General features: G+C 39.7%; 1 protein-coding gene across 1 annotated transcript; it reads right to left on the bottom strand.

The window, feature by feature from the left end:
* Positions 1-258,074: 258,074 nt before the first annotated feature.
* Positions 258,075-518,481, bottom strand: LOC136863785 (RNA exonuclease 1 homolog). Its single transcript, XM_068226090.1, has 14 exons — positions 518,198-518,481; positions 489,426-491,387; positions 449,276-449,460; positions 440,724-440,843; positions 423,711-423,831; positions 392,349-392,512; positions 365,891-366,022; positions 358,848-358,953; positions 330,576-330,752; positions 306,716-306,982; positions 292,609-292,915; positions 272,353-272,491; positions 272,157-272,277; positions 258,075-258,548 (listed from the first exon to the last, which is right to left on the bottom strand). The coding sequence occupies exons 1-14, from the start codon at positions 518,295-518,297 to the stop codon at positions 258,475-258,477; spliced, it is 3,975 nt and encodes a 1,324-aa protein (XP_068082191.1). The 5' UTR covers positions 518,298-518,481; the 3' UTR covers positions 258,075-258,474.
* Between the last annotated feature and the right edge of the window lie 58,235 nt (positions 518,482-576,716).

Here is a 576,716-nt window from a genome sequence, read left to right as displayed (position 1 = left end):
AATTGAATCGATGTGACCTGCGACTATGTCATGGACCGACCTCTAAACTTCTAAGTTACTTTAAAGTCATTGTGGAAGATGACCACAAGGAAAATGATGCTACAGTGGCATATGGACTTAATCTAAGTCCCTGAGGTTGATGACCCCATGACCATCCAAGTTTCTAAGCTGAAGGCTAAACATAATTAAGTTACATCAGTTCATGACCGAAGTTTCCACTTTACTAACCCCAGCACATTTACTGCTCAATCAATCAAATTCAAATAATGCAACAACAACAACAACGCTCACAGTACTTCGTGGTAGTTAAACCCATTACCTTCGGATATGTCCCCTTAATCGTTACGTTAACATTTTAATATTCCCAGAAAAATAAACTAAGATTTCTAGAAAGCATCTCCAAGTTATTCGCTTACTTTAAAGTTATTTCACAAATACGGTTCCACTGAATGTAATAATTAAATAAATTAAAAATGATTTAATGAAATCTTAATGAACAACAAATTCTGTTTCCACGGACGAGTGTTTTTTTTTTTTTTTTTTTTTTTTTTTTCACAAGTCCCTACTCAACGTTTGACGCAGTTATATTCAATTCATGTTTAATGTTTACCATCTGGCATTATTTGTAGCTGGAAAAAATGTACATCATTCATTTACAGTATTTTATCTTGTTTCATGACATCACACCTTAAATCTAACCTAACCCTAGCCATTATTAATACTTGGATAACCCTAATAATCTAGTACAAACCAAAAGTAACTCGCCGTACAATGTAAGCCGATTACGATGTCATATCATGTCATAACATATCATAAAGTTCGTGCACCCTCACAAACAAAACAATCATCACTACCACCACTCTATATTTTGGAGAAACCTGAAATTGTCTAACCTTGCTCATTATACTCTAACTTTGGGGTTTCAAATATACATTACAATCTCAATTAAACAAATTCACAGTATCTAATAACCTACACGTTATTCCCGGATGAAAATTTCAACTAGATCCCGTAGTTATTTATATCCGCTGCCAAGAATGCAATCACGTTTCAATACGTAACACTCTACAAGTCTTCCGTTATACTAAATGTCGCCTATCGATCAGCTGGCGGCTTGAAACACACACAACCCTCCACGGTCTGTCAGTTTCGACATGAAACACTTGTCTTCGTCATACATGACTTGCTTCAAAGAGTGAACCCCTTTGACTTCGTAAAATAGAACAAAATACGATATTCTGACCAAACAAATATGCACATAAACTTACTTTTAAATGTCCCACAACCGGGCGAGTTGGCCGTGCGCGTAGAGGCGCGCGGCTGTGAGCTTGCATCCGGGAGATAGTAGGTTCGAATCCCACTATCGGCAGCCCTGAAGATGGTTTTCCGTGGTTTCCCATTTTCACACCAGGCAAATTCTGGAGCTGTACCTTAATTAAGGCCACGGCCGCTTCCTTCCAACTCCTAGGCCTTTCCTATCCCATCGTCGCCATAAGACCTATCTGTGTCGGTGCGACGTAAAGCCCCTAGCAAAAAAATGTCCCACAATAATCGTACACGTCGCAAATTAATACCTTCGTGGATTCTCGCATTCTACTTCCCATCCCAAACGTTATAAAATCTTCCTCGGGCTCCCAAAAAGTCCCGGCATCATCTACAGGTTTCCAATCACCTGATTCACAAATCCTATCTCAACTCACACGACAAATCTAACATCTCAAACTCGACGACTCTCACTGACAATAGAACAGAAATTTAAAAAATCCTTACTAGAATCCACGACGCCTAATAACGCCCAATACTTTAATAATGAACAACTTTGCGTAAAATGATATCGTATTTTAAAACTGGATTTTCACGAAAATGACTGACAAATTTACTGTTATTATTTCACTCACACACGGTTTAAATGGACATAGAATACGTTACACTTCGTGACAAATTCACCGATCTGCATTACTCCACACTACACACAGCGCTTTCATCCGATTGAAAATGGGTAACCACGGAACCCTTTCGCACCAATTCCATCAAAATCCCAACTGAAAACTTTACGCCGAATGAACATTTTAATTTGGCATCACAAAATATAAGCAATAAACTACACGAAAATGACGATCTACTTTGGACGTGATATCACTTCGAAACCCTCATTTATAACTTTTTACAACATTACACGGCACTCGCAATACTTTAAAAATTTATCCAAGCAGAAAATAAAACATGAGTCTTTTCGTCATATTCTGACATTTACAAAAACATGTGGGTGACCAACTGCGTCATAAATACCCACTTCAAATACATATAAGTCTAACATCATGAACCAAGATATAGTAGGCGGTGAAATGAAATGTCGTACGGCTTTTAGTGCCGGGATATCCCAGGACGGGTTCGGCTCGCCAAGTGCAGGTCTTTCTATTTGACGCTTGTAGGCGACCTGCGCGTCGTGATGAGGATGAAATGATGATGAAGACAGCACATACACCCAGCCCCCGTGCCGTTGGAATTAACCATTTAAGGTTAAAATCCCCGACCCGGCCGGGAATCGAATCCGGGACCCTCTGAACTGGAGTCCAGTACGCTGACCGTTCAGCCAACGAGTCGGACATAGTAGGCGGTAAGATGGCGTATCACCTACCTTAAGTCACGCCAGCGTTCATCTTTGGGCTCACCTGCGACCCCTTTTCATTTATTTAGCCATTTTTAGATTTTTGGCTTTACATTGCATTTTTCTTCCTTTTTCCTGGAAATAAAACATAAAAAGGAAATGCCCTTCACTGGTCGTTTTTGTTGATCGCACTCGACGGATTGTATTTATTTCCCGCACACGAATTACTTGCTTTACCACACAACAATTTTATAAATATTTCTTCGGTATCTTGACCGTCTTTTTTATACAATTACTTATGCTCAAAGAAAAACTATCTCCACATGGAGTCAAGACCCCAGCCACATCGGCTAAGATCTGTTGGTTGGACTTAGTCTACTTGTCGATCGATTTACAGAACAGTTCAACCCTCTGTCTTCAGCCTCACGATACAAAATGCAGGGGTTTCAACATGGCATCCCTTCTATATTTATAGCCATTACCCCCTCTCTCCAGGCATTTTCCCTTTGTCGCCAAGAAAATTTGCGTAACTTTTCGACTTAATGAACTGTATTTAAAAGAGTTTTGGATGTAACCACATACTTGCTACATTGCTATCGGTAGTGTTCCTGAACATTTAAAATGTATTCATATTAAATTAACTGGTTAAATGACCTCATTTGATAGGTAATTTTTTTTGTCGACTTGGCGTGGGTAAGCTAGACACGCGCGTCCATCTGAAATAATCCCCAGAAATGGCTTAGCAGTCTCAAATCCGTCTTACTAAAGACCAATTGTCTTATAGATAAATACCGAACCCTCATTATATTCCATTCACCACTAATTCTTTCATTTAATTATTTTTATTCAACATAAACTTTATTCTGTATCCTTCCACTGCCGACACGTGCGAATGACGTCACATCTCAGAGCGTGGGACGGAAAGTAGCTACCTCCTTGTCACGTATCACTCCCGTGATATCAAGAAATTTTCAAGCTCCTCATCACAATTGACATGGGGCCTCATGTAGTACCTTTCACACTTAAAATTCTTAGGGCAAAAAGGTCATGGATTCAATACAAACATCCAAAGTTCAAAATCCACATGTGCCACACAATTCTGACCCACCACACTATCAGGGTGTGGCAAATGTGGGAATGGATGCCCCGGGTCATTGATTTTTACCTGGTTCTGAGGGTTGGTTCCAGGTTCACTCAGCCTTCGAAATTACAATTGAGGAGCTATCTGACGGTGAGGTTGTATAGAAAGCCAAGACCGAGCGTATTCAGCTGAGCAGCGGTCGCTTGTTAGCCAATGACTCTTCGGAGATGTTGCGCCATGGTGTTTGGTTTGGGTTTTTTTAATGTCACCGCATATATATATATATATATATATATATACACACCTTGGTGCTAGCAGGTACACGGTGTTTCCAACGCTCACGTCGAGCTGACAAGCGGAAATATCAAAGATATCATATCGATACCTAACTTGATATTTTGCTAAAATCATCTACTTCCTATAGAAAGTTCACTTACCAAAATCCAATTACGAGTTTTAAAGTGAAAGGTTCCGAAATCTAAACCAAAATCCAGAGAAATATAGTGGTGTAAATGCATGAGATGTTAGAATTACGTTTGGGCAGCCATCATTACTGGCAGAGCACATGCATGAGCGCGTCCCACCACTCGCTCGAGTATCTGGAACTGTTCAGGGGTGTACAACTGCTGTTAACTGAATAATAATAATAATAATAATAATAATAATAATAATAATAATAATAATAATAATAATAATAATAATAATAATAATGGTGTAAGGCCGCCGGAGAGGTCTGGTGCAGGTCTTTCGAACTCACGCCTATAGGCGACCTGCGCGTCTGCGAGGATGGGTTAATGATGAATTCTTCTGCTGAAGACTGCACACATATCCGGTACCCGGCCGGGAATCAAACCGGGACCCTCTGAACCGAAGGCCAGTACGCTGACCCTTCAGCCAACGAGTCAAACTCGATTCCTCATCCTGAGGTTGTGCAGCTTTTTTCAGGCACACCCCCGTTGGAGGTGAGCTGCATGTACCATTTTAACCACATACCAGCCCTCTTGCCATTCTTAAATTCCGGGCCCCCGATGATGGCAGCTAATAACACTAACCGTTACGCTACGGAGGCGGACAATTCCATATTAAAAGGCTCTTTATTTAAATGCACGGAGCGCTTGTACCCCCGGTATTATTATTATTATTATTATTATTATTATTATTATTATTATTATTATTATTATTATTATTATTATTATTATTATTATTGTAGTAATTGCTGATGATTATGTACTTGAATAATAGAACAGGGATGGTGTATTAATGTGTTTAATTAACACTCCAACTATCGTGGGGAACGAAGGTAAAAACATGAATAATAATCAGAGAGAATAAAGATAATATTAGAAGCACAGAATATCAATATATAAAAGTCTTCGAAACCCTAACAAAGTTCAAGGAGTTTATAACACATATATGAGTTTATACACATATATTGATTCTAGAGGCCGCCACATTATTATTATTAACAAATACATCGTAATTGAGAAATATCCCGGTGCCAATGGTCACTTGCAGTAGTGCGATAATAAAGTAAATTTAAAACGTAACTACCCAACAACAACAACAGTACTTACAACAAGCAATTCTGCGGAAAGAAAATATTACAAGAAATACTATTAGTTTAACATTCTAAATCCAGCATTATTATATACAAATTCACACACAGCTTAAGTATTTCCAGTGCCTAACACTACGGCTTACAATCGTATAGGTTGAGCTTACTGCTAACTTAACACTGCAAGTGATAATAAAGTTAAAACGCAATTACCCAACAACAACAAAAACTACAACAACAATTAACAACAACAACAACAAAAGAACAGCAAGCAATTCCATGGATCGAAAATATTACAAATATTACAGTTTAACAAGCAGATAAAACAAGCAAGTAAATTCCCCCTTGCTGTGCATGTAAGGGTTAAAACAACAATCTTGCTACTTTTAAGCATTCTTTATAGATGACAAGGTCTAGAATGGAAAAAATACAGATTACAGAATAGCATTGTCATTTGAAAGCTCCATTGACTGTCGATTTCCAACTCTCTCAATGACCTGACTGCTAGATGTATTCCTGTACGTGTCAGTGTTAAACCCCGAGGGAGGTCATCTGCACTTTGATCACGATTCACGTAGTGGTTGTATTCTGATCACTGATTGGCTTTTCCCGCTCGTGTTATTACTCTCGCAGAGCAGAACGCGTCGCCTTGGGACAGACCTGGATGTGGGTGCAATGCCGTACGGCAACGTAAAGAAGACCCATAAAATAACCTTCCTTTTCATTATCATTATCATTTTTAAAAAGTATCCGACAAATATTCCTTACCCGAACTGAGTGATTCAGACGATAGAGCACTGGCTTTTTGATCCCAAGCTGTCGGGTTCGATCCTGGCTCTGTCGTATGGTGTTTGAAGATGCTCAAAACGCCAGTCTCGTGGCAGCACGCTAGGAAACTCCTGTGAGATAAAATTCCCTTACCTCGGCGTCTCTGGAAACCGTAAAAGTAGTCAGTGGGACGTAAAACCAATATTAAAAACGAAAATCCAAAGCCTGTTTCGACCTGGCTAGGAATGACATGAATGCAGCACCCATCTAGCGGCGAGGATAGGAATTATGCCGGTTGCCGAAACCTGTCGTACTCCTCAGGGGCAATAATTAACGACTGGCAGATGAAATTAAATGATACTGGAAAGTGTTGCTGGAATGAAAGATAACCGGAAAAAAATTGAGTTCCCGAAGAAAAACCTGTCTCGCCTCCTCGTTGCCCAGAAAAAATCTTACATGGAATGACCGGGATTTGAGCACAGAACCCAGCGATAGGAGGCTGCCACCTGAGCCATGGAGGCTTTTAAAACCAATATTATTTCTTCCTTTCTTAGTCCGTTGATCTTCCAGGGTTGGTTTTTTCCCTCGGACTCAGCGATGGATCCCACCTCTACCGCCTCAAGTGCAGTATCCTGGAGCGTGAAACTTTGGATCGGGGGATAAAACTGGGAAGGAGGACCAGTACCTCGCCCGGGCGGCCTCACGTGCTATGCTGAACAGGGGCTTTGGGGGCGATGGGAATATAGGAAGGGATAGACAAGGAAGAGGGAACGAAGTGGCCGTGGCCTTAAATTAGGTAGCCTACATCCCGGCATTTGCCTGGAGGAAAAGTGGGAAACCACGGAAAACCACTTGGAGGATGGCTAAGTGAGGAATCGAACCCCCCTCTACTCAGTAGACCTCAGGAGGCTGAGTGGACCCCGTTCCAGTCCTGATACTACTTTTCCAAATTTCGTGGCAGAGTCGGGAATCGTACCCAGGCCTTCGGGGGTGGCAGCTAATCACAATAACCACTACACCACAGACGCGGGCACCAATATTATTATTAATGATTTTCTTATTGTGCGGTTTCTTGGCTGAGTGATCAACGTATTGGCCTTCGGTTCACTGAGCCCCAGGTCCGATTCCCGGTCTGGCCGGGGATTTTATTCTTATTTAGTTAATTCCTCCAGCTCGGAGGCTGGATGTTTTCGAAGCACAACACATTACATTACAAACTACCACAGAAGACGCAAAAGTAAAAACATTCCTCTACACAGGGTTGACATCAGGAAAGGTATCTGGTCATAAAATAGGACTTAATCCACATTAGGTTTGATCTCGCATAATTGGGGAAAAAGGCCAGGAAAGGTAAACATTCTTATAGTAAGGTAGATTCGAGGGCAGACACACATCAAAAGTCGCGATAAGATTCAGAATTTTCGTGACAAAATTGTGAATTATTTCCTTCGCCTTCAAGGATCACACTTCACGTATTTCCTGTACCTAGCGTGCTTGGTTACACTGCTTTCGAATTATGTGGACATCCGGTGATCCTTTTTACTTCACTCGATCTCTTGTCCGAGCTGAGACGCAAGATCCTGGAAACACCCCAATCAGGAGCGTGTTCTTATTCCACTCACTCCAGAAAGTTCTGGAATAGTATCTCATTACAAGTCCCAACCTTAGGTCCAAGTAATAGCAGTTAAACCCAACATGCCATATTTCATCTCACCTCATCCCCGAACCCGTATCAGGAAAAGGAACTAAGGCGTAGACATACAATTTTGGGAAATATACTTACCGAGGGATGTAGATGATGAGACGCTTACTTCTGGGGCAAGATTTGAATGACTGAATCAGAGCATCGTTAGTTGGTATTCAAGGTGCTTAAATGTAAGAGAACCGGGTCAGTGGATTTGCTAACACTTAATGAAATTCAGAACGAATTTCTGGCATTCCGATACCAGTCAAAAAGCATTAAGTAACTTATCCATTATGGGCTCTACCCAGACTTTCATGGGTCGGCACTTCATCTGGATTTGGCCCATTTTTACAGCGAGATGCCCTTCCTGACGTGAACCCCTTGAGGTGGGGTGTATTCACTATTCCCTATTTCTGTGGAAGTTAGTAATGTAGTGGGTTTTGTGTGAATGAATAGGAGACGAATCAACCATAAAAACAAAACTAACCAAACCCCACGGTGCACCAGCCCCGAATGGCCGTGGCCTACCAAGCGACCGCTCCTTAGCCCGAAGGCCTGCAGATTACGAGGTGTCGTGTGGTTGGCACAACGGATCATCTCAGTCGTCATTCTTGGCTTTCTAGATCGGGACACCATCTCACCGTCAACTCGTCAACTGTAATCACATAGGCTGAGTGGACCTCGAATCAGCCCTCAGATCCGGGTAAAAATCCCTGACCTGGCCGGGAATCGAAACCAGGCCCTACACCTACACAGCGGATAGACGAATTAACCGAACGCGCTTAAAATCAAAGACCCGGCCGGGAACAGAAACCGGGATCATTGGAATCGAATATCAGTATAATTCTTGAATTGCTTGAAAATGAATGGTTCGTCTCCTCATATTCTTATTCTAAAACTTGGAGCCATAATTATGCTCCACAAAAATCGGAAAGTTTCCCAATGGCTCCTTAACGGAACCAGATTAGGGCCTAATTCTAAGAAGTATGTACGAAAATTGTTTAGATTTGGAAATAATAACTACCGAGCTCGATAACTGCAGTCGCTTAAGTGCGGCCAGTATCCAGTATTCGGGAGATAGTAGGTTCGAACCCCACTGTCGGCAGCCCTTAAAATGGTTTTCCGTGGTCTCCCATTTTCACACCAGGCAAATGCTGGGGCTGTACCTTAATTAAGGCCATGGCCGCTTCCTTCCCACTCCTAGCCCTTTCCTGTCCCATCGTCGCCGTGAGACCTATCTGTGTCGGTGCGACGTAAAACAACTAGCAAAATAATAATAATAATAATAATAATAATAATAATAATAATAATAATAATAATAATAATAATAACTGAAGCTGGACCGAGAGCTCCGATCCCTTGAACTGACTTAACAACATCCGATAAAACACTTCCGTTTTCTTTCAAGAGGCATCAGTTTCCAATTCGCTTGGCATTTTGTATTACGATCAATAAACCTCAAGGGACATGAAGGTCTCTCTTTACCTCAGCCAGTTTTCAACCATGGACAGTTTAATGTTGCAATGACAGGAAAGCGATATTTTAAAGTAGCAATAGTGCCGAAAGGATCCTCCGTAGTTCAGACGGCAGCGCGTCGGCCTCTCGCCGCTGGGTTCCGTGGTTCAAATCCCGTTCATTCCATGTGAGATTTGTGCTGGACCAAGTGGAGGCGCGACAGGTTTTTCTTCGGATACACCGGTCACCATTGTCATTTTATCAGTTACTGAAGTTAGCCAATCAGATCGCTTCGCGGCCGACTTCAGATGGGCTTTGCGAGGCCATGTTGCTAAATCTGCACGTGGCTTATGACCAGCTTGAGAGCACGAAGACAAGAAATAAACTTCTCCAGGGGAGGGACTTGAACAAGGACCTCCCTGCTGATACGCTTAGCCCATAGCAGGCACGCTGTTGTGGCATTGGTTGAAACCCACGATATTTTAGGGTTTCATGCTCATTTCTCTCGAACGCGACCGAGCCACGTGCAGATTTAGAAACACAGCCTTGTAAAGCCCATTTAAATTCTCTCGAGAAGCGATCTGATTGACTAATTCAGTAGCTGATAAAAGGAAAGTGGCGCGAGATATCGACGTATTTTTTCAAATTACCTATCACTATGACCAACGATCTTACGTTGATTCCGTCAACCCTGCATATATAGGAATTTTGAAATAAAATTCTCGTCCCTATGATTCGGAATCCTCGAAACACAGGAAGTCCCGTCGCTATAACCACGATATTAATTGCACATAAAACTATATAAACTTGTTTTCTGCTTTAACTATTAGTAACTTTGTTAACTCTATGCCTACCATCTTTGTCCTGGTACTCGTTTCTTTTAAAGCTTGAGTGAACCCCAAGCTCATATGCGTCTCCAGAAGTGGAAGATTTGTTTCTAAATTTATCTACTTCCTGACTGGGAACTGAACTGGCTAGGCAGTCTGAGCCTCCAACAAGAAGTTAAGACTCCTTAAATCAACAATGATCACTATCGCTTTTTGGAACAATTCCTAAAGAGCCTGCACTTTCTTGTGAGTTGTAAATACACTGCAGTAAACGTTCTACTCGGTCTGTACTAGCAGATAGCGCGTGATACGTCTGTTGCGTTTATTTATTGTGTTGCCTTTCCTTCCTGTTGACGCCCCCGTCTCTAGCACGTACCTCAGCAGCGCCGACAAATGGGGCGGACAAGCTTTCAGGGTTGTTGCCAAGAAGTAAGCCACTCTCTTCTTTGATCTATTGTCTCTGGATGGCTGACTAGCTCGCTCGTTTCTCTCACTTTTTCATGTTAACTTCTCTTCATATTTGTATCTTCAAACGAAATATTCGGACTTCAACAAGCAATTTAAAGACTTTAGTCCAGCTAATAACAAACGGCTAGTACAATCTGAAAATTCGACATTTATTTTCAATTTAGATAGTAATAAATATTCTCTTCCTGGCTTCACACTGTACGAAACCATTCTGTTCTAATCCATCCTGAAAATAAACAATGAACTGGAAGAGTTTCACCAGGGAATAATAATAATAATAATAATAATAATAATAATAATAATAATAATAATAATAATAATAATAATAATAATAATAATCATTCTTTCTTTCTTTCTTTCTCTCTTTCTTTCTTTCTTAAGTTAAATTAGGTACCATCCGAGGCTGAGTGGACCCCATTCTAGCCCTTGCACCACTTTTCTTAAATTTCGTGCCAGAGCCGGAAATCGAACCCAGGCCTCTGGCGGTGGCAGCTAATAACGCTAACCACTACACCACAGAGGCGGACAATAATAATAATAATAATAATAATAATAATAATAATAATAATAATGTCCAGCTCAATGGCTAAATGGTTAGCGTGTTGGCCTTTGGTCCAATGGGCCCCGTGTTCGATACCCGGCCGGGTCGAGGATATTAACCTTCACTGGTAAATTCCGACGGTTGGGGGGCTGGTTGTGTGTGTGTCGCATTCAATATTATAATTCATCATAGTTAGAGCCCTATTCACAGACGCGCAGGTCGCCTATCAGACGTCAACTCGAAAGATCTGAACCAGACCTCTCCGAAGGCCACATGTCATTAATTATTTTCGTGAAGTGCGAAAATGGGAGTGCTGGCGGCAATAACTGCAGAAGAGATAATAGGGCCTATAGATTTTGAAACCACAATCACTGGGTAGGGAAATAGGAATGATATTCTCGTACCATTTTTTTAGTAATTGACGGAATAAAAATGCCAGTCTGGACATTTCCAGCAAGACTCGGCAACCGCGCATACGGCTAACGAGTCATTAAGTTTTACTGAGGGTATTTTTGACAATAGGGTGATTAGTAAACGATTGTGCCCCGCAAGATTCCCAGATCCTATGGTTTGCGATTTTTATTTATGGGGAAAAATTGAAAAATATGGTCAATGCAAAAATCCCTCACACTCTAGATGAACTCAAATAAAATATCACGATAGAAATTGAGGCTATCTCCGTAGATTGAACTAATGCATATGAATGCAAATGTCATTAGATGAAGCCAGAAATATGTAGATGCAGGTGGAGGACATTTTCATCATCTTCTGTGACAAGGTGAGAAATTACTTTATTTTGATTTTGCGTTATTATGTGTGCTTGTTATTTACATGGGATTCATACGGGCGCTCTCCCGGCACCAAGCTCAGCTACCGAGCTCGATAGCTGCAGTCGCTTAAGTGCGGCCAGTATCCAGTATTCGGGAGATAGTAGGTTCGAATCCCACTGTCGGCAGCTCTGAAAATGGTTTTCCGTGGTTTCCCATTTTCACACCAGGCAAATGCTGGGGCTGTACCTAAATTACGGCCGCTTCCTTCTCACTCCTATCCCTTTCCTGTCCCTCGTCGCCATAAGACCTATCTGTGTCGGTGCGACGTAAAGCAACTAGCAAAAACCAAGCTCAGCGAGTTGCCATGTGCTCGTCTGACCTTCAGCTTGCCCATCTGCCCGCTGCGCTGCGCCGGCCGGCCGGCCCCACTTTGAGTGTAAGACCCTGTATATTTCACATAATGGGATTACGGAGAAACAGTGCTAATGAACACCCATAATGCATAAATGATTTCCCCCTCAAAATAATTAAGAATGCGTATAAATAACAGACTATTTTCATATTCCTGTGGAAAGAGAGACGGGGATGTATAAAATTTCAGAAGTTTCAGAACTGAATCTATACCGGATAGTTCACCAACACCTTGCGAATTAGTTTTATGCATCCCACCGCGTTTACTACAATTCTGAAATACATCGGACCCTTCCGCTAAACGGGGGTAATATAACAAGATGTGTGGTTACGGGCTAAAAACCAGCTCAAATCGTAAGCGCCACTATTAATCCATTCTGAGTAGCCCGAATGAACCAGTAAAACTAGCACAGATCCGAAGAATATGTACCTTACAACAGGAGGTGCACACACACAGACCAGAAATAGATATTGTATCGGCTGGAAACTGCGCGCTGCATGTTAAGCCTCGTAACAGCATACTTGGCTCACGATTCCTGCTGCCTTCTAGCCCGTAAACACACATCTCGTTATAGTACCCCGGTTTAGGGAGAGGGACCGATGTATTGCAGAATTGTATTAAAAATGGCGGGATGTATAAAACTAAATCGCAAGGGGCTGGCGAACCACCCGGTATAGATCGTACACCAATATACTACAATATACAGGGTTACTGTATTCTATCTTCCTCAAATAACTCGTGAACGGTCAAAGAAACTGACGTTCTGTTATCACTTTCAGAAATGGGACCAAAGGGTTCAAAATCGAACTTACAGTGCTTTTTCATGGCGACATTATCTTCCGTGACAATGGCACTAACATTGTTTTCTTAAGAAGAACTATACTGTTTCCTATACATAGCCTTAAGCCTACAAACATTACAAACAACCCTCCATAATTATTTTGAAAATCGGACATATACTTCTCGAGAAAATGTAATATATTTAAACGTGCTTCACATGCCAGATGGAAACCGCTCTGTTCCATTCGCGCTACGTATCAAACATGAGCTACAGGGACATTTTTTTATCTATTCAGGGGATTGCCGCTCGCCCGGTCGCCTGCGCTGCGAGCCTCTCTCCCGCCAAGCGCTCGTCCGACACTGGGTCATACGTAGAGTTTTCGCACAAGATTTCCTGTACTTTATGAAGGTATTATGTATATATACACGCTAACGTAATTAAAATGCCATTGGAACAATACGCTGAGCATTAAACACTGAGCACTTGACTAAACTGAACCTTACGCTGATAAAACTCTCAGCAGACTGCAATGGAGGGGAACTTGTGGCGTCGAGAAGCGCATCGCGGCAAAGTGCTTAGCGGGAGACAAGCTCACAGCGTGGGCGACCAGTTGAGCGACAATCCACTGATTAGATTAAAAAATGTCCCTGTAGATGTTGACAGACATAGTTGCTTCACTTTCTTCTGACAAATAGGATTCTCTCCACTGTGCCCATAACTACACTGTGATAAAATATACAATTTAACACCTTTAATATAGCCGTAGGTAACAGAAAAAGGAGGATATGCCAGGGGCAGGGGCGTAGTGTGGTGTCCTACTTAAAGAAAGCTGTCAACTAAAACATGTTATTGAATTAATTTTCAATTAACGTTAAAACTAACACAGTAGGGTTTTTTTTGTTTATTACAGTTACTGAGTGGTTATGAAAGCATTTAAATAAAGTGTCGCTTACCTTATTTTTTTGTCAACTAAATCAACTCTCCGGTTTTTCGTTTTTAAGTAAGGTAATAACTAAGGAAACAAAATGCGCCTGTTATTGTGATCACCTCAGTGAGAGAGAGAGAGAGAGAGAGAAAGTGAATGAATATTAAATCATTTTTAATGTCGGGGGAAGTAACACAAAAAACTACTGAAGTTTCCAAGCAGTTTCGAAGTTGATTGCCGTAATCAAAATCTGAACATAGATATATGTGTTCAAAAATGTACTACATTCTTTTGACCCCTAAAAGCAAGTCCCTGTGATGCTAGAAAGTAAACAGTAGTTATTAAAGGACACATAATTTTCCTGTTCTGCTTAACAGTTTCGTTGCACTTTTCTATAGCTCTTTTATGTTGCTCTCTTAAACAAAACTCAGTTCGTGTATTTTTTTCCAGATAACTGGAGCCTTTTTAAATTTGTGTCTTTTATCTGCGTTATAAATGTTATTCAAATCGTTGTACCGATGCGTGTTCCATAGGTTCTCTTTTTCCGGCAAATAAAAGACAGGGCCGACAATACATTATATTTAATTGTTTACAGCCACACAGCCACTGTATAGAGTCATAAATGCGGTCGTTGAAATTCTGAGTTATTTTCAAACAAAAAGCTAGCTTTGGTGGATCATTTCCAACAATATCTCATTTCTCATGAAACGGTAACAAAAAGAAAGGAGCCTTACGTAGTTTTCAATTGAACACTTCCAACTACTTTCTGTAATACCTGTACCGCAGTCTGTACTTCTGCCCGCTCTCATCAAGTCTTACATGCTGGGTTCAGCGGGATGTGAGTTTATAATTTACATTCATCTACAGTAGTTCGCAGCGTACTGGAAGATTCAAATATATAACTTAATTCACCTCTAGTGCAAGATAAAATTCACTTCATCGATATACATAACACCATACACTAATTAAATATACTACTGACTTTGAGAATGCACCTATTGAAAAACTAAGCATCAATGCGGAAGATGATATGACTATGAGTTCGTACAACTCCGTCATCTTGCCTGTAACTTCAGAATCACATTCATAGGGCTCGGTAGTTCCTACAACCCGACGGCCAACCTTGCAATGGGGGTTGAGAGTTTGTGCGCTAGCCAGCATGTGTATTTACTAGACAAAGTCAAACGAAATTGTATACAAATTCTAAATCAATAAATTGATGTATTTAAAATTTGAACGGAAGCGGCGGTTCCAAGACATGCAGAAACACTGCGCGCCTGGCTAAGGGTTTCTTTTTCCATCCGACTTCCCTTAGTCAACCCCTGTTCTTTTATGATCCCGAAGGTGTTAGATTTGCGAAGCCTACGAAGTCTCATTTAGCGGATGATTGGCCGAGACGGTAAAGGCGTACTCGATTCACCGTCTGAAAGTCGAAAAAATTAAGAAACGAGATTTCCACTTCCGGAGGTGCATATGGACGTGAGGTTCCCTCAGCCTACACCAAAAATGAGTACCAGTTACATTTCTGGGGGCAAAGGTGGCCGGACTTTGTGCTAACCACTCAACCCCATGAATTGCCGAGGTTACTGATACCGGAAGCCATTACCTTCCACCCCCTCCAAAGGCCTTCATGGAGATGTCCTTCCTGACGTCAGCGATGCATGGTCTCCTCTTTTCCTAATGTTACCACTAACTCAGGTGGGTTTTCGGTGACGATGAGATGGGAAAGGAGTAGGACCGGCAAGGTAGTAGTCAAGGCTTTAATTAAAGTGAAAATGGTGTGAAAACCATCGTGCAAACCACGGTGAACCATCTCCAGGACTGTCGATAATGTGGTATGAACCTACTATCTCCCGAACGCAAGCTAACAGTGGGTCCTGCGTGGTTTAATGCCATGTTAGGATAATAATGTTACATATCGCACTTGTGTTTACTGTTTGATTTTTATGTTTTGTTCATCTTTGTATATTTCAATGCTGGCAAGACCAAACGCTCTAGCTTCTTTCCACACTAGTTTTTCCGTTTCCGGTAGAATGGCATCTTGGCATGGGCACAGATACTTGGACCTTCATTAGGCAAAACATGCCGTCTAAATCATTGGCATCACTATCAGAAAAAGCCTTAACTTCTCTGTAAGTAATGTTATCTTAAATATGCACTGCTCATAAGTGTATTATACAATGTTTTTCAACTCTCAAGATAAAATATTCTCTACTATAAGCCATGCCACGTAGTATTTATTTAATATAGTCCACTTTAAATGCATCAAATGTAGCCTCACAGAACCCGTCGCATATCAGTTTTTCATTTACCTGTTACCTACAACTATATTCATCATCATCATCATCATCATCATCATCATCATCATCATCATCATCATCATCATCATATGCAGTTTCCAGCTGTTGGCCAGGTCTGCTTTACGGCGATATTATAGGTGTTAAATCATAAATTTTACCTTAGTGTAGTTATGAGCACAGTAAAGATAATACTTATTGTATCTGCCAGAAGAATGTGAAGCACCTCCATACAGTGAGTACAGTAAGTATCCATACACTGTCTGTGCGGCTTTTCACATATCCTTAATACAAACACAATACGTTATGGCCTAGTTCATGAATTGTAATCCTTCAGTATGTGTGAAGAACCACCTACGGAAAGAAACTATGCAGTCTTTACAACAAAACAAAATGAATATAATTTTCTATCCGAAAAATTAACATTCATACTTGTTGAAACAATGTCCTCGAACACACACAGTTTGAAAATCAGTACTTCATATGCATTCCCTAAGTATCGATAACTGCTTGAAGGCTTCGTGACATGGAGCTTACAAGGTTTGATGTGCTTTCGGCATCAATTTTCGACCATTTCTACTTCAGATGATCCAGGCAAGCTTCTTCTAACGAGCATGTTCGTTTCCTTACTCTGCGCTCCACGTATTTTCTATGGGATTGATGTCTGGGGACTGTGGAGGCGTTGGAAGTTGCTCGCGAACAGTATACAGCAGCCATTCTCTTGTTATATGAGCCGTATGATGGGATAACAAACGAGCCCACGGGATTTAACTTCGCAACACCGGCCAGCAAATGATCACGGAATATGTTCACATATGCTGTAGCAATTATATTACCCTCAACAATAATCAGTTCTCAACCCCCCCCCCCCCCTAGAGTTGCTCATGCATCCCCAAACCATGACATGAGCTCCGTCATGCTTGACAGTTAGTACAATGTTCTTAGGGTCAAATTCTTGATTTGGTTTATACCACACATACCTTCGCCCATTAGATCCAAAAGGGTTGAACTTGCTCTTATCCGGGAATACAAGATCCTTCCAGTATTACATGGGTTTATTGAGATATGTGTGAGCAAATCCAGTCTTTTCACTCTATTGTGCTTGTTAATAAATGGTCCTTTCCTTGCCGCTTTGCCTTTTAAGCCAGCTCCGTGAATGTAATTCCTTATGGTTTGAGTTGTTACTTCCTTGTCTGTTGCTGCTGCGACGTCTTCAGCAACCATTCGAGTGCTCACGCCTGAGTTCTTGCACGCTTCTTGTAGGCCAACTACATATCGTGACTCTCGGTCCGTTAGAGCCCTAGGACGACCAGACTTTTACACACTCGCCGTAGATCTTGTTTGTTTGCATTTGTTCACAACATACTGGACAGTAGCACGCGAGAGGTCCAGTTTTCTAGCAATGTTTCGGTATCTAAGTCCCTGTTGTCATACGGAAACTATTTTTTCCTTCACAACAGTCTTCAACTCACCCGATCGACGTCCGATTCCTGTACACCATTAGTGCATTAATACCCACTGTTATACTGGATTCACGCTAAATAATTTGTATTAAGCCGTCCATCTATCTTCAGGGAGGGGCAGGCCACCTAGAGGTAACGCCTTTTCTCTGGCCAGGAGATTCGGGCAGATTGGGGATAAGTGAAGGATTAAGGAGGTGGGTGAAAGATTTGGACAGTAAGAAGATGGGAAGGGGTATGCGTCCTCTTGGCTAAGTATTTTTGTATTTTATCAGGTTAATTCAAAACGGTAAATACCTAATTTTATTGTACGCCTCTGTGGTGTAGTGGTTAGTGTGATTAGCTGCCAGCCCCGGAGGCCCGGGTTCGATTCCCGGCTCTGCCACGAAATTTGAAAAGTGGTACGAGGGCTGGAACGGTGTCCACTCAGCCTCGGGAGGTCAACTGAGTAGAGGTGGGTGGGTTCGATTCTCACCTCAGCCATCCTGGAAGTAGTTTTCCATGGTTTCCCACTTCTCCTCCAGGCAAATGCCGGGATGGTACCTAACTTAAGGCCACGGCCGCTTCTTTCCCCCTTCCTTATATATCCCTTCCAATCTTCCCATACCTCCGCAAGGCCCCTGTTCAGCATAGCAGGTGAGGCCGCCTAGGTGAGGTACTGGTCATTCTCACCAGTTGTATCCCAAACCCAATGTCTCACACTGAAGGACACTGCCCTGGAGGGTAAGCAGATTAAGAAAGAAGATAATTTTTATCTTCCGTTATTTAACTAATTTCTTTTTCTGTTGTGGTGGTACTGAATAGTTCGGAGATGGTAAGAATATGAGGTAAGCGATTGGAAGTGGGAAGTATGAAAGATGGACGAGCATTCTTTTATTATTATGTTTTGGTGGTGAATCAGAAGTCACTGTAAGTGGTTGGAAGTGAGAAGTAGGAATGAGTGATCATTTTATTCACTTCTTCTTCTTCTTCTTTCTCTTCCTCTTCCTCCTCCTTCTTCTTCTTACCCACCGACCAAAGTCCACTCAGCTGATAAACGAAAAGATTATGAATATATCCCTCCACACCCAGTCGATTACCCCTTTTCTTTAGAGATATATGTATGATTGGCTCAAGAGATGCTCTAAATAGAGCGGGGGCTGAGAAGAGGTATATAGCTTAACTGATGACAGAAGAGGCAAGGTTCTGTTGGGAGGGGGAAATAAGTGTTTATACCAGAGTTTCAAGTGGTGTGAAAGTGAAATGTGTATTCAGTCCTAAGTGCGATGTCCGAAAATGCAGGTTCAAAGTTTGGTTAGCTGCTGCCTGTAAATGAGCGAGTACCAGGGGGCGTTGAAATGGATGGATGCTAAACATTGCAATTGTAATAAATCTTAACCCATTCCAGTCTTGGCCTTAATATCCCTAACAAACGTTCTGGACTGGACATTTTTAAGGAGCTTTAAAACATTATATCTCTGTACCTGTAGTAGATATTGGCATTATTCTTTTTTCTTTGTGCTTGTTTGAGAATCTAATTTTCAAAAGCGCTCTTTGTATCATGTCAACTATCACTTGAGACTTTAAAATTGTTTATATATTATACCATGTTTTGCGAATGGAAGAAAAGTCTGACGGATAACTAAGCAAGTACAGTTTTCTGAAATACAGTTATATTTACCCTATTTCGCTAATATAAAATGTGCATTGCAATTACAAAACAACAACAATAATGAGTACGATATAAAAACAATAAATTTTCAATAATAATAATAAAATTATAGTAATAATTGCAATAACGAAAATGGGAGCTCTTACGAAATTTTATTTAATTGATAAATTTGGTTAAAACTTACTCAAATGTAAAATTATTGTTCCATTTACCACAAAATACTTCTGAGAAAGAGAAAATAAGTCTTCTAAACAGACAACTTTACGAATATGTAGACAATCTTACGTATTCACGCAAATATGAAATACGGGGGAACATGCGCTAGGCCGTAAAACGATCACCAATCATAATGAAATGCAAGAAGTTGTTTCGAATTCATATGTCAATAATATGTTCATTTGCGCATAAACATATAATATATCATAAAATATCGAAAATATCACTTTCGTCAAGCACATGTTCGCCGCGAGAAACCATGTCTTAGAGCTCACTGAGTGACATCTACTGATGCATGCAGTTCAAAGATATCGTAAATTCTCTGACTTTGACATACACTGACTGACAGAGCAAATGCAACACCAAGAAGGAGTGGTCAGAACTTTATGCCAATTGCAGGGTAGACTGACGTCACTGAGGTATGCTCATGATGTGAAATGCGCCGCTGTGCTGCGCACGTAGCGAACGATAAATGGGACACGGCGTTGGCGAATGGACCACTTCGTACCGTGATTTCTCAGCCGACAGTCATTGTAGAACGTGTTGTCGTGTGCCACAGGACACGTGTATAGCTAAGAATGCCAGGCCGCCGTCAACGGAGGCATTTCCAGCAGACAGACGACTTTACGAGGGCTATGGTGATCGGGCTGAGAAGGGCAGGTTGGTCGCTTCGTCAAATCGCAGCCGATATCCATAGGGATGTGTCCACGGTGCAGCGCCTGTGGCGAAGATGGTTGGCGCAGGGACATGTGGCACGTGCGAGGGGTCCAGGCGCAGCCCGAGTGACGTCAGCAAGCGAGGATCGGCGCATCCGCCGCCAAGCGGTGGCAGCCCCGCACGCCACGTCAACCGCCATTCTTCAGCATGTGCAAGACACCCTGGCTGTTCCAGTATCGACCAAAACAATTTCCCGTCGATTGGTTGAAGGAGGCCTGCACTCCCGGCGTCCGCTCAGAAGACTACCATTGACTCCACAGCATAGACGTGCACGCCTGGCATGGTGCCGGGCTAGAGCGACGGATGCCAGCCACCTCCTCCCACCTCAGATTGTAACGTAGAGGTGTAGTGAAGTTCTTGGACGGTGAACGGAATTCTGCTGTGGGGTTTAAGATGAGATGGGAATGAGTGCCTTCTGGAATTAACTTAAGAGCAAGGGGGTTTGAGACAGGACGACGTGTTCCAGATATCCGGAGTTCAGATGCAGCAGAGGAGATTGGAGTGGCGGAAGGGCACTTATCTGTCATTCGGCCTCTTTTCAATCACCATTCTGAAGGCATGGGGCGGAAAACCTGGAGGGTTACGCCTTCTCTCTGTTCAGCAGTCAGTCGGCGACGTTTACGTACTACACATGACTGCGATCTAATAGCATGAAACATATTTGTGTGCCATTAAGCAATACCTTCTTTTAAACCAGAGAATATAGTGCGTACGACCAATGTACGTTACAGTTAATTACGCCAAATAGTAGTGCATCCGTAGTTTAGTATAAATCGCGTACCGATAATTCCCGTTTGTGAACCGTTTGAAACCGTGTATGTATGAATACTTATTTTACCCACTGTATGTCAACAGCTAGTTCACATTCCATACGTGGCGCAAATCGAACAGGGCAGTCTCCAGAGGGCAAATGAAGCACGTTTGAATATATTTTATTTTCTCGAGAAGTACTCGTCTGATTTTAAAAATAATCACGGTGCTGAATTTGTAATGTTTGTAGGTTTAAATCTATGTGCAGAAAGTAGTGTAGTTCCATTTAAGAAAACAAACTTAGTGTCATTTTCTCAGAAGATATTGACGCCATGAAAAAGTGCTAAGTCCGATTATGAATACCTTGGTACCATTAATTAAAGTGGAAACAGATTGTCGATATATTGAAAGGTTCACCAGTTATTTGAGGTGGGCAACTTAGTTTAATAACCCTGTATATACTGTCTGACTACCGAGCGAGTTGGCCTTGCGGTTAGGGGCGTGCAGCTGTGAGCTTGCATTCGGAAGACAGTGGGTTCGAACCCCACTGTCGACAGCCCTGAATATGATTTTCCGTGGTTTCCGATTTTCACACCAGGGAAATTCTGGGGCTGTACCTTAACTAAGGCTACTGCCACTTCCTTCCCACTCCTAGCCCTTTCCTATCCCATTGTCGCCATAAGACCTACCTATGTCAGTGTGACGTAAAGCACATTGTTTATATATACTGTACGACTAAGCAACGTCTATGATACACCTACTTAAAAAAAGACATGTCATCAATATCCGGAACCTGGTGATAAGCAATGTGAAACCACATACACAAACTTTCAATCCTCAACCACAGAACCACAGGAAGATTTGTGCCCTTTGCATCTCCAGAAAGCGCCGCGTGACTCGGTCCTTTTGTCGTCATTGGTATGTGTCGAGCAACAAGGAACTGTCTGCCAAGAATATGATAAATTACGAAAGTGCTAAAATTGGACTAAAAATCGCTCGTATATATGATAAAGAATCATTGCGTTGGATCACGTAGCTGTGCGTTTGCATCCGGGAGATGATGGGATCGAATTCCACCAACAGCAATCCTGAAGATGGTTTTCCGTGGTTTCTCATTTTCATACCAGGAAATGCTGGAGAAGTATCTTAATTAAGGCAACGGCTGCTTACTTTCCCAGTCGTAGACCTTTTCCATTCTTCCGTCACCGAAAATATTTGACATGTTGGTGCGACGTTAAACCACATTCAATTATTGAGTAGATAATAAGAGTAATGTGTTAGACGAATGTTTAGCAACAAGGTCAGCCATTGATAAGTTTTTTAATTAAGGGTTTTAAGGATATCAAAAATCTGTTTTCACTTTTAGTAATTATGACACAGTGGGTGGGGAGGAGTCATATTCGAACATGGAGTACTTTTCCAGACTGCCAATATCTGTCCAGATAAGGCACTAACTTTGTTTTCTGATATTGAACTACACTGTCTTCTACAACTAGCACTAGAGTAATTGGCATTATAAATTCAGGGGTGTGATTATTTTCAAAATCCGTGAAGTAGTTCTCAAGAAAATGGAATGTCCTCATGCATACTTCATTCGTCAGCCGTAGAAAACACCATTGATTGATTGATTGATTGATTGATTGATTGATTGATTGATTGATTGATTGATTGATTGATTGATTGATTGATTGATTGATTGATTGATTGATTGATTGATTGATTGATTGATTGATTGATTGATTGATTGATTGATTGATTGATTGATTGATTGATTGATTGATTGATTGATTGATTGATTGATTGATTGATTGATTGATTGATTGATTGATTGATTGATTGATTGATTGATTGATTGATTGATTGATTGATTGATTGATTGATTGATTGATTGATTGATTGATTGATTGATTGATTGATTGATTGATTGATTGATTGATTGATTGATTGATTGATTGATTGATTGACAGTAAAGGAAACACAGATATGTGACGGCTTCTAAGGGGCAAATTTGACGGACCATAGACTACAAGGCCAGGAAATTTTGACACCGGTCGTGAAAGCCTAAACTGATATGTAAAAGCCCCTCTTTAACATCTTTAAATGTCTTCATCTCAGTTAAGTTGTACATCAATACATCCACTTACACATATATGGCAAATAACTCGAAAACAGGGATATTCCTTTTAGAGTACTTGAACGTCATACTCCTCCCATTCTCCTTCCAGTACAACCTGTATAATTCACGAGTACTTTTGCCCTGTATAACACATTCTTGCTCATAATTCTAGGTTTCTCTAGAGTTATCATTAGTATATGCTATGGCTTTCAGTGAAACGAATTTCCATCCTGTGGATACAAATGTTACATTTTTTGTACTTCGATACTTCTGTGTAATCAATCAAAATATAGCATATTAAATTCAGTCATATGCGGGATGGATATATCTCACTGACCATGAGTTAGTTTATGTTCCTTCATAAACAGTTGAAGGTATGGTCTGCATTAGAAAATATTACCAACTTGGAATTACATTAAGTGAGATGAAATATCTCGTGATTCGGGTAGAAAAGTGGATTACTAAGTATAAATAACCCTTCATGTGCTAATTTTATTTGAAAAACACATTAAAAATGGCATTCAATATTTTAACATCCAGTAGTCTACGTGAGTGTGAAGTAAAGAATAAATACGGAGCAGAAGTAACCCGCAACGAATAACGTTGGTTGGTTGGTTGGTTGGTTGGTTGGTTGGTTGGTTGGTTGGTTGGTTGGTTGGTTGGTTGGTTGGTTGGTTGGTTGGTTGGTTGGTTGGTTGGTTGGTTGGTTGGTTGGTTGGTTGGTTGGTTGGTTGGTTGGTTGGTTGGTTGGTTGGTTGGTTGGTTGGTTGGTTGGTTGGTTGGTTGGTTGGTTGGTTGGTTGGTTGGTTGGTTGGTTGGTTGGTTGGTTGGTTGGTTGGTTGGTTGGTTGGTTGGTTGGTTGGTTGGTTGGTTGGTTGGTTGGTTGGTTGGTTGGTTGGTTGGTTGGTTGGTTGGTTGGTTGGTTGGTTGGTTGGTTGGTTGGTTGGTTGGTTGGTTGGTTGGTTGGTTGGTTGGTTGGTTGGTTGGTTGGTTGGTTGGTTGGTTGGTTGGTTGGTTGGTTGGTTGGTTGGTTGGTTGGTTGGTTGGTTGGTTGGTTGGTTGGTTGGTTGGTTGGTTGGTTGGTTGGTTGGTTGGTTGGTTGGTTGGTTGGTTGGTTGGTTGGTTGGTTGGTTGGTTGGTTGGTTGGTTGGTTGGTTGGTTGGTTGGTTGGTTGGTTGGTTGGTTGGTTGGTTGGTTGGTTGGTTGGTTGGTTGGTTGGTTGGTTGGTTGGTTGGTTGGTTGGTTGGTTGGTTGGTTGGTTGGTTGGTTGGTTGGTTGGTTGGTTGGTTGGTTGGTTGGTTGGTTGGTTGGTTGGTTGGTTGGTTGGTTGGTTGGTTGGTTGGTTGGTTGGTTGGTTGGTTGGTTGGTTGGTTGGTTGGTTGGTTGGTTGGTTGGTTGGTTGGTTGGTTGGTTGGTTGGTTGGTTGGTTGGTTGGTTGGTTGGTTGGTTGGTTGGTTGGTTGGTTGGTTGGTTGGTTGGTTGGTTGGTTGGTTGGTTGGTTGGTTGGTTGGTTGGTTGGTTGGTTGGTTGGTTGGTTGGTTGGTTGGTTGGTTGGTTGGTTGGTTGGTTGGTTGGTTGGTTGGTTGGTTGGTTGGTTGGTTGGTTGGTTGGTTGGTTGGTTGGTTGGTTGGTTGGTTGGTTGGTTGGTTGGTTGGTTGGTTGGTTGGTTGGTTGGTTGGTTGGTTGGTTGGTTGGTTGGTTGGTTGGTTGGTTGGTTGGTTGGTTGGTTGGTTGGTTGGTTGGTTGGTTGGTTGGTTGGTTGGTTGGTTGGTTGGTTGGTTGGTTGGTTGGTTGGTTGGTTGGTTGGTTGGTTGGTTGGTTGGTTGGTTGGTTGGTTGGTTGGTTGGTTGGTTGGTTGGTTGGTTGGTTGGTTGGTTGGTTGGTTGGTTGGTTGGTTGGTTGGTTGGTTGGTTGGTTGGTTGGTTGGTTGGTTGGTTGGTTGGTTGGTTGGTTGGTTGGTTGGTTGGTTGGTTGGTTGGTTGGTTGGTTGGTTGGTTGGTTGGTTGGTTGGTTGGTTGGTTGGTTGGTTGGTTGGTTGGTTGGTTGGTTGGTTGGTTGGTTGGTTGGTTGGTTGGTTGGTTGGTTGGTTGGTTGGTTGGTTGGTTGGTTGGTTGGTTGGTTGGTTGGTTGGTTGGTTGGTTGGTTGGTTGGTTGGTTGGTTGGTTGGTTGGTTGGTTGGTTGGTTGGTTGGTTGGTTGGTTGGTTGGTTGGTTGGTTGGTTGGTTGGTTGGTTGGTTGGTTGGTTGGTTGGTTGGTTGGTTGGTTGGTTGGTTGGTTGGTTGGTTGGTTGGTTGGTTGGTTGGTTGGTTGGTTGGTTGGTTGGTTGGTTGGTTGGTTGGTTGGTTGGTTGGTTGGTTGGTTGGTTGGTTGGTTGGTTGGTTGGTTGGTTGGTTGGTTGGTTGGTTGGTTGGTTGGTTGGTTGGTTGGTTGGTTGGTTGGTTGGTTGGTTGGTTGGTTGGTTGGTTGGTTGGTTGGTTGGTTGGTTGGTTGGTTGGTTGGTTGGTTGGTTGGTTGGTTGGTTGGTTGGTTGGTTGGTTGGTTGGTTGGTTGGTTGGTTGGTTGGTTGGTTGGTTGGTTGGTTGGTTGGTTGGTTGGTTGGTTGGTTGGTTGGTTGGTTGGTTGGTTGGTTGGTTGGTTGGTTGGTTGGTTGGTTGGTTGGTTGGTTGGTTGGTTGGTTGGTTGGTTGGTTGGTTGGTTGGTTGGTTGGTTGGTTGGTTGGTTGGTTGGTTGGTTGGTTGGTTGGTTGGTTGGTTGGTTGGTTGGTTGGTTGGTTGGTTGGTTGGTTGGTTGGTTGGTTGGTTGGTTGGTTGGTTGGTTGGTTGGTTGGTTGGTTGGTTGGTTGGTTGGTTGGTTGGTTGGTTGGTTGGTTGGTTGGTTGGTTGGTTGGTTGGTTGGTTGGTTGGTTGGTTGGTTGGTTGGTTGGTTGGTTGGTTGGTTGGTTGGTTGGTTGGTTGGTTGGTTGGTTGGTTGGTTGGTTGGTTGGTTGGTTGGTTGGTTGGTTGGTTGGTTGGTTGGTTGGTTGGTTGGTTGGTTCCGCTGAAGCGCAACTAAACCATGACAGAGCCCAATTTGCACAAGTTAGTTCGCAGGAAGAGACAGTGTCGGTCAGACGTGTATTAATCATCGCTCCGTATAGTGGACAAATACGGTATTTCAAAATGCATCTGTATAAGTATAATTACAGTATTAAATCAAGATATCAAGTGTTTAAGACAGTATCATTTAGATCATCATGGAAGTAAACGATATAAAAACATAATTTATGGAATAGCAGGCACTTATGTTAACAAGAGGATGGCTTTCAAGTCAGGTGATTTTGCAGCCCAATCTAGATATAATAGGGTGAGGGTGTGTTCATAAAACCAGTCACATATGCGTTCAGCCCGATGAACATTGCGGTTGTCATCTTGAAAAATCGGGGTATCAATAGCATACTCTTCATGCAGATGTTGACTGGAAGGCAACATGCAGGTTCATGCTAGTAGTCACGTCAGTGAGCCGGCCCAATCCATGGTACGAAAAACACCACCAAAACATCACACACCCACCTCCGTCCTGAACCTGACCTTGCACACATCCAGGGTGAACTGCTTCATTTGGCCTTCGGTGCACTTGACAACGTACGTCATTGGAATACAGGCAAGAAGGTGATTCGTCAGACCACATTACGTTCCGCCAGTCAGCTACTGTCCACGTTCAATGATTTCTAACCCACTGACGACGCGCAGTTTTATGTGCCTGAGTAAGCAGTGGACTCTTGCGAGGTGACCAACACCCAATGTTCATTGCATGCAGTTCCCGTTGCAATATTATCTCAAAAACACGTTAGGATGGACCTTCATTCACTGACTGCAGCAATTCCTGTCCGGTTTGGAAGCGATTCTGATTCACAAGCCGTGAAACGCGTCTCCGGCCCCTCTCAGTCAGGATAATTTTTCCGACCACAATTATGACGTCGTGTTTCGTAGCCACTGCTTGTAGACACGTTGAGCAGTCGGCTGCGAAACACCAAGAAATCCAGCAACTTCACGCACCGTATGGCCATGTGCAAGGCCAAACACGATCGCCCCTTTTAGCCACTCTGTCATATCCTTACATCTACCCATGTTGACGTACACTGTCCACTTGAAACATCAATGTCTCACTGATTGCTACTGCCTTATGCTCACATAGAGGCAATACGCGTGCAGTTGATCACGGGACTCGTTCCCTGCGCCATCTGTACAGCCTTAACGATCCATCTGTGCGAGTGCAGTAGGGTGACAAATATTTTGTCCGGTGAGCTTACATTACATACCGTTAGGTCTGTCCGCTATTCACAGGCAGTGATGTTATTCCTACCAGAAGTTCGTACGTGTCACTGGCTGGTCCAGGTTCAACCGAATCGGAACTAGATGGCGATTAATCGGCATGCAGTCCTGGACGGAAGTGCGATAACCTTATAACGGTATCTCATAACGAGCACTGGTGTGTTTTAAAAACTGTTTCAAACATTTATTTTAGAAAACCCTCTCGCTTATTCACCAACGTACAATCAATACGAAAATAGGTTAGTCGCTACCTAACTTTCCTGTGTTACCATCTGAGAATTTTCAACTAGTATTTAATGTTTAATAATATAGCTTTCTTCTAATTTTAAATCTATTCTCCAAGAAAAGAGAGTATTTTTATATGTACTTATTATACTTCTTCGCTGTCGAAACCGTTTGTAATTTAATTATTGTATTTCTCCACGTACAAGTAGTTCAGTCCGCCTCTGGTGTATTGTTTAGTGTGATTAGCTGCCACTACACATTCTTTCTTTCTTTCTTTCTTTCTTTCTTTCTTTCTTTCTTTCTTTCTTTCTTTCCTTCTTTCTTAATCCGTTTACCCTCCAGGGTTTGTTCTTCCCACGGACTCAGCGAGGGATCACACCTGTATCGCCTCAAGGGCAGTGTATTGGACCAGTGAGACTCTGTGTCAGTGGTACAGAACTTGGGAGAAAGACCAGTACCTCGCCCAGGCGACCTCTCCTGCTATGCTGAACAGGGGTCTTGTGGGAGTGACGGGAAGATTGGAAGAAATAGACAAGGATGAGGGCAGGAAGCGGCCATGGCATTAAGTTAGGCACCATCCCGGCATCTGCCTGGAGGAGAAGTGGGAATCCACTGAAAACCACTTCGAGGATGGCTGAGGTGGGAATGGAACCACCCGGCCCCCGTCCCCTCTACTCAGTTGACCTCCCGAGGCTGATTGGACCCCGTTCCAGCCCTCGTACCACATTTCAAATTTCGTGGCAGAGCCGGGAATCGAACCCGAGCCTACGGGGATGGCAGTTAATCACACTAACCACTACACTACAGAGGCGAATATTATTATTATTATGGTTATTTATTTATGTATTTATTTATTTATTTATTTATTTATTTATGTATTTATTTATTTATTTATTTATTTATTTATTTATTTATTTATTTATTTATTTATTTATTTATTTATTTATTTATTTATTTATTTATGGTTCATGTTTGTGGGTTACTGTAGTCACGTCCTAGTTCATGAACCATGGGCAACGGCTGAGTGGCCTAGTAAGTGGTCCTGAGAGTCGGGATGCCAGTTGCTATGGAATGGGAGTGGGCATCTCCGAAATATTCTGAGTCGTGGCCCTCCTTGTGCTCAGGCGGCTAGGACTATACAATTCACCGGTGGTCCATAACCCGTTAGAGGAGAGATCCTCACTTGGACTATGTGCAAGTAGGGCAGCATCCTGCTTCATGAATTTACCGAGCTCAGAACACTTTAAGCAAGCCTCGGACCTATGGGAGTAACGGAGTCCCACTCCCATTTGACAGGCGAGGGACTCCTTGGAAACAACTTGGCGAACGAAATGGAATTCGATGGGGAGCTATCAATATTAATGGGGCTTATGGAAGAAAGAAGGTAGAACTGGCTGAGTCAGCAAAGAGGATGCATCTGGATGTGCTAGGAGTATGTGATATTCGGGTAAGGGGAGATAATGAGGAAGAGATAGGAGATTATAAAGTGTACTTGACGGGTGTTAGAACGGGAAGGGCAGAGTCTGCGGTAGGGCTCTTTATCAGGAATACCATTGCACGCAACATAGTTTCGGTTAGGCACGTAAATGAGCGAATGATGTGGATAGATTTGTCAGTGGGAGGAATTAGGACAAGAATTGTGTCCGTGTATTCACCATGTGAGGGTGCAGATGAGGATGAAGTTGACAAGTTTTATGAAGCATTGAGTGACATCGTGGTCAGAGTCAACAGCAAGGATAGAATAGTGCTAATGGGCGATTTCAATGCGAGAGTTGGGAATAGAACTGAAGGATGCGAAAGGGTGATTGGTAAATGTGGGGAAGATATGGAAGCTAATGGGAATGGGAAGCGTTTGCTGGACTTCTGTGCTAGTATGGATTTAGCTGTTACGAATACATTCTTCAAGCATAAGGCTATTCATCGCTACATATGGGAGGCTAGGGGTACCAGATCCATAATAGACTATATCTTAACAGACTTTGAATTCAGGAAATCTTTTAGGAATGTACGAGTTTTTCGTGAATTTTTCGATGATACAGACCATTATCTGATCTGTAGTGAACTAAGTATCTCTAGGCCTAGGGTAGAGAAAGTGAAATCTGTCTGCAAACGAATAAGGGTAGAAAATCTCCAGGACGAGGAAATTAGACAGAAGTACATGGATATGATTAGTGAGAAGTTTCGAACAGTAGACAGTAAGCAGGTTCAGGATGTAGAAAGTGAATGGGTTGCATACAGGGATGCTGTAGTAGAAACAGCAAGGGAATGCCTAGGAACAACTGTGTGTAAAAATGGGAAAAGGCGAACATCTTGGTGGAATGATGAAGTGAGAGCAACCTGTAAACGTAAAAAGAAGGCTTATCAGAAATGGCTCCAAACAAGGGCCGAGGCAGACAGGGATTGGAATGTAGATGAAAGAAACAGAGCGAAACAAATAGTTGTTGAATCCAAAAAGAAGTCATGGGAAGATTTTGGTAATAACCTGGAAAGGCTAGGTCAAGCAGCAGGGAAACCTTTCTGGACAGTAATAAAGAATCTTAGGAAGGGAGGGAAAAAGGAAATGAGCAGTGTTTTGAGTAATTCAGGTGAACTCATAATAGATCCCAGGGAATCACTGGAGAGGTGGAGGGAATATTTTGAACATCTTCTCAATGCAAAAGGAAATCATCTTGGTGGTGTTGCAAACTGCCAAGCTCATGGGGAGGAGGAAAATGATGTTGGTGAAATTATGCTTCAGAAAGTGGAAAGGATAGTATACACAAACATACATTTATTGAACATAACAGGCGACTTCGCCCCTATACATGTTCACATGCAAAGTAAAATAAATAATAGAGAATAAGAAGTAGAAGAAGAAGAAGAATATCTAGCAGTCATTAGCTGTAGCAGTCACTCAATGTTCAAACATATTCATCCAGTGTCCTTATTGTGCCCTGTACTTGCGTCACATTATTGTTCCTGACCTACACCTAATCAATAAATCAAACAACAACACTCAGCATTTCAGCACTTGCATTCCAGCTAACTTTAAAACAAACAGACCATGCAATCCTGTATCATTACCCAACTCCACATAACTAAGTACTCTATCCCTATATTCCCTAATCCATTAGAATTTTATCATACTGTCCCCTTCCCTTATATACATAACTATTCCACCCCCCTATTCCCCTGCCTACCCTCTAACTCACTCTCCTTCATTTTACTCTCGCATGCCTTTTTTGTCGCACATAAATACCTGTTCAATTCACCCCCTTTTTCCCATTGTTTAATAATCCATCTCAGGATTGCGTTCTCATCCGCTCTCCCCAATATTTCCCGATGCTCGGCACTCAATAATCCATGTCTTAACCCCCTCGTTACCTCACAGTCTCTTAGCAAGTGAAAATCATCATTCACATCTCCGCAAAGTACACATCTTGTCTTATCCCTCCCCTGTATCCACCCTGTATTCCTTTGCAAACCTAAAAGCCACCACATCATCCCATACCGTTTTGACCTATCGACGTATCTAATACCTGCTATCTCCTCTATTTTCGTCAAAACCGTCAGCGAATTTCTTAGTCTGCTTTCCCCCAATCATTTCTGCCTATGGATATCTCTAATTCTCCTTTCCAGTATATACATCCCTCTCACTTCTGTCTTCGACCAAACCTCCCCCCACAGGTGTCCTAATCCTATCCTCTCCAAATATCCCTTTATTTTTTCTAACCATCCACCCTTATACATGCTCTTAAATTGCTGTGCATACGCTGCCTGTAATACTCTCCCACCTTCCTGTCTTTTTTAAATTCATCCAGTATCTAACTATTCTTTTCACACCCTCTGATTCCAAATCCTCCCCACACATTAATTCCGCCCCTACATTTGCTGTACACCTCGGTAAGCCCATTACTAACTTAGCAAAACTACTAACAATCCTTCTTAGTTCCTCTCTTTTCTCATCCAGCCCCCAAACTTCTGCGCCGTATAATACCCTCCCAACGATTACCGACCTGAACACAAGTCTCAGTGTTTTATAACTGATCCCCGGGTACTTGACTAGCAAATTTCTGACTGAGGCTAAGGCTGCCAATCCTCTATATTTCACCCTTTTGATCTGGTCACTCCAAGTTCCTTTATCATTAAAAATAACTCCTAGATATTCCAACTTCCTTACCTGTTCCAATCTTTCTCCCTGAATTACCCAATTACCTTCTATCTTTCTTCTTTTGTCCACCTGTACTACTAATATTTTAGACTTATTTCCATTAATTCTCAATCCCCATTTCCTCGCAAATAGCGTCACTGACTTTAAGGCCCTATTCATCGCCCCTGAGGTTAGCGTCATCAATAACACATCATCCGCAAATATCAGTCCTGGTACTTCAAAACCATTAATTACTGGTACAGCCCAATTTTCTGCCCCAAACCCCTCTAAAATATCGTTGATAAATAAAATAAACCGTATTGGCGATAACTTGCATCCTTGTTTTAAACCCACCTTGGACTCTAATGGTCCACTCAGTCTCCCTTCTCCCAATTTTACACAAAACCTGACAACCCTATATATTCCTTCCACTGCCCTCAACATCTTCTCCGAAATCCCTAGCCTGCCTAATTTCTCTAATAGGGCCTCTCTATTCACCTTGTCAAAAGCTTTCTCAAAATCTATTGCTGCTACATAAACCGTACTTCTAGCCATATTCTTATACTTTTCCAAAATAGTCTTTGCTATCATTATATTATCCACTGTTCTTTTCTTTTTCCTGAATCCCCCTTGGTAATCCGTCAAAATTTCATTTTCTTCCGCCCACTCGCTTATTCTGTTCGCTAACACACCAGTATATATTTTACTCAAAGAATCCAACAGAGATATACCTCTATAACTGTTCACATTGTTCCTACTACCCTTCCCCTTGTATATAGGGCATATAATTCCTGTTTCCCATTCCTTAGGGTAATTACCTCCTCAAATATCATATTGAATAGTTTAAACATGCCCTCTATCATTATCTCATTTTTACTGATTTCCTTCCAAAACTTGTTATTTATACCATTACACCCCCCGGCCGACTTCGCTCTGGCTCTGCTTATCACTCTCAGTATTTCCTCTCTTGTGATTTCTTTATCCAGGTCATAAATTGTCACTCTCCTATTCCTCCAAATTACTTCTTCTCCCGAACCTCTCCATCTTTCATTCCCCTTTTTCCCTAGTAATTCATCAAAGTGCCTGACCCATTGCACTTCCTCAATACTCGTTCTCTCTATATTCCTTCCACCCTTAATAACTTTATTAATCTTATCCCAAACTCTCTCAAAATTATTTGTCTTGCAGTCATTATTTATGGCTTCCATTTGTTCCTCTAACCACGTCTTTTTTGTCTCACAAATTTTCTTTTTATACTCCTTCCTCAATCTACAGAAAAACTCCCTTTCTTGGCTCCCACCTTTCCTTCTATGTTCTCCTAACGCGTCCATCACCTTCCTCCGCATTCCTTCACACTCCCTATTAAACCATTCTTCTCCCTCTTTCTTATTTCCCTTTCTAGCTTTCGCCTTCTGCGCTATCATCTTTATTGGATGTAGCAACAATTCCAAGGGTTTATCAGTATTATTCTCTTCTAACGCCCCCTCCCACCCATATTTCAGAAGATGTAACTCCTCTTTTACTACCCTATTCCAATCTCGGCCCACCTTCTCTGTCCATTTATACTTATTATAACCACTCCCTCGTTTATCATTTGTCTCATCTTCCTTCATTGTACACTTCTCTTCCTCCCTTTTCAGCATAACCCTCACCGGGAAATGGTGTGATTCAATCCAGTCTCTTATTTCCATTCTTACAACTTCCTCAATCATCCCTTTCGAACTTAAAACCATATCTATCACACTACCACCCTTCTCAGTAACATATGTCAATTTCCCCGTCCTGTCACCCTCTATCCACCCATTCAGAATATACAAATTTCCCACAGCACACATCTCTAGGAGCTTCTCTCCATAACTATTTGTAATTTTGTCCTCACTCCTTCTACTTTCCAACAAACACATTCCATCCTCCCTACTATAAACTGGGCTCTGTTCCCCTATTCTCGCGTTCCAATCCCCAAATAACAACATATCCTCCTCACCTGGATACATTCCCCTTATCCTACCAATATCCACCAATAACTCTTCAAAAAAATATTTATTTGCATATGCTGAATTACTAGGGTGGCAGTAAACAAAAGCTAGATTTATTTTCTTCCTCCCTCCCTCACCCCCTCCCAAATTCAATCTCAGCCATATGGTTTCCATCATATCGGTCTCTATATCCTCTACTCTTTCACTAATTTCTTCCCTAATTAGAACTATCATCCCTCCTGGTGCTCGTCCCTTATTCCTCTCTTTTCTTCTATATTTATATTTTATCTCAAACCCCTTCCATGAAATCTCCCTCCCTGTTTTCAACCACGTCTCCAAGAGTGCCACAACATCAAAACTTTCAATTACTTCCCGAACTTTCTTGTTTCCTAATTTGTTCCTTAGTCCCTCAATATTCACACATCCTATTTTCCAATATAGTTATAACTTTCCCTCCCTCCCTTCTAGGTCTCCCCCTCTATTCTTACTTCTAGTAGTTATCGACCTCTCGTCCTCTGTATCCTCCATCCCTTTACGTACTTTTCCCAATATGTCTTTTAAGCTCTTACTTCTGACTTTACTCATAATTGTTTTACCTTCCTGTCGATCTGTCTCCTCTTGACCTTTCTTGTTCACTACACCACTGCACCCTGCTCTCACCGCTTCTTGCTGCTCACCCCCACTCACCCCCTCACTATTTTGGACTTCTGAATCCACCTTCCCTTGTCCTTTCTTGCTCACTGCAACACTACACTCTACTCTCCCAGTTTCTTGCTGCTCACTCTCACCGTCCACTTCACTATCTTGATCTTCTGTCTCCCGGCTGCACTGCCCATTCTCTTCTGAGATGCTCTCCTCTCCTGCCACGTCCCTCCTCCTCTTCTTTTCTTCTTTCTTCTTCCCATCTTGCCTTGTACTCTCACCACCCTCAACCCTCTCGTTTTCGTCCATCTCCTTTAGCTTCGTCACTGAATGTACTCTAACCCATCGCCCGTTTGTCACCTCCAACCTCAGACCTCTTATTCGGGCCTTTAGCCCCTGGTTCCTCGCTCTCCATAGGTGCCTATTCAAGATCTTCATATTTCCACTTCCTTCTCTTCCCATGTCTCTTTTCACCCTTATTTTCTGTCCCTGTAAATTCTTACTGTTACCCACCACAATTTCTGCCATTAGGGTAGATAAAAGTTTTACCCTAATTGGCCTCCGACCTTTAGTCTTACCAATTCTCTCTACATCGTCTATGTCTATCTGACTAAAGTTTATCTTCATTGAATCACGTATAACTTCCACCACCTTAAATATCAGTTCAATCTTGCTCTCCCTCGCCCCTTCCTCAACTCCATATATAAATATGGCTTTCTCCAATCTCTCCTGCCTGTACCCCTCCGCTTCTTTCTTCATCTTCATCACCTCATCTTTCAGATGTTTCACTTCCCCTCTCAATAACTCGATTTCTTTCTCATTATTGTCCACTCTCCTGCTCGATTCCTCTGTCTTCGTTTCAAGCCATTCCTTCATGTTCCCTATCTCCTTTCTCTGCTCCTCCATCATGTCCTTTATTTCCTGTACCTTGTCCCATTGACACTTTTCCTGCATAACTTCACTTACAACCACCCTGAGTGCGGCCAAATCCTCCGTACTATATTTTCCACTGGTATTTGGGCCTGGGTTTATTTCCACCCCCCCCCCAATAACCAGTAGCACCGCTATCACTGTCACTACCAGCACCGCTTCACTCATTTTTAATCCGTCCGTACTTATCACCAATCCATTCCTGGTCTCCTTCTTCTGCCTTGCCTGCCATTTCCCAAGAGCGGCCTGGTACTGTTCAATGCCGACCATGTTTACAGCACGCACTTCACTACGCAACCTCTCTCCTCGACCGCTCGAGCTAGACTGGAAAGGATAGTAAATAAACTCAATTGTCATAAGGCAGCAGGAATAGATGAAATTAGACCTGAAATGGTGAAGTATAGTGGGAAGGCAGGGATGAAATGGCTTCATAGAGTAGTAAAATTAGCGTGGAGTGTTGGTAAGGTACCTTCAGATTCGACAAAAGCAGTAATTGCACCTATCTATAAGCAAGGGAACAGGAAGGATTGCAACAACTATCGAGGTATCTCATTGATTAGTACACCAGGCAAAGTATTCACTGGCATCTTGGAAGGGAGGGTGCGATTAGTCGTTGAGAGGAAGTTGGATGAAAACCAGTGTGGTTTCAGACCACAGAGAGGCTGTCAGGATCAGATTTTCAGTATGCGCCAGGTAATTGAAAAATGCTACGAGAGGAATAGGCAGTTGTGTTTATGTTTCGTAGATCTAGAGAAAGCATATGACAGGGTACCGAGGGAAACGATGTTCGCTATACTGGGGTACTATGGAATTAAAGGTAGATTATTAAAATCAATCAAAGGCATTTATGTTGACAATTGGGCTTCAGTGAGAATTGATGGTAGAATGAGTTCTTGGTTCAGGGTACTTACAGGAGTTAGACAAGGCTGTAATCTTTCACCTTTGCTGTTTGTAGTTTACATGGATCATATGCTGAAAGGTATAAAATGACAGGGAGGGATTCAGTTAGGTGGAAATGTAGTAAGCAGTTTGGCCTATGCTGACGACTTGGTCGTAATGGCAGACTGTGCCGAAAGCCTGCAGTCTAACATCTTGGAACTTAAAAATAGGTGCAATGAGTATGGTATGAAAATTAGCCTCTCGAAGACTAAATTGATGTCAGTAGGTAAGAAATTCAACAGAACTGAATGTCAGATTGGTGATACAAAGCTAGAACAAGTCGATAATTTCAAGTATTTAGGTTGTGTGTTTTCCCAGGATGGTAATATAGTAAGTGAGATTGAATCAAGGTGTAGTAAAGCTAATGCAGTGAGCTCGCAGTTGCGATCAGCAGTATTCTCTAAGAAGGTAGTCAGCTCCCAGACGAAACTATCTTTACATCGGTCTGTTTTCAGACCAACTTTGCTTTACGGGAGCGAAAGCTGGGTGGACTCAGGATATCTTATTCATAAGTTAGAAGTAACAGACATGAAAGTAGCAAGAAGGATTGCTGGTACAAACAGGTGGGAACAATGGCAGGAGGGAACTCGGAATGAGGAGATAAAGGCTAATTTAGGAATGAACTCGATGGATGAAGCTGTACGCATAAACCGGCTTCGGTGGTGGGGTCATGTGAGGCGAATGGAGGAGGATAGGTTACCTAGGAGAATAATGGACTCTGTTATGGAGGGTAAGAGAAGTAGAGGGAGACCAAGACGACGATGGTTAGACTCTGTTTGTAACGATTTAAAGATAAGAGGTATAGAACTAAATGAGGCCACACCACTAGTTGCAAATCGAGGATTGTGGCGACGTTTAGTAAATTCTCAGAGGCTTGCAGACTGAACGCTGAAAGGCATAACAATCTGTAATGATAATGTATGTAATGTATGTATGTAATTTATTTATTTATTTATTTATTTATTTATTTATTTATTTATTTATTTATTTATTTATTTATTTATTTATTTATTTATTTATTTTCATGCATTCCACACACAAACTCAGAAACTTTCTCTTTATAATATTAGTATACACTGAAAAGAATGTTCGAATATTTGTTACTCTAATTAATAGGAAAATGAGCATGTTCATTTGCATATTTTACGTATCAGTTTATCTGTAAAATGTTAAAGCAAACCAAGTAAGGTCTAAAATTCTGTAATGTATCCATAATACCCGTGAAATTTTTTGTATAAACTGTTTGATGTTAACTCCGTGCTAACTCCTCCAACGCTGACTACAACCTCCATAGACATAAAATGAAAGGCACACTGAAGTAATAACAGAGATTGGAAATCAGTATGTGGTGTGAGATCCCTTGAGATTAACACTTCTATAACATTCTCTATAATTCATTCTTTAAATATATTAATAGCTTGTGAAACAAGCATAGAAAGCTTCCATACCGTACTGCAGCAGTGCCATATTGATTTGATACACACGTTATTTTGGAGATAATCCTAGGGGATCCCATCAGGCAGTAACATGAATAATTTACTTGAAATGTCGACTGATGCAGGATGCGTGGGCTGTGTGATTGGACTCATCTGCTGAATATTTATTAAGTGTTAAAAAAGGAAAAATTACGGACAGCAAATAAATATCCATAAAAAACAAGGCGATGTGAACAATTGTTTCCATTAGCTTTTCCAAAGGACTATTGCGATAGTACGCAGTGATAAAGTGATCCTTTTCAGATTCACGTTTAGTGCATTAGCTTCATAATTCGGTGTTCTCGACATGATTGTTCCTAATAAAGTCAACTAAAAGAGACAAAGGGTATGAGAATTTACTTTGGTGCTGTAATAATGAAAATTGAATGGTTAACATCAGAAACAAATCAGCAAATGTCTATGAGACGTGAAGTTTCCCTGCAATTTGTATAGTTCCTCATAGCATACATCATAAGAATATCATGTCTTTTAATCTGGGGCGTGAAAGCATCGATCTAAGCGCAATATTATTTATTGTATGTCTCTTCATCGCCTATAGATTTTAAGAGACACCAAGGTGTCGGAATTTTGTCCCACAGGATATTTTAGCATACCGGAAGCCAACTGCATGGATTTGTCGCATTTGTACAACCTCAGATCCTATCGATATCAACAAGGATCGCATTGCGATCTTGAAAACAGAAGGACAATGACTAACAAACTCTTTCATTGAGGTCGGCTATAATAATCTGTATATTTAAAACACTTGGCCGATTTGTGTGCTGAACCGATATACTCGTAAAGCATTCTGACGAAAGCTCTTGGCCTGTAGATTTGCAGAGTGTCTTTAAAAGTTTTATTGCCATATATATTTAAATTATTAAAGATAACATAGCATTCTGATTCGCTGATACGCTCACCAGTACTTCAAGGCCGCCTGGACTGCGGGAGCGCTGAGCCATACGATGCGAGAGGGGTGGCGGAAGGGGGCAAGCACGCATGCGCATTCGGTCAGCTGTTCTAGTCAGTGTTGTGTTGCAGAGTCTCTTAGTCGAGAAGAAGGTATTCAGAGCAATGTTGCCATTTCTTGGTAGCCCATTTCTCCATGCCGTAATTTTAACACTAAGGCTGTGAACTACTTCCACTCCGGTAGTTAGGAAAGCGAATCGATCTTCTTGTTTTTTTTTTTTTTTTTTTTTTTTGCAAGTTGCTTTACGTCGCACCGACACAGATAGGTCTTATTGCGACAATGGGACAGGGAAAGGCTAGGAGTGGGGAGGAAGCGGCCGTGGTCTTAATTAAGGTACAGCCCCAGCATTTGCCTGGTGTGAAAATGGGAAACCACGGAAAACCATCTTCAGGGCTGCCGACAGTGGGGTTCGAACCAACTATCTCCCGAATACTGGATACTGGCCGCACTTAAGTGACTGCAGCTATCGAGCTCGGTAATCGATCTTCTATGTCATAATTTACTGTCATGGAAACCCGAAGGCGTGTACCTTTACTACGAACAAACAGCTAATGTGCCAATTATCAATTCTGATTTAGCCGACATTGTGCTCATAGTAAACCACGAGCAACTTTTAATTATATTAATGAGATAGTTGATGTGCCCCAACAAAACAACACAAATGTCAAGAATGCATTTTTCTCCTATGGTCCCGTACGCACTGGAAAAACACACAGTGGCGGACAAAAAGGTGGATCACTTTGTAAAAAACGTAATCGTAATTGTTAAACAACAATTATTAGAGGGAATTTTTAATTAATTACATTAATTGTTATAATAAGGAGGTTTATAATGTGTATTCTGCAGTATTGAAGAAGAAGATGATGTTTAGAGATCATAAATTAACTTAAGGAGCCGCTTTCCACCCCAAAGTGCTTGGCACTCAATTTTATTACATCGACTAGCAATAAAACCTTAAATGTTACGATAAGCCTACTGGGGTGGAAGTTATTGATGGATTATCAGTGTGTGACACAACATCTGTCACAAAAGAACATTTTCCTTCAGTTTCTCTTTCACATTTGACAAGTTAAGATGCCTCTTATCCCAAAAGACGTTGTAAGAGTAGTGGCGTTGGTGGATGATGGGCGTACCATTCGTTATGCGGCTAACGCCATCGGTGCATCATATGGAAGCAACCAGTGCGTTCTAAGACGATTTCGTAAACTCAGTAACTGCCACAGACGACTTGGATCAGGCCGTCTGAGATCTACATCTGCTAGGGACGATAGGTTCCTGGTCATCCCAGTCTTGAAACAACGCCAAACTACCACCGTCCAAGCCAGAAATCGACTCGAGGCAGTAAAAAAATGTTACTGTGACTGCGAAGATTGTCAGACGAAGTCTACGAGAACCATATTTGACCTCAAGAAGACCTACAACGGGTCCACAGCTTAACCCCCAGCACAGAGCAGCTCGATTACAGTTTGCGCGTCAACATCGAAATTGGACTATGGTGCAGTGAGTCACGATTTAGCCTCCGGTCACCTGATGGTAGAGAGAAGTGTGTGTTGAGAAGGCGTGGGGAGCGATATTCACCTTGCAACATCTCCTAGAGGTCAACATTTAGGGGTAGCTTCATCATGGTACGAGCCCTGTATCCATTTTGAGCCTCGGACAAAAAATTATTTTCATCGACGGAGATGCTCCGAATGCACACCATTACATCGTAGAGGTGTTAGCAGAGCATTTAATCCTCTATGCTACCATGGTGAATTTGTCATCTTGATGCATGATAATGCACGCCCCCATGCCGCTCGCTGCGTGACAGAATATCTATGCGACATCAAGATACGAAATCTCGACTGGCCAGCCCGCAGTTAAGACATCCGTCCCATTGAATATCTGTGGGATATGCTTGGCCGTTGTCTTTACTGACAGAACCTAGTGTTTACACTGCACTATGTCTTCTGGTGTGGACTAGAACAAATTTGTTACTTTCATTCACCTGCCTCAGCCTCATCCTTGGTTTTGACAACATGAAAGTGACCGAGGTATGAGTGATGTTCGTAATGGCATTCCTTATGCAGTCAGTCCCTGTTATGAATGGTGTGAAAATGTTGCTCATAGGGTCGGTTGGTATGGGCATTTCAGTGGGCTGGGCAGACTAATATGCAATAGCAACTTCTGGCTCAGTGAGGAAAACAACGGGAAACTACCTCACTCCTCATTTCCCTAGTACATCTCTTCAGTGACACCTGGGTCACCTATGACGGTTGATGTCCAAGCCAGCCTCCGGGCTGAGAACTCAACATGCATACACATGCTTGGCCGAAATGTCCGGCGTCGCATCTTTGACATCCTAAACGAAATGTGGGCAATACTATTGGAAGAGTGAACGCTCAACCTCCAAGAAACGTTCCAAGACCTCCTAGCCAGCATGCCGCGAAGGATGGAGGCCGTAACCATCGCCAGGGGTGGTAAAACCCAATACTAAGACGAGATAAGTGTAGAGTGTCATCAAGAAAACTTTCAGTGATATGTTCATAAGTTTGCTCAGTGTAATGCCATGCTAATTTCAGGTAATGAAAATTTCATAAATTCCAACATCTAAGAACTTTTGAATAAACCTAAAAACGAACTTCGATAACCAGCATGATGTACGCAGAACACTGATTAACTTCATGTTATAATAACATGCTGTAGATACGAAGAAAAAGCAAGGCTTAAGATAAATTAATACAGTTTTTGCTTTTAAATTGAAGTGATTCACTTTTTGTCCTACGATACTTAATAAAAATATGCTTGAATTTAGGGCTTCGTGCTATATTAATAGCGTGGACAGGAATAGCCACCATTTTGCTTCCCAACGGTCGATCAGTGCACTGTATATTCAGAATAGGCAGACAGCTATATTCCCTCGAGATGATAAAAGTGTTCCATTTTTTTCTAAGTGGCACCAATTTCCAATTCGCTTGGCATTTTGTATCGCGATCAATGAAACTCCAGAGGAATCACTGAAACATGCAGGTTTCAATTTACCTCAGCCAGTTTTCAGCCGTGGCATATGTTGTAATGTCAAGAGCGCGAAATGTTGACGTCCTTTAAGTTGCAGTTCTGCCGAAAAGTAATTGTAAAAAGATTGTCTTATATCTGGAAATCTTTCACGAAATATTTACTCCATTGACCGTCATAGTTGGACGGGTTTCAGCTATCTATTTATTTAAAATACTAGGCTGACCTTTGTGACAGTGATTTTGAGAGAACGGCTGAACTGATTGACATCGTAAAGCATTCTGCGAAAGCTCTTGGCTTGTAGATTTGCAGAGTGTCTTTTAAAGCATAAACATTTCTTGCCGTATATTGTTTTAATTATTAAAAATTGTAGCATTCTGACTCGCCGTGGTGCTCGCCAGAACTTCAAGGCCGCCTGAACCGTGAGAGTGCTGAGCAAGAGGCATGATAGGGGAGGTGAAAGGGGGTAGGCACACACATGCGCATTCATACGTATCCCTGGTCAGCTGTATTTTGTGGAAAGGAATGTGCGCTGTTTTGCTGACCAACGATTGAACATTCGAAATACCTCTAAATTTAAATGAGAGTTCGTTGCCTGGATTAAAATTACATCCCAAAGAAGCTGACGATATTCAGTTTGCACGGCTAAATATGAGATAAATCCCCAATGGCAAATAGTCAATAATTAATGCGTGTAAATCGTCTTTTAAAATATATCGTAGGTAAATGACATTCCATTCCTTCTGGTGGGAAAATTATTTTTCTTGGGGGAGATTTCATAAAGGTTTTGCATGTTTTGCCACATGCTTATCGAAAACAATTATTTATATATAATTGTATTAAATACTCTCCTCTTTGATCATTCTTCAAAACACCCCGCATACAAAACAATATGGGGGGAAAACCACAAAAATGGAATTCACTTTTTTTTTGCAAGAAATCGGTAACGTCGACCACCCTTCTGCAGTTGGTGACGGATCAAATGTTATTAAACTACCAGCCAGAATTTTAGCACATGATGATATCGTGATTGAAATTTATAGCAAAACGTTCACTTCTGCGAAAGATGTCATCATTTACTTGAAAGTTGCCATTCTTCAATTGAAAGTCATTGGGATTATATCCGGTAATTCAAAACCTAACACTAGCGTCAATAGATTGATAAAGAAGATAAAATGTAGCTACTTCGATTTCCTACATACTTCTTGAATTCCTTGGAATTAATGGTTTGCCCCCACATATTTTTATTCTAAAAATTGGAGCCACAGGAATGCTCCTTAGAAATCAGAACATTTCCCAACGGCTCCTAAAAGGAAGCAGATTAGGGCCTAATTGTAAGAAGTATGTACGAAAATTGTTTGTATTTGGAAATAATAAGTGAAGGTAAAGCTGGACAGAGACCTCTGATCTCTCGAAATGACTTAGCAATATCCGATTAAACACTTTCATTTTTTTTAAGAGGCATCATTTTCCAATTCGCTTGGCACGTGGGACGTGAAAGTCTCTGTTTACCTCAGCAAGTTTTCAGCCATGGCCAGTGGGATTACATTCAGATTAGAATTTTATTCGGTTAAAATTTTGGAGGAGGGATGTACGTCCAAAATTCCCCCCCCCCATACATATCAACGCCACTGCTTTGGTATATTTTAATTACAGGCTCTTATGTTTTCCTGTGTTCAGTTCCCAATTTCTCGCAGAATGAACCAAGCGCTATGAAACAACGTCACACCTTTAAGTTCAAGGTTTACAAATCTTTAGTGTTTAAACACTCTTCAGTGTCCACTGGATTTCGATCCACAGTAACATTCGGAACAAGAAGTAAGGAACAATAATTACTTCACTACGCAGCCAATAAAAAGTTACAAATTCACTGAAAACTCATATCGACGTCTTACAGCATTTCAGATGAGATTTGATTTGATGATCATGAGTAAGGGGTGGATGTTGTTGAAATGTCGTCTTTTTTCCCTTTGCATTAAGAACATTGCTCAGTAGTATAGAAATTCATTTCTGCGATATAACAAACTATAATAACACGTTTTCATTTCGCATTATTTTGCTTTTTCTTTCATTTTTGCCGATTTGAGACGATCAGTCGTTATTTCAATTTCAAGAAGGTTCTAGGTCCATACATAGCATTAGATCATTTTAAAACATGTTTTCCAATTCATGAATGCATTCTTTATTGCCAGACTGACAGAAGTTCACAAGTAACAGCATAAAAAGTATATGTACATTTTTCTTACGTGTGGTTAAATTCGTTAAATATATTTCATAACCAAGCAAACTGACCAGAAGTTGATGCTGAGTAAGGAAGGGTAAGGAAAGAATTTATACCTGTGAGTCTTGGGTTTCCAAGGAACACAACACAGAACTCCTGGTAATTAGGAGAAAGTATTTGCTAACGTGTTTCAAGCACAAGGGAGTCTTCAGCCTTCGCACCACCCCTACTGTCAGTCATTCACCTAAGCATACCTCAAAACCAAGAACAATTGGAAACGAGATGGGATTGAAAGCAACAGATATACAACTTTCCGCTTCAGTACAGAATTTTCTTCCCAAATATTTCTGTGCAAGAAAAACGCTAAACGTGAAACCACCGCAAAGTGTAACTTTAAATCAGCTAGTGAATCAATTTGGACACGATGTATTTACAACAGATGGGCGTGTTTTGTATTGTAAAATGTGCAGTGTCAAAATGAGTGCGGATTGGAAATTTGTTGTACAACACCGCATTAAACGAGAAAAATATCTGGAAGCTGTAACGAGTGCGAAGAAAAATAACACTAATTTACAAGGGGTAGATATCTGACAAGATGCTTCAAGTGCAGCCTTTAATGTTGATGTCAAATCCGAAAACCGTTTTGCTCTATCACGTCAGGTTTTGAAGATGTTGACAATGATTTATTTTTCATGAACAGCGTCCATCGAGTACTGTTTTCATTCGTGTTCGTTATTTTTCATACAAAGCCGAACAATCTCACTAGGTGCTTTTATATTTTCCGTGAAAGTGAACATTATGGCATCCAGATGTTGCATAAATTCACCAAATCGGTTTTGCAACGTGTGGGGCTATGTAACAAACAAATGCAATATGTGCTCTGTGCTGCATTTGAACTAAGCTAAAGCCATGTTCATTAGTATTCCATGTAACAATCACTGCTGTAGTGAAACTTCTGTCTGTGAGTTGTTTTCCTTGATACAATGTTAAAAATATGTACGTAAATGGTTGATGTGTCGTATATCTCAATAACGGTGGGTGAGAGAGACAAATGGTTTGCATATATTGAATCAACATGTTTCAGTTGTTTTAGAACGCGTTTTGGACAATAAGTTATCCGCAGAAAGTAACTCTTGTTGATCAGTGTGTTCCCAGGCAACATATATCCAGCAAATCATTGTGTACATATTTATATACATTTGCAGGTAAACTAATTATTTCTGTGAACACAAGAGCTGTGCAGTGAATAGAACAGGGATATATCACTTGTAACACCATTGTTACACAGTCACCAGAATTTAATTTGGTCAAATATTTTAAAGACATTTTTGCTTATTTTATAGCACTTTTCCGTAATTGTAAGGGCATTTCATTGACCATTTTCAGTGATATTTTAGGTCATGAACATCCTTCCCCTAGTCACGATCAATTGCTGTTTGACCTGTAGTGTGCCACAAGATCTTCACTGATAACAGAAGAATCACTGATAAATTATCAAACTCTGAGGTATTTTTCGATTATATAGTATTGTCTCTACGTTTCTTCCCTTCGTTATGACCAACCCTACGGACAAGGACGGGAGGAGGTAGGTAGATCTGGAACTTAGCGGCGTGATTCCAAGATATGGCGACAAATGTCAGATTTTGATTTTCTTCTGGACAAGTAACCAAAGATTTCTGAGAACACGTCCGGAAATGCACGTACTGAAATGAATTGCAGACATGACAGACTTCCTTTTGAATGTTCCGCAGTAACTGGTCAACACCTTACCCGGCAGATCAATCAGTCGAGGGGGTCCGGTTGCAAGGCCCTCCCTGTCGCCAGACTTAAATACCTCCGAAATTTTACCTGTTAGGGCATGTGGAAAGCAGCATGTACACTGATCCAATTCCTGGTGTTCTGATTCTTAAATATATATATATATAGAGTGACCTTTCATGGGGCGCTAACTCAGGGTTCGAAAAGTTTATTATTATGATATGCCTCAGCTGGTGTCAACGGAGGTTATGAAATTCCACTCATGGGCGTGCAATTTTGGCGAGTACCGGTCACAGCTTACACCTATCTTACAACTATCTGAACTATTCTAAATTTTAGTTCATAAATAAGAATATCGAGAATTATTATCTTTTGGAAGGATATTCGGTTTATTAAAAATCATCATTCTAACGAATTATTAATTGACAAGTCAATCGGAATAGCAATATGACTGGATGACAAGCAAAAATGAATATTAATTAAGGTAATTAATCAAGAGTCCCTACAATTTTGTTGGTTATAATACATCGTACCAAGATATCCTAATATAATATAACTAGCAAGATACCCGTGCTTCTCTACGGCTTTAAACTGAAAATTATTATTCAAAGTTTTACATTTTGGCGAGTCCACTGTCAGCTAAGCCTGTAAAAATACGTCCACAGTTCGTACGTCAAACGTTTTGGGGGGAATATTTATTTTCAGATCTAACACTCATTTGAACCACATACGGAAGAATTTGAATGTTTAAAACCCTATCTTATATAAAATCTTGGATGTAAAAGCGACCAACCTGTGAAATTTTATATTGTACGTTGAACAGTAATGGATTAATGAATACTTTTTAAGGGGTGAATGGTTTTAAATATTTATTAGCATCTAGAGTATAGAAGACCAAACTTTATAAAAAAATTCGTGCCTGAAAGGGTTTAGGAAGAATGGATATTGTGTTTTTGAGGGTCAACCACCATCTAAACCCCTTAGGGGAGAAATATTTTGAAACCGAGCTTGATAGCTGCAGTCGTTTAAGTGCAGCCAGTATCCAGTATTCAGGAGATAGTGGGTTCGAACCACACTGTCGGCTGCCCTAAAGATGGTTTCCGTGGTTTCCCTTTTTCACACCAAGCAAATGCTGGGGATGTACCTTAATTAAGGCCACGGACGCTTCCTTCCCACTCCTAGCCCTTTCCTGTCCCATAGTCGCAGTAAGACCTATCTGTGTCGGTACGACGTAAAGCAACTTGCAAAACAAAATATATTTTGAAGTATACGATATTTTACACCTAGGACATAAAAGAACACCGTTCTCGTAAAATTACAACTTTGTACGTCAAACAGTTTTGGAGGAATGAATAATTTCGTTTACGGAACTAACCTCATTTAACTCATTACGGTTGGAACGTTAATAATATTTCCTATTTCACACCTAGTATGTGGAATTGGAATTTTGTCTTCGTGCGTTAAACCGTTTCGGAGGAAGGAGTGTATATATTTGTTTACGGATATCAACCACCATTTAACTCTTTGAGCGGTTAAATTTGTTTCAAATCTTCTGTTATTTAACGCCTAGGATATCATTTGAAATTTTAACTACATAATTCAAACGGTTTCATATAAATGCATATTTTTGTCACCATTCCTCACACTCCCCCAGACAAAAACCCCGTAGGGGCGATTGTTTTAAGTCCACTTCTTATTTGTATCCTCATAAAAATAATTAAGCTCCTTTTACACCCCCTTAAGTTGATCCCCCCCCCCCCTCCTCCTCCGCGGTCACAAAATACGTGTGTCTTTATTTTTAAAGGAGATTCCAGATATCAATTTTCTCGTCCGTAACATCCTTCGTTTCCGAGATATAACTATACTCAAACAAAGAATTCAACTTATTTTTCAAATAATTTATCTCCCCCGCCCTTAATTGGATTTTCCGAAAAGAAAAAAAAGGAATACGTGTTTCTTTTCTTAAAAGGAGATTCCAAATACAAATTATCATGTCTGTGTCATATTCAGTAATTGAGATATAAGTATCCTCATGAAAAGAATGCATCCCCTTTTACAGTCCATTTAATTTAACAGCCCCCGCCCCTTAAGTGTTTTTTCCGAAACAAAAAATACGTGTTACTTTATTTTTAAAAGAGATTAAAAATACCAATGTTCATGTTTGTAATATATTACGGTAAGTTTCTTTTATATACTGTATACATTCTCATTTTAAAAATTAACCCCTTTAACACTTCCCCTTAAGTGGAATCTCAGAAAACAAATTATGCGTGTTCCTTTACTTTTGCAGGATATCCAAACCCAATCTTCACGTTTGTAACATCTTCAGTATTTGATATATAAGTATCCTCATAAAAATAATTCAACACTTTCCTCAATTCTTTTCACTCTCCCCATCACCTTAAGTGGATTTTCCGAAACGAAAAGAACCCCCTTTAACACTTCCCCTTAAGTGGACTTTCAGAAAACTAATTATGCGCGTTCCGTTACTTTTACAGGAGATCCAAATTCCAATTTTTACGTCTGTAACATCTTCAGTATTTAATCTATAAGTGAATATCCACAGCCTGTTTCCAGTCATTCGACCGGGTCAGGAATGGAATGGAATGAATGAAGCCCTTATCTAGCGTCGAAAATAGTAAGTGTGCCGGCTGCCGAAGCCTGTTGCACTCCCCTGGGGCAATGATTAATGAAATGAAATGATATTGGAGAGTGTTGCTGGAATGAAAGATGACAGGGAAAACCGGAGTATCCGGAGAAAAACCTGTCCTGCCTCCGCTTTGTCCAGCACAAATCTCACATGGAGTGACAGGAATTTGAACCACGGTATCCCGCGATGAGAGGCCGGTGCGCTGCCGCCTGAGCCACGGAGGCCTTCTGATATATAAGTATCCTCATAAAAATAATTCTACACTTTCTTCTGTTCTCTTCACCCTCCCCACCCCCTTAAGTGGATTTTCCGAAAAGAAAAGAATATGTGTTTCTTTATTTTTAAAGAAGATTGAGGAGATAAAGGCTAATTTAGGAATGAACTCGATGGATGAAGCTGTACGCATAAACCGGCTTCGGTGGTGGGGTCATGCGAGGCGAATGGAGGAGGATAGGTTACCTAGGAGAATTGTGGACTCTGTTACGGAGGGTAAGAGAAGTAGAGGGAGACCAAGACGACGATGGTTAGACTCGGTTTCTAACGATTTAAAGATAAGAGGTATAGAACTAAATGAGGCCACAACACTAGTTGCAAATCGAGGATTGTGGCGACGTTTAGTAAATTCTCAGAGGCTTGCAGACTGAACGCTGAAAGGCATAACAGTCTATAATGATAATGTATGTATGTATGTATGTATGTATGTATGTATGTATGTTCCAAATACAAATTTTCATGTCGTTAACATCTTCAGTTTTTGAGATAGAGGTATCCTCATAAAAACGAGTTCTACTGACTTTTCAGTTCTTTTTAAAAAACCTTACGTGAATTTTCCGAAAAAGTGCGTGTTTCTTTATTTTTAAGAGAGATTCCAAATACCAATTTTCACGTTTGTAATATATTCAGTTTGGGAAATACCAGGATCCAAATAAAAATTATTCAACGCTTTTTCAGTCATTTTACACACCCCCCCCCCCCATAAGTATTTTCTCCGAAAACAAAAAGTACGTGTTACTTTATTTTTAAAAGTGGTTAAAAGTACCAATTTTCACTTGTGTAATATGTTAAATTTTTGAGATATACTACAGATTGCTCATTTCAAAAGTTCACCCCCCCCCCCTTTTAACACTTCCCCTTAAGTGGATTTTCAGAAAACATATTATGCGTGTTCCTTTGCTTTTACGGCAGATTCCAGATACCAGTTTTCACGTCTGTAACATGTTAAGTCTTTGAGACATGCCGTAGATATACTCATTTTAAAAATTCACCCATTTTATGACTCCTGTTTACCCCTCCTAAGAAGTTCTTACAAAAAATAAAAATACGTGTTTCTTTAGTTTTAAAGAAGATTTCAAATACCAATTTTCAAGACTGTAATATCTTCAGTTTATGAGATATCAGTATCCTATAATAAAAAGAATTCAACCCACTTTTCAGTACTTTCTACCTGCATCCCCCCCCCCCGAAGTTTTTTTTCGAAAAAACAAGAATGCGTGTTTCTTATTTTTGAAAGAGATTGAAACTACCAATTTTCACTTCTGTGAAATGTTAATTTTTTGAGATGTACTGTAGATATGCTCATTTTAAAAATGCATCCCCATTTTTAGTTCCCCTTAAGTGGATTTTCCGAAAAAAAAATATCTATGTCTCTTTATTTTTACAGAAGACTCCAAATACCAGTTTTTAAGTCTGTAATATGTTACGTTTCTGAGGTATACCGTAGATATAGTCCTTCTAAACATTCACCCCATTTTTTTCTCCTGTTCACCCCCCATTAATTGCATTTTCCAAAAACAAAAATATGTGTTTCTTTATTTTTAAAGGAGATTCCAAATACCAATTTTCATGTATGTAACATCTTCCATTTTTGAGATATAAGTATCGTCATAAAAGGTATTCAAACCCCTTTTCACTTTTTTCACCCCCACCCCCCCTTAATTGGATTTTCCAAAAGCAAAAAATACGTGTTTCTTTATTTTTAAAGGAGATTGCAAATACCAACTTTTTACGTCTATAATTTTACGTCTATAGTTTTTGAGATATAGATATACACATTTAAAAAATCCATCCCTCTTTTCACCCCCTTAGCGGCGTAATATCCAAAAACCCTCCCTTGGTGAGCACCTAAACTCCAATATAAATGTATCCCCAAAATTTCATTACAGTATGTACAGTAGTTTTGGCTCGGCGATGATGAATCACTCAGTCACTCAGTCAGTCAGTCAGTCAGACAGGACATATTATTTTATACATATAGATTAATGATGAAAATGTCCGACTCGTTGGCTAAATGGTCAGTGTACTGGCCTTCGGTTCAGAGGGTCCCGGGTTCGATTCCCGGCCGCGTCGGGGATTTTAACCTTCGTTGGTTAATTCCACTGGCCCAGGGACTGGGTGTTCGTGCTGTTCCCAACATCTCTGCAACTCACACGCCACACATAACACTATCCTTCACCACAATAACACGCAGTTACCTACTCATGGCAGATGGCGTCCACCCTCGTCGGAGGGTCTGCCTTACAAGGGCTGCACTCGGCTAGAAATAGCCACACGAAATTATAATTATAATAATGAAAATGTTGTTGATAATTATATTCACATTAAATCATGTCCCAAGTATCTCATCAAACCAAAATAATAGTGCTGAAGGCTTAAACATTAAGTTATAATCTTAATTTACATCATTCATTTCTTTATCAACCAAATCACATTATTGGAACATTCATTCGTTGGTATCTATCCTTTGTTGGCCTAAACTCATGTTTTTCAGTATTCTATTATTTTCGTAATTCATAGCGCCATTTAAAAATCTAACTAACAACTTGAGTATTCCGACAGCCTGCATTCAACGTCGTGATATCTCTATTAACAACATTACCGTAAATAATTTTAAGATAAATCATGGCTCATCTCAAAATAATATAAATCAGGTTGTAAAACAGAAGACTGCATAGCCTGAAATCCTGTGATTGCTGCATCTAGATGAATAAATGTCTAAGTATCAACATCGTTAAGAAATAATAAATGATTTAGAATTACGATGATTCCACAGCATCTGGCATCGTCCATGGCTCCTGTAATGTCTACATTCCTAGTACAAAATGTAAATTCTATGTGCTACTGGAAACAACTACTCAGCAGGAAAATTACTGAACTATGCATTACGTTATATGACACTAAGATACTTCCAATCACAACACAGTTCACACTTCTAAATGGTGTTATTTGGTATCGAAGATTCTAGTAAACGCTGGAAATTCGCCTAAAAATCATATCATGTATTATCGCAATTTACGATTATTCATACGACCCATATCAATATTCTTCGAGAAAATATCACTTGAATATCAACCATCATCTTTAAAATGATTGCTTATTCTCAATATCATTAAATCATACGCATGGAAAACATCAAATCCTATTTCTTTCAACCTTATATCATCGGAATTCACGAAGATTGCATTACCTTATCTAATGCTCAATTCCCAATGAACGAATACATCACACATGATTCTTTCACTTCATCGACGACCCCATTTCCAATATTCATCCATCACATGTGCATCATGCTCATTCCTAATTCACCTCCTAAAATATACAAGCACATATCGCTGAAGACTATCTCATTCTTAAAACACGTAAATATGACTATCGCTGTCTACATAACGTGGAATTATTATATAGGAAGAATTAAACCTCGACACACATTAATTACTTTATGGTTATTCCAAATAAAGTATACTTATGCAATAATTTGGTACGTTAAGTTTCAATTAACGATGACTATATTTCATGAAATATGACCGACACCTTCCGATAAAATTCCTGCATAACACTTGAATATATGCTCGAAGTTAAATGAGCAACATATGGAAAAGGTCAAGATTCCAACTAAGCCACTCTTGAAAGAAATTCACCGCACTACACTATTATCATGGACTAATTTAATGACGATCCTACTGTATCACTCAAGTTGTATGTCACATTCTGACACCATGAAATAATCTACTCTACTTAAAAAAAAGCAGCTACTTAATAGAATAGAAGAAAGACACTCATCTGGGTATTTATCATGCTGATGGAATCGCGAAGACAGCATCTCCAACACCTCGGTTGTTATATTTTATGATTTGGTTTCCTCCAAACATTATTCTACACCCTCCAGAACACCGTCCTGGATTTAGGCCTGCATGATCTTGTTATTTGACATCACACAACGACAATCCACTATGTAGGTCAGCTTCATGATCCCTGAAACTTGTACAATAAATATGTTGTACACTATAAATAAATCCGCTTGCGTTTTCAATTAACACTCGCCTTATTATTTTATAGTAAAATCTATATCCTACCTTTACAACTAACATCTCGTATCTTATATACGATAGCTATTCGGATCTTAGAAGTTTCTGACTAGCTTCCTTCTCGTTTGTATACAATAGTTTTATTCAATGTTCAGACTCTTTACTTCATTATAACCACATCGTTCTGCGAAACAAAACCTATTCTGACAATAATAGTATCAGCTTGCGTTTAATAGTTTACCATAAATCATTGATCCGTAATTTCCTTTTCATGTGACTTTGACATTTCAGAACTAACTTCTTTGATACAGAACGCACTTATGATCAGTAATCCAGGTAAAGGAATCCATCGTCTTCTCAAATTATGTACCAATCGATTACTTTACACTGGTTTCTCGATTGCTGGAACGTATTTCGTAATAACTATATAATGTATTACCAGCATATACAAAATTGCACTTGACCTGTATTGTTTAATCCATTCCATGGCCTCCGTCGTATCTCTCGTTATTGAAGTTAAACGCCATTATATCGCCACTTATTTCTCTTCCGTTGAAATACAACGTTTCGTTTAATATTTCTGCTTGTACAAGGACATTACTTAATGAACGTAACTCATTTGAATACCACGGGGTTCTGAGCTTATGAATTTCTTTATACCTCCAATTTCCGTTAGACTTATTATTTAACTGAGTGAGTTATTTCAACTTACTATGTATCTGGACGTATAACTTCATGTGATCTTCATTAATTTCTTAATTACCATAAACTTTCAATGGTTCTTTTCTTCCCAATCTGGAACCATTGGAAGGTTATAATATATATAAAGGCTACTCAAATACGGCTAGAAGATTCATAAAGGGTGCATCGTGTTATGATGACCGACTCATTGGCTGAATGGACAGCGTACTGGCCTTCGGTTCAGAGGGTCTCAGGTTCAATTCCCGGCCGGGTCGGGGATTTTAACCTTCATTGGTTAATTCCAATGGCCCGGGGGCTGGGTGTTTGTGCTGTCCCCATGGCAGATGCCGCCCACCCTCATCGGAGGATCTGCCTTACAAGGGCTGCATTCGGCTAGAAATATCCCCGCGAAATTATTATTTGTGGTGTTATGATGCAATGTGTGCAAGTTTGTAGTGACACCAACGTCTGGCATCACATCTGCTGTCATTGGCTATATATGTATGCGTTTATTTGACGTATCTGTAATGTTTTGCAATGCAATAGATCCCATTCTGTGGGTTCATTATGCCTAAATAGGACTTATTTTTCATTGTCTTGACTTGAATTACTACGCGAAGATGGTGTCCATGGTGTAGAATCACCCCTTATAAAAAGCTTTACACCCTATCCGGAGTAAAAATTGCAGTTAAAGCACGAAACAACCTTCTCCCATTTCAGTTAGTTCAGCTAGGTTTTTTACGCCTAGAGTAGTGAATTTATGTTTCAATTATATGAAATTAATTAGAGATTCAACTTGCTAATTACGTAACCGTAAATGAGGTCGGGAATATGATTTAACATGGGTTTGTAACTAATTGCAAGAGTTATTATTAATTTTTATGTTACGAGGCAAGTGGTGTGTGATTTCTTTGCGTATGCATAAATGTTTCAGGTTGGATAGTGTTCCAGTCGGTCTGTAAAGTCCGAAGTTAGGCTCATAGTTTAATTATGTGTCGTATATTTCAGCCTCGGTTTGTTATTTATCTCTACCATTTGTGAACTGTTGTAATAGGATGGTCTGCAGGAGCGTGCTTAATGTGCTGTCTGTTGGATAGCTTGGTGTGGTTGGAGGTGGTCTGGCAGTGATGGAAATGGTGGGCGATTGTTCAGTTCGTACGTGAGAGAACCAGGGTTTGTAGCTTTTTAATGTGACATTTGATGTATTATCACACATGACGGAGTACTGTGTGATATTTACAAAAATGTTCACATATTCCTTCGGATTAGAGAACAGTACAACGACAGTGAGAATGAAATCTACCGCAGCGCCTCCGTAGTGGTAGATCCATTTACACGTAGAATCAGCACAATTTCGAAACTGACAAGAGGGATAGTTGCATTTAGAGAAGTAATGTACGACAGATGGAGAAACATTCCTGGTTTGTCGTCTTCCTGGTATTTTATGTTTCAAAAGTTGAAGAAGCGAGGTGGTCTGCAGGAAAGATGGTGTCTTAGCTAATGGTTCAATGTCTTCTACACCTGCCTGCTTATTATATTACTGTAGTTATTTTTATTTCCTGGCTGAATAGCCAACATGCATACATACATGATATCTACCGTTAAGTGCCATATGTTTTGACATGTGGATTTATTTCATAATAGATCTCCGTTCTTGTGGTTCCTGTTCGATTTCCTTGGCACCTCCTTAGTGAAAACAAAGCTCAGAAATATAACCATGTAATCTGAGCTACTTGGTTATCAAGTAATTAGATAACGATTAGTATACATTGTTTATATATAATATTTCAAGCAAAAATTATGTGAAAATACAATCTTTTCATTTCTTATACAATGTAACTTTAAGTCCTCAAATATTCCCCACTTGTACCAAAAACTTCACACACAATTATATAGTTCTTAGTTCAAGGCACGAATTTCTGTATTATATAAGCATTTACTCATAAAACTTCAATGTGTTTCCTTGAACCTTTACTCTACACCAGTTGCTTAAACTTAAAATATTTAATGTTTTGTCTAACTTTTCTTTTACTGTTCCTCTGTACTATTTTTCGTATGTTACGAAAATGTAAATATTGCCTATCTATTATTTTGATGACATTTTGTGCCACAGAACTACAGTAAACGAAACAAATTACTTTGTGAACCTAAGTGTATGCATATCACAGCGAAGTGAAAGTGTGCGTGTAACAGAACTATTTACCAAGACTCATTTCACCAAGAATTCTGTGTTGCTAAATTTTTACCAATCACATCACTCTATGTAACTATGTACCAAATGTATTTCAAATAATAAAATAATATTGAAAATAAACGGGGAATGGCGGGTGTGGTTCGGGCTTCCCCTGGGGGTCTTCCTTGTGGGGTTCGGAGACCTCCGTGGCATATATTATAATTTTTAAATACGTATGTACTACTTTTGGAGGTGGTAATGAAATAAGAATTAGATCAGATTCTACTTGGTTTGCATTATCGTCAATAAACAGTAACTTAAAGTAAGATAGTGCAACAGTACCTCAGACAATCCGTAAGATAGTGACACTGTACAGCTACATTCTAATTTACGGCACGAACGTGACTGTACAACTGCATTCCAAATTATCAGCATAGTAAAATGAAATGGCGTATGACTTTTAGTGCCGGGAGTGTCCGAGGACAAGTTCGGCTCGCCAAGTGCAGCAGGTCTTTTGATTTGACACCCCTAGGTGACCTGCGCGTCGGCATGAAGATGAAATGATGATGAATACGACACATACACCCAGCCCCCGTGCCAGCGAAATTAACCAATTAAGGTTAAAATTCCCGACCCTGCCGGGAATCGAACCCGGGACCCCTGTGACCGAAGGCCAGCACGCTAACCACTTAGCCATGGAGCCGGACATCAGCATAGTAATGACTCTCTATTGCTCTCCAACTTCATTTCTACCAAGGGCAAAGCAACAGCATTCGCCCAAAGAAATCTGATTGAGACCTGTATCTCACCATTTGAATGCATCATCAACGATTTCGGATTAATTACGTCTGGTATGCTTGATATCTCTTCTATGCACAGGTAAGCAACCCGAAATGAAAGTTAACGCTCGCATTCGCTTGAGCTTTATTCAAACTTTATCAGAGCGTACAGTATATTATGGGATATTAGACATTTAAGTTAACCATGGTAGATCAACGATATTCCTCAACAATTAGAATTGAGCATTTAATTATAAATGTTCCCCTAAAGTGTCGCTAGATATCATCTATTACAACATACGATCACAACCTTTTCCAAACTAAATAATAATATTATAACGCAAAGCCATCTCCGTACAGGCCATGAAGGACTTTGAGGGAGTGGATGATAAAGGCTTCCATTACCCGTAATCTCGGCACTTGATGGGGTAGAGTGGTTAGCTCTATGCTCGGTCGCCTTTGCTCCTAGGAATTAATCCGGTGGTTTTTGTTTTGGGCTGAGTGAACCTTAGAGCCATGTACCGTTCCAGAAGTGGAAATCTATTTCTTAAAATTTTCGACTACCTGACGGGGAATCGAGCCCATGTCCCTGTGGGTTGACCAAGCACGCATTTGCTGCCTCGGCTAGGCATCCCCTATAATAATAATAATAATAATAATAATATTCATTATAATAATAGAGCCTCCGTGGTTCAGACGGCAGCGCGTCGGCCTCTCACCGCTGGATACCGTGGTTCAAATCCCGGCGACTCCCTGTGAGATTTGTGGTGGACAAAGCGGAGGCGGGACAGGTTTTTCTCCGGGTACTCCGGTTTTCCCTGTCATCTTTCGTTCCAGCAACACTCTCCATTATTATTTCATAGCATTTATCACTCATTAATAAATCACCTTGGGAGTGGTGACCCCATTGTAATAACAGCCTATATATGCTTCATTCATCCCATCCCTGACCCGGTCAATGACTGGAAAACAGGTTGTAGGTTTTCATTTTCATTCATAATAATAATAATAACACATGTTTTTACAATTTGCTTTACGTCGCTCAGACACAGATAGGTCTTATGGCGACGATTCGATAGGAAATGCCTAGGAGTGGGATGGAAGCGGCCGTGGCCTTAATTAAGGTACAGCCCCAGCATTTGCTTGGCGTGAAAATGGGAAACCACGTAAAACCATCTTCAGGGATGCCGACAGTGGGGTTCGAACGCACTTATCGCCCGGATGCAAGTTCACAGCTGCGCGACCCTAACCGCACGGCCAACTCGCCCGGTAATAATAATAATAATAATAATAATAATAATAATAACAATAATAGTGGGACGTATGACAACGTTTCCGAGTAAGTTAGCCACGCGGTTAGGGTCGTGCAGCTGTGAGCCTGCATTCGAGACATTAGGTGTTCGAATTCTACTCCCGGCAGCCCTGAAGGTGGTTTTCAATAGTTTCCCATTTTCATACTAGGCAAATGCTGGGGCTGTGCCTCAATTAAGTCCACGACCGCTACCTTCCTTTTCCCATTCTTCTGGCGCCGAAAACCGTTGATGTGTTAGTGGGGCGTTAAACCCACTAGTAAACAAAGAACAACCATATTAACTACTTTCATGGTTTTCGAAGACACTGAGGTGCCGGAATTTTATTCCTCACGAGTTCTTTTACGGCCTGATAAATCTACCGACACGAGGCTAGCGCCGTTCAGCACCTTCAAATACCACCGGACTGACCTGGGTTGTACCCGTCCTTTTTGCGAGTTGGCCGTGTGGTTAGGGGCGCGCGGCTGTGAGCTTGCATCCGGGAGATAGTGGATTCGAACCCTACTGTCGGCAGCCCTGAAGATGGTTTTCTGTGGTTTCTCATTTTCACACCAGGAAAATGCTGGGGCTGAACCATAATGAAGGCCAAGGCCGCTTCCTTCCGACTCCTAGGCCTTTCCTATCCCATCGTCACCATAACACCTACCTGTGTAGGTGAGACGTAAAGCAAATAGCAAAAAAAGAAAGAACCCGTCTTTTTATGCTCAGAAGGCCGGTGATTCTACAGTCTGAGCCACTAATTCCGGCTAGGAATATAGCTTGTAGAATGGAATGATGACGGTTTTTATTGATTGGTCATAATCTACCGTACACCTGAGCTTTATGGATTTATTTCCAGAGAGTCGACAGTCTTTGAACGAAATTTAAGGAATGCGGTTTTCTCTCTGAGATAACTGAGCATTTTCCTGCTTTATTGTATACGTATCCACAGAAACTTAGCTTTCTTTCTCATATCTTGACAGATAAACATTCCTTCCTCCACATCTTCTCTTCAAAGACAGTAAAAATCTACAGCAAATTCTCTGAATATCAGATCACTTTTTCTTTTCATGCTTCTGGTGAAGACGACTTTTATTAAACCTGTACCAATCAGGTAAGCACGCCGCATAAAATTGACAGTATCGGAAGTCTGAATTTTGAAGTCAGATGGATTCAAACCCCAACGGCGGCCACTCTCAAAAATATTGTCTGTGGTTTACCTCCTGACTTTAAAAGAAGAGTTGATATGTTACCTCTTCAAAGCCAACTGGCTTCTCTCCTAGTCCAAGCCTCATGACGCATACAGTCAACAACAAAATATACTCGTTTTAGGTAATTTGGAGCCAGTAGCGTTTGGGTGGGGGGGAGTATAGTTACAAAATGATGACGGAACATAATGAAGTTGCTTGTGAGAGTGTGGTGCGCGCATGCGTAAGTGATATTATAAGGATATACAAGTGAGTTATGTCGATATTTGTCCGGCTCCATGGCTAAATGGTTAGCATGCTGGCCTTTGATCACAGGGGTCCCGGTTCGATTCCCGGCAGGGTCGGGAATTTTAAACATAATTGGTTAACTTATCTGGCACGAGGACTGGGTGTATGTGCAGTGTTCATCATCATTCCATCCTCACCACGACGCGCAAGTTGCCTACGGGGTCAAATAAAAAGACCTGCACCAGGCCTCTCGGAAGGCCACACGGCATTTCGTGTTGATATTCAGATTGAAGTACACTAAAAATTCTTACATTAAAACACAGAACAATAACAATATGATATGGTCAGGTTACAATCTAAAATCCAACTTTCAAGGCTTCTTAGAAAATAGATCCAAGAGATCTGTTGGTTTTACAATTATGTCTTTATGAATCTTCAAAAGAGCTAATTCATTGAGTCGACTTTCACGTGTTAATTGTCGGTTTCTGTTCATTTTCTTTTGTAAAAAATCTATGGTGAGAGAGTCTAAGCCCCAGAAACCCTCACTTGGCTACGCCCCTGTTTGGAGCAACGTTACCGATATGATTTAACTACACTACGATTCAGTTTTGGGACTATGTTTCAAAATTATAGAAGAGATGGATACACAATTGAAGACCTCGGTGCAAGAAGGGGACAGCTCCACTTTGTACTGGTTTTCTGTTTTTTATTGACATACATGAAGAAAAATATTCTCTCTGTTTGTGTGGGAGAACGATGCAGCTCCAACTAATATTCCATAAGATATTAAAGGAAAGGAGTTGTAACAGTCTGTGGTTTATTCTTTTTTTAAATCTTCAGGAACTAAGCATTCTGAGGTAGGGATGACGAAGGGTTCGGAAGTCAAGCTATCCGTCTTCACCACAATCATAATGACCACCATCACCACCACACAGAGCCTACATCACTGGATCCTCACATCAGTAACATGTCCGAATTACCTATGTAACTCGTATATCAAATACCTTTTGACGATAATTATCACAAGGACATGAGTGCACTATGTGATGGACCGTAATGACATCCTGTGTATGTACATGTATGAGTTTTTGAAGTGAGCCGGTGCTATACTATGGCGCATCCCTTTGTCGGTCTGTTTCTGTATCTCTGGCTATCTCCCTCGCTTGGCTCTTGCTTTGTATTGCAGTTGGCATGGTTACCGTGGTATCGCATTGTCAGCTTGTATCCAACATATGCACATGAACAATAGATGCCTTCAGGCAAAATAGCACCAGGGGTTTCCAAACTTCACTACTAAACTGTTAGAGGTGAGAAGAAACACATAAACATTGGCTCACACTCAAGAGAGGAAGCAGGCTGGAGCTGTATGTTCAATGGAAACAAAAAATTAACGAACCTCGATAGAAAATGTCAGATTTATAACATTATGTACTGCATCTTGTGTGTCGCCTCGCGTATGTACTGTCTCAAAAGTAAACGCACATTCATTTTTCATATTCACTGTCCTTCCGAAAGTTGGCATGTGATATTCCATAGCTGAGTGGTCAGCGTCTTGACTTATGGTCCTTAGGACCTCACGTTCCATTTCCGGTAGGGTCAAGATAATCTATATACACACATCAAAAAACGTTTTGCGTCACTTTAGTGCTACGTGGTCCTGAACTTTTACATACAAATGGAATAGAGATATACACAAACAACATTTCAGCTCTATTTATTGCTCATGAAAACCACACATTGCAAGTTATACAATCATACGGCTATAATGTCTGAAGTTGTGGTCGAGACTGCAGCGTACACCAATGCCTTCAATACCCAGTAGCACGTCCTCTTGCACTGATGTATGCCAGTATTCGTCGTGGCATACTATCCGCTAGTGCATCAAGGCACTGTTGGTCCAGATTGTCCCACTCCTCAATGGCGATTCGGCGTAGATCTCTCAGATTGGTTGGTGGGTCATCCTCTCCAAAATCAGCCCTTTTGAATGTATCCCAGGCATGTCGATAGGGTTCATGTCTGGAGAAAATGCTGGCCACTCTAGTCTAGCGATGTCGTTATCATGAAGGAACTCATTTACAAGATGTGCACGATGAGGGCGAGAATTGTCGTCCCTGCAGACGAATGCCTCTCCGAAATGCTGACGATATGGTTGCACTATAGGTCGGAGGATGTCATTTCTGTATCGTATAGCCATTTCGGCATCTTCCATGACCACCAGTGGCGTACGTCGGCCCCACATGATGCCACTCCAAAACCTCAGGGAACCACCACCTTGCTGCACTCTCTGGACAGTGTGTCTAAGACGTTCAGACAGCCTTCAAACACGTTTCCGACGATTGTCTGGTTGAAGGCATATGCGACACTCATCTGTGAAGAGAGCGTGATGCGAATTCTGACAGTCCATTTAGCATGTTGTTGGGCCCATCTGTACCGCGCTGCATGTTGTCTAGGTTGCTAAGGTGGACCTCGGCACGGACGTCGGGAGTGAAGGTGCGCATCATGTAGCCTATTAAGTACAGTTTGAGTCGAAACATAACGTCGTGGGGCTGCACGAAACGCAATATTCAGCATGATGGCGTTGCTTTCAGAGTCCCTCCGAGCTGAAATCCGTAAGTATCGGTCATCCACTGGAGTCGTGGCCCTTACATGGCCTGAGCGAAGCATGTCATCAACAGTTCCCGTACCTCTTTACCTCCTCCTTGATGAGAGTCCCTCCTGACACAACGTAACAATGCGGATACGATCAAACTGCGGTACTAACCTTCTAAGCATGTCAGAACTACAGGCAACACGAGCAGTTTACCTCCTTCCTGGTGGAATGACTTGAACTGATCTGTTGTCGTACTCACTCCGTCTAATAGCCCCTGCTCATGCATGTTTGTTTACATCTTTGGGCAGTTTTAGTGACATCTAGGAAAAGTCAAAGGTCTGTGTTCTTAATGCAATATAAACATTAAGCGTCAGTGTTCCGGTAATGCCTTACAAGGGCTGCATTAAGCTTGCAAGTAGCACACGATATATTCATGATTACACCCACGAAGTCATGAAGTTCCCATTTTTTTTCATTGAAAATAGCGATTTCTTATTCTCAGCCAGTGGCCAAAACGTCTGGCGGTTTACTGGTTCGGAAAGTAACGTGTTCAAATTACACTATGTTTGTATAGACCTCTTGCGCATGGCGATATTTTACCTGCTGGCGCTCCTAGCGGCAACTCGCACAGAATATTCATGTGACGAGTGTGTGTAGTGGCTTGTGCGGGAGAATCAAGTGAGACAGTGAAGGAAGCTATTTAAAGCTGAAATGTCGTCGTCCACAGATATTTGTGTGGGCTTTCATATATTCATTGGGATAAGTCATATTTCAGTAATCACATATTCCAGGTGAAAGAACAATTGGGAGAACAAATATCCAGCTTCTGTTTGAGAGAAACAAGCATTAATCAACCGCCTTATTATTTTTGCACCATAAATCACATGTATAAATAGACTATTAATTTCAAACATAACTTTATGATACAGTACATATTTTCCGTGTCCATCGCCGTTATAATTTTTTTAATTAATGAATGCTAGTCTTGTTTTAATATTTAACAGATCGACTGCAACAGGAATATTCAGTCAGCCGAGTGTGAATAAAAAGCAGGCCTTTCCAAATGCTGTAAGCATATTGCTGCGCTTTGCATTTACACTGACTGACAGAGCAAATGCAACACCAAGGAGGAGTGGTTCGAAAGGGATGAAAGTTGGGGAAAAACAGAGTCGGCACGGAAGAATAATTGATGTTTATTTCAAACCGATATGCAGGTTACACAATGCGCACGGCATCGACTCAGTAGGATGTAGGACCACCGCGAGCGGCGATGCACGCAGAAACACGTCGAGGTACAGAGTCAATAAGAGTGCAGATGGTGTCCTGAGGGATGGTTCTCCATTCTCTGTCAACCATTTGCCACAGTTGGTCGTCCGTACGAGGCTGGGGCAGAGTTTGCAAACGGCGTCCAATGAGATCCCACACGTGTTCGATTGGTGAGAGATCCGGAGAGTACGCTGGCCACGGAAGCATCTGTACACCTCGTAGAGCCTGTTGGGAGATGCGAGCAGTGTGTGGGCGGGCATTATCCTGCTGAAACAGAGCATTGGGCAGCCCCTGAAGGTACGGGTGTGCCACCGGCCGCAGCACATGCTGCACGTAGCGGTGGGCATTTAACGTGCCTTGAATACGCACTAGAGGTGACGTGGAATCATACGCAATAGCGCCCCAAACCATGATGCCGCGTTGTCTAGCGGTAGGGCGCTCCACAGTTACTGCCGGATTTGACCTTTCTCCACGCCGACGCCACACTCGTCTGCGGTGACTATCACTGACAGAACAGAAGCGTGACTCATCGGAGAACACGACGTTCCGCCATTCCCTCATCCAAGTCGCTCTAGCCCGGCACCATGCCAGGCGTGCACGTCTATGCTGTGGAGTCAATGGTAGTCTTCTGAGCGGACGCCGGGAGTGCAGGCCTCCTTCAACCAATCGACGGGAAATTGTTCTGGTCGATATTGGAACAGCCAGGGTGTCTTGCACATGCTGAAGAATGGCGGTTGACGTGGCGTGCGGGGCTGCCACCGCTTGGCGGCGGATGCGCCGATCCTCGCGTGCTGACGTCACTCGGGCTGCGCCTGGACCCCTCGCACGTGCCACATGTCCCTGCGCCAACCATCTTCGCCACAGGCGCTGCACCGTGGACACATCCCTATGGGTATCGGCTGCGATTTGACGAAGCGACCAACCTGCCCTTCTCAGCCCGATCACCATACCCCTCGTAAAGTCGTCTGTCTGCTGGAAATGCCTCCGTTGACGGCGGCCTGGCATTCTTAGCTATACACGTGTCCTGTGGCACACGACAACACGTTCTACAATGACTGTCGGCTGAGAAATCACGGTACGAAGTGGGCCATTCGCCAACGCCGTGTCCCATTTATCGTTCGCTACGTGCGCAGCACAGCGGCGCATTTCACATCATGAGCATACCTCAGTGACGTCAGTCTACCCTGCAATTGGCATAAAGTTCTGACCACTCCTTCTTGGTGTTGCATTTGCTCTGTCAGTCAGTGTATATTAATACAGAAAGAGATTCTTCGAAGATTTCCTTTCTGCAATAATGGGAAAAACCTAAGAATGTTGCCGTGGAATATTCTAAATATGAACATTTAGGAGAAATGTTCCAGGACAGATTAAATAAGCTGCCAGTTTGTAGCGTATTGGAAAGTGAGGGATTTGAAACATTCAGCGAAACTGAACTGTATGAGAAAATTAAAATCATAGACTGTGCTTTTACAAGAATGTTGAAGGCCGCGTGTGAACGTGAATCCTTAATTATCTTCAATTTCATTGTTGATGATGCTGTAAAACAGAGCGAAACAAGACTTTTACTTCAGTGTCTTCAGGAATTAGACCTTCAAAACGTCAATAAACTGTTTAGATGCTATGGAATAAATTACTTGCCAAGCGGCAAGATATCAGTAGTGCTAAACAATTATTATGAGTGCACGTTGCCAAATGACGTCCTGAATTTTTATTATGACAACGTAAAAGTCACAAAATCGTAGACGTATGCTATTGCGATTGAGACTAGAGCTCAGTCTAAAAATTCTGCGTGGTTCGATCAAAGAAAATTACACATATCTGTCAGCCAGAGTGTACACAAGATCATGACTCTGCAGAGTGGAGGTTTTAATAAACTGGCAACTCAGCTCCTCATTTCTAAGGACATAAACAGTCTTGCAGTGCAATACGGTAGAGATAATGAGCAGAGGGCACTTCAGGAGTTCTGATTATCGTCCCAATGTTGCGTGTCACAGCTGGGTTTGTTAATAAAAGAAGAGGAACCCTAGTAGCCCGGATGGGATAGTGCTGGGTAAAGCCCGTGATTGATGAGAACATGTGTAATGTTCCATATTTGTGTATTGACATTGATGCTGATATCAAGTTAAAGGAAACTCGCGTATATTACACCCAGGTACAGGCATCATTATATATTTTGAACCACAACTCCTGTGACTTTTTTGTATATTCTCCAAAGAAAAGTGTGAAAGTGGGTGTCTCCAGAAATGAAGAATTCCTTTCAAATATTATTCTCACAACAGGGAGGTTTTATTTCAAACATTACCTTCCGCTAATTTTCAAGCGTTATACAAAGTGTTACATTGTTACCATACTCATGCATAGATTTTACCACTATTCAGATATATCAAACATGATATAATTTCTACTCGAGTTAGAAGTAAAAAAAATTAAAAACAGTGAACTAAATTGATGTAGCCTAATCATGTACAATTTAGTAATTATATAATCATGTTTAAGTTTAGACCATACCTAAAAGATATTAGTCATCTGCTTTAATGATCAGAGGACAGAAGTTCACTAAGACACCTATGAGATGAACAATTACCTAATGTGTTGCTTATTCTTTGGGAATACGAAGAACTTCTTTCTAGGCGGACAATTTCTAGTCTATAGAAATAGTTACATCCAACAACAGAACAATTTGTTCTACTCTTTGTAGAACTTTCTTCCATCTCGAACTTGATTTCGTATCTCAACAAACGCAGCCTGATACTTGCGTTGCTTCACTTCCCTGACGAGAGCAAGTCACATGAACTATTCGAGCAACTTGCCGCCAGAGCGCAGCAACATCCATGCGCACGAGGTCTATAGATGCAAAATAGTGGTAATGCTTGATTAGCAAAGCGACTTACCTTTTAAGGCACACGGCTGTAGCTAGAAGAAGTTACCAGAACAATGATGAATGAAAGGAGAGAGAGAATAGTGTAATTACACTGATTTACATGGGAGTAGGTACCTGACACGATGTTTACTTTTTCTAGTGCAGTTTTCATGCTGATTTTAAATCCGAAAACCACTTTCCTCTATCACGTCAGTTTTAAATATGTTAACGTAGTTTTATTTTTCATGAACAGCGTCCATCGAGAATTGTGTTCATTGTTTTTCATTATTTTTCGTACAAAGTTTAACATTCTCACTTGCTTCTTTTTTTTTATTGTCAATGAAAGTGGACATGATGGCGTCCAGAGGTTTCATAAATTCACCGAATCTGTTTTGCTACGTATGATGGATGCTATGTAACAAACAAATCTAATATGTGCCGTGTGGTGCATTTGCACTAACCTTAGCTAAAGACATGTTCATTAGTACTCCATGTAGCAATCAGTGCTCTAGCGAAACTTCTGTCTGTGAGTTGTTTTCCTTGATACAATGTTTAACATATGTAAATGGTTGACGTCGTATATCTCAATAACGATAGGTGATAGAGACAAATGGTTTGCATATTGTGAAACAACATGTTTTAGTTGTCGTAGAAAGCGTTTTGGATCCCAAGATATCCGCAGAAAGTTTTTTTTTTATCAATGTTACCTTAAGTTGATCCAGTTTCCTCTGATTTTGCAGACTTTGCATGCGTAGGAATAATTGGTTCAAGAATGTTTTAGGCAGACTACTGTTATTTATGCCCTGACGTATTTTGCTGTTTACTTTTCATAGAACAGATATTACTAATTAAAGGTTTCATTAATCACATAAACAGAGGCTACGTAAGCCTACTGATGGTACACAGACCGTAGTTGCCGAAATATTCTAGTTCATTGCGGTTAACTACATCACAACCGAAAAATCTTGAAATTAAAATCCCTTTAAAACCTACATTGAGTGGCCAAAAGTCACGGGAAGAGGTGTCCTATTAGAAAATGTGTCGTGTTTAGCGTTGCGGCTAGCTGCGGCGTAGCTGAACAGCCTGTCACAGACTCCAGTGTCATGGAGATGGCAATACGTCGCGAGTTAACCGACGTTAAACGTGGGGTGATCATCGGCGCACTGCGCATGGGTCATAGTATTGCGGAGATGACACGTGAATTCGGGCTTCCGACGTCAACAGTGTCGAGGGTGGATCATCAATATCGCAGAGAGTATGTTACCAACCGCGTAAACCGCCGCACGTGAATACCACAGGTGTTTAATGAACAGATATCACGTCACCTCAAGAGAACCATATTGGGCGATCGACGGACTACTGTGAGTCAGATCACCGCCCAGATAAATGTTGGGAGTCAGGAACCCATTTCTACCAGGACTGTAAGGAGGAAAGTGCACCGCATAGGCTTTACCAGGCGGCGACCAACTCGTTTCCCTTGGCTGACACTTCGACATAGAGCTCAACGATATGTATAGGTCTGCGAACATCGGCAATGGACCATGGAACAGTGGCGGCGTGTGGTATGGTCCGATGAATCTCGGTTATGTGGACATTCTATCAGAACATCTGCATCTCTTTCTGGCCCTACAGTACCCTGATGGAGATGCCATGTTTCAACAGCACAATACGCCATGTCACCGCTCTGTGGTGGCACGCAGGTGGTTCGAGGAGCACTCCAGTGAAGTTACGACCATGGATTGGCCCTCCAGATCCTTCTATCTTAATCCAATCGAGCATTTATAGGATACTGTCGATGCTGGTGTCTATGTCAAAATTATCGCTACTTGCACGAATATTTGTACATAGAATTAATTAAAGGAATAGGCTCTTGATAAACCATTTTACTACAGCATCTATTTGTAGGGGTTCACTGAATCGCGTTAACTTCTTCTTGTTTTTCCTCTTCTTAAGGCAGATTGCAGAACAACTTCTTCCTTCAGAAGAAGAAGAAAAGAAGAAGAAGAAGTCTCTCTCACTTTCTTTCTTTCTTTCTTTCTTTCTTTCTTTCTTTTTATTCTTCATCTTCATCATCTTGAAAAGAAGGAAGGATCTTATTCTTATTCTTTCTTTCGTCCTTTCTTCGTTTTCCACAGCCTTATGGCAGACATTAACAAGGAGAAGTACCGCCTGAGAAGCTCAGACGGTAAAGCTCAAGTTAGCAGGTTCTTTCCTGGCTCAGCCCGGTGGTATTTTGGAGCTGCTCACATACATCACCCACGTGTACGTAGATTTTCTGGCATGTAAAAGAACTCTTACGGAATAAAATTCCAGTACCTCGGTGTCTCCGAAAACCATAAAAGGAGTTAGTTGAACATAAAACCACTAACATTATTATAACAACAAGGAGGAGTGGGAAGAGAGAGCACAAGGGAGTCCCGTACTCTCTTAGTATAAGCAGAGCAGTTTACCAGGCCGAAAACAGTCCACCGTCACTTAGGGTAGGCAATATTTTGCTTGGTGTTGTGGTTAAATTTAAATTACTTCAAAAAAAATTTTTTTTTTTTTGCTAGTTGCTTTACGTCGCACCGACACAGAGAGGTCTTATGGCGACGATGGGACGGGAAAGGGCTAGGAGTGGGAAGGAAGCGGTCGTGGCATTAATTAAGGCACATCCCCAGCATTTGCCTGGTGTGAAAATGGGAAACCACGGAAAACCATTTTCAGGGCTGCCGACAGTGGGGTTCGAACCTACTATCTCCCGAATACTGGATACTGGCCGCACTTAAGTGACTGCACAAAATGATTGTGGCAATGAAGAAGTACGGTGGAGCATACAATACCTGGATAAACCAGGTCTGAGCCAAGGTAGTTGCAGCTGGGGTTACTTTCAGGTACCTATCAATATATTCTCAGATTAACATTTACGCGTTTAACTGACTTCAAATAAATAGCGTAAAAGCCAAAAAATGAATGAAAACAATGAAATATTTTGCAAATTTTTCTATAGGAATGAGATTGTCTGTATCAGAAAAATCCCCAGTTGCTGCCGTTTTCTCGATAAGATGGCAGAACGCACAATATCATATGTATATATGTATTTGATATTCTCAGTTAGCTGAGATACTGAATACCTTTGTGGATAGTGATGCTATGCCCTAGAGATCAAGGTTTTTAACGTAAACGTACTGTTACGTGCCACCCCTGCCATAGCCCCCCTCGGTATTTCCTCGAAGAAATTATTAAGCCAGACCGGCGACCACCCAGCTAGCCCGAGGATATGTCGGTAGAATGTTCCGTCTCCAGCCGAGACCCGAAACTTCTCGTACTCCATCACCAGGATATGAAAAGAAGGCTAACCTTGAACGAGGGAGTAGTGGAGTAATGGGAGTGGGATGGCACTAGTATCAAAATGGAGTCAGAGTATCGTCGTGTACTGAGCGGAGTACTGTGTGTGTACTGCCTTGGAGTACTGAGTATAGTGGACTGTTCAAGTTTTCGTTGTTGTGAGGAGTATCGTAGTGGTCATTAGCACTGTGTGTTATTGCTGTTTCATGACCGTTATATGATAATTTTAGTTGTCAGTTTTGAGTAGTTCACTGTGTGGAGCGGCCACGTCAATTGCTCTGTTGACTGTGGGAGTGGCGAACTTTCTCTGGAGTCAAGCCAAGGAACAGTTGTGTGTTGTGATGGTCAGCAACCCTGTGTTCGAACCTGTGTGAGTGCATCTGTTGTACGTGAAGTGACTGAGCGTCTGGAGTGAAAGTGAAAGGTGAAGTCGTACTAAAGTGGTGTCAGAATTCGGAATAGACCCCATGTGTGTGACATATCATTTTAATCGACGTGAATCAGCGGACCGGATATTGCAGGTTTCGACAGCCGCCGAGAGCATTCCAGAACATCTGTGTACAGTGAGTACACACACACACACACAAATTCTTAGGTCTCCTCTTGCGGTCATTTTCTGCATGCCAGATGAAACCAGAAGCCATACGAAAATAGAGGTTTAGTTAAATGCGCTCTTCGAGATGATGAAGAATATTTAGTAGAAGAGGGAGAAGAAATTGGAAGAAAGCCAGAAGATGATAATGAAAATAGAAGAAGGCTAAAAGGAAACGAAAGAGGATAGTAAAATGCCAGGATAGGATGATAAAGGAGATAGAAAACAGAAGAAGGAAGACGGCCAAAAGAAGATGGAACACAGTTTAATGATTCCGTTTTGCCTCATTCTCCGAGTGATCATTCCTTCACGATTTTCTTCTTTTTTTGCATTTTTTTTAAGTCGCACTGTCACAGATGGGTTTTATGGCGACGATGGGATAGGAAAGGTTAAGGAGTGGGAAGGAAGCGGCCGTAGCCTTAATTAAAGTACAGCCCCAGCATATGTCTGGTGTGAAAATGGGAAGCCACGGAAAACCATCCTCAGGGCTGCTGACAGTGGGGCTCGAAGCCACTATCTCCCGGATTCAAGCTCACAGGTGCGCGCCCCTAACCGCACGGCCAACTCGCCCGGTCACGATTTTCTTCTCATTTCGATAGTCATCTTCATTAGCTTTCTGATCAATAGGTGCTCATGACCACGTGGTTTTGTAGCTTATAAAAGAAATATTGACAACGATCACCACCATCACCAGTTACATACAGTCCTAGACTTACATAAATTTGCCACAACCTAAGATTTGTCACAAACATGTATGAAGAAACTATGTTTAATAATACTACTATGCAAACACTTATCTGCATATTATGTTTTATAAATAGGGTAGAGAACCTCATATTCCTACAACGCTGATAGGGAAAGAGTTGATTAATTAATAACAGTTCAACAATAGTTAATTACCTAATTACTGCGATCATCAACGTTCAAAGTCTTCAAATGCAGCATCGGCGAATGTCGGAGGAAGTGGCGTCACGTGAATTGGACGCCATGTTATCAGCTAAACCGTTGCTAGATTGGTGAGTCTTATTTGTTATATATCGGAAATCTCTTACTTAAGTATGAAATTACGTACGTTGAATTTACCTAACTCGGAACGGTGTGTGGTTTGGCCGTTGATTGACTTAGCAATAAGAAACTAAATTCGTGAATAACTCCATTATTATAGCTCACGATGTAGAAATATGTCAAATACAAAATATTGAAAATTGAATTCTCTGTCATCGTTGTTACACAGGCCTACAGATTTTCGCTAGAACTAATATTTCTGAATATATTTAGATGTTTTCAATGCCATTTGTTTGGGCCGTCGACCTATAGAAATCTTTTGCCCCTACTTGCACCATGTGATATGAACCTGCGTGTAATTGGAATGGAGGAAGTGTAGAGTGTTGAATGTGAGGAAAGGAACGTTAAGGACGACACAAACACCCAGTCCCCAGGCCAGGGATATCAATCATTTACAATTAAAAAACCCTGACCCAAACGGGAATCGAACCCGGGGCCGCCGGGCGACAAGCGGACGCGTTGCCCCCTACACCGCGGGGCCAGACTTATTAAGATGTTAATGAAAAATGAAATAATGGCGAGTGTATCCGTCATTATTCTTTGAGCTGTTAAAAAAATCCATGAAACGTGAAAGATCTGAAATTATATTTTGCAAAACATGTATGCACAGTTTTGGAATACATTTAATCTTCTCATTCTTCGTGGCCTTTTCTCAATTTGTTATGGTCGGTACTTTGTGTGAATTTAGCCCAATTTTATCGCCGGATGCCTTTCATGACATCAACTCTACGTGGAGGGATGTATTCACTATTGTGTGTTTCTGTGGTACGGTGACAAACACCAAATTTTCAAATGGAGGGCTGACTTCATAAAAGGAGGAATTTTCATGAAGTTGTAGCTATTTTTTGCAGATACTTATCGTCTGCATCCATTTTCCACAGAAGGATGAATAGTTTCCTTGTAATAAATAATTGTAAAACTCTCTACATGGCATGTTTTTTAAAACTACACTTCACTATTAAAATACCCTTAAACGACTCGGTCAGCAAACTGTTTCTTTCTTTTGGTCACTGTGTATTAATCAGGGAAAAACACTCTTTCAACAGTTGCATTGCAAACTGGAACAGCAAAATAAAACTGACAAATTTTAAACAGCTCACTAAATATTTCAGTATCACGACCACATCTGAAATCTCACACGACTGCTTATCTAAAGTTGTATGTTTATATCAATTTTGGAGCTCCCAGCGCAATTCTGAACATTGCAAAATTTGTCAAAAAGTTTAGAATCATCTATCTCGACGCCTTTAGATTGCAAATGCTCGAGACAAGGAAGAACATCTTCAAACGTAATGTCTTTCACACTACGAAAACACTTAAACTCTTCCATCATGGGGTAATTCCACTTTAATAGGTACTGAATGCCCATTTCATAAAAACCAACAACATGTTCTACAAATGCAATGCATTCTCTTTCGAAGCCATTTTCAGTGAGGTACGTCAGAACTGTTTGAGGCATAAAGGTATTTTCCATCCTATCATAAAAGCTTACTTTGGTGGATACTCGTCTTAGTTCATCTGAAAGCCAAGGTAGGGAGGGAGAACATGAATGGATTGGTACAACTTGCGATATCATTTCAAGATATCATCACTGACGAAATCTGTGCGCATCAAATAACCAAGTGAGTAAATAACGTATTCTGACGGGGGTATCCAGAATACGGACTGAAATGGAGGAGGTTCAACAAAAATAGCTTTGCAATAGAGGAAATGTCCGGCTCCATGGCTAAATGGTTAGCATGCTGGCCTTTGGTCACAGGGGTCTCGGGTTCGATTCCCGGCAGAGTCGGTAATTTTAACCATCATTGGTTAATTTCGCTGGCATGGGGGCTGGGTGTATGTAGCGCCTTCATCATCATTTAATCCCCATTACGACGCGCAGGTCGCCTCTGGGAGTCAAATCAAAAGACCTGCATCTGGCGAGCCGAACTTGTCCTCGGACAGTCCCAGCATTAAAAGCCATACGCCATTTCAACAGAGGAAATAGGAAACTGAATATCTAGGAACGCAATAATAAAAAGGCTGGACATTTAATAGCAATTAATAAATGTCTGCCGGACAGAGGAGAATCATTAAACAAGGAGGACATATCCGGCAAATGCCGGACGTTTGGTCACCCTATTGTGTGGTGGTTGATAGTGTGGTGAGTTGTGTCTAAATGAAGATGTTCACTGAGACGAACACAAACACCCAGCCCCCGAACCAGAGGAATTAACCATACGCTCTTAATATACCCCACCCAGCCTTACCAGGAATCGAACCCAGGACACTCTGAACCAAAGGCCACTACGCTGACTATTCAGTAGCCCGACTTTTGCGATACAGCTAATATCAAAGCAGAAATGTGGCATATTCCCGGTTCGAACAACCTTCATATTGCTACGCCACTGTATACTAATCAAAGAACATATAGCCTAGTGCATAGCCCGGCTATCCTTGGACTTAAATACCACGTTTTCGAGACACTGTGTTAGGTTGTTTAACCGTAATGTCGTAATAAATAAATAAATAAATAAATAAATAGAAATAAATAAATAAATAAATAAATAAATAAATAAATAAATAAATAAATAAATAAATAAATAGACCGACAAAAATTGAGCTGAACCTACTTTCAACTTTTATTAGATAGATAATCCGAAGTAAAAACGAAGTGTGAGGTAAAAATTTGAAGTGCACAGACAATTTTTTTTTTAAATTTGCTTTATGTCGTACCGACACAGATAGGTGTTATGGTGACGATGGGATAGGAAAGGCTTAGGAGTGGGAAGAAAATGGACGTGGCGTTCATTAAGGTACAGACCCAGCAATTGCCTGGTGTGAAAATGGGAAACCATGGAAAACCATCTTCAGGTGTGCCGATAGTGGGGTTCGAACCCACTATCTCCAGGATGCAAGCTCATAGCAGCACGCCCATAACCGCACGGCCAACTCGCCCGGTAAATGGTAATTTTATTTATATAACAAGTTCCCATACCTCCGGCTCCCTGACTGAATAGTCAGCGAACTGGCTTTCGGTTCAGATGGTGCTGGGTTCGAATCCTGGCCGGGCCGGGACTTTAATCACATCTGATTAATTGCTCCCGCTCAGGGCTGGATGTTTGTATTCATCTTAATTCACATCTCCAAATACACATGACACTTCACATTAAAAATCATCACAGAAACACGCAATAATGAATACATCCCTTCCTACAGGGTTGAGGTCAGGAAGGGCATCCAGCCGTAAAAGTTCATACAAAGTGCCGAACCCAGATAATTGAGAAAAGGCCAGAAAGAAGAAGAAGGTAGCTCCCACTTCTGTTACTTTTTTCTAGTGGTTTAACGCCGCACAAACACATCGAAGCATTTGCCTGGTGTGAAAATAGGAAACCACGGAAAACCATCTCAAGTGCTGTCAATGGTCAGATTCCCGAATGTAAACTCACAGCTACGCAATTCGAACCGCGTAGTCAACTCGCTCGGTCTTATCAAAATAACTATTAAAATCCACAGCCTGTTCCAGTCATATGACCCGGACAGGAATGGAATGAATGAAGCCTTCTCTAGCGGCGAGGATAGAAAGTGTGCCGGCTGCCGAAGTCTGTCGCACTCCTCTGGGGGAATGATTAATGACTGGCAGATGAAAAGAAATGATATTGGAGATCGTTGCTAGAATGAAAGATGGCTGGGAATACCGTCGTACCCGGAGAAAAATCTGCCCAGCTTCCACGTTGTCGAGCACAAATCTGACATGGAATGGCCGGGATTTGAACCAAGGAACCCAGTGGTGAGAGGCCGGCGCGCTACCGCCTGAGCCACGGAGGCTTTTATCGAAATTAATATTGACTTCTTAAAATAAGGTTCGAATGGAAAAAGTACCCTACTGTCTGTTTCTCCTGCAGAATTTGCGGAAAGAATTAACCATCGACCGCTGTATAAGCGGGCACGTTATGGTCCAAAAGCACGTTGCATACAATACAGTCCTTGGGGTCAGTCCCAGAGGCTCTAGCACGTTCCTGCTTATCGCCAAAGAAACAGGGTTTGGAAGCGATATCTGTTGGTCTTTTCATCGTGAAGTCAGCTCTACTGGGGTGAGGTACATCTCTGGAACTATAAACTACGTTAGAGAAGTTCTGGGGACTGTCACTACAGAAAATCAAATATTAAACTTACTAACTATTGATCCCTACCCCATAAAGCAGCCCCTCCGCAATCGACACACGGCTGTCAGTGTCTCTAGACACCAGACACTTAAGAAACGGCTGGAAAATCTTCATTCGTTAAGTTAGAGCAGTTTCTTACTATTTTAACACAAAAGCTGGCAATCGTGTCTGTTCTTTCTCTGCATCCACAGTCAACAAACACTGATGTCCCACTCGGTCATCGAAAGTGTTATTGGCGCCCTACTTCTAACTGTTAGAACACCAAGGAACTAACTTTCAAGGTTGTGCAGATGTAAACACAAACGGAAAAAATCAAAACCGGACAACTTCCATTCAACTATTTCACAGAAATGAGCAGAGGCCACGAATAATTTCAATATAAATTGTAATGATTTATAGGAGAGGTACACGCACAAACGCAAAAGAATTGGCCGTCGCAGAGGATGACATTCTTTCAAAATCCTCTTGTTTGAAATAGAATAAACATCAGTGGCGGCCGGTCAATTAGGTCACAGGGTCACATGCCGTCCCAATATTCATTAATATTTTAATTTTTACTTTTCAATACATTACACACAGGCCACAGGACTTGAGCTCATAAGTATAGAGACTACTAATTCTGAACTGCTAAATCTGGTCAGGATAGAGTAAAATCGTTTACATCAGCTGCCGGTCACAAAAGTCATGTGACCGTAGAGGAGACGTTTAAAGTATACATAGTCTCCAAACGTTGCCTTTGGCTATATATTGCTTAGAGAAAAGGCCTGCTGTAATAAGAGAGCCTCGTTCACAAGCAAACTGTGACTAGTAAGGTAGCAGATAGTTCTCTGGAGGAAATAAAGTTGCACACTTCACTCACTTGTATTTCCGAGTGTGCTATTATTGAAAATAACACTATAACCATACGACGTTCGTGGAAATACGTAGGTCGAGTCATAAGTCATGGCAACTAATTTTTTTTTCTCGCGAACAGGAGACAACACGGAAAATATAAGATATGCATTTGGAAACGTACGGTATGTACTTGCGTATGATGCCACTAGATGGTGTATGTAAACAACAGTGTGGGTCTAAGCATGCCCCCAAGTTCAGTGTGTGAGTGAGAGCGTCACAAAATGGAAGTGAACAAGCAGGAGCAACGATAGTACTGTACATTAAAATAGCAGTTCTCCGGGGCATAAATGCACGCCAATGCCATGCAGAGCTGCGGAAAGTATTAGGTGTGCACGCCATGCCCTATAAAACAGTGGCGAGGTGGGTGGAGACGTTCAAACGAGGTAGGGTATCAACTGCCGATTTGCCTCGCCCAGGCCGTCCAGTGTCCATGGACAAAGATGTACGCACAGTGGAAACCTTGGGTGATTATTTTGAAGGTCTGTAACCAGTGGAGACCTGCCCTTTGTACGTAGTCTTGTGTATTTGCCGTCTATACCATAATAAAACAATGTTTACCAATGGCCTGTGTTCTGTCACTTTCCTACGAGAATCTCCTGAAGTCAGAATTTGCCTTCAGGCACTATGCGTAAGTACATGCCCTATATTTCCAAATGCATATCTTAGATTTTCCGTGTTGTCTCCTGTTCACGAGAAAAAGAATAGTTGCCATGACTTATGACTCGACCCTTGTATAAAGGTAAGACGTTCCTGAGAAGTCCAATAGCAACTGGGAGGTAAAAATGCGTTGGCTATGATCGAGAGGTTTGCTGCAGCTAAAGAAATAAGAGTGGATCTGACATAAGTATTAATGGCAAAGTAAGCTTAGGTGTGCTTTGAACACCGTTTAATGTTTAGAGTTACATATGTAAGTATGGGTGAGTATTTTAGAGTTGTATTATCTGTGTCTGCATTTAAACCAGGGCCTCTCAAACGCCCAAAATCTCACGCGTGCAAACTGAGGCGCAGAGTTCCTGTGCACAGTGCATCGGTCCCACTCGGCTCGGCTCGGACCAACTCTTCGTCTCTGGGCTACTCGGGTGAGCTCGGCTCAACACGGCTCGGATTTGGAGCGCTACGGAGCAAGTGAAGAAGAGCGAGACAGGCGTGGGGAAAAAGAGAAACAGCGCTATTGCTCCAAATCCAGGAGTGGCGGTCTGCACTCTGGTCAACCAAGCGAAGTCGTCTTTTGCACCGTGCACCGCACAATGCACTGCTGCCTGCACTCTGAGAGGCCCTGATTTAAACCATAACGTGACCCAACTATATGAAAGTTCACGAGCCGCCACTGAATGAACTTACTTTGCAGGTGGTTGGATTCCAACTATCATCTCTTCGGCCACTGGCTGTCCACAGTTTGCGTTTCGAGAATGTATGAAAAAATACACAGTCTGTTCCCAGTCATTTGACGCAGTCAGGAATGGAATGAATGAAGCCCACGTCTAGCGGCGAGGATAGGAGGTATGCCGACTGGCGAAGGCTATCGCACTCCTCTGGGGCTTGATTAATGACTGTCAGATGAAATGAAATGATATGGAGAGTGTTGCTAGAATAAAAGATGACAGGGAAAACCGGAGTACCCGGACAAAAACCTGTCCCACCTCCGCTTTGTCCAGTATAAATCTCACATGGAGTGACCGGGATTTGAACCACGGAATCCAGTGGTAAGAGACCGGCACGATGCTGCGTGAGCCATGGAGACTCTTGAGAATGTATACAATTTAATATTTCTTAGCCTGCCAATTTCTGAGCAGTTGAGTGAACATGAAGTATGATCCACATAAATGCAGTTCCATGATTCGTTGCCCGTCCCCAATCGAATGGCAATTCAATACGTCATTTCAAACTCTTCTACATTACTCAAAATTCACAAATTTTAGATGTTTTCGTAACTATTCTTAGAAAGCGTATGTGCAAAGGTATTCACTCTAGTTCCACATTGATAAATGAGTATGAGTAAATGTGGATCTTGCACACACTCAGAAACAATCAGCAACCGTAAAGTGAAAGCAAAACTGAAAGTTGGATGAACGGTCAGCGTACTGGCCTTCGGTTCAGAGGGTCCCGGGTTCGATTCCCGGCAGGGTCGGGGATTTTAACCTTAATTGGTTAATTCCAATGGCACGGGGGCTGGGTGTATGTGTTGTCTTCATCATCATTTCATCCTCATCACGACGCGCACGGGAGTCAAATAGAAAGACCTGCACCTGGCGAGCCGAACCCATCCTGGGATATCCCGGCACTAAAAGCCATACTACATTTCACAGTCAACAACGTACCTCATTATGGAGCAGATCGTTATAAATATTGTAAATTCATGATTTTTTCGAACAATCAAATTGAAAATGAGTTATTCAGCTAATTTTGAAGTATAGCTGCATGATCTCTACTAATTCCAGCGTTCCTTTACTGTTAGACATTTACATACAACCTATTTGAGACATCTGCATTTTCACACTAGGCAAATGCTGGGGCCTTTCCTACCCCATCATCACCATCAGACTTATCTGTGTCGGTGCAACGTAAAACAAATTCTAAGAAGAAGACATCTGGTTATCATTTCTTCATTTAGAAGCTATCGACGTGCAATGTGTGAAGTCGGCCTGATAATATGTGTTATTTTACTGTCTGTAATTGTGTGTCATTCAAATTACTTAGGTCCATGACTGGGATAGATACTCCGGTACCTAAATGATGTAACTTCCCCAGAATGTAGCTACGGTGAGTAGATTTTTATTTACAATATGATTTTCGTCACACCAACACAGATAGGTCATATGGCAACGATAGGATAGGAAAGGGCTAGGAATAGCAAGGAAGCGACCGTGACCTGAACTGCGGTACAGCACCAGCATTTGCTGTCATGAAAATCGGAGACCACGGAAAACCGTCTTCAGGGCTGCCGACAGTTGGGCTCGAACTCACTATCTCCCGAATGCAAGCTGACAGCTACGTGACCTAAACTGCGCAGCCACTTACTCGGCACGGTGAGTAGAAAGGACTACACCGAGGTCAGCCGTCCAAAATCCACCCTGGTCTAGGATCGAAGTATTCAAGTGTGTCTCCTTGGTTCTCCCATGGTACGTGTCTGAATAGCTTGAAGCATTTTATTATACAAATATAGAGGCAGAAGTTCAAATATTTTCTTCCAACCATTAGTACAACCCAGATGAAAATAATAATGTTGTTGGATTTACGTCCCACTAACTATTTTTTAGGTTTTCGGGGACGCCGAGGTGCCGGAATTTAGTCCGAAGAAGTTCTTTTACGTGCCAGTAAATGTACCGACACGAGGCTGACTTATTTTTGCACCCTCAAATACCACCGAACTGAGCCAGTTGGCCAAGTTGGGGTAAGAAGGCCAGCGCCTCAGACGTCTGAGCCACTCAGCCCGGCTCACCCCAGATGATTATGATTACATCAACAATCGAGCTATTTGTTTTAAATCCTGAGTATTGACATTACTAACTTCAGGAAATAATAATAATAATAATAATAATAATAATAATAATAATAATAATAATAATAATAATAATAATAATATAATCTTACTGATTACATGTCGAACTATTTACTTTTAAGGTTTTTGGAGACTCCAAGATGCTGGAATGTTCACACATACAAGTTCTGTTGCATGCGGGTAAATCTACCGACACCACCGAGCAAGTAGCCGTACGGTGAGGGTCGCGCAGCTGTGAGCTTGTATTCGGGAGATAGTGGGTTCCAACCCCACTGTCGGCAGCTCTGAAGATGGTTTTCGGTGGTTTCCCATTTTCACACCAGGCAAATGCTGGGGCTGTACCTTAATGAAGGCCACGGCCGCTATCTTCCCAATATCCCACCCTTCCGTCGCCGAAAACCTTCGATGTGTTAGTGCGACGTTAAACAAATAGCAAAAAAAAAATCTACCGACATGAGGCTAGCATATCAGGGCATCTACCACACGACTGAGTGGGGATCGAACCCTCCAATTTGGGCTCTGAAGGCCGGTGCTCCGCCATGTGAGTTACTCAGTTCGCCTTTAACAGATAGAAAGAAAGCAAGCTTGTCAATTTTCATGACGGTCGATATTGTGATCGTACTGTAGTTACGAGACCTTAGTTTTACGTGGGATCCGAACTTCAGTGACAAGAAATCATCATCATCATCATCATCATCATCATCTGTTTACCCTCCAGGTTCGGCTTTTCCCTCGGACTCAGCGAGGGATCCCACCTCTACCGCCTCAAGGGCAGTGTCCTGGAGCTTCAGACTCTTGGTCGGGGGATACAACTGGGGAGAATGACCAGTACCTCGCCCAGGCGGCCTCACCTGCTATGCTGAACAGGGGCCTTGTGGAGGGATGGGAAGATTGGAAGGGATAGGCAAGGAAGAGGGAAGGAAGCGGCCGTGGCCTTAAGTTAGGTACCATCCCGGAATTCGCCTGGAGGAGAAGTGGGAAACCACGGAAAACCACTTCGAGGATGGCTGAGGTGGGAATCGAACCCACCTCTACTCAGTTGACCTCCCGAGGCTGAGTGGACCCCGTTCCAGCCCTCGTACCACTTTTCAAATTTTCGTGGCAGAGCCGGGAATCGAACCCGGGCCTCCGGGGGTGGCAGCTAATCACGCTAACCACTACACCACAGAGGCGGACAGTGATATGAAATTCCGTTTAAAAAGTTCCATACTCATTGTTGAGATTCCAACCGACCCGTCTTGGAGAGAATTTCACTGGGCTATCATGCCCTTCTCTTCAGAAGACGCCGGGTTGAGTAGCTCGGACGGTAGAGCGCTGGCCTTATGAGCCCAACTTGGTACGTTCGATCCTGCCTCAGCCCGGTGGTATTTGAAGGCGTTGAGAATACGTCAGCCTGGTGTCGGTAGATTTAAAGTCACGTTAATGATCTCCTGCGGGACAACATTCTGGCACCTTGGCATCTCCAAAATCCTTAAAAGGTAGTTAGTGGGACGTAAAAGCAGTAACATTATTAATTTACAATTATTATTATTATTATTATTATTATTATTATTATTATTATTATTATTATTATTATTATTACTATTCCGAAGACAAATTAAAACTAATCTTGTTCATGTAGACTATAGGCTATTGCAAACCAAACCCAATGGCCCAACAGTCCTGATGGGCTTTGGCCTAATAATCGACCACTGCTCAGTCCGAAGTCCTGCAGTTTATGAGGTGACGCGTGGTCAGTTGGACGAATCCTCTCGGCCGTTATTCATGGCTTCTATACCGGAGCCACCATTTCATTGTGACGAAGGGGTATATGTAAATTTATATAATAAATCAACGTTTGCGCCTCTCTATTCATCAGTCAACGAACTGTACACTATATTTCATGGAGTTCCGATGGTCGTCAACTACCACGACTTCAGGTAATGGACTCAACGTCGGCTTTTGAAAAGGTTCCCTGATCGGAAAAATTGCCTCTAATCCATGTGTGGGGGGAAACTTCACAAAAGAATGGATCCATCCCTGTTAGCTAGATGCTGTACAGGTTTGTACAGGATCTGAAATAGCACGGGAGGTTGGAATTTTGCACGATCATCAGCGAAAGTGAAATATATTTTATGGATCCTCTTGGTCGTTATTCTTGACTATCTATACCGGTGCCGCTTCCTCGCCGTTAGAGAACTCCTCAATTTCCAACTCCTCAATTTTCTCACGTAGGCCGAGTAGAACTCGTACCAGCCCTCAAATCCAGGTAAAAATCTCTAACCTGCTCGGGAATCGAACCCGAAGCCTCCGGGTCGAAATCAGGTTCACTACCCCTAATAGTGCGGGGCGGCTAACTGAAAGTTTTGCAATCACACCCAAAAATACAACTGAATTATACATCGCCATAGACCCCAAATAGCACGTCATGCTAATAAGAATAACAAGAATAAGAATAAGAATAAGAATAAGAATAAGAATAATATTGGCTTTACGTCCCACTAACTACGTTTGCGGGTTTCAGAGACGCAGAGGTGCCGGAATTTAGTACCGCAGGAGTTCTCTAACGTGCCAGTAAATCTATAGACACGAGGCTGACGTATTTGAGCATAGCACTGAGCCAGGATCGAACCTGCCAAGTTGCGGTCAGAAGGCAGCGCGCATGGTAACTGTGGTCGTTAAGGTGTCTAGTTCAATCTTATGTCTGGCTCCATGGCTAAATGGTTAGCATACTGGCCTTTGGTTCAAGGGGCCCGATCGGGTCGAGGATTCCAACCTTAAGTGGTTATTTCCACTAGCTCGGGGACTGGGTGCGTGTGTCGTCCTTCAGGACGACAAGGAAGGAATGAAAAAATAAGAAAAAACATCAGTAATTTTTAAAAGAGAAAGCCGGCGCCTCAACCGTCTGAGCCACTGAGCCCGGAGCACTTCATTCTAGATTGTTCATGAATGTATACAGTGGTTGGATCCTCGTCGCACCATACGGCTCTGTAGCATCACAGACCACCTAGAGAAGATCTCATTAACGGATTCCTTTTCTTTTAGATCTAGAAGTTCTTCGTGGTCCACCTCTGTGGTGTAGTGGTTAGCGTGATTAGCTGCCACCCCCGGAGGCCCGGGTTCGATTCCCGGCTCTGCCACGAAATTTGAAAAGTGGTACGAGGGCTGGAACGGGGTCCACTCAGCCTTGGGAGGTCAACTGAGTAGAGGGGCATTCGATTCACTTCTCAGCCATCCTCGAAGTGGTTTTCCGTTGTTTCCCACATCTCCTCCCAGCAAATTCCGGGATGGTACCTAACTTAAGGCCACGGCCGCTTCCTTCCCTCTTCCTTATCTAGCCCTTCCTATCTTCCCATCCCCCACAAGGCCCCTGTTCAGCATAGCAGGTGAGGCCGCCTGTGCGAGGTACTGGTCTTCCTCCCCAGTTGTATACCCCGACCCAAAGTCTCACGCTCCAGGACACTGCCCTTGAGGTGGTAGAGGTGGGATCCCTCGCTGAGTCCGAGGGAAAAACCAATCCTGGAGGGTATACTGATTTAGAAAGAAAGAAAGAAAGAAAGAAAGAAAGAAAGAAAGAAAGATTTTTTTTTTGCTAGGGGCTTTACGTCGCACCGACACAGATAGGTCTTATGGCGACGATGGGATAGGAAAGGCCTAGGAGTTGGAAGGAAGCGGCCGTGGCCTTAATTAAGGTACAGCCCCAGCATTTGCCTGGTGTGAAAATGGGAAACCACGGAAAACCATTTTCAGGGCTGCCGATAGTGGGATTCGAACCTACTATCTCCCGGATGCAAGCTCACAGCCCTGCGCCTCTACACGCACGGCCAACTCGCCCGGTGAAGGAAAGAAAGAAAGAAAGTTCTTCGGGGAAAACCTCACTAACTGGTACTGACGTGTCTCCCCTAGCTCGGTTCTTACACATCTCGAGTTTATTATTTTCTGTTTCATTTTCCGTCACATTAGATACACGCGCGTGAATTTGACGTGAAATTATCATTCCCTCACTGGAAACTCGTAGCTTTTCGTGACATCCTTCTTTCATCTCGTTGACGCGAACCCAGGACCTTCCATTTTCTGTTTCCCGACGAATGTATTAGGCATGGTCTTCATTTCCTAATAGTGATAAATTCACAAACAACAGCTGTAACGAATATGCGAAATAAGGAAAAGAGGTTTACTGAGGTGCCTGGTCGCTAAGATGGGTTGCTAAAATCACGAGTCTATAATGTCACGGTGGTAAGGCCATAAACCGCACTATACATCACGAAAGATAAAAAAAATTACTTGCAAGACAGTTCCTTCTTCAGAGCTGTGAGGCATGTTTTGACCATGGTTTCCTTATTGGTCTCCCATCACTGGACAGAAGATCATCGGAGCCTTCCAAGCACACTATGAACCAGAGGTAAAATTCTAATCGCTGCACTGCGGGCAGATGGAGCCGTCGTTACGTAGCAGAAAATAAACATTGCACGGCATATGGACTTAACGTCCCTGACACTGGCCGGTATGGCCACCAGAACACAAGAAAAACGAAGTAACAAATGGTGCAATTTGAGAGAGTTTCTTTGGGCACAGTCCCTCGCGCTGCCGTCCTAATGACGCCTATTGAGCGAACAACTCAACCGAATCAAACTGCTATTGACCCACACGCCGTGGTTACTCGCTGGTTAGTAGCTCACTAAGAGAGAAGCACGAGCAGCTTCCTCTCGCTCCAATAACATCACCATCTTCTTCCTTGCAGTTGTTGATTCATGTCACCGTCTTTCAGTCGACATTGGTCATTAGCGCAGTACGCTCCTGTATTCAGAAACTGTCTGTACCGGAGTGTACACTATATCTATATATATATTTGGGCATAAGATTGGGAGGGGATCCCTACAACTTGAAATAAAGCATGATGTAAATGTTCCTCTGGAGAGACTGCGGAAAAATATGGGGAAAAGCTCACTTTGTGCTGTGAGCGATATAGTTTAGTGATAGTACCATTAACTTCTCACCAAGGCGGCCCCGGTTCGTATTCCAGCGAATGCTTGTGTGATTTTTGAAATGAAACGTAACGTCTCAATGGTTCGGATTCAGCGTAAAACAATAAGTTCTGTGGCTATGATTACAATATCAACGGTCATGGTAATATGGAAGTTTGCTAGTTGCACACCCTGGCGAGCTTCGGAGCACTAAGCAGATCAACTTCCCAGTCATATTATGGACAGTACATTAATAAACTCGATTACACAATGATGGATATTATTATTATTATTATTATTATTATTATTATTATTATTATTATTATTATTATTATTATTATTATTATTATTATTATTATTATTATTTACTACTGGCTTTACGTCGCACCGACGAAGATAGGTCTTTTGCTACGATGGGACAGGAAAGGGCTAGGAGTGGGAAGGCGGCGACCATGGCCTTAATTAAGGTACAGTCCTAGCATTATTATTATTATTATTATTATTATTATTATTATTATTATTATTATTATTAAGGAAAGAAAGTAGAACTAACTGACTCAGCAAAGATGACGCTGTTGGTGGGCTAGGAGTTAATAATATTATTCGAGTAAGGGGAGATAACGAGGCAGAGAGTAGAAAAAGTGTTCTCAACAGGTGTTAAAAAGGGAGGGACCAAGTGTGGAAGAGGACTGTTCATCAGGAATACTATTGCACACAAGATATTGGGCATGTAAATGAGCGAGTGAAGTGGGTACATTCAGCAGTTGATGGAATTAGACAGAATTTCCTCAATCTATTCACCATGTGATGGTGTAAATGAGGATGAAGTTGGCAGATTTTATTAAGCACTCAGTGTCATCGTAGCCGGCCGTGTGGTGTAGGGGTAGCGTGCCTGCCCCTCGATCGGAGGCCCCGGGTTCGATTCCCGACCAGGTCAGGGATTTTTCTCTCGACTTGAGGGCTGGTTCGAGGTCTACTCAGCCTACGTGATTAGAATTGAGGAGCTATCTGACGGTGAGATGGCGGCCCCGGTCTCGAAAGCCCAGAAAAACTGCCGAGAGGATGCGTCGTGCTGACCACACGCCCCTCGTAACCTGCAGGCCTTCGGGATGAGCAGCGATTGCTGGGCAGGCCAAAGCCCTTTCAAGGGCGTTAAGTGCCGCGGGGTTTTGGAGAAGAGTGACATCGTAGTCAGGGTCAACAGCGAGCATAGGATAGTGCGAAGGGGTGACTTCAATGCGAATGTTGGAAATCCAACTGAAAGATATGGGAAGGTGATGGGTAAATGCGGTAAAGATATAGAAGCTAATAGGAATGGGAAGCGTTTACTGAACTTCTGTGCAAGTATGGGGTTAGCAGTTACGAATACATTCTTCATGCATAAGGCTACTCACCGCTACATATGGGAGAGTAGGAGCACCAGATCCATAATAGACTATACATTAACACGGAGACGCCGAGATGCCGAAATGTCGGCCCACAAGAGTTCTTTCACGTGCCAATAAAACTACCGGCACGAGGCTAGCGTATTTGAGCACCTTCAAGTATACCGGACTGAGCCAGGATCGAACCTGGCACCTTGGAGTCATAAGGCCAGCGCTCTGCCGTCTGAGCTACTCAGCCCGGCAAACCGACTTTCGATTCAGAAAATATGTTAGAAGTGTGCGTATTCCGCGGAATTTCGATGCTACAGACCACTATCTGATCTGTAGTTAACTAAGTGCCTCTAGGCCACATGAATAAGTGTAGAGGATCTCCAGCACGAGAAAATAAGACGAAGTACATGAAAATGATTGGAGAAAAGTTCCAAATAACAGAGAGTAGGCAGGTTCAGACAGAGAATGGGAGACATACAGGGATGCTGTAGTAAAAACAGCATGGGAATGCGTAGGAACAAGTGTGTGTAAGGATGAGAAAAGGCGAACATTTTGGTGGATTAATGAAGTGAGGGCAGTTTGTAAACGTAAAAAGGAGGCGTGTCAGAAATGGCTCCAAACAAGTACTGCTGCAGACAGAGAACTGTAATTAGATGAAAGAATCAGAGGGAAACAAATAATATTCTTGAATGCAATAAGAAGTCTTGGGAAGATTTCGGTAATACTTGGAAGGGCAAGGTCAAGCGGCAGGGAAATATTTCTGGACGGTAAAAAAGAATCTAAGAAAGGGAGCGAAATACGAAATGGATAGCGCTTGGTTTAAATCAGGTGAACTCATGGTACAGTGGATCTCGGGAAATCTCTGGACAGGAGGAATGAATATTTTGAAAATCTTCTCAACGTAATAGGAAATCATTCTGCGACGACGCGAACAACCGAGTTCATGGGGAGAAGGACAATGATGTCGATGAAATTACGCTTCAGGAAATGGAAAAGTATGGTAAGTAAACTCCATTTTCATAAAGCAGCAAAGATAGATGAAGTTAGACCTAAAAATGGTGTAATATAGGGGGAGGGCAGGGATGAAATGGCTTCACAGAATAATAAAATTAGCATGGAATTCTAGTGAGAAACCTTCTCATTGGACGAAAGCAGTACCGAGCAAGTGGCTGCGCATTCGGGAGATAGTGGGCTCGAACTCCACTCTCGGCAGCCTTGAAAATGATTTCCCATTTTTACACCAGCCATTAAGGCCATTAAGGCGATGGTCGCTTCGTTCTCAACCTAGCCCTTCCCTATCCCATCCCATCGTCGCCATAAAACGTATCTGTGCCCGCGCGACGTAAACGAAATTGAAAAAATATATATATAAAACGAAAGCAGTAATTGCACTTATCTATAAGCGAAGGATTGCAACAGCTATGGAGGTGTGTCATTGATCAGTACACCAGGCAAGGTGTTCACTGGCATTATGGAAGGGAGGGTGCGATCAATGTTTGAGAGTACGTTAGATGAAAACCAGTGCGGATTCAGACCACAGAGGCGCTGTAAAAATCAGATTTTCAGTATGCGCCAGGTCATTGAAGAATGCCACGGGAGGAATAGACAGTTATGTTTATGTTTCGTAGATCTAGAGAAGGGTCCACCTCTGTGGTGTAGTGCTTAGTGTGATTCGCTGCCACCCCCGGAGGCCCAGGTGGCTCTGCCACGAAATTTGAAGAAGTACGGGGTCCATTCAGCCTCGGGAGGTCAACTGAGAAGAGGTGGGTTCGATTCTCACCTCAGCCATCCTCGAAGTGGTTTTCCGTGGTTTCCCACTTCTCCTTCAGGCAAATGCCAGGATGGTACCTAATTTAAGGCCACAGCATAGCAGGTGAGGCCGCCTGAGCGAGGTACTGTCATCCTCCCCAGTTGTATCCCCCTACCCAGAGTCTGAAGCTCCAGGACACTGCCATTGAGGCGGTAGAGTTAGGATCCCTCGCTGAGTCCGAGGGAAAACAGATAAAGAAGAAGAAGATCTAGAATAGGTATTTGATAGAGCACCGAGGGAAATGTTGTTAGCCGTACTGGGGGATAATGGGATTATTCTTCACCTACCACAGCTTTTCCCACACCTGTGGGGCCGCGATTGTGAACAGCGTGGAACATGGGGTGGAGGATTATGACTCTGTTTTACGGCCCGATGCCCTTCCTGCCGCCAAACCTATGTGAAGGGATGTAATCATTTAATCACTATTGCGTGTTTCTGCATTGGTTCGTAGTGTGGCGTGTTGTATGAATAGGAAGAAGAGAGTGTTCATCAGAATCGATGAAACTTCCCGACCCAGCGGTTTAGACAAGGCTGTAATTTTTCACCTTTGTAGTTCATACTTTACATGGATCATCCACTGGAAGGTACAAAGTGGCAGTTGGGGATTCAGTTAGGTGGAAAATGTAGTAAGCAGTTTGGCCTATGCTAAGGACTTGCTCTTAATGGCAGATTGTGCTGAAAGCCTATAATGAATATGTCATAAAACTTAGCATTTCCAAGACTAAAGAAGGAAATTGAATGTCAGAACTGGAACAGGTTCATTTCAAGTATTTAATATATGTATTTTCCTAGGACTGTAGTATAGTAAAAGAGATTGAATCAAGGTGTAGCAAAACTAACAGTACACTCACAGTTGCGATCAACAGTACTCGGTGGGAACGAAGTCAGCTCCGGGGCGAAACCATCTTTAAACCGGTCTGTTTTCAGACCAACATACTTGCTGAACGGGAGTGAAAGCTGGGTTGACTCAGGATATAGTATTAATAAGTCAGAAGTAACAGCCATGTCGGAAGCGAGAATGATCGCTGGTAAAAGCCGGTGGGAACAACGGCAAGAAGGAACTTGGAATGAGGAGATAAAGGCTAAGACAGAAATGGATTAGATGGATGAAGCTGTACGCATAAAACGGTTTCGAGGGTGGGGTCATGTGAGGCGAATGGAGGAGGATAGATTACCTAGGAAAATAATGGACTCTGCCATAGACGGTAGGAGAAGTAGAGGGAGACCAAGTAGGCGATGTTTAGACACAGTTTATATTGGCTTGAAGATAAGATGTACGGAACTAAACGAGGTCACTGAGCTAGTTACAAGCAGGGGATTATGGAAGCGTTCAGTAAATTCTCAAAGGCTTAGAGACTGAACGCTGTAAGGCATAACATCCTGTAATAATGATGATGATAATGATGATGATTACAACGGAAGTGCTGCTTCAATTCGGCCCCTTGGCTGAATGTTCAGCGTAGTTATTTTCTGTTCAGAGGGCCCCGGGTTCGATTCCCGGCCGGGTCGGGGATTTTAACTGCGTGTACTCCATTCATCTAGCTTGGGAGCTGAGTGTTTGTGTTCGTCTTAATACACATCTTCATTTACTTACATTACATCACACTACAACCACCAAAGAAACACGCAATAGTGAATAAATCTCTACATAGAGTTGGCGTCAGATTAGGCATCACCGGGCGAGTTGGCCGTGTGGTTAGGGCCCCCTCAGCTGTGAGCTTGCATCCAAGAGATAGTGGGTTCGTACCCCACTCTCGGCAGGCCTGAAGATGGTTTTCCGTAGTTTCCCATTATCACACCAGGCAAATGCTGGGGCTGAACCTTAATGATGGCAACGGCCGCTTCCTTCCCACTCCTAGGCCTTTCCTATCCTACAGTTGCCATAAGAACTATCTGTGTCGGTGCGACTTAAAGCAAATTGTAAAAAACAAAAAAAATGGTTAGTCATCCGGCCGTGAAACTGGTCTAAATCCAAAGTCAGGAAGAAGAAGAAGAAGATAGAAAAGAACGGACCTTCTGCTTCACTTAAACAAAGGTATTTGAACTGATTAATTATTTCCTCTAGGGTCCGACTCGTTGACTGAATGGTCAGCGTACTGCCCTTTGGATCAAAGAATCCCGGGCTGTATTCCGGCTGGGTCGGGGTTTTTATAGCTTCTGTTTAATTCTTCCGGCTCGGGGACTGGGTATTCGTGTCGGTATCAACACACTCCTCTTCAAATTCAGACAACACACCACATTACCAACCACCACAGAAACACGCAATAGAGATTATATCCCTCTACACAAAAATTCTGTCGGGAAGGGCATCTGGCCGTAAAACATGGCCATATCCACTTTTGCGACGCAGTTCTCACCCGTGACCCCACTTGTGTAGGAAAAGCGGTGTAAGAAGAAGAATAATTTACTCTAGGAGTACTGTTTTAAATACTGTGATACAAAAGTGACCTAACATGCTAATGCTGTACACAGGTAAAATCAGGGAAAATAATTGGTGGAAATTAGAAACTGATATTTTTAATTTTGTGCCGACACCAGGAAGTGCAATAGGTCGTTCATGAACACAGAAAATATAGAACTGAAGCGGTTCGTCATTAATTAATGTGTAGTAGCCTAAAGCAAGGATTCAGTACATAACGCTCCTCGTAATTCCTGCGCTCTTCTGGATATCAATTTAATTAATGTGTAGCTTATTCTGTAATAGGTAATCAACTCGTTTGTCCTAGCTTACATGCTCTGACGCTATTACCCGTACTTATTCCGGTTTTAGAAATCTATAAAACAGGGCCTGTACATAAGAATGTTACCATCGTGTAACTTCACCCTCTCACTTAATTCCTCATTCTAGCATTCGTCTCTCCTTTTCTTTTTTGCTACTTTGCTTTACGTCGCACCGACACAGACAGGTCTTATTGCGACGATCTTCTCTCCTTTAGTACCTCTTTATCAAAAAGTCAACTCTCAACTTCCACTGTCCAGGTGGTGGTGGTAGTAGTAGTATTAAAAGCAGTGGCGGTTCGTAGGGGTTCACAACAGATGGTGCACAATGTTTTTTTTTTTTTTTTGTTTTTGTTTTTACAAGTTGCTTTACGTCGCACCGAGACAGAGACTCTTAAGGCGACGATAGGACAGGAAAGGGCTAGGAGTGGGAAGGGAAGTGGGAAACCACGGAAAACCACCTTCAGGGCAGCCGGCAATGGGCTTCTAACCTACCATCTCCCGAATACTGGATACTGGCCGCACTTAAACAACTGCAGCTATCGAGCTCGGTCACAATGTTTTAGATCTGTCCCTACCAAACAAAATGCATGGAAACAACAACAGTGCGTTAGTTGACTGACAACCGCATACCCATTATCATTTTTCGTTCTCATTTCTTGAATTTCCTGTTATATATTATACTAGCAAGATACCCGTGCTTCGCTACGGTATTATACTGAATTGAATGCTTAACGTTTTATATATAATCCTCCGAAATTCGCGATCTGACTCGTTTTCTGAGAGAATACGCCAAAATTCGCGATCTGACTCGTTTTCTGAGAGATTACGGCAAAGTTCCTCACATTTTCCAATCTTTCTTTCCAGCAATCGTTTTCGTACTTCTCGGGCTAGGTCCAGGTATTCCACGCGGTCAGTTGGGTCCCTAAATCTTTGCCATCTTTTCCTATAAGCCTTTTTAGTATGGATCAAATCCTGTAGGAGATCCGGCGTGGTGTCGTCTTGGGTGCCTTGGCGGTACTGAACCCGCGGCCGGACTGTATTCGTAGTCATTACCAAGCCAGGACCCGTTTCCAACGCGGTCCGCACAATTTCACGACGGTCCAGAACATTATTATTATTATTATTATTATTATTATTATTATTATTATTATTATTATTATTATTATTATTATTATTATTATTATTATTATTGTACCGGGCGGTACACCTCCACGCCGCTAATTTAAAATGTGCGCCAGTTGAAACTCCTCTGCTGGAGGAAGTCTGAACTTTATTGACGGTATTAATTTTCAAGTTTCTCAGAAGATGTCACTACCTGGAAATTTTAGAGTTTTTGAACTGTGTCATTTTCGACGTATTTTTGTTTTGCTTGCAGTAAGAAGTGTGAACTTTCTCTTCTAGAGGACACTACTGAAGATCAATAATAGTGCACCCTAGTGCGGAGTGAAAGAACTATTTTTGGAGAAATTTTTATTTCAAAAGCTTGTTTCTGGTTAAATTTCCTTCTGTTATTGTTTAAGTTGGCTGTATACCCCTCTCTTTCCCCTTGTTTTGTATTTAGCCAATCCCGAATTTCTTTTATTAATTTCTGACCAATCGGATCTATCTTCCCCCAACTTGAATATGTTGCTGTATCCTACCCAATAAAGAGTTTGTGGGAGGGTGTTTTCATTCCCCTAACGCCTCGAACCTTCCGCGAGAGGATATAAACTGCTGATTTTAGGGTCTCCGGGCCACTTCTGTTCCATCTTTCTGTGTGTAAAGTACATAGCAGGGGGCGGGAAGCGCCTCTTTCTCCGGCAGCGGTCAACAACAAGGTAATGGCCACTTAATAACTTCTTTCCTTGCTAGCTCAGCAGTTTAACTCTCGGGGCGGGTCCGACGTTTTTCCATAATGTAACCTTTCTTAAAATGTATCTATTCTATCTTTAAACTGCATATCGGGATAGAGAGTGCTTAACCCTCTCGAGCTCCCAATCATATTGTTTTGAGGTGTACTTATTTTTCTCAACCTATTCTTCGTTAACGTAAAACAAATTGTTATTTTCTAAAGTCACCTCTGTAGTATGGGATTAGCCCTTGCATTAGTGGCCTAGAGCCAGATTAGGTTTTAAAAACAAGTGTATTAGGAGTGCAGATCGCCTCCTCTCAAATTGTTATTTTAGAGGTCATGTAATTACCCCTTTTCATTTAATAGACCTCAGTAGGTTGGGTATTTTACCCCTGTGTCTATGTCCAGTGAGGACAACTTGAAGGTGGAGTTTGGTGTGGCCTTTGAGAGGCTTAAAGATGAGAGCGAGTGGCTCTTCTTCGAAAATTGAGAGTTGTATGCCTCGTGGAGGCTTTTCAGTGTAATTTGGAGCAAGTGCTCCTGAACATGAATGGGGTTTTCTGCCCCTCTGTTAATACTTATTTTGAAGTAAGGTTGGGCTGATTGCCCAAGCATTGTGAAGTCAGGGCGCGAAGCCCAAATCCTGTAAACATTGTAACTACCCTTTTTGACTTGCTACTTTGTACCTGCCATGCTTGTTATTTCTTTACTTTTGAAAAGAAAATATAACCTTGTTAAATTTTAAATTAATTTTACTTTCGTAGTTTGAGACCCGTTCACGCCCGCACCTTCTTTCACCTCTACCTACCGCTAAAACACGGTAACAATTATTATTATTTATTATTATTATTATTAGATGTTCTGGACCCCACAGCAAGATGCAAGACCGCTACTTGGCGGTAAATTGCATCTGCTGCCATTGTCATTGTTGACAATGTGACCAGCACCATTGTCGCGCGCAGGCAAGGGTGGGGGATTTCTGGCGATACGAATGACATACTTCCGATTATTATTGGCCTTATTATAGAGGTGAACAATTTGACGGGCAATCTCATTTCTGTTGTTTATTTCAAATGCGTTTAAATTTTTATTCACATGCCAGGAGAATATACTGTAATATAAGAACGTTCTCCGAAGGAAAAGATGGCTGTTGAAAACGAACCCAGGAAAGATTAAAAAAGATCGGTTTATAATCAGAATAAGTACATCGAAAATCTACAGCCTGTTTCCAGTCATTCGACAGGGTCAGGAATGGAATTAATAAAGCCCCATCTAGCGGCGACAATAAGAATTGTGCCGGCTGCCGAAGCACTACTCTGGGGCAATGATCGATGAATGACAAATGAAATGAAATATTCGGCAGTGTTACTGGAATGAATGATGGCAGGGAAAACCGGAGTATCCGTAGAAAAACCATTCCCGCCTCCGTTTTGTCCAGCAAGAATGTCACATGGAGTGACCGGGATTTGAACCACGGAACCCAGTTGTGAGAGGCCGGCGCGCTGCCACCTGAGCAATGGAGGCTCCTTATAAGTACATTATGAACAGTAAAATAAACTGGCCTCACCTCCTTTTACACCCCACCGCCGTTATGTTTATTTACCCCCCCCCCCCAAAAAAGAAGGCGTGTTTCTTTACATTTAAAGGAGATTCCAAACACAAATATTCACGTCTATTACCTTCAGTTTTGAGATATAAGTATCTCCATAAATATAATTCACTTTTTTCGCTTCCTTTCACATTCCTCCTAAGTGAATATTCCGGCAAAAAATTACTTGTTTCTTTAATAGTAAAGGACCATCTAAATACCAATTATCACGACTCTAACTTCTTCAGTTTTAGATTTATGTGTCCTCGTGACAGGAATTAAACTCCTTTTCACTCCCGCCCCGCAAGATGGTTCCCCCCCCACCAAAATGCGTTTTTCTTTGTTTTCAAAGGAAATCCTAATAGCAATTTTCACGTCTGTACATCTTCATTTTTGAGATATCAATAGCCTAATTAAAGGAAATCAACACCATTTTCAGTCACTTTTACCCCCCCTCCACCCAAGTGGTATTTCCGAAAACCAAAAATACACGTTTCCTTATTTTGAATAGAGATAAAAAAATACGATTTTTCACTTCTGTAACATGTCAATTTTTTTATATATACTGTAGAAATTCTCATTTTAAAATTTCACCCCGTTTTATTTCCCCTTAAGGGGAGTTCCCAAAAATAAATTCCAAATACCCACTTTTTACGTCTGTAACATTTTACGTTTCTCAGATATTCTGTAGATATAGTCTTTCGAAAAATCCACCATAATTTGTCACTCCTGTTTATCCGCCATTAATTGGATTTTCCAAAAACAAAAAATACTTATTTCTTTATTTTTAAAGAAGATCCCATTTACAAACTTTCAGTTCTGTAATATCTTCAGTTTCTGAGATATATGTATCCACATAAAGGCATTCAACACTTTTACACCCCTCCTATTGGGATTTACAGAAAACAAAAAATACGTGTTCCTTTATTTTGAAAGGAGATTCTAAATACCAATTTTTACATCTATAAACTTTAAAAGTTTTGAGATATAGATACACTCATTTTAAAAATTCACCCCCTTTTCACCCCTCCCCACCCCAATTAATTGGATTTTCCAGAAACAAAAAATACGTTTTTCTTTATTTTTAAAGGAGACCCCAAACACCAATTTTCAGGTCTGTAATATCTTCAGTTTCTGAGATATAAGTATCCTCATTAAAGGCATTCAAAACAATTTTTCACCCCTTTTCACCCCTCCTATTGGGATTTTCCGAAAACAAAAAAGTACGTGTTTCTTTATTTTTAATGAAGATTCAAAATACCAATTCTTACACCTGTAAACTTTAAAAGTTTTGAGATATAGATGCACTCATTTTAATATTTCACCTCCCCCGCCCTCTTTTCACCCTCCCATTAATTGGATTTTCCAAGACAAAAAAGTACGTGTTTATTTATTTTTAAAAGAGATCAAAAGTACCAATTTTCAGGTCTGTAATATCTTCAGTTTCTGAGGTATAAGTATCCTCATTAAAGGCATTCAACCCATTTTTCACCCCTTTTCACCCCTCCTATTGGGATTATCCGAAAAAAATACGTGTTTCTTTATTTTTAATGAAGATCCTAAATACCAATTTTTGCATGTGTAAACTTTAATAGTTTTGAGATATAGATGCACTCATTTTAAAAATTCACTCCCCTTTTCACCCTCCCATTAATTGGATTTTCCAAAAACAAAAAATACGTGTTTCTTTATTTTTAAAAGAGATCAAAAGTACCAATTTTCAGGTCTGTAATATCTTTAGTTTCTGAGATATAAGTACTGGTATCCTGTTTAAAGGCATTCAACCTCTTTTTCACCGTTTTTCACCCCTCCTATTGAGATTTTCTGAAAACAAAAAATAGGTGTTTCCTTATATTTAAAGAAGATTCTAAATACCAATTTTTACATCTGTAAACTTTAAAAAGTTTTGAGATATAGATACACTCATTTTAAAATTTCAACCCCTTTTTCACCCCGTTAGCGAAGGAATATCCAAAAGTTCTCTCTTAGCGAGCACATACATCTTAATATGAATCTATGCCCAAAATTTCATTACTTTATGTCCAGTAGTTTTGGCTCGGCGATGATGAATCTGTCAGTCAGTCAGTCAGTCAGTCAGTCAGTCAGTCAGGACAAGTTATTTTATATACAGGGTGAAGCGTAATTCGCGCACTCGGGCGTCGCACCGCGACTCCTCACATGCCAGCAATAAAAAAATGTCTCTTACAAATTTTCGTCTTGCGAGTATATCCGGTAGAAAACGGACGTTGAAGAGAAGCAATCTGGCAACACTGTAAACATATGTAGGGTAACTACCGCTGTGAACACGTTCTCGTCGTGCTGTACAGTTGGTGCAGTGGGTAGAGTTTTTGGTTGGCATGCAGGAGGTCGATGGTTCGATCCTGGGTTGAGGTGCGTTTTTTATTTGCTAATTTCCATCTGACATTACCTACTGTAATACAGTAAGACACCGTTTCTGAGGTCACATGTATCCTACATATACAACATTTTGTAACGCTGAAACAACAAATGTTAGCGTGATTAGTTGCCACCCCCGGAGGCCCGGGTTCGATTCCCGGCTCTGCCACGAAATTTGAAAAATGGTACGAGGGCTGGAACGGGGTCCACTCAGCCTCGGGAGGTCAACTGAGTAGAGGTGGGTTCGATTCCCACCTCAGCCATCCTCGAAGTGGTTTTCCGTGGTTTCATACTTCTCCTCCAGGCGAATGCCGGGATGGTACCTAACTTAAGGCCACGGCCGCTTCCTTCCCTCTTCCTTGTCTATCCCTTCCAATCTTCCCATTACTCCACCAGGCCCCTGTTCAGCATAGCAGGTGAGGCCGCCTGGGTGAGGTACTGGTCATTCTTCCCAGTTGTATCCCCGACCAAGAGTCTGAAGCTCCAGGACACTGCCCTTGAGGCGGTAGAGGTGGGATTCCTCGCTGAGTCCGAGGGAAAAGCCGACCCTGGAGGGTAAACAGATGATGATGATGATGATGATGAAACAACAAATACCTGGTTGGACTAATAAGAAATAGACAGCTGAAACAAACAGGTTTCACATCTAGTAGATGAAGTGGAGCGAATAAATTCACGCCTACGACGTGGAAAGGGCGCCTTTCAAAGCTGACCAATGAAAACGATTGTTCGTCCATTTCTAGGATCATAGTATGTAAGTGCAAATGGTTTCTAGAGGACCCACTGCAATCGCTGTTGGTGATTAAGATGCCAGATACCATACCACCTGGACTACATTTACGAAAAGAAAACTTACGCCTCAACCCAGGATCGACCACTCGACTCCTGCATGCTAATCCAAAACTCTATCCACTGCACCAACTGTACAGTACGTCTAACTTCTGCTGACAGAGGTAGTTACCCTTAATGTGGTTACAGTGTTGCCAGATTGCTACTCTTCAACGTCGCTTTTCTGCCGGATATACTCGCAAGACGAAATTTTGTAAGAGACATTTTTTTATTGCTGGCGTGTGAGGAGTCGCGCTGCGACGCCCGAGTGCGCGAATTACGCTTCATTCTGTATATAGATTTATATCCTTAAACACCCGAGTTAAACAAAGTTCTCATCGTGGTGGACCTATTTCCTTTACAAGAAATCGGCCCTCGTAATTTGAGGTTTTTTGTCTTTAAATTTCTCACCTGATTCATTTCACTTACTATAATCGTGACGAATACCTAATGATATCATTCACCGAGTTCAAACGCGGTCACGCAGAGCAGCGCCAGTGAAGCCCATCACTAACGCTACACGGTCAGCTGTTTTAATGGAGGGTACACTGATACGCAAATAACCAAATACAACACCTACTTTTTTAGCCTTATGAATAATACTCTCAGAGACTTGTAAATAATATTCTCAGTCCCCACGAAGAAATATCTCTGGACTTTTAATAAGAGAACACACGAGATAAAATGGAAAATTACGAAAAGCGAAAACATTACTTTTTAATCAGAGCACATTAAACATTAAACATTTCACGTTCTTAATCTGCCCCTGTCGGAAATTAATCCTATCTTTGACTAAGGAACGAGACATTTAGCTTGGATTAAATTATGAGGTACGTTCCTTAGTCGGCTTTCGTGAGACACTATTGGCTTTTGGGCATCGGCAAGAGAATTATAGACTGGCCGTGAATTTGATTACAACTAAGCTGACCTTGAATCTTAGCGCTCACCGTCGCCATCCCTGCTTCACTCACAGCGCGATTCTTGTTCCTTATCCTCTTGATACTGTCTTTATTGCTTTTCCTACTGGGTGCCTTTCGCAATTTTACCTCAGTGGATAGGTATGTCGGTAAATTTGGAAAAATATGAGGCACCGCTCCTGATTTTAATTTCCCCCTCGCACGAGGAAGTTCAAAGTTTTTAACCTTCACAACGAAACAGTCTGCCTTTATAAGTTAATTAAATCTGCCGAAAAATGCAGGACCCATATGCTGCTTTTCACTGACAATTGCTTATTTTTCTGTGGAATAACTCTCGTCCACTTCGCAAACAGATTACACTTCTCTTGGCGGGGTAAAAAATCGCCTACCATCAGGCTTCCTTCCGTAACCCGATCAACAACCAGGAACCAGAAACGACTTTTCTCGAAATAATAGAAAACTAGTTGATTGCACACACAAAGCACTGCACAGATATTAATACTGTAACGGTTCAAATCCCGTTACAAATATTTCTCTGTATTATTATTATTATTATTATTATTATTATTATTATTATTATTATTATTATTATTATTATTTGTATTCTTATTAGTAGTATTATTATTGTATTTGTATTGTTATTATCATTATTACTATTATTGTAACTACACTAGTGTCCAAAAGTTAAGCATAATCAATAAACGAGGCCATACCACCTGATAGAAATGTCAGACGGATTGCTGAACAAACGGAAGCCGACTCACACACCATATGTCACCCAACCTGTCCAAAAAAAAACAGTGTCAGAAAGGTTCTGATAGCTAAGGTACACATATGACAACAACTAACAAAACTTGGCAATGTCTTCCACAACAAAATATGCTGTTAATAGGGTTTATGGTTACCCCTAACGGCCACACATGCTTCGCATCGACGTGGCATGCTCTCTATCAGATGGTCCAAAAGCTCTTGTGGCAGTCGATCCCATTCCTCCGAAAGGGCAATGCGAAGGACTTGGAGGGTCCTTAGTGGAGGCTGACGGTATGCAATTCGCCTCCCCAATGCATCCCAGGCTTGTTCTATAGGTTTCAGATCCGCAGACCTCGCTGGTCAGTCCATGCGATTAATGTCTTCCACAGCCAGAAATTCATCCACAAGAGCAGCGCGTTGCGGTCGGGCATTATCGTCTATTAAGAGGAAGTCTGGACCAACCGCACCTCTGAAGAGTCGAACATGTGGTATCAGTACCTCATACCTGTATCTCTCCGAGCGTTAACAGTGTTCCTCGGACCACCCTTGAAGACATGCAGGTCCGTACAGCCATTCAACATGATGCCGCTCCACACCCTGACGCCACCATCACCATACCGGTCCCGGTCCGCGATGTTCCTGTAGTTGTACAGGCTACCCGGTTCTCTCCAGATTAATGTGCGACGGAAATCGTTTTGCAAACTAAGCCGGATTCATCTGTAAAGAGCACATGCCTCCATTCATTCATGGTCCAGTTTCGATGTTGACGGCTCCACAATAAACGAGCCCGTCTCTGTGCTGGAGTGAGCGGGACACACGCCGCTGGATGTCGGGCAAACAGCCCTGCTGTTCTGTGCCTCCAGTACACAGTTTGCTGGGAAACGGCAACCCCTGAGACGACTGCAAACTCCGCCGACAATTGTCTTCCAGGTGCACTCCGAATTCGTCAGGCGGTTAAGGCCAGATATCGGTCCTGCTGTGGGGTGGTTACCCTTGGTCGACCTGATACTGGCCTACGAGTAACATCTCCTGTGTCCCGAAATCGTCTCCAAAGCCTGAAAATGACACCTTGTGGCACATTTAAGGATACGGCGACTTCGGTCTGTGTCTGGCGTGCTTCCAGGCGGCCGAGAATTCTACCCTGCAAAACGGGGTTTAAATGGCGTTGTTGTGCCATTATGTTGTCACGTTCACCACGAGGCTACACTCCGCACACTATAACAGGGCAAACACGACTGAGGGAATATGGGGCGCAGGCACTGGCTGTGTTTACCTTGCGGTTACGCCGCTAGTCAAAGCAGGAGACACTCCTTTCCTATACAGAGCGAACACGTAATGTTGGTAGGTGCATATGTCATGCAATTTGCAGTCTATTTCCTGCTGTCCTGCTTACTCGTAACTTACGCTTAACGTTTGGACACTAGTGTATAATTATTGTTTGATCAATTCTATAATCTGATTTCGCTACGAATGAATTAATTGTTGCTTGCTTTATTGTATTTAATTTATTGTGTATATATATACTGTGTGTGTGTGTGTGTGTGTGTGTGTGTGTGTGTGTGTGTGTGTGTGTGTGTGTGTGTGTGTGTGTGTGTGTGTGTGTGTGTGTGTGTGTGTGTGTGTTAGCATTAAAATCATGTAGAGTGAGACTTACAGCATATTATCGGATGTGGATATATTATTTGTGATAATACGTTTAAAACATTGCAACATATAGTGTAATACTGTTACAGTAACTGTCGACTCATCGCTCTATCATTGCATGCTTTTAGCGATGGGATAATATTTAGGGAGTTCCTAATTTGCCTGAGGCTATTTCAACACAATATGTAACATTTGTAGCTGGGTGGGAGTGACATCATGTCTGTTTTTAACTCTGACGTGGGTATAATACCATGTGACATCTAATGTCTATATAAAGGGCGGTATCCTTCAGCAGCTAGTCAATTGGAGTCAATTGGAAGGAGACGGATGATGAACATTGAGATCAGTAGGAAGGAGAACGATGCCACAGTTGGTTGGAAGGAGTTGAATGGAGAGGCTTGCATGAAGTGTTGTAGTCAGACGGATGGAGCCTTGGTCGATGGATAGTCATTTGGAGAGTTAGGCCACAGTTGGTCAGTCAGTCAGTCAGTTGAAGACAGAAGAGTGACAAGGATACATAGTCGTCAGTGACCAAATGGATTATACGTTTGGAGTGTGTTTCGTGTATCTGTTCGGTCGAGTTCTTGTGTAAGTTCGCTGACAGCCGAATATTGAGTCGTCGTAATGCAGATTAACAGTTATCAGTGAATTACTTATAAAATTGATTGTGAAGTGTGAATATAATTTCAATCCATGCTATATCTCGTTTGTGAAACTAAAAGGATACATCACCAAATTACATCTGAGATACCTACAGCTGATACCAATTCAAAGGAATACGTCGTAATAACACTCAAGGTTTTCAAGGTACAGTTAAGTGAACCAGTGAGGGATAAATTTCTTGTATAACTTTTATATGTCCGGTCAAGAGGATTTCAAATTTATTGCCTAAAGTTTCATTCAGTTTTAATTTCGGAATTTCATATTACCATCTATATTATCGCAATAAGTCTTGCCATTACAATTATAAATTTAAAGAATGTATTTTGTTTAGTATCAAATACAATTAACTGCTTTATTTCAATGGTAGAGCAGATAACCTTAATTTTTGTTGCTAGTGGCTTTACGTCGCACCGACACAGATAGGTCTTTTTTTGCTAGTGGCTTTACGTCGCATCGACATAAGTAGGTCTTATGGCGACGATGGAATAGGAAAGGGCTAGGAGTTGGAAGGAAGCGGCCGTGGTCTTAATGAAGGTACAGCCCCAGGATTTGCCTGGTGTGAAGATGGGAAACCACGGAAAATCTTCTTCAGGGCTGCCGACAGTGGGATTCGAACCCACTATCTCCCGGATGCAAGCTCACAGCTGCGCGCTCCTAACCGCACGGCCAACTCGCCCGGTACCTTAAATTTTAGTTGGGATACCAAACGACCATGTCATTTCGCAGAACCTATATGTTATGCTGTCAAAGTAAGCATTTTACCTTACACGCTAGAGATATTCAAGATTCTTATTCTATGATCGTTACATATATTTGTAGCTGATGCCCATCAACAATCGTACGTGTAAGTAACCAGGTAAGCACTAAGTGTGAGTACATAGTCCGACGATTTAGTATTTTATTTCATGAATATTTTAAATCAGTTTCATTTTTAAAATTAATGAGTAACCACAATACAGACTTTCAGAAAATATTAAAACATAAAATTCCCTCGACAGGCAATAAAATTGTTACCATGATTTCACGCACGCGGGCTATTAACTTCGTTGACATTTTGACGCACATTTTATTGCAGCTGGTTCATTGCGACTGCAGCGCTACGTTCCGGCGGGCCCACCAACGACAATGTTAAGAGAGCGGGGTGATCACAGTATGTATTCTATTCGTCATCCTATAACTGACACATCACACACAAATAACATTTCAATATTTACAAAAACCTTTTCTAAAACGTATCGAGCGCCGACACGGACTGTAACCGCACACGTCAATATACACAACCACGTGTTTACTTCCCGCTTATCACCTGTGCTTGGTTCAATCTGGCCAACATAATTGCATGGAAAACCGACAAGTACGAGACGAAAATTCACAACATTCCTTTATCGTAAATGAAAAATGTTATTGGCTTTACGCCCCACTAACTACTTTTACGGTTTTCGGTGACGAAGAGACGTCGGAATTTAATCCCGCAGGAGTTGTTTTACGTCCCAGTAAATCTACCGACAGGAGGCTGACGTATCTGAGCACCTTGAAATTCCATCAGACTGAGTCAAGATTAAACGTGCCGAGTTGGGGATAAATGAAAATGAATTTTTCTATGCCGCTAGAAGAAGTTGAAGTAACCGCTAAGTGCCTACGTGAATATTACATTATTTGTTCAGATGCTGTATATAAAATCCACTAAGTCCAGTGAAAGAATTGCTCAATTGGCACCAGTGGTTTGGTTCTCTCTAAAATAATGAAAGCAAGTGCTGTACGAAAATATCTCTTTCCGGTTTATAATTCGTCGCTGTTCTGGCAAAAGGTCATATCTCGCAATGGTCTTCCTATCCATTATTTTCCCTAAGACTGATCACGCCTTCCAGCCACATATGGATATTTATTCCATCAGAACAATATTCGTTGTGTTCATTTTCCCATGTTTACGTGTGGAAGAATATTATATATTATACATAACAATTATTGTTATTACAACGCAATCGTATAGGAATTTACAGTTAACTTAAATAATTCCAATACATGAGGGCATAAACATCGAGGTGGCCCACCCAACCTCGTCAGGGTGATAAATTAAAACATTAATTGATAGATTTCCAGTACCTTAACATATGACGATCTACAGCTGATTCGGCAGCAGTACCATGACTTGCTACAGGTCCTACGTTGAATTTACAATACATTCACATTAGAAATTTACAGGATCTTGAAGTATTTTCCTGAAATAATGAGCTGTAAGTATTTCCAAATAAATGTGTCCATCCCAGCATTGAATACCGAAACATAATTGCTCCTAATATGACCAAATGTGCTGATCTAAGATATTGCATTTATTCACATCTGCTCTTAGGAAAGATAAAAAGGAATGAGTACAATAAATTGCAGTCACAATGACGGAAGACAACAATACCAAATCGGTCACCGATGGCTTCCTGCCGAGATAGCTTTTCTACATTACAGGATGCCCTATATGTTGGACAGATACCCACGTTTTTCCTAATTCCTTTGTGCTTTTCTAATCGATAGTGGTTTAACGTCGCACTAACACATCGGAAAGTTTCTTCAGTGGCGCAAAGTTCGGAAAGGGCTAGGACTGGTAAGGTAGCGGCCATGCCTTTAATTAAGGTACAGTCCCAGCATGTGCCTGGCGTGAACATCGGGAAACCACGAAAAAAAATCTTCAGGAGATTCAAACCCACCAGCTCCCGAATGCAAGTTTACAACTACGCAATCCTAACCGCACCGCCAACTCACTCTGTCTTTCACTTATTTATGTTTTTCCTTTTTGACCATTTGTCTCTTTGTTTTCCGAGAGTGGTACATGCTCTGTCCTTAAATTTACAAGTGATATAACTTTAATTATACTTCATGCAATGAAACCTGTAAAAAGAATTAAAACATCAACATGCAATTAGAGTATCATCACAGCTTCATTGACTTTAATGTTACTGTCTTACCGAGCGGTTGGTTGAGCGGTTCGGGCCATGTAGCTGTCAGCTAGCATTCGAGAGTTTGAACCCCTCCATTGGCAACCGTTAATTTGTTTTTTCCGTGGTTTCTCATTTTACATATACCGGTATGGCAAATATAGAGGCTGTACTGTAATTACGGTCACGGTCGATCCCTTCCCAGTCCTAGATCTTTCCTCTCCAATCGTCGCCAAAATCCTGTCTGAGTTTGTAAGCGAAGCCATGAAGGCCCTTGGAGGACTGGAAGGTAACCTCGACTCTTAGTGACAGAGAGGTTAGCTCTGTGGCAGTTAGCCTTTGAACCCAGGAATTAACCTGGTACCCACGTTGGTGTAGGCCGAGTGAACCAGACGATTTTTCGACTTCTTGAGTGGGAATCGAACCCACGTCCTTCCGCGTGAACCGAGCACGTCTTTACCACCTCAGCTTGCCTGAGTGTGTGCACCGTCACACCAGAAGCAAAGGAAAAGTGTTATCTCGAATGTCGGCGATATTTGGCTGTAAAAGAAGGATCGGTCAGCGATTAGACTCAAACTTCACGGCCACCCTTTGCTAGAGAAAGCAAAGAACTCGTCTCTTATTGTCACCGAGCACAGAATAACATAGAGATGGCAATGCCTACCGCAATGCATTGGCTCGCTGAAGCCGAGTTTTGCGCGCATCGCCATGTTGGCATTACCAGCAGTGCTAGTTAATTCCTATCCGAGTCACGTTAATTCCTATCAGAGTCTGTCATTTTAAAAGATTTCTGTAACATTATTTCATTGGTTAACGTATGTAACGCAATAGAAAAGTGCCTTAGTCATAATGATAAGCACGCGGCAGTCCAGAACACTGTTTTAATCGCAATACCGGTAGTTTAAAATTCGGAAATATGAGCTCAAATAGCCTGTTATTATATCAGATCGTATTTAGCCCAAACGAATTGCCGATTTGCAAGGTGCAGCTAAAAATAATGGAACATTTTCATAAAGACCTATTTTAGAGAAAGAATAAGACAGGTTATGGACCATGAATATTTATATAGATACCACATACAGTACACATCCACACAAAATATCATACACAATAAAAATATGCACACTCTGTAGGCCTATCAATAAAATAATACACGATCAATAACAAAGATATCCTGGAAGACCAGTAAGTATGAGGTAAATAGGCCTAATTATTATAGAATTGTTGAGCCAAGTAAATCATATCAAAAAATAGAGAAATATTTTTACATTAGTACACTTGATGAAATTAATTAATTCATATCAAGGATTATTTTGTAATGTATACATACATACATACATTATGATTATAGACTTATGCCTTTCAGCGTTCAGTCTGCAAGCCTCTGTGAATTTACTAAATGTCGTCACATTCCTCTATTTGCAACTAGTGCTGTGGCCTCATTTAGTTCTATATCTCTATATATATTTAAATCCAAACTGAGTCTAACCATCGTCGTCTTGGTCTCCCTCTACTTCTCTTACCCTCCGTACCAGAGTCCATTAGTCTCCTAGGTAACTTACCCTCCATTCGCCTCACATGACCCCACCACCGAAGCCGGTTTATACGTACAGCTTCATCCATCGAGTTCATTCCTAAATTAGCCTTTATCTCCTCGTTCCGAGTACCTCCTGCCATTCTTTCTGTACGCAACTTCTTTGGTTTTCATGCGATCTATTTGAGCACTAAAACATGTTTCTGCACTTTTATTACAGATAGATTTTTCCACAACAGGTACTTCCTGGACTGCTGTAGAGGAGTCTAATGAAGGCATTTCCACAGTCTTTATGATTTTAAGGACCCTCCTCTCCTGTAAAATAAATTTAAGAAATAGTAGGCTTACACTGAAAAATATGTATTTCGACATATTTCTCACATCAAAGGCTAAAATGAAGAGAAACTAACCTTTGATTGTATTTGTAGGTACTTTGGGAAAGCAGAAAACACAGATGGCACAGTCCATTCCCTCAGACTTACGACACACAATGAAGTACGATCAAAATCACGTTCAGTAAAGTGAGCTGAACATATGGTACTGAAAGATGTGGGGTACCAATTTTCCCTTCGTATAGCTCTTATCCATTTCTTCCGTCGTTCATTATCTTTAGGAAAACTGTAAATGATAAAGGGGCTTCTTAACCTATACTGCATGTGCAAGGGGAAAACAATTCGGCACTGAATATTCGCAAAAACATATTGCTTACCTGTGAAAAGTTATCCCTGGTATTTTCTTTGAAGCTCTGTTTGCACATCCATACGCTACACAAGTCGGCATTTTAAAATCATAACACAAACTTCCTTTATTTACTTCACACGTGGCGCACTGTTCACTTACTTACACTAACTGGTCTCCAATGTTTTGGTACAAACAAGATGGCGGCCGCTTATGTCCACTGACTTCAACTCAGACGGCACATTGCCATCTCTATGTTATTCTGTGCTCGTTGCTTATTGTTCACTGCTACAGTAGGCAACATTCCTTTGTCAAGAAGTAGTGTTCTAAGAGAACAAGAAGGTGATGAGTAGAGCCCAGGAGTTAGGCAAAATGACTTTTTAAACTGGGTGTACAGAATATATCGAAGTGTCACATAGAAACAAACATGTTTCCGTACGTTTGGGAAAGGTAGGGCGAGTTATTACTTTGCATTTTTGTCTATTTTAGCTTCCGTAGCCTATTTCATAGTTTGATGCCTTTTTAAGTTACTGTGGACATTTTCTGCTGTTATTTATGTATAAAAATGAATCAATAGAAATAAAAAATCCAAGGTATAGTATTAATAGTAAAGAAAAACAAATTTTAACTTAATAAATAATAAATAACACTTACACGAACGATATTTTCATATTACACAAATCTCAACTGAAAAATCCACAAGCCAGATGGTGGATAGGGTTGCTAGGTCCCATCCTTGCTACGTAAAATTTAGTGCTGGTGGTAATTACTGTTTTAAAAGGAAGAACAAATTGGTAACCATCTTCTATTAACGTTAATCAGAAGGAAAATGGAGGAGGCCCGATACTTCGAAATATGAAGTTATCGGCAAAAGAAAGGTAAAGACCACGAATAGCGCGAAAATGAAAGACTTCCTATGCATCGCAAATCTAATGCCATGGGGGACGAAACGCGACAAGAATTGACCAAGGAATGTCAGACAGGAAAGGTAAGAGCGAGGAAACTGTCACAAGTCAGTGGAAGCAACGCCAAACTCCACTGGTGTTTCTTTTCATTATTCCGTAAATAACGGCTAAGGAGTGCAAGTGTAGGAACTGTGCGTGAGGCCATGCATTACGGAGTATGAGGGAGGAGTTGGAGAGTTTGAGGGAGATAATTAGGATTCTCTCAGAGGACAGGAAGGAAACTAGGCCTCCCTCAAACAATGTACAATGATACAGTAGGTGTAAAAGGGCGATGGGAAGGAAAGGGGGGATCGTAGAAGACAGATGGTTTAATGTTTTAAGGGGAAGGACATTGCAGGCTAAGGGCTCTATTCATGATCAGAATTCAGGACAGGTATCTGTGAGAAATCGGTACATGTCACTGCAGGTAGAACAACAGAGGGAAGATGAGGAAGTGAGCTGAGAAGTGTGGAAGTAGGGGGAAAGAAAAAGGTAGAAAATGGAAATGTAGAGTAGAGGTGAGGAAAAGATAGGTGGAACAGGGTCATGGGAAGGAGAAAAGAGAGGAGGAAGTTTTATCTGCAGCCGTCAGGAAAGATAGGGCTCACCAGGAGGAGAGGGGATCAAACGAGGTGGGTAGGATTGAGGCTCTGGTCATGGGGGATTCTACTGTTAGACATGTGGGGAAAGTGTATGAGGGAAAGGGAACCAGGGTTGAGTGTTATCCAGGAATTAGGTTGAGGCAGATGTTGAGAAAAGTAGAAGAGAAGGAGGAGGGAAAGGAGAAGGTGGTAGTGTTACACGTTTTTACCAACAACGTAAGGCAAGCAGGTATTAAGTACCAACATAGCTGGGGATGCATGGGATCTGGTAAATGCAGCACGGGTGGAGTTTAAGGTAGCGGAGATTCTTATCAGTGGAATACTGTGTAGAAAGGTTAATAACTGGAAGGTGATTGGGGATTTCAATGAAACTATGGAGTGGTTATGTGGGAAAATGAGAGTGAGATTTCTAGATCCTAATGGGTGGGTAGGAGATAGGGATCTGCGCTCAAACGGCCTTCACTTAAACCGCAGTGGTAGGTATAAGTAAGTAAATTCGGTTAGAAGGGTTATAGGGAGGTACATTCAGGGAAACGGGGTGGTCTAGGGAGCGGTGATAAGGGTACAGGGATTTGGAAATCAAGTATGGATGACATAAATATGTTAGTGTTGAACCGTAGATGTACTGTAAGAAAAGAATATAATTAAGTAATTTAATAGATATGTACTTACTAGATATTGTAATAGGAGTTGAGTCATGGCTGAGAAATGATATAATTGATGCAGAAATTTTCTCTAGGAACTGGAGAGTATATCGTAGAGATAGGATAGGAATGGTAGAAGGGTGAGTATTCATTCTGGTGAAAGAAATATTTGTAAGCTACGAAAAAGTTGAAGATGACAAACATGAAATTCTAGGTTTAAGCCTCATCTCTACAAATAATAGGCAACTTCATGTCTTTGGAGTGTACAGACGAAGAACGGCTAACGCTGACACTTATTCGAAACTATTTGATAAGATAATCAGCTATGTGGGAGACGATATGGTGTGGCTACTCCAACCACTACTCTTATACCTTCATATCTTCCACACAATATAAATGACATTTGTTTGAGCGCCAGTTGCTTTTTTAAGAAAAACAACAAAATTCGGTAGAGCATACCTCGTATATCAATTATCTCAAGGCGTGAGGTGATAAAATCACATATCTGGCAATATACAGGGATATGGATCAGGAAAATATTAAATTACTGTTGCATTTCCACAATTGAGGATTGTACATGGAACTGGAATCACTTATTATAATTAAAATAAAACTGAGTTTATGACTATAATTTACGTCACAATGAACAATCATTGACGTCTTTTAATTTAACAAAAACATATATCGTGAGATTTGCGGTACTAATAAAAGGAAAATTTAATCTTAACAAAAAAAGCTATTGGCATGAACTTGAAGTGAGATGTGATATCGCCGCTGATTACATTCTTCTTCATGTTATGAATGCATAACATGTCTGATGCTTTAATTACCTGATGTCGGCATACACCGTTGTTGAACTTGAAATTCTTGGGAAAACCTCTGAGCTGAAGTCGGGAGCCGTCTGCTGTTATCTTCTTATATAACAAGGAGTTGGTCTACATACCATGTACGCATGTAGGGAGCTCCAATGTAATTACGTCGACTCAATATATTATAAGAAATTGGAAAATATTATTGAAACATCTTGTGAAGTCCATCCTCACAAGAAGATGATGTTTCTTTATCTGCATAGTACCCGTCTCTGCTCGGATACAACCACCACTTGTAGACCTCCTCGATGATTACAAGACCTCTTGAAAACACAACTCTTAGCTCTGACCATCACACCAAGACCACTTCTTCCATTTTATACATCTGACTGTTTCATATGATCTGCACAATATGATCTGAATAATATGAACTGAAAAATATGAACTGAATACCTCTCCCCACCGTTGCATCAACTCATATATAACCTCGCGATGACGACTCATCTCCCTACTCACTGTCCATCCCTTCCACTTCAACATACAGTAGTTGGCGAATACTGACACTTGGTCGCAATCACGTGCCCACGCACTGATGTCATCAGTCAAGTGTTGTCTAAGCGTACCCAAGCGGATTGAGAATGACTAAGCTGAATGCGTCACCGGAAAATCTACTTGCACAGTTAAACATAGCCTCGATTGCAAAATACTATGCCAGCTCATCCAGCCAGAGTTACAAGCCACAGCATGACAATATGAAACCAACAAATCTCACTTACTACAATACAGAATAATTACAAATAAATTTCACTTAACCTATGATTAAATACAATAATATACGTGATACCTAATTATTACAGTCTAAATGATGAGAAATAGAATATATAAAATCTAATGAATCGGGTTAATAATAATAATAATAATAATAATAATAATAATAATAATAATAATCATAATCATAATAATAAATACTGAATGGAATATGTAACCCTGTTGTACGGTTACAACACTTTCTCCAAGCACTGGAGTTTATTGCACTGCCGTGCTCACTTAATATCACAACACACGCTAATTTCACTGAAGTCCTGTTCGCAATGCCAGCTTCATAAAATCTGGTGAATTAACATAATAATGAAAATTAATCAACAAACTCACATGATATATTTCTTAAGATTTCTTATATTGTATGTGCCTACGATATTTCCTTCCTTGTCTTCTAATGAATAAGCACATTTCCCAATCCGTTTCACTACGGTGAAGTATCCCTGATATAACAAGAAAAACTTAGAAAATTTACCAGCTTCTGCTGATGACGGGAGTGGCACTCTGAGTAAAACCTTGTCACCAAGCTCAAATTCATCCAATATAGTCTTTTTCTGCTGGCGAATACGTTTATCTCCTGCTTTCCTTAAATTCTCCCTAGCCAGCTGGATATAAAAATCCTTAGTTTTCTCCTCTCCCAAGTCCAAGCCTAACATACTCGCAATTTCATCAGTAGGCTTCCTGCCGTGATGAATTTCATAGGGCGTAAATCCAGTGGACTCGTGCAACGTGATATTACACCAACGTTCGACATTACTCAACTGTGAAAACCACGAGTTGTGTTTGTCATGCCCATATGCCCTAAATATACGTCCTATTTCACGCATCGTTCTTTCAACCATATTGCTTTGCGGGCAACGTATCGATGAAAATACAGTTTTGATCCCCAGTTCATTTAGTTTGGTATTCCAGATCTTCGAAATAAACTGGCTGCCATGATCAGATAATATTCTGAGGGGACATCCGAACTCAAGAATATATCTGTCCACGACCTGTTTGAGACAACCCCTCCCTGTAGCTTTCCTCAATGGGTACATCTTGACATATTTGCTGAAGGCATCAATCAAGACAAAAACAAATTGGTAACCATATCTGGATTTAACTAACGGTCCAAACAGATCAACACTAATAAGCTTCCCGGGTCTGTCAACAATAACAGCCTGCCTGGGCCCCTCTAGAAGTCTAGTCGGGTGCTTAGAGCGTTGGCAGAGATCACACGTAGCGAGTATTTGCCTCACGTGCCTTCCCATATTCCTCCACACAAAGTTACCCTGAATAGCATATAAGACCTTATTTGCTCCAAAATGACCCAGCTCCTTATGATAAAACCAAATCATATCCTCTTGCAGGGCTTTAGGTATACATACATTGAACTTCCCAGAATAACATTTCCGAGTGAGAAAACCATTACATAACTTATAGGTAAGTTTACCGTTCACAAGAACACTACCTGGTTCCTTATCTCTAAGCGAGGTCAACAGTCCCGCCAACTCTTCTTCTCTTTCCTGCTCGGACAACAGATAACGAAGTCTATCTCTTTCTGCAGTATTATCAGTCATCGAGCCAACACAAATCAAAATACCTTCTTTCACCTCTAAAGAGACAGTATTTTCCTCCTTAGGGAGATACCTGCTGAGAAAGTCAGCCATAACATTATCTTTCCCTTTAATATGACGTATCATAAAATCATATTCACTTATGGTTAAAATCCAACGAGTCATACGATTACTAGTTAGTTTATAAGTATTTAAGAATACCAAGGCCTGATGGTCAGTCCATATCTCGAATTTATTACCTAAAACATACATTCTAAACTTACTTAATGAATACATGATTGCAAGAAATTCAATCTCAGTGATCGTATATCTCTTTTTTGCCATACTGAGCCCACGACTTGCCAAGGAAACTATGCCTAAATTGCTGTTATCATCTCTCTGACAAACATCCAGCAACTCCCTTCTCTGAACCATCAGTCATGAGAATAAATTCACGATCTGACTTTGGATATCTCAACATAACTGCTTCAATAAATCCATCCTTCAACTTCTGGAAAGCCTCATCATGTTCTTTCCTCCACTTCCACTTCGCACCTCCTTTCAATAGCTCACGAAACGGCTCTAACAGCGCAGAATATTTACCCACAAAACGTCGAAAGTAATTACACATTCCCAGAAAAGATTTCAATTGCTTAACATTACGTGGAGTAGGAGTGTTGTTTATCTTGTCTAATCTCGTCTGTTCCGGTTTTACCCCCTGTTCAGATACAGTGTGTCCCAAAAATGTGATCTGTTGTGAACACAATGTCGATTTACTCAGTTTTAATGTAAATCCCCCTTCCCTGATTTTATGTAGAACAATCTGTAAGTGTTTCATGTGTTCCTCAAACGTGTGGGATGCTATAACAATGTCGTCTATGTACATGGTCACAAAACTATCCGTATCTCTCCCTAATACTTTACTCATGGCTCTAATTAATGCTGCAGATGAAGTACGGGTCCCGAAAGGCACCCTGGCGAACTGATACAAGCAATTCTTGTATGCAAACGCCGTAAGTGGACGGTCGCTTTCTCTAAGTGGAATCTGCCAGAAAGATGTCGACAAATCAAAAGTAGAAAACCATTTTCTACCTTCAAAACGTTGAATAAGTTCCTCTACCGTCTTCGCCCTTTGCTGATCGGCTTCAATTCTCATATTCATTAATCTGCCATCAATGCACAATCTTACCGTGTTATCCTTCTTAGGTATAATAACAAGTGGATTTAAATTAGGACTACATGATGGTTCAATTATATTATAATCTAGCATAATGTCAATCTGCTCTTCAACAGCGCTAGCGTATTTTAACGGAATGGGATATTTCGGTCCTACAAAAGTTGAGTTATCAAGAACATTAAATTTGTGTTCGTAAAGATGTGTTCTACCAGGCCGGTCACTAAAAACATCACTATGTGATATCAATACTTCACACAATTCATCTTTCTGACTTTCCGCTAAATTACATTTCTCCACTGTCTCATACAATTAATCTCTAGAATCTCTCTGTATAGACACATGACAGACATCAATATTTTTCCTAATATTAGGAATTTCACAAGATCCTTCCGTACTAGAACACACTTTACTCGCACTAATTTCTGACAAAACATCATATGGTAAACTGACTTCCCTGCTACTCTTTCCCCAAATAAGATTGACATTACACAGATCAAAATTTAATTTAGCCTTGTGACACGTTAACCAGTCGGTACCTAAAATAACGGCATAAACTAAATTAGGCACAACTAAGCATGGTTGGAAAATACATTCTCCACTTATGTTAATGTGGACAGCTATTTGTTTATTCACTCTTTGAGACTTGTTTCCAACAGCTGTTACGATGAACGTATTCCTCACTGGAATTTCCGCTACCTCATAATTCTCTCTCAAAACTTCCTCATACAGCTTGGAATTTACACATGACTTCTCACTACCAGAGTCCAAAAAATCTTAACTTTTCTGCCCCATATCAGCAGTTCAATCGTCGGTGTAACAATCACACTACTTAAATTATCCTCATTACATAATATAAGATCACTTAACAAATCTTGCCTTATATCTAAATTTAAATTACACTTATAAAATTTATTGTCTACGATTAAGTCGTCACTTAAATCATTTGAATTATTGCTACTTAGGTCACAATCATGTTCACTTACAACTATAGGCTGGTCGACATTAACATACTTATCTACCTTATACGTGAACTCACCATTTACGGACTGTCTCAGTGACCTGTTTATACAGTCCGTTGCGCGTTTAAAGTACTTGGTTCGGTTACGACTTGTTGGTTACACACCTCAGTCGGCCTCCCCTGTTGCCTATTTCCTCTAGCGTCATTATTATTATTATTATTATTATTATGGCCTGTATTCTCCCGCCTCCCAGCTTCTGGTTGATTACCATAATCACGCCTCCCAGTCCTGAAATTTTCCGAACTATTTTGATAATTTCTATCCCTGTGGAAATTATTATTAGGTCTCTCCTGATATTCTCTTCTGTAGTTACGATTATTCATAGGCCTGTCCTGATTATTAGATTGGTTACCCCTTCCTTCTACATTCCTATTTAGTGTCCTACTATTATTCAAGCTACTACCTAAAGCTTCAAAACTTTCCAACAAAATCTCCATTTCCTTAATAGTCTCCACTCTTTGCATACAAACAGCTTCTCTTATTCTATCGGGATAGTGCTTAGCCATAAGTCTAACTATATCAGCCTCAGGTCCAATACATTCTAAATTTCTCCACACCAAAACATGAGCCAAAAAGTATTCAGTCATTCTAACATCCTCGGTAGAATTATACCTGCCAAACATTACTCTCTCTCTCTCTCTCTCTCTCTCTCTCTCTCTCTCTCTCTCTCTACTCTGAACACCTTCACTCCAAAATTTAGCCATGAATTTCTCCTTAAATTCAGTTAGACTAGACATCGAGCTTTTATATACTTGAAACCAAGACTTAGTCTCTCCTACGAAAGCATTAGATAAGATCTCCAATACAGTTTCCCAGCTAATCATATTGTCTCTTAATTGAACAGCAAATTTCTTCTCTACTACTCTCATAAATTCCATCGGGTTAAATTCTTTCCCAGAAAACTTAGGTATATCATGATCTCTGGTGATTAAACCATTATTTACAATTATCTCACGTACATTCTTACTATCACGCACTTCTTGCTGGAGTACTCTCTGGCAACTCAGAAATTTTTCTTCCACTGTTTCCTCAGCCTTTTCTTGATTTTTTCTTAATTCCTCCTGTAATTTTTCTTCCGATTCTCTCACCTTCTGTGATAATGATTTTTGTTCACTCTCTAGATCACCTACTTCTCCAAGTTTCTTTCCACATGTTCTACCCTACTAATACATTTCCTAGTTTCTTGCCCCACTGTATTGGTTATCTTTTCAAACCTTTCTTCCACTAACTCATTGATTTCCCCCTTTTTAGACTCGATCTTGGCGCCTAATTCATCAATCTTATGCCCTTGTTTGATGCATGTCTCACTAACTTGCTCTATTTCAGTATGGTGATTGCTCCGACCCAATTCCATCTCAGCTCTGATGTCACTACACCCCCTATTTACCTTACTTTCTAAACTATTAATTTGCTTACTTATTTCTAACACCTTATGATCTATCTTATTACTAACATCATCAATCTTCTTATTAATACTATTTATGACATTACTCTGAGCTTCAATTTTCCCACTCATAATATTATTCTGAGATTTGTGATAGTACATATATCACACCCCCGAATTATATGTAGAAGTTAGAGATATTATTGTCAGTATTCGATTTATTATTATTATTATTATTATTATTATTATTATTATTATCGGTATTTCATTTGTATGTTTTGTCATTTATATTTGTAAGCTGGAAGATATCCACATATGTAGGTATGAGTAATTTGTTTTGCATGAGTGGGAAAACATTGCTTTAATAACTCTGGTAATTTGAATGAGTCATATGGCTACCCCAGTGCTTGTTGTGATGTACTTGTGTCGGGAAATTCAGGAGTCATGTATATATCCCAGCCTGATGAGATGAGCTTGTTGTTGTATTAGGAAAATTTGGTGATTCATGTAAAACTCCCGAGAGTTTGTTATTGTCTTGGGAGGAAGAAGTAGTTCAGGGCTTGGTCTTGACAAGAGGTTCACTCATGATTGGTGGGCAAGCACCAATCAAGACGTCTCATCTGAGAGGAGGGGGATGTTGATGTCTATAAAGGTTGACGATACGGCGGCAACCTGGACATTGTAAGGAACATTGTAAGGGTGATTGTAAAGGTGATTGTAAAGGAACGAGAAGGAAGACAACTACAAGCAGTAACACTGTATAAGAGAACTACAACTGACGCACTGTACGGGAAGGAAGTGGTGCTGATACACGGTACTGGAGTGACACGGCAGCAATGGACTGGACTTCAAACGTTCGTGGAGCGTAGTCTTGTTATGTTCGTGGAAAGTGGCTGATTGTGGAGAGTGCTTGTGCATTAAGTATTGTAGCACTTGTGGCGGCCTAGCATTATATGTTGGTGAAAGCTATCTCAGACTTTCCATAAATTTATGTTGAGGATCGACAGACGTGTGTATATGTCTTTACAAGTGTTAAAATATGTGAACACAGTAGTACAAGGTACAGTATCTGTGTGATGTGATAACTGCCGATTATGAGAATCGGTAAGTCGAATTGATATAGAGACAGTGAAGGGTATTTATCTTCATACATGTACATTGTTCATCGGACTATCTACAAATGGTGGCTTAGTTCTCGCTTTCGTTTTCCCACGATTTTCATTATTGTTGTTGTTGTAAATATGGAGTCTTCCAGCAATATTTTATGTGTGTATTATATGTATAATGTTGTATGTTGATGAGGTGCTCATGCACGGAATTTGTTAAGAATATAGTTAGCTATTTTAGAATCAGTGTTTTTGATGAACCTAGGTGCAGTTCCTACCTAATTAGTCGTTTTCAGGAGGTTAGGTAAGGCCTGCAGCATATGTACCAGTACGCAGCATTATGTACACGCCCTGGGATATAAAGTTTATCATGCTCTTATCTAAATTCGAGGGATCCATTCTGGTGAACTCTGGCGCCCATACTACGGACATTTCGGTTAATTATGCTTATTAATTTTATTAAGTTTTTGAGTAATTTTATTTAGATATTTTTATTTATGATTTTATTTATTATTATCATCAACAAAGTTACAGATTCAATTTTCTCACTCATAATATTATTCTGAGATTCAATTTTCTCACTAATGACCGCTTTAATTTTCTCACTCATAATATTATTCTGAGATTCAATTTTCTCACTAATGACCGCTTCAATTTTCTCACTCATAATATTATTCTGAGATTCAATTTTCTCACTCATAATATTATTCTGAGATTCAATTTTCTCACTAATGGCATTATTCTGCTCAGTCATTTTGGACATCAGCAAATTAAATAAACCCAGGTCAATCACCCCTTTACTTTGATCTTGCGTGACAGCGTTTTCCTCACCTTCTACTATTTTCTGACTTTCCGCAGGTCCCAACTTAGTCTCCAACTTCCTATTTATGTTACCACCTTGGATTTCCTTGGACACAATAACCTCAGCCTCATCACCTGACTGCATATTGCTATCCTTGTCCATCTTCGGTTTCCTACTTATTTTTCGCGATCTCAAAGCTATTTCCCCTTGCAATTCCTCTGACATTACCCCTTAAATACAAACTTCAACAAAATGACCTTCCTAACATTACTCGGTGAATTTAACATGTGCGTACTCATTAAAAGAACTGATCCATGTATATTGCCATTCAGAAACACTTTTTCTGAACCTTTCGAGTCCCACGTTGCTGGCGACACGTTGTGGCTACTCCAACCACTACTCTTATACCTTCATATCTTCCACACAATATAAATGACATTTGTTTGAGCGCCAGTTGCTTTTTTAAGAAAAACAACAAAATTCGGTAGAGCATACCTCTTATATCAATTATCTCAAGGCGTGAGGTGATAAACTCACATATCTGGCAATATACAGGGATATGGATCAGGAAAATATTAAATTACTGTTGCATTTCCACAATTGAGGATTGTACATGGAACTGGAATCACTTATTATAATTAAAATAAAACTGAGTTTATGACTATAATTTATGTCACAATGAACAATCATTGACGTCTTTTAATTTAACAAAAACATATATCGTGAGATTTGCGGTACTAATAAAAGGAAAATTTAATCTAAACAAAAAAAGCTATTGGCATGAACTTGAAGTGAGATGTGATATCGCCGCTGATTACATTCTTCTTCATGTTATGAATGCATAACATGTCTGATGCTTTAATTACCTGATGTCGGCATACACCGCTGTTGAACTTGAAATTCTTGGGAAAACCTCTGAGCTGAAGTCGGGAGCCGTCTGCTGTTATCTTCTTATATAACAAGGAGTTGGCCTACATACCATGTACGCGTGTAGGGAGCTCCAATGTAATTACGTCCACTCAATATATTATAAGAAACTGGAAAATATTATTGAAACATCTTGTGAAGTCCATCCTCACAAGAAGATGATGTTTCTTTATCTGCATAGTACCCGTCTCTGCTCGGATACAACCACCACTTGTAGACCTCCTCGATGATTACAAGACCTCTTGAAAACACAACTCTTAGCTCTGACCATCACACCAAGACCACTTCTTCCATTTTATACATCTGACTGTTTCATATGATCTGCACAATATGATCTGAATAATATGAACTGAAAAAAAATATGAACTGAATACCTCTCCCCACCGTTGCATCAACTCATATATAACCTCGCGATGACGACTCATCTCCCTACTCACTGTCCATCCCTTCCACTTCAACATACAGTAGCTGGCGAATACTGACACTTGGTCGCAATCACGTGCCCACGCACTGATGTCATCAGTCAAGTGTTGTCTAAGCGTACCCAAGCGGATTGAGAATGACTAAGCTGAATGCGTCACCGGAAAATCTACTTGCACAGTTAAACATAGCCTCGATTGCAAAATACTATGCCAGCTCATCCAGCCAGAGTTACAAGCCACAGCATGACAATATGAAACCAACAAATCTCACTTACTACAATACAGAATAATTACAAATAAATTTCACTTAACCTATGATTAAATACAATAATATACGTGATACCTAATTATTACAGTCTAAATGATGAGAAACAGAATATATAAAATCTAATGAATCGGGTTAATAATAATAATAATAATAATAATAATAATAATAATAATAATAATAATAATAATAATAATAATAAATACTGAATGGAATCTGTAACCCTGTTGTACGGTTACAATGGAAAGGAACGTGATTGTAGCAGGTAATCTCAATTTACCAAATGTCAATTGGGAAGGTAATGCGAACGACAGGAAGCATGACCAACAAATGGTAAATAAGTTAATATGGGAAGGACAGCTGATTCAGAAAGTGATGGAACGAACTTGAGGGAAGAATATTCTGGACGTGGTGCTGGTAAAACCAGATGAGCTCTATAGAGTAACCGAAATAATAGATGGTATTAGTGATCACGAAGCTGCTTTAGTCTTAATCATAAATAAATGTGTTAGAAATGAAGTTCTTAAAATTTGGACTATTAGGCAGTACAACATGGGTAAAAGAACAGGCATGAGGGAGTTTTTAAAAAAGTAACTTTAATCGGTGGAAAACGGTAAATAAAATGTTTAAAGCAATTGTTGAGGAATGCGAAAACAGGTTTGCACCTCACACGGTGGTAACAAATGGTAAAGATCCACTATATTATACTAGAGAAGTAAAGAGACTAAGAAGGAGGTGCAGGTTGGAAAGAAATAGAGCTCGAAATGGCTGTGGAAGTAAGGAGAAATTGAAGGAACTTACTGGGAAATTGAATCTAGCAAAGAGGTCAGCTAAAGATAACATGATGGCAAGCATAATTGGCAGTCATACAAATTCTATTTAAAAGTTGAAGGGTATGTACAGGTACTTTAAGGCAGAAACAAATTCCAAGAAGGACATTCCAGGAATCATTGATGAACAAAGAGTGTGTGTAGGGTGAAGATCTTCAAAAGGGTCAGCAGTATGTAAAGATTGTTGGTTACAAGGATAATGTCCAGATAGGGGAGGTGAATAATACTAAAGAAGTATTAAAATTTACGTATGATAACAACAATATTTTCAATAAGATACAAGAGTTGAAAAATAGAAAAGCAGCTGGAATTGGTAAGATTTCTGGGGATGCATTAAAGACAATGCGCTGGGATATGATACCATATCTGAAGTACTTATTTGATTATTGCTTGCATTGAGGAGCTATACCAAATGAATGGAGAGTTTCTATAGTAGCCTGTGTGTATAAAGGAAAGGGTGATAGACATAAAGCTGAAAATTATAGGTTGGTCAGTTTGACATGCAATGCATGTAAGCATTGGAAACCATTATATTAGAAATGTTTGCGAAATTAACTGGTTCGTTAGAAGGTACTTCGGGTTTAGGAAAGGTTATTCCACTGAAGCCCAACTTGTATGATTCCAGCAAGATATAGCAAATATCTTGGATTCAGGAGGTCAAATGTACTGAATCGCGATTGACCTATCTAAGACATTTGATAGGGTAGAACATGGGAGACTACCGTCAAAAATTAGTTCAAATGGACTAGATAAAATAGTGACTAAATAGGTGGCTATATTTCTAGAAAATAGACCTCATAGATTTAGAGTAGGCGACGCTGTATCTGACCCTGTAATAATTAAGAGAGAATTCCTCAAGGCAGTATTATTGGACCTTTGTGTTTTCTTATATATATAAATGATATGAGTAAAGAAGTACAATCAGAGTAATAAATAAGTTACAAGATTGTGAAAAACTGCAAAATGACCTCGATATTTTTGTGAGATAATAATAATTTTGTGTGGTTATTTTCTAGCCGAGTGCAGTCCTTGTTAGGCAGACCGACCGATGAGGGTGGGCGGCATCTGCAATATGTAGGTAACTGCGTGTTATTGTGGTGGAGGATAGTATTATGTGTGGTGTGTGAGTTGCAGGGATGTCAGGGACAGCACAAACACCCATCCCCCGAGCCACTGGAATTAACCAATGGAGATTAAAATCCCCGACCCGGCCGGGAATCGAACCCGAGACCCTCTGAACCGAAGGCCAGTGCTGCCCTGAAGATGGTTTTCCGTGGTATCCCATTTTCACACCAGGGAAATGCTGGGGCTGTACCGTAATTAAGGCCACGGCAGCTTCCTTCCCATTCCTAGGCCTTTCCTATCTCCTCGTCGCCATAAGACCTATCTGTGTAGGTGCGACGTAAAGCAAAATAGCAAGTAAGCTGACCATTCAGCATCGGGCATATTGTTAGATGGACAGTAGGCAATGGTATTATGATAACCGTGGTTAAAAGTTAGGTTGTGAGTTTCACAAATAGGAAAAAGTCCTCTCATTTCTAATTACTGCGTTGATGGGGTGAAAGTTCCTTTTGGGTATCGTTGTTAGTGCCTAGGTGTTAATATAAGGAATGATCTTCACTGGGGTATCACATACATGTGATTCTGAATAAAGGGTACAGATCTCTGCACATAAACATGAGGGTATTTAGGGGTTGTGGTAAGGACGTAAAGGAGAGGGCATATAAGTACTGGTAAGACCTCAACTAGAGTATGCGTCCGATGTATAGGACCCTGACTAGGATTACTTGATTCAAGAACTGGAAAAAAGCCAAAGAAAAGCAGCCCGATTTGTTCTGTGTCATTTCCGACAAAAGAGTAGCCTAACAAAAATGTTATAAAATGTGGGCTGGGAATACTTGGGAGAAAGGAGACGACCTTCTCGACTAAGTGTTATGTTCCGAGCTGTCAGTGGAGATATGGCGTGGAATGACATTAGTAAACGAATAAATTTGAGTGGTGTCTTTAAAAGTAGGAAAGATTTCAATATGAAGATAAAGTTGAAATTCAAGAGGACAAATTGAGGCAAATATTCATTTGTAGGAAGGGTAGTTAGGGATTAGAATAACTTACCAAGGGAGATGTTTATTCAATTTCCAGTTTCTTTTCAATCATTTAAGAAAAGGCTAGGAAAACAAACAAGGAATCTGCCAACTGGGCGACTGTCCTAAATGCAGATCAGTAATGATTGATTGAACCGTGGTCGCCAAACCATAATCCCAAGCTGAGAGGCCCTGGTCCCCCTTATAGTCGCCTCATCTTACAGCACACAGGAGATATCGTTGACGTTATTCTGACATCCCCCCCCCCACAGGGGGATGTAAAGTTAAGTACTAAAATGTGATGCAGATGCATGTTAAGTAGCTTACGTTAAAGCATCTTTATTATTTTAGTGCCATTTCTGTCATCATAAATGCCTATTTTAATTATTTTACTGCCTATTTCCTAAGTGATAAGTGCTTATTTACCTGCCTATTTTAACAAAAATAACTGCTTGAACTTCCGGACTCTAGTGATGAGGATTGATTCCTTGTATGCCATCTCCTAGGAGAAACGTAGCTGAAAGAGGCGCTTTCTCATTCCTGGAAGAGGTCGAATCTGAGATTGTAACATGGTCAAAGGAAATAATACATAGATATTTGCATGAATACTAAACATTAAGTTCCAGAGTACAAATGAAGATGCGATCCAGCTTTACGAGCAGACAAGAACATTTACTGGATTAAGCAGTGTTGCTAACTTAGCGGATTTTCCCCTAAATTTTGCGGAATTAGAAGACTGTCGGCGGAGAAATATACCATTTAGCGGACAGCGGATTTTTTGGCGGAATTCTAGATTTATTATAGCGGAATTTAGCGTTTTATCCATTTTACTTTTTAAAAAAAAAAATTGTACTCCAGTCAGTCTCTGAGCTATTCCGTATTTCTTGTCAGGAACTAGCAGTCACATGAGGAAAAAAAGTTATTTGGATTTGATGTTATGAGATCGTGGTATCATAAATTTGTAATGCGTGGGGAAAGGTTACTTATCTCTTAGTTGACGAATGACGACAGATAATGAAACTGTGAGAGAGTAGCATTTATATTTATGCTATGAAGGAAGACCATTTAATGAACTGGCCTGTTCTGTGTGTGGCCCTTGAGGTAGGAGATTCACCTAGTTTACCCGGCAAGGGGTTAATCCCAGTGGAACTCATAGATCAGATGAGTACAGACATTTACGATTATTATTATTATTGTTATTATTATTATTATTATTATTATTATTATTATTATTATTATTATGTGCGTATGGACCCAATGGATCAAACAAAGCTCTACCGATTCTGTTTTCTGAGTTGCCAAACAGCTCTCATCCTTTCTCCGTGGAAACGTTTCCGTTCTTCTGTCCACTTGGCTCCAGTCTTCTTTTTCACTCCGTTCTCTGGTTGCACTTTCCATCCGTTAACATTTTTCCTATAGAGGTTTCTGTCCGCGGTGTTATTTGAGTTCATCAGGGCTTCTTCCAGATCCTTCTTCAATTCCAGTACCCATAGAATATTATTTAGATGTTCTATGTAGGTGAGAACCTTGTGTGTCAGTCTACTTGCCGGCAGTCTGCGGACGTGCCCATAAAATTTCAGACGTCTTTTGCGGATGTCTGCTGCAATGTTGGAAAGCTCTTCTGTCACTTTGCGTGACCTCGGTCTATATCCAACCTCTGTTTTTCGGGGGCCGAGAATTTTCCTCAGATTATTATTATTATTATTATTATTATTATTATTATTATTATTATTATTATTATTATTATTGCCCATTATTTGAGATCGGATTTCTTGGGGAATTTTAGCGGATTTTTAGTGGTATTTAGCGGATCTTGAAAATATAAGTTGGCAACACTGGGATTATGTTTTCTCAATGTCATTAATCTTATCACTTAGTATGAAAGAAAGAATGACGGCGAAGTGTTGAAATGGGTTAAATCAGCACTGTAAAAAAGTATGTACTCACTATCCAGCAGATGTAATATTGTACACGACCTTCTTTGCGCTATGTCTCACATAATATTACATTCGTTCGATGCTCCCCAAACCTTCACTGTGACCCAGAGTATGTCAGGATTCGATCCTGGAAACTTGGGCCTAAATAGCTACTCTGTGCAGCTGCTCAGGTACTTCTATTTGATCCGTACATCAATAATTTCTGAAAAGTACAAAGTCAAATGTCTTGGGAGATCCGGTGAGTGACCATTGTTAGCGTACTGCGATACTCAAAAATCATAGCCGAGTAAGCACCAAAACTTGGAATCAATTTGACGGATTTCTTCCCCGGAGAAAGCTTTCTATGTAACAGTTTATGCTGAACAATAGTCAAAATGGAAAAGACATTTTAAAACAGTGATGATGATTTGCTATACATTAAATGATCTAAAACACAGTCTTTATCAGCATATATTAGATTAATTTGTTAGAACCGCTTTTCGGAATTGTAATTCCACCATCAGTAACATTCTTAAAATGAACATATTTTCATGTTTCTAAAAATATCTACATGAAATGTGACATTCGGTAAAATTACTTTTGTGAGCAGGTCAGTTTCTTCTGTACAGAGAGAAAAAGAAACAGAAAGGAATAACAATAAATTAAAGGAGCATTCTCTATTGCAAATAGTTCCCTATTTGATTTAAATTACAACATATCTGGCTACGGAGGGACTGGGTGGATATGTCAGCATGAATCAGCATGCTGTTCCACTGGTACTATACTTAGTGTCGCGTGTCGGTCACATCAAAATTGTCAAAATAATATTTTCAGCTCATTAAAAATAAAACAGGATCCCTTTTCTGGGCGAGAAAAATTTCCATATTTTTCCGAATATTTAATTCTAGCCATAAAATCTTTAAAACCTCTAAAAATTATTTTCATGACTATTTCGATTCCTTTAAAATTATGACTTTAATTGTAAATAATATATAATGATAAATAACCTCTTCTTTGGCGAGTCCAATATCGTTTGTACATAGGCGGCAGAAATATCCAGTACATTGGTAAAAAAAAAAAAACACTCCAAAATGAAATCGTGACATGCACTATTAAATTTTCTGTCACCATAGCGCATAGTTCATACAGTAGTATGTAACTTGCCTGCCGCTTATGCAACCTGCATGTGTTTGTAGATTGATTCAGTAAAATTGAGCCGCACTTTTGCAAACTGGGCCAAGTCTATTTTAACAGAATGTTGGTAAATGAGAAAAAACTGATTTCTATTATCAAAGGTAACCCAAAATCTTATTTTTAAAAAAAACTAACGAATAAGCGGTTTAAATACTTGAAGCTGTGAAATCTGTGGTCAAAGGTTAGCTTAATGTTTTATTTGAAATTTGAATTCAGCCCGTTTTGCAGACGAAGAATAGAGTTAGCCCGTTTTGCAGACGAAGAATAGAGTTAGTCCGTTTTGCAAACGCCTGGATGGCCGTAATGGGTGAGAAATCGGCTGAAAAACCGGCTATGTCAGGAACGTTCCAGTCTGCTCCTTTTAGTTCAGGAAGTATATGGGGAAAGTGTAATAACAAAATATTTTTGTTTAAAAATTGAATGTTATTAACTGAGACATTTTTATATCGATTGTTGTTTTATTCTGAAACATGTTAGAATAAGACTCACTTTAAGATTGCACAGAAATTTCGCAAAACAAAAATCACTAATGAACATTGCTCGCAGGAAAAAATATTTTAATTAAACAATGAAAAAGTATCCACAAATCAATGTCGGAAATACAATAAAAAATAATTCAAATTTTTTACACATAGGAGTAGCCTCAAGCAACATTTTCTGTATCGTCATCATCCATAAGTTCAAAATCAAGATCTTCAGCGTCGTTTTCCTTATTTGGTGCTACGTCTAACTGCAAGCCTTCTTGCTGCAGAAACATTTCAATGAAGAAATCCAACTTCTCCAGTTGAGGCCATGATTCCCTAAAGTGCTATTTTAGGAGCTACTCGATGTCCCTTATTTTAGCTGGCTTCAGTTTGACCCCTTCGAAATAAGATCAGGATGACATCTTTCTGGAAACGTTTGCCTCTTTTGATAAGTGTTTTGGGCTCTCCACATGCAAAATTGTACAATGGCTCTCCCTCCTCAAGGCATACCTTCTTGTTTGACAACTTAAATTTCTACAATCACAGCGTTCACATCTGCATTTTATTTCCTAAAAAGAGGGCCTCGACTACATGGTATAAAGATAGCCCGTTTTGTACGCGCACACCTTTCCTGTGGCCATGTTTTCACGTGAACACAGACCGTTTTTGCAACCGCCGTACAGCTGAAGCGTTTTGCACCCTGAGCCAGCAGTCACCTGTACCACTTTGCAGCTGCATGCGTTTTTTAAACTAATTTTAAGGGGCTTTTATCCGAATTTGCTGCCTGACTAATAATCCCCTTGACAGTCAGTAAGAAGCTGTGCATAGTAGTGTCAAAAACATTTTCTTTGGCCATTTGCTCCGTTTTGCAAACGGGCGACTCAATTGTTCGCTTTAACTGTTTGTGTATTTTCTTAGAAAAATTATTGTATGCTATTCTTTGACATTCGGCACACTCAAATATCTTGGGTCAGATAAATAAATAAATAATGTATGATCTTGAAATATTTTGAGTATCGCTGAATTAATACCCGGCCAGTTCTTCCTATATAGTGTGGTAGGAAACGACGTGAATCAGGTATATCAGCGTTAGAGGGCTGATCATACTGATAAATAATTTGAAGAAAATAATTCGATATCTCGCGCCGTTGTCATTTTATCGGCTGCTGAACTTAGCCAATCAGATCGCTTCAGCGGCGAATTCAAATGGGCTTTGCGAGGCGATGTTGCTCATCTGCAAGCGGCTCAAGACCGGCTTGAGAGAAATACCGAGAAACCAGCATCAAACACACCGTAACCGGTGTCACCGTAGCGTACTTGCTGTGGCGAACTCTTCTGGGCTCGCGGGTCCGTGTTCAAATCCCTCTCCAGGCGAGATTTTTTCTTTGAAGCCGATCTTAAGCCACGTCCAGATTTAGCAATTCAACCTCCTCGCAAAGGCCACTTGAATTCACCCGCGAAACGATCGGGTTGGCTAACAGCAGCTGCTGAAATTACAACGGCGCGAGATATCTACTGTATATTATTTTTTTAAAATTATTTATCAGTATGACCGACCCTCTAACAGCCGGTTCACTTTATTCCAACCACCCTGTCACTAAATGCGAGCCTTTATACTCTCGAATTACTGTCCTTTTTATTTAAAACATCAGAGTTGTCAATTTTCTGCGACACTTTGTTGTTGGTTCTAAAAGCTACCTTCACTTTAAATATCTTAACATTTTTAACTAATTAACATCATACATGATGACTGTGTTAGACTGTGTTTTAGTTCATTTGTTGTACAAGTTGTACAAGTCTATACAATTCTATCATCTTCGAAATGTCCGACTTCTTGGCACAATGATCTGTGTAGTGGCCTGCGGTTGCGTAACAATGGGCACATTTAACAATAAATCACATCACTGCACAAACCTAAACAAAGTTGCAACCAAACGTCATAGCTAGGTGTCGGAAGATTAATACATATAAACTGCCTAAAAAGGACCTAAAATATCCACACACAAAAGGTACTAAAAACTGGCAGGGAAGGACGGAAAAGTGCGATCCTTATACATTCATAATTTTAGTTTTAATTACAAATTTAAGGAAGGAATATAATGTTTTAAAATGAAAAACTCGGGTGGTACCCAACATACAGTCCAAAAGTATATGTGTGAAATACTTCTTTCCGACAGTATATAATTTTAAAAACGAAGGAATTCCGTGTTTGTTAAAAAAAGGTACTTGCAAAATTTAGAATGAAATATTTTTTCCACCTATAATGAATTCAGCGAACCCACCCTGGACATCCTGGATAAAGAAATTGAAATTAGTATAACTGAAATCATATTTGGCTTAACCACACTAGGGTTACAGAAATTGAATATCGGAAACGTAACCTCAAGTGGCTTTGCAGCAGGGCTATATCACTACAGCCATCTGCAGGTTCTTTGGTGTAAAGAATCGTCGGCTTTCAAATAGCAAATTGCGAAACCGAGAAACTTCTCTCCACAAAAGTGGATATTTTAGATCCAAGCTTGAATCAAGTGAGATCTCCCTCTTCAAAAACGCTCACATCAAAAGTTTCTCCTTTGAATATTTCACTTGTCTTGCACATAATTTGATAAATCTGCTTGTTTCAAGCACTAGTTTCATGTTTTCATTTATATTCCTTTCTTTTCAGATATGGTTCAAATATATATATCGGTATACATATTGCCCCGTCAAAATTGTGCTTACCGTGTATATAATTACGTGTTTTCTAATAGCCAGTGTTATTCCAACGTTATGTGTTACTTTCAAGATATTATTAGTGGGGACAGATTCTGAATTTTTATTCAGCCAGGTGTTGTGACGAGCTCAAGTCATCATCATGCATTATTATTTTCTTCCAATCCTTCAGTAGAGCGTGTGGGAGATCACTTGATATGCTTGTTACCGTTCAAGGCTAAATGTGTGTCTACCGAGTGTGCGCGATGTTAGAACATTCTCCGAAGCAAATATATAATAAGAACGCCAATCATAATGTTTCTAAAAGCCACGCCTACAAACTTCAATGATATTTAACCCTAGTGAAACCATCCAAACCTTCCCTTTATTCCAGATATTCTTGAACTATTCATCGTGAGGAGAGCCAAGTTAAGTTTCGCTTGAGACGTGAAATATTTATTCTGGTCTGGCACAAACTTGTCGTAATTCTCGTTTGTCAGTTTCAGCTTACACTAAAATTCTATGGAAGAGAACGACAGACCAAGGATCGAACGACTGTACCACCCTCAAGAATGTCGTCTTTAATTCCAAGAGGATCACTTCAATCAGCGTGGGACTCACCGCCAACTGGAAACATGTTACCCTAAACATGTGAGCGCCGCCCGCATCAAAAGGAAGGGCAAGATGGGGCTAGAAACTTAGCAGACCACAGACGGGAATCGAGTTTCATCATTAAATAGGAGTACATTTTTACCAATATTATCTGTCCGTCTATTTAGAAAATTTAACGATCTTCTTCAGTAGAACTGTAGTTCTATTAGTTATAGCAGTTTTGAAATACTTTCTTACTTCATTCTTACCCAGGTACAGGTAGATTTGAAAGTGAACGAGTGTAAGTTGGGTTCTATTAGACTAGAGAAACGGTAGTTTGTCTACTGAAATGTTACCACCCCAGTGTAATCTCTACAAATAGGAATTTATTTTCCTCCCGGTTAAATGAGAATTGAAAGGACCATTTAAGAATTTCATGAAACATTGTGGGATAAATTGTAAGTTGTGCGTCATTCACTGCATTGACACGCGATATTGCAAATTGTGTCATCTTCCAGTAATGTGTATTTCAAACTCTATGCTAGATTAAAGAATCAGTAATAATAATAATAATAATAATAATAATAATAATAATAGAGCCTCCGTGGCTCAGGCGGTAGCGCGCTGGCCTCTCACCGCTGGGTTCCGTGATTCATATCCCGGTCACTCCATGTGAGATTTGTGCTGGACAAAGCGGAGGTGAGACAGGTTTTTCTCCGGGTTCTCCGGGTTTTCCCTGTCATCTTTCATTCCAGCAATACTCTCCTATATCATTTCATTTCATATGTCATTCATTAATCATTGCTTCAGAGGAGTGCTACAGGCTTCGACAGCCGGCACAATTCCTATCCTCGCCGCTAGATGGGGGCTTCATTCATTCCATTCCTGACCCATTCGAATGACTGGAAACAGGCTGTGGATTTTCATTTTCAATACTAATAATAATAATAAATGTAATTGGAGATCGGGTTAAATGGAAACAAAAAGGTCGTGAGTGATAAATGAAAGTAGATTTGTTCATGTGGAATAAAATGATGTTCTGCTCAGCTCAGCTGTAGAAATATTTACCTGGAAAATGGTATGCCTGCGGGTAAATTTATAATTTTTGGAAGCATTAGTAATGTGATACAATGCATTCTGATGAAAGTATAGCACGTGTTGAAGAGTTTTACAGCATTTGAATAATAATAATAATAATAATATTAATAATAATAATAATACAATTTTCTAGACACTCAATGACCACGTGGTAGAGTAGAGTCAATTTCAACCCATGTATTGTGCATATTTTCTGTTTCTACCCAGTCTTCTGAATGATATAAATGATTTTGGAATATATCGTCGTTGTAATGTAATTCAATTAAGTGTTAATACTGATAATTCATGTTCAATCACAAGTCATACGTCAGTTGTTGGAAGTATAGAATTTAATAGCTTGTCAGTCGATGCAATCCAACCTTCTTTTCCCCATAAAATTCAAGACTAAAAATACAGCCTAGGATTCGGATATAACCTTGTAAATAAATTCCGAGTATCCTGAGTGCATGGAATGAATGTGGTTGTAGTTAGAAATATATTTCTGTGTCATTTATTTGAAATGTGGTTCCTAATCTGATCTCGTGTTGATCACGGTGTGCCAGATTATTCCGGCGTTGTCAGTGGTTCTGTTCTTTTACTGAGGATTTGTTGTTTATTTGTTAAGGCAAAGATTAGTGACAGGAATTATCCATTTATTAAGTGAATTTAGTTTGAACTGAATAAGGTCGATCAATTTTCTAAAAATGGGCAAGTACCAGCAAAGGAAGTTATGATAATGTTAAACCTCATGAACGTCTTATAAGGCTTGTTTAAAGTAATAATCAACACACATATTCACATATTAATTTTCTAAGGATGTTATGACTCAAATATTAATTCGAATTTGTTAATCAAAAACTTGAGTCAGTTGAGAGACTATATTCATTTAAAGAATGTTAATTATAAAGTTTAGATGATGTCAAATATGCCTAGAGTATCGTCGACAAACATAGACATGTTTTTCTCTGTAATATAGTGTACAAATTAGGTTTATGGATAGCATGGTCACCGATCACGTGTACAAAGTTAGACATGTAATTCTTTTGCAAAGTAATGCAGCTGGTATTATGTTTAAAGAAGTTATAATGACTATTAATGTGATTATTTATTAGGATAGATCAATTATCGAAGGATAGGAAGGAGGTTCTTCAATTTATTTAATTTTTCGCAGCCACAATATATGGCTAATTTTATTAATTAAATTCTTGCAGAATACTCCTGATACATCATCATAAAAAATCCAGCAATTTGATTTTGTAAAAACATACTTTTTGGAACTTATAAATTCGTGAGTGATTCAGTCAACTTCTAGCAAGAGACGATTTTTGTTAAATCATGCTTTATTGTTTTGTGCATATCTTGAAATAAATGTCAAGCCTGTTATAAATTGTTTCTTTTATAGTGTCGTCAACCCTTGTCTTTTAAATGCCTCTAAAATAGGGACAGCTAGCAAACGAACCTTCGGATTTCTCGTATGCTCGCTGAGGTAGACTGGGTAAGTAGGGGACAATACTCGTAAATTTACCAGAAAAAAATGTTTAAGAGATTTTGGATGAACTAATGATGATTCAAATTAAGAATGGTCAGTAAATATACAGTCGAGAGGTGAAGATGAAATAAAAAACCGTTAAGACCTTTAAAAAAAGTTAAAAAGGACCAATAAGCCAAAAACGCCGAAAAAGGCAAAAAAAAAAAAGAAAAAATAACCCCCACCCCATTTTCTGGCTTGCAGTGACTCACAACGAACATAAAATATGTTGGGTCTCGTCTTTGGACACGAGGAAAAGAGGCTTTTCCTCAATTTCCGAACACTAGTCATAGCATATTGTGCAACTACTTGAAGTTACTCGTTTGATTAAATTAATAATTTTAGACATAAAATAACCCTACAGCCGTTTTCACCGACCATAATAATTGTTCAACCAATTTTCATGCAATTTGGTGCGGTGGAAGACAAATACGTCATAATTGGAATCAAGTGCTTAGCAATGTGTCCGACCGTCTTTGTCCCTCTGAATTACCCGTGTACTCATTTTGTGTGTCAGCTGAGTGAACCTCAAGGCCATGTGCCTCTCCAGAAGAGAAGTCCCGTTGACCTTTTATTCGACTTCCTGGTGGAGGATCGAATCCACGTCCTTCCGTGTGAACCGAGAACGCCTTCACTGCCTGGACTAGACGTCACCGATAATTTATCTCAGTTAGCATGAAGTCTAACAGATAGCAAGAAGAAAGGAAACGTTTTTCACGATGAATATGTTTGAACAAGATCCTTCTGATACTCGTAGTATGTGGACACTTTAGAAAGAGAAAAATATTCCTTAAGGGTTAGAAGTCCGCCTGTGTGGTGTAGTGATTAGTGTGATTATCTGCAATCCCTGGAGACCCGCGTACGATTCCCGGTTCTGCCACAAAATTTGAAAAGTGGTACGAGGACTGGAACGGGGTCCACTCAGTCTCGGGAGGTTAACTGAGTGGAGGGGGTTCGATTCCCTCCTCAGCCATCCCCAAAGTGGTTTTCCGTGGTTTCCCACTTCTCCTCCAGGCCAAAGCCGGGATGGTACCTAACTTCAGAAGGCCGCTTCCTTCTCTCTTCCTTGTCCATTCCTTCCTAACTTTTCATTCCTCCCACAAGGCCCCTGTTCAGCATAGAATGTGAGGCCTCCTGAGCGAGATACTGGTCCTCCTGCCCAGTTTTATCCCCCTGGCCTAAAGTCTCACGCTCCGGGAGGGGTGGGATCCCTCGCTGAGTCCAACCCTGGAGGAAAAACGGATTAAGAAAGAAAGAAAGAAAGAAAGAAAGAAAGAAAGAGTTAGAAACTATCCTGGACGCCTTTCAAAATACCCGGTCATGAACAAGTCACATTTTATATCAAGACCTTCTTCCGTTCCTCGTGGTTATATCTGAGCTCAGTAGTTCTGCATATGGATATATTTTTACATCTTATAGAAGTGGTTATCTCTTAAAGCATAGATGACTCCGTGGATCAGCGTTGGAGCGTCCGACTCAATATCGCAACGTTGCAGATGTGATTCCGTTCCGTCCGAGGTTGTCGATTTTTCAACGGTGGCAAAATATATTGGCACTGCATCTCATCGTAGGTATGTTAAATATCTCTGGTGGCGTACTGAGTTTCACTCGGAAAAAAATTAATTAGCTATAGGAACCGTCCGACCGGCCCCGCGGTGCAGGGGTAACGTGCTTGCCTTTTATCCGGAGACTCCGTGTTCGATTCCCGGCCAGGGATTTTTACCTGGATCTGAGGGATGGTTCGAGGTCCGCTCAGCCTACGTGATTATAATTGAGGAGCTAACTGACGGTGAGATAGCGGTGCCGGTCTAGAAAGCCAAGAATAACGGCTAAGAGTACACGTCGCGCCGACCACACGACACCTCGTAATCTGCAGGCCTTCGGGCGAAGCAGCGGTCGCTTGGTAGTCCATGGCACTTCGGGGCTATTGTATCATGTTGTTCTTTTGTAATTTTCATATGAACCGTCCAGTAGAACAATTGGAATATCGAAATTGGTAGGCAGGCAGCCTAGACGGCAGCACTTCACAAGGTCTGCAACTCGGTAGCCGAGGCTATACGATTTTTATATTACTATGTGCTTTTGCCTCTCGGTACAGCGTCTGGATGCTGTGATAGGTACTACTCATAAGGTTGATCAAGCTGAAGTTGCTCTTTATGGCTCAGTGGGGCAAGCAACGCAAAACTACCTCAATAATAATGTTATTCTATTTACGTCCCTCTAACCTCTTTTACGGTTTTCGGACGCGCCGAAATTTAGTCCCACAGGAATTATTTTAAGTGCCAGTAAATCTACCGACATGAGGCAGAGGTATTTGAGCACCTTCAAATACCACCGGACTGAGCCAGGATCGAACCTGCCACGTTGGGGTCAGAAGGCCAGCTACTCAACCCGGCGCAAAGTACCTCACTCCTCGCCTTGCCTAGAATGCCTCATTATAGAACCACCATCGGTTCTTGGGTGTCCGGACATTTCGTACCACGGACATTGCGTACCACTTCATTTTGGAGGACATTTCGTACCACTTAGATCGTAATATACCTGCGAACGGTTTTCCCGTAATCCCCAAGTATGTACGCCAGGACGGTTACGTCTCGAAACTAGAGCTCTGCATTTGGAAGAAAACAACCGCTCGAGCATTGCCCACTTCGTGCCGCTGCTCGATGGCTGGGAAAAGCCCACGCTGCGATAAGGCTGTGGCCGTCTAATGTACCATGTGACCGGCCGTCCTTCACCTCTCGGTGATCAGTGGAACTGTCGAGCACTGCCGGGCGCTCGAGCGTAATCATAATTCCGGCCGGTGACAGTAAACCCGCCGCGTGTTCAACAGTGCAGATTTGCATTAGAAATCGTGTGTAAAATCAGTTGGTGACTGGGCCTTAAGCAGTGCAGACAGCGTTATGGATCAACCAAGTATAGATCGTAAATGCTGCATTCAAGAAACGAAGAGAAGTATTCTGGAGAGAATTCGGAGCGGCTCGTTAGTCCCGAAGAAAGATATGTCGGAAGAGGAGGCGAAGAGTGAAGCTTGGAAATCGTTTGCACTTGTAGTGGATCCTGTCACGCAGGCTTCTTCTGGGTTCGTGCAGTGTACCACATGTGATACTATACTTTCTTACCAGTCCAGCACAACAGGTATGATTCGGCGCTACAAAAGTAACTGCGGATCAGAATTCGACCGAACACGTGCAGTACCAAGCAGCGTAAAGAAAGTTGTTTTTGATAAGTTGGTCGATATGTTTGGAATAAATTTGCTACCGTTAAATACTTGTAGTAAGATTGGCTTCAAGAACTATTCGCAGGAGCTCATCAATGTTGGCGCGACTTATGGCAAAGTCAATATAGAAGATGTTCTTCCGCACCCTACCACTGTATCTCGGCATGTTAAAGAAAAGGCCGACAAAATACGGGCGACAATGGTGCCCAAGCTAATATGTGCCCTAAAGAACACAATGTGCGCTTTAGATGCTGATCTGTGGTCTCATAACTACAAGAAGAAAATTTTTTGAATGTGACATCGCATTATGTTAACGATGAGTGGTAGCTAGAAACGCTTGTTTTGCTAACAAGTGAGTTTCCGGACATACCTAAGACAGGAGAGAACATTCGGCACGAAATCGAAGAGCGGTTGCTTGAGTTATCAATTAACAAGAATCATCTTACAAAATGTTACTTTGTCACCGACCAAGGCACTTGAATCTTACGACCGTTTGCCTTGCTTTGATCACTGCCTGATGACTGCGCTTCGTCACACATATCAAGAGACGTTTTTAGAAGACGAAGCTCCTGAAATCCTGTCGTGTTTGGTATCAGCAAGAGCTATAGTAGGCTATTTGAAGAGATCGGGTCACTCGGGGCGTCTGCAGCACTCTGTGAAGCAAGAAGCTGTAACGCGCTGGATCAGTATACTGTTAATATTCAATTCCATCACAAGTCAAATTGACGATATTCGAGATCTACTAGAATCAAAACTCTTAGAAACTTTCCATGAAGAGTGCATACGAGAAATTATTGCTTTTCTAACCCCCTTTAAAGAAGCGAGTTTGGATTTGGAAAGTGAAAAAGTAACAACGCTGAAACGTGTGCTGCCTTGGTACACGCGTCTGTTACATCATTGTGAACCAGAAGAGAGTGACAACGAAGTAAGACATATTTTTATAAGTTACGACCGTTTATAAACCTGTTGAATTATCGGAATTTAATTATGTATATATTGTTTATCCTTTTCGGTGCATGATGAAAAAAAGAGCAGCATACTTCATCAGAGAGAAGTGCAAATTGGAGGCTATCCATTACGTTGCCACGGTTCTATGGCCATCACGACGTCACTTGAAGAAAGTCAAAGCAGAAGAAAAGTAAGTCACGGATGCTGAAATTCGACTATTGTACTCGGAACTGCCTGTAAATGGTAAGGTCGAATCACTGAAACAAATTAGTAAACGAATGTTTGTTTGTCTAATCTTCCACCTTTCGTTCGATCAACAATTATGCCGTCTAAAATTTACAATATTTGTGAAGGGTTTCGCAGCCTAGAAATTCCACAATGCGCTTTGATGTAATTTTTGCGATATATATATATATATATATAGGAATTCACTGGAAATATATATTTTTAGTAACCAGTAATCGTAACTAAGTTTTATACATATTTAAATGTGACAGGAATGCATTAGGGATGTTTTTGTTCATTCTTAGAGCTCATTCAAGCAAACAGTGACCAAGTTCTTCCCATGAAAAAGTCCAAGGTGGACTGGAGTTCGGATGAGGACGACGAAGATGGACACACAAATTCTACTAATGATCTCGACAGGTACCTTTCGCTCTCCAAATCCGACTGTAGCTGTGTCGAAGGACATATTTTGAAGTGGTGGAAAATGCATGCGGAGTTATTTCCAAGGCTGTCGGTAGTAGCCAGAAGAGTTCTCTTCAGTCCTGCCACTAGTGCTGCCAGCGAGAGAAATTTTAGCCAGGCCGATCACCTGCTGTCCAGCTAAAGATCATGCTTGGAATCAGACAAGGTGGATGATCTCTTATTGATCCATCACAATTTCGTAAGTATTCTGAACATACCACGTAATCACAAGAAAGGAAACATCCCTCAAACTCTATAAATGTATGATTCCGCTTTCATTTACTTCACAGGAAGAAGTGTAAACCGCCAGCTGTAGTAGTAGCTCCAAGAACACAAATGACTCCTGTGCATCAGGCAGCATCAATGACGAAAAACGAATTGCATAGTTATGATTCACATGTAATTTTATTTACAGGTCATAATTTGTTTATAAATTAACGCTTGTAAAAGAAAATTGATGAGTATCTGTTTAAAAACAATCCTGCATTCCCTCTTGGTCCTGCATTTGATATTAGTAGTGTATATGTGGCCGAGTCTGGAGATAGGCTATTACTGGGTCCCCGTTTATCTAGCGAACGGAACAAAATACTATATGAAGACATTACAGTTCATAACGTTACAATTATTGGAATACATGATCATCTCAAAGGCGAAAATCCAATAGTCTGCAACATATTAACACACTTCAAATGTAACATATACAATTGTAATATTTAGGTTATAGAACTGATAGTAAAAAACGAAAGACATTTGTAAAAGAAATAGGTGAGGATTGATGTAAAGTAGTGGCCTATGATCTCGAGTCCGGCGAAGCGCAGCTCGCTGGCTGGCTAGCACTGAGTCCGCCGGTTACTGGCGTCCGACCGAGCGCTTGGCGCACTCGGCCAGTCGCTGATGGTCGGTAGTCCGCAACCGGCTGCACAGGACGCTCGGCCGCATACTCCCGAGAGCCAGAGAGGCGAGCGGTACTCGCCGGTAAAAATCAGAGATAATGCAGACCTCTACTCGAAACTCCCGAGTTTCAAAACTCACGGCTACAAACTGGTAGCTAAAGTAAACATTCTAATGAATCTCAAAATTCATGACTCGGGACAGCAGTTGCTTGCGATGACCACGGGAGGGATGAGGTACGCGGTGACTCACGCTTCCCTTACGACAGGCAGGGGATACTGTGGATGTTATTCTGCCACCCCAACCCACAGGTGAAAAATAATGGTTGGTGAATGAAAGAGACCGAGGTGTATTATTATTATTATTATTATTATTATTATTATTATTATTATTATTATTATTATTATTATTATTATTATTATTATTATTATTATTATTAAGATTTTTGCTGTTGCCGTAAAGCTAACAAAATGCCTTTTTCCCCTTTCACATAAATTTATAATAATGAAGTGTGGCCTCCGGAGAGGTCTGGTGCAGTTCTTTAGAGTTGACGCCGTACAGGTGACCTGCACGTCTGTTAGGATGAGGCCCTACCTAAGATGAAGTCTAATGCTGAAGACGGCACAAACACCATTTTCCCCGAGCCATAGGAATTAACTAATGAAAATTAAAATCCCCGACCCGACCGGAAATCGAATCCAGGACCCCCTGGACCCCTTGGACCAAAGGCCAGCATGCTAACAATTTATGCATGCAGCCGGACGACATAAAATTAAAGTAGGTATATTGCCCGCTGCTATTTAAAATAAACTGTCAGTTGTAGTACTGGGGCTTAGTTCCATTATGCGGCCAGAAGGCGGCATTTACTTGAATAAGGAACTTTATTTAGAGATATTAAAGATCAAGACAGTTGATTCACTCATTTAGTTTCAACACTTGGAGATTCGTTTGAAAAAAAAAAAGGCCTATTTCTATTTTTCGTAAGAGTTTATCTATTCGCATTTATTCGCTTATTAAACCGAAAAAGAAACATATTCATGACGCATCCGATTATTCTGGGCGATATAAGTGAATGATGTCTGAAACTCGTTCGATTATTAAAAGTATTCCATTATCCCATCACTAACAGGGTGGACATTAATCCGTTCAAAGAAGAACTGGCCCTGCTCGTGAGTTTTGAGACTGGCCCAGGTAGAGAGACCTGTTCTTACTAATCCTCTTCCTGGAATTCGTGAGTTTTGAGACTCGTGAGTTTTGAAACTCGTGAGTTTTGAGACGACACGCGCCAGGACAATCCGTACCACTTGATTTCAAATTGGAATTCTATTTCCACGCCAGCGCGCGTAATGAACCTGGCAGACACACTCTAGAAATCCGAAACAAAATTAATTTACAACATTTGCTGAAGAAAACTTCCATATTACTTTAATAACTGCCCTTTAAACTATACTTATCACTTATGTTTACTTAAATATTATAATAAGAAAGTCGATTTTTAAGTATAAATCCTGAAACAAAACAATACACTAGAAATATACATCGTGTTCAGGCGCAATGTACCTGACGAGCATAAGGATGGATAATTAATGTCATTTGCTTTACGTCCTACTAACTACTTTTTCGGTTTTCGGAGACTCCGAGGTGCCGGAATTTAGTCCCGCAGGAGTTCTTTTACGTGCCAGTAAATCTACCGACACGAGGCTGACGTATTTGAGCACCTTCAAATACCACCGGACTGAGCCAGGATCGAACCTGCCAAGTTGGGGTCAGAAGACCAGCACCTCAACCGCCTGAGCCACTCAGCCTGGCAGGATGGATAACAGTAATATTATTGTGAATATTTATAAATTACTGCATAATTTCAGTATCAAGTAAGTAAAATAAAAGGGGCAAAAGATCTTCTTAGGTTGACGCCCCGAATAAATAGCATTTTAAAAAAAGGGAAATAAAAGGTCACGCGGATACAGGAAAGGTGGAAGTATCTACTGTAGGTCTCGGAGCAAGACGAATACGAGATAAGAATTAACACGTGTGCCAGTCAGATCAGTCGCACCCGACGGAAGGTTAACATCAGTAGTGTTCACACCTTGCGGAGGCTTCTGCGCCAGTCGTGGACAATGGATATGGAAATGAATACAATCATTATAAAATGAAATGTTGTATGGCTTTTAGTGCCGGGATACCCCAGGACGGGTTCGGCTCGCCAGGTGCAGGTCTTTCTATTTGACTCCCGTAGGCGACCTGCGCGTCTTGATGAGGATGAAATGATGATGAAGACAACACATACACCCAGCCCCCGTGCCGTTGGAATTAACCAATTAAGGTTAAAATCCCCGACCCGCCCGGGAATCGAACCCGGGACCCTCTGAACCGAAGGCCAGTACCGTTCAGCCAACGAGTCGGACAATACAATCATTAGGAAACCGTTTTATCTTCGCAATATTTCCCCCTCTTTCCAGTGGTACGGGATGTCCTCTCCTAAATATTTTTAAAGTCATTAGCTGACACTTCGAAGGTAATCAGCCGGCCAAGTGGTACAAAATGCATGATGGTACGAAATGTCCATGGTACGAAATGTCGTAGAAACCGGTTCCTGCGGTTTCTTCAAAACGACGGTGCTATTTGAGGATCCCACCAGGCTCTGAGGTGATGACTTCACAGACATATCAAATGTAATTGTCTTATATTCCTCACTTCGGACGGTTTCCTAGTCAATATCTTGAGCTACCAGGTGCTATGTTATATTGAGACATCACCCGTAGGAGCATGTTGTGACAACAGCTCTTTAAAACTTCCTCTCCATTTCCCAGTATAATACGGTAGCAGGTGGTTGAAATAAATTCTATACTTTTTTTAGAAAGATAACGTGGAGCAGAAAGAAGTAGAGGGTAAACTGGGGAGACAGAAGAACAGAGACGAAAAAAAAAGAGGTGGAGTATGGAAGGGGTAGGGCAAGAAGAACAGAGCTTTCCTTTATTTTCCTTTCAAGAAGCGATAAAAAGTAAAAAATTGGCATCTACAAGCTACTGGCTGCAGCAATATAGCAAAGTGTTTCACGCGTAAAAAATAACACATTAACTCATTAAAACAACTTCTTGGGCTAATCTACACTTAACAGCGCACTTAAATGAGTAATTCTTTACAGTTAAATATTTTCTGGAACTCTTAAACGCAACTCTGAGGTGCATTTGAATATCAGATTGTGTCGGAGAACGAGCACAAGTTGTGTAACGAGTAGAGACTTGGAAAGTGTTGGCACTTAGAAGAGCTAACGGCTTCAACAAATTTTAATCTTTGCATTTCAGTTGGATATTAAACTGCGTTCCAACACTTAATTTTCTTACGTATAGGACCGGAATCTGACTTGACGTAGAACACTGTAGTCATAAGTTCCGTGTACTACTGAATGTGTCAATTCATGCACGTTCTGCTGTGGGTATTACCAATCCACTACGGCTAGGATTCGAAAACGCAGAAGTGGCCGTAATAATAATTCTAATGGCGTATGGCCCCCGGAGAGGCCTGGTGCGGGTCTTTATCTCGTAGACGGCCTATAAGGCGACCTACATGTCTGAAGATGAGGGCCCTACCTAGGATGATTTCTAATGCTGAAAACGCCACACACACCCAGCCCCCGAGCCATTGGAATTAACCAATGAAGGTTAAAATCCCCGACGCGGCCGGAAATCGAACCCGGGACCCTCTGAACCGAAGGCCAGTACGTTGACCATCCAGCCAGCGAGTCGGACGGTGGCCGTAAAAAATGCATGAAAAAGAAAAGCAGTTTAACAAGCGGAAAGACTGATGTTTGATATGGGAATTAAGCTAAGCGTTCACTAGAACGCATCGTACACATAGGACGGATCGAAGCGATTGAAGAAAATAACTGGAGTGCAACCATCAACTCGCATCGACCAAGCTAATCATCAGCCCGTGCCAGTTTGCAGTGTTCGCGCCATCGTGTCATGCATTATATCGCAGTGCGCATATAGGGTTATGTTCTGCCCATTCAGTTCAGCTCGCAATGGATAATGAATGAGATGTGGTAATTGTTTGCATGATGACGGACGAAGAATATGAAAGAATACAGCGTGAATTGTTTCAGAATATTAACAGGAGAAGATCGGTACCGGTACTGGGAGAGCTTACCACACAATCGTAGACTTTTCATATTTTTTCACTGTTGAAATCACGGTTACTAGACTAGAGGGCAGCGGTCACGCGCAGGCTGGCTTTGGCTGCTGACGTCATTTGGTCTCCACTGCCGGGCTTGCAGTGAACGCGAACCTTTGTAATTGTGCGTTTCTGTTAATGATTTGCTTGTTTCATTTAACCACTTGCTTTAAAAAAAATTCAATTTTGTCAAATATAATTGCCAGTTGTTATGTGTAGATAATTATGTTGTAATTTATTTTAGTATTTACCGAGCTCGATAGCTGCAGTCGCTTAAGTGCGGCCAGTATCCAGTATTCGGGAGATAGTAGGTTCGACCCCCACTATCGGCAGTCCTGAATATGGTTTTCCGTGGTTTCCCATTTTCACACCAGGCGAATGCTGGGGCTGTACCTTAATTAAGGCCACGGCCGCTTCCTTCCCACTCCTAGCCCTTTCCTATCCCATCGTCGCCATAAGACCTATCTGTGTCGGTGCGACGTAAAGCAACTAGCAAAAAAAAAAAAATTTAGTATTTTTCAGAACATTACAAGTAATATAATAACACTGTGCTTAACGAACTATTCCAGTAGCTTTCTCAGTACTAAATTATATTTCGCCTCGCAAATAAAGTATGTACGGTTCGATTTTCGTATTTTCTATCCATCCTGTGATTTTAGAACGATTTTATACATAGTTTTATGTCTAAAACTAGTTACTAAAATTAAAGAAACATGACCAATCGCACGGGATGCTTTTTACCGTTGTTTTGGCGGATTGTTGGTGTTAAGTAGTATTGTAAACACCTAATATTGTATTTATGTATAAGTAATTATTTATAAATGTGTATTTGCCGGTGGAATGTGTAACATATTCTGTTACAATTATCAGATTTATTTCTCGAACTTACGATTGTAAACCATGTGATTATAATCAGCTGTATTAGATTGTCACTACGTCAGGATTGGACGATGTGTACGTCATTGGGTCATGTGGCCGTTCAAATAAAGCTTTCTCATTGGCTACTCCTATCTCGCCTATCCACAGCCTCAGCTTTCCCTTGTCCTCGAGTCAGTCGTCATGTAGCCTGCACCTGATTCATTCCGACTCCTTAGCTGATGTGGTACTTACATAATAACGTGTATTATTACTGGTTATCTACCTCAAGATGTTCCACACGTAAAAATTGGCGACGAGGTGAAAATCATCACATTGCAGTGAGTGCCAGTGCTTCCTCATGGCAACAAAACGTTTCTCGTGTGTTTTCACAGTGAATGACGTAACATAGTACAGTCTGTTGTATCGGGCCTCCTTCTGAAGCAACGTACTATCGGGTGTGTCTTTCATTCCATGCCCTTAGACAATAGTTTTTCGCCGTCTTTGCAACTTGAGCTAAATTATATCATGCCATGTCTTTAATTGACTGGACCATTTGACAGTTCGGAAGAAACTTGGTCAACCTACGTGGAACGCTTTGAACTTTACGTACAGTGCAATGGCATTCCGAATGCTAAAACGGTTAGTGCATTCCTAACAGTGATCGGTGTTAAAACCTATAATTTACTGAAAGATTTTTGTCCGACTCGTTGGCTGGCCTTCGATTCAGAGGGTCCCGGATTCGATTCCCGACCGGATCGGGAATTTTAACCTTCACTGGTTAATTCCAATGGCCCGGGGGCAGGGTGTTTGTGCTGTCCCCAACATCCCTGCAACTCACACACCACACATAACACTATCCTTCACCACAATAACACGCAGTTACCTACGCATGGCAGATGCCGCCCACCTTCATCGGAGGGTCTGCCTTACAAGGGCTGCACTCGGCTAGAAATAACCACACGAAATTATTATACTGAAAGATTTAATCACCCCTGATAAACCTTCTGACAAACCCTTTGATACCATTGTTAAAATTGTCCCAAGACCATCTCCATCCTACACCTTCATTTATAGTTGAACGATATAAAATCAGCAGGCGAGATCAATTGGAACATGAGACTGTGTCAGATTATATTGTTCAACTAAAGTAGTTATCCAGTATTGCGAGTTCGAGGACAAACTTCCTGATTATTTACGGGACAGATTAGTCAGTGGCATCCGTGATGAATCCATCAAGAAACGACCGCTGTCGGAGAAGAGCCTCACGTTCCAGAAGGCGGAACAGCTGGTGATATCGTTGACAAGGATGCAGTATACTTGGCCTACCACACCACACCAAGACTCCAGATGTTTATAGCACGGCATTCTCCACGCAGCAATGTACCTAATGTGTTATCACGTGTTGTGAAAGTGCCTCAGTGTTTTTGCTGTGGTCATAAAGGTGGAGATTCTAATGCTAAGTGCCGATATCGTGAATATATTTGCAATTTTTGTCGGAGGAAGGGTCATTTAGAGAGGGTTTGCAAGTCAAAAATTAAGAGCAAGTCTCAGTTTCATGTAAAACCAAACATGCTTACAAACAATCCTTCACTTCCTAAGGCAATTAAGAATCAGCAGGGAAACAGGCTTAGACACAACCAGCACTATGTAGACTTACATGAACCCAATGTTGGTCAAGAAAAATTGTGCGATGAAGTTTATGATATTTCTAACATTTTTCAGTGTGATGAAAATGATCAAATCATTCAGCCTAAGTTAGGTAAAATAACAAAAATTGAGCCCATTACAGTAAATTTAATTGTTGAAGGAAAGCCATTTCATTTTCAAGTACACTCTGGTGCTTGTGTGTCTGTTGTTTCTGAAACATTGATTCCCACAGACTTAGTTTTAAATTCTTACACCAACGAGAAAATCAAGACTGTGGGTAAGTTAGAAGTAAATGTTAAATATCAGTCCCTGGAAAAGTGTTTAGATTTGTATGTTATTAGTAATGGATCTAATCCTCTCATGGGGCGTGATTGGATAAAAGAGCTCCAAGTTTTTATAAGCATTCCTAGCAGTGTAAACAACGTAAACTTTCAAAAACAAATCAAGAGTCTAAATTACTGCAAGACTTATTTAATGAATTTCCAGAAGTATTCACTAGTAAATTAGGGTGCTTTAAAGAAGACCCAGTAAAACTAAACCTTAAGCCAAATGCAGTAACTAAGTACCATAAACCAAGGGTCAATACCATATTCTTTAAGAGAAAAGGTTGAACAAGAGTTGAAAAGTTTAGTGGATGAGGAAATTAATTCCCCAGTATCTTCAAGTGAATGGGGCACTCCGATTGTTCCAGTATTAAAAAAGAATGGTAAAATCCGTATTTGCGGAGATTTTAAGGTTACTTTGAACCCCTTCCTAGTAGTAGATAGACACCCAATACCTAGAATTGAAGACATCTTTGTTGTCTTACAAAAGGGAATTCAGTTTTCAAAAATATATTTGTCATCAGCAGTTGAGGTTAGCGGAAGAAAGTAAAAAACTATGTACTATAAGTACACATAAAGGTTTATTTGCTTACAACCGTCTTTGTTATGGAATCTCGTCAGCACTGGGTATTTTTCAAAGAGTTATTGAACAAATACTACATGGTATACCAGGTGTGGCCTCATTCCTTGATGATATTAATGTGACTGGAACAAATACAGCAGAACATTTGTCAAGATTACGAGAAGTTTGTAAACGCCTAAGTAGTAATGGGTTGACTGTTCGTAGATATAAGTGCAAGTTTTTCTGTGACAGTTTAGAATATTTAGGCTATGTCTTAAGTAAAGATGTTTTAGCTACAGCCAATGATAAGGTCAAAGCAGTTGTTGAGGCTGAACTTCCTAGAGATGTTACACAGCTTAAAGGATTTCTTGGTCTTGTGAACTACTATGCTAAATTTATCCCCAATGTAGCCACTGTTCTTACGCCCTTGTACCAGCTTCTTAGAAAAGATGCAGATTTTCACTGGAATTCAGCTTGTCAAAAATCTTTTGAATTAATCAAAGAAAAATTAGTTTCGGCTAAGGTACTAGCACATTACAACCCTGACTTACCAAACAAGTTGTCATGTGACGCGTCACCTTACGGCATTGCGAGTGTTTTAAGTATAATAGAAAAAGATGGTACTGAGAGACCAATTTCTTTCGCAAGTAGAGTATTAAACTCAGCCGAAAAAAACTACTCTCAAATTGATAAGGAAGCCTTGAGCATTGTGTATGGTGTAAAGAAGTTCAATCAGTATCTATGGGGAAGACAGTTTACTCTGTGTACAGATCAAAAGCCGCTTTTAACCATTCTTGGTCCAAAAAAAGGTTTACCAGCCTTTGCAGCAGGTAGATTGCAACGCTACGCGTTGATTCGGTCAGGTTATGATTATGACATTCAGTATGTTAAATCTCAATGCCATGGCAATGCTGATGGCTTATCTAGGCTACCTTTATCAGCCAATCATTTTGAGGACATTGATGTTAGTTTAGAGTACGTAGGTAGTTACTTACAATGCATAATGGAATCTGATGTTCCCATAAACTTTAACGATATACGTATTGAGACCCAAAAAGACCAGGAGTTGAACAAAATCCTAGGTTATGTGTTGTACGGATGACCTACTACGCCAGATCCAACTTTCAGCAACTTTGTTAAAAGGCAAGCTGAGCTAACTGTAGAACAAGGAATTTTCATGTGGGGCTACAGAGTAGTAATTCCAAGGTCCTTGAGAAAGTCCTTGTTAAATGAATTACACAGTGGACACCTTGGAGTAGTTAAAATGAAATCATTAGCTAGATCGTACTTATTGTGGCCTTCAATTGATAAGGACATCGAGGCAGTAGCCAGCAGTTGTTCAGCGTGTCTTGCCCAGCGAGAAAGTCCTAATAGAAGTACACTTGATGTATGAGAATTTCCACCCAATGTATGGCAAAGAATTCATGTAGATTTTTAGGACCTTTTAAAGGAAAACTGTATTTAATTGCAGTGGACGCTCATAGCAAATGGTTGGAAAATGAAACAGTTAACTCAACTTCAGCTAAGCAAGTCATTGAGAAATTGCGTCCTATGTTTTGTAGATTTCGGCTTCCCGAACTCATTGATAGTGATAATGGTCCTCCCTTTTCTTCTGAAAAATTTTCTCGATTTTTGAAACAAAACGGGATAAGGCAAACGTTGATAGCACCATACCATCCTGCTTCTAACGGGCAGGCCGAGAATGCAGTTATAACTGTTAAAAAACGTTTGAAATGTGCAATTTTTGAAAATGAAGATGTAAATTTAGCTTTGAGCAGATTTTTAATAGCTTATCGAAACGCCGTACATAGCACTACTAACGAAACTCCTGCTAAGCTAATGTTCAATCGTCCTTTTAGAACTAAGTTAGATTTGATCAGACCTAATTTGCAGAAAGCTGTAGCAAATAAACAAGGCGAACAAATAACTAATGCAGGAGGTAGTTACACTAGACAATTAACTATAGGACAACGGGTATTAGCTAAAGACTACAGAGGAAGAGATAAGTGGGTAGAAGGTAGGGTTATACATAGACTTGGCCCAGTTACGTATTTAATTCAACTCGAGTCTGGGTTGACTTGGAAAAGACATATAGACCAGCTAATAGGGTTACAGTCAGGGCCCGTTGTTTTTAGCTCTGACCGCTGTAAGGCTAATCCTTTACAGCAAGGGACGTCACAGTTAGTTGACTCTCCTTCATTGACCACTCCTCTGCTGACACCAGCCTCTCAGTGCCAACAGAGTTCTCCTATTTCTCGCTCCCCGCCTCCTCCCTCAAAACCAGCATCTCCACCACGTCATAGTCCAGTTGCAGCTAGCAGACGATCTCTCCAACCCTCACAGCTAACTGTTACATCACCTGTCGCAACTAGACGCTATCCAATTCGATGATGATGATGATGCTTGTTGTTTTAAGGGGCCTAACATCGAAGGTCATCGGCCCCAATCCAATTCGAAACAGGAAACCTATTGTAATGTTCAGTTCAGAGTAGGTCACTCTTTTGTATTGTATAGTATAGCAAGATAGTATGTTAATTTGATTTTTCAAATGGTATGGCTGTTGGTTTAGTTACATAATCACTTTTTTGTATTTGGTATATATTGGTGTGTTTTGTGTTTTCTAATGAAAGCGTATGATACTACATTGGCCTGATCTGTTGTAAAGATCTTAGAGGAAGGAATGTAATATATTCTGTTACAGTTATCAGATTTATTTCTAGAACTTACGATTGTAAACCATATGATTATAATCAGCTGTATTAGATTGTCACTACGTCAGGATTGGACGATGTGTACGTCAATGGGTCATGTGGCCGCTCAAATAAAGCTTTCTCATTGGCTACTCCTACCTCGCCTATCCACAGCCTAAGCTTTCCCTTGTCCTCGAGTCAGTCGTCATGTAGCCTGCACCTGATTCGTTCCGACTCCTTAGCTGATGTGGTACTTACGTAATAACGTGTATTACTACTGGTTATTTACATCAAGATGTACCATACATAAAAGAATGTTGGTAAAAAAAGCCCCTGAAGAAACGTCAACGTCTTCCACCGTATCAGGGGTCACTTTTTTTGGGGGGGGGGGCAAGAGGCTTCCGCGGTCTTAGATCATATAGACCTGTGGTACGGAGAAAACCCTCACAGTCAGAAAATACCATCAAAATTCAATATTTAAAAACACCTAATAAATACACCTAATTATTATGACTGTGGTAAAACTGTATACATATTTACATTATATAGGCACCACACAAAATATTTACATCTAGATGTTATTTGGTTGTTTTACATTACTTTAAAATCAGTCTATCCAACAACTTTCTTAATTTTTTCACACTTTTCCTTTTTTCATTACGAGTTCGTTTACACCTCCTGTAAGAAATCATGTGCCTAAGTTTATTTATGCTTTATATGATATAGACCGTAAGGTTACCGCCTTAGCAATGTCCTCAGATGACCAGCTTGAGCATCTGCCTTTTACTAAAGCTTGCTGTTGACTTTTAGAACCCTCAAAAACTTGAACATTATGTTTTAATTGTATTATCTCGGTATTAGCTGCACTAAGACGGTCCTGAAGATCCTTATTTTGCTGGGGGGGTTTTTGCTATTGGCCTTACGTCGCACCGACACCGATAGGTCTTATGGCGACGATGGGACAGGAAAGGGCTAGGACTGGGAAGGAAGCGGCCGTGGCCTTAATTAAGGTACAGCACCAGCATTTTCCTGGTGTGAAAATGGGAAATCACAGAAAACCATCTTCAGGGCTGCCGACAGTGGGGTTCGATCCCTCTATCTCCCGAATACTGGATACTGCCGCACTTGAGCGACTACAACTATCGAGCTCGGTTTTTTAAGTCACAATTTTCTAGTCTAATTAACTGCAGTCACTTCATTACAGAAACACTGATGATTACTTTTGTCATCTAATTCCTTCCTCAAGATCGCATTATTAATATTTTCTTCTTCAATTGGCGCCTGCGATTGTAAAATATGCCGTATGTCCTTACGATGATTTCGCTTTTGTGCCCTTATTTCACGATCTTTACAGGACTGACTCGCTAAATCATTACTATTCTGTGGCAAATTTAAATTTGGTACTGGGTCAGGCCTTAAATCACGTCTAATTGGAAGGTTTAACAACTCACGCTTCAAGTCCCTTATGTAGTCTGAGTTGTCGAAGTGTACAGAGCACACACGAGCATTCTCAATAGTAAACGAGTCAGCCCGTTCACAGGCATTAATCCACTTTAATTTAATGTCACTGTTCTTTGGAAAACGATGAAATTTAATGTCTAAATCCTTCTGGTGCCTATCGTGGTTAGAGCAACCGGCGACAGCACAACACACCATGGCACAGCACAGAAAAATTAAACTCTTACACTGTTGACAAGGTAAACACCATCACTAAACTAATGGCGCTCTGCCTCGTTTAGCGAACATGGGGACCGTGTGACGTCAGGAGGCGTGGCTTGCTACTGCGCACCCCACTGATGACTCCTACCGTCTAGTCTAGTAACCGTGGTTGAAATCAAGTGGCATCAACCATGTTTAAGAACACGTAACTGGCTATTGAACCCTGTACAGTTTTCAACAGCAATCACACACTGAGTAGACTGCAAGGGACGGGTCGAGTTGCGCTCATCGGGTTATTCCTTTCAAGATTTTCTGCACTCGCTACTGAGCTGAGGAGCTGGTTGGGTGCCGCTTTGGCAAGAAGTGGAGGTCATGGGTTACCCCTCCTGAAACGGGTTCGGTGTCCTCTTCAGTGTCTTATGTCGATTTGAGACTGTGACTTTCCGTGAAGGGAAACGCAGGGAGAGGCAGCGAAAAGTTACCGGCACTTTAGTCGGTGCTGCCACGCAGGTAGACTCGAGAAATGCTTGGTTTGTTCCCGAGTGGCGGAGATAGAGTGCGCGGTCATACAGTGCAGCAGGCAGAACTCCCATAAACTAAACATTCTTTATGCTTACCACTAACCATGCTTGCTGCACTGCCTAACCGCGCAGTTCATCCCCGGCACTGGTAAACAACGTAATTATTTCCCCATTCTACCTGCGCATCAGGAGCGAATAAAGTACCAATAAATTTCAATACTTCTTTCTGTATGTTGTGGGGCCGATGACCTAGCTGTTAGGCCCCTTTAAACAACAATCATCATCATCATCACCACCACCACCTGTATGTTGTCCATGTACAGTGAGACTGTACAGAACTGAGAGTCGTTGGCGACTATAAATTTCGTGGACAAAAGTGAAGGTGCACAAATAAAACGTGTTCTGAGAAGTTAACGAGAGGTGAGAATAACTTTGTGTTATGTAGGTCTTATAATCGTAATTCAAATACCACGATCCACAGATAATTTGTTTCTCTTTCTTTCTTTCTTAATCTGTTTATCGTCCAGGGTCGGCTTTTCCCTCAGACTTAGCGAGGGATTCCACCTCTACCGCCTCAAGGGCAGTGTCCTGGAGCTTCAGACATCGGGTCGGTGGATACAACTGGGGAGAATGACCAGTACCTCGCCCAGGCGGCCTCACCTGCTATGCTGAACAGGGGCCTTGGTGGGGGATTGGAAGATTGGAAGGGATAGACAAGGAAGAGGGAAGGAAGCGGCCGTGGCCTTAAGTTAGGTACCATCCCGGCATTCGCCTGGAGGAGAAGTGGGAAACCACGGAAAACCACTTCCAGGATGGCTGAGGTGGGAATCGAACCCACCTCTACTCAGTTGACCTCCCGAGGCTGAGTGGACCCCGTTCCAGCCCTCGTACCACTTTTAAAATTTCGTGGCAGAGCCGGGAATCGAACTCGGACCTCCGGGGTGGCAGCTAATCACACTAACCACTACACCACAGAGGCGGACAATTTGTTTCTCACGGTGTAAAAAGAAAAGCGTTTGACAACGAAGACGGTAAGAAAGAAAATACTGTACTGGCTGCTCCTAAATACATATATTTCAAGTTGTTTGCTGAGTCGTGATTTGGTCAGTTTCATGAATGAAAGCACACTTTTATACACGTAAGTTTCATCAGGCATGCTGAAAATTCAAGCAATAAGATTAAACAGTTTTGGGGGTTGTTGGTCCACTGTCTTAATACAGACTGAAAAGGGAGTTGCAAAAACACTAAACTAACGATGAAAACAATTTTTATTCCTGAATCGCTGAACTGAACTCGCGTTTGCAACTCCCTTATGGTGAATGATGGGACCACCTACCGTTAGGTCCTGTGTCCCATGACGACTGGTTGGTGTATTTTCATGTTAAGACCTTTTGAAGGCTGGCATAATTTAAGAGGGCATATAGAGGGCATATAGACGTCGTACTGCCTGCTGTCATTTCTTGATGGATGCAGTACTTTTGCATCCATCTCTTGGCACAGGCCAGAGTAAAGTGTAGCTTCCACCGAAGTCCCAGTCAACATCCATGGCTGTGACAATATGGAAGTTGCTGGGGTATGGGCAGTGCTGAGTAATGACATTCGGAGCACGACTAGTGCATCTGAGTGTTATGAAAGGTGCTGCTCATAGGGTCAGTCGTGCTGCAATAGTACTTTCTGACCCAGTGAGGAAAGCAATGGTAAACTACCTCACTCCTCATTTTGCCTAGTACGCCTCACTTTGGTACTGCCATTGGTTTTTGGGGTTTCCTTATAACCGCATAACCTTTGGTGGTGCTATTTGAGGATCCAACCAGCCTCTGGGCTGATGACCTAACAGACATAGACGTCGTTGCGAATTGTTGGCCCGTTTTTCAGTATTTTAGGAGGGGTTGGTGCGATTTGAGAATTTGGAGTAATTGAAATATGGTGATGGCAAGTGTAGAGTGTACCAAGGTAGCGACGGGGAATTATGGGAGATGAGATTATTAAAACGTACAGAAAGACACCTACCATCTGTACTGGCACGCACTGTGACGGCTACGAGGAGTTGGTTGTTTTTTGCTAGGGGCTTTACGTCGCACCGACACAGATAGGTCTTATGGCGACGATGGGATAGGAAAGGCCTAGGAGTTTGAAGGAAGCGGCCGTGGCCTTAATTAAGGTACAGCCCCAGCATTTGCCTGTTGTGAAAATGGGAAACCACGGAAAACCACCTTCAGGGCTGCCGATAGTGGGATTCGAACCTACTATCTCCCGGATGCAAGCTCACAGCCGCGCGCCTCTACGCGCACGGCCAACTCGCCCGGTAGGAGTTGGTTGTAGAGACGACCTGTGCATGCGGTATTTAAAACCGTAGGGAGGGGGTGACTGGGAGTGCTAGGGTTAGCTTGAGGTTAATTGGAGCTATTTAAGAAGAAGAAAGTTTAATAGCTCTATAGGAGCAGGAGACTGAGGTGAGTTTGTCTGAGATGGAGTGTACAGGCGGGGTGGGGGTGGGGGGGGGGGTATTTTGAGGCTTAAGAGAGACGGGGGTTGTTGGGTTCTTGGTTGCGAGCGTTGTAGATTTTTCTGCTGGTATAATGAGCCATGATTGCTTTTTGACGAAGGGGCATCCAGGATATGATGCGGCATGTTTGCCATGGCAATTTGTACACTGCGCCTGGTCCCGGGGCACTGTAGATACTGAATGGCGGTGATGGTAATCCCCTCATCTGTTACAACGGGTATCGCTAGTGCAATTTGCAGCGGAATGATACAATTGAAGGCAGTTGCAGCACATTGTGATGAATGAGGGGCGAAAAAGAGGTTTTCGGGGGTTAGCGCGGGTTCGATTTTCTTGTGTGGCAATGTTTTTTGGTGGAGTGGTTAACCTGTTGGGCTATGGGTACTGTAGTTTGCTGGTGGATTACCGTTGGCGGTGCTTCAGTTTAGGTTTTTTGTGAGACGGGAAAATGGTTGCCGAAGAGCCAATTTGGGTTTCCTGCTCTTTGGTTTCGATGGGTTTGTTTTTGGTTGATTTGGTTTGGTTGTAGGCTTGGCGGGTGGGAGGAGGTGAGATTTGAGTACTAGAATCCACTGTGGATAGCGGGGGTGAGGTTTTAGTGCTGCAGTCGAAAAGTACAGGAGCAGGTTATTTTTCCTCTTCTTCTTCCTCTGGTTCAGGGTGGCGGGGTGGTGGTAGGGGGTGGATAATGATGGTCTGAGAAATGTCATGGAGGGGAATCATCCTCTCTAGGATATCTTTCATGTAAAAGTCCCGGATGGTGGTGATAATGAAAATGTTGTTATGAGATTCTTCAATGAATGCTGTATGATTTCGTACACGAATAAGCCAGGTTGGGAAGAGTTGAACAGTCGACTAGAAAAGCCCTGTTACATAAGCAGGACAGATCATCTGCATAAAGGAAAAGGTAGATCGCAGAAAACTGATGAGTGGAATGCATTGTCTGTAGCTGTCTTACAGCCCCTTAGAATGTAAGATGCTTCAAGACTAGACTCCAGTTTTCTGTAAATTACGTGTAAATTTCTTTGTAATGGTGTCATAATTCTATGCAAAGCTCAACCCACTGTAAATTGTAGTATTAAAGCACTTAAATTATTTAACGTATGTGTGAATTTGTATATGAACGTGCTGTATTTACAATGCTAAGATAATAGTGATTGGGCCATTCAATCTACTGTAAGTGTAAAATGTTAAAATATTTAAGGTACGAGTGAATTTGTATATGACGGTGTTGTAATGTTAAGCTAGTAGTAATCTCAACCTATAGTATTGTAGGCTGTAGTTTTAAGCACTGGAAATACATAGTCTTTTTTATGGCCTGCTCCGTGTGTCAGGGGAACACGCACGGAAGGCGATAGCGCGGCCGGGTGACTCATTTGCCGAGAGATATATTGCTCCATGACCGGCTAAGATGATCTAATGCAATACAGTAGCGATAACCATTGCTTCACACACAGCAATAGTTCAGTTCATCTGCAGCTTTGGTAGCGTGTTCAATGTGTTCGCGTTAAAATAGCATAGTTTCTGTAGGAATACTAATCGTGTGTTTAACGAGTGATGTACACAGTAGAACAGCGTGTATTCATTGTGTTGTGCTATGCGAAGCGTTCTTCTTATACAGAATGCCGCTTTCGATTCATTCGCAAATTTCCCGGAATCCTCCCTCCTCATAGCAGTACGGTAAGTAGATTAGTAAAAAAGTTCCGCACCACCGGGTCCATTCTTAACAAGAAATCACGCAGGAGACGAACCGTTTTAAGAGGAAAAGCTTGACGAAATAGGAGCTCTTGGAAAGAACTCCAACAAAATCCCTATCGCGTCTCGCCGTACAAGCTAATGTGTCATTATCTTCTGCCCACGAAGCAACAAAACTGTTAAAAGCAAAACCGCACAAATCCACCCCTGCCCAATATTTAAGAGGACCTGACAGTTTCACTAGGGTTCGGTATTGTAACTGGTTGCTTCAGTCGGTTCACGATGGGTCTGTTGACCCAGAACTTTTATTTTATAGTGATGAAGCATGGCTAAACTAAGTGGCTGTATAAATAGTCAAAACAGCCTCTACTGGTGTGCAGAAAATCCCCATCAGCTGCATGTCCGGCCACTTCATGATGTAAAAATAGGAGTTTGGTGCGCAAAAAGTGCTCGCAGAATTATAGGGCCTATATTTTGCCGCGAAACAATAAATGCTGATCGATATATAGTCATTTTCAGACCATTCTTTCAAGAACTGACGGAAGAAGAAAGGAGTAATGGTTACCTAATGCAAGATAATGCGACGACACACACTGCTAATCGGTCTATGGAGGCAATACGGGAAGTTTTCGAAGATCTTGTGTTTAATTATCCCCTAAGATCTCCTGATGTAAATCCCTATGATTTTTACCTGTGGGGGATGCTGAAGGGAAAAGTGTATGTGAAGGGAAGAACTACAAGAGAACATTGCACAATTTATTTCCAACATCACACGAGCTGAGATTCGTCGAGTGTCTGCAAACCTATTTACGAGGTATCAGGCGTGTTTGACAGCTGAGGGACAACATTTTGAACATCAAATGTAATGCCAGGTAGGTTTTAGACTAATAGTTTCACTAGAAATGGATTTCTATAAGTGTGAATTGCCGTGAATAGTGGGGAGGAAAAGCGCGCATTATACCGGCTAGCGACCGAGTGTCATTGCGCCAGCCGGGCCGTGTTCTGAGTGGTACTGCCGAGCATGCTGAAGAAAAGACCCTGTACTTAAGTTCTGTGTGAATTTGTACATGATGATGCTGGATTTAGAATGTTAAACTAGTAGTATTTCTTGTAATATTTTCTCTCCATGGAATTGCTTGTTGTACTCTTGTTGGAATAGTAGTAGTTGTCGTTGTTGCTACAGGGTAATTATGTTTTAACCAAAGAGAATAGAATAGAGATGTAACTCAATGATTAATTTCGGTACCATGCCACTAGTAGTTTCAGTCCGAAATTTCAGATAGTGCCACGGTGCGCATTTTACTGTTATTATCAACAGAGAGCGCAGAGAAGTAACATCCAGCGCAGTGACGCACATCTGGTTCTGGTTATGCTTACAGCTCCCCCTACCCTCCTTTCGCGTGCCGCCCCCCCCCCCCCCTCCTTCCGCCTATTATAATGCAGTTATACTACTTCCATGCCCAAAACATTGTAATTCATATATTTTTATTTTCAAGTACTTTTTTTAATAGATATTTGTTCGTGGCGTCGACCTCTAGAGATCTTTTCCCACTACCTGCACCATATGATATGAACCTGCGTGTAATTGGAATTGCGTAAGTGGACAGTGTTGAATGTGAGGAAAAGAAAATTAAGAACGACACAAACACCCAGTCCTCAGGCCAAGGATATTAATCATTTACAATTAAAAACCCCTGACCCGGCCGGGAATCGAGCCCGGGGCCGCCGGGTAACAGGCGGACGCGTCCCCCCCCCCCCTACACCGCGGGGCCGGACGTTCAAGTACTTGCTATGTTGTAAATATTGATCTGATACCACTAGTTCGTATGGCATACTATGTTATTGAGAACATAACCCCACGCCTCAAAGCAGCTTTAACTTCAAATGAATGATTGATACATTAACACAAAGCTGATATTATAACAAAATAATAAGAAATCCCTTCAAAAGCAAGACAGCAGAGCACACCAAATGCAAGAGAATGGGGTATCACATCAATATCTAAGTCATCATCATCATCATCTGTTTACCCTCCAGGTTCGGCTTTTCCCTCGGACTCAGCGAGGGATCCCACCTCTACCGCCTCAAGGGCACTGTCCTGGAGCTTCAGACTCTTGGTCGGGGGATACAACTGGGAAGTATGACCGTACCTCGCCCAGGCGGCCTCACCTGCTATGGTGAACAGGGGCCTTGTAGGGGGATGGGAAGATTGGAGGGGATAGACAAGGAAGAGGGAAGAAAGCGGCCGTGGCCTTAAGTTAGGTACCATCCCGGCATTCGCCTGGAAGTGAAGTGGGAAACCACGGAAAACCACTTCGAGGATGGCTGAGGTGGGAATCGAACCCACCTCTACTCAGTTGACGTCCCGAGGCTGAGTGGACCCCGTTCCAGCCCTCGTGCCACTTTTCAAATTTCGTGGCAGAGCCGGGAATCGAACCCGGACCTCCGGGGGTGGCAGCTAATCACGCTAACCACTACACCACACCACAGAGGCGGACATCAATATCTAAGTGTATGTTTAGTCCTCAGCCCGAAGGCTGGTTGGATCCTCAACAGCTCCGCCATCAGCTGTCATAAATGGCCTAGGCATCACTGAAGAGGTGTACTAGGGAAATGAGGAGTGAGGTAGTTTCCCGTTGCTTTCCTCACCGAGCCAGAAGTTGCTATTACGTATCAGTCTGCCAAGCCCACTGAAATGCATGCACCAACTGACCCTATGAGCAACATTTTCACACCATTCATAACAGGGACTGGCTGCATAAGGAATGGCATTACTAGCATCACTCATGCCTCAGTCACTTTCATCTTGTCAAAGCCAAGGATAAAGCTGAGACAGATCAATGAAAGTAACAATATTGCTCTAGCCCATACCAGAAGACACAGTGCACTGTAAACACCAGGTCTTGCCAGCAAAGGCATAATATCTAAGTACCACGTAAAAATAAAAATAACAAAATTAAATGCGTCCGTCTCTGTGGTGTAGTGGTTAGCGTGATTAGCTGCCACCCCCGGAGGTCCGGGTTTGATTGCCGGCTCTGCCACGAAATTTGAAAAGTGGTACGAGGACTGAAACGGGGTCCACTCAGCCTCGGGAAGTTAACTGAGTAGAGGTGGGTTCTTTTGCTAGTTGCTTTACGTCGCACCGACACAGATATGTCTTATGGCGACGATGGGACAGGAAAGGGCTAGGAGTGGGAAGGAAGCGGTCGTGGCCTTAATTAAGGTACAACCCCAGCATTTGCCTGGTGTGAAAATGGGAAACCACGGAAAACCATTTTCAGGGCTGCCGACAGTGGGGTTCGAATCTACTGTCTCCCGAATACTGGATACTGGCCGCACTTAAGCGACTGCAGCTATCGAGCTCGGTAGAGGTGGGTTCGATTCCCACCTCAGCCACCCTCGAAGTGATTTTCCGTGGTTTCCCACTTCCCCTCCAGGCAAATGCCGGAATGGTACCTAACTTAAGGCCATTGCTGCTTCCTTTCCTCTTCCTTGCCTGTCCCATACAATCTTCCCATCCCATAAGGCCCCTGTTCAGCATAGCAGGTGAGGCCGTCTGGGCGAAGTACTGGTCATTCTCCCCAGTTGTATCCCCGACCCAAAGTCTGAAGCTCCAGGACACAGCCCTTGAGGCGGTAGAGGTGGGATCCCTCGCTGAGTCTGAGAGAAAAACCGACCCTGGAGGGTAAACAGATTAGGAAGAAGAAGAAGAAGAATAAGAAGAAAATGCTCTGAGACAGGAAATATATAGAAATGCATTAATACATTCAGATTTCAGCCCCTGAGGTGTACTCAAACAGGAAATACAGGATTTCAGGAGGACTGGCGAAGATAGATTTCTAATAAACAAGCACAAGGAACAACACAAATACTGTAGCATCATGGGAACTATCGCTTAAAATCTATATTAGTTCGAACAAGGTTAATCAGTCGGGTAAAGTCGGATTCAATGTAATCCAGCAATGTTATCTCCATAATACTTGACGTGATACGACTCATTCTTTGTCAGAAGGGCCCATTGATTGTGGTTACTTGAAATACTTTACTTTGAGGCAAACTGCCTTTAATTATTAATATCGCTCATTTCAAGCCTACTTGCGTGCCATCAACAGAACCTGTCTACAACTATCTACACGTTGTGAATGATCTCCAGCGCCGTCTAAAATTTCCGACAGGAACTACCTGAAGCTAGCTACAGATTGGAACCATAAGCCCCATTAAACTTTCACCGGGGTGGTTTTAACTTTATTATTACACTACTGTAAGTGATCATTGCCACCGGGATATTTTCTAATTGCGATGTATGTATTAATAATATTAATAATGCTATCTGTAATAGCTTCCAGATTAGTGCACCGTTGTATGGGTACTGCTCCTGAGGTGCCAAGGGGAAATATAAGGATGTTACATTTTGGAGAGACTTGGAAGATGGGGTCATTCATGACATATCTGAATGGGAATTCACAATTGTGCGATTCTGGGTCAGAGTAGGAGCAAGTAGTTGATGTTGTTTTGTAGGAATGGGCTGGTGGCGGGGATCGAACTGGGCTAGGGAAGAAGTAACTTGGAGATGGGAGTGCCAGGGTTACTCTCTTAAAAATCTCGTCAATAGCGGGGTAAGGGCCCGGCTACTCGATCCGTCAGGTTTATCCAGGTATCTGGGCATGATTGGAAGTAGGTTGACTTGGCGGGTAAGGGAAGGGAGTATGAGTGGGAGGGTTGCGTCGAAATAATTGAAGGTCAAACGCACTTGCGGACCGGACTAGTTAACGATAACTTTTGGTCTGGGTCGTGTCATGCTAGTCAAGTCACGAAGTCACGGGCAAGTCACGAACCCAGGTCATTAAGTTGTCGGGACAAATGCTCAAGGTGCCACTAACAGTAGCTCGTAGCTATTGATTGGTTGTAGGCAACCGTACTGGGACTTACGGCAGTCTTCCTTCGAGCTAGCGGCTGCTAGCGGTGGCGTGGTAGTCTTGGGGGTCGGTGAACCGGCAGACTGGGTTCCATACTCGATTCTCGGGGTTCGATCCTGAATCGATGTTAACTGTGCTACCCAGGTATATGGCCAGGATCTAGAGACTCATGGAAGTGGTGGGGATAGCCGTTACGGTATTGCCCATAGCAGGGTCGCTGGAGAATGATGGAGGTACAGATTGCCACGGGCCACAGCGAGCGTTCTAGCCCCCCCCCCCCCCCTTTTTCGCGTCTATGGCCCTCTCTAGCTAGAGTACTGTGTAGAGAAAAGGGTCAAGCTTGCCCGCCGTAAGCTCAGTGCTCGTGCTTTCGAGCCACGGTCGCTTCCTTCCCAATCCTAGCTCTTTAATATCCCATCGTCGCCATAAGACCTATCTGTATCGGTGCGACGTAAATCAAATTGTAGAATAAAGGTAGATGCCTACTATTTTGTACTTCATTGTTTATGGCAATCTGTAATTATTTATTTTCGTGGTACACAATGATTACGAAGCATATTGTTCGCCACATTTTAAACAAACGCCGTGTTGAACACATTTAATTATGACTGTCCTTATATGAAAGAATATGCACGTATCGTGTACGGAGTAGCGTAGTTGTGTAAGTGTAATGTACACCCCTTCAGACTTGCGCTATCTGATAATGTTCTGGGCTAGCGCTCGTAAGAGCTGTTTCTCGTGCACGCAGAGTTGTCAGTCAGCTCGCGACCTTGTCATGCCTACTTTTAAAGCAATAACTCAAGGTAGGCCTAGTTCAGTCATGTACATCAGGCACGTCAAGGTTACGAACTGACTGACAGCTCTGTGTGCACGAGAAACAGCTGTTACAAGCGCTAGCCCAGAACATTATCAGATAGCGCAAGTCTGAAGGGGTTCGATCCTGAATCGATGTTAACTGTGCTACCCAGGTATATGGCCAGGATCTAGAGACTCATGGAAGTGGTGGGGATAGCTGTTACGGTATTGCCCATAGCAGGGTCGCTGGAGAATGATGGAGGTACAGATTGCCACGGGCCACAGCGAGCGTTCTACACCCCCCCCCCCCTTTTTTTTCGCGTCTATGGCCCTCTCTAGCTAGAGTACTGTGTAGAGAAAAGGGTCAAGCTTGCCCGCCGTAAGCTCAGTGCTCGTGCTTTCGAGCCACGGTCGCTTCCTTCCCAATCCTAGCTCTTTAATATCCCATCGTCGCCATAAGACCTATCTGTATCGGTGCGACGTAAATCAAATTGTAGAATAAAGGTAGATGCCTACTATTTTGTACTTCATTGTTTATGGCAATCTTTAAAATGATTATTTATTTTTCTAGCATCCGGGAGATAGTGGGTTCGAATCCCACTGTCGGCAGCCCTGAAGATGGTTTTCCGTGGTTTCCCATTTTCACACCAGGCAAATGCTGGGGCTGTACCTTAATTAAGGCCACGACCGCTTTCTTCCAACTCTTAGGCCTTAGCTAGAGAGGGCCATAGACGCGAAAAAGGGGGGGGGTGGCTAGAACGCTCGCTGTGGCCCGTGGCAATCTGTACCTCCATCATTCTCCAGCGACCCTGCTATGGGCAATACCGTAACGGCTATCCCCACCACTTCCATGATTCTCTAGATCCTGGCCATATACCTGGGTAGCACAGTTAACATCGATTCAGGGTCGAACCCCTTCAGACTTGCGCTATCTGATAATGTTCTGGGCTAGCGCTTGTAACAGCTGTTTCTCGTGCACGCAGAGCTGTCAGTCAGTTCGTAACCTTGACGTGCCTGATGTACATGACTGAACTAGGCCTACCTTGAGTTATTGCTTTAAAAGTGGGCATGACAAGATCGCGAGCTGACTGACAACTCTGCGTGCACGAGAAACAGCTGTTACGAGCGCTAGCCCAGGATATTATCAGATAGCGCATGTCTGGAGGGGTGTACATTATTACGCTTTCAAAACCACGGTACTCCGTACACGATACGCACATATTCTTTCATATAAGGACAGACATAATTAAATGTGTTCAACACGGCGTTTGTTTAAAATGTGGCGAACAATATGCTTCGTAATCATTGTGTACCACGAAAATAAATAATTACAGATTGCCATAACCAATGAAGTACAAAATCAAACGCATCTATTTGTTAGGGGCTTAACATTGCTCAACTCTCCCATGAATAATTATGAAGCAGAATAATACCGAATACTATTCCGCTACCATATCGCTTCTGTAGCAAAACACTTTTTTTATAAACTTAAACAAAGGAAAATCTCTTCAAGCAACCATGTTGACACAGACGTACGCAAACACACACTAACAAATTACCGTGTCAATCTTTATGCCACAACCTATGCAGCTGAATGTTTCAACTATTGCTTGTACTAGTAGACCTAAACAGGCGACTGGAGCCTAGCACGGCCAGGCGTGCACAGCCCTGAGTCGGCAACGTGCAGAACTACAAGCCGACGGAGGGGAAGAGACTTGAGCCCTCGTCCGCAAGTTTTTCTAGCACGAGCACTGAGCATACTGTGCATAGTGTAATATAATGTAAGGAGTATATCTCAAATTTTGATGTAATTGAATATGAAATGTCGTATGGCTTTTAGTGCCGGGATATTCCAGGACGGGTTCGGCTCGCCAGGTGCAGGTCTTTCTATTTGACTCCCGTAGGCGACCTGCGCGTCGTGATGAGAATGAAATGATGATGAAGACAACACATACACCCAGCCCCCGTGCCGTTGGAATTAACCAATTAAGGTTAAAATCCCCGACCCGGCCGGGAATCGAACCCGGGACCCTCTGAACCGAAGGCCAGTACGCTGACCGTTCAGCCAACGAGTCGGACATTGAATATAAATAGACGTAATTCAGTCCTTTAGTGCAATGAACACGTCATTAAATTTTCAACGCATAGAATAAAAGACATTCGACTTTTACACGTATTAAAGATGAATTATATTACTTTTTTACAATTTGCTTTACGTCTCACCGACACAGATAGGTCTTATGGCGACGAAGGGATAGGAGCGGGAAGGAAGCAGCCATGGCCTTAATTAAGGCACAGCCCCAGAATTTGCCTGGTGTGAAAATGGAAAACCACGGAAAACCATCTTCAGTGCTGCCGACAGTGGGGTTCGAACCCACTATCTCCCGAATGCAAGCTCACAGCTGCGCGACCCTACCGCATCACCAACTTGCTCGGTGAATTATAATATTAATTAATTAGTTACAGTAATTAATGATATGGATATTTAAATCAGTGTTTAGTTAATAATATGGAGAAGTAAACGATTAAACCAAATACGCCATATGAATGAGCTGTTAATCTCAATCGCTATCCATGAACAAGGGTGACATTCCCTCCGTAAGTGCAATTGCCGAAGACAGTTCAGGTGGGCACGGTTTGGTTGAGGATGATGAAGTGAATGAGGACAGATTTATTAAAAGTTATTCGTCACCTTGATGTTCGTCCGCTTTCCAAAGTTTTCATTTCTTTCGCATAGTTCACCTTGTTTTCAACTGATATGTGTGGAAGTAACCGTATCACTAAGGTCTCCATATCTTTGGACATAAGTGTTGCATTATTAAGTCGCAGACAGGAATTCAGTTGGAGCCATACAATTTCTATAGGATAATCCACAGCCTGTTTTCAATCATTCAACCGGGTCAGGAATGGAATGAATCTAGAGGCTGCCGAAACCTGTCGGAGGGCATTGATTAATGACTGACAGATGAAATGAAATGTTTCTGGCAAGAAAGATGACAGGGAAAACCGAAGTACCCGGAGAAAACCCTACCCACCCCCTCCCGCCTTGTCCAGCACAAATCTCACATGGAGTGATCGGGATTTGAACTATGGAAACCAGCGATAAGAGGCCGGCACACTGCCGACTGAGCCACGGCGGGTCCACATTTGTACAAAAATCTAAATACTAATATAGTTAATCAATCAATCAATCAAACAATCACTACTGACCTGCATTTCGGAGCAGTCGTCCAGGTGGCAGATTCCCCATATGTTGTTTTTCTTGCCTTTTCTTAAATAATCGCAAAGAAGTTGAACATTTATTGAACATCTCCCTTGGTAAGTTATTCCAATCCCTAACTCCCCTTCCTGTAATAGAATATTTGCCCCAATTTGTCCTCTTGAATTCCAACTTTATCTTCACATTGTGATCTTTCCTACTTTTAAAGTCACCACTCAAACTTATTCGTTTACTGGTGTCATTCCACACCATCTCTCCACTGACAGTTCGGAACGTACCATTTAGTCGAGCAGCTCGTCTCCTTTCTCACAAGTCTTCCCAGCCCAAACTTCGCAACATTTTTGTAACGCTACTCTTTTGTCGAAAATCACCCAGAACAAATCGAGTTGCTTTTCTTTGGATTTTTTTTCCGGTTTTTGAATCAAGTAATCCTGGTGAGGGTCCCATACATGCAACCATACTCTAGTTGGGGTCCTACCAGAGACTTATATGCCCTCTCCTTTACATCTTTACCACAACCCCTAAATACCCTCTTAACCATGTGCAGAGATCTGTACCCTCTATTTACAATCCCATTTATGTGATTACCCCAATGAAGATCTTTCCTTATATTGACACCTAGGTACTTACAATGATCCCCAACGAGAACTTTCACCCCATCAACGCAGTAATTAAAACTGAGAGGACTTTTCCTATTAGTGAAAATCATTACTTGACTTTTAACCCCGTTTATCATAATACCATTGCCTACTGTCCATCTCACAACACTATCGAGGTCACCCTGCAGCCGCTCACAATCTTGTAACTTATTTATTACTCTGTACAGAATAACATCATCCGCAAACAGCCTTATCTCTGATTCCACTCCTTTACACATATCATTGATATATATATATGTAAGAAAACATAAAGGTCCAATAATACTGCCTTGAGGAATTCCCCTCTTAATTATTACAGGGACAGATAAAGCTTCGCCTACTCTAATTCTCTGAGTTCTATTTTCTAGAAACATAGCCACCCATTCAGTCACTCTTTCGTCAAGTCCAATTGCGCTCATTTTTGCCATTAGTCTCCCATGATCTACCCTATCAAATGTCAATCGCGACTTCCTAAATCCAGCATATCTGCTATATCTTGCTGGAATCCTACAAATTGAGCTTCAGTGGAATAACCTTTCCTAAACCAAACTGACTTCTATCAAACCAGTTCTCCTTCCCCTCTACTTTCCACAATCTCTACCGTAACCTAATTCCTGGATAACACTCTACTCCTCGCAATAGTATGTGGGGGGTGTAAAATAAGCTTAATTTCATTCGGTTTCCTGCCGGTACTTTCCATTTTTTACGGAAACTGGATTCCACAGTTACCCTCGATAGCTGTCAGCTTGCATTCGGGATATAGTGGGTTCGAATCCCACTATCGACAGCCCTGAAGATAGTTTTCCTTGGTTTCCCATTTTCACACCAGGCAAATGCTGGTGCTGTACCTTAATTGTACCTTCCTTCCCACTGCTTGTCCTTTACTATCCCATCGTCGCCATAATACCTGTCTGTGTCATTGCGACGTAAAGGAAATTGTATTATAATAATAATAATAATAATAATAATAATAATAATAATAATAATAATAAGTAATAATGAAATGAAATGAAATGAAATGGCGTATGGTTTTTAGTATCGGGAGTGTCCGAGTACTTGTTCGGCTCGCCAGGTGCAGGTCTCTTGATTTGACGTCCGTAGGCGACTTGCGCGTCGTGATTAGGATGAAATGATGATGAAGACGACACATACACCCAGCCCTCGAGCCGGCGAAATTAACCAATGATGGGGTTCAAATTCACGACCCTACCGGGAATCCAACCCGTGACCCCTCTGACCAAAGACCAGCACGCTAACCATATAGACATGGAGCCGGACATAAGTAATAACAATAATGGCGTATGGCTTCCGGAGATGCCAGGTGCAGTTCTTTTTAACTGACACCAATGGGCGACCTGCGTGTCTGTGGGGAAGGAGCGCTACCTCGAAAGAAATCCAATGCTTAAGCTGGCACAAATCCCCGACCCGTCCGGGAATCGAAACTGGGATCCCCCTTGAACCTAAGGCTAGTATGCTAACCAATAGGCCCGACTATCAACAACTGATTTGGCTAGATAATCGTTTTCCCCAAATCCCTAAACCTTTATATCTTCTTCGATTTTACTTTCGCAGGTGTTACTAAAGGAGATGATGCTTGTTGTTTAAAAGGGCCTAACGTCTAGGACATCGGCCCTCCTGGAGGAGATGCCTGGCCGAGGCAGTAAATGCTTGTTCGGTTCACCCGTAAGGACGTGTGTTCAATTCCCCGTCATATGGCCCTGAGGTTCGCTCAGCCTACATCAAAAATGAGTACGAGGTTAATTCCTGGGGGCAAAGATGGCCGGGTATAGAGGTAACCCCTCTACCTCACCAAGTGCCGAGGTTACGGATAGTGGAAGCCTTTACCTTCCACCCCTCTTGGGCCCATGGCCTGTAAGGAAATGACTTAGCTTTACTTTGCTAGGTATTCTTAAAGCACCCTGTCTTTCGTTGTTCCTTCCCACTCTTATAAATGGTTCTTTCAGAACAACCTGTTGGTCTGGAAGCTTCCTTCATTGAATTACTTACGCTCGTGGTTTTAAGGAAAAGTTGTAAATCATGTAACACGCTTTACCTTTCTTGACCTTTGCAGTGGCGGCTCGTAACTGTGAAGTTAGATGGAGAGCTTGTGGGAACATATAAACTTATACAGGGAGATTTACCTAAAACTTGCACCCCAAATATTTCTGAAATGCAAGGTGCTATTGGTTTGCTATTTTCGCAGAAATGAAGTGTAACCTAGGGTTCATAATTGTAGCGCATACACATATTTTAATAATTATTGCAATGTGTACTATTTTACAAAGATACATTTTTCAAATTGAACAATGCCTTGAACAAGATAAAACTAGAGTAAATGCGAATGCCAATGGCTTTTTTTATTTTTTTCAGGATTATAGTACAAGTAGTTTACGAACTGCATGGAAACGATTATGGGGATCGTGTTAACTTTTGTACATGGACATTGAGAAAAGGCACACCAGATTTATTATGTATCTTGTTTAGTGATTGAGCAATATTGACAAATCATGGCCAAGTAAACCTCCGAAACATGCACTATTGGTCCGTAAACAATCCCCATTGACTTCGACATATGGAACGCCAGCGTCCATGGAGCTAAAATGTGAAGTGTGGAACAGTGAACCATCCGCTCATAGGTCCTTCTTCATAGAAGGAACACTAGATTCTCAAAAGTATCTCGAAATCCAAACAGACCAACTTTCACAGATGTTAGAAGACATTCCACCGCAGACTAGGAGGAACATGTGGTATCAGCATGATGACTGTCCAGCATATAGAGCACGGCGTACGACAGCTTGTTTTCACAGATTGTTTCCAAATCGTTGGATTGGACGAGGGGAGATTTGTACCTTGGCCGGGAGTTTACCAGATTTGACCCCTTTAGATTTTCCTCTGGGGAAAGTCACTGTTTACAAGGACATACCGATTATACCAGATGATATGAAACGAAGTATTACTTACTGCTGCCTGCACTGACATTTCTGGAAAAATGTTAGAACGTGTGAAACAATATTTACTTGGCAGAATGGAAGCATGTATTGAAGTTTGTGGTCGTCATTCCGAACACAACATCTGAAGGCCGATTCTCTTTCTTTTTCAGAATCCAAAGAATATCATTATTCAGTTTATTTTAGTGCTGCCACATGGAGCAGACAACTGTCGGTATTTACAGTCTTCAAACTACGATAGTTCATGAACTACTTAATCCTGAAGCAACCACCACTGATATTTTAACTTAATCTAGTTTTATTTCGTTAGTGCCAATAGGCATTGCTCCATTTGTAAAACATAACTTTCGAAAATTAATACACATTCTAATAATTATTAATTACACACCATTTCTTTGAAATAATCACCTTCCATTTGAGAAATATTTTGGGGTAGAAGTTTTAGGCGATTCACCCTGTATATTTACGCATGTTTATCTTAATAATTGAACTCACCTATTTCTTGTATATAAAATAGATCCTTCGGTCCTTTAAGGCTGCAAACTTGTCGTTGATGTCTTCATAGATGGCCGTTTCTTCATTAACTGCTGCAGAAGTTCTTTCTGAATTACAATATTCCCTAAAGATGAACGTCTCCCTTTAGATGTTGCATTCCTGAGGTACGTTTTCAGATGTGCTTCAGACAAGAAAACCTTCCTTCCACAGACGTAGTAGAGGAAATGGGCAGAATAAAGGAGACCCACTTATCATGTAGTTTCGTTTGAGGGAATTAAAAAGATAATTAAAAAAATACGTTTTATAATAGTCAGTCTAGAAACTAAAAACGACACCCGTATTACCTACTTCAACACACGCGCCCCTTTAGACAAACTGTAATGGGTGACGTCACGGTTGTTATAGCTGTCGCACTCAAACTGAGCGAAATATTTCACCGGCGCACACGAACTGAGCGAATTCTGCCAGGCTAACTATACCCGAACACTCGAATTGAGGGACTTGCTGTCCAGGTAAAGAAAACTCCTCACCCTGCTGCGTTGACTAACCTCCTCTCCCCCTACCCCACTGATCAGTGCCATACCATCACCTGTTAGTCAGTCATGGCGGCGGGTCACACTTGTCAATAGGTGTTATACCATAAAAGAAGTCTCTTTGAATTCAATTAAATTTGTTATATTAAAAGTAAGTTGACAGCATTACAGTTAGTGCTATTCGTGAAGTGTCTTTTAACATTTCTTATGATGAAAGCAAGTGGTGTTATCCAGACTATGGTCAGTGAGAGAGGAAAACAAATTATCGTTTACAAAACTTTCAGTATAAGTCTTATCGTGTTGTAAACACAACTTGAAAATGGTGAGATTGGCAGACTGACATTTATTACATGCGTCATATAAACTAGTCTTCAATTTAGCCTTGTAAACTTGAAAATGTGGGTTCGAATCCCACTGTCGGCAGCCCTGAAGATGGTTTTCCGTGGTTTCCCATTTTCACACCAGGCAAATGCTGGGGCTGTACCTTAATTAAGGCCACGGCCGCTTCCTTCCAACTCCTAGGCCTTTCCTATCCCATCGTCGCCATAAGACATCTCTGTGTCAGTGCGACATAAAGCCCGTAGCAAAAAAACTTGAAAATGTTGAGATTGACAGATTTACTTTTCTTAAATGCATCTCATACGAACTAGTTTTCAATTTGTAGGCTTGTAACAAACCAATCCCTCGTAACTTTTTTCAAGACACATAACAACGTTTCGTCAGTTCGAGGGTTTGCTGGAAAAGCAGTTTATGGTCAGTCGCTCAATTCGAGCTTTTGGATTTAAGTGAGGCTGGTAGAATTCGCTCATTTCGTCTGCGCCGGTTATAGCAACCCAAGGTAACTAGAAGCTTCCATTGGCTGGAGCGCTATGACGTCACGGGATATGAACGATAGCGAGTAAGGTACACAGTCGCAGTACAGCAAGCCTGTGATATCTCGTGCCTGTGAAACATCTTCTCAATCTTTCATCAAATAATAGTCTGGTTTAGTCCGATTCGATAAGTAACGGCACTTCCAATAGATTTAAAAACGTGAAAATGCGTTAAATTTCGTCACATGCTGAGCAGGTAGAACATCAACTATCAAATAAATGACATATAATACGATAAGAAATAAAATATTGCCATGCAACTCAAAACAATTCATTTATTTCCTGATGAAGTAAATGTTTATATCAAATGGCATAGTAAAATATACATCATATGGACATATTTATGGAATTGTATTAAATTATTAAAACGCACGTATCAGGAGACTTAATTACTTGATGAACCAGCCCAAAGCTTAGCCTTCTTATTGGCATATTGTCTCAATGCTAGCTCCTTACTCTTTGCATTAAAATGCCATATCCTAATAAATGTCCTGGTCCTTTCGTAGAGACAAATTATTTTGTCATGGAATACTAGAAATTTTGACTAAATAATAGAAATAAGAGTTTTCATTACGTTTTTTATCTGGATACAGTCTTGTCTGCCTCTGTGGTGTAGGTCCGCCTCTGTGGTGTAGTGGTTAGCGTGATTAGCTACCACCCCTGGAGGTCCGGGTTCGATTCCCGGCTCTGCCACGAAATTCGAAAAGTGGTACGAGGGCACGGGGTCCACGCAGCCTTGGGAGGTCAACTGAGTAGAGGTGGGTTCGATTCCCACCTCAGCCATCCTGGAAGTGCTTTTCCGTGGTTTCCCACTTCTCCTCCAGGCAAATGCCGGGATGGTACCTAACTTAAGGCCACGGCCGCTTCCTTCCCTCTTCCTTGCCTGCCCCATCCAACCTTCCCATCCCTCCACTAGGCCCCTGTTCAGCATAGCAGGTGAGGCCGCCTGGGCGAGTTACTGGTCATTTTCCCCAGTTGTATTGTGCCCTACTGGACTCTAAAGTTCCGGCCAGGCGAAAGCCGGTCACGAACCCAGAGTACAGTAGTGAAACAACTCTCACAGACGTGAGCTGGTGCACATAGTCTTACCTGAACACATTCCTCTTCACTCAGCCGGATAAGCGCTCTTCTCAGGGATAACATGGGGATAACGGGGCAACATAAAGATAAAACACTAGGACATGTGCCTACTCAGGTAAGAATTCGCTAAATCAAAATACAATAAAATATCTAACAGAAAACATCGCTGCATTCAAAGTTTAACAAAAGGGAATTTATTACATAAAATTGAATTATTTACAGATCTAATAGCTTTCAAAATGCTTGGTCAAGAAAATGCTGAGCCGATGACAACCAGTTCACTGCCTTCACGAAAACAGCTGTGCTGTAACAAGCATGTTACAATAGTGTAAGTAAAGAAGTCTAGAAAAACGGATATCTGCTGAAATGCACATCAAACAGTGATTCCCATAAAATTTACTATGCCTCGCACCGTCGAACCCCGGTGTTAACCAATATCAACACAGAATGTACAGTGACCTGACTCGGTCACGAACCCTAGTCCCATGAAGAGTAAGGCGTATAAGAATCATATGCAAACAATATAGAAAGGACACAATCAACATATCCACGGGTGTCAATATCAAACGGGCCAGTGTTAAAAATTAACGTAGAACAAATAGGACATAAAAAAGATCTCTTCCTGCTTTCAAAACATCAAGGTCCTCCTCCCCTTCGCACACTTGACAAGCTGCAGACGACAATAACCAATTCTCAAGACTGTGACGTCCGGCGCAGCACCCTCATCCCTGCAACCACTTCACCAGCGACAGTCCACATAATTGATGAGCTCAGCTGACTGCCAGAAAAACATCTCGCCTCTCAAAATACCTCACGTAACCTGGCTGCTAAAAAGTACTCTTTTAAATACACCTGGGCGATCTGCCCTCATCTCAATATCACCAGCGATATAACTCATCTTATTTCCGCCTCCCATGGGCTCAACCTTGATACGACAAAGACACAAATCAATATGCGATAAACACATGGCCCTAATCAGGCATCTCTCATGCAGTCAATACACTCTCAAACTGTGCCGGGCTTTCTCATCTCAAATACATACAGTCAGCTATCTGCATAATGCTCATATCTCTCAAATATTCGGACTCGCTCGCCCTGTCAGTGAAGCTGGGTGAATTACGGGTTCGATGCTGGTCTCAACTATACGTATCTACGTCTGCAGAAACAAATGCCTAAATGCGATATAATAAAAAGTGCCTGTCTGTAAGACTCACCTACCATGACCAAAGGAGTTCGATCCGACCCATAAAAAAACACACGTACGTAAAATAATACAATCGAAATGAAATATAAACACGCTAACAAGGAATCTACAAAATATCATCTATCCTAATGTACGGGGTTCGAGCTTGAGGCCTAGCTCTTAATGACAAGGAAAATTCTCCTACCATAACTAATCTGTTGACTGACGGCCCCCCATATTCCTATCTAAATTTAAATGACATGCTTGAAACAGAATTGGAAAGCTCTGACCTTATGTTATCGATGACATGACGGAGCGGCCCTCCCTGTGGACCACTGAATTTACCACATCATGATAGACTGCGGCGCTGGCATCAGATACTGTTGACCACTTGGAGACATTCTTTCTTGTGTGGCTCCTTCGTACAGCTCCCTAGGTAGTTGGAAGATGTCCCCTTCGGCGTCGCGCTGATCAGGTGCTCCCAACGTTCCTGGATCGATGCCCGTTGTCGTGTTGGCTTCAGCTCCTGGTTGTGGCTTCCTCGCAATGATGATGTCAAACATTCGTTCTGACTTGATGCTGGGGTAATTCCTCGCAGATACAGCAGTACTAGTAGTATGTGCAGCTCGAAGACAAAGCGTTGTTCTCAGTACCAACACGCAGTATGACGACTCGTTCAAGCGGTCTTCTTGTCCAAGAATGAGCCTGATATGCCAGGCGGCCTTATTTTTATAATCCAGTTTTAGCGTCATCACGCCGCTTGGTCGCGTGCAATTTACGCGCGCCCGCGAAGTTTTTCCCGCACAAAGTACATCATGAGCTCTAATTAACGAATGCATTTATGAATGCAGCCCTAATGCATATCAAAATTAAGCAGAAATTATGCATGTTGCAATTCTTGTCTCAAATCCAATGCAACTCTTCCGTAACCAAAGATATTAATTTAATTCTTTCTTCCCTCCTAATATAAGTTTTGCCGGGATCTGGGAAGCGTCCCCAATCTTCATCAAGAGGCTTGGCTTGGGACATAACTCCTTTTAATGAGGTTCTGGAGATTTCTCATAATGACGCTCTAGCTCACTTCACACAAGAACGCGTCTTCTGGACTCCTTTATGAAATATACTGTAAGACAATGGCTTCGTGGGTGGCCTTGTGTGATACTAATATCCAATACTAAAATTAATACAATTGTCCCATGAACCGTATGGTTCAGTATCCCCCGACCCAAAGTCTGAATCTCCAGGACACTGCCCTTGAGGCGGTAGAGGTGGGATCCCTCGCTGAGTCCGAGGGAAAAACCGACTCTGGAGGGTAAACAGATTACGAACGAACGATACAGTCTTACCGTGAAACACACCATATGAAATTTCGAACTGGGCTATATTATTTAACTACTCATGACTGGGATGTGTGAGGCCCCCTTTTGAAATAACCGAGATCCAGTAACAGGTCTCTTTTCGCACGACATTTTTGTCTCTTTCTTCGTATTTACTATATATCGGATCACGGATACTGTATTATTTCACGAGCTTCGAAATATATTCAGAAATATAAGTTATTAGCACATAATAATGTTAATATTATTGGATTTTACGTCCCACTTAGTATTTGAGCACCTTCACCACCGGACTGAGACAGGATCGAACCTGCTAAGTTGGGCTAAGAAGGCCAGCGCTCTACCATTTGAGTTGCTACTCAGCCCGGCTATTAGCACATAACAATAATTATAGAAAATATGATTTTTATTCAGTCATTTATATCTGACACCTTTTTATCGTACGAGCTGTAATAATGGAGATATTCAAGAGTTTATTACAAAGTGTTTCAACAACCAAGCATTGCTGACGAGGAAGCATTGTTATGCCATCACAGTAGCAAACTAACTGGCTATGATGCTTGTTGTCGTTATTGTCTTTATAATATGCAAAATAATAATAATGTTATTTGTGTTACGTCTCACTAACAACATTTACGGTTTTCTGAGAGTCGAGGTGCCGTAATTTTGTCCTACGGGAGTTCTTTTACGTGCCGACAATTTATAGCGCCACACACGTTTCCATAATATGTTGACTGCATTTTAATCAGTACAGTGGTTCTACTTCAGATACTGACAACACGAACACTGTTCACGTAGTGAACCACTATAAAAGTATTATGTATCCGTGATCCGATATACAGTAAATATGTAGAAAGAGATAAAAATGTCGGGCGGTCGATCGGTCGGTCACTTGCTTTCTTGGCTTACGCTGCGTGAACCATCAACGATAGACCCCAAGTGTAAGCGTACGAAATGTAGAGCATAGAAACCTCTACAAAACAGTCCGCGATGGCACATACCTATTTCCAACCGGCTGCCCTCTAGAAGCGATTTTATTTAACAGTCCGCGGTAAAAAATAAAACTCCATAAAATTAAATAATTATTTCGATATTATCCTCGAGTTCCTCATCAAAATAAATTGTTTGACCTCCTCCAGTATTTTATAAGGATTAGAATAACCTTTTCAGGAAATTATTTGCATGAATGGTTCAGAAGTTATGACCATTATAGACTGTAGTGGTAATGCGTGTCAGCAGGAAGGGCGAGCGCTGTCTCATATCACATGACGTCACGCAGAAGGCGGCCAGGGAGAGAAAAAAGTGAGCGCGGTGCGGGAGGAGACCCCCCTGATAGCAACCATTGAATTAAGCTCTCCCCCCCCCCCCCCTTCCCCGGAGGTTGAGCAACGGGAAACGAAGATTGCTGCACTTCTCCGGTTATAGCCTTGGCCAGAACAAGGTCATAATGCGCTTCCTGTCAGAATAGTAAGCGTTCGCAACATATGTGATAAGGAAAATAACATTTAAAAAGAAACCTACAAAAAATAATAATTGGTGAAGTGCAACGATCTCTTCATGTGGTTATGAATTGCAGTCCCCACAAAACTAAAGAAACTAAACTAAAACTAAAGAAATCTTTTCTTCTTGCATCAATACAACATTAAGCCGTTTTTCAGCAACTTGGATTTGAACTATGCGTTATGTCATCTTATTCAAAACGAATATCCTAAAGCTCCACATAGAAGTTTGTCCCACAGGAGTTCTTCTACATGCTATAGTAAATCTAATGACACAAAGCTGGCGAATTTGAGCATACCTCCGCACTAAGACGGGATCTCCATACCACCAACCTGACCTCAGAATGCCAGCGCTCTACCGTCTGAGCAACTCAGCTTATCATTTTCAGTTTCTAGATTGACTATTTCATTATTTTAATTTTTTAGCCAACATAGGATACTTTAGTCAGGTTTATGGAGGTTTTTCTTCTTTCAGTCAGCCCAATACTGTTTCATCCTTTCTGAACGTAATTTTCTTTCTGCTTCTGGAATCACTCTTACTATTCTCTGCTTGTTGATTTTCGTCTGTAGTCTAGTGTGTTTATCTTTCAATATCTTGAGTGTATTTATTTTGTATTTTAAATCTTCTATTGTAATATTATAACTCTCTCATATATTCTCATATATTCCTATTTCCTTAGAAACTGTTTTATAGGAAGCTAGTCTCCAGACTCCGTTTACTTGATAATTTTTAATTCGGGCAGGTTCTCACTATTCTCCATTCTAACTTGAGCACTACTCTGTCTATTGCAACTGTGTTTGTTGTTTTGAATAATGTTTCACATGCATATGTAATTTGTGGCTGGGTGATAGTTTTGTAGTGTTTCAATTTGGTTGCTATTGAGAGACACTTTTTATTATATGTATTCTTGGTAACACAATACCGGACGAGTTGGCAGTGCGGTTAGGGGCGCGCAGCTGTGAGCTTGCATCCGGGAGATAGAGGGTTCGAACCCCACTGTCGGCAGCCCTGAAGATGGTTTTCCGTGGTTTCCCATTTTTACACCAGACAAAAGCTGGAGCTGTACCTGTACGGCCACTTCCTTCCCACTCCTAGTCATTTCCTATTCAGTCGTCGCCATAAGACCTGTCTGTGTCGGTGCGACGTAAAGCAAGTAGCAAAAAAAAAAGAAAAAAAAAAAAGCTAACACGCTGTGCTGTAACCAGTTTATCTATTCTATTTTGCATTGCTGGTTTCTCGTTCAGGTTATATGTTCTACAATTTCTATTTATTGGTCTCCCAGCTTAATTTTGTTTCCAAACGGAAGATGAGTTAGTATAATTTCTGTTTTTTAAATGAAATTTCAAACCAATATTTTGAGCTATTTCCTGTAAAGATTTTATTTGTTGTTTTGTTTCCTTAATATCATTGCCTTAAGAGCCAGATCATCAGCAAATGCTAGGCAGTTCAAATGTATGTTTATCCTTCATGGTTCAAATTTTTGTATTGTTTTTGAGTTGTTCTTGTACCATTCCCTCATAACGTACTCTAGTGCACAGTTAGAAAGAAGAGGTGACAATCAGTCACCCTGTCTTAAACCAGGTTGACTATTATAAAATGTATTTTAACTTATGTCCGCCTCTGTGGTGTAGTGGTTAGTGTGATTAGCTGCCACCCCCGGAGGTCCGGGTTCGATTCCCGGCTCTGCCACGAAATTTGAAAAGTGGTACGAGGGCTGGAACGGGGTCCACTCAGCCTCGGGAGGTCAACTGAGTATAGGTGGATTCGATTCCCACCTCAGCCATCCTGGAAGTGGTTTTCCGTGGTTTCCCACTTCTCCTCCAGGCGAATGCCGGGGTGGTAAATAACTTACGGCCACGGCCGCTTCGTTCCTTCTTCCTTGCCTATCCCTTCCACTCTTCCCATCCCTCCACAAGGCCCCTGTTCAGCATAGCAGGTGAGGCCACCTGGGCGAGGTACTGGTCATTCTCCCCAGTTGTATCCCCGACCAAGAGTCTGAAGCTCTAGGGCACTGCCCTTGAGGCGGTAGAGGTGGGATCCCTCTCTGAGTCCGAGGGAAAAGCCGAACCTAGAGGGCAAACAGATGATGATGATGATGATGATTATTTTAACTTATCATTTTAATTCCCTCGAACAAAACCACATAATAAGTGGGTTATGCTGTGAGGGTGTTCGAACTTACATGAACTGTGGAAAGAAGTAAACCAGAAAATCCCTCACTCTTCTAAGAATGGTGGTTGTTAATCTACTGTAGAAGCTTGAATCATCTTTGGAGATCAGATCCGTCTTTTTGAGTGTACGGAAACTTATAACCTGGGTTACCGAGCTCGATAGCTGCGGTCGCTTAACTGCGGTCAGTATCCAGTATTCGGGAGATAGTAGGTTCGAACCCCACTGTCGGCAGCCCTGAAGATGGTTTTCCGTGGTTTCCCATTTTCACACAAGGCAAATGCTGGGGCTATACCTTAATTAAGGCCACGGCCGCTTCCTTCCCACTCCTAGCCCCTTCCTGTCCCATCGTCGCCATATGACCTATCTATGTCGGCGCGACGTAAAGCTACTTGCAAAAATAAAAAAGTAATAATAATAACCTGGGTTACTCTACAGCAGGTATGGCGAAGCCACGATACGGTGCCACTAGGTCACACGCGAACACGACTTCTGTGGCACGTCACACAACAAACATCATCATCATCATCATCATCATCATCATCATCATCAATGGCCAAATTGTATTAGGTTAAAACAAAAAAAAGGACCTTATTTTTAAAATTTACGTGTTTTTAAAACAATCTTCAGTGATGTCCGTCTGCATGGTTAAATGGCTGCGTGCTGGCCTTTGGTCACAGGGGTCCCGGGTTCGATTCCCGGCGGGGTCGGGAATTTTAACCATCATTGGTTAATTTCGCTGGCACCGGAACTGGATGTATGTGTCATCTTCATCATCGTTGCATCTTCATCATGACGCGCAGGTCGCCTACGGGAGACAAATCAAAAGACCTGCACATGGCGAGCCGAGCATGTCCTCGGACACTCCCTGCACTAAAAGCCATACGCCATTTCTTTTTTTTTTTTTTTTTTTTTTTTTCAGTGATGTTTGCTCTGTGGTGTAGTGGTTAGCGTGATTAGCTGCCACCCCCGGAGGCCCGGGTTCGATTCCCGGCTCTGCCACGAAATTTGAAAAGTGGTATGAGGGCTGGAACGGGGTCCACTCAGCCTCGGGAGGTCAACTGAGTAGAGGTGGGTTCGATTCCCACCTCAGCCATCCTGGAAGTGGTTTTCCGTGGTTTCCCACTTCTCCTCCAGGCGAATGCCGGGATGGTACCTAACATAAGGCCACGGCCGCTTCCTTCCCTCTTCCTTGCCTATCCCTTCCATTCTTCCCATCCCTCCACAAGGCCCCTGTTCAGCATAGCAGGTGAGGCCGCCTGGGCGAGGTACTGGTCATACTCCCCAGTTGTATCCCCCGACCAAGAGTCTGAAGCTCCAGGACACTGCCCTTGAGGCGGTAGAGGTGGGATCCCTCGCTAAGTCCGAGGGAAAAACCGAACCTGGAGGGTAAACAGATGATGATGATGATGATGATGATGTTTGCAAAATAAAATCATGATACATTCAATCGAATGGATTTTTGTGTAATGCAAACTAATACCGAAAACTTAAGTGAAGTCAGATGATGGGTTTCATGACTATTTTAAAGTAGACTAGACAGTAAAAAGTACTAAACCAGACCTAGTTGGTAAAGGTTTGCCATCCCTATTCTAGAGTATGAGGTACTGAGTGTAACTGTAATTACTTTTAATTATTTAGGCCTAGGATTTAGGTATGTGTCCCGAGACTTAAAATAACGTACAGAGGGCGGCAGTATGCTCCACAGGTATTCCCTATTCCTAGAAAATATTTCTCTGGGAGTAAAAGCCTTTCTTCTATTAATCGTCCTGAGCCAGCGTTAATAATGGATGTTGCTTACAAACGAACTCCTTCACGCAACAGAAAGGTCATCGAGCGAGTTGGCTGCGTGGTTCGGGCCACGTAGTTGTAAGCTTGCATTTGGGAGGTGGGGGGTTTGAAACCCACCATCGGCAAACCTGAAGATGATTTTCAGTACTTTCTCATTTTAAATCAGGAAATGCTGGAGGTGTACTTGAACTAAGGCAAAGACCGTTACTTTTGCGCTACCGAAAAATTATAGGCCTTTGTTTACAACTTGCTTTACGTCGCACCGACACAGATAGGTCCTATGGCGACGATGGGATAGAAAAGGTCTAGGAGTGGGAAGGAAGCGGCCGTGGCTTTGTTTAAGGCATTTGCCTGGTGTGAAAATGGTAAACCATGGAAAACCCTCTTCAGAGCTGCCGTCAGTGGGGTTCGAACCGACTATCTTCCGAATGTGCAAGCTCACAGCTGCGCGCCCCTAACCGCTCGGCCAGCTCGCCCGGTCTTTTTCTATATGTTAGCGTGATGTTAAATCATTAGCAAAAAGAAAGACAACGTCGTGATTGATACACTGCGCGGAGAGGCGTATTGCCGCTAATATTGTAAAGTGCTGTGAGGAAAAAATGACGAGAAAATATCTACTAGAACCTCTATCTCATCGGAATCATTATCGTACCCATGTAGTACCTAGATGTTAATATAAGGGAAGATCTTCATTGGTTACAAATAAAGGTTACAGATCTCTTCATGTGGTTATGAGGTTATTTAGGGGTTTTGGTAAAGATGTAAAGGAAACGGTGTAAAGTCAATGGTAAGACTCCCAATTAGAGTATGGTTCCTTATAAGAATACTTCTTCTTCTTCTTCTACTACTTCTTCATCATCTTCTTCTTCTTTATTTGCTTACCCTCCAGGGTTGGTTTTCCCTCGGACTCAGCGAGGGATCCCACATCTACCGCCTCAAGGTCAGTGTCCTGGAGCTTCATACTCTGGGTCACGGGATACAACTGGCGAGGATGACCAGTACCTCGCCCAGGCGGCCGCACTTGCTATGCTGAACAGGGGCATTGCGGGGGATGGGAATTTTGGAAGGGATAGACAAGGAAGAGGGAAGGACGCGGCCGTGGCCTTAAGTTAGGTACCATCCCCGCATTTGCCAGGAGAAGAGGTGGGAAACCACGGAAAACCACTGGAAGAGATCCAAAGGAAAAGGACACGATTTGTTCTGGGTGATTTCCGACAAAAAAAAGTACGAAGATGTTGCAATCTTTGGGCTGGGAAAACTTGGGATTAAGTAGACAAAATGCTCGACGAAGCGGTCTGTTCCCAGCTGCCAGTGGAGAGATGGCGTGGAATGATATTAGCAAACGAATAAACTTGAATGGAGATTTTTAAAGTAGGAAGATGAAGATAAAGTTGGAATTCAAGAAGACAAATTGAGGCACATATTCGTTGAAAGGAAGAGAATGAGTGGAGTGGCCGCGCGTGTTAATGTGCTACGGCTATGGAGCGAAACTCTGCATTCGGGAGACAAGTGGGTCGAATTCCACCGTCTGCTGTCCTGCGAATGACTTTCTGTGGTTTCCCATTTCCACTTCCAGGCAAATGCCGGGACAGTTCCTATGCATAGGACTCAACCGTTGCCTTCCACCTTTTAACCTGATTTCATTCACCATTATACGTTTCATCTCGATCAGCTATTCAACTAAGGTTGGCGTCAGGAAGGGCATCCGGCAGTATGTATATAATTTCATCTCGCCTCATCCCCGACCCCGCACCGAGAAACGGGATTAAAGAGTAAGACATACAGTACATTCACTCATAGGAAGAGGAATTACGGTGTGAAATAATTTACCATGGACCGAGCAAGTGGCTGTGCGGTTTGGGTCACGTAGCTATCAGCTTGTATTCGGGAGATAGTGGGTTCGAACTCCACTGTCGGCAGCCCTGAAGGTGGTTTCCCGTGGTTTCCCATTTCACACTCCTAGTCCTTTCTTATCTAATCGTCGCCATAAGACCTATCTGTATCGGTGCGGCGTAAAGCAAATTGTAAAAAAATTACCAAGGGAGATAATGAAATGGCATATGGGTTTTAGTGCCGGGAGTGTCCGAAGACATGTTCGACTCGCCAGGTGCAGGTCTTTCGATTTGACACCCGCAGGCGAACTGCGCGTCGTGATGAGGATGAAATGATGATGAGGAGAACACATACAGCCAGCCCCCGTGCCAGCGAAATTAACCAATGATGGTTAAAATTCCCGACCCTGCCGGGAATCGAACCCGGGACCCCTGTGACCAAAGGCCAGCACGCTAACCATTTAGCCATGGAGCCGGACACCAAGGAAGATGTTCGGCAGATTTCTATGTTCTTTGAAATCATTTACGAAAAGACTAGGTAAACAACTGATAGGTTATCTGCTACCAGGGCAACAGCTCTAAATGCTGATTAATGGTGATTGATTGATTGATTGATTGATTGATTGATTGATTGATTGATTGATTGATTGATTGATTGATTGATTGATTGATTGATTGATTGATTGATTGATTGATTGATTGATTGATTGATTGATTGATTGATTGATTGATTGATTGATTGATTGATTGATTGATTGATTGATTGACAGAGCAGCGAATTACACTGACAGGAGTCTGAGTTCTAGGAAAGTAATTCATCTTGGGTTTCAATTTAATAGTTTTACGTTCCTAATTGAGGATATTCCTCATTTGTAGAGTGAAAAGATTCTTTTTTTTCTGACACATGATTAAAAACTGCATACCTACTCAAAACCCAGGGAGATAAATGTATTTAAATGTGTTTTATTTCAGTGTTCCTAGCTTCTGATGGTTACTATGCAAGGTGACTCACTCCAATAGACTTCATCCAAAGCTGTTTTAGATACCTCTCTAGAGATAATGTTTTCGGACAGTCGACAGCGAACCAGGCGCCCCGTTAAGCTGTCCATGTCGATACGAACCGAAACAAATTTTAGCACTATGGTGCACATGGTTCTAGTAATCTGACACAGGCGACGTCATCCTGGTATTTTTCTGGAATGAGTTTTAAAATAATGTCTCACCATAGCTGTTGCCACTATCGGTGTTTGAACCTTCGATCTCTGAACGATGTATCTTCCCTATTCAGATATGGATCTGACCATAAGCGCACCCAGCTTCGAAAGTGGATCACTCAAAAGAAATGTTCATTTTGTAAACCCCTAACGCTATTGTAATTGTCCTCGGGCTTACACTGAATAATTAAAAAAGCAATTTTTATAATTAATGGCTAATTATTATTATTATTATCTGACACAGCTATCTGAACAGCTATATACGAAAAAATAGAGATTATTTCTCGTGTAATTACACAGTGGGGATGAATCTAACCTTGCTGCTCTTATTCGTTCAATGGCTCCTGCCCAGCTATGGTTTGGGCGAGTATTTCTGCATAAAACCTTGAGAACTGCAGGAGACTAGTTATAGAGTGGCACAAATTTCTCGGTCTTAAATTTCCTCTACCGAAATCAAGTTCTATCTCAAATTCGCCTTAATCTAGTTCTCGCAATATGAATCTCATTTCGTTCATGCATTAGACTATTAGGACAGATTATTTCTTACGGATTAATTGTTAGTGTGTTACCTGCCTCTATAACAATGATCAAATCTGGCCCCGACGTCTTTCAGGGGTTAATTCAGATGGTCTTTTTACTGGGAATGTTTCACATTTACTCAAGATAAATACGGGAATTACCTTACTTATTACCTGTCACTCAAGTGTCAACACGTCTATATCAGTCCGAATAACAAACAATGATATGATATAGATTCCCTTAGGGAACCTGAATTATTTGTCCCGAATAAGTAAATTTAAAATACCAATATAAGGGGTCCGTTATTGGACATTATACATTTTCAGGCTAACTCACTCCTGTTGCCAGCGTTCCGCCCCAATGTGCTAATTTGGGATCGTCAGTTGGTAACCAACACACCTGAAAATAAATAATGTCCAATAACGGACTCACTCAGGAATTCCCGCGCTCAGGATTGAGCGGTTCCGCTTTATCCTGCTCACCCGGCATATCCATATCATCTGATAGCCTGACAAGCTCCAACGTTTGCAAAATGAGACAAAGTCTCTCATAGTGCATTGGCACTGCCGGTAGCTTCAAACAGCCTACGCAGTGGCCTCCACGGCCATCCTTCACCGTCCAACGGTTTTTCAACACCGTAACTCAGGCACGCAGGGCATTCCCTATTTAAAAAGTGTTCTGACCAGGTGGACAGAAGAAAATCCGAGAGGTATCACCTCAGGGCGAGCCCATCGTCAGCAATACCGTATTTCCCCATACTCCAGTAAAATCACTCTCTATTCACCTTATTATCCCGTCATCACTACAGCAATCACCACCACCGCCACCACCGCCACTGACTTCAGTCAAACAGCCGCAGCAGCTTACAACTCGGCCGTAATGTCTAATTTTGCCGCTCCTGACTGCCAGGCCATATTTCTTCCCGTGACACCAGCCCCGCTGGGGGACAACACTAGAGTTCAATTCCATTTTAAGAGGTATTCTCCACAGTCTGTTCCGAAGGAAGAACAAGCTCCATGACGAGTTGCTTTGGACCCGGAAACTTCACCATCGGCAGACATTAAGAGTGCGCCACCGCCGTCCACGGACGTCATCAATGAGCACATTCTTTCAAATTCTACCAGCACCACCCTTTCCCAGCTCGGACTTTCATGTGTATCCCGCACAAGACGCCCCATCAATCATTCCCGTTTGCTCCAACCTACCCCATCAGGATCACACTCTTTTCTACTCTCTCCGAGTTCCAATCTTCCCACGCCATTTTCTCCACCCTGCTCAGATTTAATATGCGCCGTGAGGATATAGCGACCATTCGACGAACGATAACTGGAGTCATCATTCAAGTTAATGGGGACACCGCGGCTACTCACCTCACCACTGCAATAGCAGCTCACCAACTTGGATTCAACTACTCCCGACTCAACCCATCAAGACCCCCTCCCCACCACGCTACCGCCTTCTCAGCTGCGTAATACGAGGTGTTGACCCCTCTATCACAGAAGAAACAATGATCTCCAAACTCCACGCGGAAGGCATCCCAGCCAAGAAGGCATTCAGAATCAAGAACTCCACGGGTCCCACCTGTATGGTGAGAATTCTTCTACCATCGCCCGAAGATGTCGACCGTGTCTTGGCCAGCGGAGTCTCCATACATATATATCACCATAAAGTGGAACCACCTCGCGCCTCACCACCACAAGCCATCCGGGGTGAGCGCTGTCTCACCTACAACAATCATGCCACCATTCAGTGTACCGCCGAGACCCCTACATGTGATCGTTGCAATCAAGCTCACGTTACACCCAGGAGTCCCAACACGCATCAACGCCCTCACTGCCATACCTGTGAAGGTATTTACGCCGTGCATTCTCGCCGCTGTCGTCGCCGCCCTGCGCCTCCTCAAAATCAACCGGAACTAATAGCCCCTATCAGAACCATTGATTCACCTACATCACCTAGACGTTCCCCTTTTCTATTACCTACAATCGAGGATCTAATTCGCTTTATCACCATTTCATTACTAAATATCCACCCCTACAAAAGACCCTTAGTTCTCACACACTTACCTGCTGCAGCAAATTAAACATTCAGTCTTCACTTCCTAACCATCCATTCCGGCCTAAATTCGCACATCAACTTTACACCATTGGAAACTCTTCTTTGAACACATTCACAGCCCCCTCAGCTCAAGTAAATAACTACACCATAGAATCGCATCCTCTGCAGTCTTTGCAATACCGACTGAACTTACATTCTATTCACCGAGGCTTGTGAGTGCACCAGGGAAATTAAATGCCATTCTTCACACATTGCTACGATGTCTTCAAAATAAAGCACCTCGGCGAAGGAACCTAGGAACCAATGGAAGAAAAAAAATTAGATGTTCATAGCCCAAGTACTGTTAAACTATACAAGTTATACATATAAATTCACACGAAAAAAACAGATCTTTGTAACTGATAATGAAAAAATAAAGTTGTCAACCCCTTAGCTAAGTGCCCAAACCCCTACCATCTCCTCCTTCCTCACATCCTTTACTCACCCCCTTCTTCCATCGCATCTCCCCAACCCGCCCGCATCTCTTGACCAGAGAAGGCGCAACTCTCTAGGTGCCCCACCCCACCCCTTCAGGGTGGGGAATGAAAACATTGATAGATAGCCTCGATGATATGCACTAGCCATGCATCTTGGTAGGTGTGCTGGTTATCAACTGACGAGCCCAAATCAAAACACTGGGGTGAAACGCTGACAAGAGGAATGAGTTAGCCCGAAAATGTATACGCCTAATGTCCAATAACGGACATTTATATTGATATTAAACAATTTTATAGTTATTATAGTTAAAGCATATATGATTCTTTATTACTGAAACAGAACCTCAAGGAATTTACCATTAAATTAAGGTATTTCTGAGGACAAAGATCATTTCTCAGAAGGAGGACTGACCCTTTTGTCTTGGGAGCCGTTGATAGTAATTGAAATTTTCTCCATACATCAACCATCAACGTTCTTCTTCCATCCACTAAAAACCCGTAAACGGTGACGGATTTCATCTAATCATTTTCCTTGTTGTATGAGTTTGTTGCTGTTTTTCGCTTAATTCTAGCCTTTTGGCCACCACACACAGAAATCTAAAATAAGCTAAGCTATGGTATGCTAAATAATGCCAAACTATGTTGTGCTATGTCACGAATAAAAAGCTAAGCTAAACTATGCTAGGCAGCCGTTTAAAGAAAAGGAGCCTTTTTATTGGCTGCTGTCGTGGAAAGAGAAAAAGGAGACGAAATGTATACGTGAAATTGGAACAAGAATAATTCATGGTGAATCCCATTATTTCATTCAAGCATTCCATGGAAATGAATTAAAAACAGTTTTATGACCTTCCCTTTATTACTGAGGATGATATTAAGAAAAAAAGAATTATAGAATATAGGGTAAAAATGTATGTAAAAGCACTGAATGATAGGCCTACGTAAAATCAATTTCCAGAGATTCATTCATTTCTATAATAATGTTATTTTGTTTACGTCCCACTAACTGCTTCTGAAGGTTTTCGGAGGCTCCGAGGTGGCGGAATTTTGTCCCACAAGAGTCTTGTACGTGCCAGTGTATCTACCGACACGAAGCTGACGTACTTAAGCACCTTCCAATACCACCGGACTGAGCTAGGATCGAACCTGCAAAGTTGGAGTCAGAAGGCCAACGCTTCAACCGTCTGAGCCACTCAGCCCGGCTTACTCATTTCTTGCCAACTGTTGCTTTTCATGGTTATCTTTAATAATTTAACAGACAAGTTTAATTTTGTATCTCTTCAATCGGTCTGTGTTACTTTCGTCTGCCTTCCATGATAAGTAACAAACAAAAAAAGAATTAAGCTATGTAATAGCAACTGTATTGAGGTAATTCATGAAAGCCACAAACTTGAAACGACTGTTCGCTAGATGCCGGGCAAAAAAGTGATCGTGAGCATGCGTAAAGCCAGTTACAGCTATGAAAATCGCTTCCTTGGCATCTGTAAAATTATGCTTGGCATTGCTTAGGTTAGCGTATCTTAGCATAGCAGTCAGTATGTGCCATTCCATTTAACTTCATTGGAGCGGGTTTTTTTCGCTGGGTGTTGTAGCATAGCGTAGCTTAACTTTCTGTGCGTAGTGGCCTTTATTGTTGAATAAAAATACAAGCAATATGAAAACATCGCTTACAAGGAAAGAATTGCTACAACGAAGAAAAACAATAGCATTCCATTTCTAACTTAGATCTATTGGTCACGTCGGTGATTGTCACTTCTATACTGAGCCCAATTGGCTCATATCATTGTCTTTAAAAATATTAGAAATTAAAAAAATGGCATATGAGGGAATAGCCGCAGTTACATTGTAGGCCGGATGTGTGGCGCCATTTCGCTTGCCCAGGTTTAAAGATAGTTCCACGTGTCAAGGTCATCTTGTGATGAAATGGAAAGCATTGGAATATTCCATGAGGTGTGATGACAAAAGTCACCAGATTTAAGTTGGCAACATTTTCAGGCAGCGAATCGCAGCAGAGCAGGTTTTGGAATGATGGGGGTAAATTAAAGATGGGTGCCACATAAATGACTTCTAAAATAATTAAATCCACCAGGGGATAAGGTGAAAACAAGATTAAACCATTTTGAGAACAGTAATTAAAGACGGCGTATTTGCAACAATTTATTGGAATAAATAATCGCAGGCATATGTGACGGGATGTTACATCGTTGTTAATGGGGTTCCCCGAGCTCCATATCCAGAATCCGGCGTGCATGGAGAGGACGCGAGCCGCTAAGAACAGGCACTCTGCTACGGAAATTTGAACGTGTCGGACGTACGTGTATGTGGTTCACGAGAACCCTAATCTAGAGCATTTCCTATCAAATAACTAGCTGTCGAAGATACTACGGGTCCGATAGACTTTGCATTTAACTCAATAATGACCGAAATTTTTGTAAATTCAAGAAGGTGAATTTTTACAACATTAACTGAAAATTAGGATCGGAGCGAGATCAAACAAGGACGCATCGCAGTGCCACGTGTAAACTCGCGGAAAGCAGAGACAAAGTGTATATTACAATTGTGAAGAAGTGTATGTGCTAGAATAATTTAACTATATCTGTGTTTTTTATATGTATTTTAGTGTAGTAGGAAGTGATGAGCGTGTGATTTCATGAAAGCAACAAGAGTGAAGACCATGGTTGTGGAGAATGGTATGGGTTCAGGTTTTGAGGCCGTTAGCATGATGGCTTAAGTACATCATGGGGCCGACCTGAAACCATGAGGCCGTGGAGCTGAGTATGGAGCGTCGCCGAGTCGATAAGTACCCTGATTCATTATCTAGCATGTGCATGATTAGCTGTTAACTGTAAATAAATTAATGCATGATTATTCGTTTATTTTCCTTTTTAAGTACTGTAGCAAGGATAGTTAGGTTTTTTTTAGGTTTTATTTTATGCTGATGCCTAGGGGGGTGTACATATTGTGATATTAGCGTGTGTTAAAATATGGTCTTCGCGAGTGTGGAAATAATGTGTGTAAATAATGATTTTCCATTACGGGTGTGAAACATGGGTTTTTTTTTCCTCAGTGCGTGATCTTCTAGCAAATATTAGCGTGTGCGTGTGTGAATATTTAATGACGTAGGAGGCATCAGTAAGGATTAGTTAGAGGGAATAGATAGATTAACCTGGCATGTCGCATGAAAAGTTCGTCAAGAAAATTTTCACTGACCCAAGATTCGAACCCGGACTGTCTGGCACATTACAGTGGGATTTTGGAAAATATATGTCATCAGTAAGTAACGTGCACCGTTAATCAATGAGAAAATTTTGTGCTGAAGGGAATAATTGTCATCCTAAAAGTTTTCCGAGAAGTAGTTAGCTAGTGTTGAAATAGGGACCTCTAAGACACAAAATGCCGACCGCAAGAGTCGAACCAATGATTGTGTAGCGCCATATATATATGTAAATACCGGCATAATGATATACGTGTTCCTGATAATGGAGTGAGAAATGTAGAACAATACGTGAAATATGAAATGAATAAAATATATTGAGAGTATTATATAATTAGTAACTGTTCGCACAGGCGCATGATATTGTGGAGGAACATATGGCTTCATTTAGAGTAGAGAGAGAGAGAATTTAAGTGGGTGCGAACATGTTAGAATGCCGTGTCAATGAAATGAGTCGGACGTGAGATAAGGCAGCAGACCAGGACGGCGCGTTGTGTATTAGAGAGGCTATGGCAGCTGTAGTAAGGTCTTATAAGTAACAAAATATCGCATTCATCCGTAAGAAAATTCTGTTTGTGGAACTCAGGACAGCACAATTAGATTAAATAATGATAGCTAGACTTCGTGACAGATCATTGCGGCAAGTGTAATGATAGGTCACTGTAATGGTGCCATGTTGAGGGTCGGAGTTCGTTGCCCGGCCGAGTCAGTGGATAAGGATTTCCCTTGTGACTATATGATTGAAATTATGTTGTGTTTGTTTATGTTATATGTTCTTCAATATGTGGGCAATGCAAATTTTGATTTTGCAGTTGCAATATTTCTTGTGATGTTGAATTCAGTTCACGGTGGTTGTTTATACTTGCGGCAATGAGGTTCTGACCCTTGTCTGTAGAATCAGTGTAGGTTAAGATGTATTTAACATTATAGTATAGGGTTTCTTGCTACAGGGTAGGCATATGTTTTGTGTATGATAAACAGCTAATTAAGCATATGTGGGATATTTATCATTTTAATGAATCGGTAAATTAATTTAATTTATTTATGTCAGGGTTACTTTTCGATTTCGTGCGTGCGTTCCATATTATCAGTATTATATGAGGGAGGATGGCATTGAGAAAGAATAAGTTAAATAGTTTCGGACTCAAATAATAATAGGGACTATTTTATATAAAATTTGTGATGAATAATTTTATGATATATAAAATTTTGGATTGAATTACCAAATCTAACAAACGTAATTGGATAAATTTATGATTTTCAAGGTAACAATTATACCGACATTGATAACTGCGAATTTGTAAATTATAATGAATTTAATGGATTTAATTAATTAAAAGATGAGTTGTGAATTACACGGCGGATGTTGCTTAATGAATTTACACAGCCTCATACATTTCATTTTGAAGAGTGTATTTAAATAAATAATTTGGTATCTAGTAAATGGTAGCTACAAGGTTTATCATATGGTGAGGAAATAACTTAAAGGTATGGAGAGCAAATATGAATTTGTTATTCAAAGAATGAACGGAAGAAGTTTTGGTTGTATTAACATTTTAAAAAGGTACTTTGACAAATTAACAAAGGTCATGATGATAGATTATTATAATATTTATTATTGAAAATTTTGAAATATGGTGGTACCAAGATATGTGTGGAATGGAATTGGATTAAAATTTTTGAAGTACTGAAGTAGAGTTGATGAATAAGATGAAAGGGAATTGTAATAAGATGAAGTAATGTGTTTAGAAGGATTTGAAATCTATGAGTCATGAGGTTGATATTTTATAGTCGAGGGTGATAGAGGTTGTGAACAATATTTGGTCCGAAGAGTTTATTGTTTGTATAGAAGTATATTTGCTTTGCCAAAGTTTAGCCTTTTTCAATAAATTTTGCATTCGTGAATGTTCTCATTCGGATTTTATTTAATTATTTTATTTCTTCTCTTTTATCCTTCCCGCTTGATTAATTTAAGGTTAGTTTATAATATCTGAAGATATCTCTGAGGGTAGTACCCAGTCAGCGACCCTGGGATGTCTCGAGCCGGCGCCACATTTCAAAGGCAGGAAGGGTAGAGGGTTGAGTTGTCGCCCGTGACGTGGGGCACGATTGTGTGTTTACCCATTAAGTGGAACCAAGTTGATCATGGTGATGATAGAAATTTTGGAAAATTTTTTGGAAAAATCCTAAATTTCGGGTTTCACGATTTTTGTTAGATATTTTATGAGTGACATGTAAATGTAGATTATTTTGCGAAACTGAATGAGAACAGATCGTGAGTACCATTGTTATGGACATAGGCTCATGGCAGTCACTTAATAGAAATGCCCAAAAGAATAGAGGGATTGTGTTAAATACAAACGAGGGTAAAAATGTCTGGTTTATTCTTCAAATAAATTCAGCCAGGGGCAATAGTCAAGAATAATTGTAGATTTTCGTGGAAGGATGAGATGACCTCGGTCTCAAGTTGTGGAAGATGGCAGTAACAAATGTTATGGTGTCAGTTTACGACGATATGGACCATTGTTTCGGTCGTATCCGCCGTAATGCTGAGGGCATGTGTTTGTATACTGGCATGTACTGTATGTGAAGTACTTAATAATCCGAAAGCCCAATAATAGTATCGCGATATTCGGTGGTTCGAGGTTAAATTTCTTTGGGGCTGTGTTAATTAGTGGTTTGTGAATTTTTTTTTCCGGGTTTAGTTTTCTTTGTATAGAACTTTGGCAAAATGTAGATGAAATAGGGACAGCTTCTAGATGGCAAGGTTTGAGGCCAAATTTTTGATTGATATTATCCACGTAACGTAAAGTAAAGAAGCTGGAATTAAATTATATGATAATAATTATGGAAATTTGAACTTATTCTTTCTCATATCCACGGCACATGGTTAGAGGGAGGCCCGTTTTCTCAGAAAGATAATATGGTAGATGTGGAGGTGATGAAGGGTCTTATGACCGAACTCATGAATGAACTGAGGGAGGACATGAATGAACAATTTCAAGGTGTCAATGAACAATTTAAAGAAGTTAAGGAGAGTGCGAATGAACAATTTAGGGAAGTTAAGGAGAGTGCGAATGAACAATTTCAAGGTGTCAATGAACAATTTAAAGAAGTTAAGGAGAGTGCAAATGAACAATTTAAAGAAGTTAGGGACCAGATGGTCAGTATCAAAGATCAGCTATCGACAGAGATAACTATAGTTAAAGAGGGCTGCGATAGGAATGCTCAAAGATTAGAGAAGCAGATAGAAGAGGTCCGAATGGAAGCAGTTACCCGCAGTGACAAGTTGGAAGAAAAGATAGATCAGGTCGCTTTAACAGTATCGCAAGTAGATGCCAGGTTGTCGGAGAAACTGAGTCAAGTCGAAATAAACGTCGAGGGTCAACAGAAAGCCGTAAATTCGATCAAGGATAAGATGGTTGATATCGAGGAAGCTATTGTATTGACAGACGCCAAGGTTACCAAGTTACAAATAGAAACACATGAATCGTTTGTCAAGACTGCCGAGGGATTCAATGACCGGTTGTTGCAATTGAGAGATAATGTCCATGGAGAAGTTAAGAAGGTAGAAGACCAACTGAAAGAAGAGATGGCTGAAAATAGGAAGGAACTCTTGGAGGAAATAAATGGAGTGCAAGCGGATCTTCGAGCTGAAGGTTGTGAAGTAACGAAGCAAATTAGTGAATGGGCTCATAAATGCCATAAGACGGAAGTGAAGGTGGACATACATGAAGAATTAATGAAAGAAATGAAAGAGGAGATCGGACAAATCAAGGGACTTAAGGAAGATGTCGAGATATTGAAATTACAGGAGACTAAGGGAGAACTGCTCATGCGATCGATGATAAATAAACAAAATGTCTTAGAGCAAGCAGGAAGCCATTCTAGTAGTGTAGGATTGGGAAATGGAGTAGATCAGACCCGTTTACCTGAAACTACCAACCAACCATTTGAAGAACGAACTTCAACGCCACAGATTATGGGACCAATTCCATATTTTGAATTGATGAGATTATCAGAGGGAAAGCCAAGGAAATTTACTGGTGGACCCGAGATAACACCGAAAAGTTTCCTTAGAGAGATGACAGAATATATTCAGGACAATAGAATTCATCCGGATAGACAGTTGAGGATTGTAGAGCGATTTCTAGATGGGCAACCATTGATCTGGTTTAAAGCATTCAAATATTGTTTTGACGATTACGAAGGTTTCAAGCGTGCCTTTTTACAAAAATATTGGGGTCAGGAGGTTCAACAAGGACTCAGACTTGAACTGTATTCACGAAAATACCAGAGCACAGTACCCACGAGATACGCAGACTTTTTCAGTGGGCAACTTTTGAAGCTTAGGGAATTAGACTGTCCGCCTCCAGAAGAAGAGTTAATTGCATCAATCGAAAGACAGCTACCTGTGGATGTGCAAAGGACACTGATAGCTGCGAACGTGAAAACAGCTGTAGAGGCCGAAGTATTGTTAAGGCAATTAGATCAAACATCGAATTTGTATAATCCTAGGAGTCGGAACATTGAAACAGTCCATACCATTGACTTGACCAAGGAAGAAAATTCAACAGAGAGGAAGACCCAGGGAACCAACACGTACAGCAACAAGAGCAATGATAATCAGAATAGAGAGTATCGAGGGGGATACCAGGGAAGAAATTGGAAAGCTCAACATTTGGAAGAGGACGAGTCAACGATAGAAGTTATGAGTCAAATTATGATCAGAATTATGGAGGAAACAGAAGACAAGGGTACCGATATAGATATGGAAGGTTTGGAGAGATGAGAAGACCATATCCACCATATAATAGACCAGGTGATGCAAGAGGTCGACCAAGAAGAGAAGAAAATGACAGAATAGATCTTCAAGAACGCAGGAATGAGTCTAGAAGATATGTTGAGGAGTTGGCCACGAAAGGAGTATCGTCAGACCAGTGGAAGAGTGCGATTCAACAAGGGAATCAGGACAGAAGTCATGGAGCTGAGAGTAGGGAATATCAGGCTCATAGACGTAGAGAGGAATCTGGTGGATTAAATATAAATGCCCCGAGGTTTTCAATGGAGGGAAGTGGAGCTAAAAAAAAAGCCGAAATGTAGTATTCCAAGATAGTGCAACCGCAGGATGTCGCCATCAGGATAATCATGGATGGGCAATTGCAACCATTGATTCTTGGATAGCTAGACCAGAAGATCTTGTAGAGGATAAAGATAGATTTGTAAATAATGAAATAAAGAAGTTACCTGTCATTTATGTCAGAGTTGGGAGTCTGAGGGTCAGGTGTTTGGTGGATACTGGGGCCAGCGTCAGCGTGGTATCACAAGTTTTAATCGATGAATTACAGAGGAAATGTCAAATACCAATTATACCAGTAGCGTCAGTTAAAATTCGAGGCATAATACCAGACAAAGTTACAACATGTAAAAGTCAAGCTTATGTAGATGTAGAAGTTGGAAGTAATATCATGTCTCACTCATTCATTATAATGAACCGAATGGAATTCAACATGATTATAGGGGCTGACTTTCTCCGAGAATTTAAGACAGTTATTGATATGGAAAAGGATGTAATAAGCTTCAATCTCAGTGATGATCAGTCAGAAATTCAGTTAAACCAACTACCAAACGTTGAGGGAGAAGAAAGAATTTGGTTGGCAGAACAATCGGTGGAAGAGATAGTTAGAAACATACATCAAAATCAGGATGCTATTCTAGAAGAATTTGAGGAAATGATTTTCGCATTGGAAAGGGAGACTGAGTTACCAGATTTCGGGGACAAAGTCAAAAATAAAGTATCAGAAGCCATGATAGGAGAAGAAGATAAGTCAAAATTAAAGGGAATTTTAGGCCACCATAAAACAGTATTCGGATCCAAACCGGGGAAGATTCCAAATTATAAATATGAGCTGAAAGTAAATAGTTGGGAACCGTTTAAACAAAGACCTTATCCAGTAGCAGAGAAGTTTTACCCTAAAGTTAAAGAAGTAATCAAGGAAATGGAGGATAACGGTTTAATATCTAAAAAACCTACACCATTTTTGAATCCTTTGGTGATTGTTGAAAAACCTAATGGAAGCATCCGTGTGTGCTTGGACGCAAGGGCCATAAATCAACGACTTGTGCCTGAATACGATAAGGCCCCTCCTATCAAGGAATTGTTGAGAAAATTCCGAGGCAAACATTATTTTACGACTATTGACTTAACGTCATCGTATCACCATATTGAGTTGGATGAAGCTACTAAGGTTTTGACAGGATTTCTGTTCGACCAACAGACGTATATCTTTAACCGATTACCTTTTGGTTTGAAGACAGCTGGTTCTGCTTTGATCCGAGCCCTAGATAAGAATTTAACGCAGGAAGTCAAAGATTCTACGGTCAGATACGTAGATGATATCATGATTGCAACGGAGACTTTGGAAGAGCATTTTGATGTATTGCACAAACTTTTGGAAAATTTAAATCGTGCAAATTTTAAAGTAAATCTTGAAAAGTCCCACTTTTGTCAAAGAAGTATTATGTTTTTAGGTCATATTGTGGACGGTAATGGCGTCAAACCTAGTCCTGTAAAGATCAGATCAATACAAAATTTCCCCAGACCCATGATGAGAATCAAACATGTTCGTCAGTTCTTGGGAATGTGTAACTTTTTCTCAGACCATTGTCCTTTGTATACGGAAGTTGTTGCACCTCTTCAGGATTTGTTAAAGAAGGATAAGAAATGGAAATGGGATGAAAATTGTGAAAATGCATTTTTGAAGACGAAGGAATTATTGGCTAATAGTGTGAAATTGGGGTACCCAGATTTCGGAAAACCATTTATAGTTCAGACAGATGCTTCAGCTGTGGGAATTGGAGCAGTCTTATATCAAGAGTCGGAAAGCAAAGATCACCAAGTAAATTATTTGGCCTTTATGAGTCGGAAATTGCGGTCTCACGAAATTAAGTACACTACGACGGAGTTGGAGATGCTTGCCATTGTTACAGCATTGGGACATTGGAGGAAGTATATTTATGGCTATCCTATTATCATTCGGACGGATCATAAAGCCTTAACCTTCCTTTTCAAGACAACTATGTCAAGCGAGAGGGTTAGCCGATGGGGCTTATTTGTTCAGCAGTATGATGTTACCCTTGAACATTGTGCTGGCAAGTTAAATGTGATTGCAGATGCGTTGAGTAGAAATCCTGAATCTGGAAAAGCAGAAGTAAATTTGATTGAAATTACACAAGAGGATAATCAGTTTTTGGAAAAACTTAGGAACATTTCGGAAGCACAAGAGTTGTGGGATGGGACCAAGAAATTGAGGGATTATTTTCAGAAGAAATTGCAGTCGGGAACAGTTGAATATAGAGAAGCAGAAAAACAAGCTATAAATTACAGTTTCTTCAATGGCATACTTCACAAATTCATTGATGAAGAGCACACGAAATTGAGAATTGTTGTACCACCACAGTTGAGATGTGAATTGATCTGGCTTACACATCATTCGATAGGACATGCTGGGATTGATAAGGTGACGGCGACCATTAAGGAAACCTTTATTTGGCCAAATTTGAAAGACATGGTGCGGAAAGTCATAATGACATGTGATATATGTCAGCGAATTAAACCTTGTCCATTTTTAATGAGACAAATTCCTAGGCCAGTGCTACCCTCTAAGCCTAAAGAGTTGTTTGCAATGGATTTCTACGGCCCTTTGCCACGTGCAAGTAGAGGATTAAAATATATTTTGGTATGCGTTGATGTGTTTACAAAATTTGTGACATTATGCCCTATCCAAAGAGCAACTACGAAAGCCGTTATTAGTCAAATAAAGAACAAAATTATACCTCAGATGGGAAAGCCGGAATTTGTACTAACAGATCATGGGACTCAGTTTACGTCCGAAATTTTTAAAAGGGATACTCAGAATTTGGGAATAGGACATGTACTCAGTTCAATTAGAAATCCCCAGTCAAATCCTGCTGAGAGAATTATGAGAGAGATTGGGAAGTTTTGTAGAATTTATTGTCGGAATGAACATTGGAAATGGATCAGAGTATTGCCAATCATAACTGAGAGTATTAATTCAACGATACATGTATCTACTGGCCAGATACCCGCTGTCGTACACCATAATGAGTATCCAAAAAGACCATGGGAAGGTATAATCCCGTTACCAAGTGATCCAAGACCTTCACACGAGCTTTGCGTCCAGAATACATCTCAGCATCTCAAGGAACAAGCTGAACGACGTTTACGAAGAATGCGTAATAAGAGGTTCCACCGAAGTTTACGTGTGGGAGAATTGGTGCTCGTGAAGAAACCTGCAGTCTCAAATCCTAGTTCAAAATTTTATCATAAATTTGCTGAACTTTATATTGGGCCATATGAAGTCATACAGGACTATGAGAATAATTCTTATAAAGTCAAAAACTTAGAGACAGGAGTTGAAAGCACTTATAATGCTGGAAATTTGAAATTATATTATCCCACAAGGAGAAATATTGACCAGGAAACAATGGTTGACGAAGACGATCTTGAAGGACATCCTGAAGAAGATGAAGGAGGAGAAGAAGATGGTGGAGAAGACGATGAGATGGAAGATGAAGAAGAAGAAGATGTTATGTTAACCTACGATACTACATACGAGATGCCCAGAGGAGAAATGGATGAAAACGAAAGTTCTGGCGGAGAATGTGCCTGTGAAGAATTAATTGAATTAAGAGGAATGATGGAGAAGGTGGTTACTAAGTTAACAATGAATAATACTCGTCTTAAGGAAGAAAATTTGAGTCTAAAATCTGGATTTGTTAAGTAAATAATGGAAAGACAATGATATATTTGGAAGATGTGTGGTAGGAAAAATCCCTTGTCAGTAATTTTTCCAAAAAGAAAGTGGGGGAAAGATGAGCCCAATTGGCTCATATCATTGTCTTTAAAAATATTAGAAATTAAAAAAATGGCATATGAGGGAATAGCCGCAGTTACATTGTAGGCCGGATGTGTGGCGCCATTTCGCTTGCCCAGGTTTAAAGATAGTTCCACGTGTCAAGGTCATCTTGTGATGAAATGGAAAGCATTGGAATATTCCATGAGGTGTGATGACAAAAGTCACCAGATTTAAGTTGGCAACATTTTCAGGCAGCGAATCGCAGCAGAGCAGGTTTTGGAATGATGGGGGTAAATTAAAGATGGGTGCCACATAAATGACTTCTAAAATAATTAAATCCACCAGGGGATAAGGTGAAAACAAGATTAAACCATTTTGAGAACAGTAATTAAAGACGGCGTATTTGCAACAATTTATTGGAATAAATAATCGCAGGCATATGTGACGGGATGTTACATCATTGTTAATGGGGTTCCCCGAGCTCCATATCCAGAATCCGGCGTGCATGGAGAGGACGCGAGCCGCTAAGAACAGGCACTCTGCTACGGAAATTTGAACGTGTCGGACGTACGTGTATGTGGTTCACGAGAACCCTAATCTAGAGCATTTCCTATCAAATAACTAGCTGTCGAAGATACTACGGGTCCGATAGACTTTGCATTTAACTCAATAATGACCGAAATTTTTGTAAATTCAAGAAGGTGAATTTTTACAACATTAACTGAAAATTAGGATCGGAGCGAGATCAAACAAGGACGCATCGCAGCGCCACGTGTAAACTCGCGGAAAGCAGAGACAAAGTGTATATTACAATTGTGAAGAAGTGTATGTGCTAGAATAATTTAACTATATCTGTGTTTTTTATATGTATTTTAGTGTAGTAGGAAGTGATGAGCGTGTGATTTCATGAAAGCAACAAGAGTGAAGACCATGGTTGTGGAGAATGGTATGGGTTCAGGTTTTGAGGCCGTTAGCATGATGGCTTAAGTACATCATGGGGCCGACCTGAAACCATGAGGCCGTGGAGCTGAGTATGGAGCGTCGCCGAGTCGATAAGTACCCTGATTCATTATCTAGCATGTGCATGATTAGCTGTTAAATGTAAATAAATTAATGCATGATTATTCGTTTATTTCCCTTTTTAAGTACTGTAGCAAGGATAGTTAGGTTTTTTTTTAGGTTTATTTTTATGCTGATGCCTAGGGGTGTGTACATATTGTGATATTAGCGTGTGTTAAAATATGGTCTTCGCGAGTGTGGAAATAATGTGTGTAAATAATGATTTTCCATTACGGGTGTGAAACATGGGTTTTTTTTTCTCAGTGCGTGATCTTCTAGCAAATATTAGCGTGTGCGTGTGTGAATATTTAATGACGTAGGAGGCATCAGTAAGGATTAGTTAGAGGGAATAGATAGATTAACCTGGCATGTCGCATGAAAAGTTCGTCAAGAAAATTTTCACTGACCCAAGATTCGAACCCGGACTGTCTGGCACATTACAGTGGGATTTTGGAAAATATATGTCATCAGTAAGTAACGTGCACCGTTAATCAATGAGAAAATTTTGTGCTGAAGGGAATAATTGTCATCCTAAAATTTTTCCGAGAAGTAGTTAGCTAGTGTTGAAATAGGGACCTCTAAGACACAAAATGCCGACCGCAAGAGTCGAACCAATGATTGTGTAGCGCCATATATATATGTAAATACCGGCATAATGATATACGTGTTCCTGATAATGGAGTGAGAAATGTAGAACAATGCGTGAAATATGAAATGAATAAAATATATTGAGAGTATTATATAATTAGTAACTGTTCGCACAGGCGCATGATATTGTGGAGGAACATATGGCTTCATTTAGAGTAGAGAGAGAGAGAATTTAAGTGGGTGTGAACATGTTAGAATGCCGTGTCAATGAAATGAGTCGGACGTGAGATAAGGCAGCAGACCAGGACGGCGCGTTGTGTATTAGAGAGGCTATGGCAGCTGTAGTAAGGTCTTATAAGTAACAAAATATCGCATTCATCCGTAAGAAAATTCTGTTTGTGGAACTCAGGACAGCACAATTAGATTAAATAATGATAGCTAGACTTCGTGACAGATCATTGCGGCAAGTGTAATGATAGGTCACTGTAATGGTGCCATGTTGAGGGTCGGAGTTCGTTGCCCGGCCGAGTCAGTGGATAAGGATTTCCCTTGTGACTATATGATTGAAATTATGTTGTGTTTGTTTATGTTATATGTTCTTCAATATGTGGGCAATGCAAATTTTGATTTTGCAGTTGCAATATTTCTTGTGATGTTGAATTCAGTTCACGGTGGTTGTTTATACTTGCGGCAATGAGGTTCTGACCCTTGTCTGTAGAATCAGTGTAGGTTAAGATGTATTTAACATTATAGTATAGGGTTTCTTGCTACAGGGTAGGCATATGTTTTGTGTATGATAAACAGCTAATTAAGCATATGTGGGATATTTATCATTTTAATGAATCGGTAAATTAATTTAATTTATTTATGTCAGGGTTACTTTTCGATTTCGTGCGTGCGTTCCATATTATCAGTATTATATGAGGGAGGATGGCATTGAGAAAGAATAAGTTAAATAGTTTCGGACTCAAATAATAATAGGGACTATTTTATATAAAATTTGTGATGAATAATTTTATGATATATAAAATTTTGGATTGAATTACCAAATCTAACAAACGTAATTGGATAAATTTATGATTTTCAAGGTAACAATTATACCGACATTGATAACTGCGAATTTGTAAATTATAATGAATTTAATGGATTTAATTAATTAAAAGATGAGTTGTGAATTACACGGCGGATGTTGCTTAATGAATTTACACAGCCTCATACATTTCATTTTGAAGAGTGTATTTAAATAAATAATTTGGTATCTAGTAAATGGTAGCTACAAGGTTTATCATATGGTGAGGAAATAACTTAAAGGTATGGAGAGCAAATATGAATTTGTTATTCAAAGAATGAACGGAAGAAGTTTTGGTTGTATTAACATTTTAAAAAGGTACTTTGACAAATTAACAAAGGTCATGATGATAGATTATTATAATATTTATTATTGAAAATTTTGAAATATGGTGGTACCAAGATATGTGTGGAATGGAATTGGATTAAAATTTTTGAAGTACTGAAGTAGAGTTGATGAATAAGATGAAAGGGAATTGTAATAAGATGAAGTAATGTGTTTAGAAGGATTTGAAATCTATGAGTCATGAGGTTGATATTTTATAGTCGAGGGTGATAGAGGTTGTGAACAATATTTGGTCCGAAGAGTTTATTGTTTGTATAGAAGTATATTTGCTTTGCCAAAGTTTAGCCTTTTTCAATAAATTTTGCATTCGTGAATGTTCTCATTCGGATTTTATTTAATTATTTTATTTCTTCTCTTTTATCCTTCCCGCTTGATTAATTTAAGGTTAGTTTATAATATCTGAAGATATCTCTGAGGGTAGTACCCAGTCAGCGACCCTGGGATGTCTCGAGCCGGCGCCACATTTCAAAGGCAGGAAGGGTAGAGGGTTGAATACTCTAACAGAGATTTGCGAGATGGAGTCATGAGAGCGTTCAGGTTAGGAAGAGGGGGGCAATTACTAATTACTTTATCATCCTGTTTTACGCGAACGATAGATAATAATCAGAGACCGGTAGTTAAGTAAAATGCACTTTTATTTGGGTGGATATATCAAAGTCTCAAATAAACGTGTTTCCGTACATTTAGCGAAGGTAGAGAGTCAGTTATTATTTTGCCTATTTTGATTTCTGTTACCCATTTTAAAATTTAATGCCTCTTCTGAGTTGTTATGGATATTTGCTGCTATTATGTCTGTCTGTCTGTCTGTCTGTCTGTCTGTCTGTCTGTCTGTCTGTCTGTCTGTCTGTCTGTCTGTCTGTCTGTCTGTCTGTCTGTCTGTCTGTCTGTCTGTCTGTCTGTCTGTTAGGTCATCAACCCAGAGGTTGGTTGGGTCCTCAAATAGCACCACCAAAGCCTATGCAGTTATAAGGAAACCGCAAAAACCAATGGCAGAGCCCAAATGAGGCGTACTAGGCAAGATGAGGAGTGAGGTAGTTTGCCATTGCTTTCCTCACTGGGCCAGAGAGTGCTACTGCAGCACGACTGATCCTATGAGCAACACCTTTCATAACACTCAAGACACACTAGTTGTGTTCCAAATGTCATTACTCAGCACCACCCATACCCCAGCAGCTTCCATATTGTCACAGTCATGGATGAGACTGGGACTTCGGTGGAAGCTACACGTTGCTCTGGCCTGTGCCAACAGACGGATACAAAAATACTGCGTCCATCAAGAAATGGCAACAGGCGTACTGCTGTTATGTACATACTAAAAATGTAAAATAGTAAACTCGTGTTTTCATCCCGAGGTAGTGCAGCTCTTCTCAAACACACCCCCGGTGGAGTTGAGTTGTATGTGCCATTTTAACCACACACCAGCCTTACTGCCATTCTTAAATTTCTGGCAGTACCGGGAATCGAACCCGGGCCTCCGAGGACGCTACGGACGCGGACATTTACATACTAAAATTAATCAACTGAAATAAAATAAAAAATCTACGGATTCCAATGCACTGCGTTAATAATAAAGATAACGATTTCATTTTTATTCAATAGACAACGAACAGTCCGCCTCTGTGGTGTAGTGGTTTGTGTGATTAGCTGCTACCCCCGAAGGCCCGGGTTCGATTCCCGGCCCTACCACAAAATTTGAAACGTGGTACGAAGGCTGTAACGGGGTCCACTCAGCCTCGGCAGGTCAACTGAGAAGAGGAGGGTTCGATTCCCATCTCAGCCACTCTTGAAGTGGTTTTCCGCTCCATTCCCTCTTCCCTGTCTATCCCTTCCTAATTTCCCACCCCCAAACAAGGCCCCTGTTCTGTATAGCAGCTGAGGTCGCCTGGGCGAGGTACTGGCCATCCTCCCCAGTTCTATCCCCCGACCCAAATTCTCACGCTCCAGGGCACTGCCCTTGAGGCGGTAGAGTTGGGATACCTCGCTGAGTCCGAGGAATAAACCAACCTTGAAGGGTAAATGGATTAAAAAAGAATATAAGGGATAACATTTATTTGTACGAACAATATTTTCGTATTGCATGAATCTCAACTGAAAAGCTCGCTCCAGAAGCCCGATTTCCGCAGATTCTCAGAAAATGGAGTATAGACAGTGTTACGTAAATGTACATTTACTTGATATATAATATATTTTGAGGAAAATGTTAAAACCTCAATAACCAAATACTGATATTCAGAAAATCCAGGCAATGTGTTAGTGATAAATATATCAGGCCAAGCAGAGTACAGCGAGGCGATTCGTAGGAAAAATTACGCCAGCCAAGTCATACCGAAGGGGCATACAACTCCCCCAACTTAAGCGATTAAGCAACACCAAGCAATTAGAATAAGTGTCCAAGGTGTCAGCAGAGCAACGCAGAGATAGTTTACTGGGCCTTTTTCCCAAGAGGCATTGCGTGGTAGGTGCATATAAAACCAAAAAAGAGGAGGGAGGGGATACAAAAATAATGACAACCCAAACAAATAAGTTTTAAATAACAGGTTGTATTGTAAGAGCATCAAAAATTAACATCTTTACAAATTAAAAAAATAATCTTTGGTATATTCATATGAAAGTAAAGATGGCAGTGATAAAAAATCAAAGTACAAATCATAATATTGAAGTTCAGAAAGGCAAAGGTCGGGAGAGATTGAATGAAAATCCTAAAATACAGGGTGGAAATACCTAGAAATTTTATAACAATGAGAATGTAACAACCACGAGAAGTAGAAAGGTATGTCCGCAAAAACCACAAGGTGGATATGTAGAAACAAGATAATCATAGAACAACAGCCGATCCCCCTAATAAACACTATTCCACTTAAAAGAAGTATCACGCAGACCTTTGGGCAGGCAATGAGAAAAGGCACAATCCAAGTCACTGACCACTATTACAATTATGAAAAACATGTAAGTTCATATTAATAATAATAGTAAAAGGGGGAAAAGGGGGGGGCAGATAAAGAGGAAAACGCTTAAGAGGAGGCAAAAGTAATAGAGAATAAAAAAGGGGAGGATGAGGAAACAGGTAGAGATCAGGCTGCAATATACATTTTCATATCGATGACATTTCACGCTCACTAACAACACGCAGACTAAGTTCCATATCACTTGTAAAGTTCGCCGATCCACGACTCCTTTTCCTTCACTACTTGATAGAAAACCACTAGATTTTGAAGTTTGTCCAGCAAATTTCGTAGTGCACAGAGTGGGCCAAAGTTCAAAATCAATAACAATAGTAAGGCCAGAAAGGCAAGGAAGTGAAGAAAATGAAAAGCATTATAACAAGTCTGCTCACCCGGCTCGAAGAAAATATTGAAGTCAAGTAGAATAGGCAGGATAAAAATTGGCACGGACCAGCCGTGCGAGGAAGTTGGTGCTCCCACTGCTTTTACAAAACACAATCCACACCTGATCGCTGATCGAAAGGGAGCGGCGTATAATATAGGCGAGCGAAGCACATGCTGGAAAGTACTAGAAACAGATGACGTAATGATGTGCCGGTGAGGAAGGCGAGAGAGCAAGCAGTAGTGGACGGAGCGAGTAAGCAGACAGAACAATGGCGGAACAGTACGATGTTTACAGCAGCGGGACGACGAAATATGCAGAAGGTAAGAGCAATGTAGAAATAGGGAGCACGTAATAACAGAAATAATCAGTTTTCTGACAGGTCGAATCTTTCTGAAGGCAATTAGCAGGGTAGCCAAATACGCTTCATAGCGAATGCACAGTAAACCTACAAACAGTGTGATTGTGACCTAAGTAATGTTAAGCGAGATATTTAAGTAATGACGTAGTTATAGATAATTAATTAATAGTAGCAGTAAGTTAGAAGTAAGAAGTGATAAGTTAAGTGATGTAAGTAGGCTACTCGTAATACTGAGAATATGATGTAAGTAATGAGGTAATAACTCCGATGATAGAAATTGTGATTTGAAGAAGGTAAGTGAAGGTACTATTAGGTCTTATAACAGCCGTTGGGTAAGCCACAGTGAGTAAATAAAATGATAGCGGTACCAATCATAAAAGAAGATAATTGTAAGTTTCAGCCATGCCTTGTTGTACCAAATCTTGTGTATTCAGTTATTTTAGGAGCTGAATTGGTTGCAAATCATGGAAGTAGAATAGACTTTAATTTAGGTAGTGTGTGTTTGTTCTGAGAGAAAAACTAGCAAAGAAGTACGTGTTAAATATGATGGTCTGAGGTAAGGTACCGTGTGTTCTATTAAAGAGATGAGAGGTAAGTGAAGGTGTTCCTAGTGAGAGGAAATGTGATGTGTGTCACGTGTCTATACGACCAGGATGCGAGGGATAGTCTGTATGAGGCAGTGACGTGAGATAATTTGAGTGAATTACAGGAGGAGTAATTGTGTTCGATGTTAAGTTAGCATCGAGACGTATTTAATGGTAAGTGAGGAAGAACACGTATATGGACATAAATTTGTAGTACATGACCATTCACCATTTGTGGGAGGTAAGTACCCCATTCAACTTAAAAATGCTAGTAACGTCGAAGAACAAATAGGCATTATGCTGGATTACGGAATAATTGAACCCTCTTGTAGCCATAGTATTGATCCTTTTATTATTGTTACAAAGAAGGATAGATTTCTTGAGATATGTAAGTTAATAGGGGCAAAATTGATTCAGTTCGAGTGACAGGGTGCTACTCAGAGTTCCATTTTCATCATCTGCAGAGGCGGGAAATATGTCTAAATTCTTTATTTTGTATCAGGGGTATTTCACTATTGTGAACCGTATCGGGAAGTGTGCATATTCCTTAGAAGATCAGGAAGGGAAGATTGTAGGTACTTATAACATTAAGAATCTGAAGAAGTACTTCACGTGAGATTTGTTGAGATAATAATAAGAGATTAATTTTTCTGAGAAACTGGCAAAATAAAACTAACATATGTTAATTTGCGTGTGAACCAAGTGTCGTATTGGTGTATTGGAATAATAAGTGCTACGTTGTCATGACTTGTATGACAAAGCGGAGAACAAGACATTGGACAGTTATCTACGATAACCATATGCGAGAAAAGTTTTCATATAAGTGATTTTCATAAAATGTTTTGATGTGTTAAAAAAGAAGAATGTATATTCATTTAAAATTATTTGTGTGTGTTAAATTACGTGCTATACTCTTGCGAATTGTATGAGAGGGAGAGAATGGGACACTGGACAGTTATCTACGATGACAATGTGCGAGGAAAATTCTCATATCTTTGATATTTTATAAATGTATGAATGTTGAGAAAGAATATAATTGATGTATACTCATATAAAGTGTTTATTTGTGTCAAGATTCAAAGTTAGTGTTATATATATATTATGTTGTTCATAAATCAGTCGATACAGATATCACCTAGTAACGGGATTTGAACCGTTACAATTCGCCTCCCTCATAAATAAATCGAAGAACAAAGAATTAGTGAAATACCCCTGATACAAAAGAAAGAATTTAGACATATTTCCCGCCTCTGCAGATTATGAAAATGGAACTCTGAGTAGCACTCTGTCACTCAAACTGAATCAATTTTGCCCTTACTAACTTACGTATCTCAAGAAATCCATCCCTCTTGGCAACAATAATTGAAGGCTCAACACTATGGCTACAAGATGATTCAATTATTCCGTAATCCAGCATAATGTTTATTTGTTCTACAACGTCACTAGCATAATTTAAGTTGAATGGGGTACTTACCTCCCACAATAATGAATAGTCATGTACTACAAATGTATATTCATATACGTGTTCTTCCTGACTTACCACTAAATACATCTCGACGCTTACCTGTCATCGAACACAATTGCTCCTCCTGCAATTCTCTCAAATTACCTCACATCACTGCCTCATACCGACTATCCCGTGGATCCTGGTCGTATAGACACGTAACACACCTCAAAACATTTCCTCTCACTAGGAACACCTTCACTTACCTCTCATATATCTTTAAAGAACACACGTTACCAAACACTTACCTCAGACCATCATAATTAACACGTACTTCTTTGCTAGTTATATACCAGAACAAACACACACTAGTTAAATTAAAGTCTACTCTACTTCCATGATTTGCAACCAAGTCAGTTCCTAAAATAACTGAGTACACAAAATTTGGTACAACAAGGCATGGCTGAAACTTACAATTATTTTAATCTTGATTGGTACCGCTATCATTTTATCGATTCACTATGACTTACCCAACAGCTGTTATAAAATCTAATAGTACCTTCACTTACCTCACAATTTCCATCATCGGAGTTACTACCTTACTACTTACATCATATTCTCAGCATTACAAGTACTTACATAACTTAACAGAATACTTCTTACTTCTAACTTACTACTACCATCAATTACTTCATTATCTACGACTACGTCATTACTTAAATATTTCACTTAACATTACTAGGTCAAATTCACACTGTTCTCTTAAATCTACTTTCACTACATAACTACTTATACTACATACCTGTTCAACTACTACCTTCGGCCTGTCCACTTAACTTACCCGATTCCCTGTGAATCTGAAATACTCTGGCTCGATAACGACACCTGGATAACATTCATATTCAGACTAGCATAGTCCCTCTGATAACTCAAATCCGTACGTCTCCCATCTTCCGATTCTCTCTGGTTACTACTCTGACCCTCTATCTCATAACTCAAATCCATACGCCTCCCACTTTCCAATTCTCTCTGGTTACTCTTCTGACCCCTGTCACCATCGACATAACTCTTAATCCTCTGCTCATCAGGATTACTACTACTTCTCTGATACACAGCTAACATTTTACCCCCTCTCTCTACTATACTACTTTCCCCAGCCATCATGCGCTCTCTCTCGCGCCCCTGTAAGCATTCCTCCCAAAGCCTATCAATGAATTTCTCTTTAAACTCTCCTAAATTAGACATATCCCAGTACACTCGAAACCATATTTTCCTTTCACCAATAAAGACATTCGACAATATTTCCAGTACGTATTCCCATTCAATAACATTATTTCTCAACTTACTTGCACATCTTTTCTCAACTACTTTTACAAATACTATAGGATTAAACTGTTTTCCAGAAAACTCAGGTAAATCACGATCCCTACTGAACAAACCACTCGCTACTATCACCTCTACCGCTGTCTCACCTATAAATTCCTGCCGTATCACTCCCTGGCAGTTTACAACTTTTCTTCCTCCTCCTCCTCCTCCTCTGCTCTCTCAGCATTCTCTTCCATTATTCTCACGTCTTCCTGCAATTCTTCCTCTCTCTCTCTCTCTCTCTCACTTGCTGTGATAGCGTTTCCTGTTCGTTCCGTAGTTCAGTGACCCCCCCCCAAGCCTTCCTTCAATCTGCTCGATTCTACTAACCTGTTCCCCCGTATCTTCCCCAACTGTAATGCAAATCTTGTCCAATCTTTCCTCGACTACCTCATGAATTTCTTCCCGATTACTAGGAATTTTATTACTTAACAGTACGATATTTTTACTGTTCCCTGTACATGTTTCCTTGACTTGCTCGTTCTGAATATGAATATTGCTCCGATTCAACTCCATTTCACCTTCAATTTCAACACACTCTTCATATAACTTACTTTCTAACTTAGATGTATGATCATTTATTTCTAATATCTTAGTATCTATTTTACTAATGGTCACATTCAAATTTTTGTTATTACTGCTAATTAATTTATCCATTTTGCTACATAGAGAGTCACTCAATTTATTGAAATTTTCATTACTAGGATCAATCTTTTTCTCCATCTTACTACAGCTACCAATCACTTCTTCCATGTTTTATTCCTATCTTCGACACTACTACTAATCACTTCTTTCATCTCTTTATTCTTATCTTCATTACAACTAATAAAAAAATTCTTTCATTTCTTTATTATCATTTTCATTCATACTAATTATTTTCTTACAGGTTTCATTATTGAGCTCGATTATTTTGGCCATCAGCAAGTTAAAATGTTGTAAAGTCATTGCCCTGAGACTTCCTTTTGAGTTTCAGTGTACTTCTCTGCTCTTTCCTGGATTACCTCAGAAACTTCCATCGCTTTCACCTGCTCCCTATTTTCAACTTCACCTTGGATGTTCATAGAAGCAACAGCCTCGTCATCACGTGACTTGCTATTGTCTTCCTTGTCCATCTTTGGTTCACTATTAATAGTACGCGATCTCAGATTAATTTCGCTCTTCAAATCCCTTGACATACCCCCAAAATACAAATATATATATCTCAAAATTACACTCCTGACATTTACCGGTAATACTTCCGCCGGCTTTAGTTGTGCATACTCCTCCCGAAATGAACCTATGACATGCTGTCATTCAGAACAAATTCTGAATTTATTCGAGTCCCACGTTGCGTCGACACATTGAGATATGTTATTACTAAAAGGGTGTGGGGTAATAAGCTTACTTTTGACAAAATACCATATAAGTTCTGGGAAAAGGAGATTGGCGTTAGGTTTCCCCATTAAATTAGCGGTTAAGTGATTCTACTCTGGAAATGAAACGAAAGATTAATTTGATAGAACAAAATATATTCTTGAAATTGTATATAAAAAATATTAAGTCTTGTTGCAGTAAAACAGATGAGAATATGAACTTATGACATTGCAACTGTAAGAAACTAGGCATGAATTTGAATTCTTCTTGACCGGACATTTAACAATTTATACGAAATATATCCCTCACTGGTTCACTTGACTGTACCTTCAACACTTTGAGTGTAATTACGACGTATTCCTTAGATCTGGTGTTTACTGTAGATGTGTCACGCCTAATTTGGTGATGTATCCATGTGACTGCTTCTTCTCCATATCATATGACTTCTTTGTAAGTCTGTATGGTATGAGTTCATTGCAAGTGTATCCTTCTATAACTCCATCACTGTTCACCATCCACTTCTTCTCTCTTCACCTTCCGTTTAACTAATGACTCCCGTTGACTGACTGAGGCCACTTCATCTCGTTTACTTAATGGCCAACTGTGCCTCTCCTTCCAGTAGAATAATGACTGACGCTACAAGATACAGCCACCTTTTATAGACGTCGGTTGACGCACCTACGTAATCTCCAGAAATAATAATTATCTACTTCCACCTCGCGACAAATGTTACATACAATGGTGAAATAGCCCGCGGCACCCAGTAGGTCTCTCCCAGCAGTGAGCGCACCGCTAAATGAGCACGATGACGTAGCAATGACATGGCAGTAACGCCAGCAGTATTGCACAATGTAGCAATGTCACATTCACATCTGATATACAGCAACTCTTTACTGTACATGTTTTTAATGTTAAACTACACACATGTATATATGCATACATTTAACTACAATCACGCCAACGGCCGTAGCCGTGTTGAAACACCGGATCCCGTGCGATCTCCGAAGTTAAGCAACATTGGGCGTGGTCAGGAGTTTGATGGGTTGCCACGCGCTCTTGGTGGGGGGTAAGGGAATGGAGGAGCGGAAAGGAACTGGCCACCCTACCGCACGTAAACTCCGGCTCAGGAACACCTCTGCGGAGGTTCGGACCTGCCTTCGGGCAGAATAACCCTTACATTTACCTAACTACAATCACGCAAGCGACAAGCATTGCAGAATTGAATTGAATAATAATTATAACACAATAATAGTAATCTCACAGATAAAATAATAATAATAATAGGATATAATAATAATAACAATAATAATATCACAGATGAAATAATAATAATAATAATAAAAATACAGTTATCCCCTTCTAACGGGATCTGAACCGTTGCAATATATTTCGTATAAAATTGTTAAATGTACGGCTACTTCCAACAAGAAACAGAAGAGTTCTCGATAGCAATCCAGGATAGAGTCATAAATACCGGTTACTATATCAGTGAAGAATTCAAATTCATGCCTAGTTTCTTTCAGTTGCAATGTCATAATTTCATATTCTCATCTGTTTTATCGCAACAAGCCTTACTATTTTTATATACAATTTCAAGTATATATTTTGTTCTATAAAATTAATCTTTCGTTTCATTCATACAGTAAAATTTCTTAACCTCAAATTTAATGGGGAAAACAAACGCCAATCTCCTTTTCCCAGAACTTATATGGTATGTTGTCAAAAATAAGCTTATTACCCCACACTCTAGAGATTGTCAAGATTCTCATTCTATTATTGCTGCACTGAGTTGTAGCTGGCGCCCATCAAATAACATATGTGTAAGTAAGCAGGTAAGAACTAAGTGTGAGTACAAGGTCCGACGATTGTGTATTTTATTTAATGAATATTAATTTTCATATTTTCCATTTCAAACGCAGATATTTCGTAATTTTTTCCATTAAAATGCAGTTTTATATACACTGACTGACAGAGCAAATGCAACACCAAGAAGGAGTGGTTCGAAAGGGATGAAAGTTGGGGAAAAACAGAGACGGCACGGACGAATAATTGATGTTTATTTCAAACCGATATGCAGGTTACACAATGCGCACGGCATCGACTCAGTAGGATGTAGGACCACCGCGAGCGGCGATGCACACAGAAACACGTCGAGGTACAGTGTCAATAAGAGTGCGGATGGTGTCCTGAGGGATGGTTCTCCATTCTCTGTCAACCATTTGCCACAGTTGGTCGTCCGTACGAGGCTGGGGCAGAGTTTGCAAGCGGCGTCCAATGAGATCCCACACGTGTTCGATCGGTGAGAGATCCGGAGAGTACGCTGGCCACGGAAGCATCTGTACACCTCGTAGAGCCTGTTGGGAGATGCGAGCAGTGTGTGGGCGGGCATTATCCTGCTGAAACAGAGCATTGGGCAGCCCCAGAAGGTACGGGAGTGCCACCGGCCGCAGCACATGCTGCACGTAGCGGTGGGCATTTAACGTGCCTTGAATACGCACTAGAGGTGACGTAGAATCATACGCAATAGCGCCCCAAACCGTGATGCCGCGTTGTCTAGCGGTAGGGCGCTCCACAGTTACTGCCGGATTTGACCTTTCTCCACGCCGACGCCACACTCGTCTGCGGTGACTATCACTGACAGAACAGAAGCGTGACTCATCGGAGAACACGACGTTCCGCCATTCCCTCATCCAAGTCGCTCTAGCCCGGCACCATGCCAGGCGTGCACGTCTATGCTGTGGAGTCAATGGTAGTCTTCTGAGCGGACGCCGGGAGTGCAGGCCTCCTTCAACCAATCGACGGGAAATTGTTCTGGTCGATATTGGAACAGCCAGGGTGTCTTGCACATGCTGAAGAATGGCGGTTGACGTAGCGTGCGGGGCTGCCACCGCTTGGCGGCGGATGCGCCGATCCTCGCGAGCTGACGTCACTCGGGCTGCGCCTGGACCCCTCGCACGTGCCACATGTCCCTGCGCCAACCATCTTCGCCACAGGCGCTGCACGGTGGACACATCCCTATGGGTATCGGCTGCGATTTGACGAAGCGACCAACCTGCCCTTCTCAGCCCGATCACCATACCCCTCGTAAAGTCGTCTGTCTGCTGGAAATGCCTCCGTTGACGGCGGCCTGGCATTCTTAGCTATACACGTGTCCTGTGGCACACGACAACACGTTCTACAATGACTGTCGGGTGAGAAATCACGGTACGAAGTGGGCCATTCGCCAACGCCTTGTCCCATTTATCGTTCGCTACGTGCGCAGCACAGCGGCGCATTTCACATCATGAGCATACCTCAGTGACGTCAGTCTACCCTGCAATTGGCATAAAGTTCTGACCACTCCTTCTTGGTGTTGCATTTGCTCTGTCAGTCAGTGTATTTTTAAAGTTAGTAAAGGAGTTAGGAACCTCTCAATAATTTAACCATATGTTGACAGACTCTCTGCTAAAGTACGGCTACTTCCAACAAGAAACAGAAGAGTTCTCGATAGCAATCCAGGATAGAGTCATAAATACCGGTTACTATCGCAAAATATATCTTAAAGGAAGAAAAGAACGACAGATATAGTGGATGCGGAGAAACAGCTGAGACCGTGGAGCATATTGTGAGTGCATATAAGGCCATGGCAGGTAAAGAATATATTCAGCGGCATGATGAAGTGGTGAAAATTGTGCACTAAAAGCTGGGAATTAAGTCGGGACTTATAGTGAGAAAAACCCATATTATGAATACAGACCATCCGATGTGCTCTAAAATGAAAGTTTCAAGCTGTGCTGGAATCGATTCTTGCAGGCAGACAGGACCCTAACATCAAACAGGCCGGATATTGCCCTTATTGACAAACAGCTCAGGAACACTGATCTTCTGGATGTGACGGTTCCTTCACCTAAAAAATCCACCAGGCCTACGTCCAGAAGATTGAAAAGTACACCGACCTCGCAGTAGACGTTCAAAAACTATAGCCACAGTGGGGCCTTTAGTTATTCCCGTCACAGGACTTGTGCACAAAAAGCTGCAATAACACCTGCAGGATTTGGACATCGCCTGTACACTTCAATAAATGCAGAAGGCTGTCATTCTGAACACCCGCCACATGACAAGAACCTTCCTAACACAGCCGTAGAGGTCGGGAGAACTTGACAACAGTCCGTCTCCCGATCGGTGAACCGTCACGGCGAGTGAAATGTGAATAATAATAATAATAATAATAATAATAATAATAATAATAATAATAATAATAATAATAATAATAATAATAATGACTCCTACAGATCTCATGACGACGGTGGGATGGGATAGGACTAGGAAGAAAGCGCCCATGGCTTTACCTAGGTACAGTCCCAGCACCTACTTGGAGTGAAGATGGGATACCACGGAAAAACATTATTATTATTATTTTTATTATTATTATTATTATTATTATTATTATTATTATTATTATTATTATTATTATTATTATTATTATTAAACTCGGTATTAAGTCTCCGGAGAGTCAGAATTTTGCCTAAATGGGCTCTTTAACGTGTTAATAAACCTAATCACACGTGTCTCGGAACTAAGCCCTTGTAAACGTCAGTCGATAGTGCTTCGATGTTCCATTTTATTATTGGTTCTACGTCCCACTGACTCCTACAGATCTCATGACGACGGTGGGATGGGATAGGACTAGGAAGAAAGCGGCCATGGCTTTACCTAGGTACAGTCCCAGCACCTACTTGGAGTGAAGATGGGATACCACGGAAAAAATATCTGCAGGGCTGGCAACAGCGGGGTTCGAATACAAGTTATAATTGACATGTCTCTCACAGCTACGTGACCCAAGCCGCGTAGCCAACTCACTCCGTGTGCCACGATGCGTTCGGGCATAAAACCAATTGTCTTACTAAGCCAGTAAATCGGAAATGTACTTATTAGAAGTTCTTCGGAAATGCTTGACGTCTTGCTAAAATTAGGCCCACTTCTCGGGAGAGTATGTTTTTACCTTATGGAGGTCCGCCTCCGTAGCGTAACGGTTAGTGTTATTAACTGCCATCCTCGGTGGCCCGGGTTCGATTCCCCGTACTGCTAGAAATTTAAGACTGGAAGGAGGGCTGGTATATGGTTGAAATGGTACATGCAGCTCACCTCTATTGAAGATGTGCCTGAAGATAGCTGCACCACCTCGGTTTGAGGACACGAGTTTACTTTACTTCAAGGAACAGCGTACGTAGTAAACGTGAAAGCTTTGTTGTAAAATTATATTAAACATGATTACCTCCATTTATGACTAATTACAATTAGGAAGGGCACGTTATTCATCTGACAATATGACTACTACTCTCTGTCGTGAGTGAGTGCGTGCTCCTAGCCTTCCCCGCCCAGCCCAAGCAAATTGAATGTGTCTAGCGGACTGGCGTGAATAATGGCCACGTACTCCCTACACGCCATACATAAAAGAGCTCTTACGGGAGACAAAGAGATAAAATGCTGATCAAGGCAACGGATGCATCAAATTTGTACCCCCTTCCTCCCCAGTGCCTGTCATTCTCCTCACCCCTACTTCCGTCACTCGCATCGGAGGCAAATTGTTCCTCTGAAAGAAGACGAGATGGGATCGCAGAAATACTGAGACCATAAAGTATTTCACGCGAATGCAGAAAGAAAATGTTCTAATTTAGGAATGTAACATACCGCTTTATAAGAAGCTATCCTCTACGAACGTATCGACCAGTGTATCTCACAAGGAAACCATTCCAACTCTAAGTCTCTGATCTGATTGAGATTTGGTACAACGACTTCAGTAGGAATGTTTTATCCAGCCATATCAAAATTAGATGCCCTGTCGTATATTTAGCACCTGTTTTGGGATGCCAAAGTTTGCTCATTTAGGCACCGCGTAGACAGGAGTGAAGCAGGCAGAGGTGGAGAAGAAAACTTTTTTGCAATTTTGTTTTGCGTCGCACCGACGCAGATAGGTCTCATGGTGACGATGGGATAGGAAAGTGCTAGGAATAGGAAGGAAGCGGCCGGGCCTTAATTAAGGTACAGCCTCAGCATTTGCCTGGTGTGAATATGGGAAACCACGGAAAACTATCTGCAGGGCTGCCGACAGTGGGATTCGAACCCACTATCTTCTGGATGCAAGCTCACAGCTGCGCGCCCCTAACCGCACGGCCAACTCACCCGGTGATGTGTCTTTAGATGGCTGATCAGTCCAATCCGTGAGTTACATACTGTACTTTACCACAATGGTGACAACCATATGTGGAGGAGCCTGCTGGTAGTTGGCCATTTCTCCTCAGAACATCCCTATGTTTTCTCCAAGTGCGCTGTCCGTTGCAATACGACGCCTCTGTTCAGAGGCGTAACGTATATAATACGAGACCGCCTGCCAAAATAAAAATTCGGCCTCCTCATATAAAATGCAAAACCTATAAATAAGTAATAAACATTAAATTACAGCAGGTAGAAGTAATACAATATATTGTCAAGTTGTACAAGTTATTGTAAACCTCAACCTCCCGATGTCGTCACCCTCACGGACCACAGCCGTGGATCCTGGACTTAAACCACTTTAATTAGTTTCATTTTACAGTAACTACAGAACAATACTCTGTAGCCGATACGGAAGTCTCAGTAATAACAATTTATTCGATTACAGCACCAAAAATTATACGAACAAAATTAAATAAAAAACTGTTCAAATAAAGTTTGAAAAATAGCAAACCGCTCAACAGATAAGCCTAGTCTATCATTTACTTCGTGCACAGAGATCTCGTTTGTTACTACACCAACTTCTTATTGGGAATTATACATTGTTGTTGAATAAATGTGAGACCAAATTTTAACGTTCAACAAATTTGTGCATAATACGATCTCTGGTGCACTGCGCATCAAAAAAGTATCATTTTAGAACTGAAATGTTTTATTTTAGTATCAATTTTTATTGCTATAATAACTTTTAAATAATTTGGAGCAGATCTTTTGTGAGGAGCGTGTCGCAATTACAACAACTGCTAGATGCAACCCAGTGACAATTCCTCTACGTACAAATTTTAAAAACGAATCATTTCGATTGATTTTACAAAACCACCGTGACCATTTCCGTTCAGAGTGACATTAGGCAAGATTTGATATTATTTTGCGAGGAGTCTTCCCTGCAGGCCCTAATGTTACGCTCCTGCCTCTGTTCTAAAACCGCTACTCTTTGACGGGCATACGCAGACAGATTTTTTTCGCAGGCCTCGCCTTTGGGGCCAGATCCGACAGGTCGCCTGCCAGGCGTGACCTTCAGAGACCCGGCCTGCTGCTCGCCATCAACTGTGCCACCAAGCCTGTCGTGTTGTGCGACATAATCTGCCAACATTCCAGACCCTCTGTTAATGGAATGATCCCTTTGTTCTCGGCAGGCCGAGCCTCATCCGCCGGCCTTTCAAACTAGTTTGAAATCCTTGCCGGTCGGGTCTGCCGTAATTAGAACTGCGCGATGGACATCGAAGCAGACAGTGTCCAGAGGAAAAAAATTGCTGTTGCGGCTGTTGGAATGTGCATTTTGCTATATGTTAAATCATGCAAACAGAAAAGTCGATCGAAGTGGATGAAATCATGGATAGGAGAGCGAGACAGCTTTAGTCACATGAGTCTGATACAACACCTGAGAGAAAATGAACCGGACGATTACAAGAATTATTTGCGAATGGACCACAGCTATTATGATATGCTGTTAGGTAAGCATGTACCGGGCGAGTTGGCCGTGCGGTCAGGGGCACGCGGCTGTGAGCTTGCATCCGGGAGATAATGGGTTCGAATCCCACTGTCGGCAACCCTGAAAATGGTTTTCCGTGGTTTCCCATTTTCATACCAGACAAATGCTGGGACTGTACCATAATTAAGGCCACGGCCGCTTCCTTCCAACTCCTAGGCCTTTCCTATCCTATCATCGCCATAAGACCTATTTGTGTCGGTGCGACGTAAAGCCACTAGTAAAAAAAGACTTGTTTTGCGTAGCTATTACTGGAGAACAGTCTAGTTGAAAGCGTATTTACTGTGGATATTGTAGCTTCTAAGCTGAAGAAGGAGGAAAGGAGGACACTGAAGAACGCTTGATTGTGACACCTCATGTTTTAATTGTCAGACACACGGCCGCTCTTTGTACATTTCAATAAATTTCTCTAGCAGTGCCTTTGTCCACTCCAAGCTTTCCTTACAAGAGGCTTGATCTGTGAGGCGAGGTCTTTCCGTTGAGGCGCTGACAACAGTTCTCGCCTGTAGCAGATAACGCTTCGAACTGATCTCGCTCACTAACAAGCAGTCCTAGCCTGTCGGAACGCGTCACAAAAGGTTCGTCTGTCACAATTCCTTTCCGTGTATGGCCAGCTAATGTTTCTCCAGGCTGAACGTTCTTGAGGTGCGCACTTCCCAGTTGTCTGTATTAATGTGACATTCCTTCAAAGTGGCTTTGATGCAGGTTCCGTGTATGGCCAGCTAATGTTTCTCCAGGCTGAACGTTCTTGAGGTGCGCACTTCCCAGTTGTCTGTATTAATGTGACATTTCTTCAAAGTGGCTTTGATGCAGTCTTTATGCCTCTCTCTCTGGCCTCCAATATGGCGGAGACACTTACTTAATTCAGAGTGAAATACTCGTTTTGGGATGCGATGATTGGGCATTCGAACTTTGTGTCCACCCCACCGTAGCTGATGTCGAGCTAGGATCACCTCTATGCTCAAAAATTCCAGATTCCTCCAGAACGCTAATATTCGTTCGTTTATCCTGCCAAGTAATTTTCAAGATACTTGCGAGGCATCTTTGATGGATCTTTTCAAGTATTTGTATGTGGCACCTGTACGTGGTCAACGTCTCAAATCCATAAGACGCCTGTGCGTACATTCGTTAAATGTGAATAAGCTGCTGAGCTGTCCACTCATAAGTGAAACACCAAGACACAATTTAATGACCTGGCCACCCATCCAGGGCAGGTCGGTAGATGCATAGTGGGCCTCGACCCATAAGTGGCCACGGCTGGTCGGTGGTCCAACAGCTCTGCACTCTGACCGCCGGCCAACCGAGCAGAGGAGGGGTGGCCACGGCTCTAACATGGCTCTACGTCTCTGCATTCGGGAGACGGGACAGGGCTGGACCTCATGGCTCGCCCCAACCGTCGGCTGTCCTGAGAATGATTTTCCGTGGTTTTCCATTCTCCTGCACTAAGGTGAATGCCGGGACAGTTCCTAGTATAGGCCATGGCCGCCAACAACCTCACCTTCTCCGAACACCTCCTTCACCGTAACAAATCTCCCGGCCTGAGAGACGGCGTCATCGTCTAAGAAGCCCACCTCCCTCTTCGGGTGAGGAATGAAAATATTTTAGTAGTAGAAGTCCAGGGCATCAAGACAAATAAGGCATCAAAAAACGGACATACGTGAGAGCAAATTGGTGGAATAAACTTATTCGTTGTCTGGAACCGCAACCTTGGAAATATTTGAAGTAAAACTTGAAAATGTCTAACAACATAAAACTAATATATTAAATCTAATTCAATTTTTCAGAAGTACTGTCTTTAAAAGCTTATTATTTAACCCTTTACTGCACAGTGTTAGGGGCTGCCTGGCCGAGGCGGTAATGGCGTGCTCGGCTCGCCCGGAAGGACGTGGGTTCGAATCCCCGTCAGGAAGTTGTCAAATTTAAGAAACGAGATTTCCACTTCCGGAGGTGCATATGACCCTGAGGTTAACTCAGCCTACAGAGTACCAGGTTAATTCCCGGGGGCAAAGGCGGCCGGGCGTAGAACTAACCACTCTATCACATCAAGTGCCGAGGCTAAGGATAGTGGAAGCCTTTACCTTCCACCCCTCCAAGGGCCTTCATGACCTTTACGGAGATGACTTCGACTGCACAGTGTTGCCATGAGGTAACATATCACTTTTCACCTATGTAGGTAGTTTTACGGCACACCTTCAACTGTACAGTCAATCAAACACATATGCCAGTGATCCCTTGTTTTTTCTTACATAACAGACGACAAAACAGCACTACAACCAAAGATTCCCCCCTGTCAACAAACAAGCGTACCAAACACCGTTTAGTATTCGAGAGATAGTAGGTTCGAACCCAACTGTCGGCAGCCCTGAAAATGGTTTTCCGTGGTTTCCCATTTTCACACCAGACAAATGCTGGGGCTGTACCTTAATTAAGGCCACGGCCGCTTCCTTCCCACTCCTAGCTCCTTCCTGTCCCATCGTCGCCATAAGACATATCTGTGTCGCTGCGACGTAAAACAACTAGCAAAAAAAAAAAAAAAGCAAACGCCGTTTATTTTCCGTGGGGCCTCCCCCATGACATGACCAGGGCTTTAGGAGTACCCCTGGCTAAACGTCTAAGACACTACCGACCTAGGGTCGTGTAAGAATACTTGCGCCTTACAATACGTATCCATGGCCAGTAGACAGTAAAGCTCGGTCTTTGAATGTTAAAAGCTTAGCGTAAATGTGAATATGCTGCTGCGCTGTCCACTCATAAGTGAAACACACACGGCACAATTTAATGACGATATCATATCAGTAAGGCTCGGATGTTTAAGACCTAAAATAGCCGAAATAAGCAAGCAAATATGACCTCGAAAGTGACGAAATATAGCGTAAAAATGACAAAATATGACCCGAAAATGATTAAATATGGCCATTTTAAAAAGTTATAAATCGAAACGGCAATTCCTTTGATACATATTCGTTAACTAAATTCTCTATCCTTGCTTTCATATTAACTTTCTGAATACACATGTTTAGCAGTTATTCACAGTCTATTGTTCTTGATTCACTTATCAACATTTGTAAATACAAATCTATACAGTACTAACATCTCTCAGATTATCAGATCGCACAACATTTTAAAATTCAAAATATTTTTGCATTCTGCATTGGTGGTTTGAAATACGAGAAAACTAGAAATCAATATTTTGGAGCATTTAAGCCCAAATTTCATTAATATCATTCAAATGTGTTGAAGATTGATTTGAGCACCACGAATTAAGTAGATGTCTTCCATAACATTATGTTAGGGTGGCAGCGCTTACATTGCAAACTCATATACCTTGTTCATTGTTCTCCGCAGGTGGAATTGATGTGTGTGACAAGATTCATCTTCAAAGCATCAAGCGCGAAAGACCTCCGATTATCACTTAACACATTCTTGTAAGAAGAGAAGCTCCTTTCTACGTCACTACACGTTATTGGTGCATATTTGAATAGTGTTAGATCGCTGGTGTCGAGTATGCACTCATCTTGAAGTGTACTGGTATCTTCTCCTCTAAGAACATCATTTATCTTGCACACACTGTGAAAACCGTCATTTCGATTAAGCACGGTTTGAAGTTTACGTTTTACACTAACGCCAACTACTCCATGTGATTGTTGTACTGAAAGTTCAACACTTCTCACAATTTCGATACTTGCATGCATTTCTAAGCTAGCAGCTTCTAAACGAGTAATTGCTCTCGATATAATTCCAAAGTTCGACTTAATATATGCCAGACTTTCTGACAAACTGTTGGAAAACAATTCCTGCTCAATCTTGATAGAAAAGGCAGAGTATTCCACTTGTATTAACTGCAGATGTGATACCGAGATGCAGTTTTGTGAATACTAATTCGCATTCGGTAAGTTGAAGATGATTTTGCACAGCTACAGTTGTCGTCAAATCGCCGAAATATGACGCTTCTACGAAAATAGCTCAAGATATGACATTATGACAAAAAATAGCCAAAATATCCATTTATATAACAAATAAAAATCAGTTAACTGTGTCAATAATCACCTGATTTGCACCGAAATCCAATCAGACAAGAAACTAGAGACAAAGAAAAAATATGACTTTTCCTAAACATCCGATCCCTACTTATCAGAGTCATAACTAGGGGTGGGCGACGTGGGCACCCGCCCAGGGCATCAAGACAAATGAGGCATTAAAAAAAGTGACAAAAGTGAGAGCAAATTGGTGGAATAAACTTATTCGTTGTCTGGCATTGGAACCTTGGGAATATTTGAAGTAAAGATTTAAAATTTCTAACAACATAAAACTAATATATTAAATATAATTAAATTTTAATGCTGTCTTAAAAAGCTTATTATTTACGGCTGATAAAGAATTTTGCTATCAAGATGAAGTGACCTCCAAATGCCATGTTAAATGTTGCTACAGTTAATTATTAGATCAATAATCTTTTCCAATAATTCCTTTCAAATGCTTACTTCATTCTTCACCGAGCAAGTGTCTGCGTGGTTTGGGTCATGTAGCTGTCAGCTTACATTTGGGAGATAGTGGATTCGAACCCCACTGTCCGCAGCCCTGAAGATGGTTTTCCATGGATTCCTACTTTCAGAACCAGGCAAATATTGGAGCTATACATTAATCAAGGCCACGGTCGCTTCATGCCAACTCCTATCTCATTGCCGCCATAAGACCTATTTCTGCCAGTGCGATGCAAGGAAAGAAAACCTTCAAGAAATCTCCTACAGTGGCTTCATTTTTTTCTATCAGGTAACACACGCTTGTAAATGGTACTGACGAGGCATGCCTCCGGGTCTGAACACTAGGAAAAAAACGAAACCTGGCTCATTGCACCAGTAAAAAGGCACCTTGCCATGTCAACTCCAACATTTTGCCTGCAGCGCCAAATAAGGTTAAAATATTTAATGATACTTTGGAATGTTTTGAATGCATATTTCAAGGCTTCATCTCCATAATAGTTTATTTATTAATTTAATGGTAGGTAGAGGTGAAAGAAGGTGCGGGCGTGAACGGGTCTCAAACTACGGAATCAAAGTTAATGTAAAATTTAACAAGGTTATATTTTCTTTTCAAAAACAAAGAAATAACAAGCATGGCAGGTACAAAGTAGCAAGTCCAAAGGGTAGTTACAATATTTACAGGATTTGGGCTTCGCGCCCTGACTTCACAATGCTTTGGCAATCAGCTCAGTTTTACCCCAAACACAAGTTTCAACAGAGGGGCAGAAAACCCCATTCATGCCTAGGAGTCCTTGCTCCAAATCACACTGAAAAGCCTCCACGAGGCATACAACACTCAATTTTCAAAAGAGCCACACGCTCTCAACTTTAAGCCTTTCAAAGGCCACACCAAACTCCACCTTCGAGTTGTCCTCACTGGACATAGACACAGGGGTAAACTACCCAACCTACTGAGGTCTATTAAATGAAAAGGGGCAATTACATGACCTCTAAAATAACAATTTGAGAGGAGGCGATCTGCACTCCTAATACACTTGTTTTTAAAACCTAATCTGGCTCTAGGCCACTAATGCAAGGGCTAATCCCATACTACAGAGGTGACTTTAGAAAAGAGCAATTTGTTTTACGTTAACGAAGAATAGGTTGAGAAAATAAGTTCACCTCAAAACAATGTGAGTGGGAGCTCGAGAGGGTTAGCACTCTCTATCCCAATATGCAGCTTTAAAAGAGAATAGATGAAAGATTGGTTACATTTTAGGAAAAGGTTACATGGTGGAAACGCTTCGAACCCGCTCCGAGAGTTAAACTGCCAACCTAGCAAGAAAAGAAGTTATTAAGAGGCCATTACCTGGTGTTGAACAGCTGGAGAAGAAAGAGGCGCTTCCCGCCCCCTGCTATGTACCTTACACACTGAAAGATGGAACAGAAGTGGCCCGGAGACCCAAAAATCAGCAGTTTAAATACTCTCGCGGAAGGTTCTAGGCGTTTTAGGGAAGAGAACACCCGCCCACAATCACTTTATTGGCTAGGGTACAGAAACATATCCAAGTTGGGGGAAGATACATCGGATTGGTCGGAAATTACTCAAAGAAATTCGGGATTGGATAAATCTAAAACAAGGGGAAAAAGAGGGGTATACAGCCAACTTAAACAATAACAGAAAGAAATTTAACAAGAAACAAACTTTTGAAATAAGAACTTCTCCAAAAAAATATTTCTTTCACTCCGCACTAGGGTGCACTATTGTTGATCTTCAGTAGTGTCCTCTAGAAGAGAAAGTTCACACTTCTTACTACAAGCAAAACAAAAATACGTCGAAAATGACACAGTTCAAAAACTCCAAAATTTACAGGTAGAGACATCTTCTGAGAAACTTGAAAATTAATACTGTCCATAAAGTTCAGACTTCCTCCAGCAGAGGAGTTTCAACAGGCGCACATTTTAAATTAGCGGTGTGGAGGTGTACCGCCCGGTACAATTAATTCTATTCACAATAACGACCTTTTTTGTGCAGGTTGAGAGTGTGACGGTATTGTCAGCAATGAGTTCTAGAGCTTTAGCTTGATGCAAACTGTCTACATTACTGTAAAATGGATTTGTTTACTAACAGTATGAAGAATACTTGATTGTAAGTAAGGACATTTTCGTTGTGTTGTAGTTGTAGTTCAACAATTATATTGGAAAGTAAACTTTTATTAGTAGTTATGAAACTGTGTTGTGTTGCTAATTAGGTTAGTAGAAAATAGTAATCTATACATATAAAATAACTTGTCCTGACTGACTAACTGATTCATCATCGCCGAGCCAAAACTACTGGACATAAAGAAATGAAATTTTGGGGATATATTCATATTAAGATGTAGGTACTCGCTAAGAGAGGATTTTTGTATATTCCGTCGCTAAGGCGGTGAAACGGGGTTTGAAATTTTAAAATGAGTGTATCTATAACTCAAAATTTTTAAAGTTTATAGATGTATTGGTATTTAGAATCTTCTTTAAAAATAAGGACACACGTATTTTTTTGTTTTCAGAAAATCTCAGTAGGAGGGGTGAAAAGGGGTGAAAAAGCTGTTGAATGCCTTTAATCAGGATACCGGTACTTATATCTCGGAAACTGAAGATATTACAGACCTGAAAATTGGTACTATTGATCTCTTTTAAAAATAAAGAAACACGTATATTTTTTGTTTTTGGAAAATCCAATTAATGGGAGGGTGAAAAGGCGGCTGAATTTTTAAAATGAGTGCATCTATATCTCAAAATTTTTAAGGTATATAGATGTAAAAATTGGTATTTGGAATCTCCTTTAAAAATAAAGAGAGACGTATTTTTTGTTTGCGGAAAATCCCAATAGGAAGGGTGGAAAAGGGTGAAAATGGGTTGAATACCTTTAATGAGGCTACATATATTTCAGAAACTGAAGATATTACAGACCTGAAAATTGGTACTATCGATCTCTTTTAAAAATAAAGAAACACGTATTATTTTGTTTTTGGAAAATCCAATTAATGGGAGGGTGAAAAGGGGGGTGAATTTTTAAAATGAGTGCATCTATATCTCAAAACTTTCAAAGTTTACGGATGTAAAAATTGGTATTTAGAATCTTCATTAAAAATAAAGAAATACGTATTTTTTGTTTTCGGAAAATCCCAATAGGAGGGGTGAAAAGGGGTGAAAAAGGGGTTGAATGCCTTTAATGAGGATACTTATATCTCAGAACCTGAAGATATTACAGACCTGAAAATTGGTACTTGGGATCTAATTTTAAAAATATAGGAACAGGTATTTTTTGTTTTTGGAAAATCCAATTAATGGGGGGGGGGGTGAAAAGGGGGTGAATTTTTAAAATGAGTGTATCTATATCTCAAAACTTTTAAAGTTTATAGATGTAAAAATTGGTATTTAGAATCTCCTTTAAAAATAACGAAACACCTATTTTTTGTTTTCGGAAAATTCCAAACAGAAAGGGTGGAAAGGGTGAAAAAGGGGTTGAAAGCCTTTAATGAGCTACTTATATTTCAGAACCTGAAGATATTACAGACCTGAAAATTGGTACTTGGGATCTAATTTAAAAATATAGAAACAGGTATTTTTTGTTTTTGGAAAATACAATTAATGGGGGGGTGAAAAGGGGGTGAATTTTTAAAATGAGTGTATCTATATCTCAAAACTTTTAAAGTTTATAGATGTAAAAATTGGTATTTAGAATCTCCTTTAAAAATAAAGGAACACGTTTTTTTTTCTCTAAAACCCAATAGGAGGGGTGTAAAAGGGTGTAAATGCGTTGAATGCCTTTAATGAGGATACACATATCTCAGAAACGGAAGATATTACAGAACTGAAAATTTGTATATGGGATCTCCTTTAAAAATAAAGAAACACTTCTTTTGTTTTTGGAAAATCCAATTAATGGCAGTTAAGTGACAAATTGTGGTGAATTTTTTGAAAGACTATATCTACAAAATATCTGAGAAACGTAAAATGTTACAGACGTAAAAAGTAGGTATTTGCAATCTCCTGTAAAGATAGGTGATTTGTTCTTGGAAACTCCACTTAAGGGGAACTAAAAAGGGGTGAAATTTTAAAATAAGAATTTCTACAGTATATCTCAAAAAACTTAACATGTTACAGAAGTGAAAAATGGATTTTTTTTATCTCTATTAAAAATAAAGAAACTGTATTGTTAGTTTTCGGAAATACCACTTGGGTGGAGTGGGGTGGGGGTAAAGGTGACTGAAAATGGTGTTGAATTCTTTTAATTAGGCTACTGATATCTCAAAAATGAAGATGTTACAGACGTGAAACTTGATATTTGGAATCTGCTTTAAAAGTAAAGAAACACGTATTCTCGGAAAATCCAATGAAGGAGGGGGGTGAAAGAATTGAAAAATGAATTGACTTAATTGTATGAGAATATATACATCTAATAAAAACTAAAGTTGTTACGGACGTGAAAATTGGTATTTGGATCTCCTTTAAAAACAAAGAAAAACGCGTTTTGGGGGGAAACCATCTTGGGGGGCGGGAGTGAAAAGGAGTTGAATTCCTTTCAAGTGGACACATAAATCAAAAACTGAATAAGTTAGAGTCGTGATAATCGGTATTTAGATGATCCTTTACTATTAATGAAACAAGTACTTTTTGCCGGAAAATTCACTAAGGGGGGAGGGGGGAGGAGTGTGAAAGGAAGTGAAAAAAGTGAATTATTTTTATGGGGATACTCATATCTCAAAACTGAAGGTAATAGACGTGAACATTGGTGTTTGAAATCTCCTTTAAACATAAAGAAACGCGCCTTCTTTAATTTTTTTTGGGGGGGGGGTAAATAAACTTAACGGCGGTGGGATGTAAAAGGAGGTGAGACCAATTGATTTTACTGTTCATAATGTACTTATAAGGAGCCTCCGTTGCTCAGGCGGCAGCGCGCCGGCCTCTCACAGCTGAGTTCCGTGGTTCAAATCCCGGTCACTCCATGTGACATTCGTGCTGGACAAAACGGAGGCGGGACAGGTTTTTCTCCGGATACTCCGGTTTTCCCTGCCATCATTCATTGCAGCAACACTGTCCAATATTTCATTTCATTTGTCATTCATCGATCATTGCCCCAGAGGAGTGTTTCGGCAGCCGCCACAATTCCTATTGTCGCCGCTAGATGGGGCTTTATTCATTCCATTCCTGACCCTGTCGAATGACTGGAAACGTTCTATAGATTTTCGATGCACTTATTCTGATCATAAACCCATCATTTTTACTCTTTCCTGGGTTCGTTTTCAACAGCCATCTTTTCCTTCGGAGGATGTTCTTAGATTACAGTAGATTCTCCTGGCATATAATAAAAATTTAAACACATTTAAAATAAACGATAGGAATGAGATTGACCGTCAAATTGTTCACCTCTAAAATAAGGCCAATAATGCACGGAAGGATGTCAGTCGTATCGCCAGAAATCCCGCACACTTGCCTACGCGCGACAATGGTGCTGGTCACATTGTCAACAATGACATTGGCAGGAGATTTAATTTACCACCAAGTAGCGGTCTTGCATTTTGCTGTGGGGTCCAGAACATCTATAATAATAATAATAATAATAATAATAATAATAATAATAATAATAATAATAATAATAATAATAATAATAATAATAATAATAATAATAATAATGTTCTGGACGGTCGTCAAATGTACGGACCGCGCTGGAAACGGGTACAGGACGGGTAATGACTAAGAATGCAGTCCGGCACGGGTTCAGTACCGCCAAGGCACCCAAGACGACACCACGCCGGATCTCCTGAAGGATTTGATCCATATTGAAAATGCTTATAGGAAAATATGGCAAAAATTTAGGGACCCAACTGACCGGGTGGAATACGTGGACCTAGACCGGGAAGTACGAAATCGATTGCTGGAAAGAAAGATTGAAAAATGGGAGGAAACTTGCCGTAATCTATTAGAAAACGAGTCAGATCGCGAATTTTGGCAGATTCTCGCAGAAAACGAGTCAGATCGCGAATTTCGGCGGATTACATATCTAAAACAATAAGCATTCAATTATAAATGTCAGTATAATACCGTAGCGAAGCACGGGTATCTTGCTAGTATTTCATATATTTTGCAGTAAAATGGCCTACTCATGTAATATTAATCCATGAAATGTGGAAAAAAGGTATTCAAGGTCTCCACCAAATCCAAATTTTGAAATTTGCTGACATTTCCCTGTTTTCCAGACATAAAAACCAGTTTTTCCCTGACACACAACAACAAAAAATGAAATTATAGAGGAAGTTTCCAGCTATGACAGTAATATAGAAATAAATTTTGAAAGCTTAACATCCAAAAAATAAATGAGCAATTAATGTGCGTATTAAATTTCAAAACATGGAAGTTGAATTTAGTATATTTCAATTCACTTTAAAATTTTAAAAAGTTGACTACATTACTGCTTCAGCGAAGAAATGTCTTCGTCTATAGCCACCAACGACTGTCGAGCTTCTGCCATCACCCTCCACCTCTTTTCTTCTAATTCTTTCAGCAACAAAGCAGCCTCAATACCCTGACCGCAAACACAAATTGTCCTCTGCCTTTTGTGCCCTATAATGCCTTCGTCAACGTCAAGCCAATGCTGAGATCTGACCAAGTACATTATAGTGAACAATACACTCACCTCCAGGTGAATCACTATGGTACATAGCTTACCTTGCACGACTCTCCTCTTCATCAGCTCCGGCCGCAACAGCAGTATCAAGGGATATTGGGTACCATAAGGGTCAACGTGACAAATAAAATATGAATGAAGAGGAGTAAAAAATGTGCGAAGTGTGAACTAACTCTAGCCGAAATAACTATCACTGAGCTGCAAATTCATTATCACAAACAATTTATTACAATAATATTACTTTGTCAAAAACCAAATCCTCGATAATAATTACACAACGGGCATAATTGTCGTAAAACAAATCAAAGGGGTTAACGTCCCTGTGGAGGAGATTTCTCACCTCGTGGAAACACCTGACACTGCAACAGCCAGCACAATGGCTCCGCAAAAAGAAAATAAATTGAATCACAAGCCTGATAATGGCCAAATCATATTTACATAGAACATAACCTACTCCTAACGTGAATCTATGCCACAGTACTCGCCATAATATAAGCTCTAAACTATGCATGCAATAAACCCTATACCGTCAGGGAATCGAACACGAGACTACTCTCATATCCAACAACAATCTGACTTCACATCTGATGAGAAAACATAATTTACACTGTGCAGATATATATGAATGGTTACGCACACATCTGAATGACACACACCTAATCACGTATGAGATTTTATCCTGCAGACAGCAGTATTTAAACAAATAAAAAGGTCACTGCTCTTCGTTCTCCCTTGACAAAAACCGTGTTCTTCCCCCAAGAGCAGACTTTCGTGTAGTAACATCAGAACGACCTACATTTGGTCTTCAACATCTTCGGCTTTTGTATGAGGAGAGCAGCCATGTCTCTATCCCATAAATCTTTAACTCGGTCGACAACTAGTAAAGAGAACCAAGGGTCAACACTCTCCTGGTTCAGACCATTTCTCTACTCTTCCATTTTTGCTCTGTTATTATATAATACGTAATAACTATTACATGCCAACACATTCCTTAGACTTCAAATTCACTGTTCTAGTCCAGTTAAGACTCAAATACAATTGCCCCGTTCATTACTTCACCATGGTGCTTTTACTAGCACCCTCATGTAAATACAGCCTAGTGCTCTGACTGGCACTCATATTTTCAAATTACCACGTAATTCTTATTCATCATGCTACTCATGGGCCTTATCTCTAGACTAGGGCATTACGGACATATTCCTCAGTTATTATGGACTTCTCAAGACATGACCTGTTCCCCTTAATACGCTAGTCCGAGTGCATTAAAGAAATATAGAAGATCTTATGCCATTCTTCTTCTCACCAACTAACCTAACATTCTACCATGCTCGTGCACTACGCTAATACCTAAACAATCTGTCCTGGCAATATTCAAATGAGACCGCTCAAGTCTCGGATAAATGAAAGTACGTGACCTTAACTTCCCGATATTAAAACACTGCATCCACACAATTATGACACTAACAAAAAATAAAAGAGAACAACAACATGCAAGCATTAACTAACCTTCTACGCTTGAGTCCTGGGCATAAACTCTATTTACACTTGTGCCCTCAGACACCTAAGTATTTACATATTGGCAGAAGGCCAAATTTATCAATGACGGACCTATCATTCTGCGAGTTGTCGCATGCTAAAAAAAATAGAAAGTTCTGACCTGTGTCGTGTGATATCATACTGAACAATTCCCCTATGGACGTGGTTAACTTAAGCCATCATGTTAACGTTGTGGACAGGTGACAGCAATTGTAGTTTGATGATTGGTGACATCCTGGTCTGCTGTGACGTTCAGCTGCAACTCGTTCAGATGACTTGATTGCCGCCTCCTCTATGTGGTCGTCGTGCTGACCGGATGGCGCTGATGGTCCACGTTCGCACCTCGATGCCGTGAAGGATGTTCGGCAGCGCCGCTCCAAATTACTGCTTCAACGTGATGGTTGAGCAGCGTCCAGTTGGCACGTGACGTAAGGAAAAAGTCCCAAGTACAAGGTGGACTCTGAATGCGCTGCTTGTAGACAAAGGTAGTCTTCCCCTCGCTGAGCCGCTGCGTGACATACACCTAGTGGACAGCGATACACACAGTAAAATGACGCTCGCGCTCTCTGCGGTCGTATATATTAGCGATTGCGCACCCACGCTACGGAGCTCGACATGGGTGGGCCCTCGTGAGCGTGCCCGTGAGGATGATCATTCTCCCACGGTATGCCGCGTAATTATACATTCCTAATTGTGCTTACAAATAGTGTCATGTAGCATATCAAAATTTTCAGAAAAACATGCCGAATGCAATTTTGATATTCACTGCTTTATATCCCTCTTGTGGTCGGAGATATTTAATAAATTCGTTTCCCTCCAATATAAAATCCCCCGCGGCTTTCCACTGAGTTGCTCGTGTCCCACGTTATCTTCAAGAGGTTCGCTTGGGATAATAAATTTCAATAAGCATCTTGGGGAACTTCAGCTCGCTTCTGACGCCAAGTTCTTCTGGAAAGCGCGCAATGTTAGATAATGTTGCACAATAAAATGCCACCCAGTGTCCTTTCTTTGTGGTCTCACATACTCATCATAATTATCATTGAATCAGCATATTCTGACCATGAACAGAATGGTTCACTATCCAACGAACTCTATCACATATGACTCCACTGCTTCTTCTTCTCCTCCTTCTTCTTCCATTAAAGAAGGTTGACCAGAGGCGAGATGTCGACAGAATTATCTTTCAAGAGAGCAAGTAACCAAAGCTGAGATTATATGGTGCATGCATACTCTCATGCAACACCATTCTTTACGTGCCAGTGAAGCTAGTGTACGTCTGTTCCCAGTAATGTTTCCAGACTCTGAAATCGCTTCGAAAGTTCAACTGCACAGAACAAAAGTTGGATACCTACACAATCACTCATGGCTTGACTCCCTATTTTCATGAACAAGTTCTTGAGATGTGTAGTAAGTGCGTACATTTCACCGTTGGTTCTGACGAGTCACTGAATAAAGTTCCTCAGATGGGCCAAATGGATTTTGTAGTTCGTTGTTTCAATACTGATACTAATGAGGTATGCACTTCTTATTTTGTTTCCGTGTTTCTTGGTCACTCTACCTCCTAGGATTTGTTAAATGGTTCTTTTGCAAGCACTGCAATGACTCAATCTAAAAAACTCTTACACATTTCAATGGATGGTCCAAATGTTAATAAAAAGTTCCTTCAGGATATCGGTAATTTATTAAATGATGATCTAGATGCTCCTATTTTGGTGAACATTGGACCTTGTGGCTTGCATACTGTGCTCAATTCATATAAAATTCCTGTAAAAGAAACCCAATGGAATATTGCATAATTTCTTCGTGCTCTTCACTTTTTTGTTTCGTCCGAATCGTTGGCTGAATGGTCAGCGTACTGGCCTTCGGTTCAGAGGGTCCCGGGTTCGATTCCAGCCGGGTCGGGGATTTTAACCTTAATTGGTTAATTCCAGTGGCCCGGGGGCTGGGTGTTTGTGCTGTCCCCAACATCCCTGCAACTCACACACCATACATGACACTATCCTCCACCACAATAACATGCAGTTACCTACGCATGGCAGATGCCGTCCACCCTCATCGGCGGGTCTGCTTTACAAGGTTACAAGGGCTGCACCCGGCTAGAAAAACCACACGAAATTATTACTTCTTGTTTTGCTACGCTCCTGCAAGACGTGCTGATTGTACACATTATTCAGGTTCAAACATATTTCCTTTGAAATATTGTGCTATAAGATGGCTTGAAAATTCGAAAGTCATTGAACGTGCTATAGACATCCTACTTAATGTTGACAAATTTGTAGAAGGAAAAACCAGAGACAAGAAAATACCAAACTGTAACAGCTTCAAAATAGTATTAACTTCACTATCACTAAAATAGTGTATGCACTTCCTAACAATACCCGACACTAAAACAAGAATAGGTACATTATTATTAAGAATAAAAGTAATAAATTATTCGCGGCTCTTGACTGGCATAGGATGTTATGGTTGATCGAGACTACGGTGCCAATTTTTGCCGAGTCACGTTCATATTCTTGTTACTTGCCTCTCACGAACTATACTGAAGTATGGTACATAGACGAACTATATACTAACCAACACACAGATGTAAATAAAATTACATCTACACTGAAGACTATTAAACACATGGCGGCTCGTGCATTTAATACTAGGATGGGGGGCTGCATGTATAATTACTGAATTTTACCTTATTCATAGATGAGCTGCATTCGGCGAGACTTGTAGGTTGAAATATGTTGATAACCTTCTCATTGAAATTTGGTATATTTCTCACCAAAGTAGTTTCCATTGACAGCATTGCCAGAGCTGTCAGTCTTTCTTCACCGGGCGAGTTGGCCGTGCGGTTAGAGGCGCGCGGCTGTTAGCTTACATCCGGGAGATAGTGGGTTCAAATCCCACTGCCGGCAGCCCTGAAGATGGTTTTCCGTGGTTTCCCAATTTCACACCAGGCAAATGCTGGGGCTGTACCTTAATTAAGGCCACGGCCGCTTCCTTCCAACTCCTGGGCCTTTCCTATCCCATCGTCGCCATAAGACGTATCTATGTCGGTGTGACGTAAAGCCACTAGAAAGAAAACGTCTTTCTTCACCCATAGTGCTGCGGAGGTACGTTTTTATCCTCTTCATAGCTGAGAAACACCTTTCTGGTTCATTCGTGGTAGTTGGCAGAGTTGCTGTAATGCGAAGAAGTTTCACTACTTCTGAAAGTGATGACTGAAGATTGTTCGAGATGATGAACTGAAGCAGCTGGATAGCACCAGACAGTTATCTGAATTCTTCTCTGGAGTATAAAACATATAAAACAGTTCAGATTGTAGTTTTTCTTTGTCAAAAGTAGGAAAAAGTCGTACACAGTCATTTAGCTCTTTCTCAGGAAAATATGATTGAAGGAAGAAAAATTTGATGGCATCACCAGAGTTGACACTTGGAGATGATTTGTAAATTGAAACCGGCTATTTGCCTGGGTCTGTGGCGGAGGGGTAGCGTGCCTGCCTCTTATCCGGAGGCCCCGGGTTCGATTCCCGGCCAGGTGAGGGATTTTTACCTGGACCTGAGGGTTGGTTCGAGGTCCACTCAGCCTACGTGATTAGAATTGAGGAGCTATCTGACGGTGAGATAGCGGCCCCGGTCTAGAAAGCCATGAATAACGGCCGAGAGAATTCGCCGTGCTGACCGCACGGCACCTCACAATATGCAGGCCTTCGGGCTGAGCAACGGTCGCTTGGTAGGCCAAGGCCCTTCAAGGGCTGTAGTGTCATGGTTTTTTTTATTTGCCTGGGTTATGATGATATCACAGACTTCCTTGGCCGCAGACACTCTTGCCGCAGTTTCCTGAACATGGCGTCGTTTGTTTACATTTCCGGTTTCAGAATTTTCGTTGGCGTCCAGTATTGTATTTCTCACATCATTAACAGTTTTAACAAAGTTTGAAACATGGCAACGAATTTTTGCTACATCTGCCTGCCGATTTTGAAGTTAATTGTGTAAAATATCAACATGAGGCATGCTATGATGAAAGAATTTCAGCCTGAAATTGAACTCTTCATCCTGAGGGTACAAAGCCGATGCTTCTCTGATTGTGATGTCACTTGAAGACTCAGATTCCATCAGTAGTTCAAAGCAATCTATTAAAGCATTTTTTTCCTCGAATACAGTATTGACTGTTCTCGATTTAAAATTCCATCTTGTGGCTCCAGCAGCAGGTATCCGTTTAGCCACACAAGAATCTAAAACAGACACTCTTTGGGGTGATCGGGAAAAAATGTCGGTACTGAAGACAAATTTGCAAAAAATATTCTTGCTTTCGTGTTTTGCTTCGCAGCTCTCTCCATTATCAAATTAAGTTGGTGTGCAAAGCAATGTATAAAATGGAAGTTCGGGTAGACTTCCTTAACTCTCGTCTGCATGCCACTGATGGCACCACTCATAATAGACGCGCCATCGTACGTCTGGGCAATGAGTTTATTCTTCTTATCTTTCAGAATCACGCCAAGCTGGGAAAGAATACATTCTGAAATAGTCTCTGCATTTTGACCAGAAGGATTAAAAAATCCCCAAAACCGTTCTGCAGCATTACCTTGCGAATCACAGTACCTTAGCACAAGAACAAGCTGATATCCATCCGACACATCCGTCGTTTCGTCAACCATGAGTGGTAAAATTTCAGAATCGAATACCTCTTCCAAAATAGCCTCTCTGCATACCTTCAGCATACACTGCAACAATTCTTCCTGGATCATTTTCGATGTTCCTTTGAAACACGAAGCACTCTCTAGATGTGACTTAAAAACAGAGTCTAGTTCACTCGTGTACTTAATTAAATTCAGAAATATACCAGGATTCTCGGAGTTGGCCTCTCGTCATGTCCTCTCATCGCCAGTTCGTTTGACCCACAAAACTTAATACAGTTTATTATTCTGGATAGTACTTGCCGATTTTTGTTTACTTCATTGTTATGACGCTGCACAAATTCCTCATAGGCCTTCCTTAAACCCTGGCGCACATCTACGGAACCTAGAAGAGCTAAGTCCAACACACTGTTCACATATTTTTCTGATATTTCATGTTTCTTTATTTTATCACTATGTCTCTTCAGATCACGAACTCCTGCATCAACCCACGCACTGTTTGCTCCATCACTGCCACTTCCAAAAATAAGGCACGGGAAACAAAAAAGTGCATTTTGAACTTCGCACCCAAACAACCATTCATGTTTACTATATACATCTGGATTGAAAATTCTTGTGTACTCTTTGTCACGGCTCTTACAAATCTGGGAGATTTTCAATTCTGGGGTAGGTCTTCCTCGAGTTTTAATATCACACTTTTCATTTTGGATTAAACTATTAAGTTTGATATTTTTTAAAATTGCACCGAGTTAACAGTAGCCTACTCATGTTGTTGTTAGAACTTCTACTATCGCGATCGGTGGACAACAAATACGAGACACTGGTCTGCAATGCATGCCGCTAGAGCGGGGTTGGCGGGGGCGTTATAGCGCACACGGAGGGGAAAGTGGATTCAGAGCCCTATGGCTGGATAACAGAGCCATGTCCTGGCATTCCCAAGAGAGGGAAGTGGAATCATACGACACTGTCATGCGAAGAGAAGCATTCAATTATTGCGCTATTCCGGAGTTGAAAATCAAGTGTTAAAGGAACTCGCAGAACGGATTAGGCAATATTTCCCTGTTGAATATGTAATGTTGCTTCGTGTAAATTACGTGTGAAGAACCGGGAGGGCTGCAGTCCCGCAGACCACCCACTAAATCCGCCACTTATTAAACCTATACCGCACACGCCGAGCCAGGTAGCTTAACCACGGGACTACCACATGGTGATGTATTGGCAGCCAGGTTTCGAGATTGCACTCAATCTATATGAATCGATATGCATGGGAGCTTGGGATTGGCTGGATCAAGACCGAATACATACAAGCATACTTCACAAACTCAAAAACTCCAAACCAACAAACAACTTTCATCTTACAATGTGATGTCACTTTATTTTAAATCTTGTTCTATATTCACAAAATTTACTACTACCATTATTGATCCGTTAATGGAGAAAATTAATAATGCCTAACCTAGACAAGCTCTTACACAGACAAACACACACACACACACAATAAATTCTCATAAAATACTCGGCACCTGCTGACAAATGGCCACGGACAACTCCCTCCCGGAGAACCGATAGCCATGTTAGTACAGCAATTATATGAACAAATGACAAAAAGGCAAAATTAAAATGAAATAAGGCAGTACGGCACACCGGCACCCTGGCACTAGGCCACCCATATGGAGGACAATAGCTTCCTTCACCTCTCCTGACTGACACAACAAGTCATAACATTCCACACCTACCTCTCCTCACACGATCTACTACCACTTGCTGCACAATCATCATGTTACGTCACTGCTGAGTTTGTGTCCTACATTATCTTCATGTTTCTACGTTGTGCATTGTTCTGCTTTCATGTTACCGCTCATTACTCACTATACCATCAATATCAAACTACTTGCCATATTACCAAACCCGTAGTTTATCAACTATGCGTCACTAGCTACCTTTACATCTCTCTTTCAATCACACTCTACATATACAGCCATAATCACAAATCAATTTTTACTATCATCCAACGTATTACCAACTAAATAAATTTATCATACTTGGCCGCCCAACTTTACCAACTGAACATCTACCAGCCCTAATCTCATATTGATTTCGACTTCTCTACTCAGTTACTATATACCATCAACTCACTCACATTCAATTATCCATCCATCTTTGACCCTTCTTACTCTTATCAACAATCACGCAAAACACCAACTCATATAATTCAAGTCTACTTGCCTATCATCACGCCCATCAAAATCACACAATCACTACGTAATCTCCCTTCTGTGTACAATATTCATTTCAAAGTTACCAACAATCACTCAATCACACCTATCAAAACCACACCGAACCACTAGGTGAACTATATTTTTCCAATACCAATAACAATCATACTCCACATTCACTCAAATTACAATACCCATCTTTTAAGCATCATTCCATATCTACAACCACAACCTTTGCACACCGATCCACCATTAACTTGCTAAAAGTATATTCACTTAAAATAGCATACTCTTTTCTTAACCATCATTAACTTGCTAATAAACATCTTGCCATTCAAACATATACAACCATAATCGCATATTGATTTCAACCCTTCTATTCACTCACTATATACCACGAATTCAACCTCTTATTCCACATCTTTCTAACCATAATTTTTTCTCATAAACACGTATTATTTCCTCCCACCACTGCAGTTACATCCACCCACCACTTTGTACGAACATAAGTAAGTAAGTAAGTAAGTAATTCGTCTTTATTCGTGGCGAAGTTAGGGCTCAAGGCCCTCTCTTACACTTAACCACAACATTATTTAACCATTTTTGGTCACACTCACTCTTAGCAACAATCACTCAAAATACCGACACATACCAACAAATCAACATCTTATACCGATAACAACCCCACTCCGTCAATTTCCAACTTATACTTGATTAACAAACACTTCCACTTATAATTCAAATCTACTTAAGTATGATCAGACCACAAAACCATCTTTAATCATTAAATTCACTATACATTTCAAAAAAACCATGAACAAGCACACTCCACCACCCACCAATTTCTACATACTCTTTACAAACCAGACCATCTTTCATAATTTACAATCACTCCAGGTAACACCCGGCCGACTCCACTCTCCTTGCAGCTTAATCCTTAAATCTGCTTAGCTATAATCACCCCTAACAAAATCACACTTCACAACTAAATTCACTATAAATTTTAAATCTAATTAACCCTACATATCAAATCCTCACAGTCACTATAACTTACTCCTTCTCAACCAACCGAACCATCTTACTTTATATTACCACCAAATCATCGTCCACTATTCCCTTACTTACTTACTACCTTTACTTGACTTTTTACTTCTTATTGCTATGCCCTCCTCATTCTTTTCATCCCCCACAGATCCCTTAAGCTCCGCTCCTCCCTTTGTTCATAAACAGTTCTATTCTCTCCCGGTCAGTTCTTTCCTTTTCACTCTTCCTAACCATTTATTCACTCTGTTCACCTCTCCGCCTTCCCTCTTCCCTGGCTATGCCCATAGATGCTTCTCTAAACATTTGTATTCTCACACTGTTGTCCACTGCTCTTTCCTTATCAATATACACGACCACTCTTTCACTATGTTCGTCTACCTGCCTTTCCTCACTCGGCTTCCTGTTTCCCTTTGCCCTTTCCTTGTTACCATGTCCGTCTTCTCCGACCTTGTATTCTAAAACTTGCCTTTCTTCCACGCTCTTCCCCACCACTTCCTCTTGCTTCCAATTCTCTTCTAATTGCCGTAATTTCGTCACTGTCCAAAATCTGGTCCATTGGCCATTGGTTACCACTAATTTCTGACCCCTAATGTGAGCTCTTAATCCTTGAAGTCTGCCCCTTACTAAATGTTTCTTAAGGGTTTTTACATTCTTCATCCCTTCCCTTTAAATGTTCCCCTTAGCCCAAATTTTTGTACTCTGTACATAACCCTTGTTTCTTATCAGTATTTCCGCCATCAGGGAGGATAACAACTTCACTTTTATCGGCCTGTTACCCTGTGCTTTACCTATCCTTTCCACATCGTCTATGTCCACTCCACTGAAGTTAATTTTCATTCGGTTTTGGATGACTTCCACAACTTTGTAAATTATCATCACTTTGTCCTCTCCTTTTTCTTCCGGCACTCCATATATAAATAAGCATTTCTTCCTGCGTTCCTGGATACTGTCTTCGATTTCTACCTTCAGCTTCATCACCTCTTCTTTCATATTCCTTAATTTCTCTTTGAATGACACAATTTATCTCTCGTTGTTCCCCACTTTGGTCGTTATTTCGTCTGTTTTTCCCTGAATCCATTGCCATTTTCAAACTCTTTCACTTGTTCCTGAATCATATTTTTTTATCTGTTCAAATGGGCATACTTCTTCCACAACCTCCTTTACTACCCTCCTTATAACCTCAACATCTTCCCAGCTCATGTTGCCACTGGGAGACGGGCCGGGATTTACTTCCACGCCCCCTATAACTAGCAGTACCATAATCATGGCTACCGCCAATATCATCTCATCCTTCATACTTGTTTCCAATTTGTCTCCCCTTTTGGCTGTGTCCTTCTTCTTTCTCCCCTGCCATCTTCCAATAACTACCCGATACTGCTCCACACCGATCATCTTCCTCTTCCCTCTTGCACTTACCGCTCACACTCCACTCCCGCTCTACCGGCACACTCGACTCAGCACATCTGCAAACTATGCGAGCTTAGGCTAGACTCGTATTCACAAAATTACACGTGATATTACAAGCTACTAGTCGTGCCTCAAACTTCCTCGCATGAAAGATAAGTTAGAAACTCAACATGGCGCAGCCCTAACAGTGTCACGATGCATTACGCATTTACACAAGGTTTACCTACATCAGCACATTTAATAATAATAATAATAATAATAATAATAATAATAATAATAATAATAATACAGTAGAAGTCCGATAGTCCGGCATGATCGGGACCGGCTCGGTGCCGGATTACCGAAAATGGCGGACTATCGGGCGGTACCTCCTACTACGATATAGGTTAAGGTGTACAGCGAAAACAGCTGTAACACGGCGTTTTGCAGTAAAATGCCTATCAGCAGGATCATTTGTTTAATAACACGCTCCTCTTTTCAATCGTGTTGTTTCTTATTGCCATTCAGTAATAATGCCAAAGTTCATCGGTGTTTTTATCCGTACCTAAGTCTTCCTTTATCATTTAGAGTCTTTCCACCTACAACTTCTCTTTTCCTTCTGTCCGCTTCAATTTTTGAAGGCATGTTCTCATCCGTTTTTGAACGTGGCCCATACATTCAGTTTTTTAAATCTGTTTTTTATCATATGGTTGACTTTCTAGTACTCAGTGTAGCACACAGCCTTCCAGACTGAATACTTCCAAAGATAGAGATATTTAAGTAAGTCAATGCATAACAACTGGATTGTATCAGATGCATTTGCACTATTAACTCAGAAATAATAAGAAATACACTTCCAATAGTTTCGACAAATAATTCATCAAATTGTTCAGGAGAGATTATTATTAAGAGATAATAACATTAAAAAATCCTGGAATGGTGCCGGACCATCGGGCGTTCCGGACTGTTGGATGCCGGACTAATGGAATTCTACTGTAATAATAATAATAATAATAATAATAATAATAATAATAATAATGAGCACTCTAATAAGTATTAAGTCCAAGCGAATTTCACAGTTTCCTGCATTCGGTGCTTTTTGTCTGTTTTTATATTTTACGAGGTATTGACTATCGCACACATCATTACATAGTAAACAGTCATCCGTTCGGTCCTGGAATTTTGTCTATATGCATATTTCGCTGTGAAAGCCATGTATTTAAGCGATTAGAAAACTGAGAACGCAATATAGGCCTCGCAATTCCCCAACAACACAGAATATTCAATAGCAAGCAGATCAAAACATTGAAAATTCGATCGATCATAGTCGCTACTGCTTACTATAGGCATCGCCCTCTACTATGACTGCGGTAATACGCCTTCCCAATACAGCAATATGAGCGATATGGGCCTAGTTCCCATTTCTACCACCGAGCGCTGCTTCGCTGGCATTGAAACACGTTTGTTCATTACAGTACACGTTAAGTATTTTGTATATTTCTGTTCAAATATAAAGCCATTCACTCAATAAACATATTTGAATCACACCTTACACCTTAATAAAGAAATTCATCGAAGAACGTACCCTTCCACAGCGGAAAAAACCGTACAAAATAATGTTAATGGTAGGTAGTAAATACTGTAGAAAATAAATATATTCACACACTTTTCTGTTTAAGTGTTTTCCGTTCTCGCGTTCAAATCTTTCAAAGATCTCTGTTATTGATGTGGCTATGTTGTTTAAGAATACAGGAATAGCACACTCGCAAATAACTTCACACAACTATGAATGTCCGATTTCAGGAAAACTGAAGTTAGGAAAATCACGCAACACAGGCACTAAAGTCACTCATAGACGCAACAGGATTCTTATGCACAAATGGTTGTGCTTTCAGTACAAAATCATGAATACCGGTAACTTTCAAAATCTACAGTGGCAAATCAGATGTGTACTGCAGTCTGCTCTTTTAATCTCTTTTATAGGAGTAAATCAAGTCCATTAGCACTGATAAATACCTTAGTCTTGTCAAAAAGAATCAAGCATCTCGTCCGGCTGCAATGTTGCTACATTTGTGATACTGACACGTACGTCGAATCAATTTTTTTTTATCGATAACTTGTATTTGACAGTGGTACCTGCATTAAAAAAATCGTGCATATCTGTATACGTATGGTCTTTAAAATATTATAGGGCTGTTATTAGTTCAGTCACAGAAATATATTTCGCGCGCAGCACATTCATTTTCTTAAACTTAGACGGCTCGATGTTTTTACACGTAAATGAACCGGTTTCACAGTTTCATTTGATTGCATCTGATACAGTTTCTTGATAAAATCACCGTTTATATCCTGGGAATCATGAAACATTGATTTTTTTTAGTAAAGAATTTCTTACTTTTCAGAATGTGCCATTTGTCGAAAGCAAGAAGAGGCATTTCACTATCAACAGGATGACAGATCATCAGTTTAATGTGTTTTGAAGACGACGTTCTTTTTATCCTGCTAACATTAGTCTTATGATTGTCACTCACAATGCGCAACACGAAAAAACCGCAAGCTTCGACTTCCTTTATTGTTTTGAGTGTTAAAGTATGCAGCTCTGTACCTAAAAGCCTCTTAAAGAAGAAAAATGCGGCTGTAACCTTTATTTTGTGGTTACAGCAGAAATTGTAAAACAGAAAAGGTTATTAACTAGGGTATTTCGATTTCTACTTTCGCTTGGATGACGGTCATCTTGAGTAGTTTATATTCGCTCAACATGGAATGAAGCGTCTTTCTGTTGAAAGAAGGTGTCGAGTTCCTTGTCATATAACATCTGCTGTTCGATGGACTACCAACAATCACAATCTCTCTGCTTCATTTAGGCACTGACTTTCTGCTGAGAGACACTCGTTTACCAAGAGTGTTACCATTCCCGTCTCGCAGTTTATATCTCCTACGTACCAAGCGTAACAGTGTGGACTTATCCGGCGTGGCAAGCATATCGTTTCGATGATCTTGTATTGAAATTCGGCGAGAATCCTTTCTTGAAATAACATTTAGTCATTTATGACGTTGTTGCCCGTTGAGAAGAAATTCATGAAACGAAATCCCACTTTCCAATCTGCTTTTCATCTTACATTAAGGCACACAACAGTAAACAATATTATGTACATAAACATTAAAACGGTTCACGGCCAAATAAATAACCAAGTAAGGTATATACAGGCACAAATTACACCAGAACTCTTAGCAATGATCACTAAGCGTGTCTCATCAAGCGGACTAAGGTCAGCTTCTCAGCGCTCCAAGCGCCTGAACTGATAACTACGCCGTGTTCGCTCGTTTACATGTGTGACCGGGCGAATGAGAAGGCGTATTAGCGCAGTCATAGTAGAGGGCGATGCTATAGGCTATCCATATAGCTATTGGTTACTACACATTCGAGATCACACTTTATTTTTAAATGTTTATTCAGTTTTCTTTACAATTTATTCTTGGCATAAAGTACATGCCCTAGATTAATGTTATAAAAACTGAAAAATGTGCTCCTATTAACGGATAAATACGGTATGTCCATTTTATCTGGCAGAAGAACGAATTTCCAGATTTTTTCTGAATTCCCTGACATTTCCCGGTTTCCCCAATGCACAATGCTTGAAAGTAAGTGGATAGCACTCATGATAGTGAATGTTCTAACCTCGCTAGTGTAACTTGTTCCTACTACTTACATTCCTACCATTATTTTATTGAACTTCCACACCTACATAATTAAGAATATATGATAAATAGTCCACTTTTCTCATTATTGATCTGCATATCTACTGAAAACAGTTTTGCAATAGTGTTTCCCTTAAAACTAACCAAAAAAAGGCATTCATTCTTCTTACATTATATGGCACTGCAGATGAAACATTTGAGCTGACACAGGTAAGACCATCACCATGGGACTCAGCACTCTCGGATTGGTGCAATGAGCTTGGTTTCATTCGTTTTCGAGTGCTGAGGCATGCAGGTATCCCTTGAGAGGTGGTTCATGGTATTTTACTTGGCCGAAGTGACTATCTCTGCTTGCAAGAAGGCCTGGTTCACAGTAGGCACAATATACATATATTTTAACAGCACAACCATTCTCGTGGAAAATTTTTCCCATGCCAGAATTTATAATTGAATAATATGCAAGAGAAACTTCTGTTTATGTCAACTAAAACCAATGGACTTTCCGGTTTACAGGGAAGGAATTTCAAAATGCTCGTACTTCAGACTATAATCCCTACTATCCAGACAGACTAAAATGTCTTCAAGCTATGGGACTTTTTCAAAGTACTTTCTAATATACCATTGAAAATTCTAACAACTTTGAATATATGTGGTGAACTAAAAGAAAATTCTAACAACTTTGAATATATGTGGTGAACTATCTTCACTTTCCTTAAATGTTTCACTCTGGTCACTACCACACCAGTGGCGTTTTCTCAGGGTGTGTAAGTTGTGTGTCAATGCCCAAATAAAATCAAAAGAATAATATTAAATGATTTGAATTCATTTCTCTAAATTTAATGTACCGAGCTCAATAGCTGCAGTCACTAAAGTGTGGCCAGTATCCAGTAATCGGAAGATAGTGAATTCGAACCCCATTGTCGGTAGTCCTGAAGATGGTTTTCCGCGGTTTCCCAATTTCATACCAGGCAAATGCTGGGGCTGTATCTTAATTAATTAATTAAGGCCACCGTTGATTCCTTCAGACTCCTAGCCCTTTCCAGTCCCATTGTTGTCATAAAACCTGTAAAAACATATTGAAATATTACATTATAGTGAGATTCTCTTTCGTTAACGTTCCGCTTCATATGCCCATATACTATAGTTACTCTCAGCACCGTTCGGAACCCTCTACTAGACTGTCAACCCGCCAAGGTGTTGGATCTGTTTCTGACGTCTCGGCAGCTTCACTCCTTGGCATCGCGTATGCACGCATACGCTCTTAGTACACTTGCCTCAAAAGCTGGTCAAGGCGTTGTTTCAGTTTCTAACACTTTGTGTTGATTTTTATTTTTAGTTCCGTGCAAATGTATTATTGCTTATGTAATCAAGTTGGAGGTTTAAATGTTTTAATATGGGTGGTGAAAGCATAGTACAACAATTATTAAACACTTTTCTTAATCACTTTCTTATAGGAAGAAGAACAAAAAAAAAAAAAAAAAAAAAAAAAAAAAAGAAACAAGTGATCGACAGTGGCGGACCATGCCGAGCCATTTTCAGGGCTACCGATGCTGGTTTGTTCATTTTCTGTACTTTCGTTTTGCAATATTATACTATTACGGGACACCCTAAATACAATTTTACAATGGTGAAGTGCCTGAAATGGCCAAAGTATGTATTTCACCTTAGAAAGAAAGAAAATCTAATTATCTGCAGTCATTTTCTTTTATCTCCATATCTTTCTATTACACTAATTCATTTCGTGATCTTAATAATATGGTCAAAAAATGGGGGGGAGGCAAAATGTGTGCAATTGCTACACACTATAATGCTTGATGAACTACATTCATGGGACTTTCTGTTATCTTTCTCTTTAATATAATTTAATTACACACAGCTACTTGTTTTCTCTCTCAGAACATTCTATTGCTGAAAAAAAGTACGTATCTTCTTCATAAAATCCTCTTTTTCTTCCTTTAGCTTCTTTCTTTTTAATGCATCACTAGAATACTCCCTTTTCTTAATCCCTGACATCACTACTTACAACGTCACAATTTTATCACACTTGATGTACTCGCACATTGGTAGCCTCTGTAAATCTATAGATCTGGATGCTAAACATTACAGTAAAGAAGTTGATAAAGAGTCGACAGTATTTGCACTCATAAAATAAATAAAATTATTTACTCTCACAGCACGCAAATTAAGAAGACATCACTGGTTATACTTTATTTAAAGATACAATTTCAAAATAAGAGAATATGATCTAAAACAACAACGGTATTGAAGATCCAACCGACAGTAACAGCCATATTATGAAGTGAACAACCCTATGGAGATTACAGTCCAAACATGAGACACTTAAGTTAAATGAGAAACGGAAATGGGAATGGTGCAAACAATAGTTGTGGACAAGGTCATGTCTTACTTGAGCGGATTATTTTTAATGTTCAAAGACAATTTCTAGTAATGGCAAAACAGAGCAACGAAGATCACACTTTCCCGGGGATATGTTATTCCTCGAAAACATGTCATTCTATCCACCCGCATACATCTTATCTTCTTTTTTTAAACAATCTAATCACCTTCGTTATCCGCCCCCGCATCAAGGAATAAGCAAAGGTAATATATGTTTTGAGAGCTTCAGGAAGTTAAAACAAGGGGTAAACAAGCTCGTTAATCAAAGACCAAACAAAGTAAGTGACTGACGTCGAAACAGTGTGAAAAACAATGGGAACAAATAAATTAAACGAGTTGGCAATAAAAAGAAATAATATGGTGAGAAGCCAACAAGGGTACAAAACAACAAGCCTAGAATCGGCATAAAAAGATAAAATGGAAATGAATAATCGAAATGGGTTATCGATTTGACACATTTACTCCAACACACCTACGCACTCACTCACACCGCCATCCATTTTGGCACTGATATGCAAACATAAGACATGGCACACAGATCCAACAGTAATATAAAATCACAAATAGCGTGACCCCAAGATCATCCAAGGGTCACTCAGACGGGCACAGGAACGTGCGTAAGGAGTGTGCATGAGGAATATGACAGCAAGACCGTGTAATCCAACGCACCAAAGTATTGCCATCACGACTGCGATTCGTACAAGGCAAGGGTGTTCTCGCAATGACACGAAAGGCAATCACAATCTGATGGTTCATGACAAGCGACAAAGCTGACACAATTCTACTGTATATGCTGGACCATCTCATAATCATATCAATCAAGTACCAAGATCACATGCACACAGGCCATTCATACAACGGAGTAAACATTGCATATCGAAAATAAGAAAAAGCCAAATTCAAATATAACTTACAAATACAGGAGCTTTCAAGGAGTCAACTAATACCTGGTGTTATCAAGGACTCAAACAGAAAAATGAAAGGTAGTTGCAGATACACTTAAAGCCTTTAAAAACATTCTGATAAATCAGAAATGCTACTCCAATGTACAGGGATGCCATTTTTCTTACTGTCCCCAAAAATAACAACAACCAACACAGGCAAGGAGATAAAAGATTCCCAGGTGGCAGGAAGTTTGACCTTCAGCGACAAACACAGAGATGTCTGCCATCTCTCGTACACAAATGGTATTATTTAACTCATACGAAGTGAAGTGGCAAGATGTCATTACAGTAATACAATAAGACTATAACTTTGTTTCAAATAAATTGAACTAACAGGTCGACACGATAATAGCCAATGCAAATGGCTCACATTCATTAGTGGAAAGGAGTGGAGCCCAAGTTATGGTCTACATCGACTTTCAGCTGCTGGAATGGAGACTCTGAATCCACCATATTATTAAACGGCTAGTTTAAAAGTAGTGTTATCTGAGGCCTAGAAATCAGTTTCCATTAATGGACTGAATCAAGCAGGGGTTGGGGATGGGAAACTGAGGAATTCTCAATGTCTGGCTGACGAGATGCTTGAGAATATTAAGGACGCTTCTGAAGTCATGCAGTACACTGAGAGCGATATCATACTGTGACATCAAGACCAATCAGGGCAGTTTGACATTCTATTCATCGCAATGACGTACGTGCAAGCAGGTAAGAAAGTCGATACAAGGTCTGATTTATCCCCATGAACTCACAAGGCGGAAAGCATAATCTGTCATTTTATCTGAGTTTGAGCCTTTGATTTATGATGGATGCGAAAGATGTACCCTGCTCATAATTTATTGAGCATAACATTTTTAGAGCACGCTGATGGCTGCCAAAAGAAAACCAGAAGCCTGGGAGTATTTCGCAGAAGTCGCAGAGAATCAATTGCATTGTAATATTTGTTTTAAGAGAAATGAGTGTGCGTGATGAATGGCTAGTTGCATGTACTGTACGTGATTCATGGGTTGTAGTGGGAGAATAGTCATATTATAGGTATTAAACAAGTCTACTTATTGATTACTGTCGTGGGTCATATTAAGCACATTAAAGTTACCCCATATTAATCAGTGCCGGGCTGAGTGTCTCAGATGGTTGAGGCGCCAGCCATCCGACCCCAACTTGGCAGGTTCGATCCAGGTTCATTCCGGTCGCATTTGAAGGTGCTGTAATATGTCAGTCTCATGTTGGTAGATTTACTGACACATAAAAGAACTCCTGCAGGGAAAAATTCCGGCACATCAGCGTCTCCGAAAACCGAAAAAGTAGCTAGTGGGACGTAAAGTCAATAACAATATTATAAATAATCATGTGTTCACAAGTAGCTTTGAAGTCTAGTAAATACGTTTAAAATTCTGTCACATCTGACCAGGTAGTCATACATATCAGAAATTACCACCTTTTGTCTATTAATATTATATGTTATCACTTCACACACATTTTCAGTCGCTAATAATTAACACAAATAATGAAGCATCAGTTTCTGGAATTTAGAAACTTGATTTTAATCAGCAGAAAAATGAATAATAATAATAATAATAATAATAATAATAATAATAATAATAATAATAATAATAATAACAACAATAACAATAATAATAATAATAATAATAATAATAATAATAATAATAATAATAATGTTATTGGCTTGACGTCCAACTACTTTTTTTTTTTACTGTTTTCGGAGACGCTGAGGTGTCAGAATTTAGTCCCATAGGCGTTCCTCTACGTGCCAGTAAATCTACCGACACGAGGCTGACATATTTGGGCACCTTCAAATCCCACCAGACTGAGCCAGGATCGAACTTGCCAAGTTGGGGTCAGTAGGCCAGCACCACAACCATCTGAGCCACTCAGCCTGGCAGAGAAAAATGAATGCACATAGTATACATTAGCATTACAATTATAATGAATTTCTAGAAAGTAGCTAAGTAGCTAGATTAAGTAGTTTCAGACCAGTGACAATGTTCTGCATTAAAAAATATTCCAAATTTTTCAGAACATGTACAAAATAATAGAATGTTTTATCTTAAAAGAGGGACATTGGAACTCTTCTATAAAACCTGCAAATATTTAGACATCTGACCAAACTAAGGGAATCAACTGTGAAAACTAATATGTATACTGTGTATACGAATATGTTCTTTGAAATTACAATAAAGTCTTTTTTGTAAAATTCAAACTAACAAAATAGCAAAATATTCTCTTCCATAACATACAAACCTTCTTCCTAAATTGTAGTAGACCCTGGGATCATAATTTTATAACTCTGTACATTTAATAATAAGAAAACAGCAATAATGTAGTGCTTAAAGCACATATCTTCTCGCATTTAGTAAAAATAAAAGGAAAATTTATTGATGCTGTCAGACGTAAAGAAAGTTCATCCTACTTTTTACCTAAATCGAACTAAATAAATCTTTCAATCTATTCTACTAGTGTCTATAAGGCCAGACTGAAATGATCTACAATAGTTATGCTTTAAGAAGTGTTTGTTTACAGTAATTAACTGGGCTAGGATATGGCTCCATGGCTAAATCGTTAGCGTGCTGGCCTTTGGTCCGGGTTTGATTCCCAACAGGGCAGGGAATCTTAACCATTATTGGTTAATTCGGTTGGCATGGGGCTGGGCATGTTGTCCTCATCATCATTTCATACTCATCATGATGCATAGGTCACCTACAGGCATCAAATCTAAGACCTGTACCTGGCGAGCTGAACATGTCCTCGAACACTCCTGGCACAAAAAGCCATATGCCATTTCATTTCAATTGGGCTAGGATTTGAAATGAGGCACCATGAAAGCATTTACATGGAATGAGTCCAAAGAAATCCAGGGAAAACATACTTAAAATGGCCATGACATTGATCTGAATAATTCAATTTCTGCTTCCAAGTCTTCACGTAGTATAAAACTATATCCCACGCCCTATGGAGTTTATAGGGTATGATGATGATGATACTTGTTGTTTTAAGGGGCCTAACAACGAAGGTCATCGGCCCCATAGAGTATCATAACAGGAGCAAACTGTGAGTAAGGGTACCATATGCGAAATAATATGAATGTGTGCTAGGATATACGTATGGATTTAAAAGAAAAATATTACCTGCAGTATGCTTTTTTTTCTTCCAGAGTGAAAGGAGACAAAAAATCGTTTACATTTTAGGCTGAAATATATCTAAAACAATGGAATTTGCTTCATGTTATACCAACACATACAGGTCTTATGGCAACGATAGCTATGTGCCCCAAACCACGCGGCCACTCGCTTGGTTCTAAAACAATGGACATGTGTTTTTTCTCTACTTACATTTGAAGGCGATGGTTATTAAAAGAGGATGTAGTAATGCAAACAATCAATAATATAATAGTCAGTATACAATGTTGATAAAATATGACAATGTACAAAGTGAACATATTAACAAACAATACATACATTTGGTTAAAAATCGATGCAACTGGTTTTTTTTTTAGCTCCTCTGTACTTTACAAGCATACATCACTGAACCTTAATCACCAATTCTTCCTAAAATCTACAATGTAAAAATACGTTAATTTCATTCATACATTTATACACTTATATACATTTCTTTTTTTACAAAATACAAATATTTTAATTCAATATCACAGAAATTACAGCTATGGTTTGCCAAATTAAATTAATTGCTACACAACCGAAGTTTTTTAAATGGAACTTCTCAGGTTTCTCCTTTGGTCTCACATGAGTTATCACACAGCGTAACTTATAATGACATTAATCTACAGAAGACAAGTTGTTACAAAGTGATGCCGGAGATATTTATGTTAGCACAGCCAATCCTCACTAACTCAAGGAACCCGTGGCAATAATAACATTGTACTGCTGCCGAAGCATTTTTCTTATCTTAAGAGTTAACCTTCATAAGATGCAGCAGGAATAATCATTCATTACTGCAGCAAAATTATGAACACAATCTGATTTCTCAAAATATAAGGTAATACAGAACATATAAAAAAGTATTACTATAACATCTTTAATGTGCAAGTTGCTGCATTTGGTAAGATATTTTAACACTAAAAAACTGGAAACTGCAACAATACTCCAGTGAAATTACAGGAAACAACAAAATGAATATATTTTGTACAATATCATAAAATGTTTGGCATGGACCATAGCTGGTTAACATACACATGAATATGCATGCATATAAAAAATTACTTCTTTGAACTTTTAATCAATATTTGTTAAAAAAAAAAAAAAAAAAAAAAACTAATACTATATCAAGGAAGTGAACTAGAACTTATGTATATTTCTACAATTTCAAATCACATCAGGCTTACACTAGCAAATATTACAGGAAAACAGGTGGAAAGTAACAACTGGCTGAACACTTCTAATTGAATAAATGCTTCTCTATTACATATCATCTCTCAATTTTCTCCATTATTGTACTCATTTGCATTTTGTAGATATCCCCATTGGGATATATTCAGCATAATAATAATAGTAATTAGTAAAACAGTGCTTAATCTCCCTTCAGTTGCTACAATGGAGAGCCTAAACTTTCCTTTGAAAAGGGTGTCTCAAACGTGCCAGTAAATATACCGACTAAGGTCTCTTAAATTTAATCATTCTTAAGGGTCAACTGCCTAAGTTGGGATTTGATCCTATTGCCTTGAAGAAAGAAGGTAAGCACTTCTACCAACTACATTATGTAGCTGATTGATTTCTTTACATATTTTTACAGAAGCATTTGGAAATACCATCAAGGAGATGGTATTAGTACGAAGACTTTATTTCAGAGTATAATTCAAGCATTTTCTATTTCACAAGAAAATAAGTATGCAGTATATGTGCTAAATTGTCTCCTATCCCTCTTCATACCAGCATTCATTATTTCTTGCACCTCATAAATTAATATAAATATTTGAATCATAAATAACTGGGAGGCAAACAAAGTAACGAAAATGGTAATGAGGAAGTTTAGGAGTGAAAATCTATCAGAAATTCTTAAAGCTACAAATTTTTTGACACAATATACTGCCCTTTGGTAGTCATCTCCTTAAAAATACAATGGATTCTCACCAAGAAGTTCCTGTGCTAGCATTAATGTGAGAAAGAATGACCAATTCCTCACATATACTTTTGTAGCCTGGACTAGCAGACACTTCAGCTCTTAAAGCAATATGGTTAATACAAACCAAAGCACAAAAGATAACCTGTCAAGATGTACAAAAATACTAGTACTAATAAAATCAAATTTTAAACTTTCGATTCCAGTATATGTAACTGAAACTCAACTTTCCTAGAAATATACAAGAGCTTGAAAATAGGTGGCAAGGCAAATACCAATGGTTCAACCTTAAAAACTATTCCAATTTCTATGAACATCAGTCATAGATCTGAAACACATACTACATCCACACTGGGGAATAACTGAAATAATACTCATTCAATTGGTTATAAAAGTGCCACCATGTCTGATACCTTCAGAATTCAAAAACCATTACTAGCATAAAATAAATCTCTTGTTTAAAATCCATTTCAGTTCAACTAAACAGTAACAACATTTAAAAAAAAAAAATCAATGTTACATCACTGTGTTTCTGATAGGATGATATATTTGTAAGACATTTCTCTATCAGTTTTTTGAGAAAATAAGAGAGCTCTGATCACCCTTGATGCTCCAGTTCGTACTCAACACCACTAAAAATACAAAAGCTATGAAAAAAAATAAGGGGGAAGAGAGACTTATTGACATGAGGATGTATCTCTTATTAAAACTATACAGGAAATTAAAAGGAAATAAAAGGGAAGAAAGACCAATTGACACAAATACAGAGTGATACTTGAAAGGCATCAAGTTTGAGTTTGAGAGCCCCACAAGATACATCACACAGTTCAAACACTTCAAAATGGCCCTGTATGAGTGAAAAGAAAAGAAATATGTTGTTACCCTTGCTGTGACAACTGTCTTAGAGCTTTATTAAAATGAATATTGGTAATACACATCTAAAATGTAGAGCAATAAATGAGATGAAAAACCAAAGGGAAAGTTTTTAATGTTAATACCTAGCCATATTTGAAATGTAACCATAAATTGAACATAAATTTATATAATTCCTTAAATTTCTATTATTTCCCACTTTATTCACGAGTGTTAAGAGTTTTGTGGAGATGTGCAGTATTTCCATATTTATGCTGATGTTTGTGCATTTGTGTCCTGTGCATAGATTGGCAAAAGCAGATCAGATTTTGCTTGCCATTGCTCTGATGCGTCTAAGTACTGTTTTGAAATTTTGGCTGATTTGTCCAGGGCATTCACTCCATGTTATTTAGTAATGAACATGTATGTACCCATTCCATTCCTCACTCCCTTTGTTTACATTCTCCCTCCCCTCACGCGGTCACCTTTGCCAATAACATTGCTCACACTCACACAAGGACGAGCGTATTACCAACTTAGTGTCAACTTAGCCAGCATACAGATATGACATGACGCAAACACAGAGCTGTTGCAAGTGAGTTTTATGTCTGTTTTTCTATATTTTTATCTACAGGGTTCTTCTTTCCCTAACTCTTGCTTCCCCTAGTTTTACTATTCATCTTAGTGATTTTTCGTTTTCCTTCGAGATTTCATATCACACAACATGACCGGACGACAGTTTATTTCCACTCAATGGTCTGGCTGGCATTAAATCAATTTGATCTACATTTGTAAATTCATAACATTTTATAAGTTCTTATATTAAGTGGAACAACAATTTTACTGAATCAACTGTCATTATTTTTGCATGAAATGAATTTTAAGGACAGAAGAAACTTTTAATTATATCATCATTTATTACACAGAACTGTTTTGACTTCATCATATTATATCTAGCAACTCCTTCATCTGATGATGATTCAACATGCACTTATTTTAATTTCTAAGTACTGTATATGAGTGTGAATTTTATTCATGTTTTGTAACTTTTAGTATATTAATTTTAACCTCTTAACATCCCAATTATTTACAAAATTGTGATCTTTTTTTACCTAATTTTTTATTGTTAAAATGGGCTATTTATTGAAAACTAATGACAGTGGTAACAATGAAAATACATTTTTCGAACTTAACAATGAAATATAAGCCACCGAAAAGTTTCTGTTTTAAAATCCCAAGTATACTCGTGATACATTTTACGGGTTCTACAATAAATAACACAGCACTAAACATCCTCACAACATGGCTGGAAATGTATTTTAGGATTAGCCTTGAAAACGCGGTGGGGCAGGTGGTAGTGTTCCGGAAGTATCAATTTCACACCACTGTCTGGCACTTGCAATATCACAATCAAATGAACTAGAACTACCACTTTCTTCTTCTGAACTGTCTTCAGAAAATTCTTCAGAACTATCAGACTCACTAAACTCAAAGTCAAACTCTTCTTCACTCTCCATTTTCACCTAACAGACAAAGTACACTTAGATAGCAATGAATACGGGAAAGCCGCAAAAACAAACTGCCTGAGTCACCGACATCCACTACGGTTGAGTCAGAGACATCTGTTGGCAAAAATAGGGCCCTAAAGTAATAATTTCATAAACATCTGGCAGAAATATTGAGAAACAACAAGAAACGAGTATATTCGGGCTTTTAAATTAGGTACCGATCAATGAGTGACATTCCCAAGTATACTCGGGATTTTATTTTATATAAATATGTAAAACCCCGAGTATACTCGGGCTTTCATGTTAAGAGGTTAAGTTAATTCTAGACAGCTGAAGATGGCCTAATGTGGCCAAAACATGTCCTGTTATTTTAATATAATGCTTTTACAACTTTGAATTGTAAATAAACTTATAGGTATTGACTAGGTGGAACCTACCTGTACCGTACTAGTTTTTAAACTTATTGTTGCACACTGAATTTTTAGAATTTGCAAAAAGTGATGGCAAACTACTGTGTGAAGAAAAATCTCTTCCCAAATATATTTAGGTCTTCTTAAAGTATAAAATAAAGGTTTTTTTTGAAGCACTGTATTGCTTTTTTTCTTTTTTTTTTTGTGAAATTTCACTCTAAATCTCCCTTATTTTTGGTCAAGAATATAGAAATCTCCTGTATTTTCTTCAAAAATAGTTTGTCACCCTATCAAATAAGTGAAATTTAATGTTGCCATTGATGCTTTCATGGCCCATACTTATAGACATGATATAGGCTTTTGGGCTTATGCCGTTTCAAGAAACTAAAGTGAAATTCTTTACGTTTTGCAGAGAACTGTGCATGAGAAAGGTTTTCTTCTGAAGATGCAGAGCAAAGTTTTCTGTGAAACATAAAGAATTTCACCTTATTTTCTTGACACGGCATAAGCTCGAAAGCCTATATCATGTCTATAAGTGAAATTTAACCTCCCAGTCTTTAAACATATCAGAATTTCACCATTCCACTTTGTCCCTCCAAATGTTGCCAATTTACAGTAAGTGTTCCACTCTGAGCTTCCCTCCAATGGTCAGCTTACTTATGACACATTTGCGCTGTAGTATGTAATGCTAAAATGAGCAATTGCTCCAATGTTTCTAAAGTTTATCTTCTTGATACCGTTAGCTGGCCTCACAAGAGCTAAGAGAAAATTCTCTACGAAACAGAGAAGTATTTATTCATAGCATGTTTTCCTGCACAAGTGTCACTGGATACAAAAGAGGTTAATGAGGAGATTTTAGATTACATTTGTCTCTGCTGCAAAGAAAGTTCTACCTGAAGATACTGTTGAATGTTGATAATGAACTAACTGGGCGAGTTGGCTGAGCGGTTGCATCCAGGAGATAGTGGGTTCCAACCCCAATGTCGCCAGCCCTTAAGATGGTTTTCTGTGGTTTTCCATTTTCACACCAGACAAATGCTGGGGCTGGACCTAAATTAAGGCCACGGCCATTTCCTTCCCACTCCTAGACCTTTCCTACCCCATCGTCACCATAAAACCTATCTGTGTCGGTGCGACATAAATCCAATCGTAAAAAAAACAATGAACTTGTCATCATGAAACCACTAACAATGGAGAAAGTTCTACCGGTTGTGTTTGACATTCATGAATGTACTGCTTCTACAAATGTTTCAGAACTAACAAAATTAATTCGTGAGAGATAGTAAATAGTGCTCCCTGAGAAGACAATGTGACAGTAAACTTTACAGAGAAATTTGGGGAAACTAGAAGGTTAGCGCAATAAGTAGACTGATAAATTATTTTAAATACTGGAATACTTCTTATGAATTATATTATAATAATGTTACATGTTCAATTATTTGATTATTATTTTTTTTTTTTTTTGCTATTGGCTTTACGTCGCACCGACATAGGTAGGTATTACGGCGACGATGGGACAGGAAAGGGCGAGGACTGGGAAGGAAGCGACCGTGGCCTTAATTAAGGTACAGCCCCAGCATTTGCTTGGTGTGAAAACGGAAAACCACGGAAAACCATCTTCAGGGCTGCCGACAGTGGGGTTCGAACCCACTATCTCCCGAATAATGGATACTGGCCGCACTTAAGCGACTGCAGCTATCGAGCTCGGTAAATTATTTGCTTCATTTACAGACATAAAATGATTCAAATTTAGAGGGCAGTTTGAAGAATCAACTTAAGATCACAGGTGAATAAGAATGCCTGTTTTTTGTCTTGAAAGGGGTTCTTTTTAACATGATAGTGAGTTACCACAGACCTGTGACATCTAAGTGTTTCTAAATGTCTGCAGAATATGCTGGGATTCAAACCACTGAGCAACCTTCATCACAATATCATAATGTGACTAAGTTTAGCACTTTCGATCATGACTTATTTCTACTGATCAGAAAAATCTGTTTTTTTCCCCACATCAGTTAGGTAATGATGAAAGAAAGTTATTTTACAGGGTTTTGGAAATACACTACATCCGTATTTTGAGGACAAAAGTAATCAATGGTCACATTATGTGGAAAGTCTTCACCTAGAATCAGTTCTAAAATACATAATATTAAAGAGTTCAGCTCTTCATTAAGCATAATCTACCCATTTCACAGTGTGAAAAGTTCTGAAGCAGATCCTTTCCTTCGTCAGGCCAAGAAAAACTTCACATTTTTGACAGCACTATTGTCATTTGCATGGAAAGATCTCAAATTTGTAGAAACCAGGTCTTCCCTCGAGCAAGTGGTCTATTCCATCAAAGCAGAGCTCTCGTATCGGCCTAGTTTGAACATCCACATGCTGTCAAGCTGAAGGCTCGTCACAAGAGGGGCTGCTTGTTGATGGACATCGTCTTTTGTTGCTAATCGCATTCTTTCCTTGTTTTACGAGTGATTCGCGTATCCTGATGCGAATATGTAGAATATATTTTCTCTCTTGGTATGGTCAAATTAGTGGGGATAAAAACAGTGAAACCCCATGCTACTACAGCCCCGATGGGTTTTGTCCTATCAAGCAGTGCTGGTTGATTATGAGTAGAGTGGTCAGCATGACGGAGCACTTCGGCTGTTATCCTTGAATTTTAAAATCTGGGACCACTACCTCACCATCAGATCATTAATTGTCCTCATGCAGGCTGAGTGGATCCAGGTAAAAATTCCTGATGTTGCCAGAAGTCAAACCTGGGGCCTCCAGGTGAAATGCAGGCTCATTACCCTATATTGTGGGGTGAGCTCCATTCTTATCAGACTTAGTATATCGTATGTATTGAGGGATGAAAAGTATGTAAGATAATGCAAGAATAAAATAACAATGTTCCTCTTCATTCAACAGCTGCAAGTACTTTCTGTATAGACTGCTCCCTTATGAAAGTGTCCTCAAATGAGGACAGCATAATTACAATGCTGTGCATTCTTTTAGGTTTCTGAAAATCACAAAACAAATAAACAGGAAGGTTATATTTCCAGCCATATTTAATCACTAATAGGTTTAAAATTCCTGATGTTATCGGCAGCTATATAATGTCAATAAATGATAGCCACCACTCTGCTTAGGAGAAAAGTCAGCCATGAATTAATTTCTTATATTCTGTTTCATAGCTAACCCAGTTGAGACCAACAAATTGCAAATAAATGCATAAAGGAAGTTCAGAAGAAAGATATATTACACATTCAGGCCACTTTTACAGTATGCCTAAGAATTTCAGGCAATTGAAAGTGAGGTCCTCAAATGTGGACATGGTGATCAAAAAGGTCTTTAAAAAAAAAGAGCAAACTAGGAAAAAATATACCGAATAGCATTACAGTTGCTACCTATTACTACAAATAATTTGAGCTGCAGCACTTGGATTACTTCACAATCTAAATGCTTAACATTTGTGAGAAGCTTCAGTTTCAGTTAAAAGGCAGATTGGCCAAGATTTTTAATCCAATCATATTCTTATCCTAAGGAAAACTTGTCCAGTGAGACATTTCATTAGTTCAATAGGGCATTCCATCCAACCTGAACAGTATCCATTCAGATGTGGAAATGCAGGGCTAATAGTGAGCCATTCTTTGAAATTTTTGTACAAATCCCTACAAGAATAAAACACTTAAATTTGGACATTTCTGCAAACTGTTCTTCTTGAGCACCATAAGTAATATTTGATCTGTTTGGACTTATCCTATTATTGTGCACACTGTATGTGAATTTTTTAAATTTATTTTTTGCTAGTTGCTTTATGTCGCATCGACACAGATAGGTCTTATAGCGACGATGGGACAGGAAAGGGCTAGGTGTGGGAATGAAGCAGCTGTGGCCTTAATTAAGGTACAGCCCCAGCATTTGCCTGGTGTGAAAATGGGAAAACACGGAAAACCATCTTCAGGGCTGCCGACAATGGGGTTCGAACCTACTATCTCCCGAATACTGTATACTGGCCGTACTCAAGCGACTGCACCTATCGAGCTCCGTCATTATATGTGAAGGCAGATATTAATTTTTTTCTTATGACCTTCTCTGCAGGTTATGTCTCACTTTTCTAACTTGCTCGATCCATGTCAAATGTATGCTGGTGAACATCCTTGCACTGTAAGACATTGTCTCAACTGTCAAGGTGATACATCTATCATTGCAATTGTAATGGAACTTGCATTGACAATACTGCCTAGTCTTATCCTTGTTTAAGAGTTTTAAAATGGTCAGAGTAATTTTTCAGATGCAGCAATAATTCTTTTCTAGTCACTTATTACAATTTCTGCCATATTAAGCACTAAAATGTTCTAAGGATTGCAAGTTCTCAAAAATTTTAAAGATCGCTAGTGTTGGAATGAAAGAGGTCCCTTTGTTGAGAAGACTGCCTACTGTTAATGACCACTAATTACTTACTGCACTCTGGATGAAATGCTAGTGGATTAAGAAGGTGGGTTGAAAAGGCTCCATGGATGAGGAAATTAATAGACAAATTCCAAAGGTTGGTCAAGATTTGACCAGGAAAAAAAAAAAAAAAAAAAAAAATGAAATGCCCTCAAGCAATATAAACAGCCCTTTTACTCAACAACATTTAGTAATGAAGAAGAGATTTTTACAATGAAAACACATTTTCACACCAGGCAAATGCTGGGGCTGTACGTTCATTACGGCCACGGCCGCTTCCTTCCCACTCCTAGCCCTTTCCTGTCCCATCGTCGCCATAAGACCTACCTGTGTCGGTGCAATGTAAAGCAACTAGCAAAAAAAAAAAAAAAAAAAATGAAAACATGAATTTTTATTTTATTTTTACAATTGGCTTTACATCGCACTGACACAGATAGGTCTTATGGTGACAATGGAATAGGAAAGGGCTAGGAGTGGAAAAGAAGGAGCCGTGGCCTTAATTATTAAAATACAGCCCCAGTATTTGCCTAGTGTGAAAATGGGAAACCATAGAAAACCATCTTTATGGCTGCTGGCAGTGAGAGTCGAACCCACTATCTCCCAAATGCAAGCTCACAGCTGCACGACCCTAACCGCACGGCCAACTTGCTCGGTAAAACATTATATAAGAGAAGTTAAAATTCAGTTTATTTGTTGAAACAGTTATTTTAAATGCAAAAAGCGAACTTGGCAGGCTCGGGATGTGGACCTAGAAAAGCAAGCTATTTATGTTCCATGCCTGCCTTACCTTTCATCTAAGTATAAAATACCTAACCCTGGGGAAAAAAAGAAGATAACAGCATCAACGATTAAATTTTCATTTCTTGATATTTTTAAACTTCATTGAAACTGAAACTGTATTCCGGATCCCTCATTGGAGGACGGATGATTTATTTCTTTAATAAAACTCTCTCTCTAGCAGTGTGACCTCTACTTTCAAATTTGAACCAAACGGACATTGCTTTCCTTGAAACAAGAAAAAATTCACAGGATCTAAACAGTGGCCATAGGTGATATCACTCCGCTAGCACACCTCATTCTAAATGCAAATGTCAGGTCCTTGCCTCTGGTGCTGGAACTAATTGAAAATGAGTGTGACGTGTTGACTCCTCGTGCAACACTTTGGAGTTAAGTGTTCACTCACATTTACGTTGTTGAGACAGCATGAGCTGATGTGCTAGGTGCATGTGGTTGAATATTAGTATTATATGGGATAAAACACAAGGAAAACTATGGAAGTTAATAGTTTTACATGAGTGATTGAAATATTTTAATTCATAAGCTAAGTATTAAGATAGATTGAAGCAGTGCATATTAAGCGATCAACACTCACAAGTAAAGAAAATTTATATTTAAAAACTATGAAATAAAAACAAATGCATTAACCAGCAGACTACTCTCTAAGAGTTTGAAAAGAAATGAAATAAAAAAAGTGCATGTGGAAAGACATGGTGAATATATGTTTACAAATGAACATTCTTGAGAATAAACTGGAATACCCAGTCATGCGGCAATTTCGGACAAGTTGGAAATGGAACAACTTTACAATTCTGAAATATAATTGAAATATTTTCTTGTACTATTTCAGTTAATAATAAACATATTTAAGGCTTTTTTTTTTACTTGAAGGCTCATTTATTTGTTCTAAAAATCATGTGAAGTAGTGGAAATTAACTTAATTACTAATAAACTTAAAGTTATTGGTTCCATGTTCCACTAACTAAGGTTTTTGGAGACAAAGAGGTGCTCCCGTTTTGTCGCACAGGAATTCACTCATGTACCAGTAAATATTTTGATACAAGGCTGGCATATTTCAGCACCTTCAAATATCAACAAACTTAACAGAGATCGAACCCACCCACTATAACTCGGTAGGACAGCGTCTTACCACCTGAGCTACTCATCCTGGTAACCATAAATACTAAATTATTAACTAATTAAAGCTATGTTCAAAGGTATGACCTACGCTCAGGTGATCTACCTATTTAAGACTGAGAAATGAGTGCATTACATGATTCATTGTGGAGCAACTATACACAAAGGGATTAACCTTACCCCTCGAATTAAGTTCTCTGTGTTGCCTCTACTACTCGTATTTTAAATGTGAATTACTAATCCTGTACGACCTGTATTCATTTTTTCATGATTTCGGAGATAATACTTGCTCTTAAAGGATAAACATTTACAGCAAGCTATACTGGAGCAAATAAAAGCAATATGTACTGTTTAATACATATTATTTTACATTTTTATTATTACTATCATTATTGCTTATCGACTGGTTTCATTAGTAATTTCACTGAATAAATCATCAGTAAAAAACAATTGAAAAACTCCAATTCAGTCTCTGGTGATTATGCCAGTTCACTTGTAGGCGCCGTCAAATGCTATTAGATATACTCACTAGGGTGCGTAAATACTGGGGTTTTGTACAATTATCTGACTTATACAATATTGAGCAGTACACTGTATATCACTACGAGAGCACATGGCGACCATGTTTGGCCTTCGCGTGCGTGAGTTGATTGGACATAGCTGATGGCTACCCCGTCATCTAAATAATAATTTTTGACTGACTGTCAAATAGCATCTGGATTTTACAATGTTACTTTTTTTTTGCTATTTGCTTTATGTCGCACCGACACAGATAGGTCTTATGGTGACGATGGGATAGGAAAGGCCTAGGAATGGGAAGGAAGCGGTCGTGGCCTTAATTAAGGCACAGTCCCACCATCTGCCTGGTGTGAAAAGGGGAAACCAAGGAAAACCATCTTCAGGGCTGCCGATAGTGGGATTCGAACCTACTACCTCCCGGATGCAAGCTCACAGCCGCGCGCCTCTACGCGCACGGCCAACTCGCCCGGTGATGGAGGGATTAAACAAGAAAGTGACTTTTGTGGCAATGAATGAGAAAGTGAATTTTATAGCAATAAATAGGTAGTGGTTTTCGTGTCACACTATATACAGTATGTACAGTAAATATATTACAGTTGCTTCCTTCCTGAATACATGCAACTACCACTCACTCAGTCCCAATCAATTACATAAACTCCCTCATTCTGTACATATTTCACTACCTCTCACTCGGTCATAATCAATTATAACAATATCCTATATTTACAGGCTGCTAAAGAAGGGTAACAACACATTTCCTCTCTTCTCATTATCGGGAGCATTCAAAATAAATTATATATTTTAAAGTTCATTATCACCATATAATCTCTGTCCATGAAGATGTTCAGTGTCCTATGTATGTTTAAGACCTTTTAATTTTATACAGCATGAGCTCCATACAAGCTCGGGCATCTTCTGCACTATCGTGCCCTTCATCTGTAAAAATAATAAAAATAAAATCAGAAAACAAACAATAAGGCAAGAAAAATTATTAAAGTATCAGGAAATAACAATTGCAGAGGTTTATAAACACTACTTGTACATCATACAACACAGCATATGCAGTTTTAACTGACTGTTTACAAAAGTAAAAACTAACAGAGAGAGAGAGAGAGAGAGAGAGAGAGAGAGAGAGAGAGGTTATGTTCATTTCACCACTACATTCTCCACAAACCCAGTCTCATTCAAACTGTTAGCTTGCCTGTACTGGTCACCTGGCCTTATCATGTGTAATGACATCACTTGTTCATGATCTATCCATGACCTACTAGGTCCTTAATGGCTTATTCTCCAGTGGAGGGTATAAATCTGCACTCTGCCAGCCTAACATCATTCCGTATAACAACCTGGTTGATGAAAGAAGTAGAACCCATTTATGGACTTCAGTAAGTTGAGTACTAACATCCCAAGACGATCTAACTTACCTTCTGGTTGATTACCAAACGTGCTTGAAAACAAGAGGTAAGAGAAAAACTTGCAATGCAAAGCTTCATTTAGGAAGGATGCTGTTTCTAAATTTCTAAGAAACTAGATATTCCTTTGAAACTTGATACAAATGAATTTGTACTTTGCAAAAATTCTTTTCCATCCTGAGGCATTGGCCATAGTCCAGCAACTACTCGGAAATCTTATCGTAATGCTTGAAAGGTGTGTTGGATTTATAGATGATTAACAGACTTGAGTCTTGCCCATGGGAATAACTTGCATTCTTATCAGGTCGTGAAAAAATTTGGTTTATCTCCTTGAAAATGTGTGTAGGTGTGGCACAACTTAAACTGAAATATTACAAAATTTTATTCTTATGGTGTTTTTGCAAACTATGTACATACTTTTTGGTATGCCCGACACACTAGGCATCTAATTCCTCCCTTACTGCTTGCCAAGGACTCTGAAAGTCTGTGACCTCACTTATTACGCATGCTGCTCAACGCAGAAATGGAAATTGTTTATGAGTTTTCAAAACAGAATTCACATTTTTCACAGGCTATGCTGAAGTAAATTTTATGTTAAAACAGTGTGTAGTTTCAAGCAACTCGCAACAGTAGGCCGCGGAGGTAAACACAACCTTCCTTCGTTCGAGGGCGACAATCGCGGCAAGAACCTGCGTTTTATAGCATTCTTTACAGGGGAGCAGTCTGGCTTTCCAGTCCCTCTAAGTGGTTAAGTGAATACAGTTATTCTTGTGCAAGATGTCTCGTAAAAATGTGGCGCTGTCATTACGCGTCTGTACGCGTTACACTTGCATATAGAAAATTTAATGAACCATTGTTTTCGTCTTCCTTGGTAAATTTTATACAACTGTCTATCTTATTTAAAAATTCTGTGTGGAAGCCTTTGGGATACATATTAAATGAAACCAAACACAATTAACACATGCTGACATTTACCCAAGTACTCGAGAAGACTGCTCACATAATATACCATGAAATAATAATTTATCTCACAAGGAAGGAATCCCAAGAGTTGTTGCATGATTTTCATTTCTATGTATAGTTTTCAATTGAGTGTCCCAAAATAGAAATAAATTATGGTAATGAAATAAATTAAGATCTTCCCCCTTCTACCAGCTACTAAACTCTGGAATAACAATGAATTATTAACTATCTTTGATATTTTGTTGAAGTATTAAACACAGAACCATAACTAAATACCATACTTCAAAAAATGAAAATTCTAAGAAAGAAATAAAAAATTAAAAGGCATCATAAAAACTATAACGTTATAACCAGGGAGTATGAGCATAGGATAGTAGTCAGAGGGTGACTATGGGCCTGACAATCTAATATGTTTTTCCTACAGCTATAATGAAACATTACTCCACAGGTCCAATTACATACTCATAAAACTATCTCACTAATCCTTAGGCACATACTCATTCATACTTCAACCGTTCAGTCAGCTGTCCTCAGCATGCAATCTCAGCAGGAGACCTTTAATTTTGATAACAAGCTAGTGTGTCTGACCCAAGCTGGCAAGGAATTCCATGATCTGGTGCTGGTCACCAGAAATTATCAGTTAACTTTATCTGTGGAATGCACAGGAATATAAATAAAGGGGCCCGAACACGTGTTTAGATGGTGGAAAGATGATAAAAATTGAATTTAGAAGAAATATACAGTGGCTGGTTTTCAGCTAACAATCTAAACATCGTTAAAATGTATTGCTGCCGACATTTACCAGCCTTCAGCCATGAGAGAGCCTGACAGTTTGGAGTGATATCAGCATTATATCTGATAAATCAGAGGCATGAGTTCAGTGTTTGTTGAAGTTTCAATCTTTGCTTCCTTGCCAAGCCAACTCAACCAGAGCCTTTAGTTTGCATGGAAACAAAGATTTGTCATTTAAGAGGGCAAAGCGCTCCAAAAAACTTTTTACGGATTTCTTTCTGTAATCCAACCAATCAAGTGTTCCATTCATAGTTACACTGAGATTTCTGACTGTTGTCCTTTAGGGAATAATACTATGTTCAGCAGGATAGGTGGAATTGCTGTATTGTTTAAGCAACTAAGTGATTTTTGTGATCCTATTATGATTGCCTGAATCTTTGTGGCATTTAGTACGAGATACTTTCATTGTTCATATTACACTGAGTCGTTAGAGGTAATTCTCAATATCTTGTATCGTTTCACCTAAATCTGAAATCTTGGAGGGTCAACATATTTGAAGATCATCGGCACAGAGGCTGTGTGTTGTTTCCTAACACAAATGATATGTTATATTTATTCTTTCAGAAAAGCAAGTGGCCGAGAACGCTGCTCTCTGGGAAACCACTAAGTTTCATTTCCCATTTAGAGGCCTTGTTGTTTACTGTTGCCTGCTGCTGATGGTCACTCATATAAGAACTAAAAAACTTAAGTAATTCCATGTTCTTTTTCACAGTTTGAATTTCTGTAGTGTGAAAGGCACTACTGAAGTCAAGAAGGATAAGTATGCTGAACAGTCATTTGTCCATAGCATTTCTGATGTCTTCAGTAATCTTCAAAATTGCAGTCGCAGTCCTGTGACTCCCTTCTTAAATCCAGATTGCATAGGGCACAAAAGGGCATATTTATTTAGGTATTCCATAACTTGCTCATAATACTACACATTCAAAGGCTTTAGAAAGTGCAGGGAGTATGGGCAAAGGATGGTAGCCAGAGGGTGACTATGGGTCCGAAATTTTAGTTACTGGTATTATATTGGCTGTTTTCCAGACGGTAGGGAAAGTTCCCTTTGGTAAACAGTACTTTAGTATGTGCATTAGTACAGCACCCATAATATTATGTAAAAAAAAAAAAAAAAAGAAAAAACTAATATCATCTACACTTGTAACCTTTGATTTAAAAGAGTACAAAATCCTTTTAACCTGATTTTCTGTGACACAGTGAAATGTGAATGGTGGATGGGCAGGAGAGGAGGATGGTGAGTCAGTGCAGTTAAGTGGAGTGGGTTGGATATTTACTCTACTAAGGTAATCATTCAGTTCATCACATGGAATGTTGGGATATGTCTGAACTGTTAATATTTCCCTACACCCAGGTCTCTAAGTTGGTACCACGAGCAATTAGAATTTAAGTTGTCAGCAGAACTACAGTACAGAAATAACTAAATTTTTAATTTCTGATCAACTGCTTTGCCTGATGCAGCAAGATTCAAAGTCTGCATCATCTAGGGTTTATTTATAATGTTGAAATAACAAGTAATAGTGAGCTATCATTGTCTTGGTTTTATCATCCAATATTGGACAAGAAAGGTGAGAAACCTTTATTCGTTATTTAGGGGCATGTTTGTCATATAAAGAATTTACTATTGAATTAAACAAGTTAATTTTAGCATCAGTGTCATTTAGACTATGTATACTGTCCCACAGTAGTTGATAAGCATCATAATTTAAGTAATACAAGTTAATTTCCTTCATATTTCTGACAGTAATGCACCTAGGTTTGTACTTGGGGTACCTTTATGAGAACAGGATAAATATCACCCAAAACTTGCATACAAAATATTTCTGAAATGCAAAGTGCTATTGTTGTGCTGTTTTCACAGAAATGAAGTGTAACCCAGGGCTCATAATTGGATGCCATTTTGCATCATTAGACCATGCACCAGAAGTTGGTTTTGAGATATTCACATTTAATTTTTGGTTTATGTGCAAATTCAAGCAAATGTCAACATGTTTATGCTCACAGTACATAGATTTTTATTTTATTTTAAAAATGGCACTTAGTCTCCTGATGCAATTTAAGGTATCATTAGACCAAGTGCCACAAGTTGATTTTGAGATATTCGCATTCAACATTTGGTTTACTTGTAAATTCAAGCAAACATAATTTATATAATACTAGTATTTCTGGTATTGAAAGATAACAGATTGTATTTTTAAATGGCGCTTAGCCGACCGATGCATTTTAAGGTATTTCTTACACATGAAAGAAAAAAAATTTCCCAACACCAATAACCCCTTACTGGTGAGTATCTGCTGATTTGAAAAATAATGTGACTGCAATCGGAATTCAAACCCGAATCTTCTACTGACCAGGCAGGTGACCGCAATCGGGATTCAAACCCGAATCTTCTACTGTCCGGGCAGGTGTATTCAGTCCGTGAGCCACCACGAGCCATGCTTTAACTCCAGCACATTATTCAAGTCTTAGATGGAGAGTCCCTAGAAGGGAAGCTATTCCCTCAAGTAATTTCTACCGAGCTTGATAGTTGTAGTCGCTTACGTGCGGCTAGTATGCAGTATTCGGGAGATAGTGGGTTCAAATCCCACTGTCAGCAGCCCTGAAGATGGCTTTCCATGGTCTCCCATTTTCACACCAGGCTGTACCTTATTAAGGCCAAGACCACTTCCTTCCCAGTCCTAGCCCTTTTCTGTTCCACCATCGCCGTAAGACCTACCCGCGTTGGTACGAAGTAAAGGAACTTGTAAAAATAAAAAATAAAGTAATTTCTATAACCCCTTACTTATTTGAGGAATTTCATCTGATCTAAGCCAAATAAATACAAATGTAAGAAACGAGCCATTGTAGTCTACACAATGCAAGGTTCATCATTTCTTTATAGATTTTCCTTCACATTATATTCTGAAAATACAGTACTGACAAGATAATTTCAAACCTATGAGTAAGTTTTGTCCTCATTTAGACACACATTACCGGCTAAGAACCGAGCGAGTTGGCTGTGCAATTAGGGGCACACAGCTGTGAGCTTGCATTCAGGAGATAGTAGGTTCGAACCCCACTGTCAGCAGACCTGAAGATGGTTTTCCGTGGTTTCCCATTTTCACGTCAGGCTGTACCTTAATTACGGCCAAGATCGCTTCCATCCTAGTTCTAGCCATTTCCTATCCCATTGTCACCATAACACATATCTGTGTTGGCGTGACGTAAAGCAACTTAAAAAAAGAAAAGCTGCTAAGTAGAATGGCAGTCTCCTAAACTAAGTAAAGGATATGAAGGTCTAAAAAAATAAAGCGATTCTAAAAGAAAGTACTGAATTCGGACACAAAGGTATTAATGCCTGATAAAAAGAACTCTAGTTTCCCGTGTCTGTCCCAGTCTTGACTTTTCTAGATTTACTTCCTGAGTTTCATCATCATATTTAGTTTTAACATACATGGCAAATGGCCATGATTTCAAGAGATGGGTTTCCTTTAGTTTTTGCCAGTTTATTTTGCAATGAACCACATCCATTTTACAATTCATTATAATTTGCCGAGTCCTTCTCCTTACTTTCAGAAAATACTGCTGAAATCCGTGACTTGATAAACCACTCAATGTATCACCACGTCAATAACTTATAGTCTCCCTCGCTGTCATCCATGACACAATGTGAGGAATGTGGCTCTTGGTATAGTGACGTACAACAGAATGTCACATAGTCTACTGATGCAACTTACAGTGAACTGTTTCCTGCCATGTTGCTTAGGTTTTCAGCTAACTGACACCTAATGCCCTCTGGTAACACAATGGAGAAATTTTTACAAGTACTTTAATATTTGCTCCCCATGATAGCATTAAAATCTCAATTTTTTAAAAAAATGGTGCCTAGTCTATTGATGCATAACTGCATCCAATTGTAGCCCATTAATAATTATTAGAATGTGTATTTATTTTAAAAAGTTATATTTTTCCAAATGAAACAATGCTCCATACAGCCAGGTCATCACTAAAGTGTACACAGGAATCAAAATTAACCCCCTCTGGTAAATTCAGCTGCTCACGTGCAGGCTCATCTTCAATATCTTCGCAAAAAGAGGCCTCTTCTCAGAAAAGACCAGCTTAACAGGAAGCAGTTATTGATTGTGGAGGATGAAACCTGCTCTCAGGCAGCCAAGATGAACTCCATGGCCTGGAGTACATTATAGGAGAAATGTTCATTTCCTGCATCTGTGTTACTAAATGTTGTACATTTTCCTGTACTACACTCTGAAGTTGGCAATAATACAGAAGTCTAACAGCAGAACACTGGTGCAATTTGAGAAGAATTCCACTCAAACATTTTCCAAGGTTGATTTGGGTGGATGGGCTGCATTGGTGCTGGGAACGAACAGAGCAGAGTGGAGCCGGAGGTTCCTGCGCATTCAATCAGGGGCACTGAGTACAACCACAAGTGAAATTGTGGCGTGAAAACAATCATTTTCTCCAAAACCTCTGTTTAACTCACCGCCTTGCTTTACATGTAGTAGAATGTCTGCATTGTCATTTAGACATTACATACATGCTGTACAATGTTTTAGAATACAATTATGATGAATGGGTGTGGGGCCTATTACCAAATTACAACAAATGAGGTTACAACTTTCAATCGTGTAACAACACACATTTGATGTTCCAAGTACCGACTCTGAGAAGGAGAAGGAACCATTTTCTTCATTAATCAGTTCAGAGACCGATGCTATTAATATAATTTATTGACTGAAGGCATATAAGTAACACATTTTTACAGTTTGACAAACATAAAAAATATTAAATAATCAAAGTCTATTCTGCAGGTGCACCAAGTGAATAGAGATTAACATGTGAAATGAGATTAACATGTGAATAACAATGATAATAATAATAATTATTTCCCTACCGGGCGAGTTGGCTGTGCGGTTAGGGGCGCGCAGCGGTGAGCTTGCATCTGGGAGATACTGGGCTCAAACCCCGCTGTCAGCAGCCCTGAAGATAGTTTTCCATGGTTTCCCATTTTCACACCAGACAAATGCTGGGGCTGTACCTTAATTAAGGCCATGGCCGACTCCTTCCCACTCCGAGGCCTTTCCTATCCTATCATTGCCATAAGACCCACTATCTCCCGAAAGCAAGCTGATAGCTACATGACCCAAACCACACAGCCACTTGCTCGGTGCATTCCTTGTACAATTACCTTTTGACACTACTGCAACTTTAAAATATTGCTCTCTTGACATTGCAACATTTAACCGGCCATGGCTGAAAACTGGCTGAGGTAAACAGAGACCTTCACATCCTGTGAGGTTTATTGAAAATAATACAAAATGCCAAGCGAATTGGAAACTGATGCCTCTTGAAAAAAATGGAAGTGTTTTATCGGATGTTGTTAAGTCGATTCAAGGAATTAGAGGCCTCTGCCCAGCTTTATCCCCACTTATTATTTCAATATCTAAACAATTTTTGCACATACTTCTTGCAATTAGGCCCTAAAGTGGTTCTGTTTAGGAGACGTTGGGAAATGTTCTGATTTCTAAGGAGCATTACTATGGCTCCAATTTCTAAAATAAAAATATGTGGGGGAAAACCATTGATTCCAAAAAATTGAAGAGGAATGTAGGAAATTGAAGTAGCTAGCTTTCATCTTGATTATTAATATGTTGATGCTAGCATATGGTTTTGAACTACTGGGTATAACAACATTTATTATAATTTGGGTCCACCTTATTCAATACATAAAAATTGTTGCTTAGATGTAATTACAACATATATTTCAATCAGAACTAGTTTCGACACCCTTCTGCATCATCATCAGCTGATATAAGTTTGTCGAAAAATCGACAATCATATAAGTTTATCTAGTTCAAATTGATCACAATTTAAAACCATATTAACAAACTGAAACTGTGTTAAAATTATACTATATTTTCTACAAGTCCAAGACTTGCGAGTCTTAAGCCATAAACTGATAAAATCATATGCAAACCGGTTTGCTCACTTATGAAATAACATGGATTTGAAAGAACAACAACTTAAAAAGAACTAGTCTTGAAGTAACTTTGTGCTCAATTTATCACGCTTCTTAAAACTTGACGTAGAATCGTAGGAGAAATGAATCAGTAAAAACTACAGTGTTCCTTTAATGAAGCAATCTTAATGAGGTGGAAACGAGCCATAAGTCCTTTGAGATGTTATTAAGGACAATGTTCCCAGTTCAATGCGGACCTGTAATAACAGAATGTAATAACTATCACTTAACTGAAGAGGCAAGATATTAAATTACGTCTTATAACGCAACCGTTTTTACATGACTCACCTCAAAACATCGCCATCCATGTGAAGCGCAATGAAGCACAGCAAGCAGTGTTGTGATACTAATCAAGTGCCCAAGGTTGGACGGGACTGAAGAGGGGAAGTAGGGGAAAGTGGGAGGAGCAACTGAGGAACGGTCAACTGTTGGAGCTCTGGAGGGTGTGGTCGTAAGAAGCAACTAGCAAAGCTATTATGCATAATATGAAACACCAATCTATTTGCCGGGATATGCACGTTTTTACAAAACACAATATGGAAATAAAATAGAATATTTGATTTTTCGGAAATACGTTTAAATTAAGGTTTGGATTAAAATACTGTTCCAGGTGTATATAGCAACCCTCCCTAACATCCAGCAAACTTCCTTTTCCTAAGTTCTCCAAGACCTCAACGTCCTGTTCTATAGAAGTGAATTTATGCTTTAGATCGTGGATATGCTGGCCTACCGCGGAAAACCTATTATATTTTATGGCATTAGTATGTTCTGTATATCTAATTTTAAAGTTTCGTCCTGTTTGACCTAGATATGTGCACCCCCAGTCGTTACATTTAAATCTGTACACACCCGATTTGGAATATGGGTTCGATCTATTGACTGAGGCTGAATTATGGAATACAACTGTGTTATTACTATCGGTACGAAACGAAACCCTGACATTATGCTTCTTGAAAATATTAGTAAACTTATATAATATATCCTTATTATAAGTAAATATTGCGAACGCCTTTTGATTAGGTTTGTCTTTGAGCAACGTGGTTTGTAAATGGTACCTGAACTTGTTGATGATATGGATAAAAAACTAGAAATGCTAAAGAAAGAATCGATATCAAATAAACCCGTCTTAAGAACCAAACATTTTCCTAATAAAGATTTGATCAGGAGTTTTCATACACTAGTAATCAACCTTTCCAAGACCGACTTGAATGAAAAAGAAATGCAAATTCTTTCTAAAGGCCCAAAACATAATTGGCCTAATTTCAATCTGTCCAAAAAGACCACAAAACTTGTTGTGGAATCGGAAGTTGCAATTAGTAAATTACCACATGCGGTACAGGAGGAAGTTAGATTAGGTCTAAAAAGAAAATTGCTCAATAGTTTACTTACTAATAATGAAGAGATTTCCGCTTACAGTTCCAAGGACATCAGTATTGATAAAAAGTGTATTTTAGAACTTAAAAAGAAGGTTAAAGATGAGGAACTTATTATCACTAAAGCAGATAAGGGTAATGTGACGGTAATCATGCATAAGGATGATTACATTCAAAAGACTAAACATTTTCCCGATAATGAAAACTTTTTGTTCATCAAGAAAGACCCAACGCAAACTCTTCAACGTCAATTCAAACAAACATTAAAGAATGCATCCTTCCTCTTTACCGAACAGGAGAAGCAAAAATTAGTAAATATGAACCCGGGCCTTCCAAAAGTGAGAGCACTCCCCAAGATCCATAAGGCCGGAGTCCCCATTCGACCCATAATAAATTACAGAACCAGTCCTCTATATAAATTGGCTAAGTTCATTCAGAAATTTCTTAAACAACACTATAGGTTTACTGGAAACAAATCTGTAAAGAACTCCATAGAATTGGTTAATAAATTAAACAATTTTAAATTACAAGCTCACCATACCTTACATTCATTTGACATCGTCAACATGTTTCCGAGTATTAGAACCAATAAGCTGCTTCCTATTATTTTCAAGAATCTAAGATCCTACAGTCAGCTAAGTGAACTTGAGATACAAGATTTCATGAAAGTGGTTAAGTTACTTATAAATAATAACTACTTTGTCTTTGACAAGTCATTTATAAACAGGATGGTTTGGCAATGGGGTCTCCGGCCTCGGGAATCTTGGCGGAGATCTACCTGGATTCTTTGGAAACATTCATGATGGAGAACGACAGGGAATTTGACAACATTCTGTTTTGGTCTAGATTTGTGGACAACACATTAGTAATTTAGACGAACGTGTTAGGGACGCAACGGCTACTCTAGATGTATTTAATAACACTGACCCACAGACAAAATTTACCTTGGAATCAGAACGTAACAAATCAGTTAATTTTCTAGACTTAAAAATCAACAGATCAGATTCCTCTTTTGCTTATAGTATTTTTAGAAAGCCTACACAGACTGCAGTTACTATTAGACAAGACTCACAGCACCCACAGAGTCAAAAAACCTCTATATGCAATAGTTTAGTAGAACGGGCTTCTAAGATCCACATGACAAAAGCTAATTTGAATAAAGAACTTAACATAATCCATTCAATGGCTAAGGCTAATGGTTTTAGTGAATGCTTTATTGAACGTATCATCAAGTTCAGGTACCGTTTACAAACCAGGTTGCTCAAAGACAAACCTAATCAAAAGGCATTTGCAATATTTACTTATAATAAGGATATATTACATAAGTTTACTAATATTTTCAAGAAGCATAATGTCAGGGTTTCGTTTCGTACCGATAGTAATAACACAGTTGTATTGCATAATTCAGCCTCAGTCAAGAGATTGAACCCATATTCCAAATCGGGTGTGTATAGATTTAAATGTAACGACTGTGGGTCCACATATCTAGGTCAAACAGGACGAAACTTTAAAATAAGATATACAGAACATACTAATGCCATAAAATATAATAGATTTTCTGCGGTAGGCCAGCATATCCACGACCTAAAGCATAAATTCACTTCTATAGAACAGGACATTGAGGTCTTGGAGAACTTAGGAAAAGGAAGTTTGCTGGATGTTAGGGAAGGTTGCTATATACACCTGGAACAGTATTTTAACCCAAACCTTAATTTAAACAAGATTTCGGAAAAATCAAATATTCTATTTGATTTCCTTATTGCGTTTTTTAAAAACGTACATATCCCGGCAAGTAAGTCGGTGTTTCATATTATGCGTAATAGCTTTGCTAGTTGCTTCTTACGACCACGCCCTTCAGAGCTCCAACAGTTTGCCGTTCCTCAGTTGCTCCTCCCACTTTCCCCTACTTCCCCTCTTTAGTCCCGTCCAACCTTGGGCACTTGATTAGTATCACAACACTGCTTGCTGTGCTTCATTGCGCTTCACATGGACGGCAATCTATTGAGGTGAGTCACGTAAAAACGGTTACGTTATAAGACGTAATTTAATATCTTGCCTCTTCAGTTAAGTGATAGTTATTACATCCTCACATCGTGTAGATATTCCATATCATGCAGCAAACGGCATGGCAGCGTGCATTATCATTCATCAAGACAAAATTTTCACCAACTGAGGTAGCATAGGGGATTACATGCTCTACTAACACCTCTATAATGTAAAGGTGTGCATTCGTAGCATCTCTATCGATGAAAAGGAATTTCATCCGGGGCTCAAAATTGATACCGGCCCCGTAACATGAAGGAAGCACCCCCCAATGGTGACCTCTCAGACATGTTGCAAGGTGAATATCGCTCCCCACGCCTTCTCCACACACACTCTCTCTCTCTACCATCAGGTAACCGGAGGCAAATCGTGATTCATCTTTAAACAGTACCATTGACCACTGATCCACAGTCCAATTCTGATGCTGACGCGCAAACTGTAATCAAGCTGCTCTGTGCTGGGGGGGGGCGTAAACTGTGGACCAGTTGCAGGTATTCTTTAGGTCAAATTGGCATCTCGGAGACTTTGTTTGACAATCTTCGCAGTCACAGTGACATTTCTTTACTGCCTCGAGTCAATTTCTGGCTTGGATGGCAGTAGTTTGGCATTCTCTCAAGACTTGGATGACTAGAAACATAATGTCCCTAGCAGACGTAGACCTCCGACGGCATGATCGAGGTCGTCTGTAATAGGTACAGAGTTCACGAGATCGTCTTAGAACATGCTGGATGTTTCCATATGATGCATGATGGCATTAGCCACATAACGAATGCTACCTCCATCATCCACCAACGCCACTGCTCTTACAATGTCTTCTGGGATAAGAGGCAACAGATGATGTGTCACACACTGATAATCTATCATTACTTCCGCCCCAGTATCGTCAAACTTACTGTTTTATTGCTAGTCAATACAATAAAATTGAGTGCCTAGCACTTACGGGTGGAAAGAGGCTCCTCAAGTTAATTTATGATCTCTAAACATCATATTTTTTCCAATACTGCAGAATACACATTATAAACCGCCTTAATATAACATTTAATGTAATTAACAGAACAATTCCCTCTGATAATTGGTGTTTAACAATTACAATTTCTCTTTAGAAAGTGATCCATTTATTTTGTCCGCCAGTGTGTGCTTTCCAGTGGGCACAGGACCATCAACGAAAAATGCATACTTGATATTTGTGTTGTTTTGTTCAGGCACGCCAACGATTTCATTAATATAATTAAAAGTTCCTCGTGGTTTGCTATGAGCACAATTGAAAATTGAAAATTGGTACGTTAACTGTTTGCTCGTAGTAAATGTACAAACCTTCGAGTTTGCATGACAGCAAATTATGACATAGAGGATTGACTTGCTTTCTTAACTACTGAAGTGGAAGTACTTCACAGCCTTAGTGTTAAAATTACGGCATGGAGAAAAGGGCAATTCCATTTCGCAGACTCATTTCAAGCTAGCAAATATAGGGATAGCTATAAAGATACAGCAACAATGCGCTGAATACCTTCTTCTCGACTAAGAGACTCTGCAACACAACACAGATTGAAACAGCTGACCGAATGCGCATGCATGCTTGCCCCCTTCCACCTCTCCTCTCGCATCATATGGCTCAATGCTCCCACAGTCCAGGTGACCTTGAAGTACTGGTGTGCGTATCAGTGAATCAGAATGCTACATTTTCTTTAATAATTTAAAAATATATGGCAATAAAACTTTAAACTTTTAAAGAGCCACTGAAAATCTACAAGCGAAGAGCTTTCATCAGAATGCTTTACAATGTAAATTGCTTCAGCCGTTCTCTCAAACTCGCGTATGCAAAAACAGTCTATTTTTTAAATATATAGATTTATTATTATTATACAGAAATGTGAAGGCAGTAGATAATGCCATGAAATAATGAAACAGAGCCTTGTTACTGAAAACACTATAATAGATAACTTACCTCCACACTGAATAATTTTATTCAGATATTCTCGAACTAGATTCTTCAACGCTCGTTTCTTTGGGGGTCCCATTTTATGAGGAAATACTATACTGGTATCTACCACAGTTTTATGAATAATCTGGAACAATACAAACAATGTAATAACTTGTCATTAAAATTATGAGTAGAATTAAACTCACTTCTTTACACTCACCTTGAGTGACTTCAGATCACTTTCTAAACTGTGTCCCACAAGGATTGTCTTGTCACTGATTAATTCCAGAAGGTAACACTGAACATCATTCAAAGTGGTTGTCACATCTTCTAGGTCTCCTTCTTTTATTCCACTAAAGCTAAAATGAAAAAACCAGTAGGTATATTTAAGTTCGTTATATAATTTAGGATACACTACCCTCTCAAAAAGAAAAAAAACGAAGTGCAGCGCTTGATACCTTGGTAGAAAGCTCATTTAAATTCTACACTGATTAAGATTACCATACTTTTCATAATACAGTAAAACTTACTCAAAGCGGAACTTGATTAAAGCAGAAGCTTGTCCACTACAGAATTTTTCTTGATCCCGGTGAAGCTTATGGCGTTATAATGTTTTTAAATCTACTTGTACAATGCGGAAAATATTATGAACTGATGTAGTCGTACGCACAGAGCTGCTATAATCAATATCACTGCATGGACAAACTGGAGCATGTGTCTGAATATCTCTGCCATTAGAGCAGCTGCCGTTCTATTTCTTAACTGGAACACTTCAGGAATTTACATGAGGGAAAGGCCAGTAATCTGTCTTCTACAAAACAAGCACAGTAATATACATGATGGAATGAATGAAGCGCTTAAAAGCATATCGGCAATATCCAACATGTGTCAAGCAGTGAACTTTATTCGAAGCGAAGAACAATTTATGACATATCACAATTTCAAATAAGATCAAGCCCTTCTAGCTGTGAGAAAGGCCAAGAAAGAGGAGGAGATGGAAGAATGAGACTAGAATTAAGATGACGATCAAAACAAGATTCAAACCCACGAAGAGGCCCAACCGTGCATTTGTACTCTAAAGGAATTTGTCACTACATCTACTGTACCTCTTCCAGGTTTCTTGAACTAATGTACTCAGTTCAGGACTGCATTCAGAAAGACATGATTAGAAAGAAGAGGAACCAAGTTTCTATGATCGATACATGGAAGAAAGCTTGGTGCTGTGGAGTACTGTATAGCGTGTTGTGATAAAAATAAGTTTCAGGAGCATATATCCAGGGTTGCGACAGTGTCAAAATAATATACTGTGTATCATACTGTATGATATAATACTCGGCAAATCAGTGTAGTACAGTACTACATACATCAATCTAGAAAGCCGAGCGTCATGCATACGCAACAGAGATAAGCCCTAAATAATATATAAAAATACTGTACACCGTATTATGTTTTATGTAGCAGCGGTGATTGGTGTTTTAAAGAGAAAAATCAATGTTTTATGTGATGCGAAACCTTGCCTAATTCAGGAAAAAAAATTGTGGTCCCTTGAGATTCCGCTTTAAGCAAGTTTTACTGTATTTATTGATTGGGTAATGTTTTATGGACATTACTGACGGAGAAACAATGAATAACAACAGAAGGCTTTTTAATACAATTTTGTAACCCATTCAAACAATGGTGAGTGCTCCTACACATTTATTTATTTTCTGCCAATTATGAAAAACCATTATTTCAGCATTGTGGTCGCTCTTGTACCTTCGATGCTGATGACCAGTATATGAGGATTGCCTGAGGTGTTTCTTAGCAATAAATAACTCATCAACATGCCTCCGAGTCCTATAGACTCAACAACAGCAGTAGCACTGGTGAATGATGGCCGCAGCCACCGCTATGTAGCAGAAGTTTTGAATACATCTCCTACAGGCGTTCATCGGGCTGTGATATGTTTTCAGAATCACTATACCTACAACGAAAACCTGGTCTGGGCCGTCCTAGATGCACTTCTGCCTTGCAAGATCGCTATGTGAGACTACAAGTGTTGAGGAATCTATATCTTACAGCAGCTGCGGCTCAGAGCAGTCCGATGCTGTTCTACGACGTAGCTGTCAGTGAGAACACAAGTCAAGAGAAGACTCAATGAGGCAAATTTACCTTCTAGAAAACCAGTCAGAAGACTAGCACTTCTGCCACAACATAGGAGAGGTCGTTTTCATTTCAAGCAGGTGCATGAACGTTGGACTGAGGATCGGCAAGGACACAACGTTGGACTGAGGATCGGTGAGGACACATACTCTTCAGTGACAAGTCCAGATTCAAACTGAGGTCGCCTGATGGAAGAGGGTGTGGAGAAGGGCAGAAGAAAGCGTTGCCCCCTCTACCTTTGCTGAGAATACACCCTTTGGAGAAGGTTCTGTGATGGTGTGGGGTTGCATGACTTCAGATAGCCATACTGATCTTGTACTCATTGAGAACGGCTCCTTCACGGTACACGTATACCTTGAGGAGATTCTCATTAATCACATATTGCCATTTGCATTCAATTTTTATTGAAAACTTCATGCCTCTGCGCGATAATGCAAGACCGCATGTTGCTCAGTATGTCACAGACTTTTTTCAGGTCAACATTCACACTCTGGAATGGCCATCCAGGAGTACAGACCTCAATACTATTGAAGAGGTGTGGACATGATTGGTTGTCACCTTCGGTGCAGTGTTTTCAACAATCTAGGAACTAAAGGTGGCTGTGCAAGAAGAATGGGAGGACATATCACAGGAGTACATCCAGGGCTTGATGAGGAGTATTCCCAACAACATCCAACAAGTTTTCAGTACATTTCTTTAAATAAGTTTAGTGATTTTGGTAATCAGAAAATCTACCAGATTCTGCTTCATTTAATTTATAAAACTGTATCTTCTTGAGCATTGTTGTCTTTGAAACAGGTATGGAATGATTCTTCCTTTTATTCCATACAGATGTTTTGAAAACAAATTTTGCTTCTTTACCTGAGATTATTTTAAAAATATTATGTGTTATGCTTAATTTGGAGGGCAGTATATTTTTTTAAATTCTGTACTTGCCTGAATATAAGGCTATTTTTTCCTTAAACATGCCATTTTCAGAACTGTATTCATCTCACACGTGCAACCTAGCATTTAAGACAGAAGAAATTTTGTCACAAAATGCTTATATCTGTAAACATCTATTTTGTAAAACTTCCAAACAGTTGCAGCCAGCAGCGTGTTATTCGTACATCCATATATTTCATACCATTTGTAATTTTCGAATATGAACCTGATACTTCGTTTTTATATCGGACAGGTGGTTTAAATTTAGTCAATCTGTTACAGTATCATGGAAAATGAGCTGGGTGGAATTACATTAAATTTAGTATTCAAGTTAAGGGGAGGGCGATTAGAATCTTAGCTCCTCGCTTAGCGATTTCTTTTAATGGGAAGAGGGGTGGTTAAGAGGAAAACCTGAACATAAACAGAACAAAATTACTGTTAATATCTCCCTTAACCCATTCCGGTCTGGAATATCCCTAATACACGTTATGGACTGGGCATTTTTTAACGGTTTGGATCCAGGAGAAAGTGGGTTAGAATCCCAATATCAGCAGCCCTGAAGATGGTTTTCCGTGATTCCCCATTTTTACACCAGGCAAATGCTGGGGCTGTACCTTAATTAAGGCCACGGCTGCTTCCTTCCAATTCCTAGGCATTTCCTATCCCATCGTCGCCAGAAGGCCTATCTGTGTCGGTGCGATGTAAAGCCACTAGCAAAAAAGAAAAGGGGGCTTAAAAATTTACATCTCTATACCTCTAGGCCTAGGACAGAGAAACTGAAATCCGTCTGCAAACGGATAAGGGTAGAAAATCTCCAGGGCGAGGAAATTAGACAGAAGTACATGGATATGATTAATGAGAAGTTTCAAACAGTAGACAGTAAGCAGGTTCAGGATATAGAAAGAGAATGGATGGCATACAGGGATGCTGTAGTAGAAACAGCAAGGGAATGCCTAGGAACAACTGTGTGAAAAGATGGGAAAAGGCAAACATCTTGGTGGAATGATGAAGTGAGAGCAGCTTGTAACTGTAAAAAGAAGGCTTATCAGAAATGGCTCGAAACAAGGGCCGAGGAGACAGGGAATTGTACGTAGGTGAAAGAAACAGAGCGAAACAAATAGTTGTTGAATCCAAAGAGAAGTCTTGGGAAGATATTGGTAATAACCAGGAAAGGCTAGGTCAGGCAGCAGGGAAACCTTTCTGGACAGTAATAAAGAATCTTAGGAAGGGAGGGAAAAAGGAAATGAATAGTGTTTTGAGTAATTCAGGTGAACACATAATATATCCCAGGGAATCAATGGAGAGGTGGAGGGAATATTTTGAACATCTTCTCAACGTAAAAGGAAATCTTCCTGGTGGTGCTGCGAACAGCCAAGCTCATGGGGAGGAGGAAAATGATGTTAGTGAAATTACGCTTGGGGAAGTGGAAAGGATGGTAAATAAACTCCATTGTCATAAGAAAGCAGGAATAGAAGAAATTACACCTGAGGTGGTGAAGTATAGTGGGAAGGCAGGGATGAAATGGCTTCATAGAATAATAATATTAGCATGGAGTGTTGGTAAGGTACCTTTAGATTGGACAAAAGCTGTAATTGCACCTATCTATAAGCAAGGGAACAGGAAGGATTGCAAAAACTATCGAGGTATCTCATTGATTAGTGTACCAGGCAAAGTATTCACTGGCATCTTGGAAGGGAGGGTGCGATCAGTTGTTGAAAGGAAGTTGGATGAAAACCAGTGTGGTTTCAGACCACAGAGGGGCTGTCAGGATCACATTTTCAGTATGTGGCAGGTAACTGAAAAATGCTACGAGAGGAATAGGCACTTGTGTTTATGTTTTGTAGATCTAGAGAAAGCAGGACTCAGGATATCTTATTCATAAGTTAGAAGTAACAGGCATAAAAGTAGCGAGAATGATTGATGGTACAAACCAGTGGGGACAATGTCAGGAGGGTACTCGGAATGAGGAGATAAAGGCTAATTTAGGAATGAACTCGATGGATGAAGCTGTACGCATAAACCGGCTTTGGTGGTGGGGTCATGTGAGGCAAATACGATAGGTTACCAAGGAGAATAATGGACTCTCTTATGGAGGGTAAGAGAAGTACAGGGAGACGAAGATGGTTGTTAGACTCAGTTTCTAATGATTTAAAGATAAGAGGTATAGAACTAAATGAGGCCACAGCATTAGTTGCAAGTAGAGGATTGTGGCGATGCTTAGTAAATTCACAGAGGCTTGCAGACTGAATGCTGAAAGGCATAACAGTCTATAATGATAATGTATGTATGTATGTATGTATGTATTGTACCAGGAAAGCCTAGGTCCTGGTCCATATCAATCGAAAGAAACGTTATTCCAGCATAAAAGATCCGACCGACGTACGAACATCTAAGCAAAGAATGTTCCAGTAAGTGCCAGACTCCACGAGTGCACTAGGCGGAGTCAAGTGACGTCACCTGTCGTTCGAAGCTCACCTCCCCTAGAGATATTTCACGAAAATAATTTTCTTTTCGCAAGTTTTTCAACGCCTGAACCAATTTCAATGGAACAAACGCTGAATTGTAGCGGACGTCATAAAAATTAATCCCTGTGAATTTTGAATTAATCCATCCCATGGTTGTTGAGTTTTAATAATTTAAAGTCTAAAAGAAATTACTCACTCACGGTCACATGGCCAAGAGAAACCAACCCTCCCAGCGCCAGAATATATGTCAAGGCTAACAGGCGGAGCAGGGCAGTACAAGGACGAGTACACAGATGTGTGTGTGAGCGAGACAGACGAGCGACCGACTCGTACAGTATGTCCGCGCAGTCACGGTGAAAGTACTTGCCGTCGCATTTCCGGAACACGAAGTTATATCGCCGACAAAATTATAAAAGACGTTGCACTGTCTTCAGTATCCCACGTCGCGACTACGGTCTAATTCTAAAGAGATTTGCGAATGTAATACGAGTGAATTTATTGAAGTGCAAATACCAAATATTTAACGTTCACAGAATATATCATTAAGTGTAGACTTAGATTACTTCACATGATATTGAACTTCTACCATGAACAGAACCTAATGTGTAGAATTACCAGGACTCATTTCTTTTCGAGCATCGAACTGTGTTCCTTTATTCACATAGTGTTCATGCCATATTAATATGCAACTTACAGTAGTAATCTGGGTGAATACTAAGAATTTTTTCTGAGGTAACATGACGTTACAATAACCAGCTAATCAGAAAATAATCCTTAGTGACTTAATGACCGTGTTCAAAGGCTGTGATTATAGACTATGATTTGCCTTTTTCAAGTGTGAACTGTGTTGTTATGGACGTTTTCAGTAACGACTTTAAATAGTATTTCATACAGAAAGGACTGTGATTATTCATTTAACGTCTTAAAGTTCAAGTATGCCATAAACTGTGTTCAACAGTAAATGACAGTGTCAGTGATAACTACTCGCACCAAGTGAATTTTTCGTGTGCGCAAAATCACCTCAACGAGCTGCAATTCTACACGATCCGGTTCCAGCTATCATCACCTCATCGGGGAGCGTCAACATGGTGTGTTAAGGGAACATCGCCGATCCTGATTCTACACGGAACATTCCAGATGTCCATCCTTTGACATTTGTAGCAACATTTCTTTCAGTAAGTGAGTAGTAACAAACTGACTAAAATTTTCTCATTGGTTTTGAACAGTGGAAACTTCAGTGCCGCGTGTGAACAAATATTTCAGAGTTCTCATAATTTCTCAGAAGTGATTAATTTAATTTTCAAATTTAATTTTCATATCTCATAGAAAGACTTTAGGCTTTTCAAGTGTGCTATATATCAAGGTTTACAAACTGAAAAACTGAAAACTTTTAACAGAAATTTAATTTCTCATATCAATTTGCAATTACAATTGTGTGCTTATGTTTAGAAAGACTTTAGGTGGAAATTAAATACCTCATATTCTCACATATGAAAGACTTTGGAATCAGTGATATTCATTTAATTTTCATGAACAGAATTCAGGAAGATTACGTTCAAACTTTTAATTTCAATGCCAGATTTGAGTCCAATAATCATATTGCAGGGTGAAGAATTAATAAATTGTTTAAAATTTTTTAAACCATCTATTAATCACTCTGCGAGTCTATCCTACTCTGTATCGGCTCCAAAACCAAGTTCCACTCCCTGAAGTCCTACTCATGCCCTTTACCCAAAAACTTTTCCTGGTACAGTATGTATGTATGTATGTATGTATGTATGTATGTATGTATGTATGTATGTATGTATGTATGTATGTATGTATGTATGTCTATACCTATATGAGAAATTTGCATGATTCTTTTTTCTTTGTGCTTCTTTGAGCATCTAGTAATGAAGAATGTTATTTGTTTCACATCAGCTAGCACTTGAGATTTTAAAATTGTTTATATATTATATCATGTTTTGCAAATAAAAATAAACCTGACAGTCTACTAAGTAAGTACAGTTTTCTGCTATTTTTGCTATTGGCTTTATGACGCGCCGACACGGATAGGTCTTATGGCGACAATGGAAGAGGAAAGGGCTAGGACTGGGAAGGAAGCGGCCGTGTCCTTAATTAAGGTACAGCCCCAGCATTTACCTGATCTGAAAATGGGAAACCACGGAAAACCATCTTCAGGGCTGCCAACAGTGGGGTTCGAACCCACTATCTCCCGAATACTGGATACTGGCCGCACTCAAGCGACTGCAGCTCGGTACAGTTTTCTGAAGTATTATATATTTACCCTAGAAGGATCATGTAAAATGTTCATTGCAATTACAAAATAACAATAATAATGAAAATTATATAAAAATACAAGTTGTTCAATAATAATAGTAGTAACAATAACAACAAAAATGGTACATCTTATGAAACTTTAATTATATATTTTATGTGACAATAGTGGCTCAGAAGGCAATGTTAGCGAGATACTCAGAGTGTAGATGATTTTCAAGGTAAATTATAATTTTATGCACAAATGAAATATTATTGACATTTGAATGTGAATTCGTAACCAACTCTTATATTTCATAATTACTGGAATTTGTTTTACAGCCTACCACATGTTCCTGCGCTTTTCATATTCGTGTGAATACGTAAGAATATCTACATACTCTGTATTTTCTTCTTTCTAGATGAGGAATTATGATTACATAAAATATCGAAAATATCACCATCATCAAGCACTTGTTTGCCGGGAGAAGCCATGTTTTAGAGCACACTGAGGTGACGGCATCTAATGCATAATCGTTGGTAGTATAGTAAATTCTCTGACTTAGATAATACTGCCATCTGCTTAAATACTCTCATCTATATATATAAAATAACTTGTCCTGACTGACTGACTGATTCATCATCGCCCAGCCAAAACTACTGGACATAAAGAAATGAAACTTTGGGGATACATTTATATTAAGACGTAGGTGCTCGCTAAGAGAGGATTTTTGGATATTCCTTCGCTAAGGGGGTGAAAAAGTGGGGTGAAATTTTAAAATGAATGCATCTATATCTCAAAACTTTAAAAGTTTATAGATGTAAAAATTGGTATTTAGAATCTTCTTTAAAAATAAGGATATCCGTATTTTTTTGTTTTCGGAAAATCCCAATAGGAGGGGTGAAAAAGGGTGAAAATGTGGATGAATGCCTTAAATCAGGATACCGGTACTCATATCTCAGAAACTGAAGATATTACAGACCTGAAAATTGGTATTTTTGACCTTTTTAAAAATAAAGAAACACGTATTTTTTTGTTTTTGGAAAATCCAATTAATGGGAGGGTGAAAAGGGGACGAATTTTTAAAATGAGTGTATCTATATCTCAAAACTTTAAAAGTTTACAGATCTAAAAATTGGTATTTAGAATCTTCATTAAAAATAAAGAATCACGTATTTTTTTGTTTTCGGAAAATTCCAATAGGAGGGGTGAAAAGGGGTGAAAAATGGGTTGAATGCCTTTAATTAGGCTACTTATATTTCAGAACCTGAAGATATTACAGACCTGAAAAGTTGGTATTGGGGATCCACTTTAAAAATAAGGAAACACGTATTTTTTCGTTTTTGGAAAATACAAACAATGGAGGGTGAAAAAGGGGTTGAATTTTTAAAATGAATGTGTCTATATCTTAAAACTTTAAAAGTTTACAGATGAAAAAAACATTGGTATTTCGAATCTCCTTTAAAAATAAAGGAACACGTATTTTTTGGTTTTCTGTAAATCCCAATAGGAGGGGTGTAAAAGGGTGAATAGTGGGTTGAATGCCTTTAATGAGGATAGATATACCTCAGAAACTGAATTTATTACAGAACTGAAAATTTGTATATGAAATCTCCTTTAAAAATAGAGAAACGCGTATTCTCGGAAAATCCAATGAAAGGGGCGGGGGGATGAAAGAATTCAAAAATTAATTGACTTAATTGTATGAGAATACATACATTTAATAAAAACTAAAGTTGTTACGGACGTGAAAATTGGTATTTTGATCTCCTTTAGAAACAAAGAAAAACCCGTTTTGTGGGGGAAACCATCTTGGGGGGCGGGAGTGGAAAGGAGTTGAATTCCTTTCATGAGGACACATAAATCAAAAACTGAAGAAGTTAGAGTCGTGATAATTGCTATTTAGAAGATCCTTCATAATGTACTTATAAGGAGCCTCCGTTGCTCAGGCGGCAGCGCGCCGGCCTCTCACAGCTGGGTTCCGTGGTTCAAATCCCGGTCACTCCATGTGACATTTGTGCTGGACAAAACGGAGGCGGACATGTTTTTCTCCGGATACTTCGGTTTTCCCTGTCATCATTCATTCCAGCAACACTGTCCAATATTTCATTTCATTTGTCATTCATCGATCATTGCCCCAGAGGAATGCTTCGGCAGCCGGCACAATTCCTACTGTCGCCGCTAGATGGGGCTTTATTCATTCCATTCCTGACCCTGTCGAATGACTGGAAACAGGCTGTATATTTTCGATGTACTTATTCTGATCATAAACCGATCTTTTTTAATCCTTCCTGGGTTCGTTTTCAACAGCCATCTTTTCCTTCGGAGAACGTTCTTAGATTACAGTAGATTCTCCTGGCATATAAATAAAAATTTAAACACATTTGAAATAAACGATAGGAATGAGATTGACCGTCCAATTGTTCACCTCTATAATAAGGCCAATAATGCACGGAAGTATGTCATTCGTATTGCCAGAAATCCCGCACACTTGCCTACGCACGACAATGGTGCTGGTCACGCGCCAAGTAGCGGTCTTGCATCTTGCTGTGGGGTCCAGAACATCTATAATAATAATAATAATAATAATAATAATAATAATAATAATAATAATAATAATAATAATAATAATAATAATAATAATGTTCTGGACCGTCGTCAGATGTACAGACCGCGCTGGAAACGGGTCCTGGACGGGTAATGACTAAGAATTCAGTCCAGCCGCGGGTTCAGTACCGCCAAGGCAACCAAGAGGACACCACGCCGGATCTCCTCAAGGATTTGATCCATATTAAAAATTCTTATAGGATAATATGGCAAAGATTTAGGGACTCAACTGACCGGGTGGAATACCTGGACCTAGCCCGGGAAGTACGAAATCAATTGCTGGAAAGAAAGATTGAAAAATGGGTGGAAACTTGCCGTAATCTATTAGAAAACGAGTCAGATCGCGAATCTTGGCGGATTCCCTCAGATAACCAGTCAGATCGCGAATTTCGGCGGATTATATATAAAACAATAAGCATTCAATTATAAATTTCAGTATAATACCGTAGCGAAGCACGGGTATCGTGCTAGTAACTAATACACGAAGAAACATGATGTAACCACCAGAATGTGCGCATAGCTCATTCTCGATTTTTAGTGACTCATCAAACTTAACTATGGGCTATGCTCACAGTGGGAAGTGAAAGGCATTATGTCCGCGGTGAGCTATGCTCATAGTTAGACAGGAAGGAGTTAATATTAGCCTAAACAAAGTACTGTGTATTACTAAGGCTATGGCAAACATTTCTATTACATTTTTTTGAAATAATGAATAATGATACAATGTGTTATAGCATTGAGAGAGGGGTTTTTTTTTTTTTGCTAGTGGCTGTACGTCAGACCAAAACAGACAGGTCTTATGGTGACGATGAAATGGCCTAGGAGTTGGAAGGAAGCGGCCTTGGCCTTAATTAAGGTACAGCCCCAGCATTTGCCTGGTGTGAAAATGGGAAACCACGGAAAACCATTTTCAGGGCTGCCGACAGTGGGATTCAAACCCACTATCTCCCGGATTCAAGCTCACAGCCGCACACTCCTAACCGCACGGCCAACTCGCCCGGTGGGAGAGATATACAGGGAAGGGGAGCGATATGTAGAGGGTGGCAGACCACATCTGACTTCCTCTCTGAACCAATCCAATCTTTACATTAATTGCGTATGGTCGTATCTAGAATGCTTACTGGTCTGCTTCCTTGGGGTAATAAGGGTCCTAACAGCTGTACCTCTATTTTGTTGAGTGGAGCTGGTGGTTTGCAGCTCTGTTTACAGATTAGTTGTACTTCTTGACAAGGGAAGCCTATACTGTGAAAGAAAGGCAGTCAAGCTATGGTACTTCTTTAAAGAATTTGTCATAGGCACTGCTACTACAAAGCTGTTTTTACCGATATCTATGAATCTAACCAAATATCTCAAAGGCCCAGTCCTATGTAAAACATGCAATAAATGGTCAATGAAAGTGTAATTATATACACATAGTGTTATTTGCCCATCAACAATGGATACAATAACTAGTATAAACTAAAGGTTAAAACAACGAAACAAAGTGTATTTATTTTTTTTATGGTGGCTATAATGATCACAGGAAAAGTTAGAGTTAATTAGAATTTTTAACTTATTTTCTTGCCATTGTGAAAAAAATTACTTCAGGACACATATCTAGCGTCTGTAATTTTCAAAAATCTGAATTACGTGTAATTTTAAAAGATATCATACCATGCACTGGTGACCTCCCCAAATAACTCTTTAGCAGCCAAATACAGACCAGTATTGTACCGTTTCATCATCAGAGAGAAATAAAATGTATTAAAAGCTCACTGTCAACACATCAAAATTTCGAGCATTTAGTACAGCTGATAGAGATAACATATCATCTACAACCAGAGGAAGATCATGCAAGAAGGAAAGCCAGCAACAATTGTGGGTTGTACACCTGCATGCACATAAAGACTCTTTAGTGCCAGTAGGAGCTGTGGGTTGCATACCTGTCTGTGTGTAGAAAGACTTTTGTGTGTATTGCAGAATTAACACTTTCTTTACAAGCAATATACTTTTATTTAAAGGTCTAATTTACTCTCAGTAATAAATTCCAAACTTCCTAGAAAAACTTGGCATTTGTGGGAATTGTTAGAAATTGTAATATCTGAAGCCATCTCTTTTCAGTTTTGACTCAGTCAATTTACAACTGTTAACGACTCTTCAGTCTGCTGAAACTAACTTTGAGTAAATAAATTTATATAAACTTCTTGAAAACATATGGTAACAATATTACACCTGAAAAAAGAACCTACTTAATTAAAATAGAATGACGTTTCATTCCTGAAATAACATAATCCGATTCTATCAAATTACCTACACTCAAATATTTAGAAATAAATATTTATGTAATGCTGGAGTAGAGATTTAGGAGGACAACTTTAAGATAAGTTCCAGATTTCAAGTTCCTTAGTATTTAAACAGAAATAAACAAATATTTGAGTGTAATTTGATACCCCACCAAATTGGCTGACGTGTGACGTCGGAGAGCCTGTGTGACGTTAGAGCACAGAGTGGGACGAAGAGACTGCCTGCTTCGTAGTAGGCACATGCTGTGCCGTACATAGTGGTTTTAGTAGTGGTACAGTACAATACATAAGCATGGATGAACAGAGCATATCACAGTGCGACAAGGTATCTATGCCTCCGATCATTTTATCTTTATGGGAAGATCTATATTTTTTTTTTTTTTTTTTTTGTTGAAAATGATAGGAATGCTACAGCTTAAACTGTTGGAATTTCATATAGTGAACTTCAGGAATATATCTTGCAGAACACCACTAAAACTATTGTTTCATCTCACATGCAAAACCATCTGATACTCCAGCCAATAAAGAAATACTGTGATAATAAAATATGGCATTATAATGTCTAACATACCTACTGAAATCACAGGGTTCTAGACGGAATGTTTAAGTTTAATAAAACCTTAGAGTTGTCATGTTAAAACCTGAGCACATCACTATGCTCCAAGATTTTGAAAGCAGCCACCAAACTGGATGAAATTTACTGAATAATAACTATTCAGTATCCTGGAAAATGAACAAATTATAGGAAACATTACTTCAAATTTCATTAATGAAGTTCTTTAGTGTTTTGCTATTCGAATTGTGTCTTGATGTAAGAGAGCATGAAACTAGCAGGTGAAAATCAGAACATTAGTCTCAAATTTCACTTTGTGGTCCAGAAGGTCTAGGCATATCTATAGTTCAGTGAATTTCAATTTCAGTGTGTTTAAAAAAAGTATTGCTTATAGTTTTAGAAATTATTCTTATTCCCAATAAAGTAATCCCTGTATTTTGAAATGAATTACCACTTCAGCGATTGCTTTAATTACTAGAGTGAAATATACAGTGTAAAAAGTGAGACAGAAGAATGAAAATAACCACCATTCTTCAATGCTAACATCCATAATGAATTGATGATTACAATCTCAATGAATTATGCCAAACTTACAAACAATAAATTAAGTCATTTATAGGATAGTAGTTAGAAATAAGCTCTATAGTTTCATTCATTCATTCATTCATTCATTCAATCCAATCCAATCAATCAATCAATCAATCAATCGATCAATCAATCAATCAATCAATCAATCAATCAATCAATCAATCAATCAATCAATCAATCAAGTCTTCAATATGGAAGTTCACCTTTGTGGAGTGCCATGCCCTTCTTATAATTTCTACGCAAGACGTCTCTGGCTTGACATCATCCATTCACAAACCTACCAACCTTCCCAACTAAAAATCAGGAGATTTGACAAAGGGGAGGGGGTTCAGTTATCAGTTACATGAAAAACATCCAGATTTTTCTTACCAACATCCAGCATACACAGCCTATGAAGTTACTGCAAATATACACATATACAATTAAACCTTATGAATAAGGTTGTAGGGGGTCCGCTGTCTGTATTTTAATTTATTTTGCCATATTTGGATATATTTACTGTATCTGTTTTAGGTCAACAAAAGATTGTATCAGTAGTTTTTAGCTTTCATGCCTGTTTGTTTGTCTATTTGTTCCACCATCACAGGTAAGCGGCTGAATAGATCTCAACCAAACTTCATATTCAGAGTCTACCCATCGAGGAGAAAATCTGTACACTATATGTGAAACATCCCTTCAATCTAAATCATTTTTGTTTCATACAATTTCACTTACTCTTCAAACAACAAAGAAAATTACTGTTTTCAACGGGTTTTATGCTCTGCAGCCAGTGACGGACACCCTCGCAGACCTACAGTAAATCTAACGGTTTCTATGGTCATGTCTCAGTCTGCTTGCCAGCAGGGAAGTAACATAATGTCATTTTTGTCATCATTCCTGTCAGCTCGTATTTTTTCGTTGGGTAGAAGGCAAGACATGTGTCAAGCTGCCATTCTGAGATATATTTGCGGAATATCGTCTGCTAATCAAAGATACAGAGATCTTTGTTATAATAGTCGTGCAGGAACTACGACAAATTCCCACCAGCTACATTATGCACTTCATCACCTAAACCTCAGGTAGAAAATCTACGTTGAACTGCAGAAGATAGTGGTTTCTGAATCCTGCAGTATTTTTAGGAAGGTGAAGAATAGTTATTTGAAGGATCCATAACTGGAGAAAACTAGAGGATGCATAATATTCGCTCAGCCTGAAAATTAATCCCACGAGATGTAACTGAAAACCGAGAAAACATGATGTAGAACTTTTCCCTTTGGTGTCAGTCTGTCTGTCTGTCTGTCTGGCTATCTAGTGGGTTTGTATTTTCTTAAAAGAGGAAAACTGCTGTACTTATTTCAACCAAACTACATGTATGGAATCTACTCATTCAGGATTGTGTTAACAGGTGCATATGATTTCGTGGTCATTGCATGGAATTGATGCTTGAAGTTTAAAGGGGCCTAACATCGAGGTCATCGGCCACTAATGGTACGAAATGAAATGGCAACAAAAAGTTCAAAATCATCCACTGACCAAAATAAGAAAATATCATGAAGAATAAATGGATGGACATGAGCCCAAAAAAAAACACAAAAAATAAACAAAAAATAAACAAACAAAAAGAACAGTGGAACTGATGCAAAAAAAAAAAAAAAGATCATAAATAATAGTATTACTGATCAAGGGACCACTTATAAAGCATAATCCTGAATCGATGATGCTTGATGTCTAAAGGGGTACAAAATCCATGTCTAAGGCCCCACAGAATGGTACATGTCACGAGTAAAGTAGAACCATGGTATTTGTCATGTTGGGGTACTAATCAAAAGTAGCGAAGACTCACAGTGTTCCACACAAGATGGTACTACTCCCAAGTATTGTACTTCGTACATGTAATGCAGACCTATGGTGTTTCTCACACAATGGCGCCACTCATAGCCAACGCAAACCAATGAGGTTCCTCACATAGGTGTACTAGTCACGGGTGCCAGTATTCCCATGGTGTTCCTCACATAGTGGGTACTAATCACAGGCAAAGCAGACCCACGGTGTAGCTCATATAGTGGTACAACGCACAGGCAACGCCCAGACCTGCGGTGTTGTTCACATGGGTACGACGCATGGGTATAGGAAACCCACAGACCGGCCTCTTTGCTGCTACTAATCACAAACCTATTTTGTACCTAATATAGTAGTACTACTTGTAAGTACAGGCAACCCATGGTGTTCCCCGCGTGATGGTACGAATCAAAACTAGTTTCATGGTTCTAATTCAATCATCCCTTGGTCGCCCCTATTAGTCGCCTCTCACGACAGACAGGGAATACCGTGGGTGTATTATTCATCTGCGTCCCCCACCCACAGGGGGTGCATGGAATTGAGATTTATAGGAAGATTATTCTCAAATATTTTCCTTAACATTAGGTCTATCTGAAAACTGCATGTAACAAATGTTTAACAATATGTTATTTCCATTCTTCTATGCCATATACGTGTTTATCGCATGATGGATAATAATGGAGATGCTTACGAAAAATTGGATCTTTAGTCTGAGTCCCGTGGGACACTTTGTGCATGAGACTTCAAGCTGGGTAATGGGAAAAACTAAAAAGCCATTTTACTGTTTTCAATAGGGCGGATATTAAGGGAGGTATCATCGTCAGAGTGCCACGCCAGTGGTCCGAGTTACATTATGCACCTGAGAAGCAAAGAGGATTTTGCACAAATTCAGACCAGGAACTGTACTGTATAATAAATTCGGAAATCGTCCTCATTATCTCTTGACTTTGTTCAGCTTCATCATACTTCACATTACTGCCACATGCTTTCATAGAAAAATATTAGTTTAACATGTTCTATTAAACGTGAGGATAGAGCCATGTTAATTCGCATAAATTCATGAAGGAAACATGTAATCTATTGCAAATTCCTGTGCAAAGAACGGGTACAAATGCTAGTTGTATATACCGGTAAATAACATTTTATGACATAGCAGTTTACAAACGCATTACAGGCTCAGGCAACTTATCTTGGAGTTTCATTTTCTTAACTGATTGAATGCAACATTAAATTTTAATCAAAGTGCTGAAAACCCTATTGCATTATTTTTTATTGTTCAGGTGATATAAGGGAAAAACGGCCATAGCGCTTGAGCAAGTGACATCACAGTTGGCGAGCCGGCTCCTGCGCGCTATTAGTAGGTGTAGCAGAATCACACAGTGCAACTGCTGGTTTGACATATTTAAGTACTCTAAACGATACCTAAGTAAAAACATAGTTTTCTGTGTTGTGTATGGTTGCAACACACAAGCACTTCGAAAACATCAAAGGAAGAAGGCGTAGATTTTCATAGATTCCCTATGATGTAGATATTGATTCCCATAGAGAATCTGGAATATTTGTTCTGAATGAGTAAATTCATAATTCCAATATAAATGGGAATCAATATCTATTTCATCTGATGGCCTAGCAGGCATCAAATTTTGTAAATGAGACAAAGTCTCTCATAGTGCATTGGCACTGCCGGTGGCACCAAGTAGCCTAGGCAGTGGCCCCCACTATATGCACTCGCCATGCGACTTGGTAGGTGTGCTAGTTACCAACTGATGAGCCCAAATTGGCACACTGGAGTGAAATGCTGGCAACCAAGAATGAGTTAGCTCGAAAATGTATAAAGTCCAATAACGGACCATTTATACTGGAATTGTAGATTTCCTAATCAAGAGAAATCTCCAGAGAGATATCACGCTTAGCTATAAAAAAAATAGTCATGCTAAATTATCACTAACCCGACATAGTTTCGTATGTTCTACACATTTCAGAGAGCAGGACTATGAATTATCGATTAAATATAAAGCCGGACTCCTGAGACAAAATAGAAGAGATGTGTTACTAAAGGTTCAGTGCCCACACTAAATATGAGGAGAATGTAATCTGTTCCTAGTGCAAAGTGTGCATCTACGTATGTTACGAAGTAATATAAAATATTCTAAATATACTTTTAAATTTGTTATTAATCAAAGTATTCTGGTTCTTGCCCCTCAGCAGCCAGGAATCCTACGTATATACCTCCTTTTTTGGGGATATTGTTCTTGGATCGTTTCCACTACACAAGACAGTTTAACTTCTCTCTTCCTAAAGGAGTCCATGAAATGACCCAGTAAACAAACTGGCGAAAGGCTACAGACCACCAGTTAGCATTAGTTTTCATAACCAGTCTTTCTCTCACAATACGGGATAGTCTTTTTATCGCCATGAAGGCGATTTAGCTCTACATTACAGTTCCGGAAGAATGGCATTTGCTGAGAGACAGCTACAGCAAGCTATTAACAGAGTCGACAGATGGGCTCTGTAACATGGTTTTCGATTTTCAGTGGTGAAAATCTCAGTTGTAAACTTCTGTCAACATCGGCTTGTGCATCCTGAGCCAGAGCTCCACTTGCGAAACAGTGTCTTACCAGTGGTAGACACCTGCAGATTCCTGGGTCTCCATTTTGATATGAGACTAATGTGGCAGCCCCACAACCAACAGCTGAATTGCCTGCATGAAGAAACTTAACATGCTTAAGTTTCTCAGCGGCACTTTGTGGGGGGGCTGACCATGCGGTGCTGCTACATTTCTACACGGCAATGATCCTCTCCCGAATTGACTATGGTAGTGCGGCTTATGGCTCAGCATCAAGATCAATGCTGAGCCCTTTAGACAATGTTTACCATAGTGGAGTTAGGCTGGCAACAGGAGCTTTCTGTACTAGCCCCATTTCCAGCCTACTCGCTGAAGTGGGAGTTCCATCTTTACGAATAAAGAGGCAGCAGCTACTCCTAGGAATACACTGCCAATATTCGTGAAATGCCACTACATCCAAGCTATCAATGCATCTTTAGTACCCAATACCACCAGAGGTACCAAGACCCGCCAGAGGAAATGTTGGTTGCTCTTAGGTCACTGATGACAAGCATGAAGATCTCGCTTCCTAGTGTAAGTAGCGTGTATACTGCAGATCTTTACGCCACCTTAGAAGCTCTGTAGTTTGCACTGGGTGACGAAAGAAACCATTTTCTCATGTGTACAGCCTCGTTAAGTTCTCTGCAGTCTATTGACACCTGTTTCACGCAACAACCACTGGTGCAGCAGATTCATGACCTTCTAACCAGGTTAAGTGATGCTGGCACCAGAATCACTTTCACATGGCTTCCAAGCCATGTTGAGTTTGCAGGAAATGAAGTCCAATCTTAGAACCATCTGTGAAGATATGTCTTGCGTCTGGATACTGGCGAACGAAGTCCTGGAAATACCTTTGATAAACGGAGGAATCCATGTTCACCTTGGGTGCACGGAATAGGTCTAGCCGTATATCCGATCGAAGAACTAACCAAGGAGGTATCTTGCAAAAGGTGCGCTCAAGACAACCATCGATATCTACGTATATTTAACTCATGACACAAGCTATCAATTCAAAAACCGACTAGCCGTGTGGCATTTGGTGTTACGGAAGAATACTGAAGATGAGATGGGTAGATTGAATTACAACTGAAGAGATACTAAATCAAATTGGTGAGTTTGCATCCGGGAGATAGTAGGTTCGAATCCCACTATCGGCAGCCCTGAAAATGGTTTTCCGTGGTTTCCCATTTTCACACCAGGCAAATGCTGGGGCTGTACCTTAATTAAGGCCACGGCCGCTTCCTTCCAACTCCTAGGCCTTTCCTATCCCATCGTCGCCATAAGCCCTATCTGTGTCGGTGCGACGTAAAGCCCCTAGCAAAAAAAAAAAAAAATCAAATTGGTGAGAGGAGAAGAATCTGATGAAATATGACAAGGAGGGGAAGAAGAAGAAGAAGAAGAAGAGTCAGAATAATAGGACACATCTTAAAACACACAGGATTTGTTCAGTTAGTTTCCCAGGGAAGTGTATACAGAAAGAATGGTAGGGGTAGACCAAGGCTTGAACATGACAGAGGGATTAGAGCAAGAACAAGTTTATTCGAAGGGAACTAAAGGAATTCAAGCAATTATCACTTACAATTGGCAGTACCAACATTTTAGAATTTGGGAAACTATCTATATCATGTTGTTGGTTCAGTCTGAGAGAGGATTATTGTCAAGATCAACTCCAACATTAAATATCAATAATTTCATTGTACAAGACTAGGAATGTAACTGGAACAGCCAAGTGGAGCATTTGACTCAAACCTATCAGACACACGATACGAAGCTGAGGCACTGAAACAGCAATTAAAAAGCTGTAGTATCTGGAATGCGATAGGAGAGTAGTGTTGTACCTGCAGTTAGCAGCACTGATATCAATGAAGACTGCAAGAATGAGAATCTAATGGCAGAACTTAATTACATTAGGTCAAGTTTGGCTGCAATTGGAGCTATTCTCTGATCACTGAAGGTTTTCATAGTAACTATCGATTTATCTACTGTTAGTAGCTCAGAACTGAAAAAAGCAGAAGCTTTAAATATCGGTGGCCAACACCTTCACTTCAATGAAGTTTTTTTTTTAAAATCTGAATAGTGAAAGATACATTACCTGGAACATAAAAATTAATCCTATACAATTCTAGTTGGCAGCAATAACAATAACATACAAGCACATATTCTCTCTGAATAAATCTACCTCTAAATCACCACTTAAAAATTAAGCTAAAAATACGCAGACTACAATCAACTTACCGTGTGTTGTAGTCAATGATATGATTTGTTGGTTTAACCAATGTTTCATACACTATGCTTAAATCTGATCCCACAACTGTAACACGTGTTAGTTCCAAACCTGAAACTGTATAACACATCTCACAGTCCAGCGCATAAACTCCATAGTCCCCATCAGAGGGCTGTTCTAATCTGGGAATTGTTTTGACAAATCCACACAGAGCGTTTGGATCATAACCATCGGATACATGGCACTGAGCTAGTGCACAGCCATCAGAATCTGGAGGGGTGTCACAACAACTATAGCGACCCTCCCATGCACGCTGAACTAAAACAAAAGAGAAACAAATTAATATAATCCAAACATTCACTATATGAACACATACACATTAATATCCTGATATACAATACATAAAAAATGACAGCTAAATTGAGCATGAGAAATGTATGTCACCACCTAATGTATATTGAAAAAACTGAACAGATAAATTTAGGTTTACTCTGATGATGATGATGATGATGATGATGATGATGATGATGATGATGATGATTATCATTATTTCAAGGATTTTAAGTTTTGAGGTCACTGGCTGAAATTTTCCTTCATTGTGCCTTTCAGAGTGGAATGGATTTTGGTCGTGTCACCTTTTTACTGCTAATATGCGGAGCGACTATCAGAACCCTCCAAGCTGAATTCCTTTTTTGTGTGTGAATAAAATGTCTAAAATTACATGAAAAGTGATCATAAATAATAAGATATGTCATCTGAACTGGCAAAAGAATTCCAGAATACCTTATAGTTTTATTATTTATTTTGTACTAAAGTTAAGGACAGAGAAAATCGGGGTTGCCCATTAGACACAAAACTACACTACCCTCTAAAAAGTTTGATATTCAATCACTGACATCTGAGAGCACCCATCTTCCAACTGAAGAGTATTCACAGCTTCTGTGAGTTGAAACTCTGAAAGCACGTGCTATCTGTTATCTGAAGCCATTTTTACAAGTCCTGTACACAGGTGCTTTTCAGGACTACCAACCTAGGTTGCGTACTGAGTAGAGACTGGATTATATGTAATATAAAAATTAGAAATATGTAGCTAAAATTGACTAAATGTGTAATAAATAAAAAATATATAACTTAATATCTAGGCTTTATTTGATGTGTATTTGTACATAGGAAATGAAACAAAAAGAACGTGAAAAGTGCAGATGTTATTCAACCTCTAATTTTCATTAGGAGGCACAATTAATAACTAAATATTTTTCCAAATTTTCTGCAAACATCGAATGCCTTCTATCTGTTAGAATGATTTTACATACAAAGTCACCGGTGCATATTTCAAATGAGGAATGATACTGGAAGATACGTTCTCATTCTCAGGGAGCTGCACAGACTCACTGTTAGGTATTTGGAATACATTTAAAAAATTTGTAACCTGGGTTCTTTTACAACACATCATTGAATTTTACTGAAACACACTCACCGACTGCTCCCCACACAACACTCAATTCACTGATTGCATCTTCCACTACAGACATATATTCATGGAAGGGCAGTCCAGAAGTTTCCAGCTTTGTAATGCTGTTTGGAATCCAGCTAAAATGGCTTGTGATGTATGCAATCGATAAAGCCACCTTCGAATCTTGAAAGGCACTCATACACTCGCACAGAGACTGGGCGAGCTGGTCGTGCAGTTAAGGGCCCGCAGCTGTGAGCTTGCATCTGGGAGACAGTGGGTTTGAATCCCACTGTCGACAGCACTGAAGATGATTTTTCATGGTTTCCCATTTTCACAGCATGCAAATGCTGGGGCTGTATCTTAATTAAGGCCACGGCCACTTCCTTCCAATTCCTAGCCCTTTCCTCTCTCATCGTTGCCATAAGACCTATCTGTGTAGGTGCGACGTAAAGCCACTAGCAAAAAAAAAATAATAACTCGCGCACAGACACTGCACTTTCAGGAGAAAATGTTCCCACAACTGACTTCCACTGCTTCAAAATGTTCATTGAAGAAGTTCACAGCTTCTGTCCACGTTCTCCATCTGGTGATCACAGGCTGTGGAGGTAAAGTAACATCTGGTAACAATTTCTTGTAGCACTGGGCGCATTAGGGAGATTTGAGGAAAACGTTTCTTGTTGCTGATACTAAACCATTCACTTCAGGAAAATTTTCTCCTATGGTCTCAGCTACTCGATGTAATCCATGTGCCAAACATGTGAAGTGGACCATATTGGGGTAAAACAAAGACAACGCAACTGCAGCTTTTAGCATATAGGATGCAGCATCTAAGTAGAGCATCAACACTTTTTCTTTGTTAATCCCTACCTCTTGAAGTCCACTGTTGATGAATCGTGAAACTGTAGCATGATTTGTCTGTTCCAGTGGTTTGCAGTAAAACATCTAGATCCAATTTACTTGCTAGGAGATTTGCAATGAAACAACCCAAGGCATTGGTCAACTCATCAATGGCAATCCATATGTATGAATCACCAAGTTCAGCTCTAATCGTTCCATTTGTGTCAATGTAGCAGGAGTCCAAATAGTTTTTCCGGAGTGTTGATTCATCCAGAAAATTGAAGTTGCAATATTTGTGTAGGAATCCTTGAAACTTCGACACTCCAAGTTTATACCATGGTACATTTGCAGCAACCATTGCCATGCACAAATCTTTATTAAATTCACTGGCAGAAGATGAAAAAGGTTCCAGCGCCCCTTGTGTAAGAAGAACTTGTTTCTTCGATCAACACCTTTTTTTATTTCCCACATAAAGATCAGTTTTTAAATGCTGTTCTAATTATGACTTCATGGAGCACTCACTACATTTGTCACACTGTCTACATAGTACGATTTTACTGTCACCCGTAAAGGCTTCATCATTTTTTTAAAATAATTTTTCTACGAGAGTCCACCTTTTCAATACATTATGTTTTATTATTGATTTTCATATATATTTTTACATTATTGTTATGTCTTAAGCGGGACATGTTTTGCCTACTTTTTAGGCATCTTCAGTCGCTGTTCCTACTACCTAAGATCAATACAGCCAGGATCCTGAGTTTTGTTTAATAATAAAATCCTTAAAATGGTTAAGCTGACATGAATTGTTTTAACTAAAAAATATTTTTATCTGTATTATATATTCTAGTGAATTGTGTTTACATGTACTATATATAAAAACATTTAGCTTGCATACAATTACTATGTCTAAAAAGGTGTAAGTTTACAATTATTGTACATCTGATAAAAACATGATTGATATGCTTTAAAAACTTGTGGTGATGTTGTTTGGTTTGGGTTATTTAGTCTGTAATAACCAATGTGCATGCTCTCCCTAGAATCTTCATGGACTTGAGTGTCACCTTTGGAATAAAACTGAGTAGCGTTTACGTGAGATATTTTATGATCTGTTGTCTGAATGTTGCTTTATGGAGATTAAAATTATGTAAAATCTTGCTGCCTGTCACTGTGTGGGTTTTTAAGACAGAACAATTGTATGCAAGCTAAATGTTTTTATATATAGGACATGTAAACACAATTCACTAGTCATAACAGTTCACATCAGCCAGACATTTCTATAATATATATAATACACATAAAAATATTTTTTAGTTAAAACAATAGTTACGTCAGCTTAACCATTTTAAATATTTTATTATTAAACAAAACCCAGGATCCTGGCTATTTTGATCTTAGGTAGTAGGAACAGCAGCTGAAGATGCCTAAAAAATAGGCGAAACATGTCCTGCTTAAAACAACAATAATGCAAAAATATTTATGTAAATCAATTAAAAAAAATAATGTCTTGAAAAGGTGGACTCTCATTAAAACATTCTTTTACAAAGACGTACTCAATACGGACCCACAATGAGATTTATAACTTGTAATAAGTAAGGCTTCACCAATCGAAATCCAATCGTTTAACTTTGGCGCTAGTTTGGATTCAACTGGTACAATAGTAATTCACTAACTGTGACTCAGAATATGGTTTTCTTTCGCAGGTTGTTTTTGCCAAGTGGTCATCCGAGCAGCAGGGTAACTCTCACTTGATTTCTTTCTCCACAGTAGCAGCGACATGTCATTGACCCACCCTTCACGCTGTACTGTTACTTCTAAAGGGATGTACAAACTATCAACATAGCTAAGGGATGCGATTCTTTGACAGAATACTTTACTTTAAATTATTAAATTATTTTTAGATGTTAGAGACATACAGACTTAATTATTTTCAAGTGTTTATATAAAAAACTTTTATTGACGTAAAATTAGTAAAAAAAGGAATTGTTTTCTTTCAAATGTGCAATATCCTTCAAAATATTTAAATTTTCAAGTGCTTAATTAAAAAACTTAAATCAATGTAAAAATAGTGAAAAAGGAATTGTGTTTTCTTTCAAATTCACAATATCATATGAGGGTCGAGTTATAAGCCATGGCGACTATTTTTTTCTCGTGAACACGAGACAACACGGAAAATCTAAGATATGCATTTGGAAATATGGGGCATGTACTTATGCATAGTGCCTGAAGGACAAATTCTGACTTCCGGAGATTCTCGTAGGAAAGTGACAGAACACAGGCCATTGGTAAACACTGTTTTACTATGGTACAGACAGTAAATACACAAGACTACGTGCAAAAGACAGGACTCCACTGGTTACACACCTTCAAAATAATCACCCAAGGTTTCCGCTGTGCATTGCCAGTGGTGGGGCAGACACTGAATACCATTCGCTGCATGTGTATCGCTAACGTGTGACACCTCTCTCCAAAATGTTGTTACTCGTACAATGTCCTCTTTGTTAGCAAACCATTGTCCACGTATTGGCTTATTGACTTTGGGGATTAGATCATAGTCTCATGAGCTCAGATCAAGCCAATAAGGCGGGTGTGGAAGAACCTCCCATCCCCGCCGTTGTAAGAGACGCTGAACGATGGCTGCTGTGTGAGCTGTCGCGTTATCGTGTAGGATAATGGCGTTGTCCAAAAGATCTGGATGTTTGGTTCGCACTGCATGGTGCAATTGATACAATAAAAAAGAATTGTAATAAACTGCATTGACAGTGTGCCCCTCATGCACTGGATGACACACAAGAACACCTTGAACATCGTATGCCAGGATACCATAACCTTATTGGGCCACTGTTCTATAGGGCATGACATGCACACCTAATGCTTCCCGCAGCTCTGAATGGCATTGGCGTGCATTTCTACCGCGGAGAACTGCTATTATAACATACGATCGTTGCTCCTGCTTGTTGACTTCCATTTTGTGACGCTCTCACTCAATCACTGAACTTGGGGGCATGCTTAGACCCACAATACCATCTAGTGGCATCATATGCAAGTACATACTGTACATTTCAAAATGCATATCTTAGATTTTCTGTGTTATCTCCTGTTCGTGAGAAAAAAAAATAGTTGCCATGACTTATGACTCGAGACAACACGGAAAATCTAAGATATGCATTTGGAAATATGGGGCATGTACTTATGCATAGTGCCTGAAGGACAAATTCTGACTTCCGGAGATTCTCGTAGGAAAGTGACAGTTTGTCACTCATCCCTAGATCCCTTTTGTGGCACTCACAAGTAACCAATTTTGACAAATGGGCATTCAAAAGAAAGAGAATAGACATCAGCAGTGACGAATTGCACTCTCGTTTCATAAATGTCGATAATTTCTTTAAAAAAGGTTAAAATAATTGTACGAAGTGTGCGATTTGCAAGTACTGTTGCTGTGGGAAAATACGTGCCATCACTGCGATCCACTTCACATTTTGGCCGTTGGGACGCCTGTTATATGCCATTATAATATGCTGTAATTATCAATTAAGAATAGAATTACAGTAAAACCAAAAATTACTTCCGGAACATTCGTCAGTATATTAATGCACTTGCATTTGCTTCCATTCAAGTGGATACCATTAATGTTAAAAATCAAAGATTACATTAAGTGGTAAGGTAAGTGTTTACAGTATTCTGCCCGAAGGCAGGTCCGAACCTCCGCAGAGGTGTGCCTGAGCCGGAGTTTACGTACGGTAGGGTGGCCAGTTCCTTTCCGCTCCTCCATTCCCTTACCCCCCACCAACAGTGTGTGGCAACCCGTCCAAATCTTGATCACGCCCAGTGTTGCTTAACTTTGGAAATCTCACGGGATCCAGTGTTTCAACACAGCTAAGGCCGTTGGCAAGTGGTAAGTAAGACTGTCTAATATTGTATTGATTTGTGTATTCCTTAGTTCACCAGTAGGCTACTTCACAACATATTTTATGAACATGCGAGATTTCTTGCACGGGTCCCCTAGTCCCACAATATTCACAATGTCCTTTTGGTGTGATTCACCAACATTTTAGCTTTTCTTGTAGCTACATATATGGGAACAGAATATGTAATTACATATAATCCAGGCACTAGTACTGAGCTTAGTGCAATATTTCAGATATTTGATATTTAGTCTGCATTTTGTCTTATGGTCCATTATGGTCCTAAGAGATGTAGCTTGCTGCCACTCAAGTTTAAAAACCGAAGGAAGCTCCAAAGGTATATATTTCCTTTTCAGAAATTTAGCTGTAGTTGCCAACAATATATCGCGGGTATATATAAGAAATAAATTGACAAGAGGGTCCCCCACCTATTCAATACAATATATCAAGTAAATGATATTACATCAGTCTTGGGACTAGTTTTAGCCACTTAGTGGCCATCTTCAGGCAAATAAAAATTAAACAGATTATGTGATGTGTGGGTTACTGTAGTCACGTCCAAGTTCATGAACCATGGGCAACGGCTGAGTGGCCTAGTAAGTGGTCCTGAGAGTCGGGATACCAGTTGCAATGGAATGGGAGCGGGCATCTCAGACATATTCTGAGTCATGGCCCTCTTTGTGCTCAGATAGCTAGGACTATACAATCCACCAGTGGTCCCTAACCCGTTAGAGGAGATATTCTCATTTGGGCTATGTGCAAGTAGGATAGCATCATGCTTCATGAATTTACCAAGCTCAGAACATTTTTTGCAAGCCTCGGACGTATGACTCTCTGCATTTACAGTATCTAGCTCCTAAGCTTCAGAAACCTGGAAGAACAGACAGCTTGCTGGGTACAATGCCTTCAGGAGTACGAATTCACTGCCGAGCACCAAGAAGGAAGCAAGCATTGCAGCACCAACCCTCTATCCAGAAGACCGTGCCCTGAGAGCTGTACACAATGCCAGAAAGTGGAGAGTAGGCAGGCATTGTGGACGTCCGGGCCGTGAAGGCCACCCCACTGAAGGAAGGGATCGAGCCATCCTGAGGAAGGAGCAGCTGAAGGACGATGACATTAGACAGATCTTAGGAGAAGTCGAGCCAGGGCAGTGGCCACAATGGAAGGAAATCGCCAAAAGCAGTCCAACTTACATAGCGTATTGGGGCCAGTGGTCATCTCTCAAGGTTAGTGATGGGGTGCTTACCTGCATATAGGAATCTACCAATGGAAAGAAGCAGATTGTCCAGCAGGTAATTCCCATGAGAATGAGAAAAGAAGTGCTGACCAAGATACGTGCAGGCACAACTGCCAGCTACTTGGGAGTGAACAAGATGCTAGACCATGCTCAAGAACATTACTACTGGGTGCACCTGAGGAACAATGTCAAGAGGATGTGTCAGTTGTGACACACCTGCACAGTGAGCCGAGGCCCAGGTACAAGGAGTAGGGGCCAGATGATGCAGTACAACGTTGGATCACCTCTCGAAAGAATTGCCATTGATATTGCTGGACCATTCCCTGAATCTGAGACCATGACCCAATACTTACACCTGGCCATGGACTATTTCACAATGTGGCCGGAGGTCTACGCCATCCCTAACCAAGAGGCATCGACAGTGACCGACGTCCTGGTCAAGAATTTCACTGCCGCTTCGGTGTACCGAGGGAAGTGCATAGCGACCAAGGTACAAACTTTGAATCAAGGCTGATGCAAGAGGTTCTGCAGCGCTTGGAAGTGCAGAAGACTCCTACGACGTTTCTCCACCCTCACTCGGATGGCATGGTAGAGCGTTACGTGAAAACCGTAGAGTAGCATCTTGGAAAGGTGGTTTCAGTGCACCAGGGGGACTTGGATGAGAGGGTCCCCTTCTTTTTTGATGCCTATCGTGCGTCCACCCACAAGACAAAGGGCATGGCACCTGCCAATATGGTCTTCAGAAGGGAGCTCCGCCTGCCATGTGATCTAATGTCCAGATCGCCACCGGACCAAGAGCAGCCAGCGATGGACTAGGCGTGGGAGTAAGTGGATAAACTCAACAACATCATGATTGTGCCAAATATCATCTGAGGGTAGCCAGCGGCTGGATGAAAGCCCGCTACAAGACCTGCTTGTGTCGGTGCGATGTAAAACAAAAAATTGTAAAAGCCCGCTATGACATTCAAGCCTACTCTGCGGGTTTCCAGGAGGGCGACCGAGTGTGGCTCTACCATCCGGTGCGGACAAAAGCTAGTGCCTTTACGTCGCACTGATACAGATAGGTCTTATGACGATGATGGGATAGGAAAGGCCTAAGAGTTGGAAGGAAGCGACCGTGGCCTTAATTAAGGTCCAGCCCCTGCATTTGACTAGGGTGAAAATGGGAAACCATGGAAAACCATCTTCAGGGCTGCTGACAACAGAATTCGAACTCACTATCTCCCAGATGCAATCTCTCAGCCACACGCCTCTTACCGCACAGCCAATTCGCCCGGTGGTGCGGACAAAAGAGAAGTCACCGAAGCTCCATGGGAAGGCCCATATACAGTCATCACCAGGATCCCCCCCACAAGAGGGAAGTTCATGGTTGTTTACCTGGATCGCCTAGGACCATGTCGTGGAGCAGCTTGGGACAAGAGGCCTTCAGGAGGGGGCAATGTAATAGTTACAGTGTCCACCATGCCAATCTGCAACATTGGGTGAGCTTGTAATGTCATTCCTATTCTACTGCACCATTTGTGGACAAGTCTTTTTTTTTTGTCTTTTTTTTTTTTTTGTGTTGCACCGACACAGGTATGTCTTATGGCGACGATGGGACAGGAAAGAGCTAGGACTAGGAAGGAAGCGGCTGTGGCCTTAATTAACGTACAGTCCCAGCATTTGCCTGGTGTGAAAATGGGAAACCACAGAAAACCATCTTCAGGGCTGCCGAAAGTGGGGTTCGAACCTACTATCTCCCGAATACTGGATACTGGCCGCACTTAAGCTATCGAGCTCAGTGTGGACAAGTCTACTGCAAGGCCAGCCCCCTCTCCATCCCCATGTAGCGGCAGTATGAGACCGAGTGGAAATTACGAAACTGTTAATCTAGAGTTTTCTACGACGTGAGGCCACTAGACGTCTCCAGATCCCTGACCATTCCGGAACATTTGGTCTTCTTATATAAAGACGGCAGTCAGACAACCTCCGATGTTGTGTAAATCAATGTGCTTTCATCTTCATTCGTTTCCATTGATACACAAGCATCCGACATTGATTGTGGTTCCTGAAATTAAATGCATGATCGTCAGAACCCATGTAAAAGATTGACTGACTAGATGAACAATAAACACTTGAAGGTACTGTATATTAATTGTTCTTTACATACAAAAGAACCAGACAATGCAACAGCTCATACAAATGTAGGCCTAATCAGTAAACAAAGTCAGCTGTGTCCAAATTGTGATAACACAAGGAACTTTGTTACTATTTGCTTAAATGAGAAAGCATTATTAGGTGAATGTTTGTTTCTGTTACAACAACAACATACTGTTTGTGTTACTTTCATTCACTTACATTTTTTATGGTGGCATGTATGCCAACTGTTACTGCGGAATGCTTGGTATTTATTATTGATGACTCACTGGAGATGGGATGTTACCAGCCATGCCAGAATTATGTCTGTCACTCTGTTCTTACTTGATTTTCACTACTTCTTTAACACACTGGCAAATGACGAGCATTTACATGTAAAAAATACTTTTAATAGAACTTCCTTTTCGTATGATATCTCCTGTAATTACAAGTAGCACGTTATCACCTCACTCACGCTTCCTGACTGAAGTGGAAATGGGCCATGACCCATCAGATTCCACTGCGTGGACACAGAAAGGAATTCCCCTGATCATGATATAACGCTCCCCCAGTGCTATCTTATCGGTCTTAATGCGATAGCAGAGCCTGCTTGAAGAAAATGACGTATTGCGTTAACACTTACAAACGGAACAAGTAAATAAAAGAGAACAGACTGAACTGCACTCAGTGTGTTACAATAGAGAAAGGGAGAAAGTAACAATGGGATTGTCAACGGACAATCCAGCTAGGCTGTTGAAAAAACGGCCAGTCACATTGACAGGTCCGATGAAAGAAGGCCTTACCCCCTGGACCAGGAAATCCCACAATGGTGTCTTACAATGGAAGGCCCTAATTCCTTGATAGGATGCTTAACTTGAAGAGCGAAGGCCCTAAGTACAACACTTTGTGGATTTAGGTTTTTTTGTATGTTTTTGTTACATAGGGCCTGCTTTCATCGAAACCTACCTCAAACTGGAGTTAGGGCCAATATAAAATTCAATATAACTCAACACTGTTTTGGATTTAGGGCTTTCTAATGGCATAGAAAGGTGTATTCTTGTACACTGATTCAGAAAAGCTTAAAAAAAAAAAAAAAAAAAAAAAGCATTTGGAAAGAAATTGGAGTTAGGGCCTTTTAACTTAACAGGGCAGTACAATACATGAGTGTGAAAGCTTCCCACTGCTCAAGAACTCGATTAATAGACTGAAGAAGCGAAAACCAACGGGTACTGATATATTTCAAAATTTTGTGACCCTCTGTGCCACAAACAGGCTGATATATTTTCAACATGTTTTGCCTTTTAGAACTCTTATCAAGATAGTAATATAACTGAACCAAAAAGTTCTCTACTTTGACTGGTAATTGGGCTACTGCTTTTTGTGCACAGATGTGTATGAGATGACATCAACAACCCGGGACATAAACAGAAGAATACCTGTCCTTCACAAATTTGGCAATACCTTTATTTGCCCCTGTCACTGTGTATGCATTGTCAGATGAAAAAGAAATGCAATTTTCCCATGGAATGGTTAATAACAGAGAAAATTCCCTTGCCTGTGTTGTCAATACTCTCTAACAATGACAACAGAAGAGTTGATATTATTTGGCCTCTCTGAGCAATAAAGAAAGAGACAACTATAGGATGACGTGTACTGAACTAAAGCAGAGGTTTTAGTTCTTGCACAACCATATTTCTGAGTTATTTTAAGGTCCGGGAACATTGATCTAAATAAATTTCCAGAGTGGCCTGAAACTGATAACGGAATATTATGCTCCAAAAGAAATAATGTGAACAGCAATTCAGCATTTGTCACCGAAGTTTCATTACTTTTTACAAAGAACGATGAAACATACCAGTTCCGTAATTATGATTAACCGTACGTGTGATGTTTCTTGGATACTATGTGTCTTCTGCAATCATCTCGTCCACCATAAGCCACAGAGAAATCACACGAACGCACACTGCAAAACACGTGGTTTTCACTAACACGTGAAGCAAGTAGGCATAGCCATTCGTTTGGGTAACTGTCTAGATATTTCTGTAACACTGCTGTGTTCTGAGAAGAAGATGCAATTTGACAACTGCTCCGTTTTATTTTACAAAACTAATCACTTCTTTTCAAATCAACGACTAGGATAATTAGAACTGAAACACGCTAAATATACCATTCATGTTTACGCACACAACAAAGAGAGAGCCAAACGCCCACAGGGGAACAGTAGAGCAAGGAGTAGAGCCTACTTCATGGCTGACTTGATGCGTCATTGTAGCTAAGAAAGCAGCGTATATCTATGCACCTTCTGCATTGTGCTTATCACATGTATAGCTTGCAGTGGTGTCCTTACCGGCGTGCTACTGGGCCAGTGTCTTGGGAAGGTGCGGTGTCCAAATGATGAATCCATACCGCACTGGGGCGAAACACTGGTAATTTTTGATGATTGAGTTTCCTGAATTTTGTTTTAGCTATATCAATCAGAAGCCATATTTTTGGTCATGCTAGCCCGGGAGGGCATATATATCAAGTGGAGATGTAATTCTCCCCTGATACGTTGGCACTGCATTTTGCTTATCTCATGTACAGCTTGCAGTGGTCGCTACCGGCGTGCTAGCCGGCCAGTGTCTTGGGAAGGTGCTTTGTCCAACTGATGAGCCCATGCCGCACTGGGGCGAAACACTGGTAATTTTTTATGATTAAGTTTCCTGAATTTTATTTTAAAAGGAAGTGATGACCAAATAACCACCAAATATGTTTGGTTGCCAACTTACAAACACTGAAACTAGGAGGGTTGACCAGTAATGCTCTAAGGGATTGAACATTTTTTAGTTCTCTCCTTTTTATTCATAGAAATTCATTTTTATCATGATAATATTGATTTTACGTAATAATTTCCCTTTTGACCATAATGCCGCAATCGTGAAGTGAAATCCGTAATCATAACGGAAAATCCGAACTTGGCACCTCTGTAATAGTGACAGTGAACAGAGAGAGTAAGAGAGGGTGCTAACAAGTGCAATGTATGCTTGTGTAAGTGACTGTTATTAGAATTAATAAATTTTAGTTTAGAAGCTACCAGTCGAATATTTATTTAACTACTACCCAGTCAACTTGTTACAGTATAGTAGTAAAAGAATCATTCAGTGAGAAAAGGAATATTACAGTCACTGATGTATTATCTGATATAAAGCTTATCATATAAAATTGTGGAAAAATGCTATTATTCTTCTTGCTAACTGTATTTATTCTATAACTTAGGTGATCATAAAATAACTCTTAATATTGTATTGCCTTCCTCCAATCTGCAGTAAAGTGTGGAATATGGGATTGAGGCCTCAAGACTGGGTTACTTCCATAATGATACCCTTACACAAAAAGGATGATCCACACTGGACTGTAGTAACTAATGAACTATCGCTTTGGTCTCGCATGCCAGGAAAGTTCCATTACATATAATATACCAGCGCCTAAGACCATTTCTCCTGAGAGAAATTCTTCCAGAGCACACAGGTTTTGTTCAAGGTCGAGTCATAAGGGAGCAAATTCTTAACGTGGCAACTCATTGAAAAGATGAATGTAATCAACATACCAAAGTTAATTTGCTTTCATGTAAAGCTGAAAAGTGGCTTATCAGAGACCTTCAGAGTGTTTGTGTTCTGTCCCTCCTCTTGTTCAATATATATGCGGAATATATCATTTGAAGGGCTCTGGACAGTTGGCATGCTGGGGTGTCAATTGGAGAAAGGAGGTTGCAGAATCTACATTTTGCTGATGATACTCTTCTGTTGGCAGGCAGTGAAGATGAACTTGCTGAATTGTTGCAGTGGGTGGAAAATGAAGGTCTTCAGCTTGGATTGGAAGTGAATTGCAGAGTAACCAAGGTGAGGACTGCTGATAGAGGAAAGAAGCTCCAATTTAGTGGACATCTAATAGGCCTAGTTGTTGATGAATTTGTTTATCTTGGCTCCCTGCTGAACAATACTGGCAGGTGCAAGAAAATCTCCATTATTGCTGCTTGCACTGAAGTAGTTTTGGTAATATTTGGTGATTTTAGCATGTAAATGGACATGGTGCAATGATAAGTTTTACTTAGGACAGCCACATTTGGTTTTTAAGAACCAACCTGACAGGATTCCAAGTATACACAGTAATGTCGCTGCATGGAAGAACTACGAGGTAAAGTTACATCATGGAACAGTTATGTATTCATACCGTAGGTCCATCTGATGTGACCCTGGGACTGTTCCATGAGTCGGTGCCAATGGGTTAAGTGTATATTCTATAACTCAAACCACATAATATCATAACCTAGCCAACAAAGATGAAAAAAACTATGTGGTGCGTAAAAACGAGGATTCTCGGAGTCCTTCAACTTTGTTGGCCAGGAAACTTTGAGAATGCATTAAGAACAGTAATATACATTTTTTTAAAAACATTTTCTTATACTGTGACAACTACAACTAAATAGTAAATAATATGAGATAATCATATAGACACAACATATAATGGAACAGCTACAGTAATAAAAAAAAAATACTCAAAACGATTACATAATTAACAATTTTCTATATTACCTCGCATCTGAAAAACTCTGCCCCAATGGTACACACACTGGTCTTCTTTCACTTGCAGGCCACGCTTGTCAATGAAGTATGTTTTCGAACAACGTGCACATGATCTTTGAAATTCGTTCAATATGACAGGCGGTTTCTTGTAATATTTAAAGATGATAGCTTTCCCTTCTTCTTCTGGGTGTTCATGGGGGTAACCATTTGCTTTCAGGTCTTCTTCAGTCATTACATAGCTTGCCATTTGACTGTACAGATTCCTGCTGGTAAGTGCTGTTTAAAACAAAAGAAAGAGGCGCATAAGGTATTTTTCTTAAATGCATGACAATCTCTAATGTGTATATTTTGTGTAAATCCAAGAGGATTACCAAATTCTTGAAGTTTTGGATAGACTTTCTTTGCATCTCCATGAAAAAAAAAAAAATACTGGTAATAATACTGATAGTTTTGGTTTTCATCTCAGTTATGATACAGAAGTACCCTTATTACCCACCAGAAAACAGATTAGGCTCCACTAAATATGGAGAACTCATCTTTGAATTTAGTCTGATAAAAGCCATTTACTTTCTTGATCAGCATGACAGGTACATATTCTGAAGGATAAATACCCTGTCAGAAGATTAATAATAAAGGATGAAAACTCCTATGTCCCTTGAAGAGTGAGAATACATGGCAGAAAAGACAAGAGGAAAGAGGCGAAAGATAACAAGTTTACCCCAAGAAAACTCAAAAGTTCAAAGAAATGAGCCATATACAGTATTTAAGTTAAGTTGCAAAAAATAAAATTAAAAGAATACAGGGAATCCTTTATAAAAATGAATAAAAATGTTATTTGCTTTGCGTCCCACTAACTACTTTTACGGTTTTCGGAGATGCCGAGGTGAATTTTGTCCCACATTAGTTCTTTTATGTGCCAGTAAATCTACCGACATGAGGCTGACGTATTTGAGCACCTTCAAATACCAACGTTCTGAGCCAGGATCGAACCTGCCAAGTTGGGGTCAGAAGGCTAGCGCCTCAACCGTCTGAGCCACTCAGCCCGGCCTTTTACAAAAATGGGTAACTATGTGAAAACTCTAAAGAATAGCAGGTTAGCACTAAATATGGTTTTTTTTTCATATCACTGATTCACGGTTAATGAACTATACTCAATATCAAACTGCACGCGTTTTGAATAGTTACTTGAATAGCAGAGTAAATTGTCAAACCAGGTTTTCAAACTACATACATGAAGCAAGTGCAGAGGCATAAGACAAAGTACCTTAGGATGTCTTCAATTCATAAACATAATGTATCAACTACACCAACTGATTTGAATCTATGTGAAGCAGTGAACTTATCTTTCTTCTCTAAGGGCAATATAAAAATGAAGATAATTTTAAAACTAATTTTTTCATGAACGAGATATTGCCATTGGAGGTAAAACTTCTGCTAACTTTGCTATATATAACGATATTTTATGCCTGAATTTAATCAACGCTCTGCATCATTTTCACCCAATCTTCTTTCAAAAACTTATAAAATGCACATCACATATGTCCGAAGTGGATGCCAAACCTACAGATAGGAACTGCAACCAACAGCATGAAATGTAAATTATCATACATATTATTAAGCACAACTTACCTTCATAATTTAATCTAGTCGGACTACACCGGCCTGCTAAGATTTTCCAGCAAAAGTAATTGTATGTGATCTACGTTACATTTAGTGCCCTTATGTAAAAAATAATACCAGTTGTTTCGTATCACGTACAAATTTGGCGCAAGTCCATCTCGTGTTTATGCTAATGGAGCTTCGTTGTTGTAAATGAGGTTTGGATTGGTTGTATGGAATGCAGGTATGTACATGTCCGAGAAAAAATATTACATGTGCTCTGTGTTGGAGGGGAGATACAGGAACACCAGAAGAACAATTACAACAGTTGCAGTTCGTGCATGAGCAATGTCAGACAAGGTCAAAATGCCAAGATCGTGTTTCTCCGTGGTCTGAGAGGAGAGTCTGAGAACATGTGTCATGCCTTTGTCTACAAGTTACAATGTGCACTTGAAGTCGATTGAGTGAATAAGTGAGTTAGTTTGTGTTAAATTGGCAAGTGGCAGTGATGTTAGGAGGCGAAAATGTGTGAACAATCCCAACTCTTTCTATTATATATGCGGCCAGTATACAATTAAAGGCCAGAAGCGAAATATTATGCCATTTATAAAAACGCTGTACTTTTCATATTTTAACATGAAGTTAGCTGATCAGGACAAGAATTTTGCACCCCATATTGTGTGTAAAACGTGTGTAGAAAACTTGTGGCAATGGTGCAATGGGTTGTTGCCATCAATGCCATTGGGAATCCCAATGGCTGGGTGGGAACAAAGAAATCAATTTTGACGAATGTTATTTTTGTGTATGTAAAGTGTCCGAAGACCTTAAAAAGTAGTTAGTGGGACGTAAAACAAATAACATTATTATTATCAATACTAAAAACAAAAAGCACATTGTGTATCCCTGCCTTCCATTTGCCATAACCCCCGTACTACATGGACATATTCCTGTCCGTCTTCGTCATCTTCAAGTGCGGAGGATGGTAATTATGATATCTTTGTACCGGATGTTGAGGATAAAATTCCACATCTTTATAATCAGTGCAACTTAAATGATTTGGTGCGTAACTAGGCCTCACTATAGAAAAGAGTAGGGATGGGACAAATGGTTACTTTCCTGTATCATGTTCCACTGTATCCGTTACACTGTAGTATTAGGTTGCAGTATTGGGATATAAATGTAACTTAATACAAGGTACAGGGCAGCTTTTGGGAGGAATAGTTGTTAACCCCCTGCTGGCTCTTGCAGCCCCTAATCAGTACGTAAATAGCAGTACTCTATCTCCATCTTGCTTTCTCCACTACCTCCATCCCTTGCACCTGGTTGTCACTTACTATTGCAATGACCCATTTACATTCCTAGAACTACTACTACGTAGTCAAAACAGGAACCAGTTAAGTAACTTCTTAACATCATGTACATTATTAGTATTATTACACATACAGCATAGTGATAGACAAAGAATACCCCAGTAATTTATATTAATTCATGATTATTATTTTATTTATAAAACTATACAAATTAAAACCCAACATGAGCTGCAAAACTTTAGGAGAAGATTCGTCTATTCTCTATGCAATAGGTAGGAATTAATGTTGAAAAACAAAATCCTGCCCAAGTTTTTTTGAGCTTAAGCATGTTCAGCGATCGTTTATCACTTGTCCTGCTTTAGAGAATAATCTTTCACAGGGCACAGAGGTAGCAAGAATGTTGAAGTTCAGCCGGACCAAGTTTCATAAAGTTCGATAGAGGTAACAGTTCTCCTTCCACCATTGTAGTGGGTCCCGACTTCGGTGCAGCAAATCGTCATCCAAGTAGTGGTTAATTTCAATGGCAGCAGCTGATAATGGTGTACCTAATAAAGAAAAGAATGACTATAATAATAGTCTCATAGGTGTTCATTATTATTATTATTATTATTACCTGTGGGTTTTCTCGAAGATGTCACCTTATCAAAATCAGTCCAAATAGAGAATTCACTCCTGTTGTCATCTCTTTCCAGAACTTGTTTACCATCATCTGCGTTAGCTATAACCTGCTCTTGTTTGTTTAATTTTGATAGCAGATCGATTGCACGCTTCTTTGCTAGTTCTCCTGCAGTCTTGTCTGTGAATGCCAATAACTTGAACCTTGGATCCAGAAATGTACATAAGGCAATCACTTCGTTGTACTCTAGATTTTTGAATCTTCTAGTGAGTCCCTCATATAATTTGTTTACAACGCCAATTACTGTTTCACTGAAGGGCTCAATTAACAGTTTTCAGCAAACATTTGTGAGGCCATTTGTCAAAAGTACTTGGCTGCCTGTTACATACTTATGGCCACTCATTATGAGTGTAACCTCTTCAAATGGCTTGAGAACAGTACCAAGTTCCTTACATAATGTGCATTCCTCTTGCAAAAGGACCGGGATACCTCTATTTATGAGAGTTATTGAAGTTTTCACTGCGTCCTCCAGTTCACAAAACCTTCGTAACATATGGTAGGTGGAATTCCACGTAGTGGGGACTTCCTGAATAAGTTTCTTGGGATGAAAAGAATCTTTTGTGCTGTCAGTAGCTTCTCCATGCCCGTCGTGCTTCTCTTAAAATACGCCACTACATGTTTTACTTTCTCCAGTAATAATTGTATCTGTTTCAATGCATCCTGGACGATTAAATTTAAAGTGTGTGCATAACAGGGAAAGTGCTTCCATTGAAGATCATTTACAACAGCATTTTTCATATTAGATGCATTGTCCATTACAACAGCTACAATACACCTAATTTCAGCAGCTAAATTAACACTTGTGTGGCTATGAGGCAAAATTGAATATACCAGCAAAACTGACTAGTTCAAAATCTTCATTTATGAAGTGTGCAGTGACAGCTAGGTAGCTCTCTGAATTCCTAGACGTCCAGCAGTCTGTAGTTAAACAGACGCTGGAGGCCGACATTAAATGTTGACGAACAACTGTCATACACTGTTCATATGCTGCTGGAACAAGTGATGATGAAATAGTCTTCCTATCAGGCAAAACGTAGGCAGGGTTTAATCCAGTACAAAACGCTGCAAAACCTTCATCTTCCACTATAGAAAAAGGCTGAAAATCCATGGTAAACAACTGTAATAGTAGCTTGTCCAGCTTCTTTTCCTGTACATTATTAATTTTTCTTTGCACTGCTAAAAACGATGACAGTGACTGTTGCTTCACTGCCCCACGCGCTGCAGGTGATGATGAAAATTCAGGAGGAGGGATAGGTACACAAGGTGGCACTTGCGATGGCTGTCCAGGACCTGATATTTGAGTACTATGAACATTATCAGACCCACATGTACTGGTAGAGTTTTGAGAGTTTAACATGGAAATATTTATTGTTGGGTGCTTCTTTCAATATGTTTCTTCAAGTTAGAAACCGTTCCCCTGTAACTAAATTTTTGCCCACATAAATCACATCGGGCAGATTTATTTACATCGTCTGTGACAGTGAAATAAGACCACAGAGGACTCGTCTTCTGTCGTTTACTTATCTCGCACAGCACAGTGTAAAACACAAAATATTAACTGGAAAGACCACGCGGAACTGTTTCGAGAAACTACACAATTGTATGGATTGCCACTTGTAAACCTAATACAATGCTCTTGAGACAACTAATGAATATCTGTAACTCTGTAACCGGCTGACAAGTAACAGTGTAGGAGTGTCAGTACTGCCTCTAAGCGGTTACAAATGTATCGCTCATGCCTGCACAGGAGTGCACGCTTTAAGGCTAGCTCCCATGCTTGCTTGCAGTCTAACATCCGATAACCAATCAGGAGCTCCCTTGGTTTCGCTACTTTTGTATCAGGGTCTCGGATGGAACATAATATTTCTAGAACAGCTTACTGCGATGGAACAGAATACAGTATCATAATACGATATGTAACTCCCATCTCTAGAAAAGAGTGAACTTTTAGTATAAGATTAAAAGAGAAAATTTTTTTACTTCCTGGGACAAATTCATATTGTTACAGAAATCGGAAGGATGAATTCCAGCAGTTTTTTATTCACGAAGACAAACTTGTGTTTTGCTGTAATATCCCTGGCTTGATTTGTCATCTTGGAACTTTTAACCAAACAAAGGACTGGCGTCTATTTATTGATACCCGTAAAAGAAGTTTCAAAGGTGTTCTTCTGCACAATGGAAATAAACTTGCTTCAGTGCCAGTCGCCCATTCAACATCTCTTCGTGAAAACTATCACAATTTATCTACGGTGTAGCAGAAACTGAACTACAATGAACACAGATGGTTACTGTGCTGTGATTTAAAAGTGTGCACGATCATATTAGGGCAACAAGGAGGATATACAAAGTTCCCCTGTTTTCTGTGTGAGTGGGACTCTCTGGACAGGGATTGTCACTGGTTAGTGTCCGAGTGGCCCAAGAGGAAACAGTTTGTGTCTGGAGGAAAAAACATTGTAAATCTTCCATTAATTGATCCTCGAAGTGTTTTACTGCCCCCTTTACATATTAAATTGGGAATTAGGAAGCAGTACGTGAAGAGTTTGGATAGAGTCAGTCCCTGCTTTCAGTACCTCTGTCAGAAAGTTCCAGGACTGTTGGATGCCAAAATTAAGGACGGTGTTTTTGACGGCCCCCAAATTCGGAAGCTTATGAAGGACTATTACAAGTGATAAAAATCATTTTTTGTCCTTATTGAAAGTTTCATAAAGTATATAGGAAAATATTTAATATTTATTTCGACCTATTCAATACAATACAAGATGTTGGCATTAAAGTTAAAACATTTTTCAAATGTGAGACATGTTTCGCCTCTTATTGTGAGGCATCTTCAGTCACTAATCAAAACATTATTATTTTTGGATTTCATATAGCAAAAAAACCTGTACGTGATAGGCAAAAATGGTTTACATATTTGAAATCAGCACACCTGAATTAGGGTAAATCACCTCTTCAACCTTTCGCCGGAGAGTTTTTTTCCCTCGCATGCTGGTGCTACCAGGCAAATTCTACTCTTTGGACTCATGAACATGAAATATACGTGACACGCTGGACTTATTTATGATACATTTTAGCTGTGAGAATTCAACTTTAGGAAAAAAATCAGGCTTCACTCTGTATTAATCCATGGAGCAAACTTTAATAGCATATGTACACGTAAGAAGTTATGTTTCAAGAGTGACTATGTAACACTGCTTTCTTTCACCCATGTTACCAGTGCATTTACTTGGTTCTCTTAGTGACATGTTTATGACACACACATAACACTAAAATGCATAACACTTAAAAAAAAAAAAAATCTGCTAACAGCAGTATTTTGGTCTCTCCTGACTTGGATGAAAAAAATATCCTAGAAGGAACTAAAGGACCACGGTAATTCATTACCAAGGCCCGGATGTTGATAACGTAAAGAACATTAAAAAATGCACTTAAATTTTTTTAATGACTATTAAATAACCTAAAAGAAAAGAAAATGGATTATAAAATGATGTTTAAAAATCCTTCCAAAAATAATAGATTAGACACAAACATACAAAGTACAGTACATAATATAGACCTTCCATTTGGAGGCTGCTCGAAGACGAAGAATACACAATACAATGAATAATAATTGAAAAAGAAATAGTTTTGAAAACAGCTGAAAACAATAAAAGATGATTTGTGAAATTAAGGTCTGCAAGAACATTTTAAAAATTATGAGAAATTGAGAAATTAATGACTATAAAATTCAAGATATAAATATGATTTGGAAATAAAGACTGAAAAGAACAAGAATAAGACTACTTAATTATATGTTCTTTTAATTTACCTTAGTCTGAGTTACACTGAACTACAAACGTCATTTCCAAGTTTTAGAAAGTGACGCATCTACGATTATCTGCCAAAAAATTTTTATACCTAGAAAAGCTGCGTTCTACATCAGCTGATGTGATTGGAGCATATTTGAGGTAGGGAAGGTCAATGGTTGTTAAATCATCCTCAATCCCATCTATGGAGTAGTTTCTGCCCCAAAGTATATCTGAGATTTAAATGCAATAGCTGTAGCAATTTCACCACGAGAGTTGTTAATATCAGACTCTAGCTGTTTAATTAGTGAAATGGAATTTACTTTTGCCTCACCTTTCTTTTACAGTGAAGTGATAGCTGTCGACAATAATGTGATGTTAGATTTAATATGTACCAAACTGCACTCCATGTTTGGTTCAGAGAAAATATCTTGAGCAGTCCGTATTGAAGTAGCTTCTTCACAGTCAAAATCCTGTACTATTTTTTTCACTACCTGGAAATTTTCACAATAATACAAGCATGCATTTAACCACATGCTCCAGCGTATGATTGTAGGTTGTGGTGGTAACGCGATGTCACAAGCTTCTGTTTTGAATTGTGTAACTCACGCGAGGGGCTTTTATCGTATGCAATTATCCTCATATTGGTCCATATTGATACAAGTACAATAAATAGAAATGAGGATTCCACCTAATAAATACATATTTATTTATATGTGACTATTTATGTATATCATATTGAGGAACTAGTTTCAATCATATAGTGATCATAGAGCCACTTATAACTAAAAATTGACAAAACATTAAACTGAGTGTGTACACAAAAGACAATAATAAAACTTATACATTAAAAATTGGGTGATGTGCTCATAAGATGTGTTGTGAAATTTGGTGTATCTTAACAAAGGTAAAAATTTTGCATATGGTGACATCACAACAGGTATAAATTCTTAAAATTAAAATTACTTCTAAAGACATTCACATTGGATAATATACGATTTTAATGAATGTCAAATTGCATACGATATAGTAGCTAACCAGGCACAAAAACCAGCATTTCATTATTTAGGCTTAAAAACTAAAGTAGCAAAAATTGTCACAGATATTGACTTTGTGAAACAATATATAGAACACAATTTAACTCCAAAATTGTTAAGAACCCAACAAATGAGGCACAAATTTTCACCCCACTTTGCCAAGACACAAGCTCACACGAATAAAATATGGTTAAGAGAAGAAATTAGGTTTATATATATAGAAAGAAATCATTTATCAATGAAAGACTTTATGAGACTCACCTACAGGTATATAAAAGTTTATCCAAAATACAATGAGACATGTTCCAAATGTATGCAAACCAAAAATTACAAAACATTTTATCTACTAAACAACAGGTCCTAATTAGAAAATTGAACAAATGAAAGGAATCTACCAATAATTCTAGAGCAAACAAAACAACCATTACACAGAATAACACTACTAATAGTTTTCATCCATCCATTAGGAATTTGAGCAAAGTTGACCTGGATGAAACTGAAATTTCAATTTTAAGTACAACTCATAAACACAATTGGCCTAACCAAAGAAAACTTGAAAACATCACCACCACCACCACCACCACCACCACCACCACCACCACCACGACCACTGAAACTGAATTAGCCTTAAACAAAATACCAATAGACAAACAAGAAGAGATAAGACACAAGGTGAAAAAGAGACTTAACAACATCATTAAAATACAAAAAAAGATTCAACAAAAAAACAAGGACAATCTTCAAAAATAGTTTTAAAAACTTACAAAGGCAACTCCACTGTAATAATGGATAGGGATGAATACATCAACAAAACCAAGCACTTCTTTACAGACAACACATTTTCTACAATTAGCAAGGATTAACACATAAAATTCAACGTCAATTGAAACAGACTCTGAAGAATATAACATTCTTGCTAACTGAAAAAGAAAGCAAAGCTAGTTAACATAAAACTACGATTGCCTAAAGCCAAAGAGAGACCATGAGACCAGACATAAACTTTAGACCAAGCCCTTTATACAAATTATCCCAGTTTATTCAGAAAATCCTAAGAAATAAATACCACTCTTTGGCCAATAGATCAATAAAGAACACTACTGAATTAGTAGAGAGAATTAAAAATGCCAGAATTCAAAATAATCATCCAATACATTCTTTTGACATAATTAATATGTACCCTAGTCCCCATAAAAGAAATATGTGATATCATTATGAACAATCTAAATAAATACAGCAGAATGAGTTACTGATGGTGATGATGCTCGTTGTTTAAAGGGGCCTAACATCTAAGGCCATCGGCCCCTGCAGAATGAGTCAGAAAGAAATCCAAGAATTTAAAATTTTGCTCAAATTGGTTTTGGACAACTACTTCAGTGTTGTTTTTTTTTTTTTTCGCTATTGGCTTTACGTCGCACCAGCACAGATAGGTCTTATGGCGACGATGGGACAGGAAAGGCCTAGGAATGGGAAGGAAGCGGCCTGATGTGAAAATGGGAAACCACGGAAAACCATCTTCAGGGCTGCCGACAGTGGGGTTCGAGCCCATTATCTCCCAGATGCAAGCTAGCTGCGCACTCCTAACCGCACGGCCAACTCACCCGGTCTACTTCAAATTCAATGAAACAATTTATCAACAGAAAGGTCTGGCCATGGGTTCACTGGCATCCAGAATACTAGCAGAAATCTACACTTAAGAAAATGGAAATTGAAGACCATGAAGGCATTGGTCGTGTGTGTTGATTTTCAAGATATGGAACGATGCCATGTAGGTATGTAAACGATCAAAGTTTCAGATCCATTGCATTGTTGCTACAGGTCTCCCCACGAGATTGGTCGAGGAGGAATCAACTCCAGTATGCGGACTCTGGTGTAGCGTAGTTGACTTGCAGTCTGTGCAGTGAAGTGTTCCCCGTCAAACATGCCTCGACAACAGAGAAGAGCACGCTATCAACAACTGTCACCGCTTGAGAGGGCTCAGATAATTGGGCTGTGTGAGGCTGGATTATCGCTAAGGACTGTCGCTGCACGTGTTGGCCGACAGGCATCTACGGTACAACGTGTATGGCAGCAGTGGTCAAATGAAGGTACCCACACTCGTAGACCTGGCACAGGCCCAGCACGACAGACAACTGTGAGAGAGGATCGCCGCATCATTCGGATGGCCCGGATGGAACTCCATGCAACAGCAGCGCAAATTCGAGCAGCTGTGGCATCCCACGTTACACAACAAACAGTTGGTAATCGCCTGCGTGCAGCTGACTTACGAGCCCGTGTCCCTGCAGAAGGTGTTCCATTGACCCCACAACAGCGACGTGTAAGGCTGGCCTGGTGTCGAGAAAGATCGACGTGGGTCGACGAATGGCATAGGGTCGTCTTTAGTGATGAAACGCGCTTCTGTCTTGCCCACAGTGATCGCCGGAATCGTGTGCGCCGACGTACCGGGGAGAGGGGCCGCCCAGATCTTATTGTCGAGAGACACACAGGGCCAACACCAAGCATTATGGTCTGGGGAGCTATTGGCTTTAATGTGAAATCACAATTAGTGCTTGTTGAGGGCACTATGACTGCTTGCCAGTACGTTGATAGGGTACTCAATCCAGTGGTTGTCCCTATGATGGCGAACATTGCTAATGGGATGTTTCAGCAGGACAATCCCCGGGTTCACACTGCACGCATCTCTAGAGAAGCTCTCCACGACATCACAAACTTAGAATGGCCCGCCAGATCCCCGGACCTCAGTCCTATTGAGCATGTGTGTGACATGATGGGTCGACAACTGGCCAACCGTCCTCAGCCACCCACAACTCTGGAACAACTGACCCGTGCAGTGCAGCAAGCATGGGCCACAATCCCTCAGGAAGCGATCCAGGGCCTTACTGACTCCATGCCTCGACGAATTCATCAAAATGTTATAGTTTATTTATAACATGTACGATATTTGCACTTGGAACTAGTTTCAACGCTGTTTTGCGTCATCATCAGCCAAAATGTGGGAACAGCATTGAAACTAGTTCCAAGTGCAAATACATGTTATAAATAAACTATAACATTTTTGTATTGGAAAGGTGGACCGCTTTAAGTTTTCCTATCATCCATTCTCAGTTCAATATGGACAAAAATGAAATTCTTAGGTTTAAATGAATTCATCAATGTATTGCAGCTCGTGGTGGGCACATCCTGTACTGATTGTTGTCCAAACTTGCCGTCAGAGGGACCTGAAAGTGTAATCATCGAATCACAACCGAACACTCGTCCTGCATGTTCAATAGCAGCAATGTAGCACCACTCCTTCTGGGTGTTGCAATTTCTATTTTCTTCAGTGTATTTAGATCATTTGGAACATAAAAAAATCATTAACAACACAAAATTTGACAATATTCATCCATGGGCTAGATTCGTAGATGACATATTCGTTATAATAGATGAAAACATCAATAACGTCAACACAACTCTCTCAAGTTTAAATAAGATAAACCTACATATTAAATTTACAGTGGAATCCGAATCCAGGTGCTGCCTTAATTATCTGGACCTCACCATCAAGAGACACTCAAATTCCCTTAGTTTTAACATTTACAAAAAACCAACCCAAAAATCAACATCATACGTAATGACTCAATACATCCGCAATCCCAAAAAAGAGCAGTTTATCACAGCATGGTTTACCGGGTATTCAAGATAATGTTATCCGATAAAGATCACCAAACAGAACTTGATACAATCTGATATATCACCAAGTTCAACGGATATAATAGAACATTTGCAGAAAAAATAATCAACAAGTTCAAACATAACATTAGAACAACATTTTCTAGGGAAAAACAACAACTAAAATCCCAAACTTCATCTTCACCTTTAATAACAATAACATATACTAGGTCTCAAACTTATTTAAAAAATATGGCCAAAACATAGCCTATGAAACTAACAAGAATAATGCAATTAATTTTCACTATGCCCACAATGTCATTCGTAATAACAAATTTGCCAAACCAAGTGTCGGGCGATGACCTCAGATATTAGGCCCCTTTAAACAACAAGCAGCATCATCATCATCATCAAACTAGGTGTCTACAAACTACAATGTAACAGTTGCAAAATAACATATATTGGACAGATATCAGATATCAGAAATATGCTAACGCAAATAGATATAACAGATTTTCGGCTATGGCCCAACACATGCTGCAAATGGGACACAAATTCACAACTATTGAACAAGATTTGAGAATCACTTGGTGATAACAAATGTGCTCTTCTGAATATTACAGAGAATGTTGTCATACATTTGGAACAGTATTTCAACCCCAATTTCTATAAAAATGAAATTTCAGAAAAACCAAATACATTATTTGACATTATCATTCCCGTATACAATAAACACAAAACGAATACAAATAACAAATCCCATGGACATAGAAATATGCATATACCTCTCCAATAATCCCCTACCCCATCCAATCTGCCAGATCAACCTTAGTACAACATTCCCCACACTTCCCCTTCCTTTTCCCTTTGTACTCACACACTCTCATCAGCGGTCAGTTGAGATTTAATCTATGTATAATCAGCAGTGATGGTGCTACCGGAGGTTGAGTCCTGCAAAACACATTACTCATACACATTTTTCCAACATTACTTCACAAGCTCCATTAAGTTTCATTGCCTTCCCCTTCAGATGCTATCTTCAATAACCAGTATTGGCACAATTCACAAATTTATATACAACTACAAGGTTCTACAAATGTAAATTAACCAAACTTCATTTTCAAATTTCCAGAAAACGATAGAACTTTACAAATTAAACACAGGCAATCAACTCTATTGAAGTTCTCTCAAGGAAAAACTGCCAATTTCTCCTCAGCATCATCTCATTACCCAATTTGTGGGTTTCAAACAGACAGTACTCATGTGACAATCATGATTATGTGAATGCTGAAATTCTCATAGAAGCATTTTACACAGATTCAGCTAATTAAATGGGATGAATGTGACATTCATCAAAATACTATTTTATCCAATGTGAATGTCATTTTAATGTAATTTTAAGAATTTATACCTGTTGTGATGTCACCATACACAAAATTTTACTTTTTTAAGACACATCAAACTTCACAATACAGCTGATGAGCACATCACCCAATTATTAATGTATTAGTTTTATCGTTGTCTTATGTATACATAGGGCCGATTGCAGAAACGATGACTAGTTTTAGGCGTTAGACATCGTCTACCTAAACGACATCTATATCGAGCACGATCTTCTCTTGTATAAACAATGTTCAGGCGATGTTTAACTAGATAACGCTTAAAGTTTCAATTTTGCTTTGGAAATGGAGACAGAAGTATCTTTCATGCAACTCTTTGCTTGTCGCAACCAATGAAATTCGTCAGTGCGCGCGCTGAACGCCAGTCAGCTGTTTGTCCTTCTACACATTACTCAAATATACTCTATCTACCTTGACTCAAATATGGCTGAGCATGACTTGCCCACAGATAAGAGCATCGCTTTCGGTGGAAATTAAATATCATAATATTATCGACAATAAAGCGACACGCCACCGTACGAGTAAGTGTAGCTTTCATTATAGCGTTCTTACAGTGAGTGTAATCTACTTATAAATATGGTAGCCTCGACACAAGGTGAACCGAGTAACCGAGTGTGTTGTACGAGTCATATAGATGTAACTTGCATTCTGGAGATCGTAGTTTCGAAACGCATCATCGGCAGCCAAAGTTTCCCTATTTTTACACCAGGCAAATACCAGGGCTGTTATTATGGCCACAGCTCTTCTTCCCCAGTCCTCTTTAAACAATATTCACCACCACTTGCCTTTTCCTATCTGATAGTTGCCGAAAACTTATACGATTATATATATATATATAAAAAAACCCATACAACGTACTTTTTAGTTTTCACTATTATGTGTGTTTACTTGACAGTAAATACAAGTGAAACCCTCCCGGTTGATGTATGTGACAGCCCTCTAACGATCGGGACACGTAATTATGATATGTATGTAGTCGAAGTGACCCATAATTCCATGAAAATTACCCCATATATATATATATATGTATATATATAATAAAATATATCGTTTGCCACGAATTGTATTAAAGTTGACAGTTAACCGGACTGTCACTTTGTCAATCTCAAGAAACAAATCTCTCAAAAAGCGAAACCTTATTTTACGATCTATCACCCCGTGCATCTGAAACGATTTGCTATGATTTAGCAGCGGGCAACCCACAGAGAGGCTGTCGGACTAACCTTTCTTCCCAGAATCGTCTCAACATGATAATACAAACTGCATGTTTCATTGTACATAATCTCTGATTGTACAACTCGTTGGCTGAATGGTCAGTGTACTGGCCTTCGGTTCAGAGGGTCCCAGGTTCGATTCCCGGCCGGGTCGGGGAATTTAACCTTCATTAGTTAATTCCAATGGCTCGGGGCCTGGGTGTTTGTACTGTCCCCAACATCCCTGCAACTCACACACCACACATAAAAAACTACCCTCCACCACAATAATATGCAGTTACCTACACATGGCAGATGCAGCCCACCCTCATTGGAGGGTCTGCCTTACAAGGGCTGCACTCGGCTGGAAATAGCCACACGAAATTATTATTAATCTCTGATTGTGATTCACTCCTCTCATTTGAGGTTAAACAGTGCTCTCGGCAGTGTTTAAACATGACCGGTTGAACATCGGTTAGACAGTGTCTAAGTGATAATTAACGTCTCTGCAATGCAGCAGCCATACTTAGGCATTGTTTAACCGTAGACATTGTCTAAATACCGTTTCTGCAATCGGCCCATAGAGTCTAATGATTCATCAATTTTTAGTTATAAGTGACTGAGGATGATCATTATATGATTAAAACTAGTCCCACAATGTGATATATGCACAGTGACCGTGCATATAAATAAATAGGTATTGAATAGGTGGAGTCCATCTTTCTAATTATTGTAATTAAAGGGGCTTTCAAGAAAGCCACAAGCCTGTCTACGTTGAGATAATTTGCTTGCACCTCTTCACAAACCCTATGTAGGCCATGCGCTAGGCACATGGCATGTACCATTTTAAAGTGCCTCAATGAATTACCTGCTCGTATCACATATGGTACTGCGACACTTAAAATCAAAGCACATTATCATATTTTATGCCAGCAGGTCACAAAAAGAACATAGGTCAGATAAACAATTTGGATATCGTCGAGTAATTGGCCACTACAAACATTTCGGCAGTCAATAAAAGTATTTCACCTGGTCTACACAACTCAAATGTTTCAATCATATTTTGGCTACATAGCGCCGCACAGCATCAACTGTCACATCAATAGAAACCCACAGCTTCTTCCCAACAAGTACTGCACCTTATCTAATGCTCCTTCGTAGCACTGTGGTAAATACTTCTTATGTAAAGTCGCCTCATCTGGTATTTCTTGGTGTGTAGATTCTTTTTCAAAAAAGCACGTAATTTTTGGAGTAGCAACTTTAAATAATGGAATATTTACTGACACTAACAAACTGTGTAAATCCTTACTAAATTGTGAGGACTTGGTAGATGTCAAAGCAACAGTAGGTAGCAAGCACTGAAACTGCAGCTTTCATTGATGAATGATCAAGAGCACGCACATGCTTCTCGTGACCAATATGCTGTGTCAAAGTAAACCTTCTTTCAGAAGATACTTTGGTTTCACACAGCTTACAACATAGTATGCTTCCATCAGTAAAAAACATACTATCACCAAACTCTGCTACTATTTGTTCTAAATGAACTGAAATGTGTGATTTAATTTTATGCATTTTCAAATTGATACTTGAATGCTTCCAAGTACTGCACGATATGAATTCTGTGAAACTGAGGCAATATTGTCTACAGAAAATCTACACCTTCCCTTTCACCCTATCCTTTACAGCTGTAGGTGAGAGAGAAGTCTTGTTAACTCCAGGTAACATTCCAGACATTCCAGTTCCCAAGTACCTTGTTTCCAGGAAAAGTGAGAGTATAAAGTCTGTATCATGAAAAAAAAAAAAAGTGATAGCTGTCATCTGCTCATGAGTACAAAATGATTGCTTTGATTACCTCATTGCTGCACCACAGACATTTTAGGTCTATACTTCTGCAGTCGTCTACTGTAATCTTCTACACCATAAAACATTTCCACCAACAGTTTCTGTGTTAGCAAATATTATATTGAAATTTTTCATTTCAATATTTGTATAACTATTAGTTAAGGCTTTCAGAAGTAATTTCATAAAATAATATGGTAACTGGACAAAAGGGACAAAACGAACTAAAGAGACAAAATTCTCCAAAATATTACCGAGCAATTCTCCAAAACCAAAGAAAATGCCGTTAAAATTTAAAATACAATAAAAATGCAAATAATGCAAAATAAAAAAAGTTATATTTGTAATCGAAGTGCCGTGAAAAGAGTTTGTATATACTGGAGCATTGAACATGACAATTCAACAAAAAGATGACATGTCATCAACATCTGGGCCCTATTCATTACCATAAGGAGAGATATCTGGTAACTGCATCAGAGGGCAAGGAAGGACACAGATGAGTAACACTCACCTTTTATTTATAAATTTCATACTGCTCATGCCTTTTAATCTTCAATGTCCAGTTATCTCTTAATTTTAAAAGGGCTATGTCAGAAATCGCTTAGGATAAAAATATGGGGATTTTACCCCTCCCCTCGTTAAACTATTCCCATTATTCATAGCTTCCCAATGTTTTTGCTATAGCATTAACCTGACTAGGTTGGGATGATATTCATAATGATATTTTGTTGCGATGTACAGCACTTGTTCCAACAGGATAATGCAGCAGCCTTCTGATTCATAATTGCTAGGAGGAATATCACGGACAAAATGCTTAAGATTTGATATCCACCTTAGTTCTCTCTTATACCACACAGCTTTAACCATGTATTACTTGGAGGCAAATGATCTCCCTGTTAATATGCCAGAACCACAAAACTATTTTGTACACATACTCCAGCAGGCAGAACCTTTACTCCACATCATCATCATCATCATCATCATCATTTCCCTTTATCCAGCTCTAGCCGGGTAGGGGCAAATATGGTTCCTCTCCACTTTCTTCGGTCTTTCCACCACTCCTCCTCCAACACTGTGTCCCAGTCCAGGTTTCTTTCTATAATGCTGCGTTCGATGGTATCCTTCCATCTCAATCGTGGTCGTCCACGGCCTCTCCTTCCTTGGATTTGCATTTCCATCACCTTTTTTGGCATTCTTTCGTCGCTCATTCGCTTTATGTGCCCAAACCATCTTAGTCACGCAACATAGTTTCTGTTAGGCATGTAAATGAGTGAATGATGTGGGTAGATTTGTCAGTTGGAGGAATTAGGACTAGAATTGTCTCCGTGTATTCACCATGTGAGAGGGCAGATGAGGATGAAGTTGACAAGTTTTATGAAGCATTGAGTGACATCGTGGTCAGGGTCAACAGCAAGGATAGAATAGTGCTAATGGGCGATTTTGATGCGAGAGTTGGTAATAGAACCGAAGGATACGAAAGGGTGATTGGTAAATGTGGGGAAGATATGGAAGCTAATGGGTATGGAAAGGGTTTGCTGGACTTCTGTGCTAGTATGGGTTTAGCAGTTACAAAAACATTCATCAAGCATAAGGCTATTCACTGCTACACATGGGAGGCTAGGAGTAACAGATCCATAATAGACTATATCTTAACCAAGTTTGAATTCAGGAAATCTGTTAGGAATGTACGAGTTTTCCAGGGATTTTTTAATGATACAGACCACTATCTGATCTGTAGTGAACTAAGTATCTCTAGGCCTAGGGTAGAGAAAGTAAAATCTGTCTGGAGATGAATAAGGGTAGAAAATCTCCAGGACGAGGAAATAAGATAGAAGTACGTGGATATGATTAGTGAGAAATTTCGAACAGTGGACAGTAAGCAGGTTCAGGATATAGAAAGTGAATGGGTGGCATACAGGGATGCTGTAGTAGAAACAGCAAGGGAATGCCTAGGAACAACTGTGTGTAAAAATGGGAAAAGGCGAACATCTTGGTGGAATGACGAAGTGAGAGCAGCTTGTATACGTAAAAAGAAGGCTTATCAGAAATGGCTCCAAACAAGGGCCGAGGCAGACAGGGATTTTTATGTAGATGAAAGAAACAGAGCGAAACAAATAGTTGTTGAATCCAAAAAGAATTCGTGGGAAGATTTTGGTAATAATCTGGAAAGGCTAGGTCAAGCAGCAGGGAAACTTTTCTGGACAGTAATAAAGAATCTTAGGAAGGGAGGGAAAAAGGAAATGAACAATGTTTTGAGTAATTCAGGTGAACTCATAATAGATCCCAAGGAATCACTGGAGAGGTGGAGGGAATATTTTGAAAATCTTCTCAACGTAAAAGGAAATCATCCTGGTGGTGTTGCGAACAGCCAAGCTCATGGGGAGGAGGAAAATGATGTTGGTGAAATTACGCTTGTCTTTCTTTCTGCCAGACCACAGTACAGTATACCTAGGTAGTATAGATCACTAAATCTGTCATTCATTTCTTCTGCCAGACCCCATATCTGCTTGTAACAGAATTTAGTATGGTCCTAAAAACCACAAGTACTTTACATTGAAGAGAGTAAGAAATTGGCAAGTTCTTTAAGTTCAGTGATAGTAATTATTATTGTCTTATTGGATAATGATAAAATGAAGTGCAATAACTGTAAATGTGTTACAGTGGTCTACTGATTAATTCAGAGCTGAGGGAAACATCGATGTGCAAAAATGTGACAATGTACGCCCTCACGTTATGGCTTCTGTTCGTGCCAAAATTGAGAAGTATGGCTGGGAGGTATTCAATTATCCACCATACAGACCTGACCTTCACCTCCCAAGACCTCTGAAGAAATTCCCAGGAGATTAACGTTTCAGTTCAGATGAAGAAGCGAAATCAGTCGTGTGCAGTGAGTTCTATGAATGAAAGATATATTCAATTCTGTGTTATGATGGAAGAAATGTTTTGAGAATCTTGGTTCATATGTTGAAGAACAGGTCAAACTTGTAGTAGTATTTTTGTGCATTTTTTCTCTACTCACTGTGAAAGAGGTTGTGTTGACTGAGAGATGCTTAGCCGGATGCAGATGTCACTCCAGAAATTGTGTGAAAATGGGAAACCACGGAAAACCATCTTCAGGGCTGCAGACAGTGGGATTCAAATGGCAAGCTCACAGCTGCGCAACCCTAACTGCACAGCCAACTTGCTTGGTCGTTCTAGTTCCAAACAGAATCATAGATGGCTTGTTTTGACATTAATGAAAATGGACTGCTAGCGGATAGGATTCCTAAAACTGAAGCCATATTAGGTAAGTTAATTATAGACCTGGAATTTGGTAGTATGACAACGTATGTCAAATGAATATCAGTAATTGGGTTTGATAGAACTTGGCTGATAATGTATATCCATGTTCTCTGGTGACACACATTTCATTTTTGTTGGGGCTATTTTGATGTCTGGTCTCATAAAACAAATTATTATTTTTGTGATCATGCTGTTTGAAAGAACAATAGATGCTGGTGCACATACATATAATCCTGGACTAACAGAAGAATTTCACAATTAACTTATAAAAATTGACCTTCAAAACAATATACTAAATTTCTTAGCTTATCCTAGGTAATTCTGTGGTCACTGGGAGCCACCTAGGCTCATTTCATTTCTGGATAGGGGATTTAAGGCTGGATGTCCTTCCTGATGCCATGTGATATTTCAGGTGAAAATTCCAATACTGAATCAGCAGGGATATGAACCTCAGCCTTCTGAGTGGAAAGTCAAGAGGCTAAACCACAATGCAAATCATGCCCCCACCCTCACAACAATACACTGTATAATGAAATATTGCCATTACTGCAATCTGTGTTCGTGAAAATTACACATAGGTGAAATGGGTCTCCTTACTGCAATTTGCACAGTTAATCATATACAAGAGCTGTAAGTAAAGTAGTGGCAATATTGATAGAATGCAATATTTAATGAAATAAAAAGTTCAATTGCATTACATTCCTTTTGCCAAATGTCGGGAAGCCATTGGGGACCATTGACAAGACATTCTCTGTTGATGACAGAGACAGAGCGCCCTACTGTGCAGAGTACAGATGCTACGTCAGGAAATCTCAGATCTTGGAGGGGTTCCTTCAACTTCAAAAACAGGTCGAAGTCACAAGGACTCATGTCTGATGAGCACGAGGGGTGTTCCAAGACATCCCAATGCCACTGTTGCAATCGGAGCTTGACACCGTTTGCGACATGACGATGTGCGTTGTCATGCAACACGCTAGGGCGATCGTCTTGCAATAAATGTGGACATTTGCACTGCATAGCTGGACACAGATGTCACTCCAGAAATCGGCAATAGTAGTCACTGTTGACTGTTTATCCCTCAGGCACAGCACGCATAAAAATAACACCCTTGTAATCGTATGCCACAATCAGCAAAAGCTTCACCCGACTAGGTTCCCGTTGAAATTTCTGTGGACGTGACGAACCTGGGTGATGCCATTCATTCAACTGACACTTTAATTTAGGCTCATAGGATCATGACCACATCACATCAATGGCGACAATACGTTGCAGAAATCCGTCTCCTTCATTGTGGTATCTGTCCAGGTGGATGCCAGCCAGTGCTTACTTCTGTACGTCGGCGAGTTGATGTGAAAATCAACGGGACACAATTTTCCTCATGTTAAGACATTTCGTCAGTATGTACCACTCCGTTTGATGACTGAGACCAACCTCTACGGATAATTCCCGGACAATCTATTGATGGTCTACGGAAATGAGACAACACACAATTATTATAATCTATTAGCTTCATAGTCCGTATTGATAGTTCAAGCACACAAGTATGAAAGATGAGTTCTCCACCTAATCAATACTTTATTTTACATAGTGTCAATATTATTTACATAAAAGGACAGTACTGGTTTCGACCTATAAATAGGTCATCTTCAGCTGTTGAAGAACCTGCTTAATAGTGACTTTACAGAATAAATACTACTAAAATTATAATTAAACAAGAATGCTTTTGAAATAAACATGAATGCCACTATTCTAAAAAAGACTTAAGGTTAAGATATATACATATGGTACAGTTTTGGGGGTTAAAGGGCTTTTATCCCGGCCCTATGTCGGGATACAATTCTTAGAGTTTATGAAGAATCACTGACATTCTGGGCCAGGATAAAAGCCCTTTAACCCCCAAAACTGTACCATATGTATATATCTTAACGTTAAGTATTTTTTAGTATAGTGGCATTCACTAACATGTTTTTCAGCATTGATATAGACTGAGAATAAGCTACGTATCTGTAAACACGTTACTGAACCTCTTATTCTAATGAACATGACATCCCCGCATATTTGCTGCCCAACAATGCACCTTGAAATATCTCATAAATCCATTGAACATAGTATTTGCATTTAACATAGATATTCGAACTTGACACCAGAATGTCAGTGATTCTTGATAAACTCTTAGAATTGTATCCAACCTCAGCAAATATAATTTTTGAAATATGTAGAAATCATGGGGCCAGGGAAAGAGCCCTCTAACCCCCAAAACTGTACCATATGTATATATCTTAACCTTAAGTATGTTTTAGAACAGTGGCATTCATGTTTATTTTAATGGCATTCTTGTTTAATTATAATTTTAGTAGTATTTATTCTGTACAGTCGCTATTAAGCAGGTTCTTCAACAGCTGAAGATGATCTATTTACAGGTCGAAACCAGTACTGTCCTTTCATGTAAATAATATTGACACTATGTAAAATAAAGTATTGATTAGGTGGAAAACTCATCTTTCATACTTGTGTACAACTCACAATGTCAATCTGATCTTGAGAAATGGACGGCCGACCTGTGCAGTACAAATCTGCAGTCTCATTCCGACCCGCACGAACCTCCTTGATCCATTGTGCAAACGTCCTATATGGTAATGCATTCTCGCAACCACCTTCACGTAATCCTGAATGACATTCTGATGCATTTTTGATGCAGGCAACCTCAATTTTAATCCATAAACGCTGATCAATTTTTGAAAACATGCTTCAGAGTGGTGAAACTGACACTCTTCACTTCACCGCCACACAGCAACAACACTCCAAACTGGATGTCCATCAAATGCACACTACACATTGACAACGGTGCCACCTGACCGCTCCCATACCCTATTTCCACATGTCTGATCTCCTGCAAGTGTCTGGACTACGTTGCCACTGCTTTATTTACAGACCTCGTATATCCATACATGCAAGCACTTTATCGGGCTAGACCCAAAAATTAGCATTTTGAATAAACAATACAGTAAAGCCCCAACTGATTATCCACAAGCAGATGATCCGCGAATGCCGCAATTTTTTAAAAAAATTATGAACCACAAAAAAACAAGATTAATCCAAGCAAACAATAAGGAAAATACAATAAGCCCTACAGTGTGAAGGTCGAAAATTACTGACAGGTTTATTGAGCATCGTAATCTTATAGGTCTTCTCGGAATTTGTGGACGACTGGCAGGTTCTTGCTCTTTTGTTTTGGTCATGGCTTTCACATTCTCTGATCAATGACCCAGACGACCTGAGCGGGCAAGTGTATCAATTCACTTGTCAAGTTTACTTGTGAAGAAGAGAATGAAGTCATGCCAACCACTACACTTGTTGACCTAGTGACATCCGTTCTGGGAGACGAGAATGTCGACAAAGAGAACACAGAAGAGTGGCTGGAATGCGACGCAAGTGAGCTGGGGTTTGAACGAATGACTGATATAGAGATAACGAACAAAGCAATGGGAGTGTAAAAGAACGAAGAAGAAAAATAAGGATAATACATGAAACTGCTTTGCAGCACATAGACCGATTGCTTCAGTATTTAGAGGAACAAGATGACAAAGCACATCTGGCAGAAATACTCATGTTAAGGAAAATGGCTTTACATCGCACCAACACAAGATAGGTCTTATGTCATAAAGGAAAGTACAATCTAGAAAAACGAAACAAGAAGCAAAAACGAGTGACTGATTAAAAAAAAGGCATTACTGAACATGTTTTGTTAACAGTACAGTACTGTTTTTAGTTTACTATTCTTTATTTTAGTGATTTAGACATAGAGCAAAGTTTCTGCTGTACTGTATATATTTTAAAAGTTTTACATATTATGTTTTTTGTACAATAAAAACTTATGCTGAAATTTGTTTTTCATGTTTACACCTCATTTTTAGTCTTTTATCAGATTATCCACGATTTTTGCTATCCGCGGTGCCCTTGCCACCCAATTCCGTGGCTTTCCTGTACATACTGAAATGAACAATTCATATTATGTGTTATCAACCTTCTATTTACTTTACTTTCAAGAATTGGAAAGTATTTATGATATACTGTACAAAATAATGAAATAGTTTCATACTCACGTAGAGCCTTTTTTGGTTTTTCTATGCTCCATGATCCCTTAGTCCCACCTTTACCAGCAAGAACTGCTAAATGGGAAACTGTCCTGTTCGGTGGCGGATTTGCTGATGATGGTGCCATTGCTGATGATGTTGCAGTTGCTTTAGATGTTGAAGGGTAGGTAAGGGCCCCTTGTGATCCTACAAAATACAGTAAATTCACAAACATTGTAACATGGCAATTCCATCTATTTTATACAGATCCAATGTAAGGTACCTGCAGTACATACATCTCTTTAAGAGCATTGGCTTGCCAAGGTGACTGCTGCTAAGCAGCAGCTTACACATAATAGGGTGGCATGGGGGTCAGCGTTATCAATCAATCAATCAATCAATCAATCAATCAATCAATCAATCAATCAATCAATCAATCAATCAATCAATCAATCAAATCTGCATTTAGCACTGTTGCCCAGGTGGAAGATTTCATAACAGCTATTAACCTAGACTTCTCTTAGATGATTATAAAAAACTTGGAATATTATAGAACATTTCCCTTGATTAATTATTCCAATCCGTATTCCTCTTCTTATAAATGAAAATTTGCCCCAATTTGTACTCTTGAATTCCAACTTCATATTCATATTATGATATTTCCTACCTTTAAAATCTCCACTCAATCTTATTTGTCTACTAATGTCCTTCCACACTATCTCGCCACTGACAGCTTGGAATATACCGCTCAGTCGAACAGCTTACTACCAAGTCTTCCCAGCCTATAATAAGCAACATTTTTGTAACACTACCCCTTTGTTGGAAATTACTCATAACAAATCATGCTGCTTTCCTTTGGATTTTTTATAGTTCTTGCATCAAGTAATCCTGGTGTGGGCCCCATACACTGGAACTATACTCTAATTGTCGTTTACCAGAGAATTATATGCCCTCCTCCTTTACATCCTTACTACAACGCCTAAACACCCTCATAACCATATGAAGAGATCTGTAACCATTACTTACAACCTAGTTAATGTGATTACCCAATGAAGACCTCTCCTCATATTAACACCCGAATACTTACAGTGATCCTCATGAAACACTTTTATCCCATCAAAACAGTAAATAAAACTGTGAGGACTTTTTGTCTTGGTGAAACTTACAACCTGATGTTTCATCCTGTTTCATACCACTGTCTGCTGTCCATCTCACAATATTATCAAGATATTTTTTGTAATGACAATGAAATTGAAAAGATTGCTCCTCTTAATCATCACAACTACCTTTAAAAGAATGATCTTTTACTCAGGACTAGATAATTCTGTTAAGTATATTTTAAGTATTTTTAAAAATCAGGACTAGATAATTCTTTTAAGTATATTTTGTACTGATTAGGAGGAGCAATCTTCTCAATTTCACTATCACAAATTATCAACACGGAGATAGAACTAATAAATTATGTCTTTTTTTGCAGTTGCATACAATCCTGTAATGTATTTACTACTCTATACAGTAGGGATGGTGAACTACCTGACATATAAGAGAAACTTTGAAGAGAGCCGCCTTAATTTCAGTGTTGCAAATAAAAACAAAACACGTAGACCCTACTAGTATTTTTAATTGCTAAACATTTATGCCATAGGCAGACCATGATTCAATGTTAATTTTAATCTTATACCAGTTGTATAGTATTATTAGACGTAATTTCACATACTGTACTGTATATGAGTTGACTATGTTTGTAAGATATTATAAGTAGAATTTTGTAAACAATATAAATTTATTAAGGATGATGTGTGTGTTCAATAGAAAAAATTATTAGCGTAAATTGTATAATATTGTATTCTAGGAAAATTTTCTTCGTCTCCTGTTAATTTAAAATTTAGTGCTTGACAATAATGTATTTTAGTGTACCATTTGCCACCGAGGTAGACACCTCATTTGCAAATAAAGAGATTTTTATTTGATTTGATTTGATTCAAGGAATAGGTATATCACCAAACGCTTTTATATAACACAAATTATACTGCACTATTTTGGGTGTCAGTTTGAGCTGTCAACTGCTTAAAAGTCTGGTTGGTAACTAGTTAAAGCAGCTTGAACAAGTTCACTAAAATGTTCATTATAAAAGCTTGATGCTTTGATTTAATTAATTTAAAAGTTAAAGAGACCTACAAAGACTCACATGAATAGGTTGTCCCAAAAATAGAAGATAAGTTTCTTCGCACATTCTTTTAATTTTAGATACTTTCGTCCAACTTGTTTCAAAATTGAATGGTTAAACATCTGTTTAATTTCAACTGTTTAAGCCTTTCTTCTTCTTGAATCTCCAGTAGTTCCAACTCTATAACTGCACAATTGACCACAATTGGCCTTCAAATGCCACCGTACTAAGCAATACCACATACATCATCAGGCCACTCATTGTTACCAATTTCTTCTATGAAAGATTTGAATTCTCAGTGCGTTTCTTGTTGACATATACAGTACAGCAGAAACTTTGCTCTATGTCTAAATCACTAAAATAAAGAATAGTAAACTAAAAACAGTACTGTACTGTTAACAAAACATGTTCAGTAATGCCTTTTTTTAATCAGTCACTCGTTTTTGCTTCTTGTTTCGTTTTTCTAGATTGTATGCCTAGAAGCGGGTATTTAGTGATCCATTTTGTGCAGCTTTTTGTTTTTGGGATCCAAAATAGAAATTACTTGAGCAATATTTTGTTTAATAAAGTCTCCCTCTGAGTAAGGTTTCTTAGACTTCGCAATGTGAAAAGCAAAGCCAAACCCTGCCTCAGTTGCTAAATCTCCCTCTATTACAAAAGCATGCATAACTCTCTCTGACTGGGAAGTTTATTACTGAGTAATTATAATTTTGTTTGTCTATGCCAGGCTGTAATGTAGTGGTTGCACTAAGAATGCTAAGAAAATTTTATGAAAATGCACACACTAAGGAAAAACATTCTCCTCCTTACATCTTTGGAGGTAAATCCCTGTTTCCTTTTTTCTATAGTACACAGGTGAAAAGAGTACATGTGAGTGCGACTATAACTGCAATAGAGTTTCATTTTCTTCATCTGGAAGTGTACACTTTTTTTTGAAACACTTAAATTTCAAAACTTGACCTAATTTTTACATTTATAGCGTATTTTTATCTGGGGTATGAAACCTTTGTGAGAATATTCAGCTAATTTTGAATAAAATAATGTTTTATGCAATTTTTGATAGTACTTTTTGAGAATTATGAATTTTTACAAATTTATGCACACACAGGTTAAATACATAATAACCTCTTCTTTACTTCAAACACTTGTCAGCTGATAAATTATTCTCTAATGAATCCTTTAATGTTAAAACATTGCGTATTTTAATCATCTTTCATATAGGCTACTTATCCATCTTTACAAGATTGGAAGTAAATAAACAAACGTATAAACAAGCGAAATAATAAGCAAGTGACATGAAACAGCAGAGTGCAGGGCTACCACGCATGAAACTTACAATGCATCAAAATAAAGCATTTATAAAATCTCACTGATATCGATATTGCAGGTTTTTGCTAGTGGCTTTATATCGCACCTACACAGATAGGTCTTATGGTGACGATGGGATAGAAAAGACTAAGGAGTTGGAAGGAAGCGGCCGTGGCCTTAATTAAGGTACAGCCCCAGCATTTGCCTGGTGTGAAAATGGGAAACCACGGAAAACCATCTTCAGGGCTGCCGGCAGTGGGATTCGAACCCGCTATCTCCCAGATGCAAGCTCACAGCCATGTGCCTCTAACCGCACGGCCAACTCGCCCGGTATATCGCATGTTGTCGATATTTCCAGCGGTATTACTTATACTGCAATCGTGCAGCAGGAATTGAAGATACAGGCGAAAGAAAAAACTGGCCGACAGATTAGCCCCTGGCATTTTTAGCAGGAGCTCGCATGGCCGATAGATCGGCCGCCTGGCACTATAAGAATTAATGTAGAAGCAACAGCACAGACTTTTGTAAACACATTGTGGTGCGTGTCGTGGTGAAGTCTGAGGTTACTGGACTTGAACTGTGACAATACTAAATGACAGAAAACACACAGGTTTATCACTTTTCTCCACAAAAGCAAAACCCCTCCTCCGACTCTACCTTGAATGATTTGTTTTCAACTTCATATTTCTGTTTTTGGAAAAAAAATTGATGCAAACTACTCGCACTACTTTCACCAAGCTTTACGATTGCAAATCAAAGAACACCAACTCCAAACTGAAGTGAAACTGAGAGCGGGGCTAGCAAGTTAAGGTTAGTTTTGGTAATTGCCGTGGGATGGCAGACCTGGTCAGGCTACAAATGTAATACACTGAGCTACACTCTAACAGTGAACATTGAAACTATAATTATTGATACGATGACGTGTGTTATATACTGCACCATTTCCAACTTGCACTTGTTAACTGGCTGTCAGTTGCAGAAATAACAAAAATTTTACACAAATTCACTATTTTGAGAAGTCACAAAAAAGTGGAAAAAGAGCCGCATGCATTTTCCAAGCCATGCTGTGGCCTCCCATGTTATACAGTACACAATCATCTGTAATTCCAGTTCATTGCCCATATCATTTACATACATAAGAAAATATAAAGCTCTAATAATACTGCCCTATGGAACCCCCTTTTTATTGTTATATGATCTCTGACCTTATCCTCTGAGTTCTGCTTTTTAGAAATTTTCCCACCTGTTCCACCACCCTTTTATCTAGTCAAATAGCCCTAATTTACGTCAGGAGTTTCGCGTGACCTACCCCATCATAAGCCTTGGAAAGGTGAACAACAACACAGTCCTTTTGACCTCCTGTATCTAAGATATTCGTTTTACCTTGGTGGAATCCTGTAAGTTGAGCCTTACTGGAATAACCTTTCCTAAACCTGAAATGCCTACTATCAAACCTGTTAGTAATTTTGCAAATGTGTTGAATATAATCACATGGAATGCCTTCCCAGAGGTTGAATGCAATACATGTGAAGTCGACTGGCCTGTTATATGCTTTATGTTAATCACCCTTACTGTTGTATCCTGGGGCTACTACAACAGCTCTTAATTCATTTGGTATAGATCCTTCATACAAACAGTAATCAAGTAAATATACCAGATACATAACTATATCCCAATCCATTGCCCAATAGTCCTACTTTTACAACCTTCCTTCTTATCACATTTATTTTTAACTACAACAAAAACAGCACTGTCATCACTTATACAACGTATCAATTCAGTTCCTCTGTAGAACACAACCGTATTCTTTTTCTTAAAAAAATATATATATATTGCACCCATAAAACGAATCGCCTGGTGTATGCATTAATTAAATTATTAAATTTATATATGTGAATACTGCAAATAGCAAGTCAGAGCAAGTAATTTCACAAAGGACCACCCAGAGACCACACAGGCTGGAAATACATCCCCTGAAAACGCTTAAAAGCACGTCCGAGATAGGCTTTTGCTAAAAGCATCCTGTAACAAAGTTTATGATGCTGGCGATACGAAACTTTCTACCAATCTTTCCCACGAGAAAGAGGGCAGTGGAATGTGCCACACCACTAGGAGAAACAAAGACAGACCATTGAGACAGAGCGATGCCTGTCACTCCTCTGGAAAAGTGGTTGAATCCGAGGCTAAACACGTCAGTTTAGCCAGCGGCAATTTTCAGCCAATGAGAAAATTAGAAATTTAAACCACCCTGTTTCAGAGGAAATATTATTTAGTCTTTTTGTGATTTGGTGACGAGAGAAGTAGAAATATACTATGTTCCAATCGTGGAATAAAATTTGAGGGATCTTTGGTGCAGTTACATGATTATTTATCTCATAAATAAGAAGTTATCAGCATTTAGGTCAAACGCCTTTGAAGAATGGTTCACCCATGAGATTGTATCTCATGGCGGGAAGGTGCCATAGTTCGACAGCAAGTAGTCCCAATGACGCGTTACAAGCTGTAAAAAATGAACGATCATTTCTCATATTTGAGTGCAATGTGTAAATCAGACCAATTTTTGGAACAATCAGAGTGTATTCAATGAATAATTAATCTATGGAATGTGCGAAAATTAACGTCAGGGTGTCATATTACTACGCCACACCCCTCCATAGGACTACTTTGAAGGCGGGGTCTCCTGAATTTACAAAACTATCGGCCGCATCTTGCCGAACACTCAGTCTTAGTTGCATTTTCAGAGTTTGAGGTCGCGCTGGAGACAAGGAGTCCAGAGTACAGCGAAGCTTAACTAAACCCACCGTTGTATGGTCGGTGAGTGTAATAATCAACGAGATATTGGAGAACTATTATGATATTTTTCAAATATAAACTGTTGGGACATTTAGGACCGATGCGAGATTGCAGAATTTTCACTATGAGCTATCATAAACAGACATTTAGGTGTTAAATTTCACGGCATACACAAAGGAACTATATCATTATTTTTCAGAATTATTTAGCTCATGCATAAATATTCACAGTGCAAGTTGCTATGAATATTCACTAAATTCAGGAGGACAATTTTTAAGCAGTTTTCGTCTGTTTCTGATCAGTAAATGTATCAGTATCTGAACTATGTCATATTAAAAACACTGTCATTTGAGACAATGGACCCGGTGCATAACTTGTAATTATTCAAGGGCGAAGACACTGTGCAGCTACGGAAGGTAACGGGACAAGAGCAGGCCATTTCTATTTCCATGGGCAGGTGAATGACTTTCTAATCTCCAACACAAACAGGGAACACGCAGATCGCAGGTAATGAGAGACACAGCCAGCAGAGCACTGCTTTTTTCTTCTGTAGTACAAACGGAAACCAAATTCCATGTGTGTTAATTCTATTTTATGTAAATTGTGTTTTTAACCTAAGCTTCAAGAGTGCATGTGTCATAACGTACATGTGAGTGCTATAGTTCAAGATGGATCAACGCCGTGTGCGCGTAATATTATGTAGTATTATCATCAGCTGCAAGATGGATTAAACCAATGTAAAACGGGGCTGAGAGGATGCAGCCCACTTTCAGCACAAGGTAAAGAACCATGTTCTATTTATTATGATGTAATTAATAATGACGTAAATAGCTCGTGGTCCGGTTAAGTTTTTGATTCTATGTATTGTTTTGTATAGGGAAATTCACATACCTGAGATGGTTTAGATTTGCGTTTAGGTAATTTCTGTAGTATAATGCGGGAGCGAGACCAGGGCAATTACATCTAACGATTCGGGATGTAAATGTCAGGGGATCAATAATAATAATAATAATAATAATAATAATAATAATAATAATATTTTGCTGTATTTGGGATGTTGGCAAGTCATTGTATATTCAGTTGAGGTGGTTTCACTTGGCAGTCTGCTAAGGTATTGTTGATGTTTTATTGATTTATGTTTAGATTTGAGTCTTATTTGTAATTACTGTCATTTTCGTCGAGCTGATAGTTTTTCTTGTCATGTTAGAGCGCGGTTTATGTGCACGAGTTCTTTGGTGAATAGTTTAAGATTTTCGATAGCAGGATATTTGGCAGGCAATCACGTTCCTACAGTAAATTCAGATTTAAGTGAGGAATCGTTGCTGACCAGCTCAGGCATTGATACGTGGAAGTACATGGAAATTTGTGGAATAAGGAATGAAAGATAGGAGTATGAATATCAGTATGCAATGACAGCCCTGATGGTAATAACTATTGAGATGTGAGAAGACGGGCACATCCAGTGAATGTCGTATTGTGATGATAGGAACGACAGAATAAAATATGTGCAATTACTTAGCTCATGTTGGAATAGAGCAATATTACATTGATAAAATGAGGTAAAAATATAAATATAAATGATAAGTCTACGATGAAATACGTATGATGATTATGTGCGGACGTGAAGTACGCGAATATTACCAGGGAGGATTAAATACTCGGAGACATTCCAGATAAGGGTCCGAGTTTCGAACCATTGAATACTGAGCGGGATAGCAATGAAAGAAATTTTGGAACTTGTGTTGAGATTTGTTTTAGGTTATGTGATTGCCAACCAAATAGCACTTCTGCGCCTGTAAACCTTTTATAAACATCATTTTTGGTTTTGATAATTTGCGTATTTTTGTTATTTTTGAGGTAGGCATCGTTTGTTGTTCAAGTAGAGATTTTTGAATTCTCCATTTTGTATTTTCATTTTTGGTGTTTCATCTACTGCGTTGTTGAGTAGTTACATTGAAGGTACGTGGATGTTTGATTGATTTTATAAGATTCATTGTAGGTGTAGATTAGATTATTGTGTGTTTTGATTTTCTCTTTTGTTTTGGGCACTATAATGTCAGTGCTATGTATATTTTGTAAATACACTGACTGACAGAGCAAATGCAACACCAAGAAGCAGTGGTTCGAAAGGGATGAAAGTTGGGGAAAAACCAGAGACGGCACGGACGAATAATTGATGTTTATTTCAAACCGATATGCAGGTTACACAATGCGCACGGCATCGACTCAGTACGATGTAGGACCACCGCGAGCGGCGATGCACGCAGAAACACGTCGAGGTATAGAGTCAATAAGAGTGCGGATGGTGTCCTGAGGGATGGTTCTCCATTCTCTGTCAACCATTTGCCACAGTTGGTCGTCCGTACGAGGCTGGGGCAGAGTTTGCAAACGGCGTCCAATGAGATCCCACACTTGTTCGATTGGTGAGAGATCCGGAGAGTACGCTGGCCACGGAAGCATCTGTACACCTCGTAGAGCCTGTTGGGAGATGCGAGCAGTGTGTGGGCGGGCATTATCCTGCTGAAACAGAGCATTGGGCAGCCCCTGAAGGTACGGGAGTGCCACCGGCCGCAGCACATGCTGCACGTAGCGGTGGGCATTTAACGTGCCTTGAATACGCACTAGAGGTGACGTGGAATCATACGCAATAGCGCCCCAAACCATGATGCCGCGTTGTCTAGCGGTAGGGCGCTCCACAGTTACTGCCGGATTTGACCTTTCTCCACGCCGACGCCACACTCGTCTGCGGTGACTTATCACTGACAGAACAGAAGCGTGACTCATCGGAGAACACGACGTTCCGCCATTCCCTCATCCAAGTCGCTCTAGCCCGGCACCATGCCAGGCGTGCACGTCTATGCTGTGGAGTCAATGGTAGTCTTCTGAGCGGACGCTGGGAGTGCAGGCCTCCTTCAACCAATCGACGGGAAATTGTTCTGGTCGATATTGGAACAGCCAGGGTGTCTTGCACATGCTGAAGAATGGCGGTTGACGTGGCGTGCGGGGCTGCCACCGCTTGGCGGCAGATGCGCCGATCCTCGCGTGCTGACGTCACTCGGGCTGCGCCTGGACCCCTCGCATGTGCCACATGTCCCTGCGCCAACCATCTTCGCCACAGGTGCTGCACCGTGGACACATCCCTATGGGTATCGGTTGCGATTTGACGAAGCGACCAACCTGCCCTTCTCAGCCCGATCACCATACCCCTCGTAAGGTCGTCTGTCTGCTGGAAATGCCTCCGTTGACTGCGGCCTGGCATTCTTAGCTATACACGTGTCCTGTGGCACACGACAACACGTTCTACAATGACTGTCGGATGAGAAATCACGGTAAGAAGTGGGCCATTCGCCAACGCCGTATCCCATTTATCGTTCGCTACGTGCGCAGCACAGCGGCGCATTTCACATCATGAGCATACCTCAGTGACGTCAGTCTACCCTGCAATTGGCATAAAGTTCTGACCACTCCTTCTTGGTGTTGCATTTGCTCTGTCAGTCAGTGTATTAATTTCAAATGTTAAGTTAGTTAGGACCACCGGGTATTCAGTCACATAAATTACAGCCGTTTCTTTATGCATACATGAAGGCAACGCAATAATAAGTTAACTTACATACCACTACAAATGTAATTGTGGCAAATGAACTGACCTTTAGTCAAATATTATGAGAAAAATGCCGCAAGTGGTTTTAGGAGGTAGAATCTGCCGCCGTCAATAAGGGAATATGACACAGGCAGTGGTGTTTGAGTTAAGTGGTAAGCGGCACGTTAACGTTGTAAAAAGGCGTGTTGATCTGGTTTATGTAGAATACTAAGGCATCTATCCTATATTATTTTGGGTAGGTGAATTGTCCAGACCTATCACCGTAAATAAATTCAAGGTGTATCATGGCAGTATAATTAATTTCAGATATTTCAGTTCAGTTTCTGTGTAACACAGCCTTCTGATTTTCTGCCAGCCATTGGAGTGAGTTACATTGCAATGAGTTGTGTAACTGTAGGTGATGTAAGATTTATATGAAAGAGTGTTCATGGTTTTGTTTATCTTCTTTCTTTTCTTTTAGTTAAAGACCATTTCACAGTAAGGCAAATTTATGTATCCAATTCCAAGAGAGTAATGAGTGTTGTATGCACGTGAGTTGTCACAGATCATTTAATTAATTAATTAACTGATTAATTATTTTAAATTTATTTATATTTTCAATCTTCATTTTTTTTGCAAATCTGTGACGTTTATTGAGTAGTGAGTCTAGTTTCCTAGACCACAGTGTTGTAATTAGCATCCACTGATGCATTGTTTTGACTATTAATGGTGGTGTCTATTATTTAATTTGAGCCACATTCAAGCCCATTTTTGAGGCAGTTTTCTTGGAAGACTTTGAGATTATTTTATTTTAACCACTTTCAATTTAATCTATTTCATTTTACTCCATTTAATTTAAATTTTACTTGTGATTTTTTCAACCTTGATTTAATAAACTTCATTCATTTTAAATTCGATTCAGTCTTGGGTACTGTTATTTTTAGTTAGTTCGACCCGTCGTATTTTTCATTTCCTCACCCCATTTATTTGTGGCCATTCATCCACGAGGAAGACTGAGGAACGTTTTCCACACCCGAGAAGAGATAGAGTCAACGTGTGCGGTGAGTACTTTTTAATGTTTTTATTTCAGAAGCAGCCGGAGCAATATTCAGTCAAGAGGAGCACTGCCACGGATGCCTTGAAAAGGGCACAATATATATATCTGAATCCATTTCTTTTCCATTTTGACTCAGTTAATTTATAAATGTTAGGTTCTTCAGTCTGCCAAACCAACCTTGACTAATAAATGTATAAACTACCTGGAAAAAAAAAATGGTAAAGGTATTACACAGTACACAAGAACCTCATTTATCCAGCCCTCATTAATCCAGATCTCCGGTTTATCCGGGTCGAAAATAATAATAAATTATTTTTACTTGTACAGTATTTCTTTTACGGGGTCAACTCTTCTTGAATGTCATTTCTGCCAAGGATAGGTAAGGACACGAATTGGAAGTAATTCGGCCACGGTCTATCGAAGGTACCGTCCTGGCATTCACCTGGAACTGAGAATGGGGAACCGTGGAAGAACGGCCGAGGTGGGATTCAAACCCATGCTCTTCTGAATGCAACGCACTACTAACATGCCTCAGCACGCAGGGCTATGCCGCTCGATAAACATCGTTTAGTCACTTCATCAACCACTTTTTTAATGACGGTCCTGCTGACATGGAGTCTATGACGCTCATCTGCTACTACAGAAGCGATCTCGGGTTCACATCTTTGCTCAATAATGACCCGCTGTGTGATTTCTAAAGACAATGAAAGAGTTATCATATCCAGTATTCTGTAAGAGAGCACATCAGTAGCTGAAGGTTAACACCACGCTGTACAGTTACAGTATTTTCCTGTGCATTATTGTACTGAGTGAGCATGAAATGGCTTGAAAACGGAAGAAAGTTGTTGTTTCTATGGACAAAAAGTTAGAAGCATTAAACAAGCTGGACAAAACTTTTGAAAAAATATTGCTGTAGACTATGACGAAGGGACTTAACTGTGTCAGATTGGAAGATAAACCAAAAAGAAATTGAAGACATCTGCTTTAAAATGATTACGAAAGATAGTTTAGAGAATCGTGCCACAGTAAAGAAAGCTAGAAATAAATCTCTAGATGATGCACTATTCATGTGGTATAGTGAAGAAAAAAGAGCATGGTGTTCTGATTTCAGGGCCGATTTTAAAAGAAAAGGAGCTTAGTTTAAACAGAAAACTAGCAAACAGAGATTCTAACTTCATAACTAGTCAGGATTGATTGGAAAGGTGGAATGCTCGCCATGGCATACAACAGCATTCAGTGACTGGTGAAAGTTTTTCAGGGAATAAAGTCGCTGCCGACAGCTTCATAAAGGAATTTCAGGACATTATTTGCTCCGATAACTTAATGCCAGATCAGATATATAACGCCGATGAAACTGGGCTGTTTTATTGCATGCTACCAAATAAGACACTACGGTCTAAATTAGATGAATCAGCAAGTGATTCCCTATGATATATTATGTGTTTACCTGATTTACCTAAAACACCAATCATTTCCTTTTTTCCTCCCTCCCTTTCTAAGCTTATTTATTACTGCCCAGAAAGGTTTCCCTGCCTCCTCACCTAGCCTTTCAACATTATTACCAAAATCTTCCACCAACTCCTTCGATTCAACAATTATTTGTTTCGCTCTGTTTCTTTCATCTACATATAATTCCCTGTCAGAATCACACCTTGTTTGGAGATATTTCAGATTCGCCTTCTTCATCATTTCACCAAGATGCTTGCTTTTGTCCCCATCCTTACACACAGTTATTCATAGGTATTCCCTTGCTGTTTCTACAACAGCATCCCTGTATGCCACCCACCCATTCACTTTCTACATCATGAATCTGCTTCCCATCTATTGTTTGGTACTTTTCACTAATCATTTCCATGTACTTTTGTCTAATTTCCTTATCCTGGAGATTTTCTACACTTATTCATCTGCAGACAGATTTCACTTTCTCTATCCTAGGCGCAGATGTACTTAATTCACTACAAATCAGATATTGGTCAGGATCATTAAAAAATCCCTGGAATATGCAAACATTCCAAACAGATTTCCTGAATTCAAAGTCTGTTATGATATGTAGTGGTATGTAGCCTTATGCTTGAAGAATGTATTTGTACCTGCTAATCCCATACTAGCACAGAAGTCCAGTGAACACTTCCCATTCCTATTAGCTTCCATATCTTTCCCATATTTACCCATCACCTTTCCATATCCTGCAGTTCTATTCTCTAATCTTGCATTGAAATTGCCAATTAGCACTATGCTATCCTTGCTGCTGACCCACACTACGTCACTCAGTGCTTCATAAAACTTGTCAACTTTATCCTCATCTGCATCCTCACACGGTGAATACACCCAGACAATTCTCGTCCAAATTCCTCCAAAAGCTAAATCTGCCCACATCACTCGCTCATTTACATGCCTAAGGCAAACTATGTTGTGTTTGATAGTATCCTCAATGAACAGTCATACCCCACATACAGCTCTTCTCTTTCTAATAACTGTTAAGAACACTTCATAATCTCTTATCACGTCTTACTCGAATATAATTAACTCGTAACATATTCTGATGCAACCTCTTTGCTGACTCAGGGAGTTCTACTTTCTTCCTTCCATGTTGTTGTTGTTGTTGTTGTTTGAGTCATCAGTCCATAGACTGGTTTGATGCAGCCCTCCATGCCACCCTAACCTTTTCATTTCTACGTAACTATTGCATCCTACATCTGCTCTAATCTGCTTGTCATATTCATACCTTGGTCTACCCCTATCGTTCTTACCACCTACACTTCCTTCAAAAACTAACTGAACAAGTCCTGGGTATCTTAAGATGTGTCCTATCATTCTATCTCTCCTTCTCGTCAAATTTAGCCAAATCGATCTCCTCTCACCAATTCGATTCAGTATCTCTTCATTCATGATTCGATCTATCCATCTCACCTTCAGCATTCTTCTGTAACACCACATTTCAAAAGCTTCTATTCTCTTTCTTTCTGAGCTAGTTATCGTCCATGTTTCACTTCCATACAATGCCACGCTCCACATGAAAGTCTTCAAAAACATCTTTCTAATTCCTATATCAATGTTTGAAGTGAGCAAAATTCTTTTCTTAAGAAAGCTCTTCCTTGCTTGTGGTAGTCTGCATTTTATGTCCTCCTTACTTCTGCCATCGTTAGTTATTTTACTACCCAAGTAACAATATTCATCTACTTCCTTTAAGACTTCATTTCCTAATCTAATATTTCCTGCATCACCTGCCTTCGTACAACTGCACTCCATTACTTTTGTTTTGGACTTATTTATTTTCATCTTGTACTCCTTACCCAAGACTTCGTCCATACTATTCAGCAACTTCTCGAGATCTTCTGCAGTCTCAGATAAAATAACAATACCATCGGCAAATCTCAAGGTTTCGATTTCCTCTCCTTGGACTGTGATTCCCTTTCCAAATTTCTCCTTGATTTCCTTTACTGCCTGTTCTATGCACACACTGAAAAGGAGGGGGGGACAAACTGCAGCCTTGCCTCACTCTTTTCTGGATTGCTGCTTCTTTTTCAAAGCCCTCAATCCTTATCACTGCAGACTAATTTTTATACAGATTGTAGATAATTCTTTGTTCTGAGTATCTGATTCCAATCATCTTCAGAATCTTAAATAGCTTGGTCCAATCAACGTTATCGAATGCCTTTTCTAGATCTACAAATGCCATGTACGTGGGCTTGTCCTTCTTGATTCGATCCTCTAAGATCAGACAAAAAGTCAGGATTGCTTCACGTGTTCCTACATTTCTTCTGAAGCCAAATTGATCTTCTCCCAACTCAGCTTCAACTTGTTTTTCCATTCTTCTGTAAATAATACGTGTTAAAATTTTGCAGGCATGAGATACTGAACTAATGGTGCGGTAGTTTTCACACCTGTCAGCACCGGCTTTCTTGGGAATAGGTATAAGTACATTCTGCCGAAAATCGGATGGAACTTCTCCTGTCTCATACATCTTACACAACAAATGGAATAACCTTGCCATGCTGGTTTCTCCTAAGGCAGTCAGTAATTCAAATGGAATGTCATCAATTCCAGGTGCCTTATTCCTATTTAGGTCACTCACAGCTCTGTCAAACTCTGACCTCAAAATTGGGTCTCCCATTTCATCAGCATCAACAGCCTCTTCATGTTCCAGAACCAAATTATCTACATCTTTACCTTGATACACCTGTTGGATATGCTCCTGCCATCTTTCTGCTGTCTTCTTTCCCTAGAAGTGATTTTACATCTGAGCTCTTAATATTCATACACCTAGATTTCCTTTCTCCAAAGGTTTCCTTGATTTTCCTGTATGCAGCATCTACTTTTCCCAGGACCATACAACCTTCAACATCCTTGCACTTCTCCTTCAGCCATTCTTCCTTAGCTACCTTGCACTTTCTATCCACTTGATTCTTTAATCCCCTGTATTCTTTTTTGCCCTCTTCATTTCTAGCATTCTTGTATTTTCGTCGTTCATCAATCAGGTCTAGCATCTCCTGAGTTATCCATTGATTCTTACTTGATCTTTTCTTCCTTCCTAACATTTCTTCAGCAGCCCTACTGACTTCATTTTTCATGACTATCCACTCTTCCTCTATTGTGTTTCCTTCAGCCTTTTCATTTAGCCCTTGTGCAACATGTTCCTTGAAACAATCCCTCACACTCTTTTCTTTCAACTTGTCTAGATCCCATCTTTTTGCATTCTTTCCTTTTTTCAATTTCTTCAACTTCAGATGGCATTTCACGACCAACAAGTTGTGGTCAGAGTCCACGTCTGCTCCTGTGAAAGTTTTGCAATCCAACACCTGGTTTCTGAATCTCTGCCTAATCATAATGAAGTCTATTTCATACCTTCCAGTGTCTCCAGGTCTCGTCCATGTATACAGCCGTCGTTTGTGGTGTTTGAACCAAGTATTGGCAAGGACTAAATTATGATCAGTGCAGAATTCAACCAGCCAACATTCTCTTTCATTCCCTTGTCCCAATCCAAATTCTCCTACTGTATTACCTTCTCTTCCTTGGCCTACCACTGCATTCCAGTCTCCCATCACAATTAGATTCTCGTCGCCTTTTACATATTGTATAAAATCTTCTATCTCTTCATATATTCTTTTGATTTCCTCATCATCCGCTGAACTAGTAGGCATATAGACCTGCACTATTGTGGTGGTCATTGGTTTGGTGTCTATCTTGACGACAATAATTCTTTCACTATGCTGGTTGTAGTAGCTTACCCGCTGCCCTGTTTTCTTATTCTTTATTAAACCAACTCCTGCATTTCCCCTGTTTGATTTTGTGTTGATGATTCGGTAGTTGCCTGACCAAAAATCCTGTTCTTCCTGCCAACGTACTTCTCTTATACCAACTACATCTTACTTTAGCCTATCCATCTCCCTTTTCAGATTCTCTAACCTACCACAACGATTCAAACTTCTAACATTCCACGCTCCGACTCGCAGAATGTCAGTATCCATCTTCCTGATCATCGCCCCCTCTCGTGTATTCCCCACCCGGAGATCCAAATGGGGGACTACAAGACTGAATGATGAAAACACAATGGAATTCGGGAACTACAGACTCTTAGTACTAGGACAATGTATGTTCTAAAACAATGGGTGCAGCATCAGCATTTTCCCACTAGGTCACTGACCCCTAGTTGAGTAGGTAGGCTAGGGGTTTTTAACCCAAAGTATTTTGCTAGTTGTTTTACGTCGCACCGACACAGATAGGTCTTATGGCGACGATGGGACAGGAAAGGGCTAGGAGTGTGAAGGAAGCAGCCGTGGCCTTAATTAAGGTACAGCCCCAGCATTTGCCTGGTGTGAAAATGGGAAACCACGGAAAACCATTTTCAGGGCTGCCGACAGTGGGGTTCGAACCTACTATCTCCCGAATACTGGATACTGGCCGCACAGACCCAAAGTATTGACCTCTCGAGCAGTATGGCAATGGATGTTCTGTATCCGAGTGGTAAGCCAATGCACATTCTAAGAGTATGTGAGCAAGCCAACCTCACAAACGCCACTGGTGGGACCTAACCTCATAGTCGTCATTTTGATGTTGAGTAGTTAGCCTACGTGCATTCTATACCAGAGTAGTAAGCCATTGCACATTCTATGCGGAGTAACGTCATATCCTTGTGTGCGTGTGCAAGCCTAACCTCACAGATGCCATTTGGTGGTGCCTAACCTCACAGATGCCATTCTGATGTTGAGTAGTTAGCCTACGTGCATTCTATACCCGAGTAGTAAGTCAATGTACGTTCTATACACGAGTAGTAAGCCAATGTACGTTCTATACCCGAGCAGTAAGCCAATGTACGTTCTATACCCGAGTAGGTTTTTTTTTTTTTTCAAATGGTTTCATGTCGCACGGACACAGATAGTAGATAGTAGATAGTAGTAGTATCCCAAGTAGTAAGCCAAAGTATGTTCTAAACCAAGTAGTAAGCTAATGTACGTTCTAAACCATTGTATGCGGAATGACGTCATATCCTTGTGTACAAGTGCAAGCTGGAGGGGCCTAACTGAATTGGGGTGCTTTTTTTTTTCACAACCTGCTTTACATCGCACCGACACAGATAGGTTTTATGGCGACGACGGGATAGGAAAGGCCTAGGATTAGGAAGGAATCGGCCATGGCCTTAATTAAGGTACAGCCCCAGCATTTGCCTGGTGTGAAAATGGGAAACCATGGAAAACCATTTTCAGGGCTGCCGACAGTGGGTCTCGGACCCACTATCTCCCAGATGCAAGCTCACAGCTGCACGCCCTTAACCGCACGGCCAACTTGCCCGGTCGGGGGTGGGGGGTGCTTTTTGATCCGAGGCTAGTTGAGTAATAAGCCTAGGTACGTATTAACACGAGTAGTATGCCTAAGTACATTTTAACTCGAGTAGTAAGCGTAAGTATGTTTTAAACCAAGTATTAAGCCAATGTACGTTCTAAACCATTGTACTCGGAATAATGCCATATCCTTGTGTACGTGAGCAAGACTATCCTCACACACATCACTGGAGGGGCCTAATTGATATGGGGTGCTTTACATCTCCATCCGACGGACAAATAACCATCAACAACATTATATGCCCTTACTGCAGAGAGGATTGGAAGGCTTTTTTGGCCAAGCCGTCCCAGCATCAGCCGCAGGTCTTCTCCGACAGCTGGTGTACAATGTGTCTGCTGGTACCATCACAGTTTCCGCGAAAAGGCAAGGAAATGCGAATCACCTTGTAGCTTCCCGCATAAATTCCTGAACGGGCGTCGCCATCAGACCAGTTATGAACTCGCAGCTGTCAATAAGTCCACAATCCACACATACGGGACTCCGCACTTGAAACTGAACCTCGGACTCCGACGAGAACTTTTGTGGAAATTTGTTGGTGCCGAAGTCGCACTTCCCATCATAGGATCAGACTTCCTCACCTATTACCATCTTCTGCCAGACTGTCGTAACAAACGCTTGGTCGACGGCATCACAGGCTTATCAGTGAACGTCCAAACTGTTAACTCTCTACAGCCCAGTGTGAAGTCTCTCAATGTACCGACTACGATTCATGAAATTTTAAAGGAATTTCCTGACCTCACTCGTCCATCTGGAGCCCCACGAGAAGTATGCCATTCTATAGTACATTTCATCTGCACTACACCAGGACCACCTGTCTCCTGCCAAGCTCGTCATCTCACCCTCGATCGTCTCCAGATCGCTAAGAAGGAGTTGATGCCATGCTTCTGGAAGGTACAGCACGACGCTCTGAGGGACCTTGGTCGTCACCGCTCCATTTGGTACCGAAGGACGAAGGCTCGTGGCCCTGCGGAGCTTATCATGCCTTAAATTCACAGACCATTCCTGACAAGTATCCACCTTGGCATCTTCATGATTTCAGCCATCAGCTCCGTGGATGCACTATTTTGTCAGTTATCGACCTAGTGAAGGCTACACCCAGATTCCCATGATCCCAAGTGACATTCCAAAGACTGCAATCATAATGCACTTCAGAATATTTGAGTTTCCTTTGATGACAGTTGGACTACGCAATGCTGGTCAAACCTTTTGGAGATTCATAAACGAAGTACTATCTGGTTTGGATTTTACATTTGTGTACGTCGATGACATCTTGGTCTTCTCTAAGAGTCCTTAAGAACACAGGCGCCACCTGCGAGCTCTCTTCCACCGCCTCTCTGAGTATGGTATTCCTCATTAATGCCACTAAGAGTGTCTTAGCATCACCAAGAGTCACCTTTCTCGGATACGAAGTCTCCGCCGCAGGGACACGACCACTGCCGGAACGCATCACAGCTCTGCAGAATTTTTCTCTCCCGAAAACTGCACGTGATCTCAGACGTTTTCTGGGAATGATCAATTTCTATTGCCGGTTCCTTCCCTCAGCATTGCAGTACCAGGCTCCACTCCACACAGCTGTATCCAGTTTACGCGGCTCTCAACAGGCACCCTGGACACCAGAAATGGAACAAGTTTTTGCCTCCTGTAAAGAAAGCCTACCTTACCCTCCTAGCACATCCCGATCCGCAAAGCACCATTGGGATTGTTCACAGATGCATCCAACAACGCTATTGGAGCTAGCCTCCAGCAATACGTGGATGATGCCTGGCAGCCTCTAGCCTTCTCCTCTAGAAAACTATCTCCGAAGCAAACCGAATGGCCAGCCTAGTACCAAGAGTTGCTTGCCGTTTATGAAGCAAAGCAGCATTTAAAACACATTTTGGAAGCCCAGCAGTTTACCATGTATACAGACCACTAACCCCTGAATTACGCCTTCCAGCAACATCACGACAAACTCCCACCTGTGCGGCTGAACCAGTTATCGTTCATCGCTCAGTTCACAATGGACATTAAGCATATTGAAGGCTCCTCCAACATAGTCGCAGTTGCACTGTCTTGCATCAACAGAATTGCCAGTAGCACTTTGGACTTCTGCGCTTTGGCACGATCACAGGAACGGGATGCAGAACTCCTTGATCTATTGAACCGCGAATCAACACTTTGGTTGCAGCAAGTCTGCACATCAGGAAACAACATCACTTTGTTCTGCGACACTTCAACGCGATGACCCAGACCATTTATCAATGCACCTTTTCACAGACAAGCTTTTGACTCTTTTCACGGTCTCAGTCATCCTGGTGCCAGAGCGACTGCCCGTTTAGCATCAGAATGCTTCGTATGGCCCCACATGCAAAAAGACTGACGTATATGGGTAGAAGCCTGATAGGCATATCAACGCTCGAAAGTCACGGGCCATAACAATGCTCCAAATGGCAACTTTACCCCAGCGTCTGCTCGCGTCCATTTGGATATCATCGGCCCACTCTCTCATGCTGGAAATTACCGATACTGTCTGACAGCAGTAGGTCGATTCACCTGCTGGCCAGAAGTCTGGCCACCGAAACGCATCACAGCCGAAGACATCGCTGAAGCTTTTGTAGCATGCCGGATCTCTTGCTTTGGATCACCACATCGTATCACGACCGACCAAGGCAGACAGTTCAAATCTCAGTTGTTCCGAAACCTGGGAATTCTCACCGGAACCTCACACTCCCGAACAACCAGCTGGCATCCTGGCACCAATGGCATGGTAGAACGTTTCCACCATCAACTCAAGGCAGCCATCATGTGCCATCCTAATATGTCTTGGCTGCAAGCCTTACCAATTGTCTTACTTGGTATCCGAAGTGCGCATAAAGAAGATCTTGGTGCTTCCTCGGCAGAGCTAGTCTACGGAGAACCCATTCAACTTCCGGGAGAAATGATCTGTGCCATGACAGACAACCACCTCGAGGACATTTCAAACTTTGTAGCCAGACTCCAGCAACAAATGAGTCGACTGCGTTCTTTGCCAGCATCACAACATGATCAACACACCACCTTCACCTTCAGGGACTTTGACACCTGTACTCATGTCTACCTACGTGATGACATGGTCCGCGGTGTCCTACATCCGCCATACACTGGCCCACATCGAGTGTTAGCTCGAAGTGATAGGACACTGACTGTGCAGATAAGAGGCAAGCCCGTCCGCATCAGCACTGCTTGTATAAAACCTGCTTTCCTCCTGGCTGATAACACACCCTTACCTGGACAAAATACCACTCAGGATCATCACATCAGCCCAGAGACAACTCACTCCCGCCGAAGAGTTACGTTTCTGTACTACTTTCAGCCGTGACTACCTCGACTCTGCGGGGGGCTGGTGTGGAGAAACCACGTCATCCCTCTGCCACAGGAACCTAGGGAGCAGCAGCTGGACCTCACCATACTAGGCAATGCCGGTGAAAGCATGTAGACTTCCAGTCTTCTTTATGATTTCCATGGCAGCATAATTAAAACAAGATGGCTGACACTTAAGATATAGTAAACAAATACATCCAGTGCCTTTTTTTCTGCTAGTTGCTTTACGTCGCACGGACACAGATAGCTCTTATGGTGACGATGGGACAGGAAAGGGCTAGGAGTGGGAAGGAAGCGGCCGTGGCCTTAATTAAGGTACAGCCCCAGCATTTGCCAGGTGTGAAAATGGGAAACCATGGAAAACCATCTTCAGGGCTGCCGACAGTGAGGTTCGAACCTACTATCTCCCGAATACTGGATACTGGCCGCACTTAAGCGACTGCAGCTATCCAGCTCGGTCCAGTGCCTTTCTACATAATGTTATCTATGGACTGTATTGTAGGAAAAACAATGTAAAGTTCTGTGCAGAATAAAAATGCAGTTCTATTTAATGTTGTGTTTACTGTAGCTGGCAAGTCAGTAATTGTAGCGATCCCCACAACTGGAAACATTAGATCAATGAAGCCCAGATGATAAGCTGGTTATTTCTTGTCAATAAGGATGGAGTTAAACATGACAGATGTCTGGAAGAAAAAAAAGGAGTTACCTAACACGTTGAAGTGGATCAAATGAATTATACCGGGTGGCTCACCAGCCCCTATAATTTAATTAACAAAGTTTTATTCCACCTACTCAATACTTTACAATAATTGCAATGCCTATTTATACATTATAATGTGTTTTTAAGGGACTAATTTCGACCCTGTGTGGGTCATCATCAGTCTAAATAAGGTACACTTTTATTTGTTGATAACCCGGAACAGTATTTTGTTAATAAGATTGATAAAAAGAGCTATATATGAAATGTGATAATGTGCATATAAAATGGTGAAATGCATGAAATGTTATGTGAGATAAAATTGTATCGTGGTACTGATCAATAGACCAAGTTTACATATATTGCAGTGAGACTATAAATATAGTACCACCGAGCTCGATAGCTGCAGTCGCTTAAGTGCGGCCAGTATCCAGTAATCGGGAGATAATGAGTTCGAGCTCCAATGTCGGCAGCCCTGAAGATGGTTTACCGTGGTTTCCTATTTTCACACCAGGCAAACGCCGGGGCTGTACCTTAATTAAGGCCACGGCTGCTTCCTTCCAATTCCTAGGCCTTTCCTATCCCATCGTCACAATAAGACCTATCTGTGTCAGTGCAACGTAAAGCAAATAGCAATATAATAGCACATCGATTTTTACAATAATGGTTGAAATATTACATTTACAATAAAACTGCATAATGATAAAAGTATAAAATGCCGGTCTGAATATAAAGTCCAGATGCTTCTAGTGAATTCTATCGTTCAATTACATCTTCTGCCAAAATACTGAATATTTGTTATGTACAACATTGGAGCAGATGGTATCCATCTTGCTTAAAGTCCAGTGTTTTATGATTCAGAAAATGCGTACAGGCTGAATATAAGTGACTTCTTATATTATAAGGAGTTCTGCATATGATGAGAGGTGAAATTCAAAATCAAAATCTCTTTATTTGCAAATGAGGTGTCTACCTCGGTGGCAAATGGTACACCAAAATACATTATTGTCAAGCACTAAATATTAAATTAACAAGAGAAGAAAATTTTCCTATAATACAATATTATACAATTTACGCTAACAATTTTTTTTCTGTTAAACACACAGCTCATCAATAAATTTATATTATTTACAAAATTCTACATATAATATTTCCTATACTTACAAACATAGTCAACTCATATACAGTATATCCAAGATGGAACCAATAGAACCTGATGATGAGAATAGAAAAATTAAAATTAACGCAAGGATCTCTGAAGAAAAAGAAATGAAAGGGAGGAAAACGAAGAGAAAGAGTACTCACCTTGCGTGGCAATGTGATCGGCTTGACCGGTAGTGTGCAACTGGAATGATCGTGTGTTGGGAATGGCAAGGAAAGCACGAGGGGAAGAGGTTGGTAAGGGGAGGAGCTACCAGGTGGAGCGGGTAGGGTGGGGTAAGGTGCGAGGGGAGGGATGGGGAATAGGGGAGTAACTTAAGGTGGGGCCGAAGGATGTGGGAGTGATGGTAATTATCTCGACAGAAGACCTTTAATTAACTTTAAGAATGATTTTTGATTGGCTAGATTCTTTTTTCTGAGAAAAGTAATAAATAAATCAAATAAAATATTGGATTTTTCTGTGATTTCATTAAGGTTGTAACTAGCATTGAAATACTGGTCCAGATGTATGTAGAATTTCTCAATTATATTAACCCATTGCCATGCAAATATTTTCCTTGAAAAATGTACCTTGGAATGCGATTATCTTTTCTACATTTTATGTTATGGATGCTAAAATGGTTATAAAAGCATAATGCATCATGTTAACAACATTTTGGGTTAGAGTTTAACTTACTATAATTAACTGAAGTCTTTTAAGTTATGGTACACCTTGAAATCTCCATCCACATGGAGGGCAACTTTTCATTTGTTGCAGTCGATGCAAAATTCCTTCCGGATTCCACGCTCGAAACAGACTTTACATCTCCTTGATGTAGCTGATTTACTTACTGTAGGAGCCATCGTTTCAGGAAAATGACCCCAGTGCCTTCCCTGTAGTCTCATTGGTGTGCTACCTTGGGATGTACTTCCTATAAAGGCGTAGTCAGGAAGGGTGACATCTTCCATAATTTTATTTGCATATGCGTTGGTTTCCTTGCAAATTCCCTCCCAAAAAGTGTCAGTAAGGAACTGACTCACAACTATATTCTGTAGCATTATCACCCAGACGCCTCCTGACTACAGTATTTAGCTCCTGAACAACTGCACACACATTGCCTTTCGGAAAATTACTAGCCAAACTCCATTTTCAATTTTTCGAAGCGGTGAGGTTATGTACGAAGTTATCTTCATCCTCACTATCACTTTCACCAGCGGAGTCACAGTTCTCAGACACACTATTACTGCTAAAACTACTATCAAATAATTCTGAGTTATCTTCATCACCACTAACAAGTGGAAACTGCAGAATTTTTTCCTCTTCCTCCTTGCGATGTTTATACGCATCTTGCTCCATAGTAGCATTCATTTCATGAACAAGATGACCTACTTCAGAAGCAAAATAAACATTGACAAAATAGCCTTTGGATACTAACATTGGCATGTAAACCTGCTAGAACTATCTAGGAATGTAATTCTAAAGTACAACATCACAATTGAAAGAAATCGGAAGTCAGACAGATGTATTTCCGACTTGAGTACACGGGGACGGTTGTTCCCATTATTGCATGTTAATGAATGTGGAACTCTTGACGGCTGTACCCGTGATTAATTTTAATTTTTCTATTCTCATCATCAGGTTCTATTGGTTCCATCTTGGATTGGGAATTTCACCTCTCATCATATGCAAAACTCCTTATAATATAAGAAGTCACTTATATTCAGCCTGTATGCATTTTATGAATCATAAAACACTGGACTTTAAGCAAGACAGATACTGTCTGTGCCAATGTTGTACATAATAAATGTTCAACATTTTGGCAAAAGATGTAATTGAATGATAGAATTCACTAGAAGCATCTGGACTTTATATTCAGACTGGCATTTTATACATTTACCATTATGCAGTTTTATTGTAAATGTAATATTTCAACCATTATTGTAAAAATCGATGTTCTACTATATTGCTATTTGCTTTACGTCACACCGACACAGATAGGTCTTATTACGACGATGGGATAGGAAAGGCCTAGGAATTGGAAGGAAGCGGCCGTGGTCTTAATTAAGGTACAGCCCCGGCGTTTGCCTGGTGTGAAAATGGGAAACCACAGTAAACCATCTTCAGGGCTGCCGACAGTGGGGGTCGAACTCACTATCTCCCGATTACTGGATACTGGCCGCACTTAAGCGACTGCAGCTATCGAGCTCCGTGGTACTATATTTATAGTCTCACTGCAATATATGTAAACTTGGTCTATTGATCAGTACCACGATACAATTTTATCTCACATAACATTTCATGCATTTCACCATTTTATTTGCACATTATCACATTACACATATAGGTCATTTTATCAATCTTATTAACAAGATATTGTTCCGGGATATCAACAAATAAAAGTGTACCTTATTTAGGCTGATGATGACCCACACAGGGCCAAAACTAGTCCCTTAGCAACACAATGTAATGTATACATAGGCATTGCAATTATTGTAAAGTACTGAGTAGGTGGAATAAAATGTTGTTAATTAAATTATATGTAATCTTAATTCAATATGGAACCAAATATGAAAATCATAACCACCAGCCCCTTGTGGTCCAGTTATATGCATCGCTTCACATTTACTACAATTCTGAAAGACATTATTATTTATACATTTCATTTTCCGTATTGACAGACTCAAAGTATAGATAAGAAATGTGTTTTTTTTTTCTTTTTTGAATGGTGGAAAAACACATTTCTTATCTATATTCTGAAAGACATCAGTCCCTCTCCCTAAACTGGGGTAATATAACGAGATGTGTGTTTATGGGCTAAAAAGACAGCAGGAATTGTGAGCACCACAATTAATTCATTATAGGTACCTCGAATGAAGATGTAAGATGAATTCAGATATGCAGAACACGTACTTTAAAACAGGAGGTTGGCGCACAGACTGGGAGCATGGTACTGTTCAGGCTAGAAAGTGGGCGCCATAGGTCAAGTGCCATAGTAGCTCACATGGCAAGCGGGTGGGGAGATATGGGATAGTGGACAGGAAACAGCCAGTTGCCTGGGATGTGGTAAGGTCGCATACTTGATAGCTTCCAAGGACTAATTTGTTTATTTCACCCTGTAAAAGACCGTATGTATCATTGCACTGGGTATGGTGCTGGTTTGGGCAAGGATGAGGAGGTACCCATAATGAATTAATAATGGCGCTCATGATTCCCACTGTGTTCTAGCCCATAAACACACATCTCGTTATATTACCCCGATTTAGGGAAAGGGACCGATGTCTTTCAGAATTGTAGTAAATGTGAAGTGATACATAAAACTGGATCGCAAAGGGCTGGTGGACCACCTGGTAGACACCATTGTATGAGATTCACCCACTCTAAAGTGTCTGTATGTCAATTGTCCCTTGATATTGTGTCCTTAATATTGCTGATCATAGAAGGAAATTGAATCAGCTGCCGCTATGACAGCTTGCACTGTCCATCACAATTACACCTTTCTGGTCATGTGGTAGGTTCTGCAAGGTATGACCTAAACCAGTTTTAAAAAATTTGAGCTGCCATTTTGACATGGCTAGCAGCTCTGCAGCCTTCACTGTTTTTTCTGACAAATAGATATAATTTTCTACCCAACCTTCTCTGCCCCCAGCATGTAACACCATAATAAGGTTGCTTGCGATGTTAGTGCCTTCAATACACAATGACAAGTTCCATCATCCCACACTTTCTTCACAATGTCATGAGTCTCATATCAAGTTTCATCCAGATAGACAACTCTGCAACCCTCAGAATGTAACTTACGGAGAAGGTCTATGTATTTATATCGCGAGTTACTCTTCTAGCGGATTTCATTACAGTCTGTTTATTTTTTCCTTAGAATTCAGAAACATAGCCCAAGTTTTATTAACAGCTGTCATAGAGTAGTTTTTGAAATAACGAAAGCCACACACACTTTCCAAATGTTTTAACAGTGACTTACCTTTAGTAAAGAATTTATTCAGCTCGTGTCCCACAAAGTCACAGCAAAAATAACCAATTTTGTTAAAAAATAACCACACATTTTCGGAGTTGTAGGGCCCTTTGTACAATTTTCCTACTAGTTTTCCTATCATGTTTCAAAATTTTAGCTGTCTATGAAATATGATCCCTGCCTGAGTAGTTCTTCGTAACATATTCATATGCATTACATACCAGCCGTTGACTTTGTTTACTTAAAGTTTTAGTCACCTTTCATTTCTTCACAGAACAACGACTACTCAGATGAGTATCACTCGCAGGCACGGAACCACTGCTTCTCGGTCCTGTAACACTACTAATGGTGCTCGGCTAAGGATAGTTTGTGAGCACTGGTAGATTTAATTGAGAATCTTTTGGTGTGTTAATTTTCAGGTGTGATCCCCAAGGTCTCCATGTTATTGCATCAAGCTAACCGAAATGCAATATATTTCAAAAATACTAATTAATGAAGTAAATATTACAAGACTTTCAAACAGCGAACAAAGCATGTGTGAACTGTCTGAGTTGAAAAAAAAGACTGACGTCTACTGTAATAAGAGGTGTATTGGCAACATAGCTCTGAGGATTTGTGTTGGGGAATGAAAACTACCATTTTAAAGAACAAGGGGCCGCAAGATCAATAGTATGTCAAGCACTTTGCGTGCTGGTGGGGATCCACTAACTACCTCAACTTTATCACAGAGGTGCAGTAGCTAATCTGTTTTGTTTTTGCAAGCCACTGGTCAAGAATCTGGTGTAGTTTGCTAGTAGATTATGTTTATCTTGTTTCAACAATACTGTATAAATACGAACACGTAGAATATAAGACATCAATGAAGTCAAACCTATGGCATTCTTAATTTTTGCTAATGGGTACATTTACCTTGGATTTTTCTTGCCTTTTCTTGGTCTTTTAGTAGATGTGCCACTTACATTTCTTTATTGTTCAAAAGGCTACTATTTTCCTTATTCTTCTTTCTTAGACCTCAATTCTTGTATATTCCCATTAACTACCAGATTATCTTCATACACTTCCCATTCAGAGTAATAAACATTTTGGTCTTTGACATAATTCCTATATTACTACAAAGAATTTGGTTGGTGTTCTTTTACTATTATATTCTGCCCTAAATCTGTATTTTTCTTCACTTTTTCTCTTCAGGCTACTAGAAAATAGGAATGATAACAATCTGTAGTAGAAACTAAATAACTCAAGTGAGAGTTAATACTACAGCATAGTAGGAAAGAACCAGCAGGAAAAGAGAAAAATTGTGTTCTCACACACACACTGGCTAAAAATAATTGTAATTTAAAAATTTCTAGTCCTTTAGAATAAGGTTTCAGTTAAAATAACATTCCTTTATAAAATGCACAATGTTTAACTTACCAGCACCAATTCCTTTTCTCAGTCTACTTATGCAGTTAGACATTGAGCTCAAATAAACGCTCCTCACCGAGCAGCGTTCATGGACTGCGGTCTCTTCTTCAATTGCCTACAATGGAAGAAATTAATCAATATTTCTGCACAAAAGATTCATGTTCTACTAGTGAGATATTATGCCTACAATGGAATGAGACATATAGCAAGAGTAATAAATGTCTGAGCAATCTTCCATGATTCAAATAACTCGCAGCCAGATAAAAAATTTATAAAATGGAGGAGGATCATTAGCGAGATAGATGTAAAAATTTAAGTATGATGGGAGATTTTAGTACAGGTAAAACTAATTCATAAAACATGCCTTCACAAGAAAATTCAGTGGATGAAGAGTCAGGCTTTTCAGTCTTTCCAAGCAGGTATGCATTATCTCCCAAGCTTACAACTAAGGAAACCTGAGGTCTGTTAATGAGCAAATGATGCACTGAATATAACTGTAACTTTGAAATAATGGTAAAACAGCTAATTTAATAAACTGAACAGTATACTATATCACAGTCGCCAATTCTCCTATTATTCATAGTGAAAATGTGACTCTAGATTAATGCCAGATGGAATTGCTAAGAATTCTGATGTTACTAAAAGTAGACAATATATGACACTATTTGAAATAACTTGGCCTCTTCTTTAACTCAGAAGAGAAGAAATTGAAGAGGTTGACAAACAAACACAGTGAAACCTCTTTCTCCATTTTTGGAGAGACCAAGGAAAAAACGTACAACACCGAAAATGGAAAATCTGGGAACGATTTAAAACCACCAACAATTCGGCTAAACACCACAAAAATGAAATGTTTATAATTAGAATCTTACAAACACTCCTAAACCAAACCAAACCAAATCAAACCAAACTACAGCTCTAATGGGCCTTCGCCTACCAAGCGTCCACTGCTCAGCCCAAAGGCCTGCATATTACGAGGTGACGCAATATCAGTGTGACGAATCCTTTTCGGCCCATATTCTTGGCTCTCTAGATCGGGGTCACCATCTCACCAGTAGATAGCTCCTTGATTAAAGGCAATTACGTAGCCTGAGTGGACCTGGAACCAGCACTTATTTCTAGGTAAAAATGCCTGACCTGGCTGTGAATCAAATCCGGGGCCTGTGGGTGAGAGGCAACCAAGGTAGACCAGGGGGCCGGCTTCAAACATTCATTACATTAGTTCTACAAGTAGTTTTTAACCCTAGAACGCTTACAGGGTTGACGTGTCACCCCATCGTATTTTTTTCTCCTTTGCGTGACTGCGCTTGTGCATTGGGCTCTCCCCTTCTCAGTAATCTCTAATGAAGGCAAACCGAGTGACGCCATCAGTGTTGCACAGGCATGCGCTGAGTGTACCTGAATTGAGATGAGCGTTGGGGTTACATGCCACCCCATTCGCGTTTACGTATGTGATATTTTGTTCACTGCATTAGAATTAATAGCCATTTTTATCCTGCAAATTAGTGCGACGAACACTGACTTTACTGATGAGGCTCTCGTCATACTTGATGAAGAAAGTGAAGGTGAAAATGACAATGAATTTCAGGAAATTGAGACAGAAGATAATGTTGAGGTGGATTCCGATAACCCTACTGAAATTAGTGTATCAGAGGATTCTGATGGTGATACTGACATTCCAGGGACTGTTCTGAAGCATAGGAATGGTCACATGTTGCCATCTACTCCACCTCCTACTGGGCGAGTTGGCTGTGCAGTTAGGAGCGCGCATCCAGGAGACAGTGGGTTTGAACCCCACTGTCGGCAGCCCTGTAGATGGTTTTCCGTGGTTTCCCATTTTCACACCAGGCAAATGCTGGGGCTGTACCTTAATTAAGGCCATGGCCGCTTTCTTCCCATTCCTAGGCCTTTCCTGTCCCATCGTCGCCATAAAACCTATCTGTGTCGATGCAACGTAAAGCAAAAAAAAAAACTCCACCTCCACAGACCCACACTGCTGTGCACAATATTATTCTATGAGTTCCTGGTGCCAAGGGCGAGGCTAAATACATGAAAAGCGAAGTAGAAGCCTGGCAAATTCTTTTCATAGATAATATGATCGACTCTATCATTGTGGATACAAATGAAGAGATTTCCCACTAGAGTCAGGCATACTGTAAAGACACAAAATTTGTGGGAGCTTGTGATTCTATGGAAATAAAAGGCATGATAGGTCTGCTTTACATAACTGCTGAACAACAGGATAATCATCTTGCTACACAAGAAATGTCGTCAAGTTATGGAGTTTCAGTGTACTGTGCCATTATGAGTGAGTCAAGATTCAAGCCTCTATCGAAATGTGTGCACTTTGATGATAAAGAGAAAAGGAACAGAGATGACAAATTTACTCCAGTTTATGAATTATGGGAAGAATTCATTTCTCAGTGTGGATCTGCTTACACTCCTCATGAATATTGCACGAATGACGAACAGTTACTTGGATTCCATGGAAAGTGTCCATTTCGAGTATACATATTAAAAAAAAAACCAGATATGTACAGTATGAAAATAGTTTCTTTCTGTGTGTGATTCTCGATCTTACTACATGGTGTCTGCCATTCCGTACATTGGAAGACAGGATCGTGGTAGGAACGATGAGCCACTTCCCATTCGTTGTGTGAAAAAGCTTATAGCACCAACACGTGGAACCGGAAGAAACATCACTTGTGATAACTGGTTCACTTCAGTACCTTTAGCTCAAACAATGGTACATGACTATAATATAACAATGGTAGGAACCCTGCGCAAAACTAAACCTGAAATTCCAGCTTGGTTCCTTCCATGTAGAAAAAAAGTTCTTTCGTCTCAGTTAGCTTTTAATCACGTTTCATTATGCCCGAAAAAGGGGAAATCAGTGATATTGTTGTCAACAATGCACAATGACAATAAAATTGATAGTGTGACAAAGAAGCCAAAAAATTTTACATCTCCACGCCTCCAAGGCGAGGAAAACAAGGTGTTGGCCACTTTGTCTCTTCTACGGCATGTGGATCAGGCAGGGATTAACTCCAGAGTACTCTACAAGTCGGTAAAAAGAACTGAGAAGCTGAACAGACATTCCTACTTGAAAACTCTTAGAACTGCACTTGCTAGGCCCCATGTGCAACGAATTGACTCAACCAATCACTAAAGAAGTTGCTACTAATATCAGAACACTGTTAGGTGCAGATATGGATGACGTAGAACCAGGATTGAAAGCAAAGAAACTAAAACAAGGGCACTGTGCTATATGCCCAAGAGTCAAAGACAGGAAAATGAAAACCAGCTGTGTTTCTATGTTACAGACTTGTGTGCTCCCAGCACAGAGGTGACATTTGTACAGAATGTGCAGCAAAAGGTAACAAATAATCCAATCACTGATGAAAATGTTGACTTTTGTTCAGTGTACCAGAGGTATATTTAGAATGCAGGACTTATGTGCAAGTAAACTGTGAAACGAGTAGGGCCATTTGTATCTTCTGTCCCTTGAATTTCAAAATGCTATTTCCCAAAACTGTGTTTCAGTATGCTTTGGTACTAAACCCCCATGGCACTACAGCCCTTGAAGGGCCCTGGCCTACCAAGCGACCGCTGCTCAGTCCGAACACCTGCAGATTACGAGGTGTCATGTGGTCAGCATGACGAATCCTCTCGGCCAATATTCCTGGCTTTCTAGACCGGGGCCACTATCTCACCGTCAGACAGCTCCTCAATTCTAATCACGTAGGCTGAGTGGACCTCGAACCAGCCCTCAGGTCCAGATAAAAATCCCTGACCTGGCCGGGAATCGAATCCGGGGCCTCCGGGTAAGAGGCAGGCACGCTACCCCTACATCACGGGGCTGGCATATGTTATTATAGTAATCATTATTTGAGTTTATGGGCCTGGTACCTTTTTTTATCATCATCATCATCATCATAATCATCATCAATGGCCCACTCCAGTTGCCCGGGTGTGGCCCTTTTTTTAGAGTGCCTAATATTATTTGAAGTATTAAGAATTTGCAGAGTGGATTAAAACATATATTTTCTAGTGTATTGATTGTGTTCCTGATTTCTATTTAACTTCATGCATCCCACTGCTGTAAGGGTGCTATTTAAATTATATGCAACTGTACAGAACATAATATCTCATAATTCCTGAGAAAAAGGAAAGAAACAAATGGGGTGGCACATCACTCCACATAAGCGTTTGTAAAAGCAGAAACGGGTAAGCATTTTAGGTTAATGTAAATCATGATGGCAAAATTCCTCTTTTTTTTTTAAATTTTTTTTTATTTTTTTCAATCTTCCATTGTAATTTGGTCACTGGTATACTGTTCGTAGTAAGTTTCTGGAAACCTTGTACCGCATAAATTAAGCCTACATCAACTTTTAAAGCTTATGTTGAACTCGGGAATATAGTTTCAAATGTATCGATTCTAAACAATTCTCAAATGCATTATATTAAATTCTGCCACTAACTAATCACAAGCAAATTGGAAATAGAAAAAGTACCACTTAAACGCAAGGAATTTTGGTTATTCGTGACCTTGAGCTCAGCTGGAATGTGCGCTCACTGCACAAGCCAGGACAAGTTGGAAATTATACAAAATAATTAAATGTTATGCTACGCAAATAAACTGACTGCAGTTTTTATGACATTTTAACGCAAAAAAGTGAATGTTAAATTCCTCGTCTAATAATAGGACTGAAACAGTAATTGGCAATCCCAAGACCTACCATGACTTTATGTACATAAGGTGCTATTTTTTTTTTGCTTTACATCGCACCGACACAGATATGTCTTATGGTGACGATGGGATAAGAAAGGCCTAGGAATGGGAAGGAAGCGGCCGTGGCCTTAATTAAGGTACAGCGCCAGCATTTGCCTCAGGGCTGCCGAGAGTGGGGTTTGAACCCACTATCTCCCAATTACTGGATACTGGCCACACTTAAGCGACTGCAGCTATCGAGCTCGGTGTACGTAAGGTGCAACATCTGTTCTGGTCTCGAGAACATAATCACATCCGATAATATTAAAATACTAGATTCGTGTTAAGAAGGAGCAATTTCAATTCCTGTCTGAAAGCCCAGGGACTATACAGTGTTCTGAGAGAGGCGCCAAAAACCTGTTTGGTGATACAATCGATAAAAGTAAACAGAAATAAACATCTAACCCTAGACGTAATGTAGATGCTTTACAAGTACAAATATTTGACGAAATGTCCCGATTTATTTTAAGCATTTCACAAAACTCGTTCCATCTTCAAGTAAAACTGTCAAAATGCACCCTGTCTCCTTTCAATTGTTGTGACTGTTCTCTACTTTTAACACATATTAATGTAGTGTTGGTATTGCCAGTACAGAAAAGGACAATACAAAACGAGGATGAAAAAACAAGGAGAAGAAGCAGATATTGACTCTTTGAATAATGTGTTTGGTGGCTGTATTTTGTTAATGTTAATCTGTTATTTTTGTATTATTCTTCAATCCAAATAAATGTAATTTCCTTCATTATTTACACAAGAATGGAAAGATAAGTTAAAACTGAGTCGGGAAGAGATCAGTTTGGCTTCAGAAGAAATGTCGGAACTCGCAAAGCGATCTTGACTTTATGTTGTGTCTTAAAGGACTGAATTAAGGACTGCATGACATTCGCAGACCTGGAAGAGGCATTCAATAACGTTGATCGGACCAAACTATTAAATTCTGAATGTGATCAGGGTAAGATACTGAGGAAGAAAGATTATCTACAATCTGTACAAAATAAGTCTGCAGTGATAACAATTGAAGGCTAAGCAAAAGAAGCAGTAATCAGAAAAGGAGTGAGGCAGGATTGCAGTTTTTCTCCTCTCATATTCAATTTTTTATGGAAGAGGTGCTAAACAAAATCAAAGAGGAGTGTGGAAAAGGAATCACAATTCAAGGAGAAGGAATCAAAACTCTGCTGAACAGTATCATCATTTTATCTGAGTCAGCAGAAGATCTGGAGAAATTGCTGGAGTAGCAGCACAAGGTAAAAAGAAATGAATCCAAAACCAAAGTAATGGAGTCGAACAAAATTACATGATGAAAAAAACTGTCTGATTAGGAAATGAAGTCTTAATGTAAGTAGATGAGCAGTAGAATAACTAATGAGAGTAGATGTAAGGAAGACATAAATTACAGATTAGCACAAGCAAGGAAATCCTTTCATAAGAAAAATAATTTATTCGCTTCAAATAGTGATATAGGAATTAGGATGTTTCTGAAGACTTTCTTCTGGAGCATGGCACTGTACGGAAGTAAAACCTGGGCAATAACTAGCTCAGCAAGAAAGAAAGAAAGAAAGAAAGAAAGAAAGAAAGAAAGAAAGAGAATAGAAGCTTTTGAAATGTGGTGTCACAGAAAAATGCTGAAGGTGAGATGGGCAGATTGAATCACAAATAAAAGGATACTGAATTGAACTGGTGAAAGGACAACAATTTCAAGGAATTTGATAAGAAGAGATAGAATGATAGAACACATCTTATGACACCCAGGACTTTTGGTTTTTGAGATACTTTAAATGTAGGCAGTAAGAACTGTTGGGGTAGACCAAGATGACAAACAACAAAATGTCAGGAAAAAAAGGTAAATAATAAACTGAAGCAGAAAACAATGGATATTTCATTCCCAAAAGCAAATTAAGTGTGAAATGTAGTTTAGTGGGCCCTGTATTTCAAACATTGCACCATTTGTAAATAAAAAGTGTGAATTATTTCAGGTCGTTCTGTGTGTTTGCGGATTTTACATGTTTTTCGATCTGTGCTCATTAGCATGGATAATCAGCAGTGTGTTGTAGTTTTGCTGTGACTTATAATTACAGCAAGAAATTTTCCCTGATCGTTGAATTGGCATTATATTTACATATCAAATTACAATGAAATATGCATGATGGTTTACATTCCATAAGCTTGTAGCTTCACTGCATACCTCAAACTTTATTCCAAAATTAAACTTCACTACAGTTAATAAATATTAATCCTCAGAATAAAAGAGATAAGGAAAGAAAGAGATAAGCTTACTACATACTTTTTTAAAAGCTTCCTCGCCATCCGAACATATTTTAAGATATTCCTCTGCTAATATATTCAGATACTTTTGACGGATATTGGCAGGAATCTTCCCTCCTAAGTCACGAATGATTGGTCGTGGTGGTAGTCCCTGGAACAGATGTAAAGTATGAAAAGAAACAAAGAGAATGATATAAACAGTCATATGAACTCTCTCCTCATCATTCCAGCTCTTCTACATCCACTCTTTCATTAGTTCCCGACACTCTCATTTCTGCTACCCAGTTTCATCATGAGGGAGAGCATCAATACTCACTCCTCAGTGTAGGATTTTAAAAAACAATTAAACACAGGAAAAACAAAGAGACAAAAAGATAAAAGTTAATACAGATGGTAGAAAGATTATTAGGATCAATGCATAAACACAGAAGGAGAAAAGGTGTCCAAAATGTCAATGCAAGTAATGGAAAAGAACACACAAGCAACAAATGAAGTTATATTAAAAACACACACAGTGAAACCTATCATTTGCAGACATCGGAGGAATATAACAATTTTTCCGCATCTGGGAGTTGTTGTTTATTGCAAAGGAGGTTGCCCGATCTGACTCTAAATTTATAACATGCACTCCTCGCTAGACCGACCGACCGACCGACAGACAGACAGACCGACCGACCGACCACTACTGATCTGCATTTAGGGCAGTCGCCCAGGTGGCAAATTCCCTATCTGTTGTATTCCTAGCCTTTTCTTAAATGATCGCAAAGAAATTGGAAAATTATTGAACATTTCCCTTGGTAAGTTATTCCAATCCCTAACTCCCCTTCCTATAAACGAATTCCAACTTTATCTTCATATTGTGATCTTTCCTACTTTTAAAGACACCGCTCAAACTTATTCATCTACTGATGTCCTCCCACGCCATCTCTCCTCTGACAGCTCGGAACATACCATTTACAACATAAAATAATTTAGAAGCCTCCACCTTATCAATACAATATTCATTTACTATAAAGCATTCTACATAAACTTAGACCAATACGTCAACCCAAATTTCAACTTAAAGGAAATCACAGAAAAAACCAACATTCTTTTCAATACAGTCATTCCCCTTCTAAAAAATTATTATTTGAAAAGAATTAAGAAACAACAACTCACACATACAAATGAACCGCTTAAAGACTTCCCCTACTCTAATCCCGCTCCCTCCATCCCTCCAAACCTCTCCTCCACAGCCGCGAACTACAGCCCCAGAATAACACGTAACAGATCTCGACGTGCAGCCGTACAGCACACACAGTGCCAACACTCAACGTAAGTACTTTAATACACACTCACTTTTCACAACCTATTACACGCCGTTTCTTATATAAATTATTTCTACTTACAGATATCATATTCTACAACATAAAAGAAGCCCTCACGCTATCACCAGAACAAATGTACATTGACTAACATCGATATAATTTAAACCTTACTTCAAGATGTACGGCATATCAAATGAAATTCAGCTCATAATAGGCACTATTTAACTTAATAACGGCACACGCAATCTTTCATAACAACATCTATATATCAAGATAACTTCATCACCTGCATACTAGCAGTTGTTAAGGAACACTGGAACGAATGAAAACAACTATAAGCCTCAACTTTAGCATATATACACCGTGTACTCACCAATTTACAAGTACAATGCAGCAATAACAAACAGGAAAAAAAATTGGATCCATTTTACTTATTTTTACCATTTCATTTATTTTTAACTGGCCTGTTACATCGGGTCTAAAACTTTTTATGTATATATATCTTGAAGACGACAATGCTGTAAATATGTAACAACTTTACAAACACTAGTGTAAACAAATGTAAACTTCATTTGATGTTTAATAGATTAGGTACATGAGGTCACATACCTCACATAACAAGTACTCTTCCAGTCAAACAATAAGATCCATTTACTACTTTAATAAGCGACTTTTTAATGCTTGGTTTAATTGAGTCAGTTATATAAGACGATAAATGCTGTAAATATGTAACAATTTTACAGACACAAGTGTAAACTTCATTTGATGTTTAATAGATTAGGTACATGAGGTCATATGCCTCACATAACAAGTACTTCTCAAGCCAAAGAATAAGATCCATTTACTATTTTAATAAGCAACTTTTTAATGTTGGTTTAATTGAGTCAGTTATACGAAGGTGTAATGTTTTACATGTGATGTTTTTTAAACCAATTTAATGTGTGTCAGCTGAGGATGACCCCATAGGGGTCGAAACCAGTACTGACTGAATTTACTGCTTTATAGCAAATAAATATTGTATTGATAAGGTGGAGGCTTCTAAATTATTTTATGTTGTAATAGATTATGACATACCATTTAATCGAGCAGCTCGTCTCCTTTCTCCCAAATCTTCCCAGCCCAAACTTTGCAACATTTTTGCAACGCTACTCTTTTATCGGAAATCACCCAGAACAAATCGAGCTGCTTTTCTTTGGATTTTTCCCAGTTCTTGAATCAAGTAATCCTGGTGAGGGCCCCATACACTGGAACCATACTCTAGTTGGGGTCTTACCAGAGACTTATATGCCCTCTCCTTTACATCCTTACTACAACCCCTAAATACCCTCATAACCATGTGCAGAGATCTGTACCCTTTATTAACAATCATATTTATGTGATTACCCCAATGAAGGTCTTTTCTTATATTAACATCTAGGTACTTACAATGATCCCCAAAAGGAACTTTCACCCCATCAACGCAGTAATTAAAACTGAGAGGACTTTTCCTATTTGTGAAACTCACAACCTGACTTTTAGCCCCGTTTATCATCATAAAATTGTCCACCGTCCATCTCACAACACTATCAAGGTTACCCTGCAGCCGCTCACAAATTTGTAACTTATTTATTACTCTGTACAGAATAACATCATCTGCAAACAGCCTTCTCTCTGATTCCACTTCTTTACACATATCATTGATATATATAAGAAAACATAAAGGTCCAATAATACTGCCTTGAGGAATTCCTCTCTTAATTATTACAGGATCAGATAATGCTTCGCCTACTCTAATTCTCTGAGTTCTATTTTCTAGAAATATAGCCACGCATTCAGTCACTCTTTATCCTAGTACAATTGCACTCATTTTTGCCAGTAGTCTTCCAAGATCTACCCTGTCAAATGCCTTAGATAGGTCAATCGCAATACAGTCCATTTGGCCTCCTGAATCCAGGATATCTGCTATATCTTGCTGAAATCCTACAAGCTGAGCTTCAGTTGAATAACCTCTCCTAAACCCAAACTGCCTTCTGTCAAACCAGTTATTAATTTCGCAAAATTGCACCTATGTATAAGCAAGGGAACAGGAAGGATTGCAACAACTATCAAGGTATCTCATTGATTAGTATACCAGGCAAAGTATTCACTGGCATCCTGGAAGGGAGGGTGCGATCAGTCGAGAGGAAGTTGGATGAAAACCAGTGTGGTTTCAGACTACAAAGAGGCTGTCAGGATCAGATTTTCAGTATGCGCCAGGTAATTTAAAAATGCTACGAGAGGAATAGGCAGTTGTGTTTATGTTTCGTAGATCTAGAGAAAGCATATGACAGGGTACCGAGGGAAAAGATGTTCGCCATACTGGGGGACTATGGAATTAAAGGTAGATTATTAAAATCAATCAAAGGCATTTATGTTGACAATTGGGCTTCAGTGAGAATTAATGGTAGAATGAGTTCTTGGTTCAGGGTACTTACAGGAGTTAGACAAGGCTGTAATCTTTCACCTTTGCTGTTCGTAGTTTACATGGATCATCTGCTGAAAGGTATAAAATGGCAGGGAGGGATTCAGTTAGGTGGAAATGTAGTAAGCAGTTTGGCCTATGCTGACGACTTGGTCTTAATGGCAGACTGTGCCGAAAGCCTGCAGTCTAATATCTTGGAACTTGAAAATAGGTGCAATGAGTATGGTATGAAAATTAGCCTTTCAAAGACTAAATTGATGTCAGTAGGTAAGAAATTCAACAGAATCGAATGTCAGATTGGTGATACAAAGCTAGAACAGGTCGATAATTTCAAGTATTTAGGTTGTGTGTTCTCCCAGGATGGTAATATAGTAAGTGAAATTGAATCAAGGTGTAGTAAAGCTAATGCAGTGAGCTCGCAGTTGCGATCAGCAGTATTCTGTAAGAAGGAAGTCAGCTCCCAGACGAAACTATCTTTACATCGGTCTGTTTTCAGACCAACTTTGCTTTACAGGAGCGAAAGCTGGGTGGACTCAGGATATCTTATTCATAAGTTAGAAGTAACAGACATGAAAGTAGCGAGAATGATTGCTGGTACAAACAGGTGGGAACAATGGCAGGAGGGTACTCAGAATGAGATAAAGGCTAATTTAGGAATAAACTCAATGGATGAAGCTGTACGCATAAACCGGCTTCGGTGGCGGGGTCATGTGAGGCGAATGGAGGATAGGTTACCTAGGAGAATAATGAACTCTGTTATGGAGGGTAAGAGAAGTAGAGGGAGACCAAGACGACGATGGTTAGACTCGGTTTCTAACGATTTAAAGATAAGAGATATAGAACTAAATGAGGCCACAACACTAGTTGCAAATCGAGGATTGTGGCGACGTTTAGTAAATTCTCAGAGGCTTGCAGACTGAACGCTGATAGGCATAACAGTCTATAATGATAATGTATGTATGTATGTATGTATGTATGTATAATCAGAAAGAATGCTTTCCCAAAGCAGTCCCTGAAACAGTTAAAAGATATGAAAAGAAATGAAGAAGATATATATACAGTTATATGAACTCTCTCCTCATCACTTCCATCTTGTCATCACAGTTTTCATGCCACTTCCTTATTACTGTAGCCTTTCTGTTAGCAAAATCGCCTGCAAGCACATGAACACTGTATGTAGGTTTCCCGCACACTTAATAATTTCAGTTTTATTTTTGGCAGTCTATAGAAAAACAACTGACAGGTGAGTGAAGAGAAAAATAAAGTTACAATATGTGTTTTGATCGCGGCAATTGGTGAACTGCAGACCCATCTGTCAGGCAACATTCTATGACTTTCTTTGTTCAACTGCTTCCAGCTAATGGTATTGGAGGGCTAGGTGGCAGAGCTAGCAGGTACAGAACTTATAGTATAGTACCTTTCTGTACAGTTTTTAAAACTAATGTTTCAATATTTGTAACACAGTGTATTAGGTCTTAAAATCCCAATACTGTTCGGAGACAACAGATAAAGCAAGTTTTAGTACTCTGGAACAATTGACCGTGTCTGTAAATTGAGTTGATTGAATAATTACTTTTATATTATTTTAGACAGGACATCAGGATCTGTCAGTATTTGAGGAGAGGTTTCATTGTAATTTTAAAAAATTGGAAGTTACATGGGGGAAAAAAACTATCACCAATATTGCCTGTGTGTTCATCAATATTGCCTGTGTGTTCATGATTTTGCACATGCACACAGACTTCTGTCATCCTTTGCTCATAAATAAACACCACCAGCAGCAACGTCAGCAATATATGTGCTTTGTACTGTGTGAAAGAAATGTTTAAGACAATCGAATAAACCCCAAGTGTGAAATAAGGTGAATTATTTGTTACCTAACAGCAAGAAATATGACAGTAGTAGAGATTCATTCCAGGAAGGTTGCCAGAACATCCTTGATGGCCCACGCTCAGCCCGGTCGTTAATTATGGGGTTAACATTACAATTAATGAAAACAGGAGGTTTCCACGTTGTTACTGCATTATCCACAAGTTTCAAGGGCAGTTTTCTACATAATTATGTCAGAAAACTTGGATTTCAGGAATCTCTTGATAGGTTTCTATGATGCTTTCTGAGCATCACATAGTAAAGAGGTGTTCCAGCTTTCTGACTTGACACTACGAGGAAGGAAATTAATTATTGATCCCTGTCAACACAGGGGGGTGAAACATGGTTCTCTTAAGTCATCAGCCCAGAGGCTGAGTGGATCCTCAAATAGCCCCAATCAAGGTTACAGGGAAACTGCAACAACCGATGGTGGCGCCAAAATGAGATGTACGAGGGAAGATGAGGAGTGATGTAGTTTGCTGCTGCTTTCCTCATTGGGCCAGAGCTATTGCAACACGACTGACCCTATGAGCAACACCTTTCATAACAATCAGGTGCACTGGTCGTGCTCCGAATGTCATTACTCAGCACTACCCATACCCCAGCAGCGTCCATATTGTCACAGTCATGGAGCAGACTGGGACTTCAGTGGAAGCTACATTTTGCTCTGGCTTGTGCCAAGAAACAGATGCATCCATCAAGAAATGGGAATAAGCATATGGGTATCTCATGTGTATCCAAAATCCAAGCAACTATTGGTGGAGTGGTGAAACACATCACAGGCAATGGGTGAAATTCTAACAACACATTCTTGATTAACTAAATTATTTGATATAGATATTTATTCCCATAGGGAACGTAAAATATTTGTCCTGAATGAGTTAATTCATAATTCCAAAATAAATGGTCCATTATTGGACATTATAAATTTTCCAGGTAACTCATTCTTGGTTGCCAGCATTTTGCCCCAGTGTCCCAATTTGGGTCCATTAGTAGGTAGGAGCACACCTACCAAGATGTGTGGCTAGTTCATGTAGTGGACCACTGCGTAAAGGAGACCAAGTCGCTCATAGTGCATTGGCACTGCCTGTGGCTTGAAGCAGGCATGCTAATTACTAAATGATGAGCCCAAATTGGCACAATGAGGCAAAACACTGGCAAACAAGACTGAGTTAGCTGGAAAATGTATGATGTCCAATAACGGACCATTTACATTGGAATTATTAACTGAATAATGGCAACTGTGTTTTGAGAGAGATGTGATGTTATGCTGGTGGACATCATGCTGCAGGTATAACATCAATACAGCTGTGAACTGTCAGACCTTTAAGGAACTTCAACCTGCAACCCAAAATAAATGCTGCAGTTGCCCAAGCTTTAAAGTCTGATGACAAAGTAAGACCTGATACTGCAGTTCAAGCACAAGCTCTCATCAAAATTTTAAATGAATAAAATAAAAGTAGAAATACAGAAACAAATAAATTAAGAATTAGTATCTACAAAAGAAATAACTCTAGTCTTAACCCTAGAACACTAACCTTATTTTGCCACACATTATTACTAACCCTTCGTAAATTTGACTACTCCAATTTATAATTGATATATTTTCTAGGTAACAGCTTATATTTGGCAAGATTTTGGTTATTTAGAGTTCCTATAGTGTCGTAAACTTAACATGAATCAAAATACGTAGATATTAAATAATTTTATGTGATTATTTATTAAATATAGAAAACTTGACACACACAGAACATTAAATGAACACATTTTATAAGAAATTAATTTTTTCGTTCAAATAAACCCTTAAAATTATGAATGTGGGTTATTTACATCACAAAGAAACCAAAAGTACCAAGAAAATAAATAAAATAAGTATAAATGTAAAAAAGGCATGAAGAAACATACTTATAAGTTCATCTGCAAGATTTTCTCTGTAGTTCTAATTTGTTTACATGCCTCTGAAAATACATCTTTTATACAATTCGGTTCGCTGGAAAACAATATATAGCCTAAGATACTATAAACATTCACTACAGTAATGAATTTACTTTCAGTTTCATGCTTCTCTTTGTTTCTCTCTGAAGAGAACAACACACTTTTACTATAGCTTAGATTTCATCATCACAGGTAACACAAGACATGGCTCGATGTTGGGCACAGATTGCTTCATGACAATGACTGCAGTAGGATGTTGTCATCCTCCTTTTCGATGAAGGGCAGAAGTGACAGATCTTCCTCTTTCCCTGTACTTGTGGAGCTTCTGGATGAACCGGTATCTCAAGATTTTTCACAGATCATTTGGCGTAATGATCGTTGCAGTGATGGATTGTTTAGTCGGCTCATCATGTGTGGGGCGACAAGCTCATTACTCAGGGACTTCATGAACTCTTTCCGACTGACTGGTTTTTCCTTCCTTGTGAGTGTATTCAAATGATAAATGATGTATGCGTTCACAAAAGCAATGTTCATCATACTGAAAAAAATACAAAGTGGCCAACGTTTTGTCTTTCGGCTGCATGTAATTGTGAATATTAAAATAAGAATAATAGTTAACACCACCTTTCCAATACTTAACTTTCCTTATATTTAGGAAATAAACATTACAACAGGCGTTGTAAGATGGGACATGTTTCGCTTAACTGTCGTAAGCATCATCAGCCGAAAATAAATCTTAGCCTAAAGTTAGGTCAGGGCCCCGAACCTAGTGTCCTTAAAATATATGGTGCCCTAAGAAACAACATTTACATTTAGAAAATCAAATAGGCTTAAAACTAGTGTGAAAAAAAACATAAAATATTACAACATGGCTAAGAGAAAAACACACAATCGTGTTGAAACAGAGGATAAAAACAGAAAGTACAATACAGAGCTGGTAGTGAAATAATTAAAATCATTAGGGTATCATTGCTACCAGTCAGTCAATCAGAATGTTCAAACATAAAACAAGAGTGAAAATATATAAGTGTTCATCATGGCTAAGTGAGAAAAACACGTAATCGTGTTGCCAGAGGTTAAAAACATAAGGTACAACAAAGAGCTGGCAGTGTAATAATCAAACTCATAGCTAATCTATATATATAAAATAACTTGTCCTGACTGACTGACTGACTGACTGATTCATCATCGCCGAGCCAAAACTACTAGACATAAAGAAATGAAATTTTGGGGATACATTCATATTAAGATGTAGGTGCTCGCTATGAGAGGATTTTTGGATATTCCATCGTTAAGGGGGTGAAAAGGGGGGTGAAATTTTAAAATGAGTGTATCTATATCTCAAAACTTTAAAAGTGTACAGATGTAAAAATTGGTATTTAGAATCTTCTTTAAAAATAACGAAACACGTATTTTTTTGTTTTCAGAAAATCCCAATAGGAGGGGTGAAAAAGGGTGAAAAGGGTGAAAAAGGGGTTGAATGCCTTTAATCAGGACACCGGTACTTATATCTCAGAAACTGAAGATATTACAGACCTGAAAATTGGTACTTTTGATCTCTTTTAAAAATAAAGAAACACATATTTTTTGTTTTTGGAAAATCCAGTTAATGGGAGGGTGAAAAGGGGGGTGAATTTTTAAAATGAGCGTATCTATATCTCAAAACTTTGAAAGTTTTCAGATGTAAAAATTGGTATTTAGGATCTTCATTAAAAATAAAGAAACACGTATTTTTTTTGTTTTCGGAAAATCCCAATACGAGGGGTGAAAAGGGGTGAAAAAAGGGTTGAATGCCTTTAAAGAGGATACTTATATCTCAGAAACTGAAGATATTACAGACCTGAAAATTGGTGTTTAGGATCTCCTTTAAAAATAAAGAAACACGTATTTTTCTGTTTTTGGAAAATCCAGTTAATGGGAGGGTGAAAAGGGGGGTGAATTTTTAAAATGAGCGTATCTATATCTCAAAACTTTGAAAGTTTACAGATGTAAAAATTGGTATTTAGAAACTTCATTAAAAATAAAGAAACACGTATTTTTTTGTTTTCGGAAAATCCCAATACGAGGGGTGAAAAGGGGTGAAAAAAGGGTTGAATGCCTTTAATGAGGATACTTATATCTCAGAAACTGAAGATATTACAGACCTGAAAATTGGTGTTTAGGATCTCCTTTAAAAATAAAGAAACACGTATTTTTCTGTTTTTGGAAAATCCAGTTAATGGGAGGGTGAAAAGGGGGGTGAATTTTTAAAATGAGCGTATCTATATCTCAAAACTTTGAAAGTTTACAGATGTAAAAATTGGTATTTAAAATCTCTTTTAAAAATAAAGAAAAATGTACTTTTTGTTTTTGGAAAATCCCAATAGGAGGGGTGAAAGAGAGGTGAAAAAAGGGTTAAATGCCTTTAATGAGGATACTTCAATCTCAGAACCTGAAGATATTACAGACCTGAAAATTGGTATTTGGGATCTCCTTTAAATAAAAAAATGTTTTTTTTTTCTTTTGGAAAATCCAAATAGTGGGGGGTGGGGGGAATGGGTGTATATACATCTCAAAACTTTAAAAGTTTGCACATGTGAAAACTGATATTTAGAATCTGCTTTAAAAATAAAGGAACACATTTTTTTTCTGCAAATCCCAAGAGGAGGGGTTAAAAGGATGAATAATGGGTTGAATGCCTTTAATGAGAATACATATATCTCAGAAACTGAAGATATTACAAAATTGAAAATTCGTATATGGGATCTCCTTTAAAAATAAAGAAACACGTATTTTTTGTTTGTTTTTGGAAAATCCAATTAATGGCGGTTAAACAGGAGTGACAAATTGGGTGAATTTTTTGAAAGACTACATCTACAGAATATCTGAGAAACGTAGAATGTTACAAACGTAAAATGAGGCTTTTGTAATCTCCTGTAAATGTAAAGAAACAGAGGTGATTTGTTTTTGGAAACTCCTCTTAAGGGGAACTAAAAAGGGGGTGAAATTTTTAAATGCGAATTTATACAGTATATCTCAAAAAACTTAACATGTTACAGAAGTGAAAAATGGTATTTTTATCTGTATTAAAAATAGAGAAACGTGTATTTTTAGTTTTCGGAAATACCACTTGGATGGGGGGGGGGTAAAAGTGCCTGAAAATCGTGTTGAATACTTTTAATTAGGCTACTGTTATCTCAAAAATGAAGATATTACAGACGTGAAATTTGATATTTGGAATCTGCTTTAAAAGTAATGAAACACCTATTCTCGGAAAATCCAATGAATTAGGGGGGGGGGGAGGTGAAAGAATTTAAAATTAATTGAATTAATTGTATGAGAATACTTACATCTAATAAAAACTAAAGTTGTTAGGTCGTACGGACGTGAAAATTGGTATTTGGTTCTCCTTTAAAAACAAAGAAAAACCCGTTTTGGGGGGGGGTATCATCTTGGGGGCGGGAGTGAAAAGGAATTGAATTTCATTTTATGAGGACACAAAAATCTAAAACTGAAGAAGTTAGAGTCGTGATACTTGGTATTTAGAAGATCCTTTAGTATTAAGGAAACAAGTATTTTTTCCCGGAAAATTCACTTGGGGGGGGGGAGTGAAAGGAAATGAAAAGTAAGTGAAATATTTTTATGGGGATACTTATATCTCAGAACTGAAGGTAATAGACGTGAACATTGGTGTTTGGAATCTCCTTTAAACATAAAGGAACACGCCTTCTTTTAGTTTATTTTCGAGGTGGGGTAAATAAACTTTAATGGCGGTGGGATGTTAAAGGAAGCGAGACTAATTGATTTTACTGTTCATAATGTATTTATAAGGAGCCTCCGTTGCTCAGGCGGCAGCGCCCCGGCCTCTCACAGCTGGGTTCCGTGGTTCCAATCCCGGTCTCTCAATGCGACATTCGTGCTGGACAAAACGGAGGCGGGACAGGTTTTTCTCCGGATACTCCGGTTTTCCCTCTCATCATACATTCCAGCAATACTGTCCAATATAATTTCGTTTCATTTGTCATTCATTAATCATTGCCCCAGAGGAGTGCGACAGGTTTCGGCAACCGGCACAATTCCTATTGTCGCCGCGAGATGGGGACTTTATTCATTCCATTCCTGACCCTGTCGAGTGACTGGAAACAGGCTGTAGATTTTCGATGTACTTATTCTGATCATAAACCGATCTTTTTAAATCTTTCCTGGGTTCGATTTCAACAGCCATCTTTTCCTTCGGAGAACGTTCTTAGATTACAGTAGACTCTCCTGGCATATAAATAAAAACGTAAACACATTTGAAATAAATGATAGGAATGAGATTGGCCGTCAAATTGTTCACCTCTATAATAAGGTCAATAATGCACGGAAGTATGTCATTCGTATCGCCAGAGATCCCGCACACTTGCCTACGCACTACAATGATGCTGGTCACATTGTCAACAATGACAATGGCGGCAGATGTAATTTACCGCCAAGTAGCGGTCTTGCATCTTGATGTGTGGTCCAGACATCTATAATAATAATAATAATAATAATAATAATAATAATAATAATAATAATAATAATAATAATATGGACCGTCGTCGAATGTGCGGACCGGGCTGGAAACGGGTCCTGGACGGGTAATGACTAAGAATGCAGTCCGGCCGCGGGTTCAGTATCGCCAAGGCACCCAAGACGACACCACGCTGGATCTCCTGAAGGATTAGATACATATTAAAAATGCTTATAGGGAAAGATGGCTGAGATTTAGGGACCCAACTGACCGGGTGAAATACCTGGACCTAGCCCGGGAAGTACGAAATCGATTCCTGGAAAGAAAGATTGAAAAATGGGAGGAAACTTGCCATAATCTATTAGAAAACAAATCCGATCGCGAATTCTGGCATATTCTCTCAAAAAAAACGAGTCAGATCGTGAATTTCGGCGGATTATATATTTAAAAAATAAGCATTCAATTCTAAATTTCAGTATAATACCGTAGCGAAGCACGGGTATCTTGCTAGTAAGTTAATAAGAATGTTCATCATGACAAAAAAATGATGATTATATTCTTTTGAATGAAGAAATAATTAAATCACACTCTTGTATAGATGCGTGAGACGGGCAAGAGAAATCACATATTGTAGCAGACATGGAGTAGTAACACTTCAAACAGGAATTGATCACGCCTGAAGCCGCTTCATTTTTACTGGGAGTTCAAGATCGAAACGGGAAAAATAAGATGCCAAGTGCGTGAACTGAAATCTGAAAAATGGAAAAAGGAAAAAGATGTACTCGGGCCTTGAAAATAGGGTGTTCAAAATGGGAGTCTAAGATAGCTTACCTCTTATGTTGGATGAGCGTTGACTGGAGACATTTGCCGTTCGAGGGGGTCTGTTAAACATATGCCCGTTGCTGCATGTTGTATCTGTGTGCTTGCTTAGGCGGAGAATAAGTAGGGACGGGAGGGGTAGGCGCAACAATGAGAGTGCTGGGGAGGGGGTAAGGTGAATTTGTTATGACGACCGGAGGGGTATTTATAATTGAAGATTTTTGTGAAATTGTTATGATTTATATTAAAATTAGTGACTAACTTGGGGACTTGTTCAATTAATGGGCTGTTGTTCTCTGGGACATCATTCAAATTATTATTATTATTATTATTATTATTATTATTATTATTATTATTATTATTATTATTATTATTATTATTAAAATGTTGATCCAAGAAAATGTATGTATTTTCCAATCCAGTCATTAAGCTGCTTTTATTTACATATTTTATAATGTCGAGGTCCTATTCAATTGTAGAATAATTGTGGCCGGAATCCCTCATGTGGTTGCTCATGGCAGAGTACCTTTTATGCTTCAAGGCATTATAATGTTCCAAGTATCTAGTTCTAAAACTGCGGCCAGTTTGTCCAATATAAGAAAATTCACACTGGGGGCATTTGAGTCTGTGAATACCAGAGTTTGAAAATTTGTCCTGAGAAGTATTTACCAAGTTGGAATTAAAGAATATATTCCGATTAGTGTTGCGGGTTCGGTAGGCAATTCTGATGTTTTTTTTTGTTTTTTGTTTTTTTGGCTAGCGGCTTTACGTCGCACCGACATAGATAGGTCTTATGGCGACGATGGGATAGGAAAGGCCTAGGAGTTGGAAGGAAGCGGCCGTGGCCTTAATTAAAGTACAGCCCCAGCATTTGCCTGGTGTGAAAATGGGAAACCACGGAAAACCATCTTCAGGGCTGCCGACAGTGGGATTTGAACCTACTATCTCCCGGATGCAAGCTCACAGCCGCGCACCTCTACGCGCACGGCCAACTCGCCCGGTAATTCTGATGTTATGCTTCTTAAATGCATTAGTAATGCTGTATATGGTGGGGTTAGTGAAGGTGAAGGTGGCAGTGTTTATTCTTTTGGGCTTATCTGGAATAAATTTTGTAGTATTTTTTGATTTTATTTTACCAATAATCTTATTTATCAGGTTAGGTTTATAGCTTTGAAGTTTTGCCAGTTCTTTTATATATTCGAACTCTTTTTTCCGGTTGGAAGGGGATAGTGGAATATTTAATGATCGATGAACTAAACTGTAGAAAGTTGCTTGTTTATGAGATTGAGGGTGTAAAGACTCATTCTTAATTGTCAAAGAAGCTGCGGAAGGCTTTCTGTAAATTTGGAAAATAAAATCATCACGGGCTCTGGTCAAGGTTAAGTCCAGGAAGTTTAAAGACCTGTTGATTTCATCTTCCTTAGTGAACCTGATATTGTGGCGAAGGTCATTAAGGGTCTTTAAAATGTTATCACTATTATTGCGATGCGTGTCGATGATCACAAATGTGTCATCGACGTATCTTAGCCAAAGCTGTAGACCATTGATTTTATTGATTATCCTGTTGGTCTCAAGGTGATCCATAAAAATGTTAGCAAGGATTCCAGATATCGGGTCGCCCATCGCTAGTCCCTTCTGTTGGTAAATGAGATTTATTACTTGTAATGCATGTAATTGTTTGACACATTTGGTCCATGTTATAGACAAGAAAGTTTCCACCTTTTCAATACAAGTTTATTTATATAAAAATTCAATCTACAGTACCGGTTTCGACCTTTTTACATACGGTCATCCTCAGCTGCACACTATTACCTTCACATAAGTCAAGTTCTATTGATTTGCCTTGTCCATTATAAGTCATGATATAGAGTATGTCTTACATTCTAATTAGGCATACTTAAAGTTAAAAAGAAAGAAAGAAAGAAAGAAAGAAAGAAAGAAAGAAAGAAAGAAAGAAAGAAAGAAAGAAAGAAAGAAAGAAAGAAAGAAAGAAATAAATAAATAAATAAATAAATAAATAAATAAATAAATATTTTAGATTGTATATATAGTCAATTTTAACTTTAAGTATGCCTAATTAGAACGTAAGACATACTCTGTATCATGACTTTTATAATGGACAAGGCAAATCAATAAAACTTGACTCATGTGAAGGTAATAGTGTACAGCACCGTTTGTAAAAAGGTCGAAACCGGTACTGTAGATTGAAGTTTTATATAAATAAATTTGTACTGAAAAGGTGGAAACTTTCTTGTCTATAACATACGATAACTGTCAATACGGAAAATGAAACTGATAAGTCAAGATATTTGGTCCATGGTGTCTACAGCACCTTTCATGTCATTATACATGTGAATCATATTCGGCTTTTTTTGTTTGTGAGTCTAGCTCTATGGTTTCATGAGTAGTGGATAACAAATAAACAACTTTGTTTTGTTTGGGTTTATAGGAAATTAACACTTTTTCTTTGTCAAAGCAGAATATGGAAGAACCCACTTGTCTGGAACATTATTGAGCAACTCTTGAGGAATTTCCCGTTTGTTTTGACCAATTGTACCAACAATTGTCAGATTGTATGGTGCCTTTAGTAGATCATCTGCCAGCTTAACACTAGTAAACCAATTGTCTGTTGTAACGTTCCTATAGCTACCGTTGATAGGACTTGTCAGCTCTTTCACATAATATTCCCCTAGAGGCAAACCTTCTGTGTTGGTGTTCTTTCCCAAGTAAGAGATTGCATTTATCATGTAGTTCGTGCTTACGTTGCATGCCATCACAATCTTCAAACCGTATTTGTCTGCTTTGTTAGCTATATACATACGGAATTTGCACTTGCCCCTAAAACCTAGCAATTGCTCATCTACCGTTACGAATACTCCTGGCGTGTACTTAGTTTTGCAGTTTTGAACAAAATTGTCCAACAGTTCTCTCACTGCTGCAAAGTTATCTGTTTTCCTCCTCTCCTCACGTGTTTCTTTGTTGTCAAAACGTAGACAGCTCATGTGTGTATGTTCAGTCTTCAGCCCTAAGACTGGTTGGATCCTCAACAGCTCTGCTATCAGCTGTCAGAGATGGCCTAGGCATCACTGAAGAGGCGTACTAGGGAAATGAGGAGTGAGGTAGTTACCTGTTGCTTTCCTCGCCGAGTCAGAAGTTGCTGTTACATATCAGTATGCCAAGCCCACTGAAATGCATGCACCAACTGACCCTATGAGCAACATTTTCACACCATTCATAGCAGGGATTGGCTGCAGAAGGAATGGCATTACTAGCATCGCTCATACCTCAGTCACTTTCATATTGTCAAAGCCAAGGATAAGACAGAGACAGATCAATGAAAGTAACAAAATTGCTCTAGCCCATACCAGAAGACATAGTGCACTGTAAACACTAGTTCCTGCCAGCAAAGGCATAGACAGCTCATAAGGAACTACAATCTCTCGGCACTCATAGTTGATTTATATTTCGTGCCACAGAGTGTAATGTTGTATAGTTCTCTCACACTTAGATCATTGTTCTTCATTACAGCTCTGAGTGCAAGAAGTCCCACGAGAGCATGCATTTCAACTTTACTGGTGTCAGATGTTGTACACCTTTTATCTTTGTAGAGAATTTTTACTTGATCTATTTGTTCGTTAGTATGAAGTACAATTTTGTTGATCATTTCTTCGTTGAAAAATAGCTCAAAGCATTCCCTTGGAGTAGTTGCATCTCCAGCATTATTTGCAGGTCCGTACTTGAAGAACGGAATTTTATTTCTGGCAGCAATAAGAACAGAACGACATTTTGGTTTGGTTGACCAAGGGTGACCATTTCTTCCTCTTAACAATTCGTTTCTTGATAAATATTATATTGCAATCAAAATCAGAATGTAAAACAAAATCAGAATAATCCGGTTCATCATTCTTCAGAGGAATCAGATGTAATTGGGATCTGTTGGGTGTCCGAAGATGTCAACTGATGAAATGATGTACCACTAACGCCAATTTTGTTTCCTCTTTCTGGACTTACATGCTCATTCTCATCTTTGTAATTGAAACATTCCTCACTATCACTGGTATCATGAATACTATCTTCTTGCACGAAGTCCTCTTCTTCACTCTCTTCCTCATCTTCTTCATCTTCCTCCAATTCGTATAATAATCAGTTTATTTCATCTTCTCCAATTATTTTCTCTGGTATTCTGGTAGCCATTTCATCTTCAGATTGCTCTCCTGCAGCGTGCTATTATAACAGACACAGGGTTGATAGTGACTTAAAAACAATACGTATATACTTAAGAAACAGTAAGTGTTTAAATTGTGATAATAATGTACGTACCTTCAAATCAGTTGAAAACAGAGTTAATGTGAGATCCCAAGAATTCACACTATCACTAACACTATCACTAACCACGACACCCGCACAATTATTACAAGAATGAGCAAAGATATCAACAAACACACATGCTACAGTCAATAACTGCTCGAAAAAATCAGCTACGAAAAATGGCAGCAGGCACGCATGCGCGGAAGGCAATAAACTATACCGTTCTGCTACCTACCGTCGTAAAATTTACGAAGGATTAGTGTTCTAGGGTTAAACAGACAGCAGTTAAAGCAAACTGATATATAAAAAGAAAATCATGGAAAGTAAGGCATGAAATATATATGTTTGGTAAGAGATGAGTTGTGGCAATCAGTATGAACAGCACATTAAATCTTAAGAACAAATAGATGCTAGTAATGACAATTTGCTGCGGCCAGTATCCAGTATTCGGGAGATAGTGGGTTCGAGCCCCACTGTCGGCAGCCCTGAAGATGGTTTTCCGTGGTTTCCCATTTTCACACCAGGCAAATGCCGGGGCTGTACCTTAATTAAGGCCACGGCCGCTTCCTTCCACTTCCTAGGCCTTTCCTATCCCATCGTCGCCATAAGACATGTCTGTGTCGGTGCGACGTAAAGCAAAAAAAAAAAGAAAAAAAAGAAAAAAAAGACAATTTGTTTGCAGATTTCCCTACATTTTGTTTATCTATATTTAAATTAAATAAAACACTAAAATAAAACACAACCTAACTCCTTAGACACTGTTCAATTAATGACATTATCAAAAGAACTTTTACATCTATCGATGTCCCTTCTGTCCTAGAACCTAGTCGCGCCGATGGAAAACACCCTGATGGTCTGACTTTAGTCCCATGAAACAATGGCAGATCTCTCCTGTGGGATGCCACGTGTGTGGATACATTAGCACCATCTCATTTGCCTCACAGTGGCAAGGCTGCTGGTTCTTCTGCGGAATTGGCCGTGCGCAATAAAAGGGCGAAATACAGAGGAGTAACAGACAACTACATCTTCGTGTTATTCGCAGTCGAAACGATGGGGACGTGGTGTCAAGAGACTAAAAGTCTGATATCAGATATTGGCAAACAACAAACAGCAATCACTGGAGACTCCTTTTCAACAGAATTCCTAAGGCAGCAGATAGGAATTGCTATCCAACGAGGAAATGCTGCCAGCTTTATGGGCACATTTCCTGATAACGCTCCACTGGACGAAGTCTTTTATTTGACACCTTAGACTTTCGAGCTGGAGCAAAGTTTTAAAAAAACCAAATCATTGTTGAAATATTATTTTGTATTGATAAAATTAATGAATGAATAAATGAATGAATAAATAAATATAACCAAGAAATAAGTACAAATATAGTACATATATACTCCTATATGGTAGACCTTCAGAAATAGTGCTTTAACTGAACTCAAAGTGCCCAGCATAGTGTGACCATTACTTTAACTGTGTGGTTTCTTCAATAATTTTACATAATAATTGTATCTAACATCAAAGTCCAAATCAGGATCAGAAAATTTATGAACTGTTATATCATCGGTCCTATTGCATCTGTGCAGTGTATACTGATAAGACAGCAGCAACAACATTCAATGCATGCTGCTGCCATCTGGGGCCTATTCCACAAAAGTATGGTCTTGTACATTACAAGTTACTAGTGTGGGTTCTTGTAATGTATGGAGTTGTACATTTCTGTTCCACAAGAGATTGATAGTCTCTTGTATATTACCAGTGAATTGTTAAAAGTTTTACAAGTGACGACATATCAATAAACATACTACGTCATAGCATGAATCAGCTGTTTATCTTCGTATTCCATTCGTTGAATTAGGTTATGCTTGCCTCATTTATCGTAATATCGTATTTTACTGTAACTTATGCAGTAAAGATTGAAAAAACTAATATTCCTGTGAATTTTTTAATGCTACGATGTTATTTTTCAGTTTATTTCTTTGATGATTGGAAATTACTCCGTTATTATCACCCATTCTATTCTTCCGCGATCCTCGCGTATGTTCTACGAGAGTCTAACATACCTACCTTGGTCTGTCATTAGGAATCAGATGCCGCTAATAACGATATTCGGCCGCCAAACTTAATTGTTACGAAATTGCAAACTCTGCATGAATTGTTAAAATGATGTCAAGAGAAACAAAGTTATTCATTTTGAAGGAAATAGAAGGTAGGAAAGATATTCGTTTCGGTGGATTCAGCGAGAGTCTGAAAAAACAAGACAAAATAAATGGTTGGATGGAAATATTTGACTTGGGAAAAGCTCATGGAGCTTTTGAGGGGAAAAGTTGGACGTATGTAAGAGATATTCTGCTCATTAATGATTCCAGGAATGTCCTTCTTGGAATATGTTTTTTTTCAGTATTTTCAGGCCAACAAACAATTTGAGGAAATTTTATATCATTTATTGCAGCTACCACAGACCGAAGATTTTGCCATCCCAAGCATATCTGCAGTACCATGGTACTGACCACCATTTCCTAGCCAATGTAATGTTGTTAGTAAATGTTGTTTAGCAGAGAGAGATTTATTTCTGTTCGTAGGATATTTCAAGCTATGGCCAATATCTATCAAAAGTTCTTCCACTATATTGTGCTTAACCTAAAACGTTCATTGTATTCAAATACAGTGTTAAACTGGAAGTTTATTCTTTCCCTGTACAGACGATAGTTTTCATTTTCATCACCATCACTATCACTACTGCTAGACCACATATTTATCAAAATGTATCCAAAATAAGCGTATTTAAATAGCACTAGTACATTTATATATTATTGTCCTTTCACTGGTAGAGAATTCTTCTCAATTCGCTAGTAAGTTACAAGTACTAGTACTTTTGTGGAATACGCCTATAAAAATTCACTAGTAATTTGTAAGTATGGAGTAGTAAAGTACAACTGTAGAAAATTCTTTTGTGGAACAGAAACTCTGGTATTTGTACAAGTTACTAGAGAATTTACTTGTAATGTACAAGACCATACTTTTGTGGAACAGGCCCCTGGTCTTCATTCTATGAACTGCTTTCCTATGGGTCATCTAGCATTCAAATTCTCGATTCTCCTGCAGCCACTTCTTCGCATCAAGTTTTGATGATACAAAGCCTTCCCTCAACAGTGACAACTCCATTAAATAAGTATATAGAGCTAGATGAAAAATATTTGTACACACAATCATCAATGATTTGCATTTAGAGCTGTCATGCAGTTGGGAGAATCTCTATCAGTTGTTTGCCCAGTCTTTTCTTAAATGATTTCAAAGAACGTGGAAATTTCATTATATTTCCGGTAAGTACAACATACAAAATAAGTAAGTGTTAAAAATTGAAATTCAGGAAAAAAATATGTACTTGTGCAATACTATACATGCTTATTACTACACAAAACTTATGTAGTCAATAATAATAATAATAATAATAATAATAATAATAATAATAATAATAATAATAAATATAACTCAAATTTTAGAGCCTCCATGGCTCAGGCGGCAGTGCGCTGGCCTCTCACCACTGGGTTCCGTGGTTCAAATCACGGTCACTACATGTGAGATTTGTGCTGAACAAAGCGGAGGCGGGATAGGTTTTTCTCCGGGTACTCTGGTTTTCCCTGTCATATTTCATTCCAGCAACACTCCCCTATATCATTTCATTTCATCTGTAATTCATTGATCACTGCCCCAGAGGAGTGCGACAGACTTTGGCAGCCGGCACAATTCCTATCCTCGCCGCTAGATGGGGGCTTCATTCATACCATTCCTGACCCAGTCGAATGACTGGAAACAGGCTGTGCATTTTCATTTCAACTCAAATTTTATACACTAGCTTATGGTTTTCCACAGTTCCCTGAAAGTCACAACTCTATTATATATACAGAATTAGAAGTAAAAATACCTGTGTCCACAATAAGTAGCCTACATATTAAATAAAAATCAAATAAGTTGCTTTACATCGCACCGACACAGATAGGTCTTATGGCGACGAAGAGACAGGAAAGGGCTAGAAGTGGAAAGGAAGAGGCCGTGGCCTTAATTAAGGTACAGCACCAGCTTTTGCCTAGTGTGAAAATGGGAAACCACGGAAAACCATCTTAATGGCTGATGACGGTAGGATTCGAACCCACCATCCCCCGAATGCAGCCCATAGCTACACGACCCTAAACACACAGCCAACTAGCTCGGTTGTATTTGTAAATGTCTTTTTCTATCAGCAGAGAATTTTTTTAATCGTCATATTTTGTATCGGCTACCCGAGATGTACAGTAGTCCACTGGTTTTCTGACTCAACATGTTTATATTTCAGGGTGGGTGGGTGGGTGGGTGGGTGAGTGAGTGAGTGAGTGAGTGAGTGGGTGGGTGGGTGGGTGGGTGAACCGAATCAGTCAGCTCACTTATTCACTGTCCACGTACACCGGTGATTTCGTGATACAATTATTGAAGTGATTTGCAGTGATGCGACATACGAACTGAGAGAATACTGAGCGGTTCCTCCCAACATCAAACAGAGAATTTTGAGTGGTCATGAGCAGGACTCATAGTCAAGAGGGTAGGCTAAATAATAATGTTATTGGCTTTAGGACTCATTTCTAGAGATAATAGGCAACTTGATGTCTTTGGAGTGTACACACCGGGAAAGTGTAGCACTGACGCTGATTCAGAATTATTTGATAAGATAATCAGCTATGTGGGAAACGACATGGAAAGAAATGTGATTGTAGCGGGGGATCTGAATTTACTAAATGTCAAATGGGAAGGTAATGCGAACGACAGAAAGCATGACCATCAAATGGCAAATAAGTTAATATGGGAAGGACAGCTGATTCAGAAAGTGATGGAACCAACTAGAGGGAAGAATATCCTGGACGTGGTGCTGGTAAAACCAGATGAGCTCTATAGAGAAACTGAAGTAATAGATGGTATTAGTGATCATGAAGCTGTTTTTGTCCTAGTTAAAAATAAATGTGATAGAAAGGAAGGTCTTAAAAGTAGGACTTTAAGCAGTACCATATGACTGATAAAGCAGGCATGAGAGAGTTTAAAAAAAGTAACTATGATCGATGGAAAAAGGTAAATAAAATTTTAAACATCCTCTGGTACGGGTTTAAAACAATTGTTGAGGAATGTGAAAACAGGTTTGTACCTTTAAAGATGGTAAGGAATGGTAAATACCCACCCTACTATAATAGAGAAATAAAGAGACTAAGAAGCAGGTGCAGACTGTAAAGAAATAGAGTTAGAAATGGCTGTGGAAGTAAGGAGAAATTGAAAGAACTTGCTAGGAAACTGAAGCTAGCAAAGAAGTCAGCTAAGGATAACATGATGGCAAGCATAATTCGTGGTCATAGAAATTTTAGTGAAAAATGAAAGGGTATGTATAGGTACTTCAAGGCAGAAACAGGTTCCAAGAGGAACATTCGGGGAATCAGTAATGAATAAGGGGAGTATGTATGTGAACATCTTCAAAAGGCAGCATTATTCAGTCAGCAGTATGTAAAGATTGTTGGTTACGAGGATAATGTCCCAATAGAGGAGGTGACTATTGCTAAAGAAGAATTAAAATTTACATATGATAACAATGACATTTACAATGAGATACAAAAGTTGAAAACCAGAAAAGCAGCTGGAATTGATAAGATTTCTGGGGATATACTAAAGACAAGGGGTTAGGATACAGTACCACATCTGAAGTACTTATTTGATTATTGTTTGCATGAAGGAGCTATACCAAATGAATGGAGAGTCGCTATAGTTGACCGTGTGAATAAAGGAAAGGGTGCTACGAAATTAATAACTGGTTCAATAGAAGGCAGTTCGGGTTTAGGAAAGGTTATTCCACTGAAGCTCAACTTGTAGGGTTCCAGCAAGATATCGCAGATAATTTGGATTCAGGAGGTCTAATGGACAAATGGTCAAATGGACTATATCGCAATTGACCTGTCTAAAGCATTTGATAGGGTGGATCATGGGAGACTACAGGCAAAAATGAGTGCAATTGGACCAGAAAAAACAGTGATTGAATGGGTTGCTATATTTCTAGAAAATAGATCTCGGCGAATTAGAGTAGACGAAGCTTTATCTGACCCTGTAATAATTAAGAGGGGAATTCCTCAAGGCAGTACTATTGGACTTTTATGTTTTCTTATATATATAAATGTTATGAGTAAAGAAGTGGAGTGAGATAAGGCTTTGTGTGGATGATGTTATTCTATATACGGTAATAAATAAGTTACAAGATAGTCAGCAACTGCAAAATGACCTTGATAATGTTGTGAGATGGACACCAGGCAATGGTATGATGGTAAACGGGGTTAAAAGTCAGGTTGTGAGTTTCACAAATAGGAAAAGTCCTCTCAGTTTTAATTACGGCGTTGATGGGGTGAAAGTTCCTCATGGGGTGTTAATATAAGGAAAGATCTTCATTGGGGTAATTACATAAATGGGATTATAAATAAAGGGGTCAGATATCTGCACATGATTATGACGGTGTTTAGGGGTTGTAGTAAGGATGTAAAGGAGAGGGCATATGAATGGATGAAAACCATAACGGTATAAGTGACATTTTTTTTAAAATGAGTTAAGTGCAGGATGTAACTCCGGGAGGATGTATCCTTTCACCAGAAAAGGGATACAAGTGATAGCGGTAATATTCTGCGTTCTAGTGATGGGTGGTATAACTACAAATAGCATGCTTTATATGAGTGTTGAAGATGTTTAAATGCCTTTTTCTCTGAATGACCAAAATGCTACTTATACCGTTATGGTTTTCATCCATTCATATATAAGTCTCTGGTAAGACCCTAACTAGAGTATGGTTTCCAGTGTTTGCGACCCTTACCAGGATTACTTGATTCAAGAACTGAAAAAAAAAAAAATTGCAAAGAAAAGCAGCACGATTTCTTCTGGGTGATTTAGGACAAAAGATTAGTGTAACAAAAATGTTGTAAAGTTTGGGCTGGGAAGACTTGGGAGAAATAAGACGAGCTGCTTGACTAAGTGGTATGTTACCAATGTAAATGGTCTGTTATTGGACATTATAAATTTTCCAGCTAACTCATTCCTGGTTGCCAGCGTTTCGCCCCAGTGTGCTAAGTTGGGCTCATCAGTTGGTAAATAGCACTCCTACCAAGATGCATGGCTAGTGCATATATTGGTATTATAAATTTACTCATTAAGCACGAATATTTCAGGTTCCCTATGGGAATCAACATCTATATCAACTGATGGCCAGGCAGGCATCAATTTTTGGTAATGAGACAAAGACTATCACAGTGCACTGGCACTGCCGCTGGATCCAATAGCCTATGCAGTGACCTTCGTTGTATGCACTAGCCATACGTCTTGGTAGGTGTGCTATTTACCAACTGATGAGCCCAACTTAGCACAATGGGGCGAAACGATGGCAACCAGGAATGAATTAGCTGGAAAATTTATAATGTCCAATAACGGACCATTTATATTGGTATTATAAATTTACACATTTGGGACAAATATTTCAGGTTCCCTATGGGAATCAACGTCTATATCATCTGATGGCCAGCCAGGCATCAATTTTTGGTAATGAGACAAAGTCTCTCATGGGGCATTGGTACTGCCGGTGGCTCCAAGAAACCTACGCGGTATGCACTAGCCATACGTCTTGGTAGTTGTGCTATTTACCAACTGATGAGCCCAACTTAGCACACTGGGGTGAAATGCTGGCAACCAGGAATGAGTTAGCTGGAAAATTTATAATGTCCAATAACGGACCATTTATATTGGTATTATAAATTTACTCATTCAGGACAAACATTTCAGGTTCCATATGGGAATCAACATCTATATCACAAGTGGTATGTTCCGAGCTGTCAATGGAGAGATGGCGTGGAATGACATTAGTAGACAAATAAGTTTGTGTAGTGTCTTTACAAGTAGGAAAGATCACAATATGAAGATAAAGTTGGAATTCAAGAGGACTAATTGGGACAAATATTTGTTTATAGGCAGGGGAGTTAGGGATTGGAATAACTTACCAAGGGAGATGTTCAATAAATATTCAATTTCTTTGAAATAATTTAAGAAAAGGCTAGGAAAACAACAAATAGGAAATCTGCCACCTGGGTGACTGTCCTAAATGCAGATTAGTACTGATTGATTGATTGATTGATTGATTGATTGATTGATTGATTGATTGAAAACAATAAATGTCCCACTAACTACTTTTACGGTTTTTGGAGATGCCGAGGTACCGGAATTTTAATCCCCCAGGAGTTCTTTTACGTGCCAGTAAATCTACCAACACGAGGCTGACGTATTTGAGCACCTTCAAATACCACCGGACCGAGCCAGATCGAACCTGCCAAGTTGGAGTCAGAAGGCCAGGCCTCAACCATTTGAGCCACTCAGCCAGGCGGGTAGGCTCTAGAGCTGAGTTTAATTAATTGTTGAATGTCAACCATTTATAAAATTACTGATTGATTAAACTAATATGGTAAATAGAATAACCTAATAGCCTACCTACTTACAAGCTAGGTACTTTGGAATTATGTTTTTGGCTACTTTTTTTAACAGTGCAAATAAATCAGTCTATTTTTAGTGGGTATTATTTTCAAATGAGCTCAGCACGAGAGTCCGTTATAGCGAACGATTTTTTCAGTGTGCATTGCTCTGTATGTATCACTGCAGCGGAAATTCGGCTCCCCACCAATTTCCAGTGTCCCGCTAGTAAGCCGTGTGTGTACTGTGTCTCACTGATCCATGACTGCGTAATATTCTTTCCGTGTGTCATGGCTCTGTATGTCTCGCTGCAGTGGAAGTTCGGCTCCCCACCAATTTCCAGTGTCCCGCTAGTAAGCCGTGTGTGTACTGTGTCTCACTAATCCGTGAGTGCGCGCTGTCTGCCGTAAGTCAGCTGAATCGTGTGCCGTGAGCTCGCCGTTCCTGTGAATCGATTCACTTGGACACTTGAATGAATCGATACACAGCTTCGAATCATACACTCCTACTTCTCACTCCTAGCCCATTCCTATCCCAGCATCGCCATAAGACATGCCTGTGTCAGTGTGACGTAAAGCAAATTGTAAAAAAAGAAATCACCTTCGTACTCCTTAACACTCAATCTAGGAAAGTACTTTGAATGAGAAGAAAAAGCCATTCCTCATTTCAATATTGGACTGTAATACATGAAACAATTCTGGATGTGCCTTTTAAACTACACAGAATCTTCCACTGGATAGTAAACAAATATTTATCAAATCTGTGTTGATGGCAAGTGATGCTGATTTGAAATAAAACTAAGATGTAATCATTAAGAGTTACTACTCACCCTGGGAGAAAGGTGAGCAACACGACGTGCAACGGAGGGAGTACTTGCCAAACTGAGTGTTTTATTGGACAGTTCTTCCTCACGCTGTTTTAATTGAGCTTGGACCCTCAATTTAGCGTCCAATAATGATGATACGTTTGGAACATGCGCGATCCGCACACGACCTGCAAAATGGAACTGTGAACAGTATACTTCATGAGACTAATTAGTGTACATATTATTACACATTTCAGAAATACAGATGTGACCTGCAACAGAGTAACATTGAGCAGAGCATTCTTAAAATATAAATTGAAGAACATATTATATATATATCAACACATGATCAAGGTCTGCTTAGAACAGGCTTCTAAGGGGAGATCACATACCGATCACTCTGGTCTGCTTATTTTTTCCTTCAGAATTGTTCTTCTCTTTAAGCTAAAATGTATTTCTGAATTGCTTTCTTCATAGGATTGGGTTGACTTTCTACATTAATTTAGTATATAAATTGCAAACACAGCTTACATGGGTATTCTCTCATTTTTTAAAATAATTACAACCTTTTCATTTAAAAAAAAGGTCGCTGATGAGTGTTATACATGTCCCAAAACCAAAAAATTATACAGTAAATGGGGCAGAACTTTTCTTTTTTTGTGACGAACACTATGAATAAACAACAATGAATATTTACCAGCCTGTGAGACAATTTTATGAGTGCAATTGTACTCGTGTCTAGCATATCTCCAAATTTCTCAGCCGTGTTCAGAGAGCCATGTCAGAGTTAATCTAAGATGGAAAACTCAGAAAATATCATGCATCACTGACTTGGGTATTACAGCCATTTACCAACATATAGCCCTAACTGAAGCTTTATGGAATCTTATACACCACTTAAATGGCTTTTCTGATTTTTAATGTCTTGTCAAAGCCTGCTGTGAGCTATGCTCACAGCATGACCAGAAAGTAATTTCTGCTACTCCTGGCTAAACTACCATTTAGACAAATATGTTAAAGAAATTAGCTATAAAGAAGTTCTACAGCAGTACAAGACTCAGATTTCACAAAATGAGATATGAAAGTAGGTCACTAATACCAGTGAAATGAGATATATGGAAATGCTTAATTCATTCATAGAGGTGCTTGCAGAGAGAATGTTGGAAGGAAAAAAAGTCTGTTACGTAAATGTATTGTAACATGATGGCAGTGTAGTAGATTAATAAATACTCTACTCTAAAAGATTTATTAATAATCCTAATAACTACTTACACACACAGCACACAATTACACCAGTTAGCACTCTCACACTTTTTTCAATGTCCAGTCACACTAATTCACACACGGATACTTACAATCTACACAACTACTCTACGCACACTCCTAAAGTGTCACTTGAGCCCTAGGGCAGTTCACGATAAGCCTCACAGTTCACTATAGTGGCCACACACTTACAGTTTAACCCTTCAAGCCAGTATTAAAAGTTGGCCAAGTTTTACTCTACAGCGGTAATAAATTTTTGAAAAATATCACAATTTTACATGCTGTCACAAACATTGCTATAACTTCTAAACGACTTGTCTGATTTTGTTCAAAATAAGTGGATACGCAGATCATATCATGCAGACGTTGCATCTACATACAAAAAGGTGGCATGCAAAGTAAAAAAAATGCCTAATTACCTTCTTTTTGGAATAAAATTTGAAACAACAGGTGTCCATGACCACTTAGGTGAGCATTCACTTATATTACTATCTTTATGTACATCACACATTATTTCCTGCTGTGCATAATCATCATCACTAACACTTTCATTATCACTCGGATTATTCTCATGACTACTTTCACCTAATATGTGTTCGAGAGCTGCAACAGATAAATAAAGACCATGCGAGGACACCGCCATGTTGTTTACAGCAATCAACGTTGATGAAACAAATTCTTTTTACGTCAACACAATGCCACATTACGGTAGAAGATACTCCCCTGTATAGAATGATACCCTGTGCTGTGAGCCATGCTAAAAGACCACATTGACAACCAACAAATGGCAAGCAGATGTACACCTAAAACATCGAGCCTAGTCCGTACACGTATACGTCAAACCACTCCTGGCTTATGTTTTGTAGGTCTGTACACGTACACATAGAACTGGCTTGAGCGGTTAAGCAAGCGTGCAACATGGTCGCAAAAGTCTGTACGCAGTAAAGAGATCGTGCACGCACAAGCACACACGGCAGTCTTCTTCCGTTATCCTTTGTTGCTCTTCCGCATTGCAATCCCTCGTCATCAACTTCCAGTGCTCCGTTGACATTGTAGCACGCTGATCTGTTACTGTAATAATCACAACACTGAAAAAATCACTGATAATGTTATGTGTCCACCTTGTCAATATTAATAAAAATCTTAATATATGAATTAATCTGCCATACATGTTTCTAGAACCACAATGACCTAAAGTTCACCAACTAATCTCAGCCCGAAGGTTGTCGTAGACGGCCTAAGCATCGTTGAAGCGGTGTACTAGGGAAATGAGGAGTGAGGTAGTTTGCCGCTGCTTTCCACACTGAGCCAAAAGTTGGTGTTACAAATCAGTCTGCCAAGCCCACTGAAATGCATGCATCAACCGACCCTATGAGCGACATTTACACACCATTTATAACAGGCACCGACTGCATAAGTAATGTCATTACTGGCATTGCTCATAAATCAATCACGTTAATATTGTCGAAGTCTTAAATGAGACTGAGGCAGGTCAATGAAAGTAACAAATTTGTTCTAGGCCACACCCGAAGACATAGTGCACTGTAAACACTAAGTCACACCAGCAAAGGCATATCAAATAAGTTATAAATACAAATAAATGAATTGTCAATCTTAAATAACCGGAACCATTCTGACAAGTATGCAAGAAGCCACACAAGTAACAAAGGAGTGAGTTACAACAAAAGGCAGGATCACATTGATTCGTGAGTCAAGGTCGGCTGTATGTATTTGAGTTTAGATTTGTAAACAAGCAGGCACAACATGCAACGAAAAGCTTAATCACAATCTGGCTCGAAAAATGTTAACCATTTTGGAAGGTGTTTCAGCAGACAAGCAGTACAGAAGAAGCTGAAACATAAATTTTAAGTCTTCGAGGCACAGATGTTTTTTTAGAGACATTATATAGAGTATTCAGAATATTTTACGAAGACAAGTTTTTTATATATGTTCAAAGATTTTATTTAAAACTGACAATTCTTATATTTAACTTATTTGATAGTATATTGTTAGTACGTAATTGAATCAAGTCCGCTGATTTTTTTTTATGAACTTTAGGTCACTGATGAATGAAATGAATGTGGTTCTTAAAACATGCGCGACAGATTATTTAATATGGATTAAATAGCTTTTATCACTATTGGCAAGGCGGGCACATAACATCATCAGTGATTTGTCAGTGTTGTGATTATTGGATAAAAAGGAATATGGATCACAATAATCATAATGGTTGAAATAATAAGAAAGATCCAGTTTTCAGTGGTACACATCTCACTGCACGATTCCAACAATGAACTCAACTCTCGTTCGTCTGTCACCTTTTATAGGAAGATTGACTCTTTGAGATCCTTTGGACAAGGAGAGGCTGCAGGAAGTCTCTGGAGTTGGAAACATCTGGGTTCAGAATTCTCGTCACTTCGCATTTCCAGGGTTGTTCGTAGTGGCACGAGGGTGGGGAATGCAACTTGGCAATTCGCCCACCGTTGGAGCCAGGCTGATTTGCTCCACCCAGGCATGATTACAAAACGGCATCACGGAGGCTTTCCATGCCACATTATGTATGTATGTATGTATGTATGTATGTATGTATTTATTACTGGCGAAACTGTTCCAATTCATTTTCTTAACAGTGCAGATGTGCTTGAAAGACACCATTTCCAAATTTAATTCTCTCTTAAGAGTATAAAAGACCAACCTGTGCTAATATTTTTCAGAAGAAACTAATAGCCTTAAAAAGTTACGTTTCCAGCCTTGCAAAGAGAATTCTTTATAACCAAGTGAGTTGGCTGCATGGTTCGGGTCAAATAGCTGTGAGCTTGCATTTGAGAGATGGTGTGGTTCGAAACCCACTGTTGGCAGCCCTACAGATGTTTTCTGCGATTCCTCATTTTCACACCAAGCAAATGCTGGGGCTATACCTTAATTAAGGCATGATCGCTTCCTACCGAGTCCTAGCCCTGTCCTATCCCATTGTCGCCATTAGTCCCACCCCAGTCAGTGCAATGTAAAACCGGTAGCAAAATATATTTTTTATACATCTAAATACATATAAATATGCACTACCATGGCTGAAAATCACTAGCCTATCTGAATACAGTTCAGGAAGTATTTCTTGCAATCATGCAATACAAAGGAAACCATGAATATTTCCAGCATTTTAGACTTTATATACAGAAGCAGGGGTTTATTCAGAGAGATTCCTGAATTTAAAGAGTACTGACTGCGGTCAACAGTATAAGTGAATAAATGCATGCACTGAATATCCTATAGGCTCTGTGCGCTAATGGGAGAAATGCACCGCTGAGCTGTGAGTGGCGAAAATTGTAAGTTAATGTGTTTTGCCATGCACATATCTGCTGTCGTCTCGCCGCACGTTGCCATGGCCGACTAAATAATAACAGTGGGATTTCAGAGGATATTATGCAACAACAATCAGCCAAATTATTCCAAACTTGCAGAAAGTGGTCATGTATTAAATTTACAAGAAAAGCTGTTTGCAGGAAATAGCAACAGAGCAATAACAACAAATGTGATATGAGAGAAACATTGGTTCACTAGATACCCTACCTTTTCACGACAGAGGCAACATAGTAATTTATCTATTAGTAGTGGTGATAACGAGATTAATGTTCGTGTACACATTCAAAAAATTTAATTGGCCTATTTCTAATACGATATCATGTTAGCGTAGGTTAATACTGCTAGGGAGACGATTAATCTTAAATTTTAATTTTAACCATAATCATATTTTCTAAGGAAGGCCTTGGTAACAATTTCTATTACTGCATTCATATACGCGAATAATTGTTTCCGTGTAATGAAAGCGTATTTCAGCATTTATTTATCCAGTTTACACAGGACATGTCACCTCGCTTCCTGATGAACCCTGTGAATGCTCGGTCTCAAGCTTGCATTTAAAACACGTGGAGCGAGAAAGTTCCTTACGTTTAATAAATACAACAAGGGGAAGAGATTAGAGGAATTTTTCTAATAAAAAGTCACAGGCTTGATATTGGACCAGTTGAAATTCGTGATTTTTGAAACCACATCTTCACTTAGCATAAGAAATTTCATCTTCTATTTTATCTGTATTGAACCAAGATCACAAACACTTATAACGTTTTTAGAGGTTCCACCTATTCATTACAAAACAATGTTGTCTGAATGTATTACAACATATTTACTTTATTTAGCAGTACTAGTTTTGGTGTTTCTTTAGCGCCATCATCAGCTGCAAGAAAGTCATGAAAAACTGGCAATTAATATAAAATATACATCAACATTTTTGTACAACTAACTCCTATAGACCTTATATTAAAATATATATTTAGATAAAATACACAGTTATTGTCTCATATTTCTACAAGTTCACAAACTTGTGGGTCAAATGCCACAATTAAAAACAACCTGAAGGAAAAGAAATAAGGTTTGTGTGCGTTCTAAGTTTTTCATCTTGGGGTACTGCGTTCGATCTTGTTTCTTGTTTACTTGGTATTGCTTATATTATTCCTTTTATTTTTAACACCTTGTGTGTCGATTCAATAGCACTGGCCTTCAAGGTAGAATATATTGACTGAGTTAAAACTGTATGCATTCAAATTTGTTGGTTTAAAACACTAAATTGTTTGGTTCGAACTTATATTACGAAGGTTGGAACTTAAATAGTGGCAACTGTTTATTTACAACAGATACAAAAGAGTTACACGTTAGCAATCTTTACTGTCCTTCAATGTAGTCACCAACGTTGTGTATAACCCGTTGCCAGCGATGTGGAAGTCGTAGTATACCTTTAGCAGAGCCTGTTTTGTTGATGGTGCGAATGGACTGGTCTACTGCCTGTCAAATCTCTGCAACAGTTCTGAAGTGAATGCCACAAAGTGGTTCCTTCATCTTCGGAATCAAACCGAAGTCACAAGCACTTCTTTCTCAAAGCTAGCAGCAGGTGGTGCTCCAAAAACGAACAGTAATACTGTGCATTGACGGTGCGTCGTGGAGGAATGTAATGCGTTAGGATAACACCATCACAATCGTACACGAGGATCACCATAACTATCACCATACTGGGGCTCTGACAAACTTTCGACTTTCGTGATGACCCATAATGACGCCATTCGTTAGATTAGCATTTCAGTTTTGGCTCATACGATTTGGCCCATGTCTCATCCAGGGTTATGATACGGCATAAGAAAGTCTCTCCTTCGCACTCACATCACTCCCAAGTGCGTCTTAGCAGCGTCGTAACGCAACCATTTGTGCGTTTCTGTCAAATCATGCGGAACCCATCATGATGCAATTTTTCGCATGCCCAGGCGTTCCTTCAGGACGTAAAGCACAGTCGATGCGCTAATCCGGTTTCTTGGGTGAGCTCACGAATCATCTGGTTTCAATCACTGTCCAGTAACGCGGCAAGAGCATGCACTTCTTCACTGACACTCGTAGGATGACCTGCCCGATGAATGTCCGCCACAGTTTGCCGACCATTGTTGAAGGCTTTTACCCAATGTGCCACTGTTCTGTAAGGCAATGCAGATTCCCCGCAAGCCTCTTGAAGACCGTGATGACACTGTCGTGCTGTACGACCTCTGGCACATTCAATCTTGATCCAACTCCGTTGTTCCTGTTTGGAAAACATAGTGACAACGATACGTTACACCACTAGCTCACAAGTGACTGTGTTTCTCTCGCTTGTGCGCACGCAGGTAATGTAGGAAGGGTGAGTCCATTTGCTCTGATTTAAGGTACGTATGTAACGAATGTGTGCTATCAGCGACAATATTAGATTCCATTGCATAGCGTCTCCACAGCAGTTTTGCCACTATTTAAGTTCCAACCCTCGTACATTAATAAAACTAAATTACACCAAAACCTCATTATAAAATAATGCAAGCACAATGAGGTTTTGGTATTTAGTTTTATTAATGTAAGTTCGAACTAAACAATTTAGTGTTTTAACACCAACAAATTTGAATGTAAACAGTTTGAACTCATTCGACCATGAAGGCCAGTTCTATTAAATTGACATACAAGGTGTTAAAAATAAAAGGAATAATTTAAGCAATACCAAGTAAACAAGAAACAAGATTGAACGCAGTACCCCAAGATGAAATACTTTGAACGCACACAAACCGCATTTCTTTTTCTTCAGGTTGTTTTTAATTGTGACATTTGACCCATAAGTTTGTGAACTTGTAGAAATATGAGACAATAACTTCGTGAAAATGAAAACCTACAACCTGTTATCCAGCCTTTGACCGGGTCAGGGATGGAATGAATGAACTATATATAAGCTATTAGTACAATGGAGTCGCCACTCCCATAGTGATTTATTAATGATTAATAGATGCTATGAAATGATAATGGAGAGTGTTGCTGGAATGAAAGATGACAGGGAAAACTGGAGTACCCGGAGAAAAACTTGTCCCACCTCCGCTTTGTCCAGCACAAATCTCGCGTGGAGTGACCGGTATTTGAACCACGGTATCCAGCGGTGAGAGGCCGACGCACTGCCGCCTGAGCCACGGAGGCTCACAATAACTTTGTATTTTATCTAAATATATATTTTAATATAAGGTCTATAGGAGTTAGTTGTACAAAAATGTTGATTTATATTTTATATTAACTGCCAGTTTTTTATGACTTTCTTGCAGCTGATGATGGTGCTAAAGAAATACTGAAACTAGTAGTACTAAATAAAGTGAATATGTTGTAATACATTCAGGCAACATTGGTTTGTATTGAATAGGTGGAACGTCTAAAAACTTTATAAGTATTTGTGACATATACACTATCAAAAATTGTGCATGAGGAGAAAAATCTGGAATCACTTGAAGTTGCCAATTTATATTGTGTGTATGTATTTATAATAGGATGAATTCCATCTCTGAAATGTACCGGTTAAACTACTAGTTGCCTTCTTCGGGGGGCCGGCTTGATTTCCGATACTGCCAGAAATTTAAGATTGACATGAGGATTGCTATGTGGTTAAAATGGTAGATGCAGCTCATTCCCATTACGGGTGTACTTGAAATGAGGACATGAATTTGCATAAGTAAAATAGGGTATTTCTGTGAGCTCTTCATATTGTGTAACGGAGGCCTCGATCTGTATTTGTCTTCTGCCCTTTCAAATCAATTTTGTGAGGTTGTGACAGAATACTATAAAATTTCACACTTTTGTGTGTAGTACAGTATGGTATTATTATTATTATTATTATTATTAATATTATTATTATTATTATTATTATTATTGGCCGGCCCCGTGGTGTAGGGGTAGCGTGCCTGCCTCTTACCCAGAAGCTCTGAGTTCGATTCCTGGCCAGGTCAGGTATTTTTTACGTGGACTTGAGGGCTGGTTCGAGGTTCACTCAGCCCACACGAGTACAATTGAGGAGCTATCTGAGGGTGAGATAGTGGCCCCTGTCTAGAAAGCCAAGAATAACGGCCGAGAGGATTTGTTGTGCTGACCACACGATACCTCGTAATCTGCAGGCCTTCGGGCTGAGCAGCGGTCGCTTGGTAGGTCGAGGCCCTTCAAGGGCTGTAGTGCCATGGGTTGTTATTACTATTATTATTATTATTATTATTATTATTATTATTATTATTATTATTATTATTATTATTATTATTATTATTATTCTGGCTATCATTAAGACTATGATAATGTGTATCTATTATGAAGTGTGTGCTTTAAGAAAGATGGCCTATTGCAGCTTAATTTACAAATATAATATTGCTATAATAATTTGTCTGTAATTGTTAAACCTTTTTGTAAAATGGTTGAAGTAAATTTTGTAAAGATTTATTTTGTATTAATTAAAATGTATGAATCCCAAATTACTTCTTCTGATTTACTGCTAAGATCCACCATCTTTTCAAATACATTTCACGAGGTTGTGAAGGAAAGCTCTGTATTACAGTATCTACTCCTGAGGCCAATAACAACAGCCAATAACAACACATAGTTCTGCCAGGACAATATGAGTTATGACATTAAAAAATAATCATGTGAAGAGAGTATCGTAAAATGATTGAAAAAATGCATGTAAAAATCCCACATTTTCCAGTTCATAGGGTCAGCTGTTGAAGATGTCTGTAAGTAGTTTGCGTAATTTCCACCTGGAGCAGCACACTGCTATATGCACAGAGCCCATAGCATGCAAACTACTGTTACAGATATTTCTCAGAGCCTCAAAATGACCTTCAGGTAGATACCAAGAAGATGATGATATATTTTGGGATATAAAATAGGCTCTGTAGTCTCATTAAACAAACACTAGATTGATTCTATGGCACTTGAGTACCTGAAGTGAATACCTGTTGTTTTTTTTTTTTTGCTAGTTGCATTACGTCGCACCGACACAGATAGGTCTTATGGCGACGATGGGACAGGAGAGGGCTAGGAGTGGGAAGGATGCGTCCATGGCCTTAATTAAGGTACAGCCTCAGCATTTGCCTGCTGTGAAAATGGGAAACCACGGAAAACCATCTTCAGGGCTGCCGACAGTGGGGTTCGAACCCACTATCTCCCGAATACTGGATACTGGCCGCACTTAAGCGACTGCAGCTATCGAGCTCGGTGAAGTGAATAGCATGAAAGGTATATAGACTATTCCTTCCTATTGATCCATCCCTTATTTTCAGCAATATGGGACGGTATCAGGACTGAGAGTCTCTTAAAATACATTCCTTGGTGTTCATGTTCACCTAGAGTGTCATGAAAAGTTACTTCATTTCCTCTTAGCATGATCAGACAGGGTCTTAATTATTGCTTGCTTCTGCATGAGAAGGTGGTTTGGAATCCCTGTTTGGACACCAGTCTGTGTGTTGGGGAGGGGTTCTACACACCAGGTGGGATAGACAGTGGCCTAACCAGAACATCTAGAAAGGGTAACTCATCCTCCTCCTTCCTCTCCATCATGAACTGAATATTATAGTGGGTGCACAAACACCACCTCATCGAACTCATGTTCTCCACACAGCTCGTCCCAAGTAGTTCCATGAGTAGGCACAAGGCGGTCAAGGTAAGGAGACCATAATTTTCTCTCAGAGAGAATCCTGTAGACTATGTCATTAAACCTGAAGGTAACTGCTACACCTTCCCAGAATCCTGCTGAGTTTGTTTCCAGGACATATCAGATTTTCATCTGGTTACTAGTTACCTTCAGGTATATTCGAGAATGCTCACGGATGTCATTGAAACACTCCAACAGTACACAACAGTCTGTTGCTGGTTGTCATGCTCTGGAGTCATGCCCAATATAAAGTCACATGACAGACGTAGCTCTCTTTCGAAGACCATGTTGGCGGGTATAATAACTGCCATATCATGAGTGGATGCATGGAAGGAGGGCATCCTCTCATTCCAGTCCCCCTAATGCGCCGAAACCACCTTCCTCAAATGATCCTTAATGATCTTCACAAGGTCCTCTACCGTACCGTCCATTGCACATGGAGGGGTGTAGTTTGGGTCTTGGATATAACAAGATGCTGCAGAATTTTAAAAAAAATATATAAATTGCTTAATGTCACACTGACACAGATGAGCCTTATGGCGACGATGAGATAGAAAAGGGCTACGAGTGGGAAGCAAGTGGCCGTGGCCTTAATTAAGGTACAGCCCCAGCATTTGCCTGGTGTGAAAATGGGGAAACCACGGAAAACCATCATCAGGGTTGCCCAAAGTCAGTTATCTTCCGAGTGCAAGCTCACAGCTGCGTGCACAATACAGAACTTCCTTCACCAATGTTGATTCGAAGTTCCTGTCCTGGTTATGGTGTAGGACGCTTCCTGACTGAGGATGGCATAGATCTCAGGAAATAGTTAGAAGAAGGTGCCGGTATCCGATTCAGGAAATGGTCCTGCGATATTGAAGGCTACCCAATCGAAGGGCGCTCCAACATTGTACATTTGTGTCTGGCCCCTACTCTGGGTTTGCAGGCCTCGGCTGGCTGCACTTAAATTACTGCATGCTCTCATATTAAACAAACAATGAAAATACTCCTATCAGAGGGTTTATATTTCTTCCCAGCTTGTTAAGGGAGAATGGGAGAAGAGGAAATCTAATCAGGTGGATGGAGTTGAAGTTTTGGTCATGGGAGACTCTAACTGTTAGGCATGTGAGGAAAGTGTTTGGAGGGAAGGGAACCAGGAAAGAGTTATCCAGGAATTAGGTTAAATTGGATGTTGAGGAAAACAGAAGGGAAGGAGGAGGGTAAAGAGAAGTTGGTAATCTTCCACATTGGTACCAACAACATAAGGCAGGAAGGACTAGGTACTAGCACTAACACAGTTGAGGATGTATGGGATCTGGTTACGGCAGCATGCAAGAAATTTAAGGAAGCACAGATTGTTAACAGTGGGATGTGTAGGAGGTATATCGACTGGAGGATGAATGTGAATGTAAATGGTACTATGGAATAGGTATGTGGGAATTTGGGAGAGAGATTTGTACATCCTAATGGGTGAATAGGAGATAGCAATCTGCATTCACACAGCTTTCACTTGAACTGCAATGGTACATATGTTTGTTAGAAGAGTTATAGGGAGGTACATTTAGGGAAAGGGGGTGGACTAGGGAGTCGTGATGACAGTACAGGAAGTAGGAAGTCAAGTAAGGATAACATAAAATTGTTAGTGTTAAACTGTGGAAGTACTGTAAAGATAGGAATAGAATGAAGTAACTCAACAGATACATTTACCAGATATTGAAATAGGAATTAAATCATGGCTGAGAAGTGATATTATGGATGCAGAAATTTTCTCCCAGAAATGAAGTGTTTATCATAGAGACAGGTTAGAAACAGTAGAAGGGAGAGTATTCATACCGCTGAAAGAAGAATTTGTAAGCTACGAAAAGTTAAGGATGAAAAATGTGAAATTCTAGGTGTACAGTCCTGGCAAGGCTGGCACTGGCGTTGATGCATAATTATTTGATCAGTGGGTGAATCAGAAAGTGAATGAACCAACTAGAGGGAAAAATACTCTAGATGTGGTGCTATGAAAACCAGATAAGCTCTATAGTGATCACAAAGCCCTTTTTGTCATAGTAAAAAATAAATATCCTAGAAAGGAAGTTTGTAAAAGTAGGACTGTTAGATATACTATATGGTTGATAAGAGAGGCATGGGGAAATTTTTAAAAAGCAATTATGATCAATGGAAAATGGTAATTAAAAAAATGAAAAAAGCCCATGAGATGGGTTTAAAGCAGAGTGTGAAAAAGTGTATGTACCTTGAAAAGTGGTAAGGAATGGCAAGGACATATTATAAAAACAAAATAAACAGATTAAGCAGGAGATAGAGATTAGAAAGAAATAGAATTAGGAATGGTTGCAGGAGAGATTGAAGAAACCTACTATGAAATTGAATTTATCAAAGCAGTCAGCTAAGGATAACATGATGGCAAATATACTGTAACTGGAAGCTATATGAATTTTAGGGAGCAATGGAAGGATGTGTATGGATACTTCAGAGGCATAAACAGGTTCCAGGAAGGACATTCCAGGAATTATTAATGAACAAGCAGAGTGTATATGCAAGGACTTGCAGAAGGCAGAAATATTTAATCAGCAGTGTGCAAATGTAGTTGAATATAAGGAAAAATGGCCACAAAGAGTAGGCAATTAATACTGGCAAATTACTGAAATTTACCTCCAATAACAAAGGCATTTTACAAAATGATACAAAAGTTGAAAACTGGAAAAGAAGCTGATGATTGATAATATTTCTGGGGATATATTGAAGGAAATGAGTTGGGATATAGTGCTATGTCTGAAATATTTAATTACCATTCACATGTAGGAGTGATACACTTCAAGGTCTTGCTTACATTCATATATTTTAGTCGTCCAGAATGAAAAGTCAGGTTGTATGTTTCACCCAGAGGGAAAAGTCTTCTCAGTTTTAATTGCTGTGTTGGTGGGGTGACAGTAACTCCTGGATTTTAAAATTAAATACTAGTTTTGAACTTATGTCATTTTTTATTTCACTGTATTTGAGTTCAAACTTTCTACTTCTTGTGTGTAAAAATTGTAATAAATTGATAGATCCCCTTCCCATGGAAATAGTAGACTGAAATTAGTAGGTTCTTCATTTTTAAATGATTCAAGTTAACTAATAAAATATGGGTGATATGGAGTTTGCTTTCTAGGCCATTTGCTTTTTTTTTTAATTTTTATTTTGCTATTTGCTTTACGTCACACCGACACAGATATGTCTTATGACAACGATGGAATAGGAAATGCCTAGGAAGTGGAAGGAAGCGGCCGTGGCCTTAATTAAGGTACAGCTCCGGCATTTGCCTGGTGTGAAAATGGGAAACCACGGAAAACCATCTTCAGGGTTGCCGACAGTGGGGCTCGAACCCACTATCTCCCGATTACTCGATACTGAATGTAGGATGTTAAAAGGTTTGTTTTTTTCACCTATTCAATACATATAAATTTTATAATTTAGGAATTTATTGTAGATTCCACTTGAGACATGTTTCGCCCTTCATTGAGGGCATCATCAGTCAAAATATCACCTCAAGGTAAAAAATCAGGTAACTGGTTAGTAGTAGACATGTACAAATTAATACATATTATTAACAACATACAAAAATTAAGTATGGGAAATAGTTGCACAAAAGTGATGGTTGAACATGTAGGTTTATAGATGAAAGGTCAGCACCAATGCCTAAAATTAACATAGTAGAGTTCTGCAGTGGTGCTCTGGAGAAACAGTTGACGCAATCATATGATAATAAAAAGTTAAAAATATTTACATTATAACAATTAAGGGAGAAAAGGTGTAGTGTTTGGCGTCAATGTTTTTAACCTACAATTGATGTCAAAGGTTGGTAACTATACAGTATTTACATTGTTCTATTGAACAGTTGAGAAAAAGTTTTAAAAAATATTTACATTTAACATTCAGCGTAAATGTTTGTAAATAAAAACTAATGTCAATGGTTGGTAACTATATAGTAATTACATTATCTAACTGAATAGTTGAGAATTTACAATTAAATACATATTTACACAAGAGCAGTTGGTGCGCAAGGATAAAAAAATTTTAGTACCAAGTGCGTCCTGATGTTTTAGAGGTTGGAAGAAGGAAATAGCATTGACATTTCAGAAATATGTAGAGCAGTTTATTTTAGTTAAAAATCACCGGGGGTAGGGAATATTTCATAGCCGTATGAGGTTTTTTAGGCATCAAACAGAAAGTTTTCCAGTTGCAGCGCCGAGATCGGGATGGAGACTGGTCAGTGTGGCTGGAGATTCATGGGTAATCCGTGCGTTTGAACGGTAACAATGGTGACAGTTAATAGTGGGTAATTGCTAATTAGGAAAAATGTTGCGGGTTGAGACTTCTGCTTATTCTTTTAGTTGACTTCTGTAGCATCGATTGTGATGTGAAGACATCGGTGTGAAATGCCGGTGAGACAAAATGATATTGTTCCGTGGAATAAAGTAAGGCGGACTACGGGATGAAGTTGTTGTTCTTTACTGGTCTGGTGAGATAGAATAGAGTTGCTTGTGTTGTGGACTGCTGCGGAGAATTAGAATGTATACGGCAACTGCAGAGTCAGAGCGTTAAAGCTGGGGTGAGGCATCTTCTTATTCTGACTGCGAAGAGGAGCCGTAGTGGCAGGCCATATTTGTGCCGATGTGCGCTGGGTTCCGGCGAGTTGTTGAAAGTTGTATTGTATGAAGTGGAAGCTATCTGATGTGTCGCTGAGAGGTAATTGTTGATGAGAATTGGTGGACTATGAATGAGGCTTAGTCGGTAATACGCACATACGGTTACTCGATACTGGCCGCACTTAACCGACTGCAGCTATCGAGCTCGGTAGGCCATTTGTAGGCCATTTGTACAAGAGATACATCTACATAATAATTAGTGTATAAAATCAATATCACTGCCATTATCTGATCCTGAATTGCTATATATCACTTCCAATAAATCACTGTCATTCAGCCTATGTTCACTCGCAGCCACCATTACGTGCACACTGCTGTCGAGTCGACACAGCTCTGACACAATTTGAAAGGAAGCAGAAGATTTGCAGAGTTGTAGTTTGCTGCCGTTTATATTTTTTTCAAGAACTATAGAATCAAATCTTATACTGCAGTGCCATTCAACGCACATAGTATCTTTGTTTTGTAGTAACAAGGATAAAAACTAGAGAACATGCACTAGGCAGGCTTTGTTCACTGGAATAAATGACAGCCCATACGGCGTACGCCCTTCGATCTCAATGTGTTAATGGAGAGTTGCAATAGTAGCCCCAGTGTTCAAGGGAAAGGATGATAAACAAAAAGCAGATAATTACAGGCCAGTCAGCTTGACATGTGTTGTTTGTAAGCTTTGGGGAAACATTCTTTCCAATTATACTAGACACGTTTGCAAAATCACTAACTGGTTTGATAAATGGCAGTTCAGGTTTAGGGAAGGTTATTCCAATGAGGCTCAACTTGTAGGATTCCAACAAGATATAGCAAATATTTTAGATTCAGGAGGTCAAATGAACTGTTCCATTATTGACCTATCCAAGGCTTTTGATAGGGTAGATGATGGGAGACTACAGACAAAAAATTACAGCTACTGGAGGAGACAGAAGAGTGGTTCAACGGCTGGCTAAAGTTCTAGAAAATAGAACTCAGAGAATTATAATACCTAAGGTGTTATCTCATCCTGTAATGATTGGGGTGGGGGGGTATGTATATATATATATATATATATATATATACATACAGATGAAATGAATAAAGAATTTGAATCACAGATAAAACTATTTGCAGATGAAGTTATATTGTACAGAGTAAGTAAATAAGTAACTGGACTGTGAAGACAATGTTGTGAGATGGACAGCAGACAATTGTATGATGATAAACAGGATGAAAAATCAGGTTGTAAGTTCCAAGAAGAGGGAAAAGTCCTCCCAGTTTTAATTACTGTGTTGGTGGGGTGAGAGTAACTCCTGGGGTCACTGCAAGTACCTACAGGTATGTGTTAAGTTAATATAGGGAATGATCTTCATTGGGGTAATAATATTAACAAGGTTGTAAAGAAAGGTATTTATGGCTTGTAGTAAGGATGTAAAGGAGAGGACATATAAGTCTCTGGTAAGACCCCAACTGGGTTATCTTTCCAGAATATGTAACCCACACTTGTTACAAGAACTAGAAAGGATCCAAAGGAAAGCAGCACGATTTGTTCTTTGTGATTTCCGTCAAAAGATTACTGTTACGAAAATGTTGCAAACTTCAGGCTGGAGAATCTTGGGAGGAAGAAGACTAGCTGTTCAACTAAGTGATATATTCCGAACTGTTAGTGGAGAGATGGCGTTGAAAGACATTAGTAGACAAATAAGCTTGAGAGGAACTTTTAAAAGTAGGAAAGATCATAATAAAAAGATAAAGTTAGAATTCAAGAGGACAAATTGGGGCAAATATTCATTCACAGGACGAGGAATTACGGACTGGAATAATTCATAAAGCAAAATATTCATTAAATTTCCAAGTTCTTTGCAAGCATTTAAGAAAAGGCTAGGTAAACAACTGATATGGAATCTGTCACCTGGGTGATAGTCCTAAATGCAGATCATTGATTGATTGATCGACTGATTGATAGACTGATGTCAGTATTACTTCACAAAATATGACTTCCAGAAATACGGCATAAACCCTCTCACTTTTCCTTTATCTTATTTCCTCTTGATAACTGCTAATAATTATTTATTTCCACAGTACCTATCACCTCTTATTTCACATATGAGCAATTCGTAACTTTTCCTCTGCTCATCATCATCATCATCATCATCATCATCACCATCATTTCCCAACTCCAGTTTCCTGGGTGTGGTGTTTTCCTCTTCTCTTACCCACAATCTTTTCTTTATATACTGTATATACATGAAAAATTCCTGCATAAAAAAAAAAATGGCAGTGAAATGTTGAGGTATGCGTATTATTTGCATGAAGGTGTACCAGTGCTTCTGACATATGAAAATCAGAAAGCTAGCAATTTTTTCTTTTTTTCTGCCCGTTCTGTTGGCAAATCTGTTCCCACCAAAACCACGAAACATGCCATGTACATATGACATCAATTGCATGATGTCAGTTCAAGTAATATCACGTGTTTAGGGTGAACTGGTATGAGTTTTCGGCTAAAGAAAAGCTCCATGTTATTGAAAAGGAACAGCAAATTGGTAATCGCGGTGTCAGAAGAAAGTATGATGTGAATGAGCATTACATACATAATTGAAGGGAAAATAAAGCTTGCCTTGAACAGACAAACAGTAACCGCCGTACATTCTGAGGACAAAAAGCAAAGTTTACAATAATGAAAAACGGGATATGGGAATAAGTGACTGAAAAGAGACAACTTGGATATGATGTCAAGAGTAAAATGTATCAGTTGAAAGCTATAGCAAAAACATGAGAGTTAGAAATTACAGGTTGTAAGGCTAGCCAGGGATGGCTTTCATGTGTCTTTGAATGAAATAACTCAAGTTTTTGTAGGAAAACTAGCATTGAGCAACTATGCACAAAATCATGTGAATCTCCACAGTTTGTGCAAGAGAAATTCGTATTTACTCTTATTAATTAGTAATGAAGACCAGATGTGTTCATTACACTGTAATATTTACAGTTTTTCAATATTAGCAATAAAGAAAGCTTTACAATTACAAAAAAGGTTTTCTTCAAAATTTCCTTTCCTAAAATTAGGGTGCGAGATTATTCAATGCTGGAGATTATTTGCATATATATGGAATTTTCTAACTGCATCTTCTATTTATTTATCTTTTCCACATTTATAGAGCACACACCTGAAAAAACTTTCTTACTCCTATCTGCAACGGAATTTACCTTTCTACAAGATGTTTTAAGTCGCACCGACACAGATAGGTGTTATGGCAATGATAAACTGAATTTTCAGCACCATGATCCCATCATTTATGTACTTTTCCTCCACACATATTCCAGTATATTTATCCTCAGTATCGAATATACCTCACATCTGTCTTCTGTTATAAAAGAGGGTACCTATTAGAGATAAGAAACGAAGCAAGTACCGAGTTCAGAGTTTCGGGTTGTCTACACATGAAGCCAAAGCATTGTTGTTTATGCACGACCAACCCTGGGTACTTCCTTTTGTAAGTCTAACAGGGCGCTTTGGTCGTGAGTTCACACTGTAGTTCCACGAGTATGACAAGTCTGATGCAGATAACACCGAAATTTCTTGCTCCTCCTGTACATGATATACAGTGGTGGTCAAAATAATAGAGCCACCTGGCAAAGGTTTGGAATAAAGTGCAAATTTATTACTAGACATGTTTGTACTATGATGGAAACAAAATTTTACGTTGAACAGGAACCATTACAACAGAGTCACATTGTACCACAGTCAGTTATATAGATAACACAACTCAAACTAATCAATAATATTCAAAAGAATACCAGACCACAGGGTCAAAAAAAATAGAGCCAATCGACACAAATATTTTGTACTTGATCTCAGTCTTATGAAATTTACAGGAATAGTCGTTTTTGCATAGGAGTGCATTAGTACTTCGTGGGGTAACCCTTATTTTTGAGGATTGCCCTGCACCTCTTACCCATAGAGTCGACTAAACGCCTGCATTCGTCGTTGCTGATCGCATACCAGGCTCTCCGGATTTCTTCCCAAAGTTTATCTAAAGATGTAGCTTTTGAGTGGTCAATTCTCTTGTCTACGATCTCCCATAAGTTCTCAATGGGTGATGCGTCAGGAGATTGAGGTGGCCACTCTAATACTTCGATATGGTGATCTTGAAAAAACTGCCTTATGATCCTTGCAGTATGCTTTAGATCGTTATCGTGCTGAAATTTCCATTTCAGCGGCATTTCCTCTTCAGCATAAGGCAGCATCACATTTGCCAAGATGTCTTTGTACATTTCTGCGTTCATTATGCCGTTGATACGGTGTATTGGACCAATGCCGTACCATGAAAAACATCCCCATACCGTAACACTTCCGCCACCGTATTTCACAGTTTTTAAAGTGTACTTGGGATTAAATTGATGGTTTGGTGGGCAGCGCCACATAGACTTTTCCATCTGAGGCAAACCTATTATACTTGGATTCATCAGACCAAAGGATGTTCCTCCACCAAATATTAGCTTTTTGTTCATTTCTCTGGGCGAAGGCCAACCTTTTCCGAACATTAGCTTTCGAAACATATGGCTTCTGTCTCACAATGCGCCCATTCAATTTTGCAGAACTCAATCGCCTTTGAATCGTTGAGGTTGATGGTTGAACATCATTTTTGTCGCTAAACAAAATGGCTTTCAGTCGTGGTGTTGACAAAAATGGGTCTTTCTTTACTTCCCTAGTGATGAGTCTGTCTACGCGAGGAGTAGTTACACGAGGTCGCCCCCTGTTCTCCACCTGCGGCTTTGTTTGTTTTGCCAGTCTAAAGGTGTTCTGGACTCGTTTCTGCGAAACGTGTAAATCTTTGGCTATTTGATTCATGGACATCCCACATTTGAACATCCGGAACATTACTATACGCTCATCATCACTTGTATGCTTTGCTCTGCCCACCTAGAAGAATGTAAACAAAACCAAACGTCAATTTACATACAAAATATTGTTGAGTGGGGGTTTGTTGACAAATAATATCGCTAGTCCCCAAAACAACTGCAAAACATAAATTTGAACGGGACTTCTGTAAAACGGCTCTATTATTTTGACCCATAAGATTCTTACTCGTGGAGATTTTGCGAACTAATAGATATCCTAGTTCTTAATCCCATCAATAGAGGTGGCTCTATTATTGAGACCGCCACTGTACATACAAAAAATGAAGCTGTGTGGTTTTACTTTCAGTTCTGAGAGTACGGAAGGTTGGTGTATATTGTACCGGAGGTACACCTACTCCGTACATTCACACTAAGCACCTTTTAGAAGGCCATCTATAATATGAACAGTGAAACTCATTTTGGACGAAGTTTGAACGTTTATCGTCAGATGTCTCTACTGTCGATTTAGGTGCTCCCTCTGGTGGGAAGATGAACAATTAATTTTCTAAGAAATTTGTAATTATGAGGTTTTCAGCACTGAAGTGTTGCAAATTCTTTTTTGTGTTTCTATTTAAATTTTCAAGTAGGTCTAAGACCTTAGTCTAACTTACAGGATAAAGAGTGTGGAACCTCTTGTATTCCCCTTTAACTTGGTATTGGGGTGACTATGATTTCGTGAGCTTTTAAAATTTTACTTTTGTAATTAAAAATGTTCTCTCCACCCAGTCACCTCCGTAGTATAGGCTTAGCCTGTGCAACCTTAGGCCTTAAGCCCACATACAGTTTTAAGTATTTTCAAGTGTATTTCATAGGAGTGCAAAGTGCAAGTGTTCGCCTCCTAACATGTTGATTTTCGGCGAATAACTTTAACCTTTTCTTTTTATTAAGGCCACATAGAATAGTCACTTATTGCCTCTGTTGATGTTTAACTATTCAAATGTAACTTAGACTGTCGAGCAAATACGACAGTGGAAACTGGTTGTTGTTGTTAACCTTATGTAAAAGTTGAATTGTGCCTTTGAAAGGATGGAATCTTGTAAATTTTGGAGAGTAGTCTCCTAGGTAATCACGTGGAGCTAAAATGCTCTTTCTAATGTTGTAAATTTTGGAGCCCAGGCTCTTGACTTGGAATAGATTGGAGCAGTACTGCTCTTGATAATAGTGTAATGTTTCAGCCACCTAACCCTTTTCTTAAAAATCATTATGTATATTGTACCTTATTTGAATAACTATTTGTATAAGAGCTGAAGAGTTCCCCTTCTGACTATCCAATCGTCACTTGTTTAACAAAGTTTAAAATCTGTCAAGAAACACACAAAAGAACAAGGAAAGAAATAAAATTTTGAATTGTCAAGTTTTAAATTATACTTTGGTCTTTTCCTGTCCACCCATTCATGCCCGCACCTTCTTACATCTCTGCGTTCATCCCTGGAACATATATTACAGTGTCATGTGCAACGCTTAAAATGTAATAATATAAGAGACCACCATGGAGGATAAAGCCAAGAGAGCAGATGGTTTGATGTGCAAATTACACAATGCATTCATTTACAAACGCCGGCCCCGTGGTGTAGGGGTAGCGTGCCTGCCTCTTACCCGGAGGCCCCGGGTTTGATTCCCGGCCAGGTCAGGGATTTTTACCTAGACCTGAGGGCTGGTTCGAGGTCCACTCAGCCTACGTGATTAGAACTGAGGAGCTATCTGACGGTGAGATAGCGGCCCTGGTCTCGAAAGCTAAGAATAACGGCTGAGGGGATTCGTCGTACTGACCATACGACACCTCGCAATCTGCAGGCTTTCGGGCTGAGCAGCGGTCTCTTTGGTAGGCCAAGGCCCTTCAAGGGCTGTAGTGCAATTGGGGGGGATTCAATTACAAACATGAATCAAAAGAGAAAAAGTGAGACATGGAAAACATGATGCCATAACCCATGCTTCAGACAGAAAGTGTACAGAATTTACAAGATGTGAATGAACACAGTTTTATGAGTTCGAAGATGATTAAAATGATAATGCATTTTCACAATGAATCTTTACATTTTCACCAACGAAACCATTTATGAAACAGATGACATTAATTATCTACCATATTCACCATCTTATGCCTCTATTTCTAGACCTGAATACTGATGATTAGAGGCATGATTTTTTTTGCATGAATGATAAACATGACAAAAAATATTTTGAAGTGATCCTTGGGATATCTTAAAGAGTCATGTGATTCTGGTTAAGAAGATAGTGATTTTTAATTTCGTGAATTAAAGCGATAGGGACAATTTAAAGTGAAATCTACTTACTTTGCAATAAGTGTGAAATTGCAGTGAAATTATTAGAAAATAACAAGTTTGAAATTGTATTCAAAAGTTAAGTGTGCAAAGATAAATGAAAGAGATAAGAACTATTTTTCAAGTCGAAAGAAATTCTTGCTCCCTTTAATATTTTAGGAAATCCCTTAAGGCATGATCATGAATACTGCCTAATTTGACTCCAGTCTTCTTGCAAAATGAAGTGTTTTCTGTTCTTCGGGTGGCTGGTAATCCCACCTCAGCCTGTCTTCTCACGTCACAAAGGTGAGATTTTAGGAAATCCTGAAATCCCTGATAATGACTATTGGCTCTAGGACTGACAGTGAACACAGAGGATTGAAGTATTTCGGTGTCCTAGTTCAGGTAAAATAAATAAAAGTAACAACAAGTCAATCAATAGTGAAGATAAGTCAATCAACAAGTGTTATGGAGCACAGCAGAACTATAGAGGTCTGTGAGTGAAGTTTTATATGTTGCGGAAAACAATAATTTAATGTGTAAATTTTGTAATGTTCATATAAAGTGCAAAAAAAAAAAATACCGTCTCAAAACATTGTATCAAAAATAAGGAACATAGAGCATGTAAAGTATTCCAATAGTGAAACAGCAGACAACAACAGGACTCTCATGAGATAAGCAAAAGAAAGTTAAGTGTGAAAAGACAGACTTTATTCATGAAACAGTAAGACTACTCAAAGCCAGCATTCTGCTGGAGAAGGTAGACATTCTTGCAGTAATGGAAATAGATTCAAAAGTATGTACCAATACATGTCTATCATTTATCAATTAACCCTCGACAGGCATAGTGAAAACTTTGGTACGTAAATGGCGTTGAGAGGTCGAAAATTATACCATAGAATAGATGACCTCAAACAACCTTTATTTTACGTTTCAAAAATAAATACATGTCAATTATATTTCCTTATACCTTTTGCATTACCTGCAATGAGAAATTAATATATTTACTGACTAGCAAGATAGCCGTGCTTCGCAACGGTATTATACTGAAATTTGTAATTGAATGCTTAACGTTTTATATATAATCTGCCAAAATTCGCGATCTGACAGCAAAGTTCCTCCCATTCTTCAATCTTTCTTTCCAGCAATCAATTTCGTACTTCCCGGGCTAGCTCCAGGTATTCTGCCCGGTCAGTTGGGTCCCTAAAACTTTGCCACCTTTTTCCTATAAGCATTTTAATATGGACAAATCCTTGAGGAGATCAGGTGTGGTGTCTTCTTGGGTGCCATGGCGATAATGAAACCGTGGCCGGACTGCATTCATAGTCATTACCCGGTCAGGACCCGTTCCCAGCGCAGTCCGCACATTTTGACGACGGTCCAGAAAATTATTATTATTATTATTATTATTATTATTATTATTATTATTATTATTATTACGAGGGTGGGTGATAATAGTTGAATTTAGGTTATTATTATTGATGTTCTGGACGCCGCAGCAAGATGCAAGACCGCTACATGGCAGTAAATTACATCTGCTGCCATTGTCGTTGCTGACAATGTGACCAGCACCATTGTCGCACGTAGGCAAGGCAAGTGCGCGGGATTTCCGGCGATACGAATGATATACTTCCATGCATTATTGACCTTATTATAGAGGTGAACAATTGCACGGTCAATGTCATTCCTATCGTTTATTTCAAATGTGTTTACGTTTTTATTTATGTGCCGGGAGAATCTACTGTAGTTTAACTGAAAGTTCTTCAAAGGAAAAGATGGCTCTTGAAAATGAACTCAGGAAAGATAAAAAATTATCGGTTTATAATCAGAATCAAGTACATTATGAACAGTAAAATCAATTGGTCTCAACTACTTTTCCACCACACCGCCGTTTAGTTGTCCCCCCCCCCCCCCCCAAAGAAAGAAGGCATGTTTCTTTATGCTTAAAGGAGATTCCAAATACCGATGTTCACGCCTGTTACCTTCAGTTTTGAGATATTAGTTACCCCATAAAAATAATTCACTTTTTTCACTTCCTTTCACTCCCACCCATTAAGTGAACTTTCCAGAAAAGGTACTTGTTTCTTTATTAGTAAAGGATCTTCTAAATACCAATTATCACGACTGCAACATCTTCAGTTTTTGAGATATGTGTCCCCATAAAAGGAATACAACTCCTTTTCACCCCCGCCCCCAAATATCACTTTCTCCCAAACATGCGTTTTTCTTTGTTTTTAAAGGAAATACAAATACCAATTTACATGTCTGTAACAACTTTAGATTTTATTAGATGTAAGTATCCTCATACAATTCATTCAATTAATTTTTAAAATCCTTCACTCCCCTCCTTCATGGGATTTTTTGAAATCAAAGGAATAAGTGTTTCTTTACTTTTAAAGCAGATTCCAAATACCAATTTTCACATCTGCAACATCTTTCGTTTTTGAGATAATAGTATCTTCATATAAATAATTCAAATAATTTTTCAGTTCTACCCCCACCCCCCTTTAAGTGGATTTCCAAAAACAAAAAATACGTATTTCTTTATTTTTAAATGATTCCAAATACCAAATTTCACGTCTGTAACATCTTCAGTTTTTGAGATTTCAGTATCCTAATAAAAAGAATTCAACCCCATTTTCAGTCATTTTAATAGAGATAAAAAATACCAGTTTTCACTTCTGCAACATGTTAAGTTTTTGAGATATACTGTAGACATGCTCATTTTAAAATTTCACCCCCTTTTTAGTTCCCCTTAAGTGCAGTTTCCAAACACAAATCATATTTTCTTTGCTTTTACGGGAGATTCCAAATACCAATTTTTACGTCTGTAACATTTTACATTTCTGAGATATACTGTAGATATAGTCTTCCAAAAAATTCACTCCATTTGTCACTCCTGCATAACCCCCATTAATTGGATTTTCACAAAACAAAAAAACACGTGTTTCTTTATTTTAAAAGGAGATTCCAAATACCAATTTTGAGGTCTGTAATATCTTCTGAGATATAAGTATCCTCTTTAAAGGCATTCAGCCCATTTTTCACCCTTTTTCACCACTCATAGTGGGATTTTCCCCAAAACAAAAAAATACGTCTTTATTTTTAAAGGAGATTCTAAATACCAATTTTTACGTCTGTATACTTTTAAAGTTTTGAGATGTACTGTAGATACACTCATTTTAAAAATTCACCCCCGTTTTCACCCCTTTAGCGATGGAATATCCAAGAATACTCCCTTAGCGAACAACTAGGCCTACATTGTAATATAAATGTGCCCTCAAAATTTCATTTCGTTATGTCCAGTAGTTTTGGCTCAGCGATTATAAATTTGTCAGTCAGTCAGGACATGTTCTTTTATTATATATATAGATTACAGATTGTGAGATAATGCACAATATTGTTTTACCTTCACTGATTTTAAAAGAAAATCGCACTCCCATGAATTGAACTTAAATGAAAACAAAATTTAAATGTTCATTGCTCCAAAGCAAATTTAGAAGTAAATTTAAATATTATAGTATACAAAACTCATTTTTAAAAAATTTTGAATTTCATAGTCATAATGACTAAATTTTACGTCATTTTCACAACCACTTAAGGGTTTGAAGTTTGACAACAATGTGCCGTGCTCAGATTTGTAATTTGGATCATTTTTAATCTGAGAAATTGCTGTCATCACTTCCTTCGGCATCTTCCTCTAAAACACTGCGTTCCTAGGATTACACACTGACACGACAGGGCGAGATGTGGAAGCCATAGCAAGGCTTACATGAAGAAAAAAGTACCAAACACGCACTTCAAATGAAATATGAACACTTACAAAATTTTAAGTCACGACAAGCTTCATAACACAAACGCCATTGTGGGGTCGTAAACGGCACCACACAATATTTAAATCAAGTTCCTGAGAAAACCAATATTTACTGAACATTACAAATCCAGATAGCAGTTGACCTTGCGCTAAGTAACAGCTACAATGAACGGCGATAGCCAAAACGGGGAGGGGGCGCCAGGGTTGTGCAAAGTCACTGGTATCTTTAAGGACCCCATAATGCCAGTCGAGGGTTAAACCTCCACAATCAATATTCAGTGATAGTAAGACTGGGATTTCAAAGACCTCTTTCTGATTTAGATTTTTCTTTTTTCTATAGGATCTGAAGATCTCCCACAACCAACCAACCAACTAAGGCTACAATACTTCCCACATTGAGCAAATGAAATTCTAGCTAGCATAAAGCATTCTTTGGAAGGAAAAATGGACTTGGCTCCAATCTGCGAAGAAACTAACGATTCTTCAGGCCACTCTGTGTTTGCAATCTTGATCAAAACTCAAGATCCAGTATTTGAACAGGAAATATTTTTGTTAGAATGTGTGTTTCTAGATACCACAAACAGCAGAATGTGTTCTCAATAAATCCTGAGTGCTTTGTGAAGTATGTGATAACCAATTCTGCCCCGTATATGTTCCAATGTTTTGAACTACTGAAAAGAATTATGGGAGAACATTTAATTTACACCACTTGCTGGGCTCATAAATTCAGCTTGTTCAGAGATGTCTTGCACAAGAATTTGAAGGATCTTAATGCCATTGTTTCGAACACAGAGAACTGTTTTCATATGTCAAGGAAAATCAAACGTTTCCCAGATATGTCACATTCACTGCATCACAAGCCTGTGTTGAGTAGATGGAAAAGTTGCTTTAAAGCCGCCTCTTAGATACATACAAATTTAGATATCCTCCACTCATTTTTCAAGCAATTGTCACTAAAATCTCTTCCTGCAGTAAACCGGTTGGCAGAAATGGACGATGCCAGATTTTGCAACCTGGTAAAATCCCAAGCAGCATTTGCTTTTGAAAATTGTAAGTTTATTTCATATGTTTTGAAATTAGAAGGTTCTAATTATCCATATTCTCATTTGCTATTTCAAAAACAACAGAAATGAAGGGTAGGATGAATGTAATTGCTTCTCGTCATGTTGTTGAACTAGTTTGTAAGATTATTGAAGGGCTTAGTGATCACTAAAAATCATTCAAGAAACTTTCCTCTTGCAAAATGTTAGTGCCTTAGTTGTAAATAAAAGTGAAAAGCACACGTCCACAAGTGATGCTAACATGTTATTTGGAATTTTGAATGACTTATTTTATCCAACTAATGTAATTCAATCAAATTACACAAATGTTTGAGCAATGAGTGAAAAAGTACAAAAATTGTCTGGCTTTAAAATGTTGAACCAGTCTGATATTAATGCTAGATACCTTGCTTTTAGAGATATTCTAGCCAGGCTAAGTGGTTCAGGTGGTTGAGACACTGGCCTTCTGACCCCTACTTGGAAAATTCAATCCTGGCTCAGCCCGGTGGTATTTGAAAGTGTTCAAATATGTAGGCTTTGTGTCGGTAGATTTACTGGCACGTAAAAAACCTCCTGCAGGACAAAATTCCTGCACCTCGGCATCTCAGAAAACCGTCAAAAGTAGTTAGAGAGACGTAAAAACTAACATTATTATAAATATTCTGCTGAAACAAACTGATGAAAATTATGGTTAACAAGCACCTGAACCTTGCAAATTCTGTTTTAAAATCTGCTTGGTTTCCCTGTTCATCCATTGATGTAGAGAGATTTGAGCCATCCTACCCATTCTTTACTTTGTCAAAGATAACATGGCACATGTTACAGTGGAGCTTTCTTTCATTAGTTGTCTCCGGTCATTGACAATCAAATGATACTTAAAAAAATCTATTAAATTGTAATGTTAATATAATAATCAAGAATACAATAAAATGATATTGGATATTTTTTAGTAATTTATACATTCATATAAATAATACAAAATCACAATAATGAAACCTTTATTGGTTAATTTTAGAATTTCATTAAAGCAAAATTTAAGTGATATGGCAAGAGCTATTTCGCAAAATAACAAGAAAATTGGTGAACTACTCACAAAATCATACAGAAACGAATGCAAAACGATCATGCCTCTACTGATGATGAATTACTAATAAGGCTCACCAGGAACTGAACCATAATGTTCAGATTTTGCAATGTACAATAGCAAATAAAATCAAGAATGTCATACGTTACAAATACCTACATATTTTTCAGTGACCACGTAAATAAATCAAAAGGACAAAGTTAATGAAATATATAAAACTTATATAAATTTCTACATTAGTAATAATATTCAAGGGCTAAATCATTGTAACAATTTCCAAATCTCAATAACAAAGATTGTCAGCTGGAAAGTGTTTACATAATATGTAATAATATGCAGCGAGTCTATGAATACACTTGTCACCTCTTGTGCTTGTTCCCCTCTCCTGACAGTTCAGGACTCATTCTACCTGTGTGGTGAGGACAGCGCAAACCAGTCAACATCTGGCAAGTATACACGCAAAGGACGAGTACAGAGACAGGGGAGTCAAACCTATGCGGGTATGGGTTTGAACAAGTGCGGAGAGATGAGTGTTGCTCCACCTGGCAAGTTTTCATCGGATACAAGTATCTGGTTTCATATCTCTAGTACCCATCCTCTGCTGTTCTTTCTCGTCTTCCTCATCACAAGGAAAGAGGAGGCCTACCTGAGCTGTAAAGGCATGCTTGTTCTACACGGAAGAAAGTGAGTTCGATTCCCCGTCAGGAAGTCAAAAAATTAAGAAACAAGATTACCACTTCTGAAGAACGGCAAAATCCTGAGGTTCAGTCAACCCACACCACAAGGAAATGAGTACGAGGTTAATTCCTAGGGGCAATGGTGGCCTGCTACAGAGATTACATCACTATCCCACCTAGAGCTGAGGTTGTAAAGAGTGGAAACAAACTCCTCCAATACCTTCATAGCCCCTTCAGAGATGGCTTTGCTTGGCTTTGACACAAGGTTGGCTACATCATTCTCCTTCCGAATTCAACCTGTACTTTGATCTTGTTTGTCAATGTCAAGAAAATGATTTATTGCAATTTGATGGTAGTTGTCTGGGAGAGAACTGATACAGGTTTCCGAAGGAGGTCACAACTAGTGGAAGTGTTGCAACCACAGGGCTGAGCCAAGTCAGGTACTGCTTCCACTTACTTGTGTCTGGTTCATCTGAGTTGGAAGTCTTCTTTCAATGCCGCCTTGTTCTTCGAGGGGCCCAGACTTTTGCCTTTTCTCCAGCTATTTTGATGCTAATGTTTCTTAAGCCTAAGAATTTATATGTTCAGTGAATATATCAACAATTTCATACTTATGTACCAAGCCTTACCATAAATACTTTCACAACTATTGACAGCGAGTCTACTTATGCTTACAGAGGGCAACAGATTTCCGAGGGATGCATGATGTGAAACGTGAGTCGTCGTTAGGGGAAGTTTTTTATCACAGCTTTCACAACGAACTGAGACAATTATGAAAAATCATGCAGCTGTCATAGTGCTACCTTCAGTAAGGAAGTCAGCAGGCACAATTTTCAAAATGCTCCAGATGCTTAATATTTCCAAGAAGTTTGTATATCGTACTATCTAGCATTTTACAGAGAATGGAACTGTGAAGAACCACCACAGGAAAGGAAAGCCATGCACAATACGGATCCAGAATTGGTTAAAGCAGTGATGGCTTGTATGTGTAGAAATTTGGTAAGGAGACAGTCATTGATGGCCCTAGAACTAATATTATCTGGGCATATCCAAAATGTCTATGTCTAGTGACCCGGGACTACTTCCTTACAGCCGTGCGGTTAGGAGCGTGCAGCTGTGAGCTCGCATCCGGGAGTTAGTGGGTTCGAACCCCACTGTCGGCAGCCCTGAAGATGATTTTCTGTGGTTTCCCATTTTCACGCCAGGCAAATGCTAGGGCTGTACCTTAATTAAGGCCACGGCCGCTTCCTTCCCATTCCTAGGCATTTCCTGACCCATCGTCGTCATAAGACCTATCTATGTTGGTGCGACGTAAAACAAATAGCAACAACAACAACTTCCTTACAAACGATGCAAAGAGAACCTGCACATAAATGATTCGTAGCACCAGATTCCTGAAAACAAAGGATTATACAGCAACTGGGTACTGGTGATTCCATGAAAAGGTTTTCAGTGTTGAGGAGGCTTTCATTGCTCAAAATAACAGGTTATATGCCAACAGAAGCTGGCAATAAGGCTCCAAGGGTGCAAGAGGGGCCACCACCCTGCATCAATCATGGAGTGGTGAAGTGTGAGTTATGAAGACACAACTGAGCTCTACTTTCATGAGAAAGGGCCAAGAACATAAACCAAACTGTACCACTAGACAGTGCTGGAGAGACTGGTCAGGAACCTTAATACCCTTTTCCATAGTCAGAACTGGAGCTTTTGACACGATTTGGGCCCTAGCACATCAGGCTTGGGCAATCAAGCAGTGGCTTGTGACCAATGTGCCAGACTTCATTTTCACCTCTGATTGGCCTTGGTATACCAGACTTAAACCCTCTTGACTACAAACTGTGGTCATGCTTCAGGACATAGCTTCCAAGAAGAGACACCAAAATATTGCCAATCTGAAGCACTCTCCTGTTAACACAACAGCAGAATTTCCTAGGTAGCATGTGATTTGTGTCCATTACATATTTATGTATCTGGTCCAATCAGGATACTGAAATATCACTCAGCATTTTGTGTCAATTTACTGAGAACTTTGTGGCAGTATTTATGGTAAGATTAACTTTCGTTGCTTCAATGTTCGGTGAAAAATAATTGCAATATACCACTGTAGTGTGCAATATGTGGGACAAGTGACATTTATATCGTAAAGTAGCAATAAGGATTGTTGTGTTAAGGAGTAATTTAGAAGTCACTGGCCCCAAGTGTTAGCGAGTGACAGTAGTAAATAATGTTATTGGCTTTCCATCCCACTAACTACTTTTACGTTTTTCGGAGACTCCGAGGTGCCAGAATTTAGTCCCGCAAGAGTTCTTTTACGTGCCAATAAATCTACCGACATGAGGCTGATGTATTTGGGCACCTTCAAAAACCTTCGGACTGAGCCAGGATCAAACCTAACAAGTTGGGGTCAGAAGGCCAGCCAGCACCTCAACCGTCTGAGCCACTCAGCCCGGCAAAGAGTAAGATCTATACCATAAAAGCACACATGGATAAACATGAAGCAAACTGTAATCAAATTTACTTCAGATAAGTATTCTTTAGATTCTATTTATAGGAAGAAAGGAATACTGTAAATACTCCAGCAAGGCTACCTCCAGTTATATAACAAAAAAATCCATGATAAAAATATTTCAAATTTAATTTCTTTTTTTTCAATGAGAGGTAAATCGAACTTTGTAACATAAAGAAATGCTTTCTGTACCTGATGGAGGACTGGTCAAGGGCTGAACTGGAGTTGTTTGGCTTGTAGAAGCTACATTGCTAGCTTCAACTTTCCCAGACAATTGTGTACTTCTAATTCTTCTCAATTGTTCTGCCATTAACTGCAAATCAGTAATAAGTAGATTTACTATTACAATAAAAACTTCCTTGTAATATTAACCAAGCACACACCTTTTGTTTTTTCAATGAGAATTTTGCTATATCACAACAAAATTTGTGGTTGAGAAAAGTTGATAGTTGTGACATAAAATCATATACCATTATATACTAAACTATACAGGACAAAACTTACCAATATTTAGAGTTTCAGCTAGTCCAACTATGGCAAGGAAAGGTTACATAAGCTAGGTGCCAAATTTGTTTTACTGAGAATTCAGTTTTATTTTCAACATTAAATGTACATTCATTCGTGTTAAGACTTTGCGGGAATTGTCTTTGAAATAATTTTTCTTTATTTGCCAAAAACGTATCTGAGCTAGCGTAATGTTCAATGAGTAGCAAGAAATATAATTTTCCTTCTTCAAAATATCAACACACCAATACCAGCGATTATGTAGGCTACTGATGGAAGCTATTGCAATTGACACTGTCGTCTTCCAGACTCTTGGGCTGTGTTCACAATTGTCTAATTCACAGTTTATCATAATTTTACATCAATTAACATAAAGGAATTTGAAAATATCAGGATGAGAAAAATCCATACTCATTGACTTGAGTGACATGCAATGTCCAATTTCCTTTTGATTTACAGAATAATACTGTCTGCTGAAAATTTGGTTAGTTGATTTAATTCATGCCTATCATGAATAGTTATAATTTTATTTGTTAATTTTATTTTTTACTTATTTAAACAAAAAAATTTCAGTGTAACAGTGTTTTCCTACATTTTTATTAACCCTTTGCCGTTTCCTGCTTAAGGGCAGCTGCCCGGCTCAAATTACTGTATTTTCTGACAGGGGCATTTAAATTCCATTAAACACAGCAGCATAAATGCTGCCCTTTAAAGATAACAGCATAGAAGTCAAACATATAATTATACAAATGTGTCTTCTTCTGCATTTTGTTTCTAAATGACCAGTGTGTGTATCTGTACGTACCCTAATATTCCATCTAAATATTTCCCAGTCTCCTAAACCATTTCGGTGTCATTACCTGCCTCACTAATGGGCACAAGCAAAAGTCTCATAGGAAGTAATCACCAATTTCAGGTAAAATGACCAAACCAATATAAATTAGAACATATACATACAATCTTAATTTGTCAGCATTAATGTTTTGCCAGGTAGGATCAACAGTACCAGTTTTTCATTGTAAATATTCGGCATGAATATTTGTCCGCTTTGCTACAAGCTCATAAAATTCCTGTCCCACAAATAATTCAAAAAAATATTTAACTCCTGGAAGGTAAACTGAGATTGATGATGATGATGCTTGTTGTTTAATGGGGCCTAACATCTAGGTCATCGGCCCCTAATGGTACGAAATGCAATGACAATTAAAAAGTACAAAATTCATCCACTGACCTGAATTCAAAACATGATGATGAAGAATGAATGGATGAAAAGAATTTAAAACAATCAGTGGACCCAACCCGCAATGCTTCACCTTCCCAGAAACTATATGACTGACCAAAGGACTGCTTCCAAAGCACAATCTTGAATCGATAATGCTTGTTGTCTGAAGGGGTTCAATATCCAGGTCAACGGTCCCTCGTAATGGTACTTATCTTTAGTAACGTAGAACCATGGTATTTCTCAAGCTGCGTACTAATAAAAGGTGATACAATTCCTTTAGGTTTGCCAATTGCCACCTTTTCAATACAATAAAAATATATTACAAACTTACATATTTATTATGATGTTTACATGGTACATGTTTTGCTCCTTTTCGTGAGCATCATCAGCCAAACTATCATTAATCTAAGATTGTGTAAGATCATAAAACAATTCTATTGGTTCAAGATTACTCTTATAAAACTAATTGACAATCTTATAACATTTTAAAAGTCATACAACAATGAAATTATGTCTTAAGTTAACACTTTTTGTCTAAAATCTTCTTCAGTCCAAACATTTTATCGCCGAAACTCATCCGGTGAACATCTTAAAATTGTTTAAAAAATAAGAATAAAATAAAAAACTTTGAAATCTGGCTAGTTGTGTTGGTTCTCGTTGCTTAACTTGTATAATTATCATTAAAACTTCATAACAGTATTGAATATTTTCTGCAGTTGATAATTGTCATTATGGTCGATAGATTTGTTCTTGTTGCTGGAGTAACATTTATAAAATGTATTGATATTAATTTATATTATCAATGGGGTAAAATTGTTCGTGAACAAACTTGTTGATAAAACACTTTTTGATGTGATATTGGATTTAAAATGTTCTCGAACGAGCCATTATGGAATTAATATGAATACATTTTATAAATGTTACTCCAGCAACGAGAACAAATCTATCGACCATAATGACAATTATCAACTGCAGAAAATATTCAATACTGTTACCAAGTTTTAATGATAATTATACAAGTTAAGCAACGAGAACCAACACAATTAGCCAGAATTCAGTTTTTTATTTTATTCTTATTTTTTAAACAATTTTAAAAGATGTTCACCGGATGAGTTTCGGCGATAAAATGTTTGGACTGAAGAAGATTTTAGACAAAAAGTGTTAATTTAAGACATAATTTTATTGTTGTATGACTTTTAAAATGTTATAAGATTGTCAATTAGTTTTATAAGAGTAATCTTGAACCAATAGAATTGTTTTATGATCTTACACAATCTTAGATTAATGACAGTTTGGCTGATGATGCTCACGAAAAGGAGCGAAACATGTACCATGTAAACATCATAATAAATATGTAAGTTTGTAATATATTTTTATTGTATTGAAAAGGTGGCAATTGGCAAACCTAAAGGAATTGTATCACAAGTAGATCTTCAATACGGACAAGGAAAATGAAGTTTATAACCTGCTAATAAAAGATAGCGTAAACTCACGGTGTTCCAAACGTTATGGTACTACTCACAGGTAATGTAATACACGCAAGTAACATAGACTTATGGTGTTACTCACATTGCAGCACCGCTTAAAGGCAATGCAAACCTACGGTGTTCCTCCCACTAATCAGAGGGACTTGTAGTATCCAGTGGTGTTCCTCACATAGTGGGTAAAAATCACAGGCAACGCAGACCAACGGTGTCACTCATATAGTGGTACTAATCACAGGCAACGCCCAGACCCATGGTGTTTCTCACTTAATGGTACAAATCACAAGCAATGTAAGTCCATGATGTTTTGCATGTAGTAGTAGGAATCACAGGTACTGGAAACCCACAGCAGATCACTCTCTGCTGCTACTAATCACAAACCTATTGTGTACCTAACATAGTGGTAACACTCGCAAGTAAAGGCGGCCCATGGCTTTCTCCGCGTGATGGTACTAATCACAAGTAGTTTCATGGTTCTAATTCAATCATCCGTTGGTTGCCCCTTTTGGTCGCCTATTATGACAGGCAGGGGATACCATGGATGCATTCTTCGCCTGTGTCCCACACCCACGGGGGGGAGAGGTAAAACTGTGATTTGCACCAGCATTGATTTCCCATATTTTCAGTTCATCAGATAGATTATTGCGACTTCAGATATCACTAGTAACATTTCTCTGTAGACCTGTCCCTAGGTTTTCAATTGATATTTGTTCATGATTTTCATTATTTTTGGAATCATTATCACTACTACATTCATCAGAATACAATTCTGAACCACTACTAGAAAGTTCAGTATCTCCACTAATTTCTAACATATCTCCAGTTGTGCATTCTTACAAACCTTTCACTACTATTTGACGATAAGTAGACAAAGCACAATCTTGAATCTTGAAAGCATCCGAAAGACAATGTTTATAAACTAGGTCTACTTGTGAAATACACACAGAAAAGACTGTCAATAAGGTGCTGAGAGGTTGCTGAGTCATGGGAATGCAGCATGGTTTCAGATGACCTCTCAATATTTCTGTCCCACAGTTATAATGACACTGTTGTGTGACGTGCGCTTTGAGGCATTTAGCACAGCAGGCGAGTCATAAATCTAGAGCGCTCTGGAGCGTTATGTACAACAAAGGGTCAATTAAAGGAAACTGTCCCTGAGTAAGCCTAGACTAGGGACAAAAATAATGTATGATTAATAACTGATATTGCAAGAAATGAATAACAGTTCATACTGTAGATATTCTTTTAAAAATTTTAAATTTCTTATAGCTCTTAATAAACACAACGCAAACAGATTTCCTCAACTTCCAAACCGACCATCCTAGCTTATGCACATTATACCAGTGTCACTGACAACACGGATTTTTCTTTAGATAACTGAATTTCCTTTCTTGTTAACAGCTTACAAATTTATTTAGCTTCAAGCTGCTGTTTATCAAACAAGGCTTCTGGTCATGGGTTATCTGTCAATCATACCTGCCAGACTTCAAAAACCAAAGAGATTATGGAGAAAATTGGGGAAATTCAGGGAAAAAATAGTTCAGTCAAAAATGTTAATATCTTGAGACACAGCACACAGACCATCTTTCTCGCTATAAGCACAGCGGATCAAAAATCAAACAAAATAAATTAAAATATAAAAGAATATAAAAGAAACAAGGAAAACATTCCATTCAATCCCAAACTCTGTAATGTCCAAGTTGTTAAAACACCTTGGTATTTCAGCTTTCCTGAAGACAAAATGGGGCAAATATTCCATTATACGACAAAAAGTAAGGGATTATTTAATGATTGTGTCCTTATTTTAGTTTAACTTGTGTAAATGATTAGCTGAATATGACCGAGTCATATGTTCGAAACTAGTCCTATTCGTAAAAAATATATGTATTGATTAGCATTTTGCAGGTCTTTAAAAAAAGGCTCAGTATCGTTCCACGACCACCCGCCATTAATCCAATCACCTCTATACGTTCAAGGTTGTACTGGTTTTTATAGTAGGACACTGTAGGTTCGTAGATGACCTTCTTCTCGTTGTCAACCTCTTGTGGCTGGTGTGAATTCAGTTCATATCTCATGGTTGGATCTAGTATATAGCCAGTTTTTGAGTCTGCTTTAAAGGCTATGGTGTCTATTTGCCTCGTGGTCTGTAGTATAGCGATTCCAGAGACTTCCTCATGAGTGGTATATCCTCTCCTTTGTAAAGAGTCAGCTAGCATGTGACAAATGATGTAGTGGCGGACATTGTGAAGAGTTTCGTTGTGAAGAGTTTCACTGTGTAGTCAAAATGTGGAAGGGTTTTGATCTCATTGTGGCAACACTGACAGTAGTTACCGTCCAGCCTTTTCCCTGCCACAGCTCAGACTGCAGCAACATTACGTGTCATTTTGAGGCCATCCTTCCATTCGGAGCAGGATAATCCGTTGTGCTGCTGGATCCAATTATTAGCAGGAGTGTAGTTTTTATAAAGGGTAACCTCATGAGGTAGTTTACACTAACACTTGATGAAGATAAAAACAATGAATTTTGTGTTATTAGAAAAATATTGCCAGTTGTGATAGAAAAACAGTTGGAATCTGTCCCTGAAGAAAGACTTGTTCAAATTTAAAACCATTTAGTCTGAAGGATGCATGGTAAAGCTTTTAAAATGTATATCTTTTTTTTTCTAAGTATACCAGTTTTGAACTCTCATACTGAAAGGATTTTTCTCAGATGTGACAAACCTGGTCTGGTATTAGGAGTAACATAAGGAGTTTCTTCAGCTGACTGTGAGCTATATGTGCTAAATAATTTTAGAGATGTGTGGTATAGTGAAATGTGTGATATAATTATTAAAGACAAAACTTTGCTCAAAAGTGTTTGCAACAGTAACAAGTACATTAGTCATAGTGAAGTGACTGTAATGATGGGGCATCTCCTCTTCACATGCAGTATAAGGGGCCTAGCAGGGAAATTTCCTATGCAAGTAGTTTCATGTTAATTTAGTTTTTAACGGCAATTAATATTGATTGAATCTTGTTCATGAGCAATGCTGAGACCAAATTTTTTGTCAAAAGTGATGTAAAACCAGAACAGTGAACAACACTGTAGTATCTACTGGGAATATGATAGTGTTATTATGTTTGCTTTAGGTTTTAACGTAGACTTATGTTCAACGACAACGGATACAAGGAGAGAAAAATTTTAAGACGCATTTACCGTTAGGCTAGAATGCATATATCGCCAAGAGTATTTAACTTACGGTTATGTTTAATGTCTCAATTGACAGATAAAAGAGGAGGCTACCTGTTGAAAAAAAATGTTAAAAAATGAAAATCTGAAGTGTAGTTTTCATGAAATAGCACTTCAAAGTAAGGCAAAATTTGTGCTAAATATGTGACATCACATGCATACTCTGTTACAAGATTGAGCTGTTGACTCGCGAGCTCAGTTGGAAGTTAGCTATCATTGTGAATACATTGTGGTCAGTCAGTTGTATCTTATTTCTAATAAGTAAGTCTACAAAACCCTCAAAACCCTGTGGCCATTACAATACTGACAGCCTACCACCATTTTTTTTCTTGGTTACGGCGTTTTTCTTGTGACCGATTCAGTAAAAATATTATCTCTCAGCATATAGTGTGTCCTCTTTTTTTTTTCTTTTTTTTTTTTTCTGTTCTTGGTATCTGGTCACCCTGGTCATTAGGTAGTCATCTGACAAGGATCATCAGGTTCATCTAAACAGAGTATTGTGCTATTCCCCTTTTCATTCATGAAATTTGCTACGCCATTGCAGTCTGACAGTTTTGTGATCATTTTTCAACAGTAGCCAGTTGGAAGGGTGATAAACATGCACGCCATGCTGTGATAGCCTCAATGAACTGTTGAAAAAGACATTGGATAATATGTTACTGTTTGCCAATGCACTACCATGACAGGAGATGAAGCAGAACAGCCCATTGTAGACATCCTTACAAGATGATGATCGCTTGTCGTTTGTTCAATTTTGGAAATGTAGGATATTTTTCTATGTGAGGTATAACCATTTTCAAACCACTCTGTGCATATGCTCTGCACAACGGAAATACAAACATTGCATTGGCATAAAAAAGTTCTGAAACACTTGCATCTCTGCCTCTGAAATTTCATGTTTCAGTTGTCCGATTTCATTCGTCAGGGCTTCAAGAGTACATGGAATGTTCTTGTACACTTTGTGTTTTAAAATTCTCCCAAAATGCACATTTAAATTGGGGAGCTGAGAGGGTCAAAGTCCACAATTAATTATTTGCTCATCGAACAAATGCATGCATCGATTGATGCGATGCATGGGCAGTGACGTTATCCTCCTGGAAGTAGGCATGCTGCTTTTCTTCCTCATTCAGCATTTCAAAAAATGGATGTGGAATGTTTTGCACATAACGTTCTGAGTTAACTGTATCATAAATGAAAATAGGGCCAATTATACTACAATCAGTAATGCTGCACCAAATGCAACTTTCAGTTGTGAAGAGGGATTTCACTTACTTCATGAGGATTGTCATTGTTACAATACCCTTGAATTCTGAAATTTCACTTACCCACTTCGATGGATATAAGCTTCTTCCATCATAATTAAAAGAGGAGAATTGACAATACAGTTATTGACAGATGGCAACATCCACTAATTACAACTGAGTAACTTCATCATAGATTCCATATTGACCTTGATGTAACTTTTACTCCTTGACAGAATATAAATTTTACTGGCCCACCTGTTCAATACTTCATAAGACTATTTACATTTTAAAGATGTTTTGACTCATTTGAGCTATCTGCAACTAGAAAGTACAGTTAAATTTGAAATGTTTGCAAAATTTTGCCATTAGATTGGCACTTGAAAATAGGCAACACATTAAAAATTACAAAAAGTTAATAATATATGAGAATGAGTAAAGTGATGTAAATTCTTTGGGAATTTCTTCCGTTGTTGAGTTAATGTTGAAGATTGACACACTTCATTAGACTGTATACATTTAATAGTTATCATAAAGTAATATTTGAAGATAATATTGATAAATTCTTTAAAAATTATTTGGGTGTTGAGAGACATGAATTGTAGAATGATCTATGTTGATGTTAGAACTGGAATCTTTCTTCAGTATGGAAGCTTGTGAAGTTTATATTGTTGGTGCAGAAGTAAAGTTTGTCTTCTAAGGTTATAAGAACCTAGAATAAAAAATAGAAAACGGGAGATGAGTAGGCTGTTCAGTAAGAGAATTAGGAGGAAAGCGGAAATGAAGAAGTTTGAAACTTACATTCTGTCTTCCGGCCTCCGTTATGGTACTGATCAAGTGAAATGTTCGTCTGACTGAGTGCGTGTTGTTGTCTGTTTGGGTTTGTTCATGAGGGGAAATGGAGTTGGAGGGAAGTTTGAGCTGGCTGGCAGAGGGCTTGTCACTAATTTTGTGTTTGCCACAGGATGTTTGAGCGTATTGATGTTAAAAAATTTGTCATATAGTATATTACTTTTTTCTGTAATTTCATTGAGATTGTACGTGGAGTTAAGTCTTTGATCAATTTGTATATGTAATTCTTAGAGAATTTTCAAAACATTTCTTTACTCACTGTTTGGACTATCGTCATGTTTTGGTTGATGCTGGTGAATTTACTATTGTTATCTATTGAATGTTAATTCATCACAGAAAACCTTTTATATTTATTAGTATTAATGTGCTCTTTATAACACATAGTAAAGCTTCTGCCAGTTTGACCTATATTTGCAGCTTTGCATTCTGTACAAGTGAGTCGAAACATGTCCTAGTGTATATCATGACTGTTTAAAATGTAAATGTTCTAATGAAGTATTGAACAGGTGGACCAGTAAAATTTATATTCTGTTAAGGAATAAAAGTTGCATCCACTAATAATGTGTGCTTTACAAGAACTCCACTCATAATTCCGAACTCTTACTGCTAACCATGCTGCCTGACTACACACTTTATTCTTGCCTCTTATGAACATTGCAAACATGTCGATTAACTTATGTAAATTTGTTATAAATCTGTTACTTGGTTAAAACATTTCCCCTTGGAAATAGGTTAGATTTTTTTTCTATTTGTTTTACGTCGCACCGACACAGATATGTCTTGTGGCGACGATGGTATAGGAAAGGCCTGGGAATTGGAAGGAAGCGACCATGGCCTTAATTAAGGTACAGCCCCGGCATTTGCCTGGTGTGAAAATGGGAAACCACGGAAAACAATTTTCAGGGCTGCCGACAGTGGGGCTCGAACCCACTATCTCCCGATTACTGGATACTGGCTGCACTTAAGCAACTGCAGCTGTCAAGCTCGGTAATAGGTTAGTTTAGCAATGATGGTATAGACTTACTTATTCATCTTGCTACTTATGCTAATTTGCTGTTGTTAAATCATTTACTTCTCTAAATTAATTTTGTACTCTTTAATACCTCCCCAGAGTCAGGAATTGTATTTAGCACGTGTGTTACAGTGAAAGTAATTGTTATTTCTGAAAGTGTTCTTATCCTTGATGCTTGTTATATTCCAGTCAGGGATCCCTCTGATGATTTGGGGCCTATGATTTTGACATTTCACTGCGCATGTTAAAATAAAGTTATGTTATCTTAGCAGAATGTTTGTTCTGTCATTCCATTTTAAGTATGAGTGAAGCATATTTCCATTTACGCATAATTTTGAAGTAATAACCCTTCTTTGGAAACTTGTGGTTGAACCCTTACTTCATGAATGTACGAGTTATTTGCCCATTTAGTTACCTTTAGTATTGCGCATTTATGTTAAGCATTGTAAACCCTTACTTATGCTCCCCACCACATTTGTCATGGTGTAGCAACCCTTGCGTGGTCTAATGTAGTAATACTATACCCCGTTTATGGTGTACCCATTCCAAGACAGGAACTCTTGAGATAAAAATGTAGCAATCATCACAGCTGGTAGGAGAGTGTGGTTACAAACTGTGCAGCTCTTAGAAAATCTTTAAGAATATTATACAATGTGTTTTGTTTATGCAAAAGACTATCACCAATCTTCCAGGCCTTAGTTTGTATCTTTGGAAAATGCTGGCTAATCATCCTTCCTTGCACACACATTTACAGCTACAGATTATTTACAACAACACAGACTGGAGAATCCAAAATAAACACATAAGGTACATTTTGTCACCACAGAGCTGAATGTTCTTGTAACCTAGCGCAAGACTTTAGCAGTGTGATGACAAGATTACTACAGCCACCTTGTCACTTTCTCCATAGGGCCGCAGAAACTTGTGGATGGGCAGAAAATCCCTGCTGCGCCATGACTGGTTGTGTTCTGGTTGAAGCTATCTGCTATGATTATCAGGTGGGCTGTTGGGAATTAACGTTGAAGCTCCAGAGCCGTCGTCATACCCAGAATGCCCGCACCAAGGATACCGAGGATACCAATATGTATCCATGGTAGATTATGAAATTGTTGGCCTTATATATAACCAATAACAGGAGTCACGCAACTTTCCATGAAAGTTACTGTAATATTCAGCTTCAGTCGATTCATCTGAAGTACACTTTAGCATAAATAGCATATGTTCCTGTGCATGAATTAAAAGGGATGGTTAAAAAAATTTTTCATCCACTAACAAACTGTTCAGCATGATATGTGATGTAGTGAAAAAACAAATGCAGTACATTTGCAGCTCCTAACTTAAATATGAGCTGGAACACAAGTTGGAAGAAAGAGACATTCCGCGGGTAAAATACGAACCACTGGAAATGTTGCAATTTATCCTTTCAGTTTGAAAGTGGCTAGCTATGGTCGTCACTAATTATTTTGAGAATGTTACATGTTTTGGAGCTATTTAAGTCAACAGAAAGTTCTTTCTAATTAGCTATTGAACCAAGGATCAATATTGCTCGTAATTCTTCAGTACTGTGTAAGTTATGTTGTTGTTATATGTGTCTGTCTCATCAGTGCTTCCTCATGTTGCAAATAGAGTACAGTATTACTGAAGACTTGAAAAGCTAGAAGAGTTGTTTCCCATTTTTAAAATGAAAGTTTTATTTTTTATCCTTATGATCAACAACAATGTTCCAAGACAGAAACCTAAGCCAAAATAGGTATCTTAACTATATTGCTTCTAATAGTTTCGCATAGTTGCCAAGTACCATAGATTTTCCATAGTTTGTACGATTTTACTTCGTATGCTACGGCAATGTGGAAGCGGTACTGATTATTACGGATTTCCCAAAATCAAAATGCTCATTATAAATTCGCCATTTCCCTCACGAACATGAAAAATAAATTCAATCTGCTTTACGTCGCACCAACACAGATAGGCCTCATGGTGACGATGAGATAGCAAAGGGCTAGGAGTGGGAAGGAAACGACCATGGCCTTAATTAAGGTACAGTCCCAGCATTTTGCATGGTGTGAAAATGGGAAACCATGGAAAACCATCTCAGGGCTGCCAACATTGGGGTTTGAACCCCGTATCTCCCGAATGCAATCTGATAGGTACATGACCCAAACTGCACAGTCATTTGCTCAGTGAACATGAAAAATCAGTTTCATCAATCACTACTGATCTGCATTTAGGGCAGTCACCCAGGTGGCAGATTCATTATCTGTTGTTTTCCTTCCTTTTCTTAAATGATTGCAAAGAAATTGGAAATTTATTGAACATCTCCCTTGGTAAGTTATTCCATTACCTAACTCCCCTTCCTATAAAAAAATATTTGCCCCAATTTGTCCTCTTGAATTCAAACTTTATTTTCATATTGTGATCTTTCCTACTTTTAAAGGCACCACTCAAACTTATTTGTCTACTGATATCATTCCATGCCATCTCTCCACTGACAGCTCAGAACATACCACTCAGTACCAATATAAATTTACTCATTCAGGACAAATATTTGAGGTTCCGTATGGGACACAACATCTATATCAACACACCACTTAGTCGAGCAGCTCGTCTCCTTTCTCCCAAGTTTTCCCAGCCCAAACTTTGCAACATTTTTTTAACGCTACTCTTTTGTCGGACACAAATCAAGCTGCTTTCCTTTGGATTTTTTCCAGTTCTTGAATCAAGTAATCCTGGTGAGGGTCCCATATACTGGAACCATTCTCTAGTTGGGGTCTTACCAGAGACTTATATGCCCTCTCCTTTACATCCTTACTACAACCCCTAAATACCCTCATAACCATGTGCAGAGATCTGTACCATTTATTTACAATCATATTTATGTGATTACCCCAGTGAAGATCTCTCTTTATATTAACACCTAACATACTTACAATGATCCCCAAAAGGAACTTTCACCCCATCAACGCAGTACGCAGTAGATGCACAGTGTAGAATATGGATTGCTATAACAGCAGACTTTATAACCTGAGCCACGTCATGTATTATTATTATTATTATTATTATTATTATTATTGTACCGGGCGGTACACCTCTACGACGCAAATTCAAATCTTGCGCCAATTGAAACTCCTCTACAGGAGAAACTCTGAACTTTAAAAACGGAATCAACTCAACTGTTTATCTGAAGATGTCACTGTGTGTATTTCGATTTGTTTTTGTTTCTCATTGATCAGCAAATGTGGACATTCTCTTATAGATGTCACTGCTTAAAAAACTATGATCATGCACCCTGGTGTGAAGTGAAGGAACTTTTGGAAGAATTTTTGTTTTCATACGCTTGTTCTTTACTAAATTTCGTTCTTTCATTTGTGGGTTGGCAATATTAACCCTTTCTTTCCGCCTATTTTGAAGCTAGCCTATCAATAATTTCTGTATTTAATTTCCCACCTATCACAGGTTTCTTCTTCATTTTTTGACGTGTAAATTTTAACTGACCAATAAAAGGTTCTGGGTGTGGCTGTTTCATTCAGGAAAGGTCTCGAATCTTCCACGAGGGTTTAAAAACTGCTGATTTTCTGGTCTCCTGGCCACTCGTACATCTAGCTTAGTGTGTGGATATGTAGCAGGAGGCGGGAAGCGCCTCTTTCTTCTGGAAGCAGCTCTTAAAAAGGTAATGGCCGTTTAACATCTTTTCTTGCTAGCTCGGCAGTTTAACTCGCGGGGAAGGTTCGAAACCTTTAATACGTAACCAACCTTTTTAAAATGTAAATCCTATTTCAGTCTATGTAAAAACTACAAATCTCTTTAACTGTAAAGCGGGGATAGAGAGTGCTTTACCCTCTCAAGCTCCCCTTCATTTTGAAGTTGAGGTGACTACGTTTTCATAACCGTTTCTTCTCTTTCTTAATGTGTTAAAGTTTTCTCATACGAGTCACCTCCCTAGCTTGGGATTAGCCCCTGTGTAATCGGCCTAGCGCCACTTACGTTTTAAAATGTGTATTTAGGAGTGCAAGTTCACGCCTCCAGTCCTCACTGTACTTTGGGCCAGTAACTTAACCTGTTGTTTTTCCTTCAAGCGAAGGCCCTGTAGGTTGGGTACAAGGTTCCCCTGTTTCTTTGTAAGTGTGCCTTGAGGGCAGTTTGAAGTAAAGTTTATTGTGGCCTTTGATAGGCTTGTAAAATTGAGAGCAGATCTGCTCTTTCTTGTATTTTGATGTGTGCCTTTAGGAGGCCTGACAGTGCTAGGTGGGTGCAAGCGCTCCATGTACTAGGGGATTTCTGCACTTATGTAAAGTTATAACTTCTAAATTTGAGCCAAGAGCTCACCATATGTAAAGAGAGGGGTTCAAAGCCCAAGAACTGTAAATTGTACAAATATTGTGCGTCTTACTTTTTTCTCTGCTACTTGGTGCCTGTTACTCTGTTACTTGTTGATTTTGGAAAGAAAATATAACCTTGTTAAAATTTTAATTCGTCTTTCGGACTTGTAGTTAGACCCATTCAAGCCCGCACCTTCTTTTCACCTCTGCTGATCCACCAAACCTCGGAATAATAATAATAATAATAATAATAATAATAATAATAATAATAATAATAATAATAATAATAATAATGTGAGAAAGGAGTGTTAGACTGTATGATCATTTGTCCCTAGCTTCTTAATGACAAGATTTCATTGCTCTCTTATAAAATAAGAAATGTGACTTAACAATATGACATGTACCGGTATAATGATATAATGGTTCTCAGGTACAGAAACAAAATATAATCCATAAAAAGAAACACCATAAAGGGTCTACATATGCTGAGTAACAGGCAACAACGTATGTATACGAAGATAACTTAAATGACAATTGATATAATAAATAATAAAATAATGATATATTCACAAAATGAGCATATCCTTGTTTTATAATGTCCTCTACGCCTCTTCAGCTCCACCGAGTCCTCCGTCATCACTTCTGTTGTCCTCACCAGATGACGTGTCGTCGGCTCCCAGCTGGATTACAAAGGACTCTATAATGTCTTCAAGATGTTCCTCATACCCCATGAAGTCTTTCTCCACCTTCTTTGCGTGTTCACATTTACGCTTCCAGTCTTTGGCGGATATTGACGCGAATTTCTGTCGTCAATAGTGAAGGTGACGTTGTGAGAAGCTACCCAGTTTTTCACTTCTGGCCACATAATTTCAATACTGTTTAATTCAGGGTGATATCGGGGCAGTCGAATGATCGAGTATCCATACTATTCCATGAGTTCATCTAGGAAGTAGGTCTTGTGTGCCGGCTTGTGCAATTTGACAAGCTCATAAAGATCGTGTTTGTACATCGTCTCACGGTGTGGAATGTTCCTATTCACCAGCTAGGAGATCATCGTCACTTCCGTGAGCTGGAGGTTGGAGCACGATCTACTTCCTTGTGATATGACGCGTTGTTAATCATGGGAACACTGCGAGGTGGACGATTAGGAATAAGCATATCTTTCATTATTCATGTCATCGTGGTAGTCGCCACTCTTGCTGCCAGACTTCCAGATTAGCAGACAGTTCTCGATGAAAACCATTTCCCCGCCAGCATGTACAACCGTCTTTTTCCTTTTGACATGGGTGCTGATATACCGGACATTGAATTATCAGACCAGCCTTTGCTGGATACATGGGATGTATGTATGTATACAGGTTTCACCATGTAACAATAGGCCTATCCTCCGCCCAATACTGGGCAATTTTTTTCAAATAAACAAATCTGTTTTATTTTAATTCATGTTTTTCCATTAGGATGCGCTTCTTAATGTTAGTTTTTTTTCTACAATATCCTAATGATCAAAGGATTCACTTGACACTAGTATTGGATCCTTTGAACTTTAAGTCTTTCTCCATCGTTGCACGAATTTTTGAAACTGTAGGTAAACATTTTTCAACTAAATAAAAATTGTTAACAATACGACATACGGCACCTTCGTCAAAGTCGTCCAGTCCAGTAACATTCTTTGGGCGCATTTTTGTTTGGTGTTTCAAACAGACTACCCATAGGTTTTCCTAATTCTATCGCTTTTCGTTTTTCGTTCTTAATCCATTCCACGGAACTTTCTGTCACTTGCACAGCTGCTGCTGCTACTCTTTCCTGCTCTTTCTTGCGATCTATCACGTACTTTCCTTCCCTTTTCATAAAGTCTATAACGTTCCAGATTGTTGCACGAGTCTGACTCTTTAGCACCTTATGATGCTGGCTACTTTTAACGTCTTCCATACTGTCAGATAGGCCTAACGTAAACCACCACCAACTACAGTTACTACACAACGAGATATAGAAAGCAGCGCCCGACAGCTCAGTGTAAACTTATGCAATGAACTGTCCTAGTAGGAGGAGCTCTGTCAGGAGGGGATGCACTACACTGGATCGTCCAAAGTGCACATGCGCGACCAGACGTCTTCCTAGCTGGCCCGATCTCTATCTTATAGCGAATTTTCGTTACAACGAGATGTGCAATCGTAATTTATATGAAATATATTCCTTAAAAGCGGACCTTTCCCTTTGACAGGGTTTGTTAGAAGGGGGTTTAAATAACATTGTGCTTATGGCGATTTGGCTGGGCCTTACAAAAATCTGCATTAAAGGTGGGAATTCCTTAAAAACGGGCACGTTAACACGGGGTTCTAATGTATATGAAGCTACAATTCTATATTACACTAAGAAATATCATCTGGACTCCACACAAGTTTTAGGATTGACTATAGGAGCAAGATGCACCATTACTCACACATTTCACAACTTTTGTAAGAAATTTAATTTGGATAGCCAATTTATTAAGGATATTGGGTTAGCATCCCTGAACGGCTCGTTAACAATAGTAAGACATCATTTATACTCTTAGCTATATCTTTGTCCATAAGGAGTTCCTCATGGGTTTGAAAATTACTGAGTGATACAATTTTTATTAATTATAGGTAGGCTATAATATTTCACGACCTTTGTAGTTGTCAATGAACTTTTAATGTAAGCTTTGTGTTTTGGCACCCTCCTAATGTGGGAAGCAGAAATAAATGCATTTCTCTCTCTCATTTTAATGCTGTTCAATGATAATTATTTAGTCACTGGACACAACATGTGCACCATTCTCACCAGCAAAGAAAGATGATGATGATGATAATAATAATAATAATAATAATAATAATAATAATAATAATAATGTTATTTGCTTTACGTCCCACTAACTACTTTTTACAGTTTTTGGATATGCCGAGGTGCTGATTTTTGTCCCGCAGGAGTTCTTTTACGTGCCGGTAAATCTACCGACACGAGGCTGACGTATTTGAGCACCTTCAAATACCACCGGACTGAGCCAGGATCAAAACTGCGAAGTTGGGGTCAGAAGGCCAGTGCCTCAACCGTCTGAGCCTCTCAGCCCGGCAAAGAAAGATAAAGGTAATGGAAGTACCATCCCAAGGTTAAAAGATAAAATTGGAGTTTAGTGTGGTCATAGCCACATGACCTCCATTTTAGCATGGAATATAAACCACAGGGAGATGATTTTCCATTTCAGCATCCTGCATGCTGTGGTGATGTCCGGTTAAGATGTCACTGAGTTCTCATGACTACAGTGAAATGTAGAGCATGTTAATTGATACAAGCATACAAAATATTTTATTCTGTATTGTTTGCTCACCTGACCAGCAGTTATCTTAGAAGACACCTGTGAGGGATTAGGTTTGCTGGAACTTGCTGATCCTTCAGCTGCAACACGTTTTGATGGTATTTCTGCTTGCTCCTCTTCAAACTCAGCATGCTGTAAAAATTGTTTGAAATTGACTAGGCTATAAAAACATGTTAAGAGTTCCAAAAATTGCCAAGACATGCATGTACAGTATGTATTCTTTTCCTTCCTCCAGGACAAAGATACAAGAAGTATTACCCAGCACCATACAGTCAATAATACCAGCCTCTGATAAATACCTGCTATCTTTGTCCAAAAGGTTGGTTTATATGGAAAACGAAGTGGTAACTTCAGCAGTTTTGTCATAACATAATTATTTTATGTAAATAATGGAATGGAACAAACAAATAACAAATCATGACACACACAGAAAGACAGGAATATGAATAAGGACACATAATACAGTAAATACAATCACAAGTACTGTGGGAAGAAGTACTAGAGAGACATGGACAAACATGAAAATCTTAAACCATTAGGCTCCTTCTGTGTTTGTCCTGTGTTCCTACCCTTTTACCACAAGACTGAAGATCTGTCAAGGTGGCTCCTCTATAAGTGCAGAAGCCCACCACTTGATAAAGCTGGGAAGCATAATCAAAGTCATTGGAAGCTGATAGGAGATAGATGTGGCAGAGCTGAGATGGATAAAGGGAGAGCCCATCTTTGTGTGGTCAGCAGTGTATGAAGATGTGGAGATTGTCCTTGCCCTTTTTGTTGTTCCCACTTCCAACACTGACTTGCCACTGTGTTTATTTTAACACGATCTTTTACCCATGGCTCCACATACATGGAATTGTTCACTGTGATCACTCACAGTGTAACCACGACTGGCTTGATTACACAAATAAAAAATGATAATATTTGGAGAGTTGTTATTTGCTGATATCTACCCATTTCCTTTGATCCAAACCATTTTTGGAACATGTCAAATCCCTTACTGAGCACCCCTGACGGTGTCTCATGTTTCTCGAGTAGTTTGTCGCAGCGTTAACAGGCAGAATATACACCAATGTACCAATAGATGAATCCGTTAAAATTACAGAAAACCACATAAAAGAAAACATTTCACTATAAGAAACGAAAGAAACAATTAACCTCCTTAGAACAGTATTAAACCAAAATTGCTTTACTTTCAACGACAAAATCTATTGTCAAAAAGAAGGGTTAGCCATGGGCTCACCATTATCAGGTATTATAGCAAACATTATTCTAAATAACTTCAAAAACTTTTACTTAACCGTCCAGCATTTTAAAGCAATCTTACACTGGAGCAGATTTGTAGATGACGTATTATGCACATACGATAATGGTGTCGCAAATGCGTAATAATTATTAAACACACTAGATTCTTTTCACAAGTCAATCAGGTTCACAATGGAACCAGAAACTAACAAAAAAAATACACTTTTTTGACATGGCATTCATTAGGAATAATGACAACCTGTCATACAAAGTATACAGAAAGCCCACTCGTATATCACACATTACTGACAACGAATCGAACCACCCTTACACACACAAAGCAGCGGGACTGAATACAATGATACACTGAGCTATTTCTATACCAATGAGCACAGCAGACTTCAAAGAAGAGATACAAACAATTAAATAAATCGCAAAATCAAACCACCACCCTCTGGGCACAGTAGAGAAACTATTAAATAAACAAACGAAGAACACCCAGAAAACCACACAGAAAGGGATAAATAGGTTGTTCTCAACTACCTTAACAAGAAATACAAAATAGCTAACATTTTCAAAAAACAAGGTCTAGAAGTAGCCTTTAGGACGAACAACACACTACAAAACACATCAGCAAATGCAACCTGAACAAGAAAGACCCAGTCTCCAAGTCAGGAGTCTATGAACTCCAGTGCCAGGAACCTAACTGGAATGCCATACATATAAGCCAAATAAGACATAATTTCTACACAGGATACAAAGAACACAAAAACATGATAAGATACAACAGACATGCAGCCTTCGGAGAGCACATATGTGACAGTTCACACCATTTCACAGACAACACAGATCTAAAAATCTTGCACATCGAAAACAAAAGTAAATCTTTGAATATAAAAGCAACTGAAATGTACATCACAATAAAATATAACGTAACCAACCTGAATGAACAGACAACTTTTAAAATTACTCCCTATTCTCACTACGTACTTAATTAACATCTGGATAACATTTACACTTTTTGATTAACATCTGGATAACATTTACACTTTTTGCATAAGTACTTCATGAATCCCACAGGAGGTAGTCTCTGACTTAAAGGTCTGGAATGTAGGTTACAATATTCATATCTGTAGTGGGTTCTCTGAACTTACGCACCGTCCTCGCCACTTGAGACAATCTTTAAATAGATTATCATTTATTACTAAAACAAATCTTACAAAGACTCTCTAATTAAAAAATGTAAATAAAATTACCAGTATAATAGGGAGACTATTATATACGTATTAAGAAACTTTGCGTGATTTTCTTTTAATTGTAATAAGAGAAATAATAATAATAATGATAACGATAGCAACTACAATGATAATGCTAAGGGAACACTAGGGGTAGAGCACCTGAGGGGGGGTGCAGCATGTCATTGACCTGGCCAAGGGGCAGGGGAGTGATGTAACAGATGGCAGTTGGACTGGCAGCCATTTGGATTCGAGCCAATGACCAAGGTTTTTCAAATGCCGCACAAGGCAGGACGTCATTAAGATCAGTTCCACATTTCAAATTCTTAGGTGTTTTAACAGAAATAAACAAATTTTTCCAAATATTGAATGTGACTTGGTAGAATCTGCTGATGTTCTTTCAAGAACGAAAAATGTCATTCTTTGTTTAACAGTGTGTATTTTTATTCCTTGTTTAATAATGTGGTGTTTTTTTTTAAAGGTATGTTATAGTGCAGTGATCTCCCCAGAAATTTTCATCAGCCGGGTGGCAGGAATGAGTAGCCGGGCGGGGAATTCTACCTAAAAAGTTACGGTATTGTAAGAACATATATCCTTGCTCAATAATATAATTTTATAATGTCCTGATCAACATGATCCATTTTAAGAAGAGCCAAGTTGGTGCCGCATTTTACTAATCAACGAAAGACCTTTAGAGAACAAGGACTTGATAATTTTAGCCTACAAAGTTTTATCTAATTCTTGTCATGTGATATTTTTATCCTTTGGTTTTAATTTGATATTCAAACTATAGCTGATGATGTCCATGATATAAGGACGAAACATGTACTAATTCATTATTTTTTGCTATTGGCTTTACATCGCGCCGGCACGGATAGGTCTTATGGCGACGATGGGATAGGAAAGTCTAGGAGTTGGAAGGAAGCGGCCGTGGCCTTAATTAAGGTACAGCCCCAGCATTTGCCTGGTGTGAAAATGGGAAACCAGGGAAAACCATCTTCAGGGCTGATGACAGTAGGGTTTGAACCCACTATCTCCCAGATGCAAGTTCACAGCTGCGCATCCCTAACCGCACAGCCAACTCGCCCGGTCTAATTGATTTTAATTGAACTGATGTTTGTATTGTAAGGTGGGACTTCCGTGAACTCTCTTGTAAGATATACAGTGACAATATGGAAACATTATGAAGTTTATAGTAAAAGCCCATTAAAAAGGTCCTAGGGAGAACACTGTGTAAAATTTATATATAACTTGGGTGTTCAACAGATTGAAAAGATTTTAAGTTACATTCCCTTGTTGTAGTTAACATTGCTGCCCACCATATAGCAACACCTATAAAATTAACTTCATTATCACAATCTGCTGATTGAAAATTGATATGTTCAGAAGTGTTGTTATATATTATAGTGCGAAGTTTCTCGGTCTTTCTTTAGTAAGTATTCTACAGACACAAATTCTCTCCAGTATCAGGATAGATAGATAGATAGATAGATAAGGAATGGGTGAGCCCTGCCTTCGGAGGGCTCCACACGTAAGTCTCTGAAGACCCTTTGTGTCCCTTAAACGGGTTTGACTAGTCCAGCCCTAGTGCTCCTATAAAGGATACCAGTGTCCGGATGTTGGCATTCCTGACGTCTTCCGGGTTCACAAAGTGTGAGCCAAGATATCGATGTCTACTGCTTGCAAGAGTCTCGCACTGACACAACACATGCGCGGAGGTCTCTTCCTCCCTACCGCATCTTCTACACATTGGATCTTGACTGATTTTCATGATGTATGTCTCTGTAAGGTATTGTGGCCTGTCAACAGTCCAACTACCATTCATATTCCGGTCCTATTCAAGTTTATTAGCACCTTTTAATATCTTTGGCTGGGCCCTTCGATATGTTCACGTGCCTGCCTTGCTATGGTTAGCCTCTTCCAAATGTCTAAGTGAGACTGGTTTGTCCACTGGGATATTACCAGTTTCACACTTTGGAGTGATACTCCCAGGAAGGGCTCTGGTCCTATGAGAGGACCTTTTGAGCCTTGTTTCGCTACTTTGTCAGCTTCTTCATTTCCACTGATACGAACCCAAAACAGGGTAACTGGGCTAAGTTCACACAGCTTATCTAACATCCTTTGACACTCCCATACCATTTTTGATGTTGTTCTAACTGCACATAGTGCTTTTAACGCTGCCTGGCTGTCGCTGCAAATGGTGATGCATCTCCTACGCCCAGGCATGTTCCATATATGTACAGCACAGGCCAGTATTGCATATACTTCAGCCTGGAAAACAGTAGCATATTTACCCATGGGAAGGGAGAGCCTTGTCTTAGGCCCCCAGACCCCGTGCCCGTCTCCATTCGCAAGCCATCTGTGTACCATGTACAGCCCACAGACCTAAGGCGGGCCCCAGCATTCGTGACCCACTCCTCCCTCATGGGTATCACCACTGTGAACTTATAGTTCAGATTAAAACTAGTCCCCAATCTCATTGTCGTAGGTCAGGTCTGATGAAGCCTTGTAAGAATAGAAGCATGACCTCTATTCGGATTCTTAACCCTTACCCCTCGAATTAAAGTTCCCTGCGTTGCCTCTACTACTCGTATTTTAAATGTACATTTTTATCTTATATGATCTTTCATGATTTTGGAGATAGCACTTGCTTTTAAATGATGTAGTTAGGCTATACACGTTTACAGCAAGCTATACTGGAGCAAACAAAAGCAATATGTGGAATTTAAGACGCATTATTATTATTATTATTATTATTATTATTATTATTATTGTTATCCATACCAATTGGTTTCGTTAAAAATTTTAGTGTACAAATTATCGCTAAAAAGCAATTGAAAAACTCTATTCATTCTCTGTTTTCATACCTCGCGGTAGTTTGTAGGCTGAAACCACTGTAAACGGCAATTTCTTGAAATCTGAATCTGTTGATAATTGTGCCAGCCGTCAGCATCAGGTACATGTTGGGTTACGGTACACAAACCGACCATCGTCAGTTCACTTTTAGGCATCGTGAAATGCTATTAGATATATTCATTAGGAGCAGAGGTGCAAAAATACTGTGGTTTTGTGTTTTGCCTGACATATACAACATATATATGACTAGCTGAGCACATGGCGACCACGTTTGTTTACTATCGCTCGAGCTTTCATGTGCGTGAGTGGACAACTGACGGCTACACTGCCATCTAAATAATAGATTTTTGACTGACTGTCGAATAGTATCTGGATTCTACAAAGTTCCACGCGGAACCAAAGGATGGCAGTACAGTATATCATCGTGTATTTCGTCGGCTAAGAGACGGCATTAGGCATAGATATCAAGGATAATTTAATAAAAAACCACCTATTCAATACTTTCCACGTTTAACGTGGTTATTCTCTACATGATTTTATGTAGACTTATTTGGTCAGGTACATGTTTCACCCATTATTTTGGGCATCTTCAGCCTGTAAACAACCTTTAGGTCAAGGTTTGGGACCTTTTTAACCAATATAAACATACTAATATATACACTATATACAATATATACATTATATACAATATATACAAACATAAGTTAATACAGTTAAGTTTTTTGGTCCTAATCTATCTAATATGAAAAATGTCCAAAACTAAAATGGATCTTCTTTTCGGTAAAGAGGATTGCATATCGGGGTTTATGTGACCCCTATATCATATTAAGTTCTTGACGTACCGTGTCTGGTGACAGGATGAGTCGTCAACAATAAGTGGAGATTTGAACTGATTGTTGCTTGTAGGTTGGTCAAGATTGAAAATATAAATTTAAATTAAATGTGTTTTAACTTGGCAGTTCTATTCTGGTTAACTTAAAATGTTCAAAAATAAAAATAAAATGAAACGGATCTTCTTTTTTAAATCATAAGTCTTGAGAAAGGGTGATATTGAAACTGGGGCTTATTTGACCCACGATTTTCATTTTCATGTTCTTGACGTAACTAATATTTAAATGTGTTGTCATGCACAAGCGGAGATTTAAAAGCCGATTGTTGTAGGTAGACTGGTCAAGAACGTTGTGAATGAAAATGTTAGCGTCTTGACTTTGGGTCTCATGTAACGTCAAGGAATTGACAAGAGTACAATATTAAGCTGTTTCATAGTTTTAGGCTGCTGCTTAATTGAGAAGAAACTCCTAGACACTTGATACAGTCTTGTGTGAAAATTGTTCCCGTTGATGTGTTGCTTGGTCTTTGGGAAGGATCTTAAGAATATCTGTAATGAAGTAGAAAAATAATTTTGAATTAAAAATTTAGAGCACGCGTTGTGATAAAATGTATTAAATTAACACCTCTTAACTGTAAAATGACTTACTTGTTCAATTAATACTAGATGGACCTGTCTGTTCCGGCAGCGCCTGTCTTATCACCATTTCTACTCCTGGTGTTGTACTGGTGCGGTAATGGAGGGGCGGGGCATGGAGGGAGAGTGGGGGTAGGCTGGTCTATGGGCGTGTGTGCTGTTGCTGGAGGGGAGTTTCTAGAAGCAATATGGGCGGGTTTAACTTTTGGCATGGTGGATGAAGCATTTGAGTGTGGAGATTTAAATAATTGAGGGATTTTGTTTTGATCTGAATTCACGATATTAATTAATCTAGGTGTTAATTCGTACAAAGGATTTTTAATTTCATTGACGTCCATTACCGCACCAGTACAACACCAGGAGTAGAAATGGTGATAAGACAGGTGCTGCCGGAACAGACAGGTCCATCTAGTATTAATTGAACAAGTAAGTCATTTTACAGTTAAGAGGTGTTAATTTAATACATTTTATCACAACGCGTGCTCTAAATTTTTAATTCAAAATTTTTTTCTACTTCATTACAGATATTCTTAAGATCCCTCCCAAAGACCAAGCAACACATCAACAGGAACAATTTTCACACAAGACTGTATCAAGTGTCTAGGAGTTTCTTCTCAATTAAGCAGCAGCCTAAAACTATGAAACAGCTTAATATTGTACTCTTGTCAATTCCTTGACGTTACATGAGACCCAAAGTCAAGACGCTAACAGTTTCATTCACAACGTTCTTGACCAGTCTACCTACAACAATCGGCTTTTAAATCTCCGCTTGTGCATGACAACACATTTAAATATTAGTTACGTCAAGAACATGAAAATGAAAATCGTGGGTCAAATAAGCCCCAGTTTCAATATCACCCTTTCTCAAGACTTATGATTTAAAAAAGAAGATCCGTTTCATTTTATTTTTATTTTTGAACATTTTAAGTTAACCAGAATAGAACTGCCAAGTTAAAACACATTTAATTTAAATTTATATTTTCAATCTTGACCAACCTACAAGCAACAATCAGTTCAAATCTCCACTTATTGTTGACGACACATCCTGTCACCAGACACGGTACGTCAAGAACTTAATATCATATAGGGGTCACATAAACCCCGATATACAATCCTCTTTACCGAAAAGAAGATCCATTTTAGTTTTGGACATTTTTCATATTAGATAGATTAGGACCAAAAAACTTAACTGTATTAACTTATGTTTGTACATATTGTATATAATGTATATATTGGTATGTTTATATTGCTTAAAAAGGTCCCAAACCTTGACCTAAAGGTTGTTTACAGGCTGAAGATGCCCAAAATAATGGGTGAAACATGTACCTGACCAAATAAGTCTACATAAAATCATGTAGAGAATAACCACATTAAACGTGGAAAGTATTGAATAGGTGGTTTTTTATTAAATTATCCTTGATATCTATGCCTAACGTCATCTTCAATATGGAACAATAATGAGAGTTGTTACTTGTAATAAGAGACGGCAGGCGAGCGGTGGGCGATAAAATGCCATGTCGGGTCTCCCCCGACATGCGACTGGAACGGGAATATCGTAATGTCGGGCCTCACCCGACAGACGAGTGGTAAAGGTTAAAAGACCATCCTGCGAGTGACCAGAGGCGGTAAGCACTCATTCCCGCCATCTCCTTAACATATAAATGTAAGGGGAAGCCATAGGATGGCCTCCATTGCACATATCAGGTATCAGGAACAAAGCAACTTGATAAGATACTACCCAAGCAATATGCTTAACAGTTACTTACCCTTTTAGTTCCGACTGTTGGCACACTCTTTGATGGCTGACACTCTTCAAATATTCTGCGGCACTCCTGAGTTACACTATCCTCTGGGCTTGAAGCCCCTGTATCATTGGGAAGAGTAAAATCTTCCATTATGGAGTAATCCTCACTATCCACAATATCTGATGCCGTATCTTCAACTTCACTACCTAAGAAGAAGAAAAATAGAACAATTAAGAATAAATTTCACCATTTACTACAGTGTTATTTCTCTCTACCTTACCAGAAATTTTGTAGGAAAAAAAGTAAACTGACTGATACTGTTGAATACTTTTTATAAAGTAAGTACACTGTCCCACTAACTTCAGTGTCTGTAAATAATGCATAACATCCTATATTGGTGGAACTACCGACCAGAGGGTATCCACTCAAAAGGTTACGAAAATTTAACCCACTGGAACTTTCAAAAATTATTTGCATGTAAGTCAGACCGAGATATCTCACAGTATGCACAAGTCTGAGTCAAAGACCAGGTGATCGAGTTGAATAAAATCTTCCATTATTGAGTAATCCTCACTATCCACAATATCTGATGCCGTATCTTCAACTTCACTACCTAAGAAGAAGAAAAATAGAACAATTAAGAATAAATTTCACCATTTACTACAGTGTTATTTCTCTCTACCTTACCAGAAATTTTGTAGGGAAAAAAGTAAACTGACTGATACTGTTGAATACTTTTTATAAAGTAAGTACACTGTCCCACTAACTTCAGTGTCTGTAAATAATGCATAACATCCTATATTGGTGGAACTACCGACCAGAGGGTATCCACTCAAAAGGTTATGAAAATTTAACCCACTGGAACTTTCAAAAATTATTTGCATGTAAGTCAGACCGAGATATCTCACAGTATGCACAAGTCTGAGTCAAAGACCAGGTGATCGAGTTGAAATAAACACGCAAGAGCACCAGACGAGGTCACGTACTTCCCCCTTCTCTCTTCAATATTTACTCCGAGGAGAACTTTGCAGAAGCTTTCTATGGTCTATACATGGTGAGTTGATAAGAGTCGGTGGAATCATTTAATTCTTGACATTATACAGAAGAATTTGTCATGAAACCGTCATTGAGAGAAACTAAGGAACTGACATTTTTGAAAAGTTCAATTGAATACTTTTTTTGTTGCTGTAAATTTATGTAAATTTTTATGTGTTTTATTTGTGGTGAAATTTGATGGATTTAAAGGAATTTTCAGGACTCACAGAAGAGACAATTATATTTATTTAATAATGGAGTGTCAGGTATTTGAGATCTCCAGTAGTATGTTTGTTGTAACCCATTTTTTGTATCACCCTGTAGTTGCCATGTGGAGACTTGGCACTTATTTTCTTCTCAAACATAGTTTCTCAAGTTTTCGCTGCCCTCTTAACTTTATGTGATGGTGACTCAATGAAGACAGACTGTCATTTTAAATTTTAGCACAGTGAATTCGTCCTCAGTTTTTAACTGTAACACACTGCACATTTTAGACCAAGAAGTCCACAACCTCGCCATAATCACTTGTTTTAATTTCATAATGTCTCATTTGTTTTCATTCTTTTCTTCATTATGTTTTAACACTTTTTTTAGCATCAGTTATGTTAACACTTTAACCTTTTTTTCACTGAAGATGGCTCAAACGAGTTGAAACATGTATGACTATTATTACCTCCATCTAATGATGAAGATGTGTATTGAATAGGAGGACATATTAAATTTCCATTGTAAAGTGAAAACCGTCAATATGGAATGATTGTAATATCTTGTACCTGAATTCCTTCTTAAAGAGGAAATTCCAGCTACTGAATTCACTTCAGACTTCAGTTTACATATGGATATGTGTTCACGGGCGCTAGCAGTTTGAAGACAAAGGTGAAAACATTTCAAACATGTTATCAGGAGCAACAGAGATCAGCCTCACAGCCATTGCCTTCAAAGTTCATTCGCTGAACGCAATGTCGAAAGAGCTAGTAACATCATTACAAAAAGACAAATGTGTTACTAGACAAAACTGCAGAAAAACTTGAAGTAAGAAGCGCGGTATAGGAAATTATTACAAGCGTAGGCGGTAAAACTTCCACTGACAGTTCGCAAAAGATAGGCAAGAGCTCAAACATGGTGCGGCTTGGGCAACATCATGTTATAAAGGGTTGCCACCGCTGCATAATTAAGAGGAGAGAAGACCGCTGGTCTGGATAGGTTAGAGTATGGCCTGGACTAGTCTAGGGGAATGGAAAGGGGGTCTGGGGGCGTAACCCCCTAGGGTATGTCCTTAAAGCAGCCAACAAGCTTATAGCATCCCCTGGTGGTGGTGGTGATTTTTGTTTTAAGAGGAAGTAGAACCAGGTAACCATCCTCTCTGAACAAATTAAGTCTGTACAAAAATGAAAATAATTTTAAAACTACAGTATTTATTAAAGGGAGGAATTTGAAAATGATTTTTTAATAATATAAAAATATTTTATGAAGGTGAAAAGGACACTGAAAATTTGAAATTTAGAAAATCTTGATTAATCCACTCTCACACATGAAACGAATGACAGGATCAGCAGTATTCCCGTCATTGGCTAGTATGAGTTTGAGTTTCTCCTGAAGACCGAGGTTCCGTTTTAGGCCAGAGAGATCGGCACATTCTGCGAGGATGTGGGCCATAGTGAATTTAGTACCACAAGAACACACTGGAGGGTCTTCCCACTTCATGAGGTAAGAGTGCATAGATCTTCCATGACCTATCCTCAACTTACATAAAACTACGGCATCTCTCTGTGAAGGCCGGAAAGAGGACCACCACACGGCAGTTGTCTTTTTAATTGCTCTCAGCTTGTCGGGAGTTTGGATAGCTGGCCACTCCGATTCCCAGGACGCCAAGATGGGTCAATGTAACTGAGAAAAGGTATCTGTTAGTGGTAAAAGTACAGCTTCTTTTGCAATTTCATCCACAAGTTCATTTTCCACAATCCCAACGTGGCTTGGGAGCCACTCAAAAGTGATTCTGGTGCTAGCATAACCTACCCTGGCTAGAAGGTCATGAATCCACTGCACCAGTGGGTGTTGTGGGAAACAGATGTCAATAGACTGCAGAGAACTTAATGAGTTGGTCCATACAAGAAAGGTCTTTCTTTCGTCACCCAGTGCAAACTGCAGAACTTCTAAGATGGTGAAAAGCTTCGCAGTATACATACTATGCACACTGGGAAGCGAGATCTTCATGCTAATAATATCAGAGATGGAAGACAATCCTACATTTTCCCCGATCTCAGAAGTATCCATAAAGACGTGATGCGTGGCTGGATACTGGTGAGCAAAGTCCTGGAAATACCTTCGATGAACAAAGATGTTCATGTTCACCTTGGGTCCACAGAGTAGATCTAGCCATATATCTGGCTGCGGAACTACCCGATAACCACATCTAACTCACAACACAAGCTATCAATTCGAAGCCCAACTGGCCGTATGGCACTCTGTCAGGTTTGGTACCTCTGGAGGTATCGGGAACTGAAGATGCAATGATAGCCTGGATGTTGCAACATTTCACAAATTCTAGAAGTGCACTTGAGGAGTATTGGCTGCCATCTTTTTCGTAAGTGTGGAACTCCTGATTCAGCGAGTATGCTCCACTATGGTCAATACTATCCAAAAGTTTCAGCGTAGATCTTGATGCTGAACCATAATCCGCCCTACCATAGTCCACACGGGATGGAATCGTGGCCATCATCATCACCACTCACATGCAGTTTCCAGCTGTCAGGCAGGTCTGCTTGAAACATATGCCTCCCCATCGTGTACAAATGTAACAACATGCACAGTCATCCCTCCAGGAAGTGTCGCTGAGAAAAGCATATAAAGTCTCTTCATGCAGAACCTCCAACTGATGGATGTGGGGATGCTATGTTAGTCACTTTTGAAAATGGAGATCCAGGAACCTCCAGGTGTCTACCACTGATAAGACATTGTTTTGCAAGTGGAGCTCTGATTCAGGATGCACAACCCAACGTCGACAGAAGTGTACAACTGAGGTTTACGCTGCTGAGAATCGAAAACCATGTTGTAGGGCCCATCTGTCGACTCAGTTGCTGTAGCTCTCTCAGCAAATGCCATCCTTCCGGAGCTGTAATGTAGAGCTAAATTGTCTACATACTGCAATGGAACAACTCCAGGCCCGGCAGCGGCAACTATGCCGTTGATGGTGATTGTGAACAGTGTGACACACAGTACAGATTCCTATGGCACTCTATTATCTTGAACATAATTGTTACGGGGTTACCCGTGGAGCAGAAAGAGGTTAAAGAAGGTGCCGGGGTGAATGGGTTTATCTACAATATCAAAATTAATTTAAAACTTGAACTGAAGGTTATATTTCTTCAAATAACAACAACTTAACAAATTTTCACTTAGTGAACATAACAACATGTCAGGTACAAAAGCAATCTTGAAACCAGACTAGGAAAATCCAAGATTAGTGAATTTAACAGATTCTGGGCTTCAAGCCCCTAGTTTTACAATTCCACAGATACCGGATCCAGTTTACAACTTTAATTCAAAACAAGGATTCATTTAGTCAAGGACAGAAATCTCCTAATTCAAGAGTACTTGCTCCCAAAATACAATATCTAGCCTTCCAGAAGCACTCGTTACTCTTACAAAACTTTGAAAAAGAGCTAACAGGCTCACAGTTTCTTACAGCCCGCTCTATGCAATCTTACATCAAAACTTACAAATCTCTGGCCTCTCAAGCCACAATTTACAAACTGAATTGGTTTTTACACAGGGGTATCTAGTACCCAACCTACAGGGCCTTTGCAAAAAAGAACAGGTTAAATGAACGGCCCGAACACAAACTGAATGGAGGCGTACACTGCACTCCCAGATAATGAAAAATCACAACCTACAGGGCTCTCGGCCAATGAAACAGGAGCTAATCCCAAGCTACTTGAGGTGGCGCGCATGGAAATAACTGTAATACATTACAGAAAAAAAAGTTACTAAATCGCAGACACCTCAAACCTAGATGAAGGGGAGCTCGAGAGGGTAACTCACTCTCTATCCCCAATTTACAATTAAAGATTTTATGAAGTTTTTTACATTAGCTGAAAAAAGTTACATTTTAGAAAAGTATTGTTTCATAATTAAAGATTCGGGTCTTCCCCTCGGATTAATTAGTGGATACAGCAAGAAAGATAGAATTTATGTGGCCATTACCTTGTAGATGTTCTGCTGGCCGAAGAAAGAGGCACCCCGCCTCCTGCCTTAACATACACACTTATAAATACGGTGATCAATTGACAAAGAAACATGAAAAGCCACAGTTTATATACCCTCAGGGAAGGTTTGAGAGGATTCTGGGCTTATCCATACACACCCTCTCAATTTTAATGGTTAAGTTCAAAAGTTACACTCAAAATCGAACAAGAAGCCTGTGATAGGTTGAAAATTAATTACAGAATTTTTTCAATGGCCAGATTCAAAACTGGCGGAAAGAAAAGGAAGTGTTGCCAACCCAAAAATAAATGAACATAGATTCAGTTATGGAAAACCTACGAATATGAAACTTCTGTAAGTTATAAGTTCTTCCACCTTGCACCAGAGTGCATGATCAGAGTTGTTTTTTTTTTTGGTAGTGACATCTGTGGAAAAATGTCCAAACTTCTTGATGTATAGCAAACGAAACCAGGAGAAATTCAATCAGTTTAGGAAAGTTAACAATAACACAATTACTTAATATTTCAGTGGTGACATCTTCTGATTAAGGTTCCAAGTTCATGTAGTATCAGTTTCACCTTTTGATCGATAGAGGAGTTTATTAGGGCGTTATTTTAAATGAGCGGTGTTCACCTTTTGATCAATACAGGAGTTTATTAGGGCGGTTATTTTAAATGAGCGGTGTTGAGGTGTACCTCCCGGTACAATAATATTGAGAAAAAGCATTCCCTACTCAGACTCGAAAGAGCCCGATCGAGATTATGTTCTTAATAAACGTAGGTAAATTACCCCAAGATTCCCACAGGTGTAGTGTGGAGACCACCATATATTGTTTTAAGGTTCTTCCATCTCAAAAAAACATGGCGACTAGATGTTCCTTCCAGAAAAAGGCATCCTGAATGGCGCTCACCAGTCTGTGGTGGCAGAATGATGAGAGCAAAAACCACACTGGTAGTTAGTCAAGAGACCCTTCCCTTCCATGGCTCACACAAGTCGCCATTTCACCATCCTCTCAAAAAGATTACACAGGCCGTTCAAAAGGCATATTGGCCTTTAACTATCCACAAGCTTTGGATCTTTATCTGGCTGGGAATTGGTATTACAATTCCTTCACACCATTGAGCCAGATAAACTCCTTCACTCCATATTCCATTGAACAGGGTGAGGATATTCTTGAGACATTGGTCAATCAAATGTTTGAGCATTTTTGATTGTGGATTTTGTTCAGTCCACGAGTTGTGTCCCTGCATAGCATGAGTGCACACCGCAAATCCCACTCTGTAAAAGATACGTTATAAAAATACAAAGTAATAGAGGCAAATGGCAGCTGATGGGCCTCTGCCTCGCGCCTGATAGGCAGAAATGCAGGGTCGTATCTCCCAGAGCTGAACGCATCAGCAAAATGTGATGTGATGTAATCTGCAATGTCTGAAGGAGTCATAACTATATCACCATTAATGGAGATTCCAGGGAACGAAGGATTGTCCCAGACTCCAGCAATATGGCAGAGTTTGTTCCACACTTGTGATGACGGAGTATGTACTGTCATGGATGACACATATTTTTCACAAGTACAGTAGGTTTCTTACTGTCTCAAATCAAGACATGGATTTCAGCGCGAAGGCGCTTGAACCCAATATTGTTGGCCATTGTAGAATTCCGACGATAATGCTTAAAAGCCTGTTGGCAATCACGTATGGCTGCTTTAATTTCATCAGACCACTATGGGACTTTTTCCCGGTGAGGGATGGCAGATGATGTAGGTATTCCCCCCTCTGCAGCAGCCAGAATGCCTGTAATGGAAGAAACGTGGTCGTCAACAGACCTCAGCACTTCTTCGGCCTTCTGTAAACTGTGGCCAATTTGCCAGTTGAAGTAACCAGCGCTTCAGTACTTCAGACTGTCTCTGATTGAAGAACAAGAGAAATATCGGGAAATGGTTATTATCACAGAGGTCACTGTGTACTTGAACCGTAACGGGAGAACTAGCGCACGGCTGCACAAGGTGACATCCAGATGGAAGAATGTGCCATGTAAGCTACTGAAATGAGTAGGTTCCCCTATGTTAAGCACACAAAGATCGAACTGTTGATCAATTGCTCAACAAGCCTCCCCTAGCACAGGAAGATGGAGAACCCCAGGGGGTGTTACGGGCGTTCACATCTCCAAGCAAAAGTAAGGGAGGAGCTAAACTGAGCGATCAAGTCCTGGAGTTCATGCAACTTAAGACTGTAGTGCGGTAGAAAGTACACGTTGCATACTGTTGTCATTACAGGCATGGAGAGTGAAATGGAATTGCGTCCAACTGAGTTAGTAGCAGGACATTTTCACTCAAGATGTCCGAAATGGACTAGGGTACAGACGCCCCCAGTCGCTGAGCCACCCACAACTACTCGGTCCTTGGAACAGAGAAGAAATCCTCTCATAGTCGTGCTGTGTCCAGGCCTCAGACAAGATTCCCATAGACAAGCTATGGTGGCTACATTGACAGATATCTGATTGATTGATTGATTGATTGATTGATTGATTGATTGTTTGATTGGATTTCACTGCAATAGTGCCATTGTGTGGATGAGCAGTGCAACAAAATTAGGACTATTGTTTGTCCATCTTTCATTGACTTATCTGCCATTCTCCTCCATCGTTGTCATCACCATCCACAATGATGAGTCGTTCAGTCTCCATTTTCTCCCCAGATTAGAGAGATATGGCAACTGAACACTCCATGGGTGGATACCCATCTGACTGGGAATGGTGGTCCTTCTTCCTGGGAGAACAAGGTTTCCCAGAATGGGATCGAGCAACAGGGCATTGGGGCTTCCCGCTCTTGCTCATCGCTTTCCTAATATTTAGAGGAGGTCCAGCGGGTGGTTAGCCAGGTTTCTTTGGGAATGCGGTGACCCCCGGTTGTGTTGGAGAAGGCTTTTTCTCTGACTGTTTAGGGGAACTTTGTGTCCTCGTCTTCTCTTCCCTGTTGTTCTGGGCATTAGGAAGAGAGCTGGAAGACTGCTGGAAGGTCTCTCAGCCCTGGATGGAAAAGTCTTTCTCCCCACCCTGATAGGGGAGACTTCAAAACCGAATGTTCCTGGGAAGTGCTTTTACCGGACAATGTCATTATTAACTCACTTAAAGATTTTCCAATAGATACTGCTATTTTCTTGAGATCTTCAGTTTACTTAGATGCGGCAGTTTGTTAGTGGCTAAGACCTTTTGATGCTTCTTATGTACTGGTTTGGTGAGATCCACACTTTCGTGACCTTTTCAGTGAAGGAAATGGAGAACTCTGGAGCAGCCATGGATCTGAACTTTCTCTGGGTGTCTGGATATGATAGCTTATCCAAAGTTTTTATCTACTGGATCTTCTTCTCCTCCTCCCTGAAAGTGGGACACTCTTTAGAGATTGGAGCATGCATAGCCATGCAGTTGTCGCACATATGTGGGTGGTCGTATACACTTGACACCAGCATGCTTACCTTTCCCACACATCTTACAGGTCATCAGACCTTGACATCGCAGTGAGGTTTGGCCAAATTTCTGGCAGTTGTAGCACCTCTTTGGAGCTGAAATGTACGGACGTACAGTCAGACGTACATTGAAACCTTGATTCGTTTAGGCAGGGTCTGGGCTTCGAATGTCATGTTGAAAGCGCCCGTATCGAGCAGTTAGTCGCTGACACGCCTCTTTATACTTCTCACATCAGTTACACCCTGACAAGCAAGGTATCTGATCATGTCATTATCAGAAGCCTTAATCGTATCCTTGTGGAAGAGTACTCCTTTGCAGCAGTTAAAGGATTTGTTCTTCTCGATGATAACTGCCACATGCTCAAACATGTTTGCTTTAAGTAGCCATGTAGACTGCTCAACCGACAATGTCTTTATAAGTACAGATCCAGTGCGAAGTTTCCACATCTCATCAACTTCACCACAAACAATTCCCTTGAATGCGTTATTACTAATTAGGAAAGGACTCTCGTCTAAGAAACTATTTCCATCGACCCTGGAAGCCATCAGGAATCATGGAAGACATTCATTCATCAAATCGCTTCTTGGCAATTTTAGACACTGTCTTGAGGGTGCCACCCTTTCAAAAAGAAAAAGGAAGAGGGTTCCCACGAGTAGCTAGGGAAATATATATTCAACCTTCGGCAGAGCCCCGCATGCCAAGGTAAGGCAGCATACTCCAGAGTTTTCCCAGTATCTGGAGGTGGGCCGCTAACAACTACTCTCTCAGGAGCCATGCATCACCTCACCACAACCCGAAATTTGTGACTGGGGGAAGATGAAACCTCCACATGCACGCACTCATTCAGAAAACTTACGCTCTACCCAAGGCAGAGAGGCTGACTATACAGTTGGAGAAATAAAAATCAGATGGTTAGAATAGGAAAGAAAGAAACAGACATGGAAAGAGAAAAAAAGAGCCCACAGACCTCTCAGGCAACTCGGAGGACACCTTGTTAGTCTGGCCCTACTCCAAGGTCAATTCAGCATGGGTAATCCTGAGCTTGCCTAGCCCTCAGGATCAACAAGCGCACAAGCCCCCACACTGACGTAAAGGTCTTGGTGTCCCTAAAGGGGGTCTAGCACCCCGATGAGTCCAGCTGAATCATGACAAAAAGTACGGTTATCCAGCGCATGGCACGACAAATTCAAAATGTGTGGTTTTCTTATTCTAACCAATTACGGCAGCCCTGAGACCAGACATGATGTGAGCTTCATCGGAGACAATAAGAAACTTGTCTTCATCACAGCTGGCCAAGTTGACCAACGGCAACAAAAAATATGGTCTCATTTGTCAGATTTACATACTCCCTGTTTTAACTCTCCTATACAACTAAGAATACTTCTAGGGGCCTCTGTGCTACTTCAGGTACCATTTCAAGTCCATTTTTCTATGTTTTTTCGCCCGAGATTTATCACACGAAGTGCCCCCAATTTGGCTATCAAAATGTTTGTAACTGCTTGGTTGCACATTATTGAATGAAGATTACGAAGTTCACAGAAAAACTATCCGTCAAGACCTCCTTCAGAGAAATCAAGAAGAAGGCAAATATATTTTTATTGATCATTGAGATAGGTGATGAAAGCTGGTTCTATCATTATGCACCAGAAACTCACTGACTCATTGATAAAAAGTAGTAGTAGTAGTAGTAGTAGTAGTAGTAGTAGTAGTAGTAGTAGTAGTAGTAGTAGTAGTTTTTTTGTTATGGCAGGGGAAATCTTTTAAAGACACCACCTACCCTCTTCACTCAGTCCATTCTGGAACTGCTTGTCGGCATGACATGACTTCAGCAATATCAGATTTATTGTTGTTATATCTCTCCTAACATCCCTTTTGATATTTTCAAAGCTGAAGTAGATGTAATAGTTCAGGACTGTATGGCGTCAGGTATTGAATCTATCATTCTCGGAGACCTAAATGTCAAGTCGCCTCTGTGGGGGGCACCAACTGCAGATCGTAGGGGAGAATATTGGGCAGAATGGATAGCGACCCTAGACTTGGTGGTTCATAACACTGGAATCTTACCAACTTTTTCCAGAGGGAACTCAGAGTCTTTCATAGATGGCACCTGCTCAACGCAGAGTATTGCATCATTCATTGTTGACTGGGAAGTTATGGAAGATGAATCTCTCAGCGACCATCATTTTATTTATTTTCAAGTTAAGGGATCGAAGAAGCTTAATGATATCACGAAAATGGTGTGGAACTATAATTGGGAAACTTTTAAAATTGCAATCGAGTGGATGTCACAAACTGTAGATACAGTGCAACATACTCTAAAAGATGTAACTGCTGTTCTTAAAGATGCTTGTAGGACCAGCCGATTGAGGGGATCAACAAAATATAAAACACGAGTCCCTTACTGGTGCAACAATGAAACATACATGCAAAGGAAAGACTGCAATCGCAAGAGACGAATTCTTACAAGATCTAGGAAAAAAATCAGCCAGGTCAACTTAATACAATTAGAAGCTGACTATAAGGCATCAAAGAGGCAACTAATGAAGCTAATAAAGGATTCTAAGAGAAATCTCTGGCAAAAGCTATGAGAAGATCTAGACAGTGATATCTGGGACGCGGGATATAAGATAGTGACCGGTCGAATAATCAAGAGGGTACCAGTTCAGCTCCCAGCTGATAGAATGAAAGCCATAGCAATGGAGTTGTTCCCTTGTACTAATGACAGACTTTGAAATGGAATCAGATTTTTGTGTTGCAGAACCGTTTACTGTGGTTGAGTTACAAGAGGTAGCATGCAATATAAAGACTGGTAAGGCACCAGGTGTAGATGGAATCCCACCAGAAGCCATCAAGTATGCAGTTGAGGTGGCACCTGATTGGATCTTATCAGTCTTCAATGATTTATTAAAAAAGCGTGAATTCCCCGATGAGTGGAAAGTAGCCAAGCTAGTGCTGTTATTGAAGGCAGGGAAACTATCATTAGATCCATCAGCGTACAGGCCACTTTGCTTATTAAACACCTTGAGCAAACTTTACGAAGGATTGATTAAAACTAGACTGGAGAAAGAACTTGAACAACAGGGAGGACTTTCTTCGAACCTGCTTGGATTTAGAAAGGGTAGAACCACAACCCAAGCTATTGAGAGGGTGATTCAAATACAGGCAGAAAGCAGTGAGAAATGGGCTGCCTTGATAACACTAGATGTCAAAAATGCTTTTAACACTGCTTCTTGGAGCATTATTTTGAGAGAACTTCGTAGGATGAACATTTCTCGGTATCTACAACAAATAATCGTTAAGTACTTCAAAGGACGAAGAATACGACTTCATGATTTAGAAGACCTTGAAATGAGTGCTGGCGTTCCATAGGGATCTGTCCTAGGACCCACCTTGTGGAACATTCTATATGATGGTATCTTACGCCTGCAGCTGACAAAAGGGACAACATCTATTGGTTATGCAGATGACCTTGCAATAGTGGTAATAGCAGAGAATGTAGAAGAACTGACCTTCCGAGTAAATGAATCACCGAGACGAGTTAACCTTTGGATGGTAAATAATAAATTGAGATTGGCTCCACATAAGACTGAGGCTGTAATTTTGAAAGGTTCCAGGAATTGGAAAAATGTCCGTTTCTTATTAAATGATAGAGTGATTATCCCAGGGAAGTCTGTACGATACCTTGGGGTTCTTATTGACAGGAATTGCACATTTGGTGCACATGTGAAGGCAGTAACCCAAAAGGCAGAGAAGAAGACATCGGCATTAGCCAGACTTATGCCTAACATCGGGGGACCAAGAACAGTTAAGAGACAGATTATGTGCTCTGCAGTATATTCCATTTTACTTTATGCTGCACCTATCTGGCACAATGCACTCAGGAGGAAGATTCACCGAAGAGCTATGGAAAGAGTACAGAGGAAAATGCTGCTCAGAGTTACCTGTGCATATCGAACTGTATAGACAGCAGCTTTACAAGTTGTAGCTGCCAGTATTCCCATTGACCTCCTCGTTGTAGAGAGAAAACTTTGGCATGAAAGGGGTGCGACTATATCTGCTGAAGAAAAGAAAGCCTTGAGGAACCAACTCTTACTAGACTGGCAAGACCGATGGGATGGCACAACCGATGTTGGCCAATGGACAAAAAAGCTAATACCCGACATAGGAGACTGGCTTAAATGTAGACATCGGCAGGTAGATTACTATCTGTCGCAGATCCTGACAGGACATGGAAGATTCGGCGTATACGCCATGAAGATGGGAAAGACGCAGGGAGATGGTTGTCGGTACTGTTCTGAAAGGGATACAGTAGAACACACTTTTTTCTACTGTGTTCGATGGGAAGAAGAACGAAGGAAAGCCTGCCAACAACTTGGCCGACGACTCACGCCAGGGAATCTGGTTCAGATTATGTTAGAGAGCCCGTTTGCCTGGAACACAGTAAAGGCAATGGCGGCAAGCGGGATGAAGGAAAAAGAAGAGGAAGGAAGAACGTGGCGGCGGCGGTGGCGGTGGTGGTGGTATAATGTGATTACTATCTGATGGCACAAAACATTAGTTGCACACTAAATGAGTTTTTATTTTTTTACAACTTGCTTTATATCGCATCGACACAGATAGGTCTTATGGCGACAATGGGATAAGAAAGGCCTAGGAATAGGAACAAATCAGCCATGGCCTTCACTAAGGTACCAAATCAAACCCCATGGTGCAACAGCTTCTAAGGGCCATGGCCTACCAAGGGACCGGTGCTCATCCCAAAGGCCTACAGATTACATGGTGTCGTGGTCAGCATGACTGATCTTCTTGGCCATTTTTCTTGGCTTTCTAGACTGGGGCCGCTATCTCACCATCAGAAAACTCCTCAATTGTAATCTCATATGCTGAGCGGACCTCGAACCAGCCCTCAGATGCAGGTAAAAATCCCTGACCTTACCAGGAATCGAACCCAGGGCCTCCGGGTAAGAGGCAGGCACCATCTTCAGGGCTGCCAACAGTGGTGCCCGAACCCACTATCTCCTGGATGCAAAAATAAGTTTTGTATGCGGATGAGTCCATGTGTTGCAGCGTGTGAGAGGGAAGGAACGTTCACTTCGCTAGTTGTTGCAGAAGTGTTCACATCAACTCCTGGTAACCGAATGCCCTTGTCCAAGCTTTTCCTTCTGCTGTCAGCCTGACAAAGCATCATTTTGCTCCCAGTATCGCAGTAGTAGTTACTCCCTCTATTAACTTCCTTCCCTCCCTCCCTTTCCCCTCCAAGCTCATGGCTTTGTGTGCTTTGTGCCATCAGATAGTAATCACACTCTAGTACCGTATTAGAAAACAGTATCGTAGCCAGGACTGGCCGATGGGGGATACAGTTAGAAAATGTTGACAGAAAATACTGAGGTGCTTGTACATGTATGGTGCATGCATGCATGACTTGTCATTATAAAGACATTGATACAAGTGAATTATGATGATATTCAGATTGCCTTAGAGAACAAAATCTTACATTAACATACAGAGTGGGAGCAATATGATCAAGGTCAACAGTTTTACAGCGAATAGTATGTTCACTTTACAATCTAAAATCAAACTTTTGAGGCTTCTTTAGAATTCAATAGCTCTGTTTATTTTACAATGATGTCTCTTTGAGTTTTACTTAGTTTATTGTTTACTTTAGTTTTGTAAAAATTCCATAGGGGTTCTTACCCTCAGTAATCGCCCCCCCCCCCCCCCGGCTACGCCCCTGTTAGAAAACAAAATCCAGAACATATGGTAGCCTGTTCACAGAAAGAAAATATGAAAACATGTTCTAAAAGATGGCCTATTTACTGCACCAAACTTCGTGTCTTACAAATGGGAAGAAATTCTTGAAAATATAAACATAATGTACCGGTACTGTTTATACCATAATTACAAAACTCTTGTTTTAATTCACAATGCAAGGTTCTGTTATGAATAGTAAAGATATATTACACATCTACTACAAAAGGACGGTAGAAAGATTACCACTGTTACACACTTGTAGTCAGTGTATGAAATGAAATGAATGAAAATGTCCAATAAACATTCATATATTTAGTAACGAAAATAAAGTCACGTAATACTACGAAGTAATTATCGAATTACGCAAGATTCTAATGCGTTTCATCACATTTCTTACCTTCTTCATTAAAGCACACGGTATTGACGAGTATTAGGAATATAATTTCACTTAAGGAAACGCTATCTCACCATCAGATAATTCCTCAATTGTAATCTCACATGCTGTGCGGACCTCGAACCAGCCCTCAGATGCAGGTAAAAATCCCTGACCTGGCCAGGAATCGAACCCGGGGCCTCCAATACAATGCAATACCGTATTATCGTCAAACAATCCAATATTTCGATGAGAACTCGCGAAAGGGTATCCAATGAAGAACCTATAAATTCTATACTCCCAGGGTTTTTAACTGTTAATTCTTTGTCGAGCAATCGTTTATACCGTTATATGTACTGTATTTACAATTTTCATTCGTCTCTGTACTTCAGAAAAGAGAGAAAATTTCTATTTACGAACGTACAAACGCGCATACAGAGGCTTATCTTGCAGCCTCAATGAAAGGTGCCTACCGTAACACTTTAAATATACAAAAGAGAAAATTCTACGCCAACACTATGTGATTCAGATTTTAAGACTCGGCCATCAACAAGCAGTAGAACCTACCTGAAAGGATACATCAGCACGCAAATTACTGCTCGAGAGGAACTCTGTCTCGAAGGAAACTGCTGAATACGCGCAAAAGATGGACGCACCACTAGACTAGGAGAAATAAAAACAGGATTGACACAATAAGCTGGAAGAAATTACCAGACGCTAATAATGATGGGCAGTTAGTTCGGTTTCTGAATGCTGTCGGCTATCTAATGTTATAAGCCATGGAAAATACAACAGGGATAGGCTACGTGGATCAATTTGGCCGGCCTCTCTTAATCCGATATCGCAATCTGAGGAGTATATATTACGTCACGAAAGACTATCCTACCGCCATTCTGAAGTAGAATGTTTAGACGTCCCTTTAAAAATATTTCAAATCTGATAGTAATGTTACTTCATGCCGTTTCATTGTATATTATAACATTTTGTTACAAATCGACCGCGCGTCGGTTTAGCAGTTGGAAATGTCAATACAGACGTTAGCATGGTTATGAGTTTTATAAGTTACTGGTACATGAGGATTAGGACAGGATGTAGTGAAAATAAATCCTAGGTAGATTAATCTCTGTAGAAATGATTTCGTAGAAACCCAACTTAACAGGGCACCTGTTATCAGATGTTTAAGTTGAAATTGTTCCCCGAATTGATTTTCAGTGGTTTTCCAATTGAAATGTACGTGACCCTACACTCTAATTAACAATAAATACATAAGGAGACGACACTACAGTATCATAAGTTATCAGAATCTACCAAGTACACGGAACTGATGATCACGACATCCCGATCCGAAACATAAATAACAAAACAAACACAAGGAGAGGTAGGTACAGAGTTAATAGGATTCAAAAAAATTCGAATGATGGCTGACACTGCATTTACAAACATGTTCATAATGCAGAGTATCGACAAGTGAAGCCGTAGAAGAAAACCAAATGTAAACAGCACTTCGATTCAAAGGATCTGGTAGGTAAGTCAGGTTTGATAACAAGACGATTAATCGGAGCTGTGTGTTGATTCCAAGGAATCATTCGAAATAACGTGCCAAACTACATCACTTCAATCTCCATGAATGGCGCATTCAGTACGCCTACCGAATTTTTTTTTTTTTTTTTTTTTTTTTTTTTGCTAGCTGCTTGACGTTGCACCGGCACAGATAGGTCTTATGGCGACGATGGGACAGGGAAAGGCTAGGAGTGGGAAGGAGGCGGCCGTGGCCTTAATTAAGGTACAGCCCCAGCATTTGCCTGGTGTGAAAATGGGAAACCACGGAAAACCAGTTTCAGAGCCGCCGACAGTGGGGTTCGAACATACTATCTTCCAAATACTGGATACTGGCCGCACTTAAGCGACTGCAGCTATCGAGCTCGGTCGAAGATTTCTTAACTTCACCCATTTGCCACACGAGCACGGTGTAATCCTATTCCAGATAAACTATAATCAGGATCTAGCAGAACTGGAAATTTAACGCGAGCCTCGTGGTCTACTATTAGACTAATGACGAAGCCAACTATTAAATCGATAGCCATTTTATACATTTTTGTAAATATATAATGTACGGTACTAACGAAATACCGTTCTTACCTCAAAAGGGCTCATGACTGTGCAATCCACCAGACGACAGAGCCATAACACTGAAGCGGAAATTAGTCCGAATATAGGAATGTGGTGGAGGGGAGGAGATGTATGCACTGAAAGCACCCTCGTTTTACCGCCAGGTGCCCCCTTCAAATACAGTACAGAGAATGGCAACAAATCATTGCCAAGAATTCAAAGCCTTTCTGATTATTATCGAGTTCCACGACTTATCTGGATGTATTAATTATCAGTGATCACCTGCAGTTTTCATCATTCAACTGCTATCGCACGTGGCACTGATGGCTTTTGAAACGCACGTCAAGTAACGGATATCAAGAAAATGTGATACCAGCCCTGCGTTCTTCGAGATCTGTTCCTTCTAAATGTACAACGAATGCTGGAACTGTACCTTAAATAAGGCCACGGCCACTTCCTTCCCACTTCTAGCCCTTTCCTATCCTATCGTCGCCATAAGACCTATCTGTGTCGATGCGACGTAAGGCAACTTGCAAAAAAAAATTGTTCAACGAAGTTACTAATTCGAAATCCAAGATACGCCAATCGATAAGACAAATGACCAGAGGAAACTTAAAAATTGCATTGGTGAAGCACTTTCGTTAAAGCAGGGTTCGATGAGAAGGAAAACCTTCTGTATCGCTCCATAAGCACCATTTTTCACGGAATATTACATGTAATCACTCGCCCTGCTTGACTTACCTGACATAGTAACTGTGTCTATTGTCCCAAACTAGAAATGTAGTTGAAATGATATACAATCCGCACAAGTTTTTTTTTCGATTTCCTTTATCAATGAATTACAATTAATTACACTCGGTTTATTACAAACACCAACTACGCACTGCCTATAGATACGAGTAATGGTTACCCTCTTATTCTGAAACCCCTTTACGTCCCACAAAATATCAACAACAGATTACAACGCATACAGCAAATACTCGTAGAATGGAGTCGCACAGAACGCAGATGATACGAGATCCCAGCTGACGCTGCTCTGTTCCCAAGTCAACCAAGGGGATTCCCTTTCACCAATCTGTCTCTTTGACACTCTCCGTTCTCTCATTTAACACTTAATTATCGCGGTAAATTATTTAACTTCACCTGAAAACATTATGACTGCAGGCATGTGAGGGATGATAATAATAATAATAATAATAATAATAATAATAATAATAATAATAATAATAATAATAATAAAGAAAAACACAAGAACTATCTTAGTAACTCATGTCTGTCCAGCTCCATGGCTAGATGGTTCGCGTGCTGGCCTTTGGTCCATAGGGTCCCAGGTTCGATTCCCGGCCGGGTCGGCATTTTAACCTTCATTGGTTAATTCCAATGGCTCGGGGGCGGGGTGTTTGTGCTGCCGCAACATCCCTGCAACTCACATATCACACTACTCTCCACAACAATAACATGCATTTACCTACACATGGCAGATGCTGCCCACCCTCATTGGAGGGTCTGCCCTCCAAGGCCTGCACCCAGCTAGCAATAGCCACATGAAATAATAATATTAATTAATAATTTTAAAAAATTATTTTCCTCTCCCTTCTGAGTAGTAGTAGTAGTAGTAGTAGTAGTAGTAGTAGTAGTAGTAGTAGTAGTAGTAGTAGTAGTAGTAGTAGTAGTAGTAGTAGTATGATGATCATAACCTCGGGACATCCAAATTAACCTGGAATCCGAGCGAAAGTGGCGTAACTTTTAAACCCAAGTTGTGTTTGCCAGGTTGATAAGAAGCTGGAGTCCCCACCCCGAGAAAAAAAGAAGCATTTCTATATATTCCTGTCTTTCAGGAAATCTCCATGGATGAACTAAGCACCACCAGAATCCTGTATTAGTAACTAGTAATGTGATATATAATTATTACCTCTACAACTTCTTATCTTGAAGTAATTTAAAACTGAATACTGAATAACCACAGTCTCCTAAGCCTCCCACTTCTTTGAGTCCATTATTATTGTAAGTAATTTACCTTCCTCTACTCCCCTCAAATGACATCACTAAAGCTGGTTCATATGCACAGATTCATCTAATAAGTACATGTCTACATTAATCCTCACCCCTATCACTGCAAATGTCTTCCTACCACTCTTTCCAGTTGTTAGTACCAGCACTCTTAGCATTTATTTATTTATATACTCATTTTCATTTTCTACTTGTGCATTTCTTTTCAACATACTGAACAATAAGGGTGAAAGAATAGAGCCTTATTTAATCAGTGTATGTAAGTTGAACCAAGAACCCCTCTACAACTTAGTGCAGCTGGATTGCCTGTTAAAAGTTAACATTTATCCCAAAATCCATATGTATTGGCCAAAATAATTTCTCTTGGTACTATGCCATACATCTTCTCTAGATCTATGAAACACAAGCAAAACTGTCCATTTCTCTAGAAGTATTTTTTTCAATTACCTGGCACATATTGAAAATCTGATCCATATATCCCCTTGGTAGTTTAAAACCACACTGGAATTTATAAATGTTTAACCACAATATGAATATAAATTTATACCCGAATGCACATAAATAAACATTCAATGTCTACCAAATGAAAATGTATACTAACATTGTTTTCAACTTTGTCTCAATGATTCCTTAAACTGGATGTGTAAACAACTAACATACAAAATAAGACTCTGGCAAGTAACAGTAGCTGATATTTGGCCACCCAAAATATAAACAATGAATACCTCTCAAGATATAATACAAACAACAACATTAGGAATCTGTATGGAAGGTTTCAGGTCTAGAGCATGAATTAATAGAAAAATATCCACAAAACATTTGTCAGAAATAGATGACAAATTATGCAAACGTCACTTCACAAAATGGTATGTTTTCCTGCAAGTATGTCTATCATGTCCAGTATTCTGAGCCAAGTTAGCAGAAAATGAAGCAGTAAATAGATTACCTTGTCAGAGCACCTTCAACCTATATGGAAAGGTACATGGAGACATAAAATAGAAGAGGGGATGGTCTTGATAGGAAATGTGTACCTCCTTATTAACAGAATTTCTTTACTGTACAGTTAATAGGTAATAAAATAATGAAATAAAATTATTATGTAATCACTGCTGTGTACACTTCTGGTAGGTTTCCATGTGTATTCCCCGTGATCAGGCCAGCCAAATAGTGGCACTGCATGTACAGGTAAACATACACGGCAGTTGTCAATGTGCATGGGAGTACGACAAGCCTGACCTAAACTATGCTACCTAAGCACATTGTGAAAGAAGAAAAATGACATGAATGATTGTGATAGTAACAATTAACAAGAATGAAGATATGGTAATTAATAACTTAAAAAAAAAAAATAATTCATCAACATGACTTCATAATAACAGAAGTGAGAGTGGATCGTTTTGGAATATCGCCAGAACATGTGGCTAGTGTGAGACACAGTTGCGTCATTGTATCTAGACTACACACTGCGGTGTCCTGGTGTGAAAGCTCCAATTTAAACAAATGTATCTCTACCAGTGAGCAACACCGGTATCCTAGTATGAAAAGGTTCTTACTGATCGCAGGATACCAAAATGGCATTCTAGGGGATCTTGATTAAATTTTCTTGTCAAAATGTAGTTGAAATTGTTTTTCCCACAAATATTTAGATTCTTCTAAAGTGCTTTCTAAGGTAACTCTCAAGGACTCCAGTGTTCTTCATGAAGCAAGTGTATTTTGGGTACCTCTGGGGATATTCTGCCATTTTACTAAAGAATCATGTATCTGTGATCCTTTATACAGTGCTTGAGTAGGGATGGATGAATTTAATGAAGCTTTCAGACAGTTTAAATCACTTGTGAAATTGTCTGTTGCTTCGCTGCCTTCTAAACCCTCTGAATTAATAACCCAAAAAAATTGTATAACATTAGCAACAAATCTACTGAAATGCTGAAATGCCAGCCTTACATTCATGCACTTAAATGAGTTAGGATCCAAATGGGCAGAGGTGAGTTTATAGCAACCTTACAATCTGGAACATTTTGGAAATGTGTCACATTCCTGAACTTTTATGTAAAATAAATAATCAACAATATCACCATTATATTTAATCTGTGTTTTGTGATGGATATTAGCCTCCATGGCTCAGGTGGCAGCGCGCAGGCCTCTCACCGCTGGATACCATGGTTCAAATCCCGGTCACTCCATGTGAGATTTGTGTTGGACAAAGCGAGGCAGGACAGGTTTTTCTCCGGGTACTCCATTTTTCCCTGTCATCTTTCATTCCAGCAACACTATCCATTAACATTTAACTTCATCTGTCAATCATTTATCATTGCGCCAGAGGAGTGCGACAGGCATCAGCAGCCGGCACATTTCATATCCTCGCCGCTAGATGGGGGCTTCATTCATTCCATTCCTGACCCTGTCGAATGACTGAAAAACAGGCTGAGGATTTTAATAAAAATTAATTTGTGATGGATATTATTTCATATAAAAGTAAATATATGAGATGCATCTGAAAATGCCCAAAGATTTCTTCTAGTCAGCAGGATTGGAAATTGATCACTTTAGATTGTTTATGTTGCCAGATAATCCTAAGCATTTCCATAACTTTTATTTCACTGGCGACCATGTGACGTGAAACCAATGATTGCTACAACCACATGCTATGAGAATTCGTGCAATTATGTCATCAGGGGTGGTGTTCTGGCTATCATATATTGCTATGGGTTGGATCCAGTTGTATAGAAAGGGAACAAACATGAAAAATAGAGCGTGATTTGCTAACTGATCCTTGCTTTCTTCTGAAGTGAATGTTCCCCAAAAAACAAAAAAACGTTCACTTGTAACGAATCTGAGGTAAAGCAAATTTCTTCAGTAAGCTTTTCCCCATCAAATATCAGCATCCTTAGGCATTCATGCTCTTTTCCACTTAAAAAAAAAAAGAAATTGTGGCCGATGACCATCGATGTTAGGCCCCTTTAAACAACAAGCATCATCATCACCATCATCATCATCATCATCAAGCACTTAAAAAAATTGTGCTATGGCAGCAGTAGCATGATCATTTATGCCATATGACATTTTTAAGCACCTTCACCAATTTTCTCAAATGAGCTTCAGAAGGCAAAGGCAGCAAGTCAGCAGTGCTGATAAATTTTGGGAGACTTCATTTTTAAAGAAGGGAATCCAAGAGAAATTCATTACTATATCTCACACCTTCTTTTTATTTTTCACTAGACATTTCTTTAACACTGTATCAAATATCTGCAAACGAATAAGGGTAGAAAACCTCCAGGACGAGGAAATTAGACAGAAGTACACGGATGTGATTAGTAAGAAGTTTCGAACAGTGGACTGTAAGCAAGTTCAGGATATAGAAAGAGAATGGGTGGCATACAGGGGTGCTGTAGTAGAAACGGCAAGGAAATGCCTAGGAACGACTGTGTGTAAAGATGGGAAAAAGCGATCATCTTGGTGGAATGATGAAGTGAGAGCAGCTTGTAAACGTAAAAAGAAGGCTTATCAGAAATGGTTCCAAACAAGGGCCAATGCAGACAGGGAATTGTACGTAGATGAAAGAAACAGAGCGAAACAAATAGTTGTTGAATCCAAAACAAAGTCATGGGAGGATTTTGGTAATAACCTGGAAAGGCTAGGTCAAGCAGCAGGGAAACCTTTCTGAACAGTGATAAAGAATCTTAGGAAGGGAGGGGAAAACGGAAATGAACAGTGTTTTGGGTAATTCAGGTTAACTCATAATAGATCTCAGGCAATCACTGGACAGGTGGAGAGAATATTTTGAAAATCTTCTCAACGAAAAAAGAAATCTTCCTGGTCGTGCCACGAACAACCAAGCTCATGGGGAGGAGGAAAATGATGTTGGTGAAATTACGCTTGAAGAAGTGGAAAGGGTGGTAAATAAACTCCACTGTCATAAAGCAGCAAGAATACATTATTTTAGACCTGAAATGATGAAGTATAATGGGAAGGCAGGGATGAAATGGTTTCATACAGTAGTAAGATAAGCATGAAGTGTTGGTAAGGTACCTTCAGACTGGACAAAAGCAGTAATTGCACCTATCTATAAGCAAGAGAACAGGAAGGATTGCAACAACTATCGAGGTATCTCATTGATTAGTATACCAGGCAAAGTATTCACTGGCATCTTGGCTGGGAGGGTGCAATCAGTGGTTGAGAGGGAGTTGGATGAAAACGAGTGTGGTTTCAGACCACAGAGGGGCTGTCAGGATCAGATTTTTAGTATGCGCAAGGTAATTGAAAAATGTTACGAGAGGAATAAACAGTTGTGTTTATGTTTCATAGATCTAGAGAAAGCATATGGCAGGGTACCAAAGGAAAAGATTTTCGCCATACTGGGGGACAATGGAATTAAGGGTAGATTACTAAAATCAATCAAAGGCATTTATGTTGACAATTGGGCTTCAGTGAGAATTGATGGTAGAATGAGTTCCTGGTTCAAGGTACTTACAGGGGTTGTACAATGCTGTAATCTTTCACTTTTGCTCTTCATAGTTTACATGGATCATCCGCTGAAAGGTATAAAGTGGCAGGAAGGGATTCAGTTAGGTGGAAATGTAGTAAGCAGTCTGGCCTATGCTGACAACTTTGTCTTAATGGCAGATTGTGCCGAAAGCCTGCAGTCTAATATCTTGGAACTTAAAACTAGGTGCAATGAATATGGTATGAAAATTAGCCTTTCGAAGTCTAAATTGATGTCAGTAGGTAAGAAATTCAACAGAATTGAATGTCAGATTGGTGATATAAAGCTGGAACAGGTAGATAATTTTAAGTATTCAGGATGTGTGTTCTCCCAGGATGGTAATATAGTAAGTGAGATTGAATCAAGGTGCAGTAAAGCTAATGCAGTGAGCTCACAGTTGCGATCAAGAGCGTTCTGTAAGAAGGGAGTCAGCTCCCGGACGAAACTATCTTTACATCAGTCTGTTTTCAGACCAACTTTGCTTCACAGGAGCAGAAGCTGGGTGGACTCAGGATATCTTATTCAGAAGTTAGAAGTAACAGACATGAAAGTAGCGAGAATGATTGCTGGTACAAACAGGTGGGAACAATGACAGGAGGGTACTCAGAATGAGAAGATAAAGGCTAAGATGAACTCAATGGATGAAGCTGTATGCATAAACCAGCTTTGGTGGTGGGGTCATGTGAGGCGAATGGAAGAGGATAGGTTACCTAAGAGAATAATGGACTCTGTCATGGAGGGTAAGAAAAGCAGAGGGAGACCAAGTCTCCATTTCTTATGATTTAAAGATAAGAGGTATAGAACTAAATGAAGCTACAGCATTAGGTGCTAACACAGGATTGTGGTGATGTTTAGTAAATTCACAGAGGCTTGCAGACTGAATGCTGTAAGGCATAACAGTCTATAATGTATGTATGTTGTATCGAATATAACTTTATGCTTTTTGCTGAGAGAGGCAAATTGTTTTGACTGTGCAAAACTGCTCTTTGCTTTTATATCTAAAATTTCTTTTAAGCAAACATATTTTAGCTTTAGCAACATTTTGTTTATTCTATTGTTGTAATGAAATTACGTTTCTGATTTTTCAATTTCCACATTAACAAAGCAATTGTTTTCCTAGCATTTGCATCACCAGGGCTATCTTCAACTGCTACACATATGGGCTGATCACTGACATTTATGTTCTGATTAGGGCTTTTAATAGACATCTATTTGCGTGGACTGCCTCTTCATGAGCAAGTTACATTTCTGAACTGTAGTAGAGAGATATTTGGGCTGATTAGGAAATATATGGGGAAATGCTTCTGGTTTTAACTTCTACTGCTGTCTTGGTATCTTTACTCTTTCACCTTTCACCGTAAATGAGTCTCCCTTTATTAATAAGGTATCGCAAAAATAAACAAACATATGAGCACATTTTCTGTCTTTTCTTCGGACAGCTATCTCCCGTTTCAGGAGAACGCTACTCTCTTTAGGTGGTCTAAAGAAATGCCTCCCTGAAGACATTCATTCATAACCATTTTTTTTTTTCTTGCAATCTGTTTTACTTCGCACCGACACAGATTTACCTGGTGTCAAAATGGGAAACCATAGAAAAACATCTTCAGGGCTGCCAACAGTGGGATTCGAACCCACTATCTCCCAGATGCAAGCTCACACCTGCGCACCCCTAACCTCATGACCGACTCGCCTGGTCATATCCAGATCTACATCCGAGTAAGAAACACAGGGTTATGTTGTGGTAATACCTCCCGCGCTGTCTTCAAGAAAAACTTTGATGTAAACTAGGCCTACTGATTCCACAACACAACACAACACAACACAACACTATTTCTCTAATGAATACACCAATAAAATAAAATGCCTAAACCTCTTAAGAGTGACAATGGATAGCAATACAAATTCTGATAGCTTGACATAAATATAATGCACACTAATCACAAGTCTCATCTGTTGCCGATTCAGGCAATTATAGTGCTGCGGGTGGAGGGACCACGACTCTCATCAGTCAGCTTGTAGGTGAAAGGAGAAGAGCGCACACTTCCTTTTCTGTATGCTATGCTATAGCTGTTAGGTTATTCAGTCTGTTGAAATTATTTTATGAATAAATTTTTGAATAGTTTTTTTCAATTAAGTAGTTTCTTTTTCAGGTTTAATTCGGTTATTATATACTAGCAAGATACCCGTGCTTCGCTACGGTATTATAATGAAATGTATAATTGAATGCTTTACGTTTTATGTATAATCTGCCAAAATTCGCGATCTAACTCGTTTTCTGAGAGAATCCGCCAAAATTCGTGATCTGACTCATTTTCTGAGAGATTACGGCAAAGTTCCTCCCATTTTTCAATCTTTCTTTCCAGCAATCAATTTCGTACTTCCCGGGCTAGGTCCAGGTATTCCACCCAGCCAGTTGGGTCCCTAAATCTTTGCCATCTTTTCCTATAAGCATTTTAATACGGATCAAATCCTTGAGGAGACCCGGTGTGGCGTTGTCTTGGATGCCCTAGCGGTACTGAACCCGCGGTCGGACTGCAATCGTAGTCATTACCCAGCCAGGACACATTTCCAGTACGATCCGCACATTTTGGCGACGGTCCAGAACATTATTATTATTATTTTTATTATTATTACTATTATTATTACCATCGATGGTCTGGAACCCACAGCAAGATGCAAGACCGCTACTTGGCGGTAAATTATATCCTCTGCCATTGTCATTGCTGACAATGTGACCAGCACCATTGGCGCGCGTAGGCAAGTGCGCGAGATTTCTGGCGACACGAATGATATACTTCCGTGAATTATTGACCTTATTATAGAGGTGAACAATTGCGCGGTCAATATCATTCATATCGTTTATTTCAAATGTGTTTAAATTTTTATTTATATGCCGGGAGAATGTACTGTAATCTAACTTTATGTACTCCGAAGGAAAAGATGGTTTTTGAAAACGAACCCAGGAAAGATTAAAAATGATCAGTTTATGATCAGAATAAGTACATTATGTACAGTAAAATCAATTGGTCTCAACTCCTTTTTCACCCCACTGTCGTTAAGTTGATTTACCCCCACCCCCCCAAAAAAAGGCAAGTTTCCCTATGTTTAGAGCAGATTCCAAATACCAATGTTCACGTCTGTTACCTTGAGTTCTGAGATATAAGTATCCCCATAAAGAGAATTCACTTTATTTCACTTCCTTTCATGCTCCCTCCCCCCCCCCCCTTTAAGTGAATTTCCCGTTAAAAGTACTTGTCTCTTTAACAGTTTGTTTTTTAATGTTTTTAAGGGAGATCCAAATATTATTTTTTATGTCTGTAACAACTTTAGTTTTTATTTGATGTAAGTATCCTCATACAATTAATTCAATTAACTTTTCAATTTTTCATACCCCCCCCCCCCCCCCTTTCATTGGATTTTCAGAGAATACATGTTTGTTTAATTTTAAAGCAGATTCCAAATACCAATTTTCACGTCTGCAAAATCTTTCGTTTTTGAGATAATAGTATCCTCATACAAATAATTCAACTAAATTTTCAATTTCTCTCCTCCCTTTAGGTGGATTTCCGAAAACAGAAAATACGCATTTCTTTATTTTTGAAGGAAATTCCAAATACCAAATTTCACGTCTGTAACATCTTCAGCTTTTAGAGATATCAGTATCCTAATTAAAAGAATTCAACCCCATTTTCAGTCACTTTTATCCCTCCACCCAAGTGGTTTTTCAGAAAACAAAAAATACATGTTTCTTTATTTTCAATAAAGATAAAAAATACTATTTTTTACTTCGGTAACATGTTAAGGTTTTGAGATATGCAGTACTGTAGAAATACTCATTTTAAAATTTCACCCCTTTTTTAGTTTCCCTTAAGTGGAGTTTCCAAAAACAAATCACCTATGTTTCTTTACTTTTACAGGAGATTCCAAATACCAATTTTTACGTTTGTAACATTTTATGTTTCTGAGATAAACTGTAGATATAGTCTTTCCAAAAATTCACCCCAATTTGCCACTCCTGTTTAACCCCCATTAATTAGATTTTCAAAAAAAATGTGTTTCTTTATTTTCAAAGGTGATCCCAAATACCAATTTTCAGGTTTGTAATATCGTCTGTCTCTGAGATATACGTATTCTCATTTAAGGCATTCAACCCCTTTTTCACCCCTCCTATTGGGATTTTCCAAAAAAAAAAATGTGTGTTCCTTTATTTTTAAGGGGCATTCTAAATACCAATTTTTACATCTGTACACTTTAAAAGTTTTGAGATATATATACACTCATTTTAAAAATTCACCCCCCTTTTCAACCCTCCTATTAATTTGATTTTCCAAAAAAAATGGTGTTTCTTTATTTTTAAAGGAGATGCCAAATACCAATTTTCAGGTCCGTAATATCTTCAGTTTCTGAGATATAAGTATCCTAATTGAAGGCATTCAACCCATTTTTCATCCTTTTCCACCCTTCCTATCGGGATTTTCCGAAAACAAAAGAGTACGTGTTTCTTTATTTTTAAAGGAGATTCTAAATACCAATTTCTACATTTATGAACTTTAAAAGTTTTGAGATATAGATACACTCATTTTATAAATTCACCCCCTTTTAACCCCCCCCCTATTAATTGGATTTTCCAAAAACAAAAAATATATGTTTCTTCATTTTGAAAGAAGATCCCAAACACCAATTTTCAGGTCTGTAATATCTTCATTTTCTGAGATATAAGTATGCTCATTAAGACATTCAACCCATATTTTACCCATTTTCACCCCTCCTACTGGGATTTTCCAAAAACAAAAAAATACATGTTTCTTTATTTTTAATGAAGATTCTAAATACCAATTTTAACATCTGTAAACTTCCAAAGTTTTGTGATATAGATGCACTCATTTTAAAAATTCACCCCCCTTTTCACCCTCCCATTAATTGGATTATCCTTAAACAAAAAAATACGCATTTCTCTTTTTTTAAAAGAGATCAAAAGTACCAATTTTCAGGTCTGTAATATCTTCAATTTCTGAGATATAAGTACCGGTATCCTGATTAAAGGCATTCAACCCCTTTTTCACCCCTCCTATTGGGTTTTCCGAAAACAAAAATACGAGTTTCTTTATTTCTAAAGAAGATTCTAAATACCAATTTTTAAATCTGTAAACTTTTAAAGTTTTGAGATATAGATACACTCATTTTAAAATTTTACCCCCCTTTTAACCCCCTTAGCGACGGAATATCCAAAAATCTTCTCATAGCGAGCACCTAAGCCTACATCTTAATATGAATGTATGCCCAAAATTTCATTTCTTTACGTCCAGTAGTTTCGGCTCGGCGATGTTAAATCAGTCAGTCAGTAAGGACAAGTTCTTTTATATATATATTTCCTTTTTTCAGGTAGTTTCTAAATTTATGTATTCATAAATTAGATTTGATAGCCTGAAGAACTTAACAGTTATCAATAACTGAGTCGAAACAGAAATGGCTTCACATATCACAGTAAATTAACTTGTCACTTTCTTTCCCTTGTTTTTTTTTTTTTTTTTTTCTAGTGGCTATACATCGCACCGACACAGATAGGTCTTATGGCAACGATGGGATAAGAAAGGCCTAGGAGTTGGAAGGAAGCGGCCGTGGCGTTAAGTAAGGTACTGCCCCAGCATTTGCCTGGTGTGAAAATGGGAAACCACGGAAAACCATCTTCAGGGCTGCCGACAGTGGGGCTCGAACCCACTATCTCCCGAATGAAAGGTTACAGCTGCACACCCCTAACCGCAAGGCCAACTCGCCCGGTGGAGATAAGTCTTGAACACAGTCTATTCAGTCCTCTGAGGAACTCCCTTGTTCCATACTATGTCCCGTACTTGATGGAAGAATTTGGATCCTTTCTGCACCCTGTTGAACACTTTGTTCTTGGCACTTCCTCATTTGATATTGCACTCCCCAGATATCTGTAGGTATTCACACAATCAATCTTCTCTCCCTCGAGGGTGAGGTTACAAGGTGTATTTGTACTGCTAACTTTCATTACCACTGTTCTGCTCTTGCTCACAGTTAATTTATATTCAATCAATCAATCAATCAATCAATCAATCAATCAATCAATCAATCAATTGATCAATCAATCACTACTGATCTGCATTTAGGGCAGTCGCCCAGGTGGCAGATTCCCTACCTGTTGTTTTCCTAGCCTTTTCTTAAATGACTGCAAAGAAATTGAAAATTTATTGAACATCTCCCTTGGTATGTTATTCCAATCCGTAACTCCCCTATCTATAAACGAATATTTGCCAATTTGTCCTCTTGAATTGCAACTTTATCTTCATACTGTGATCTTCCCTATTTTTAAAGATACCAATCAAACTTATTCGTCTACTAATGTCATTCCACGCCATCTCTCCACTGACAGCTCGAAACATACCTTTAGTACAATTTATGAATTTCATCGTATAGATCCGTATTGATACAGTTGAAACTAAGAAACAATGTTAGGTTTTGGTCCACCCAATAAATACACATCACTTTACAAGTGAATAACTATTTAATTAACAAACGCACAGTAGCGTGGCGAAAAGCAAGTCAGAGAGGGGCTCAGTCCCAAACCAGCTATAGGGAGTTTCATCCAATTTTATGACCTTGTCTTTTTTTTTTTTTTTTAAAGGAATATTCTTAAGATTTAAGCCACAAATATGGTGGTCATGCAGCGCTGATCTTTGCCATACAACAGGTGATCTCATAAGACTTCAGATTCCTTCTATCGGAATTGCTCAATTTGAAAGTATTCCTTACAAGTTAAAGTTTTTATATGTTCTGATGTGGATTTGTACCAATCCTATTTCCGAGGCCAGAATTTCAATCTCCCCAGTCAACACACCGAAACTAATAGATTCCAACAATGCTTGCAACATTTTCAAGTAAGGTTGTTCATATTTAACATCGAAGAAAGGTTGTTTGCAAGAAGTGTTAAACTACCTCATTAAATATGTGTATGTATTTGTTCTCCAGTGTTTTCTCAACAGTTCATAAAGGAATTTCTGTTTTAAATATGGACAGCAACAATGGACATTGTATTCCTTATGAGACATTATGGCAGGCATGTCAGTTATATTTCAATTTTAACACTGAAGACAACAAAAGTTTTTCCAAGAAGTGAGGTCATTTTGTGTAAATAATGTATATTGTACCAGGAACCATCGGTCACCTGTAACATAAATTTATGAAGTTTGATATTTTTAATGGTATGGCCAGAGTTTACATGAGTTCTCAATGACGCGGCACGACACAGCCAGGTATTCAGCGTGCAGTCCACATCACCTGTTCTACATTGCCAATGACGTAATAGCACGTGAACAAGTCGTGGCGATCGAGAACCTACCAGAACATTTTCCAAATTCTAAACCCGTCGGAATTTCAATTTATAAACCATATCACCTTGTAGCCTATAGTTCAAACGTAAACCCCTGTAAATTTGATGAAAATAGACCCATGGAATTAGAAGATACTCAATGAAATAGAAATACAATTTTCCACAAAGTAGAAGAGACAGCCCAGCTGGATGGTATAAAAGAGAGCAGTTTTGACAGGATCACCAGTTCAAGTTCAGCACTCACAGCCATAGCTTATGCAGGCTGGTGAGAGGGGATTTATACATGACGGTTGAACTCAGTACTTTATGCGGGAATCTTCAAATGGACTTGTAAATTCAGTGAGTGCCATGACACTTGGAAACTTTTGATTGAATATCACAGTGACTTGTGATGGTTGTAGTTATTAACTTTATGTTTCTAACCACAGTTTAAGACGTTAATAATTAAACAAGTGACAATATTTGAATAGAAGCTACTTAAAGCTTTTAATACAAACAATCACACGTGAATTGAGAACATTTCTTTGAGAATTACAAACTACTTAGCCCTCTGAAATAGCCTGTTCGCAACCGTACTTTAACTTGTACATTTAAAGACTGTGTTGAATTGTGATACATTTGTGACAAATGTGAAACACTGAATTGCATTTTATTTTATTTCACATTCAAACTCTGAACTTCTCAAACAGTTGTATTCATGAATGGACTTTATTGCCGTGTGTTAATACTTAAAAATAATATGAGGCTTACAATTCGTCTTCAAGTGTAGACTTTATTATTGCGTGCAAACACTTGTAAAATTACGTGATATGAACTTTACGATCAGACGTGATTTCTGCAACAGCATTTGTAAAATATAATTCCGTCTGCAAACTCAGTTTTCTAGTGACATTAATTTTGATTTTGATTTCAAATTTGATTTTTATCAGTGGAAGAAAACTTCGTTCCCAAGTAAGGACACTTATAATTATTCATAATACACTATGCTTTTAATAAACTGTAATCTCCGAGTGATATGATTTACGGATAATTGAACTGTGCTACAGATAGACTGTGATATCCGAGTAATATTACTTACAAGTAATTGAATTGTGCTTTTAACCCATTAGTGCATATGATCGGAAAAATCGGATCTTGGTATTTCAGAATTTGAATTTCGTAATTGTGTAATTTTCTTTTCTTTCCACTTTCATATCTGTTCAGTAATTCCTTCTGAACAAGTCAGTACCATTAGTTAGTGCGTGCAGTTGGCCAGACTGATACAGTATTCATTAGAAGACAACATGGCATCTGAGAAGAGCACTGTTCACAGCATGTGGTAAGTATTTTGCAAAAATATCACTTATTTATAACATATCTGATCTCTTATTTGTTGTAGAAGTATTGTTGAGAATCCATGCTTTTGTTTGATATGTATTTTAGACAAGTACGTTCATATGTTTTGGAAATAACGTGATTTATTTTCGTGGATCCGAAAAATCGGATCACATGCAAAGCAGTCTTACATTGTTCTCCTTATACAATACCAAATAAATGTTGTAATCGTTGTAGGATGTTTCTGATCTCAACATAATGAGTACAATATTTGTTTCTCATTTTGTTTCAGCCTCCCTGTGGCCAAGATAATTGAAATGCTTGAGGAAGAGGACGAGGAAGACAGTGATGACACTGAGAATGTAATATATGCTGCAGTTCCAGCAGAGGGTAGGGAGACAGACACTGACAGTGATAAAACTGATGATGAACATGAGGGTAACCTTAACCACCTTGGTTGGAGGATGCTGATTAGCTCGTGTGAAATACAGACTAATGACACAGACTTTGAAGAAACCAAAAATTCTCTCGGATTTACACCAGAACCTATTGCGTCTGGTTCAAACGTTGTTCAGGTATATGAAACAGATGAAAATGGTGGACTCCCGCGAAGGAAGAAACGTGTTCCTGTGAGGGAAAAACAAAATTTTACGTGGAAGAACTCAGATCCTCATCCTGTCTTGAAAACTCAGTGTGAATCAATATCTGTGTCTGAGACTGCAGAAACATGCCAAACACCATTGCAGTTTTTTCAGTTGTTTTTTTCAAAGAATTTGGTACAGAAAATTGTAGAAGAAAGCAATAAATATGCTGCTCAGAAAAATTTTATTCTCGGCCTAACAGAGTCAGAATTTTGGGTACTGATAGGAGGCCTGCTTTTATCAGGGTATGCTAAATATCCCAACAGAAGGATGTACTGGTCAGCAGATGAAGATGTTCCCTAGCTTTTAGCCAGCAGCATCCGCTGTAATAGATTTTAAAGTATTTTACACTACCTGCATTTCAATGATAATGACAACATTGACCCGAACGATCATCTGTACAAGCTGAGACCTATCATCGATATACTGAATTAAAATTTCCGGAGCCATGGTGGACTTGAAGAGCACTTGTCTATAGACGAAAGTATGATTCCATACTATGGGAAACATTATGCTAAGCAATATATAAGAGGTAAACCAATAAGATTTGGATTCAAGAACTGGGCACTTTGTTCTTCATCTGGTTATATGGTGTCCTTCAAAATTTATACAGGGAAGGAAGAAAATGATGAGAAGCAGTTTGGCTTAGGTGGTGATACAGTTATCTCACTAATAAAATCTGCAGATGTACCCCCACACAAAGGTTTCAAGCTATACTTTGATAACTATTTCACGTCAATAAAATTACTCAGACACCTGTCTGATGAAGGTTACTGTGCAACGGGAACTATTAGAGAAGGCCGTACTGAGAAATGCCCTCTCATCAGCACAGCGGAAATGAAGAAACTGACGCGTGGATCCAGCGATTTCCGCTCTTCGGGTGAAATACTTGCTGTCAGGTGGAAGGATAACAATGCTGTTACCGTAGCAACAAACCATGGTGAAAATAGAGAGGGAACCTGCTCTACATGGTCCAAGGAAAAGAAAGGAAAGGTGACAATCAAGCAGCCTACACTTTTTGGCTCCTATAATAAAGAAATGGGGGGGTGTAGATCTAATAGATCAGTTAGTGGCGACATACAGAACCAGAGTACGTCAAAAAAATGGTACTGGCCAATCTTTATTTACTAACTGAACGTTTGTATTGTCAATGCATGGCTGATAATGCGTAAAGTCTTGCCGGATGATGATAAATCGCAAAGTCTCCTGAAGTATCGAAGGGATGTATGCGTTAGTTTGCTGAAGGGGAAGGGGAAAACAACCGAGTGATCCCAACATAGATAGTCGCTTCGACGGAAGGAACCACTGGATTATTTCCGTGAGCACGGAAAAGAAATGTTGCCAGTGTTCCGGTAAAGCAAAATTCATGTGCAATAAATGTGATGTAGGCCTGCACCCGAAATGTTTCAAGGCCTACCATTCACACAAGAAAAACAGTGGCGGTATTATGCCTTAGGCAGTTTCTTTGAAGAACTCTACAGAAGTATGATAGAAGTACAGAATTTTGAGCAAAAAAATGTTTGTATCAACATTTGAGCATGTTTCTTGTATGCGAGTGTATATGTAACTGATTTTCTGACAAAATCAACAATAAAGAAACAATCGTTGTGTTGTACTGGTCTTCTATTATTGAGTCTTCTCTACCTCTCCCTCTTCCTCAGTGTATTTTATCCTTGTATGTGATCCGATTTTCCGGATCGCACCTCCCTACCAAAGTACGCAAGATCCCGTGTTCTATGCTAAATATATATTTAATGTACTTACATATGGTTAGGAAAACACAAAAAAATTAACTAAAATGCGACCAGGAAACTTCATGCACTAATGGGTTAATAAACTGTGATATCCGAGTGCCATTAATTATGGATTAATGCAAATGTTCATGCCTCTAACATCTTCAGCTTTTAAGATATAAGTATCCTCATAAAAAGAATTCAACTCCTTTTTCACCCCAGCCTGTTAAGTTGAATCTCCCCCTGCAATAAATGCTTGTTTCTTTATTTTTCAAGGTGATTCCAATTACAAATTTTCACATGTGTAACCTTCAGTTTTTGAGATATAAGTATCTCCAGAAAAAGAATTATATTTTTCACTTCCTTTCACCCTCCCCCTTAAGTGAATTTTCCGAAAAACCAAAAAAAAACTTGTTTCTTTATTTATAAAGGAGCTTCCAAATGCCAATTATCACGACTGTAACATCTTCAGTTCTGAGATATATGTATCCTCATTAAAAAAAATTAAACTCCTTTTTCATCGCCCCCGCCCCAAAGTTGATTTCCTCCTCCCGAAAAATGTGTGGTTTTTTATTTTTAAAGGAGATTCCAAATACTAATTTTCACGTCTGCAACATCTTTAGTTTTTGAGATATAAGTATCCTCATACAAAGTATTCAACTAATTTTTCAATTACTTCACCCCCCTTAAGTGGATTTTCCAAATACAAAAGATTACGTGTTTCTTTACTTTGAAAGAAAATTCCAAATACAAATTCATGTCTAAAACATCTTCAGTTTTTGAGATATAAGTATCCTCATGAAAAGAATTCAACTCCTGTTTCACTCCACCCCTGCCCGTTAAGATGGTTTACCCCCACGCAAAAAATGTGTGTCTCTTTATTTTTAAAAGAGATTTCAAATACCAATTTTCACGTTTTTAACATCTTTAGATTTTTTGGTATATATATTCTCAAACAAACAATTTAAGTAATTTTTTAATTGTTTTACCTCGCCCCCGTTAAGGGTTTTTTCGAAAAAACCAATGAATACGTATTTCCTTATTTTTAAAGGAGATTCCAAAAAACAATTTTCATGTTTGCAACATGTTAAGTTTCTGAGATATACTATAGATACGCTAAGTTTAAAAATTCACCATTTCTTTCAGTTCCCTTTAAGTGGATTTTCTGAAAAAATACTTCTGTTTCTTTAATTTCACAGTAAATTCCAAATACCAGTTTTCAAATTTGTAATATGTTACGTGTCTAAGATAATTTGCAGATATAGTCTTTTTAAGAATTCACACCGTTTGTCACTCCTGTTCATCCCCCTATTCACCTGATTATCCAAAAACACAAAAATACGCGGTTCTTTATTTTCAAAGGAGATTCCAAATTTCAATTTTCATGTCTGTAACATCTTCAGTTTTTTTAGATATAAGTCTCCCCATAAAAGGTGTTCAACCACTTTTCCCCCTTTTTTCACCCTCTTAATGGGATTTTCCAAAAACAAAAAAATACGTATTTCTTTATTCTTAAAGGAGATTGCAAATACCAATTTTTACGCCTGTAAACTTTTAAGTTTTTGAAATATAGATATCCTCATTTTAAAAATTCATCCCCCTTTTCACCCCCTTATTGATGGAATATTAAAAAATCCTCCCTTACCGAGCACCTACATGTTAATATAATGTATCCCCAAAATTTAATTTCTTTGTGCCCAGTACTTTTGGCTTGGCGATGATGAAAGTAGAGGTATCTGTAGAAACTCTTACTAAAATTCTGTTGTTGTAATTAGGATAGGCTTAATTGCAGTTTGGAATTGTGTAGTTCTTGTGTATTCCTTTCAGTATTCAATAATTAACAGCAGTTTTTATCCTGTTAGGGGTTGTGGGATAAAAATAGAGTTCGATTGAGTAGTATTGTAGTGTAGTCGTATATTAATTACCTTATTGTCGTGTGATCTTTGAGTACTATCCCAGACAACATATCCCTCCGTTAATTTTTTTTTTTTGCAAATAAGTTATTTTATTTTTCCTTTTCTTTTCATTCTTTCCATAAAGAATGGCTAAGGAGAGCAAGTGTACGAACCGTGGGTGTGGCGAAGCATTGAGGGGTATGAGGGAGGAGTTGGAGAGTTTGAGGGAGATAATTAGGATTCTCACAGAAGACAGGAAAGAAGATAGGACTCCATTAAACAATGTACAGGTTACTTTTTTGCTAGTTGCTTTACATCACACCGACACAGATAGGTGTTATGGCGATGATGGGACAGGGAAGGGCTAGTCAGCTATCATAGGATAGTCAGCTATGTTGGAAACGACATGGAAAGAAATGTGATTGTAGCGGGAGATCTGAATTTGCCAGATGTCAATTGGGAAGGAAATGAAAACGACAGGAAGCATGACCAACAAATGGCAAATAAGTTAATATGGGAAGGACAGCTGATTCAGAAAGTGATGGAACCAACCAGAGGGAAAAATATTCTGGATGTGGTGCTGATAAAACCAGATGAGCTCTATAGGAAAACTGAAGTAATAGATGCTATTAGTGATCTTGAAGCTGTTTTTGTGGTAGTTAAAAATAAATGTGATAGAAAGGAAGGTCTTAAAAGTAGAACTATTAGGCAGTACCACATGGCTGATAAAGCAGGCATGAGGCAGTATAGTAACTATGATCGGTGGAAAACGGTAAATAAAAATGTAAACAGACTCTGGAATGGGTTTAAAGAAATTGTTGAGGAATGCGAAAACAGGTTTGTACCTTGAAGGGTGATAAGCAATGGTAAGGACCCACCTTATCATAATAGAGAAATAAAGAGACTAAGAAGGAGGTGCAGAATGGAAAGAAATAGAGTTAGAAATGGCTGTGGAAGTAAGGAGAAATTGAAGGAACTTACTAGAAAATTGAATCTAGCAAAGAAGGCAGCTAAGGATAACATGATGGCAAGCATAATTGGCAGTCATACAAACTTTAGTGAAAAATGGAAGGGTATGCTTAGGTATTTTAAGGCAGAAACAGGTTCCAAGAAGGACATTCCAAGAATAATTAATGAACAAGGGGAGTGTGTTTATGAGGATCTTCAAAAGGCAGAAGTATTCAGTCAGCAGTATATAAAGATTGTTGGTTACAAGGATAATGTGGAGATAGAGGAGGAGACTAAGGCCAAAGAAGTAATATTATTTACGTATGATAAAAATGACATTTACAATAAGATACAAAAGTTGAAAACTAGAAAAGCCTACCATTGCCTGCTGTCCATCTCACAACATTTTCGAGGTCATGTTGCAGTTGCTCACAACCTTGTAACTTATTTATCACTCTATAGAGAATAACATCATCCGCAAAAAGCCTTACCTCCGATTCCACTCCTTTACTCATATCATTTATATATATAAGAAAACATAAAGGTCTGATAATACTGCCTTGAGGAATTCCCCTCTTAATTATTACAGGGTCAGATAAAGCTTCACCTACTCCAATTCTCTAAGATCTATTTTCTAGAAATATAGCCACCCATTCAGTCACTCTTTTGTCAGGTCCTACTGCACTCATTTTTGCCAGTAGTCTCCCATCATCCATCCTCAAATACCTCAGACAAGTCAATCGCGATACAATCCATTTGACCTCCTGAATCCAAGATATCTGCTAGCCTATATCTTGCTGGAATCCTACATGAGCTTCAGTGGAATAATCATTCCTAAATCCGAACTGCCTTCCATCGAACCAGTTATTAATTTCGCAAACATGTCTAATATAATCAGAAAGAATGCTTTCCCAATGCTTACATGCAAAGCATGTCAAACTGACTGGCCCATAATTTTCAGCTTTATGTCTAGCACCCTTTCCTTTATACATGGGGGCTAATATAGCAACTCTCCATTCATTTCGTATAGCTCCTTCGTGCAAACGATCAAATAAGTACTTCAGATATGGTACTATATCCCAACCCATTGTCTTTAGTATATCCCCCGAAATCTTATCAATTCCAGCTGCTTTTCTAGTTTTCCACTTTTGTATCTTATTTTAAATGTCATTGTTATCATAGGTAAATTTTAATACTTCTTTAGTATTAGTGACCTCCTCTAACTGGACATTATCCCTGTAACCAACAATCTTTACATACTGCTGACTGAATACTTCTGCTTTTGAAGATCCTCACATACACACTCCCCTTGTTCATTAATGATTCCTGAAGTGTCCTTCTTGGAGCCTGTTTCTGCCTTGAATTACCTATACATACCTTTCCATTTTTCACTAAAATTTGTATGACTGCCAATTATGCTTGCCATCATGTTATCCTTAGCTGACTTCTTTGCTAGATTCAATTTCCGAGGAAGTTCCCTCAATTTCTCCTTACTTCCACAGCCTTTTCCAACTCTATTTCTTTCCAATCTGAACCTCCTCCTTAGTCTCTTTACTTCTCTGTTATAATAAAGTGGGTCTTTACCATTCCTTACCACCTTGAAAGGTACAAACCTGTTTTCACATTCCTCAACAATTGCTTTAAACCCGCCCCAGAGGCTGTTTACATTTTTATTTACCGTTAAACTTGGTGTTCCAAAGATCCAGTCTCCTCTGAACATATCTCTCAGTTTCTCCCCCAATGGCACCATCATCAGCAAAAACAAATGCATTAAGATCTTCCTTATCTATTTATTTGAGTTCCTTTATAATAGTTTTAATTAGAACACTTGTGGCTTCCTTCTCATAAACCGCCGTCTTACTTGGCATGTCAGAATACGGGTTTGGTCAGCACTGCCAATCTGCAAGAGGAGATCAGAGTTCTGCTGCCTTAACCTGATCACACCGCATAAACCGAGTAACTCACCTATAACTTGCATTGAATACATTTTCCAGAATATCATGGGATCGTGCAATTTCCCGTGCTTTTAGTTGTAACATTTAGTGAGAAATGCTGTAACTATTGTTCTGCATCTCTCTCACCCATACCAGTAACGCTTCCACAACACCCAGCAACTATCCCTGTTTTGGACCACGAAATACCACTTGCTGCATTCTCCACTTTCTCACTTGTATTTTATGAACAGAACATTCACAACCCACTGCTCTGTTATCATTTTCTTCCGCAAATTCACCATTTTTAGCTCGAATGAAGCCGTGTAACTTAATTTTATCCATGAGAAATATTTACTAACAAGCTCCACATGGTTTAGTTCAGACTGTGTGCAGCAGTGTCCCCTACCATTTGTTACTGCAGATGCCCATTCTTGCGACAAGCCCATGAATTGGATGTCCGGCTCTTAATCGGTGCAAAAATGTTTGTGAATATTCAGTCAAAAAATGAAGGGTACAGCTGATATGCAGTGACGGCTGACATGCGCGTAAATACAGTAACATATCTGTTCTATCCCTTATCAGAAGATATAGCCTAATGCACTGGTTTCTCGCCAGAGATCTGTTTAAATATGTAAACCAGCAATTTTTGTTCTATTTCTGATGGACACTGGGAGAGATAGAAATATGATCCTCATCAGGTTAGTTTCCAGAAGAAAGATTAGAGGCTGGAGGTTCTCCTACGTCCTGTGATGATGATTGAGTAGCCCGTGGGAAGTAAGCCAATATTTAAAACAAATGAAGAGCACATAGTCAGTGATTTGCAGATCTGTGGTACAACCAAAGTTTCCCCATGGCCATAAGCTAATTACAAATATGGACTGAAAGCAATATGCTACAATGAATTAATAATAAATTGAAGTACTTACCACATGTTCTTTCAGGAGAATCATCAGAACTTGAATTCTCTTCTATCGCCTGCTTCTTGCGACTGGTCGTCACAGTAGCTGGGTGACTTGTACGACTGGAATGATGGACTGATGATTTTGAACTTCTTGTTGGTTTCTTCAATAATTCTTCTTCAGATGACTGTCCTCCATAAACTTCATGTTTGTAAGTGGTTGTATAAGGTTTCTGTTTACCACTAGAATCAAGCTTTTTCTTATTATCTCCCTGGTAATTTGATTTGTCTTTCAAATTATGGCTTTTATCTTTTGCACTTTTATGATAATGTTCAACTTTTTTCACATTTTTAGTAGACTGATGTTGAGCATTTGAACGATTTGAGGTATGTTTAGAATGTTCACTACTTGATATGTGGGATTTCTTCTGACTGCTACTATGTTTTCCATCTGCACTGCTATGTTTCTTATGATCTTCTTTGGAACTCTTATCATGCTTTTTGCTACTTTTATCACTTTCATGACTCCTCCTCTCTCTATGGTGGCTCTTCCCATCATTATCTCTTTTACTACTACTGCTGTGAGCTTTTTCACTACCTGAATGTCTCTTACTTTCAGAATGCTTCTGAAAATCTCTGTGATGTTCCTCATCTCTGTAAGTTTTCTTCTCGCTTTTGATATGTTTCTTATAACTATCACTTTTCTCTCTCACCTTTGTCCTTTTATCATCACTGCTTATTTTAATTTCCCCATTGACAGGAACATTGCCATCTTTCTCCTCCTTGAATTCTCTTTTCACCTTTAACATACCATATTTATCCACACATGAACCTGCTTTCAAATTGTCATTTGTTATGTCATGCAGAGAATCTAATCCATTAGTCACAGGATCATAACCAATACCCCCATCTGATCCCATGCTGTCCAGTTTCGAGATCTCAGTTGGCACATATTCTTTCACTAGATTATCAGTACTAAGTGGCTGATATTCAGGCTCAACATTACTAATACTACTAGGCTTATAAGTAACATGATTTAGAGTGGAACTATTCGTTCCAGAAGGTACATACGTTGGTTCCGAACTAGACAAAGTAATATCACTCGGCTTATAGGACACAGCTGATTGTAAATCAGAAGTTCTTCCTACAGGGACATAACTATTCTGTTGTTGCTGAAGAGATTCTATATTACTAGGAATATATAAATGACGATTATCACTCCATCCACCAACAGGAGCAGGAGAATATTTTGGACATTTATCACTTTTCTTTAAGTCCCTACTACTTGGTTCATACTTAAACTCTTTGTTGAGTATTACACGTTTTTCATTTCCAATCCCAGAACCCTCAGATGATGACACTGAGCATGATATCAAAGAATGGGGTGTGCTGCCTATACAGGTAGGTTTGTATGATGTGCTAGTTACAACTGAACTATCAGGAATCGCATGTCTGACAGAAGATTCTGCACTGGATTTCGATTTGTCACTTTGTTCACATTTCAATGAAGAACTGATCACACTATTCACACTTTGCACTTCACTGAACTTCTCCCCACTACTGTCTGGTTCATACTCTTGTATCAATTTGGGTCTCTTTCGCACAAAAGGAGTACCATCTGAAGACCGTCTTTTAAGAATGATATTGGAACTCTTTGTAAGTGAAGGAGAATAAGGTATAGGTATATGTCTCTTTTTAAGAACCGCTATAGGGGTGGGCTTATACGAAGGGACTTTAGTTTGTTCTGTAGTATCATTGCTAGAGTCCTGTGCCTTGGTATCTTCTATAGTTGCTGCTACAGGTTCATCGGCTGCACTCTCTTCTGGAGGCTTAGGTGCTGCTTCGGAGGAACTGGAAACTTCTGAACTCACACAACCTACAGAATTTTCAGTTTGCTGTTGCAGAACTTTTTTCACAGCTTGTGATACAATCCTATGTAATATCTCATCAGCCCCTTTCACCGTTGCAGGATGTAGATTGTCTGGAGTTTCTGAGAACAAAGAAAAATACATATATGAATTATCATTGCAACAATGATATAAAATACACACATTCACTTAAGTGAAGTGGGACAAAACTGACAAGGGAAGGGCGCATACCGGGTAATCACAGATCATTTGTAAATTTTGTACATACATTAAATGAGCCAAGAATAACACAACGGCCAAAACATTTCTTTCGGAAATTAATTTATGCGACCTACAAAAAGCGTTAAAGTTTGCATTTTTGAATTGGCGAGCTTGGCTACGCAGGACTACAGTGCGTGCTGGGTTCGCTCGTCGAGGGACCGCACCGCTGATCTTAATTCTTATTCTGTTAGTAATTGCGTAGCACACTGTGAAGATGACATAGCGGCATTAAGAGAAATTATTTCATTTCTGCATTGATTGTGGGTCAATAAAGCAATAGACTAAGATTGTTATGGTGAAAATAAAGGTTAATCACTACAACGATGGACGTTACATACGAAAGCAAGTTCCTCCTTATAGTTTATGCAACAATGATGCTCATGGTAGGAATGTTAAAAGCACAAAGCAGTTCTACACCAACCATGCCTAACGAAGCGAGGATAAGAGCAAGTGGAACATTTTAAGTCACCGCTATCAAAACAATATTGCACAGGGTACTCAAAGGCTCCCGGTTTTTTGGATAAGTTCTGACTTCAGCAACAGGTGTATTGCCACATGGGATGAAAACGAGGTTGTATGTCAGAGACTGAATTTTCAAGATGGTGTTCCTCTGCGCCGAAACAATATCCAAATTAAATAATCAAACAGTGTCAGATAATCTGCATACAAAGCCTTTCCATACCCTAAACCCGTACACATCTAGTGGTTCACAGTAAGCTATGTCACCAGGAGGGATCCTCATCATCATCATTGGTACGGTGTTTCGATTTTGTGTAAATTTATGTTCAGAAATGGAATCCAGAATGAGCAGAACTTTACCAGACAGTGCATTTTGCTTGAATAATCCATTAAACCATTTGTTCACTTGAATAGATCCGATCTTTTCAGATTTAGTGCAACCATCTGTTCTTTACATGCTTTCCCCACAAATATATATCTTTTTTGCTTTTGACACAATGGAACTTTTGTTCCACTGATGAAACCGAAAGTGGGCCCCGCTTACCACTTCTCCAATAATGAGCAGCCTTCCTTTTTGCTGCTGATGATGATGATGCTTGTTGTTTAAGGGGCCTAACATCTAGGTCACCGGCCCCCAATGGTACGAAATGAGGTGAAATGTTATGACAATTTAAAAATCCAGAATCCTCCACTGACCAGATTCGAAAACGTGAGGACGAAGAATGAATGGACCGATACGAAGTTAAAACAATCAGTGGATCCAACCCGCAATGCCCCACATTTCCAGAAACTAGCATTAAATAATAGTATTACTGACCAAGGGACTGCGTCTAAAGCACAATACTGAATCAATGATGCTTGTAGTCGAAACGGGTCCAAAATCCAGGTCATCAGCCCCTCATAATGGTACTTATTGCTAGGAAAATAGAACCATGTTATTTGTCATGTTACGGCACTAATCAAAAGTAGCGTAGACTCGCGGTATTCCACACATTATGGTACTACTCACAGGTAATGAAATTCGCACATGTAACACAGACCTATGGTGTTTCACACACTGCGGCACTATTTACAGACAACACAAACCTATACTTGCAACGCAAACCTATGGCATTCCTCACATAAGTGGACTAATCACAGGGACCCGCACTATCCTGGGGTGTTCCTCACGTAGTGGGTACGAAGCATAGGCAAGGCAGAACCATGGTGCCGCTCATCCCATGGTGTTGCTCATATAGTACGATTCACAGGTACTGTAGAAGCCGGCAACGTACTCTATTGCTACTAATCACAAACCTATTTGGTACCTAACATAGTGGTAGTACGCACAAGTAAAAGCGAACCATAGTGTTCCCCACGTGGTGGTACAAATCACAAGTAGTCTCATGGTTCTAATTTGATCATCCCTTTGTCGCCCCTTTTAGTCACCTCTTAGGACAGGCAGGGGATACCGTGGATGTATTCATCTGTGTCCCCCACTTACAGGGGTGTCTTCCTTTTTAAGCATATGTCAGCGTGGCCTCAAATCAGCTGTTGAAAAGTGAAAGTTGCAAATAGGGTATGGAGTAGCGGCCTGTTGACAAACTGACCCAGCACGCGGTGCAGTACTGTGTAGCCGAGCGTGACAATTCAAACATACAAACTTTATGGCTATCTGTAGGTCGCACTAATTAATTTTCAAAAGAAGTATTTTGGCCATTGTGTTACTGTTGGCTCATTTAACATGTGTGCAAACTGTACATAAGATTGGCGATTCCCCGGTACGCACCCTTCCCTTGTGAGAAATAAGATAGGAAAGCAGACAACACCAGTTAAAATTTCAACACATGTATACCAGAAATCATCATCATCATCATCATCATCATCATCATCTGCAGTTTCCAGCTGTTGGCCGGGTCTGCTTTATACCAGAATTATGGAAGTGCATTATTGCTGTCAATAAAATACTGTGTAAAGTAAGAAACAATATGCCGAATAAGGCCATAGCTGCAAGAGCACCACAGAAATGGAAACTGCTTCTATTTAGAATCAGTATTATGTCATACCCTCTCTTCATTCCATACAGCTAGTACACACACTTTCCTAGGCATATCATTAGTCAGGCCAGCCAGTCTTCCCAGGTCCCACTCCTATTCCACAGCTCTGCCAAGATCTTGACGCATTGTAGATGGAAGTGCGTCATTTGATAACATTTTTCAGCATATCCCATACATTTTCAAAGAGATCAATGAGGTTCATGTTACAGGACATTGCAAGCCTTGGCATCCTTGTTATCCCATCCTCCGGAATGGATTGACTGACAATGGAAACACAATGCGAACATGCATTATCATACTGCAAGATAAAATTTGGGCAAATATTGTCAAGAAAAGGTTGAACAAACTGCATGAGGATATCCTTTTTTTTTTTTTTTTTTTTTTGCTAGTTGTTTTACGTCGCATCGACACAGATAGGTCTTATGGCGACGATGGGACAGGGAAGGGCTAGGAGTAGGAAGGAAGCGGCCGTGGCCTTAATTAAGGTACAGCCCCAGCATTTGCCTGGTGTGAAAATGGGAAACCACGGAAAACCATTTTCAGGGCTGCCGACAGTGGGGTTCGAACCTACTATCTCCCGAATACTGGACACTGGCCGCACTTAAGCGACTGCAGCTATCGAGCTCGGTCATGAGGATATCCATCTATTATTTCTTGCCCTTCATTATTCCCTGCACATGGACAAGCGGTTTCTTACAGTAATGGATAAAACTGATCCAAGACATCGCAGATCCACTATGACTGTGTATATGAGGTATAGCATGATAAAGTTGATCAGGATGCACGTCCCTTGTTATTGTAACCTGGTAAGAAGCAGATCCTATTAGACAAGCAAAGAGTTTGGGACCTTGCTAAGGCCATCTAGGCTTGAGATGGTGTTAACCATTTTGATGCCAGGCTGTAACGTACTTTCATTTTTGGAGGTAAATCCCCGTTCTTTATTCCATAGCACACAAGTGAATAGAGAACATGTGAGTGTCACTATAATTGCAATAAAGTTTCAATTTCTCCAATTTAAAATGTACAAAAATTTTATGAATTTCTGAAAAATTTAAAGTTCAAAATTTGACCTTATTTTTAATTTATAGTGTAGTCTTATCAGGGTATAATATATGTGTGAGAATATTTGGTTAATTTTGATGATCATGATGATGCTTGTTGTTTAAAGGGCCCTAACAACTAGGTCATCAGCCCCTAATGGTATGAAATGAGACGAAATGACAAATTAAAAGTCCAAAAGCCTCCACTGACCAGAATTTAAAACTGGACAGACGGATGGATGGATGGATGGATGGATGGATGGATGGATGGATGGATGGATGGATGGATACTGGCAGTGTGAATTTTTGTTTGTACGTCAAAAACTGACTAAAGTGCTCTTAAATATATATATTTTTAGATTATTCTAAAAATTAACATCTGAAAAAAAGCACCCGCACAATTGTGCGTGTCAGGACTTACTTCGCTACTTACAAAAAAGAGAAATTACCTCAATGCATGTGAATATACATATGTACATGATCAAATGTTCTAATTTCCAGTAGGGAATAATTTAAAACAATTAAATCTTCGTTCAAACACAAGTAAACGTTACATTTTCTACATTGAGGAGGAGTTTTGATATTACTGCCCTTTTGGCATCAGCAGCTTGTTGTCAGACCTGAATGAAATCTGGAAGTGTCAAAACGTCAAAAACTTACTAAAATGCTCTCAAATACATGTTTTTACAGTTTATTTTACAAATTAAGAATTATCAGCTGAAAAACAGAACCCACACAATTGTGCGTGTCAGGACTTCATTCACTACTTGCAAAAAATAAAAAAATAAAAAATTCATCTCAGTACATGTGAATATGCACATGTACATGACCAAATGTTCTATTTTACAGTGTGGAACGATTTTAAAAAGTTAAAATCTTATACATTACATTTCTCATGTAGAGTACGAGTTTTTCTTTCTCGGTCCTTTTTGCGACAGCACCCAGCACTCCTGCATGCATTGGCTGTAAGGAAACCTAGCCCGCACATATGTGCGTATCAACATTCAAAACCTCATGGTATTACGTACGATGTTGTAAGTTCACAATTTACGTTGGCCACACAACCTACACACTTCACCGATTATATTCTGATATTCAGTAAAGCTTCTAGATTAATATGAATGCAATAAATAAATACTTACTTTAGGCATTACTGCTTCCCGCCATATTGCTAATGAACTGTATTTTTAAACTCTTCTTCCTTCCCCCTGGTGGTCAAGTACTAAATAAGAACAGCTGAAGTACATGCTACATGTCCCATACAAGCACTGCAGTCCGGTCTAGCGCCAAGAAAACGTCAAATAAGCTCAGACATAAATAAAATACAGACACGCATAATTGTGCGTACACAGTCTGAAAGGGTTAAAACAATCAGTGGAACCGACCCACAGTGCCTCACATGCACAGAGGCTGGCGTAAAACAATAGTATTACTGACCAAGGGGCTGCTTCTATAGCACGATACCGAATCGATGATGCTTATAGTCGGACAGGGTCCAATATCCAAGTCATCGGCCCCTCATAATGGTACTTATCGCTAGGAAAATACAACCATGGTATTTGTCATGTTGCGGTACTAATCAAAAGTAGCGTAGACTCGCTGTATTCCACACATTATGGTCCTACTCACAGGTAATGAAATTCTCATATAGAATACAGACCTATGGTGTTTCGCACATTGCGGTGCCATTTACAGGTAACGCAAACCTATGGTGTTCATCACATAAGTGTACTAACCACAGGGACTAGCGCTATCCCGTGGTGTTCCTCATATAGCAGGGACTAATCACAGGCAAGCCAGAACCATGGTGTCACTACTCATCCCATGGTGTCGTCCATATAGTGGTACTAATCACAGGTACTGTAAAAGCCGACACCGTACTCTGTTGCTACTAATCACAAACCTATTTGGTACCTAACATAGTGGTACTACGCGCAAGTAAAAGCGACCCATGGTGTTCCCCACATGGTGGTACTAATCACAAGGAGTTTCATGGTTCTAATACAATCATCCCTTGGTCGCCCCTTTTAGTCACCTCTTACGACAGGCAGGGAATACTGCGGGTGTATTCTTCGTCTGCATTCCCCACCCACAGGGGGTTGTATGTTTGGTCTGCGAGAGGTATTTTATTTCCCTCAAGTCCCCCAGCAAGCCAGTTAGGACTCCCCCATCCGCCATCTGGAACGCGCCACGTGGGAGTATCACCTCTCCCCCTGCTACGCCAGCGTAGTAGGTTCGTGGGGTTAATTTTTAATAGAAAACTGAAGTTTTATGCATTTCCTGATATTTACAAATTTTTACAAAATTATGCACATGCAGGTTAAATACACAATAACCTCTTCTTTAGGCCTATTTCGAACACTTGTCATTCAATAAATCCCTCTCTAATGAATCACCTAATGTTAAAACATTGTGTATTTCATCATCTTTTATATACTTACCCATCTTTACCCTTTTGGAGGTAAATAAACAAACATAAACAAGCGAGATAACAAGCAGAGTGCAAGGCTACCAAATGCGAAACTTGTAATGCATCGAAAGAAAGCTTTTATAAAATTTCACTGATTTCAATATCGAATGATATTGATATTTCCAGAGAGTATAAGCTTCAATCTTTCTGGTGGTATTATTTATGCTGCCATCGTACAGCAGGGATTGAAGATGCAGGTGAAAGAAAAACGTGGCTGACAGATTGGCCCCCTGCATTTAAAGCAGCAGCTTACCTGACCGATAGATCGGCCGCCTGGAACCGTAAGAGTTAATGCAAATTATTCCAAATAATCCCTTTAGCATCATCTGATGAACAGAAAGCAGTAAGTACAGATCCTCTTTAGGTGTAACTGCTTGGACAAGTGTTGCGGTACTATCATCTCGAAACCCCCCATGAGGGATCAGATTTGATATATAGACAGTCTTTAATGTAATTTTGCCAGGCTATTAATTGTCAAAAGAAAAATTTCAGTAAAATCACAAATGAATGAAGCTCCATCATATGTAACGTATGAACAAGTAAAAATAACTTATTAAATTTTGAAATTTGTACAACCTCAAATTTCACCCTCTTTGTTGTCTTACCAACAACAACCTCACTTGTGTTTAATTTAAAGCAGTGGTCGACTTAACCCTGTTTGCTGGCTCAAGTTGACAAGTTCTTAAAAATTTCTTACCTTGGCCACCACGGCAGCTAAGAACTTGAAAGTAACAACTTGAAAAGTTATGAGCTATAGACTAATGTATTCTCATTTTTAATGTAATTCAGTTTCTCAGCAAGTATCAGTGTCAGTTGTACCAGTTCATTTCTTGTTGCCTGTATTGTGATCTGGTTCTGAACCAACACAGTAACATGAGTGATAAAAGAAAAGACTTACTTTGGTTCTCATTTGATGAAAAAGAGAAACGAAGGCAGAAAAGGGCTGTAGTGCCAAGTACAAGAAATTTGGATATGAGTTAAAAGTCAAGTACAGAGGAGATGATGATGATGATGATGATGACGATGCTTGTTGTGGCCTAACATCTAGATAAATGCCCCCTATAAGTGAATACGAACAATCATATAGAAAAACATAAAAATTTGTTGATAATTTAATTAAGATCTGTTATTTTAGCACTAATATTTTCTTGTTAGATTTTCTCACAATATATGAGAGCCATCCGGAAAGTAGTACCCGTTAGCGCCGCATGAAGCGCTGACGACTCGGGTAGCCGCTCGGCAAGGTCAGACCGTGTCAGTGGCTTGTCTTCCTCTTTGTGCGAGGTTGCGTGATGCTAGCATTGCCTGTGTTGTGTCTGTGATCGTTTAAAATGTTTAAACAAATTGAGAACCCCGCCAGTTGTGAAGTGAGGGCCGTGATTAATTTTCTTAATGCACGAAACGTTCGACCTTGTGATATCCATCGTCAATTAACGGAGGTGTATGGAGACAATGTGATGGACAAGTCGTCTGTTCGGTGCTGGTGTTGCAACTTCAACCACCTGGGGAGGGGGAATACACATGACGAGGATCGTTCAGGGAGACCATCCGTCATTACAGACCAACTGTTGAGCGCGGTAGACGAATGCGTGAGGAACGATCAGCGCATCACAATTGATGAACTCTGTGAACATTTTCCTAATGTGTCTCGAACAATTGTTCATGAAATTGTCACAGACCATCTGCATTATTCAAAAATCATGCACGGTAGGTCCCTCACATGCTTACAGTGGAGCACAAAACCAAGCGTATGGTTGCAGCACTGACGTTTCTGGGACGTTATTCCGATGAAGGAGACTCTTTCCTGACTTGCATCATTACTGGGGACGAAACATGGGTTTGTTATGCATCACCTAAGAGTAAACGACAGTCAATGGAGTGGCATAATGCTCATTCACCAACCAAACCAAAAAATTCAAGACAGTTCTGTCCACCAGGAAACTCATTGCAACCGTTTTCTGGGATCATCGAAGTGTACTGCTCATTGATTTTATGGCCCGTGGAGACACAATTAATGCTAATTGCTTATTGTGAAACATTAAAGAAATTACGGCAGGCAATACAAAATCGACGGCGAGGTCTATTGTCTACAGGCATCATTCTCCTTCATGACAATGCCAGGCCTCATGCAGCTGCAATAACACAACAACTTTTGCAGCAATTCAAGTGGGAAACCTTCGACCATCCCCCATATAGCCCGGACTTGGCCCCTTTGGATTTTCATCTCTTTACGAAGCTTAAAGACTTTCTGGCGGGAAAAGGATTTGACAGCGATGAAGAACTTAAACGAGCCGTGACTACGTATCTGAATATGCTGGCAGCGGAGGACTATGACGCTGGAATACAAAAACTCGTCCCACGTTATGACAAATGCCTAAATTTGCTTGGAGATTATGTGAAGAAGTGTAAAGTATGCTCTTTCCAATAAAAATGTGTATATTTGTTAATATTTACTCCTGTGTCTTTATTGCACAAACGGGTACCACTTTCCGGATGGCCTTCGTATCTTATATTAACCTCCACTTCTTTAAATATCCCATAATTCTATTTTTCCTTTATTTGTATCATGCTTTTTTTTTTTTTTTTTACTTCTAACAGAAAAATACCACTACTTCTTTCAGTTTGAGCAAGAACTTTGGATTTGGGATCGTTTATTCCAGTGAGACTTAACTTATATATTTCCAGAATACTGTTCACACAGTGACTATCACCTTTCTTTCCTGCACATTCCTTTGCAAACTTTTGAAGTACTTGATATCCTTTTAAAAAATTCCCATTTTAGAATACCATCTAGTTCAGGGATGCCTTTAACTATCTTTAGCAAGCTTTTGTCGATCATGTTGCCAGGAAGAGAAGGAAGGTAGTTAAGTTCTGCAGTGGTTCTGAACAGTTTATCTGCAGGATTATCCTTCTTAAAATAGGTAATCTTGGCAATTATTCTGTTGCCACTTGCACAAACCTACTTTTGAGCATTCATTGCCTGTCGTTACTTAGGGTAGTGAGAATATCTGTGACAGAATCCCGAAGAGGGGGAGGAGGGGAAGGAGAAGGTGGTAGTGTTTCACGTTGGTACCAACAACAGTATTCTAACGGACATGCTTGGAGATTGCCATAGTTCTTCTTCAAAATCTCTACAGCTTCTGTGGTTTCCAGTGACAAATATAGAGAGTAAAGGAGCATTTTCTTCATACAAAGATAGTTTATCTCATTCTAGAGTACTGCTCTTGCACAAAGATCAGAACCATTCTTAGCCTATATATGGATGAAAATGATTAAGCCTGTAAATTATGCTCATGATTAGTTCTTTGAAACCTACAGAAAAGTTTTAGTTTCAATAATATTTCCATTTTTACTTGAGCTTAATTTCTAATTTGTACTTTGAATATTTTTAATACAAATTTCACTGTAGCTGATCCCAGTTTATGCCTCTCCTGTGTGTACATACCTTCAGCTGCCTCTCAGGTTCCATAATGCTTGTATCTAACCGTTAGTATCTGTCAAGGGCGCCCATACCTATGGGCAAAGCAGGGCTGCGCCCCCCCCCCCCCCCCACCTAGCCCTCAAGGAAAGGAAAAAATCTAGTCAGGTGTTTTTCTTTCAAGAAAATTATTTAAAATTCGGTATTATGTAGAAGTGGTAGTACCACACCCCCCCACCAACAGGCAGGGGATTCTACCGCAGAATACAAGTCGCCATTCATCTTCCAAAATATTAAAAATACTACATACCCCCAGGTCTACGCCCTCCCCTACAAACTGTCACACGGGCGCCCGTGGTATCTGTGAACTGCTATGGTTAAATTTTACGAGTTTTTTTTTTTTTTTCCAGAGTATGAAATAGCGCCAAACTCCTTGCTTTTTCATAACATTATAACTGAAATCAAACCATTTTAAGCACTGAAATAAAGGGAAAATGATTTGCATTAATCCCACCCCTATAAATAACACATTTGTAGCAAGCAGAAACTAACTAAAAACTATTGCCAAGATAAAAGGAATATTTATCCTCTTCTAATTCCTTGAGCTGTAATAGTATATCTCTGTAGTGTTCTAATAGCAGTCAGTCAATTTTAATGTTGTAGTGACAAGACAGACTTTTTGCGGCACAAGTTTATTAGCTGATTGTTCTTTATATAAAGATGTTTTGAATTTTTTAATATTGTAATATCTGAAGCCATTTTTTTCCTTCTCAACTCAGTTAATTTATAAAAATTAATTAAATTTAGGATTTTTTTCAGGTGTAATTCTGTTACCATATGTTTTCTTTTTCAGCTAGTTTATAAATTTATTTATTCAAAAATTAGTTTTGGCAGACAGAAGAGCTTAACAGTAATATATTTTTTAAACAATGGCAGATACAAGCAGACACATGATTGAGGAATGTCTCACTGTTAGTATCTGGGTTCATGGAAAAGAATGAAATGGCAAGACATGAAAAATGGAGAAACTTATTTCATTGCTTTTACGAGGGTAATCCCAATAAAGAACTCTGTTCGTGTGGCTGTTGGTCACAATATTGTGAAGAGTGTTTCCCGCGCTAGCATAGAAACATGCACACGCCGCGCTGAGGCACTCACTCTTGGCTTGGCAGCCGTTGAGAATTGAGCTCCCATTGGATGTTACCGCTAAGTGCGAAGTGCGTGCAGTTATTCGGTTCTTTAACACAAAAGGTACTGAACCAATTGAAATCCATCGCCAATTGACGAAAGTGTATGGTGAGTCATGTATGGATGTCAAAAATGTTCGTAAGTGGTGTAGAGAGTTTGCAGCCGGTCGGACTGAAATTCACGACGAGCGAACAAAGAAGTGGGAGACCATCAATTTCCGTCGAGACAGTCATGAAGGTTGAACAAATCATGCATGAAGATCGGTGGATCACCCTGGGTGATCTCTGCACTTTGGTTCCTGAGGTTTCAACTTTTATTATAATTTGGATCCACCTTATTCAATACATAAGAACTATTTTTTAGATGAAATGACAACATATATTTCAATCAGAACTAATTTCGACGCCCCCTTTGCGTCATCATCAGCTGATATAGGTTCTTGGAAAAATTGGCAATCACATAAGTTTATCTACATCATGTACATGATCTAAAGCATAAATTCACATCTATAGAACAGGACATTGAGATCTTGGAGAACTTAGGAAAAGGAAGTTTGCTGGATGTTACAGACGGTTGCTATATACACCTGGAACAGTATTTTAATCCAAACCTTAATTTAAATGAAATTTCTGAAAAATCAAATATTCTGTTTGATTTCCTTATTGAGTTTTTTAAAAATGTACATATCCCGGTCAATAGGACGGTGTTTCATATTATGCGTAATAGATTTACTAGTTGCTTTTTACAACCATGCCCTCCGGAGCTCCAACAAGTTGCCGTTCCTCAGTTGCTCCTCCCACTTTCCCCTATTTCACCCCCCTTTGGTCCCAACCAACCTTGGACACTTGATTACTATCACAACACTGCTCGATAGGCTTCATTGTGCTTCGCATGGACAGCGATCTTTTGAGGTAAGTTACGTAAAACCGTTTACGTTATAAGACGTAATTTTATATATTGCCTCTTCAGTTAAGTGATAGTTTATTACATTCCTATTATTACAGGTCCGCATTGAACTGGAAACGTTGTACTTATTAACATCTTAAAGGACCGATTGCTCGTTTCCACCTCACTAGGATTGCTCCATTAAAGCGACTCTGAAGATTTTATTGAAGTATTTTAATACGATTCTACGTCACGTTTTAAGAAGTGTGATAAATTAAGCTAATGTTTCTTCAAGACTATTTTATTTTTAAGTTGTTGTTCTTTTAAATCCATGTTATTTTATAAGTGAGCAAACCGGTTTGCATATGTTTTCATCAATTTATGGTTTAAGACTTGCAAGTCTCGACTCGTAGAAAATATGGACTTTGAGACAGTATAATCGTAACGCAGTCTTTGTTTGTTAATATGGTTTTAAATTGTGTTCAATTTGATGTAGATAAATCTATGTGATTGCCAATTTTTCCAAGAACCTATATCAGCTGATGATGACGCAAAGGGGGCGTCGAAACTAGTTCTGATTGAAATATATGTTGTAATTTCGTCTAAACAACAGTTTTTATATATTGAATAAGGTGGATCCAAATTATAATAAAAGTTGTAATCTTGGTTCAATACGGACAAACAATGAAATTTATTAATTTAACTTCCTGAGGTTTCCCGAAGCGCCGCTCACAACTTCCTGAACAGCATGGCGGCGAGCTGGTATGACATAGGCATACAAAAACTGTTACAGCGTCTACAAAAATGCATCGACTGAAATGGTGTAATGCTGTAAAATGATGTAAACCACTGTAGAAAGAGACAGGTCTATATGTATCCCACAGAAAATAGAGAGGAAGAGTTTCTCAAATGGTTCTGAATTAGGTGCAAAATGTAGCGGAAGACCTTCAAAATATGTCGACAATGACATAAGTGACTGTCTGAATCAATCATTACCTACGTTCACTGCTTAAATCAACAAGGAAGTGATCAGAAGATATACGGATTCCAAAAGCTTTGATGCACCATCTGACAGGTTACCAGGCATTTCGGCCCAGTGACATAAATTAATTAATTGACCAGGATATGGATGTGTGACGTGATTCATGAGAAAATTTACCAGCTGCTTTTCCCAACTTAGCAGTTTATAATAACCTCATGATGACAAACGTGCAGTTTATCTCGCAGCTTCCATTAGACCTAATGTAGTGTTTGTATCTGGGCCACCCCTTGCGGGTGGGGGACGCACATGTAGAATACATCCGCGGTATCCCCTGCCTGTCGTAAGAGGCGACTGAAAGGGTCCCAAGGGGCTCTCAACTTGGGAGTGTGGATTAGCGACCACGGGGCCCTTAGATGCGTCTTGGCATTGCTTCCACTTACTTGTGCCAGGCTCCTAACTTTAGTCTATCCTATCTGACCTCCCTTGTTCTTGTTCTCTCTTGTTCTTTTCCGACCCCGACGGTATTAGAGCATTCGAGGCCTAGGGAGTCTTTCATTTTCACGCCCGTCGTGGACCTTGCCTTTCTTCGTCCGTTACTTCATTTTTCGAAGTGTCGGATCCCTTCTTTCTTCTTTGTTCTCTCTCTTTACCCCCTGTGGGTGGGGGATGCAGATGAATAATACACCCACAGTACCCCTGCCTGTTGTGAGAGGCGACCAAGGGATGATTGAATTAGAACCATGAAACTACTGTTGATCATGCGGGGAACACCATGGGTTGCCTGTACTTGCAAGTAGTAGGCCTACCACTAAATTCGGTACGAAATAGGTTTGTGATTAGTAGTAGTAAAGAGGCTGGCCGGGTGGGTTTCCAGTACCCGTGCGTCGTACCCATGTGAGCAACACCGCGGGTCTGGGCGTAGCCTGTGAGTTGTACCACTATATGAGCGGCATCGTGGGTCTGCGTTGCCTGTGATTAGTACTCCCTATGTGCGGAACACCACGGGGCCCGTGGGACCGGCACCCGTGACTAGTACCCCTAGGTGAGCAAACTCATCGGTTTGCGTTGGCTATGAGTGGCGCCATTGTGTGTGAAACACCATAAGTCTGCGTTCCCTATACGAAGTACAATACTTGAGAGTAGTGCCATCTTGTGTGGAACACCGTGAGTCTTCACTACTTTTGATTAGTACCCCAACATGACAGATACCATGGTTCTACTTTACTCACGACATGTACCATTCTGTGGGGCCTTAGTCGTGGATTTTGCTCCCCTAGCCTTCGGGCTGAGCAGCGGTCGCTTGGTAGGCCAAGGCCCTTCTAGGGCTGTAGTGCCATGGGGTTTGGTTTGGTTTGGTTTGGTTTTGTAGACATCAAGCATTATTGTGCTTTATGAGTGGTCCTATGGTGAGTAATACTATTATTTACGATCTTTTTTGAGTTTGATTCACTGTTTTTGTTTGTTTGTTTGTTTTTTGTAGGGTTCATGTCCATCCATTCATTCATTCTTCATGACATTTTTTTTATTTTGGTCAGTGGATTAATTTGAACCTTTTGTTATTTCATTTCGTACCATTAGGGGCCGATGACCTCGATGTTAGGCCCCTTTAAACAACAAGCATCATCATCATCATGTATCTGGGCCAGATATAATAACAATGGCAGTGACAGGACTATGCAAGTTGTTATTACATACCGTTAATATTGGCAAGTTCAATAAATTCATTTTTTAAATGGCTTGTGGCATGAAGTATCCTATTGTGACTTTTGGCCCACCCTGTACAGTCAAATGCATTAAGATTTAGTGCTTGGAACTTAGCTTGTCTTGATTTGTTCTAAACATTTTTCTAAACCGTGGTAAGTCCACAACACAGATAATTGAGAATTTATTGTAATAGCCAAGTCGAATCTAAAAAGACAAACTATAAACATTCAATATGATTGTCATTAAGCCAGCTGTCTGCTAGAATATGAAAGAACTGAAGCTGACCAAATAGCTTGAACCTGCACTATTCATCACGGTACAGCTCAGTTTACGATACTAAGTGAACTGTAAGCTGGAGCTGTAGGGACTAATTTCAGCCATGACGAAATTTTCAACTATAGCTATAGGAAAGGAAGCTGTCTTCTTCCAACTGTTATAAACCTAACTGACATAGCAAGAAAATTTGAGGAGCTACCAACAATTTTTGCATGCTAAAAAGGGTAACCTATGAGTACACTTATCCAATTGATATTACTCAGGCAATAGGATAGGGTCTAAGAGCCTATTCTATGATAAACCAACAAAATAAAATAAAACTTATCCATAGTGCAATACTGAATATCTTCTTCCTTCCCCTCTCCAATTGTTTGGGTTGGGTTGTGAAGTAAGGACTTCCATCTGTTGATATCCTCCTACCACTCCTGTTCATGCATAATACTCTTACAAGGAAACCCTATCAACTTTAAGTATCCGATCTGACTGAGATTTGGTACGACGACTTCAGCAGGAATGCTTTATTCAGCCACATCAAAATTAGATGCCCAGTCATGTATTTAGCACTATTTTGGGATGCCAAAGTTTGCTCATTTAATAAAGTAACCAGACGTCCCGTTTAACGGGACAGGACCGTTTTTCAACATGTTGTCCCAGCGTCCCGACAGATTTTGTCGGGACGCCCCTTTGTCCCGTTTTGTTAGAAAATGAATTTTAATTTTAGTCTCTATTTTTGTCAACATAATATTTTAAATTATTATAGATACTGAAATTCGTGAATGGCAAGGTACCTGTTTTTATGTCCATAACAACTAAGCTAGCTAAGAGTAAAGAGGGAATATAGGAGGTTGTGACAATATTCGTTACGAGCAACAACAAATATGGCAACTCTGCTACTCTGCCCGCATTTGTTTTCCTTGCTTGAAGCGAGTCCCGGGTTAATTCTCTCAACAACAGCAGTTGGAGTGTCGTATGATGCAGGATTAAAGAAGCCGAAACGAAAATGTATGTTCACTACTAAGTTGCAAGAAAGGTAAGTGCCTTATTAACTTAGAATTTATAGCAAATTTAATGCAATTCAACTCCCAGTAATAATGTATAGATCAGCAAATACTTATTTTCTATCGTAGGTACACGTTCATAAAGAAAACACTGTCCGATTGTGATTGTGATGTTCGTTGCACCATTTGTAACACCGAATTCTCTGTGTCCCATGGAGGGAAAGGCGACATTGAACAACATCTAAATGCAAGGAAGCATAAAAACGCAAAAATTGCGGCATCGTCATCCAAAAGTGTAACTTCATTTTTTCGGCCAACTTCAGCAACAGACCGTGAACTGCACTCGGCTGCAATTGAAGGAGCTTGGACTTACCACATGGTTGAAGAAAATCATAGCTTTCGCTCAAATGACTGTGCTTCGAAACTAATAAGAAATTGGTCTGAACAGAAATTCTCTTGCGGTCGTACGAAGTGTGAAGCCATTGTTGTGAACGTACTTGCACCTCATTCTTATCAAATATTGCAGAAGGAATTGAATGAAGTCAGGTTTGTTACAGTGTTTACAGATGCTTCTAATCATGGGGAGAAAAAGATTTTTCCTGTTCTGGTTAGGTACTTTTTACCACTACAGGGTGTCCGTGTTCGAATTTTGGAAATTGATGAACGTCCTGGCAAAACAGCAGATATTGTTACCGATTATCTGACTGACGTATTTGCAAAAAACAATCTTAACAACAAGATAACTGCATTCTGTGGTGACAATACTAATAGTAATTTTGTTGGGGCAGCACGTAAGGGATCCAGAAATATTTTCCACAAACTTAGGATGTTATTACATCATGATATCCTTGGCGTTGGATGTGCAGCGCATATAGTGCACAACACAATTAAGACTGCTGCTGAATGTTTACTTATCGATGCAGAACTTGTTATTCACAAAATATAGTACCATTTTCACTCATACACTATTAGAGTAGAATCACTAAAAGATTTCTGAAATTTTGCTGAGATTGAGTACAGGAAATTGTTAGGTTATAGTAACACCAGGTGGTTAGCTTTCATGCCAGCAATTGGAAGAGTTCTTCCAATTTTGGGAGGACTGATGTAATATTTTCTGAGTCAGGAAAAATGTCCAATGATAATGAAAGATTTTTTTTTAAACTCATTGGCTAAAATTGTTCCTCTTTTTTCTGCACAACCAAGCTACAACTTTCCACCAGGCAGTTCTCCAGGTAGAAGGTGAGTTAACAACAGGAGTTGAAGTAACCATGGCACTTTCTATGTTGAAAGTAAATATGACTCCAAAAAAGGAGAACAATTTTATCTTAGATGTTGTAAAATGTGCTTTGCATGAACTATAAGATGAGGGTAAGATGAAAGTAGAGGATTTCTAAAAAATTGCTAATAGTTTCTATGATTCATGTATTCAGTACTTAAAAGTCTGGACTGACAGATATGAACTATATAAGAAATTTGAATGGATCTTGCTTAATAATATCCTGAAATGGAATGATGTTGAAATATGTATACCTACGATTAAAATTGTATCTGGAGAATCAAATGTTGATGATAATGCTATTTTCAGTGAATATGTTTATGTTAAGCAATTTGCTACTGCAAAGAAAATCACTCAATGGAATAATGAAGGAAAAGAAGCCCATCTGAGATGGGTAGAAATGTTTCAGTATTTCTCTTCTCAAAAACTATCATTCAATACTTTTTCTAAGCTTGTAGAATTTGGGTTATCCTTGCCAGGTACTAATGCACCTGTGGAGAGAGTTTTTGCAAGTATGAACAAAATATGGACATCAGAAAAAACCCAATTAAAAGTTGGAATGCTGAAAGCATTGTTGCTTACCAAAGTCAATCTAAAATACAGTTGCTTTGAGTTTTTCAATTACTTGAAGCAAAATGAGAAACTTCTGAAGAAAATCCATTCTTCAGAAAAATATGTCCTCTAGGCTAACTGTATAACATGATGTAAAATGTATCTGATTTTTAGAGTATTTGCAATGCTTTAAATGTTCTGTATTCATTAGGCCTATTGTAATAATTCTGCCCTATGTTTGTAATAAATAGATAAACAGGCTTATAGTTTTCTATTTGCTTTAACTTATAGACCAAATAATACTTTTTTTTAAAGTCAGTTGATAAGTGTCCCGTTTTCAGCTTGAGAAAATATGGTCACATTACATTTAAGCACCGCGTAGACAGGAGTGAGCGGCGGGAAGCAGGTATAGGTGGGGAAGTAATGCGTGTGCAAGAGAGAAACAATGAGAACGTGACACATGAACTTGCCGACCGTCCCGCCTCTTGTTACACATCACCACAATATGCCAATATTCTCCGTAATCAATATCTTGATACAAGATGTTACATAACACATCATCTCTCTTTTCTTATTAATAAATAAATAGGTGATATAAATCAGTAGAATCAATACAATCAACACAATCAGTAGAATACAATCAATACAATGGAATACATATATTCAATTAAGTACATAGTCTTGAAACCCGACTGGTGGTCTTTGAGCTCTAGCGCTCGTTCTCATGTTAGATGCCTCCTGCTTCTCAGGTTCTGGTGTACTATTTTGGACTTCCACCACTGTGGGTGGAAGCTCCTCTTCCTCTAATGTATCGAAAGCTGTCCTACGACCTAATGTTGGAGACATTTGATCATGCCTCACATGCTCTAAGAATCTTCTGTTCCATCTAACAAAGTTTCCGTCTTGAGCTGGGATCACGTATGAACAGGGAAACACCAATTTCCTAACGACAGCTCCATACCACCGCATATCCCAAATCCAGACTTTGTCTCCATCTTGGAGAGGTGGAAGCATTCGCGACCCATTCAACTGATCAAAATATTGTTTGTTCTGCAGTTTTATTTTAAAGTCGTTCATTCAGAAATGGTTAAACTTCTGCTGAGATACCTCCTGGAAAGTCATTGCTGATTGTAAAGTGGATCGCACCCTTCTACCATACAGCAGCTCGGCAGGTGAGGGACCCGATTCTAATGGAGTGTTCCTATTTTCAAGAAGTCCCAGGTTGACATCACTGCATTTTGAAAAATCTTCTTTGCTATATCAACCACTTTCTCAGCACATCTGTTTGCAGGAGGCTATCTGGGGCTCAATACTTCACATGTAAATCAATACTGTACAGAGAATTGTTTGAACTCTTCAGACAAATTGGGTGCCTCCATCTGAATGGAGAACTAGAGGCACCCCATGATGCATGAATACATTTTACAATCGCAGTATAACCGCCTGGGATGTCAAACAATCTACATACACCAGTTCCAGGAAACGCAAGTAGTAATCTTGAATGACTAGGTACCATTTGCCATTATGTTTAAATAAGTCTGGTGAGACTTGCTGCCACGGATTTTACGGCAATTCTCCAGTCATTAAGTGTTTGGCATGGGGCTCCTGCCTGTTTTCCAAACACACACTGCACTTGGCTACAATACGCTCAATGTCCTTAGAGCATCCTGGCCACCACACAGACTCCTCACCCCGGCTTCGGCATTTACAGTCCCTGATGTCCATAATGTAATTTTTTCAGCATTTCAAGTTGAAATTTTTGTGACATAAAAATCTACGTACCTTTCATTAGCAAGCCTTTCACAATGTTAAGCTCTGATCTGTGTTTCCAAAATGCAGATGATTTTTCCCATTTATCATATAGAATATTTCTGACAATTTCTTTGCATTCGGCATCCTCTTCTCGTGCTTGTTTTATTTCTTGAAGTTTAGAGTCAGAGCATGGCAACGCTTGGACAATGCTATATGCAAACATCTGTTTGTAATCATCTCCACCTTCTGAAATGTGTGCCACGTCCAAGGGACTGCAGGACAGATAATCGGGAACAGTGATTAATTTCCCTGGGGATATATTTAACAACTAAATCAAAATTCAACAGACGCATTCTGAGTCTCGTATCTGCACAGGAACATCACATAGTGGTTTGCCTCCCAACAACTCTACCAGCAGCCTGTGATCCGTTTTTAATTAGAAGGATGCACCCAATAAATAAAAGGTCTTCATGGAACTGCTCCAAAATGGCTCCCAGCCCACATGAAAAAGAATCTACTGTAACTCCGGTAGGTAAGCCTTTTCTGTGTATCCTTAGAGTCAGGGACGATGTAAGAATACCTTTGACCTTCTCTCATGCCTCCTGTCGTACATGTGTCCAGACCCACTGGTGATCCTTGCTCAGCAATATCCTCAAAGGGGTGGTCAATTTGGCAAGATTCGGCATGAATTTCATTATATAGTTCACCATTCCAAAATACTGTCATAAATAATTTACTTTTTTTTTGCTAGGGGTTTTACGTCGCGCCGACACAGATAGGTCTTATGGCGACGATGGGATAGGAAAGGCCTAGGATTTGGAAGGAAGCGGCCGTGGCCTTAATTAAGGTACAGCCCCAGCATTTGCCTGGTGTGAAAATGGGAAACCACGGAAAACCATTTTCAGGGCTGCCGATAGTGGGATTCGAACCTACTATCTCCCGGATGCAAGCTCAGAGCCGCGCGCCTCTACACGCACGGCCAACTCACCCGGTAACAATTTACATTACTGGGAGGTTTAAGGCTTTGTATTGCCAAGACTATCTGAGGATTTTCTAAGGTCTGCCTATCCTAATACCCAAGTAAAACACTGGTCACTCCTTTCACAATTAAAAGCGATTTAGCGTATCCCAAAAATCGACTTGTTCCTTTGCCTGCAACACTTATAAAATGGCCTACTTATCCATGATAATGACATACAGCAATAGCAGCACAGCAAACCTTGTGACTACTGTTATATCAACAATTAGGACACGTATTCCACCTAGGAATATTAGATGGAGGTTGCCATGACGAAGTGCTGGGGCAATTTATAGCAGCAACATCAGCAGAACTCTCCTTATCTCTAATAACTTGCTGCTGTTGTTTCAAGCTGTCAGCCTGTCTTGCCAATTGTACAACCCTATTAAGATCCAGATTGTCTATCATTTGTAGTTTTTCCAAATGAGCCTGATCTAAGACACCTATAACAATCAGATCATGAATTAAACCGTCTCTCAAATTTTCAAACTGACATTGGTCAGACGGGTTGAGGGTAATCCCGTGTTTGTTAAGACTAATTCATGGAGTTGAACTGCATCCTCACCCTCCACAAGTATATCATCCATAAGATTAACAACTCCTGATGATGACGATGCTTGTTGTTTAAAGGAGCGTAACATCTAGGTCATCGGCCCTTAACAACTCTCTGAAGGCCCTGTAATAACATCTAGGTCATCGGCCCTTAACAACTCTCTGAAGGCCCTGTAATATTTGATGAATATCTCTTTTAAGAAACTTTTGAACCAGATGTGATCCCCATGGAGACTCTCTTGAAACAAAATCTGCCGAATGGGATTATAAATGTTGTGAGTTTATAGCTTTTGGGGTCAAAAGATCTGCCAGAAGCCATTAGGTGCGTCTCATCTTGTAAAAATGTTTCCACCCACCAAAATACCAAGAGACTTATCAACTTTTTTTTTTTTTGCTAGGGGCTTTACGTCGCACCGACACAGATAGGTCTTATGGCGACGATGGGATAGGAAAGGCCTAGGAGTTGGAAGGAAGCGGCCGTGGCCTTAATTAAGGTACAGCCCCAGCATTTGCCTGGTGTGAAAATGGGAAACCACGGAAAACCATCTTCAGGCCTGCCGATAGTGGGATTCGAACCTACTATCTCCCGGATGCAAGCTCACAGCTGCACGCCTCTACGCGCACGGCCAACTCGCCCGGTGACTTATCAACTGAGGGCAGCTGCCACCTTTCCCACTAGACATATTTGTTTAGCTGTTTGAAGGCCACACATATCCAAACCCTACAATTTTTGCATAGGACCACAACCATAGGTGCACACAAAGGTGTAGGTTCCTCTACTGGCTCGATTATGCCCTCCTTAATCATCTTGTCCAGCTCCGCTTTAACTCCATCTCTTAAGGGTATTGCCACACAACGGAGTGCAGCTATAGCAAATGTTTTAGCTTTACTGCTCAGTCTGACTGTATATTCCATTCCTTTCATCATGCTAAGTTTCTTAATAAACATGCCAGGAAATCTCTTAACGATATCAAGTCCAACTTCATCTATATTTAAGTTGAATAAGTTTAATTTCGAAAGGGCCTCTCTGCCTAATAGAGGACAAGCTTGATTCTGAACTACATGTACATTCTAAGGTCTGCCTATCCTAAAACCCAAGTATGACACTGGTCACTTCTTTCACAATTAAAGGCGATTTAACGATACTGCACAAGTTCTTATCAGTTTTCACTGGCTTAAGGCCAAGTTCATTAGATAAATCAGTACCCGTAACAGGGACATCAACATTGGTATCACCGGGCAAGTTGGCCATTCGGTTAGGGGCGCGCAATTGTGAGCTTGCGTCTGGGAGATAGTGGGTTCGAATCCCACTGTCGGCAGCCCAGAAGATGGTTTTTCATGGTTTCCCATTTTCACACCAGGCAAATGATGGGGCTGTACCTTAATTAAGGCCATGGCCGCTTCCTTCCAACTCCTAGGCCTTTTCTATCCCATCGTCGCCATAAGACCTACATATTTTTGAGCAATTTTTATGGGTAGCTTCCAAGACTCGGAGTTCAATTCCAGTACCATCCATTCACCAAAATAATCATTCTCTTCCAGCTGAGACTGGCTATCTCGTATCCCAAAGACAGACTTTTTTTTTGCCTACAACACATAAAATGGCCTACTTATCCACAATAATGACATACAGCACTAGCAGCACTGCAAACCTTGTGACTGCTGTTATATTAACAATTAGGACACATATTCCACCTAGGAATATTAGACGGAGGTTGCCATGACGAAGTGCTGGGGCAATTTATAGCAGCAACATCAGCAGAACTCTCCTTATCTCTAATAACTTGCTGCTGTCGTTTCAAGCTGTCAGCCTGTCTCGCCAATTGTACAACCCTATTAAGATCCATACTATCTATCATTTGTAGTTTTTCCAAATGAGCCTGATCTATGACACCTATAACGATGAGATCATGAATTAAACTGTCTCTCAAATTTTCAAACTGACATTGGTCAGCTAACCCATAGAGATCATTAATGAAATAATCAAGAAGTTCCCCCTCCATCTGTCTTCTTTTGAGAAATTTATCTCTTAGGTACACAATATTTGTCTTAAATCCAAGAAACTTCTCAAAGTCCGCCTTGACATTGTCATATTAGCCACTATCTATCTCATTCAAACCGAAGAACTTCAACTTGTCTCCCAAACAACAATATGATAGCATGTCTGTCAGAATACTGTTCACGTCGTGACTATCATCTTTTTTCCCTGCACATTCCTTTCCAAACTTCTGAAGTGCTTGATTTCATTTTAAAAATGTAATTATTGTGGAAAGGTAAGCCATTTCATAAATTTTATAATTTTGTAATTGTTAGAATACCATCTAGTTCAGGGAGGCCTTTAACTTTCTTTAGTAGACTACTGATCACGCTGCCACGAAGAGAAGTGCAGATGCAAATTCACATGTCAGTAAGGTGTTGAAAATCCGGGTAATAACGTACATATAAGTCTTATGTACTGGTTAGTTTCATTTTACACCATACGAGTTGTACTTATTCGCATGCAATTCACTTCAAGTGCTAGAATGGCAAAGATAAAGCCATCTACAGCTGTAGAATGAAGGAACAATTATTTCATAATTTGGCAACAATATTTTTTCTGCAGATGGTCATAGCTTTCTGAGAAATATGTGAAATGAAAGCGGCAGCAGATAAAAAATGTCCATTCAACAATTTGTAGGTCATGACAAACTAGTGGTATCAAGAATATCAGTAGATTGCACAATATCTTAATAATGGTAATATGTACATGTTATGTTATTTTGCTTGTAAAAATTGCATTTATTTTTAAATGACTGAAATGAACTGAAATGATATTCTCTCAGGTGTTCTGTGCCTATTATCAGTATTATTATTATTATTAGCTGACATTAATTGTATTTACTCCATTGAGAGTTAAAGGAAATGAGGACAATGCACATAAATACCGCATATATATATATATATACATATACATGAGGATTGGGGCAAAAGTGATGGCAACTTTTTTTTTCTTGTAGATATGTGAACAGATCACAAACACAGATGTGTCGTGTGGAAGTTCTGGAGGCATAGTATGTATGCAGAACAACAGATAGCTCTGTGATAGCTGGTAGTAGCGCAGCGAGGGCTGTTGGTGAGTATCATGTGAGATGGAAGTAACCCTTACTGAGCAGCGCGCTTACATCAAAACAGCCGTTCTCCGAAGGAGAAATGCAATGGAATGTCACAGTGAATTAGTGGAAACCGTACAGTAGCACGGTGGGTAGGAAAGTTTCAGCAAGGACGTGTGTCAACCAGTGATGAGCAACGTTCGGGATGACCTGTCAGTGTGCAGACCGACGTGGCACGTGCCGTCATCGAGCAGCTCCTGGATGAAGACAGACAATGGACACTACTGGAGTCAGAGAGGGCAAGTGGCATCGAGAAACGCACTGTCCACAGGATATTGCGTAATGAGCTGCAACTGCGCAAAATTGCATCGCGGTGGGTACCGCATGCACTGACAGAAGTTCAAAAGTGGGTGCGCTATGCAATATGCTCCGACCACCTTGCACGCTGGCAACAGAGCGGCGATCAATTCTTGTCACGAATAATCACCATCGATGAATTTTGGGCCACGGCATACGAACCAGAACTGAAACGTCAGTCGGCGGAGTGGCGACATGCTGGATCACCAAGGAGGCAGAAGGTCAGTCAGAATCCTTCCCCAGTCAAATTGATGGTGATCATCGCGTATGACGTCAGGGGTGTCATTGTTTGCCACTTTGTTCCACATGGCAGAACAGTGACCGCACAGTACTACAGGGACTTCCTGGTGCGACAGGTACGACGTGGCCTTCAGGAGACGCGTCCGGATCTTGTGGACAGTGCAATAATCCTGCACGACAATGCAAAACCACATAAAGCAGAGTGTGTAGGGCAGCTACTGTGACGTTGGGGATGGGAAGAATTGGAGCACCCACCGTACTCTCCCGACATTTCGCCCTGTGACTTTGATCTCATTCGAAAAATTAAGGAACCACTACGTGGTAGGCGATTTGCAACACGAGGGGACAATGCTAATGCTGTGTGCCAACAGGTGACCCGATTCACACATGGTGCGGCAAATACTGAAGCAGATGGTATTCAGCGCCTCCCACATCGTTGGCAGCGTGTGGTGTCGGTAGCAGGGGACTACTTTGAGGGTCTTTAGGGCCAGGTTTGTCATGTCAACTTTATGTGTACTGTGTTGTCATTCTTTTGCACCGGGAAGGCCATATTGCCCTGTATACAACAGTAATAAATTAGTGTGTTACGATATTTCAGTGCTATTTATTGTCCACACATGTAGTTAACACCTTGTCCTTTCGTCTGTAGGCCTATATGTCACATTTTCCAACCGAAGTGGTATCTTCAAGAAAAAAATAGTTGCCATGACTTTTGCCCCAACCCTCGTATATTACTTCATATTTTTTGGGTCATTTTCCCACTAATTTTAGGTTTTTCTATTAGTATTGTAGGTCTTTTATAGGTCATTTTTTCAGCTGTGATATTAATCACCAGACCTAAATACTGACAGTGTTTGTCAGACCCCAATGTGGTATCCATGTAGGAGAAGTGTGGTGTTCCAGCGTTATAAGTTATGAACCACAAGGTAAAACTAAGCAAACATGAAATGATTATTGAGACTCTAAGCACTGGATAGTAAGGAATCATAATGCAAAACATTTTCATGTTGCAGTAAAAAATGTGAAGTATGGCCAAAAAAGCAGGAGGAAAAAAAACAAAACAAAAGATTACCATGTGTATCTAGATGTTATAAAAGAAAATGTACTGCAGGCAGTGGGGTCGTGGGTCCCTGGTAATTGTAATGAACACATACCTCCTCTATAACCAATTCCAGACAAGATATGCATCATTTAACATTCATTATAATGTCCTTACACTTAAGGAGCAGTTAGTAAAATTTTACCGTAAGGGACGTTAAGAAGGATTATTACTGTTTACAGATTCTTGTGTCAATGTAGAGAACGTCAAATAGCATAATTTTACGGCAAATATTAAGGGGAATTTTGTACAGTTTGAATGTAAGTTACTGTATATAAAGTGAAATTTTTTTCCTGAAGTTCCATTACAATAAAGGACAGAAATCTGCCTCTCTGCATAGTTCAAGAAAGCTGATGTAATATACAATTCCATAATTAAATTGTTATTTATTCTTAGAGCAACAAGTTTCCAAAAATAAAAAAAATAAAAGGATTCTGATACACTTTTCCACCCATTTCATGTATGGTCTTGAGAGAAATAGCCTTACACTACTAATACTTCTCCAGACATCTCCAAAAAAAAAAAAAATAGGGTCTTTCACATCGACCAGACTCATAAAAGGGGCAGGCTGTTTCTTAAAAAAAAAAAAAAAAACTGTGGACGGTAGCATTTTGAACAGGATCTTCAAGTGCAGGGCTGATTCTAATAAAATAACGCGCTCACATGATCTTGACTAAATTATTAATACTTCTTCCCCACACCTGAACAGAATTTGAACTACTTAATAGGCTTCACTGACAGGACTGTTCATTAGAATGTAAGGAATGGACCTACCACGGAAATAAATAAGTAAACAAAAAGTTAACAATTCAGGATCATAACAATCAGGAGACTTACAAAGTAAAATAAAAGGGGAGTGATGTCTCACGAAAATCCTAATGATTATTCTTTAGTTAACAAATATGACCGGGCGAGCTGGCCGTGCGGTTAGGGGCGTGCAGCTGTGAGTTTGCATCCGGGAAATAGTGGGTTCGAACCCCACTGTCGGCAGCCCTGAAGATGGTTTTCCGTGGTTTCCCATTTTAACACAAGGCAAATGCTGGGACTGTACCTTAATTACGGCCAAGGCCGCGTCCTTCCCATTTCTAGCCCTTTCCTATCCCATCGTCGCCATAAGACCTATATGTGTCGGTGCGACGTAAAGACAACTGTAAAAAAAAATGACATTGTGCAATAACAAGAATAATCGCGACATTGACGATAACAGTCACCTTCATATGAGTGTACAGAACCTTATAACAAGGCAATAACAACTACTATACACATTACTAAAACGTTACCTTTCTTAACATGACGGAAATGACAATAGGGTCTTTCACATAGACCAGACTCATAAAAGGGGCAGGCTGTTTCTTTAAAATAACCTGTGGACGGTAGCATTTTGAACAGGATCTTCAAGTGCAGGGCTGATTCTAATAAAATAACGCGCTCACATGATCTTGCCTACATTTATACTTCATCACGTAACAAAAATGTACGATACACAAGCATAAACCATATATAAACACATTTTGCACTGAAGACTGAAACATAACATCCACATTATCAAAACAAAGTACCCCTACTCCCATATTTCACACCGTTGTTCATCTGTCAACAAATAAGTACATAAACCATGGTACCTTCAGCTCTCATGAAGGTCATGATATCAAGGGGTACCGGTACTTGTATATATATATCCAGAGATGCGTCGTGACCAGCTGCTTATCTTTCTGGCTTCCCGTATATCAGGTTTGGTTTCTTTAGATTGTAGAACTTCTGTAAAGTAGATTACCCATGTTGCCATTAATGCTTTCATGGCCCGTAATTATAGACATGATACTGTATAGGCTTTTGGGCTTAGGCATAGATATCAAGGATAATTTAATAAAAAAACACCTATTCAATACTTTCCACGTTTAATGTGGTTATTATATACATGATTTTATGTAGACTTATTTGGTCAGGTACATGTTTCACCCATTATTTTGGGCATCTTCAGCCTGAAAACAACCTTTAGGTCAAGGTTTGGGACCTTTTTAACCAATATAAACATACCAATATATACACTATATACAATATATACATTATATACAATATATACAAACATAAGTTAATACAGTTAAGTTTATTGGTCCTAATCTATCTAATATGAAAAATGTCCAAAACTAAAATGGATCTTCTTTTCGGTAAAGAGGATTGCATATCGGCGTTTATATGACCCCTGTTACGGAACCACATTTATTCCATGGACTGCCGTGTCATATCTTACTGGCATATCTATGAACATTACAAGTGACACAACACTGTTTATCTTGTTTGTGTAATCTTTGGTTGTGGTGTTGATCATGGCGTACAATGTATCTCTTGGTCAGTGCAGTGAATTGTAAACTTGTTTTATGTAAATAAATTGGAGCATTTGTGTTAAATTGTGTTAACGTTACATTATAAGCACTTTTCTCAACATCTGGCGACCGTGACAGGACTAGTTTCCGCGTAAATATGGCAGAAATTATGAAATTGAAAAGTGAACGAACACAATTGCGCCGATTGTTTACACGTGCTGGCAATGACTTTGAACAGAAGTTAAATGCAGAACAACCCACAAGAGAAGAGGTCTCCGCAGGATTCAAGATCTTCGAGGACAAAGCTGAACGATTATTCGTGCTCGATGAAAAAATTCGTGATGTTTGGTACGCCGGAGAGCACGAAGAAGAAGAAGAGATCGCTGCCGAATACGAAATCATGGAGGGATACCGCGAAAGGTGGTTAACCTTAAAGACCAGGTATGAGAATTTTTTGCATGATGACACACTCAGTGACAATGGGGCAAATAGTATTGCTAGTACTAGTTCTAGTAAATCCAGGAGTAAAAGAAATTTAAGATTGCCGAAATTAGAACTTAAACAGTTCGATGGAGATGTGCGCAACTGGATAGCCTTCTGGGGGCAGTTCAGAAAGATACATGAGGATGACGAAATCGAGGAAGAGGATAAATTCCAATACCTTTGTCAGGCTACTGTACCCGGGACGTCAGCTAGAGAACTCGTGGAAAGTTTCCCACCCTCAGCTTCAAATTATCAGAAAGCTATAGAGCAATTAAAATCGAGGTTTGCAAGAGATGAACTTCTGATTGAGATTTACGTTCGTGAACTCTTGCAATTAGTACTTCAAAAGAGTAGCATGCTAAACGATATAAGTCTACGGAGTCTTTTTGATAAACTGGAGACCCAGTTAAGGGCACTAGAGTCACTAGGGGTTACTAGCGATAAATATGCGGCAATGCTCTACCCGCTTGTAGAATCAGCACTACCAGATGACATTTTGAAAGCATGGGAGCGGTCTCGTATGTCGCAGGCATGTAAGAAGGGTGACCAATCTAATTATCTCGAGACACTTTTGAGATTTTTGAGACAAGAGGTAGAAAGTGAAGAACGTCTCCTTCTGGCTCGTTCTAATTTCCTAGGTGGCTGTGGGAGTGCATCGCAAAACAACAAAGAAAAGCTACCGACAGCAGCAGTAATTTTCTCGAGTGAAGAGAAAAGGGGTGATAGGGCATGTATTTGGTGCGATAAAGGGAACCACATGTCTCAGGACTGTTTTAAAGCTAGAGGTCTCACTACAGAGAAAAAACAAGAAGTTTTGAAAAAGAAAGGAGCATGTTTCCATTGCCTCAAGGTGGGCCATAGTGCAAAAAAGTGCAAAGTTGTGCTCAAGTGCTTGATTTGTTGCAAGGGGCATCACACTATTATGTGCAAGGGTTTAAAGGATATAATTCCAGTCGATAGCAGCAAGAAAAGTTCAGTTGAGAAAGGAAACGAACCAGGTAGAACAGAGAACTTACTGTCTCATCAAAAGGGTCAGACATTGTTGCAAACTTTGGTGGTTAAAGTGTCGGTGGACAAGGTTGTTAAGTTGGCAAGAGTGTTACTAGACTCGGGATCTCAAAGATCATACATCACGAAGGACAGTGTTCACAAGCTTGGGCTGAAGAAGATAGGGGAAGAGACGTTAATACATAATCTGTTTGGTGGAGTAGAGACAGGGCGAGAAGTGCATGGTATTTATGAAGTTACTCTTAGAAGTTTAGATGACAAATTTGAGTGCACCATTCCTATGTTGGACCAACAGAAAATTTGTGATTTTGTACCCCGGCTTGAGACACAGCGGTATTACCCAGTGCTTCGAAACCACAACATAATCTTATCAGATGTAGGCTATAATGTTCCTGAGGTAAAGATATTACTTGGGGCAGACGTAATGGGGCAACTGCTAACAGGCTGCAGATTAGTTTTAGATGACACGATGGTTGCTCTCGAAACTAAGCTGGGCTGGACGGTGATGGGGCAGCGTAGAATATTCAGCAACTGCAATACAGTAACTGACCTCTTTAGTATGGCAGGTTTTAATGTAGCTGATTTGTGGCGTCTGGAAGCCATAGGCATTAGTGACCCGGCAGATGTCAAAACCAAAGAAGTTCTAGAAGCAGAGACACTTGAATTCTTCGAGAAGACAGTGAAAGTTGACCAAGAAGGAAGATACGAGGTTTGCCTTCCCTGGAAAGAGGGGCACCCGCAGCTGAGGGACAACTACGATCTAGCGGAGAAGAGATTGTTGAGTGTAAGCAAAAGACTAGAAACCATTGGCAAGTTGGAAGAGTATGATGAAATCTTTCGTGAATGGCTGCGGGAGGGCATAGTGGAAATGATACCCTCTGCCAGCAAGAATGATGGTCACTACCTCCCTCACCAGCCAGTAATAAAGGAATCTAGTATGACCACCAAAATTAGGCCTGTGTTCTATGCCTCAGCCCAAGATAAAAGAGGCAACTCACTTAACAGCTGTCTGGAAAAAGGGCCCAATTTGGTGGAATTAATACCCAAGCTGTTGATACAATTCAGAAAACATGCTATTGGAGTGACAGCTGATATCAGAAAGGCATTTTTACAAATCAAGCTAGCCCAAGGTGACAAGGATTTTTTAAGATTTCTTTGGTGGAAGGACTGTCGTAACAAAGAGGTGGCAATCCTCAGGCACTGCAGAGTTGTCTTTGGAGTGTCGTCTAGTCCATTTCTACTGGGTGCGACTATATCACATCACTTGAGACATGCGCCTGAGGAACTGAATAGTACTGCAGAGCGACTCAGAGACTCTTTCTACGTGGACAACTGTGTTACCAGTGTAGCCAATGAAGAACAGTTGCAGAAATTTGTGAGGGAAGCTACTGCACTGATGTCTACAGCACAATTTGATCTTCGCGGATGGATCAGCATCCCGTTCATCAAGAAGACAGAGCTGCTATGCAAGATGGAGTTGTTCCAGTCCTGGGTCTCTTATGGGATGTCACTACAGATGAGCTTCTCTGTGATGTCAAAACCATTGCGATGACCACTTGTCGAGTTACCAAGAGGAATCTGTTGTCTGTGGCTCAGCGTGTTTTCGACCCAATTGGCTTCACATGTCCGTCTACCTTACTACCAAAGCTGATGCTGCAAGAAACATGGAAACACAAATTTCAATGGGATGAAGAGCTTCCGGATAGCATTACAAGTAAATTCAAGAACTGGGTGGAGCAGATGCAATGGTTATCTAGATGTCGCCTTCCAAGGAGAATGGTACAAGTGGACTGGGGAGCGGAAGATATCAGTCTTCATGTATTTTGTGATGCGAGCAAACTTGCTTATGCAGCTTGTGTATTCTTAAGGGCAAGGAGAGGCGCAGAGGTATCGGTCCAGTTGGTCCAGGCTAAGGCGAGGATTGCTCCTGTCAAACATGTCACTATACCACGTTTGGAACTGTTGGCAGCAGTCATTGGTACCAGAATTTCTACCCAAGTGAAAGAGGCATTGGGACTACAACGGTGCAGAACATTCTTTTGGAGCGACTCGTCAGTAGCCTTGACTTGGATAAAGCGGGCGGACAACTGGAGTACATTCGTGGGTAACCGTTGTCATGAAATACGACAGTACACCAATACTGAGGATTGGCGCCACCTACCGGGGACTCTGAACGCAGCAGATCTTCCATCAAGGGGATGCAGTCCAAAGGCACTCTTTGAGAGCAAATGGTGGGAAGGACCACGGTGGCTAAAGGATAATCCAGAGCAGTGGCCTTTTTATGAAATTGCCGCACCTGAAGACGAAGTCAATATTGAGAAACGGAAGACAGTTATATCGAGTGTGGCGTGTAGTTCACCTGACTTTTGCTCGCGTCTCTTGTATTTCTCAAGTTATGTCAAGATAGTCAGAATGATTGGTTGGATCATCAGATTCTTCCGCAACCTTACTAAGGCAAAACACGCAAGAAGAGGTGAACTCACTGGTGAAGAAATGCAACAAGCCGAGAACACCTTGTTGAGAGTTGTGCAGCAGGAATGCTTTCGAGATCACGAGCAGGAACTTGAGAAGAAAGTCAGGGTATTCAAGGACGAAATGGGAGTTCTGAGGGTTGAAACAAAACTTACCTTTGGGGAAGAAAGTGAAGCATTCACGAAACCCGTCTTGTTGCCGTCAAACCATGCCATCGTGACCAGATTGGTTTGGGACGAACATCATCGGTCACAGCATGCAGGGCTACTGACGCTGTTAGCTAGACTCAGGGAAAGATTCTGGATTCTTGGAGTTAGGAAAGTGGCAAAAAGAGTTATTGCAAGATGTGTCAAATGTAAAAGGTACAAGGCTAGTCCTACAGCACCAGCTTTTGCTCCTTTGCCCAAGGATAGAGTGGGCTCAACAGCAGCTTTCGAGGTCTCGGGAGTGGATTATGCTGGACCGCTGTACCTAAAGTCTGGAGAAAAGGCGTGGGTTGTATTATTTACTTGTGCGGTGTATCGTGCGATACATCTGGAGCTGGTGCAGTCTTTGACAACTGATGCTTTCATTCTGGCGTTAAGAAGATTCATTGCCCGGCGTGGAAGAATTTCTGTGCTGTACTCAGACAACGGGACCAATTTCATAGGACTTAATAATGCCCTGAAAGCGTTGGATTGGGATGAGATTGTCACCCACTCGGCTGTGAGAAAGATTACTTGGAAATTTATCCCACCTACAGCAGCCTGGTGGGGAGGATGGTGGGAGAGACTAATCAGAACAGTGAAAGAACTACTGCGTCGAATCTTGGGACGAGCCTCTGTGTACTATGAAGAGTTATATACTGTGTTGTGTGATTGCGAGGCGACGATCAACTCTAGACCACTTACATACATTGCGGACCATTCGTCTGAACTAAAGCCTTTGACACCAGCAACATTTCTGCAGGGTATTGCTACAAATGAGACTCCAGATTTGGATGCAGTTGACAAGGTTGACTATGTTAAACGATGTAGGTACCTCCAGAAACTACGTGAGGACCTACGACAAAGATTCAGGAATGAATACTTGGCGCTCCTAGTTCACCACGGCCAGAGGAAGACCAACAGCATCAAGGTGGGAGATGTGGTATTGATAGGAGCAGATTCCACAAAACGTATCAACTGGCCCCTCGCGGTCGTCGTGGAAGTGTATCCAGGGAAGGATGAAGTAGCAAGAGTAGCCAAACTGAAGACATCTGAGGGAGAGCTGATCAGACCACTCCAGCGTCTCTATCCATTGGAGGTGCACACAACTCCAGAGGAGTGGAAGCAGCCTGAAACTGTGACTATCACTTCGCCTGAGACAAAGCCTCCACATGAAGAATTCAAATTGTCAAAAGGGGGGCGGAGAATTAAAGTGCCATCAAGACTTGATTTGTGAATACTCTTGATGTGACCTTGCTTTTGTGTTCATTTATTTATTGTGTTATGTGTTTGTGTTTCAGTTGTGGTACAGAGTATTTTGCAATTGAAAATAACAATTGCAAGGTGGGAGGATGTTACGGAACCACATTTATTCCATGGACTGCCGTGTCATATCTTACTGGCATATCTATGAACATTACAAGTGACACAACACTGTTTATCTTGTTTGTGTAATCTTTGGTTGTGGTGTAGATCATGGCGTACAATGTATCTCTTGGTCAGTGCAGTGAATTGTAAACTTGTTTTATGTAAATAAATTGGAGCATTTGTGTTAAATTGTGTTAACGTTACATTATAAGCACTTTTCTCAACAACCCCTATATCATATTAAGTTCTTGACGTACCGTGTCTGGTGACTTGTAACTTGTAACTTTTGGGCTTATGCCGTGTCAAGAAAATAAGGTGAAATTCTTTACGTTTCGCAGAGATAGATCTCCCATGTTTGTATTGGGAAGTATTAAGCTCTTTCACTTTCATGATGGTAAATGGTTCTTTCATTGCTGATGCTATCTGTTTTTCTTCTTCTTTCTGATTGTCCAGATTTTTTGCCTGTTTAATTGCAGCTTTACATATTGCCCTTTAGCGTACCTGGCATATTCCCTTAGGTTGTCTTCAGTCGATGAATTCCTTGTATTGTGTAGAGCTTCAATTGCTTCCTGTCTGTTCAAGTAACAAATCTGGTCAAACCGTGGCTTCGCTCTTCTTACTATTGGCTCCGGTTGTTTGATTGCATGAATGATTACTTTTCTGTTTGTTCTAGTGCTTTATATTGTTATCTTTGATTAGCTCTAACATCTCGGGTATTTAGTCTCAGCTATCACTTAGTAAATCCATGTCGACCTTTCCGGATGTTGCTTCTTTGAGAGAGTACGCCTATTTTCTTTCAAATACAGTTGCAAGTTTTAAACATTATTTCTACAGGCAGATGTTTACTTACACCGGTAATTACTCTGTTCAACACTTTCGCTGTGTTTTCATCTAGCCTGCCCATGTTACTAAAAAGCAAGTCTATGCACCTGCTTCCATTTGATCCTACGTATGTTTTTTGGCTTTTTAATTGTGTAGGTCGGGTCCGTTGTTGTTATTTGAGTCATCAGTCCATAGACTGGTTTGATGCAGCCTTCCATGCCACCCTATCCTGTGCTAACCTTTTCATTTCTACGTAACTATTGCATCCTACATCTGCTCTAATCTGCTTGTCATATTCATACCTTGGTCTACCCCTACCGTTCTTACCACCTACACATCCTTCAAAAACCAACTGAACAAGTCCTGGGTGTCTTAAGATGTGTCCTATCATTCTATCTCTTCTTCTCGTCAAATTTAGCCAAATCGATCTCCTCTCACCAATTCGATTCAGTATCTCTTCATTCGTGATTCGATCTATCCATCTCACCTTCAGCATTCTTCTATAACACCACATTTCAAAAGTTTCTATTCTCTTTCTTTCTGAGCTAGTTATCATCCATGTTTCACTTCCATACAATGCCACGCTCCACACGAATGTTTTCAAAAACATCTTTCTAATTCCGATATCAATGTTTGAAGTGAGCAAATTTCTTTTCTTAAGAAAGCTCTTCCTTGCTTGTGCTAGTCTGCATTTTATGTCCTTACTTCTGCCATCGTTAGTTATTTTACTACCCAAGTAACAATATTCATCTACTTCCTTTAAGACTTCGCTTCCTAATCTAATATTTCCTACATCACCTGCCTTCGTTCGACTGCACTCCATTACTTTTGTTTTGAACTTATTTATTTTCATCTTGTACTCCTTACCCAAGACTTCATCCATACCATTCAGCAACTTCTCGAGATCTTCTGCAGTCTCAGATAAAATAACAATATTGTCGGCAAATCTCAAGGTTTTGATTTCCTCTCCTTGTACTGTGGTTCCCTTTCCAAATTTCCCTTTGATTTCCTTCACTCCCTGTTCTATGTAAACATTGAAAAGGAGAGGGGACAAACTGCAGCCTTGCCTCACTCCTTTCTAGATTGCTGCTTCTTTTTCAAAGCCCTCCATTCTTTTCACTGCAGACTGATTTTTATACAGATTGTAGATAATTCTTCGTTCTCAGTATCTGATCGCTATCATCTTCAGAATCATAAATAGCTTGGTCCAATCAACATTATCGAATGCTTTTTCTAGATCTACGAATGCCATGTACGTGGGCTTGTCCTTCTTGATTCGATCCTATAAGATCAGACGTAAAGTCAGGATTGCTTCACGTGATCCTACATTTCTTCTGAAGCCAAATTGATCTTCTCCCAACTCAGCTTCACCTTGTTTCTCCATTCTTCTGTAAATAATACGTGTTAAAATTTTGCAGGCATGAGATACTAAACTAACGGTGCGGTAGTTTTCACACCTGTCAGCAGCGGCTTTCTTGGGAATAGGTATAACAACATTCTGCCGAAAATCGGATGGGACTTCTCCTGTCTCATATATCTTGCACACTAAATGAAATAACCTTGCCATGCTGGTTTCTACTAAGGCAGTCAGTAATTCAGAGGGAATATCATCAATTCCAGGTGCCTTGTTCCTATCTAGGTCACTCACAGCTCTGTCAAACTCTGACCTCAAAATTGGGTCTCCCATTTCATCAGCATCAACAGCCCCTTCATGTTCCAGAACCAAATTATCTACATCTTTACCTTGATACAACTGTTGGATATGCTCCTGCCATCTTTCTGCTTTATCTTCTTTCCCTAGAAGTGGCTTTCCATCTGAGCTCTTAATATTCATGCACCTAGATTTCCTTTCTCCAAAGGTTTCCTTGATTTTCCTGTATGCAGCATCTAGCTTTCCCAGTATCATACAACCTTCGACATCCTTCCACTTCTCCTTGAGCCATTCTACCTTACCTACCTTGCACTTTCTATCCACTTTATTCTTTAATCGCCTGCATTCTTTTCTGCCCTCTTCATTTCTAGCATTCTTGTATTTTCGTCGTTCATCAATCAGGTCTAGTATCTCCCGAGTTATCCACTGATTCTTAGTTAATGTTTTCTTCCTTCCTAACATTTCATCAGCAGCCTTACTGACTTCATTTTTCATGACTATCCACTCTTCCTCTATTGTGTTTCCTTCAGCCTTTTCTTTTAGCCCTTGTGCAACATGTTCCTTGAAACAATCCCTCACACTCTTTTCTTTCAACGTCTAGATCCCATCTTTTTGCATTCTTTCCTTTCTTCAATTTCTTCAACTTCAGATGGCATTTCATGACCAACAAGTTGTGGTCAGAGTCCACGTCTGCTCCTGGGAAAGTTTTGCAATCCAACACCTGGTTTCTGAATCTCTGCCTAATCATAATGAAGCCTATTTGATACCTTTCAGTGTCTCAAAGTCTCGTCCACGTATACAGCCGTCGTTTGTGGTGTTTGAACCAAGTATTGGCAAGGACTAAATTATGATCAGTGCAGAATTCAACCAGCCGACTTCCTCTTTCGTTCCTTTTTCCCAATCCAAATTCTCCTACTGTACTACCTTCTCTTCCTTGGCCTACCAATGCATTACAGTCTCCCATCAGAATTAGATTCTCGTCACCTTTTACATATTATATTAAATCTTCTATCTCCTTATATATTTCAATTTCTTTATCATCCGCTGAACTAGTAGGCATATAGACCTGCACTATTGTGGTGGGCATTGGTTTGGTGTCTATCTTGACGACAATAATTCTTTCACGATGCTGGTCGTAGTAGCTTAACCGCTGCCCTATTTACTTATTCATTATTAAACCAACTCCTGCATTTCCCCTGTTTGACTTCGTGTTGATAATTGGCAGTCGCCTGACCAAAAACCCTGTTCTTCCTGCCAACGTACCTCACTTATAGCAACTACATCTAACTTTAGCCTATCCATCTCCCTTTTCAGATTCTCTAACCTACAACAACGATTCAAACTTCTAACATTCCACGCTCCAACTCGCAGAATGTCAGTAACCATCTTCCTGATGATCGCCCCCTCCCGTGTAGTCCCCACCTGGAGATCCGAATGGGGGACTAGTTTTACCCGGGAGGAAGCCATCATCAAAACATCATTCATACAGAGACAGCTGCATGTCCTCGTGAGGTAGTTACGGCTGTAGTTTCCCGTTGCTTTCAGCCGTGTAGCAGTATCAACACAGCTAAGCCATGTTGAGTATTATTACAAGGCCGTATCTGTCAATCATTTAGACTGCCGCCCTTGCAACTACCGAAAGGCTGCTACCCCCCTTTCGATGAACCATTCGTTAGTCTGGTCTCTCAACAGATACCCATCCGATATGGTTGCACCTGCGGCTCGGCTATCTGCGTCATTGGGGCACACAAGCTTCCCCACCGCGGCAAGGTCACATGGTTCGCAGAGGATTTTCCATTGTTATGGTCATCAGTTTCACAGTGCAGATCACCCCCCTGCAAAATCATAGGCTTTTTATCAACCACCTGTGCAAGGGCTGCACTAATTTCTTGAATGATCTCAAACGACTTCCATTCTGGTTGAAAATATACACTGATTATCCAAAAAAACTGATATCTTGATCATTAAGATATTGTGTGTTTTATATACAGCTTTGAAAGAGCATAATCTGAGTGTCATAAGGCACGAAATTCCTCCTTTGGGACGTCTTATATCTCCTTGTGATGCTAAATGATGCACTGCATATTTGTTTGTCAGTTTTCGTCTGAAGTCAGAAATGTTTCAGTAAGTATTACTATGCCATATACATGAAACATATCTTCAGGTACTACACTTAATACACTTTTGAGAGTTCTTTCAATTCCATAAAAGACATTTCCACTCCAAAAATCCAACGGTATGAAGAGGAGAATGGCCACTTTGGTACACCATTCACGGAAGAAGAACTGAGAACTGCCATCAAATGTATGAAAAATAACAAAGCTGCCGGCTTGGATGACATAAGGTCAGAGCAAATAAAATATTTTGGCCCCAAAACTATCAACTGGGTTTTGAAACTGATGAACGCGTGTGACTAGAATATTGATTCCAAAGATCTGGCGCAAAGGAAAAGTTGTGGCCTTGTTTAAACCAGGAAAATAGGCAAATGACCCCAAAAAACTTCAGACCCGAATCTCTTCTCTGTCTTTTCAAAATTCTGGAGAGGATGATATTGAATCGTATTTCTGATTATATCGACAGAAGGATTATAAAGGAATAATCAGGTTTCAGACCGGGGAAGTCATGTTCTGGTCAGATACTTAATCTAACCCAGCATATCGAGGATGGATATGAGAGGAAACAAATAACAGGCGTTGCTCTTATTGATTTCACGGATGCTTATGATACAGTGAATCATAAGAGAATAACAAGGAAGCTGTATTCAACAACCAGAGACTATCGACTGACACAGTTTATTCAATGCCTACTTCAGAACAGACGGTGTTTGGTCACTCTGAAGGACAAGAAAAGCCGATGGAGATGTCAAAAGAATGGCCTCCCCTAAGGAAGTGTGTTGGCTCCAATATTAAATAGCATCTATACCAACGATCAGCCACTTAACACCGGAACTAGGGCTTTCATCTATGCAGATGATACAGCTCTTGCTGCTCAAGGAGTGACATTTGAAGAAGTAGAATTAAAACTGACATCTGCTCTTGATGAACTAGCTGTCTACTATGATGAGAACCACCTGAAATCCAATCCGGAGAAAACTCAGGTATGTGCATTCTATCTGCGCTACAAGGAAGCAAGAAAGGAGTTGAATGTAACCTGGAAAGGACACAAGTTAAACCATTGTGATCAACTCAAATATCTAGGGGTGAAGTTGTACCGTGCCCTAACTTATAAACAGCACTGTATAGATACCAAACAGAAGGTATGCAGCAGGAATAATCTCATTCGTAAACTCACACACGCAACATGGGGAGCACAGCGCAATGTCCTCCGTACATCTGCCCTTGCACTGTGTTTCTCTGGTGCAGAGTATGCTGCTCCAGTCTGGAGGAATTCCGCTCATGCAAATCAAGTGGATGTTGCCCTCCATGAGACAGGTAGCATTGTTACAGGCTGCTTACGACCAACTCCTGTTAATAAGATCTTTCCACTTATGGGTGTAGCACCTCCAGATGTTAGGAGACAAGTTACAGCAGAGATTGAGAAGAAGAAGCAAGAAACAGATCCAAGACTTCCCATGTTTGGACTTCACGCCTACCCATCAAGATTGAAATCTAGGAAGAGTTTCCTACAAACAACAACATCAATCCCATCATCAGCCAAATCTCGGCTAAAGGAACTCTGGAGAAGGAAGTCGCCTGTAGGATTATGTGACGTGAAAGAGAAGCCAGCTGCAGGACATCATCTTCAGTATGGACATTGGAAGACACTTAACAGATTAAGATCTGGAATGACATGTTGTAAATGTTGGAATGACATGAGTGTGGAGAAAAGCAAGATCATGGACATCTTCTCATCTGTAGAAATCTGCCTAAACCATGTAGTATGAAGGATTTGGTGGAAGCCAATGAATATGCCATCTCGACAATTGAATACTGAAAAAACGAAATGTAAATAGAGTAGTTGTAAATATAAATTTCTTGAGGTGTCCCCAAAGGGCAAAAGCAAAGAAACATTCACAGGCGATGACACAAACATTAACACAGTCAACTAATGTAAATGTTTCGGTGTTACCTTACAGTCACGAGGAACGGTATTTGCAGCCGATATTAAAGATAGAAGCATAGCTGGATTAATGGCAATTAACGACATCAGATACATAAACCAGATTTCTCTAAAAACAGCCATGACTTTATTCAAGGTAAATGCAACTCCTGTGGTTGCCTATGGACTAGAACTGATCTGGGAATACCTCAATAAACAGGAATTCAAGGAACTAGATAATGTCAAGACAACTTAATTGAAAAGAGTGTTGGGTGTGTCCAAATTCGCTCCATCAAGTTTGATGTATGAAATTGCAAAAGAGACGTACTCTATTTAAGACCTACGAATGCACATAATGCTGCCCTATTCAACGAGCTATGGGAAACTCTTGAATGAAATGAAGCGGAAGGAACACGAAAAATGGGACGACATTCATGTCACTGATACTTTAACGACCGAGTGGACAAACAGTAGATACCAGTGGCGGTGCGTGAATTTCGTAACCGGGCGTTCAACAGAAGAAAAATTACTGTGTCCCTGGCCTCACTTCCGCAACCCCCCCCCCCCAACCCGGCCCCAAAAACTCCGACTTTGGTCCAAGTCCCTTCGCTTTTAGGACTCACGGAACATAAACAAAGAAATCACAACAACCTGTTAATCATTTCCCACACACAGATCCACTTGGTTCTTTTGTATATATCCATTCTGAATTTACGCAGGTTTTCTTCACTTTTAGTCTTCTCCGTTACATCAAGATCAGACGTTGGGCGCCCGGTATTCGTAATAATACTACTGACTTTACGTCCTACTTACTACTTTTACCGTTTTCGGAGACGCCGAGGTGCCAGAATTTAGTTCCGAAGGAGTTCTTTTACGTGCCAGTAAATCTACCGACACGAGGCTGAAGTATACCACCGGACTGAGCCAGAAACGAACCTACCAAGTTGGGTCAGAATGCCAGCGCCTCAACCGTCTGAGCCACTCAGGCCGGATCCCGGCATTCTTAATTTCAAGTTTGCGCTCATGAGAGAAGAAAAGTTTGTCTTTCTAGTAGTGATGGGATATTTAATTCCGTGAATCGATTCATTTTATTCTGTTCACGTTACTGAATCGATTCAGTGAGCCGATTCACGGCTCATTAGAGTCATCGATCCTATTGCATCTGTGTAGTGTGTACTGATAAGACAGCAGCAACAACATTCAATGCTTGCTGCTGCCATCTGGTCATCATTCTATGAACTGCTTTCCTATGCGTCATCTAACTTTCAGATTCAGTACTATACTTGCGTAGTTAATAATAATAATAATAATAATAATAATAATAATAATAATAATAATAATAATAATAATAATAATAATAATAATAATAATCACTGACATAACTCAAATTTTACACAATACCTAATGGTTTTCCATAGTTCTTTGAAAGTCACAACTCACACACACGCACACACACACACACACACATATATATATATATATATATAGAGAGAGAGAGAGAGAGAGAGAGAGGGCGAATTCGATGTAAAAATACCTGTGTCCACAATGAGTAGCCCACAATTTAAATATAAATCAAACAAGTTGCTTTAGGTTGCACGGACAGTGATAGGTCTTATGGCGACGAAGTGAGAGGAAAGGGCTAGAAGTGGGAAGGAAGCGCCCGTGGCCTTAATTAAGGTACAGCAGAAGCATGTGCCTGGTGTGGAAATGGGAAACCACGAAAAACAATTTTAAAGGACTGCCGACGGTAGGATTCCACCCACCATTCCCGAATGCAAGTTCATAGCTACGCAACCCTAAACGCAAGGCCAAGTAGCTCGGTCATCTTTGAAAATGTCTTTCTGTCAGCAGAGGTTTTTTAAATCGTCATATGTTTATAGGCTGCACGAGATGTACACTAGCCCACTGGTTTTCTGATTAAACATATTTTTATTTAAGTATTGCATCAGTCTGCTTACGTACTCACTGTCCACGTACATCGGTGACCTCGTGATTCGTTTATTGAAGTATTGTGCAATGATGTGACATACAAACTGAGAGAATACCGAGCGGCTCTTCCGAATATAAAAGAGACAAGTTCGAGTGGTCATGAGCATGACTCATAATCATGGGGTAGGCCAGGTAATAATGTTATTGGCTTTATGTCCCACTAACAACTCTTATGGTTTTCGGAGACGCTGAGGTGGTGAACTTTAGTCCCGCAAGAGCTCTTTTACGTGCCTCTGAAACTACCGACACGAGGCTGAGCAGCTTCAAATACCAAGGCACTGAGCCAGGATCGAACCTGCCAAGTTGGGTTCAGAAGGCCAGCGCCTCAACCGACTGAGCCACTCAGCCAGACGTGGAGGCTAGAGAGCTGAGTTTAAGTAACTGTCGAACGTCAACTAGTTTTTAAAATACTGATTGATTAAACTAATACGGAAAATAGAATAATCTAGAATAGCCTACCTACTTACAAGCTAGGTACTTTGGAATTATGTTTTGACTACCTGTTTAACACTGCAAATAAATCCATCTATTATTTAAAACTCCTTGTAGGAAGAGGACAGTGAATTCAAGTGGTTTTTTTTCAATTGAGCTGAGCACGGGAGTCCTTTATAGCGAACGATTATTTCATTGTACCATGGCTCTGTATGTATTACTTCAGAGGAATTTCGGCTCCCCCCCCAGTGTCCAGTGTGCTAATAAGGAGCCGTGTGTGTCGTGTGGCTCACTGAGCCGTGATTGTGCACGATTCTTTCAGTGTGCCGTGATTCACGGTGTCTCGCTGCATTGGAGGCTTAGCTCTCCGCCAATGTCCAGTGTCCCGCTAGTGAGCCGTGAGTGCGCCACTCAGCACTGTCTGCTCCGAGTCAACTGAACCGTGTGCCGTGAGCTCGTCGTTCCTGTGAATCGATTCACTCAGACACTTGAATGAATCGATACACTGCTTCGAATCATGCACTCAGTTCCCAACAATACTTCCTAGGTATTTGGACACAGTTTAAAAACATTTTGTAGCTCCTTACATTTACCGGGCACAAAGTTTGTGGACGCAACAACAATGCGGAAAAAACCACACATGGACAAAAAACTGTAACTTCATTATGTCCTAAAAATTAAGTTTTTGTACGGCACAACAGTGTAGGAAAACATTGACACGCTTGCACAGCGTACAATAATATAACAAACTATGATAAATAGTGCAAAAATTTTGTAAAGACTAGTTTCACGTTTGAAAAGTACGAGGAAACTTTACGGATGCGTGTTCGCATCGTTGACAATGATGATAAATTAATTTTACGAACTCATGTGGACTAGGCAATTAGCGTTTTCAATGATATTACATTCCCGGCTTTCTTTGCATCAATGATGTTTAAGTATCCTCTCCAAAATGTAATTACACCTAAGAAGGCAAATGAATAGATGTTTAGTAAGTATTGATAAAATCGGAATTTAGCAGTTTAATGTGATTTTTAGTACAAATGTTGCTTTCAATCACTACTGACCTTATTCGTCTACGAAAGTCATTCCACGCCATCTGTCCACTGACACCTCGGAACATACCACTTAGTCGAGCAGCTCGTCACCTTTCTCGCAAGTCTTCCCAGCCCAAACTTCACAACATATTTGTAACGCTACTCTTTTGTCGGAAATCACCCAGAACAAATTGAGCTGCATTTCTTTGGATTTCTTCCAGTTCTTCAATCAAGTAATCCTAGCGAGGGACCCACACACTGCAACCATACCCTATTTGATGTCTTACCAGAGACTTATATGCCTCTCCTTTACATCCTTACTGCAACCCCTGAATACCTCATAACCACTTGCAGAGATCTGTAACACTTACTTACAAACCCAATGATATGAATACCGCAATGAAGATCTTTCCTAATATTAACACCTATGTACTTACAATGATTCCCCTAAGAAACCTTCACCCCATCAAGGCGGTAATTAAAACTGAGAGGACTTTGCCTATTTAAGAAACTCACAACCTGACTTTAAACCCCGTTCACCATCAAACCATTGCCTTCTATCCATCTCACAACACGATCGAGGTCATTTTGTAGTTGCTCACAATATTGTAACTTATTTATTACTGTATACAGAATAACATCATCCACAAAAATTCTCATCTCTGATACAACTTCTTTACGCATATCATTTATATATATATATATATATATATATATATATATAAAATAAAACACAAAGGTCCAATGATACTGCCTTGAGGAATTCTCTTCTTAATTATTACAGGGTCAGATAAAGCTCTGTCTACTCCAATTCTCTGAGATTTATTTTCTAGAAATATGGCCACCCAATCAGTCACACTATTGTCTAGTCCAATTGCACTGATTTTTTAAAGTAGTCTCCCATGATCCACTCTATCAAATGCCCTAGACAGGTCAATCCCCGATACAGTCTATGGAGTCTTGGTTGTAGGCAGCTCCACATCGTTCATAAATAAACCAGCCCTCATGGATAATAATATTTATTTACACCACACACAGTTTTAGTACACCTTTGCATGTGAGATAGGTTACACTGATTACACCAACAAGACACAAACAGGCGTGACGCTCATGCTCACTCCACGCAGCCGAATGACGCTAGTTTTGCAAGCTATACCCTGATGCAATGTTGCATCGTGCACAAGGGTGTGTTCTGTATGTGGGGCGAGTTCATTCTTCCTGATGCCGCCACATCAACCCCCCACGGAGAAGGAAAGTTCACAAATCGAATGGACGGGCAAAGCGAACTCTGCGTCCTGATCGTGTTGTGTTCTTTCTGGGTGGTGATGACGCATCAGGTAAGTCAGGTGTAAAAGAAGTGCTAGGTTGACTGGATGAAATGGGGGTAGCAGATGTGTCAGGTGTGTTGGTGCGGGTAGGAAGAGCAAGGTTTGTTTCTATGTATGCAGGTTTAACACGGTCTGTACTCACTACTACTTCTTTGTTTCCGATCATTAGCGTCAAAGTCTTCTCATTACGGCTGACTACAGGGTAAGGACCAGAGTATGGGGGTTGCAAGGGAGGCTTCACATGATCAACTCTCAGGAAAACATGGGAGGCAGTTGCCAAGTCTTTGAAGACGAATATTTTCTCTTGACTATGGCGGGAGGCAGGAACAGGTCTTAGTTCGGCCATTACCTTCCTTAGGTGATTTACAAAATCCGCAGGGTCAAGTGGAGTAGGGGGACTGGGCGAAGAAGTAACCATTTCTCCAGGGAGGCGTAGAGGCTCCCCAAAAACTAGTTCGGCAGGGGAAGCTTTCAGATCTTCCTTTAGAACCGCACGCATGCCAAGTAACACTAGGGGTAAGGCTTTTATCCACGTTGCACTATGACACATCAGAGAAGCTTTTAGCTGTCTATGAAGACGCTCCACCATACCGTTAGCGGATGGATGGTAGCTGGTTGTATGGATTTTTGTTGTACCAAATTGTGTCATAAGTCTGCGAAAGAGTGTAGACTCGAATTGTCTTCCTTGGTCAGTAGTTATACGAGTTGGGAGACCAAATCGGGAGATCCAACCACTTATTAGCGTATCTGCTGTTTCTTCAGCAGTGATGCTGCGCATCGGCCATGCCTCTGGCCAGCGAGTAAATCTGTCAACAGCAGTGAGGATATAATTATAGCCTTCGCAGACAGGCAGTGGACCAACAATATCCAAGTGAATGTGGCTGAAACGGCCTGTGGGTGCTCCGAAATTCCCCAAAGGAGATATATTATGCCTCGTCACTTTATTGCGTTGACAGGACAAACAAGCACGAGTCCAGGCACGAGTGTCTTTCTGAATAGATGGCCAAACAAATCTATCTGAGACTAGACGAGAGGTCCCTCGAATACCTGGGTGGCTTAAGTTATGGAGCTTGTCAAAGAACTTGCGTCGAAAAGGAAGTGTCAGGAACGGACGAGGTTTTCCTGTTGATGTATCGCATACAATGGTAGTCGTGGTGCCCGGAAGGGTTACTTTTTCTAATGTCAGTGGCGTACCACCATGCAATAAGGCTTTGAGTTCGTCATCGTCCGCTTGGGATCGAGCCAGCGCAGCGTAGTCATCTTCTAGTGAGATGGCTTCAACACGAGACATTGTATCGGCGACAACGTTATCTGCTCCCTTTATATGCTGAATATCAGTTGTGAACTGGGATATGAAGGACAGCTGATTTAGTTGGGCTGGGGGTAGTTTTTCTCTGCGTTGAGAAAATGCATAAAGCAGAGGCTTGTGGTCCGTATATATGGTGCAGTGTTGTGCTTCCAGTATATAGCGGAAATGCTGGACAGCCTCGTACACAGCTAACAGTTCCCTGTAATAGGCCGGCCACGTTGTTTGACGCGCTGAAAGCTTCTTACTGAAAAATGCTAGGGGCTGCCAATGGTGTCCAACTTTCTGTTGCAAACACGCTCCAACTTGAGTATTTGATGCATCGGTAAAGAGACCTAGAGGCGCATCTGGCAATGGATGAGCGAGTTGAGTGGTTTGCGCTAGGCTTTCTTTGCATTCGTGGAAAGCACGTTGCAATTCTGGAGTCCAGGTGACAGGTTTAGAACCCTTAAGCTTAGAATTGACTAGGACGTTCACCAACGGCGCCTGCAATTCAGCCGCATGTGGTAGGAAACGTCTGTAGAAGTTGACCATGCCCAGGAACCGGCGGAGGCCCTGGACAGTCTTCGGTAGAGGGTATTCCAAGAGAGACTGGATTGTCTCTGGTGGAGGTTTTGTACCGTCCTTTGAGAGCCGATAGCCCAAGAAGGTTACCTCACTTGCACCTAATACGCACTTGGATGGATTTATGACTACACCGTAATCAGCTAATCTCTGGAAAAGTATGCGGAGATGGTGCATATGCTCTTCAGCATCCCGTGAGAACACCAGGATATCGTCGATATACGGGAAACAGAAGTTTAAATCTCTAGTGACCTCATCCATAAAACGCTGGAAGGTTTGTCCAGCATTTCGTAACCCAAACGACATATAGGGAAATTCAAACAGCCCAAAAGGGGTTGTTATGGCTGTTTTGCAAATGTCACTGGGGTGAATTGGAATCTGTTGGTAGGCCTTGATAAAGTCAAATGTACTGAAAATGGTTGACCCAGCAATGTTATGGCAAAAATCTCCTGTGTCGTACCGGGTAGCGGTCGGGTATTGTTCTTGCATTCAATGCCCGGTAATCGCCACATGGACGCCATGAGTTGTCCCGCTTAGGTGCAAGGTGCAAGGGTGAGGACCAGGGACTATTAGAAGGTCTCGCTGTACCACACCTTACCATGTCCTCGAATTCTTTCTTCGCTATCTGCAATTTTTGGGGTCCTAGACGACGAGGTCGATAAGAGACTGGTGGGCCTTCGGTTGTCCTAATGTGATGTACAGTATTGTGTTTAATATCACGTTGGATCCCAGGTGGGCGAGTAATGGACTGAAACTCAGCGAGCAACATGCTGAAAGGTGAGTCGGTCGATACTGCAGCAGTCTTTACGCTGGCCTGTTCGATAGAGGCTACAGATGCCTTAACGTGTAGGCCGGTGGTGCCGTCGAGGAGGCATCTGTTACGGCAGTCAGGGAGTAAGTTATAGTAAGCCAGAAAATCAGAACCAATGATGGCTGTGCTAACATCAGCAATGACAAATTGCCAACGAAAGTCACGACGTAAACCAAGGTTGAGGTTCATGGAAAGGCTACCGTATGTCCTGATTGTACTACCGTTTGCAGCGCTCAGCTCATACCCAGAAGCTTTGCAAGTGCTTCCCAGAAGCTTACGCGGGAAACAGCAAAGGTCAGATCCGGTGTCAATCAGAAATTTTGCTTTGGTATTCTGATCAAAAATAAATAGACGGCGGCCCGATGTAGAACAGACAGTTGCCGTCTTCACTGGCTGTTCGTTCCGTTTTTCGCCTGCCAGGAACAGGGACTAGTACATTTTACAGCTTTATCTTGGAACTTTTTGTGGTACCAGCAAAGCCGGCTCTGTGGAGTAAGGGAACGGTCACGGCTTTTAGATCTCCTTTTACTGTGACTCCTGCCTCGGGGCTGGTTACGGGCCAGGGCATCGACTTTACGTGTCAATTCCTCCATCTGGGCAGCTAAAGTGTTCGGCGCAGCTGTAGCATGTACGGCCAAGTGGCTATATGGTGGTGTGACAGTAGGTGAAAGTTCCAAGATCTTGTCTGCAAGCTCTGCTATATCAGCTAGAGGCATTAACTGGGCCGCTAATATAGCCTGCAAGTGCTGGGGTAGTCGACGCATGAAAAGTTGTTTTAATATACTTTCGTCATGAAGTGAGCTACCGGCTAATGACTTTAAGTGACGTAAAAATTGTGATGGTTTCCTATCACCGAGTTCTTCGTCGCCAAGAAGTTGGCGAACTCGTTGCTCTTCGGATACGGAAAGACGACGGACTAGTTCAGATTTTAGTTTTTCGTAACGTCCTGTGGTAGGAGGGTTAATGACAATGTCTTCTACCTCGGCTATGACCTTGGTGTCAAGCTGTGAAATTACATTATCAAATTTAGTCTGGTCGGCCGTGATGCCTGCGAGCCTGAATTGAGTCTCAACCTGGGCGAACCAAACAGTTGGTCTATCATACCAAAACGGTGGTAGCTTTGCAGAGATTTTGGCAACTTGGCCAACATTGCTAGATGTAGCATCGGTACCAGTAGACTCATGCTCCTGGAGCCGGGCTAGTAATGCTTCGTTCTGCTCTTGCAAAGGCTTCGTCAAAGCAATAAGTTGTTGGAGTTGGTTCTGCAAGTTGTTATTTTGTTCCTCCAAAGCTTTTAATCGATCCTCCGCCATAATCAAGATGGGTACACAACACAAGGGCAAGGAGAAAAAGAATTCTGAAAATACCGGACAAGGTGACAAAGAAGTAGTCAGAGGTACGATGTGTAGTTGTGTGTGTAAGTGAATGAAGATGTGAGGATGAGCAACACAAGCACAAATTTACAAATGGTTTGAAACAATCTTATAGGTTAGCTGGAAAAGAAATATTATGCAGGTAGGCCTAGCATATGATAAGAGATTCACAAACATATAAACTATAAGTTAACAAAATAATCTTGCAGATGTTACACACTGATTTTGGTTATAAATGAAAATATTAAGCATAAACCGTGGGTTCCAATGTCCGTTTTAAGTCTTGAGGAATGTCCATATAATGCAACTGTATGTTATACCTGTAATGTAACAACTTAGAAACCACTAAAAGGCACGATTACGATTTATATATATATAGTACAACAATTCAAGCAGTTGTAATGCATGAGAAGTAGGTTATTTTAAAGTAATTTTACTTGTTTGAACAGCAAATAGGGTAGGCCTATTTTGTGGAGTAGTCTGTATCTTAGGCCTTAATTAGCAAAAGAGAAAGAAAATTGCACAGAAGATTGCTGGATTACGTACATCAATTTAACACCAAGATTGTAACTATGGGTAGAAAACTAGGTACTGTCCACTGTAGGCCTATACAGTTCTTTGTGATGTTCGTACAACTTCACAACGAATAATTTGCAATATTCCGGAACAAGTAAAACGTAGGTTACATACATACAAGTTTTTAGATGATATGTTGCGTTCTTGAAGAGTAGCAGATGCGGCGTAACAAAGAGAAGTGGCGTAAAGTTGCCGCGTGCGGACTGAAGCGATGTGTATCACCGACGGCCGTTAGGATTCTGGCGACTGTTTTTGTCGTTTGTCGAATTGGTTTCATACTCGGAAGAGGTGGTAGTTCCAATGAAGTAAACAGTCTAATGCCTCTTTGAAATAAAGTGTGGTAACATACCGTGATCTGTGGTGAAGCACGTGGTCCAAGATAGGTTATGGTATGAGCGTGTTCTCCATACTCGGGGTCACCATTTATGTAGTCTTGGTTGTAGGCAGCTCCACGCAGCCGAATGACGCTAGTTTTGCAAGCTATACCCTGATGCAATGTTGCATCGTGCACAAGGGTGTGTTCTGTATGTGGGGCGAGTTCATTCTTCCTGATGCCGCCACAAGTCCATTTGACCTCCTGAATCCAAGATATCTACTATATGTTACTGGAATCCTACAAGTTGAGTTTCAGTGGAATAACCTTTCCTAAACCCGAACTGCTTCCTATCGAACCAGTTATTAATTTCGCAAACATGTCTAATATAATCAGAAAGAATGCCTTCCCAAAGCTTACTTACAATATACATCAAACTTACGGGCCTGTAATTTTCAGTTTTATGTCTATCACCCTTTCCTTCATGCACAGTGGCTACTACAGTAACTCTCCATTCATTTTGTACAGCTTCATCATGTAAACAGTAACAAATTAAGTATTTCACAAACGGTAGTATATCTCAACACATTGTTCTTAGTATTGCACCCATCATATGAGCCTGATTGGAGAATTTAATTAATTATATTTGATATTGGATGGAAGTATTCATAGATGTTATTAAAATCATTAAATTATGGGATACTCAGGAGGCCAATGTATATGAACAAAGAATCAGCAGAAGCCCACGCTTCTTTTCTCTTCTGGAAGAACATCAATATCGCCAGAATTATGAATATCCCAGACCATACCAAAGAAGACAATGGAATAGGGATCATAATTGGTATGAAAATAGGAATAGAAGTGGACCACATCAGCGTTATGGCCAGCGAGAGAAATGGAGCGATCGTCAACGCTCAGAGTTCTGGCTACGGAGAACCTGAGTACCGAGATCGTGAGAAGAGAAAAGGTATGTGCAGAAACTTCGAGATCAACGAGACGAACAAGAAAAATGGAAGCAAGCCTTGGACAGACGAGGCCTAAATCCTGATATTACAGGAGCAGAAAGTACAGAATTCCAGCAGGCACGAGAGCAAGAGAACAGACGTAATCAATCACTTAATCCACTGGCGCAGTCATACCCAACTGGAACAAAAGGACAGGAGAAAAACCTACAATGGAATTCCACCACAGGTCAACATTGCTGTATGTTATGAAGAATCTACAGAAGAAGATGATGTCCATTCAGAAGGGAAGGAAGAAGATGAGGAGAAAATGGATAATTCAACAAATGAAGAGGAAACATCCCATTCTTCTGAAGATGAGGCTATCTATGATTCAAAGATAAACAATGAAGAAGAAGGAAGGAATACCTGCCCAACGTGCCTACAAGAAGAGACTGAATTGAGAAAAATTTTACAGATGATTGCAGATGACTTAATTGAAGAATATAGGCAACTTATCCTAGAGAATCAACACCTCCGAAGCAACCTACAATAGGCAAATTGGTTATAAATATGGATACATACTCAATGATGGTTGCAAATGGTTAACACAAGTTTGCATCAGTGTCATTGAGGATAGAAATTTTTCTCGCAGAAATCGATAAATTTCTATTTAATTGGGAGAGTGTTGCACCCATCATATGAGCCTGATTGGGGAATTTAATTAATTATATTTGATATTGGATGGAAGTATTCATATATGTTATTAAAATTATAAAATTATGGGATACTCAGGAGGCCAATGTATATGAACAAAGAATCAGCAGAAGCCCACGCTTCTTTTCTCTTCTGGAAGAAAATGCTATCTCTGTAGGGTAAACAATCCGCACCCGGTCTGTTGCGTCAGAATTCGAACTACACAGTAGAAGCGGGAAATTCCATTAGATGAGTGAGATAGAAAATGACGAACATTACTACTAGAATCCCCTTGATTTGGAATGGACTCGTCCATACAAATGAACAGCGAATATATGTGGTCCAATCAGGTTGCACCATTTAAATCATTTTAAAGTTAGCGGGATGGAACATTAATTCATCTGCAATCAAGGCTAATAATTAATATGGATTTTACAACAGCAGGACATTAGTAATGAGCAAGTCATTTTTGGACCAAGTTAATGTATTAGTGGTAATAGAAATTACTAATTACGCACTGAATCTTTGGGTAGCAACAAAGAGCTGCAATCCCTGCCACCATGAAGTTGGTTCGACAGCACGCAAGAAGTAGTCTAACTAACGCTATCAGTATTATACAAAAAGTTACGAACAATCTTGAGATCACGCAACACCAGCACTATGACATGCATTTTATGGAATTAATGGAGTAATGCATTTCATTTCTTGAACATTTTATTAGGAGGCACGCTCCGCCGGGAATTTTTGTGTGTCTAAAAGTAGGTATTCTTCCGCCGAGAAACCACTCCAAAGCCCCAATCTTCAACCTTCAGTCATCTTCGAGAGAGTCGTCGCGATAAGACGCATGTCGGGCACCGCTCCGCTCGCAGTGAACAAAGTGTATTTGTCAGTATATTCATGCGAGGTTAAGTCTTAGAAACCCCAACTGCCTATGAAAATGATTTGTAATAATATCAGAGAACTAAATAATGGATAAACATACTCCATAAATCAAATTTACATATTTCTGACTCAAGCTTTTGAGTTACGCAATAATTGCAACATATGTAATACGAGTTTAGTATGCTAACTAGTGCAGGGAATCAGACTTTCTAACATGCAAGGAGAAAGCTACAGTTTTGAGAACGTTTTCCTTGTTTCTGTTGTATTCAGTCAGCTGGCAAACAGCTATGTGGGGAAACTGCACTTTCACCACCCAGTTCTGTGTCAAGGCTGAACGCGAACCCTCGCATTTAATTGTTCTTTTGTCAAGACCCAGGGGAGAGCCGACAACACCAAGTATTTGACTGTGTGTGCATGAAACGAAAGGAACGTCCAAGACGACAGATCGTATTAACTATCTTTCGCGATTGAGCACGGGGTAGGATGTGTACATGTTAAATTGATTAGTGTTCTAATATTTTATATCAGCGATACTGCGATAAAATCGTGTGGAAGTGTGTCAGTGTTAGTTGTAAGTAGCAGGTAAGCAATGTGGATTACCTCAAGAAAAATTAAGAAACTAAATTTTTGTAAAATGGATTACTAACTCCCCATGGCCGCTTCTTCAGACGGGTGACGATTGGTTGCTAATGTGAGTACTATCCTCGTGTTATTATGTAGAATCTAAAGCATTTCTTTAATGTAATTTAGATGTGAGGTGCGCGAGTCGTAGATTTAATAGACCAGAGGGCACAGTCAAATTATTTAGGATATTTTTGTCGTACTGACATGCTTAGATATAATACTTATTTTTATTATTATTAATATCATTATGTCGATACTTCAGATTATTGGTAATGATTTTTACGAGTGTATGAAGCACAATTTCAGCTTAGTGTGGTGTCGTAAGCATGTCTATTTTGAGATATTCAAAGGATCGTCGTCTGTGAATATTTATTATTATTATTATTATTATTATTATTATTATTATTATTATTATTATTATTATTATTATTATTATTATTATTATTATTATTATTATTATTATTTGTGTGCGGACCAGTATAACGAGTCATGATGGTGAAAATGTAATTAAATGCTATAATTAAAATCTATGAGAATCAATATCATAATTGCAGTAAAGATGATGGTGATCGTTATTTTTTGAGTGAATACCGTAATAAATAATTGGGTGATTAATATTACTATACAAACTTAGATTCATCAAATTATTATTTGTTGTTGGGTCAAAGAAATGCGATGTTGAGTGACGATAACACTCAGAGATTTTGTAAGGTCCATATGTAACAGAACAATGTGATACACGACGTTATTCTCATAGGAAAAGTGGGAGATTTATATATATTAGCAGGTTGACTGGAAATAATAGAAGTCCGCGATGCAGCTGAGTTGCAGTGAATGCCGGCGTTATGAAGCCAAGGTGACTTAATATTGAGAAGTAGATAGGATGATGAACCAGTCAAAAATGTTACGTAGTTGAAGGGACCTAATGACGCTTTTACGGGTTAATTGTGACACAACATCGATTATTGACGTAGAAATTTATTGGAGATTTAGATTGCCACTGAAATGTTATGTTGGCACGCGGAACACCCAATTAATTCATTAAGAGTGCATGACATTACTTACCTTCAGGAACTACTTTTTGCGGGACACTACGTATTATTATTATTATTATTATTATTATTATTATTATTATTATTATTATTATTATTATTATTATTATTTTAATACGTCGTTACTAGGCCTTCCAAAATAATATGTAAACCTGATATAATGAGGAGGTATGTTACCAATCTCTCAAAGCAATTAATTACGCATTTTGAAATTAATTATAATTTAATTAATTAAAATAGTAACATATCTATTCATTTTATCTATGTAACTTCTGAAATATTTTATTATCGTCCTTTATTGAGTTTGGTGGATGATTATTAGTATTTCTGATGACTGATTTTGGTTAGCCACTGTAACTTTATTTAGATACAATTATTATTATTATTATTATTATTATTATTATTATTATTATTATTATTATTATTATTATTATTATTATTATTATTATTATTATTGTCCACTTATTATTACATTTTCACCTGATAACTATTACCCTGTTGGTGTGTACATTTACACAGGTATTTATGGATTTTAAGGAACAAATTTGGTAATTATTAGTACATAAATTTGTTAATTAACAAATTAATTATTCCAAAAATTAACCAATGATGTGATAACACATTTACTTTGATAAATAACACTCATGGACGTTGTAATAACCTAACACCATGGTATCAGTCTAAAATTTACATTAGACTAATTAATATTTAATTGGTTACATTCTTCATTTTTCTAATTTTGATTAATAACATTTTATACACAATTCTTAAAAATCAGTGTGTGTCATGATTTATGTAGTTATCCTTAATGAACTATCCCTATGCATCCCTATTCGACGACGGGGACTGATCGCGCCTGAGGGAGATCTCACATGTTCGGTAAGTATATTCTTTTCAGGGGCAGCCGTGGCAAAACTGGACATCTAGTCAACACCGAAGAAGCTCAAGAAGCGTTCAGTATATGCTTATAATTCTTATTAATTCCAGCCGCTTTTCTAGTTTTCAAATTTTGTACCTTATTGTAAATGTCATTGTTAGCATAGGTAAATGTTAATAATTTTTTAGTATTAGTCACCTCTTCCATCTGGACTTTATCCTTGTAACTAACAATTTTTACATACTGCTGACGGAATACTTCTGCCTTTTGAGGACCCTTGCATACACACTCCCCTTGTTCATTAATAATTCGTGGAATGTCCTTCTTGGAACCTGTTTCTGCCTTGAAGTACCTATACATACTCTTCCTTTTTCACTAAAATTTGTATGACTGCCAATTATACTTGCCATCGTGTTATCCTTAGATGACTTCTTTGCTGGACTTAATTTCCCAGTAAGTTCCTTCAATTTCTCCTTACTTCCACAGCCATTTCTATTTCTTTCCAATCTGCACCTAATTCTAATTCTCCTTACTTCTCTGTTATAATAAAGTGGGTCTTTACCATTCCTTACCAGCTTTAAAGGAATAAACCGGTTTTCACATTCTTCAACAATTGCTTTAAGCCCACCTGAGAGTCTTTACATTTTTATTTACCGTTTTCCACCGATCATAGTAACTTTTCATAAACTCTCTCATGCCTGCTTTATCAACCATTTGGTACAGCCTAATAGTCCGACTTTTAGGACCATCCCTTCTATCACATTTATTTTTAACTACGGCAAAAGCAGCTTCGTGTTCACTAATACCATCTATTACTTCGGTTTCTCTATACAGCTCTTCTGATTTTACCAGCACGACGTCCAGAATATTCTTCACTTTAGTTGGTTCCATCACTTTCTTAATCAGCTGTCCTTCCCATATTAACCTATATTCCATTTGTTGGGCATGCTTACTGTCATTCGAATTACCTTCCCAATTGACATTTGGTAAATTGAGATCTCCCGCTACAATCACATTACTTTCCAAATCGTTTCCCGCATAGCTTGTGACGTACCCACTCTTGCCCACAGATGTGTGACAAAATTGTGACGCGGCGGTTCAGCTTAATTTTAATACCATCCCAAACTTTTCCCTAGTGTTGTCTCCTATCATACACTTAACCGTATCGATATCGTTTTGTACCTGTTCCTTAAATTCTCTTATTTCTTCCTTTTGGGTCTCAACTTTATTGTTAATACCTGTCAACTGTGTCTCTAACTTCTTTAGGTGTTGTTGCTTTCTTTTTCCATTAATCCCAACAACACACTCCCCTGCTCTACAAATTTCTTTTCTACCTCTTGTTTGTTTTGCTTAGTTGTCTCTTTCTGCTCCTCTATGTGCTTGTTAAATCTTTCATTTTGTTTAAAAAATTCGTTGAGCTGTTTACTGTGTTCGTCCGTCCTTTTATTAGCTTCGACCTTATGATCATTCAACGCCTTTGTTAGTTCGTGTTTAGTTTGTTCTACTTCACTTTTAATCTCTGATTTAGTTTGTTTCAATTCCTTCTTTATTTCATATTTATTTTGTTCCAATTCCCTTTTTATTTCAGATTTATTTTGTTCCAATTCATTTTTAATTCAGATTTATTTTGTTCCATTTCATTTTTATTACGAATTTATTTTGTTCCATTTCATTTTTTATTTCAGATTTACTATCCTCTATTTTGCTTAACATTAACTGCACCATTTCTAGTAACTGATTATTGTTACTTTCATTGTTAAGGCTAACCTCCGCCTGGCCCCCATCATACTATCGTCTGAACCTAACGTAACTTCGTCATTCCTACGGTTATTTCCTTCGCTATTTTCGCTCCTATATCTGTTTCCTCCTCTACACACTTATCTACATCTTCCTTAGAATTACTTAAAGCATTACCCTTCAGCACGTGCAAACTACGCAGCGTCATGTCTTTCTCCACTTGCTCAGCCACGCTATTCCCAAAATCAAACACACAAGAAAAATATACTGTGGATAGACAACAGTTACCTCCAAAATACTGATTCTAGCCGTTCTATATAAGTACTTAATGGTTCTCGAGCTCCACGCTTGCAGCGACTATATGTGACGTACCCACTCTTGCCCACAGATGTGTGACAAAATTTGACGTCGCGAGTCAGCTTAATTTTTTAATGTAAATAAATAATATCTCATTGTTTCCCCATAAACAATATCCCATGGGCACCAGCCTTCAAGCTTATGGCTTGAAAACGATAGTTGATAATTAATAATGATAATAATAATACGTAATGGGACTCCGAAAACTCCCAGGGGTGGGGTGAAGGAACACTACACATTAAGTACATTAACTTGGAAGTCAAGGGTCATTTATAAGAATTTCCGAAAATACAAATTAAAACAACTATTTATTAGGATGAAAAACGTGACGTAACGGAGTATTAACGAAATCTGAACTTACGGAAGCAAAACAAAAATTGAATGAAATAAGCTCTAAGAACATGAATTGTAACGCGGAGACTTGCAGTAATTTATGCCATTAGCTCACCATTTGTAGACTCTGTTATCTGGATACTATCTCTGTAGCATCTGATGTTTGATGGACCTCTCGTACAGGCGTCGTCATCTCTCGTTGTGGGTTCCAGGCCATTTCTGCTACGTGCATTGTACACCAGCTGTACTACGACATTCCTGACTTTAATACTTCCTACAGTACTCCTTTGATAAAGTCGTAATGAGCCCTAATTTTAATAACAAAACCACCATGGGTTACGTTCATGGAGAGATTACACTTGTATTCTTCCGTATTACAGAAATGTAGCATAACTAAATGCATAATAAAATCTCTCCTGCCCTATACCATTCGAAACCGGTCTCCCGTTGATTTTAACTCTCGTCATTGAGATAACAGGTCTCAATGAGAGTAAATTTTGAGTAGAACACTACTCAGACGCGAAGTGAACTAAGTTAAGATCTTCTCCTATGTCAAGCCGTACAGCCCTCCTCCGATGATAGATTAGAATCCTCCTTCCAAGTGGTAAGCAAGAGTAAGATTCGTAGAATTCACAAGTCGCCAGTAAGAGTAATAGTGCCTTCCAGCTCTTGTCGTAGATGTATATAAGGCTCCAATGTCTACCTACATCCAGTATGATCTGATGTACTATCCCTTCTCCTATCCATTTCTGTAAGTCCATCATGTTGTTTCATTACGTCTATTCACATAGGTTGAACATTCCCGCGGAATCAGAGCTTCATGTAGCGAACTTCGAAAAGTAGGCGTTAACAAGGCCTTAACTGTCTCCTCAGAGTATGAAAGGGTAAGGTTTCTCACAAGCTTGGTGACGTACATTTCCTGGTAATGGGCTGAAATTAGCCTGGTGACTCCGGTCACATGACCTCGGCTATTGAAAAATTTACTGCAAGCTATTAACACGAAGGATGTAATACAATACTCAATAAGTCGTTCGTTCAGAATAGCTTATAGCCGCGATACAACAAAATGAAATGATGATGTGAAATAGATTATTAAAACCTTATATTTATATATGATGAAACGGGAATGCCCTGCGAGCATTCACGTTCATATATTTCCTGAGTGGAACTCGCTAACACCCGACTGTATGCATTCAAAACGAGCGCCGAGCGCGCAGGCATTGTGGGAGGCAGCATGCAAACTAGCATTGCTCCAGAACGCCAGCCAAGGCCAAGTGACGTCACACCGAAGGTTCTCTCTCGTTCTATGGCATTTCATCATGAACGGAATGTAATATCATAATTTCGAGAACGTCACCTTGTAGGCCTGAACAATAAATGCTGCTAGCCAAAAGTTCATGTAAATCGACGGAAGGATGGCCGAGATATAAATTTTCTAGATGCCCACATGCGCAACCACACCGTCCGACCTTCGGCAATAAAAGGGAGTCGCCAGCCTTGAGTAAAGCAGGGTGCAGTATGCGATGAGTGCGTGTGTCACTCAGAGTGTGTGCGCGAGCAAGCACATCGTCGCCTCGCTATACGGTTCGTTACTCTGTCCGAATGAGTACATGGGTTCGAAAGTGTTAGTGTTGAAAGCCTTCTCCGTGGACTTTGACTTCGCGCGTGAACGAAAGCTTATTTTCGTTTCTGTCAGTCTGAAGAGCTGTGCAATTGTATTTCGTTTGTGGATTGTGAATTTAAAGAGACTGTGCGTTTGAAACTGTGCTCTAGTTGTTTCCTCTACCGTGTTAAGCTATCTCGTAAAATTGTACCCTAGCGACTGAACAATTCTTTTACGAACAGTGTCACGTGTTTTGTAAAGAACAGTGCCTACTTGTTTTTTCCCTCAAAGACTGTGTCTATCACTCCGCGTGAAAACAGTGTTAATATTTCCTGGCATAAACTGTGCCAACCTTCATTTCATTCAAAGACTATGTCAATTCCCCTCATAAAACTGTCTAAAATTACGCCTCAATGATAACCTTGCCTCTGAGAAATTACGACACAACAGAACTTGGACTGTCATAAACTGTTTCTTTATATTTTCGTAGAAGCTCTAATTTATTTCAACGAGAGTGTGCGTGCTGTACTCATTGCATACAGTGCAGAGACTGTATCCAAAGAATTTAATTTATTTTTTTGAGATTGAGTGAAGTGCTTAATTATTGCATCTCGGAAGGTTCCAGATCGCTTTCATTATTTATTATTTCAAGTTCGATGGTGCCTACTGCATTATTCTCACGGAACTGTGACTTTGATTTCACCTTTGTTTCAAAAGTGCGTCCAACACCATTTACTGTGGAAACTATTCAAAAGTGCTTCGTCTTAATTCGCAGTGCCGTAGAAAAGTGTCGCACCAGATTCCCTTGACAGTCTGTGCGGAAGTTCTTCATTTCTCCGCTTCTTAACAACTATTTAAGCTGCACGATCTGACTCAGGTTCGAGTCGCCGTCAACGTCCAGTGCTGAGACAACACCAACGACGCGGGACGATGCCGACACCGACGACGAAAGACGACGCCGACGCCGCAAAACAACGTCTCCTCCACACCTTCAAGGGCAATCTCACAATACTTCTGTAAAAGGTTATATAATTCCTTTGCTTGTCTCTTGAATAAACTGCAAGTTCCACTTTAATCATAAATTTATTTCACTACCCTTCTCTCATACTCTCTAAGCATGAGCCGTACACGCCTTGACGTTATCCATGCTCTTCGAAAATTTGAAGTACAGGCGTTCCTGTTTCAGAGAGAAGGTAGTGAATAGTAAAGTGGCACCCGTGACGTTGGGGCCAGATTAAAGAGAGTCCAAAGTGATAAAAATGAACTTTGATGAAATCAGTGATATCTTAACTTTCAAGTTCAAATGAAAGTGAATATTTCAAACTTTAATTTCAGTTCAGTGAATGCTTTAAATTTTACGAAAATCAATTCAATGACTTTGGTAAAATCTTGAACTTATGGCACAGAACTCTGACTAATTTTATGACACAAGTGATTATTTTTTTCCTTCTCTTACTATTTGAACATTTCAGGCACAATATTTAATTTCATTTACAGTTCCATATAAGTGTTTGATATTTGTGTTGGTGAATTATTGAACTTTACCATTGGACAATAATGGTGATCTTACATATGAATTGAATGATTGTATTTTCTGCATTTTGTGAACATAACGATATTGATATGGAGGATATACTAGCTGCTATTGAGGCTTTAAAAATCAGTCTAAATGACAGGATTACGGAAAGTAACACTAATCTCGGGCGTAGGATTGCTGAATCCAATGCTACTTTAGGATCTCAAATTAAAGAGTCTAATGCTGCATTAGGAAGTCGCATTTATGCCACTAATACTAGTATAGGTCAGCTTAGGGAGGCTAATGAAGTAACTAATCGCAATATAACTCAGCTTAGGGAGGCTAATGAGGCCAACATTGTAAAATTAACAGAATCTGTTGATCAAAAGTTTGCAGAAGTTAATAATAATTTGTAACGTAGGCTCAATAGTGCAGGTGCCGAAACTGAAAAACGATTTAAAGAATCTAACAAGAGAATGGATGCTAAGTTTACGGAAATAAATGAAAAATTAACACGTGACTTAGAAACCATTAATCAAGACCTTAAATCACAAGTAGCAGATGACTTAAAACTGGTTTCCCTTCTTCTCAGGAAGTCCTTAAGGAAGTAGAAAACTTATAGGAAGGATTTCAAGAGTCCCAAGCTCAATTGTCACTGGCGCAAACTAAAATAGGCTCTATTCAAGACAAACTTCATGAATCTGTTAAAAATAATTTCATGAAGTTGGGAAACGAAATTACTCTTTTGAAAAGTCTGCAAGAGGAGGCTGATAAACGCGTCAATACCCAATTAGATAGTGCTCAAACGCAGTTTACTCGTATTTGTCGCGATGTAGCAGAGGTTAAGACTGACATAGAGAGGGAAGTCAAGGAAATTGAGAATTCCGTACAGGGGAAAATTAAAACCCTAAAACTCGAACTCCAAGGAGGTATGGAAGCTCTCAACAGCAAAGTATCCCAAATTGAACAGGATGTTTCATCATCTAGCCTTCACAGCACTAGTGGAGAATCCATGAATGTTTCCACAGTTTTTAAAATGACTGTGGAAAAACCAGCCAAATTTTCGCGGAAGGAGGAGTATACTGCTAAGGAGTTTCTCCTTAACCTCGAAGAGTATTTTCAAGAGAATCACGTTAAAACTGACCGCCGATTAGGTATAGCATCTCGATTGTTCGAAGGCAGGGCGTTAATGTGGTTCACTGCTTTTAAATTCAGTATCAGCACTTACGAAGGGTTTAAGGAAGCCTTACTTAGACGGTTTTGGAGAGCAGAGGCCCAGCACCTGATAAAACTCCAATTATACTCCAGAAAGTATAACACTTCCGTTAATTCCTCACGATACTCAGATAATCTCATATCTCAGCTTAAAAAGGTGCAGTTTTTTGACCCTCCTTTGCCGGAGCAAGAACTCATTCAGGTCATAACACTGCAATTTCCTTCAAATGTTCAGGAGATATTGGTAGCAGCAAACGTCCAGGACGTAGAACAGCTCGATGACGTCGTGAGGAGACTCGATACTGCGCACACTCAGAACGTAACAAAAGCAGATCGAAACAAAGAAACTTCGGCTAACCCTGCGGAAGTGAAGACTCCGGTTCAAGTAAATCCAGAACCGCGAGAGAAACTCGCCGAGATACTCCGTTTCGGCATAGAAGATATAGAAATCGTCCCTAAGAAGGGAGGGCTATGTTTCTACCTGGACCTTCGTGGAGGTAGACAGCTAACCAACTCAATGACACTAGGAACTCCCCGCGGGAAGAATTAGAGAAACGTTGGAGAGAGACTAGGGAATATGTAAGGAATAAGAACAGGGAAGAAGGCTTACCTGGAGCAGCTTCTTTGGAATAACAGGCAGAGGTGCAGAGAAGAAATGAGAGAAAGGAAATGGATCCCGAATCTACGGGTGAAAAAAAATCTTTGACGAAGCAATAAAGAGATTGCCTGGAAACCCGGAGGAAGGAGAAGTAATCTGTAGCACAGGCATCAACCATTGGTATTTAGAGGATGCAGATTTACTATATGAGGATTCAACACCACGACAGCCTCAGATACAGCGCGGCTTACGTATCATTATTATTAAGTTAGGCAATGTGATTGTCAACACTTTAGTGGACTCAGGATCACAAGCCTCACTAATTTCGCGAAAATTAATAGATATGGCGCAAGAGACGACCAATATTTCCATCCTGCCTGTTGCTCATGTTAAGGTTAAAGGCATAGTTCCCGACAAGGGTATTAAATGCAAATTCCAGGCGTTTCTTGAGATAGAAATTGGTCGTGTTAAGTTCCAACATCTATTTTTAATTTTGACTCAAATGAAATTTGATTTAATCCTTTGGTCGGACTTCCTCATTCAACATGGGGAAAACCTTGATTATCCTGCTAATATGATTAAATTTTTTCACGTCGAATCTGTGGAGCTACTGTTGGTTGCATGTAATGAAGTGAAGCATCCGGAATTGGAGACCCCGGTGGATATAGTAGAAGGCAAGATGAGCGAGGCTCCGCCTGTCGAAGAAAGCGTCCACGAAGAGGGGAGCCCGAGGAAGTGGGAACCGTAAAGGACCAGATGGCGTCCGTCATCGATGATGAGTTCAACGAGGGCAACTACAACTTCACGATGATGCCAGTGTAGCTGAAAGCCCAGATTATGATGATGATGATGACATTAAAGTAGCAGAGGCGATCCAAGAGCTTTCCAAGAAATTTTCAGATGTATTTTCTGATAAACCTGGAGTTATCAAGGGTTTTAAGCACCACTGAGATGTTACTGACACTTCACCTTATAAGAAACGGCCTTATCTGATACCCATGAAGTACTTGGAACAAGCTCGCATTACCAAGGCACTTCGGCAATTACAGCATGCTGCTCAAATCCGGGGAAGGTAGTTACGACATCACAAGTTTCGACAACCCCTACAAGTGGGTGACCTGGTATTAATACGCAAGCCTGCAATTTCGCACCCTGACCAGGGAACTAAGGTTAAGTTATGAGTAGGTTCCCACCTTCCAATACTTATCAATTTCTATATAATAGGTTTATTAATTACATAATATAAACCATATAATCTCTAGTACATGTTTCGTTCCGATTATGGAACATCTTCAGCTAAAAATTGACAAAATGGCAAGACAATTAAAATACATTGATGTTATGATGATACAAAAGCTAAAAGATATGATAAAATGGCACGAAGATTAAACATGTAATTATGATGATGAAATAAAGTTCATTCATGTTGGTTAGAAATTCAACAAGTCAGTGTTCAAAGGACGAATTAAAAACGGCGATAAGGTTCTTCTTCATGATGACGACTGGCCTTCGTTGATGTTGCTGAAACTAAAATTTAATATTAAAATTTGAGCCACACTCGTTGTAGACTAACAGTTTGCCTTGCAATACTTAACTGGCGCAATGATGTACACAGAAAGCTTCAAATCTTGACCTCATTTATCAGTTTACGCACTTCCTTGAGTTTTAAGAATCACGAATAGTCCACTATATTACTGTTGAAAACGATGTTCTTCGGCCAGGATTACTCTCGAAGATTCCATTTCAATGATAATCTTTCCTCGTAACTCCTAATAGAACATTCCATAAATTTCTGCGGCAAAACTTGACGTAACGTCTTGTACTGACTATCCGTGGTTTGGAAACTTCCACCCAGGCAAATGTGCGGCAATGATATATCGCACTAGGCTGATCCGTCTAAACAGAAAATTAAATTAGCACACTCGAATACCATAATCGTCGTGCAGTACTATCTTGTAGTCAACTAGTTCCTTCAACGGCTTTAGCAGTGACCATCGTACTCTCTCTGTCTCTCAGCCTTAATAAAACCACACTGTTCCTCTCCTTTCCAGAATGATTCTCTGACTATCCAACAGCTTCGCTAATTCTCATTGGTCGTCAGCTATTCTGCGACGTGATTCGTTATTCCCAATTTGAAGCAGATCATTCTGGAATCTCACTCCCCTTCGCCTCCGGCACTCGCTATGTGACGTAAACCCTATAACGTATGATGTCCTTGACCGCCTAACACAGTTTCCTCTTGTCCGTAGCGGAACGGCCTGGTAATCAGCTGGTGCTCACTCGCGCGTAGACTCGTGTTACATTATGACAATTGAACCAACTTCTCTAAGTCCAATAAAATACCATTTGGACGGGTACATCAATCCCCCTTGGTTGATTTGTTTAATTGGCAGGTTGAATCATAATAGCTTGGTTTTCCTCTCAATGTACACGTTCAATATACACTCATGTTCTTCTCACATCAGTGCTCTCACGTCGTACGTTGATTACTCTACTTTTTTTCTTGATCTTAATCTCTAATTCGATTCCTAGTAGCGCTTCTGCGTCTATGATAGACAGGTAGATTACCAGCATTATAGGTCGCCTTAAAACAGCCGTCTAGGCTCTCCACTGTGTATGAATTATTGCCCAGATTCTCGATCACTCTGTATGGTCCAATATATAAGGGCGCAAACTTAGCATAGAACGTTTCTATTGGATTTGTTATTATTTATTATACAATCTTCCTGCAACAGCTGCAGGTTGCCCAAAGACAAAGAGTACCTTCACAACAATAATGGATGTGGATACAATAGATAATGTGATCGTATGATGTTAAATGTAGGCAGTCGAGTGAGGCATGTCAAACATTTATTTGAGGTCCGCAAGCATGGTTCTTGAAGATCATGATGGACTTCTTGAGTGTGGTAATGGCGATGTTATAGGTAAAATCTCTATTTAGCCCAAAGGTATTGCAGAAGTTGACAAAAATGTAGGTATGTTTCCTCGAGCACCTAACATCAAACCGATTACAGAAATGGATGAGAGCTTATATTTTCGCTTGTAGAAGTCCGCCGTTTCTTCATAAACTCTTCTTTTTTCTTTATCGACCTCTTCCGGCTGGCTTTCGTTGGTCTCAAATTTAATTGTTGGATCAATGATGAAGCCTTCAGAATAGGATGGCTTAAAAGCAATAATGTCAATGCGTTGGTTGCTTCTTCTGTTGGAGAGACCGTGTACTTCTTCATAGACATTATAACCTTGTCCTCTAAGAGCGTTAGCTATCATTGATCTGGCTAAATTATGACGTGAGTTGCGTAGTAATTCACCATGTGGACAGGCTCCCAGGACGTGTGAATTTCGAACTCTCTGTGGCAACGCCGACAGAGGCTGTTGCCCTGGGATCTGCCAATTACAGTACGCACAGCAGAGACATTGGCGTTCATTTTTATTGCATCACGCCATTCACTGCAAGACCATCCTTTATGATCACGAATCCATGTATTCGCTGGAGTATACTGTTTAAATAGGACTACACCTTTGCCTTTATGCTCTTTCTTGCTCCAGTTGTCAAAAGCTCTTCTTCTCAATTCGATTCGGACTTTCTTTGTGTCTACAAAACATGTCTTTTGTCTCGAATAGATTCTGTTTCTGCTACATTCAATGCGGCGAGGCTTGTGCTGATTTCTTGACATAAATTTCTCGTTGAATGTAGAAAATTATTATTGGTTTACGGATTAAAACATATTCACCGGCATTCATAGTGCGATGAAACCTCTTCTTTCGGATCCTTTCAGGTTGTGAGTTTCACGAATAAGAAAAGTCCTCTCAGTTTTAATTACTGCGTTGATGGGTTGAAATTTCTTTATGGGGATCACTGTATGTACCATGATTTATTTCCTGTTGCTCCTCCTGGAGCATAGGACTTCCGTGAAGCACTTCCATCTGTTCCTACTCTTGCCTAACCTCTTCACTTCGTTCTAAGTTTTTCCCACTGCTAGACAATCCTCTTCCATCGCCTTTTCCCATGTCTTCCTCAGACGTCCGCCCTTTCTAGCACCTTGTAGGTTCCAGTCGAGCGATTTCTTTTCAATGCTCCAGTGGGCTTCTTTTAAGTATGTCCTATCCAACGCCATTTTCTCTCCCTTATCTGTATTTCAATTGGCTGCTGATTAGTTTCTTCCCATAGGTCTTCATTTGAAATAACGTCCGGCAATCTTCTGTTGATGATATGACTGAGACAGCGGTTCACGAAGACTTGCAGTTGTTTAGTCGTCTTCCGGGCAACTTTCCACATTTCACAGCTGTAAAGCAGAACGGACTTAACATTTGTGTTAAAAATCGTAGCTTAGTCTTTCTAGAAATGTTCTTGTTTCTCCATATAGAATACAATTGAACAAAAGCTCCATTTGCTTTCCTGATACGACTCTTAATGTCTTCTTCTGCTCCTCCACTTGTAGTAACCATATTCCCAAGATATACGAAGGAGTGTACTTGTTCTATCTCTTTATCATCTATAGACATTTTATCATCAATTTTGGAATTGGCCCTCATCTCCATAGCTGCAGTCGCTTAATTGCGGCCAGTATCCAGTATTCGGGAGATAGTAGGTTCGAACCCCACTATCGGCAGCCCTGAAAATGGTTTTCCGTGGTTTCCCATTTTCACACCAGGCAAATGCTGGGGCTGTACCTTAATTAAGGCCACGGCCGATTCCTTCCCACTCCTAGCCCTATCCTGTCCCATCGTCGCCATAAGACCTATCTGAGTCGGTGCGACGTAAAGCAACTAGGAAAAGCAAAATATATTTATTTTAAGTCCAGCCCCACTGGATCCCCATTTTCCAACCTCGATACGCTCTCCTCAACACACTATCCAACACAAGTAGCAAAAGCGTCGGAGTAAGAATACAGCCGTGTCGAACTCCCAAAGTCACATCTATTGGCTCAGTAAGATCTCCCGTATGCAGAACCTGATATTTACACTCCTCGTACATATCCCATATAATACGTACCTAGGTGTTAATATAAGGAAAAAGATCATTGGCATAATCGCATAAATGGGAATGTAAATAAAATGTACCGATCTCTGCACATGATTATGAGTGTATTTTGGGGTTGTAGTATGGACGTAAAGGAGAGGGCATATAACTCTCTGTTAAGACCCCGACTAGAGTATGGTTCCAGTGTATGGGAACCTCACCAGGATTACTTGATTCGAGAACTGGAAAAATTCCAAAGAAAATCATCTTATTTGTTTTGGGTGATTTCTGAAAAAATAATAGCGTTTCGAAAATGTTGCAAATTTGGTCTGGGAAGACTTAGGAGAAAGGAGACGAGCTGCTCAACTAAGTGGAATGTTCCGATCTGTGAGTGGAGAGATGGTGTGGAATGACATTATTAGACGGATAAGTTTGAGTGGTGTTATTAAAAGTAGAAAAGATCACAATATGAAGATAAAGTTGGAATTCAAGATAACAAATCTGGGAAAATATTCGTTTAAAGCTATGGGAGTTAGGAATTGGTATAATTTACCACGGGAGATGTTCAATAAATTACCGAATTCTTTGCAATCACTTAAGAAATTGCTAGGAAAGCAAAAGATAAGAAATCTGCAACCTGGACGACTGGCCTATAAGCAGTTCAATGTTGATTGATTGATTGATTGATTGATTGATTGATTGATTGATTGATTGATTGATTGATTGATTGATTGATTGATTGATTGATTGATTGATTGATTGATTGATTGATTGATTGAAGGAATCATCATTGCATCTTCGGCTCGTATTACTGACAATTACAATGGTTATACTCATTCTCTTAAGATTTTAATGAAAGATCGCAATTAAATGGCATGCTGTAATCATATATATACCAATGATTTATGTTAAATCAATAAATCTGCAATATCAGGTGAACCAGTGCCGTTGTGAGGTACATTCCCCTATAAAGTTTTAAGCATTTATATCCATTACAATAAATTTGGTTTTCCGGGTCCGGATATTTCTTCCTATTGATAAAAAATATGCTGAACTCCTCAATCCCGTATTAATAAAGTGACTGAAGCTATCCTAAATTCATGATTTAAAAGCATTTTTCTTCTTCATTCGACTAACCCATTTGGAGGATACGATGAATCAACTTTATTTACTTTTCGTGGGGTTCAATTTCCTTTGCTTCCAAATTTCCTTCATCCTCCCAGAGTGTCGTTCCTTCTCTTCTTGATTCCACTTTCTTCTGGTTGTAGGTTTCTTCCGCTCCTGAAATACTGCATTTTGAACTGCTTCTCTAAAAAGTGTTCTGTATTTGATTGTATCTGTTTTAATTCCATAATTTTTCATGTCTTCTTCAATTTCAATGAACCGTGTGGGTTTAGGTTTGTAAGTATTCAGAATGTCGAAGATGGGCTTGCTTAGTCTGTTGTCATCCATTCTATAAAAGTGTCCAAAAATTGTAGTCTTCTTTTCCTCATTAAGTCAGTTAGTTTTATGTTTGGTCTTAACCTGTATTCTGCATTATTATTTCGTTTAGCTCCCAGTATTTTTCTCAAAATTCATTATTTACCCACGCACTTTCGTGGATATTGAAACTGAAGTTCGTTCAAACTAGTTCATATCAAAGTGCACTTCATAATACGTGACGAATCGTTTATGTATTTGGCAAATCTTTCGATCCAACGAACATTATTACTCGCCGGAGATTCTGCATCGCGAAATTTTGCGGAACATCATGAAATGATTAAAGAAATTATGTATTTACTATACGAAATATTAAAGTTATAAATACTCATCATAGCTAACTTCTTCTCGCATTGTGAAGCGATATAATGCACTACCTATTGGATTGGAATCTACGTCACAAACAGCTATTCCTTTTCAACGACGTGTGCTTAAGTTACGTCCTTTTAAATTCCATTATTTATTATTATCCATGCTCTTTTATTATCATGGATCGTAATGATGTTCAGGACCTAGTTAAGTAGTGAGCATCTCTAACATGAACGCAAGTAATTTAATGTAATTACGATCCAGAAAGAGGTTCTATTAATGTTGAAGGGAGATTGAGGGATATACCACGTTTAAGAGACAGTTTTGAAAGAGTACAACAAAAGCTTGATTTAAATGCTGATGCTAACGACCATTCAACCAATAGTGAAAACTCTGAAGATATATATATTATACTGTGTTATGTCAGCTGGAAGCTGCGGCCATATCAATTATGATTTCTCAAATTGTTGACTGTCCTACAAGTATGATGTCAAATAATATTGGTGGTATCATCAGCAGTGTACAGTTACTAAGAATATCTATTCCACAGTTTTCTGGTGATTTTATGGATTGTATTAATTTCAAGGATACCTTTGAAAGTCAAGTTATAAATAATACGTCTCTTACTGATGTTCAAAGATTACATTATTTATTTTCAGACTTAAAGTGTGAGTTCGGGATATTCCTCTCTCAAATGATAATTCTGTTGTTGCATGGCGTTTGATAACTTATAGATATGTTCCTAGACTAATAGTTGTTACAAGCAAATTATAACAAGATAATTTATTCTATTTTACCACCCATTCAATACAAGCCACGTGCTACGGGGGTGAAATTTACACTTCTTAGGAACATGTTTTGCCCCTTATTAAGGTCATCATCAGCCTGTAGGTAATCTTAAGGTCAAAAGTCAGAATCATTACCCAATCACACAAGGAATACACTGAAAATATGTTACACTTTGAAACATCTTAAGTTAACATGCTACAATTATAATATAGAAAAATGCCTAACACAAACTATGAGTATTGAGAATAAATGTACAAGGAATACACTGATAATATGTTACACTTTAAAAAACATCTTAAGTTAACAAGCTACAATTATAATATAGAAAATGCTTATTACAGACTAAGAGTATTGGGAATAAATAGTGTCTGAACTCATGGGAAATAAATTTTAAAGTATGTAAATGAAAACTAAAAGAATTTTTTAACGAAGCCCATGACTTTGCAGCTCTTGGGCTAGTAACAATCGTGATAAAGATTGTAATCTTCTTTGGGTATAATAATCCCAAGAATTCTGTATCTGATCTTGATACGGAAATAATGTCCAGTAGTTATAAACAACAGCTAGAATTTGAGAATAATTTACGTTGGGCGTTGTGATTAAAATGCTGTAACATTTGAAAAATGATCGTATGTTTTTGTCGCGTAAAGTGGTGTCGTAAATCCAAGTTCAGGCTGGTGCATAATTGTCGAATTGTGTCCTGACGTTACGAACAGTCGTGTGTGAATATTCTTACTTGTAGAATTGATTAATAGCCTTTGGGAGGGATATTGTCTGTAATTAATTAAAAGAGAAGTTAAAATTTGTATTTTGAAGCACGCGTAATGATTAGAAACTTCAGTATTTGATATGTCAATTGAGAGGTAACTTACTTGGTAAGGTAGTGCTAAGTAGAACTGACTGTTCCGGCATCTCCTGCCTGATTAACATTTCTACTCCTGGTGTTATACTTGTGCGGTAAAGGTGGGGTGGGGTGTCGAGGGGAAGGGGTTACGTTGATCTTTAAGTGCCTGTGTCGTTACTAGTGGGTCGTTAACAGGGATAGTGTGGGTAGACCTGATGTTTGGTTTGGTGGATGAAACATTTGGGTGAGGGGATTTCAAAAGATACGGGATTTTATTCTGGTGTGAATTCACGATGTGTACTAATTTGGGCGTTAATTCGTACAAAGGATTTTTATTTTCTGTGACCTCATTTAAGTTATGATTGTTATTATAGGTTTGGTCCAAAAAGATGTGTAAATTTTCAATTTCGTTCATTAACTTTCCTTTACTGATACAGTTAATAATGTAATATGTAATAATGTAATAGTTGTTAGACATATTCGTGATCTACTCTCTCCTCCAAGAGTTTATGAAGATTCATCGTTTCAGCTCAGACGCTTGTTAAACCACTTGGCAAGAAATAAAAATGCATTAGAAGGCCACAAGTTATATGCTTCTTTATTTGAACTGATGCTTTTTTAATTAATGTTCAATAATGATGGTAGTATGACTAAAAGGGAATTTGAAGTACTCTCCGCCTCAAAAAAAGGGTTGTGACTGGTAGGATATAACTGAATCCTTAGAAAGCAAATGTCAGTCTTTGGAGGTAGCCAGTGTGAACTCGCAATTACAAAATAAGTTCAAGGTGATGTCAATTAATAAGCCTAATCCAAACAGAGCCCAAAAACTTGCTCAGGCTTATGTCATCATGGACAAGTTACGTAAATACAGTAATCGAACGCATATTTTGTATCATTATCATTATCTATATCGCAGCATTTAGAATTCGTTAAGTTTAAGAATCTCTGTTGCAATTGTCTCCTTGTACTCGTAGATGATAAGTCTCTCAAACTAATCTTGTCTTGTAAATAAGAGGAAACACCATACATTACTGCATGCTGTTAATAATGAAGGAAGGTGATGTAGGTACTGCAAAAGAAATGTTTAGATCTCAAATGATGACAGGAAGTAATTGCTCATTTAAGAGGCAACACAAAGTTGATGTATTACTGTCAACAGCAATTGTTTATGCCTTTTATTCAAGAGGAGTAATGCATAAGAGACGATGTCTTCTTCATCAATCCAGCCAATCCAATTATATTACCGAACGATTAATTCATAGGTGGAATTTAAGATCAAGAAATCCTATTTAAATCGAAGGAAAAAATGGAATTAACAATAATTCTAAGTGATGTGTGAATTTATAAATTAAGTCGAGAATTTCTGAGTATGATGCTAATATTCATTGTTTGGTATTTAGTAAAATAACTAATTATTTGCCTGCAAGTGAAATAGCCTTATCAGGATTGAAACTTCCTGAGGATACTCGGTTATTTGATCCTGAATTTCATATTGCAGTAAATATCGATATTTTGAAAGGAACAGAAATGTTCTACAAAATCATTAATAATGATCATAGGTCCAGACCAGGTGATTGGCCAGTTCTTCAAGAAACACTTCTGAGTTTAATTCGGGCCGGTAGATATACGTCATTCTCTTCACATGTGCATGAATCATCTCAAAACTTCTTTCTATGCAATGAACTTGAACTAGATTGCCAATTAACATGATTCTGCGAGCTGGAGGATTGTTTCTTAAAATGCAGTACCTTGTCATTCTCCATATTAGGCGCTGGTCCAGTGTACAGTTGTAGACGGAATACTTATATTGCCTCAAGGGCTGAGAGGGATACTTACCTTAACTGAATTGAGAACTTCCTCTGCTGTACTTTTTATTAGATTCAGGTTTCCTGCTTTGTCATAGCCGGGGATCGGAGTTGCCCTGGGCACCCTGTTTTTACTGCGGTAAATTTTCTTTTCCTTGGGGTTTAAGTGTTCTGTTCTGAGAAAACTGTTTTGTGAAAGGGGGAAATTGCTTCAGCACTCGCAATGGTGAAAATGACTTTGGCTACAGTTTGCCGCGAACCTCGGTAAAGGAAAGGTTTTCAGTACACACAATTTTTTGTTGCAACTTGTTCAGTATGAATCTCACGTCTTGATGATCACACTGAATGATTCTGTCCACAATGAATACAGGTGAATAAATATTGTTGGCAAGCTTGCGTAGCGTGATTGAGCAGTAGCGGTGATTAGGTGGGAGCGAGGGGACTAGTCGCCCCCCACTTTGTAGAGAAAGCATTACATTTTTATTCCATTTTATTCGGCTGAAACTAGGAATTATAAGTATTGTTAAAACAAGCAATTTGTACATGACCTATTGTCATATCAGCTAATTATTTCATTTATTTTCTTTCATTATAAAGAACGTTATTAGCGGAAATACGCGTAAAATGTCGTTTGTCGCGTCTAACTGATTTGTATAGCGCCACAGCAAGTAGTGGAGAGTTTGCATGTGGTGTGAGGAAGGGTAGCAGGGGTATATTTTTTGCCAAGGTGATGGACACTGAGGTATGATTCACTAGTTTACCGCGCGCATTGATCAGTCAGGCGGTCTCTTTTAGTGCCTGTTAGTTTCTTAGGGTGTAGTCAAAAAGTAAATTATGTTTAATTGTATAATCACGCCGCACTTCTATTTAATTGTAATACATATGAAAAGTCATACCTTAGATGAAAGTTTTATTGTAGTATAGTATTGGATTAAAATCTCAAAAAACTATGATTACCGCACTTTAGTAGGCAAAATGTCAACCTTTACCTATCTGTCGAAATCTGCTCAGCGCTCATCAATAAACGTGTCATTTGATAGCTTTTTAACTTTTGATGTACTCGTATATCCCCTCCCCCACTACAGCTCACAAACTCGGATACTTTATGTTGTCTGTACATCTCCCGCCACTTCTAATTCCCAATCGCGGCTACTGGTGATCGAGGACACATTTTCCACAGTGGGACTGCTGGAACGGCAGTTAACTGCACTATGCCCATACCGCTGGCAATTTTTGCATATAACAAGATTGTAAATAAATACCTGGACATCTAGTTATACATCAAATTAATATAGAGATCTGTGCAGGGAGCTTCTGTGCTCTAAAATTGTCCTTTACTGTCCTCGATGGTTACCGGGACGAAATCTGTTTATCCCTCGTTTTTCGTTCGCCTGTTTAAACGCTGTGCAGCTTTAACTGGCACTGGAGATTGAAGAATAAGTTCCATACTGGTGTGAAAATTTACATGAACGTAACTCAAATATATTGCCCTCTCCCCAACAGCCGATGAATGCCTCGAAGTAGCAGGCAAAGAGGGCTACTTACATATGCCAGTTGGAGAGGGAAGGTACAGCGGAAGTCATAACACACAGCACTAGAAACACCGAGAACATTCATGAATGTGTAGAATGTAGCATCTAGAGCCGATGACGTCATCCAAATTTGACGCAAGTAATCGGCTGACATTAGTCCTGAAGCTGTGGCAGTGTGCGGGTGTCAAAGGCCGGGAAGAAAAAGCAGTGGAAAATTTCTTATGTGGTGGAGGTGAGTTGACAGTATTACAGTATATAACCCGACAGTTCAAATAGCAGAGTTGTTAACAACATTTTAAAAAAGACTGTAATATTACGACTTAATATGAAAGACCCTGAACCCCTTATTTGTGGTCTGGTCATGTTCGTGTGTTGTAGTAAGACGCCGTGATAGATCACACTGGAGTGAAGATGTAGAACCCTATGTCCCTGTGGTAAATAAATGTAACCGTAAACTTGTTATTAACCGTAGTATGATATAATATTATTAAATATATAATAAATTAACAACTCCTCCTACTAAATAATTCGTACTTCCGTTTGTTGATTTTGGTTAGTAACACTTAAATCAAACCATTGACTGGCGTAGTGCGCAAGCAAAACCAAGACAATTCGAACAAGAAGAATATTGAGACTGCTTCGCAATTGCGCTTGTTTAATTTCCATCATTATTAAATGCCCAGTGCTACTTTATCCGTAAAGATTTATGACTTGATTTACACTAAACAAAATGTACAACTTGTACTTTTTGTAAAATTGGGATTATTGGATAAACTGGGTGATCCCTGTGAATTTCCACTGGAGTGTAGAAATTGCTATTTGTAGGAAAGTAAAGAAAATGAAGTTAGGAACGAATGTTCATCTCTAGGCTCTCCTAAGAACACAGAAAAACCAGTAAAAGCGTGTGTGTCTTTTATATTTGTAGTTGCGAAAATGAAGCAGGAAAACGTAAAATACTGTCATATACAAATTCAGACGTACCTTAAGCATTTCAAAATTTTACACTATAACTTACAGTAGATGAAGTGGTCCAATTACTATTACCTTAGTATTGTAAATACAACATATTCGTGTACAAACTCACACATATCTTAAATAATTCAAATGCCTTAAGCATCTTATATTTTTTGGGAAAAGACTAAAAGACAAGGCAGGTATTTCATTCCAATCATCAATTCCCCAATTTACAAACCAATAATTAATATAGTTTTCTGTGATCTGCCTTTTACTTTATTTGTCCTACTTATATAACAGGGCTTTTCTAGTCGACTGTTCAACTTTTTGCAAGCTGGCTTATTCGTGTAGGCATTATACACTGAGTTTGTCTCATCGGCTGGCCGGCAGGCGTGCCCAGCTTATCTGCCTCCTCGTGACTCATCACTTCCCGTTATACAGCGCAACGACAGCATGGGATTGCCTGCTCTTCGCAGTTCAGGTCCGTGCTTAGAACGTGTCTTAAGTGTTGATATGTTGCTCCAACCGTTCTCGGGTTGTGCAGTGTTACTTCGAGGTATAATTCTCATAATGCCTCCGCATGTGTACTGAAAATAATGTTAAAACAGAGTCTTGTAGGGAAGTTGTTAGGCAATTTATTACACAATTTCCAGGTGTACCCCCTCCACATAGAGAGACCGTGCGGAAACTCGTAGTTGAATTCAGAGGAACTGGTTCTTTACTCGATAAGAAGCGAAGTGTTAAAATACGTGTACTTAACCCACGGTTACTCGCGTGGTGAGCACGGTGCTCACCTTCATAGTATATTGCTTTTTGGTGAAATTTTAAAAGACCTCTACCTCTGCAACTTCCTATACCTATCAAACAGACTATCAGGAAGTGGATGTGTCAGACATTTATATTATCTTTGGAAACCAAGGAATCTCAATCCATTATTAGGCACCACAGTGCATGTTAGGTGAGTGGTGCGCTCAGTAGCGAGTAACAGTTCTACTCACATTGCGTGCATTGTAACAAGTCAAGGTTTGTCTTATGCTTGTGTTTAATGCAAAATGCTTATACGGTGACTGTTGTTAGGAATTTATACAAGTTACAATGGCATCCACTGATCAGATACCTTCATGTTTGGGTGAAACAGTGGAGGAAGTGCACTTGAATAACAAAAGTGATGGTAATGAAGCAAATGAGGTTTATGAAAGTGATCATAACTCTGAAACAGTGTGTCTACAAGTTCTGAGGAAGAAGAGGCACTTTAGTAGATTGAAGCCTGTATTCCATTTGTTTTAGGAAAGGGTAGAATTATCAACTAGTGTCTCCATGGTCCTGCTACAAATCTGTGGCGGCTCGTGATGATAAAAATGGGTGGGGCACATTCAACATATTAGGAACACTAGGAATCAATTAAATTAATTAAATTAATCTTACCTTTTTATTTGTTGTATATCAACTCGATTCTCCGGTCTTTGGCAGTAGCAAATTCTTCAGTTACTCAATTTTGAAGTCCGGTGTGGAATGTACCATCTCCTTCTCGATCGATAACATCGCTAGTGCATTCAACCTCTCATTCCCCATGGAACTTCTCAAAAATGTCTTTATTCCTTTCAGAGTGGAGAATGACCATTCAGATTCAACAGTCGTCATTGGTATGGAGACAATTATTTTTAAAACAATCATCCACTCGGAAAATGTTCGTGACATTCTATTTTCATAGCAAAATTGCAAAATAGGCAAAGCACCGAAAGCACAGCGAAGATCTTCACGACTGTACAACACTTTTAATTCGGTTCGCAATTTTGGACCGTTTATCGCAGGATACAGCTTCAGGGTCGTCTGAAGTCATGCTAAGGGAATGAATTGCAGTACTGAGGAAAGTTATCTATGAAAAAGAGCTTAGCTGCACACAGATGGTCAGTGAACTGAAATCTATCATTGATACTACTTGTAATAACATCACAAACTTCCGCGGCTGCCAGCCTATTGGTTGAACTGTTTGCATGATCAACGCATTGTCGTTTTCTCTGTGGCTCTGTTGAAAGGCTTTCTTCCGTTTCGCAGAGTTGGCGAACATTGGTTATCGCATTAACAACATTTGTGACAAACTCTCTCATCTTCACAGCATCAATGTCACTTTTCTGAATGCAATCAAAGAATATTGCAACATGTGGCATAATCTTGTGATAGAAATTAAGCCACTAGGTGAACTGAGGATCATTCAGAGTTCGCACAAATCCCGTAGCTTCAGTGGAAGATTTCCTGTCACTTGCTTCATGGTCTCTGATATCTTCAAAATATTTTGGCTAATTATCACGAAGTTCATAAACAGCGTTCAGCGTGCGATGTTGAAAATACCATCGTGTAGGTGGAACACTGTCTAACTTCTTATGAACTGACTCGATCAGGTAATCCATTATTTTAGGAGATCTTGAAAAAATTCCCTATACCTTGCAAGTCCTGAAAAAATATTCTGCTGTGCGAGGATGAATATGTCGCTTTCTGAAAAATATGATTGCCTTGATGAGCGTAGCAGTGAATATAATTTGCGATGGGATATTTTTCTTTGACAAAACACTGAACCCCGCCATTCTGACCGCTCATAACTGATGCTCCATCATATGTTTGACAGACTAATTTTTCAGGGAATTTTTCTACTCAAATTTCACGCAATTGTTCAAGAATTGTCGCTGCTACACCACCGGCACTTCTATCACTGATCCCAAAATAACCCCAGAACCTTATAAACAATTTCCCTTCGATCTGGTACCTCAAAATTATTGATAGAAGTATTCTGCAAGAATTGTCTGTAGTTTCATCAGCCTGGATGGATAAAAAGTCTGCATCTCCTATTTCTTATACCATATGTTTCCTACAAACAGCCAACATTGCTTCCAAAAGTTCATTTCGAACGGTCTTGGATGTTCCCTTAAACACACTTGAATTTTCTAAGTGGTCCTTCAAAACATTGTCAAGAGCAGCGGTATAATTAATCAGTCCTTTAAAAACACCAGGGTTATCTAAATTCTCTTTTTCGTCATGACCACGCAAGGCCAACTCAAATGCCCCACAAAATTGAATAGCTTCAATGATACGCGACCAAATATATCTATTTTTGTCTACAAGCTCGTTGTGCTTCCAGATAGACACCCTATATCCATCATCGAGTTGCAACCTGATGTCAGCCTTCCCCAATACGGCAAAACTCATTTCGTTATCTAAATGAGTTTTCGACAAACAATGTTTCTTGCTCTTTTCTGGTAGATATTTTAAGTCTTTCACTCCCGTTTTTGTCCATGTTTCTTCTCCGCCGAATAATATACACGGGAAGCAAAACAGCGAATCACTTATTGGACAACCACACCGCCATTCGCACTTTTCGTACACGTTCTTATTAAAACTTCGATTGTAGGTTCTATTTTTAACTTTGAACACTTGATTTATGCTAAGCTCTGGTCTTGGTCGGCCCATTTCTTTAGCTAATAATCTGTTTTCGTAATTAAGAGATTTTGTTTGTAAGTAGCTCACTTGATTCTTTTTAAAACACTTATGCTCGCACAGGGATACACTCAGATACATCACACTAATCTTCACACACTTTTCAGACTTACAATGAACATCGACACCGATGGACACGATTAATCTAACAGACGTACAAGGTAAGCACAGGTTTGCTACAAACACTACTTTTGCGCGCGTTAATAATACATACGCCGACAAGAAAGTGTAGTTGGGTGCCATCTAGTAGGCTGTAGGAAAAGTAAGTTCAAAATACGAACTAGCGCTGAAGTGTCGCGTCGTAGAAATACTGTGCCGGGTCAGAGGAATTTGCCATAACCCCCTTCACCCCTCACATCTAGCAGAATGAGGGGATGATGTTAAGGTATAAGAACGAATCGGTCCCATCCAGGATTAGACCTTTACTATATTGCCTAGTTTAGTCCAGGGCTGCTAGACCAAGAACAACCATTGTGAATCATAGTCCCTTGAACTCACGGAAGGTGGTCGTGACAGTAATCGTGCATAATGTTGTTCTGATTTTTATAATAGTTTTCATCGGTGGAGGGGCACGTGACCATGTGACCTAAAGGCAGAACCGCGCCTGCTACAAATGTTCGAACATGCAAACAAAATTTGCAAAATGTTCCAGGAAAAATGCTGAAAGCAACAGAAGTGATGACTGAGTGTAAAATCATTGCTTCCTATTATGCAGGATTATACGTTTGCCTTATTTAGTTCGTACTAAGCACACTCCTCCTATCTCATATTTGTTTAAATTTAAGTACTTGTGTTCCTAATTAAATAACTATTTGTTTACATTTAAGCATTCATGTTCTAAATAGTTTCTTTACCCTGTAGTCCTGTTTCTTGATACTGGGTCAGGAATGAGCTGAGATGATATTTTATAGCTTGTTTTATGGCTGGATCCTCTTCTTGATGCCAGCCTCTGAGGAGCTAATAAAGATGAAATGAATGATGGTGAACGGAATTGGATGAGCAGATAGAAGGAATAGGCTGTGGCCTATGAATAGAAATTGTACCTACATGTGCCTGGAAGCTTTAACAGAAAACCATTCTCAGGACATCCGACGGTGGTGTTTGAACTCATGCGTCTCCCGAATGCAGAGGATAGCTCCTTAGCACTCAGCTTTTCTGTGTTCCTAAATAAATGAATACCTCAAATTGGTGTATTAAAAGTACCTCAATCTTTGTATGGGCATACTAGCAAGATACCCGTGCTTTGCTACGGTATTAAACTGAAATTTATAATTGAATGCTTAACGTTTTATATATAATCCTCCGAAATTCGCGATCTGACTCGTTTTCTGAGAGATTACGGCAAAGGTCCTCACATTTTCAATCTTTCTTTCCAGCAATTGATTTCGTACTTCCCGGGCTAGGTCCAGGTATTCTACCCGTTCAGCTAGGTCCCTAAATCTTTGCCATCTTTTCCTATAAGCAATTTTAATATGGATCAAATCCTTAAGGAGATCCGGCGCGGTGTCGTCTTAGGTGCCTTGGCGTACTGAACCCGCGGCCGGACTGTATTCATAGTCATTGCGCGGCCAGGACCTGTTTCCAGCGCGGTCCGCACATACGGTCCAGAACATTATTATTATTATTATTATTATTATTATTATTATTATTATTATTATTATTATTATTATTATTATTATTATTATATTTATTGACGTTCAGAACCTCACAGTAAGATGCAAGAGAGTACTTGGCGGTAAATTACATCTGCTGCCATTGTCATTAGTGACTATGTGACCAGCACCGTTGTCGCGCGTAGGCAAGTGCGAGGGATTTCTGGCGATACGAATGATATACTTCCGTTCATTATTGACCTTATTATAGAGGTGAACAATTGCACCGTCAATAGCATTCCTATCGTTTATTTCAAATGTGTTTAAATTTTTATTTATAAGCCAGGATAATCTTTTGTAATCTAAGAACGTCCTCCAAAGGAAGAGATGGCTCTTGAAAACGAACCCAGGAAAGATTAAAAATGATCGGTTTATGATCAGAATAAGTACATTGAAAATCCACAGCCTGTTTCCAGTCATTCGACCGGGTCAGCAGTCTAGCGGCGTGGATAGGAATTGTGGCGGCTCCCGAAGCTTGTCGAACTCCTCTGAGGCAATGATTAATGAATGACAAATGAAATGATATTGTAGAGTGTTGCTGGAGTGGATGATGACAGGGAAACCGGAGTACTCGGAGAAAAACCTGTCCCGCCTCCGCTTTGTCCAGCACAAATTTCACATGGAGAGATCGGGATTTGAACCACGGAACCCAGCGGTGAGAGGCCGGCGCGCTGCCGCCTGAGCCACGGAGGCTCCTAATAAGTGCATTATGAACAGTAAAATCAATTGATCTCAACTCCTTTTCACCCCGCCGCCGTTAATTTGATTTAACCCTCACCCAAAAAACTAAAAGAAGGGGTGTTTATTTATGTTTAAAGGAGATTCTAAAAACCAATATTAACGTTTGTTACCTTCAGTTTTGAGATGTAATTATCCCCATAAAAATAATGAACTTTTTTTTCACTTCTTTTCACAATCTCCTTTCGCCCCTCCCTAAGTCAACTTTCCGGCAAAAATACTTGTTTCTTTAATAGTAAAGGATCTTCTCAATACCAATTATCACGACTCTAGCATCTTCAGTCTTTGAGATATGTGTCCTCATAAACGAATTAAACCCCTTTCCACTCCCGCCACCCCAAGATTCCCCCCCAAAAAACGCGTTTTTCTTTGTTTTTAAAGGAGATCCACATAACATTTTCACGTCTGTAACAACTTTGGTTTTTATTACATATAAATACCCGCATACAATTAATTCAATACATTTTTCAATTCTTTCACCTCCCCCGCCCCTTCATTGGATTTTCCGAGAATACGCGTTTCTTTATTTTGAAAGCAGATTCCAAACACCAAATTTCACGTCTGTAACATCTTCAGTTTTGAGATATCAGTATCCTAATTAAAATAATTCAACCCCATTTTCAGTCACTTCTACCCCCCCCCTGTCAAAGTGGTTTTACCGAAAACAAAAAAGTACACGGATTTTAATTTTAATAGAGATAAAAATACCATTTTCCACTTCTGTAGCATGTTAAGTTTTTGAGATATACTGTAGAACTTCTCATTTTAAAAGTTCACTCCCTTTTTAGTTCCCCTTAAGTGGATTTTCCGAAAACAAATTACCTATGTTTCTTTACCTTTACAGGAGATTCTAAATACCAATTTTTACGTCTGTAATATTTTACGTTTCTGAGATATACTGTAGATAACGTCTTTCTAAAAATTCCCCGCAATTTGTCACTCTTGTTTAACCCCATTAATTGGATTTTCCAAAAAGAAAATACTTGTTTCTTTATTTTTAAAGGAATTGCCAGATACCAATATTTAGGTCTGTAATAACTTCAATTTCTGAGTTATAAGTATTCTCATTAAAGGCATTCAACCCATTTTTCATCCCTTTTCAACCCTCCTATTGGGATTTTTGGAGAACGAAAAAATACGTGTTTCTTTATTTTTAAAGGAGATTCTAAATATCAATTTTTTTACCTGTAAACATTTAAAGTTTTGAGATATAGCTACACTCATCTTTAAAATTCACCCCCTTTCCCCCTCACTATTTGGACTTTCCAAAAACAAAAATTACGTGTTTCTTTATTTTTAAAGGAGATCCTAAATACCATTTTTCACGTCTGTAATATCTTCAGTTTCTGAGATATAAGTATCCTCATTAAAGGCATTCAACCATCACCTCCTAGATAATAAGGCCTCACAACAGCGCTGTGACGTCACGCTAAGGCGGCGATCGAAATCCAAAGAAACGCAAAGCTTGGTCACACATAAACATGATTTTAATACTTTTAGCTTGTGGAATAACTTATTTACCAACAAATAAAGTTTAAATTTTTAAGGACATTGAATTATATTGCCGTTATTACCGTATCTTAGAGACTCTGTCATTAAAGATAAACAACACATTGTTTTAAATCACGGCATAATTTTACACTGTTAAATTACTCAGGCTGACTTGCTAACACACAGAATTGGAATTCACAAACATATTTCAATTTCAATAGGCGCTGAATAGACAGTAAATGATTTTAAAATAAAAAGAGAACGCATAAAATTAGTTTTGGCCTAACATGTAGACTGTACTACAAGAATATGATACACTAACTTAACATTTATTTACAGACTTCCATTTTGTGAAAATAACAAATTTTCTTAACTTGTATCGTCTTTTGTGCATGCAATGACTATTTTTATTTTGAATTAAAGTAAGTTATATTAGTAGTAAATTTAGAAAGACAATGAGTTAATAATATTAAGGAAGAGGAGCATAACATTCACTGGACTGTAGGTAGGCCTATGTCCAAATTATAACACATTAGCAGTAAAGTTAATAAGATATACATCATCATATATCAAGCATGCTAGTAATGCAAAAAGACTTCAATATTTTTGCCTATTACACGAGTACTGTACATACCTATTTTGAGAAAATTACATTCTTGAATTTGTACAATGTTTTATGGATTCGTTAGTTTTGTTCCTGTGGTAGTTATTTATTACCTCTTATTTATTCTACTTCTCTTTTTGTACGGTTCTTTTCTTTAACTGGCAGAATGTGAAGATAAATATGATGGACAGTTTTATTTTATTTAATTTCCGGGTTGAACCGTGTTGTAGATGTTTGTACATCACGTACAGTTTGCCGACGTTTCGAATACATTGCAGTATTCTTTGTCAAGGCGACTGAAATACCCCTACTCGATCCGAGATAATCAGTCTCCCAGGCAGAAATTTCCTACAATGTATTCGAAACGTTGGCAAACTGTACTTAATGTACAGACAACTACAACATGGTTCAACCCGGAAATTAACTTAAATAATTCTTCACACCGTGGAAGCTTCACTTCTAAGTTATGATGGACAGTTGGGAAAGATACTGGGGACTGCATTCTCTCACAGTCGTGGTCTTGGAAGAGAAGCAGTTAAAGTTTTTCCTGTCTTTGTATCAGTAGCAGTTACTTCCCACAAAACAGCACTGGCTTTGAAATGTCTGTGGCATGCCTATAAAATAAGATACCAATGTGAGCCAACTTCATGCATTTACAGAGTGATTAGGCCTACATATGTAGACATGTAGTTTAATGTGTATAACAAATCTAATAATAATAATAATAATAATAATAATAATAATAATAATAATAATAATAATAATAATAATTGTTCCGAGGTATCTGTGGAACAGCAGAGGTGAAAGAAGGTGCGGGCTGGAATGGGTCTAACTACAAGTCTTAAAGATGAAATTAAAATTTAAATAAAGGTTATATTTTCAAAAATGTTAAAACATAACAAGATTTAACAAAGCTTTAGATTTCAACAAATAACATCAAGTCAACCTATAACCAACAATAAGGTGCAAGACCAGGAAGGTCAAAATTTAGAGGCAATTAAACATATTTTCACTAGGTGAAATAACAAAGAAAATCAGGTACAATAATACTTTTACAAGCGAAAACACAAGTTAAGTGTCTTTACAAATCCTGGGCTTCGAGCCCCAATGCGTCAATCCTTGAGCTCTCAGCTCACAACCACAAGATACAAAAGGGCTGAAAACCCTTAATTACATGGAGCTCTTGCTCCCGCTTAGTGATGTCAAGCCTCCTAGAGGCACTCAGATATCAACTAATGAAGGAGCAAACCGGCTCACAGTAACTCACGCCCTTTGAGGGCAGACTCAGCTTTTACAATCACTTGCCATACAGGCACGACTTACAAATTTAAACAGGGGTATCTCTTACCCAAGCTACTGGGCCTTAATGGAAAAAACTAGGCTAATAAAAACGGCCCAAAACGCAAAAGGAATGGAGGCGTGAATTAGCACTCCTAAAAACACATTTTAAAACCTAGGTGGCGCTAGGCCGATTACACAGGGGCTAATCCCAAGCTAGGGAGGTGACTCGTAATAGGAAACATTAACACATTAAGAAAGATAAGAAACGGTTATGAAAACGTAGTCACCTCAACTTCAAAATGAAGGGGAGCTCGAGAGGGTAAAGCACTCTCCATCCCCGAATTACAGTTCAAGTTATGTGAAGTTTTTTTTGCTAAGGGCTTTACGTCGCGCCGACACAGATAGGTCTTATGGCGACGATGGGATAGGAAAGGCCTAGGAGTTGGAAGGAAGCGGTCGTGGCCTTAATTAAGGTACAGCCCCAGCATTTGCCTGGTGTGAAAATGGGAAACCCCGGAAAACCATTTTCAGGGCTGCCGATAGTGGGATTCGAAACTACTATCTCCCGGATGCAAGCTCACAGCCGCGCGCCTCTACGCGCACGGCCAACTCGCCCGGTATGTGAAGTTTTTACAAGGATTGAAAAGGCTTACATATTTAAAGATGTTGTTGTTGTTTGAGTCATCAGTCCATAGACTGGTTTGATGCAGCCCTCCATGAAACCCTATCCTGTGCTAACCTTTTCATTTCTACGTAACTATTGCATCCTACATCTGCTCTAATCTGTTTGTCATATTCATACCTTGGTCTACCCCTACCGTTCTTGCCACCTACACTTCCTTCAAAAACCAACTGAACAAGTCCTGGGTGTCTTAAGATGTGTCCCATCATTCTATCTCTTCTTCTCGTCAAATTTAGCCAAATCGATCTCCTCTCACCAATTCGATTCAGTATCTCTTCATTCGTGATTCGATCTATCCATCTCACCTTCAGCATTCTTCTGTAACACCACATTTCAAAAGTTTCTATTCTCTTTCTTTCTGAGCTAGTTATCGTCCATGTTTCACTTCCATACAATGCCACGCTCCACACAAAAGTCTTCAAAAACATCTTTCTAATTCCGATATCAATGTTTGAAGTGAGCAAATTTCTTTTCTTAAGAAAGCTCTTCCTTGCTTGTGCTAGTCTGCATTTTATGTCCTCCTTACTTCTGCCATCGTTTCCTAATCTAATATTTCGTACATCACCTGCCTTCGTTCGACTGCACTCCATTACTTTTGTTTTGGACTTATTTATTTTCATCTTGTACTCCTTACCTAAGACTTCATCCATACCATTCAGCAACTTCTCGAGATCTTCTG

The sequence above is a fragment of the Anabrus simplex genome, chromosome 2 (assembly GCF_040414725.1).
Source record: "Anabrus simplex isolate iqAnaSimp1 chromosome 2, ASM4041472v1, whole genome shotgun sequence".
NCBI lineage: Eukaryota > Metazoa > Arthropoda > Insecta > Orthoptera > Tettigoniidae > Anabrus > Anabrus simplex.
Note: the sequence above shows the minus strand (reverse complement) of the source record. Positions and strands in the feature narration are given on the sequence as shown.

Bases quoted from the DNA above. Each gene is read 5' to 3' on its own strand.
- LOC136863785 (XM_068226090.1), bottom strand. From the start codon at position 518,297: ATGCTACCGTCCACAGGTTATTTTAAAGAAACAGCCTGCCCCTTTTAT. The intron at 440,844-449,275 runs GTAAGTAACTGT...CAATTTTTACAG, and splicing joins CAACAGTCGGAACTAAAAGG to CATGCTGAGTTTGAAGAGGA. The intron at 366,023-392,348 runs GTGAGTAGTAAC...CATCTGTTCCAG, and splicing joins TTGCTCACCTTTCTCCCAGG to GGACTACCACCACGACCAAT.